Source organism: Ahaetulla prasina, chromosome 5, assembly GCF_028640845.1.
Source record: "Ahaetulla prasina isolate Xishuangbanna chromosome 5, ASM2864084v1, whole genome shotgun sequence".
Classification (NCBI taxonomy): Eukaryota; Metazoa; Chordata; class Lepidosauria; order Squamata; family Colubridae; genus Ahaetulla; species Ahaetulla prasina.
In genome coordinates, this window is record NC_080543.1 from 117,425,396 (window position 1) to 118,002,111 (window position 576,716).

The 576,716-nt window shown below is 39.0% G+C and overlaps 1 protein-coding gene across 1 annotated transcript; it reads left to right on the plus strand.

Annotated features, from left to right (window-relative positions):
• The first annotated feature begins 64,876 nt into the window (after window positions 1–64,876).
• On the plus strand, window positions 64,877–69,165 carry SLITRK1 (SLIT and NTRK like family member 1). The gene has a single exon (XM_058184954.1). It carries the CDS (start codon window positions 65,390–65,392, stop codon window positions 67,463–67,465), a length of 2,076 nt encoding a protein of 691 aa, XP_058040937.1. The 5' UTR covers window positions 64,877–65,389; the 3' UTR covers window positions 67,466–69,165.
• The last annotated feature ends 507,551 nt before the right edge of the window (window positions 69,166–576,716 follow it).

Genomic DNA, 576,716 nt, shown 5'->3' on the forward strand with positions numbered 1-576,716 from the left:
CAATCGAGTTTGGAGCGGTTTACCTTGAGTTTGTATCCATTATTTGCTTGTGTATTGTTGTGGCTGAAGCTGAAGTAGTCATTGACAGGTAGGACATTGTGGTATATAATTTTATGTACTATGTTTAGGTCAGACTGAAGACAGCGTAGTTCTAAGTTGTCTAAGCCCAAAATTTGGAGTCTGGTGACATAAGGTATTTTATTGCAAGCAGAGGAGTGGAGGACTCTTCTTGTGAAATATCTCTGGACTCTCTCGATTGTATTTATGTCTGATATGCAGTGTGGGTTCCAGACAAATGAGCTGTATTCAAGAATTGGTCTAGCAAATGTTTTGTATGCTCTAGTTAGTAGTACACTATTACCAGAGAAGAAGCTACACAAGAAAAAAAAAAGGACATGTAGCTAATTTCAAAAACCCCTACAGAGATATATGCAACCAAATAAAAATTGAATGCACCAATTACCACACCAAGCAAGAAGAAGACCTTCTGCCCACAAATTCCAATCGTGCTTTTTATAATTTTGTGAACAACAAACTTAATGACTCGAGATCTATCCCACGACTAAAAGAATCTAACAGCAAAGAAAATAATGATGAAACAGTTAAAGCAAACCTCTATAACACATTCTTCGGCTCAGTCTTTGTTAACAGTAATGGCTCATACTCGACATTCCCCAATGGCACCAACAACGACCTAACACATATAGATTTCACTGAAGAAAATGTTGAAAAAGCTCTTCACAAACTGAAACCATCCCTATCTATAGGACAAAAGTGGAAAACTAATATAGCAGAACCCCTAAGCATAATCTTTGGAAAAGCCTTCATGACCAGTTCCCTTCCCAAACTTTGGTCACTAGCCATGGTCATCCCTGTCTTCAAAAAAGGAGACCCCAGCTTAGTTGAAAATTACAGACCTATCTCTCTTTGCTGTGTCACCTGGAAAGTAATGGAATCTATCATCAACCAATCCATTATCCTCCACCTAGAAACAATACTCAACAATACTCTCTAATAAACAATTTGGTTTCAGAAAAAAAAATCATGTAACTTACAACTTCTTCACTGCAAAAACATATGGACTACAAATCTTGATCAAGGCAAAACAATAGATGCAATTTACATAGACTTCTGTAAAGCTTTTGACTCAGTGGTACATGACAAACTTCTCCTAAAACTAAAATCCTATGGCATCTCTGGACCCCTCCACAATTGGATGACAGCATTCTTGTCAAACAGACAACAAGTGGTCAAAATAGTCAGTGTCCTATCAAATCCATTTCCTGTCAATAGGGCCTTCCCCAAGGCAGTGTTCTTGGACCAACACTCTTCATATTATACATTAATTGTGTTCTTTTCGCTGACAATGTCAAACTATTTAACACTACCAACAATACAGCTACCCTTCAAAAAGACCTTGACTTTGTGTCAGAATGGTCAAAAACTTGGCAACTCCAAATCTCAACCAGCAAATGCTCTGTCTTACACATTGGAAAAAAGAATCTGAACACTAAATACAAACTCGATGGACATTACCTTAGAAATGACCCCCACCCTGTTAAAGACCTTGGGGTTTTCATATCCAATGACCTAAATGCCAAAGCCACTGCAACTACATCGCAAAAAAGGTTTTAAAATTGTAAATCTAATCTTGTGTAGCTTCTTCTCCAGAAACATTACACTACTAACCAGAGCTTATAAAACATTTGCTAGACCAATTTTTGAATACAGCTCACCTGTCTGGAACCAATACCACATTTCAGACATCAATACAATTGAACTTGTCCAGAAATATTTTACAAGAAGAGTTCTCCACTCCTCTGAATACAACAAATACCTTATGCCACCAGACTTTAAATCTTGGGTTTAGAAAACTTAGAACTCTGCCGCCTTCGACATGACTTGTGTTTAACATTGCATCTATTGCAATGTCCTTCCTGTTGAAGACTACTTCAGCTTCAATCGCAACAATACAAGAGCAAACAATAGATTTAAACTTAATGTTAACCGCTTCAATCTTGATTGCAGAAAATATGACTTCTGTAACAGAGTTGTTAATGCTTGGAACACACTACCTGACTCTGTGGTCTCTTCTCAAAATCCCCAAAGCTTTAACCAAAAACTGTCTACTATTGACTTCACCCCATTCCTAAGAGGTCTGTAAGGGGCGTGCATAAGAGCACAAATGTGCCTACTGTTCCTGTCCTATTGTTTCCTTTCATTATATCCAATTAATATAGTTATTACATACTTATGCTTATATATTATATAGTTAGTTTCATGCTGATGCTTACATATACTGTTGTGAGAAAATAAATAAATAAAATAAATAAAATAAAAGATTAGGTTAACAATTCTTAGTGCCTTTTTGGCAATGTTGTTACAGTGGGCTCTGGCACTGAGATCTTTAGAAATGAGTACTCCAAGGTCCTTGATAGAGTGAGGGTCATCAATAAGGTCATGTCCATCTAATTTTTATTTTATGATTTGACTTTTTTTTCCAATGTGCAAGACAGAGCATTTGTTGGTTGAAATTTGAAGTTGCCACTTGTTAGACCAATCTGACACATAGTCTTTTTGAAGAGTAGTTGCATTGTCTGTAGTGTTCAATAGTTTAACATCGTCAGCAAAGAGAACACATTTGCTTTTAATGTGATCGCAAAGGTCATTTAAACTGCATCTATTCTTTGCCCTGATCAAGATGTACAGTCCATATGTTTCTGCAATGATTAGTTGCAGATTACAGGATATTTTTTTTCTGAAACCAAATTGTTTGATAGAAAGTAGGTTGTTTGTCTCTAGGTGGAAGGTAATAGATTGGTTAATGACTGATTCCATGACTTTGCAGGTGATGCAACATAAAAAGATTGGTCTGTAATTTTCAACTAGGCTAAGGTCTCCCTTTTTGAAGATAGGTATGACCTTGGCTTGTGACCATTGGTAAGGTAAGGTGCTGGTACTGAAAGATTTTTCAAAAATTAAGTTTAGAGGTTCTGCGATTGCAGTGGAAAGCTTTTTAAAGAAGTTTTAAGGAGTTGAGGCTCTGTTTATGCGATCTTCACTTTTACAAGAGCTCGTGTTTAACTTGTTTTATCAAACTATGTTGTTGTTGCTGATTCCATGCTGTTGTTAATATTAATGACTTTTTTTCCTTACAAAATGAAAACATGAGAAAAACAATATGTTCTTCATACATGTTTTGAAGGAAGCATCATCACCGTATTAAAATTTTGATAGACAATCCATGAGATTGCAATCTGTTAGCATGAATAAGTGATCTATGGAACCCAGATACATTACTAATAGGTAAATTATCAGCCAGATTTTATAGTTAATGTGCATAATTTTATTCCAGTTAATTATCTGTATTTAGGGAAAAAATGAAGGGATATGTTTCTTTTTTTATCATATAGATAAAATTGAATCAGAAAAAGAAGTTTGTTCCACATTTAAACCTCGTAAATAATTTATATAAAACATCTTCCTATTATATATAATGTATGTGTGTGCGTGTGTATTAATTTTTTTCTGATTTTCATAACACAGTCTATAGAAAGAAGAAATCTCATTTTTAAAAAAACATTTTGACACTCTTTTATCAAGAGAAATTGATACATTGAAGCAGGTATCTGTTTATAGGGCTAATGTGGCACAGCAGTCCTTATCCAGGACTTTTGATCTGAAGATGTGTCAATGCATATGGAAATATATTATCCAATCTTTTGGATCATCCAAACATTTGCAGAAGGATTATTGTAACATTAAAAGTATGTAAAGATAATCACATATTTAGAAATCTCACCCTGTTCTAGATTGCCCCTGGAAAACTTGAAAATAAGGTATCAGTTGCACTATCAGTCATTGAATCTGTCATTTGCACCTCTATAACTATCTGGCTTGGTTCTGCAACCCAACAAGAAAGACACAGACTTCAGAGGATAATTAGATCTGCAGAAAAAATAATTGCTACCAACCTACCTTCCATTGAGGACCTGTATACTTCACGAATCAAGAAGAGGGCCGTGAAAATATTTACAGATCCCTCACATCCTGGACATAAACTGTTTCAACTCCTACCCTCAAAACGACGCTATAGAGCACTGCACACCAGAACAACTAGACACAAGAACAGTTTTTTCCCGAAGGCCATCACTCTGCTAAACAAATAATTCCATCAACACTGTCAAACTATTTATGAAATCTGTACTACTATTAATCTTCTCATCATTCCCATCACCCATTTCTTCCCACTTATGACTGTATGACTTTAACTTTGTTGCTGCTAATCCTTATGATTTATATTGATATTGATTGTTCCTGATTGCTTATTTGTACCCTATGATTATCATTAAGTGTTGTATCATTAAGTGTTAAATTTGTACCCTATGACCAGCATTAGTGTTGTAAGTGTTGTACCTTGATGAAGGTATCTTTTCTTTTATGTACACTGAGAGCATATGCACCAAGACAAATTCCTTGGGTGTCCAATCACACTTGGCCAATAAAAATTCTATTCTATTCTATTCTATTTTAAACAATTATGTGAGCGGAATAAGCAATAGGAACTTGGATTGTTAGCAAACGAGTGGATTCACAAATCACAAAGAAATATCAAAGAAACCATATTGCGCCTTAGCATTGTGCAATAACTAGGCCAATGTAACCATGTGCAAAATGAAAATTGTATCATTCTGGTATTAACAATGCAAGAGTCTTATGTATAATCATAAAAATAGGTATTAATCAGAAATGGTGCCATGCTGATAAGCTGCATGGGTAAACAAAAAAACAACAACATTATTTCTGAGATTGCACAATGCTAAAGATGCTATATGCAGAACACACAGAGAATATGTCTAGTGCAGTAGCAATTTTTTTGCTGAGCAGAACAGAAACAAAGTAAGCAGTTGATCAATCTTGACACATAAAACAAGAAAGAAAGAAAAATAGCTGATTAGCCAATTAAACAATATGCTTAGTTAGCAGTGAGGGAGAATTTCTTGTGGGGAGGGTCACTATTTTTCATATTTCCTGAACTCAGTGGAATATAATATGTAGAATACAATTGTACATTTTCATTATAGTGGTTTTGCAATGTATTTGCTATCGTATGGAGATATTCACATTCTTTCTTTTCTTGTCAACAAAAAAGAGTTTCAGCATTACAAGAATTAAAATGAAAGTTTCTTCCAACTTGATTTAAACGTATTAACTATGCACAAGAAAGAATTCATGACTGTTCACTACCCAATCCCAAATTTCTAGATAATTTAATTAAACAAAGTTACATCCATTTCTCTTGCATATTTTCTCTACTTTACTAGGAATAAAATTAAAGGGATTTTTTTTTTTTAATTCAAAGAACATATTTTAGATTTCACATTTCTTTAAATCGTGTTGTATAGTTTTTGTTTCAAAATGGCCTGGAAAAATATTTACTGTATTTTTTGGAGTATAAGACATAGCTTAGTTTTGGGGGAGGAAAATGGGGGGGGGGGAAATCTGCCTACCAGGTATTCTTCTGGTTAGCGTCCTTAGTCTGGTTAGGTTCAGCACATTAGTTTGCTGGTTTTGAGTGCATGCGGGTGCTTTTTATCCCCTGCTTGGGGATAAAAACCAGCTTCTAAAGTACAGCTGATCTTTGGGGAGAGTAGCAATGAAAAAAGCAGGTGAAGCTCAGATGTTTGCTCCACTCACTAGCACTTTGTTAGAGCTGAAAAACAGCTTCACAGCTGTGAGTCGGAGGGAGCAGGCAAAGCACAGAAGATCGCTTCACTCAATAGCACCTCGTTAGGGCTGGAAAAAAGGTTCGTAAAAGCTACATTCGGAGTATAAGGCACACCCAAAATTTCAGCCTCTTTTAGGGGAAAACAGTGTGTCTTATACTCCCAAAAATATATGTAAAGTTTAAATATATGTTTATGTGTATGTGTGTGTGTGTGTGTGTGTGTGTGTGTGTATGTGTGTGTATGTATAACTGTAGGTCTGGAGACCTCAGAAAACAAATATGTATAACTATATGTGTGTGCAGACTTAGGTTTGTTGCATGTCAACTCAAAAAAGAATTGAACATGCAGAAGATAATTTCCCTTTTCCAAAATTTAGCTTCAATATGCAAAAGAAAATGGGAAAAACTAGAAGGAATATACAGTAAGTATACTGCTCAACCTATCCTCCAAAATTACAGTCTGTTGAACCTTTATTTGTTAATGTAATCAAGAAGATTACAAAATTTATGCTTTTTGTTTATATCTTTTAATTAATTTATAAATATTCAGCATACAAATGCACATTTATATACCTATACTTATAAAGGTATATACCTGTACCTATATCTATAGGTATATAGGTATTATAGGTATGTTCAGTAGTGGGATTCAAATAATTTAACAACCGGTTCTCTGCCCTAGTGATTTCTTCCAACAACCAGTTTGCCAAGCTGCTCAGAAAGTAAACAACCGGTTCTCTCAAAGTGGTGCGAACTGACTGAATCCCACCACTGGGTATATTTATAGGTATATATAGGTATATACCAATACCTATAAAGAGTGGTTAGTAGTAGGCGGAGTAGTTAGAATGCAGTACTGCAGACTACTTCCGCTAACTGCTGGCTGCCTGCAATTTGGCAATTCAAATCTCACCAGGCTCAAGGTTGACTCAGCCTTCCATCCTTCCGAGGTGGGTAAAATGAGGACCCAAATTGTTGGGGGCAACAGGCTGACTCTTTAAATTGCTTTGAGAAGGCTGTAAAGCGGTACATAAGTCTAAGTTCTATTGCTATTGCTATTGCTATTCAACCTTCGATTAACTTTTCAAAATCAACTAACAATTGCCACCTACTTGGGTAAATAATCAAAGAAATTGTGGATAATTCTATGAATGTTTAACTGCATTTAGTTTTCCCTGCGACTCTCTTTTTTGATTTAATTTAATTTTCATTATGACTCCTTTTTATGAAATTTAGTATTTAACTCATCAATTTTCTAAAATGCATCCTTTGAGAAACCAAATCATATGCCAAGTATATTTTTAAAAAATGCTATGTTGTCACCATTTTGGAAAAAATAAAATGCAACAGTTGCCGAGAAGAGCACGACTGTATATACTATAGAAAATTCCCAAAATTAATGCAAAGATAACAACAGGCCTATTATTGCCTGGATATGTTTCTGTCTCAGAAAAGTAACTGAAATGCTCTGGTCTTAAATATGCCAAGGTGGAACACCTGAGCAGCAACAAAGAGAAATGACACATCAGAATTAATGGCTTACAGATTTTTCTGTGCCAGAATGGATTGAGGCTGCAACTTACATCTCAATTTATGACTCTGCATGCCGGTTGAATCATTCAGGAACTATGTTATATTCTAGCCTTCCCATTTCCCTGTTCTGAATGTCATTTATCTACCCAGCTTTTTTCAAATTCAACTTAGGAACAGAAATAACTACATTATATACCGTTGATGGATGGATGAATTTTGCACCAGCAAGAAAGTATTTATTCTAGGTGACCACCTGTCTTAGATATGTCTTCTCCAGGATGATCTGTGTCGTGTCTCACTCCTCCGCTGACGACCGGGTCAGGGAAATCCGAATCAGGTGTGCCTCTGCAGCTCTGCCAAAGTCCTAGCAAAGTTCTCAAGGCAGGCAGGAGACCAGAAAGTGACTTCAGCAAGATATATTAGACTTTGCCTGACTCAGAGAATGCCAGAAAGCAGATCCTTTATATAGGCCATGGGGTGTGGCTCCATGACTCAGCACTTATCCAGGCCTGCCCCTCCCTTCCTTCTGTCGCCACCGCCTATCAATTCTTCTGAAGCGAGGGTCACTTTAGTCTGCAGCTGTTGGCAATTGACCTTCCTCAGGCTCACATGCTGTGGGGGAGGGGGAGGGGTCTAGTTGCTCCGTTTGCCTGGGCATGGAGCCAGAGCTGGGGGCTGGAGGTACTTCTTCCTCCTCAGCATGTCTGGGCATGGAGCCAGAGCTGGGGGCTGGAGGCATACTAGGACATTCCTCAGCATTCGGAAGCAGATAAGAAGGCCCCGGCTGCGGTGAAAGCGGGCGAGACACAACAATCTGTTTCCACCCTAACTCTTCAGATCTTGATAGTTGAATCTGGTCCTCCTCCTCTCTTTCCTTCCACTTTTCCCAGCATTATCAATTTCCCAAGAGCATTAGGTGTTTGCATAATGGAGTGGTGCAGTGGCCTAGAGGCGGAGCTCTCGCCTCACATTCAGGAGGCTGTAAGTTTGATCCTAAGTAGCGGCAGATATTTCTCTCTCTGGGCACAATGAGTAATTATCTGCTGAGAACTCTGCATTGGCGACAGGAAGGGCATCCAGCCAGTGAACGCTCTGCTCCATTTAGTTGCCCCAACTCCACCCCAATGTAGGGAATTATGGCATTATTAAAAGACAAAATTAGCTGTTTGATAATATCAGTGAGTTTGACCTATATAAAAAGGCTGTTTCAGAAAATGCTCTACTGTTATGATTGCTCTGTTGACTCAAATGACAAATCCCAGTCAATTAGAACAATGTTTAAGATGTTTATATAGTTTATTTATATTTCATATTGCTTAACCACCCATATTCCCCAGAGAAATGCTGTGGGCGGTGTACAATATAATATAGTTATATGTAGCCATAACAAGATTTGATTAAGATAACATGGGGGTGCAAAATAGACCGGTTCTGAATAAGAAAACTATTTCTAAGGACAGTGCAAAGTTTCAGTGGACAATCTGATGTGACAGTAGGTTGATCAAATTACCTGACTAAAATATACCCACCGAATGCAAAGAAATATTGGAATAGGATTCACACCTAAATACAAAAAATCCTTAAGGCAAATATAAAGACAAACCAGAGTTTTCTTTTAGGCCTAATGAGAAAAAAATATGGAACTTTGATGTCATACATGTTGATGACAGCAAGATTACTTTATGCACAAAAATGGAAGACACTTTGATTCCCACAATGGACGAAGAGCTGCAAAAGTTGATGGAGTTAGTAGTGATGGCTAAATTCAGTGGTGGGATTCAAATAATTTAAGGACTGGTTCTCTGCCCTAATGATTGGCTGGCTGGGCATGGGCATGGTGGGCATGGCCAGGGGGTGTGACAAGTAACACTCAGCCACCTGCACACACACCCGGGAGCAAAACTGGGGTGCATGGGAACTCCTGGAAGAGGCGGGGCCAGCCAGCAATTTAACAACTGGTTCGCCTGAACCGACCTGAACCGGCTGAAGCCCACCACTGGCTAGAGGGGCGTGCATAAGTGCGCAAAAGTGCCTACTGTTCCTGTCCTATTGTTTCCTTTCAATATATGTTCTTGTATATAATGTTGTGACAAAATAAAAATAAATAAATAAATAGAGTGACTGTTTTGATTAAAGAAAAGAACACAATTAATTTCTGTTTCCACTTGGAAGCCGCTTTTGGACTTTGTGCTTGAGATGGCAAAAAGTAAAACTTTGATTTTGGATTTTGCTGATTAGATAAGTCTATTTTTGTAGTAATGGCTAGTATATATTATTATATAAAAGTAAAAAGTTGAGGCTTCATGTTATTACCTACTGTACCAAAAGGAATCAGAAGTCAATGCTTCCCCTGCCTTTCCCCTCTACCCTACACTTTTTTCTTCCCCTTTTCCTCTTTTATTTTCCCTTTTTTCATTTTTCTTTGTATATCTATCATGTACACCCATCTTGTACACCCATCTCCTCCCACTTATGACTGTATGACTGTAACTTTGTTGCTTGTATCCTTACGGTTTATTTTGACTGTTTCCTAGTATGATATGATTGCCCTATGACTATCATTAAGGGTTGTACCTTATAGAATAGAAGAATAGAATAGAATAGAATTTTATTGGCCAAGTGTGATTGGACACACAAGGAATTTGTCTTGGTGCATATGCTCTCAGTGTACATAAAAGAAAAGATACGTTCATCAAGGTACAACATTTACAACACAATTGATGATCAATATATCAATATAAATCATAAGGATTGCCAGCAACAAGTTATAGTCATACAGTCATAAGTGGAAAGAGATTGGTGATGGGAACTATGAAACGATTAATAGTAGTGCAGATTCAGTAAATAGTCTGACAGTGTTGAGGGGATTATTTGTTTAGCAGAGTGATGGCCTTTGGGAAAAAACTGTTCTTGTGTCTAGTTGTTCTGGTGTGCAGTGCTCTATAGCGTCGTTTTGAGGGTAGGAGTTGAAACAGTTTATGTCCAGGATGCGAGGGATCTGCAAATATTTTCACGGCCCTCTTCTTGATTCGTGCAGTATACAGGTCCTCAATGGAAGGCAAGTTGGTAGCAATTATTTTTTCTTGACAAATGTATCTTTTATGATTCTTGACAAATGTATCTTTTCTTTTATGTACACTGAGAGCATATGCACCAAAGACAAATTCCTTGTGTGTCCAATCACACTTGGCCGATAAAGAATTCTATTCTGTTCTGTTCTGTTCTGTTCTGTTCTATTCTGTTCTATTCTATTCTATTCTATTCTAATTTCTGTATTTTATATTTTGATAAACTAATAACATTTTGGAAAAATAAAAATATATCTACAGAGTCCTCATCCTATATATACCATGTGTCCCTTATTTTTGACTAGCAATACCTGTGGCAGTTGTAACAGCCAACAGGAAATTTTTCACAACGCTTATCAGAAGTGCTGGTTCAAGCATTCAAGATACAAATCAGCACAAATGTCTTGTTGCATTGCTTTGTTAAAAATCGCATCATTTCTGTATTATAAGTCACCTGGCACAGGTGGCACAGCGCTCCTCAGTCATTGAGGAGCATTCCAGGGCTATAATTTAGGCTTAGTTCAAACAGCTTAAGTTTCAGTCAAACATCATTTATAAAATCTGAGTTCGGCTTTTGTGTCTCTGCACATCAGGGAACATATACATCTATCGTTCTGAGATGCTTGCCTAGTTGTTACATTGTTCTGTGAATGTTAACATTCTGGCTAGGTGGCATTCAAACAATAAAGCCTCCAACAAGAAGTTAGATCAACCAATCAGCATGCAGACCTGTGGTAGGATTCAATTTTTTTTACTACCGGTTATATGGGCATGGCTTGGTGGGCGTGGCATGGCTTGGTGGGTGTGGCTTGGTGGGCATGGCAGGGGAAGGATACTGTAAAATCTCCATTCCCTCCCCATTCCAGGGACGAGAAGGGCCCAGCTGCGGAGAGAGGGGCGAGCGAGGCACAACAGGTTCGCCCCCCACACGTGCATCTTCCACACATGCACTCAGTCTTCCAAGCAAGTGCTTTGCTCACTTGCGTGCCTTCCACACATGTGCCCAGTCTCAAAAGCATGCCTAAATAGGCCATCCTAGAGCCAGGGCTGGTGGGCAGATGAGTGGGCCCACCTGCGATCTCAGCTACCGGTTCGCCCAAACCAGTATGAACCGGCTGAATACCAAGTCTGGTTTCTACTCTTATCTATTTTTAACGATTAGAATTGACTGACTACCTGTTTTTGCACATTCTACATTTGTGCTCTGCTGATTCCTGTAGAATTCAGACTCTTTTGTTCACTTTTTAATTTATTTTCTCCCAGGGAAAGCATTAGGCAGGGCTATTAGATAATGAAGTTTGTGTAATGAGATAAATTGAAGCCAGTGCGTAATTTTATTCTAATGCATCTGATAATTCATCAGATTTAATCACAAATGCAGATGGCTAGAACTTTACAAATTCATAATTTCCACAAATAACTGAAGAGACACTTTTCATTTTAGGAAGGTACTTCAACTGATGTTTCCTTCACCAAAACATACTGTAATCACAGTGCAATTATGACATAGTTATTTCAATACAACTAGTTCACACACACACACAAAAAAATAACATTTTCAGACATTTGATGTCTGAATAAGGAATAAGGAAGCGGTAGTATGAGGATGGCAGACTCTATTGAAAAATGCACATAATTAACAGAATAACAGAAGTTGGAAGGGACCTTGGAGATCCTCTAGTCCAACCCTCTGCTCAAGCAAAAGTCCTGATACTGTTTCAAACAAATGGCTGTCCAGTCTCTTCTTAAAAACTTCCAATGTTGGAGCATCTACAACTTCTGGAGGCAAGTCATTCCACTGATTAATTGTTCTCACTGTCAGGAAATTTCTCACTAGTTCCAGGTTGCTTCTATCCTTGATTAGTTTCCATCCATTGCTTCTTGTCCTGCCTTCAGATGCTTTGGATAATAGCTTGACCCCTCTTCTTTCCCTCAGCCCCTTAGATATTGGAACACTGCTATCATGTCACCCCTCATCCTTCTTTTCCTTAAACTAGACATAGGCAATTCATTAAACTAGACAGACCCAATTAGCTTCCTATCTGAACAGCACAGACTTTATGTTACACTTGAGAACTGTGTTTTCTTAGATTTCTAAACACGTTGAAGAAAGTGTCTCTAGACAAAGCTGAACATGTGAGAGTCTAATTAGGCAAACAAGTAAATGTGACCATATCATATCCATTGTATCTGCAGTAGAAATCTGTATTACCCTCCCATTATGACTTCCTAGTTCTATGAATATCTGGCATTTCAATTATTTCCAAGATTAAAAGGTGGCAGCTATAAGGTGTTGTTGTTTAATATGCACAGACATATTAATCCCATTACAAATCCCTACTACAAGCAAGAGAACTTATTTGGGCTGCCTAGGAATATTTTTTCTTCTTCTTTAAGAAATAGAACTAAACCTGAATTTTAACAATGGAGTGATGATATTTACCGTACTTTTCAGAGTATAAGACGCACTCCCCCCAAAAGAGTGGGTGAAAATTGCAGTGTGCCTTATACACCAAATGTTGCTGAAGCCCTGCCCCCCACTGCCCCCCACCCTTCGGCTATTTTCAGCTTCTAAATGTCACATTTTTGCGCCTATGCGCACTCCATTTTTGGCCTCCACACATCACATTTTCGGCCAGTTCTAGGGAGCAGGGATCGGTGGTGGCAGCACCAGAAATCCTTGCTGCCTGGAACTGGCCAAAAATGTGATGCATGGAGGCCAAAAACAGGGCATGCGGAGGTCAAAAATGCAACGTGCAGAGGCGGCAATTGGCAGCAATGTGCTGTGGCAATCCCTGCAGCCTGGAATGGTCTAAAACGGAGCATGCGAAGGGAAAAAACATGATGCACGGAGGCCAAAAAAAATGATGTGTGGAGAAAGCGATAGGCTCTAGTGATCCCCGCAGCCTGGAACAGCTAATTGGTAGTATTCCAGGAGGCCCATCCAACCGCCAATCAGCTGTTCATGCTAAATCAGGCTGCGATAACATGCTGAAGCTTACCAGGCTGTTTGCTATTTGCTGCAAGGATGCTAGCCAGATGAATACCGATGGATGCTGATTTTTTTTTCTTGTTTTCCTCCCCAAAAACTAATGTGTGTCTTAAACTCCCGAGAATCTTATACTCTGAAAAATATGATAGGTCCTGGCTTGTATTTTATCTTCTCTAACTTTCTTATATCTAATTCCCAGTCCAATCAGATCTAAAGGTCAAGGAAGCTTTCAAGCAAAGAATCATTGATGTGCCTACCTAAGATGATACTGCAGCAGAAGTTACATCTTTGAAGTGACTGGTTCAATGCAACCCAACCTCAAATCAACCACGTAACAATTTACATGCTTCAACATCTCATTAAAGCTTTTTCTAGAGACCATTTCGAACCACTGGACTCCATGGGAAGACATGGGAGGATTTGTGGAGTTCCAATTGAAGACAGATTGCATTTGTGGAGCACCAACCATTGAAGATGTTACATAGTTCCCATCACCAATCTCTTTCCACTTATGACTGTATGACTATAACTTGTTGCTGGCAATCCTTATGATTTATATTGATATATTGACCATCAATTGTGTTGTAAATGTTGTACCTTGATGAACTTATCTTTTCTTTTATGTACACTGAGAGCATATGCACCAAGACAAATTCCTTGTGTGTCCAATCACACTTGGCCAATAAAAATTCTATTCTATTCTATTCTATTACTTTTAATTGAGAACTGGTCGTCTATAGAAAGGGCTGCTTACTTATATTCTTTTAAAAACTAAAAAAAATAAAATAAAAATAAATTGGGGACCCAGTAGAAACTGTCTTACTTTCTTCAGGGAACAAACCTGCATATCACTGGACTAATTCTTTCAAAGGCCGTTTTTAAAGAGGAGAGAATATTAAGGTCAGATCGTAGAGGTGACAACTTACTATGAACTCTATTCTTTATGCTTTCTTTGTATTTCTTCGTATATTTGTATTAGTTTTATGTATGTAACATGGTCGATTGATTTAATCATTTGACCATGTTACATACATAAAATTAATACAAATATATTCCCTTCCTTTCCCTTCCCTTCCCTTCCCTTCCCTTCCACTCCACTCCACTCCATTCCATTCTCTAACTTTCTTCTAAATAGAAGAAGAAAACAGTGCAAACACTTACTACTGTTTACAACATGAAAGGCAGGAAAAATACTGTCTTATATACTTAATACTGACTCTAGAAAGAGTGCAGAGAAGAGCAACAAAGATGATTAGGGGACTGGAAGATAAAACATATGAAGAACGGTTGCAGGAACTGGGCATGTCTAGTTTAACAAAAAGAAGGACTAGGGGAGACATGATAGCTGTGTTCCAATATCTCAGGGGCTGCCACAAAGAAGAGGGAGTCGGGCTGTTCTCCAAAGCACCTGAGGGTAGAACAAGAAGCAATGGGTGGAAACTGATCAAGGAAAGAAGCAACTTAGAACTAAGGAGAAATTTCCTGACAGTTAGAACAATTAATAAGTGGAACGACTTGCCTTCAGAAGTTGTGAATGCTCCAACACTGGAAATTTTTAAGAAAATGTTGGATAACCAACATCCAGATGGTGTAGGGTTTCCTGCCTGGGCAGGGGGTTGGACTAGAAGGCCTCCAAGGTCCCTTCCAACTCTGATGTTATGTTATGTTATGTTATGTTATGTTATGTTATGTTATGTTATGTTATGTTATGTTATGTTATGTTATGTTATGTTATGTTATATGAATAATCTGAACACATATATTCAGAAAAGGGAAATTATGTGTTTTTAAGGATGGACGGTCTAAAACCAATGGTAAACATACTCATAAGAATTTAAGAAGAGGTGTTTTATTTTTCGATTTTCAGAAGAATGTCAATAAGAAATTATGGCTTTGATGATACCATTTCAACATTGCTATGGGGAAAAATAAAAATTAGACAGGAAGAATAGAAATATTTTATAGCTTTTGTAGTTTTTAATGATGACCGTTTTTAGATGTTTATTTTTTTCCCTTTTTTATTAACTCTTGTATGCATTCTAGAAATATGCACTCGTAAGATGGATCCATACAAATAGGATAAATAAGTAAAAAAATTAAACATTGAATTTATGTTGTTAAGCAAGGCAGCTGTTAAGTGAACCATGCCTAACTGTGCAGCCTTTTTTTTTTTGCTACAGTTGTTAAGTGAATCACTGCAATTCTTATGCGAATTCAGTGTCATTAAGTTAATCTAGCTTTTCTCCATTGCCAGAAGCCAACTGAGAAGGTTGCAATGGATTATACATTCCCAGGATGCTGCATTGATCATAAATAATGCCAAGCGCCCAAATTCTAATCACATGACTAAGAGGATGTTATGATGATTGTAAGCAGTACTAGTCACTTTTCTCAGTGCTGTTGTAACTTAAAATGGTCACTAAACAAATAGTTTTCGGTCAAGGACTATCCGTAAATCACAGATATAAAAGCAAATGAGAAAAAGCTACAAAGTTGCCTATTGATATCTTCATGAAGGAAGGTCTTGTGCTCAGGTATGTTCTAGAGCAGTGGTAGTCAACCTGGTCCCTACCGCCCACTAGTGGACGTTCCAGCTTTCATGGTGGGCGGTAGGGGTTTTGTCTGATACTGAAGCACTTCCTTTTTTTTAATTTAATTGACTTTTTTAAAAAAATTCATAGCCATTATTTAAAACATTTTCATTAGGTTTTCATAAAATTCCCTGTGACAACTTAAATTTCTGAAAATATACTATTTGTATCGCCCGCGCATAAGTTTAGTTTGCATTACGTAAGTGAAACTAAATGGCGCTATAGTGCGACCACAAACAAAACAGCCTCATTCCAGAATAGCTCGCGCATCTCCCCCCCACACCACCCAGCTGTAACAGACAAGCAGAGCTGGTAGCCATCGCCCCCCCCCCAAACCCAATCCACGATGTGTGAGAGGCATGCACAGACGATGATACATGGCGCATTACTGTGGAACCGGTGGGTGGTTAGAAAATTTTACTACTAACAGAGATACAAAAGTGGGCGGTAGGTATAAAAAGGTTGACTACCCCTGTTCTAGAGAATGACAACTAAATCCATGAAATGTGTGGGGGGGGGAATTGTCATGATGGAAGAAAAAAAATAGCAATGTCCACATACACAGCAATTTTGGCATTAGTGTCCATTCTGGCAACTGTTATTATATAATTTGAACTGATGAGATTGCAGTCTTCTCATCTCTGTCATGAGCTCTCCTTCAAAATAAATTATTATATTTGGTTTACGAATATCCTGATTGATAGGTCATAAATGCAGAGCACCTATAACTGTCCCTCAAATAATGAAATGCTCCATTCCAAGTATTTGAATACATCCGTACAATTTGGCCCACCACATATCCAGAATAGTTCCCATGATGGCTGAAGAAGCAAAACCAGGAAAATCCATCAATTGTGTTCCTTAATTTGGCCCACCTTCACACTAATAAGTCCAGAAGGGAATATTTGATGCATTCATTTTTATTGGGGTGAGGTTCTCATCAAAATCACAGAGGCTGTCCCGGGTAGCAATTTCACATAGCGAGTTTCAATGTGTTACCCCCCAATCTTCTGTGGTCCTCAAGATTGTTTAAAGCAGTGAGTGAAGGTAGGGGTGGGATTGAAAAAATTTAGCAACCGGTTCATCTGCCCGGTTGCTGAGTGGGCCTACTCAGCTTCCTGCACCATGGGGGGGGGATTTTCACACTCCCCAGGCTCCAGAGGCTTTTCCCAAGCCTCTGGGAGAGTGAAAATGGCCCCCCCCAGGCTCCAGAGGCCCTCCAGAGGCTGGAAATGGGCCCATTTTTGGACTTCTGGAATTTTTGGGAGGCCCATTTTTTGCCCTCCCAGAGCCTCTGCCTGGGCCCTGCACTTACCTCACATTCAAAATGGGCCATGTGGAGACTCCTGAGAGGGGGGCGTCAGGGTGGGCGGGGCCAGCCACTCCTTGCAACTACCTGTTCAGCGAACCAGATGTAAAATTAGCATCCGGTTCACCCCAAACCAGTCCAAACTGGCTGAATCCCACCCCTAAGTGAAGGAGTAGTCTAAAGCAGGGGTCTCCAACCTTGGTCCCTTTAAGACTAGTGGACTTCAACTCCCAGAGTCCCTCAGCCAGCAAAGCTGGCTGAGGAACTCTGGGAGTTGAAGTCCACAAGTCTTAAAGGGACCAAGGTTGGAGTCCCCTGGTCTAAAGCAATTAACTTCTGAGTTTGCTAGTTTCACAGCTAATATTAAAGTACTTGATTCAGTATTGTATTTACGGATTTAGAAGTCACATTTGCAAGCCTCAGGTTTTAGATACTTCGAGTGGCTCTTGTTCTGATGAGGACATGCATCATCTGATGAAGGCATTGATAGTATTCATAAGACTCAAAAGAGTCTTAAAATTGTATTAACAGTTCCCTATTGGCGTTTCTCTCTTTCTAGGAATCATGAATCAGCGAAATATTATTTCATCACTGGGGGGGAAATGGTAGTGCTCCTAGTTTAAAAGGTTTAAAGGTTTCCCTTGTCCAGTTGTGACTGACTCAAGGGCAGAGTGCTCATCTCCAATTCTCAGCCAAGGATTGTTTGAGAGACTGTTTGAGAGATGTTTCCATCATAGCATCTGCTATTTCTCTGTATGTTTTCCATTAGAGAAATAGATTGAAACTTCACTTCATATTGCAATGCAAGCAAAACAAGAGCTGCTCAATGCTTAGAATGCAAAGAATTATAAGAGTCTAGCCTACTCTTTTAAACTATGATGACCCACCTCCATTATGCCACTTTCACATGGCACAGCAAAATGGGGAAGGCATTCCAATTTAGAAGAGATATATAGCATTTAGGAGAAGCAATAATTTATAAAACTTTTGCTAACTCCATCATTTGATTTTTATTCAAGATGTCATATTCAACCCTAGGTTTCCCCCAAATGCTAATTTTGTATAGGAAAGATTTTTTTCAAAGAAGTTTTTCATTATTTATTTGTATTTATTATTATTATTCAGGAAGGGCCTTTAGGTACACTGATTTTCACTTTTAATGTCGTGTCAGGTTTATGTTATATATCATTGTACCCTGGTTAAAATTTACTTATAGATTTTTCTTAAAGTCACCTTTGCACCTTATTCACTGTCCAAATATGACTCAGATGGCCTTTGTTTTTTATTTTAAAAAGGAGAAAGCTAGTTTTTATTTTATGAATCAGTTAATAATAAGTAAAGTTGTTTGAAACTATTTTATTACAATTCCAGGTGGGTTTTTATTGCATATGAAGGAACACTTTGGATATACAGATAATTTCCCCTCTTTCATTTTGCAACGATCAATGGGGAGTATTTTCAGAGGGATTTGCTTTATGACCTTTTTCATTTTATTCCTTTTTTTTTTATGAGATAGAAAAATTGTATGTGCTGAGGTATCCTGTTGAGGGCAGCAAAACATTCAACATGCCAAATCAGATAGTTTATCAGCTTTTCTTCTATATTCTGTTTCAAATAATCTAAAATTAATCTGGGATGGAAAGTGCTATTATGTATAAGGGGGAAAAAAGACTACTGAGACAAAATAGATGTTTCATGTCAAATAAATGTCTGTTTTAGTTTAGAAATCCCTGCACTTACTGAAGAAAAGCTATAAAGACCTTAAGATGCTGGTTTGATCGTGCATGCTGCTTACCATATGGCGTGTGTGTGTGTGTATTTGTATGCACATGCATAAATGGGCCTCTGGTGGCTCAGACTGCTAAGACAGTCTGTTATTAACACAGCTGCCTGCAATTACTGCAAGTTCAAGTCCCACCAGGCCCAAGGTTGACTCAGCCTTCCATCCTTTATAAGGTAGGTAAAATGAAAACCCAGATTGTTGGGGGCAATAAGTTGACTTCGTATATAATATACAAATGGATGAAGACTATTTCTTAACATGGTGTAAGCTGCCCTGAGTCTTCGGAGAAGGGCGGGGTATAAATGCAAATTAAAAAAAATCTGTTAGTAAAATACAAAGGGTTGTGCTGCAAACACATATATTGATCCAAAGCCAGGTAAAATTAGAAACTGTTTATTTAGATACCAATTCTAATGGAACTGAAATTTTGTTAGCTGAATTTAGATTCAGGAAAGGGTTAATTATATAGAAACATATTGATAAAGTGATAGTGATAGAAAGTGAATGATATAGAAAGATGGAGATGGATATAAAACTAGAACTATTTGTTGAGACGAATGAACACCCCCCAGACACATTCAATCAGACTAGCTCATAGGATCGATACACACATACAGTATATGTATATTCATTCACCGGCAGTATAGGTGCACAGAACTTAAAATGTTAGTGAAAGTTACTAAATAAAATTATGACAATATATTTCTTCTACATGACTGCTATTTCTGAAAATGGAATTCCTAAAGTAGGAGACCATGAATTCTAGTCCCATTTTAGCCATGAAAGTTGCCTGGGTGACTTTAGGCAAATCAATAGGAGGCTGTGAGTTCTAGTCCTGCCTTAGGTATGAAAGCCAGCTAGGTGACTCTAGGCCAGTCACTCTCTCTTAGCTCAGCTCCACTCAGCTCAGCTCACTTTATTGGTGTGGGGCAAATCGGAGGAAGGAGTTGTGTTGGATATGTTCCCTGCTCTGAGTTATTTTTAAAAATAATAAAGGTGGGATGCAAATACATACATATTATACAGTGTGGAAAACTTCTGGGAAAAGTATATTTTTGAGGTTTGATGGCTAATAATACCACTTTTTTTTTTTTTTTGAGTTTTAAGATAATCATATTCCACTGCTGGAATGGCCTGGGAATAGCCCAGACCTTAACCCAATTGAAAAATCTATGGAGCTGACGAAAGAAACTTATTAGTCAGAAGTGACCCAGCAATAAAACCCAGTTAATAGAAGCAATCATTCAATCTTGCTTTCACATTATAACAGCTGCAGAACTAAAAGACTTGGGTCACTTCATGGGAAGAAGTTGTAAGGCCGTAATTCATGCTAAAGGTTACCCAACTAAGTATTAACTGACATGGTGATAATTTTTGTATATCTCGTTTTTTCTACGTGTTTCACTTTTCTTCTTTATACTGTAACTGCTATTCTAATAGCAAACCCTTCATAAAAGTTATTGCATTACATTCTTGATTAAATTATCTTTCCATTGATATATAATTTTATGGTAGTACTCCCCCCCAAAAAGTGGTGTTATTAGCTAATTTTAGAAAATAGACTTTTACCAAAAGGTTTCCACAGTTTTGGCCATTACTGTATGTATATATATAGAGAGAGAAGAAAAAAGTGCTACCGCAAACACATTTCACTACAAGAAAAGAAACTTAAAAAAAAAAAACCTGAAGGAACTAATTTAAAAAAAAAACACTGAAGTGAAACAAAAAGCCCAATCTCTTCGGCCAATGGCCATTTAAAGACATAGTTATAGAGCAGGGGTCTCCAACCTTGGTCCCTTTAAGACTTGTGGATTTCAACTCTCAGAGTTCCTCAGCCAGCTTTGCTGGCTGGGAGTTGAAGTCCACAAGTCTTAAAGGGACCAAGGTTGGAGATCCCTGTTATAGAGGCTTCACTATAATGTACAATATTCCACATCATAAGAAAGGGTCAACCAATCTCAGCAAAAGAACATCCTGGCTTTCCAGTATTAACCGAGAAAAGCCTATCGTAATGAAGAGGAGAAAAAAGGGCACAAATAGGGATTTTTAAAAAAATGAAATCTAAATATGGAAAATAATTTGATGGGGATGGATGGTTGACAGACAGACAATAAAATTTGTTTTTTTGTTTTTTAATGACCCCGTAATCCCTTGCATCAGGATGGAGTCAGGGCAACTGAATAGAGCTGAGTGTTTACTGGCCAGATGCCCTTCCTGTCGCCAATGCAGAGTTCCCAGCAGATATTTACTCATTATGCCCAGAGAGAAAAATATCTGCCGCTGCCTAGGATCGAACTCGCAGCCTCCTGATTATGAGGCAAGAGCTCCACCTCCAGGCCACTGCACCACTCAGACAGATGATAAGAATGCCTTTAAATGTATCTGAAGCAGAAACCTAGCCAGGGAAATGTTATCTCATTAGATGAGATGAGCAAGAGGGAAGGAAGAAATGGACTTCCTAGGGAAGATATCATTTGCATAATGTCTTTATTACAGATGATATAGAACAGGTCCTTGAGCCTGAGCTGATCTCCTCAGTGAAGAAATTGGAACAACTAAAGCTCATAGAGGTAACAGGAGGTGATATTTTAAATATCCCATGAAACCTCAGCAAATCACTGAGTCCTTATGGCTCATTCCCAAATGTTCTTAAATAATTCATGAGAAACTGCTGACCTAGCCAAACATATGTAACTCCTCTGTCTTATAAGGTTCAGTGCCAGAGCCCTAGACTGCAGCCTGCATGACACCAATTTTTAAAAAGGGACTCAAAAGGTATCTGAGAAATGATGGGCTGTTCAGCCCTGTATCTTCTAAGCAAATTGGTAAAAAGTGAAAAAAAAAAAAAGAAATAGCTGGGAGGATAGAGGAACAAGCTTCACCAGTGTGGTGTTCTAGAGGTGGAGCTTTCGTTTCACAGTCAGAAGGTTGTGATTTTGATCTGAGGTGGCGGTAGATATTTCTCTATTTGGGCGCAATGAGTAATTGTCTGCTGTGAATTTTGCATAGGCATCAGGAAGGGCATCCAGCCAGTAAACACTCAAGGTCTGTTTAGTCACCCCAACTCCACCCTGAAGCAAGGGGTTCCAGGGTCATTAAAATAAAACAAACAAACAAACACACACAGAGAGGAACAATTATTTATTTGTTTGTTTGTTTGTTTGTTTATTTATTTATTTATTTATCTATCTATTTTGTCAAGCATGTCTTTTATGACAGATACAAGTGTAAATATAATTATAAATACATGTAAAGGATATGAAAAAAAGAAAACATTAGGACAGGGATGGTAGGCACACTGGTGCGCTTATGCACACCTCTTACAGACCTCTTAGGAATGGGGTGAGTTCTACAGTAGATACTCTAAGGTTAAAGTTTTGGGGATTTGGAGAAGAAACAATCTCAATGAAGGACAGTTAGCATGGATTCTGTGAAAGTAAGTCTTGTCTCACCAATCTTCTATAATTCCTAAGAATGTAGAAGATACATGGAAGAAGTTAAGTTTATCCGCACATATACTAGGATTTTCAAAAAGGCTTTGACAAAGTTCCTTATGACAGTTCCTTGAGTTCAAATACACTCTATGCATTTTTACTATACATTTTAATTCTACTTCTATTTTGTCTATTTCTTTCTTTCTTTTTTCTGTTCTCAGTCCAGTTATACCACTTCTCCCATATTGTGTAGTATTCCGAATCTATTTGGCCTTTCAGTTCAATTTCTAATTTATCCATTTCAGCACAGTCAAATACTTTTTTAATTACTAAATCTTTGGAAGGTATGTTTATATTTCTCCAACATTGCGCCAAAGCTAACCTTGCTGCGGTTATTATATGTAAAATAAAATTTATTATTCTTTTATCGTATTTCCTTTTAGCTATCCCTAGGAGAAATAGTTCCGGGTTATATGCTATCCAGTGGTGGGATTCACCAGTTCGCACCACTTCAGGAGAACCAGTTTGGCAAACTGGTTGTTGGAAGAAATCATTTGGGCAGACAACCAGTTGTTAAATTACTTGAATCCCACCACTAATTCTATCAGATGTCCAGTTAGTGGAATTGGAAAGTTTTGGTATGTAAATAATTACAGTTCTGCATAAGATAAGTAAGATTTGTTTATCTGTAAAAAACGCAATAAAAATATTAATTAACAACAACAACAAAAAGTTCCTTAGACTTTGAGATTTTACAATTCTAATTAGAGACTTTACTTAAATTAAAATGGCTTTTAAGCCACCAAAAGCTCCCATGACGAGAAGGGGGTCTGAAACTAACTTGGAAGATATGTTAAAGGAACAGAACAGAGTTTCTGAAGAGAGATTTAAAGAAATTATGAATAATATTCATGGTGTGAAGGATCAACTTAGGGAAGAAATTAAAGAGATTAATAAAAAAAATTAGAGATGATTTATTGATGGTTTTTCAAGGTTTGGCAAAAAATTTGGAAGTAATGTGTGGAAAGTAGAAAGTGGAAGTAATTAGTTAAGCAAATCAGTATTTGGATAATAAAGTTGGAGAGCTCCAAAATAAAGTGGATAAAAATGAGGACCATGCGGTGGTATTGCAATATAGAGTGTTAGAGAAGGCTTTGAGAATTAGGGGTCTCCAGGATCGGAAGGAAGAAGATATTTAAAAAGTTATATCAGAAGCCTTAGCTGAAATGTTAGGAACGGACCCTCGAGAAGTTGATTTTCAAATTGATAAGGCATATAGGGTTAATTCTTGGGTAGCGAGGCAGAAAAAGCTCCCAAGAGACATTGTAATTTATTTTTTGACTTCTACAATAAGAAATCAGATTTTGCAAGCTACATACCAAAAGAAATTGCAAATAGGAGAACAGGAGGTGTTGGTTTTGAAAGAGATCCCTGCTAAAATGTTAAAGGATAGAAGGGACTTTAGATTTTTTACACAAGAGCTTAAGAAGCATCAGATTCAATACAGATGGGAGGTTCCAATTGGCTTAACAGTATTTTTTCAAGGCAGGAGATATCGAATTGATACTGAGTTGAAAGCAAAAGATTTTCTTTTTAATGTATTGAAAGTGGATGTAGAAACAGTGGATAAAAGTCTTCAAGAGAAACAGAGTGGGGAAGTTGAAACTACACCTGTGATGTCAGTATCTCAAGAACAACCTCAAGAACAAAGAGTTACAAGGGGAGCTATTAGGCGTAAGGAGATAGAGGAACGACTTCAAAGACAGGAACGGGATTCTACTACTGAAGCTGTGGGAGGAGCCAAGCCGAAGAGTGAGAGTCTTCAGCTAATTGCTCAGAAGCTTCAAGAGGCCTGTGATGGCAAATACATTTTTGACATGGATGTTAATGGTTTGAATTCAGCACAGAAAAGAAGAAAAATATTTCATTATTTGAAACAATTTAAAAACGATGTGATATGTTTGCAAGAGACACATATAAAATTATCAGATCAGAAATATTTGATTAATTCGAAATTAGGTAAACATTTTGTTTCTTCTGCTCTGAATAAGAAAAATGGTATAGTTATATATTTGAAGAAAAATATATCAGCTAAATTAATTGAAACGGACATTCAAGAAAGATATATTGCTATTGAATTGATTTTAGAAGGAAAAAAGACACTTGTGATTGGCATATATGCACCTAATCAACAACAAGAAAATTTTTATAAACTGTTACATGAAAAATTGACTCTTTGGGACTATAAAACATTTATTATATTAGGGGATTGGAATGGTGTAATGGATATTAGAAAAGATAAAAGAACTCTTTCTAAGAAAATTCCTATGCATGCAAAACTGCCTAAATCTTTTTTTGATTTGATGGAAGATTTTGAGTTGAAAGATATATGGAGAAGGCAGAATTTTGATGGTAGAGACTATACTTATTTTTTGGATAGGCACCAATCTTTTTCACGTATTGATTTTATATTAATTACCAATGACTTGCTTTCTAGGGTTAAGAAAACGAAGATATTTCCAAGGTGTTTAACTGATCATAGTCCGGTATGGATGGAGTTGCAATATGAAGGTGGAAGAAGATCATGGAGAATAAATGAAAATTTGTTTAGATATGAGGATAATGTAAATCAATGTAAAAAACGAAAGAATTTTTTGATTATAATTTGAATATGGGAACTTCGATAGAAATGGTGTGGGATGCTAGCAAGGCCTTTATGAGAGGTAATTTGATATATATTAATAGTAGACAGAGGAGAAAATTACAAAAACAGCGTAGGGATTTAGAAGAGGAAATTCAGAGGAAACAACAATTATTGGTATATAATCCACATGATTTAAAAATTAATGAGGCGATAAAGATATTACAGAGTCAATTTAATATGTTAATGGCAGATCAGGTGGCAACCAATATACAATATGCTAAACATAATACTTTTTGTAATGCCAATAAATCAGGGAGGTGGTTGGCTTATATGTTAAGGAAAAGACAGAAAGCACGTACTATTGAAAGAATTGAATACAAGGGTAAAGTGAGATTTCAACAGGATAAAATTAAAAAAGCTTTCTTGGAATATTATACAAATTTATATGCCAGAGATACAATATTGAATATGGATATTGATAAATATTTGAAAGAATATAAGGTTAAAGGTTTAACTAATGAACAAAGGGAAGAGTTGAATCGGCCTATAACTTCTGAGGAAATTATTTTGGTAATAAAGCAATTAAAAATAGGGAAATCCCCGGGCACAGATGGACTTACAGCAATATATTATAAAAAGTTACAGGATGAGATAGTTGGTCCACTTATGGAGTTATTTAATCAGATACTGATGGGAGGAGGAGTGCCACCATCATGGAGGACTACTTTTATTTCATTGATACCAAAAGAGGATCAGGATTGTACTAAGCCTGGGAATTATAGACCGATTTCACTCTTGAATAATGATTATAAGATTTTTGCGAAAATAATGGCAAATAGGTTAATGGAAATTGTACAACAAAGGATTCATACTGACCAGTCTGGTTTTATAAAAGGGAGACAAATGAGGAATAATGTTAGGCAGATAGTGAATTTATTGGAATATTTGGAAAAGAAAAATCAGATTCTGGCAGCGTTTATATTTTTGGATGCAGAGAAAGCTTTTGATCGTTTGCATTGGGAATTTTTATTTAAATTAACAGACAAAATGCAATTTGGAAATGGTTTTATAAGAATACTTAGGGCAATTTATGGAGAGCAAACAGCTCAGATAATAATTAATGGTAGTTTGACAGATAGTTTTAAAATTGCGAAAGGAACAAGGCAGGGGTGTCCTTTATCACCTTTATTGTTTATTTTATCTTTGGAACCTTTATTGGATAAGATAAGAGAGTTAAGGGAGATAGAGGGTATTAGAATTAGAAGACATGAATATAAAGTCAGAGCATTTGCAGATGATTTGGTTGTTATGTTGACTCAGCCTATAAATTCAAGTGTATATTTGTTGGAAGTAATTAATCAATATGGAAGGGTCTCAGGGTTTAAAGTGAATCAAAATAAAACAAAAGTGTTAACCAAAAATATGATTAAGAATCAGAAAGAAAAACTAGAGGAAATAACAGGATTTGAAATTGTAAAAAAGGTTAAATATTTAGGAGTCTTTCTTACTTCATCAAATGTAAAATTGTATAAGAATAATTATGATGTGTTATGGAAAAAAATTCAGAAGGAAATGAATACTTGGAAAAAATTACAATTATCTTTGTTGGGGAGAATAGCAGCTATAAAAATGAATGTTTTGCCTAAATTCTTGTTCTTGTTTCAGATGATACCAATAATTAAGAAAGACAAAAATTTGGAAGAATGGCAGATTGGAATTAATAAATTTATATGGGAAGGGAAAAAAGCGAGAGTCAAAATGAAAATAATGCAAGATACACGGGAAAGAGGAGGATTAAAAATGCCTAATTTAAAACTGTATTATGAAGCAGTTGTTCTTTCGGTAATAAGTGATTGGTTTAATTTGACGGAGGAAAGGATTTTGAATATAGAAGGTTATGATTTATTATATGGTTGGCATGCATATTTATTGTATGATAAGAAAGTAGATAAAGCTTTTAAGAATCATGTGTTGAGAATTTCTCTTCTGCGTGTCTGGAAAAAATATTATTATAAGTTAAATTATAAAATTCCTATATGGGCAAGTCCTCGGCATGCAGTAGAGAATATAAATATAGAACAGGAACAAGAAATGATTACTTATAAAGATCTTTTATATAATGAGAGGGGAAATTTACAACTAAAATCTTTGGATACATTAAAAGAAGAAGGGAGGAATTATACTTGGTTTCAATATGGACAGTTAAAGGCTAGATGGAAAGAAGATCAGAAAATTGGTATTATTCAAAATGAAGAAAATTTGGTTAAACAAATTAGAAATCAAACCCAGGGGCATATAAAGAGATTGTATACTGTGTTGATAGAAATAGATTCTGAAAGAGATTTAATAAAGGATTGTATGATAAAATGGGCACAGAATATTCAAGAACCAATAATGTTGGAAACATGGGGAAAAAATTGGGTTAGAAATGTTAAATTTACGCAAGCGCAGAATTTAAGGGAAAAATTTTATAAGATGTTTTATAGATGGCATTTAGATCCTAAGAAATTATCATGTATGTATCCAGATATGCAAGCGAAATGTTGGAGATGTAATTGTGATGATGCTACATATTTTCATGTATGGTGGACTTGTAAGAAAATTAAGTCTTTCTGGATAAGAATCTGGTGGATTATGCAGAATGTTCTGAAGAAGAAGATAAAGTTCCTACCACAATTTTTCCTTTTGGGAATAACAACGGACTGTACAGTGATTGAGACTAAGTTGATTTTGAACTTAATAACAGCAGCAAGACTGTTGATTGGACAATATTGGAAGAAAAAAGAATTACCCACAATAGAAGAATGGATATTGAAAGTTTCCAATTTGGCTGAGATGGCTAAAATCTCAGCCTTCTTGAAAGACAGTACTCAAGAAAAATATTTAAATGAATGGAAGAACTGGATTGATTATATTCAAAATAGATATCAGATTAAGAAATTTCAGATTGCCTTTGAATGAAGGACGTTGTTTTTGATTTTAATGGAAGAAGTCAGGTTATGTGAGAGAGAAGGATTATAATTGTGTTAGATTTTAAAAATTTAATGTATGACTGTTTGTTTATTGAACTATACCTTGTGTTTGCTCCGGGAAGTCAGGGGGGGAGGGGGTTTTTGGAGGGAGCGGGGAAGGAGGGGGAGGGGGGAGGGAAAAAATTTAATTGTTGTTGTAAAACCTTTTCAATAAAAAAAAGAAAAAAAGAAAGTTCCTTGAGTTAACTTAGCACTAATGGGATAAGATGCTTTGATCTTTCATGGATTGATAACTCATTAAAAAACAGATAGCAAAGAGGGAAAATAAATGGCCAATTTTCTAAACGAAGGAAAGTGTCAGGCCCCATACTGCTTGGAAAGGTCAAAAAAGAAAAATTACAAAAAATACTGATAAGACATCTTTAATGTTAATCTGGGGCACACACAGAAACTTAAAAGTGGTGAGAGAAGTTTCCTGTCCTTGAATTAATGAGATGGAGGGTCATTGAATGACTTGAAATGCTTCTCCTGCAGTGGAGCAAAATTGTCTTTTATGAGAAAATCTGTCAAATAATCTATTTGCTTTAGTTTGGTGTTTATGTCTACTTTCTCTTCAATTCCTTTTCCTGCTTCCATACAATCTCACAGGATGTCAACTCTTAAATCAACGGCTTCTTTTTACTTTTTTTCTTAGTTGTCATATATATGGAGGGAGGAGGAATTACAGGGTGTAGGATAATTCCTCCCAGGTATTAGATATAACAGTGATAAGGCCTGTGGGAATCAAGGTCATCTCAATGAGAACTTGTAACAACCGGAGGGAGTAGTTGAGCAGCCTGCCATCTACTTGATTAACTAACGTGACCAATGACACTAGAGTGTGTGAGTGATATCTATTTCTTTTATTATAACAAAACTTGGTGTGGGAAATGAAAATATAGGCTATTGATCTATTAGATCTAATAAGGCCTCTGATTGATAGCAGCCCTCAAATAAAGTAATATGAACCAAAGTATTCAGCTGGGGTGGTTTTGTAAGGACAACAACTGTTACAACTAGCATAGTATGATTTTGCAAAGTAGATAGTTTCAGGAGTATATTTGGAATCAGAACATTGAAACTGTGAGAAATAAGGAACTGAAAGTAGCAGATGGACAGAAGTTTCAGATGTACACATAGGTATATAGAAACTAACGGTCAGCAGGAAAGAACAAGGAAATGAGTTATGAAATGTAACGAGTAAATTTCCATCTGTATGAGATTGTTAGAAAAGGGTATAAAAGATAGAGCTTTGCATCAGATCAGGGCCACTGGCCATAGCTGTTCCTTGCTGTGATACTGTCTTATTATGATGGCTGTTCATGTTCCAAATTGCTCGTGAAATAAACCTTCGAATCTCAAAGTAAGAATCATTGTTTGTGTTGCTGTCTTCTGCTTCAATTGGATTTTTCCACAACAATGGGAAATATTTAGAGTTGGTGTCACATTTGAATGTGATGATATGAGGTACTCAATAAAATGGATCTTTGAGAAAAGCCACAGCCTCAGAGTCCTCAACTGACTGGGCCATTACTCAGAACCATGGTGCAGTAAGTATGAGAGTTGTAGTCCCACCTGGTCCCTAAATTGGGACCAGTGATTTCTAACTGAGCCATCATTGACCAGTGAGCTGGCCAACTTTATTGATGATACTGAACTATAGGGAGTGGTAACAACTAAAGTGATGTTGAAGAGCTTTCGAAGAATCTCTTTAAACCAGGTGGATGGGCAACCAACATGGCCAACCAAACTCTTAAGGTCTTAAAATGCACAAGGGTAATTAAGACAATATAAAAACATACTGAGCTGCAAAAGGGTAATTAAGACAATATAAAAACATATTGAGCTGCACAAGTGTAACTAAGACAATAGACGTACATATTGAGATATTTATATCTCGAAAGTTTTCCTGATCTCTTCCTCAGCAGCTGATGAAAGAATTGTTTGTTTTAATTTCGTTTCATTTCAAATGTCATAATAATGTGATGTCTCATGCTGGTTCAGAACAGAGGAGGTTTTGTCTAGCTGTGAACAGTGATTATTTCTATATGGAGCATGTGAAAGCAATAACAAATAGTGAAGGATAGCTTTAGAATTTATTTTAAAGCTGCCCTTGCTAGCGAACCTCATTTGTAGAAAGGTTAAATGTTATTCTATCATGGATACTATTCAGTGGTGGGATTCAAATAATTTAACAACTGGTTCTCTGCTCTAATGACCGGCTGGGTGGGCGTGGCCATGGTGGGTGTGACAGGCTGAGCATGTGACAGGCTGCCTCCTGCACACTCCTACGAGCAAAAACAGGTCATGGGGGCGCCGCCCCTGTGCCCCATTTTGGGCCTAGTACCTCCCTACACTTCCTGGAAGCAAAAAATGGGCCATGTGAGGGGCATTCTACACACATCCACACCCCATTTTGGGCCTACTGGACCTCCCTTCTGCCTCCTGGGAGCAAAAATGGGCTGCAGGGGATGGCTCTGTACCCCTCCTGTGCCCCATTTTGGGCCTAATAGCTTCTGTACACTTGCCTGGGAGCCAAAACAGGGCATGTGGGGACTCCTGGAAGGGGCAGGGAGGGGAGAGACGGAGCGGAGCCAGCCAGCAATTTAACAACTGGTTTGCCTGAACTGTCCCGAACCGGCTGAATCCTACCATTGATACTATTTAGACCAGGGGTCTCCAATCTTGGCAACTTTAAGACTTGTGGACTTCAACTCCCAGAATTCCTCAGCCAGCTTTGCTGGCTGAGGGATTCTGGGAGTTGAAGTCCACAAGTCTTAAAGTTGCCAAGCTTGGAGACCCCTGATTTAGACAACACCTCTGGATATATGTGACCAGCAATAGCTTTCAGAAAAAAACCCTGTTTTTATTAACCAATTAATATTTAAAAAATCATCATCCTGTATTTGAATAATTGATTGTCTTTTATAACTTCTCTTTAGGGTATTTTTTTCCCCAACTTTGATACAAATAAAAAAAAAACTTGGAAGGATTTTGTAAAACTTCAGTTAGCCCACTAAATATATTGCCTGTGCACATTTGGGGCCATCACGTTTTTGAATCAATATTACTGTGTTGTGTGAATGTGTTTAATGTTGAACTAGCTATTGGACAAGCTTAACCCTTTTGTGTTCCTGATGAAAATTCTCCCCCTCCCAATACTAACATACTGTACCTTTTGATAAACTGTATACTTTTGAAATGTTCTTCCAGTGGTAAATGTCACTGAAGCCTGGATTTGTAAACAGAGGGACAAGGAGGAAAAATCCAGTTCCATATGTTTTGACATCTTGTGCTTTTTACATGACATATATGAGTAGCCATTTTCCAAATCAGTAAACCAGAATCAGAGCTTCCAAACCAAAAGCATGATTCTTTCTGACAGAAAGTATTGATAACTGTAGAAGTATAACTTTGTATTAGAATTTTCAGTCCCATAAAAACAAAAGACTATTGAAGGAGCCGCGTGGCGCAGTGGTTAGAGTGCAGTACTACGGGCAACTTCTGCTGACTGGTGGTTAGAGTGGAGTACTGCAGACTACTTCTGCCAGCTGCCTGTAATTTGGCAGTTCAAATCTTACCAGGTTCAAGATTGACTCAGCCTTCCATCCTTCCAAGGTGAGTAAAATGGGGACCCAGATTGTTTGGGGCAATATACTGACTCTGTAAACTGCTTAGAGAGGGCTTTAAAACAGTGTAAAGCGGTATATACATCCAAGTGCTATTGGTATTGCATAGAGTCTGGATCAAACTGGTAAGTGGGGTACGCCAAATTCAACGTGACCTACCAGGCCTCCATACCACCATATTAGACATGAAAAACTTGGTCTACATGCAGTAGTTTCAGTTTACTGATTTATTATTAAGCCTATGCACAGGAATTTTGGTTAGCACCTACTTAGAACTCAGTAAGAGTTAACAACTTTCAAGGCAGTCTAGACTTAATTCATTTGTGGCTATGTAACAATTCTAAACTGATGCCTCTTTTACCTCCTCCCCCTGGGTCTACCAATCCTTCTTCTACACACCTTTAATAAACTTCTTGTTCTCCATGAGGATACAATACTATTGTTGGTGAAAGTGCTATATATGACAGTATCTGCATAATTGTTTTCATGATTAAAACTATGATTTGCATGCTGAAGATAGTAGTATCATTAATTATAATTGATCTCTAATTGAGCTCTTAGGGAGTTGGTTCTAAGGCATGATTGATTGAATGAACTAATGCAGCATAAGCAAATTTCATGACTCAGTTTCATTATTTTCCATATGTGTTGCACAAAGTTATTTTTGCCTATTCAAACATATAGTAAGCTTTATAAAGTGAAGTGTCATTTATTCCTAGGTAAGTTAGTAAAAGTTTGTAGTCTTAATCTACTAAAATCTCTATTCTTTATTATGCTTGAATAAGGAAAGATACATTTGTTAGTGATATGGCACCATGCACACCAATCTGCCCTCCAAATTTTTAATAATCTTTGATCCCCTAAATTATCAGCTCTGAGAAAAACTTTAAAAAATATTCTATTACTAAAAAAATAATATTTCTTGTTAGATAAGGAAACCTATACAGTAGTATGTGAGAAAAGAAGTTTTCTTCAAGGATCCTTATTAAAAATGCTAATATAGTAAGATGAATATGCATCTAGATGGAGAGAGGTATGCAGTTGGGTACCCCAAGGCTCTGTTTTAGGCCCAGTACTCTTCAACATCTTCATCAATGACTTTGAAAAGGTGATAGATGGGGAATTCATGAAATTTGCTGATGACACCAAGCTGGCAGGAATAGCCAACACTCAGGGAGATAAGATATAGAAGGATCTTGACAGACTTGAACATTGGGCGCTATCTAACAAAATGAAATCAATGGTAAAGAAAGTAAGGTTCTACATTTAGGCAAGAAAAACAAAATGCACAGGTACAGTATATGTGGTACCTCGCTCCATAGTAATAATGGTGAGAGGGATCTTGGAGTCCTAGAGGACAACCATTTAAATATGAGCTAGCAATGTGCAGTAGCTGCCAAAAAAGCCAACACAGTTCTAGGCTGCATAAACAAAGCGATAGAATCAAGATCACATGAAGTGTTAATACCACTTTATAATGCCTTGGTAAGGCCATACTAGGAATACTGCATTCAGTTTTGGTCACCACAATGTAAAAAATATGTGGAGATTCTAGAAAGAGGACAGAGAAGACCAACAAAGATGATTAGGGGACTGGAGGCTAAAACATATGAATAACAGTTGCTGGAACTGGGTATGTCCAGTTTAATGAAAAGAAAGACTAGGGGAGACATGATAGCAGTGTTCCAGTATCTCAGGGGCTGTCACAAAGAAGAGTAAGTCAAGCTATTCTCCAAAGTACCCGAGGGCAAGACAAGAAGCAATGGATGGAAACTAATCAAGGAGAGAAGCAACTTAGAACTAAGGAGAAATTTCGTGAGAGTTAGAAGAATTAATCAGTGGAACAACTTGTCTGCAGAAGTTGTGAATGCTCCAACACTGGACGTTTTTAAGAAGATGTTGGATAAGCATTTGTCTGAAGTGGTATAGGGTTTTCTGCCTAAGCAGGGGGTTGGACTAGAAGACCTCCAAGGTCCCTTCCAACTCTGTTATTCTATTCTATTCAATATGTATGATGACACATGGTAAGGGAACAATAAGTTTCTTATGTCTGCTAGGCTGTCCTTTTGAGGCAAAGCTTCTAAATAAAATCATGGTATCATCATTATTTGGATCTTCATTAATGTTATGTCATTTCTGAATAATCCTTACTAATGTGATATAATTTCTTTATTCTAAATTTCAGTCAAAGTTCCCCAGATGAATGCTTTGCAATTCAGTATTTCATGATTAATAAATAATTTCTTTCTATGTTTTTGGTTCCAGGATTAATTTTACTTGTTACTATTAAATGATGACACACTACATTGAATCTCAGAACAGAACTGACTGCATCTTTATCCATTCAGGATCATTAAGTAAACATTTCCTATACACAAAATGGCTTAATGTTGTTTGCATTTTTGTGAAGAAAAAAAAAATCTATTCTGAAAAAGCTTAAGGCTATATCTATGCAGAGCAAAATTATTTCCAGAACTCTATGGTTTAGTCTCATGAAATTTCTGAAATAGGTTAAGTTTCCGTCATTAAAAATAAGAAGAAGAAGAAGAAGAAGAAGAAGAAGAAGAAGAAGAAGAAGAAGAAGAAGAAGAAGAAGAAGAAGAAGAAGAAGAAGAAGAAGAAGAAGAAGAAGAAGAAGAAGAAGAAGAAGAAGAAGAAGAAGAAGAAGAAAAAGAAAAAGAAATACCAAATTTGTAGCAATCACTAAAGTAGAAAGCTACTTTGTTGTAGTGGTTGTCATGGTAGGGAAATGAATACAGATGTTAGGTTTCCTAGCAACCTTGGTCTTGCCTGTATTTTCTCACTAAGCAGAAAAGTGAAAAGCTGTCAATTTCATCCATTCATGAAACTTTCACAAATAATGTGCAGTTTTTCAGATTTCTGAAAGATTCAGGTCTTTAAGTCCTCCTTCCCTTTCCTCAAGGATACTCTTAGAAACTCAAAATAAATTTGAAAATCTAATTTTGATAAAGGCATGCAGAATGAAGATTACACTTAATTTAATATTATCCTTGCTTGGGAGCAAAAGAGATCTTCTTTTACAAAATAATTCCTAATTTTGAGTAATTCACTTTCCCATTACACTCTGCTCTTGTTTCAAGATGGATGGGAGCAGTTATATAGTTTAAGAAAATTGAGTATGAACTCAGTAATAACAATTATATTGATACGATTCTTAAACGGTTTAAATATATGCTGACCAAAAATGATTCACTTGGAAATCTGCAATAAATTTAATTAACATAGATAACATAGAATAATAGAATTGGAAGGGACCTTGGAGTTTACAGATTACAGATTAACAGAGTTGAAAGGAACCTTGTAGGTCATCTAATCCAACCCCCACCCAAGCAGGAGACCCTGCACCATTTCTGACAAAAGGCAGTCCAAACCCTTTGTGAAAGCCTCCACAACTTCTAAAGGCAAGCTGTTCCATTGGTTGATTGTTCTCACTGTCAGAAAATTCCTCCTTATTTCTAAGTTGAATCTCTCTTTGATCAGTTTCCATCCATTATTCCTTGTCTGGCCTTTGGGTGCCTTGGAAACTAGCTTGACTACTTCCTCTCTGTGTAAGGTAAAGGTAAAGGTTCCCCTTGCACATACGTGCTAGTCGTTGCCGACTCTAGGGGGCGGTGCTCATCTCCATTTCAAAGCCAAAGATCCAGCACTGTCCGAAGACGTCTCCATGGTCATGTGGCCGGCATGACTTAAAGCCAAAGGCACACGGAACTGTTGTGTCTTGCCTGCTCTCACCGCAGCCGGGGTCTGCTTATCTGCTTCCGAACCCTGAAGAATGTCCTAGCATGCCTCCCAGCCCCAGCCCTGGCTCCATGCCCAGACAGGCTGAGGAGGGGGCATCTCCTGGCCCCAGCCCTGGCTCCATGCCCAGACAGGCTGAAGAAGAGCAAATATCTCCAGCCCCCAGCTCTGGCTCCATGCCCAGGCAAACGGAGCAACTAGACCCCTCCCCCTCCTCCACAGCATGTGAGCCTGAGGAAGGTCAATTACCAACAGCTGCCGATTGGAGTGACCCTCGCGTCAGAAGACTTGATAGGCGGAGGCAACAGAAGGAAGGGAGGGGCAGGCCTGGATAAGTGCTGAGTCATGGAGCCACACCCCATGGCCTATATAAAGGATCTGCTTTCTGGCATTCTCTGAGTCAGGCAAAGTCTAAACATATCTTGCTGAAGTCACTTTCTGGTCTCCTGCCTGCCCTGAGGACTTTGTTAGGACTTTGGCAGAGCTGCAGAGGCATACCTGATTTGGATTTCCCTGACCCGGCCGTCAGCGGAGGAGTGGGACACGACAGGAACGCTATTACCTTCCCACCAAAGGTGGTACCTATTTTTTCTACTTGCATTTTTACATGCTTTCGAAACTTCTAGGTTGGCAGAAGCTGGGACAAGTAACGGGAGTTCACCCATTACACGACAGCACTAGGGATTCGAGCTGCCGAGCTGCCGACCTTTTGATTGACAAGCTCAGCATCCTAGCCCCTGAGCCACCGCGTCCCCCTCCGCTCTGTGGCAGCCCCTCAAATATTGGAACATTGCTATCATGTCTTCCCTGGTCCTTCTCTTCACTAGAGTTCTTCTAGCCCAACCCACTGCTCAAGTAGAAGACACTATACAATTTCAGATAAATGTTTGTCCTGTCTCTTTTTGAAAGGCTCCAGTGACATAACATCCATAACTTCTGAAGGCAAACTATTCCATTGGTTGATTGCTCTCACTTTTAGGAAATGTCTCCTTAGTTCTAGGTTGCTTATTTCTTTGCTTAGTTTCCAACCTTTGTTTCTTGTCTTGCCTTTTGGTGCTTTGGAAACAGTTTGATCCCTTTGTCTAGTAGGAGCCCCCAAAATATTGGAATACTGCTATCTCCCCAGTCCTTCTTTTCATTAGACTAAAAGGTAAAGGTAAAGGTTCCCCTCGCACATACGTGCTAGTCGTTGCCGACTCTAGGGGGCGGTGCTCATCTCCATTTCAAAGCCAAAGAGCCAGCGCTGTCCGAAGACATCTCCATGGTCATGTGGCCGGCATGACTTAAAGCCAAAGGCACACGGAACGCTGTTACCTTCCCACCAAAGGTGGTACCTATTTTTTCTACTTGCATTTTTACGTGCTTTCGAAACTTCTAGGTTGGCAGAAGCTGGGACAAGTAACGGGAGCTCACCCCATTACACGGCAGCACTAGGGATTCGAACTGCCAAGCTGCCGACCTTTTGATCGACAAGTCAGCGTCCTAGCCCCTGAGCCACCGCGTCCCCCTCCTCTCTGTGGCAGCCCCTCAAATATTGGAACATTGCTATCATGTCTTCCCTGGTCCTTCTCTTCACTAGAGTTTTTCTAGCCCAACCCACTGCTCAAGTAGAAGACACTATACAATTTCAGATAAATGTTTGTCCTGTCTCTTTTTGAAAGGCTCCAGTGACAGAACATCCATAACTTCTGAAGGCAAACTATTCCATTGGTTGATTGCTCTCACTTTTAGGAAATGTCTCCTTAGTTCTAGGTTGCTTATTTCTTTGCTTAGTTTCCAACCATTGTTTCTTGTCTTGCCTTTTGGTGCTTTGGAAATAGTTTGATCCCTTTGTCTAGTTGGAGCCCCCAAAATATTGGGATACTGCTGTCTCCCCAGTCCTTCTTTTCATTAGACTAAAAGGTAAAGGTAAAGTTTCCCCTTGCACATACGTATGTGCTAGTCATTCCCGACTCTAGGGGGTGGTGCTCATTTCCGTTTCAGAGGCGAAGAGCCAGCACTGTCTGAAGGCATCTCTATGGTCATGTGGCCAGCATGACTAAAATGCCAAAGGCGCATGGAACACTGTTATCTTCCCACCAAAGGTGGTCCTTATTTTTCTACTTGCATTTTTTACATGCTTTCAAACTGCTAGGTTGGAAGAAGCTGGGACAAGTAACGGGAGCTCACCCCGTTACACAGCACTAGGGATTTGAACCACTGAATTGCCAATCTTTTGATCGACAAGCTCAGCATCTTAGCCACTGAGCCTACTCAATTCTTGTAACTATTTATATGTTTTAGTCTCCAGGCCCCTAATCATTCTTGTTGCTCTTCTCTGCACTCTTTCCAAAGTCGCAATATCTTTTTTTTTATATCATGGTGACCAAAACTGGATGCCATATTCCAAGTATGGTCTTATTAAGGCTTTGTAAAACAGTTCTAGAACTTCATGTGACCTTAATAGGCAAATAGACTTAGTGGCTACCCCCAAACAACAGAAACATCAAAATAAAGCACTTTTTCAGAAAAAAAAAGTATTGAAAGAACTCCTAAGGAACTCTTAAAAAAAGCAAATGCCTTTATGATAACTTTGTAGCACGGCAACAGGCCTGGGCAACCAGAATTCAAATGCTTTGTAATTAGCATTTCCAAATAAGCATCCTGATGTTTATTAACAAGCTCAGCGTCCTAGCCCCTGAGCCACCGCGTCCCACTCCTCTCTGTGGCAGCTCCTCAAATATTGGAACATTGCTATCATGTCTTCCCTGGTCCTTCTCTTCACTATTTGTGTTATTTTTTAAAAAAAATCAGATGCTAAATTCAAGAGTTTTTGAATTCCCTTTAGAGCACATTCATGAAAGACTGCTATTTGTTCAGTTTTGGGGGGATTAAATATGTGAAAGGCTGGATACATTCCAAGCTATCATATTGCATTTCTTTCGGAAAGACAAATTCATTAGCAGGAAAGGTTGGTTGCCAGAGACTTTTTTTTTTTTTTTTTGTGGAGAGAAGGCGTGGTGGGAGGGAAGGCAAGGATGGAAAATAAACCTTTTCCGCATTGTCTGGTGTGTTCCATACAGTTAAATTTAGCCATCATTCTGGTGACATTTCAAACAGGATGACTCTTTCTTTCCCCCCCTCAAATTGTATGCTTTTTCCTGTTCCTGAACTCTAATGTCAGAACTAAAATTTACTACTCAAGTAGAACTTCTGCACTTTTGGAAAATGCAGGATGTTCTTTTGAAGGTTCTCTTTGCAAAAGCTGTCAATGTTTTCTCAAGGTGAATGTCGTTGAATGACACAACCTTTTACTTTGAACATGTACTTTCAATTAAAACATCAGGGCTTTAAAAAGTCTACTAAAGAAAGTGGGGGTTCATCGCACTCTATATAAACTCAAATCCTACAGCAGATGGAGCACATAACGTTTCTAGAAGTATGTGGACTGTCTAAGATCTAATCTGAATAACAGATTGCCGGTTCCATTCCAATAATTGATTCAAGGAACTAATTCAATTCAATATTAATCACCGATAATGTATATCAATGTATGCATAAACACTTATAAAATTAGCAAATCAATTTATTGGAAGACTGAGTTCAAAAGTGTGAAGGGGTAATTCAATCAGATAGTTTTAAATGCATGGCACACTCCTAAAAATAAGAAAATTTGGACAAACATCTGAAGCCCCAGTGAACTCAATGAAAAGTTTACACAATAATTTTACTTGCACTGTGTAAATACCGGGGAGCTACATGAGCACAATAGAATATTTTGACTAGATTTCCCCTTAATTAAGTTTGTGCTTGTACTCAGCATATTGTGAGAACCCAGTCAGTTTGATTGTCCACATAGTGCATTCTGTGAACCATTATTTTTTCTTTTCTTTTTTATGATCCTGTAGTCTCTTGATTCAGGGTGGGATCAAGGCGACTAGGTGGAGCTGAGCATTTACTGGCCGGATGCCCTTCCTGATGCCTATGGAGAGTTTGCAGCAGATACGTTCTCTCTTATTTTTTTCTGACAGAAAAAATTCTGCCACTATCTAAGTCTGAATTCTCAACCTTCCAAGTGGGAGATGAGCATCTGCATCACTTCATCACTGCCCTGCTCACATTCTGTGAATCAATATAAGTAGTTAATTCAGTAACCAGTGTAAAAAAGTCATGTGAACAAAGTCATCATAGTGCTACTATTGTTCAAGACTGCTTCTACATTTCCAAATAATCAAAGCTATATAGCTAGAGCTATATGTTGCTCTACTACTTTTGCAATAGGATGGAAATGGAACAATACTTCCACCAAATCTATTAGTTGTAACTTAAAAATTAAACACATTGGTCACAAGATTCACACATACATTACTGCAGCAACAAGGGCAATGTTCACTCTATAACATTTTAAGAAGTGTCACATTTGACATGTCATTTTTTTAAAAAAAATAAACTTGTTGTCAGGGTTCTGACGGATGCCCTAATTAAATAAAGAGCCTCGAGCCAAGCTTCAAAAGAAATTCAATCATTTATTAGGAATTTCATCTTGGCACCTTCCAAGTGAAGCCAACTCTGACCCTACATAATTTACAACCCAATCTTGACTCTGTTTCCTCTCTCCCCCCAGGGTGTAATATCAGTCACATTCACCAACAGAGCCGTTTCATGGGTTGTAGAGATCACTCTTCTCTGGCCACTGTGGGTAACCCTGGGAGACAGCCTTGAGAGAGATATGTCTGGAATGTGCTTTTGTTTTTGGTTGCTGTGCTGCTTCATCGTTTTCCCATCCCCCTTGCCTATGGCAACTTGAGAGCAGGCCAGGAATGCTTTGTGAGTTGACACCTATGCTGTATCTAATACAAATTTGGAAGACAATTCTTACTCCAAAAACTTAGCTTTGATACATGTACTAATTTAACATTTCACATTATTTCTAAAATGGTTCCACTGGAGAGTAGCAAGATCATTTGAAGTTTAAGACTATGGATTTTCAATCACAATAAAAGCCATTTGACTCCGTTAATATCCAGGTAATTCCTGTTATGATGTTGCATCATTATATGGAATCAGACACTTAAGATGTTATGCTGCTCAGTGAACATGATGCCTGCAGTTTTTCTTATCAAACAGAGTATTTAACATTGGAATAATTCTATCCATGTTAGATGATAGTCCCAAATGTGCTTTTTCAGGAGTCAACCCATAGGATAGTAGGGAATGGAAAGATCCTGTCAGAGCTGAAGAAGCTTCTTGGATGAGAAGTGAAACGTCTTCAAAAGAAAAAAACAAGGAAGTCCAGTTGGCTCCTAAAAAAGCACCTTTGGGACAACCATGACCTGGATGACTGAGAATCTTTACAGAATGTTAGATGATCATTCTCCAGCATCAGATAGCATAGGACAGTGATAGTGAACCTTTTTGGTGCCAAGTGCCCAAACTGTGTGTGCAAAACCCCAAAATGCAATGCGAGCGCCCTCCCATATGTGCCCCGCCCTCTACATATGTACCGCGCCCTGCCCCTCACCCATTTTAGGCTTCCAGGTTGCTTCAGGAGGTTTTCCAGGCCCAAAATGGGGCACAGGGGGGCACACTTACCAACATGCACCCCAAAATTCAATGTGAGCACCCCCGCACATGCGTCCCCCCCGTGCACACACGTCCCCCACATGTGCCCTGTGCATGCACGGCAGAGACCTGAAGACCAGCTTGCTGGCGGGAGGTACGCGTGCATGCGCGGTGGAGCTGGGCTGGGATGACGACTGGTGTGCCCATAGAGGGGGCTCTGCATGCCACCTACATGCCATAGGTTCACCATCACGGGCACAGGAAATTGTAAATCTCTATGGGTTTGAATTTCAGAGTTAAGATGCACGTGTTCGTTCTTAGTAATAGAAGCTTTTTCTTACCGGACTCCTTTTTCTCTTTGTAGCAGGGGTTATGATTTCTCTTGCAAGGTTTTTTTGTTCTCACAGAACTTGAACTTTGCAAGGGTGAGTGATGATAGAGCTTGCTCATTAGGTCAGGTCTGATTTAAATTCTGAAACGATTGTACGGTATCTGAAGAACAGCTCCACTGGAGGTAGAATTGTATGGGAACCGTTTCAAATTAATCTTTCCTGTGCGTTTATTTATTATTAGATTTAGATTTTACTTCCCCTTCTTTTTTTCCCCCAGGATCACAACAAACCTTAGAGCTGGGCAAAGAAAAATGCTTAGATCTAAAAAACTATTCATGGGCTTTTATGGTTGAGAACTGATTTGAATCACTCCTCTGAATACAGCAAAATACCTTATGCCACCAGACTAAAAATACTGGGTTTAGAAAATTTAGAACTCCGCCGCCTTCGATATGACCTGAGTTTAACTCATAGAATAATCTGTTACAATGTCCTTCCTGTTGAAGACTACTTCAGCTTCAGTCGCAACATTACATGAACACACAATAGATTTAAGCTTAATGTGAACCGCTCCAATCTTGACTGCAGAAAATATGACTTCAGTAACAGAGTTGTTAATGCCTGGAATGCACTACCAGACTCTGTGGTCTCTTCCCAAAATCTCCAAAGCTTTAACCAAAGACTAACTACTATTGACCTCACCCCATTCCTAAGAGGTCTGTAAGGGGCGTGCATAAGAGCACCAATGTGCCTACCGTTCCTGTCCCAATGTCCCCTTTGATTGTATCCAATTTGTATAGTTTTTTTATATATATACTTATGCTTATATATATGCTTATATATCGTCTAGTTATTTCATGTTATGCTTACATATACTGTTGTGACAAATAAATAAATAAATAAATAAATAAAAGAAGCAACCTAGAACTAAGAAGAAATTTCTTAACAATGGAATGACTTGCCTCCAGAAGTTGTGGATACTCCATCACTGAAGGCTTTTACGAAGAGACTGGAAAGCCACTTGTCTGATAGGGTCACTTATATGAAATGGTATAGGTTTGACTAGATGACTTCCAAGGTCCCTTCCAACTCTTTTATTCTGTTACTCTGTTATTCTTCATGGTTTATTTATGTCCAATATTCATGGTTTATTCATGGTCCAATATTTTAGCCACTACACCACGTTGGTTTAATCTCTATCCCAGTGGTGAAATCCAAATTTTTTTACTACTGGTTCTGTGGCCGTGGCTTGGCTCGCGTGGTGTGGCTTGGTGGGCGTGGCTTGGTGGGTGTGGAAGGGAAGGATACTACAAAATCCCCATTCCCATCCAACTCCAAGGGAAGAATATTGCAAAACCTCCATTCCCACCCCACTCTGGGGCAAGCCAGAGGTGGTATTTGCCGGTTCTCCGAACTACTCAAAATTTCCGCTACTGGTTCTCCAGAACCTGTTAGAACCTGCTGGATTTCACCCCTGCTCTATCCTTAACACATGTCATTGAGCACTAGCTAGTGATTGTAAGTGCTCTGCAAGGATTCTCCAGGTAGTTCCTGGTACAGACTCCAAATTCTCTTTCTCCGAGTCTCTCTCTCTCTTTCTATTTCCTTAGATATTTAGAGGTTGCCATTCCTTAAAATATTTTGTCATTTAACAACAAAAAACGTATTCAAAATGGCAGCTCTGCCATTGTTGGATTATTATTATTATCAAAACACTGAATAGATGCTGATAAAAGCTAGGGGCTGTTGAAGATGGTATGTGACTCACTTCCCACTTCCAGCAGTTTCACCAGTCTTTGTTTTCAGGTAATTTAATAGATGGAGCCTTATATGGTACATACTATGACAGTGTATCCTGAAGGTAAAAAAAAAAAAAAAGTGTGATAGAATTGGCAAAATATACCGTACTTTTCGGACTATAAGACACTCTGAAGTATATAATATAGAATTGAAACCTGAACTGTTTCTCCTGGGGATTATTAAAGGAAATTATCCTAAAAGTATTAAATATTTGATTATTCACATAACCACAGGAGCAAGAATCATACTCGCACAAGCCTGGAAAATGTCCACTATACCAAGAGACTGTACAATAATCTGGAAAATTTTCAGATGTGCAGAAATGGACAAACTTACTTTAGAATTAAATAATAAGAAAGTCTCAGAATACTATTTAACTTGGAAAAATTGGTATCAATGGATAGAAATTAAAAATAAGGAAGGTATAGAATAAAATAAGATACAAATGTGTTTAAACACGTCGATTAAGTAGGAATATGTGGGAATAGATGTACAAAGTTAAGAATTATGTACTGTCAGAATGACATTGAATTGTATAATTATTACAGATGTATTTTTGTTATAGATGTATTTTAACTTGTATTTTAGGGTTTTAAATGTTAACAAAGATTTAAATAAATAAAAGAAAAAAAGAAAAAAAACCACTCTGAAGTATAAGACACACCTAGCTTTTGGGGAAGAAAACAAGAAAAAAAAAGTCTGTCTCTGCCTCCCAGCAATTTGCCTCCCTGCAGCAAACGGCAAAGAGCATGGTCAGCTTCCTCACAGCCTGATTTAGCATGAGCAGCTGATTGGTGGTTAGATCTGCCTCCTGGAATACCACCTATCAGCTGTTCCAGGATGCAGAGCTCACCACCACCACCCATCTGCACCACTGCTGCCCATCGGCGCTGTCACCTATCGCCGCCTCCGCACACCTCATTTTTTGCCTCTGCGCATCCCATTTTCAGCCCATTCCAGGCAGGAGAGATCGCCGCACCACCATCTATCCCTGCCACCTGGAAGAGGCCAAAAATGGGACATGCAGAACAGAGGTGGGTTTCAGCAGGTTCTGACTAGTTCTGGAGAACCGGTAGTGGAAATTTTGAGTAGTTCAGAGAACTGGTAGTAAAACTTCTGACTGGCCCTGCCCTCCTCTATTCTCTGCCTCCCAAGTCCCAGCTGATTGGGAGGAAATGGGGATTTTGCAGTAACCTTCCCATGGGTTGGGGAGGGAATGGAGATTTTACAGTATCCTTCCCCTGCTACACCCACCAAGCCAAACCACACCCACCAAGCCATACCCACAGAACCAATAGTAAAAAATTTGAAACCCACCACTGGTGCAGAGGCCAAAAATGGGACATGCGGAGGTCAAAAACAGGATGCACGGAGGCTGAAAATGCGGCACGCAGAGATGGCAATAGGTGACAGCAGTGTTGGGTGGTGCTGGCAGCAATGGGCAGCAGCAACCCCCACAGCCTGAAACAGCTGAAGTGTTGGGGCCAGTGGCTGGGAGGAGCTTCAGCAACATTCACTGTATAAGATGCACAGACATTTCCACCCACATTTTTGAGGAGGGGAGGTGTGTCTTATACTCCAAAAAGCACTGTACTCCAAAAAGCACTCCAGGAATGGAACTTTACAGCTGTTTCATCCCCTAGTAAAGGTAAAGGTTCCCCTCGCACACATGTGCTAGTCATTGCTGACTCTAGCGGGCGGTGCTCATCTCTGTTTCAAAGCCGAAGAGCCAGCACTGTCCGAAGACATCTCCGTGGTCATGTGGCCGGCATGACTCAATGCCAAAGGCGCACGGAATGCTGTTACCTTCCCACCAAAGGTGGTCCCTATTTTTTCTACTTGAATTTTTAGGTGCTTTTGAAACTGCTAGGTAGGCAGAAGCTGGGACAAGTAAAGGGAGCTCACCCCATTACACGGCAGCATCAGGGATTCGAACTGCTGAACTGCTGACCTTTCGATTGACAAGCTCAGCTGTCTTAGCCCCTGAGCCACTGTGTCCCTATTTCATCCCCTATAAGTGTGAATGTTTGGAATTGCTTCTTCACACTTGCAGGTGATAAAACAGCTGTAAAGATTTATTTTTGGAAAAGGTATATCTTGCTACTTCTACTCTCTAATTATTATTTTTTTACCTTCAGGATATCTTGAAGGTAAAAAAAACCCTACCAATTACAATGGTAGGTGGAAAAATTGTCAGTTAACCTTGGTTTGATGTTCTACTAGTAAAAAAAAAATATCAAAAGAATTTTGTTGGCATAGTAAACGATGTATCTTCATTATGTAAATGTCTTGTGATTTTTGAGCGTTATAGCCATTGTTGAGTATCAATCACCTCCACCCATTCTTGATTTGTCGTCAAGTGCTACCCACATGAAATTTGTTTTCACCATGGTCAATCTCCATTGTGCTTCAGCTGTCCATGTTTCAACTCAGTGAGGTCATTTAAATTATGTCCAAAGTAATGGACATAAAGGGCAAAGCCTTGAGACCAAACCTTGGGTTGTTTCTGAGTAAGGGAAGAAACAGTAGTATCACGCTAGTGAAATTAATGGCAACTTAAGTCTATGTTGCCTTTGGATTACAGATGAGATGAAGTCAACATCTCATCAATGTAGCAGAAAACAAACACATTGGTACCAAAGGGGGGGGGGGAAAGTCTTCAGGGGAAAATTTTAGATGAATCAGAATCAAGTGATTGAGGATAACAAAAAATAAGATCCTAAGTCTTTCTATATACAAAAAAGTTGAAAATCATATCCAGCCAAACTAGACTACAGGCAATCCTTACTTACTTACGATGACAATTGAGCCCAAATTTTTTTGTTGCTAAGTGAAACATTTGTTAAGTGAATTTTGTCCCATCTTACGACCTTTTGCGCCATTGTTGTTAAATGAATCACCACAGTTGTTAAGTTAACAACATAGTTATTAAATGAATGTGGCTTCCCCCATTGACTTTACCTGCAAGAAGATCACAAAAGGTGATCACATAATCCTGGAACACTGCAGCCATCATAAATATGAGTCTGTTGCCATGTGTCTAAATTTTGATCATGTAACTATGGGGATCAAAGTTGGTATTCAGTTGGTTCGGTCTGGTTTGGGAGAACTGGTAGCTCCGACAATCAGTTGGCCCAGGGTGAAATGTAAAATTTGTTACTACCAGTTCTGTGGGCGTGGCTTGGTGGTAGTGGGGTAATGTGACTGGGTGGGCATGGCCAACTTTTTTTTTTTAACTTTTAAAAGCATTTTTTTCTACAAGCTTTTCGGCCGATGATCAGGCAACTCAGCTGGGATCGCCAGAGGAAAAAAAAGCTTTTTTTTTTTTTACATTTATATCCCGCCCTTCTCCGAAGACTCAGGGCGGCTTACAGTGTGTAAGGCAATAGTCTCATTCTATTTGTATATTTACAAAGTCAACTTATTGCCCCCCCAACAATCTGGGTCCTCATTTTACCTACCTTATAAAGGATGGAAGGCTGAGTCAATCTTGGGCCTGGTGGGACTCGAGCCTGCAGTAATTGCAGGCAGCTGTGTTTTAATAACAGGCTATCCTACAGCCTGAGTCACCACGGGCCATAAAGGGTCGTGACAATTAAAGGGTTCTGACAATCCCAGCTGAGTTGCCTGATCACCAGAACCTTTTAAAACCATTTTCTTTACAAGCTCTTTGGCCGAAGAGCTTGTAGAAAACATGCTTTTAAAGGGTTCTGATGATAAAGGCAACTCAGGTGGGATCGCCAGAGGAACCTTTTAAAAGCTTTTTTTTTTACAACTTCTTCGGCCAAAGAGGTTGTAGAAGAAATGCTTTTAAAGGGCTCTGATGATCCCATCTGAGCCGCATGATCATCAAAGGCTTTTTTTTTTACTTTAAAAAGCATTTTTTTGGACCAAAGAAAAAATGCTTTTAAAAGTAAAAAAAAAACAACAACTGATGATCGGGCAGCTCAGCTGGGGTTGGGGGGCAGGGATTTTTGCTATCGATTCTCCAAACCACCCGCCACCATCAGTACCGGATCGGGAAAGCCGGTCTGAACCGGGAGCATTTCACCCCTGAGTTGACCCCACACACACACCTCCACTCTATCCTGTCCTTTATTTCCTGCTTTGTAGCTCATCTCAATTGAGCAACACAGCTGACTCCCCCCCCTTGCTGTTCTACTTACCTTTGCTGACTTAGAAGGTAAGCAGCTGAGCGTTTTCAACACTGCATTCAAGCGCTCACTGAACCGGTGTTAAACCAGCAGCATCCCACCACTGATGGGGATACTGCAATAGTTGTAAGTATGAAAAATGATAATAAGTCACTTTTTTCAATACCGTTGTAATTTTGAGCAATCACGAAATGATGTGTTGTAAGCCAAGGACTAGCTGTATAGGCTTTAGAATATGGCCCTGGTGTAGTATAGTAATAGAAATGCGTACAATGAAACTGGACGTCATACTCTTTGTTCCTCTGAAATTTTATTTTTTTAAAAAAGGTTTTATGTGTACAATTCACAGTTTTATTGCAGTGACTTTTAAAATAACCCAAACCTTTCTCATTACATAATTACTTATTTGAGAAAAGGGCAGCATACCATTTTAATAGTCACATGCATCATAAGGCCGCTTTTCCTTGATCAATTTAATATTCTGTTTTATAACTTGTTGGTTGCTTCGTTGCTTTTGTGCTTTGTAGTTTCATGTGTGTCAACGTGGGAATTGGAATTTAAAGAACAAAAAGATCAAGTTAGTAAAACTGCAGAACTATATTACAGTAGATATTGATCACAAACTTCTAATTTTTCCACAGCCTGGAAAAAAAAAATTGTTGTAATGCGGCACCTGAAATTTGTTCCCCCGGCAGATTTATCTTAGACCAGATGCCAAATAGGACAGCTTCTTGATCAGATTTGCTCACATAAAAATAGCCCTAAGGAGAGTCCCCAAAATGCTGGCTGCAGATCCTGCCGATGTGAAGAACTCTACATAAAAGCCTCTACGTTATCAAATGGAACATATTGCCACATTCAGTTTTCTATGGGTGGCACAAATTTGGTCTTATGCAAAAGTCGTGCCATGTGTTGTGGCCTGCCAGAGCCAGAATCAGACAGTAAGGAGATTGGGGAGGAACATGGGCCAGTCCTGGGGGCTGGGGAAAGCTCAGACGAGGGCTCTGCGTCAGAGGCAGAAAGGGAGCTAGACAGCAGTGAGGCAGAGGAACAGCTGGAGCCTGTTCCCAGTGGGCGCATGCACATAGCTACCAGAAGACAAGAATAAATAAGAAAGCAGGGTCGACTTGGGAGTAAAGCCACATCTTTGAGCTGATGGACCCCTCCCCTAGGAAACAAAAGAGGAGCGAACAGGGAGGGGTTTTTTGCAGCAAACAATTCATTTGTTCAGTTTTTGCAAGAGTGGGAAAATATGTTTGTGACTCTAAGAGACTCTGTGCCAAGTTTTGCCTTGCACTGCGTTTGGAAACTAGTTAAAAAATTTTTTTTACTTTTTAACAAAAAAACACATACAAATCATTTTTGAACAGGATATCAGTCAGGTACATAGTTAATACATAGTCAGGTACTGGGTACAGTACATAGTCAGGTACTGGGCCTCTGGTGGCTCAGACTGCTAAGTCTGTTATTAACATAGCTGCTTGCAATTACTGCAGGTTCAAGTCCCACCAGGCCCAAGGTTGACTCAGCCTTCCATCCTTTATAAGGTAGGTAAAATGAGGACCCAGATTGTTGGGGGCAATAAGTTGATTTTGTATATAATATACAAATGGATGAAGACTATTGCTTAACATAGTGTAAGCTGCCCTGAGTCTTCAGAGAAGGGCGGGATATAAATGCAAATAAAAAAAAATAGTTCAAATTTTACCCCCCATTGTATTATATCCAATGTATTTCCTTCTCACTCTTAAAGTTTTTATTCTTTGCATATATCTGTCATAAAATCTGCTCCATCCCCCATCCTGAAAACAATACCATATCAAGTCTAATCCCCATATTCCCCCCCCTTTTTGCCCTTCCCTCCTTCATTCCAAATACAACAATAATTACCCCTAGTTATGTCAAAGCAATTATTATTTCATAATCTAATGCCCAGATAAAAAAGATAAAAGTAAACTAGTAAAAACAAAGTAAAATCTTAAAAAAAGAAAAATTCTCTCTCACATTCCATTTCAATTTCAATTTCAAAAAGATTTATCATCCCCAATAGGAATTTCCATATTATCAATTCTCAATAAAAAAAATGAAATAAAAAGGAGCAAAGATTTCTTATTTCTCAAAAAATTCCATACTTATATTAACATATTTCATTGGACGATTTATCAGAAATTATTTCAATTTCACTACCTATGCTTAAAAGTTCCATAATTCCTTAACTTAAATTCTTTAACACTCCTTTCCCTCTCTTCTCACTTTTTTTATAGTTTTTTTTAAAAGGTCTTTAATACAGGTTTTAATTTTATTTTAAATCTCATACATTTTATATTCTTCACTATAATTACTATATGCTTCTCTTAGCTTAGCTATCAAAAATTCCTGCTTATTCTTTAATATTTTTAAATCAGAGGTCAGCCATCTGGTTACAAGGTCCTTTAGTAAAGCTGTCTTGCACTCACATATACATATCCATCTTTCTTGAAACTGTCCTGAAATCACAAAGACATTTCCATCTTGTATTTCTTCCTCTGCCTCTTGATATTACTCTTTAATCAACAGTTGCAGATCACAAATAACAAAGTATCCATTTATTTCAATCTTGCTTAGGTGTCAATTAGATCTCTTGTTGTTCTTAAGTGTTTAAATCTTAAAGGTCAGCTTTCTTATTACAAATTCCCCTCTCGAAGATGTCCTGCAGTCGCATTGACATACCCATCTTTCTTGAAACTGTCCTGAAATCACAAAGACAGTTCCTTCTTGTATTTCTTCCTCTTCCTTTAGATGTCACTCTTTAGTTTACAGTTACAGTCTGTAAGTAACAAAGTCTCCATTTTGTTTCTGTAGAAACCACACCTTTTCTTTGTTTCCATTTGTTTCCTTTTTCCAGATTTTGTCCTGTTTTAAAAATTTCTTTATATTCCTTTAAGTCCAAATTTACAGAGAGTAGAGGGACTTGAAGTGTTCCATTAAAGTCAATTTAAAATTTTCTTAGGCTCCTTTCTCTCTCTTTTTTTTTTTACTCTTCTTTCCCCTTTTATCTTACATATATTTAAACAGTTGGTAAAAACTTTCAGTATTCTCAAACAGTCATATAATTGAAAACTTATTCTCCTTTATATAATTAGGGCTCTAGACTTCAATTCCAAGCCCTCTTTTTCAGAATTTAGGTATCTTTTAATTTATTTATTTCTGTTTTCACTTTTAATTAAATTTAGCCGCTATTTCAGTATTTCTTCTAAGCATGTGCCTATTTTCACAAAATGCCTCTTCGTGAGCTGGTGTCAACTCACCCAACTTCAATATTCTGTCCAGAAATTGTGCTTTATCCTCCTGCCCGTTCTTGTGGCATCCCGACTTTGGAGCATCTGATGGCAGCTGCAGTTCCTTCCCGCTGGGTCGGGGGGGGGGGGAGCTGGAGCTGCAGGAAGTTTGCAGCCTCCCTGTTCACTCCGGCGGCTCCCCCATTCTTCGCTGCCTCTACGGGGCAGCTATGGTCCAAAACGGACCCCCATATCAGGGGGATTTCGGCGCTCATCCCAGAGCTTTCAGGGTGTGCATCTGTTTTGTCGCGACGCTGGCTATGCCTCAAACTCTGTTTCATATTTTTTTTAGGAAGTCTAGGTAAGAACATCATGAAATCTAACTTTGCTCATCTAATATGCAAATTATTTCTATGTGGGTCAAACAGTTTTGGGTCACCACAATCCAGTTTTGGTCACCATGATGTAAAAAACATGTATCAACACTAGAAAGAGTGCAGAGAAGAGCAACAAAGATGATTAGGAGACTGGAGGCTAAAACTATAAAGAACGGTTTCTGGAATTGGGTATGTCTAGTTTGATGAAAAGGACTGGGGTGACATAGCAATGTTCCAATATCTCAAGGGTTGCCACAAAGAAGAGGGAGTCCAGCTATTCTCCAAGGCACCTGGGGGCAGGACAAGAAGCAATGGCTGGAGACTAACCAAGGAGATAAGCAACCTAGAACTAAGAAGAAATTTCCTGACCGTTATAACAATTAATCAGTGGACAATTTGCCTTCAGGAGTTGTGAATTCTCTAACACTGGAAGTTTTTAAGAAGAAATTGGACAACCATTTGTCTGAAGTGGTATAGTGTTTCCTGCCTGAGCAGGGGGCTGGACTAGAAGACCTCCAAGGTCCCTTCCAACTCTGCTGTTCTGTTCTGTTCTGTTCTGTTCTGTTCTGTTCTGTTCTATTCCCTTCTGTTCTGTTCCACTCCACTCCACTCCACTCAATTTCTATTTCTATTTCTATTATTTCTATTTCTATTTCTATTCTAAATTCAGGTCTGGCTAGAACAACCTGATGGCAATTGTAGATGCTATTAAACAAGCATTTGCCTGAGCAAAATTCATTCTTAATTATACTGGCTTTTTGGGACTCTTAAGAAGGAGGACAAACAATCAACAGAATAACACATTCAGATCCATGAGTAGGTTACATGCCATGGCTTGTGTGAAGTAGATATGAGACCTACTGTATACCTTCTATATCTGGTCCTATGCTGAAAAGAACTTAGAAGTAAGATAGCTAAAAGCATTTTAACTAACATTTTCAGTAAGACTTAAATGCAGTTGACTTGGTGAAGAATGATTCCAAGGATTTAATTGTGCTTGTACAAGATCTGGGCATTTTACACCCCTTGGGTCACACCTGGCCCTTTGGCTGTTCCTCCAATGTGAGGTCAATCAGAAATTAGAAATCAATTGTAAATAAGTGGATGTCAAGGGGCAGGAGAAAAAGCCAAGCCAGGTCTGGCCCTGCGCTCTGCGATCTTGTACACCTTCAGTCAGCCTGCAATCACTGGAAGACAAGGTGCTGTATCTGCATAGCACTCATCCCTCACCTGGAGCAGCCTGAGGAGTTGAGGTGGCAAAGTTTGAGGACATCAAATCAGCTTACATTGGTTTGGCTCTCCACAACAGTTCCAGTTTCTTATGTGGCCCTTTGGGAAAATTAATTGCTCACCCTTAACTTGCACCATCCCAGGTCATTTGGAATTGGCATCTAATCAGTTATATTATATTAATCAGTTATATTACAAGGACGCGGTGTCTTAGTGACTAAGATGCTGAGCTTGTTGATCGAAAGGTCGGCAATTCAGCGGTTCGAATCCCTAGTGCCACATAAGGGGTGAGCTCCCGTTATTTGTCCCAGCTTCTGCCAACCTAGCAGTTTGAAAGCACGTAAAAAATGCAAGTAGAAAAATAGGGACCACCTTTGGTGGGAAGGTAGCAGCGTTCTGTGCACCTTTGGTGTTTAGTCATGCCGGCCGCATAACCATGAAAACGTCTTCAGACAGTGCTGGCTCTTCGGCTTTGAAACGGATATGAACACCGGCTCTTAGAGTCAGGAACGACTAGCACATATTACCTTACAGTTTCAAGTCTTTTTGTTTCCAACAGCAGACAACCTGATTCTCTGAGAATATATATTTAAGGCCCTTCCTGGCAAATGACCAGAAGCCACAAAAACAAAGATGTAGATGAAGCGGAAGATGCAGCAGAAGACGCAGCTACAACATTGTTTTCCAGCAAAGCTGAAACACTGGTGCTGGTATGTTTTAAGCCTTATGGGAGGGGCCCATCATCTCTTGGCCCTACTTCTGAGTTGTCCTCTCTGCTTGAGCTGCTCCTGCCTTCTGGCAGCTCTTCTCATGCATTAGAAACAGGCTCCTCCTGTTCCTCTGCCTCACTGCTATCAGTCTGTGGAGGCTCTGAAGTCCGCACCTCACTTCCCGATGGCCCTGGCCTCACCTCAGCCTCATTGCCATCTGACTCTGTTGCCAGCTCCATAGGCTGCTGACGGACCACAACAGCAGCTTTAGATACCATGGTATCCTTATGAGTTGGTTTTTGGAGCGGGGCCTGGGGGACACAGTTTTGGGCTGGTTCACTTCCTTCCTCAGGTGTTAATATGGAGTGAGATGCCCATCCCATATTCCCTGAATTGTAGTGTGGCACAATTCTCAGTGGTCTCTCTCTCAGTGCTCTCTCTCTCCCTTCCACTTTAACACCTGTTTGAAGCTCTTGATTTTCCATCTCTATCCCAGGAACTAAAGGATGCTGTAGATCAGGGGTGTCAAACTGGCGGCCCATGGGCTGGATGCATCTCACACACAGGCCACACCCACCCAACTCTGCAAATGAAAAAAAAACAACATTGTGATACATTGTGATATGTCACATGACGCAATCGAGTTTAACACCCATGCTGTAGATGTTCTTTCATGGTGTTTGGAGGTTGTGAGAGGTTGGAGGTTGTGAGAGGCTGTGTGGATAGGGAACAACAGGCTTTAGTGAATCCTGGTGAGACAGAGTGTTATTGGATGGGGAAGGGTCCTCTGTAACTCAGGGTTTACCATCAACTGTTTTGGATGAGGCTGGACTGTCCCAGATGGACCTGTTGCATAACCTGGTGGTTCTGAACTCACAACTCCAGCTCATACCCTGGTCATTTCCTTTTTTCTATTGCAATATGTTCTACATGGGCCTATTTGCTAAAAGTATCCAGAAGCTGTGCAGAATGTACAGTGTTTTGACCTTAGGCTCATGCATGTAGTAGCTCTGCTGTGTGAGCTGCATTGGATGCCAGTTTGCTTCCAGGTCCAGTTAAGGGTGATTATTAATAATCTCTAAAGCCCTTTATGGCATGGGACCAGGCTACCTAAGCAGCCATCTTGACACAATTGTATTGATCTGTTCCACATGGTCAGGCAGGGAGGATATGTTATGAACCCTATTGGTTAATTAATTTTGAGTGGCAGGCTATAGGAAGAGAACTTCTCTACTGTTGCTCCTGCCTTAACATCTTACCCCCAGAAATGAGGGTGGCTCCTACTCTTCTGGCTTTTCAAAAGAGCATTAATACTTGGCTAGGAAGTTGAATTGATCTGCTGCGGGCTCATGCTCATATCTTCCTGAAAAATGCATCTGTAACTGATTTAAAAGGGTGCATCCACATGAAGTCACATTGTCTCATTCTCAACTTACCACACAGTTAGCTTAAGTTCATTCTTCAATGTTCTTGTTTCTAAGTAGTTCTTTTTTTTAATGTTGGCACAAGTCTTGCCATATCAGAGGATAATTAGAACTGCAGAAAAAATAATTGCTACCAACCTGCCTTCTTTGAGGACCTGTTTACTGCACGAATCAAGAAGAGGGCCATTAAAATATTTACAGACCCCTCACATCCTGGACATAAACTGTTTCAACTCCTATCCTCAAAACGACGCTATAGAGCACTGCACACCAGAACAACTAGACACAAGGACAGTTTTTTCCCGAAGGCCATCACTCTGCTAAACAAATAATTCCCTCAACACTGTCAAACTATTTACTAAATCTGCACTAGTACTAATCTTCTCATCGTTCCCATCACCAATCTCTTTCCACTTATGACTGTATGTCTGTAACCTTGTTGCTGGTAATCCTTATGATTTATATTGACATATTGACCACCATTTGTGTTGTAAATGTTGTACCTTGATTAAGGTATCTTTTCTTTTATGTACACTGAGAGCATATGCACCAAGACAAATTCCTTGTGCGTCCAATCACACTTGGCCAATAAAAAATTCTATTCTATTCTATTCTATTCTATTCTATTCTATTCTATTCTATTCTATTCTATTCTATTCTATTCTATTCTATTCGAATGATCTAAAATATCTCACTGATGTTGTGGTTGGCACATGATCAAGGTCAAGAATCCGAGTAGTTCCCATTTATGGCTTTAAGCTGCTGCAGGCTTACCTCCTCCCTTGTGGCCACTCAGTATTCTTCTTCATAGGCACTTGACTTGGGCTGCTGCAGAGATGATGGAGTGAGATGATGGAATGAGATGTTACATTTGACTTCTACAAAGGAATCTCCTTGCAGAACACTGGATAGTGTTATCGGAACCCTTGGTTAAGTATTATGGGGATACATTATAAATACAAGTTAGCATGAAAGAGTGATAGAACTGTTTTACAAAAAAAATATCTTTGGATGTGTGTGTTTGTATGTATGTAGATGTTATTGCTGCGCCGGTTGGAGGGATTGGGAGTGGGAGTGGGAGGCACCGTCTATCGGTGGTTCTCCTCCTATCTCTCCGACCGGTCGCAGTCGGTGTTGACAGGGGGGCAGAGGTCGGCCCCGAGGCGCCTCACTTGTGGGGTGCCGCAGGGGTCGATCCTCTCGCCCCTTCTGTTCAACATCTATATGAAGCTGGGTGAGATCATCAGTGGTTTCGGCGTGAGGTACCAGCTGTATGCGGATGACACCCAGCTGTACTTTTCCACGCCGGACCACCCCAACGAAGCCGTCGAAGTGCTGTCCCGGTGTCTGGAGGCCGTACAGGTCTGGATGGGGAGAAACAGGCTCAAGCTCAATCCCTCCAAGACAGAGTGGCTGTGGATGCCGGCATCCCGGTACAGTCAGCTAAATCCGCGGCTGACCATCGGTGGCGAGTCATTGGCTCCGATGGAGAGGGTGCGCAACTTAGGCGTCCTCCTGGATGAACGGCTGTCTCTAGAAGATCATTTGATGGCCGTCTCCAGGAGAGCGTTCTACCAGGTTTGCCTGGTGCGCCAGTTGCGCCCCTTTCTGGACCGGGATGCCCTATGCACGGTCACTCACGCACTCGTGACGTCTCGCCTGGATTACTGCAATGCTCTCTACATGGGGCTCCCCTTGAAGGGCATCCGAGGCTACAGTTAGTCCAGAATGCGGCTGCTGGTGATAGAGGGAGCCCTCGTGGCTCCCGTGATAACACCCATCCTGCGCAGACTGCACTGGCTACCTGTGGCCTTCCGGTGCGCTTCAAGGTTTTGGTGACCACCTTTAAAGCGCCCATGGCATAGGGCCGGGTTATCTACGGGACCGCCTACTGCTACCGAATACCTCTTACCGCCCCGTGCGCCCTCACAGAGAGGGACTCCTCAGGGTGCCGCCAGCGAGGCAATGTCGCCTGGCGACGCCCAGGGGAAGGGCCTTCTCTGTGGGGGCTCCCACCCTCTGGAATGAACTACCCCCAGGACTTCGTCAGCTTCCGGACCTTCGGACCTTCCGCATGAGCTTAAAACATACTTATTTAATTGCAGGACTGAGCTAGATTTTAATTTATTGTTTTTAAATTGGGTTTTATTTTCATATTTTTAATTTAGGCTTTTAGAATAAGTTTTTTAACTGTTTTTAGATTGTATTTACCTGTTTTTTAAATGCCTGTAAACCGCCCTGAGTCCTTTGGGAGATAGGGCGGTATATAAATTTAAACAATAAATAAATAAATAAATATTGGTAGCAGCCCTATCTTTTCCTTCAGGCAGGTTGGGGAGGGCTTCAGATCAAGTCCATCTTTATCAATTACTTAATGCAGTGGTTCACTGGCTAAGACACTGAGCTTGTCAATCGAAAGATCGTCTGTTCAGCAGTTCAAATCCCTAGTTGGTGAGCTCCTGTTACTTGTCCCAGCTTCTGCCAACCTAGCAGTTTGAAAACATGTTAAAAATGCAAATAGAAAAATAGGGACCACTTTTGGTGGGAAGGTAACAGAGTTCCGTGCACCTTTGGCATTTAATCATGCCGACCACATGACCATGGAGACGTCTTCGGACAGCGCTGGTTCTTCAGCTTTGAAATGGAGATGAGCACCGCCCCCTAGAGTTGGGAACGACTAGCACATATGTGCGAGGGAAAACTTTACTTTTACTTTTTAAAACCTCATGGGTTATTTCTGTCTTCTCCCCTCTTTGTCCAACAAAAGACAATGCCCCCCCCCATGAAATTTCCTACAGAAAAGTGAAACTGATCGATGCTGAATGACAATAATATTTCCTCCTTCCTGAATGCTAATTAATTAAAATTCAACATGTGAACAGCTTCAGAAGTACTTGGATCACAAAATACAGGGGATTTTCTTTAAAACTTGAAAAAATAATAATAATTGTAATCTTCTCCATGTATGTATTGTGTTTCGCCCGCTTTCACCGCAGCCGGGGCCTTCTTATCTGCTTCCGAACGATGGGGAATGTCCTAGTATGCCTCCCGGCCCCAGCCCTGGCTCCATGCCCAGACAGGCTGAGGAGGAAGAATACTTCCATCCCCCAGCTCTGGCTCCATGCCTAGGCAAACGGAGCAACTAGACCCCTCCCCCTCCCCCACAGCATGTGAGCCTGAGGAAGGTCAATTACCAACAGCTGCAGACTGGAGTGACCCTCACTTCAGAAGACTTGATAGGCGGAGGCAACAGAAGGAAGGGAGGGGCAGGCCTGGATAAGTGCTGAGTCATGGAGCCACACCCCATGGCCTATATAAAGGATCTGCTTTCTGGCATTCTCTGAGTCAGGCAAAGTCTAACATATCTTGCTGAAGTCACTTTCTGGTCTCCTGCCTGCCTTGAGAACTTTGCTAGGACTTTGGCAGAGCTGCAGAGGCATGCCTGATTCGGATTTCCCTGACCCGGTCGTCAGCGGAGGAGTGGGACACGACAGTATGTCCAAGACATTTTCTTGACACCTGTTCAGGGAGATGCCTTTAAATGCAGCCATTTGGATTAAGAGTTCCTCTGATTTCTATAGTCAATTCAGCATCAAGAAAACTTTCATTAGTGGGAGGAAAAGGAAGCATATATATGGATATGAATATGTATATGTATACACAATATTAACAATACATCTGGGACTGACCTTCAGCCTGTTTAATCCAATGCAATTTCAGGATCCTTCTCTTTTTTGCCCCTTTCCCCCCAAAATGTCTTTTATTTTTGTTGCACTGATTTATTACTCTAAACTGACAGCCATGGAATAGTGAAGAGTTCTCACTACAGTGGGGAAAAAACCAAACACACCCAAAATCATCCCACATCACGTTGTAAAGTTCTCCTCTACACCCATCACTTTGTTTCAAGGTTACTTCACAACACAGTTTTAATGCTCTTCAATAATAACCTCTTCTGGAATACGGTAGCAATCTTTCCAGAAGGTTGAATCTTTCTAGAATAAACCCATTTTAAAAAGATGCCCCAATTTGCAGTTAATAGCCTGGCTTCCTTTGAATACATATACATACATATACATATATACTCATACATGTGTGTATACACACACACACACACACACACACACACACACAAATCCAGTTTAAAACCAAAGTGAATTGTGAAGATGTCAAAAGTTACACTTTCCCAGTGATTGATAGATCTTTCGCCACTGGTAGTAAGGGGGAGGAAGAGGCGAAGCCATTCTCCAACCTCTTCCTGTAACTTGTTCTCCATCCTTTAGGTAAAGACACCTAAGCTCATTCCCAAAGCAGAATAAAAGTGGGTATCAGGGTATTGCAACTTATACCACAGACTGTATTTTATTTTATTTTTTTGGCTAACTCAAGAGGGAAAGGAAATGGGTATTTGCCCTGCAAATGGGAAGGGAAATTGTTTCATTGATTCTCCTTCGGTTTATTGGTTGGTGGTAATTGCTTTTTAAATTTCAGCCGAAAAACTAAAAAAAAATAAAATCCAGTTTGACCTTCTTGAATTTCTCCAACAATGAGGAAATGAACAAATTCATAATAAAAATCAGAGTTAATTCTGCCATTCAATTCATTCCCTCAAGAGGGTAAGGAAGAAAGTCACCACTTCCTATAAAGATAACTTTAAAGTAGCATTTTCATCAGGGAGACCTGAAGCTGTCACACAGTGGCTGACACAGAACCCTACCTTGGGAAGCATCCCCGCCCCATATTCCATTCCTCCCCATCATACAGTGTGAAAACAGTAAGGTTGGTTTTGCCTGGCCAGAGAAGGATACCGTCTCATTTTTTCCAGGAAGAAAAAGACATAAAAACAAGAACAAGACATCAGTAAGACTGTTTGTAGTATTGTCTCTTGTGGGAAAAAGGGGAACTTATAGGGTCTCTCCCCCCCACCATTGCCAGCAGAAAGTGTCTTAAGCTGTTACAAATCATTCTTAGGTTGTCTCTTGCTAGGGCAAATGGGAAAGGAGTATTTTTGTGTGTGTGCATGTGTGAGAGAGCGACAGAGACACAGAGAGAGATGGGGGAGAGGGAGAGAGAGAGAGAAGGAGGGAGGGAGAGGGAAAGGAAGAGAGAGAGAGGCGGGGAGAGAAGGAGGGAGAGGGAGATATCCCTGAAAAACATTCTACTTTTCCTATTCAGTTTTTCAAACATTCCTTCCCCCATAAGTATAGGAGCTTTGATATAAATTCCCTTGTCCCCCTCACCCCCAAAAATCTATTTAAATTCCTACTTTCTTTGGTTCTGGGCTCATATCTCCCCCCCACAAAGATGAAATAATTTCAGCAGAGCCCAAATAAAGAATTTTGGAAATTTAGCTCATCCTAAAGGAAGTTGTTGGTGTCTTCCCTTCCCTGTCTTTCTTGCTTTTTTTTTTTTTTTGCCATTGTTCTACAGAGGTTTCTTGGGTCCTGTTCTAATTTTCCACTTGATTCCTCCATTTCTTTTTAGGAGAAAAAAAAATAGCATTTTCCAGTTTTTTCCAGTATTTTTCTCTTTTCAAGCTCTTTGAGAGAAAAAATAATAACCTAAATCCTCCAGTCAGGTGCAGAAAGCAGACCAATATATTGTGTCACCTTCTAATAAGGATTTAAAAAGAAAAAGAAAAATGCAGGGAAAGGATATATTCACCAATTCTTGAGGAGGCGGGACAGAGGCACCAGGCACTATTAGAAATGATCAGGAAGTGTTGCAGCTGAAGGTTGGGAAATGCTTATTAAAGTGAATTTGTATGAATTCAGCACTTCCTGGTTTTATTTCTTTGACTCTGGAGCCACAAACCAGATTAGGCTGCGCATTCCTTCACCTTCGCCTTTCCTATATGCTGGCTAGCAGGATGTGAAGTTCACTAGTAGAGCCGAGCTGACACAAAATTATTGGATGGAACGCCTTTGAACTAGCAGCGAGTCCAGCCTCTGTTGGGAAATCGTGTAAAACAGGAGCCCTTGGACGAGACGAGGAGTACAGCTTGCTTTGACTACAAAATGATTTTAAGGACAGAGGTTCTTTGCATCAGATGCAACTGGTTCTTTGCTTGGCTATGCATTGGGGAAGAGAAAGGTGGGGGGTTAATACATTTTTAATGTTTAAAGAACATGCATGAACAATTCATTTACTCGCCTTCCCTTGATACACACACACACATCTCTAAATAGCATTCTCGCCAGCCAATGAAAAAAGTGTTTTGCTCAGCTCTGCTTTTTTGAAATGCCAGGAAAGGAGAGAAGAGAAGAGAGAGAGACACACACACAAAATCCAGTTTAAAACCAAAGTGAATTGTGAAGATGTCAAAAGTTACACTTTCCCAGTGATTGATAGATCTTTCGCCACTGGTAGTAAGGGGGAGGAAGAGGCGAAGCCATTCTCCAACCTCTTCCTGTAACTTGTTCTCCATCCTTTAGGTAAAGACACCTAAGCTCATTCCCAAAGCAGAATAAAAGTGGGTATCAGGGTATTGCAACTTATACCACAGACTGTATTTTATTTTATTTTTTTGGCTAACTCAAGAGGGAAAGGAAATGGGTATTTGCCCTGCAAATGGGAAGGGAAATTGTTTCATTGATTCTCCTTCGGTTTATTGGTTGGTGGTAATTGCTTTTTAAATTTCAGCCGAAAAACTAAAAAAAAAAAAAATCCAGTTTGACCTTCTTGAATTTCTCCATGCACAATTCCAACAATGAGGAAATGAACAAATTCATAATAAAAATCAGAGTTAATTCTGCCATTCAATTCATTCCCTCAAGAGGGTAAGGAAGAAAGTCACCACTTCCTATAAAGATAACTTTAAAGTAGCATTTTCATCAGGGAGACCTGAAGCTGTCACACAGTGGCTGACACAGAACCCTACCTTGGGAAGCATCCCCGCCCCATATTCCATTCCTCCCCATCATACAGTGTGAAAACAGTAAGGTTGGTTTTGCCTGGCCAGAGAAGGATACCGTCTCATTTTTTCCAGGAAGAAAAAGACATAAAAACAAGAACAAGACATCAGTAAGACTGTTTGTAGTATTGTCTCTTGTGGGAAAAAGGGGAACTTATAGGGTCTCTCCCCCCCCCCACCATTGTCAGCAGAAAGTGTCTTAAGCTGTTACAAATCATTCTTAGGTTGTCTCTTGCTAGGGCAAATGGGAAAGGAGTATTTGTGTGTGTGTGTGTGCATGTGTGAGAGAGCAACAGAGACACAGAGAGAGATGGGGGAGAGGGAGAGAGAAGGAGGGAGGGAGAGGAAAAGGAAGAGAGAGAGAGGCGGGGAGAGAAGGAGGGAGAGGGAGATATCCCTGAAAAACATTCTACTTTTCCTATTCAGTTTTTCAAACATTCCTTCCCCCATAAGTATAGGAGCTTTGATATAAATTCCCTTGTCCCCCTCACCCCCAAAAATCTATTTAAATTCCTACTTTCTTTGGTTCTGGGCTCATATCTCCCCCCCACAAAGATGAAATAATTTCAGCAGAGCCCAAATAAAGAATTTTGGAAATGAGCCAGCTAGCTCATCCTAAAGGAAGTTGTTGGTGTCTTCCCTTCCCTGTCTTTCTTGCTTTTTTTTTTTTTGCCATTGTTCTACAGAGGTTTCTTGGGTCCTGTTCTAATTTCCCACTTGATTCCTCCATTTCTTTTTAGGAGAAAAAAAATAGCATTTTCCAGTTTTTTCCAGTATTTTTCTCTTTTCAAGCTCTTTGAGAGAAAAAATAATAACCTAAATCCTCCAGTCAGGTGCAGAAAGCAGACCAATATATTGTGTCACCTTCTAATAAGGATTTAAAAAGAAAAAGAAAAATGCAGGGAAAGGATATATTCACCAATTCTTGAGGAGGCGGGACAGAGGCACCAGGCACTATTAGAAATGATCAGGAAGTGTTGCAGCTGAAGGTTGGGAAATGCTTATTAAAAGTGAATTTGTATGAATTCAGCACTTCCTGGTTTTATTTCTTTGACTCTGGAGCCACAAACCAGATTAGGCTGCGCATTCCTTCACCTTCGCCTTTCCTATATGCTGGCTAGCAGGATGTGAAGTTCACTAGTAGAGCCGAGCTGACACAAAATTATTGGATGGAACGCTTTTGAACTAGCAGCGAGTCCAGTCTCTGATGGGAAATCGTGTAAAACAGGAGCCCTTGGACGAGACGAGGAGTACAGCTTGCTTTGACTACAAAATGATTTTAAGGACAGAGGTTCTTTGCATCAGATGCAACTGGTTCTTTGCTTGGCTATGCATTGGGGAAGAGAAAGGTGGGGGGTTAATACATTTTTAATGTTTAAAGAACATGCATGAACAATTCATTTACTCGCCTTCCCTTGATACACACACACACATCTCTAAATAGCATTCTCGCCAGCCAATGAAAAAAGTGTTTTGCTCAGCTCTGCTTTTTTGAAATGCCAGGAAAGGAGAGAAGAGAAGAGAGAGAGACACACACAGTATTGACACTTTAGAACTCGCCGCCGACATCAAGCTGGATGGGCCCCAAGCTGACTAGAGCAAAAACTAACCAAGCGGTTCATCCAAATCTACGCAAAGGAAGCTTCGCGCCAGCTACCCCGCCGCTGACTCGGATATAAAGTAGCTCTTCCGTACCGCCAGGCAAGCGAGGAACCTCTCTCGCTTTCCCCTTCCCCGCTAGAAGAGTCGGTCGGCAGAATCGGTGACAAAGCTACTGGGGCTCCGGGAAAGGGGGAGTCGTGGAGGACGGAGCAGGACACGATGGAGATGCAGAGGAAGTTTGATGGGTTGGGTTGGTTTCCGCATTGGGAATGTGGATCCTAGTAGTGGGGGAAAGAGTGTGCATTCCTCCGCTCGGCGCACTGGTCCCCCCCACCCCCACCTCTTTTTGCAGCGCGATTTGCTTCACAGGGAATCTCGCTCACCCTCTGCCACCTCACACCCTTTCTCCGGCTGCAGTTCCGCTGCCACTCACCCTGGCCGCCAGCTGCTGCTGCCCCGGAGCATCGCCCGACGTTTCTCTCCTCCCCTCCCCACCCCCACCCCACCCATTCCTCACAAGGCTTCCATCTGAGGATCCTCTCGGATCGATTCCCGGCAGGCAAGTCAAGCTGGGGCAGGCGGTTCAACCATTTCCGAACCCTTTCTTGGAACGCTCCGGCTGGGCGGATTGGAAGGGGCAAAGCCTGGATGCTTTTAGCTCTGGGTTGCCACCCGAAACCTTCGCGCCTTTCGTGCACCCAGTGCTAAGGAACTGACTCCGCAAAAGGGGTAAAAACGCAACAGCAACAGGAAAAAAAACAACAACAAAAACCCGAGAACGAGTCAGCCAGCCAGCCAGCCAGAAACGGCAGGAAGATGCCAAACGCGGTGTGAGAGAGACATTCTATCCTTGCAAAAGCGGGAGGGGAAGGAAGACGTGGAAAACGGTGCGCGGTCTAATTATCTCCGATCGCTCGTCGCTTGACTCCTGACACTAATTCGAGTCAAGCCCCGCCGGGATTCCGCAGGCGCACTCCTTTGCTGCTTTTCTCTCTCTCTCTCTCTCTCTTTTTCCTCTGGCGAATGAGCTCGGCTCCACACGCGACGCCTGCCGGAGTGGTCGAAGGAGCAAGGCAGGCGCAACTTTTCATTACGAAAGGGGGAAAAGGGGGAAGGCGCGTCGGGAAGAGATGGACGATCCAGGCTCCCATTTCTCCTTCTCAAACTTGCCTTGAATTGATCGCTTTCTTTCCCGCTCCTTTCTAATTCGCTCGCTCGCTCGCCTGGATTCTCCCTTCTCTCTCCACCTCTCTCTCTCCCCCCCCCCAACCCTTTCTCCAACATTCCCTCAGCAGATGGATTTTTGCCACTGCGGCTCAGCAGAGGGTGTCAGATCTTTCTGAGTACGCCAGGCTTGAAAGAGCACACAACCTCCCCTAACAACTCCTGCCTTCGAAGGAGCGGGTGAAGGAGTGAGGAAGTGAGTAAATTCATGAAAAGAAGGGGACGAAAAGGCGGAGAGCAGCAATGACGGAAAGACAGTAGAGAGACCGAGAGGCGAGAAGAGGCGGGGGAGAGAGAGAGAGAGAGAGACAGAGCGAACGAGCGAGCAAGAGAGAGAGAGAGACAGAGCGAAGGCAAGGGAGGAAAGCGGTGGACAGAAGCAAAACCGCAGCGATATGCAGAATTTTTGCAGCGCCATTGGTTCGGCAGCCCGCCGTGAGGCTGGGGCGTGATTTCAGCACCAAGGGGAACTGGACAGCACCCAAAGGGCTTCTTCCGGCCACCCGGCGTCGACCACAGCAGCAGCAGCAGCAGCGGCCAAGGCCGGCTTTGCGCGCGCGAGAGAGGAGGAGGAGGAGGAGGAGGAGGAGAGAGAGAGAGAGAGAGAGGCAAGGTCAGTTCGAAGCCAAGCCATGCGCCCGGCGAGCGATCTTCTCCCACCTCCGTCCCTCCAGCCCTGCCGCCACCCTCCTGCAGATGCAGCGGCCTCTCCCGCCGATTCCTAGCGAGACCGTCCCTTAAAGCCGAGGCAGCCGGAGATCGACTTTGCTGTGGTGGTCGTGGGGGGTGGGGTGGGGGTTGTTTTGGGGAAAGGGTGGGGGGGAGAGGAAGGAAGGGGAAAGCCACCGAAAGGGGAGTTGATGAAGCGGGAGGGGGGATTCAACTTTTCTCCTTCTTCTTCTTTTTTTCTTCTTCTTCTGTTTTCCCCTGTGTCTATCTGGAGACTTTGTGGATATGTTCGCTGACTGGAGTCCGGGCTGTTGTTGCAGTGTTTGTTGGGGGAGAGAGAGCTGAAAAAAAAAAGAAGAAGAAGAAGAAGAAGAGCAAGCCCCAGCCTCTCAACCTCTCCCCCTCACTGCATTCCTCTTTAGCCAAGACAATTGTGTGGGGTTTTTTTTTAAAAAAAATCTATTTTCCCTTTTTGCCTCCCGACACCGCCACCAAACCTTCCCTCTCCCCCTCCCCCCTCCTCATTTTTGACGATGGTTCGGACATTCCGTGCCTGGAAGGAACTTGACTGGGCTCCAGCTTGAGAAGAAGCCCCCCCCCTTTTTTTTTTTGGCTTGTAGTTTTTTTCCCCCCCTCTGTGCGTTTCATCTCGGGAATGACTCGCTGGGTGTAAAAATGCTGCTTTGGATTCTCTTGCTGGAGACGTCTCTTTGTTTGGCTGCCGGGAATGTTACGGGGGACGTTTGCAAAGAGAAGATCTGCTCGTGCCCCGAGATCGAAGGCGACTTGCACGTCGACTGCGAGAAGAAGGGCTTCACCAGCCTGCAACGTTTCTCGGCCCCCACTTCCCAGTTCTACCATTTGTTCCTGCACGGCAATTCCCTCACGCGCCTTTTCCCCAATGAGTTCGCTAACTTTTACAATGCAGTCAGCTTGCACATGGAAAACAACGGCTTGCACGAAATTGTGCCGGGAGCTTTCCTGGGGCTGCAGTTGGTGAAGAGGTTGCACATCAACAACAACAAGCTGAAATCTTTTCGCAAGCAGACTTTCTTGGGGCTGGATGATCTGGAATATCTCCAGGCTGATTTTAATTTATTGAGGGATATTGACCAAGGAGCCTTCCGGGACTTAAACAAGCTGGAGGTGCTGATTTTAAATGACAATCTGATCAGCATCTTACCTGCCAACGTGTTCCAGTATGTGCCGATTACCCATTTGGATCTACGAGGTAACCGCCTGAAAACCTTGCCTTACGAGGATGTTTTGGAACAGATCCCAGGCATTGCTGAGATCCTGCTGGAGGACAACCCTTGGGACTGTACCTGTGATCTCCTCTCCTTGAAAGAATGGCTGGAGAACATCCCCAAGAATGCTTTGATCGGTCGGGTGATTTGTGAAGCTCCCACCCGTTTGCAAGGGAAGGATTTAAATGAGACAACTGAACAGGAGTTGTGCAGAAAAACCCGGGTAGATTCCAGCCTGGCAGCTCCCCCTGCAGAAGAGGAGACTTGTGATCCTGGCCCCATTCCCACTCCTTTTAAGATCCATGGCAAGGAAGATTCTGCCACGGCAGGTTCTGCCCCTCATGGAGGTACCAAGATCCCGGTCAATTGGCAAATCAAATCCAGACCTACCGTGGCCAGTTCTATCCACACCATGAAAGGCAAGTCTTCCAGTAACACCCCTTGCCCTGCCACCTGCACTTGCCACCAGATTCCTGGGGGGTTCAAGGTAAACTGCAACGATGGCAACATCAGCAGCCTGATGGACCTGAAGCCTAAGCCATCCAATGTCCATGAACTCTTCCTGAGGGGCAACAAGATCCACACCATTCGCAAGTCCCATTTTGTGGATTATCAGAAACTCAACCTATTGGACTTGGGCAACAACAACATTGCCAGTATGGAGAACAATACTTTCAAAAACCTGCTGGAGCTGGTGTGGCTCTACATGGACAATAATTATTTAGACATACTGTCTCGAGAGAAGTTCAACGGTTTGCAAAACCTAGAGTACCTAAATATGGAATTTAATGTCATCCAACTCATCCAGCCAGGGACTTTTAATGCCATGCCTAAGCTGAGAGTACTAATTTTGAATAACAATCTTCTGAGGTCTCTCCCAGTTGATGTTTTTGCTGGAGTCTCTCTCTCTAAGCTCAGCATCCACAACAATTACTTCCTTTATCTGCCAGTGGCAGGAGTGCTGGATCAACTCACTTCCATTACTCAAATAGATCTGCATGACAACCCATGGGACTGCAAATGTCCAATTGTCCCTTTCAAACAGTGGGTCGAGATGCTGAGGCCAAAGGTGATGATGAGTGACTTAAGGTGTGAGACTCCAGAAGAGTTCTTTAAGGAAGACTTTGAATCTCTGTCCAATGAGGCCATTTGCCCTCAACTCAAAGTCATGCCCACTTTGACTTCCACCCATAAGAATAGCACTGGCTTGGCAGAGACTGGGACTCACTCTAATTCCTACTTGGAGACCAGCCGGGTCTCCATCTCAGTGCTGGTGCCTGGCCTTTTGTTGGTGTTTGTCACCTCTGCCTTCACGGTGGTTGGCATGCTTGTCTTCATCCTGAGGAACCGGAAACGCTCCAAAAGGAGGGATGCCAACTCTTCTGCCTCGGAGATCAACTCTTTACAGACAGTATGTGACTCCTCCTACTGGCACAATGGACCCTACAGTACAGATGGCGCCCATAGAGTGTATGACTGCGGCTCTCACTCCCTATCAGACTGAGACTACAAAATTTAAAGTTAAAAACAAAACAAAACATGTAACATCGTGTATGGGCAATCAGTTCAACTTCAGCAGCTAGCAACCTCAACTTCCCTTCGGTGGTTCAGAGCTTTCTTTTCCCAGATCTCAGTGCGTCCCCATCTTGTCCGCTGATGTGAATTAGACCACAGGAAGGGAATGGGGCTTAGCCCACTTAAAGCTACCTTCTGGTGAAATACACCTACCCTGCTCACCAAACCTGGTCCAGCACGATGAGTGGAGGCCTGCCTTTATTATTATTATTATTATTTTTAATTATTATGATTTGCCTAGCCTCAACCTGAGGTTGTGTAAACTCTACACTGTATAACCAGTGGGAAAGAAATAAAAGATCCAATCGAAAGGCCAAGATTGGCTTCCTATTGCAGCAAGAGAAAGAGTGTGAATACGCTCTCCTGCAGGTTGATGGTGGATTAATTGGCCCTTACGTGTGATGGGGAACAGAAGCTCTTGCTTGTGCCCTCCCCATTGAGAATAAGGCAGGAGAGAGTCCAGTTGCACGAAGGCATGAATGTAATTGTAAATAAATAAACTCTGATCTAGAACAAACCAACCCAAGTTGCTGCATGGTTCGCATGGATACAAAACCACCCAGGGACGCTTCAGCCCCCAAAAGGAAGCAGCGTCCGGTTCACCTCGTCCTCCCTCTTCCCTGATAAGTTCCATCGTATCAAAACTTTCTATATACAGATACGGTATATAATAAGAATAAAAAAGAAAAGTGCCATTTCGCCATTATTTTTGTGTGATTGCTAGGCAGTAGAGATCATCCATTTACTGTGGGGAAAAGAAAGAAAGAAAAACAAGGAAAAATGTAAAGGTTTTATTTAAGACATGTTTGCATGGTTTATACTCTCCTGGGTTTAGGTTTTTGCATTGGGGGGGGGATTTAATTTCATGGGGAATTTATTTTTTCCTTCTCTTTGGGGGAGGGAGGAGGGGATGAAGTTGCTTCTTCTGGTTCTTTTTCAAGCGTCTTTTGGAAACTGACATCTCCAGAATCCCTTTCCATCTGAATGTAAACCAAGTATCCTTGGGATATTTTTCTCTGTTGATCAATATGTTTTTTTTAATATATATATCTATATATCTATATCCATTCCTTGGATTTTGTCTCATTTTGGCTTTGGTTGTTTTTCTTTTTCTTTTTAAATAAAAAACAAAAACAGAACCAAACCAAACCAAACAAAACCGAAAGCCTGGAGCAGTTCAGCATGAGTAGTGAATGCCACTTGAATACTTAAGCTGGGGAGATGAATGAAAGAAGGTTTTTGTGCTCTTGTAAATCAGACTCTGGAGGAAAAATATATATATATATAATACTATCTGGAGAAAAAATATGAGCTGAAGTTAAAAAAAAAAAGCAAGCGAGACTTACTAATTCTATTCAAGGATTTTATAATGGCATATTTTTTCAGTATTAAAGTGAAACTGTTTTCAAGGCTTGGGTCATTCATTTTAATACACCCCCCCACCCTCATGTCACTTTTTAAAACTGCCACCAACTGGGGTTGTTTCATTTGAATGTATGTTGAGAGCGAAGTCTCTTTTATTTTCATTCCTTGTGATCTTAAAACTGTGTTGGGTTTCAGAAGTCAGTTGCTACTCCTGGCCTTGTGCTTGCCCTGAATGCAAATCCTTTGATTAATACTGGGAAATGCCTTCGGTGCCAAGAACTGCCGTGGTGGTTGCACAGTGCAGATAAACTAGAGAACTGGGATGGGAATTTGATTTCATCGACCAGGTCTTAAGATCCTTCTGATTAATGTGAGGATCTGACTTCGTTGGGCAGCGATTCTTTCAGGCAGGGTGATTGACAAGGGAGAATACTGGTGGTGATTGGGCTTCAGTATCTTTGAAAGAGAGGGAGGGAGAGAGAGAGAGGAAGGGAGGGAGGGAGAGAGAGAGTGGGAGGGAGAGAGAGAGAGAGAGAGACTGGAGGAAATAAAACCTCCCACTGAAAAGAACTAATTACTAATGGAATTTCCTAACCTCTCTCTCCCCCCTCCCCTCACCTTTTGGGCTTGAAATAAATTCCTCTTGCTTCTGCCTTCCCACTTCAGTACCATCTCCTTTCATTTGATTTGATTGATTGATTGATTTGCACAGTAGGCTGGCCCTTAACTAGAGAATCCATGCAGAGGCAGAGAGCACCCCGCAAATCAATTGCAGCTTCCGAAAACCGAAATCCCAGGAGAGAAATGGAGGCTTCTAGTCACGTTGCTTCTGGCTTTCTGCAGGCAGAGAAATCCTTTTTAAAAGAGGGAAAAGACTGGGAATGGGCGAACTAAGCTCAAACTTCAGAGGACAAATTGGGGTGGCAGGGCTAGTGAGGGGGGGGGAGGGGAGAGGAGGAGCCTGGGTAACTAAGGCAAATAAATACAATACAGGAGGATGGAGGGTCTCCTTTACTAGCCCAGGTGTTTTAAGAGGAGAAAGAGAAGGAGGAGAGGAAGGAATGACCAAATAAGGTACCCGAAACCAGTTGGTTAAAATTAAGGGAGGGGGAAAGGAAGCTGTAGCATAAAAGAACCTTTGTGGGATAGCAATGCTTTGTGAGTCAAGGATTGGGAGATTTCCTAAATCTTGTCTCGCTGGCTGTTTCATTCTTTTGGTATAACGTGGTGATGATGATATGATGATGATGATGTTGATGATGATGATGATACAATTCCCTGCTTCTCTGAACAAGCTATAGTTATTTAGAAAAGACCCTTCACCATTTTTTCCCCTTTACCTTCCGTAACCTTGTTTCATTTTTCCCCCCCAACCAGAATGTTATGAGAATAAATTATGGGGATAAAGTAAAGAAGGGAGAGAGAATAGTTATTTTAGCCTGAACTGTTTTCAATTTTAAAAGAAAATTGTGCTCATTCAATCAAATTAGTTTCAGGACCATCTGAGGACAAGCATTTTTATTCACAAGCAGATTATAAATGTACAGTTGGTTAAATCTGCCAAGAACTGACAGAAACAATCAAAATACAAGAGTTGTGGTTCGTTCATGCTACTTTATGAACACAGATCCTGTCTGAAATTTAACAAAATGTCAACGCCTTTTCACATTACAATAATACTTGATATTTCTTTCTTTTAAAAAAATTCAGATGAATTGAATTTGATTTGAATATTTTCTTTTTTCTTTTAGTGAAAAAAATAGAGACAGTGATTTATTGTTGCCATAGCATAGTATATTTTAAGTAAAAGAAGTAAATGAAATCCCCTTTTATGAAGTGGGAAGTACAGTTCTCAGAATGTATTCATCCTTAAATTGTACTTTAAAGTTCTTTTACTTTTTAGAAGGGAATTAAGCTTCACCTGAAGCAGAATTAATGGATCAGTAGCATGCAAAACAATATAAATATTTTAGATTTCTATCCTGTAAGGATCTTTGCATATCTGCTTCGGTATATTCATGGATTTTTATACATCATAAAAAGAAATAGATCCTTGCAAGGGATAATAGCAGTGAATGACTAATGGAGAGAGTTATTTCAATTTATCTCAGTCATATCTATTATTAAACTGCATAAATGTTTTATTCATCCTGACAAAGTGTAACTGCTTCCATAATATTTATGCAATTGGAAGCACAAATGCTTCCACTGTTGTGGCTTTATGTATGTAGCTATCAATACCCATGCATCCCTTTCTCTGTTTCAAATATTACGAAACACTGTGAGTTATAAAAGTGTGTGTTGGTGAAAGATGCTGCCTCCAATTGAATCAGCCTTCAATCCATCAAATGTAAAAGGGATTTCAATAATACCAGGTATGGTAGTTAGAGAAAAAGGAAGATGGCTTATTTGTGTATGTTATGGCTTGAGACAGATCATTTGCTAGGAGGCCAGGATAAGTCATAATTTGCTTTCTTGCTATAAGGACTATATGCTTGAATATATGTGAGCATCTTACATGGTTATTTATTAGAAAGTTGAATGGATTTTATATCATATCAGGCACTGGATAGAAGAAGGAAAAGAATTAGGTGCTCCCTTTTGAGACACGGTGTGCTATTCATTTTAAGGCAAGTCCATATCTCTTCGGAAAGCGGTTCTTGGTTGTGGATTGAAAGAATATGATGGGAAATAGTAAAGATATGACTGAAAGCAGAGATGGAGATAAAATATGGAATATAGAGCAGCAGCTGTAATAGCAATGTTTTATACCGTCCTTGTATACCATCCTTGACTTACAACAGTTCGTTTAGCCAGCACTGGCACTAAAAAAAGTGACATGACTCTTTTTCACACGTATGATTGTTCCAGTATCCCCATAGTCACATGATCAAAATCTAGACACTTGGCAACTGACTTATACTTATGATGGTTGCAGTGTCCCGGGGTCATGTGATCACCTTTTGACCCCTTCCGATAAGCAAGGTCAATGGGGAAACCAGATTCAACTTATAACTGTGTTACTAACTTAACAATTGCAGTGATTCACTCAACCACTTAACTGTGTCAAGACAGGTCATAAAACAGGACAAAATTCACTTAGCAACAAAAGTTTTGGGCTCAATTGTGATCATAAGTCTAGAACTACCTGTATTCTGTTTAATATGCAGGTAAATGTTTATTAGAATATTCTTTGTACGTATGAGAGACAGAGAAAGTTAATCAGCTTTGATCCAAAGCTACTTTTCATCTCCTTTTAATGGCTCTATAATCCCTTGTGGGGTGGAGTCTGGGCAACTGAATGGAGCAAGCAGAGTGTTTTAATGGCCGGATGCCCTTCCTGTCGCCAATGTGACAGGGGACTTTAAAAGAAGCTTTTAAAGTCCCCAAAAGAGCATTTCATCTCTTTAAAAGTAGGTCCAAACTAAACTGAATCAGTTGTATTGGTGTACATTTTGCCAACCCCCCTCCAACACCAAAAAACTCTATGCTTTGTTGGATTGGAAAAACACCCTTATGGTTTTCGATAACAGTAATCTCACTTTGCATCAAGATTTCATTCATGTCAGGAAATGAGCTAAGAACGAAGTACCATTGCACCTTCAAATCAAAGTGAAGGAAGATCAGTGTTCTCTCAGCATCTAAATTAGGAGTCCCCAACCCCTGGTCCATGGACCAGCACCAGTCCGCACCACACCAGAAACTGGGCCATGCAAACAACTGAACCCCCATCCATGGGATGCAGGCAGCACATGAAACCACACACAAAAAAACACTCCCCATGGAACCAGTCAATAGTGCCCATAAGGCTGGGGGCCATTGATCTAAATGCTAAGTGTACCATGATCCAACCAAGGATGACAAAGATATTTTCATCTTTTAATTTCCCGAAAATCCAGACTAATTTTAGAGAATTCTTCTTTCTTCCCCATTATTTCTAAATGAAGGTTAAATAATAAATTAAGTATATTAAATAAGTTCATAGCTTGTTAACTTATATTAAATAAGTTCATCACTTATTAAATAATAAGCCCTAATAAGTTTAAATATAGTGTTCAGTTACAATGTATTTCCCCTTTTCTGAGATCACTATACTATACTATTCTTCTTGTTGTTATTGTTTTTACGAATCTTGTCTAGGATCCTCACTGTTTTCAAAGATTTTGCCTAATTTATTTGACCCAGACTTGGATTATATAAAAGGTAAAGGTTCCCCTCGCACATATGTGCTACTTGTTCCCAACTCTAGGGGGCGGTGCTCATCTCTGTTTCAAAGCCAAAGAGCCTGGGAAAGCTGTTATCTTCCCACCAAAGGTGGTCCCTATTTTTCTACTTGCATTTTTTACATGCTTTCGAACTGCTAGGTTGGCAGAAGCTGGGGCAAGTAACGGGAGCTCACCCCGTTACGCGGCACTAGGGATTTGAATCACTGAACTGCTGACCTTTTGATTGATAAGCTCAGCGTCTTAGCCACTGAGCTACTGCGTCCCTTTGGATTATATAGCTACTTCCTATTATAAGCAGTGAATGTTTAGAAAGATTCTCAATTGTATCAGGATGCAGTCACAGCTTGAATACCAGTGTTGTATTTATATCTGGCCACAGAGAAAACCTAGCTGAGTTTATGTTTGGATACCATTTCATGTCAAACTTTACTAATATTTTTAGTTTTCTTGGATTATAAATTTAACAACTAGTGCAAAACAAGTATTTCTAAGATAGTTTCTCCCTTTAACATGGTATTGAATGACTGTTTATTACCTTATGTGTGGCCAGAATCTGAAAATAACATTTAACACAGCATATGACTTAAGCAAAATGGTTCGGTTGAGATCGGCATATGTGGGAGTGATTGGGATAGATTGTAGGGGTGATACTGAAATATAATTATATCATATTTTATTTATCTATATATTAAATTATTGTATTTTATTCCGATTTCATTTTAAACTGTATTTCATTCCAATTCCATTTTGAATTGTTTTTATCAGATTTTAATAATAATTTGTGTCTGGAACTCTGCACTTTGATATTGGCCCAAGGGCTAATTAATAAAGTAAAGTAAGAATGAATGTTTATGCAAGTTGCCGGATGCCTGGATAGAGATACTTTGGTCTGATTGCAACAAAGGAGTTCACAGATTCCAATCATATCTCCAAATAGCAATAGCACTAGCACTTAGACTTATATATCGCTCTGTAGTGCTTTACAATCTCTGAGTGGTTTACAATCTCAACATATTGCCCCCAACAATCTGGGTACTCCTTTTACTTACCTCAGAAGGATGAAAAACTGAGTCAAACTCGAGACCATCCATAAGGTCAGAAGTGACCATCTTTTATATCAATATCGATAATTGTATTGATATATGAGACATTAATATCCGCAATAGGGGCATTAAGCTGGCTGCTCTCCTCTGATTTGGGATCAAATGCAAATCTAAGAGTTTCTGTTTCATATATTTTCTTTTCCTCAACTGAAATCAAATCAAATTTAAACCATTTCTCTGTGTTTGTATGCTTGTGTTTGTATGTCGATGAAGGTTCTCTTATACAGGTTGAGTTCAGTCATGGCAACTGGACAGGTTGTGTCTACCTCTATTGAGGAAAAGATTTCACACTTTGGTAGAAATGGATTATTTCACTCACCTCTGTGTTTACATGTATGTCTGTGTCACTATTGACCCTGTTCAAGATCCATACCTACCAAAATTAATCTGATTTCTTTGGTCTTATTTATTGGGATAATTTTCTCAAAGTTTTAGGATTTACTTAATGAAATGGAACTTTTTGCCAGCAGTGGTTGTTTCTATGCCTAAAGCAGGGGTCTCCAACCTTGGTCCCTTTAAGACTTGTGGACTTCAACTCCCAGATTTCCTCAGCCAGCTTTGCTGGCTGAGAGACTCTGGGAGTTGAAGTCCACAAGTCTTAAAGGCACCAAGGTTGGAGACCCCTGGCCTAAAGTTTGATTGTGGTAATTCAGGGACTGAATGTGTGGTATAGTAATATAGAACAGGGGTCTCCAACCTTGGTCCCTTTAAAACTTGTGGACGTCAACTCCCAGAGTTCCTCAGCCAGCTTTGCTGGAGTTGAAGTCCACAAGTCTTAAAGGGACCAAGGCTGGAGACCCCTGATATAGGACATAAAACGTAGAACATAGATTAACAGAGTTGGAAGAAACCTTAGAGGTCTTCTAGTCCAATCCCCTGCTCAAGCAGGAGACCCCATGCCATTTCAGACAAATAGTTGTCCAATTTCTTTTTGAAAGCTTCCAGTGATGGAGCACCCACAACTTCTGGAAGCAAGTTATTCCATTGGTTGATAGCTCTCGCCATTAGGAAATTTCTCCTTAGTTCTAGGTTGCTTCTCTCCTTAGTTAGTTTGTAACCATTGTTTCTTGTCTTGCTTTTTGGTGCTTTAGAAAATAGTTTGACCCCTGCATCTTTGTAGGAGCTCATCAAATATTTCAACAGTGCTATCATGCAGAGTTGGTATTCACTTACTTTCCCTACCAGTTTGTAAATGTGAGTGTGCGCACCTTACGCCCATGAACCCAAAAGCATGCCTAAATAGGACATCATAGAGCCAATTTCTGCTACCAGTTCACCCGAATCGGCCCAAACTGGCTGAATACCACCTCTATCATGTCACCCCAGGCCTTCTTTTCATATAGTTTTCCATCTATATAGCATTACCTATGAGAATGAATGGAAGCAAACCAGAGAGTTCAAAAGTTAAACAAATCAGTTGCATGAACTGGTCAATATGAAAAAGCTACTGGGTGATTATGTTGGTTCTATCATTATGAAGGTCCAAATTTAAAGATCCAGTTCAGCTTTTTAAAAATTAGATTATTAGCTATTTCTCCTTAAATTTGTAAATTGGTATCTGTGTTGGTGTATAAGTGCTATGTACAGCTGCAGATGTTTATGAACAGCTGAAATGATCAGTGCCCTTGTGGTATTAAGGAACATATCTGAAGATGCTTCAGTTTGCAACGTTTTACTTGCATAGGCTCGCTACTTGCTTATCTTATCTTTTTTATTATTGCTGTGTTAAAATGGTGGGAAATCACCAATTTCTCCTTCGTTTTTATTTTTTTAAATAATGCGCCTGGGAAACCAATAGGGTTCTTAAGCTTTCAGCGAAACTGACGAGCTACCTGTAGCCTTGTGCTACATTGTTTGAAGGTAATCTCACCAGCCCAGACATGAAATTGCATGCTTTGCAGTTTTCAGTCATTTCAGTTTCAATGAAAAATATTTGTAGTGGATTTCTCTTGCATCATCCCCTGCCTTGCTCTCCCCACCCCCCAATTTTTGGTGTTATAAAATATGTTGCAGAGCAGTTGTGTACATATACTCTGGTGATTTTTGCTCAAAGACTGTTCTCTAGAGACACCCAAGCAGTGCCTTAGAGTGGCCTGTATTACACATTGTTTGAAACAGCTCTTTGTTTCTCTTACCAAACTGATCAGTAATAAAAGAAGGTGAGGGTTATAAAGAAAGCAGTGTTTCCTTCCAATAGCTGGAAGATTACTGTAAATATTTTTGGTTGTCATATACCTGCCTTGTGAGCCTAAACTATATTGTGTTGTAGAGAAAATACTTAAATGTGGACTTGGAAATAGATAATAGTAGTACAGTCAGCTTCTTTAGTTAAGTAGGCTGAAGGGTGAATTTCATTAGTATTATAAACCAACCTTCCTTCCTTCCTTCCTTCCTTCCTTCCTTCCTTCCTTCCTTCCTTCCTTCCTTCCTTCTTCTATCTATCCCTATAATTATTCTATTCTGGACTGTGAGAAAGCAATGAAATGCCAATTTCACAAACTGAAATAGAGAAAAGAAAGAGTGGGTTATTTATATGGGATATTCTAAAATCACATGGCTTCCATCTCAGTCTACTTTGATTGCTGCATCACATACAAGAGTTCTCTTAACTAAGAGGATGCTGTAGGAATCTTGAAAATAATCCTTATTAATATTCTATATTTTTGGGATTCAGCTACCCTGCATTCATTTTTTTTACAGCTAAACCTTACAGCAACACATGTTAAATAAACATCTGTTAATTAATTACTCAAAATGCGAGTTGCAAGGGACAAATGTAGATCATCTTGAATGTATGTTATATTTGTGTATATCTATGCTTCTTACAGCACCGAGGCCTATCTCTGAGACATCAATGGATTATATCAGAATTTATCCTGATTAATTTCATTCCTGATCAGTATTCTAGATACAATTGTACCTGTTTGCAGGCACTGTCACCCTCACTCTGTTTTCATTTTAAACTACTTAATGCAAAATCTTTTATGAATGGATAATTCTCCCTTTTCCTTTTATTGTTTGAATTATTTTGTGGAGGCGAGGACATTCCATTTGGAATTGTTAAAGGTTGAAATGTTCTGACAGTATGAGTGAGCATTTAATAACCATAGCAGAAGGAAGCTTTATTTATAGGCAAGAAAATGAAAGCCTAACACCTAGATCTCTGCTTCCTACTGTAAGGATTGTCTACAAGCACATAGCCTATCTGTACAAAAGGAAAAACAGAAAGAAGTGGCCACTGAATAGTAATTTCTTAGATAAAGGGCAGGCAGAGTGATAGACAAAAAAGGGACATATAAAACAAACTCCGGATTGGAGTGGAGTGGAGTGGAATGGAATACTTTATTGGCCAAACTTCATTAGGCACACAAGGATATTGTCTGTGGTGTGTAAGCTCTGTGTACATGCAAACAACAAGGTACATACAAACAGCATGTACGTAGAAACAATATGTATACATACAAACAACAAGGTAATATAATCATAAGATACCAATAGGAGAAGATAGTAGAAAAAAATGAGAAGTATAATAGTAATACAGCCATACTATATGGATACAGCCATACTATATGGATACAGCCATACTATATGGATATTATTATGTCCTTAGACATAAGACAGTAACTGTGGTAATTAGGTGTTCAGCTGAGTAATAGCATGAGGGGAAAAATTGTCCCTGTGTCTATTTGTTTTGGCATGCAATGCCCTATAGCAGCATCCTGAGGGGAAGAGTTTATGTCCAGGATGGGAGGGATCTGTGGATATTTTCTCAGCCCTCCTTCTGATCCATGCAGTATATAAGTCCTCAATGGAAAGCAGGCTGGTTGCAATTATTTTTTTCTTCAGTCCTAACTATCAGTTAGGGACATGGTGGTTCAGTGGCTAAAATGATGAGCTTGTTGATCGAAAGGTCAGCAGTTCAGCAGTTCGAATCCCTAGTGTCGTGTAACGGGGTGAGCTCCTGTTACTTGTCCCAGCTTCTGCCAACCTAGCAGTTCGAAAGCATGTAAAAAATGCAAGTAGACAAGTAGACAAAATGCAAGTAGATAAGGACTTCCTTTGGTGGGAAGGTAACAGCATTCCATGTGACTTTGGCACTTAGTCATGCCGGCCACATGACCATGGAGACATCTTCGGACAGCGCTGGCTCTTCAGCTTTAAACGGAGATGACCACCGCCCCCTAGAGTCAGGAATATGCATGAGGGGAACCTTTACCTTTACCTTTAACTATCAGTTGAAGGTAACAACTGTACCAAACGAGACAGTCATAAAAGTACAAATGACACTCAGTAATGGCTTTGTAGATCTGTATCAGCAGCTCCTTGGGCAGTCTGAACCTTCTGAGTTGATACAGGAAGAATATTCTTTGTTGTGCCTTTTTAATAATGGCTCTAATGGTATCCATTTCAAATCCTGGGAGATTATAGACCAGAGACTTGAAAGTCTCTAATGTTGATTCTGTGTTGTCTACTATTGTAAGAGGTGGTAGAATAGGAGGTCTCCTCTTAAAATCCACTTTCATCTCTACAAACCTTTAACTGTCTAACTACATCCTATTGCTCCCTTTTAGTAACTATTCATTAGACATTGAAGAGTCACACCACTGGATTTGAAGTGCTGACAGAAATGCAGTCTTAGATATTTGAAGGGTACTCACTCCTTTGTTAATATGATTTGCATAGCAGATGCTAACCTATCTTTTCTCTGACATACAGTATTTAGGATTCCTATTTGTTTTATATTTCTGGGAATGAGGAAGGAATGGCATTGAGATTTATTTATTTTTAGTTCTGAAGGGCTCCATTTGCATTTACCAAAATGAATTACCGACTATTATTTTTTTAAAAACAACAACATTAAACAGAATAAGTTGTGCTGGAACTGGATTTTAAGCTAATGGAAGGTTAATGCTAACAATGCTAAACAAAATGCTTCCATTTTTCCTAAATTATTCATAGCCATCCTTCCCTGCCTGGGTGTTCAGTTTGATTTGTGATGAGTTATATAGATTTGCTACTAATTGTTCTCTCATGCTCTTTTGCTGCTATGCTTTCTCCTCCTTCACCACCCCTTGTGCTCTGTGGCACTTCAAAGTACTATAATACGTACAGTGCTTTTGATTTGACCTAGACAAAGTCAGACTCCAATTCAAGCATGGTCCACTCTCTCTTCTTCTCTGAATTTAAACCAGAATTGTTATTAATTATAGCTAATTACCAAGAATTAATCTGTGTTTGAAATTGGGTTGGTGAAAAGAGCTACTGCAGCCATCAACTTTTGTTTGATTGAATTGTAGAAGAGAAATTAGTTCATTTCTCTATTACTTCTACATTGCTTTTCCCTTCATCCTTGAAGTGTCTTTATATACTTCGCTTTCCCTTCCTGTCTCCTTTTCAGTAGATTAGGCCTTTCCAATTTAAATACTGTTACATAAGAAAGCACTTATAGCCAATTAGCAATACGTATGTACATATGTAGAAAATACTTAACAAAGAGGTTCATATGTCATTGGAATAGAATAGAATAGAATAGAATAGAATTTTATTGGCCAAGTGTGATTGGACAAACAAGGAATTTGTCTTGGTGCATATGATCTCAGTGTACATAAAAGAAAAGATACCTTCATCAAGGTACAACATTTACAACACAATTGATGGTCAATATATCAATATAAATCATAAGGATTGCCAGCAACAAGTTATAGTCATACAGTCATAAGTGGAAAGAGATTGGTGATGGGAACTATGAAACGATTAATAGTAGTGCAGATTCAGTAAATAGTCTGACAGTGTTGAGGGAATTATTTGTTTAGCAGAGTGATAGCCTTCGGGGAAAAACTGTTCTTGTGTCTAGTTGTTCTGGTGTGCAGTGCTCTATAGCGTCGTTTTGAGGGTAGGAGTTGAAACAGTTTATGTCCAGGATGTGAGGGATCTGCAAATATTTTCACGGCCCTCTTCTTGGGGGAGTGGACTTGCTATTGAGTATAAACTCCATGGAAAATCTGAGCTTTTTGGTTTGTAATATGTGAAAAGTCTCAATAAGACAGTGTCAAAGTTGTAAAATTAATGTTTGCACGAAGTATACTAAGGGTATTCATTATATGAAATTCACTATTTCTCATTGCTCCTAGTACAATTGAGTAAGCCGAAGAGAAATACTGAATATCAAGATGCTTCATTTCACCTATTGTAAGATTTTCAGTTGAATTACTTTCTAGGGAGAAGGGTAATTCTTCATAGCATTAACATAGCATTATATAAGCAGCAATGTTGAAATGATCCAAAGCATATTCCTGGCAGATAGCTTGACCTAATCTATGTTGAGTATCATGAGTACAAGTCCTTTTTTCATGTTCCCACATGCTCAGCGCTCTCCAAAACTTTGAAGTGTTTAAAGTGTTGTATTAATCTGAATTTGATTATATAATGTTAAATTCTGGATTAAGTAACTATGCATCCATCTGGATAAGCAACTTAATATTCAAGTTTATGGGTGCAGCTTTCTTTAATAACTATAGTCATCTTTACAGTTCAATTCAGGTTAAACAAAGTGGCTACATATAGGTTCCTGTACCAAGGTGCTTATCATATTTTGTGCCTCATTTAAAACAAAACAAAAAAAACTTTTTAAAGTATTATTTTAATTTTAAAAAAATAGGATATTGATTTGCAACATCATACTTATTTTTACAATTGAACATATACACAGGAGCTTGTAAATATTGCCCATCATTGGCTTAGATTTTCTTCATAATGCAGTCAAATACCTTCCTGGAGCTAAAATTTCATTGGGAATGAGATCAGTTAGAATCCCCACGAGATATTATTTTGTCTGAAGTGTAAAATGGAGCAAGAAGTAAAATTAGTCTTCCTGGTGGTTTAAACCCTTGAGGATCAGGTTTAAATTTACACATGGTTGTTTGATGATTAATAGATGCTTGTAAATATTTCAGAAGAGGGTTTCAATTTACCGTATTTTTCGGAGTATAAGATGCTTTAGAGTATAAGACGCACCTATCTTTTTTGGCGAGGAAAACAAGAAAAAAAAATCTGCCTCTGCCTCCCAGCAATTTTGCCTCATTGCAGCAAACAGCAAACAGCCTGCTTTACTTTCATTTTTGTTTTCAGCATAGCTTGATTAGCACAAGAAAAAAAAAATCTGCTCCCAGAAATTTACCTCCTTGCAGCAAGCAGCAGAGGCCTGCCCAAAACAGCTGAGAGCAAAACAGCTGAGAGTTGGGAGGCCAATCCAATCAACTTGTGCTAACTAGGCTGTGCTGAAGCTGAAGCGAGCTGTTTCTTCTTGCTGCTTGCTGCAAGGAGGTAAATTGCTGGGAGGCAGAGGCCAAAGGGTGGGGGCCAGTGGGTGGGCAGGGCTACATTTGGTGTATAAGACATACCTAAATTTTCACCCCCTTTTGGGGGGGGAAGGTGCATCTTATACACTGAAAAATATGGTACCCTGAATAGCCAATGTATTGGATAATATATTCTGTTAAGGCCTGCTAACTCAGAAGATAGAATAACAGATTGGACATATGGAAAACTCTTCTGTCTTTGATATATGGAGCAGTTTGGCTCCTATCAGAGAGGTCAGGTCTAACTTTTCTTACACAATTAGCAGTCTAGACAGATCAATGGTTAGTCTTCAAATACAGCAAACTTCAATCAAGATACTGGTTAAGATGTCCTTTTCGTTGATTGCTTTTGTGTTGCACTGCTTTAATTCAGGTTTTAATCAAACCATCACATGATCTCTCCTCTTCATAGCTATTATGAAGAGTTTCCTTTCCCTGAGATGCAGAATTCATAAAATTTCCCATGTGAAATGGACGTGAGGAACTCTCCAGGCATGTAATTTGGCAGCTTTCAGCCAGGATTTGGATTTATGAAAATGTTCTGTCTCAGCAAAGTATTTGCAACAAGAATTGATCATCCAAAAAGTTCATCTTCTGTTTCTTGTGATGAACTGTTTTGAAGTCTTTCTATACGTATAAGGCAGGCTTCTTATCTTTTATTTATTTATTTTTATTTATTTAATTTTGTCATAACAATATACACAAGCATAACACAAAAAGATTATATAATATATAAACATATATATAGGAGAAACAAGGAAGTATAAGCATATATATATATATATATATATATATATATATATATATATATATATATATATATATATATATATATATATATATATATATATATATATATATATATATATATATGGAAAGAAACAATAGGACAGGAAAGGTAGGCACGTTTGTGCTCTTATGCACGCCCCCTTTTACTATCCAGCCACGGGGAATAGAAAGGGTGTCAGCATTCTGAATAAGGAGCAACCAGTCCATGAATTTGTAGAAGAAGATAGGTAAAGGAATGAGGCTCTACAACAGTGGTAGGCAACCTGTTCCCTACCTCCCACTAGTGGACATTCTAGCTTTCATGGTGGGCAGTAGGGGTTTTGTCCAATACTGAAGCACTTTCCTTTTTTTTAATTTAATTGACTTTTTAAAAAAAATTCATAGCATTATTTAAAAACATTTTCATTAGGTTTTCATAAAATTCCCCGTGACAATTTAAATTTCTGAAAATATACTATTTGTATCGCCCATGCAAAAGTTTAGTTCATGTTACATAAGTGAAATTAAATGGCGTTATAGTGTGACCGCAAACAAAAGAGCCTCATCCCAGAATAGCTCGCGCATCTCCCCCCATACCACCCGGCTGTAACAGTCAAGCAGAGCTGGTAGCCGCCCCCCCAACCCAATCCATGATGCATGAGAGGCATGCACAGACGACGATACACAGCGCATTACTGTAGAACCGGTGGGCGGTTAGAAAATTTTACTACTAACAGAGATACAAAAGTGGGTGGTAGGTATAAATAGGTTGACTACCCCTGCTTTATAATAAGAAAGCTTAAATTAGAACAGAAAGGAGAAGAAAATAAAAAATTCACCAAGATATCCTGCTGAGCTTTAGCAGAAGGATCTGACAAAATGGATCTGACAATAGCTAGTCATAACAATCAATTGTTTTTGTAATAGTACAATTAAACACATCTTAGTAAAAGAAAGTAAGTAGATCCCCAGAAATTAAATTTGAGACTTGCTGGGAATTCTTATGAGGGCCTCCATTTTATAGAATAGTCAGACAAAATCTGAAGCTTAAGAATAAGAGAGGGGGGGGAGAGGGAGGGAAGGAGGGAGGGAGGTGTGGCCTAGAGGTGAAAATGCTCACCTCCCACTTTGAAGGTTGAGATATTAATTCTAGGCAGCGGCAGATGTTTCTATAAGGATGCAAATATCTGCTGCAAATTTCATGTAGGTGTCAGGAAGGACAACCAGTCAGTACATGTTCAGCTCTACCCCAAATTACAGTGTGTGTGTGTGTATGTATAATATAATATATAATATATAATAATATATATATTCTTCCATAATGATAAAATTAACAAAGAAAATGGTCTTTAAAACACAGATTAAGGCTTTCCCTATTTAGGGGAAAGGGAATCTAAGTGTCCTTAGAATTAAAAGAAAGAGATTAATCTGAAGGGGGAAACCACCCCTTTCTTTGCTATTCTTCCATTAACATAGAGCGAATGTTTGTTAACAATCCACTAAAAAACAATCATGGTTAGAAATCTACTCCAATTTCAGAAACTGAACTGTAATAGTTCCTTAAAGCATAATATGAGAAGCAAGATTAATGACTTCGTCTTTTGATAACTGCGATAATGTCATGCTAAAATGTTGAAGGAGGTTATTAAATTCATTATTTTGTATTACTTTTCTATCTATTGAAGTATGTAAATTTTACATGAGAAGCAGATTTAGAAGGGGGAAAAAACCCTGCAAAAACAAAATAGGAGATGGAGAAAAGATATACAAGGATGAGCAATCTGCAATCTTTATTCTATCATCAAGGACAGATAGATGTGATAACTAATTGTGTATTTAAGAGATAAGTATACATTTAATTGTTATTGTACAATGTTTATTTTTTTTAAAAAAACTTATCTTCTTCAATATGAACTTAGTTGATTAATTAGTTCATCAACTAGTATTTCACAGCTTCCACACAATTATATTTTCATTTTTTAAAATAGTTTAAAAATAGACATCTGACAGCCTCATGAAATATTGAAAATCCATCTCTCCAGCAACATTTCTTGCTGTCCTGAACATATTTTATATCTAATCTGGGAAAAAATGCCTAACATTAAGATTTTACCTTCCCATTTAATTACTCAAATCACTCAGGTACTTTGTAAAATGTCATTTCTGATGGCAAATTTAAAGAGCTTCAAAATAGATGGCTGAAGCTTATCAGCTCTATGAAGAAGTAAAACTGGAATATGCGAACCATCTCAATATATAGTTGATAACCTTCGGGCAAAGCTTCCAAATTAAAACTTTCATTAAGCGAAATGACTTCTTTGATTTCTTTCAGAGTTTCAGAGTGAAAATTCACAGAGATTTTTTTTTCACCAGAAAAAAAATTTAATATCCTTTGATGAATTCTAAAGTAACTTGCTAACTACCCTCAAGCTTTTAAGTGAGCAATTCTATTTCTAGGCACATATAATCTGGTGTCGATAATGTTAACAATGCCCTTAATAGTTTTTCTATCTTCTATCATCCTGAGAATAGCTAGCTTATCTTTAGAATCTTTCATATCTTACAATGATCAAATTAGCTATTTTCATGGGAATCTCCAAATCTTTCCCATGTGTGTATGTATCAATGTTTGTGTGTCTGTTTCTCTTGTTGTCTGCTTCTGTCTCTCTTTCTCATATTTGTATGAGAATATGAATGCTGGTCCTACTTTTATAATTACAGATCTAGTGCTCTTTGACAAGAATGTTCTACTCCAGGTATGTAATGGCTGAATGGTACTTTCAAAAGTGCTAGATAGACATTATGTGGAAAATGCCTCTGTGGAAGCCAAATGTCGTATCTGTCCTGAGCTTTGGTTCTAAGAGGTCGTGAGAATAGTGTAGTGAGAACAGTGACCAGAAGGAAAGGGAACATCTGTGGCAGATGATTCCCAGTCTCCACCTTCAGAGTCATCAATCATAACCAAACTATATCAGGAAAGGTAAAAAAGCTCTATTTAAAAAAAAAAAGAACTTGAAGCTGTGGGCCAGAAATGAGAAGGAAATATCAGTACTGTGTGCCCTTTAAAAATAATTAACATGGATAGAGGGATGCAAGAATTATCTCTCTTAACAAATTTGCAAGTTTTACTTAGTGAAAAACCTTCCCACTTTGTCTTCTTAGAACAGGGGTGTCAAACTCAAGGCCCAGGGGATGTATCTGGCCGGTGGGGAGCTTAGATCTGGCCTGCAGGGCTGCCCTGGAAACAGTGAAGGACTGGCCTGTGATGCTTCTGCCAGTGAAAATGGAGCTTGGGAGGACCCTCCCGAGCTCCCTTTTCGCTGGCAGAGGGTTGTAGTAGGTCTTTGTAGCTGAATATGGAGCTTGGGAGCCCATTTTTGCGGGCAAAGCACTCGAGCCACCACAGGCGCCCCCGACATGAATGACATAGAGCTATAGGACATAGAATGCCCACCCCAGCCCCCGAGGTCAAACATAATCTTGATTTGGCCCTCAATGAAATCGAATTTGACATCCTTGTCTTAGAATGTTAGAATTTCAATCCACAGATCACACAGAAGTTTTGTTGCTCACTCTAGAAGTTGAAAGCCCAGTATATCTATAGGTAATTGTGTCATAGTCTTTCATTAAGAAGAAAAAAAGGGGGGGGGGAGAACAAAAAGAAATCCTTGCATCTATTCTCCCCCCGCCCACAAATTGTTCTGTAGACTGTAATCACTCTTGTTTTGTAAAATGTGAACTTAATTTTGGGGATATATGATGAAACCAGCAATGTAAAGTTTCAAAGAGTCAAAGATTCTAGTTCTCATCACCATGATACAAAAAAGGGACTGGGGTCAGTGGTGAAATCCAAATTTTTTTACTACCAGTTCTGTGGGCGTGGCTTGGTGAGCATGGTGTGGCTTAGTGGGCATGGCTTGGTGGGCATGGCAGGGGAAGGATACCGCAAAATCCCCATTCCCTTCCCACTCCTGGGGGAAGGATATTGCAAAATCTCCATTCCCACCCGACTCTGGGGCCAGCCAGAGGTGATATTTGCCGGTTCTCCAAACTACTCAAAATTTCCGCTACCAGTTCTCCAAACTGCTCGAAATTTCTGCTACCGGTTCTCCAGAACCTGTCAGAACTTTCTGGATTTCACTGCTGAGTGGGGCCTAGAAAGAGTGTAGAGAACAGCAACAAAGATTGGAAGGGATCCCCAGGCTAAACTGTATGAAGAATGGCTAAGAGAATTAGGTTACGTGTAGCCTAATGAAGAAAAGGCTTGGGGGAGACCTCATAGCCATCTTCCAGTACTTGAAGAGCTATCACAGGGAAGAGATGGTTGATATTTTCCATAACTCTTGAGGGCAGGACAAGGAATGGGTGGGTGGAAATTCATCAAAGGAAGATCCCGCATAGAACTAAGGAGGAATTTCTGACAGTGAGATAATTAAGCAATGCAAAAGCTTGCTTTCTGGAGTTGTTGGTGGAGGTTTTCAAGAAAAAATTGGACAACCTTATTTCTGGGATGGCATAAGAACTCCTGCTTTGGGCAGGGGGTTAGAATAGAATAGAATAATAGGGTTGGAAGGGACCTTGGAGGTCTTTTTGTCCAATCCCCTGCTTAGGCAGGAAACCCTATACCACAAATGGTTATCCAACATCTTCTTTAAAACTTACAGTGTTGTAGCATTTACAACTTCTGGAGGCAAGTTGTTCCACCAACTAATTGTTTTAACTGTCAGGAAATTTCTCCTTAGTTCTAGGTTGCTTCTCTCCTTGATTAGTTTTCACCCACTGCTTCTTGTTGCTTTGGAGAACAGGTTGACTCGCTCTTCTTTCTAGCAGCCTAGTCCTTCTTTTCATTAAACTAAAGATTCCCAATTCCAGCAAACGTTCTTCATATGTTTTAGCCTCCAGTCCCCTGTTCAACTCTGTTCCTCTTCTCTGCACTCTTTCTAGAGTCTCCACACTATGATTATCTTTAAAGTATGTTTCTGGGGCCAATGTTAATATTTAAAATAGTGGTAGAATTTGTCTGTTTGTTTTAATATAGTTTAACATAGAAGGAAAATCAGTTTAAAAGAAAAGGGAAAAGAGATACCAAGTTGTACTTGGTCTATATGCCTGTGCTGTGTATGTTTCATATCTCTATGTCTTTTGCCTGCATCTTGTTTGGATGTGAGTTAGACTAAAACAGCAGCATCCTAAGCAAATGGGTATGTATTCTTCCCCATGCGAAGGCTCCTGTCGATCTTTAAAGGCAGGTCTATGCAACACGCCAGAGGTCTCCAACTTTGGCAACTTTAAGACTTGTGGACTTCAACTTCCAGAGTTCTGGAAGTTGAAGTCCACAAATCTTAAAGTTGCCAAGGTTGAAGACCCCTGCAATACACTAACTCAAGGCCTGGGGGGTGGATCTGGCCTTTGGGGTGCTTAGATCTGGCCCATGGGGTGCCAGATCTGTAGTGCCTCTGCCTGTGAAAACGTTAGCTCTGTTTTTGCTGGCAGAGGGTCGCAGGAAGCTGTCACAGCCAAAAATGGATCACAGGCATTTTTGCTGGCAGAATGCTTGGCCCATCACAGGTGCCCCCGACATGAGTGATGTTGAGCTGGCCACACCCACCCTGGCCACACCCAGCCCAGTCCCCCTCAATGAAATCGAGTTTGACACCCCTGCACTAACTGGTTGGTGATGAATATGTGAGCCGCTTTAATAAGATCCTCTTTTCCACAACTGAGCCACAACTGGTAGACCAGCCAAAGGTGGCAAAGACTTCCCCCTGCCCTTCTTCCAATTTGATCCATCAGGAGCCATCATGGGCCAGCTCCTTCAGGAACAATGCAGCCCAATTCACAGACAAAATAGAGGGCACTGAGGATCCTAATTGTGCAAACTTTTCTTTGAACTTATCCTCTCCTATCCAGACCAGGATAAACAAATGAGTTAGGCTTCAATATAATATTATTATGATCCAGATCTAGATCTGATCTACCCCAGTTTTTAGAATCACCAGGGAAGGTTTCAAAGTCACATATTAGTACAGAAAGACCGAAATAGATATTTCTGGTCTGTATATAAAACGTGTCATTTGCATATAGTAAGATGTTACACTCTGCCTCTCTTGATATAATTTTGTACTTTCAATATATCACATTATGCAGCCAGAATTCAATAATTTGATGTAATTTTATTTCTACCTTTGCTGGAATTTTCATCCTGCGCTTGTTTGCAATTATATGTTCATGCACAGTTTTTCTTCTGAGAGTTGCAAGCATTGAAAGGAATCACATATTATAGCTTTTCCCAGTTCTCTAACAGTATAGTCCATTTATACATCTTTAATGGGCAATGCATACTGCTCTGTGTCAGTTGACCTAAGTCAGATTTATATCATGTGAACAAGGATTCAGAACCAAAGAAATAGAATAGAATAGAATAGAATAGAATAGAATAGAATAGAATAGAATAGAATTTTTTTTATTGGCCAAGTGTGATTGGACACACAAGGAATTTGTCTTGGTGCCTATGCTCTCAGTGTACATAAAAGAAAAGATACGTTCATAAAGGTACAACATTTACAACACAAATGATGGTCAATATATCAATATAAATCATAAGGATTGCGTAATTGGATGAGTAATTCTCTCTCTCTCTCTCTAAAAAAAAGAGGTTTATCCTGTAGCAAATAATTGGATGGCCTGGTTGAGCTGGGCAGCACATAAATCTAATAAAAATACAAGATAAATAAAATAAAAAAACTGAGAGCAAGGTTAAAAAGACTGGGATAAAATGGGCACAGAATATTCAGGAACCAATAATGTTGGAAACATGGGAGAAAATCTGGGTTAGAAATGTTAAGTTTACACAAGCACAGAATTTAAGGGAAAATTTTTATAAGATGTTTTATAGATGGCATTTAGATCCCAAAAAATTATCATGTATGTATCCTAATATCCAAGCGAAATGTTGGAGGTGTGATTGTGATGATGCTACATATTTTCATATTTGGTGGACTTGCAAGAAAATTAAGGTCTTTTGGATAAGAATTTGGTGGATTATTCAAAATGTACTGAAGAAGAAGATAAAGTTCCTGCCACAATTTTTCCTTTTGGGAATTATAATGGATTGTACAGGGATTGAGACTAAATTGATTTTGAACTTAATAACAGCAGCAAGACTGTTGATTGGACAATACTGGAAGAAAGAAGAGATACCTACAATAGAAGAATGGATATTGAAAGTTATTAATTTGGCTGAGATGGCTAAAATCTCAGCGTTTTAAAAGACAATACGCAGGAAAGATATTTAATTGAATGGAAAAATGGATTGATTATCTACAAAACAGATATCAGATTAAGAAGTATCAGATTGCCTTTGAATAATTAGAAAGTTATTTTATGTAATGGGGAGGGGGTTGGGAGACGAAAAGCTTTGGATGTGGTTATTTGGATTGGACTTTACCTTGTGATTGACCCGGGAAGCCGGGGGGTGGGGGAGGGAGGGGGGTGTTTTGTTTTGTTTTTGGGAGGGAGGGGGAAAAAAGGGGGAAAAATGTTTTTGTTTTTTTTAAAACTCTTTCAATAAAAAAAAAAAAAAGACTGGGACACAAATAGCTCCATGGACCTGTTGGAAGAAATATCCTTCTGGGTTCAGTTCCAAGTGGGGAAAAAGACACTGGAAACATGGAGACTGCTTGGAAGGATGGCTTAATGGTGGACAGGATCACATGGTTTGAGTTCCTGAGAAGAAAAGGGCTAAGATGCTGCAAGTCATTGGGTTTTATACCCTCTCTGTCTTTGAACTTCCTGGGGCAGAGGAAGAGTATCCTGACTGATTGCTGTCAGAGGTCTTAGCTAGCCTTGCTGTCTGATGTAATCTCCCCAGGTGCCATGTGGGGAGTTTCTGTTGCTAGATGGGTCCTATTGTGTTGCAGATGATGGTCCATTGACAAAGGTGGGGGTGGGGGTGGGGGAATTGGGTTTCTGCCTCTGGCCCAGTGACAAAGGTGGGGGGGAGGCAGGAAGGTGGGAGCTGCTTTGTTTTTAAAACATATTCTCATCCAGGGAAATATAATATTCTGCCTTTTTAATATTTCCCAAATATTTATTCCGATAGGAGAGGGGTGGGTGCTAACTTCTTACAGACCAACACAATCAAATAAAGTAGAGTATTTTGAAGATTTTATTTTGGCATATTAAGGCAATAAACAGTAATTCAAATGAACCATAATTAGAATTCGTTTATTTAATATATATATATATATATATATATATATATATATATATATATATATATATATATATATATTCATTTTAAGGTTATCTCAATATACCCGCTCTAGCTTCTTTTCTGTTACTGGCTTTTAGATCTGGGACCAATTCTCTGGTAATGATCACATATAATGATATTCCATAATTAAGATTAGCTGTTCTTGTTGTTCTTAATGTTTTAGTTTAGGAAAAACAGAGCCAACATTAATATATTTTATCCTATTAGGGTGTGTGCATGCATGTGCAAACATTTTGGACATTGGCTGAAAGGCACTCAGTTTGGCATGGTGAGATAGCAGTTTTTGCTTTTCCGGGATATTGGATAAGGTTTCAAGGCATACATCCAGCTTGGAACATGTATAATAATCAACTGGAAGATGTCTGGGAAGAAATTTCTACCATATGGAGCTATTTAGACAGAAGATCATGTGTTTTTGCAACCTGGATATGTGTGTGTCCACAAAATATTCCTTATTTTCATGCCATGGCTCTTCTGGACTTCATTGGTTGATATTTTTTATTTATTTATTTATTTATTCAATTTTTATACCGCCCTTCTCCCGAAGGACTCAGGGCGGTTTACAGCCAAAATAAAACAACATAAACATAAACAAAAATTAAAAACATATTAAAAAAAACTAATTCTAAAATTTGGCCAAATAAGATTAAAACTAGCGTAAAACCATCATAAAAAAAACCCATTAAAATTTTGTTAGGCTAGCCCCGCACGATGGAATAACAAAGTCTTGAGCTCGCGTTTGAAAGTCCGGAGGTCGGGGAGTTGACGCAACCCTGGAGGCAACTCATTCCAAAGGGCAGGAGCCCCCACAGAGAAGGCCCTCCCCCTGGGGGCCGCCAGTCGGCATTGTTTGACTGACGGCACCCTGAGGAGGCCCTCCCTATGGGAGCGCACAGGCCGATGGGAAGCTATTGGTGGCAGTAGGCGGTCCCGTAAGTAACCCGGTCCTGTGCCATGGAGCGCTTTAAAGGTGATAACCAACACCTTGAATTGCACCTGGAAGACCACCGGCAGCCAGTGCAGGCTGTGCAGGAGAGGTGTTACATGGGAGGCATCGTGGTGCTCCCTCTATTACCTGCACAGCCACATTCTGGACCAGCTGGAGCCTCCTTATGTTTTCCCTGAAACCACTACTGTCCCTTTCAAAGGAGATTCAACCCACTAGACTGTTTACATTTCTCAATGGGATTGTTTTGTCATTCCGTTAGGGTTAGGCTCCTCTCTAAAGTCCTTTCCTCACTGACTCAACTCATACCTTCCTCTGTTGAAAGCACTCCCTTCTTATTGAAATTGTCCTTCATTTTTATCTTCTTTGCATCTGTAACTCCTCCCCCTCCTTTTTGTTTGTTTGTTTGTTTGTTTACCTTTAAGGTTGCCTTTCAAATACCATGCATGGTATTCACTGCCCTCAATCCTTGTTATATTAACTTTCAGCCTGCAGCCTGAAGAAGATGGGCCAGCGGCTATACTCAATTCTCTCCACCACTTTTGAGCAGAAACAACAGATTAACAGATTAAAGAGTTGGAAGGGACCTTGTAGGTCACTTAGTCCAACCCCCTCACCAAATCAGGAGACCCTGCACCATTTCTGACTGGCAATCCAGTCTCTTCTTGAAAGCTTCCAGTAATGAAGCTCCCATAACTTCTGAAGGCAAGTTGTTCCATTGGTTGATTGTTCTTGCTGTCAGAAAATTTCTCCTTATTTTCAGGTTGAATCTCTCCTTGATCAATTTCCATCCATTATTCCTTGTCTGGCCTTCAGGTGCTTTGGAAAATAGCTTGACCTCCTCCTCTCTGTGGCAGCCCATCAACACTGCTGTCAACATGATAGCAGAACACTGCTATCATGTGTCCTCTGGTCCTTCTCTTCACTAGATTAGCCATGCCCAGTTCCTGCAACCGTTCATCATATGTTTTAGCCTCCATCCACTAATCATCTTGGTTGCACTTCTCTGAACTCTTTCTAGAGTCTCAACATCTTTTTTATAGTGTGGGGACCAAAACTGGATGCAGTATTCTAGGTGTGGTCTTACTAAGGCTTTATAGAGTGGTATTAGTACCTCACGTGATCTTGATTGTATCCCTCTGTTAATGCAATTTAGGATTGCATTGGCTTTTTGGCTGCCGCTGCACACTGCTGGCTCATATTTAACTGGTTGTCCACTAATCCAAGATCCCTCTCACAGTTACTGCTATTACAATTACAAGTTTCAATTACAGTTACAAGATGGTCTCTATTTTCAAGCAGAGTGAAACCCTAACTTCTGTTTAGAGAAGTAGCAAGATGATTAGCAATGGAAGATATTTTTGCCCTTTTCTACATACAAACTCCAAAACTAGATACTAAATTCCATATATTTAGCTGCTATTCTTCGATTGTTTGAGGGCCTAATCATATCATTAAGTTATAAACTACCTTCTGTCTATGGAATGGGAAGAAACATTTTGTTCTACTTTATTTCAGGAAGAACAAATATTTTGGGTGAATGATAGGACAGCAGCATAACTGGCAATTTAGAAGATAGATTGTAACACTGCTAGCATGTTGTTCCATGTTTCATTGCCAAATGCTGTTGATTATATGCCAATTATTAATAATCAAATTTGTCTGAGTGTAATTGCTATTTCATTCCTTAATACTGAATAACCCAAATCTATATGGAATTTTAGTATCCCAGGGATATATTATTTGTATACTTGCAAATACTGAATATATACAGTATATATAATTTAGACAGCATCTCATTTTTTCTAGCAAATTTATAGTTAATGGAAAAGAAGAAAGCAAATCCTCACAGTTCAATAAAAGCCATCTGCTTCTTTGTGGTATAGTTTCCTCATTGCCCTTAACATTCTCTAAAGGAAACTCATTTGCTGATTTTGAATTATTTGAATATCCTGTAGATCTAATGGGTGTATGGTATACTGGATTCTTCTAATCCAGTTAAAATATAGTTCCAATCAATTTATCTAATAAGGGGGCTACATCAGGGGTGAAATGCTATCGGTTCAGACCGGTTCAGCAAATCAGGTTCAGCCAGCAGTGTGCAGCAGCTGTTAAAAAAGCCAACACAGTTCTGGGCTGCATAAACAGAGGGATAGAATCAAGATCACGTGAAGTGTTAATACCACTTTATAATGCCTTGGTAAGGCCACACTTGGAATATTGCATCCAGTTTTGGTCGCCACGATGTAAAAAAGATGTTGAGACTCTAGAAAGAGTGCAGAGAAGAGCAACAAAGATGATTAGGGGACTGGAGGCTAAAACATATGAAGAACGGTTGCAGGAACTGGGTATGTCTAGTTTAATGAAAAGAAGGACTAGGGGAGACATGATAGCTGTGTTCCAATATCTCAGGGGTTGCCACAAAGAAGAGGGAGTCGGGCTGTTCTCCAAAGCACCTGAGGGTAGAACAAGAAGCAATGGGTGGAAACTGATCAAAGAAAGAAGCAACTTAGAACTAAGGAGAAATTTCCTGACAGTTAGAACAATTAATAAGTGGAACGACTTGCCTTCAGAAGTTGTGAATGCTCCAACACTGGAAATTTTTAAGAAAATGTTGGATAACCATCTGACTGAGATGGTGTAGGGTTTCCTGCCTGGGCAGGGGGTTGGACTAGAAGGCCTCCAAGGTCCCTTCCAACTCTGTTGTTATGTTATGTTATGTTATGTTATGTTATGTTATGTTATGTTATGTTATGTTATGTTATGTTATGTTATGTTATGTTATGTTATGTTTGTTATGTTAACTGGTAGCGATGGTGGCAGGTGGTTTAGAGAACTGGTAGCGACAGCAATGTGAGGCTCCACCCACCCACCCGATCGTCATTATTTCCTGGTTTTAACCAGGAAGTAACCTGTTTTCTACCCTCTGTGCATGCACAAAGGGTATACACGTGCATGTGATGCATGCACATACACGCAGGGTGCATGTACTTCCGAACCGGTAGTTAAGGTAAGTAGATTTCACCCCTGGGCTACATGTCATTCTGATTTTCTTATATCCATTAAGTTCCTAGATGAGCTGATATGTGGTTACATAAATTGTAAGTTTTGGGATAAACAGAAGAGACAGTGATAAACATCCTTTTAACATAATCTATTATACTCCAAGTATAGGTAAAGGTAAAGGAGTCCTTGTGGATTTTATTCTGCAGGTCGGTGCCGGCTATAGGGGGTGGTGTTCATCTCCATTTCAAGGCCATTGAACCAGCACTGTTTAAAGGCATTTCCATGGTCATGTGGCCATCATAGTGACATAGAGTGCTGTTACCTTCCCAATGAAGTGGTACCTATTTATTTATTTGCATTTGTATACTTTCAAACTGCTAGATTGGCAGGAGCTGTGGCGAGGATGGGAACTCACCCCATCATGTGGCATTTGGGTCTCCAACCTGAGCTGCCAACTTTCCAACTGACAAGCCCAGTGTCTTAACCACTGAGCCATCATGCCACCCCAACACACTCCAAGTATGTTGGACTATAATTGTCACATCCCCAAAGAAATTGCCAGATATAAATCCTATTTGGAGAAATAACTCTTTGTTAGCGTATTACTACACTGTTCATTTTGTATGAATGGAATAAAAATCAATGGGATAAAAAAAAAAGGAAGAGATTACCTGACTGCCTTTCTCTCTTCTCTCCCTCCCTCTTCATTTTTAATCTATTTCAAATACTGTAGTCCTTTGTGAAAAACAAATCCTGAATAATGAATGATGTCTTCCTCATAAAATCATCTAGTCAGTGTTTTGCTGATATATGCCAGTGCTTGAATTATAAGGAGAATGGAAATGCTCTTCACAAAAATTCTAACTTCATCTCTTATTTTTCCTTCTCATCAATGTTTAGCTAAAGTGTCTCCACCTTCCGGTTTTCAAAAAAGTCCAGTCTCTTCTAAAATTCATAAAATCTAAATACTCTAGTTAATAATCTAAAATTCTCAATAATCATCAGATTCTGTCATGTTTTGCTCATGAAAGTTTAGAATTTATCTTAATCTGCAACCAATTAGATGTTCCTTGCCAGATTTTCCTCTCGCTAATCTGGGTTTATATATGTTCCTAATTACAGATGTACAATAAATTCAAATGTCTCTCATTCTTTATTTCCACTTATTAGGACAAATTCAAGCTCTTTGAACCTAGAACTGTGAATGAGGTAAATTGTCCAAGTGAGTGCCTATGACAAATCCGAGACTTACGCAATAGCAATGGAAAGGAACTCTACACTGAATTGTACTAGAATGAATCTGAGATTTTTGGCTTCCTGTGGATCAGTAATAGACTAACATTAGTAAACTAAAGTTAGGTTCCCCAGTTCCTTGATATACCATATATTTACTTGGATGTTCCAGAAAGTGATGCTGCAAAGATCAAATCACAATTTGATGCTAAGGGCATAACATTGCTACTAGAATGAACATGGCTCCTGGACACATCTATGATAACAACATGGAAGTACCGTATTTTTTGGAGTATAAGATACACCTTTTCCCCCCCAAATAGAGGATGAAAATCTGGGTGCGTCTTACATTCCGAATGTAAGCTTCTCAAACTGCTTTTCAAAGGCTGAAAAAAGCTTCAGAAAAGAAGCTCCCAAACAGAGCTTCAGAAAAGAAGTCCCTAAATAGAGCTTCAGAAAAGAAGCTCCCAATCAGAACTTCAGAGGCTTTTTTTCTGAAGTTCTGTTTTGGAGGCTTTCAGAGGCAGAATTTTTTCCCCCCTGAAACAGAATTTCAGAGGCAGAAAAAAAAAGCAAAAAAAAGCAAGGCACAGAGCTCACAACCAAGAAACCTGTTGCTAAAATTCACCTCTGGGAACAGCTGATCGGGGGTATTCCAGGAGGCCAATCCACCTGCCAATCAGCTTTCTCTCTTATTTTCCTCCCCAAAAACCAAAGTGCGTCTTATACTCCGAAAAATACGGTAATTTGCATTCTACACAGCCTTAAAAAAGAAAAAAAGAAAATACATTCCATTCTGGTCTAGAAGATGTGAAATTTTCTGGCAATAGCTCACTGAAGTTATAACTAGATTCAATCCTACTTAGTCTCTGAGACTGGATAGGATGTGCAGTCCCCTGACAGAATGGGCTTATATTGTACATTTTACCTGGATATGTAAAATATTAAATCTAAGCAAATGTTGCCAAAGAAGGGGAGGGGGGGAATCCATGCTATAAAGCATGTAGTAAAATGAATGGGTTTTATAACAGTCCATCATCCCTAATTGTTGTTGTCTCTGTTGGGTAGCAAAGTAACCAGCTGGCAAAGAATTTGTGTTTAAATTGTTAAAGAAATTAACATCATTTTCTTTTCAAATATTATAATTGACAAGAACCGAAGCTCCTTTGTCTCTAAGCTCTTAAACACAGAATCGCTTCAGCCTTTTTAAACTCTCTCTTGCAAACTATTGAAATATGAATGCTGTTCATTGAGAATATGAAAAAGAAAAATCTGCAAGGTTTGTTTCTGTGCCTGAGCGAGTATGTTAAAATCTGTTTTAAAAAAGTTTTAGAAGAATTAATGCAACTCAATATATTTTGGAAGCCTGCCATGCAAGCTGAGATTTTTGGTTTATACAGGATTACCAGATTTTTACAAAAGGCTGAATTGTGCTTTTTCAAACTCAGTGACTTGAATTGAAAGGATAAAAGGATTAGAATAAATGGAAAACATGAACTTTGGAAACTCATTTTCAGGCCAACCTGCTGTAAATGCTAACTCCAAATAGCTCTTCTTTTCTCTCAAGAGGAAACAAGTTTGTTTGAACACATGATAAATCTGAAGTATTTAGGGATTTTATTTTAAGGCAGCCCATCGTGACTGTTCATACTCCAGGATATTTTTTTGATGCTCATTTCATCAGGGCTATATCCATAGATTTGATTAATTTGATTGATTTCATATTTGGATTGAAAGAAAAATGAGAACCACTAGATAACAGCACTGAGCCATGGAAAATTCTACTGCCTGCCTTCTACAGTACATAAATTACTGACATTTTTAGCATAAACTAAACATTGTATTTTTAAAAAATATTTTATTTTATTTTATTTTAATACAAACATTTTATCTTTCATTAAATAGTGTGTCACCTGGGTACAAATATTTTGTGTAATAATAATTAAAATTTACAGGCATTTTTAATATTTTGTCTATTCTTAACTTACCATATTTTTCGGAATATAAAACGCACCTTTCCCCCCCCAAAAGGGAATGAAAATTTAGATGTGTCTTATACACTGAGTGTAGCCCGCCCACCCACTGGCCCCCACCCTTTGGCCTTTGCCTCCCAGCAATTTACCTCCTTTCAGCAAACAGCAAGAAGAAACAGCCCATTTCAGTTTCAGCACAGCCTAATTAGCACAAGTTGATTGTCATTGGATTGGCCTCCCAACTCTCAGCTGTTTCAGGCTGCAGGGATTGCCATTGCTTATTGCTGCGTGGGCATCTGCTGCTTGCTGCAAGGAGGTAAATTGCTGGGAGCAGTTTTTTTTTTCTTGTGCTAATCAAGCTATGCTGAAAACGAAAATGAAAGTAAAGCAGGCTATTTGCTGTTTGCTGCAAAGAGGCAAAATTGCTGGGAGGCAGAGGCAGATTTCTTTTTCTTGCTTTCCTCACCAAAATAGGTAGGTGCGTCTTATAGTCCTGAGCATCTTATACTCCAAAAAATACGGTAATACTAATACCTAACATACCTACTATTATAACAATCATCTTCTTAGCTTATTAACTTTGTTAAAACATTTTCCATTTTTCACTTCTCTGTTTTTTTTTCTAATTTTCATATTTGTTCTCTAACCATTGATAGAATAACTCCCGTATACTATAATAACCAGATTCTTCCTTTTCTTTAATTGCAAGTGTTAATCTATTCATTTCTGCATGTTCTAATATTTTCTTAATGACATTCTCATCCACAGGGATCTCTTCACTTCTCCAGTTTTGCACAAATGCAATTCTAGCTGCAGGTATTACGTGAATAATCAGATATATATTTTCTTTACTATAAGTTTCTGGTAAAATCCCTAACAAGAATAATTCAGGTTTGAAATCAATATGTTGTTATATCATTTTCTCCAATCACATACGAATTTTTGTCCAGTATTTCTTAGCTTCTAGGCATCTCCACCACATATGATAGTATGACCCTGGCTGCTGAAACGAAACATTGTCTTTATTAAGTCTCCATCGATGAACATCTCCTATTTCTGAGTATGTTTTTTCATAGGTAAAAATCCTAGGTTAAATTTATGTTTACTCAAAAAAGTTATTTTTAAAAAACCTTTCTTGTGGTTTTATTTTTTGTAGCCTATATATATATGTGTGTGTGTGTGTGTGTGTGTGTATGTATGTATGTGTATATATATATATATATATATATATATATATATATATATATATATATATACACACACACACACACACACACACACACACACAAACATACACACACACACACATGTATGTATGTATGTATGTAGGTCTTTGGTTATTTGGGTTTTCTCCCACGTAAAATTGGAAGTGTCTTGGCGATGTTTCGACGAAGTCTCATTCGTCATCTTCAGGCTTCAGCTTCGTGCTTCTAGGAGCTCCTAGCTCTTAGAAGCATATATAAATTTATAGATAGATAGATAGATAGATAGATAGATAGATAGATCGATAGATCGATAGATCGATAGATCGATAGATCGATCGATCGATCTTTGGTTATTCGGGTTTTCTCCCGCATAAAATTGGAAGTGTCTTGGCGACGTTTCGACGAAGTCTCATTTGTCATCTCCAGGCTTCAGCTTCGTGCTTCTGGGAGCAATGTGTGACTGCAGCTGTTTCTTCCTTTTTAACTGCTAGTGGGGGTTTGAACTGATTGGGTGGGAGCTTGGCTGTGCTCTGATTGGATGGGGTTTTTTTGGTGCTCTGATTGGATGGGGTGTGTCCTGTTTGGGTGGGGGCTTGGTTGTGCTCAGATTAGTCTGTGCTGCAGGGGGATTTGAGCTGGTGAGCTGCACAGCTGTTGTCCGGCTTCGTGTTCGCGGTCGTGCCACATCTTCACAGTGGGTGTCAGTCTGCTGCATGTATGGATTGGAGGGGTTTGAAATGGCTAATGTTGCAGCTGTGGTCTGGCTTCTGGTCCTTGGTCGTGCTTCATGATCAGTGTGGGTTTGGGTCTGCTTTCTGGGTGGATGTGTGGTGGTGACATCCTGTGTGGACCTCGTGAGTGTGGGTCTGGTGTCATTCCTCATATTAGGGACATGTTTGTCAATAAGGGCGGGTTTCCAAATGGCTGGTAGGCGGAGGTATCATCTCGTTTGTTCATGCTGTGTGGGCGGTTTTCTATCTCGATGGCTTCTCTGATTATTCTGTTGTTAAAGTGTTCAGTTTTGGCGATAGTTCTGGTCTTTTTAAAGTCAATATCGTGTCCTGTGGCTTTAAGGTGTTGGACCAGGGAAGAAGTTGGTTCCTCTTTTTTGACTGAGTTCTTGTGTTCTTCAATGCGTGCACTTATTCTTCTGTTGGTTTGTCCAATGTATGTGGTGGGGCAGGCGGTGCATGGGATTTCATATACTCCTTGATTTTCTAACTCAATTTTGTCTTTGGGGTTTCTTAGGATGGTGGATATTTTTTGGTTTGTGCAGAATGCTGTCTTGATGTTGTGTTTGTGGAGGATCTTGCTGATTCTGTCTGTGGTGCCTTTTATATATGGGAGGAGGGCTGTGCCGTTTTCTTGTTCTCTGTCTTGGATTTTAGTGGGGGGTTCTTTTTGGATTAGTTTGGTAATCTTATTTCTCTGGAATCCATTGGATGGATCCATTAGACTTCGTCGAAACGTCGCCAAGACACTTCCAATTTTACGCGGGAGAAACCCCGAATAACCAAAGATCTACATATAAACACCCGCGAAAACCTCAGAAAACAAATATATATATATATATTTATATATATATATATATTTATATAACGATTGGGTATATTTTTTATAAGAAAGATGGAAGCCAGGTTATCTTAAGTACATAAAGTTCAGTAATCTTCTAAAGTAAAGTCTTTCAAATGTTTCAGAAGAGGAGAAAGAACTAGGAATCTGTCTATTGACAATGTCAATGTTGACATTGATTGGGCAGAATTGTGTTCACGCAGCTCCATTAAAGTAAATAGAATAGGAATCAGCAGCTCACAAAGCATGGCATACACACATTAGATATTATATATTTGCGAGGAGCAATTGTCAGTTGAATAAGGGCATCTGTTCATAAACTCACACGTCTTCCTTTGAGGATTGAATCTGTTTAGCTCTGTAGGAATTCGTCTTATTTAAATTTTATGGGCCAAAAAAAGTGTTTTCTGTTTTTCTCTGCTTTCACTTACCCACATGGAACAAAATGAGGGAAGCAGGAGGTGCTTATGTCTGTTTAGGAAATGGCTTAAAGAATAGAATAACAGAGTTGGAAGGGACCTTGGAGGTCTTCTAGTCCAACCCCCTGTTTAGGCAGGAAAGCCTATAGCATTTCAGACAAATGGTTATCCAATCTCTTCTTTAAAAACTTCCAATGTTGGAGCATTTACAACTTCTAGAGGCAAGTTGTTCCACTTATTGTTTGTTCTAACTGTCAGGAACTTTCTCCTTAGTTCTAAGTTGCTTCTCTCCTTGATTAGTTTCCACCCATTGCTTCTTGTTTTGCCTTCAGGTGTTTTGGAGAATAGTTTGACTCCCTCTTGTTTGTGGCAGCCCCTGAGATATCAGAATACTGCTATCATGTCAACCTAGTCCTTCTTTTAATCAAACTACACATACCCAATTCCAGCAACCGTTCTTCCTATGTTTTAGCCTCCAGTCCCCTAATCATCTTTGTTGCTCTTCTCTGAACTCTTTTTAGATTCTCAACATCTTTTTTACATCATGGCGACCAAAACTGGACATTGTGGTGACCAAAACTCTGTATTACGTGAGGGGAAAGTGGAAGAGAAGTCAACTTTGGGTTGTTTGTCTCAGGAAATAGTCCTTTATATCTTACAAAGAGTGAAAAGGCTTACCGCATCTTAAATATAAGTAAAAAAGGTGGTTGTAAGACTCTTTGGAGTTTTTAGTGTAATAGGGATTGGACACACGATACCACTTACATTTCCCAGCTTCTCCAAAGTATTCATTTCTTGACCTTGGAAGACTAGTAGACATCCTCATGGGCTCTGTATTTTTCCAGCTGAACAACTACAGAGCGATTCAATTTGAGATAGAAATCCCCTTATCCCATATATAGAAAGGGGAAAATGAATTGAGAGCTTGTTATTCAATATAGGCTGCATGCTTTCTGTGGAAAATGAATTCATATTGAAGGCAGAAAACTCTGCAGCCAAAGTAGTAAGTTGCAATTCAGGATTCCTATTTGCATGTGTACCTGTTCATGAGTCGGCGAATGACTCATTTATGTTCAGTGGCTGGAAGGCAGGGTGAGGCAGAAGTTCACTGCACACTGCTTAAATTAAAAAGGGAAATCATGCCCGACAGGTTTTTTTTCCCCCCACAGGATTATGAAAGTGATTAGAAAGTAGTAGAAGGACTGAGTTGGGGTTGTCTGGGAAATCTCTTAAATGGTTTAAAATTATTGAACGTTTCTATCGGTTAGGGAAAAGGCAGAACAGAGAAGCAATATTCAGCTCATTGGCTGAAGTAGATTGTATCACAAACATTTGGTGACAAAATGGCTGAATTTTAGCAGGGCTATTTCCATCTGCTCATTGTAAGGGAAGAATGCGTGCAATTGCTTTTTGACGTCCCTTTTCACGAATACCACCCTTTTAAAAAGCCCACCAAAAATATGGACTGAAAAATACCATCAGGATCAAATATTGCAGTAAACTACCAAACTACAGTTCACTACCAAACTGATTTTCTCTTTAATTCATATAAGATATGTGAATATATGCTAAAAGATACATGACATATCACTGTTTCGTTTAATTCATAAGGACAAAGAGAATTTGTGATGTCAGTTCAGTCTGATTGCTTTATGATGACATATAAGTAGGAGAAAAAGTAATGTATTAAATATACTTCTCTAATTTGCACAGATAAGACTCTGTTTAATCTAGCAGTTAAGGCAACAGTCTAGAAATTGGGAGACTGTGAATTCTAGTCCTATTTTAAGCAAGAATTCAGCTGGATGACCTTGGAGCAGTCTTTGTCTCTCAGCCATAGGAGGAAGGCAATATCAACCTACTTTTGAAAATCTTGCTAAGAAAACTTCAGTGACTAGTCCAAGCAGTCCCCAGAAGCCTACACTGGTTTAAAGCACAACAACAACAACAAAATTCATACAAATGGTGAAAGTCCATCATGCAACCGTGCCAATACCTTAAAACCAAGCTGAAATTAAATCAGAATGTTTCCTTTGTGTTCATGTTCGTATGCGGGGATGTGATCAATTGTGACAATCCATTTTTGAGAAGTTGAGACAATGAACATTACGGTAGTCACATGTCTATCATGGGAAGCATCCACTACATCAACACTCACCTTTGCATTTCAGGTAACTCTTAATTATACGTTTCCTCCTCATTCTGTACCACTTTTTTTTTTTTTTTTTTTAGAGTCAGGGATCATCACCTATCTCTGTGAACCTAAAACTGGTTCAAAACTATCTCAAAATATTTTTAAACTTGGTCATGCTATCAGAAGCACATTTGATATTAGACAGATCAGATATTGTGAGACCGATAACACAGTGATGAACCAATCTCATCTTCTTTGAACTTCAGAAGTTCATTAAGCAAGTAATGGTTGACAGGGATTGAGCAAGACGGATTTCAGTGACAACTTTAAAATTGAAAGCAAAATTTTGTCTTTGACAGAGAGGGTGTCGTGTCCCCCTCCCCCACCGACGACCAGGTCTAGGAAGTCTGTATCAAGCGTGGCCATGAAGCCTCTGCAGCTTTGCCAAATTCCTTCCAGGTTTCTCAGGGCAGGCAGGAGTCCAAGTTGTGACTTCAGCAAACTAGATGAGACTTTGCTTGACTCAAGGTTGGAATGCCACAAGCAGGTCCTTTATATAGGCTGTGGGGTCTGGCTCCATGACTCAGCATTTATCCAGGCCTGCCCCTCCCTTCCTTCTGCTGGCGTCGCCTCTCAGATCTCTGGAAGCGAAGATCCTCCCAGTGTGAATTCTCTTCAGCTGGATCTGCTGTCGGTAATTCTAGCATGTGGATGGCTCCCTGCTCACACGCTGTAGGAGTGAGGTTTGTTTGTTCATTCCTGACATCCTGTCCGGGCATGGGGCCAGGGCCGGGGGCTGGAGCCATGACAGGCTGTTCATCTTCATTATCAGACTCCGAGTCTGATAACAGGCCCGGGTGTAGGTGGGAGGGAGCCGGCTGAGGAGAGGAGGGACGACGAGGCACAACAGAGGGATGAATGGAAACATACTACAAAAGAAGGGGTTCAGTGGCATAACAGAAGGGGTTCAGTTCCAGAAGCTAGTTTTGCATTTATAAAGTGGAGAAGTTGTAGAATACTAGTTGCCAGGGAAGAAAAATAATATTGAGGGGAAGGGAAGCCCAACGAGAGTTTAATGCTGCTTGGCAGTATTTCAGTATGAGTCAGTATTTCATGTCTGCCAGAGAACTGCATTAAGATGATGCAGAAAGTGATATTTCCCTATCTTATCTTTGCAGTAAATGCGACAATCTTGTGTTCACTACATACAATACATGTACACATTGGTTGGCTGCAATTTGAAAAGGATTAAAAACAAACCAGCAAGGTACATCATATATACCTGCTATCTTGGATTAATGAGGATAATGATTAATGACACTTCTCTATGCACCATTTCCGTTCACCAATCCTGTCAAAGCGTTTTAAAGGCAGTTGTGTAATTGTCTTCCTGCTGACCTTGGAATGCTGAGAAAAGGTAGGCTATTTAATGTTCTCTGCAGATGATCAATAGAAGAGTGCGAAAATAATAATTTGGTTGATGCTCTATGACAGTAGCTTGTTGACTGACAAAATCCTCCTGTCTCTATTCCAGAAAGGGGAAAAAAACAAAATATTTCTCCCCCATATTCCCAGTCCTTGATATGTTACGTACATTTATCTATTTGTTTGAAAAACACACAAAACATTATGAACCACTTGTATGAAGAGAAAGTGGGGATTCAGATATTCCATATACAGGTGAAACTCAAAAAATATCGTGTAAAAGTTCATTTATTTCATTTATTTTTGCAACTTAAAAGGTGAAACTAATATATGAGATAGACTCATTACATGCAAAGCGAGATAGTTCAAGCCTTGATTTGTCATAATTTTGATGATTATGGCTGACAGCTCATGAAAACCCCAAATTCACAATCTCAGAAAATTAGAATATTACATGAAATCAATAAAACAAGGATTGTACATAGAACAACATTGGACCTCTGAAAAATATAAGCATGCATATGTACTCAATACTTGGTTTGGGCCCCTTTTGCATCAATTACTACCTCAGTGCGGCATGGCATGGATGCTATCAGCCTGTGGCACTGCTGAGGTGTTATGGAAGACCAGGATGCTTCAATAGCAGCTTTCAGCTCTTCTGCATTGTTCGGTCTATTGTCCTATGTATAATCCTTATTTTATTGATTTCATGTAATATTCTAATTTTCTGAGATTGTGAATTTGGGGTTTTCATGAGCTGTCAGCCATAATCATCAAAGTTATGACAAATCAAGGCTTGAACTATCTCGCTTTGCATGTAATGAGTCTATCTCATATCTTAGTTTCACCTTTTAAGTTGCATTACTGAAATAAATGAACTTTTGCACGATATTCTAATTTTTCGAGTTTCACCTGTACATTCCTATTGAAAGCTGCACTGCCGGCCAGGTACTTTAGTTAGAAGGTTTTACTAAGGTTCTAAAAAGTTTGCATAGTGTTTCCATGTAAACTCATAAGGGATTGGGAAGGATCGATAGATAGAAACAGCTATCTAAAGTCCAGAATTTGAATAGTAGGTGAGGCCAAGGTTCAGGGGTCATTGGATATGAGCAAAGAAAAATGGGCAATTTTGCAAGGATTATGAAAATGAGTAGAAATTGACTGGAGAGGATTACGGTTGGATTCATTTTCAAAGTTGCCTTCAGAAATCTACTGGAGACCTCTGAGCTGAGTTGATGGGAAGCAGAGTAAGTTAAGAGATACTGTGAAAGGTAAAATGGTCCATTCTGCACACAACAACAACAACAACAACAACAATAATAATATCAGAGTTGGAAGGGACCTTGGAGGTCTTCTAGTCCAACCCCCTGCCCAGGCAGGAAACCCTACATCATGGCTATCCAACATTTTCTTAAAAATTTCCACTGTTGGAGCATTCACAACTTCTGCAGGCAAGTTGTTCCACTGATTAATTGTTCTAACTGTCAGGAAATTTCTCCTTAGTTCTCCTTGATTAGTTTCCACCCATTGCTTCTTGTTCTTGAAGAATTTGAAGATCACACCTTTCAAAATGGATGCAGAGTGAATCTCAAAGAAAATGAAGGGAACCTTGGAAGGCAAAATTGTGGGAATGCCATAGTATGGTCCTGATAGAAAAGAATACGAATCATTTTCTGTGGTGGTTGTGAACATAGTTCATTACTGATGGGCAACAATTCTTCAACTTCTTCAATGATGGATTTTTTTTTCAGAGATCTGCATGGAGTGAACTGGTGACCTTCACCATGCAAGAAACTATTACACCACTGAGCCCATTTTCTTTTAAAAGTTTTAGAATTTAGAATAACAGGGTTGGAAGGGACCTTGGAGGTCTTCTAGTCCAACCCCTTGCTTAGGCAGGAAACGCTACACCACTTCAGACAAATGGTTATCCAACATCTTCTTTAAAAATTCCAGTGTTGGAACATTCACAACTTCTGGAGGCAAATTGTTCCACTGATTAATTGTTCTAACTGTCCGGAAACTTCTCCTTAGTTTTTTTTTTATTTGAATTTATATCCCGCCCTTCTTTGAAGACTCAGGGCGGCTTACAATGTGTTTAGCAATAGTCTTCATCCATTTGTATATTATATACAGAGTCAACTTAATTGCCCCCAACAATCTGGGTCCTCATTTTACCTACCTTATAAAGGATGGAAGGCTGAGTCAACCTTGGGCCTGGTGGGACTTGAACTTGCAGTAATTGCAAGCAGCTGTGTTAATAACAGACAGACTTAGTCCGTTGAGCTACCAGAGGCCCTTAGAACTTAGTTCTAAGTTTTTGTCTCCTAGATTAGTTTCCACCCATTGCTCCTTGTCCTCCATTGCTTTGGAGAACAGGTTGACTCCCTCTTCTTTCTGGGATATTGGAACACTGCTCTCATGTCTCCCCTAGTCCTTCTTTTCATTAAACTAGACATTCCCAGTTCCTGCAACCGTTCTTCATATGTTTTAGCCTCCAGTCCTTTAATCATCTTTGCTGCTCTTTCTGCACTTTTTCTAGAATCTCAACATCTGTTATACATCGTGGCGAACAAAACTGAATGCAGTATTCCAAGTGTGGTCTTACCAAGGCATTATAAAGTGGTGTTAACACTTCACGTGATCTTGAGTTTTCTTTAGTTTTGTTTTATTGTAAAGAGATACTTTGTAAAGAGTTACTTTGTAGCAGAAGCATGAAGAAATAAGAGAAAGAAAAAGGATTAAAAACAGGTTTACATATTTTATAAAACTGAGAAGAATTTTCAAAGTAACATTGGATTAACACTATAGTTACTTTATCAAATAGTTCTGATAATTATTCATTACCCAAACAAAAATCAATAATTGGCAAAGGTAGCCAATATAATAAGAATAATCAATCAGAACATAACTCTTATGAAATTCATTTATCTATCCTTATGACAAAGCAAGCAAGGTTGGATATTTTAAAGCCTTATGTTAATAGAGCCCAGGTTTTGGTTATAGTACAAGTGAACTTGCAGAATTACAATAACACTGATTAATTGATATCAGACATTATTAAAATGCAAAGTTATTTTTGACATTGATGCACAGTTCCAAAAAGTTGTATTCTATAGAAAGAATGATGTGTGATTTCCCTATGAAGAATAAAACTTCCTGTTAAACATATCATATATAAATATTGGAAGGTAGGTCACCCTCCTATATTTATAGGTGCTTGTACACACACAACCAGTAGTTAAATTAATGAGGAATTTTATTTTAATCTGGGCACTACATTATGATATCTATAATAATAAAGGAACGTGATCTACTACTATAAGAAAGTGCAAATACTATTTACAAAACCTATATATGTTTCTGTGTAGGTATAGGATAGCGTAACAAATATAAGGAATCTACTCTTACCTTACTCTTACTAACTTTCCTTCCTCACAACTTTCTTTTCTGCCCTTTTTTCTTGTACTTGTAATTCTTCTTTCCTGATCTCATATATGGATCCTGTTATTTGCTACAAATATTTCTTTTCAGATAAATTGATTATTTGTATCTCATTCTTTCAATTTGATATACTGATCCTGAACCTCACTGTCCCTTTTGTTATAATACTTTTTTTTTCTGATAAAATTCTATGTATCTTGGCTTCTTGCTCATTATATTTTTAAACAGCCCTGTAAGAAAAATCAAGCTGCAATTCATCTTCTTCAAAATCATGATTAGGAAAGGCTATTCCACATTTATCTTAACTTTTCTCAGTACCATTTAAAATATGCACCATGTTTAATGCTGTCTTTCATGTATCCTGTTTCCCCAAAAATAAGACATCTCCTGATAATAAGCCCAATCGGCTTTTGAGCACATGCACTAAAATAAGCACCCCTGAAAATATTTAAACACATGCGCAGCTGGTCTCCACCATTTCCTCTGGTTAGGGTTGGGGAGACAGAGCTGGAAGTCAGATAAGATGGCAAGAGGAAACCCATCTTGTTCTACATGCCCCCAAATAATAAGACCTCCCCAAAAATAAGGCCAAGTGCTTATTTTGAGGTTCAAAAAATATAAGACAGGGTCTTATTTTCGGGTAACCACGGTATTTGTTCAGGTCAAACCCATTCTGGATCTGGATGTTTTAGGTCAGTTAAGCAGACATTTAACCTCTTTCAAGTAAAGCTGTAAAAAGTTCTGTGCAATCAATAAAAAGATTGACCTATGTGGCCCTGGATCATTCTCCTATTTGTAAATCAAAGAGATAAAAGCCTCTTGCCAGGATGACAAAAGTACTTCATGCTATATCTCACTCATTACCTAATTAACTCATTCATTAATGCTCTCATTAAGGTATCTTTAAAAATCTTACATTGCATGAAACCCAGGATTTATTCAATTACATGTTTTTCCCAGTGCTTCTTTTGTTCCATCTTCTGGTACTTTGGCTTACCAAGGGCTTCCTTTTGTTGATTGGTATATCATGTGGTCTGTCTTCTATATTCAAGAATTCATAGATTTTCTCCACGCTAGATGTCTATTTGCCAAATCAGGAGAATGTGAGTTCTAGCCTGAAAGCCAGCCTGGTAACTTTGGAGGAAGGAGTTTTCCACCTTGAATACTTGTAAAATTAGTAAAGCAGGGTAAAATAAATCTAAAACCAGAGCAAAACAAATCAGTTCATCATCTTTTCTGGAGTGGAAACTGCCCAAAATTAAAGTAATACTTTACTTTACTTTAAAGTAATACTTCTTTTCTGTTATTCTTTTCATAACTGATAAGCCAACATTTTTTTTTCCAGGTTTATTATCTTTCTCCAAAAATATTTCTTTTTGCCAGAATCCATCTTTTCATTTATTTATTTATTTATAATTTATTTATTTATAATTTAATTTCTATACCGCCCTTCTCCCGAAGGACTCAGGGCGGTTTACAGCCATATTAAAAACGCAGAATATACAAAGTATAAATAACGGATTAAAACGAATTTAAAACGAAATATTTAATAGGCCTAATTAGCTAAAACGGTCTTAGACCGATATAAAACCCTTTAAAATTTAAAATTATAATAAATTAATTAAAACACACTTAGGCTAGTCCCGCACGATTAAATAGTAGAGTCTTCAATTCCCGCTTGAAGGTTCGGAGGTTGGGGAGTTGGCGTAACCCCGGAGGTAACTCGTTCCAAAGGGCTGGTGCTGCCACAGAGAAGGCTCTCCCCCTGGGGGCCACCAACCGACATTGTTTGGATGATGGCACCCGGAGCAGGCCCACTCTGTGGGAGCGCACAGGTCGTTGGGAGGCTATCGGTGGCAGAAGGCGGTCTCCTAGATATCCCGGTCCTAAGCCATGGAGCGCTTTGAAGGTGATCACTAACACCTTGAATTGCACCAGGAAGGCTACCGGCAGCCAGTGCAGGCCACACAGGATAGGTGTTATATGGGAGCACCGTGGTGCTCCCTCTATTACCCGCGCAGCCACATTCTGGACTAGCTGGAGCCTCCTGGTGCTCTTCAAGGGGAGCCCCCATGTAGAGAGCATTCATCATTAAATATAAGTGATTGCCAATCACTTTAATCTATGCTTTAAATTAATTCTATCCATTCTGTGGATAGAAGTAGCATCAGCTGTTTAATTTTATATGAAAATTCTTTGACATGTTGATACTTCCATTTAATTTATTTATTTATTTTTTGCAATAATAGTAGTTCACTCAATCTCCACTTGCTTGAGACAGATGAAGGTTCCTCTGTACAATCTTATAGTAATTCAGTTAAAGTCCCTGTGTAAATAAGAAGTCATATTTCTATGCTGAGTTGTGGTGGTGTAGTGATTAGAATGCAGTATTGCAGGCTAATTCTACTGACTGCCAGCAGTTCAATTCTGAGGTTGGTAAAATGAGGACCCAGATTGCTATATTCCCCATGGGTAGTATGCTGATTTTGTAAACTATTTAGAGACAGCTGTAAAGCTGTAAAGTGGCATATAAGTCTAAGTGCTATTGCTATTGCTATAAATCTAATTAATAATGAGTCCAACAAATCCAAAACTTATCTATGCTGTATATTACTTGGACAGCAAAGGTGCCTAACAAGCAAATACTGGAGCTCATAACACCAGGCTATCACTGCAAGGCAAAATCACAAAACTGTATCTCAGTTATTTTGGCCATGTCATGCAGGGAAATTCACTGGAGAAAGCAATTATGTTTGGAAGAGTTAGCAGTAAAAGAAAATCAGGCTGCCAAAGAACAGAATGGCTGGACACCATCAAAGCTGACACCAGCCAGAGCATAGAACAACTCAAAGAAATAGTGCAAGATCAGAGGATGTGGAGGGACCGGGCCCATTGAATCACAAAGAGTCAGACAGAACTGAATGGATAATTATTATTTCCCCTTCTTCTTCTTCTTCTTCTTCTTCTTCTTCTTCTTCTTCTTCTTCTTCTTCTTCTTCTTCTTCTTCTTCTTCTTCTTCTTCTTCTTCTTCTTCTTCTTCTTCTTCTTCTTCTTCTTCTTCTCCTCCTCCTCCTCCTCCTCCTCCTCCTCCTCCTCCTCCTTCTTCTTCTTCTTCTTCTTCTTCTTCTTCTTCTTCTCCTCCTCCTCCTTCTCCTTCTCCTTCTCCTTCTTCTCTTTCAGGCAAATACTGCTATCTGCCTTTTTTCTGTAGGATTGACCTTTTAGGTATATCCTGTCCAATTTTGGAAATTGCAAGTTTGCGATGGGTTCTGAGATATACATTATGCCTGTTTAATGAACAAAATGCAAACTGCTACTAATTTATATAGTCCCAAATACAGATATATTTCAAGTTTATTTCACTAAATTGATTAATTCTAAACCTTAAACTTAAAAGGTATACCTACAGTTTATGTAGTCAAGGAATAAGTCAACAGAAGATTTTAGAAATGTTAAAGCAGGGTTTAAACAACACTTAATGGGAAAGCTGAGTAACGTTTCTTTTGTTGTGATTGCCCAATTGATGTATATAAAACAAGATGGAATTCTTAGTTAATGTGTACAAAGGCACAGAGTCTCACAGGAAGCTGAGTGAATTTTTAATAACATTATAGATTGAAGGTATTCATCAAATGATTTAACATTGTCTCAGTGTAATAAGATAGATATCAGTCTAAAAAGTAATAGTACAGTTAACTTCTTGATATGCTGGTTTTCTTCATTATTTTCAGAAACACACACCCGAGGTTGCCAAAAAGGTTTAACAAAAAAAAGTTAGCCGTCACTTCTGTATGGTCTATATTTCTGGAATATTCTAATGTATTCCATGTTATGTCAATTCTTTCACATATAAATAAGAAGAGAATATAAAATAAGGCAAATGGCAACAATTAGTGGCATTTTTGATTAAATATATGAACCTTATATGAATTTCAGGTGGTCTTCGACTTGTGACTGTAATGGAGCCCAGCATCCTGTTGATAAATAAAACATTCCAAAGTGATTTTTGCCCATTTTACCACCTTTCCTGCCACAGTTCTTAAGTGAATCACTGCAGTTGTTAAATCAGTAAGAGTCGTGGTGGTGCCGTGGGTAGAATCCAGAATTGCAGGCTAATTCTGCTGACTTGCAGAGGTTCGATCCTCACCGTCTCATGGTTGACTCAGCCTTTCATCCTGCCGAGATCAGTAAAATGAGGACTCAGTCTCGGCTAGCTCAGTCACAGTTGTGTCAGATGCCATGAGAAGAAACATGCCAACTTGGTTTTCTTTTCCAATCATGACTTTGTTTATTGGGTCTGCTACAAACCGGGTCTTCGTAATAGTTGAGGTCTCTCTGTGCAAAGTCAGCACTGACAGCTTCTGCCTCTCAGCTCCTTTTAAACATCCTGTGCTGCTCATGCCCCACCCTATGGCTGAACTGCTCCGTTAATTGTTCCGGACGCTCTCTCCCTCCTCGTCTGACAACCTCAGCTGCCACGTCATTCTGCCAGATCCCGGAACTAAAGCAGATCTTTGTGATGCTCAGCCTTCATCTCCCTCTATCCCGGCTGCCAGTGAAATGATCCCCTCCCCATACTTTCCAAATGCAGATCCCTGCACCACTCGAACAAGCCTTCAACAATTCATCTTTTCGGATCTTTGATTAGGGCTGTTCTTATGATCCACATCCCCATAGCATCATGTGTTGAACTGGAGCTGTGCTCTACACTCAGATTGTTGGGGGCAATATGCTGACTCTGTAAATTGCTTAGAGAGGGCTGTAAAAACACTGTGAAGTGGTATATAAGTCTAAGTGCTATTGCTATTGCTAGTAACACAGTTGTTAAGGGGCTCTGGCTTCTCCTTGATTTTGCTTGTCAGAAGGTTGCAAAAGATGATCAAATGACCCCAGCACTCTGCAATCATCATAAATATGAGTCAGTTGTCAAGCATCCCAATTTTGATCACGTAACCAAGGGGACGCATTAATGGATGTAGGTGTGAAAAACGGTCACAAGCCACTTTTTCAGTGATGTAACTTTAAATGGTCACTAAATGAACTGTTCTAAGTCAAGGACTATCTGCAGGGACCTCACCAATCTAGTCCTGTGGCAATGCTCATGTTGGGATCTTTCACTTCTAGGATATCAGCCTAGTGGCCCCAACATTTTAAGACTGGCGAATATCTTGGAAGTTTTTGAGATTGAGAAAGAACCGTTCATAAAATGTTGCAGTGGAGAACCAGTTGCCTCATTTCCAAAATGTTTCTTGCAGTGGTGAAATCCAATTTTTTTTACTACTGGGTCTGTGGGCATGGCTTGGTGGGCGTGGCAGGGAAAGGATACTGCAAAATCTCTATTCCCACCTCACTCCAGGGGAAGGATACTGCAAAATCTCTATTTCCACCCCACTTTGGGGGCAGAGGTGGTATTTGCTGGTTCTCTGAACTACTCAAAATTTTCACTGCAGGTTCTCTGAACGGCTCAAAATTTCTGCTACCGGTTCCCTGAACAGCTCAAAATTTCCACTACCAGTTCTCCAGAACCTGTCAGAACCTGCTGGATTTTACCCCTGGTTTCTTGCCATCATTTTTTTCTCTTTTGCCTAAGATGTTTCTATTACCTTTGCATAGCTTTCTGGTTTCTTTTGTTTTTAGGATGGTAAACTTTCAAACAAAGGGATGCAAATAGAAATTCATTTATTTTTCTGGGGAAACTAATAACATTTATTTAAGGCCTAGAGCCAGGAAAAGAAAACGCAAAAATTTCCAACAATCTTTTCCAATAGAGTAGTGAGCCAAGCTGGGAGATATTTGTGAATAATGTCTGCTGGATTCTATGGACCTATTTTTGATTGCACCACAGTGGTATTTCTTATCTCTTATCCACTTAACTTCCTTTTCCTATCCTTAAAAAAACTAACCAATGCACGTTATAGTTTCAAACACATGCAGGCAGTCTGCAAAACCACAGTTTACTAATGTCAAGAATTTTAAATGATGTCTTGTTAACAAAATGCGAAATGAATAAGGTCCTGAATCATCAGAAAGAAGAAAGGAAAAGCAGACTGTAATTAAAATTGAAATGCAAATATATTTTCTGCTATCGGAGGAATATTATCATACTAAAAATAAATAAAAACCCACAACCCTGAGGTATTGAGACAAGAATGAATTAAGCCACAACTTCTTTTGTTATTTCCGTACAGGTGTCTTTTTAATACAGGTGTTTATGCCACTTGCTGCAATTGTAGTTCAGTCATCTGGGAAAATGTGACATGCTGTGGGAAAGGCAAGCCCAGGATTTAGACTTTTTTCAAAAAAACAAAAACCTGGTTTTGAATATAAAACAAATTGATGAGCCCAGTTCAATGAGCAATCAGGAACTATAGATTACAAGGTGAACATGATGTGCACAAAATAGATCACATCCAGTTACCAGTCAGGACACCCGCTGGCTGTCCTTTGTGATGATACACTTGTATATGCAAGCATGCATTTAGTAACCTGGATCAATGAGATAAAATAAAATCCAATTAAACTGAATGTGGGATGCATTTAGAACCTACCATCTGTTAAATAGGCAGCAATTCTGAATAAACTTCAGAAAATGGGACCCTCGGTAGAGAACCTCTAAAACAAGGGAGAGCAATTAATGTTTGCAAGGGATACCATCAGTGGTGGTACTCAGCCGGTTATATCCAATTCGGACGAACCGGAAGCGGCAGCTGCAGGTGGCTCCGCCCACTTGCCCGGACGTAATCACATCACATTTATCCTATTTTTGATGCTCTGAGCATGCACGGAAGGCCCTGCGCACATGCTCACTTTTACAAACTACTAGCGAAGGTAAGTGAATACCACTCCTGGATCACATGAGAAACTGGGATTGTTGTGGAGGGTTGCTTCAACTGCCCTGCCACCCCATTGCCTTCCCCATTGATGCCCTGTCCCACCAATGCTCTGTGGCTGACATCACCAATGCCACCAATGCCCCACCGATGCTGCGGACATCAGGGCCGGGCAGGGACGGCCAAAGGCCTGATGTGGCCCACAGGTTTGTTTTAAAACAATAGGGATAGTTGCATTCTTACTCATCATTTTGTCACATATAAGAAGTATCATTCCAAAATAATTGTGGTTAAGATATCAATATTTGTATCTTTCAAGATATTACTAGTTTTACATATGGCCAGCATATACATCCATTTATACAAAATTATATAGCTGTGTTCTTCAAGGCATATTTATCTCCAAATGCATACTGTGATCCATTTTGCTCCAGATTCTATATCTTCTCAATCAGTATTATGAAACTGAAGAAAAAAATAAATGGAAAAATAATGACTGTTATACATTAGAAAAATACATCATACTCTTCTCTAAAGTTAACACTAATCTATATTATTCCTGCAATCTGATATAATTCTATCCAACCTTATCTTGCTTTTTTCTTGACTTTTACTTTTCCCCCCAAATCTTTTTTTTACTTGTTTACTCTTTCCTCCTTCTTTTTTCTTTTAAATATAATAAAGTTACATTTTTTAAAAAAAATTATGAAAACAGGGAAATTATATTCCTATCGGTATACTGGAATGGTGATTTAGGTTAGTTTAAAGTTGGTTTCACAAAGTTTCGACTTCCTCAAATTTTCTTAAAAATAATATGAACAACTAAAATGACATGATTGTTATATTGGATTCAATGAACATATTTTGGTCCTTAGAGTTCTTAGCAGTGATAGTTTTTCAGTTTATTACAGCCATAGGCCAGAACAAATAAAAAACACTCAGTAAATATACAATTAAAAATTCAAGAATAAAATAATACATCACAGATAAAATCTGTGATAAAATCCAGTTATCTGTTATGTAACTTAAAATTAAAATACTGCTGACATCAGTCGTGTATAATACCATTCCTATAATTAAAATATATGGTCTCAATCAATAGGGTCACTTCCTAATTTACATGCATGGACAGCCGTCAAGTATGTGAGTAAATGTATTTTTCCCATAACTGTTATATATATATATATATATATATATATATATATATATATATATATATATATATATATATATATATATATATATATATATATATATATATATATATATATATATTTTCTGAGGTTTTCGCGGGTGTTTGTATGTAGGCCTTTGGTTATTGGCGTTTTCTCCCGCGTAAAAGTGGAAGTGTCTTGGCGACGTTTCGATGAAGTCTCATTCATCATCTTCAGGCTTCAGCTTCGTGCTCTCAGAAGCACGAAGCTGAAGCCAGAAGATGACGAATGAGACTTCATCAAACGCCGCCAAGACACTTCCAATTTTACGTGAGAAAACCCGAATAAATATATATATATATATATATATATATATATATATATATATATATATATATATATATATATATATATATATATATATATATATATATATATCCAAAAAGTTGGTATCAGTTGACATCTATAATTCGGTAACCAATTTTTTTCTTGTGGACATTGCAGCGACACAAAATTATACTACTGCATGTGTGGTAGCCGGATTTGAGTCTTGGAGGAGAAAGTCTCCATAAAACTCGTCTGTCCTCCCTGGCAATCTCTCTAGTAAGGGGAGAATATATATTGACCTACATACTCTGTATAACTCACAGTACAATAAGACATGTGAGATATCTTCGACTTCTCCTTTACCACCTATACATACCCGTTCTGCTATTGTTGTTTTCTTGTACCTACCCTGGAGAAGTGCTGAGGGGAGAATATTAAATCTGGCTCTGAAGAAAGCTATTCTTTGTTTTGGGGAGATCAGATCATTCAGATATCCTGCTGATTCCCACACACCCTGTTTGATTTTGTTCGTACTGTGGACAGGCAGTGATAGCATCCCTTCATTATAAAACCACATCAACAAACCTGAAAGATAGGATGTACTGAAAGAGACTAGTCCAAAATGATTCTACAAAATGATTCTACATTTAGGCAAAAAAATAAATAAATGCACAGGTACCGTATATGTGGTACCTTGCTCAATAGTAGTACCTGTGAGAGGGATCTTGGAGTCTTAGTGAATAACCATTTAGATATGAGCCAGCGGTGTGCAGCAGCTGCTAAAAAAGCCAACACAGTTCTGGGCTGCATAAACAGAGGGATAGAATCAAGATCACGTGAAGTGTTAGTGCCGCTTTATGATGCCTTGGTAAGGTCACACTTGGAATACTGCATTCAGTTTTGGTCGCCGCGATGTAAAAAAGATGCTGCGACTCTAGAAAGAGTGCAGAGAAAAGCAATAAAGATGATTAGGGGACTGGAGGCTAAAACATATGAAGAACGGTTGCAGGAACTGGGTATGTCTAGTTTAATAAAAAGAAGGACTAGGGGAGACATGATAGCAGTGTTCCAATATCTCAGGGGTTGCCACAAAGAAGAGGGAGTTGGGCTGTTCTCCAAAGCACCTGAGGGTAGAACAAGAAGCAATGGGTGGAAACTGGTCAAGGAAAGAAGCAACTTAGAACTAAGGAGAAATTTCCTGACAGTTACAACAATTAATAAGTGGAACGACTTGCCTGCAGAAGTTGTGAATGCTCCAACACTGGAAATTTTTAAGAAAATGTTGGATAACCATCTGACTGATATGGTGTAGGGTTTCCTGCCTGGGCCTCCAAGGTACCTTCCAACTCTGTTGTTATATTATATTATAATTATGGCAGTTTTGTTGGTCACATTAACTCAAAGATGGGATTCATTTACCTTCCCTACCGGTTTACAAATGTGAGTGTATGGCATAGGGCCGGGTTATTTACGGGACCGTCTGCTGCCACCGAATGCCTCCCACCGACCCGTGCGCTCTCACAGAGAGGGACTCCTCAGGGTGCCGTCAGCTAGGCAGTGTCGTCTGGCGACGCCCAGGGGAAGGGCCTTCTCTGTGGGGGCTCCCGCCCTCTGGAACGAACTCCCCCCAGGACTCCATCAACTTCCGGATCTCCGAACCTTCCGTCGCGAGCTCAAGACACATTTATTCATCTGTTCAGGACTGGCTTAGATTTTAAATTTAGAGGGGTTTTAAATTGATTTTAGTATTTATATTTCTATTTTTTAATATTGGGCATTAGAATAAGTTTTTTAATGATTATTTTAATTTGTATATTGATGTTTTTACATGCCTGTTAACCGCCCTGAGTCCTTTGGGAGATAGGGCGGTATATAAGTTTGAATAATAAATAATAAATAAATAGTGTGTGTGCCACCTCTGCACATGCACACAGCCTTCATCTCATACACAGTAGTCACACATATTGTATCTGGGCAGGTGGGCAGAGCCTCCCACAGTCACCGCTATTGGTTTGTGTGATCCGGAGAGAACCGGCTGAATTCCACCACTGCATTAACTCCTGTACTACATTGCTATCCAATAAATTGATATAATTATATCATTTTTCTAAATTTATAATAAAATAGCCCCTTTATCAACCAAGTAATCTAGTCCAGTTAAAGCCTAAATTGAGGAGACAATGCTAATATTTGGTTGTATGGAAGTGACAAGATTATGTGGATGCGATGACAAGAATCTTCCAGTAATCACCACATACAGTATCTCTTTGTGCAAGTAACACGAAGAGAATTGATTTCCCAAGATGACTCATAATAAATAACAAAAATTAAAATGACATGGGGGTCTCATTTCAGGGCTACAGCTAGTTAGTAAGCCAATTTACATTTTGTAAAGCCCATAAGTGTCAAACCCCAGCGAGGGTTTACCATACCTGTGCCTCTCAATAGTCCAAGCTCTGGACCTAGCCAAAACAGAAGCACAATCACTCTGGAATTGTGAAACAGAATCAAGATTTATTCAGGCCGGAACCTCAGCACAAACTGAGTCCTGTTAAAGGTTGTTATAAACTCAGCGCTGGGAGCCACTGTCTCCCAGCATCTTTTGTAGGTGGGGTCCATGCCCTCTCCACTTGGACACACTCCTGGTCATTTAACCACCATCTGGTAGCCGACTGGCCAGCTCCAGCTAGCAAACCTTTTACAGCAAACAGTCATCCAGGGCTCTGCTCTGTGGGCCGCTCTGTTACATCCACCGCCGATCAGCTGGATCTCGGCACCCTAGTGCACTGCCGATCAGCTGGACTGGGTGACTGAAATGCTGCCATCATGTGCTGCCTCCACTTGGTAGGTGCTGGAGCCTTCACTGCTGAACACCTGGTCAGCAGCCTGCTCTTAGCCTCCTGGCACACCACTGACCAGTTGTTCTAGGCGACCAGGTGTGCCACTGCTAACTGCTGCTGCTGTTTGTTGCACCATTGATGCTTTTCGCAAATCCTCCTCCGCCCCCACCCCCCCAGGTATGGCAAACCCGTGCCGGGGTTTGACAATAAGTAGGCGCTCTCAGCTATACATATTATGCTTACATGCTTTCTTTGGATGTAATGCACAACACTGCTGAAAAACAAAGATGAGTTGACCGGGAACTGCTCTTGTTATTTCTTCTTCCTGTTGATACTCACTTCTAAAAGAGACCCCCTGAGTGAGAAGCAACAGGATAGAAAAGCCAGAAAGCTAGACTGAGCAGCACTGAGCAGCAGCAGCAGCTGCTAAATTGCCATCAGCAATGTTGAATCCTGTTTGGAAGAATAGAAGGGAAAAATAGATGTGCAAAAACAGTATACCAGTGCCAAAATGTGGGCCGTATAGATGCCCAAAGGTGCTTTTTAAAAAGGCAACTGGACTTTATTTGTTTCTCCTTGAAGATGTTTCACTTCTCATCCAAGAAGCTATTTCAGTTCAGAACTGTTAGGCGGATAATGCTATACTGATATTTCAAAAACTAAATACATTTCCCTGGAAGTTAGGCACCGTTAAGGAGAGTAATTTGTAGATCCTCTACCTTTTTCTTCTCTGAGTATATAGACCAGCAGGGGTAAAAAATACAAAAACCATCTTAATGTATTCAAATGTGACTAACTGATTGGGTCAGTGTGTTTAGCTGCCTATCAAAAGTTGCCCAAGTAACAAATTGCAGGCATGGGAATATTCTGCACCTGGTACCTATTTCTGAACATGTGTCTAAAGATGGTCTGGCTGAGAGGTCAGGAGTGCAGAGCACTGGATGAACAGTTGTGTGATGTAAGAAAAAGAGAAAAAGAATTGGTTAACTTCAACTATCAGAGAGTAGCCGTAAGCATTATAGCCGGCAGCACTTACGGTAAAGTAGCCAATCCCCCAAGGCAGCGTTCTAGAACCAACACTCTTCATACTACACATAAATGACCTTTGTGATCATATTATAAGTAACTGCGTTCTCTTCACCAATGATGTAAAACTATTTAACACCACCAACAATGCTGCTACCCTTCAAAAAGACCTTGACTTTGTGTCGGAATGGTCAAAAACTTGGCAACTCCAAATCTCAACCAACAAATGCTCTGTCTTACACATTTGCAAAAGGAATCAGAACACAAAATACAAGGTAGGTGGACATGACCTTGTAGATGACCCTCACTCTATCAAGTACCTTGGAGTACTCATATCAAATGATCTAAATGTCAAAGCCCACTGTAACAACATTGCCAAAAAGGTATTAAGAGTTGTAAACCTAATCTTGTGTAGCTTCTTCTCTGGTAATATTACACTACTAACCAGAGCATACAAAACATTTGCTAGACCAATTCTCAAATAAAAGCTCGTCTGTATGGAACCTGCACTGCATATCGGATATTAATACAATTGAACATGTCCAGAAATATTTCACAAGAAGAGTCCTCCACTCCTCTACTTGCAACAAAATACCTTATGCCACCTGACTTGAAATTTTGGGATTAGAAAATTTAGAACTATGCCGCCTTTTGGTATGACCTAAGCATAGCTCATAAAATCATCTGCTACAATTTCCTACCTGTCAATGACTACTTCAGCTTCAACCACAACAATACACGAGCACATAATAGATACAAACTTAAGGTAAACCACAACAAACTTGATTGCAGAAAATATGACGTCAGCAACAGAGTGGTCAGTGCCTGGAATGCTACCGGACTCTGTGGTTTCATCCCAAAATTCCAAAAATTTTAACCTTAGACTGTCTACTGTTGACTTCATCCTATTCCTAAGAGGTCTATAAGGGGTGTGCATAAGAGCATAAGAGCACCAGCGTACCTATCGTCCCTGTCCTAATGTTCCATTTAATTGTATTCATTTTATGTATTCAATTCATGCTTATACTTATATACAGTATATTATCTAATACTTATTTATTTATTTATTTATTTTGTCACAACAATATATGTAGGTATCATACAAAAAGATTATATAGTATATAAACACATATATGAGTAAATATAAGGAGGTATAAGCATATATATATATAGGAAGAAGAAAAGAAAAACAACAGGACAGGAACGGTAGGCACGTTTGTGTGCTTATGCACGCCCCTTATGGTCCTCTTAGGAATGGGGTGAGGTCAATAGTAGAAAGTTTTTGGTTAAAGCTTTTGGGATTATGAGAAGAGACCACAGAGTCAGGTAAAGTATTCCAAGCACTGATGATTCTGTTACAGAAGTCATATTTTCTGCAATCTAGTTTAAAGCGGTTGACATTAAGTTTAAATCTATTAGTTGCTCTAGTATTATTGCAATTAAAGCTGAAGTAATACGTACTCAACAAATAAATAAATAAATAAAATAAAAATAATTTGAGTCGGCAAAATGGCATATGACTAGCAAAATAGCACCCGTCTCCCAATGCAATAAAAACGGTAAAAGCAGAAGCAACAGAAAACTGATTGTTAGCAGAAGCAACAGAAAACCTGCAAGACATTCATTGGTGGTACAATCACACCCACACCCACACCTGATAGAGATCAAATCTCTTTATGGTTTCTATCAATATTCTGGGCAATAGAGGACTTTCTCAAGAACTGTAAGAGACACATTTAATAAAGGGGAATATTTGTAGCTCAGGGTTGAAATGAGGAGTCTGGTGGTGATGCCATCTATCCTACATTTTTCTAGTTTACCAAGTAATAGGTTATTGAATGCCTTGCTGAAGTCTAAGTATAGTATGTCCACAGCATTTATTTGGTCTTTAGAACCTCTGCAGAAAACTAACCGAAATGCTGAGATGAAGGATAATATCCAGCTTTCATAGGGGAGGTACATGTTTTTAGCAAGCTAAGATGGAGTTCAGAAAAATCCAATCCCTGATCATATTATGAAAACCACATTTTCAATGAAGCATGCTAGATCAAATCCATTGCAAAAATTAGATACTTAGAAGAGGAACAGCTAAAGATGTCATTAAGCCGCTTCAAAAATTTGTCTCTGGACTTATCCAGAAGGCAATATCTGAAGACAAGATATTAAAAAAAAAAATGTTCCCAAGTTATATTAGTGCTAGAGTAAGGAAAATGCGAAGATTGGGTCTTAGCAGCATCTGGAGGGCTACAGCGTTTTATCCCTCATGTACAATAATATAGTGTAGAGCTCATATGGTGAGCACATGTGAATCAGCCATAGGCTTAATTGATTTCATCTGCAAATATTTCCCGGGACTTAGGCTGCAATCTGCAGTTTTGTTGGTGTAATAAAATGGGATGCCTTTAGAAATGACTGCACCATATTACAGAATATCGCATGACCCAGATAGAAAATATTTCATTATCCGACATACCATCATTTGTACCCTTTGCCATAAAGTGCCCTGAAGCAACGAGTGGTCTCTAAGATGCAAATGTTGCAAATCTGTCAGATAAGTGCATGGGAGCACTTTCGAAGAATTCTACTGTGTACAGTAAAAAGGAAATATTATCTTATAGAGCTTTAGTAGTCTCAATTATTACTTTGGGCAACGGAGATTTGCAGGGCAATCCTGAACATATGACTACGAAACACGTCTGTTGGTCTTCAGTGAGGCTTACTGCTTTACTTTGCAAATAATAGCAGAAAAATTGCACAACCAACACTTATTTGAAAACAGTGAATTCTTTTAATGTAATTGTAGATGTTTTTCCCCAAACTTCCACCAGTAAGCTTATTTGCATTGTTTGCACGCTTCTTCCTATATTATGCAGAGAAACTTATACAAGGTTAGTTGAAAATTTAATCATAGCTGCTAAAATGTATATATATATGAAAAGCTCAATGGAATCTGGCACATTAGATTTATTTTAAACTTAAACATAATTGTTTTATGCAGTGTTTTCGCCTAGAAGCCCAATGCAACTCCTAGCAATCTGCATGGGAAGCTCCCTGCATTTTGTCCACACAACAGCAACCATTGTGGTAAATTGGATTGACAGAATGTAACTACTCAAAGTCACTCCGTGAGTATCATGGTTGAGGGTGATCTCGAAGACTTATAATCCCCAAAACTTTTAACCGGTACATCACATTGCCCTTTAATATTATGTTTACTCTCTATGTATTAACTGTCACCTTCCATCACATCGAAAACAAAACCTGGGAATGAATTTGTGGTCCTGAGACAACAAAATACATTTCTATTTTAATATGTATAGTAGCATATCTGGAGTAAGGCCCATTGAACACCAAGAGGCTTACTGCTAAGAATTCTGTGTGCAATTAGAATGTAAGCAACCCTGAGTGATTCTTTGCAGTGGTAAATAATCCTCTTTACACTTTATTATTTCAAGCAGATTATCAAACCTCCATTGAACAATAAGCTGTTTAATCTGCGAATGGCTTCGTTATCAGTAACAGAATTCCCCAACAGCTCCCTCCCCAAAGCAATTATTTCGATGCATCAGGGCAAAGAGTATGATAATAAAAGGTCATCGGTGTTGACCTTATGCTTTGCCAGTATCAGGCTGCAGAGAGTCAGACTGCATTAGGGATAGGTTTTTAAAATATGAACATTGTATGCATCCTTCCACTTAGCTCACCTTGATGGATCTCAGAACCTAGGTCTGTGATGGCGAATATATGACACACGTGCCAGAGGTGGCACACAGCACCCTCTCTGATAGCATGTGAGCCATCGCCCCAGTTCAGCTCCCTGTGAATGCGTGCATGCCTCCTGCCAGCCAGCTGATCTTTGGGTCTCTGCCACACATGTGCAGGGCATGTGTGGGGCCCCGCATGCACATGCACAGGGGCAGGGCTCATGCAGGGGGCTGCACGTGCATGCGCAGGAGGGCAGGGCACATGCGGGGGGGGCATGCACACATGTGTAGGGGGGCATGTGCAAGGCAGCATGCACATTGGGCACTCGGTCCTGAAAAGGTTATCCATCACTGACCTAGGTGATATTGTTCTGCATAGAATATACATAATATAATATAATATAATATAATATAATATAATATAATATAATATAATATAATATAATATAATATAATATAATATAATATAATATAATATAATATAATATTATATTATATTATATTATATTATATTATATTATATTATATTATATTATATTATATTATATTATATTATATTATATTATATTATATTATATTATATTATATTATATTATATACATAATAGAATATGCATAACCAGAGCATACAAAACATTTGCAAGACCCATTCTTGAATACAGCTCACCTGTCTGGAACCCATACCACATCTCTGACATTAATACAATTGAATGAGTCCAGAAATATTTTACAAGAAGAGTTCTCCACTCCTCTGTAAACAACAAAATACCTTATACCTCCAGACTTGAAATCCTGGGATTAGAAAACTTAGAACTCCGCCGACTCCAACATGACCTGTGTTTAACACAGAGAATCATCTATTGCAATGTTCTTCCTGTTAAAGACTACTTCAGCTTCAATCGCAACAATACAAGAGCAAACAATAGATTCAAACTTAATGTTAACGCTTCAATCTTGATTGCAGAAAATATGACTTTTGTAACAGAGTTGTTAACGCTTGGAACAGACTACCTGACTCTGTGGTCTCTTCTCAAACTCCCAAAAGCATTAACCAAAAACTGTCTACCATTGACCTCACCCCATTCCTAAGAGGACTATAAGGGGCGTGCATAAGTGCACAAAAGTGCCTACCATTCCTATCCTATTGTTTTTCTATCATTAGATGTGCTTGTATATAACTTTGTGACAAAAATAAATAAATAAATTTTTTTAAAAAATAGTACACAGATGGGGATCTATGTGGGAATTTCAGAGCTGCTGGCTAAAGGGCAAAGTTGAAAACACAACTGTGGAAGAAGGAAAGGTCAAATCACTTTTGTAACACTACAAACTCCAAAGACGTATTTATAAAGAATATAGCATGATTTACAGGAAGACTTACTTTTTTAAAAAAATGCTTATATGGCTCATGAACTATATAAATTGAAAAGCCTTTGACCTGTAGAAGACTACAGGTAAATAAAGACTACTGGTAAATAAATAAAGAATAGTTTTTGATTTTGTGAACTTTTTTTTTTTTTTTGCTTTTTTTCCGGATATTTAATCCTGCTTCATTAAAGAAATGCTATGTGGAAATATGGTTCATTATTACAAGTACTGTTTTGAATGGGAGGAGAAGAAAAAGCTAATTATATATAATTAGAAACTCTATGGTAGCCCAATTTATTATGGTATGCTGGTTTTGTTGCTGTTGGTTTCTTTACTGTTGTTTTATTGTGATTACAGTTTAAAGATGGGGGGGAAAAACACATTTTGGATGCAATGCAGTTATAGTCTAAACACAATTCTCTGAGGTTTTGATGGAAAACTAAAATATTTACGTAAATGAAACACATTGAAATAAGCAGAACTGAAAGCTGTATGACCTGGGCTGCAGGGGTGGGATTCAGCCAGTTTGGATGAACCGTTAGCTCTGACAATCAGCTGAGAGCAAACTGGTTCGCTCCAATGATCAGCTGGGCCTGCCCATCCATCCCTGCACTATACCAACCTATATTTCCTTTGTTTGAAGCCCAGCTGATAGGCGCGGCAGAGTGAATTGCTGTGCCTCAGCTGTTTTACTCACCGGGTTGCAGTAGAAGGTACGTTTTAGAGCTGTCTGACGTACTGCATGAACGCAGTGTGTGTGTTTGGTGCACATGTGCAGCAAACTGGTTGTTGCACCAGTTGTATCCCACCACTGCTGGGCTGGATTATGTAGCTGGCCATAAATAAGGCCATCTGAAATTATTGTGCCATTCTGAGCGGGCACCATGCTTTCTGCAAGCTCTCAATCCTTATAAAAAGACAATAGATTTCTTCCTATTGGAAATAGGCATTTTTAAGAACTGGGATGTTATTTTATGATTTTGAGCTGACTTAATTAATTATAACCTTGATTTGGTCTACTGAATCTTATTGCAGAAATTACAGACAGCCATTGAATAACAGCAAAGATTTTCTGCAATATTTTCTGACATCTAGAGATATGTAATATTTTTATTCTTATTATTCTTATTATTTATTTATTTATTTGTCAACAAGTACAAGGAAACAAGTAACAGTGTAAACATAGACATGGACACGTGAAAAAAAATTGGCACAAAAAAGGGATATAAATAGGAAAAACATAACCATAAACACATAGAATGATTATATATAATTGGGAACAGTAGGACAGGGATGGTAGGCATGCTGGTGCACTTATGCACACCCCCTTAGGGACCTCTTAAGAAACATGAAAGGTCCACGGTAGACAGTTTAAGGTAAAAAGTATCGGGATTAGAGAGACTAACAACAGGATCAGGTGGAGTGTTCCAGACATTTACTACTCTATTGCAGAAGTCATATTTCCTACAATTAAGATTAGAGTGAATTGTTAAGATTAGAGCGAATTCTGAACCCCAGATTTGATAGCCCTGTCTTAATGAGAATTTTGGAGGTTTTTCTTACCTCCATAATTCCTTGGAAGTATGAAATGGATCTACAATGCCATGTGTTTTATACAGCACATAATATTGCAGCAGGGAATAAAACGGTTCCACTTTTGAGCAGAGCACATCTGATTTTATGGGAAAATCACATAAGGACTGTTTAAGCTAACAAGTCTATCCTCCAGTGAAGTGCGAGAATCTGAACCCATTCCCAATAGACAGCTGTTTAACTTTGGCTTCCATAAACTCACTTCCTTGCATAATAATTACCTTGTTGCATTTTCTTTAGGATTAAGAATCTTTTACTGACATTAGGTTTCTACAGATTTATACAGATTAACAGAATTGGAAGGGACCTTGTAGGTGATCTAGTCCAACCCTTTGCCCAAGCAGACCCTACACCATTTTTGACAGATGGCAGTCAAATCTCTTCTTGAAAGCTTCCAGGGATGAAACTCCCATAACTTCTGGAGGCAAGCTGTACCATTGGTTGATTGTTCTCACTGTCAGACAATTTCTCCTTATTTCCAGGCTGAATTTCTCCTTTTTTCAGTTTCCATCCATTATTCCTTGTCTGGCCTACAGGTGCTTTAGAAAATAGCTTGACCCCTTCCTCTCTGTGGTAGCCCCTCAAATATTGGAACACTGCTATCATGTCTCCCCTGATCCTTCTCTTCACTTAGACTAACCATGCCCAGTTCCTGCAACCGTTCATCGTATGTTTTAGTCTCCAGTCCCCTAATCATCCTGGTTGGTCTCCTCTGCCCTTTTTCTAGAGTCTCAACATTTTTTTATGGTGTGGTGACCAAAACTGAATGCAGTACTCTAGGTATGGCCTTAGTAAGGCTTCATAGAGTGGTATTAGTACCTCCCTTGATCTTGATTGTATCCCTCTGTTAATGCAATTTAGGATTGCATTGGCTTTTTTTGGCTGCTGCCACACACACGTTGTAACCTGTTTACCTGCAATTTAAACTCACAACCCTGTGCACCCTAGAACAATACACAAATTTCCTTATCCATCTTCTATGGTAACACCTTTTCACTTAAAGAACAATACAAGTAGTCCTCAACTTAGAAGAGTTCATTTAGTGACCATTCAAAGTGACAAGGGTACTGGAAAAAGTGACTCATGACCATTTTTCACGCTTATGACCATTGTAACATCCCCATGGTCACCTGATCAAAATTCAGATGCTTGGCAACTGATTCATATTTATGACGGTTACACTGTCCTGAAATCATCTCATCCCCTTTTGTGACCTGACAAGCAAAGTCAATGGGGAAGCCAGATTCACCTAACAACCGTGTTACTAATTTAACATCTTCATGATTCACTTAAAAACTGTAGCAAGAAGGGTCGTCAAAATGGGGCAAAGCCCACTTAACATCTGTCGCACTTCGCGACATAAACTTTGAGCTCAACTGTAGTCATAGTGTACTAACTGTACACTATTCCTATTTTCTTAAATTAAATATTGCCATATCTTTCAGTCTCCTCACAGCCTATCCTAGCTTCTGCTACAACTGGTTCTGATTTTGCTACAATTTTCATGTATAAATACATATTTTAGAGAGGTTTGATTACAATTAGTCAAGAATCGACTTTCTTTCATAAGCACAAACTTTTTCTTCATACCAGGAAAAAATAAACCAGGGGAAACATAGACCCATAAACAGTTATCTAGAAGTAAGTCACACTTACAATGGTGGAGTTTATTTTTGTTTACTCAATTAATTTTCTCTCAACTGCTGGGCATTAGAAGTAGGTTTCCTTGAATTCAATGGAATTCAGGGCAAAGTAATGTGCTTAATATTTGTAAAGAATTTACTCATAAGTAAGCCTTAATTAGTTCATTGTGAACTAATTCTTATATATTCATTTCTTTCACTTTTCTCATGAAAATCAGTATTCTTCGTATATTAAATTGCATCCAATATTCTGAAATATATAAAAACTCCCCAAAACCAGAATAGATCCGCGTTTAAGATTGAAAATTATTTTTAATCAAATCTCCTACAAGCAAGGTAGAAAAAATATATATCCTGATTTAGTGGAAAATCATTTCAATATTAATGTATCTTCTTTCTTCTCATTCTGCATAAATAGAATCTATTTCTGTATGAAATAAAAGCAAGAATTGTCCTGCTTGATGTTTCACAATTCACAACATGTGTAAATGAAGGGTGGAGCTTACATCATAATATAATAAAAATATTATCATTTGCCAACTGTATTTTTATTCTCTTGTCCTAACTTGGGTTCACATTGATGTCACTAAGGCTAAGAGGGGGCAGGCATAACAAACTCATTCCAAGAGCTAAAGCTGTTCAGTGTGTTTTACCAATTTTCATCTTTTCATACCTTCTCACTCTACATTCTTGTTCCTATGATGTTTTGGTGAACATAATTTTCACTCAAGGGACAAGTCAGAGGAACACTCCTATATGTGGATCATTACTAAATAAACGAAGTCATCACTAAATAAACACTGACACAGACTTCATGTATTAGCATCCTACTGCCAATCCAAAATGTTAGCAACCAACTAGACACCTGATTATGACTCTGCCAGCTGAAATATTTTCTTAAAAACAATTTTGGGGAGTTTAATCTTGACCAATTGCTGACCAATCTGTCTCTCATCTATCTATCTATCTATCTATCTATCTATCTATCTATCTATCTATCTATCTATCTATCTATCTATCTATCTATCTATCCATCCATCCATCCATCCATCCATCTATCATCATATATCTATCTATCCATCATATACCTATCTATCCTCTATTTATCATCTAGCTAGCTACTATTATCTATCTATTTATTTATGTATCATCTATCTATCTGTCTGTCTATCTATCTATCATCATCTAGCTAGCTACTATTATCTATCTATCTTCTGTTAAGATAGAGAGTATTTAATTATTTCAAATTTGATTACACAATAGTTAAAATTAGATTACGCAGCAAAACACTGAACACTGATAAGTATGTTGATCTTATAAAAAAAAAAACAGAGAGAGAAAAATTACTCAGTAAAAACACTTTAGATTATCACCCTTTATACCTGAATGGTGATTACGTCAAATTATTCATAAACATTAAATGGCTGTGGTTACTATCTTTATATCATATATTTCCCCCTTAACACTTGTGCTCAAAAATAAGTCTACTTTGTTTTGTAATGTAATATATAGAAGGAAACCATTCTGGCTTAAAATTAGTTAAACTTCTACTCTCATGTAAACTGCTAAATTTGCCATTGTTGCATATTCTCCAAGTTTTGTTTCCCAGATTGATATTGTCAGCGAAATATTTCTTTTCTAGTATTTGGCCAAGTCTGTTTTCTCATATCTAATAGATTGTGGCATTTTTAATTTATTTGCTTTGAAAAGATTCCTAGCTAAAAAAAAATAAGACAAATCAGAGTTCTCCTTTCAAATTTGGTTTTTATGATTGTCTCAATACCTGGTATATATTTTTTCCAATACTTTGTTCCTTCTTTGTCACATTTCCAACATATTTATAAATGTATATATTTTTTTGCAGTTAAGGATGGAGTTACATATTGTTTATAAAATATTTTCAATTTTCTCTTAAATTATTTCATGGAGTACATTTTGTTGACTCTTTCCATAAATCCTTCCATTGTAATTGTTTCTTTAAAAGTTTTGCATCCAGTTTATTATATTGTCTTTTACTCATTTTCTCATATTTTAAAATCAATTTATACCTTTATCTCAATAAGTGCCCTTGGTTCTGTATTCATTGCTTAAAATCTTGTCAATTGTCTTGAAAACCTTCTTTCTTAAGTTGCTTTTTATTCTCTGGACAGTTTGCAAATACATTAGCTATGGTAAATTTTGACTTTCAAAAACAATTCTTGCTGAATCTTTAATTTGTCTGCATTTGGGGGTTTAGTCAATGGTGAGATTGCTGGATTAGTTCTCACAGTCTCCTTTTACAATCCCCCAATTTTAGAATGGAATGGAATGGAATGGAATGGAATGGAATGGAATAGAAGAGAAGAGAAGAGAAGAGAAGAGAAGAGAAGAGAAGAGAAGAGAAGAGAAGAGAAGAGAAGAGAAGAGAATAACAGACTTGGAAGGGACTTTAGAGGTCTTCTAATCCAAACCCCTGCTCAGGCAGGAAAACCTATACCACTTCAGGCAAATGGTTGTCCAATCTCTTCTTAAAAACTTCCAGTGTTGGAGAATTCACAACTTCTGAAGGCAAGTTATTCTATTGGTTAATTGTTCTAACTGTCAGGAAATTTCTTCTTAGCTCTAGGTTGCTTCTCTCCTTGATTAGTTTCCATCCAATATATATTATACAATATATGCATAATCTATTAATCCTGTGACAATCAGGAGAGCAGTCACATTGGAAATTCTCCCTTCAGTGGTACCCAAACATACCTGAGAGTTTGTATACTTGCTCAGACTTCAAGATTGAGAGAGTAGCACACATGCTTCTGAAATCTCCAATTCATCACTTTTGGAGCGCAGAGTTAATCTCCCCTCTAATTGCAAATTATTCAGACCACTGTCATAGAGCAATCATCTACTTGGTCTGGGACTGTATATTCATTAAAGCAAACACTGCAGAGCCAGGGAAGGCAAGACACCCCTGAAATCTGAGTAGAGTTCCAATAGAATCTCTCACGAAGCATATCAATGATTCCAGCTTGTTATATTCAGTCTGTACTAAATCATAATGTCCACTGCTTATTGACATCTCTGGCTCATTCAGTTATCTGAGGATGTTAAGCCTCTGTCTCAAGTCTCATTCCTGAATGTCACGTATCATGCATTCCAACAAAACACGTCTCCTTTTAATAGCCCTGACTATTTACTTATGTGTTAAATTTCTATATTGGTAATTGCTGGGTTACAGAATTACACACATTAAAAAACAAAAAGGTCACATTTATAAATATTGAATTTCCTACCTCGTTGTTGCTATTCGAGAATAATTATAGTAAGAGAATCAATGAAGTAATTGGTGTTATGAACAACTCCCCATTCATTGATATGAAAAGTGATTAGACAGTGTTGAAAACTAAGGTACTTTAGTTGATGTTTAAGAGGTAAAGGACATAAAAGGATTTTTTTTTTAAAAAAATGGCAGGTTTTTAACATTTTCAACATTTCTCCAAAAGTCAGAGATTCTCTAGCTATGATTGGTGGGGAGTGGGGTCTTTCTTCTAGGTTAACTCTGAGTTCTTTCCCAAGTTTGAACCTATTGACAATCCTTTTACCCTTTGCTTATTAGGATTGTTTTAATACTTATGAGTGTTATTTATGTATGCCAGATCAGGAATATTTTTTTACAGACCATACTATCCCTTGGCTTTCTTTACTTTTTTTTTTCAACATTCTCTCTCCTTCCTCTGCTTAGCATGGTTATATAGAGATTCTAGACTGATTCCCCTTTTAACTCTGTCACACCAAGTTTCTAGCACTTATTCCCCTACATTGATCTCATAGTATTTATAATATTACATCCCTTGCAAAATTCTGAGAGCAGTATATACAGCACGGATGTCAAACTAGCAGTGTCATGCTGCTTTTTTCAGGGTTCCAAGTAACATCCCCAATGAAAGAAGACTCTGAGGCTTGAGTTTCCTCAAAGTTCCATTTTATTAGATATGTCATATTGGCACATCTGGGAAAACCCAAATCTGAAAGCTTCCAGGTTTTCCCTACCCAAAGAAAAGTCCAAGTTCCTGCCCCAGCACCCACATGTCCATCACATGGTCCAATCTGAACACCATCCCAATTGGAAATGCCTCCCAGTTTCAGCCCTCCAGGGGCAGGGCAAGATGTCCTTGACTCTCTGTGAAAGGAATGTTATTATGACTATATATCACCCTGGCTCCATACAATCCCCCCTCCCAATTTCCCACAGTAGTAAATGTGACAGGCCTGAAGATCTAATGGAAAAGATGGCTTCCAGACCTGACAGCTGTCACATGATGTTTTTCAATGTTTTTCCCCTTTGTGGAGCTGTGGTGGGTGTGGCCTGCGTGTGAGGCATCTAGCCTGTGGGCTGCCAGTTTGACACTCCTGATATACAGTATCAGGAGATAAAAAAAGATTTTGGTTTATGGTCACAACAGAGGTGGGTTTCAGCAGGTTCTGACCAGTTCTGGAGAACCATTAGTGGAAATTCTGAGTAGTTCGGAGAACCGGTAGTAAAAATTCTGACTGGCCCTGCCCCCATCTATTCTTTGTCTCCCAGCTGATCAGGAGGAAATGGGGATTTTGCGGTATCCTTCCCCTGCCATGCCCGACCAAGCCACACCCATAGAACCGGTAATAAAAAAAATTGAAACCCACCGGTGGTCACAACATTACTACTATTACTGAAAATCAGCATATATCTCAAAATTTCAATATTAATTATACAATCCATACTTCTCATTTTCTTTTAATGTCCTTTAAAGGTAAAGGTAAAGGTTCCCCTCACACATACATGTTAGTCGTTGCCGACTCTAGGGGGCGGTGCTCATCTCCATTTCAAAGCCAAAGAGCCAGTGCTGTCTGAAGACGTCTCCGTGGTCATGTGGCCAGCATGACACAACGCCAAAGGCACACAGAATGCTGTTACCTTCCCAACAAAGTGGTGCCTATTTTTTTCTTCTTGCATTTTTACGTGCTTTCGAAACTGCTAGGTTGGCAGAAGCTGGGACAAGTAATGGAAGCTCACCCCATTACACGGCAGCACTAGTGATTCGAACTGCTGAGCTGCTGACCTTTTGATTGACAAGCTCAACATCCTAGCCCCTGAGCAACCGTGTCCCTGTAATGTCCTTTAAGCATTCCTTTATAGGCACATCCACAACATCTGTTACCAATTGCCTCCTACTAATCTACTAATCCCTGTCAATGGTATGGGAAGATATAATAATTGAAAATAATTTTAATAGGATAAGGAGGATTGGATCCCCTTAGTTGGAACCAACTAAAAGTAATTAACCAGAATAACCAATGCTTTTCCATAGGCCTGAATTCACCCTAAAATAGAATCGGAAAATCCATGTATTCAAAGGCATTCTGTACTGTTTCCCAACCATCTTCTCATTTTTATGTTATATTGATGAAAATGATGCTTTCCCCCAACTTTCTAAATATTTGCTCATGCGTGAAATGGTATAAAGATTTCATCTATTTATCCATGTTCTAACCATTTTCATATGCATCTTATTTGGAGAGAACCAATAAATTGAATCTGACATAAAGTTGCAAGGGAATATTACATCCTATTCCAACATTATAAATAAGAAAAGGATACTTTGATGAGGCAGTCTTCATATGCTGGAGTGTCTTGTGCTGATGTTTTACTAAGACATCCAAGTTAGCCACAAAAGCTGTGATCTAAAGAAGAACACAACTAATTTCTTATGGTAAGCTGGCTTTGGATTTTGTTTCTCAGTTACAATTTCCATGGTGCATGATAAATTGCTTTTGAAGATCTATCACCTTCTCTCTAACTTTCCACTGGATGAATTGGATATTCAACAATACCAGCAAATGTTATAATGCTCTCCCTAACTCTATGGGTCTGCCACAGTGGTGGTATTCAGCCAATTCTATCCAGTTTGGGCAAACCAGTAGCAGTGGCTGTGGGAGGCTCTGCTCACCCGCCGAACATCATCATGTCCCATTTTTGACACTGCGCATGCATGGAAAGCCATGTGAATGTGTGTGCATGCTCTCACATTTGCAAACCAGTAGCAAAGGTAAGTGAATACCACCCCTGGTCTGCCAGGAATGTTTGTAAGAATGTTTTCATTTCCTTCAGAGAAACTGCATCCTGTTGGACCATTTATGTCAAAGAACAATATGCTCTTGTTAAGGTCTTTAGATCTTTAGGACATAGACTATTTAAGTATCCCTATATATAGGAATGAATAGTAGTAGTATTAGTACTTTATTCTCATTGCACCTCGTACAACAAAATTAAATGCCATCTTCAGTGTATATTATACATAAGAAAAACTATAAAAAAATAAAAGAAAAACACACCTCCTTCACATTCTACGCAATTGAATTGAAAACCCCTGATATTGCATTAATATTGCACTATACAGTAGAATTCAATATAGTTACTGCATTGGATTGGATTTTTATGTTTTAGTTGGTTTTAAATACTTTAGGATTAATTTGTTTTATTGATTTACATATTTTGTTATTCTTAATTGTTAATTTATTTATTTATTTATTTTTCTTGAAGGATTTTGGTTGTGTTAGGAGGAAGTCAGAGCTAGAGAAGGAAAATTGGTATAATAGTTTTGGGAGAAAATCTTCTTAGCATATGTTTGTTTTATTTTTAACTATACCTTGTGCTTCATCCGGGAAGTCAGGGGGGAGGGGGGAGGGATTAGTGAAGGGAGGGGGGTTGGGGGGAAAAAGGGGGGGAATTTTTTTTTTGTAAAATATATATAGTTACTGCCCTGAGATAGAAGCTGTTTTTTAGCCTATTTGTCCCTTGTTTTTATTGTCCTGTACCATCTGCCAGATGGTAATAATTAAAAAAAAAAAAAAGGTGCTCAGGATAAGATGGATCTTTAAGAACGTTTGAACATTCTTAAGACAGTGGGAGTTATAGAGCTCTTCCAAAGAGGGGAGAGGGCAACCAATGATCCTCTGGGAGAATGACATTAACCCTCTGGAGTGCTGCCCTATCTGCCACTGTGCAATTGGCAAACCATACACAGGTGCAGTAAGTTAAAATACTCTCCATGGTGCAGCGGTAGAAGGCCACCAGCAATTTTTCATTCAGTTGTTTTTTCCTGAGAAGCCTCAGGTAGTATAATCACTGCTGGGCCCTTTTGACCAGTGCTGCAATGTGAGCGCCCCTGGGATTGAATGTTGCTACTTGAAGGCAAGACAACACTGATCAAACTGACAACTGCATTGTCCTAGAATAGGACAAACGTCTTTTATCACACATGAACTCAAGATAATATTGTTGTGGGTACAAAATTAGGGAGCATGATGTGTTCTTCCATGCTTTGTCACTGTTCACCATTCACTCCATTTCTGTAACCTATCCCCTTTTGCCTTAAAATGGTAAACACTTCATACTAGAATTGTTGAAATTAAATTAGGAATATGAACATATGTACTTAAAATGCACTCCTAATCTTGTATAAAAGTTCATCAGATTGAAAAAAAAATCTATAAAAGTAGGCTTAACTAACTTTCAGTTATGTAAGAAGTTAAGTCCCATAGAATTTAATGAAAAACAGAGAATAGTGAAAGGTGAACTTCAATAGATTAAAATGAATATGTAATGAAATCACACCACTAAATAATTCTGGTAAACCCAAACAAAGCAAAAAAATAAATTGCCAGGTATTGGAGGTAATTGTAAAACCACAGATGGGTAATTTTGAATAAACAAATATTATTCATAAAAATCATGCAAAATTCCTCATAGAGTCTTCTTTTTCAACTCTTTTACAAATAATATGTACTTGGTATCTTTGTTGCTTTTTTCACCCTCCAGTATATATTTTAGCCATTATATAATGAAAATACATGGAATAATTTTGAGATGAACTGCACAATGAAACTGATAAACAATATATATTTTCACCTCAGAAGGAGAAGTACTGCAAAAAAAATAGATTACCAAAAAAGTGATAAAGCTATTTGATCTGACAAATAACACACACACACACACACACACACACACACACACACACACACACACACACACTGTTATCTCACTGTGAAGTGTATTTCACTGTCAGTTTTTAACCTTTAGGGCTGAATTGTGCACCACCAATCTTTTGTATTGGCCTTTAACCATTAGCTATTTTGTCATATTTATCTAGGTCAACAATTATTACATTCATGACAAAATAGAAAGACTAGTTTAATCAGCTGAGTCACAGGTTTTGCTCCAGGTCCAAGTGGTGGCTATGGCCAGGACAGCCTTTGCATGGTTACATTTTGGGTTATATCCATTGTTAAATCAGGAAGCACTGATCATGGTCATTCATAACTTAGTCATCTTTCAGATGAACTATAGCAATGAGCTGTACATGAGGGTACCATTAAGCACTTAAAAATTCAACTCGGACATGCAGTTTTGATAAATGATGATAAACTCACATAACATCATTGCTTCGTAAGCTTAATTGATTCCTAGGCTTCTGGGCACAATTAAAGGTGCTGGCTCCTACCTTTAAAATCATATAGGGCATAGGACCATGTTGAGGGATCACCTATCCATGATACTTTCTTCTCATCCCAATAGATCTGGTACCGTGGGAATTCTCTGCTTCGGTCATTGAAGCAGTATGACCGATGGAACCCAAGAAACATGACTTCATTCTCATAGCTCATATGAAACAGGGCCTCACCTGGATGGGAGGTGAAAACTCAACTAGTTTCTTAGGCACTGGGGCTAAAATATTTATCGGTTTGCTTCTATTTAACATATTATTAATTATTATTAATTAATTAATTATTGAGTCTGTCATTTGCACCTCTATAATTATTGAGTCTGTCATTTGCACCTCTATAACTGTCTGGTTCGGTTCTGCAACCCAACAAGAAAGACACAGACTTCAGAGGATAATTAGAACTGCAGAAAAAATAATTGCTACCAACCTGCCTTCCATTGAGGACCTGTATACTGCACAAATCAAGAAGAGGGCCGTGAAAATATTTACAGATCCCTCACATCCAGAACATAAACTGTTTCAACTCCTACCCTCAAAACGACACTATAGAGCACTGCACAACAGAACAACTAGACACAAGAACAGTTTTTTCCCGAAGGCCATCACTCTGCTAAACAAATAATTCCCTCAACACTGTCAAACTATTTACTAAATCTGCACTACTATTAATTTTCTCATAGTTCCCATCATCAATCTCTTTCCACTTATGACTGTATGACTGTAACTTTGCTGCTGGCAATCCTTATGATTTATGTTGATATATTGACCATCAATTGTGTTGTAAATGTTGTACCTTGATGAACGTATCTTTTCTTTTATGTACACTGAGAGCATATGCACCAAGACAAATTCCCTGTGTGTCCAATCACACTTGGCCAATAAAAAATCTATTCTATTCTATTCTATTCTATTCTATTCTATTCTATTCTATTCTATTCTATTCTATTCTATTCTATTCTATTCTATTGATTATGGATCTTGAGCCACTTCCTTTTGAAATGGATTGCATAATTTGGTTTTATTTTGTTTCTGTTCCCTGCCAGAGTTTCTTGGGTAGCTATATATATATAAATATATATATATATATATAATATATATATATATATATAAAATCATATATATAAAATCTATATATATATAAAATCAACCCCGATGACGCTAACAAAATCAGACTCGAGATCTCCAACATCCTCTGCACCAGCAAGCCACCCAAAAGCAACTTACCCAAAGAGGAACAGACAGCACTACTTAACCTGAAAAAAGATACCAGCATAATAATCCTACCAGCAGACAAGGGCAACGCCACGGTGGTTATGAACACATCTGACTACCAAACCAAATTAACCAACCTACTCCAAGACCCTGCATACAAGCCCCTAAACACAGACCCCACCACCTACCTAGAAAAAACCACTAGATCCAAAATAAAAGCCTCCCCATCAGCGAAGAAATCCAACAAAGAATCATTCCCAGAGAGAAATCATCCAGATGCCCTAAGCTCTATGGCCTCCCAAGATACACAAAGAAGGAACCCCCACTCAGACCCATAGTCAGCTCCATAGGCTCACCTCTACAAAACCTAGCCAAATTTCTCGCCAAACAACTACAGCCCTATGCAGAATCCATCACCTCACACGTAAAAACTCATTCCAGTTCATAGAGATCATAAAGAAACAAAACTTACAGCCCAGCGACCTACTCGTGAGCTTTGATGTCATATCCTCTTCACCCAAGTGCCAATCAAAGAAGCCTTGACAGCTATCCAAAACAAATATAACCCCCAAGCACATCCTAGATCTGACCAACCACTGCCTATCCAACACATACTTCATCTATAATGGACAAAAATACAAACAAGTAGAAGGAGCACCCATGGGATCACCCTCTCACCTGTCATTGCCAATCTCTACATGGAACACTTTGAAACCCAAGCTCTAGAAAAATCTGATCACAACCCAAACTCTGGCTCAGATATGTAGACGACACCTTCATAATCTGGCCACACGGGAAAGAAAAACTTGACAACTTCCTCACACACCTCAATAGCCTACACCCCAAAATACAGTTCACCATGGAAACAGAAGTTAATAACCAACTTCCTTCCTGGATGTCTTAGTCTACAGAAACCCAATGGCTCCCTAGGACACACCATCTACCAGAAGAAAACACACAAACCGCTATCTGCACGCACTCTCACACCACCACCCAGCACAGATCAACTCCGTAGCCAAGACACTCATCTCCAGAACAAAATGCTTAGCTGATGAACAACACCTAAAACCCGAACTAGACACTCTCACTAACGTACTAACATCCAATGGATTCCAAAGAAATAAGATTACCAAGCTAATCCAAAAGAACCCCCCACTAAAATCCAAGACAGAGAACAAGAAAACGGCACAGCCCTCCTCCCATATATAAAAGGCACCACAGACAGAATCAGCAAGATCCTCCACAAACACAACATCAAGACAGCATTCTGCACAAACAGAAAAATATCCACCATCCTAAGAAACCCCAAAGACAAAATTGAGTTAGAAAATCAAGGAGTATATGAAATCCCATGCACCGCCTGCCCCACCACATACATTGGACAAACCAACAGAAGAATAAGTGCATGCATTGAAGAACACAAGAACTCATTCAAAAAAGAGGAACTAACTTCTTCCCTGGTCCAACACTTTAAAGTCACAGGACATGATATTGACTTTAAAAGACCAGAACTATCGCCAAAACTGAACACTTTAACAACAGAATAATCAGAGAAGCCATTGAGATAGAAAACGCCCACACAGCATGAACAAACGAGATGACACCTCCGCCTACCAGCCATTTGGAAACCCGCCTTATTGACAAACGAGTCCCTAACACGAGGAATGACACCAGACCCACACTCACAAGGTCCACACAGGATGTCACCACCGCACATCCACCCAGAAAGCAGACCCAAACCCACACTGATCATGAAGCACGACCAAGGACCAGAAGCCAGACCGCAGCTGCAACATTAGCCATTTCAAACCCCTCCAATCCATTCATGCAGCAGACTGACACCCACTATGAAGATGTAGCACGACCACAAAGCCAAACAACAGCTATGCAGCTCACCAGCTCAAATCCCCCTGCAGCACAGACTAGATTGAGCACAACCAAGCCCCCACCAACACAGGACACACCCCCAGCCAATCAGAGCACAGAAAACCCCATCCAATCAGAGCACAGCCAAGCTCCCACCCAATCAGTTCAAACCCCACTAGCAGTTAAAAGGAAGAAACAGCTGCGATCACACATTGCTCCCAGAAGCACGAAGCTGAAGCCTGAAGATGACGAATGAGACTTCGTCGAAGCGTCGCCAAGACACTTCCAATTTTACACGGAGAAAACCGAACAACCAAAGACCTATATACAAACACCGTGAAAACCTCAGAAAACAAATATATATATATATATATATATATATATATATATATATATATATATATATATATATTAGACAGACAGACAGACAGACAGACAATGACGACATAGGAAAGATATGGCTCTAGTCCTGCTGCTTCTACGATTTCTTCAATTTTTATCATTTTAATATTGAAGTTCAATAAGCTGGCATGTCTGAGGCTGCATCTTGAGAAAGAATCTAACAACTCTGTATTGAATTATATTCAATACTTTTACACTTTCTTTTTACAAAGAAAAAAAAAGATACAAGGGAGGTGGTAGTGGATATAGACTTTGTCCAAACAGATGGCTGATAGTTCTGAATCTGTATGAGATCAGATAATTTTGCTCAGAAACAACAACAAAACAAATAAGCAAGCAAACAAATCTTTGATTGATGTATTTCTTTATACTGAATAGGAATTGTTTCTTTCATATCACAGTTTTTAGCAGCAATAAGAAGGGGGAAGGGAATAGTCTTATTTTTCTATGGCATTAGATGATTTTATTCCATTTTAAAGAATATTCACAATGGTTTGGTTATATTTTTCACTTGGTATGTGAGATATTTTGTTTAGGAACATTTTTAAGATCAATCAACTCATTTTAGTGATGGCCCCAATTCAGTTATAACAAAATAACAGAGTTGAAAAGGACCTTGGAGGTCTTCTAGTCCAACCCCCTGCTCAAGCAGGAAACCGTATACCGTATACCGTTTCAGACAAATGGTTGTCCAATCTCTCTTAAAAACCTCCATTATTGGAGTACCCACAACTTATAGAGGCAATTCATTCCACTGATTAATTACTATTAGAATAGAATAGATTTTTTTTAATAGAATTTTTTATTGGCCAAGTGTGATTGGACACACAAGGAATTTGTCTTGGTGCATATGCTCTCAGTGTACATAAAAGAAAAGATACGTTCATCAAGGTACGACATTAATTACTATTAAAAGACATTCTTCTCTCTGTAGAATGTTTTTTTCTAGATATCTTAAATCCTTTTACCAGCAAGTTTGTTGTGATCAAAATTCTACTTGCTCCTGCTGAGTCCTCAGTCATACATTTCTTCTTCTTCTTGCTGCAGGGATCCGTGGAGAAAGGATCTGTGGCATGCACAGAAAAAATAAAACTCATAAAAAAGGGTTTGTTTGTTTGTTTGTTTGCTTGTTTATTTTAATAAATCTGACTTTCATAAATTTAACAGAGGATACCATATGTATCTCAGGGTTGAACTATGGAGTTCTTAGTGCTCTCTGTGCTTGGTTGTTTACTTGCAGATGTTTCATTACCTAATGAATAGAATAGAATTTATTTTATTTTTTTTATTGGTCAAGTGTGATTGGACACACAAGGAATTTGTCTTGGTGCATATGCTCTCAGTGTACATAAAAGAAAAGATACGTTCATCAGGGTACAACATTTACAACACAATTGATGGTCAATATATCAATATAAATCATAAGGATTGCTAGCAACAAGTTATAGTCATACAGTCATAAGTGGAAAGAGATTGGTGATGGGAACGATGAGAAGATTAGTAGTAGTAACTAGGTAACACCCTCAATGCTCACTGCACACTGATGTTGTTACCTAGCTGAGTAATGAAATATCTACAGCAGGGGTGAAATGCTCTGAAGTCTGCTACCGGTTTGCTTTGCTACTGGTTTGCTTCACATATGCATGTACGGTGTGTGCCAAACACATGCTTTGCACGAAGGCACACCACAGGCGCTACCATGCAGTGCTGAAAAGGGGAGGATTAAGAAGCCTTTTCTGAGTCTGCAAAGGTAAGTAGAACAGTGAGGGGGGGGAACAGCTGTGCTGTACAATTTAGATTTGCTAGAAAGCAGGATTTCCTGCTTTCTAGCGAATATAAATTGTGCGGCACTGCTGATCATCAGAAATACCGGCTCACCTGAACCGGTAGCATTTTTTTTTTACTACCGGTTCACCTGAACCAGTAGCATCTATTACTACTAGTTCAGGCGAACTAGTCTGAACCAGTAGCATGTCACCCCTGATCTACAGGCAGGCAAGATTAGAGACCCACCAAGGATTCCACATTTCTATAAATTTTGAAGTAAAAGGAAAATTTGTCTGCTCACAGATAACTTGATTAAAAGAAGAATTTTCTAGCTCTTTACATTCATACTATCAACAGAAATCCAGTTATGACTCCAAGCTAAACTCAGATTCAATAATGGAAGCTCACTCTGGTCTATTCATCCAATCAAAATTAGTTTTAGCTGAATGTAAATTTGATATGTTTTTCAATGGGGAAATGCCCTTTATGTCAGGGGTGTCAAACTCGTGGTGTCAGGTTGTCATCATGTGATGTATCACAACTTTTTCCCCCTTCACTAAACTGGGGGTGAGCATGGCCAGTGTGTGATGCATCTGCCCCATGGGCCATGAGTTTGACACCCCTGCTCCATGCATATCAAATAGTTCAGGCAGTTCTCAATTACCCCAATCATTGGGGTGACGTGTTGGTTGAGAACTCCAGCACACATGCATGTATCTAATGGTTTGGGTTTTTGTGCCATCCCAATGAAGTTTTAGTTATGGTTTGGATCAGTGGTGGGATTCAAATAATTTAACAACCGGTTCTCTGCCCTAAGGACCAGCTGGGTGAGCATGGCCATGGTAGGCATGGCCAGGGGGTGTGACAGGCAGCACTTGGCCTCTTGCACCCCTCTGGGAGCAAAATTGGATCACAGAGGACACCTCCCCCCGCGCCCCATTTTGGGCCTAGTAGGCCTCTCTGCAGCCTCCTGGGAGCAAAAACGGGCCATGGGGGGGGCACGCCACACCCCCTGCACCAGTGGTGGGTTTCAATTTTTTTTACTACTGGTTCTGTGGGTGTGGCTTGGTGGGTGTCGCATGGCTTGGTGGGTGTGGCTTGATGAGTGTGGCAGGGGAAGGATACTGTAAAATCTCCATTCCCAGCCCACTCCAAGGGAAGGATACTGTAAAATCTCCATTCCCACCCCACTCTAGGGGAAGGTTACTGCAAAAATCCCCATTTCCTCCCGATCAGCTGGGACTTGGGAGACAGAGAATAGATGGGGGTGGGGCCAGTCAGAATTTTTACTACCGGTTCTCCAAACTACTAAAAATCCCCGTTACCGGTCCTCCAGAACTGGTCAGAACCTGCTGAAACCCACCTCTGCCCTGCACCCCACTTTCGGACTAGGAGGCCTCCCTGCAGCCTCCTGGGAGTAAAAATGGGCCATGGGGGGGTGGGCTGCACCCCCCCATGGCCCACTTTGGGCCTAGTAGGCCTCCCTGTACTTATCTGGCAGCCAAAATGGGACTCGAGGGAAAGGGGCATGATAGGCAGGTGCAGCATCACCCAGCAATTTAACTACTGGTTCGCCCAAACCAGCCCAAACCAGCTAAATCCCACCACTGGCTTGAATGTCACTCATTATTTTGCTTGTTCACTATCCAGAGTTTCTCATACAGATGTTTGGTGGTATAAATAGAATAGAATAGAATAGAATAGAATTTTATTGGCCAAGTGTGATTGGATACACAAGGAATTTGTCTTGGTGCATATGCTCTCAGTGTACGTAAAAGAAAAGATACCTTCATCAAGGTACAACACTTACAACACAAATGATGGTCATACGGTACAAAATTAACACTTAATGATACAACACTTAATGATAATCATAGGGTACAAATAAGCAATCAGGAACAATCAATATCAATACAAATCATAAGGATTATCAGCAACAAAGTTATAGTCACAGTCATAAGTGGAAAGAGATTGGTGATGGGAACGATGAGAAGATTAATAGTAGTGCAGATTTAGTAAATAGTTTGACAACTATTTGAGGGAATTATTTGTTTAGCAGTGTGATGGCCTTCAGGGAAAAAACTGTTCTTGTGTCTAGTTGTTCTGGTGTGCAGTGCTCTGTAGCATCGTTTTGAGGGTAGGAGTTGAAACAATTTATGTCCAGGATGTGAAGGATCTGTAAATATTTTCATGTCCCTCTTCTTGATTCATGCAGTATACAGGTCCTCAATGGAAGGCAATTTGGTAGCAATTATTTTTTCTGCATTTCTAATTATCCTCTGAAGTCTGTGTCTTTCTTGTTGGGTTGCAGAACCAAACCAGGCAGTTATAGAGGTGCAAATGACAGACTCATTAATTCCTCTGTAGAACTGGATCAGCAGCTCATTGGGCAGTTTGAGCTTCCTGAGTTGGCGCAGAAAGAACATTCTTTGTTGTCCTTTTTTGATGATGGATTAATTGGATTAATACATAAATAAAATTGAATGTGAAATATATCTCTCATATATAGTTGCTGTACAAGTAAAAATTGCTTCTTCACCTGACCTCACATCTTGGCTAAAATGGTTTATCTTGTGAGTTTCTTCTAAAGTGAGTACATTCTTGATATCTTTTATTATGCAACTTCCTCCTCCCATTTGGGTGTTTATTCTTATGCAACATCCTGCCCCCTCTTCCCAGTTTAGCATAATTTCTGATAAATCAGTATGTATGTGACTCCTGGTCTGCCTCATTTATTTTCAGAGTTCTCATCATTTTGAAACCAATCAGCATCTTCATTAATAATAAATCTTTGCAAAAATCACAAAGAGCAAATCCATTCACAGCAGTAATGGATTTACTTAATTCAGTGGGGATGTCAGAGTATGTGTATGTATTGTATTCATTCTACCAACATAGCTCTATTCAAAAATAATGCAGCTTCTACAGAGAAAAACATGTAGAGGCAGGAAGTCTAGAGACCAGACTGATAGGAAAGCAAAAAAAGTTGGAAACGTCAAAGAACAGCAAGGTAGAGCAGAAGTGGAATTGAAGTAAAAAAAGAGTATTATGGAAGTTAAAAGAGAGATACCAAAATTTTAGAAAAGGAGCAGAGCAGTGTGAAGTTAAAATAAAAGAAAAAAAATAAACCTCTATGATGGATGGGCAAAAAGGGTTTATTAGGGAAATGAAAGTTGTTGTAAACTGCTTTGAGAAAGCGATATTGGAAGAAATAGTAGATAATGACAAAGTAGCCCAAAAAAAAAAAAAAAGCATGGTATGAAGTTGGTACAGTATACTTGATTCAATATAAAATTACACGCACACACAGACCCAGAGTATAATGGAGATGATGATAGATAGATAGATAGATAGATAGATAGATAGATAGATAGATAGATAGATAGATAGATAGATGATAGATAGATAGATAGATATTTTATTTATTTAGTTTGTCACAACAGTATATATAAGCATAAGCATAAAATAACTATACAATATATAAGCATATATATAAGCATAAGTATGTAATAACTATATTAATTGGATATAATGAAAGGAAACAATAGGACAGGAACGGTAGCCACGCTTGTGCTCTTATGCAAGCCCCTTACAGACCTCTTAGGAATGGGGTGAGGTCAATGGAATGGGGTGAGGTCGATAGATAGATAGATAGATAGATAGATAGATAGATAGATAGATAGATAGATAGATAGATAGATAGAGTGATTGATTGATTGATCAATAGATAGATAGATAGATAGATAGATAGATAGATAGATAGATAGATAGATAGATAGATAGATAGGTGTGTGTGTGTGTGTGTGTGTGTGTGTGTGTGTGTGTGTGTGTATAAGGCACATGCCTTAATGAGAAATGTTGGTCTACACATGCGTAAGTCAAGGAAGAATTGATCTGATAGAAGGCAAAGTGGCTAATGACAACTTCTAACGGTGAAGAAAGAGCCAAGACTAATTTTATGTATCTTTGTATCCATGCAAGTTCATGCAGTCTAGAAAAAGGGTCGGAATGGAAAGAAGAAAAAATAAATTCATTAGAAAGCCTCTATGCCAGGGCTTTCAAACCCATGGCCCTGTGGGCCAGATGTGTCACGCGCTGCCCACGCCCACACCCGGTTTTGTGGAGGGGGGAAAGTTGGGATCCCATCATGTGACACTGCCACGACGACACAAGTTTAACACCCTGCTCTATGTTATTTCATCAGCATAGACCATAGCCAGGAAGAAGAGAATCGTGCCTTGTTAAGCTTGACTGTTTATAGTTCCAAATTTTCTTGATAACTGTATATATTTGTGTGTCTGCAGACTGTATGCATATTTCATATGTGCCACAGATACCCATTTCACTGAGAATCAGATCAGCGGCACAATCTTATTAAAGTTTTCGACATATCTGTAGCCATTGCATGCATGCATATGAATCTCAGTAGATTAGAAAATCCAAGACAAGTTGAACAGCCTATTAAATTTGAACTAAATCTATACACCGGGTTTCCCCAAAAATAAGACCCTGTCTTATATTTTTTTGAACCCTGAAATAAGCGCTTGGCCTTATTTTCAGGGAGGTCTTATTTTGGGACACATGGAGCAAGATGGGGGTCCTCTTGCCATCTTACCTGATTTCCAGCTTTGCATTTAAATATTTTTGGATAGGGCTTATTTTCAGGGGGAGGCTTATTTTAGCGCATGCGCTCGAAAGTCTGATTGGGCTTATTATCAGGGGTTGTCTTATTTTCGGGGAAACAGGGCATAAATGTTATAAATTGAAGCAGGGCTACAACTGCCTCACAATCCTTCTAAACATATTGCTTTGGATGAATTGGAGTAAAAGAAAATTGCATTAGGAGAGATATTAGATATCACACAGTGTATTTCATTTCCTAAATCCTCCCTATTGTTGCCTCTCCCCTCCTCTCCCTCCCGCCCTCTCATTCTTCCACTCCCTCCCCCTCTCTTTCTTTCTGTCTCTCCTTTAAATGTTCTTTCCAATTCCTGTCACAATTTCAGGATGATGCCCTCACTCTTAGGCTTTTCAGATTTTACACATTCAAATGTTTAGATCTCTTACTCACCAATACTGTATTCCCCATATTGCTAATATTACTTCCTCTCCTCCTTCTCCTTCTCTTTCTCCTCCTCCCCTCATATCAGAACCTTTCTGCTAACAAATGCTGCTATTTGGACAGAGAATCCTGCAATAGCACCAGCTTAATTATGAAAAGACACCAGAGCACAGTGAGGAGAAATTCATATCTTACTTCTTCCATCAACATTTATGTGAACTGTGTGGGTGTCACAGAACACTCTATAAAATCACCAGAAAAAAATCCAATATTTGTTCTCTTCAAGCAGTGTTTAATGCCTGGCTTGGGATCACAAAAGGTGATTACCAGACAAGGGGTAATTCAGCTCTTACCCTTAATATATCAGAGCCATTTCTGAAGAGTGAAAAAGACCTCTTCTCTTCTCTTCTCTTCTCTTCTCTTCTCTTCTCTTCTCTTCTCTTCTCTTCTCTTCTCTTCTCTTCCCTCCCCTCTTCCTTCTTTCCTTCCTTCCCTTCCCTTCCCTTCCCTTCCTTCCCTTCCATCCCCTCCCCTCCCCCTCCCTCCCTCCCTTCCTCCTTCCTTCCCTTCCCTCCCCTCCTCGCATCCCATCCCATCCCATCCCTTCCCTCTTCTCTTCTCTTCTCTTCTCTTCTCTTCTCTTCTCTTCTCTTCTCTTCTCTTCTCTTCTCTTCCTTCCCTCTCCTCTCCTCTCCTCTCCTTTCCTTCCCTCTTCTCTTCTTCTCTTCTCTCTTCTCTTCCCTCTCCTCTCCTCCTCTCCTCTTCTTCCCTCCCTCCCTCCCTCCCTCTTCCCTCTTCCCTCTTCCCTCTTCCCTCTTCCCTCTTCCCTCTTCCCTCTTCCCTCTTCCCTCTTCCCTCTTCCCTCCCCTCCCCCTCCCTTCCCTCCCCTGCCCTCCTCTCCTCTCCTCTCCTCTCCCCTCCTCCCTTCCCTTCCCTTCCCTTCAGTAATGGGTTCCACTTACCTTCATTACCAGTTCAGACTGTAAGTGTGCATGTGTGTGTGCTCACTTCACTTTTACACAGCACTTCTATGCATGTGCAGAACCTTCTTCCCATGTGTAGAGTATCCGTGATGACGTCCGGACGGGTGGGCAGAGCCTCCCACCACCGCCACTACCGTTTGCCCGAACCGTGGCAAACTGGTAGAAACCCACCACTGCTTCCCTTTCCTTCCTTTCCTTTCCCTTCCCTTCTTTTTCTTCCTTAGCTAAAATTATACCAAGTTTAAAAATTAACATATATTTGAAACATTTGTCTTTTTCTTTTGCCCTACCTTCCTTTCTTGATGTGAAAATTCAGTTGTATTTATCTCCTCAAGGTTAAGGTCAGCCTTCAAGTGTCATCCAATATTATAAGGATCTAGCTTACTTCATGCTAAAATATGAATTATCTTTTTGTAGCAGCCTACCGCTATATTTACCCATCCATTTGCTATGTAATGTTCAGACTATGGTTTGATAAATAAAATAATAGTGAGGATGTAAGAATTGCATGGAAAGCATAGCAGAGTAAAAAAAAAAAAGCCTCATTTCTGGTCAGCAAAATTAATGACTGTTCGTGGATATCGCTGTGACTCTTCATCTATGAAGCTACAAAGAAATGCTGAGAAATAAAACAAGTCTCATGCTGTCTGGCTGCATGAGTCAAATACTAGCCACCGAGGGTGTGCTCACTTTCATATTTTTTTCCTTTTAATATCCAATAACTCCATCTTTTCACACTGCAGTATTGTTCCTTTCAGAGCTGATTGTCTGAGCTGTTATACCAGTTAATAAGCTGGCTGCCTAGAAAAGCGAAACATACAGAGAAGCCGCTGCTGTGTCAGCACATATTGCCCATGTTATCATCCCCCAGAATCAGCTCTGCACAACCTTATCTGGTGGCAGAAATTCCAACAAAGCGGCTCAGCCACATATTCATCCCTCCCCCACTCTCAAGGCAGAGTGATTTCTTTTGGCTTTTCTCAATTTACATGAGATGATCTCATTCAGAATACGGTAGAATAGGAACCATCTATGGAGATTCTCAGTCATCCAGGTCATGGTTGTCCCAAAGGTGCTTTTTCAAGAGCCAACTGGACTTTCTGGGTTTTTTTTCTTTTGAAGATGTTTCGCTTCTCATCCAAAAAGCTTCTTCAGTTCTCATTGGATGTGGGGGGGGAGAGAATAGATGGATTTATACTCCTTGCAGACAGCTAGTCATTTGCATTCTTTTAGTGAACCATTAAGGCCACTGGAGATTTATCTGTGTCATCAGGGTCACCCGAGTAATGCAAAAGCATATGGAGTCTTCTTGGAACTGTAGAAAAGACTTGGGATGGTTGGTGTCATATCCCTCCCTCTCTGTTTTGAGAGGGCTGTTCAGTTTTGACATAGTTGGCCTCTTTGACCCCTCTTTCAAACCAGCAGTCCTCTCTGTCCAAAATGTGGACTTTGTTGTCTTCAGAACAGTGGTCTTTGTCTCTTAAATGCATATGGACTGCTGAATCTTGTCCTTATGGATTTGTTCTTCTATGTTGTGCCATGCATTTATGAAGTGGTTGTTTTCTTTCCCCAATTTACAGAATAGGAATATGGTAGAATAGGAATTCCATTTGTGTTAGCCTTTGTGTTAGCGGCCTCCCAATTCGCAATCTGCAATGTGGTAATATTTTTCAGGAACTCTAGAATTGTGATTCCAATTAACAGAATGATAAAGTTTCGGAAAGTGAAGATCTTCTAGTCCAAGCCCCTTCTCAAGCATCAGACCCTATACAGTAGTATTCCAGACAAGTGGTTGTCCACCCGCTTCTCAAAAGTCTACAGTGATGGAACACCCATAACTTTTGAAAGCAAGCTGTTATCTTGTCTTCCTTGTCTTTCCTTCTAGTGCTTTGGATCATAGGTTGACCCCCTCTTCTTTGTGGCAGCCCCTCAAATATTGGAATACTGCTATCATGTTACCCTTATTCTTTTCACTAGACTAGATATTATTAACACCAATTTAGGGGGCCATATCTGAAAAATCCATGCATTCTGCAAAATCCAACATCCAAAACTGGCTGTTGAGGTTGCTTTTGCAAAAATTTCAGACTGTTTTGGAAAGGTTTGTTAATTTTCATAGTGTAGTGTCTATGGAGCTTCTTGGTCATTCAGATTATGGTTGTCCCAAAGGTGCTTTTTCCCAAAAGGCAACCAGACTGTCTATTTTCTTCCCTTGAAAACATTTTGCTTCTCATCCAAGAAACTTCTTCGATTCAAGATGTTTCAAAGAAAAACAAAAACAAAACAAAAACAAGAAAGCCCATTGGAAAAAGTACCTTTGGGACTTCCGTGGTATAATATTTCCCTCTCCCCATAAAAGAAACCCTTTTATCTAAATAAGGTCCTTGATAAATGAGATTTAGTTCAGCCCTTTTACATTCTTGGAAAGTTGGGTGATTTGTTTTTGTTTTACTTTCTCTGGTGGTTGTGGTTGTTGTTGTTGTTGTTTTAAATGGCTCTCCAGTGGGAATGGATGAGTCTTTCCAAAAAAAAGGAGGGGGGATGGCAGAGCTGTTTTATTCAATATTGTTTTATAGCTGGCAGTCACTCTTGCTTTAATACTGAAACATAATTTTATGAGTTTCTTTCTTTTGATAGCAAAATCACAGTGTGCCTGGGGAACCTACAATTTTTGTAAAAGTGTTTTAAAAAAAAGAATTTAAGCACTCAAAATATCTCAAGAACTAAGCCAGCTCAGAGGCAATAGAACCTTGTTCACTGCTGGGATATGTCCATAAATGTGGAATAGAATAGGTAGTCATGAAGAGAACAGGAATAGTCCATATGCAATATTGTCATAAGAATAGAATAGAATAGAATAGAATAGAATAGAATAGAATAGAATAGAATAGAATATTTGAACAATTGTGGACACACGAAGAATTTGTCTCCAGTACAGAAGCTCTCAGTGTACATAAAAACAATAAACAATATAATCATAAGATACCAGTAGAGAAGGTAGCAGAAAAGATGATAGTAATAAAAAACCAGGGTGAAAGTTCATTAAAAAAATGCATCTTAAGAAGAGGAACAATCATGATTGATGCTGGAATGAACTTACATGCTTTATATGCATAATAATACACTCATGATATTTTTAAAGGACATTTTCATCTTCCTCCTGATCCAATGCAGATACAGTCAGTGTGATGTGTGATGTATGATGTGTGTGTATGTGTGTGTGCCAGTGGTGGAATACAATTTTTTTTACTACCAGTTCTGTGGCATGGCTGGCTGGGCATGTTAGGGGAAGGAAACTGCAAAATCTCCATTCCCACCCCACTCCAGGGGAAGGATACTGCAAAATCCCCATTCCCTCCCCACTTCACCCTGATCCACACCTAAAGAGAAAAGAATACACACACAACACACACACACACACACACACACACACATACACACACACACACACACAGGGGTGGGGGAGAGATTTTCAAAATAAACCAAGAAAACAAGAGTACAAATGAATTGGAAGAAAGGGAACCAGAATCCATGCAAAATTCACACACATACCTCCTTTCAGTCTTCTTCTTCTTCCTAACATATTCCTGCAGATATTGCAAAATCTCCATTCCCATCCCACTCTGGGGCCAGCAAGAGGTTGTATTTGCAGGTTCTCTGAACTACTCAAAATTTCTGCTACCGGTTCTCCAGAACCTATCAGAACTTGCTATAGAACACCCCTGGTATGTGTGCGTGAAATGTATATTTCATAGAAAGTAGCATTAGCTACCCAGGTGCAGTTCATTCTCTGCCTCTGCCTCTCCTTCTCCTTCATCATTTTTGTACATACACTGAAATTTCCAGGGTTATCATGAATAGCTTCATGTGCACATTTGGTAAAGGGTAATTGTCCTGAATATAGTGCTCCTTGAATTGCTCTCCAGGGGCTTTAGTACCGTGACTGAATAACCCTTTCTATATAAGTAAGTAATCATACATATACATGAACGAAGTATTTCATTTGGTTTTAACTACATTATATATCATGGTAGGCATGGTATCCCCTGAGTACTTTCCAGTTTTCACAATTCCATGGCTTCCATCTACCTATCCATCCATCTCTATCTCATCTATCTATCAACACACACATTTTCTGTTCAATTAATTTCATCTGTAAAGATTCAAGGAGATAAGATTTAAAATTATAAAATATTAAAGCTGCATTCTGATGTATTTAGTGTGTGTGTGTGTGTGTGTGTGTGTGTGTGTGTGTGTGTGTGTGTGTGTCATGCTGAACTCAGTGCAATTAATTTCTGAATAAATCTACATTAGATCATCTTGCACAATTAAATACACAGTAATTTTCCTTTCGATTCCTGGTCCAAACATCTTGGTCTCAGATTATTTTGCTGAAATTGTAATGACTTCCAGTGAAATAAAGTTGTAATTAACTTGTGTCTCACTGTTTTGAACATAATATAGTCAACTAGAATTCCATAGATACTAATAATAATTATGATTACATTTAGCATTCATATTCATTTGAGCGATCAAAGCATTTCCCTATGTATGTGTTTCCCCCGCTGTATATAACAGACATCTGTAAAAGTTGGAATATAGAATATTTTTTTCTTTAATCTCCTTAAAAAGAAGTAAGGAAAACAAAGCAAAATATCTTTAGAGGCAAGATGGAAGGTGGAGCCCTTAAAGCAACTATGACTAGGATTCCAGATTCAGAGCGACATCATGACTAGTCCATCTTTCACTATAGTCAAGAATTCAATCAAAAGGTTTTCTTATTAAGGCTTACAAAATAAGATAGAATAAACAATAAATAATTGATGTGATCTATTGATTATATTATCGATTGGAAGAACGGTATGCCAGGTTATTTAACCAAGTCATAACAGAATTCATTGTGGCTAAACACAAGTATTAGAGTAGGTTTGGCTGATAATGTGGCAATAAGAGCAGCCAAGTTCCAACACTTCCATGCACTTACTGGATCTGTGAAATGCTGTCCACTAACTTTTTTTTTTTTTTTGAATTTATATCCCACCCTTCTCCGAAGATTCAGGGCGGCTTACACTGTGTTAAGCAATAGTCTTCATCCATTTGTATATTATATACAAAGTCAACTTTTATTGCCCCCAACAATCTGGGTCCTCATTTTACCTACCTTATAAAGGATGGAAGGCTGAGTCAACCTTGGGCCTGGTGGGACTTGAACTTGCAGTAATTGCAAGCAGTTGTGTTAATAACAGACAGACTTAGTCTGCTGAGCCACCAGAGGCCCTTAAACATTGAAGAAACGTTAAGATGAATCACATCCTATTAGGAGAAATTTCTGAGAATTAAATACAATTGAATAGAGGAATGTGATGGCATCAGTGGTGGGTTTTTACTGGCTCTGCCCACCCGCACAGATGTCATCATGGATGCTCTCCGTATGCGCAGGAGATCCATGTGCAAGCATGTGCTCCCAGTTCCAAACTGGAAGCAGAGGTAAGAGGAACCCACTACTGCCTGGCATCCATTGTGACTTTCAAAATCTACTCTACCCATGGACAGAATCTGATGATGTGACAGAGACAACACCTTTTAGAATCATCTGAATTTGAATGATTTTCTTGACTCTGAGAAATTAGATAACATGTGCTCTACCACCTGTGGATTAGCTACGTGTGCCTCCTGATTCCTTCAGAGGATCTGAATTTAAAGGTGACAATTGCTTCTTCAAAGGAAGAGTCTCTGGCTCTCTGTGTTATCTAACCTTACAAAAATGTCAGCGCTAATACTTCTCTGTGTGCTTCTTGTCTGAACTACCTCACTAGTGGACACATAGATTTTTGTTGTTGTTGTTGCTGCTTTGTTGTTGTTGTTGTTGTTTAGAATAAGTGAACAACTTGGCCAGAGGCTGTGACTTTACTTGGAGTGGGATTCTTTATTGTTCCTGCCCTCATCACCATGTATTTGGGTTATTGTGAGGTGCTGTATTTGTGGTTTCCTTTGAAAATTACTCAAACATTTCTATGGTTGTAAATCATAGCAGCCTGTTTGCTGACAGGTGAGACCTACTTCAGTGGTACAACATCAACACAACAGGTGCTGCACTGGACACCAATGTACTTCCAAGTCCAATTCAAGATGCTTACTGAATCTTTGAGGAGAAAAGGCAATGTAGGGCTGCTATCACTTTATATTGATTTAAATTATTGAAGATATTAATGATGTATTAATTTACTTCATTTGATTATTTATTTATTCAAATTTGTTAGAGCCACTCTACCAAAAAAAATCCATTAAAAAATAAAACATAAAAGCGTATAACAGCCCAAATTAATATAGGCAACTAAATTTAAAAAAAACACCCCTCTCCATGCAGTAATATATTAAACCCATGCCTTGTTTCAAGATTATCAAGAGCATTAGTACCAGTCTATAAGCCTTAGTAAGACCACATCTGGAATACCGCATCCAGTTTTGGTCACCCTATTATAGAAAAGATATTGAAACTCTGGAAAGAGTGCAGAGAAGACTAGCAAAGATGATTGGGAGCAGTAGTGGAATTCAAAATTTTTTTTACTACTGGTTCTGTGGGCATGGCTTGATGGGCGGGGTGTGGCTTGTGGGCATGGCAGGGGAAGGATACTGCAAAATCTCCATTCCCACCCACTCCAGGGGAAGAATACTGCAAAATACCCATTCCTACCCTACTCTGGGACCAGCCAAAGGTGGTATTTGCCGTTTCTCTGAACTACTCAAAATTTCTGCTACCGGTTCTCCAGAACCTATTAGAACCTGCTGGATTTCACCCTGATTGCAGGGCTGTAGGTTAAATAGGAAGAATGTTTGAAGGAATTGGGTTTGGCTAAACTAGTGAAAAGAAGGACCAGGGGGTGACATGACAGCAGTTTTCCAATATTTGAGAGGCTGCCACAAAGAAGAGGGGGTCTACCTATTTTCCAAAGCACCAGAAGGCAAGACAAGAAACAATGGATGGAAACTAATCAAGGAGAGAAGCAACCTAGAACTAAGGAGAAACAGAACAATTAATCAGTGGAATGGCTTGCCTTCAGAAGTTGTGGGTGCTCCATCACTGGAGGCTTTTAAGAAGATACTGGACAGTCACTCATCTGAAATAGTATAAGGTCTCCTGTTTAAGCAACGGGTTGGACTAGAAGAACCTCAAAGTCCCTTCCAACTCTGTTATTCTGTTAAATTGGAGCCAAGGACACTCGTGAATGTTAGCTTTCAGAAACCCTACAATATTTCCTTTTATTTGTTAGACACTGCACAGAGTGTTCTATTGGACTAAAGTACACCTTTTAAAGATAAAACAAACAAAAATGATGTCAGGTTAAAGAAGGCGACAAACTTCAAGTAGACCAATGAGTTTACATGGCTAAGAATTGACTCAAACAGGGATCTTTCTGCTTCTTCTCTGACAAATTCTCACCAGTGGTGGGATTCAAATTTTTTTAACTACAGGTTCTGTGGGTGTGGCTTGGTGGAGATGGTATGGCTTGGTTAGGTGTGGCAGGGGAAGGATAATCTCCATTCCCTGTAAAATCTCCATTCCCACCCCACTCCAGGGGAACATTACTGGAAAATCCCCATTTTTTCCCAATCAGCTGGGACTTGGGAAGCAGAGAATAGATGGGGGCGGGGCTAGTCAGAGCTGATATTTACTGGTTCTCTGAACTACTCAAAGTTTCTGCTACCAGTTCTCCAGAACTGGTCAGAACCTGCTGAATACCACCTCTGATTCACACTCTATCATACATGTTCTCATATACTTCCCTTTCACAATCAATGGGATAAATGTTACACCAGCTTCTCACTGCACTATTTTAATGAATGAGCAAGCCACTCTAACAACTTCCCTTCATCATTCAGTGCTAATTCAGCAGTGCCATTAAAAAAAAGAGGGGGGTTTGCATTAGAAGGAAGAAGAAATTTTGCTTCAGTTATATTTAAAGCCATTCCATGAAAAAAAAAAAATCAGAATAATTAGTTGTACGTTTTAGGCATGATACTTCAAGGACACATGATCTGTGTTTAGCTGTGTTTGCATGTATAGAATAGAATAGAATAGAATAGAATAGAATAGAATAGAATAGAATAGAATAGAATAGAATAGAATAGAATAGAATTCTTTATTGGCCAAATGTGATTGGACAAATAAGGAATTATTCTTGGTGCATATGACCTCAGTGTATATAAAAGAAAACATACGTTAATCAAGAATCATAAGGTATAACACTTAATGATAGGCATATGGTACAAATAAGCAATCAGGAAACAATATCAATATAAATCGTAAGGATACCAGCAACAAGGTTACAGTCATACAATCATAAGTGGAAGGAGATGGGTGATGGGAACGATGAGAAGATTTTATTTATTTATTTTATTTTATTTTGTCACAACAATATATATAAGTATCATACAAAAAAGATTATATAGTATATAAACATGTATATGAGTAAATATTAGGAGGAATAAGCATTATATATATAAGAAGAAGAAAAAGAAAAACAATAGGACAGGAACGGTAGGCACGTTTGTGCTCTTATGCACGCCCCTTATGGTTAAGATTAATAGTAGTGCAGATTTAGTAAATAGTTTGACAGTGTTGAGGGAATTATTTGTTTAGCAGAGTGATGGCGTTTGGGGAAAAAACTGTTATTGTGTCTAGTTGTTCTGGTGTGCAGTGCTCTGTAGCATCATTTTGAGGGTAGGAATTGAAACAGTTTATGTCCAGGATGTGAGGGGTCTGTAAATATTTTCACAGCCCTCTTTTTGACTCGTGCAGTATACAGGTCCTCAATGGAAGGCAGATCGGTAGCAATTTTTTTTTTCAGTTCTAATTTAAATATGTGGTTTTGGGCGGTATAGTAAGAAAGGGAAAGAGAGTCAGAGAGTCAGTCAGAAAAACGAGTACAATAATTCCTCAAATATTCTCTGTGTTGCTTCTCCCTTTTTCCAAGTCTTGCTGATGGAAACAAAAAGATGTGATCGTTTTATACCCCTCTCCAACTGCTGCTGAATAATCACATGCGCTTGTTCTGCATTTATTGCAGTTGCAAAGTACATTATTTGGAAATATTTAAGGACCTCTCATTGTCTTCCTTTTATTTTTGTCTTCCCTGATTTAAACTCTGTTTTTTTCCCCCCATACTCTGCAACAAGTCAACATTCCTCCGGTTCTCTGCATCGCCCTTGTTAGCAAACACATATATACCAGAGGCTGGCTTGAAATAAGCTTGATAACAAGGCATACTTCACTGATCTCGGCTTGAATTTAAATGTTAAGCCTCCTTGCTCCTTAAAAGTGTGTGTATAAGTGGAAAGGAAAAAAAATAAAAATAAAGAGAGGGGGCAGTGGAAATGCTTCATTTCTTTGCAGTAAAATTGTTAAAAAGCCCAGCATCCACTTTACTGTATTAAACAATTTTGTTTTATGGTGCATAATGGCTTAAGGGAAAAAAAAAACCAGCAGAGGATCTATTTAAGAGTTTCTTCTGTAGCTAAGCTGAGTAGTCACAAAACATTTCTCAGCATTCTGGCACCTGCATGAGGCCGTGACTTATGAATATGCTAATGAGTCTACAACCAGAACTGGCACTGGTTCAGCCCTTGCACTCAATTAGTCGGCGAGCTACTAGGAGCTTTATGAAACCTAATATACAAAGTTATCTTGAAAGTGATTTGTTTAATTCCAGATCTGTGCCGCTTTAAGAGGAAGAGAGAGGGAGAAAGGGGGGAGGGGAAATACAAAAACCGAAATCCCTTAAATAAATTTATTGCATTTGAGCGGAAGTTGAAACACAACCTGGAAGAAGGTAATGGTTAATCAATGCTGTACTGTTGCTCTGAAAACTACATCGACTTGCTCAGGGGGTCATCAGGAGCAGAACTCGATTAAAGGGATATTTCACACGAAACTGTTGGAAGAAATATCCATCTGGTTCAGTTCCAAGCTGGGAGAAAGGCAATGGAGACAAAATGGAGGCTGGAGGCTGATTGGAATGAGGGTACATTTATTGATGAAGCAGAAGCACACGGTTGGTTCTGGGCAGCTGACCACGTTGAGTTGAGAGTGAGGTGTTTTTAAACCTTCCCTTGGGCTTTGCACTTGAACTTCCTGTTCCTGTGCAAGAGCATGCATTTCTATTGGCTGTTGTAGGGGTCATAGCTGGCTTTATAGGTTGTCTGAGCTAAGTTTGGTTGACGTTTGGTCTACTCTGAGTAGATGCAATGAAGGAGCTTGTGTTCTGAAAGGATGTTGGGCGAATCCTATTTTGACTTAATGGCTTTGTCCTGGTTTGGATCTTGAGTGAGGGCTATTTGCTTATGAATAGAGCTACCTAAATACTTGGCTTCTTTCAATAAGCTCTTTATCTTTTAAGAGCTGACATCTGTTGAGAGCTATTAAGAAAAGTGGGAGCTGCTTTCTTTCTGGAAAAAACATGTTTCTGCTTTAGAGAAATATAATATTCTGTATTTTTTGAAATGTTTCTTAAAATATTTCATTCTTCTAGGAGAGTAGTGGGTGCTAACTTTCTACAAAACCAAAAAAAAAGAAATTAAAACAGACATTACTAAAGGAAACAAGTCAGTTTTTTTTTTTTTTAATCATCACAATTTTCTCTTGTCTTGAAACTGTGACTTTGCTTTCTCTTCGTGAAAATAACTTTTTCTATAAATATATTAATTTCAGGGGAAAAAATGGCTGATAAATACATGCAGTTTCATAGGTTAATACTATAGTTGCAAAAAAACCTCTTAGAAAACACTCTGTTCAGGGTAGAACAAATGGAGGTTTGCTATTGGTAGTGTGATGGGAGTGTGTACAGAATGATGTGGTGCATTCATGTTTTTTAGACAGTCACAACGGGGTCCACCTGCAGTGGGCATAACCCCACCCCCCGCATATCTGCATCTGAAGAAGGATATTGAACCCTATACAATGTTAGAACAAAGAAGTTTTTTCCCCTTGATAACAGAACATTAATCTACAGTGTGGGGCATATTAATATCCTATTCTCACATACATAACCACCATGAGAGATTTGAAATTGCATAGCAGAAGTGGCAGGCAGATTCAACTGCCTCATGATTTTGAAAGGGAGGGGGGAGAGGGAGGAAGGGAGGGAGAGAGAGAGAGAGAGAGAGAGGAGAAGGAGGGAGGGAGGGGGGGACAGAAAGCAGGTTGTTGTCTTTCCCTTGATATGACAAGACCATATCTGTTAGAAGGTACCAGAGTGTCAGTAGTGCTGAAGCCTCCTTAGAAACATAGAATTTAGATACACCTGGTCAGCCCATAGTAAACCATGCCACAAAGAGAGAAGCAACCTAGAACTAAGGAGAAATTTTCTGACAGTGAGAACAATTAACTTAGCGGAAAGGATTGTCTTTAGAAGTAGCGGGTGCTCTATCACTGGAGGTTTTTAAGAAGAGATTGGACACAGCCATAGTACAGGGTCTCTGGCTTGTGCAGGGGGTTGGACTAGAAGACCTCCAAGGTCCCTTCTCCAATTCTGTTATTCTGTTATGATTTACATTGTTTTTGTCAGTCTTATCTAACAGTTTTGATGATAAAACATAACTTTCAGATTCTCTGCAGTTTTCGGTTCATTTTCTCTGCAACGAGAAGCAGATCTGAAGTACCCAAACAATATGATAACATTTAAGTTTTCTTATCTATGCAAGGAATATTTGGTACAAGTTGTCATTAATCATACCAGCTTATTGCTTGTTATGAACTGCTTTGATATAGTCACATTTGCCTGCTACATTGCAATCTGACATACATATAGAAACACTGCATGCATGAATTTCCAGTGTATCAGAGATCATCATCCCTGGTGATCTCTAATACAACTGCAGCAGAGAGATTTGAGAATCCTGCTTTACCTCCTTTGGGAGAAGACAGATATAGACTTTGCAACCTAAGGATTACACAAGAGATAGTTGTGGAAGCAAGAATGGTTTATATACCTATCCCATCTCACAGTTTAGCCTAAAAATATTTAGAACCAAGGTAATGCAAAAAAAAATCTAATGTAAGAAAGTAAGGGAATTTTGCTTCCTGACTCTGGTTTTGAATTTATAATTCCTTGGAGTTCCTTCTCTTAGGGCTATCTTTCTCATCAGCCTATTGTACATTGTTTTTTCTTTTTCCCCCCATCCTTTTTCATCCATACTGGTGAGCCCTGCTGGTCTCATGGGAGCTGCTGATAAGATGCTCTCACCAGTAAGGTTGAAATTTGACTCCTGGGAGATTCGGAAGAATTCCTATCATATCAAATTGTGAATCCTCTGAGAAGGCGCTTGCTGTTACTCTACTGAAATTATGCCAGATCTGGTGTTCTCAAAGCTCCCCGTCAGTTTGATGTTGGAAATAGAACACAAGCTGAGGTTCATAGTCAAAAAAGGATGAGGGAAAATGAATAAGTGTGCCCATTTAGAATCATTGAACCATTAATTTGTCTTTGATGCCTGCTGAACTATTCCACCTGTGCAGAATAAATTATTATTTATTATTTCTGAGTTTGACACTGTGACATCAGCTTGAGATGGAGAATAGCATTCTGTTTAAGTTGCATTCCTTTTTTTTTTCATTTAATAAATGCTGTTTTTATCCAAACAGATAATCTGCAGCTGGCATTTGCAAGCAATTAAATTATAAATGCTTATAGCTTTAGTACAAATACACTAAGATTACAGTCCTAAAATAAACCACTTTTCATTTTAACAGCCTCAGTATGAGTATGTGTGCATGTATGTAAAAGTATGCACAAGAACAATTTTGCCATCCCGCCACTGAAGAAAGTAAAGAAAGTTTGTCCTGAAAGTATTTTTAAAATTCGTAGAAATGCAGTTTTATTTCAGTTTATTATGTAATATAATTTCAGGCGGTTGTTACGTATAAGTTGGGTTGATAAAATCAGAAATGAGGACGTGATAAGCCACCTGGGAAAGCCAAGGGAAATCATCAAAACCATAAAAAAAGTAAAAGTTAAAATATTTTGGACATGTGATGCGACACCCAGAAAAATATGGCCTACTTCACTTAATCCTCCAAGGAAAGATTGAAGGCAAATGAGGTCCAGGTAGAAGAAGAACATCATGGCTTCAAAATGTAAAGGACTGGTTTGGACAAAACTCAACAGCACTTTTTTGTGCGGCTGTTAATAAAATTAGGATCACCAACATGACTGCCAATGACGGATATGGCACAAGAAGAAGAAGGATATAATATATAACAAAATAACCACGAGATATGAATATTTGATACGCTTCCCATAGGAAATCTCTGACGCAGCTGCGCGGGTGATAGAGGGAGCTCCGCGTAGCTCCCATATAACACCGCTCCTGCGCAGACTGCACTGGCTGCCTGTGGCCTTTTGAGCGCACTTTAAGGTGCTGGTTACTACCTTTAAAGCGCTCCATGGCTTAGGGCCTGGGTACTTACGGGACCGCCTGCTGTTACCACATGCCTCCCACCGACCCGTACGTTCTCACAGAGAGGGACTTCTCAGGGTGCCGTCCGCCAAGCAATGTCGGCTGGCGGCCCCCAGGGGAAGGTCCTTCTCTGTGGGGGCTCCCACACTCTGGAACGAACTTCCCCCGGGTTTACGCCAAATACCTGACCTTCGGACATTCCGTCGCAAACTGAAGACACATCTTAAATTGAATTTTATCAAATTTTTAAAATTCTTATTAACTAATTTTAAATGGGGTTTTTAGCTCACTGTATATTTTAATTTTCAGGCCAATTTTAAAATAAGTTTTTTAATTGCATTTTAAATTATATATTGCACTGTTTGTTTTATTTTTGCCTGTACACCGCCCTGAGTCCTTCGGGAGAAGGGCGGTATAGAAATCAAATAAATAAATAAATATAGAAATCAAATAAATAAATAACCAATTTGTTCCCAATGATGGCCATCTGGAATTTTGGAAGACCAGTTATAGCATGCCTGATTGGGTACTATCTACTACAAACCAGATTAGACAGTGTTAACCAGACTTGTCATTGTGAAGTCAAAGCTACAACATATTGTAAACATGTTAATCTTACCTCAGAGTTAACTTGAGGTAAGATGGGCAGCCTATAAATTGAATGAATGGATGAATGAATGAAGGAGTGAGTGAAGGAGTGAGTGAGTGAGTGAGTGAATGAATAGTTCCAGGATGGTGAACCTATGGCACACATGTCCAAAGTGGTATGTGAAGCCATGTCGTTTGGCACACACAGCCTTGCCTATTTGTCTTCCAAGTTTCTGGCATGCATGCACGCACAACAATCAGCTGTCCTTCGCGTGCACAGCAGTGCCAAAAACCGGTGTGCGCATGCGCGTCGGCCAGCTGATTGTCAGATGCAGAAGTTCGGCTTTTCCAGAGCACGATCCCTTTGCGCGCATGGCAGTGCTGAAAATATGCACGTGTAATGATCAGCTGTTGGCGCACATAGCAGTGCCAACAGTGCAAAAAGGTGTGCGCATGCGTGCTGGCCAGCTGATCGTCGGGTGCACATGCGCGCTAGAACCTGGAAGTCCGATTTTTCCAGAGCATTGGCTCGACGAACATGCACGTGCACACACGACATTTCCGCGCTTGGTGCCGAAAAGGTTTGCCATCACTGGAATAGTTGATTAGGAGTGATCAGATCAAAAAAGGGATTTAATACATTTTCAGGTGGATAATTCAGGAGAATTTACCTCAGGTTATACTTGAACTAATGGAAACTGTTTTCTGTTCTATTCCAAATATTTCAGTGAATTTTTCTCTTATTTCAAAGTAGAGAAATAATTCAATGTCTTCTCTTTCATTGAACATTTTCTTTCCTGTTCCTGGTTTCTCCCAATGTTTTTCCTCAAATCCAAAGGAAGACCACATGAGGCATCTCCTCCCACTTCCATAGCGAAGTGATCTCATTGATCTTAAGAGACAATCTGTTTTCTCTTTGCAGTTAATAGCTGGATTTTTCTAGCTTTGCCTGATTTATTTAGGTTGAATGACATGTTTATTCACTTTTTTTAAAAGGAGGAAATGATGACTGTAAGTCAGGGAATGCAGTGGGAAGAAAGGATAACCTTGGGGACCAGGAGGAAGAGCTGCTGCAACAATTGTCAGATAAAAGAAGCCTGACTCCAGCAAAGAACTTATGCCTTGGCATGACAATTCCATTTTGCGAAGTCACTGTGAGTGCACATTTCCCTCCTTTTCCCTCATAAAAATATTTCCAAACTTCAAATGATCAGAGTTTAAAGACAAAGCCTTTGACCTGGGTAAATAGAAGACTTTTGTGCATATTATTTTGTTTTTAATGAGCGATGGGAACGGCAATTAGACCCAAACATTCAATAATTAATTTCTTTGGTAGAACTTAAATGTGATTTAAAACAGATGCAAGAAAATATAGCTCTCTACCAGGACTGATCGGTTACCCATAATGCAACTGCACAAGCCAATCACAACATTTTGGATCAATGAATGGTTCCATAGAGTCACAGTTACATAGGAAAAATCTACCTGTGATTGGTATTGATAATCCTTCAAGTCAATTAAACCTGGTTAATTTATGGCAGATTTCCCCCCACCCCCCAATAAGCTCCTTTCTTTGGGAACAGTTTTTCCAATCAAGATCAATCATGTATTCTGAGAAAATCCTCAGAGTGACTCCCTTTTATTGGATGCCTATTATCAGTAACCCTATTGAGTTTATACAGTCCCAGTTGCTGTGGTGTGTGTGTATATTAATATATTTAATATATTAAGCTAAGTAGGAATTTCTAGAGTACATACATTTCCATTCACAAGAAACATGTGTTGAATTTTTAATAGAAGATATGCATTGACAAAGGACTAAATATAATAGATAAAATGCTGGAAAGTGCGGGAATGACCCTAGAAGAATTGGGTGATACAGTGACACAAAAGCTAGTTTGAAGAATATTTATCCATAGAGTCACCAGGAGTAAAGTCTCCGAACACAAAAACAAAACAGAACAGAGACATTGAATAACCATCACTCTGCTAAACAACTAATTCCCAGAACACTGTCAAATTATTTACTAAGACTGTATTACTATTGTTCTTCTCATCCTTTCTAGTACCTATCTCTTCCCATTTATGGCTATAACCATGTTGCTTGTATCTTTACAATTTATATTATTTTATTGTTTCCTAGTATGATTTGATTGCTTGTTAGTATCCTATGACTATCACTAAGTGTTGTATCTTACGATTCTTGATGAATATATTTTATTTTTTCTTTATGTATACTGGGTGGATTTGCACCAAAGATAAATTCCTTGTTTGTCCAATCACTCTTGGCCAATAAAGAATTCTATTCTATTCTAAATGGATATAGTAGGACCTCTAAAAATGAGGGGAAAAAAAGAGTACCCAATAGCCATTCTTCTACATGCAAAGACTACAAATTCTGCATCTACAGTATGGAATGAAGATAAGAAAAGAAAAAGTCTCATGGTCAAGTAGAATAGAATACAGAGTTGGAAGGGACCTTGGAGGTCTTCTAGTCCAACCATCTGCTTAAGCAGGAAACCTTACCCCACTTCAGATAAATGGTTATCCAACATCTTCTTAAAAACTTCCAGTGTTGGAGCATTCACGACTTTTGGAGGCAAGTTGTTCCACTGATTAATTGTTCTCACTGTCAGGAAATTTCTCCTTAATTTTAAGATGCTTCTCTCCTTGATTAGTTTCTACCCTTGTTTCTTGTCCTGCCCTGAGGTGCTTTGGAGAATAGCTTGACTCCCTCTTCTTTGTGAAGTAGAGAAGGAGAGAACTCTAAATTCTACCTAAATTTACCTAATTTCTACCTAATTTACCTTAAATTTCTACCTAATTTACCCAAAACTTCTACTGTACCTAAAGCTTCAAATGATTTCATTGCACTGGCTTTCAAATGAACCTTTATGGATCAAATGTAGAGGATACGCAAAACTGTGCCCTGACATCTGAATGTATAACTTTAATAGCAAATTAACAGTGAATACATAATAATAATAATAATAATAATAATAATAATAATAATAATAATAATAATAATAATAATAATAATAATAATAATAATAACAACAACAATAACAACAACAACAACAATAATAATATTTTAATTTGCATACCACCCTTCTCCCGAAGGACTCAGGGTGGTTTACAGCCAGAATAAAATACAACAACAACACATACAATATTAAAAACAAACATTAAAAAACTTATTCAATTTGGCCGAATATTAAAATACGATCAACCCTATAAAATTAATAAAAATTACAAACCCATAAAATCATCTAAAAATTTAAAAAATCAAGCCAGTCCAGTAAGATGGAATAAATAAATCTTAAGTTCGCGGCAAAAGGTCCGAAGGTCAGGTAGTTGTCGAAGTCCAGGGGGAAGTTCGTTCCAAAGGGTAGGAGCCCCCACAGAGAAGGCCCTTCCCCTGGGAGCTGCCAGCCAACATTGCTTAGCTGACGGCACCCTAAGGAGTCCCTCTCTGTGAGAACGCACAGGTCGCTGGGAGATAGAAGATGGCAGCAGACGGTCCCGTAAGTAACCCATCGTTTCTGTATGTGCATTTGAAAAAAAAATTCCACTGATTTCAGGAATGAAAAGAATTTCAGTATTAATTAGCCTTATGGCATAGCATAGGAACCAGCATTATGAGCCCCAGTGGTGCAGTGGTTAAAATCCAATATTACAGGCTACTTCTGCTGACTGCTGGCTGTCTGCAATTTGGCAGTTCAAATCTCACCAAGCTGAAGATTGACTCAGTCTTCCATCCTTCCAAGGTGGGTAAAATGAAGACCCAAATATGCTGACTCTGTAAACCGCTTAGAGAGGGCTGTAAAGCACTGTAAAGCGGTATATAAGTCTAAGTGCTATTGCTATTGTGGATGAATGGTTTTAGTTCTTCTTTACCATTATCTCTCACAGTGTCCATGTAACCTGGATATATTAAGAGCAGTTAGAAAGCTATTTATATATCTGTTATGTTAACAAAGAGGAAGAAGTGGAGGAATATCCAAACTCCTTATCAAACTTGCCCAGTTGGAAATTTAGCATTGAGGATATATTTTTGTGACACAAATCTAGTGGATGATTCCTGGGTCCATGCTGCTTATTGGCAGAGTCATCATAAGCCTGAGGTATCTGTCATAGCATAGTAGGAACCAGCATTAAGTCATGTGGAGGAATAAAAGTATAATGTTAATAGATGGAGACATAAAAATCTGTCTTTTCAAGAAGCCAGTTCCATAATAGTGGATAATGATTTATCCTTCATCAGTCCTGATAGACCTACTTTCATTTCACCATCTTTGCTTTGCTTTAGGCATTATTTGATTCACTTCCAAGGTTACCAAATAACATGTGGCACTATAAAAGGAAAAGTGGAAGAAAGAAATAAAATGCAGCTCCAGTCCTAAGTGTCTCTACATAAAACCCGTCATGTTTTACTGTTATAGATTATCTGGAAACTCTAAAGTAGAATAAATTTATGTATGTGGCAACAAATGTCTACCCTCTATATAAGGTTGGGGCTTATTTGCTTGTGAAGTGCATAGGCAAAGCAATGACTTATGGCAACCACAACACACAGATATTACAAACTATCTCTGCCACAGTGTCATCTGATGGGAAGGTTGACCATGAATTATTAAACAACTGTATATGTTCCACAGCTCCACGAATGGAACTGTAGTTAATAAATAATTTACTAACTAGTATTTGAAGCTAATGTTAATAAGGGAGTTTAAAGAAGTGGTTAACATTTTTACATGTTCTGTTACAGGCGAAGGCAGGAAGAGAAACATGGAGATTCCTGCTGGAATGAAGAAAGCCAGAAACTTGGAAGTTTCCAGCAAGCGAGGGGAGGGGAGGGGAGGGAGAGGAGAGGAGAGGAGAGGAGAGGAGGGAGGGAGGGAAGGAAGGAAGGAAGGAAGGAAGGAAGGAAGGAAGGAAGGAAGGAAGGAAGGAAGGAAGGTTGGTTCATCCAAACATGCTAAAATAGAACACCTTTTGTACAAGTATTATTTAATGGAGAATTAAATAGAGATTGGATCTCACACACACACACACACACACACACACACACACACACACACACACACACAGAGAGAGAGAGAGAGAGAGAGAGAGAGGGAATACCTTTTTCTTCTAGCTTATGCATGGAACCTAGAAGATCAGAGTTAGATGGATTCTCAAAGTTGGGAGGGAAAAACATTGCATCATTTCTGAATGATGTCAAGTATAAACTGAGAAGGAAAGCGTACAGCAAGGCAAGCTCAAGTTTCCTGAAATATTACCAACCTAGTCTAAAAGATAGATAGATTCCTTCCTTCCTTCCTTCCTTCCTTCCTTCCTTCCTTCCTTCCTTCCTTCCTTCCTTCCATCCATCCATCCTTCCTTCCTTCCTTCCTTCCTTCCTTCCTTCCTTCCTTCCTTCCTTCCTTCCTTCCTTCCTTCCTTCCTTCTGTTGGAAGAAATGTCCTTCTGGGTTCCAAGTGGAGAGAAAGACACTGGAAACATGGTGGCTGCTTGGAAATATGATTTTAACAGTGGACAGGGTCACATGTCTTGAAGATCCTGGGTGAAGAAAAAAAGGGAAGAGATGTTGAGAGTGCCTGAGTTTTGTACCCTCTCTGGGCTTTTGAATTTGAGCTTCTATTCTGATTGGCTGTCAGACTCCCATGGGGCCATGCAGGGGTAACTATGTAGGCTGTGTTTTTGAGTCCCAAGTTTGGTTGACTCTTTCTGGGTGATGATGCAATGAAGGGGTTTTGGGATTCTTACTTTGGCTTTTCCTGAAGGAGGTAGATCTTTGTTATGTAGAATAGGCTGGCTCAGGCCTTAATGGCCCATTGACAAAGATGGGGCTGAGTTTCTGCCTCCCTTTTAGGGGAAATATCCTGCCCTTTTAATATTTCCCAAAATACCTCATTTTCTTAGGAGAGGGGTGGCTGCTAACTTCCTTCCTTCCTTCCTTCCTTCCTTCCTTCCTTCCTTCCTTCCTTCCTTCCTTCCTTCCTTCCTTCCTTCCTTCCTTCCTTCCTTCCTTTCCTCCCTCCCTCCCTCCCTCCCTCCCTCCCTCCCTCCCTCCCTCCCTTTCTTAAGATTTGCCCTAGAAAAATTTGCCCTAGAAAAACTTGAAAACAAACAATAAAAGAGGTGATCAAGTCTAATTCCAGATTCCTTTTGGTTAATACTTGAAGGAAGAGTAAATGAGTCATTATCAGCTTACACCCACTGCTCTGAATAATAAAGCAATAACTTGGCAAGACAAAAGATCGTGATTGTAGCAATCTTACCTAAACAGATATTATTTTGCTGTGTCTTTTATTGTTTTACCAAGATCCACCAACTAACTATGCTGTTGATATGAACATTTCTGTTCATTCAGTTGAGGGCTGCCATAAATATTCTCAAGATAATATATGGAGTTTTCATTATGTAAATTAGGGTTTCCCAATTTTTTTCTTTCCTGCAGGTAATACAGAGCAAGAAAATTTATATATTTCATGTTTACTATTTCCACTGTATACAGATGTTGTGACTCGTCCTCCCTCCTCTCCTCAGCCGGGCCCCTCCCGTCTCCAACCGGGCCTTTTATCAGACTCTGAGTCTGATAATGAAGATGAACGGCCTGTCATGCCTCCAGCCCCCGGCCCTGGCCCATGCCCGGAGAGGATTCCAGGAGTGGGAGGACAAACCCGATAAACCTCACTCATACAGCGTGTGTTCCTTTGGCTCAGCCATCAGAGCAGGAAGCCAGCCAGGTATTGGAATTGCTCGGGCCTACTCCTTCTGACCCCTCCCTTTCCCAGAAGCTGCCAGCAGATCCAGCTGAAGACAATTCAGCATGGGAGGACCCTCACTTCCAGAGATCTGAGAGGCGATGCCAGCAGAAGGAGGGGTGGGGCAGGCCTGGATAAATGCTGAGTCATGGAGCCACACCCCACAGCCTATATAAAGGACCTGCTTTTGGCATTCCAACCTTGAGTCAAGCAAAGTCTTATCGAGTTTGCTGATACTGGACCCTATCGCTGAACTCCTGCCTGCCCTGATAAACCTCGAAGGGACTTGGCAAGCTTCAGAGGCTTCGTTGCCAAGTTTGTCACGGACTTCCTTGACTTGTTCATCGGAGTGGGGGGTGGGACACAACAACAGATCTGATTGTTTTTTTGTGTGTGTAATGTAGATAAGCTTACAACATAGTTTCCTTAATATAATGAATTTCTGCATGTGATTTTTGTTAACAAATGTGTTTTAATATAAGTTTATAACAATGCAAAGAAATGCTACCCAAAATTAAAGAAAAATGAGAATACTGACAGAAAACTTTTTCATTTCCTAAACCGGTTCAGAAAATCTTAAATTCCTGCAAACTGTCTTCCAGATTCTTAACAAGTTAATTAACGTTGTCATCTCAGTGAAATCCCACAAGTTCCATAAAGTTTTAATTCTCTGAATGTTTAGCGCAGAGAAAGACTGAAAATGATGCTTAAAAAAGATTTAAAACATTTATAAGAATCATTGAAAATAAATGAAATGAATCTGTGTACTTTGAGACAGTGTGAACTGTTCTGGTCTTTTATCTTTTTCTTTTGATACATCCCTACATGAAATGGGTGGCTATATAAACGTGATAAATAAAATAAAAATAATGTTGCTGAGGTTCTTGATGACATAGATGCTCAATACTATTTTGTCACATTGCTTAAGTATATCTGAGCAATGGCAGATAATATTAAAATTGGAAGCAAACTTTGGAAAAATTGTCATTTTCCCTCTGTTAGAAATGAATAATAATAATCTGCCTATCCCAAGTCCTTGAAATAGACTTGATAGTTGGATAAAAATCCCATCAAAACATCTAGCTGATTGTGTGGCCAACCATGATAATAGATTATCCTGGAAAATCTGAAGCTCAGTGTCAGGGCTCCAAGTAACACACCTAACCAAAGAAAACTCCAAGGATAGACGTTCCTCAAAGTTCATTTCATTAGAGATGTCATATTGACATATCTGGGAAAACCTGAATCTGAAAGCTTCCAGATTTTCCACACCCAACAGAAAGTCCAAGTCCCTGCCCAACATCCACATGTCGATCACATGGTCCAATCACAGGACCATCTCAACTGGAGATGCCTCCCAGTCACACCCCTCCAGGTGAAGGGCAAATGTCCTTGACTCTCTGAGAAAAGAATGTCATTATGACTATATATCACCCTAGCTCCGTGCAATCCCCCCTCCCAGTTTCCCACAGTAGGAAATGTGGCAGGCCTGAAGGCCCAATGCAAAAGATGGCTTCCAGGCCTGACACTCAGATGGAAAAACACCACCTGAAACAAAATTGCTGATCAACACTGCCCATGTAAACACCCAAGACAATGTAATAGAGTTTGGACTAGACAAATGTGTCACCCTCATCATCAATAAGGAAAAAAATAGTGAAAAGTGAAGGAATTGAGATGCCCTATTGAAATAACATTGAGTTTGGACAAAAAAGATCATTACGAATATCTGGGCCTCCTTCAAGCACTCTGAAGTCAAAAAGAAGGTTAGAAGGAATGAAATTTAAGAAGACATGTTAAAATGGCAGGAAACATAATTGTCATTGTAGGGGACAATTTCTATGATCTTGCTTCGGATTTTATTTTGACTTCAGACAATACCAATTTTGAAAGCTGATGTACCATTTAAACAATGGCAGAAAGACGTATCTAAATTTGTATGATGGGGGGGAAAAACACTAGTTAAATATAAGGTGTTTTACAAGATGCAAACAAAAAAGGGAAATCAGGCTTACCTGCTTTAAAATTATATTTTACAGCCTGCTGTTTGGTCCGGATGAAAGAATGGATGTTGCTAAGAAACAGAAGCCTTTTTGAGTTAGAAGGGCATGATTTAAGATTTGGGTGACACAACTAGCTATGGGATGATAAAGCTAAGGTTAATTTTTAACCTTAGACTTTTTAAAAATCATCTTGGTAGTTATGCCATATTGAAAGTAGGGAACAGATAAAGACATAAGCTGTGCCCAAAAATACCTTTATGGGTTTCAGCACAGGAAGCATTTTATAGAAGAGAAATTATTACTAAACAAAAATGGTTGACTTATTCTGATATATTAAAATTTTATCAATGGTGGTAGAAGGATATTCATCCCAACTGTGTTTGTTTGTACAATTATTAGAAAGATTTGAAGTAGTTAAAATGACTTTTGGCTTTGAACATTATAAGACTGAATTTAAAATGGAGCTTTTTTGCTAAAATGCTATTGCTAAAATGTATAAAGTTTTATCGAAATATGAAATAGAAGAACAACTGAAAGCATGCATGGTGAAATGAGCTAAAACATTGGATCAGTGGAAGGATATGTGGTTGAAAGAATTGAGATTTAGTACAATAATAGAATAGAATAGAATAGAATAGAATAGAATAGAATAGAATAGAATAGAATAGAATAGAATAGAATAGAATAGAATTTTATTGGCCAAGTGTGATTGGACACACAAGGAATTTGTCTTGGTGCATATGCTCTCAGTGTACATAAAAGAAAAGATACATCAAGGTACAACATTTACAACACAATTGATGGTCAATATATCAATATAAATCACAAGGATTGCCAGCAACAAGTTATAGTCATACAGTCATAAGTGGAAAGAGATTGGTGATGGGAACTATGAAACGATTAATAGTAGTGCAGATTCAGTAAATAGTCTGACAGTGTTGATGGAATTATTTGTTTAGTAGAGTGATGGCCTTCGGGAAAAAACTGTTCTTGTGTCTAGTTGTTCTCGTGTGCAGTGCTCTATAGTGTTGTTTTGAGGGTAGGAGTTGAAACAGTTTATGTCCAGGATGCGAGGGGTCTGTAAATATTTTCACGGCCCTCTTCTTGATTCGTGCAGTATACAGGTCCTCAATGGAAGGCAGGTTGGTAGCAATTATTTTTTCTGCAGTTCTAATTATCCTCTGAAGTCTGTGTTTTTCTTGTTGGGTTGCAGAACTGAACCAGACAGTTATAGAGGTGCAAATGACAGACTCAATAATTCCTCTGTAGAATTGGATCAGCAGCTCCTTGGGCAGTTTGAGCTTACTGAGTTGGCGCAGAAAGCAAAGAGTTTTCTTATATGATGATAAATAGTAAAAAAATAGAAAAATGTGGAACTTCATCTTTATATATGATGACTATTAAATGCACAAAAGTTGAGGATTCAACTTTACCCACAATGGAGGAATGCCAGTGAAGATGTTGGAACTTGTTGAGAAGGCCAAATTGATTTCCTTATTTAGAGACAGGATATTGTCTAAGTTTAACAGCGGCTTGAAACCTCTTATGGATTTTTGTCCAGAAACCAAAATATAATGTGATATAAGATTTTGAGAATAAAAATAAAAATAATAGATTATGTATAAAATGCAAACACTTCTGTAAGTGTTACTTATAGTGTTTCTTATAGAATAAAAAAATATTATAATATAATATAATATAATATAATATAATATAATATAATATAATATAATATAAAATAATATAATATAATATAATATAATATAATATAATATAATATAATATAATATAATATAATATAATATAATATAATATAATATAATATAATATAATATAATATAATATAATATATATTATATATAATATAATGAAGCACGAAGCTGTAAACACCAGCCTGAAGATGATGAATGAGACTTCGTCGAAATGTCGCCAAGACACTTCCAATTTTACGTGGGAGAAAACCCAAATAACCAAAGTCCTACATACAAACACCCGCAAAAACCTCAGAAAACATGTGTGTGTGTGTGTGTGTGTGTGTGTGTGTGTGTGTGTGTGTGTGTGTGTGTATGGGTCTTTGGTTATTCGGGTTTTCTCTCGTGTAAAATTGGAAGTGTCTTGGCGACGTTTCGACGAAGTCTCATTTGTCATCTTCAGGCTTCAGCTTCGTGCTTCAGCTTCGTGCTTCACCACAGGGCCGTGGTGTCTCAGGCTGTAAGATAGCCTGTTATTAAAACACAGCTGCCTGCAATTACTGCAGGTTCTAGTCCCACCAGGCCCAAGGTTAACTCAGCCTTCCATCCTTTATAAGGTAGGTAAAATGAGGACCCAGATTGTTGGGGGGGGAAATAAGTTGACTTTGTAAATATACAAATAGAATGAGACTATTGCCTTACACACTGTAAGCTGCCCTGAGTTTCCGGAGAAGGGCGGGATATAAATGTAAATAAAAAAAATAAAAAAAAGATGACGAATGAGACTTTGTCGAAACGTCGCCAAGACACTTCCAATTTTACGCGGGAGAAAACCCAAATAACCAAAGACCTACATACAAACACCTGCGAAAACCTCAGAAAATATATATATATATATATATATATATATATATATATATATATATATATATATATATATATATAAATATATATATATCCTTATATGTTGTAAGCAAAAAATGAAAGTCAGTTTATTATCATTTTTTCCTTTTCTTTGATTTCTGTACTTTTGTCTTTGTTCCTTTCTTCTTTCTTTCATTTTCCTCTTTTACATTCTAAATACTAACTCTTTATTCTCTATTAAAATTATAAAAAAATATATTAAAAAATAAGCGAATACATTATAAGAGTGAATAAGGTCTTAAAGTCCTCCATCAAGGCAATTAACATTGGTCAATTACAGTAACTAGATACACAGCTGAGATAGTGGACAGAACTAAAAGCCGCGGATAGGAAGATAAGAAAATTTATGATAAAATCATGCCCTTCATTCACACAGTAATGTTGACAGATTCTAGTTACAAGGAAAATGGGTGGGCACTGCAAGGACACCAGAGGGTTGAAGAAGGGAAAAAATGGCATTTGAAAAATGTCCAAAGGACAGTGAAAAATATGCACTGAAGCATACCATAAAGTGCCTATGGACATTCTCAGCCATCCAGGTCATGGTTGTTCCAAAGATGCTTTTTTTCAAGAAGTAACTTGGACTTTCTGGTTTTTCTTTGAAGATGTTTCACTTCTCATCCAAGAAGCTTCTTCAGTCTTACTGAGTGCTGGAAAAACCCTACTGGCCTATAGGAGAGAGCAAATAAAGACTAGAAAAGAGATATACCAAGAAAAGGATTACATGATTAGTAGATTAAATAAAAACAGCAAGAAAATCGGGAAGGTAAAATCTAGTTTTTGCCCGTGTTGTAAATCTTCAACCACTTAGTATTACAAGGATAATAATTATTCTTGCATGCACCAAAGTGGCAGCAACTGTAAAAGAGTGATTATATATGACTATCTACTTATCCTCTTGATATATTCAGTGCCGTCAGTCCTGATTTCAGACCACTAATTTATATATCCCAATGCTTCACTGTATTTTTCAAGCATGAATTCTCCGTCCGAAATAGTATGGATTGCTGACAAAACTACTCAAGTCATAAAGTCTAACCCACATGTAATTGTTTTTCGTTGCAGATTTGTAGATATTACAACTGAATTTAAAACTCAGTATATATTCCATTTTAGGTTCAAAATGCTGTGTTTTTAAGTAGAAATGCTTACAAAATTGTTGGAAGGACAGGATGCTACCAGTGATTTTTGGAACAATCTACTCTGAACCTGTTTGAATGCGATGAATTTACACATCTCTATTATTGTATATACAGAATAGGCTTTAAAATCCAACAATCATATCCTCTTCCATGTTTTTCCCCTTTCAGTATACACCCTTCTCTTTACTGTTCTTTTATTTAGGATCAGACGGATTCCTCTGGAATTTTATCTTCAAGATGTTTAAGTGCAAAGTTAATAGCAATTTCTTGTTGTTTGTATACTCCAATTAATATGGAAATTTTACTTAGCTCTCCTAATTTATCATTGTTAATCATTCCTCCCTGAATTTATCTAATCCTTGCTTTAAATTCCAGGTTGTACTGCATATTCTGTCTTGTATAACAGAAACCCATAATTTATTTGCCATTTAGTGTCATTAGATGAACACCATGTCTAATGTTAGGAAAAAGATAAATAACTTTATATTTCTATTCTTTCTGGGTCATTCATCATTTTATAAGCTTCCTTCCTATTTTGTCAGTCAAGCTATTCCTTCTCCCTCATTTAAAATACAAACCAACCCTACAATCTAAGGTGTTTTTTTTTTTATCCTAATACGGTCTATATTTCTTGGGGTAAAAGTGTTGAAATATTTAACTAAGATCAACCCACCATCAGAAAATTCTTAGTTGTGGTCCAATCCATATAGAGGACAATAAATCCAAGGAAGTTTTTGCAGCAGTTTTTTCTGGGTAATGATTATACAGGAAACCTTTTTTTTCTTTTTTAAACATGAGCAAAACTTCTAATGTTCACAAATACATATAGCCCTGCTGGAATTGGTTATGACACACAGTTGACCTGTATGACTATTGCTGCTCTGTGCTGATTCACTTTAGCACTAGTCTCTAAGGAGAGGACTCTATATGCCATCTTGTCCTTTGAAAAGTAATTGGATTCCTGGCAGTTAATCTGATGTTTACATGGAAGGACAGCTAGAGTGAGTCATCAAATAGGTGGCCAAAAATTTACCACATCTACATAAGATTTTATGTTTTTGGAGACTCTGCGGTAAAAAAAAAAAAAAAGTTGTCCTGAGACTTGCTTCCATATTTAAACACAACTTTATCCATTTTTAATGACTAAGACTTGAAACTGTATCTCACCTCCCTATCTCCCAAAAAGGAGAGAGAGAGAGACAGAGAGACAGAGACAGAGACAGAGACAGAGACAGAGAGAGAGAGTGAGAGAGAGACAGAGACAGAAACAGAGAGACAGAGAGAGACAGAGAGAGACAGAGACAGAGACAGAGACAGAGACAGAGACACAGAGACACAGACACCAAGAGACAGAGACAGAGAAAGACAACAGACAGACACCAGAGACAGACACACACAGAGAGAAAGACAGAGACAAACAGAGAGACAAAGAGAGAAAGAGAGAGAGACTAACAGACAGAAACAGACACAAAGAGACAGAAAGAAATATTTCCTTTTGCTAGGTTTTACAAAGCTTTGTTGTGAATTGGGTTAGAATTAAAGTCAAATCTACAAATGAATACAGATTACCCCATTTTCTGAATTAACAGATCTTCATCTGTTAATTTCTGAAGACGTCTGACTCTAACTATCTTCAAGGGAGAATGCTGTGACTAATACAGCACCTCACCATTCTTCCAATTTTCAATTTCTTCCCATTAAACCTTCTAAAGCACTGATACAGTATATTTATATTAGCGGCTCTGTCCATTTTCAAGTTCATAGCTTGTGCCTGCTTGTAGATCTACCTTTGTCATGAAAGGAACAGGTTTCCCCATGCATCAAAGGCCTTTCACCCAACCAGCCAACATGCTAGCTAATGTTCTGCTTGAGTAAAAGCAGTTGTTGAACTCATTCCCTGGTAGTTTCTCTCTCAAATGGCAGCACCAGTAGGAGCAACAGCCAAAATAACATTGGTAATTGTTACCCCACTTTTCCCCCCCCCCACTTTCATGCACCTCTAATTAGGAAAATACAAAAAACAAACCCAACTTCAATAATTCAAAAAATTCACTATGGTCTAAGATTGCAAGCAGAATATAGAGCATGGGCAACCTGAATGGCTCATAGCATTGAAGGCAATCATCAAAGTGATGCATGGGGCTACTTCAAAAGATAGTCCAACAATGTCTGTTACTATATTATAGAATAATAAGTGTTTCGACTAAAATTGGGGGTTAAGATTATATTACACCAGCATTGTGCCTTCTTCCATGTTTCCAATTCATCTATATTTCTTTTTTTCTCTTTTTTTAAAAAATAATTGTTATTAAACATTTTTCAAAAAACAAAAAAGAATCTTTAAACAATAGTTTCTTTCCAACAATTTCGCAACGGTTAAACATTTCTTACTTCTCCATTGATTGCATTCTCCAACTCTACTATTCTATGTTCTATGCTGCTCTGCTGTCTCATCATGATAAAGAACTATTTTTGGAAGGATACAGTAAGTGAAGAATAGCATAAATGTATACCAAGAGGTGTATACCAAATGCATACTAAGAGGTCTCAGCAGGGTGACCACAAAATATGATGTCCATCCCAACTGCCCAGCTAAAGTAAGCAGAAACCTATATTGGGCAGCAGTGATAGAGGAAGATCCTGGAGGCTGATGATCATTTAGTGACAACAGCAAAGTATGATATCTTACTGTTCATTAGGAGGCATTGCCAAAGCACCCTTGCATTTTATTAAGAAAACCGTGAACCAATGGAGTTCATCCCAGACTACAATATAGCTTTGAGGATGTCAAGTTGATGAAGTTGCTACACAGAGAGGGGGAAAAAAATATCAGTAGCTGTAAAATTATAGTAGCGGGAGCTTGGATGTGGAAAACTCAATATAGTGAAAGATGAATCAACTGTATGCTAATTTCTTATGCATGAGTAAATTGAAATGGACTGGTGTTGGACCCTTTCAGTCAGAAGATAATACTGGACATAAAACAACAACAACTGCAAACAGAAAATAAGAAGACATGGTGTTTTCATAGTCAGGAGGGACATAGCATGAAATACAATCAGTGTTTATATGTATAAGTAGGGGTGGGCTTCAAAAATTTTAGCAAGGAGTTCTCTGCCTGGTTGCTAGGTGGGTGTGGCCATAGTGCGTGGGGCCTAGTTTGTCTCCTGCACCATGTGTGTGTGTGTGGGGGGTGTTTTGCTCTCCCCGGGCTCCGGAAGCTTTCTTTGAGTCTTGGGAAGCTGAAAACGGCCTTCCCAGGCTCCGGAGACCCTCTTGAGGCCCAAAACAGACCTATTTCTGGCTGTCCCAAACTTCTGATAGGCCCATTTTTTACTGTCCCTGAGCCTCCATGCCCTGCACTTACTGCATCCAAAACGGGCCATGTGGGGAATCCTGAGAGAGGTGGGGTGGAGTGGGTGGTGCCAGCCAGGAACTGGGATTTCAGGGTTCTCTGAACTGCACAGAATCTTAGCTAGAGGTTCTCCTGAACCCCTGGGAACCCCCAGCAACCCACCCCTGTGTATAAGTTGACTGTACGGACAACATGCATGGATAATTTTAATATGAAAATTATCAGAGTTTATGTTTCAACCATGGATACATACAAGCAAGATGTTCTTCAAGATTTAGGTGATATGCTTGTCTTTGGGTCGCAATCTCTTTTGAGGAAGAAGCTCTTTCTGGATTCTGTACAGTATATTCACTAACAACCATACATCTTCTGTTGTAAGGAGGAAAGGTTTTCTTCAGCTTCTGTTAATAAATTTGCTGTGTTGCAACCTGCAGGAGAGACATTTGGCATCTGTAATAAATTTGCTGCATGCTGGCAATCTAAAGTTGGATTATTGTAGTATATTCTTTGAGAGGTAGCCTTTGAAGCTGATAAATGTATTGGAGATGGCCTAGAATAAAATAGTTTATGCTCAGTGGTACCACTTACAGATGTCATATTTTCCCAAATCAAATAAATACACTGGCTGCTTGTTTCTTTTTTCAGATTCTGTTCCTGATGCTCACAAGTTATTCCCGTTGAATGGATCGGTTTTCGCACATCTTCACTCAAGACGTTTAGTGATCCTTCCTTACATCTAACATAACCAGTGATTTCTGTTTTGTTTTTCTTTAGTTGTTGTTGAGGCAGAATTCCTTCTTGTTACAATATATAGGAAAAGTTCAAATGTTTAGTCATCCAACCTTTTACCATTAGAATTGTGTTTGATGTATTTTATGCTTTAATGGCTTTTTTTTGTGTGATGATGATGAAGATGACATGAAGAATTCTTGAATACAGCTCATCTGTCTGGAATCCACACTGCATATTGGACATTAATACAATTGAATGAGTCCAGAAATATTTCACAAAAAGAGTCTTCCACTCCTCTGCTCGCAACAAAATACCTTATGCCACCAGACTCAAAATCTTGGGCTTAGACAACTTAGAACTTTGCCGTCTTTGGTCTGACCTAAGCATGGTACATAAAATCATCTGCTACAATGTCCTACCAGCCAATGAATATTTCAGCTTCAACCAAAACAATACAAGAGCACAAAATAGATACAAACTCATGGTAAACCGATCTAAACTAGACTGCAGGAAATACGACTTCAGTAACAGAGTTGTCAATGCTTGGAATGCACTACCTAACTCAGTGGTTTCTTCCCCAAATCCCCAAAACTTTAACCTTAGACTGTCTACTGTAGACCTCACCCCATTCCTAAGAGGTCTGTAAGGGGCGTGCATAAGCGCACCAGCGTGCCTACCGTCCCTGTCCTAATGTTTTCTTTTATTCGTATCCTTTACTTGTATTTATAATTATGTTTACACTTGTATCTGTCATAAAATACATGCTTGATGAAATAAATAAATAAAATAAAATATCATTGCTGATTTTCTCATTGCATCTTTGAAAACTACCCCGAGGTGTTAATGGAATATGAGATAAGATTCACTTTCTTAACAAGATAAACATACAATGGTCAGAAATATAATCTAAATCTCACTCTTTTTAAAAGCCAGAAAAATAAATTGTATTGTTCTTGTTGACAAGGTTTCCCAGTGGCTTCATGATTTTACAACTGGCCTGTGTCATCCACTACTCCAAGTGAGTATTTGTGACCCTTTCCAACCATAGACATGCAATCCTCAGCCTACCTAAGCTATCAATTTTTAATCATTATTTTGTCATTCACATAATTATTTTTCTACTACTGCACTAAAGCAAAACTTATCTTCATTTCCCCCTCTATTCATGGTATTTATGATTGATGCTGGACAGCAGTGCTAAAAGTAGAAGTCAGGACAATTCTCTTACATCCAATATTTTTTCACCAGCAGGGATTACGTGAGGAAGTTCATAAAAGAAAGGGAAGAAGGTATTGAGAATATGATGTGGATCCAGATATGATTTATTTGTTATTTCAGGTTTAGATCTGAACAGGAAAAGTATGCCATATAATTTGTGTGCCGCAGCTGCCAAATAAGCCAATGCAGTTTTAGGTTGCATTAACACTGGGTATGTCTACTTTAATGAAAAGAAGGACTAAGGGTGACATGATAGCAGTGTTTCAATATCTAAAGGGCTGCCACAAGGAGGGGGGGGGTTTAACCTATTCTCCAAAGCACCTGAAGGCAGGACAAGAATCAATGGATGAAAACTAATCAAGAAGAGAAGCAATGTAGAACTAAGGAGGAATTTCTTGACAGAACAATTAATCAGTTGAATGACTTGCCTCCAGAAGTTGTAGATGCTCTGTCATTGGAGGTTTTTAAGAAGAGATTGGACAACCATTTAAAGATCCAATATGTATTTTAAACATGATTTTGAAATTAATCATAAGAATCTCTCAATGTGATTGTTATGAATTGTTAAAATAAATAATGATAAAATAGGAATTTGAATGTTAGATACTAGAGGAGCCAGAAGGAATTGAAGATTACAATTACATGCAACTTACAACTTCTCCACTGTAAAAACCTATGGACTACAAATCTTGATATAGGCAAAAAAATTGATACAATCTACATAGACTTCTGCAAAGCTTTTGACTCAGTAGTACATGATAAAGTTCTCCTAAAATTAAAATCCTATGGCATTTCTGGATCCCTACACAATTGGATTTCTGCTTTTTTGTCTAACAGACAACAAATGGTTAAAATTGGTAATGCTCTATCAAATCCTGTTCCTGTCAAGAGTGGCGTTCCTCAAGGTAGTGTTCTTGGACCAACTCTCTTTATAATATACATAAATGACCTTTGTGACCATATCTCCAGTAACTGTGTTCTCTTTGCTGATGATGTCAAACTGTTTAACACCACCGAAAATACATCTACCATTCAAAAAGACCTTGACCATCTAACCGCTTGGTCTAAAATTTGGCAACTACAAATCTCAACCAGCAAATGCTCAGTCTTACATATTGGTAAAAAGAACCCAATCACTAAGTACATGCTTGATGGACACTACCTTACAGACGACCCCCACCCTGTCAAAGACCTTGGAGTTCTCATATCTAATGATCTAAGTGCCAAAGCCCACTGCAACTACATAGCAAAAAAGGCTCTAAGAGTTGTTAACCTAATCCTGCGTAGTTTCTTTTCCAAGAACACCACACTGCTGACCAGAGCATATAAAACATTTGCTAGGCCAATTCTTGATTACAGCTCGCCTGTCTGGAATCCATACCATATTTCTGACATCAATACAGTTGAGCGTGTCCAGAGGTATTTTACGAGAAGAGTTCTCCACTCCTCCGCAACCAACAAAATACCTTATTCCACCAGACTTGAAATCCTGGGGTTAGAAAACTTGGAACTCTATCGCCTTCGACAGGACCTGGTTTTAGCTCATAGAATCATCCATTGTAACGTCCTTCCTGCCAATGACTACTTCAGTTTCAACTACAATAACACAAGAGCTACCAATGGATTTAAACTTAATGTCAACCGCTCCAGTTTGGATTGCAGAAAATATGATTTCTGTAACAGAATTATCTGTGCTTGGAATGCATTATCTGACTCTGTGGTCTCTTCTCATAACCCCAAAAGCTTTAAACAAAATCTATCCACTGTTGACCTCACCCCATTCCTAAGAGGACTCTAAGGGGCGTGCATAAGAGCACAAAGGTGCCTACTGTTCCTGTCCTTTTGTTTCTTTCCCTATATATATATATATATATATATATATATATATATATATATATATATATGCTTATACTTCCTTGTTTCTCCTCATATATTTGTTTATACATTATATAATCTTTTAGTGTTATGCTTGTATATATTGTTTTGACAAAATTAATTAAATAAATAAATAAATAAAAATAAATAAACAATTACAAAGAACAAGTTTCCCTACAAAAGACTGAAAGTGAATTTAAATTTAAAAGAAAATGGATTTTAAATTTTAAATTAAAATTAAATTTAAAATCCATTCTAAAAGTAGAATTAAAAATGGCAAGCTACAATAATGATATGGAAAAAAGTCACTATGCTGGATATATGGATGAAACTGATTGACATTTTATAATTAAAATGGGTATGGAAATGGCAGATGAAAAGAGTAACTTGGATAGTGGATCTGTTAAGTTCTGAATAATTTTGTAAGAAAGGAGAAAGAAAAATGAAAAATAAAGAAGCTGTAGTATATTATTCGAAAAAAGTCATGATTAAGATTTTTAAACATAAAGGAAAGGAATATAATGTGTGTTTATTTGATCAAGATTAAAATAGATATGTTGTTATTCGTAATAACATGTAATGGAATTTTGCTGGCCAGGACAAGACAATATGAGTTAATGGATTTTTTTTAAATAACTAAGAGATGGAATGTGGGATGGAGAGATTTTTTTTTCATCTTTTGAACATTGATGTTGTTAAAATTGTATATACTTCTGATGAATTGGAAAATTATCTCCCTTCCTTCCTTCCTTCCTTCCTCCCTTCCTTCCTTCCTTCTTCTATTTTCTGTAGTTTGCATTAGTTTCCTCTGTATAACTCCAAGGCTTCATAAAAAAAGATGATTTAAAATGTTTAAAGTCCATACTTTTTAAAAAAATCAATAGTCTGCTTTAAAAATAAATGTACTCCTGCAAAAATCCATTCATTCTGAATATATAAATCTTGAAAATCAGGATTTTGATTTGTCAAATGTGTCAGAATGTTTTGGAGGCATTGTATGCATTTGGCAAGCTTTGAAAAAAATAATTCCAGTAATCAGAGAATCCTCTTTACAGTAATTAGTATGGAAGGAATTTAGACTGCAAAATAATGCAATGTGAAATGTTTCAGCCAATGTTCTGCAAATCTGCAAGGATTTCTATAAATCCACAGCTTCTCCTTCTCCTCTATGCCTTCTTAGCCTCTTCTTTTTTGCTTATTATCTTCATTATTTGACTTTTGTCTCTACAGAATTTTTTTCTGTCCAGCACAGCTTTTTAGTTGGTGAGAAATTAGAATTTGGCTTTCTGCCTACAATTAATTTTTTAAAAAAGTTAGCAAGCTTTGTAAGATTGGAGCTTTGTTTCTTCCAGTAAACTCCACAACTAGAAAAACTTGGCTATGCTGTCATTGGAGGGGAAATCCATCTGGTTTAGTTCCAAGTTGGGAGAAAGACACTGGAAATAAAATGGAGGCTGGAGGCTGATTGGAAAGATGGTCCAAATGGACCATCTTTCCAATCAGCCTCCAGACTCCATTTTACAGAACCACACAAAGACAGCATGCGGTTCTGGGTCAGCTGAACAATTGGTTTTTCTTATATATGGGCTTTTGTACAGGTTTTTTTTTTTACAGCATTTTGTAATCTGGAGGCTTGCTTGTGTGTTTTTATTATTTGATTGTTTTTACCTGCTTCGCAAAGTCTCATGATTTATTTATTTATTTATCGCATTTGTATACCGCCCTATCTCCCTAGGGACTCAGGGCGGTTCACAGGCAAATAAAAAGGTACATATAAATACAGAATAAAATATCAATTAAAAAACTTATTCCACATAGCCAAATAGTTAAAAAAGAACAATATAAATAATAAAACCCATTAAAACCAATATAAATTTAAAATCTAGTCCAGTCCTGCGCAGATGAATAGATGTGTTTTAAGCTCGCGGCGGAAGGTTCGGAGGTCCGGAAATTGACGAAGTCCTGGGGGGAGTTCGTTCCAGAGGGTGGGAGCCCCCACAGAGAAGGCCCTTCCCCTGGGTGTCGCCAAACGACACTGCCTGGCTGACGGCACCCTGAGGAGTCCCTCTCTGTGAGAGCACACGGGTCAGTGAGAGGTATTCGGTAGCAGCAGGCGGTCCCGTAAGTAGCCCGGCCCTATGCCATGATGGATTTTAATTATTACTTCCTTAGTCCTAATTCTGTAAATCATCTGTAATTGATTTTATCCTTTATCTATTGCCTCTATTTTATTTATTTATTTATTTATTTTTCAAATTTATATACCGCCCTATCTCCCTAAGGACTCAGGGCGTTCACAGGCAAATAAAAAGGTACATATAAATACAGAATAAAATATCAATTAAAAAACTTATTCCACATAGCCAAATAGTTAAAAAAGAACAATATAAATAATAAAACCCATTAAAACCAATATAAATTTAAAATCTAGTCCAGTCCTGCGCAGATGAATAGATGTGTTTTAAGCTCGCGGCGGAAGGTTCGGAGGTCCGGAAATTGACGAAGTCCTGGGGGGAGTTCGTTCCAGAGGGTGGGAGCCCCCACAGAGAAGGCCCTTCCCCTGGGTGTCGCCAAACGACACTGCCTGGCTGACGGCACCCTGAGGAGTCCCTCTCTGTGAGAGCACACGGGTCAGTGAGAGGTATTCGGTAGCAGCAGGCGGTCCCGTAAGTAGCCCGGCCCTATGCCATGATGGATTTTAATTATTACTTCCTTAGTCCTAATTCTGTAAATCATCTGTAATTGATTTTATCCTTTATCTATTGCCTCTATTTTATTTATTTATTTATTTATTTTTCAAATTTATATACCGCCCTATCTCCCTAAGGACTCAGGGCGATTCACAGGCAGTTAAAATACATATAAATACAGATTAAAAAACAACAATTAAAAAACTTATTCTATTGCCCAAATTTAAAATAGTATAAATAATAAAAACCCCTTAAAACCCATAACTTTAAAATCTAATCCAGTCCCGCGCAGATAAATAAGTGTGTTTTAAGCTCATGACGAAAGGTTCGGAGGTCCGGAAGTTGGCGAAGTCCTGGAGGAGTTCGTTCCAGAGGTGGGAGCCCCCACAGAAGGCCCTTCCCCTGGGTGTCGCCAAACGACACTGCCTGGCTGACGGCACCCTGAGGAGTCCCTCTCTGTGAGAGCACACGGGTCAGTGAGAGGTATTCGGTAGCAGCAGGCGGTCCCGTAAGTAGCCCGGCCCTATGCCATGATGGATTTTAATTATTACTTCCTTAGTCCTAATTCTGTAAATCATCTGTAATTGATTTTATCCTTTATCTATTGCCTCTATTTTATTTATTTATTTATTTATTTTTCAAATTTATATACCGCCCTATCTCCCTAAGGACTCAGGGCGATTCACAGGCAGTTAAAATACATATAAATACAGATTAAAAAACAACAATTAAAAAACTTATTCTATTGCCCAAATTTAAAATAGTATAAATAATAAAAACCCCTTAAAACCCATAACTTTAAAATCTAATCCAGTCCCGCGCAGATAAATAAGTGTGTTTTAAGCTCGCGACGAAAGGTTCGGAGGTCCGGAAGTTGACGAAGTCCTGGAGGGAGTTCGTTCCAGAGGGTGGGAGCCCCCACAGAGAAGGCCCTTCCCCTGGGTGTCGCCAGACGGCACTGCCTAGCTGACGGCACCCTGAGGAGTCCCTCTGTGAGAGCGCACGGGTCGGTGAGAGGTATTTGGTAGCAGTAGGCGGTCCCGTAAATAGCCCGGCCCTATGCCATGGAGCGCTTTAAAGATTGTCACCAGCACCTTGAAGCGCACCCGGAAGGCCACAGGTAGCCAGTGCAGTCTGCGCAGGATAGGTGTAACACGGGAGCCACGAGGGGCTCCCTCTATCACCCGCGCAGCTGCATTCTGGACTAACTGGAGCCTCCGGATGCCCCTCAAGGGGAGCCCCATGTAGAGAGCATTGAATCCAGGCGAGACGTCACGAGGGCGTGAGTGACCGTGCATAAGGCATCCCGGTCTAGAAAGGGGCGCAACTGGCGCACCAGGCGAACCTGGTGGAAAGCTCTCCTGGAGACGGCCGTCAAACGATCTTCAAAAGACAGCCGTTCATCCAGGAGAACGCCCAGATTGCGCACCCTCTCCATCGGGGCCAGTGACTCGCCCCCAACAGTCAGCCGAGGACTCAGCTGACTGTACCGGGATGCCGGCATCCACAGCCACTCTGTCTTGGAAGGATTGAGCTTGAGCCTGTTTCTCCCCATCCAGACCCGTACGGCTTCCAAACACCGGGACAGCACTTCGATAGCTTCATTGGGGTGGCCCGGTGTGGAGAAGTACAGCTGGGTGTCATCAGCGTACAGCTGGTACCTCACACCGAAGCCACTGATGATCTCACCCAGCGGCTTCATATAGATGTTGAACAGAAGGGGCGAGAGAATCGACCCCTGCGGCACCCCACCTCTAGCATGCCTTTCTTAATGGACCAGTGTTGTTTCCACTTTTTTTAATCAATGGAGTCAAGATCATGTCCTGACTTAATTCCATCTTAATTCCTAAAGGTGTTTGTGAATAGATTGGCCTAGTCTTTCTTAATGGATTACCAAATCTGCATTTCTAAGAGCTAGCCTCTTCAGTTTCTGCTTGGGGCAGGGAAACTGGGGCTTTTTTCTGCCTCCTTTAAGATTTTTCCCATTTGTCATTTAGGGGAAATATTCTATTCTGCCTTTTTAATATTTCCCAAAATATTTCGTTCTTCTAGGAGGGGTGAGCTTCCTACACCATTTTAGCTAAACACTTCAGTACAAGAAAATGACAGCAATGCTTCTGCAGGATGAAGAAATGAGATTCTGTGACAGCCTTGAAAAACTTTCATGAATAAATTCAGAGTTTTGTACTGCATAAATTTAAAGTATTCTGAAAAGTTAACACTAAACTCAATTGATAGGTGTCAGCAACAATGGGTAAAAATTAGGAAAAAGAAAATATCTGAATAAAAATACATCAGTATTTTTACTAGGAATCTTTACGAGAACATACACCAAAGAAATAAAATATCTGATTTTATACATTATAACAGTGCATGAATAACATATGCACAAAATTGGAAACAGGAAAAGACACCAACAGATGAAGAATTAATAGGGAAAGTTTTAAAATGTGCCAAAATGGACAAGTTAACAAAAGAAATTAAAGAGAAAGAAGAGACAGATTACTATATAATCTTGAACAAATGGTATGAATGTCTTGAGATTAGAAATAAAGGGGAAAAAATAAAGGGGAAAAATTAGAAATGTACAATATGTAAATATTAAATATATAAGAATCTAGAAAAGTAAAGCTATTAGTATTAAATAATGTAAATAAAGAAAATGGGATAAGAAAGAAAATAAAATAACAAATGAGATATGGGGGAAACGTAAAAATGAAAGAAGACCACTAAGAAAGGTTGTTTAAAAATAGGAGTTATTTATAAAAAAGATCTTGACTTTGTGTCAGAATGATCAAAAACTTGGCAACTCCAAATCTCAACCAGCAAATGCTTTGTCTTACACATTGGAAAAAAAGAATCTAAACACTAAATACAAACTCGATGGACATTACCTTACAGATGACCCCCACCCTGTCAAAGACCTTGGAGTTTTCATATCCAATGATCTAAGTGCCAAAGTCCACTGCAACTACATCGCAAAAAAGGCTTTAAGAGTTGTAAACCTAATCTTACATAGCTTCTTCTCCAGAAACACTACACTACTTACCACAGTTTATAAAACATTTGCTAGACCAATTCTTGAATACAGCTTGCCTGTCTGGAACCCATACCACATTTCAGACATCAATACAATTGAACATGTCCAGAAATATTTTACAAGCAGAGTTCTCCACTCCTCTGAATACAACAAAATACCTTATGCCACCAGACTTGAAATCTTGGGTTTAGAAAACTTAGAACTCCACCGCCTTCGACAGGCCTTTGTTTAACTCATAGAATCATCTATTGCAATGTCTTTCCTGTTAAAGACTACTTCAGCTTCAATCACAACAATACAAGAGCAAACAATAGATTTAAACTCAATGTTAACTGTTTCAATCTTGATTGCAGAAAATATGACTTCTGTAACAGAGTTGTTAATGCTTGGAACACACTACCTGACTCTGTGGTCTCTTCTCAAAATCCCCAAAGCTTTAACCAAAAACTGTCTACTATTGACCTCACCCTATTCTTAAGAGGCGTAAGGGGCATGCATAAGACCACAAACGTGCCTACCGTTCCTGTCCTATTGTTGCCTTTCATTATATCCAATTAATATAGTTATTACATACTTATGCTTATATATATATATATATATATATATATATATATATATATATATATATATATATATATATATATTATATAGTTACTTTCATGCTTATGCTTATATATACTGTTGTGACAAAATAAATAAATATAAATAAATAAATTTGTTATATGTTGTGTGTTTGTCAGATTTTTTATCACAATAAAACAATATAAAAGGTAAAAAATACATCAGTCATGCTTGTTTAAAAGAGTACTATCGCTCTTTAAAATGTGTACTTCGTTAAAAAAAAAAAACTTGAATCATAATGTTCAGTTTTTCCATTGCATTGATAAAGAGATACTTTGAAATTCTCAGAATTTCAATTATGCTGAGTAAAATCACTTGGGCCATCTGCGTCCCTCCAAACATCGCACGTCTAACATTACCAAGTTCTTTTCCTATGTGATATTGACATTTAGGAATGGGTCACAAAAATGATTTTTTTTTCCTAGTTGTCCATCATTTTAGTTTAACCTAGCACAACTCTGTGAGGAACAGCAACATGAAGACTAACCGTTCTGGGAGTGTTAAGGTTATGTCAACCGTACTGAAGCAAAACATTTCCATTTTAATTGGACCCTGTTTTGAACTGCATAATATTAAGAACTACTGCATAAGTTATGTTTTCTTTTTGCCATCTGCTTTTCTTTTGGGGTCATGTCTTTTAGGTCATATGTCTGAGGATAAGAACTGCCAATCTGGATGGTTATTATTATATAAGTCACTCTGATTAAAGATGTGGAGTTTATATGTTTTAAATAAAAATGAAGGAATGCAATTGTTATTTTGGGCCCCAGATATGTTCTGGGTAATTCAAATAGTAGTTGCTGGAGAATAATATGTTGCTTTGAAACACACACAGCCAATTTTCCCCACTCCCAAACTTATTTTTGCTAGCAATAGCACTTAGACTTATATACTGCTTTACAGTGCTTTACAGCCCTGAATCAACGTATTGCCTCCAACAATTTGGGTTTTCATTTTACCTACCTAGGAAGGATGGAACGTTGAGTCAGCCTTGATCCTGGTAAGATTTGAACTGCCAAATTGCAGGCAGCCAGCAGTCAGCAGAAGTAGCCTGCAGTACTGCACTCTAACCACTGCACCACCACCAAGATGAAAATAAAATAAAAAGTTTATTGTCTTCACTGTTAAAACTACAACACCAAATTAATCCACAAAATTAAACAAAGCAAAATAAAAATCTAAATAATAATAGCTAAATAAACACCTCAGTCACCAGGAGGTTGTGTCTATAGTAACGTATTTCCACTTTCGTTTTCAATTGTCCTCGATTACAGACATCAGGATAAAATAAAACGTTAGGTTCTGTATGGTTTTTACTTTTATTTAAAGGCTAAAATAAATTAACACGGAAGGGAGCAAAGCAAGCTGCTTAATTTGTATAAAATGTTAAAATAATGGTCTGTAGTCATAGACTAAATTTATCAACTATTTACAGAGGGAAACTGTATCCTGGAATATAAGTATAGTAATTAAGTTACTATAATATAACTAAACAAATTAATAATTTCTGTACAATATAAAGCTCACCCATAACATTTGTGAGATTAAAGCTGAAATTGGTTCAAGCAATTTGCTGTGAACACTTACTGTACCTGAAACGTTGGCCGTTAAAATAAATTGGTCTTCAGTGGGTACATTAATTAAATTCTGAATTGGAGAGAAAAGAGGTAATTTAAAACTTTTTTTAAATTACATTATGAGGTTTTTTGTTTGTTTGTAAACAATTCACGCAAATGAGAACTGATTGACTTCTTTGAAGCTGGAACTGGAATGCTGACTGGCTTCTCCAGAGGAAAACGGACAGTGGCAGGAGGAGGAGGAGGAGGAGGAGAAACAACAACAACAACAACATGGGAAAAAGGGAAAGGAAAACACAGTGTTGGAAAGGTAGCTAGAACCAGATTATTATCTGAATGGGTCATTACCTACTTCTTAACATAACATAACATAACATAACATAACATAACATAACATAACATAACATAACATAACATAACATAACATAACATAACATAACATAACATAACATAACATAACATAACATAACATAACATAACATAACATAACATAACATAACATAACATAACATAACATATAACATAACATAACATAACATAACATAACATAACATAACATAACATAACATAACATAACATAACATAACATAACATAACATAACATAACATAACAACAGAGTTGGAAGGGACCTTGGAGATCTTCTAGTCCAACCCCCTGCCCAGGCAGGAAACCCTACACCATTTCAGACAAATGGCTATCCAACATTTTCTTAAAAATTTCCAGTGTTGGAGCATTCACAACTTCTGCAGGCAAGTTGTTCCACTTATTGATTGTTCTAACTGTCAGGAAATTTCTCCTTAGTTCTAAGTTGCTTCTCTCCTTGATTAGTTTCCACCCATTGCTTCTTGTTCTACCCTCAGGTGCTTTGGAGAATAGTTTGACTCCCTCTTCTTTGTGGCAACCCCTGAGATATTGGAACACTGCTATCATGTCTCCCCTAGTCCTTCTTTTCATTAAACTAGACATACCCAGTTCCTGCAACCATTCTTCATATGTTTTAGCCTCCAGTCCCCTAATCATCTTTGTTGGTCTTCTCTGCACTCTTTCTAGAGTCTCAACATCTTTTTTACATCGTGGCGACAAAAACTGAATGCAGTATTCCAAGTGTGGCCTTACCAAGGCATTATAAAGTGGTATTAACACTTCACATGATCTTGATTCTATCCCTCTGTTTATGCAGCCCAGAACTGTGTTGGCTTTTTTGGCAGCTGCTGCACACTGCTGGCTCATATCTAAATGGTTGTCCACTAGGACTCCAAGATCCCTCTCACAGTTACTATTATTGAGCTTATTTCTTATTTCTATGATGTCCAAGAAAGGCAAAGGCAATGTTAATATAAAATGGAGTTATGGAATTATATGTTCTGTTCATCCAAGTTATAACCTAACAAACAGATACTACCAATACACAAGTGCATATCAAAAGTAGGAATGGAGAAATGTTACTCATTCTCCATGACTTAATTATTCTTTTAAGTGAGAAAAAAATCTCCCTTGAATCAAACTCAATGTTTTGGAACACCTATGTAGCTCTTTTGGCAATAAAATGGACATGGATTATTTTAAAAGTATTCTTCTTCTTATAAATGGGGCAGAGCTTATTGAGAAAGAAAATAATTTATCTCAAACCTGAAATTTTAGTCACTGAAGTCAGAGGAGAGGCTTAGGCAGATTTAAATTCCCATTTTTTTTTAAAAAAAAAGAAGCCTCCTGTATATTTCTCAGATTGCAGCAATTAAAATTCCAACTAAGATTATTTCTTAGCCAAGCCAAATGCTCAATATAGAGCAATGTTCTCAAATCAGAATAATCCTTATTATTAGGTCACAATGGTTACTCTGGTGAGCACATCCTGGAAGGCAAAAGGTTATTGAGGGGTCAAAATTTATTCTTTATTGTTCACTTTGGTTCACTATGTTGTTCCATATCTCATCCTTAGCAGTTATGAAAACAATGTTTTATGAGGTTCATTAGCTTATCAACCTGGAGTGGTGACTGATTTAAATTATGAAAAGGAATTAAATCACTTGTACATCTTCCTCAGCTCGACAACCTCAACAATAAGGAGGGATATGATTATTCCTTCCTAATTTAACTTTTCTTGCTGCTTGTTCCCACAATATAAAAGTAAAGGTAAAGGTTCCCCTCGCAAATATGCGCTAGTCATTCCCAACTCTAGGGGGCAGTACTCATCTCTATTTCAAAGTCGAAGAGCCAGCGCTGTCCAAAGACGTCTCCGTGGTCCTGTGGCCGGCATGACTAAACGCCAAAGATGCACGGAAGGCTGATACTTTCCCACCAAAGGTGGTCCCTATTTTTCTACTTGAATTTTCTACGTGCTTTGGAACTGCTAGGTCGGCAGAAGCTGGGACAAGTAATGGGAGCTCAGCCTGTTACGTGGCACTAGGGATTCGAACCGCTGAACTGCCAACCTTTTGATCGACAAGCTCAGCATCTTAGCTACTGAGCCACTGTGTCCCACAATATAGGATACTCCCAATTCTGCTATAACTGTTCTTGAAACAACAATAGAGACATAGGTGCTTTTTTTTTTAAAAAAAAAATCAAATAGAAGAAGATTCTTGAATTTATATCTATCTACTGCAGCAGCCTTGTTATAAAACGTATTTTATTCAAAATTGATCTGATTATTGTAAAAACAACAACAACAACAGAATGCTTTTGTTTTTGCTCTCTAGAACAGGGCTGTCAAATTGGCGGCCTGCAGGCCGGATGCATCATGCACAGGCCACACCCACCCTGGCTCCACAAAGGCAAAAAAAAAAGTCATGATACGTGACGTCACGTGACACAATCGAGTTTGACACCTGTGATCTAGAATGTGTTTTTCCCCATCCAGATCCAGGCACTGAGTTAAACTGGAACATTCTAGTTTAATTAAACATTTAATTAAACAAAATTAAATGTTTAATTTAATTAATATTAAATGTTTAATTTAAAATAAAAATAAAAATAAAATAAAATGTTTAATTTAATTAAACATTTAATTAAACATTCATTTAATTAAACATTAAATGTTTAAATTAAAACATTTAAATCAATAGATTTAAACTTAATGTCAACCGCTTTAATCTAGATTGCAGAAAATATGACATCTGTAACAGAATCATCAGTGTTTGGAATACTTTACCTGACTCTGTGGTCTCTTCCCATAATCCTAAAAGCTTTATCCTAAACCTTTCTACTATTGACCTCACCCCATTCCTAAGAGGACCATAAGGGGCGTGCATAAGCGCACAAACGTGCCTACCGTTCCTGTCCTATTGTTTTTCTTTTCTTCTTCCTATATATATATATATATATATATATATATATATATATATATATATATATATATATATATATATATATATATATATATATATATATATATATTTGTTTTATATATTTGTTTTCTGAGGTTTTCGTGGGTGTTTGTATGTAGGTCTTTGGTTATTCGGGTTTTCTCCCACGTAAAATTGGAAGTGTCTTGGCGACGTTTCGACGAAGTCTCATTCGTCATCTTCAGGCTTCAGCTTCGTCTTCTGGGAGCAATGTGTGATTGCAGCTGTTTCTTCCTTTTTAACTGCTAGTGGGGGTTTGAACTGATTGGGTGGGAGCTTGGTTGTGCTCTGATTGGATGGGGTTTTTTTTGTGTGCTCTGATTGGCTGGGGGTGTGTCCTGTTTGGGTGGGGGCTTGGTTGTGCTCAGATTAATGTGAGTTGCAGGGGGATTTGAGCTGGTGAGTTGCATTGCTGTTGTTTGGCTTCATGTTTGTGGTCGTGCTACATCTTCATAGTGGGCGTCTGTCTGCTGTATGTATGGATTGGAGGGGTTTGAAATGGCTAATGTTGCAGCTGCGGTCTGGCTTCTGTTCCTTGGTCGTGCTTCCTGATCAGTGTGGGTTTGGGTCTGCTTTCTGGGTGGATGTGTGGTGGTGACATCCTGTGTGGACTTTGTGAGTGTGGGTCTGGTGTCATTCCTCGTGTTACGAGTCCCTCTGTCCCCCTTTGTTTTCTGAGGTTTTCACGGGTGTTTGTATATAGGTCTTTGGTTGTTCAGAATAATCAGAGAAGCCATTGAGATAGAAAAACGCCCACACAGCATGAACAAACAAGATGACACCTCCTGCCTACCAGCCATTTGGAAACCCGCCCTTATTGACAAACGAGTCCCTAACACGAGGAATGACACCAGACCCACACTCACAAGGTCCACACAGGATGTCACCACCGCACATCCACCCAGAAAGCAGATCCAAACCCACACTGATCATGAAGCACGACCAAGGACCAGAAGCCAGACCGCAGCTGCAACATTAGCCATTTCAAACCCCTCCAATCCATTCATGCAGCAGACTGACACCCACTATGAAGATGTAGCACGACCACAAAGCCAAACAACAGCTATACAGCTCACCAGCTCAAATCCCCCTGCAGCACAGACTAGACTGAGCACAACCAAGCCCCCATCAACACAGGACACACCCCCATCCAATCAGAGCACAGAAAAAACCCCATCCAATCAGAGCACAGCCAAGCTCCCACCCAATCAGTTCAAACCCCCACTAGCAGTTAAAAGGAAGAAACAGCTGCGATCACACATTGCTCCCAGAAGCACGAAGCTGAAGCCTGAAGATGACGAATGAGACTTCGTCGAAACGTCGCCAAGACACTTCCAATTTTACACGGGAGAAAACCCGAACAACCAAAGACCTATATATATATATATATATATGCTTATACCTCCTAATATTTGCTCATATATATGTTTATATACTATATAACCTTTCTGTATGATACTTACATATGTGTAAGTGACAAAATAAATAAATAAAAATAAAATAAATTCTGAGGTTAGTAAAATGGTTGGTAAATTGAGGACCTAGATTGTTGGGGGACAATATGCTGACATTGAAACTTGCTCAGAGAAACAGCTGTAAAGCAGCTGTTTTCAGCCTGTGGTCTGCAAACCCCTGGGGGTCTATGACATCATCGGGGGGGGGGTCTGAGAAGGCTTGAAGAAATGTTATGATTTAAATCTTGAGTTAAGTCTTGGTGGTCAGTGGCCATGATCCATGTGCCGTGGTGGTGCAGTATTGCAGGCGAATTCAGCTGAGTTCAATTCCCATCGTCTCAAGGTTGACTCAGCCTTCCATCCTTCTGAGGCTGGTAAAATGAAGACCCAGATTGTTGGGGGCAATATGCTGATCTGATAGTCTTAGAGAGGGCTATAATGCACTTTGAAGCAGTAGATCAGTCTAACTGCTATTGCTATTGCTATCTGTAACAGGACTGGATGTTTTCTGGAACTCTGGAATTGACTATAAACCTGATGAAGCCTTGAGAAGGAAGGTGAAAATGGTCGCTCAGTCCCAGGAAAATAGAAAGTCTTTGAAATAGACTCAGGGAGAAAAAAAAAATTGGCTGCGATGCTCATGACGAATGGTAGTGCAAGTTTTGGAGAAGATTTCAATATTTTATTAATATAACCTACAACAACATAAAAGCATTTCTGAGATCCCTGTTGTGTATGTTCCTTGACTTTGCCCAACTTGAAAAACTGACATCAGATGATTACTGAAAACCTCTGCTTTAATCAATGTTCAAAGAAAACTTGCAATGAACAATTAATGATGTATGAGAAAAATGTTTCCAGCCTATAAAACACTGCTCAAATTAGAAAGAAGTAACTGATTACTTTTTTATCATAACTGATTAGGTTCTACCATATCGCAAGATCTAAATTGGACAGCTAACATCAAAAATGTCATCAAAAAAGGGCAACAAAGAATGTTCTTTCTGCGCCAACTCAGAAAGCTCAAACTGCCCAAGGAGCTGCTGATACAGTTCTACAGAGGAAATATTGAGTCTGTCATCTGCACCTCTATAACTGTCTGGTTTGGTTCCGCAACCCAACAAGACAGACACAGACTTCAGAGGATAATTAGAACTGCAGAAAAAACAATTGCTACCAACCTGCCTTCCATTGAGGACCTGTATACTGCACGAGTCAAAAAGAGGATTGTGAAAATATTTACAGACCCCTCACATCCTGGACATAAACTGTTTCAACTCCTATCCTCAAAACGATGCTACAGAGCACTGCACACCAGAACAACTAGACACAAGAACAGTTTCTTCCTGAATGCCATCACTCTGCTAAACAAATAATTCTCTCAACACTGTCAAACTATTTACTAAATCTGCACTACTATTAATCTTCTCATCGTTCCCATCACCAATCTCTTTCCACTTATGATTGTATGACTGTAACTTTGTTGCTTGTATCCTTACGATTTATATTGATATTGATTGTTTCCTGATTGCTTATTTGTAGCCTAAGATTATCATTAAGTGTTATATCATTAAGTGTTAAATTTGTACCCTATGACTATCATTAAGTGTTGTTAAGTATTGTACCTTGATGAAGGTATCTTTTCTTTTATGTACACTGAGAGCATATGCACCAAGTCAAATTCCTTGTGTGTCCAATCACATTTGGCCAATAAAAAAATTCTATTCTATTCTGTTCTGTTCTGTTCTGTTCTGTTCTATTCAGATTAGGGAGATGGGAGATTTAGAAATATGAATAACAAATGAATAAAATTAATCAATAAGAAATGTTTTATACAAGCCACCATAGAGAAATCTTTATTGATGACTACTGGGAGAAGGTCAATTGAGGGTGCATAAGATTCATGAAAAGTTCACATTTTTATTTCTTTGTTTCTTTGTTAAATTTATTTGCCACCTATTTATCCATGGGGCTACTCTAGGCAGTTTAGGACAATAAAAATGAAGTAAACAAAACAAGTAAAAATGATAAGCAATAAACAATGAAGAAGAAAACAATGAAAACAGAGGCATAGAATCAAGATAATGTGAAGTGTTAATACCACTTTATAATGTCTTGGTAAGGCCACACTTGGAATACTGCATCCAGTTTTGGTCACCACAATGTAAAAAGGATGTGGAGACTCTAGAAATTAGAGTAACAAAGATGATTAGGGGACTAGAGGGGGCAACAAGAGTAACAAAGATGATTAGGGGACTAAAACATTTGAACAACGGTTGCAGGAACTGGGTATGTCTAGTTTAATGAAAAGAAGGAATAGAGGAGACATGATAGCTGTGTTCCAATATCTCAGGGGCTGCCACAAAGAAGAGGGAGTCAACCTATTCTCCAAAGCACCTGAGAGCAAAACAAGAAGCAATGGGTGGAAACTAACCAAGGAGAGAAGCAACTTAGAACTAAGGAGAAATTTCCTGACAGTTAGAACAATCAATCAGTGGAACAACTTGCCTCCAGAAGTTGTGAATGCTTCAAAACTGGAAGTTTTTAAGAAGATATTGGATGACCATTTGTCTGAAGTGGTATAGGGTTTCCTGCCTAGGCAGGGGGTTGGATTAGAAGACCTCCAAGGTCCCTTCCAACTCTGTTATTATATAATATTATATCATGGCCATTTACTTCTACTTGCTGCTCTAAGTCCTGCATGTATTTTTGGTGTAGAATAGTTCAAAATAAATTGTCAAATCTGGAACATCATTTTCTCTATTTTACCAAGTACAATTTCTGTTGTTAAAGCTTATTCTTTACCGCAAGGACCAGAAGCATGTTTTTCTATAGATACCTCAGGTTCCTAGGAGGCATTTTGAAAAGATGACGGTGAAGTTTCCTGACTTGAAGGGAATCAACTGTTTTCAACTCCCTGCCTTTTAACATGCCTTGTGGCTATGGCTTCCTTACTTTATGGTTGACGTTGATAAGCTAGGACATCTAACATTCCACCATAGCTAAAACTCCATCTGTTGTTATAGAAACCACTTTCATTACTGTTGCTTCTCATCCAGTGACATATTTCTGGAAATCACCATAATAAGCATCACTTTCGCTTAATTTTATCTTCATTGGGACCACCATTAAAATAGCAAAATTTGCCATCGATGTCAAAGATAAAGGGACAATTTTTTTCCTCCTTGATTTGCTTTTTATTATGATCCAGCGTCAGTGAAGCTTGCAGAATTAGAACACAAACAGAATGATTGGCCAGTTTTTGCCACTTTCTAAATTTTGCAAGACATTTTTTTTTGTAAAAAAAATTCACACCTTCATAAAAATTATTCACAAGAATAATATACAGAAGACAATGGTGGTTTACATCTAACTGATTATTTTTTACAATTGTATTTATTATTAGATTTATTATAGATCATGTCAGGTGGGTTGGACTGAGAAAGGGTGAGTAGCCCAAAGTCACCCAGCTGGTTTTCCTGCCTAAGGACAGACTAGAATTCATGGTGTTCTGGTTTCCAGTTCAATTCAACCTTTTAACTTTTACACTCAGATCAGAAAATGCACGAGTTTGTGGCAGTGCCGAGATTTCTCAGTACCCTCAAATAAAGAAGTCTCAGAACAAAGAAAAGAAAACATCTTAAACCATTGGTTGGCTACAAATCATATTTTTGTCAACTTGACAGCTCCACTATGTTTATCAAGCCTCACAGTACATCCTCCTATTGCCTATCAGATTTGCATGGAAATGAAATCATACAGCCATTTCTTAACAAACCATTTAATCTCTTTGTCCTTCCCCTCTAGCGCACAAGGTCAAAATGCTGCATTACAATGTCTTAAATGAGAAAAAGATCTTGCTAAGAAACAGATGAGAGAGAAAGAGGATGAGGGAGGGAGGGAGGGAGGGAAGCTGAGATAAACCTGGGTCAGAGAGTAGAATTGCATTCTCTGAAAATTTACCCGCCCCGTTTGTGCGGACAACCCTTCTCTCACTCACACTGCATTAATTATGGGGCTTTCCAGCAAATTAGCAAAGAGGGGAAAGTAAGGTGACTCATTAGCTGAAGAAAAAGAACAGCTAATGATATGCATAAAACAATGCTTTGAGTGCTCAAATGCAATTAAATGTCCTGTATGATAGGAACCATTCATTTACTCTTTAAATAAATAAACAAATAAGAGAGAGGGGGAAGGAGGGACGGAGAGAGAGATCTAATAATCGGCTTAGTTGTGTAACATGGATGTGTACTATGCTGATAAGAAGAACAGCATCTACATCTTCCTGAGACTCAGTTATGATGTAGCTCATTACATTAGCACAAAGAAAGCAGGAAATAAATTACCAAGGTGTATTCAGGCATGGCTAGAGGTTTGACAGCACCTACCCCGTGGAAAATCCATCATTCTGAAAGGGGCTTGCCTGCTGAAGGGAAGAGCTTCAGTGGAATTAGATTCTTAAAATAGAGGCTCTGTGGTTTCTACCTCTTCGCATCAGATGCAAAGAAGTATGTCATAAATGCAAAGTGCTTATTGGACAGAGCTGTTTTCTTTCCTCAGCCAGAATCTTTAATTTGTGTCTCATAAATAAGGCAAGGTAATATATATGCAGCAACTCACACTTTAGAGCGTATGGGGAAAGCTTCCACCGAGCACTAATCTTTTTGAGTCAGCACCTGATGCACACGCACATTGGTGTGGGTGTATGCTTTCATTTGAAATGTGTACTTGATCAATGTCAATTTCATAAATTCACCATAATGGAATAAATGTTTAATAAATGCATGGGCTGCACGTGAAAATTCTGTCTCTTACCATTCTGAGAGGAAAAAAAATGACAGGTTTACCAAAATAACAGCTCTGTCAAAGGGCCCTCCCTAGCTATTGTAAAACATTAATATAGATTATTACCATATTTATTTCTTCTTGTGCTGCTAGTGAAGTGATTTCCCTCCATTGTTGGCAACCATGAAAAAGTTGCGAAGAACATGTAAATTAGTAGGGCCATTAATCAATCTTTGGAATGTTAAGCTATTTACTAAGAAAAGTTGTAAAATAAAATGGAACCCATTGAATAACCTTTTAGAATATTAATGTTAGTAGCCTAGTTCATTGTACTGTATAGGCATTCATTAGAGGAAGGTGCAATGCCAAGTATTGTGTGTTCTCTAGCAATATGAACATTTCTGAATTATCTAAAGCATACAAAGAAAACTTTGAAGTGTTAGTTGTAGGATAGGGGTCTGCAACCTTAAACACTCAAAGAGCCATTTGGACCCGTTTCCCACAGAAAAGAAAACATCAGGAGCCTCAAAACTTTTCCTGTGCCTGACTATTTCTTGAGCGGCCACAAAAACTAGCATATATAGCTGAATTAAAGTTCTGTTTTCTTCTGAAACTTTTCTTTTCTTGGATTTATCCATGGTTGGCCTACTGGGGGTTGAAAAGCTCAATAAATCAAATGCTGGTGGGTGTTGCACATTGTGCGACACATGTTTTGAGTGACAGGGAGCCACAGCAGAGGGGTGAAGGAGCCACACCTCCAGAGCTGCAGGTTGCTGACCCCTGTTGTAGAAGAAGGAATGGCAGAACCTGGAGATGGAGTCAAAAGAGGAAACAGCCTAGAGTCATTATGTTCCCACATGTAATCTACGTAAATTCAATTCCTCTTGAATTCTGTTAACCGGATTAGTTGACTAGATTATAGAGATTATATAGGCACAAGCAATAAATCACTTAATTGCTTATTTCTTTACTTATTTGCTTATTTCTTTACTTATTTTTAAACCTGAAAAAGAACCTGGGTATGTTTAATAAATTCACCAAATAACAGTGAAAAAATTAATATCTGGAGAAGAACTAGATGTAGTAGACCACTATATATACTTTGGTCAATGTAAGGTGATGCAATAAAGGAAATTAAATGGTGTATTAAATGTGGTTGGCAAGCATTTGGCAAGCTAAGCATAATTTTCAAGAACAACCTTCCTCTATGCTTGAAGAGAAAAGTTTTCAATCAGTGTGTTCTACCTGCTCTAACATATGCCAGTGAAACACTAACTTCACAATTGATTCAAAAGCTACAAGTGGCACAAAGAGCTTTGGAAAGATGCATGCTCGGCATTGCAAGACAAGATAGAAAGATCTGCACATGGATTAGAGAACAAATGAAAATATGCAATATCATCAAGAGAGTACAAGAATTGAAATGGAAATGGGCTGATAACATAGCAAGAAGAACTGATGGCAGGTGGACCAAGGCAGTCATAGAATGAATCAGTGGTGGGTTTCAAAATTTTTAGTACCAGTTCTGTGGATGTGGCTTGGTGGGTGTGACAGGAGAAGGATACTGTAAAATCTCTTGTTGTTAGTTGTGAAGTTGTGTCTGACCCATCACGACCCCATGGACAACTTTCCTCCAGGCCTTCCTGTCCTCTACCATCCCCCGGAGACCATTTAAGCTCACTCCAACTGCTTCAGTGACTCCATTGAGCCATCTCATTCTCAAGTCCCCTTCTTCTTTTGCCCTCAATCGTTCATGTGTTGGTAGTCCCCACTCAAGTGGAGTCTCAATGAAATGCAGGACTAGAATCCTCATTAGACTACAAGGACAATGTTTCCCTTCCTGTTCCAAAATCAAGATTCAGAAAATTCTGCATTCATTTTTCATAACTAGGACAGATGTTGTTATGTCTGCGCCCCCCGAGCTGGGCCCCCTGCCAGAAAGTGACTTGGAAAGTGAGGGGAAAGGGCCATCAGGAGTTACGTCTGGAGCACCAGCTTCCCTGGCTCAGCTCCAGGAGCCAGAGGCAGGCCAGGTGGAGAAGATAATGAGGCTTCTGTCCCCTGACTCCCCCCCCAGGCCATGCCTCCAGACCCAGCTGATGGCAATCAGGCCTGACTGGATCCCAGGTTTCGGAGATACGAGAGGCGGCTTCAACAAAGGAAGGGGTGGGTCAGGCCTAGAAAGTGCTGAGTCACGGAGCCACACCCCACAGAGTATAAAAGCAGCCCTGGCTGCTCTTCTGCTCCGTGACAAGCAAAAATTGAGCTGAACTATTTGACTCGTGGAGAATTGAGCTGAACATTCGGCCTGGATTGCTGACTTCCTGGTTGCCCGGCAACCCCAAGATAAGGGAGACTTTGGCAGGCAGCTGCAGATTCCCTGCCAGGACTGATAGCAGCCATGAACTCAATTACTGGCTTGTTTAGCCAGCTCACGTGGTTGAGGCCAGGAGGGGACAGAACAGATGTAGTATTCCTACAATGGTCACTTTTCTCTGACTACAAGTTTGTTCTATTCTCTTCAATTCAAAGAAAGTCTGCTGTACATTTCTCTACATCTTTATAAAGGCATAATCTTTTTTACATGCTACTGCCCCATGAAATATACATCTCGCAAGCAATTATCTTCATGATATCACATCTTTATTTGCAATTTTTCCTAACATATTTCTTGACACATGCAGATACTGTTTTTTTTTAAAAAAAGACAGTTACACTTGAAAAATGTATAAATGTACAAACCAGATCCAATTTGGATTAAAATGAGAACCAAATCAATTTGGTTGCCTGCTTGGATTTTTAAAATGTGCAGTAGAAGCACTTCTGAAGATGACCCAGTTTTATAAGAGGCTCACACTTTACAATATTGCCATGCATAAAACTAAGGCACAACTTTACTTAACTGATCTACAGTATGAAGCCCATCTGAATAGCCCTGTAGTCCATGATCATTAAAGAGGTATATCCACCTCATTTTTTTTATTAAAGAGATTAGTAATCTTCCTTACTGATGCTTATACTAGATTACTCATGCAGTAGAGGAGGTATTTTTTTCAGAAAGTGATGGATTTTGTCAGAAGCCAGAGTTTTGGCAGTGCACCTGCAGCCTCAGAAGTTTCTCTTGTGTTAAATATATTACATTTAAATCTCTTGAGACTTATCCAGCTGCTCTTATATAATAAGTCTTTTGTCACTTTCAGGAAATTCTGTAGCATACAAAGACAGAGCCATTTTTCTAGATATCTCAATGTTTCTATTATGTCTTTCTTGGCAGCCTTGCTATCAGTTCTGCTTTATTGCGTTCCAGTTAAAGCCTTTTCCAATATTTCGTTAGACTACAACTTTATAGCTTCTCACTTTTGCCCATTTTTCTGACTCATCCTCCACTCATATCCTAAAATGTGCAGCTTGCATTTAGTTATATTAGAAATCAATGAGCATCTAATAAATGGATGCAGATGCAGTAACGGCAATGATAGATGAATAGCTGCGATTGCAAGAATTCATCAAGGGAAACAGAAAGAAGTTTGATATTCAGTGATTCACTGTAAGGTGAAAGAATATCTCCCACAGATTGTGGAATTTACGTGGATGCCATTCTCTCTCTCTATAAGATCTGTTGAGAAATACCATTTTAGCCATGCTGCAACCTTAACTAATTTACATACTTATTTCTACTTGTTTGTATTATTATTTTTCTTCTTCTTTTAATGCTGTGATCTTCATTGAAAAAATAGTTATGCACAGAAGGGATTGAAAGGAGAAAACCTTCACATATTGTTGTTGTTAGTTGTGAAGTCATGTCCAATCCATTGCAACCCATGGACAACATTCCTCCAGGCCTTCTTGTCCTCTACCACCCTCTGGAGTCCATTTAAGCTCACTCCTACTGCTTCAGTGACTCCAGCCAGACACCTCATTCTCTGTTGTCCCGTTCTTCTTTTGCCCTCAATCTTTCCAAGCATTAGGCTCTTCTCCAGTGAGACCTTTCTTCTCATTAGGTGGCCAAAGTATTTGAGTTTCATCTTCAGGATCTGGCCTTCTAAAGAGCAGTCAGGGTTGATCTCCTCTAGGACTGACCAGTTTGATCGCCTTGCAGTCCAAGGGACTCACAGGAGTCTTCTTTGGCACAATAGTTCAAAGGCCTCAATTCTTTGGCGCTCAGCCTTTCTTATGATCCAACTTTTACAGCCATGCATTGCAACGGGGAAAACCCTGGCCTTGACTATATGCATTTTTATTGGCAGGGCGATGTCTCTGCTCACAGATCTGTATCTATTATTCCAAAAATGGAGAAGAAAAGAAGATTAAGGATGTTAAATACTATGTATCAAATTCAAATGAAGATTGTTGTTGTTGTTGCTGTGATTGTTGTGGTGATTGTGGTTTACCAGAAACTAGCTTTGGTCATCAGCCAATAAAGTCAATTGATTTTTGAAATCCTAGAAATATACTCTTTGAATCACAATGAAAGCGACTCACCTGCCCAGGGCAAATAATCATTTTAGCATATTTTGGTAGCTCTGTTTAAAGATATTGAATGGAATAGAACTCATCCTTTTTTGCCTTGTTAATTATTTGCCTTGTCAAAATCTCTTACCATTAGAGTATTTTTTCCCCATGATTCAATTAAAATCTGCTTCATTGTAACTTAAATCCATTATTCTCCTATCCATTGAAATCATGCCTTCTTGCTATATTTTCTAACATTCTTTCAGATACTTAAACAGTTTTATCATAACCAACTCTCCTTGGTTTCTTCTCCCCCACCCAAATCTCAAAATCATTCTTCATAAGTCACTTAGTTTCTAATTTCCTCATTTTCTGTGAACTTGTCTTTTATGAATATGTCATTGGGCTTCTATGAACTTGTCCAAATTTGTCTGACCCTTTAAAGCATAAATAACAGTACAGTTATGATATGATCCATATCTAAAGTAATGGCTAGATACTAAACTAGTGACTTCCTGTTGTGCTTCTGTTTATGGCAGGTTAAATTTGTACTTGCTTGTTTTTCAGCCAGTTCAGAATTGTTACTTGGGGCTTCCAAAAATGATGATGGTTTTTCACTGCAGATTTTTTAAAATAGAGATCCTTACTATTTTAGGCTCTAATGTGACATAATTTAATATGCACGTGATAACCTATGAAGTGGAAGACAAGATTATAATTAAGATTGGAGTCTGCATAAGGAACATTTAATTATATCTTTCCTTGACAAGAATTCCACCTTTGAAGTTTGCACTGAAACTTTTATCCTGCCAGGAAAATTTCCCTGTTTTTTCAGGACTTTAGCAAGTAATTTTTTTCAGGACTATAGCAAGGAGTGAAAAATTTAACAGTCCCCTGCTTACTTAGTGAGATCTCAGTGAACAACGATTTTTATTTTCTCAAAACAATTATTTTTATTTAAAGAAATGTTTCATAAGCATAAGTGCATGTTTACCATCACATCTAATTTGGTCTTCATATGCATGTTCCGTATGGAGATTAGATTAGATTAGTGGTGCAGTGGTTAGAACGCAGCATTACAGGCTAACTCTGCCCATTACCAGGAATTCAGTCCTGACTGTCTCAAAGTTGACTCAACCTTCCATCCTTCTGAGATCGGTAAAATGAGAAACCAGATTGCTGGGGAAAAGTATGCTGACTAAACTACTTACAAAGGGCTGTAAAACACTATGAAGTGGTATATAAGTCTAAGTGCTATTGCTATTAGGATATTCTTAAATTATGAATAGTAAGTTGCACAATTAACAGTAACATTTGTTTAGGATGGAGCTACTCTCTCTATTTTTTTTTTGACATATACAACATTTAAATATGGAATGACCAACGTGTGGGAAATGTAAGGTTGAGGTTTTATTAATTTAAATGATACGTTATTCATTTAAAGTGTTTGTTTTTAATTTTATATAAGTGATATTATATGGGGAGGGGGAGACTACCCCAATCTTGAAAACCTTCCTAGAGTGGATGTGATGCTAGGAACATTTATTATGATAAATTGAGAGCAGGCAAAGGGAGAAAAGCAGGGATGAAGACAATAATTTAGGAATAGACTGAATATTTTTTTTTCCTGCCTTCTCACATAGTCTGGGGGAAAAAAGATGGAAAATTGCTTAGGACTTCTCTAGTATTGCTGCTGAATGGGTGGGGTGAAGTGTTATTTTTAAAATATGTACTACAGTATTCCATACATCATTTGAATTTCCTTTCATATAACACAGCAGATGCACTGTGAAAGGAAAGATAGATAGAAATATGGTTCAATATGTTATGCCAAAAAAATTCCTCTGCTTTTTTTGACAATGCTAATTCAGTTTGATAGAAAAAGGAAACGCATTATTATTTATTTATTCATTCATTCATTCCAAAGGAAGAAAAGACGTGTTTGAAAAGGATGCAAGTTCTGGCAGTTTCCTTAGTTACCTACTGGCCAAGAGGTTGTGTATGAACATCTTATTTATAATAATCTTTTCGGATTATTATACTTTAACTTCCCCCATTTCAATTCAGTTTTAGGTCACCATGGGAGGAATTCTTCTTGTAGGCCCTTTTCTGAATACGAAGTAAAAACAGCAGGCCAGGCTGATCAAGGTATATTTAAGAAAGACAACAAGCACAACAAGCTTGCTATAATAACTCCATGAAAAGAGTGCCAAAAGGGGAAAAAAATGCAAATCAAGTTTCTGTCACCTTAAGAAAGAGAAAGAGAGAAATAGTCTACAATTCTACAAGAGAAAAATACATTTGCCCAACTGGAAGACAGAATAGAATAGAATAGAATAGAATAGAATAGAATAGAATAGAATAGAATAGAATAGAATAGAATTTTTTATTGGCCAAGTGTGATTGGCCATACAAGGAATTTGGGAGTTTGAGAAGAGACCACAGAGTCAGGTAGTGTGTTCCAAGCATTAACAGCTCTGTTACAAAAGTCATATTTTCTGCAATCAATTTTGAAGCGGTTGACATTAAGTTTGAATCTATTGTTTGCTCTTGTATTATTGCGATTGAAGCTGAAGTAGTCTTTAACAGGAAGGATATTGCAATAGATGATTCTGTGTGGTCATGTCGGAGTCGGCGGAGTTCTAAGTTTTCTAATCCCAGGATTTCAAGCCTGGTGGTATAAGGTATTTTGTTGTTTTCGGAGGAGCGAAGAACTCTTCTAGTAAAATATTTCTGGACACGTTCAATTGTATTAATGTCAGAGATGTGGTATGGGTTCCAGGAAACGCTGATGAGTTGACAAGGAAATGAGTTGACCAGGAAATGCTGATATTAAAGGCTTCTGGTAAATCTAGAGGTCTGGCACCCAAGGATGCCTCCTAAATTTTCCATAAGTGCAGCCATCTCTCTCTTCCAAGGAAAGGCAAAAGATGGACCTGATACAACTAATCCATTTGTCTCTCCCCCCACTTTTGAGGTGTCTGTGTGTTCCTGATATTGACCTAAGCCCTAACAGAAGAGCTGAGGTGGCACAGTGGTTAGAATGCAACACTGCAGGCTACTTCAGCTGACTGATAGCTGCAGTTTGGCAGTTCAAATCTCACTGGCTCAAGGTTGACTCTGCCTTCTGTCCTTCCGAGGTGGGTAAAATGAGGACTCAGATTGTTGGTGGCAATATGCTGATTCTGTAAACCACTTAGAGAGGGTTGTAAAAGCACTATGAAGCAGTATATAAGTCTAAGTGCTATTGCTATCATCATGTCGTGTCCCACTCCTCCGCTGATGGCCGGGTCAGGGAAATCCGAATCAGGCGTGCCTCTGCAGCTCTGCCAAAGTCCTAGCAAAGTCCTCAGGGCAGGCAGGAGACCAGAAAGTGACTTCAGCAAGATATGTTTAGACTTTGCCTGACTCAGAGAATGCCAGAAAGCAGGTCCTTTATATAGGCCATGGGGTGTGGCTCTATGACTCAGCACTTATCCAGGCCTGCCCCTCCCTTCCTTCTGTTGCCTCCGTCTATCAAGTCTTCTTGCGAGGGTCACTCCAGTCTGCAGCTGTTGGCAATTGACCTCCCTCAGGCTCACATGCTGTGGAGGAGGGGGAGGGGTCTAGTTGCTCCGTTTGCCTGGGCATGGAGCCAGAGCTGGGGGCTAGAGAGACTTCCTCCTCTTCAGCCTGTCTGGGCATGGAGCCAGGGCTGGGGCCGGGAGGCATACTAGGACATTCCTCCGTGTTCAGAAGCAGATAAGAAGGCCCCGGCTGTGGTGAGATCGGACGAGACACAACACATCATATACTCTAAACCAGTGGTGGGATTCAAGTAATTTAACAATTGGCTCTCTCTCCTAATGATTTCTTCCAACAACCAGTTTGCCAAACTGCTCAGAAAGTTAACAAACAGTTCTCCCAAAGTGGTGCAAACTGCCTGAATCCCACCACTGCTCTAAACCAGGCGTGGGTTCTACTTACCTCTGCTAATGATTCGCAACATGAGAAGTATGCATGCACGCATGTGCTGAAGCTTCTATGCATGCGCAGATCGTTCATGAAAATGTCTGGGGGCGGGTGGATGGAGCCTCCCACTACCATTATTATCGGTTTGCAAGAACCTGACCAAACCAGGAGCAACCCACCACTGCTCTAAAAATTAGTTTAAAAAGAGAAATCTGGAGTTGTTACTTAAAGCTTACTCCCAAATCAGGGAATTCTCTGCTCTTTCTCATTCAGATTCCATGGGAGCTAGAAACTTTGTAAGAGACAACAGGCAGAAGCCCAAGGAAGGGGCCAGGTGTGTCATCAGCCTTGACTCCCTCATGCCCACAAGAGATCTAAGTCAAGCCAACCTTCAACCTTATCTACCAGCAATTTACTTTGACCATTAGTAGTTCAGATTCTTGTAGCAAGCATGCAATAAACTTTTTATTCATTTGAACCACTCTGGCTCCTGATTATTATTTTTTTTACATTTGACAAATGTTCTTCTTTGATGCAAGTGATTGCAATACAATTAGCTTCTTGAGGCAGAGCCAACCTGTCACATACATTTATCCCAAGTGGGAATGCTGCAAGTTCTCATTCCACATGTTAAAAAGTTGCTAGGACTTGGGAATGGTGTTTAGCAGTGTGGAGCTCTACCCTGTGATATAACAACCCAACCCTCATGTCGGATCAGCTACATTCCTGGCTTACTTCTAGAAGCCAGTCAAGGCAGAACTCTCCTAAAGATTTGCTATTTCCATATTATTGCCAAGAAACTCACCAATCCATGTAGTATTTAGAAGTTAAATTCAAAGCTATTTAATTTTCCATACACACAGCCCTCTCTTTCTAGCCACAACTGCGGAGATAGCTGTGGGCTTCAGCAGATGTACTTAACCTTAATACTCCAAAGTAAGCTTTTGGGATAAGGAGCTAGGGTGGTTAGGTCACTGAGTCTGAAAACCATTGAGAGCTCATCAGCTTGGCAATTCTAAAACTATGAGTGTGAGCTGAGTGATGGAATGAGCTCCCGTCAATTTGTCCCATCTAGCAGTTCGAAAGCATGCAAATGCAAGTATATAAATAGATACCACTTTGGTGGGAAAATACTAATGAAATGAAAAGAGCCACCTCAGATGTTTCCTGGGCAACGGTGATATCACTGGCTAATCTTTTCAACCTTGGGCACTTTTGACACAAACATAGTAGCTTTTGGTGTTAGCAATGGTTCGCTTTGGCAAACTTTTTCATGCTGCTGAAGTGATGCTATTTCTTCATTAAGATACTATGCATCGCTTCAGGAGCCTCACTTCCAATAGCCAGAAAGCACATTCTTTAGGTTACTGAAAGCAGCAAAAGACTGTTCTGACCTAGGCTTCCTTAGAAAGTATAAAGCACAAACATAGTCCTGGCAAACCTCTTTAATTAACACTCTCTGCGGATGCGCAAGATGGCGCTGTTCTGAAGACTCGGCTCCGGCGAGGAAAAAGGCCCCTCCGATGCTGGCAATGTCCTGGCGGCCCGTCTAGCCGCTTGCTGCCCCCGGCCCGGGAGATCTCTTTTCGAGCAGCCATGGGAGAGGTCTCTGGACCTTCTCTGATACATGGCTGCCGAGAACGAGGCCGGGTAGGCTGGCGGTGGATTCGGAGGCCATGTTCTGAGGCTCGGAGGTGGGGCGATGAGTCGGCATTTTCTAGCCGGCCGTTTTTCGGTCGATTCGTTTCGCTGGCGGGCCTCTAGCCATTGGACTCGTCTTCCGGCCCTCTTCTGACCATCGACTTCGGACTTTGGGGGTTTCAGCCTCTGCAACTTGGATGAGAGCGGAGGTATTACATCTACCCTTACTACTGCCATCTGCCTCTTGTGCCACGGTTTGTTGGCTTTCTCCTGCTGCGGATTGTGGACTTGGCAGCCTTCATATCCTCCAGCCTCTCGGAGAAGTTCAGCCTTTATATGGGCCTGGCCTCTTGGGGATAAGGCTGAGAGACCTGGCCTCTGGGGTGGTTAGGATTTATTCCTGGCCATGTCTGGAGGGGTTGTTGGAGGTTTGCGGGAGATGATGGAGGCATTCGGGCGGTTCCCCTGTAACCAGTCTGTGGTTGTGACTGTGATAACATCATCCATGCCCCCTCGGCCTTTTGGGACTTCTTTGGCGTTTTGGTCCTATTAGGACTTTTGGGGAGACAATGGGACTTATTTGGGGACAGAGGAAGATGGAGGAGGATGTGCCCAAGGACTGAGTGCCATCTCCCTCACCCCGGTTCCAGGATGTTTGGACTATACACTCGACAGAATACCACCTAGACTGTCATTTGGTGCCTATCGCTGTTCCATTCTCGTCCGTCCTCATTCTGGACTAGTACCATCTGCTACCACCTGCCATTCGGAGATGGAGCTTTTGTTTTGCCGATTCTTAGTCTCAGCTGCTCGCACTATACTCATGAGGAACTCTTGCGCCTGCAGTGCCCCGCCTGCAGGAATGGCCTCCTCACTACCGAGGGCCGGCCTCCATGACGGGTCTTGGGACCCACAGAGGTGGCATCACGAAAAGAAGAGCTTGTGGGGTTTTTAGAGAGGGAACTTTTAAGGGGTGGGAGGGTAAGGCGGGCAATGGGGTAACCCGTCGGGTAAGGCCAGTCTCTGCACATGCTCACGGCGGTCTTTCTTTATCAGGTTCGGAGGTTATGGGGTGGAGGTGTTCCTATTGATGAGGGTGGTTCTATTGACACGGTAAGTGGGAGAGGCAGATATGGCGAAGCGAGGGGTCATACCAAGTTTCGGGAGCGCGTGCTCGATGTCTGAAAGCGATCACGCTCCGACCCTGGACTTCTCCCGTTCCCCGGATGGTCAGGATCCTCAGAGCCCGGGCCTTCGGTTGATGTTGTGCAATGCTCGGTCCGTGGTGAACAAAGCCCCCCTTGTTTGTGATCTTATTCAGGGGGGTTCCGCGGACCTTATAGACATTACGGAGACCTGGTTGGGCACGGAAGGGGGTGTGCCCCTCGTGGAGATGTGCCCGCCGGGTTTCCGTGCATTCCATCAACCGAGGGCCCAGGGTAGGGGTGGTGGGGTGGCGGTTGTGATTAGAGAGAGTCTAGAGCCGAGGGAGACCACTGTGCCTCAGATTGCCGGGTGCGAATCCCTCTTTGTGAGATGGGGTCATAGGTGTCAGATGGGTTTGCTGATCACGTACCTGGCTCCTTGCTACGTGACAGCTGCCCTGCCCGAGCTCCTGGAGGTGCTGGCCGGGGTGGCAGTTGGGGCCCCCAGACTTTTTGTCATGGGGACTTTAACTGCCATCTTCCGGCCCGTCATCGACAGCGGCTCGGGAGTTCACGGCTTCCATGACGGCCTTGGACCTGACCCAGGTAATTGATGGCCCTCCCCACATTGGGGGTGGCACTCTGGACCTGATTTTTCTCTCTGGTCAGTGGTTGAGAGATCTGGACTTAAAGGAAATAGTCACTGAACCTTTGTCATGGTCAGATCACTCTCTTCTTCGCCTGGACTTTCTGACCGCCATTCACCACCGCAGGGAGATGGAGCCGATACGTTGGTTCCGTCCCAGGCGCCTGATGGACCCGGATGGGTTCCGGACGGAGCTTGGGCCATTTCCTGAGGGTCTGGCTCACGGCTCGGCCGAGGAACTTGTTGCGGCCTGGGAACGGGCCGCGGCGGGGGCCTTAGACCGAGTCGTGCCTTTGCGGCCTCTGACCCGGCGCAGGGCCCAACCGACTCCTTGGTTCTCCGAGGAGCTGAGGGGGATGAAGCGCCGGAGAAGACGCCTAGAGAGTTCCTGGAGGTCTAGCCGTTCGGAAGCTGATCGGACACTAGTGAAGTCCTATACTAGGACTTACCTAGTGGCATTGAGGGAAGCGAGGCGTAGCTACGCCTCCTCCCTCATTGCATCGGCAGATAACCGCCCGGCCGCCCTGTTTCGGGTGACTCGCTCCCTCCTTCATCAGGGGGAGCGGGATGACCCGTTGCAGGGACGGGCTGAGGAGTTTAACGGTTATCTGTACGATAAAATCGGGATGGTCTGGACCAAGATTGCGGTGATGCGGGTGAGACGCTCGAGGGTGGTCTTGGCGACATTATTTGGGATGAGTTTGACCCTGTGGCTCCCGAGGACATGGACAGGTTGCTGGGTAGGTTGAATGCCACCACGTGTTTACTGGACCCGTGCCCCTCCTGGCTGGTGCTGGCCACTCGGGAGGTGACACGAGGCTGGCTCCAGGCGATTACGATCGCTTCTTTGGTGGAGGTGTCTTCCGGCCACCTTGAAAGAGGCGGTGGTGAGGCCCTCCTTAGAAGCCTTCCTGGACCCGGCTGTTTTAGGTAATTATCGTCGGTATCCAACCTTCGCACGGCGAAGGTTGTAGAGAGTATGGTGGCATATCAGCTTCCCTTGCACCTGGATGAAACTGTCTATCTAGACCCGTTCAGTCCGGTTTCCGACCCGTTACAGCACGGAGATGGCTTTGGTCGCGTTGATGATCTCTGGAGGGCCAGGGATAGGGGTTGTTCCTCTGCCCTGGTCCTATTAGACCTCTCAGCGGCTTTCGATACCATCGACCATGGTATCCTGCTGCGCCGGTTGGGGGGATTGGGAGTGGGAGGCACCGTTTATCGGTGGTTCTCCTCCTATCTCTCCGACCGGTCGCAGTCGGTGTTGGCAGGGGCAGAGGTCATCCCGAGGCGCCCCACTTGGGGGGTGCCGCGGGGGTCGATTCTCTCGCCCCTTCTGTTTAACATCTACATGAAACCGCTGGGTGAGATCATCAGTGGTTTCGGTGTGAAGTATCAGCTGTATGCGGATGATACTCAGCTGTACTTTTCTACACCGAACCACCCCAACGAAGTTATCAAGTGCTGTCCCGGTGTCTGGAGGCCGACGGGTCTGGATGGGGAGAAACAGGCTCAAGCTCAATCCCGCCAAGACAGAGTGGCTGTGGATGCGGCATCCCGGTACAGTCAGCTAAATCGGCTGAACATCGGTGGCGAGTCATTGGCCCCGATGGAGAGGGTCCACAACTTAGGCGTCCTCCTGGATGAACGGCTGTCTCTAGAAGAGCATTTGACGGCCGTCTCCAGGAGAGCGTTCTACCAGGTTCGCCTGGTACGCCAGTTGCGCCCCTTTCTGGACCGGGATGCCCTATCCACGGTTACTCACGCACTCGTGACGTCTCGCCTGGATTACTGCAATGCTCTCTACATGGGGCTCCTTGAGGGCATCCGGAGGCTACAGTTAGTCAGAATGCAGCTGCAGGGGTGAAAGATGGAGCCCCTCGTGGCTCCCATATGACACCTATCCTGCGCAGACTGCACTGGCTTCCTGTGGCCTTCCGGGTGCGCTTCAAGGTTTTGGTGACCACCTTTAAAGCGCTCCATGGCATTGGGCCGGGTTATTTACGGGACCGCCTACTGCGACCGAATACCTCCCACCGTCCCGTGCGCTCTCACAGAGAGGGTCTCCTCAGGGTGCTGTCAGCGAGGCAATGTCGTCTGGCGACGCCCAGGGGAAGGGCCTTCTCTGTGGGGGCTCCCACCCTCTGGAACGATCTACCCCCCGGACTTCGTCAGCTTTCGGACCTTCGGACCTTCCGCCGCGGGCTTAAAACATACTTATTTAATTGTGCAGGACTGAGCTAGATTTTAAATTTTGGGTTTTAAATTGGGTTTTATCTCTATTTTTAATTGGACGGGCTTTAGAATAAGTTTTTTAAATGTTTTATATTGTATTTATATTCTATTTATCTGTTTTTAGTGCCTGTAAACCGCCCTGAGTCCCTTGGGAGATAGGGCGGTATATAAATATGATTAAATAAATAAATAAATAAATAATTCAAATGGCTGTGAATTATTGTCATTCCCAGTCCAAAAGGCTTCTCAAACAGTCAATCAGGGGAGTGTTTACAAACACTCATCTTATCTCCCTTGGAATGCTGCCAGAGAACTGATTGCTGAACGTAGGGCAAGGCCAAATTTAGCACAGAGTGAAACAGAGCTTTTCCAGAGCTTTTATGGACCAGATGAACAAATTTCTTCCTACAAAAGCTCACATCCCATTCGCTTCTCTTTTATGTCTTATGGAAGGGGTCAATTATCTCCAAGTCTTACTCCTAAGTTGACCCTGTTTTCTTAATTGTTCCTGTCTTCTGGCAGCTCTGCGCACGCACACACTGAGAGCAGGCTGACACTGTTCTGCTGCCTTGCTGATGTCAGATGCCTAAGACTCCGGAGGCAGCAAAGAATTACCAGATGGCCTTGGCCCCCACTCTGCCTCTGACTTGTCCGAGCCTTCCCCAGACTCCAGGACTGGCCCATGTTTTTCCCCAACCTCCTCACTGTCTGAATCTGCTGCCAGCTCTTCTGGCCACTGGCAGGCCACAACAAAGACACCCAGATCAATGCAAATCAAAGTAAGAAAGGAAGTTGGTTTTATTGATCAGAGGTGGGCATGATATAGGCTTAAAAGACAGTTTGTTAAAAGCTTTGTTCATAGCTTAGAAGAGCTTTGCTTAAAATCAAGTTTATTTAATTATTATTTCCAGTATGTCTTTCTTTATTATCAGTAGAAAGGAATGAAGACTAATAATAGCAGCTGTCAACTTATTTAAAGTTGATATTTGATATGTCATTTGCCTTTGCACAAAACGAACATAAAAATAATTGCTGTAATTTAGGAATGAGCAGCCAATATTCTTGCCTTTTTCATGAACTGAAAAAAGGCAACATCATTTATAATAGTATCATAAATTGTTGAAAACGGGCACTATCTATGACACTGCTTGTTTCATTTCTATCATCAAGAATGAAACAATATTTGTTACACAAAATTGCCCCGCTAATAAATCAACTATTTTTTAAAAAATTAAATATATATTTAACCATGATCTAATTAAAAATGATTAATTGGATTTTTTGCAGCAATTAGAATGACTAGTTGTACCATACTAGCTGACTGCTTGTGTTAATTTGGACAGGGAGAAAACCAAAATACATCTTGTTTCAATACAAATAAGTTTTTTTAAAAAAAGGCAAGGGATTTTTAAAAAAGTAATACCACAGCAAATAATCAAAGGAGAATAAGAATAGTAGCACTGCAAATCTATATTTATTTTTAAAGCTGTCCCTGTGCTCATAGGCATATTAGTTTTGTTCCTTCAAGAATGGAGAAAAACTTCTCAGATGAGGATATTCAGGTTTAGCTGAGCTCAGAGGTGGTATTCAGCAGGTTCTGACCATTTCTGGAGAACCGGTAGCGGAAATTTTGAGTAGTTCAGAGAATCGGTAAATATCACCTTGGATTGGTCCCACCCCCATCTATTCTCTGCTTCCCAAGTCCCAGCTGATCTGGAGGAAATGGGGATTTTGCAGTAACAAAGAGAGAGAGGAGGGAATGGAGATTTTACAGTATCCTTCCGTTCCACGCCCACCAAGCCAAGCCACACTCACCAAGTTATGCCCACCAAGCCACGCCCACAGAACCAGTATTAAAATTTTTTGAATCCCACCACTGGTTGAGCTGATGGTGAACGTGAGCTGATGACCATGTCCAAGTATTGTGTCAAGCTATCCTTTTTTTACTCCTTTACCTCTCCTCCCTAACTATCTGAGATGATTTTCAACATATGTGGAAGAGGATAGTGGCAAAAAAAATCATCCTTGGGCTTCTCTTCAGGTTTTCTACTCAGCATTTAATATGACAAGAACATATTCATAAACAGCATATAGCAGACACTGAACACCTACGGGTTGCCAGTGTACCCAACAGGTATTCTGTTTCTCCCTACATCAAAGTATCTAGCCATTGAAGGGCTTTTACTCTGGCATAGGGTCATAGAATGTCGAATAATAGAGATGGAAGGGATCTTGGATGTCTTCTAGTAGAACTCCCTGCTCAAGCAGGAGACCCTATATCATTTCAGATAAACGGTTGTCCAGTCTCTTTTTGGAAGCTTCCAGTGATGGAACACCCACAATTTCTGAAGATAAACTATTCCGTTGGTTGATTGCTCTCATCATTAGGTAATTTCTCCTTAGTTCTAGATTGCGTCTCTCCTTGGTTAGTTTCCATCCATTGTTTCTCATTTTGCCTTTTGGTGCTTGGAAAAATAGTCTTTGTAATATTGAAGTGCACAGCAGTATACATTTATACTAAGCTTCTGTTTCTCCAATGATCCATCTGTTAAGCTACTGAAGTTCGCAGATGACACAACAGTGATTGGTCTCATTCGAGACAATGACGAATCTGCATATAGACAAGAGGTCAAACGGCTAGCCTTGTGGTGCAACCAAAACAATCTGGAACTGAACACACTCAAAACCGTAGAAATGGTGGTAGACTTTAGGAAAAACCCTTCCATACTTCCACCTCTCACAATACTTGACAACACAGTATCAACAGTAGAAACCTTCAAATTTCTGGGTTCTATCATATCGCAAGATCTCAAATGGACAGCTAACATCAAAAACATCATTAAAAAAGGACAACAAAGAATGTTCTTTCTGCGCCAACTCAGTAAGCTCAAACTGCCCAAGGAGCTGCTGATCCAATTCTACAGAGGAATTATTGAGTCTGTCATTTGCACCTCTATAACTGTCTGGTTCGGTTCTGCAACCCAACAAGAAAAACACAGACTTCAGAGGATAACTAGAACTGCAGAAAAAATAATTGCTACCAACTTGCCTTCCATTGAGGACCTGTATACTGCACGAATCAAGAAGAGGGCCGTGAAAATATTTACAGATCCCTTGCATCCTGGACATAAATTGTTTCAACTCCTACCCTCAAAACGACACTGTAGAGCACTGCACACCAGAACAACTAGACACAAGAACAGTTTTTTCCCGAAGGCCATCACTCTGCTAAACAAATAATTCCCTCAACACTGTCAGACTATTTACTGAATCTGCACTACTATTAATCGTTTCATCGTTCCCATCACCAATCTCTTTCCACTTATGACTGTATGACTATAACTTGCTGCTGGCAATCCTTATGATTTATATTGATATACTGATCATCAATTGTGTTGTAAATGTTGTACCTTGATGAACGTATCTTTTCTTTTATGTACACTGAGAGCATATGCACCAAGACAAATTCCTTGTGTGTCCAATCACACTTGGCCAATAAAAAATTCTATTCTATTCTATTCTATTCTATTATAAAAGGTAAAGGTAAAGGTTCCCCTTGCACATATGTGCTAGTCATTCCCGATTCTAGGGGGCGGTGCTTATCTCCGTTTCAAAGCTGAAGAGTCAGCACTGTCCAAAGATGTCTCCATGGTCATGTGGCCGGCACGACTCAATGCCAAAGGCACACGGAATGCTGTTACCTTCCCACCAAAGGTTGGGAACTTGCATTTTTTACATGCTTTTGAACTGCTAGGATGGCAGAAGCTGGGACAAGAAAAGGGAGCTGACCCCATTACATGGCACTAGGGATTTGAACCGCTGAACTGCTGACCTTTCGATAGAAAAGCTCAGCATCTTAGCCACTAAGCCATCGTGTCCCTTTGTAAGCTTCTGTTATAGTATATGCTAAAAGTTGTTCTATGGCTGAAAATTGGAGTTCAGAAGTGCAAATGTTTAAAATGACAGGTACAGCAGGATCTTGTCAACAGAATCAAGTGGCTGTAAATTACAGATTAAAGAGTTAGAGTAAATTAGAAAGTCAGTCTGGTGCAGTGATTAAGGCAACCAGTTCTAATCTACCCTAGCTGGAAACCCAGACAGAAATACTTTTGTTATCAGAAGCTTGAATAAAAGGGTGAGGGTGGAGAGTAGATGACAGCTATCTGCTATCTGCCCTGTCTCTTTCAGTCAAGGACTTTGAGCCATACATACACCAATCATAATCATATTATTGTGGATATTATCATGACTGTATGATGGGGTTTTTAGCAGCATTGACTCAGGGGTTGTGGGGAAGCATGGTGTAGGAAATGACAGACTGAGCACAAGAGAGGGGTCAAATGTGTTATAAGTCTCGAGTCCCTTACAACCACAAGAGATCTAAGTCCAGCCCATCTTGAATTCTGTTGACTCTACTGCCAATTGATTCTACCGCCAATTTGCTTTGACTGTTAGTAGTTCAGATTCTTGTAGAGAACTTTAGTGCACCTATATATTTATTTGAATTGTGCCTGAACTCCTGATTTCTTGTGTTTGACACATGGATGGTTACCTCCTGCCTCTAAACTCACCCAAAAGTTCTTCCCTTCATCCCAATGTCAGTCACCACAATCATTAAGTGATTTGTAGCCACTGCAGATGTTCAATCTGAATGTTTTGATCAAACTATAGAAATGGAAATTTACTTGCTACAGAGAATCCCAAAGGTGCTTTTTCAAGAGGCAACTGGGCTTTCTGGTTTTTCTTTGAAGATGTTCTTTGAAGACGAAAAACCAGAAAGTCCAGTTGCCTCTTGAAAAAGCGCCTTTGGGACAGCTATGACCCCATTCCTGAGAATCTCCATAGACATTTGCTACAGAGAATTCTCTGAGGCTCAGGATTGCTGACTTTCCATGATCACAACACTCGCAAAAAAATATGGATCTTGGATTAATGAAGGAGAATGCCTGGTTTTAAACACTATCGTCATTTGGAATATACATGGTGTCAGGAACCCAAACAATGGTTCAGGGAAAATAAATATGAATTGGAATGTTACTCTAAATGATTACATTTTCTCTCTGAAGTGGAACGTACAGCACAAAGCTCACCTTCTTCAGAAATGGATTTTTGTCAATTTGATTTGAAACCCAGCATTATGTTTTGCAAGCGATTACTCACAGTGTGCTTAAAAACAATCGTTTAAGTTAAGTAATTTGAAGCGATTACAATGCTGAACTGTGAAAACACTCTGGGAAAGTCACTCTGCGTGAATTTGTCTCAGAATATTAAGGCATTTGCCGTTTTATAGTTGATCTGATTAATTTACAGCTCAGCTGCAGCATGAAATCAACGGTTCAGGAGGATTCACATTGCAGCAAAGGGATGGGTGGTTTTGAGACACGGATGAACAGAAACCGTAGCTCATTGGAAGAGACATTGTTTAATTGGTTTAGAATTTTTTTTGGGGGGGAGGGAGAATAAGATGGTGGAAAATCCAAAACAGAAGTAAAGCAGTTTTGAGCCTTCCTTCTGTTGCATTTTGTTTTATTTAAGCATCTTTAGAGTTATAGATTTCCATGGGACTTAATGTGTGGCAATGTTTGAAGAACATGGAGGATTTCAACACACTAACAATTTATAACGTCATCCAGCTATCCCTATGGTGATAGATCACTGATGCAGATAGGCTTTATATTGTCACAGCAATGGCTGAGCAATGCTGTAAATCACTAGTCTGGATATCTAAACTATGAATAAAAGCAGGGGGGGAATCAACAGCTTATTTCTCAAAAGGAAGGAAGAGACACAGGGACAAGTTTGTCAAATTTCTTCTAACAATTGCATCCGGGAAATAACCGCTGCCAATCCTAAAACTCGGAGATAGGATAAACCTCCTACATTTGCGAATGCACAATTCTCATCCTTAATTTATGTTTTCAATGGTAAATTCTGACATATGCTTTACAACTGGGCTAAAAGTGATCTCTCCAAATGTTCAGCTTTCTTTCTGCTGTGTAGTGAAGTTGGACTTCCCTTTGCTGATCGAAATGATACCGTGTTTCCCCAAAAATATGACCTACCTTGAAAGTAAATCCTAGCTTGATTTTTACACGTGTGCCCAATATAAGCCCTACCCCCCAAAAAATAAGCCCTAATTTTTTTTTTAAATTTGCATTTATCTCCCCCCTTCTCCGAAGACTCAGGGCGACTTACACTATGTCAAGCAATAGTCTTCATCCATTTGTATATTATATACAAAGTCAACTTATTGCCCCCAACAATCTGGGTCCTCATTTTACCTACCTTATAAAGGATGGAAGGCTGAGTCAACCTTGGACCTGGTGGGGCTTGAACCTGCAGTAATTGCAAGCAGCTGCTGTTAATAACAGACTGCATTAGTCACCCCGCCCATTCCAGAGTGCACGGGTAAAAATTAAGCTAGGGTGGAGATGGAGGGGTGGAGCTGCCTTACTATTTACCTTCGGACAGTTCTGCAGCCAGGCCTCACACACCCCAACACCTGCCTTGCCTGCCCATTTCTTCTGCAGCTGGCAAGGCTTTCCTGAAGGCCTCTGCAGCTGATAACAGAGCTCTGAATCAATCCGGAGCTCTGTTATCAGCAGCAGAGGCCTTCAGAAAAGCCTTGCTGGCTTTCCAGTTTCAGAAGAAGTTCCCGAAGGCCTCTGACAGTGAAAAGGTGAAGGGGAGGTGAGTCAGTGGATGAAATCCCCCCCCCCCGGAAAATAAGACCTGGTACCTGGTAATAAATAAATAAAAATAAGATAGGGTCTTATTTTCTGGGAAGCACGGTAGATTTCATCATTTTGCAGTTCAGCATAGAAAATAAGCAAAAAAAGAGAGCCAAGCACTAAGGAATCATGGAGATAGTTCTTAATTTCCTGGAGAATGTATGTTTAGTGCCATTGGACTGGGCAAATTTAATAATGCCCAACAGCCAGTTAACACTTTCCATTTCTAGACTGAGGACATAGACTCAGAAAAATAGACACACAAAAAACAGGGTAGGGGAATACATGTTGAGTAAGATTGGACAGTATAATAACTTTGCAGCAGGAATAAACAGAAGCAAAGATAGCTGAGAGGTTTTGGATTTGCTTCTTTATTTTAATAATAACAACAAAGAACAACACATCAAACTGGCAATGTTTTCATTTACACTGGAAGGAAAAGATGGCTGACTCACGTGCCTTCCCGCATCCCAAAAGTATGGTTTTCCAAATCTTAAAATAAGCCCAATCTTCTCACATATTCTTAGATTCTGTTCATTGCCAAAGGGGAAAAAAAAATCCAGTTTCCAGAGTGGATTTTTGTTTTCCATCCAAAATAATAAATAAATAAATAAATAAATAAATAAATAAATAAATAAATAAATAAATAAATAAATAAATAAATAAATAAATAAATAAATACATACATACATACATACATACATACATACATACATACATACATACATACTTTGGCCTGATGTGAAGGAGTTACATTCTGTGAAGAGAAGAGGGGGAAATGGGAAAGATTATTCTGGCAGATATACAGTACATAGTTCTAATGAAGGGCCAGGGCAGAGGTGCAATTTTTAATCTCCAAAATTCTAGATTTGACTTGAATCTTTAACTGAGCTTCACAAGAACAGTTTTTTTCCCGAACGCCATCACTCTGCTAAACAAAAAAAAAAAGTCTCAACACTGTCAAATTATTTACTAAGTCTGCACTACTATTAATCTTCTCACCGTTCCTATCACCCATCTCCTCCCATATATGACTGTAGGACTGTAACCTTGTTGCTTGTATCCTTATGATTTATATTGATATGATTTGATTGCTTATTTGTACCGTATGACTATCATTAAGTGTTGTACCTTATGATTCTTGATGTATCTTTTCTTTTATGTACACTGAGAGTGAATGCACCAAGCCAAATTCCTTGTTTGCCCAATCACACTTGGCCAATAAAAAATTCTATTCTATTCTATATGGTGGCGGCATTTTATCTCATAATAAATCCTTCCATTTGCCACCATTCAGTCAGAACTGAAGAGTCTTATTGGATGAGAAATGAAAGAGTTTCAAGGAAAAACAATGGATGTCCAGCTGTCTTTTGAAAATACACCTTTGGGACAACTATGACCTGGATGATTAAGAATCTCCCTAGATGTTTTAAAAGAACATTGGGCAACTTGATGGAGGATGGTTCATTAGGGTGTTTTTCTAAAAGGCTCAGTTATACTTCAAGGCTGGGGGCAGCAGGACTTCAAATGCCACTTCCAGGAAAGAGATGTGCCTCCATTTCCCACTTGTGATCAAGTCATAGACATTGGAGGGGTTGTCACTGGACCAAGATGGATCTGGACCTAACCAATAAGTGGGATTGTTCTTAAATGTGGAAAAAACATCCTTCCAATATGCATTTTCTACCTTATTCTTGAGAGTGTTAGAATTGGCCATGAGAGCTGTTGACATTTTCTCTTACAAATCTTTTTTGATCACTTTGCAGTTTCCATGACTGCCTCCTCTTGCAATTTAATTGAAATGTGGGACGAGGATATAGGGAGACTCTAAAGAGAATTGTGTAATGAAAGATAAGAATTTAAACACACACCTCTTGAATTTTATTTTGGATTTTGGGGGGGAGTTGTTTTCTTTGTGAACAATTAGGAAAAGGCAAAATTGATGTGAAGTACCGTAAGATAAGGGCCGGATAGCCACCAAAAGTGCTCTCTGGGAGAATTTCACTGAAATATTATTGTTCTTGGGAGAAAATTAGGCAATCTCCCTTCAAACTAAATTAGAAAAGTGAAAAAAAGAGGAAAATGAATTTTATATCACTAATTTCAGCTGCTTAGATCAGCATGACAACAGTCAGTGAAATGTGAAATCCACTGGATAGGTTCAGTCCATCCTGCAGATTAATTTGTGCAGCATGGATCAGAATGCATTCATAACACATATCTACACTGAATGTCATTTATCAATAATATATTACCAGTTTCTTTAGCAGTCTGCTTGCTAACCAGCAGGGCATCCCTCTTGCTGCCTCCAAGAAAGAGTCCATGTCAATTTACAACAGGGAAAAAAAATATAGTTCTTTGAGAATTGCACTCTTTTGTTATGAAGCCAACTCTTTTCCCTGTCTTTACTCTAAGTGGGCCTCAAAATGGATTTTCCGTCCCTACATTAAAGCATAACATCTATGACTTTTGCTAGAACTTCAAAGCTTCCTCAGTAATTAAAGAAGATGGGCAGCTTTAGCTTTGGTGCTCTGAGCGAGCTGCCTGGAGGGAACATTAAGAAGACATTGTTTGGGAGGGCAGAGATGGCCTTGCTATTAGACGAAGGCAAGTGCTTCCTCTTTTCAAAAATAAAATGAAGGCTATTTTGCCTAATGGTTGTTTAATGCTGAGTTAGCTTTGCAATGTCAGTTGGATGTCAGCCTGGCGCAGATTAGCAGGGTATTAAAATGACTCCCTTCTTTTAATTTTTGTAAGTGGAAATATCAGGATGGGCAACCTTCAGAATAGTTTGTGCATATAATAGCACATGGGTATCAAACGTTTTGCATATAAAAGCCATTAGAACCAGTTATTTATGCAGAGAAAATAAACATATAACCAGCATGAAGTACATAAAATGGGATGGGATTGAATGGAGGAGAGGAGAGGAGAGGAGAGGAGAGGAGAGGAGAGGAGAGGAGAGGAGAGGACAGAACAGAACAGAACAGAACAGAACAGAACAGAACAGAACAGAACAGAATAGAATTCTTTATTGGCCAAGTGCGATTAGACACACAAGGAATTTGTCTCAGTGTAAATACAACAATAGTGAAAGATCATTATCACACAGTCATTGTAAAAATACATTCATCATAAAACATTAGATACAGCACTTAGTGATAGTCAAATAGGACAGAAATTGAGACAAATTCAGACTTGAAGAATCTGCCTCCAATGTAACAAAATCCAACCAACTAATGATGAACTATGCATCACTTGATTTTTAATAATTACACCCACTCACCTCCACACTGTCACTAGATGCATTTGATAAGCAGAAAGGTAATAAACAGAAAGCTTAATGGGCTATCAAAGATACTTACCATGCAGCCTTTCTCTTGTATGCTTCCTAACTTCATCGTTTTCACATAGACCGCCTTCTGCATGGTCAGCTTAATAGGTGTGCATGTCCCCCTGTGCAAATACAGAGAAGGATTCCTGTATTTGTGCCACAGAATCTCTAGAGCCAATTTTACTTGAAGGACGTGGCATTGCATTTTCATAACATTCAAACAACTGAACCCATTCCATGAATACCTATAACATGGAATAACGAAATAATCTTTAAGCAGCAATTCTGTGTGGTGCTTCCTAAGCACAAATCAAATAATTTCTAAAGTTTGGCAACTTCAGGTTGTATCCTATCACCTATACTAATCAAAATGTACACAGAAATATTTATGAGAAATGCACATATGGAAGAATCGACCATTGGGGTTAAAATCAACAACCTCCGATATGCAGATGATACCGCACTGCTGATGGAAAACAAAGAAAAGTTTCTGGCAATATTTTAATTTTACTGTAGGTAAAATGTAGAATGCCTTGAAACACGAACAGTGTAGCATACAAATTTAATAAATAAATAACAAAGTGGTGGTACCTAGCTTTAAAATCAGGTTAGGTGGTTTTCAGAAGGATAAGTGTGCCACAGTTTTCTATCATTCATGATGGCTAGGCATTTCTTTAGAGTTTTTTTTTATTAAGAGTGCCTAGAGAACATAAGCAGAACCCAATTTATGTATTATTTATTTAATCATATTTCATAATATTCTACCTTTGAAAGTAACTCTACACACAAACCATCTTACAAAAAATAACAGATTGTGTATTTATGATGTGTACAGCAATTCAACTTTGGGATCCTTCCTGCAGAGCTTTTAGTAATAACTAAATCAAGATCACGTGAAGTGTTAATACCACTTTATAATGCCTTGGTAAGGCCACACTTGGAATATTGCATTCAGTTTTGGTCTCCACGATGTAAAAAAGATGTTGAGACTCTAGAAAGAGTGCAGCGAAGAGCAACAAAGATGATTAGGGGACTGGAGGCTAAAACATATGAAGGACGGTTGCAGGAACTCGGTATGTCTAGTTTAATAAAAAGAAGGACAAGGGGAGACATGATAGCAGTGTTCCAATATCTCAGGGGTTGCCACAATGAAGAGGGAGTCAAACTATTCTCCAAAGCACCTGAGGGTAGAACAAGAAGCAATGGGTGGAAACTAATCAAGGAGAGAAGCAACTTAGAACTAAGAAGAAATTTCCTGACAGTTAGAACAATCAATAAGTGGAACAACTTGCCTGCAGAAGTTGTGAATGCTCCAACACTGGAAATTTTAAAGAAAATGTTGGATAGCCATTTGTCTGAAATGGTGTAGGGTTTCCTGCCTGGGCAGGGGGTTGGAGTAGAAGACCTCCAAGGTCTCTTCCAACTCTGTTATTATGTTATGTTAGTATGTTAGTAAATGACTGTAATGTTAGAGTTTGCAGCAATCCAACCAGCACACAAGTAAATAACTCAGCAGGATTCATTTATGTAAGAAACTTTTTTATAGACAATACCATACAGCAGAAGCCAGAACCAGAACTCAGAATCCAGAAGTACAGAATCAATAATCACAGCAACACAGAAGTAATATTCACAGAAGCAATATAATACAGAGGCACTCATATCAGTGAACCTAAGCCACACCCAGGCTCCAAACTGTCTGGGTCACCAAACAGTCCCCATTGGCTGACCTGTTACCATGTCTATTCCAATTCATGAACTGTCACGTACTGATATATAATTGTAGTGGAATGTAGTCTGGATTCCAGGTAGGAGGGAGTGCAAAGAGGCAGTGATGCATGAAAAGTTAGGTGGAGGAAAGAATAGAATAGAATAGAATAGAATAGAATAGAATAGAATAGAATAGAATAGAATAGAATAGAATAGAATAGAATAGAATAGAATAGAATTTTTTATTGGCCAAGTGTGATTGGACACACAAGATATTTGTCTTGGTGCATACGCTCTCAGTGTACATAAAAGAAAAAATAGGTTCATTAAGAATCATAAGGTACAACACTTAATGATAGTCATATGGTACAAATAAGCAATCAGGAAACAATATCAATAGTAAGGATACAAGCAACAAAGTTACAGTCATACAGTCATAATTGGAAGGAGATGGGTGATGGGAACGATGAGAAGATTAATAGTAGTGCAGATTTAGTAAATAGTTTGACAGTATTGAGGGAATTATTTATTTAGCAGAGTGATGGCATTTGGGAAAAAGTTAAGATGGCTCCTCCCTAGCATTTCTCAGAGTAGTGACGCAAATCATTGCATTAGTTTGGCAAGTTTTCTATTTACAGGTGAAAACAATAAAGGAAATTGTCCCAAAAGTGCTTTTTTCAAGAGGCAACTGGACTTTCTGCTTTTTCTTTGAAGACGTTTCACTTCTCATCCAACAAGCTTCTTCAGTTCAGAACAGTGGGCAGATAATGCTATGTTGATGTTTCAAATACTACATCATAACTTAAATATATTTCCCTGGAAGTAAGACACAAATAAGGAGAGCAATTAAAAAAAAAAGCAGAAAGTCCAGTTGCCTCTTGAAAAAGCAGCTTTGGGAGAACCATGACCTGGATGACTCAGAATCTCCATAGACAAATAAATGAAATTGTACAGAAATTATTTTTTTTTAAATTTTATTTATTTATTTATTTTGTCAAACACATACTAAACAATATATATAAGCATGAAATAAACACACAAAATGAATACAACCAAAGGGAACATTAGGACAGGAACGGTAGGCACACTGGTGCTCTTATGCACGCCCCTTACAGACCTCTTAGGAATGGGGTGAGGTCAACAGTAGACAGTCTAAGGTTAAAGCTTTGGGGATTTTGGGATGAAACTATGGAGTCAGGTAGTGCATTCGAGGCATTAGCAACTCTGTTACTGAAGTCATATTTTCTACAATCAAGATTCAAGCGGTTTGAATCTATTATGTGCTCATGTGTTGTTGTGGTTGAAGCTGAAGTAGTCTTCAACAGGAAGGACATTGCAGCAGATGATTTTATGAGCTATGCTCAGGTCATGCCGAAGGCGGCGTAGTTCTAATTCTTCTAAACCCAGGATTTCAAGTCTGGTGGCATAAGGTATTTTGTTGTGAGTGGAGGAATGGAGGATTCTTCTTGTGAAATATTTCTGGACACGCCAATATGTAGTATTTCTGGACAACCAATATGTAGTATTGGTTCCAGACAGAGGAGCTCTAATCGAGAATTGGTCTAGCAAATGTTTTGTATTTTATTTTGTAATTCTGTATGTCTTTCTTGGTTCTTGGGGCTTGACAATAACTCAGCCAGAGTCTGACATGTCTTCTTCTACCTTCTCTGATCATTCTTCAGGAATCCTTTCAGAGGTGATATTCAGCCGGTTCGGACCAGTTCAGACAAACCGGTAGCGGAAATCACAGGTAAGCCTGCCCACCTGCCCTGGCTCTATGCTATCCTATTTAGACACATTTTTGAGGCCAGGTACATGTGTGGAAGGCACGCACATGAGCAATGTGCATGTGTGGAAGGCTGGGCACATGGGCGGAGGTGGTATGTGCGCTCACATTTTTGGTGCTGGACGAACCAGTAGGTAAATTATGTGAATCTCACCTCTGAATCCTTCCCTCAAAAACACTGGTGATATTGGTTCAGAAATTCTTCGTCGGAATGAAGAAAACCTCTGATATAATTTTTTTCTGCTTTCTCCCATCTCCCTGTTTGTGAGCTTATCTATACTTTTGGGGCACATGCAGTACTAACTTGGCTCTGATCCAGTAGGATTTGTCCTTGTAGTCTTTTTTATAAGCTATGACGTAGCTGGAAAACATTTTATTTCATTTTATGCACTTTTAGTTGCCTCCTTAAACTGCTCTCCGTCCTCAGCGGGCTCAAGGCAATCTGCTTCTGCCAGAGAACCAGAAGGCATATAGTCCTCGCCTCGTCCCACGCAATTCTTCCCTTTGTTCTTTTTCAACAGCCAATTTGGCTGAGGTTAAAGAGGGAACTGTTTTGTATATATTTGTGACCTTAGCCCAAGCCAGTAGAAAATATTTCATAGCAAAAGACTGATTAACTAACCTGTGGGCACAGTTTAATCAGAAAAAGTATCAGCGTGAACATGGGATTCTGAATAACTGGCAGTACTTCAACATTTTTTTTTCCATAATATAAACCAGGGGTCTCCAACCTTGGCAACTTTAAGACTTGTGGACTTAAACACCTAGAATTACTCAGCCAGCTTTGCTGGCTGAGGAATTCTGGAAGTTGAAGTCCACAAGTCTTAAAGTTGCTAAGATTGGAGACCCTGATATAAATGGTGTATATTGAGCTTCTCCCATCTTAAAACTTAAGAATATTAGGAGATTAACCATTAACTCACAATGTAAAAAAGATGCTGAGACTCTAGAAAGAGTGCAGAGAAGAGCAACAAAGATGATTAGGGGACTGGAGGCTAAAAGATATGAAGAACAGTTGAAGGAACTGGGTATGTCTAGTTTAATAAAAAGAAGAACAAGGGAAGACATGATAGCAGTGTTCCAATATCTCAGGGGTTGCCACAAAGAAGAGGGAGTCGGGCTGTTCTCCAAAGCACCTGAGGGTAGAACAAGAAGCAATGGGTGGAAACTGATCAAGGAAAGAAGCAACTTAGAACTAAAGAGAAATTTCCTGACAGTTAGAACAATTAATCTAGTGTAAGCCGCCCTGGGTCTTCGGAGAAGGGCGGGATATAAATGCAAATTAATTTTTTTTTTAATTAATCAGTGGAATGACTTGCCTGCAGAAGTTGTGAATGCTCCAACACTGTAAATTTTAAAGAAAAGGTTGGATAACCATCTGTCTGAGATGGTGTAGGGTTTCCTACCTGGGCAGGGGGTTGGACTAGAAGGCCTACAAGGTCCCTTCCAACTCTGTTGTTATTATTATAACTCTTACATAGGTTTGATTGGCAGAATAGCAAAATAAACAAATATGTTTATATTGGAAATAGCTTAATTCAGCTGAAAGCAAGAGTTTGTACTTCAGTAAGACGAATACTGCACCTATAACTAAAGTTTATAAACAATTTTTGTCTTGCTATTTTAACCTACTTTTTTTTCTAGAAATAGTCCCAGATGCTTATTAGAAGCCTTTTCATTTATCTCTAACCAAACATGAGCATTAAGATGAGAAATGCCTCAAAGATTTTGTAGAGTCCTGCATCTATAGTTAAAAAAAAAAACTGTTGCCAATCCATGATCACTCTCACCTGAAAAACAGTGATCTATGATAGTCTGGATGGGCATCCTCCAGATTTTTGGATGTGAGCTGCAGAATTTTTCAGTCATCATGGTCATTGCTAATAAAAGACTGAAGAATCATGATTTCTAAACTGTCAGACCTAGAACTTTTTCTCCACTTACAAGTATGGATCCTACCAATCACCAATAGGAAGACTTTTCCAAATACATTGAATATAGATTTAATTCAGATCTTCCATATCTTGTCAAGTTTTGTGTGTGTGTGTGTGTGTGTGTGTGTACACATAATGTATACACAAACATTTTGAACTAGTGGTCCTTGGATTGAATTAATGCTATGGCCACAAAACATAGAGATGAAATAAGCATGAGCACAACATGTCTCTGATATTTATTAAAGCAGCCTGACTTTTTCAAGTTTCTCTATGAACTTTACTAAAAAGATGTCAGTGTTTTAAAATTCTTGTTAATAACAATGGCACCTAGACTTATATATCACTTTGCAATGTTTTACAGCCCTCTCTAAGTGGTTTACAGTTGTCGTGTCCCACTCCTCCGCTGACGGCTGGGTCAGGGAAATCCGAATCAGGCGTGCCTCTGCAGCTCTGCCAAAGTCCTAGCAAAGTCCTCAGGGCAGGCAGGAGACCAGAAAGTGACTTCAGCAAGATATGTTTAGACTTTGCCTGACTCAGAGAATGCCAGAAAGCAGGTCCTTTATATAGGCCATGGGGTGTGGCTCTATGACTCAGCACTTATCCAGGCCTGCCCCTCCCTTCCTTCTGTTGCCTCCGTCTATCAAGTCTTCTGACGCGAGGGTCACTCCAGTCTGTAGCTGTTGGTAATTGACCTCCCTCAGGCTCACATGCTGTGGAGGAGGGGGAGGGGTCTAGTTGCTCCGTTTGCCTGGACATGGAGCCAGAGCTGGGGGCTGGAGATACTTCCTCCTCTTCAGCCTGTCTGGGCATGGAGCCAGGGCTGGGGCCGGGAGGCATACTAGGACATTCCTCCGTGTTCGGAAGCAGATAAGAAGGCCCCGGCTGTGGTGAGATCAGACGAGACACAACAACAGTCAGCATATTGCTCTCAATAATTTGGGTCCTCATTTTACCCACCTCGGTAGGATGGAAGGCTGAGTCAACCTTGAGCCTGGTGAGATTTGAACTGCCAGATTGCAGGTAGTGGGCAGTCAGCAGAAGTACCACTACGCTACCATGGCTCATGCATTGCTCCCTTAAAACTAGTCTTTCTTTCTTTCTTTCTTTCTTTCTTTCTTTCTTTCTTTCTTTCTTTCTTTCTTTCTTTCTTTCTTTCTTTCTTTCACTATGTGTCTTTCTGTTTTCATGCTCATGGGAAATCTGAAGCACTTTTTCTATTTTTTTTTAAAGTATGAACTGTAATAGGTTGTCATTGGATTTAAAAATGCACATGTAATACTTTTAAAAATAAGACATGGTGGAACTTTGATTAACTTCAAAGATGATATGAAAACCATTGTATTTATTCCTAGGGATATGACGATTGATTGCTATTATTAAGTGATAGATAACCAGTGCTATTTCCTTCCCACTGAACAATTAATTGAAAATGTTGGGAAAATCTTTATCTTGCAATCTTATTTTTCATTTACTGTCATCAACTTTTGTCTTTTGAATTCAGCATGTCTTGCGAAAGATCTATAAATACATTTTCATTCATTCATCCAACCAGGTTTCAATCAATTTAGAGGAAGTGCCAGCATAGTTTAATCTTATTTTCAAATAGTTAACTCTGTTAATAAATAAATTGTATTGGCAAGAACATATATATATTTCCAAGAATACCTTTAGATAAATGATCCTTCCATTAAATAAATATCACTCTTTGGAGGGAAGAAGCCTAGAAAATGACATAAAATATTTCTCCCAAGAAAAATATCCCAAATTTGTTTTGCTCCACAAAAACAGCCAAGGAAACCTGCTAATCCAATTATTTAAAATAAAAGATCTGGCTCATCATATTTACGATGCTTTATGCATTGTCATACAATTAATTTATCTTATTAAGCATTTCATTTCCATGTAATGAAAAATAGCCTTTCTATCAGCTGCATATGGTACATATAAACCTGATGATTTAGAAATTGTTGTTGCCAGCTAGCTGCCAGCGGATCTGGTGGCAGACTTAGTTGATGAGGAGGTCGGGGAGAAACTTGGGCAAGTTCTGGAGTCTGGGAAAGGCTCTGATGGATGCTCTGCATCAGAAGCAGAGATAGAGCCATGGCCGTTCAACATTTCCCAGCCACCGGAGAGGCAGCTGCCTTTGGAAGCTGATATGAGTGAGGAGGAAGAACAGCTTAGGCCTGTTTCAGATGCACGTATGCACAGAGCAGTTAGAAGAAGTGAGCAATGAAGGAGAAGGAGTCGACTCAGGAAACAAAGCACACGTGGACACTGAATGGCCCCTCCCTGACTGGGGAATAAATAGAAGGAAAGGAGCGGTTGTCATATGAGACAACAGTTCGTATTTCTGAAGATTTTGCTCATTGAGTTTCGTGCCACAAAGACTTAATTTGCAGCCTTTGGGCTGGGAGCTCATGGCCTTGCAATTATTGCAAGGAACTGATAAGGTCTGTTACTGCAGTTAACTCCTTGAAGGACTCTTGCCTGGACTTTTCGGTGGGTGAATGCAATTAATTCACAAGAGGTAAATGAAGAAGGGTTTTTCGTGACAAGGAGTCTGTTTCTTGCTTCTGCTAAGGCTGGGTCAGAACAGAAGTAAAAACTGATGGGTTGGATCCTCAGAATTAGTTGCACATTTCAAATCTAACCATTGTTTATTCTAATAATTACCCCATTTTATCTGCATGAAAGAATAAATAACAACGTTTTGAAGTTTAGCAATGATTGCTTTTCTTTTGTTGCATTCAGTTCATACTCAGTAAAAGTACTTTTCTCTATAAACATGGAGTTGAGGTTTTTCTTTCTTGGGTTTTGAATGGAGGCATGCCTGATACAGTGGTTGTCCAGACTTTTCTTAAAAGCCTCCAGCAATGGAGCACCCACAACTTCTGATGGCAAGCTGTTCCACTGATGAATTGTTCTCACTGTAGCTTCTTCTCCAAAAAACATTACACTACTAACCAGAGCATATAAAACATTTGCTAGACCAATTCTTGAATACAGCTCGACTGTTTGGAACCCATACCACATTTCTGACATCAATACAATTGAATGCATCCAGAAATATTTTACAAGAAGAGTTCTCCACTCCTTCGAATACAACAAAAGACCTTATGCCACCAGACTTGAAATCCTGGGTTTAGAAAATTTAGAACTACGCCGCCTTTGGCATGACCTGAGTTTAACTCATAGAATCATCTATTACAATGTCCTTCCTGTTGAAGACTACTTCAGCTTCAATTGCAACAATACACGAGCACACAGTAGATTTAAGCTTAATGTTAACTGCTCCAATCTTGATTGCAGAAAATATGACTTCAGTAGCAGAGTTGTTAATATTTGGAATACACTACCTGACTCTGTGGTCTCTTCCCAAAATCCCCAAAGCTTCAACCAAAAACTATCTACCATTGACCTCACCCCATTCCTAAGAGGTCTGTAAGGGACATGCATAAGAGCACAAGCGTGCCTACCGTTCCTGTCCTATTGTTTCCTTTCGTTATATCCAATTAATATAGTTATTACATACTCATACTCATAGATATGCTTATATATTGTATAATTATTTCATGCTTATGCTTATATATACTGTGTGACAAAATAAATAAGTAAATAAATAATTTTTTCCTTCATTCTTCCCCCTCCTTGATTCGTTTCCATCCATTGTTTCTTGTCTCGCCTTCTGTTGCTTTAGAAAATAGGTTGACCCCTCTTCTTTGTGGCAAGCCCTCAAATATTGGAACACTGCTATTGTGTCACTCCTAGTCCTTCTTTTCACTAGAATAGATGTACCCAATTCCTGCAATCACAGAAAAAAAAAATTGTCATTTTTTTGTACCATCTGAAATCGAAGCCTTTCAAAAGGACACTAAGTTTACACTTTCTTTGCTAATCACTTTCAAAAATTGCCTAGTAACTGCTTTATAGAAGTTAGACACCTTCAAAATGACAAGGCTGAAAACACTAGGTGAATGCCTTATAATTTTCGTTGCAGGAAAATGAAACTGTATTTTATAAGCTTTAGGGATTTAAAATATACAACAAAAAGCAAAACAAAGTTTCGGCTAAAAGAAACTTTTAAATGGGCTAAATGCTCAAAAAATGTTGGAATATTTGGTTTTATATATTTAGAGTTTGGGATTAAACATAAAAAATAAATTCATTTTTATGGGAAAGAAACATATTTTTGATATCGAAGACATAACAAGATAAGCAATGTAAAATGTCATTCAGAGACATTTTTCAGGAGTTGCATCAGAAGTTTGAATCAATAATGTTAGCCGTGTTGTGTGTTCTTAGGAACAGTCTGTTCCTAGAACAAGTTGCTACAGAAAAATATTTGCAAAAAAAATGTATCTGAGAAGAACAAGTGAACAAGAATATGTCATTAAACATACCAAAAAGAAACAAAAAACCCAACCCAACAAAAAAATAAAAACAAAACTCAGATACTGCTTTAAAAACTAAGGAAATAAAATGCCAATCTGAGAAATAACTTGGAATAATCTCTTCTTTCTGGTTTTGCAAAAGTTTTTTTTTTTAAGTTTTCAAGAAATTTAAAACAAGGATCAATAATCATCTGAATGGATGAATGAGATATTGTTTTACAAAAAAAAAAAGAAGGAGGAGGAGGAGGGGGAGGAGGAGGAGGGGGGGAGGAACACAAAGTTGGTTTATTTGATCAGGGTTAAAATGGGACATGCTAGTGTTTGGAGCAGTTCATTTTGGACTTGTTGCCATCTGGACTGGAAAATGTTGTGTATTGGGTATTAGAGTTAATAAGATAAGCATTTTTTCCTACTGTCTATTTATGTATTTTAATCTGATAGCATCTAAATTGGTTTGTATCGAATTATTCTTTCATTTAAAGTAAGGAATCTGCATGAGTGCGTCTTTCTTTGTAATGTTAAATTTCAGTCTTTTGTTTATACTAGGATACTGGGATTGTTTTTTGATAGCAAATCTATAGATTTCTATATGTGGATTTGCTTATATTTAAAAGTTGAGATATGGAATGATGAGCTTCTTTGTTAATGGTATTATTTTAGAGATTTGTTGGAGTTTTTGCTATTGGAGAAGAAGTTACTTTTGGATTTCTATAGTTTGGAACTGAATTATGGGAGAATTTTTTTAAAAAAAATCTGTTTAAGAAGAGGTGAAGAAAAAGTGAAATTGCTTTTACTTGTCATGAAGGGGGTGGGAAGTTGTTGTTTTTTTAGGATATTTTTCCCCTTTTGTTTTCTTGGACTTTTTATTCTCTTTCTAGTTTTTCTTTTCTTTTTTTTAAAATTTATATTATCTTTTACAATGGTAATTAAAACTTTTAAAATAAACTTATTTTTTAAAACAGTAGACTGCAACTTATATTCATCCCAAGCCTCTGAAACAGCAAAAAATACTGTAGATATACTATTGATAAACAAACAATTTTGTTTGTCTAGCAGGGAATCTAGATCTGGCCTGGCAGAAATGAAGAGGCAGAGTTCAATTCTCTCTGAGTCACACCTTTGTTCAGATTTGGACAAAGGTGCTTTCCCCATAAAACCGGAAGAACTCCCAATGATTAATCCAGCATGACTTTATATTGTATTTGGCTACAGAAACAGGAAATACAGCTGTTTGCATAAAAGTAGATAAAAAGCAGAAGTTGGTAAAATATCGTTGCTTGCCAAATATATTTACGGTAGAAGCATATTTATATGATTTCAAAGGGACATTGAAGGTCTTCTAGTCCAACCCATTGCTTAAGTAGGAAACTCTATACCCATAATGGTATAGAGGACCCAGATTGTTGGGGGGGCAATAAGTTGACTTTGTAAATATACAAATAGAATGAGACTATTGCCTTATACATTGTAAGCCACCCTGAGTCTTCGGAGAAGGGCGGGATATAAATGTAAATTAAAAAAAATAATGGTGAACCCACAGGTGGCACATGGAGCCATATCGGTGGGCATGTGAGCTCAGCTCCACCAGTTGATTTTTGGGCCATCTGGGCCTTCTGGGCCAGCCGGAAGTAGAAATGCTCCTAGAAATGCTCTGGAGCCTGGGGAGGGTGAAAACGGCCTTTCCCACCCCCCCATAGGCCCTCTGGAGGCTGGAAATGGCCCATTTGCCATTTGCTGAGAGAACAAAAAACGGGCCTATGGGTCCACCGTGCCATTGTGTGCCAAAAACGGGGGGAGTGCGGGGGGTGTCACATGCACATGTGCAAGGGGCAGGGGGCATAGAATTATGGGTGTGGCCACCTGCAAGACCCCCCCCCCCATGCTCCCTCCACTTTTGGCATGCAATGGCAAAAAAGTTAGCCATCACTGCTCTATACCATTGAATAACCAAATAGTTATCCAATCTCTTCTTAAAAGCTTCCAGTGTTGGAGCACCCACAACGTCTGGAGATAAGTTGTTCACTGAACAACTGAACTGAATTTAGAAATAAACTTATTGAGCAAACCCATTGCATCCTATCTGTGGTTTTCTGTCATGCTTCCCCTGAAATGTGGACAGTTACATGTCATTAAAACTCATGCAGTCTCTTTAATTCAGTCATTTCAATCTTGATCATTATAATCCTGATCAACAAGTAATTCTAACTCTACCTATTGTTCAGAGATATCTAACTCTTGACAGACAGAGATTGAAAGTCAAGAGGTTATTTCCTTGGTGGAGGATGGCCTCATTCCTACTTTTTCAGCAACTCCGCTGCTTATGAAAGAGGGGAATGATATGAATTTAAAAGTAAGAATGTAATGGATTCCTAAGGAGCCATAGTGGTTAGAATGCAGTATTGCAGGCTCACAGTGATTAGAATGCAGCATTGTAGGCTCACTCTGCTCAGAGCTTGGAGTTTGATCTTCACTGGGTCAAGGATGGCTCAGCCTTCCCTCCTTCCAAGGTCAGTAAAATGAAGACCCAGATTGTTTGGGGAAAATATGCTGACTCTGTAAAGCCCTTAAAGCCACGGCTGTAAAGCACAATGAAGTGGTATATAAATCTAAAGTCCAAGTCTGAAATGTCCTTCTAGGAAATGCCTGCTAATACCACATCACTGGGTAAACCACTTTCAAGACAGAATGCATGAGGTGGGAAAAGCTCTTCAGTAGTTTGGTTCATCTCCCCCACTACCATTCCCAAAAATGACAATATACCAGTTCAGAAGTTCTTGGAGATGAGGAAACCAAAGTTCACAGTTGAGCTTCATCCTCAAGTATCTGTTGTGTCTCGTCCGCTTTCACCGCAGCCGGGGCCTTCTTATCTGCTTCCGAACGCTGAGGAATGTCCTAGTATGCCTCCTGGCCCCAGCCCTGGCTCCATGCCCAGACAGGCTGAGAAGGAAGAAGTACCTCCAGCCCCCAGCTCTGGCTCCATGCCCAGGCAAACGGAGCAACTAGACCCCTCCCCCTCCCCCACAGCATGTGAGCCTGAGGGAGGTCAATTACCAACAGCTGCAGACTGAAGTGACCCTCGCTTCAGAAGAATTGATAGGCGGCGGCGACAGAAGGAAGGGAGGGGCAGGCCTGGATAAGTGCTGAGTCATGGAGCCACACCCCATGGCCTATATAAAGGATCTGCTTTCTGGCATTCTCTGAGTCAGGCAAAGTCTAACATATCTTGCTGAAGTCACTTTCTGGTCTCCTGCCTGCCTTGAGAACTTTGCTAGGACTTTGGCAGAGCTGCAGAGGCACGCCTGATTCGGATTTCCCTGACCCGGCCGTCAGCGGAGGAGTGGGACACGACAGTATCTCACTGATAAGACTATTTCTTTTGGACTCATCAACCTTTATTTTTGAGTCAAAATGGATAAGATAGTGCTATAAAAAGAAAGGAAATGTTCAGTTGACCGTATCAGTTGGGATAAAAGCAGCTGTTACCAAATTATCTTTTTTCTATCCAACATTCAACATTGAATCCATTTATATAGTAAAGAATTTGTCTAGATTCACTTTCTCTAATAGAAAGATATTGGTACGAGAAGCATTTTTAGAGCCACAGTGACATTTGCACTAGTACCAGTGCAGTAGAGTTTCTAAAAAAATTGGCCACCCTTATTATATATTCCAAGAGGGCAATCTAGTAGTTGTTATCACAACTGACAAAGGAAATGTCTGGACTTAAGCAAAGTATATAGAATGCAGAAAAAAAACAGGTGGCAAAAAGGCCGTGCCTGAAAGTGTTAATTGGAGAGCCATGCTTCATAATTTAGGTCAGCTATGAATTTGCTAAGTAGCCTTAATCAAGATACTATTCTTTCAAATTATCTTGTCTGCCCATCCACTCACCTTTCCTTTTATTCTGAGACGGTAATACCGGCTTACTTTTGTCAAACTGTACTTATCTATTCTAGTAATTATTTTAACTTCTACCTTTCCAGGTCAAAACGGCCAGGATAATTTAGAAGAAGCCACTTGAATAACAGAAAAATATATACTTTCTCCATTTATAGATCATAATCGATCACCATGTGAAAAAAAAATCTCCCCCAGAGAAATGGGACACCTGGAAGGAACAAAGCGTCTTTCAATGAAGTGGCATCTTTTGAAAGAAAAATTCCTGGATTTTATTTTATTTTATTTTTATTCATCACATTTCTACACTGCTCATCTCACCCTAAGTGACTCTGAGTCCTTTACAATGTTCTTTGTGCTAAGCATCCATTACGAAAAGGAATAATTGGTACAACAGCTTCTACAGCTGAACTTGAAGGAAAGGTAGATTTGGTTGGAAACTGCATCTTTAAGGGAACTCGAAGCATTGAAAAGCAGCACTTTGAAGCAGATTACACTTCTTGTGTGTGGTTTTTTTTTTAACAGCTCTCCTCTACGGTTATATTAGTTCCAAATGAGTGATAAGTAAGACATCTACTTCCACTGCCTGATCTGTTTTCTTTGGGATTATGCATCTAATTTGGGCTAAGGCCTTTCTAAGAAGTGTTGGGTGAAGAAAAATACATGCAATTTTTTTGTTCTACCGATTCTCATGCATTTTAATGAAAGAGTATTTAGAAATTATGTCGAACAAATATATTTGCCTCCATCATTTCTGCCATACCTCTCAATTCTTCCTGAATTATCCTTATCTTTGCTGGTTCACCTTGTCTGCTATAAAGTACTTAATGACATAGATATTAGTATGACCTGTAGCTCAGTATTAAGGAACATGCTCTGAATACAGATATTCTAGAATCAATTGTTGGCCTCTCCAAGTAGATGAGGAAAAGAAATGTATCTGAAAAATTGGAGAACTGCTGAGCGATACTGAAAATGTCGAAGTAGACAGAAAACAGCCTTATTGAGAATAATGCTTATATTTTGGTTTTTTGCCCTAAGGTTCACAAAAGAATGGAATGAAAGAAAGGAGAAGAGGTCTTATACAATGCCTAGAGACTGAGACTTCTGTAAGCAAGGATCTCTTCATACGTAGTTATCACTAGGTATGATTTTGTTCAATCCTACCTTCTATGTTCAGTTATAAGATGTTGCATGTCTAGGAGGCAGCAGTGAAATGCTACCGGTTCACAATGGGTTCGGGTGAACTGGTAGTGATAAAAACTACCAGTTCTGGTGAACAGGTAGTAAAAAAAAAGCTACCGATTCCTCTGAACCGGTATTTCTGATGATCAACTGCGCCACATGATTTAAAATTGCGAGAAATCAGGGAAATCCTAGTTTCTGTAAATTGTGTAAATGTAAATTGTGTGGCACAGCTGTTCCCCCCCTCACTCTTCTATTTACCTTCCGAAGCCTCCTTTTTTGGCATGAAGCGTGCATTTGGCGTGTATTGCAGATGCGCGCACGCACATGCATTTGGCACACACTGTGAATGCGCGCACACAGCATGCATTTGGCGCATACTCCTCATACTGTGCATGTGCATGTAGCAAATTGGTGGCAAACTGGGGTAGATTTCACCACTGCCAGGAGGACACTATTATACAAACTCCAGCATCTTTAAAATGAATAAATATAGTTAATTTTATCAGCAGCTAACATTATCAATTCTTTTACTTGTAAGGAGAAGATAAACATTAATGAAAAAGTCGACTCTATCCCAATAATAGAGCTAAATGCGTTCTAAACTCATTTCCCATTGCAAGTTAGATGTTCAGGCTGCCTGGAAATTTTAATTTTTTCTTTCCTAGGGAAACATAAATTCTGTACTGGATTGGCTCCTTTCTCTATGGCAGATCCCAATTGGTCTTGTTAAGGAGTAAGAGGTCCAACCATCAGCTGCTACTCTATAGTGTATCACAGGGTGCATTTTCTCCACCCCTTTTCAACATCTATATGAAACCGCTGAGTGAGATCATCCAGCAACACAGGTTGAAGTATGCTGATGACATCCAACTCTATATTTCCACTCTTGGTGACCCAAGTGATGGTATGGCCACCGTTTCACAGTGCCTTGAGGCTGTGGGGACCTGGATAGAAGACAATAGGCTTCAACTGAACCCTTGGGTATGCAGGGCTTCGGGATCTGGGACTTTGTCATCTTTGACTCTGGATGGGGTGGCACTGTACCAGAAAGACCTGGTCCACAACTTAGGGGTTCTCCTTGGCTTAAGACCCCTGGTACAGATGGCAGTTGCAGTTAGGGGACTCTTTGCACAATTTTGTGTCATGTCCCAGTTGCAGCCTTTCCTAGACCAGGATTCCCCATGCTCAGTCACTGAGTCCCTAGTATTCAGAAGCTGCAGCTGGTGCAGCATGAGTAATTTTAGGGCCCCAAGAATGACCCCTGTAATACCAATGTTCCATGAGCTGCATTGGTTACCAGTCTGCTTCTGGGTGCAATTCAAGATGTTGGTGATCCCCTTTAAAGCCCTTCATGGCATGGGTTCAGGTTACTTGAGGGATCATCTTACCCCTGTGTCATTGGCATACCAGTCATGCCAGTAGAGGAGGCATGCTGTGGGTCTCATCAGCCAGAGTATGCTAAGAGGTGGGGTCCAGGAGGAGGGGCCTTCCCTGATGTTGCTCCTGCCCTCTAGAACATCTTGCCCCCCAATGTGGGGTTGGCCCCAACCAGTGATGAAATTCAATATTTTTACTACCTGTTCTGTGGGCGTGGCTTGGTGGGTGTGGCTTGGTGGGTGTGGCTTGGTGAGTGTGGCTTGCTGTGCGTGGCAGGGGAAGGATACTGCAAAATCTCCATTTCCACCCCAGTCCAGGGGAAGGATGCTCGATTAGTTTATATCCATTGTTTCTTGTCTTATTCACTCATAAAGTATTCTCTTCTCAAAGCAAAAATAAAAAATCTTACCTCTCCACATTTTCATTAAGGAATAAAGATCTAATAAAATGTATTTTAATTCTGGTTTCATCATAATTATTCAGTGTTTACTTTTCAAACAAAATCATGTTGACGCGAACATAGGTAAAGTGTATGAATAGCTAAGTGCAGCAGGTTACATCATTAAATGGGGGGTTTCAGCTGTATTAGAATGGTACTACAATAGAGCAGGTGATGCACTGTGCCATTCAAAGTGGAACAGTCAAAAGATATCTCCCCATTTGTTATATGCCATTTGTCTTCTACAAAAATTGCATGTTTTCTGTGTACCTGCCATTATAGACTTTACATTAGTATTTTGAAAGGGTTTGTGCACATGGTGACAGTACAAAATTTAACCAGAGATGACAACAAGAGTTTCAGTCTGAGTTGGACACAAATTGAAGGTAAACATTATTGTATTCTATCCCTCTCTAATATACTTTGCAGTGTTAATCATGATTCTGTCATTGCTGGGATTCAAATCTTTGGTGGTACTATAAAATATACGTAATGGCACTGCCTGGTAGAAGTTTTATCCTTCCAACAAAATCAGAGAGATAATTTTAAATATGATGACAAAATGATACACCCAAAAGAAAGTGTACTACCTTCTAAATTAAAAAATTAAAAAATGGAACATTAAAAATGTTTATTTATGTGATGGCAATAACAATACTACATATATACACTTGTGTAGACAGAATGCACTGCAGGACTGACCATTTCCTTGAAAATGCTTAACCAGCCTACTACTGGGTAATTTTTAGGAAAAAAAAATATTTCTAGTATATAAAATGAATTATTAAGACTTCCATTAATAGCCAACTTTCAGAAACCTGCTGGGGATCAAAGTATCTATAATTTCAAGGCTATTTTGGGAAAACATTTCTGTGTTACAGGGTAGTTTTTTAAAAGAAATGTAGACTCGATTCTTTACATATGAGAGTGTGCAAAAGAGTAATTTCTAATAGTAATAAATACATATTTATTAATTAGTATTAGGCATGATAGTTTTGCTCACCTATTTGTTATTAATTTATTTATTTAATATCGTACCTTTAATTTTTTTACAAATAACTTAAGATGGCGAACATATCCAACAAACTTTCCTCCTCCTATTTTCCCCACAGCAACAACAACCCTGTGGGCTGAGAGAGAGAACTCAATGGCCCAAAGTCACCCAGCTGACTTTCATACTTAAAGTTGGACTAGAACTCAGAGTTTCCTGATTTCTAGAGCCAAGCTTGTTAGATTCGGGCAATAAAGAGGCAGGAGACCAGTGAGTGACAACAGCTCTTTAGTTTATAGTGAACCCAGCAACTGCCGTCTGGAAAAACCCCTCTTTATATACAGTTTTGGCTGAGGCTTCAACCAATCAACAACGTGCTTGTTCCCGCCCAAGTTTCCCTCCAAAACTCTTAAAGATACATTACACTCTTTCCCTCCCAGAACGCATTGTACCCACATTTACATAAAATTAGCATCTTATTTCTCTACGTAGTCACGTAAGTAGACTGGGCGTCTCCTAATTCTCTCGGACCTGCGCAATCCATTTTCTGGGAGTGAGTCGAGCTGGCCGGAGGGACTGTTTGTTCCTCCTAGCTCCTCCTCTAGGCCATCCGGCCCTGGATTATCGGCAGAGTCGTCCCTGCTGTCTTCAGGAGGAACCGGTTGGTGTCGCTGAACCTCATCGGACTCAGATAAGTCCCCCGTTTGTCCCGGGTTTGAGTCAGCTGTGAATTCAAACATTTGGTAGGCAGGGCCTGGCTGATTTGTTTCTGTTTGACTTGCTATTCGTTTTCTTATTTGGTCTATGTGGCGTCTCCAGACCCGGCCATCCTCCATATCTACCAGACATGATTTTGGCCCGGTTATCTTGAGAATTTTCCGTTTTAGCCATGTTGGGCCCTCGCTATAGTTATGTGCCCATACCGGGTCGCCTACTGCCATTTCTCTTGCTTTACCATGTGCCCCCTTGTACCCATCTGGGGTGTAGGTTGGGTTTAGTCGGTCTAATGGGCACCTGAGCTTTCTGCCCATCAATAGTTCCGCCGGGCTGCGGCCAGTTGTCACACAGGGGGTTCTGTGTTGGACTGCTAGGAAAGTATCGATTTTTGTTTGCCAATCGCCTGGCCTTATCCTAGATAATGCTTCTTTTGCACTCCGAACGAAACGTTCTGCAAGTCCGTTCGTCGCCGGGTGGAAAGGCGCCAAGAGGGCATGTCTGATGCCCTCCTCCGCCAAGTACCCCTCAAACTGGGTTGCCGTGAATTGCGGGCCGTTGTCGGAAACTAGGGTGTCTGGCAACCCATGGGTTACAAAGAGGTGCCTCAGGACTGAGATCACTGACTCGGCCGTCGTAGATCTCATGAGGATGATTTCTAGCCATTTGGAGTAGGCATCTACTACCACTAGAAAGGTTTGCCCGTGGAACGGGCCGGCAAAATCGATGTGAATCCTAGACCATGGCCCCTGGGGTTTCTCCCATTCCCTGATTGGGGCCGTAGGGGGTAGTGGCCTTGACTCTTGGCAGGCTTGGCATTTCCCTACCCTGTCGCTAATTTCCTTGTCCATCAAGGGCCACCACACATAGCTCCTCGCTAAACCCTTCATTCTCACGATCCCCGGGTGGCCCACATGCAGGAGTTCCAATACCTTTTCCCGTAATTTCTCCGGGATCACCACCCTGTCCCCCATAACAGACACCCCTTGAACCGATAGCTCTCGTTTTTCACAAAATCCTTGAACGCCGCCCGCAGCGGCCATCCCTTTGTACCCAACCAATTACAGTCCTTATCGTAATGTCCTTATCGATGCCTAGCCACCTCCTTGGGCGTGACCGGGCCAGAGTCCAAAGAGTCAATTAGCAGGACGGGTACCCCCGGGGTAGGGTCTTCGATGGTCTCCGGTAACGGGCATCTGCTCAGGGCGTCCGCATGCCCTAAGTCCTTTCCTGGCCGGTGAAGTAATTTGTAAGAGTATGCCGCCAGGAAGATGGTCCATCGGGTCAGTCTGGGCGAGAGGGCCACAGGCGTTGGGCGGTCGCCCGCCAATAGGCCTAGTAGGGGTCTATGGTCCGTGACTATCTCGAAGTCACGTCCGAAAACATATTCGTGGAATTTCTTTACCCCGGAGACTATAGCCAATGCTTCCCTATCTAGCTGACTATAGTTCCTTTCGGCCGAAGACATTGTTCGGGAATAATACGCTATAGGAGCTTCTGTTCCGTTTGGCAATCTGTGGCTGAGCACAGCCCCCACCCCATAGGGAGATGCATCACAAACTAGCACTAATGGCAACGTGCCATTGTATTGAATAAGGAGGCTATCGCTGGACAAAAGGTTTTTTACCCCTTCAAATGCCTTAGCTTCCGCCTTCCCCCATGACCACACAGTTTTCTTTGCTAATAATTTGTGTAGCGGTTTGGCTATTGTTGCCTTGTTCTTTAAGAATACCGCATAGAAGTTTACCAGGCCCAAGAATGCCTGTAACTCCGTTTTATTTTGTGGGGCTGGGGCCTTCCTGATGGCCCGTACCTTGCTCTCAGTGGGGTGGATCCCTTCCCTGTCTATCCGGTAGCCCAGGAATTCTACGGACCCTACCCCAATCTGGCATTTGTTCAGCTTAACCTTAAGCCTGGCAGACCGGAAAATGCCCAAAACCTTCCTCAGCCTTACCCCCAATTCCTCTAAATTCTCAGCCGATATCAAGACATCGTCGAAGTAGGGCACCACCGGTAGTCCTGCAATAGTCGCCCATTAGGTTCTGAATAACCCAGGAGCCACACTAACCCCAAACTGTAACCGGGTGCATTTAAAAGCACCCTGTGCGTGACAATTGTTTGCGCTCGGCTGTTCTGCTATCACGGGTAACTGCTGATAGGCTTGAGCCAAATCTAGCTTGGCGAAAACCTGCCCTTGTCCTAACGAGTGCAGCAAGTGTTGCACTACTGGGACGGGGTATGCACTCTTCTGCAATGCTTTGTTAAGCGTTGCCTTGTAGTCAGCGCAAATCCGGACCGATCCATCTGGTTTGACTGGGGTGACTATAGGTGTCTCCCATTTTGCATGGTCGACAGGCACTAGTATCCCCTGGCTTACTAGTTTGTCCAGCTCCCGGTCAATCTTGGGCTTTAGGGCGAATGGAACCCTCCTAGCCTTTAACCTGATAGGGGCAACTTGGGGGTCTAGATTAAAAGAAATAGGGATCCCCTCGTACTTGCCCAGGCAGTCTTTAAAGACGTCCTCAAACTCCTTCATTAGTTCATCCTTGAGGTCGACTTCGTTCCGGAAGACCCCAGTCACTCCCATGCCCAAAGCTCGGAACCAGTCCAGTCCTAGCAAACTCGGTAAGGTTCCATCCACTATGGTGAGTGGCAGGGTTTTCTTGAACTGTCCATACTTGACTTGGACGGACGTTACCCCTCGAACAGGGATTCGATTCCCTTGGTAGTCCTGCACTCTCAGCTTCTGGGGTTGTAGCTTGCGCTTCGCGACGGCTGGCAAGTTTCTCACGAGGGTGTCCCAGGACATAATCGTGATTGATGAGCCGGTGTCCACTTCCAGTTGGCACGGCACCCCTTCAATGTGTGTCTTGGTAAAAATCTTTTTCTCTAGTTGCGTCGATGCATGGCCCACTCTCACAGTGGTCTGGTTCGCGCCCTTTTTGAATGGACCAATCCCGGGCCGCTTCGCTGCTCCCGCGCTCTGATTGGTCGGTTTGAATTTTTGGCGGGAAGGTTGGGGGGCTCGACAGGCCTGCACTATGTGGCCTTTCTTTTCGCACCGCCGGCAAACCGCATCCTTAAACTTGCAGTGTTGTCGTTGGTGTTGGCCCCTGCAACTCACGCATTCGCTCCGATCCCCTCTCTCCGGCCTCCCGGTGTGGAAAACCTCTTCCTCTTCCTCACCTTCCGATTCGGCCTGGACTTCCTCATTGTGGACCGGGGTTGGTGCGTTGGGCATTTGCAGGGTCTCTGCCGCTTTGGTGGACATCTCGTGAGTCCTGGCCTTGTCCAAGGCTATTGCTAGCATCAGGTTGCTTTTAGATAGCAGCCACCTTCGCAATCGGATGTCCCTGACCCCACAAATGAGCTGGTCAAGTAAGGCGTCTTCCAAATCTCTGTACTCACAATGGTTCGCGGCTTTTCTCAACGCCGCCATGTACACACTAATCGATTCGCCCTCGCGCTGTACCCGCTGCCTCAACTCGAACCGTTGGACGAACTTTGAGGGCGTCGGTGCGTAGTGTGCTCGAAGTGCCGTTTGTAGAGTTTGCCACGGTACCGACTGTACCGGCGTCGGCTCTGAAAGGGACTCCGCGGTATCGAAAACCTCTGGACCGCAGTGGCTTAGGAATCGCCGCTTCGATTGTCCGAGACTCCTTGGAGTTCGCTTCGAGGAAACACTCGAAACGAGCCATGTACGACCCCCATTTCTCCTTTGCCGGGTCGAATGGCGCTGGCGGTGTGTAGCTGGACATCGCTGCTTTCCGCCCCTTACTGTCTGGGTTCGTGAATTCCTGGTTACTTCAGCTCTTTCTTGTGATCTCGCTGCCTCGATATCCCACCTTCGTCGCCAATGTTAGATTCGGGCAATAAAGAGGCAGGAGACCAGTGAGTGACAACAGCTCTTTAGTTTATAGTGAACCCAGCAACTGCCGTCTGGAAAAACCCCTCTTTATATACAGTTTTGGCTGAGGCTTCAACCAATCAACAACGTGCTTGTTCCCGCCCAAGTTTCCCTCCAAAACTCTTAAAGATACATTACAAAGCTATTAGACTATTAGACCAAGGTCACTCTCATAATGCTCTCACTACGATATATATATTTTAGCAAAGTTTCTATTTTCTCTGAAAAAAGAAATACTTCAGCATGGAAACATGGCTGCCCTATAGAAACAACACTGAGGTAAAAGACCAAAACCAGGTCTCATATCTGTGATAACAGAGTATCTCCAAGCAAGAAGAACCACACAAGATCACCTACTTGTGGGATGGACAGCAGTTCCTTGCAAAAATAACAAAACAAAACAAAAACACACCTTCAGAATTTGGAAGGAACCTGTCAGTGACTTATGAATACAGCATTTGGAGCCTCTTGTACCTTATAATTCTTGATGATCTTTTCTTTTATGTACACACTGAGAGCATAAATCTGATTTTATTTCACCCACATTCTCTGGATATACCTTGAAGAAAATTTTGCATAACCACCATATATGATAGAATGTTCCTTCTTATTAATAGTATTTGCAAAAACTGTCTGGTTTGGTTCTACAACCCAAAAAGACAGACACAGACTTCAGAGGATAATTAGAACTGCAGAAAAAACAATTGCTACCAACCTGCCTTCCATTGAGGACCTATATACTGCATTAGTCAAAAAGAGGGCTGTGAAAATATTTACAGACCCCTCGCATCCTGGACATAAACTGTTTCAACTCCTATCTTCAAAACAACGCTATAGAGCACTGCACACCAGAACAACTAGACACAAGGACAGTTTTTCCCCGAACACCATCATCCTGCTAAACAAACAATTTCCTCAACACTGTCAAACTATTTAATAAGTCTGCACTACTATTAATCTACTTATTGTCCCTATCACCCATCTCCTCCCACTTATGACTGCACGACTGTAACCTTGTTGCTTGTATCCTTATGATTTATATTGACTGTTTCCTAATATGATTTGATTGCTTATATTTACCTTATGACTATCATTAAGTGTTGTAACTTACGATTCTTGACGAATGTATCTTTTCCTTATGTACACTGAGAGCATATGCACCAAAGACAAATTCCTTGTGTGTCCAATCACACTTGGCCAATAAAAAAATCTATTCTATTCTATTCTATTCTATTCTATTCTATTCTATTCTATTCTATTCTATTCTATTCTATTCTATTCTATTCTATTCTTGCTGTATGATTTGCTTATTTTAGCAATCATTGATGGAGTTGTACATCATATGTAAAACATTTTATACCATTTCTTTCTTAAGACACAGCTTGGGGTGAATTTTATATATTTCTGTTATTGTTTTACAGTTCTTTCCAATTGTTTTATGAAGTCTTGCATCCAAATATATCATACATTTTTTAAAAATTTGTTCTGTCTCCCTATCAGATATGATAAATAAATGGAACTCCATAAAAAAAATTGAAAATTAAAAATTAAGAATTAAGAAGAATTATTAGGAGGGAGGGAGATAACTTAGATATATCTCCCTCCCTCCTAATAAGTAGTCTTAATTCTTAATTCTTAATTTTCAAATTTTATTTTTCTTATGGAGTTCCATTTATTTATTAGACTTCACCTTAAAATTTTATAATTTTTTAATCCTTCATTGTGTACCCTGTACCAGGGTGAAATGCTCCCAGTTTGGACCAATCTGGTAGCACTCGTGGCAGGTGGTTCGGAGAACCAGTAGCAAAAATCCCTGCCCCCTCTAAAAAAACCAGTTGAGCCACGCGATCATCAGAGGTTTTTTTTAACTTTTAAAAGCATTTTTTCTTCAGCCAAAAAAATGCTTTTAAAAGTAAAAAAAAAGCCTCTGATGATCGCGTGGATCAGCTGGGATCATTAGAGGCTTTTAAAAGCATTTTTAAAAGGCAAAAAAATGCTTTTAAAAGAAAACAAAAACCTCTAACGATCAGGCAACTCAGCTAGGATTATCAGAATCTTTTAAAAGCATTTTTTTACAACCTCTTTGGCCAAAGAGGTTGTCGAAAAAATGCTTTTAAAAGTTTTCTTTTTTAAAAAAGTTGGCCACGCCCACCCAGTCACATTACCCACCCACCAAGCCACACCCACAGAACTGGTAGTAAAAAAATTTACATTTAACCACTGACCTGTACCATAAATATTTTTGAATCCTATTACCTAGATGTTTCCCCTAAAGCCCCTTTCTATCTCATTCTGCCCCAAGAATAAAATATAGATCTTCCAAGAACTTTCCAGTATTTTTTTTATTCACTCTATCCTCCTTAGCTAGTACATTCTTCTGCTCCCGTCAATATTGTCAATTGTAATGATTCATCTTTTTGTTTTTACATATCAAAACATTGAGAGTTTTATTGGTTATCATCAGGTGGAGGAAGGAATACTTTTATTTTGTCCAAAACTTTATTTGGTCTTATTTTTTGACAATGAAAACAATTAATCATGGAACAGCTTTCTTTTTTGGAGTTGTGGGTTCTTCATTACTGGAAGTTTTCAAAAATACACTGGTCAGTTATTTGACTTTGATGGTATAGTGTCCTACCTTGGACTAGAACAGAGGTCTCTAACCTTAGCAACTTTAAGACTTGTGGACTTCAACTCCCAAAGTTCCTCAGCCAGCAATTCTGGGAGTTGAAGTCCACGAGTCTTAAAGTTGCCAAGGTTGGAGACCCCTGGACTAGAAGACCTCTGACCTCACTTCCATCCCTCACTTCCATCCCTATCCTTCAACTATTATCTATCATTAATCATTAATCATACTGATTCAGGCCTGCCCGATTGCCATTTCCTTTCTTCACAACCTCCCTCTCTACTCTCTACTACTTTCACATCCTTCATCTCCTTCACTTTACTACTTCCTCTCCTCCTTCTCCACTCCTCCCTTCTTACCCTATCTAACCTTCTTATTCCCCTCCTCCTTCTCTACTCTTTCCTACCTACTTTCTTCCCTCCTTCTACTTCTCTCTCCTTTTCTTTTTGATATCTTCAAAAATTACTATGCATTAATAATCAATCCATGTATCATTCCCCCCCCCTTCACCCCCTCCTCCCCCTTCCCTCCCCCCAGACTTCTCAGAGCAAATACCGGGTATTATGACCAACAATCACAAGCTAAAGTATACAAAATAAACATAACCTCCCACCTTTAAAAATTTAAAACTTTAGATTCCCTCACAATAAAAATAAAGAGATAGGAAAGAATAATAAAAAGAGAAAAAAAAGAAAAGAGGCAATACCAACTTCACATATTACATCTTCTTACAATCCATTTTTAAAATTAATCCATCTTCTCAAATTCAATTTTTTTTTCTTTTTTCCACTTGTATATTCTTTCAAATTTCGTAAGTCCATTTCTCAAATTACAGTCCATCTTCTCGAAGTCAAATTTTCATCACTTATTAGTCCATATTAGAAAAAATTAGTCCATCTTCTAAGATTCAATATATTTCTTCAATTGCCATAACATTTAATGTCCGTTCTTCTTACAGTCCATTTTAAAAATTAGTCCATCTCCTAAGATTCAAATTTTTTTCTCACCCACTTGTATATTCCTTCAAATTTCATAAGTCCATTTCTTAAATTACAATCCAGCTTCTCAAATTCAAATTTTTATCACTTATATATTTCTTCAATTGTCATAACATTTAATATCCAATCTTCCAATACTACTCCCAATCAAATATCATTTTGAATAAAATCTCTCAAATATAATATTTCCAGCTTAACTTCATAACTTTTACTATCTATAAACATGTCAATTAAAACAAATAATCATTTAAACTATATCCACAATATAACAGTAAACAATTAAAATCATTACATCCACATTATCTAAATTCATAAATTTCACTTTCCATCCTTCACAATTAAATAATATCATCCCATAGATTTATACCATACAAATAGCAAATAACAAAAATCCTATAATTTATATCCTAAACAAATCAATTCCAAAAATTAACCATAATCATCATATTCACATCTTAAACATTCCTCCCCTCTCCCATTCTATTTTTCATCATTTCCAAACCAATTAACTTAGCATCTAACAACAAAGGATTCCCACTCTTTAAAACATTAATATAAAAATGTCTCGCTTTCATAACTGAATTAAGAAAATACTTTCTGCCTCTAAAATTCACTGACAAACCCATTGGAACTTCCCATCTAAAATATATCTGATGTTTCTTAAACTCATCCACTAAAAAAGCAAATTCTCTTCTCTTTCTTAACATTTTAGGAGGAATTTCCTTCATCATTTTTATATCTTGTCCCAATATTTGAAATTTATTTTTATAAAAGGCTTGCAAAATTTCATACCTAACCTTTTTAGATGTAAAATAAATAACCACATCCCTCGGTACTCTATTTTGTCTTGCCCACCAAGAATTAACATGATAAATTCTTTCAATATTAATCTCAAAATCTTCTGGCTCCACACCCTTTATCTGAGCAAAGGCTTGCGTAAAAATCTCTTTTAAATTTTCCTTCCTATTTTGCTTCAAACCTCTCACCCTTATAGCATATTCCATTAATCTATATTGTAATATTACTCTTTCTTCATCTGCCCTATCTACCTTTGCCTGTATATCTTCCATCTTATTATCTAAATTCCAATTGTTTTGATTTTTTTGTATTCCCTCTATTTTCCTTTGCAACTCTAAATTAGCTTTATTAATTTCTGCAAGATCATCCTCCATCTGAATACAAGAGCTTAATATTTGCGCAATTGCATCCTTTACCATTTTCATTTCCCTCTTCTGCTCTTCCACCACTTCCTTAAAATCCAACATCTCTTTCTCTATTTCATCAAATTTTTGATCTATTTCTAGAAAATGACTCTCCAAAAACTCCTGTAAAGAATTTCTTAATTCCTTTTTGATTTCTTCTTTTAATTTTTGAATCTGAACTGAAGAAATTTCAAAATTTTTAATGACTTTTGGCACTATTTGCTTAAAAGCCATTTTTTTAAAAAATATAACTTAATAACAGACCAAGAGAAAAAAAAAAAGTCAAGTCAAGTTCTTCTTGAAGTCCATACTGTTTCTAGTAACTATTTGTTGTTGTTAGTTGCGAAGTCGTGTCCGACCATCGCGACCCCATGGACAACATTCCTCCAGGCTTTCCTGTCCTCTACCATCCTCTGGAGTCCATTTAAACTCATGCCTACTGCTTCAGTGACTCCATCCAGCCACCTCGTTCTCTGTCGTCCCCTTCTTCTTTTGCCCTCAATCTTTCCCAGCATTAGGCTCTTCTCCAGTGAGTCCTTCTTTCTCATTAGGTGGCCAAAGTATTTGAGTTTCATCTTCAGGATCTGGCCTTCTAAAGAGCAGTCAGGGTTGATCTCCTCTAGAACTGACTTGTTTGTTCGCCTTGCAGTCCAAGGGACTCGCAGGAGTCTTCTCCAGCACCAGAGTTCAAAGGCCTCAATACTTTGGCGCTCAGCCTTTCTTATGGTCCAACCTTCACAGCCATACATTGCAACTGGGAAAACCATAGCTTTGACTATACGCACTTTTTACCATTAACTATTTACCAGTAACTATTTACCATAAAGAATTTAAAGGGGCAGAACTTCTTTTTAAACCACTTTTTCTTCCTTTATTGGTGTCCATCTTTCCCTGCCATACATAACCCTTTAAATTCAGTAAAAAGCCATTACAGAATTTAGAGGGGGGGAAAAACCTCATATTATCACAAGCCAAGAAACCATCCAAACTACCTTAATATATCTTTCATGGTGTTTCGTGCCAAAAAGAAAGGTCACACACGAATGTTCTATTTCAGAATTCTAAGAATAAATTCAGCAACAACTTTAAGTTCAGGGGTTTTGAATTCAATCTTTTTTCAGAGATGTGAAAGAAGACCTTTAGTCAATGTTGAGAAATTTAATAGCTAATTAAAGTTCTGATAGAACATAATGTTCTACTAAAGAATCAACCAATAATAATTATTCAAACTTTACCATTTCAATGTCTTCAGAGGGAACTGATAGACTGTCACTTGAAAATGATCTGAAAGAAATTTGAAGGTTCCCCTGCCACTATTTTTTTTTTCTTGAGTGGAACTGTTGAAAAGTAGTAATAATTGCACAAGACCACTCAAGAAAAAAAAGTCTTTGGTTAAGAAATAAACAATCAAATACAAATGTTTTGATAATTATGATTTATAATTTTACTACCCATTAAAATAATTTGTTTTGCTTTAGCACCAAGTATTTTAGCTTTTTTTAATTCTCACAGCATGAAAACTGTTGAAGCCCTGCCTGGATTAATAGAATGTTGCCTTATCTCTAAAAATTCCAACATATTTTCAAATCATATATTTAGCTTCGGAAGCCAGATCTCCCACCCTCCTCTTTTAATAAAAATAAGATTTCTAGAAACCTAATTTTTATACCAATGTCCTTAGATTAATCTTATTCTTTCAGGTAGAAGTATCAAAACACTAAATGGTCAACTCTTAAATAGCTATTTATTGCCTTTCCCCCCCAACAATTTCTTCTCTTTTCAAATGAAAGGAGTTGTTTACTTTTTATTTGTACTACTCTATAAGCACACTTGTGAATTTCTATCCCCAGTTGTTTAAAATCCACATCCTAACTTACCAGTACCAATAAAACATAAATGAAAGTTAGTCACCGCAGAAATGAGATACTTGAGGGCTATTGCTGGAATGACCAAAAGAGATAAAATCAGAAATGGGTTCATAAGAGAAAGAATTGGCACAGAACCAATCTTAAACAACGCACAAAAATAGCAAATAAAGTAGTTTGCTCAACTGCAGTGGATGTCTTATGTTGCCATACTGCACAAGGTATGTACAAAAAGAGGAAAAGGTCAAAGAACAGGAGGCAGACTCAGAAGAAGGTGGCCAAACAACATCAAAGATACATTGCAATAGCATCAATTAATAATGGTTGAAACCACCAGAAAAACAAAAATCAGAACTTTGTATCTCCCTTGAAGTAGAAGAAGGAGAAGGAGAAGGAGAAGAAGAAGGAGAAGGAGAAGGATGGAGAGGGGGAGGAGAGGAGAAAGAGGAGGAGGAGAAGTAGAACTTTAAAAATCTAAACTATATATATTTTAAAATTTCCTTTTCATTTTATATTAGTAACGATACACCTTTTTAAATCTTATTTTAACACCTTTAATGTTTATCTGAAAAATTCCTAGAAACTCCTAAAATTCCCTAGAGCCCTAATAGATATTAGTAAGTTAGGGAAGGAAGGAAGGAAGGAAGGAAGGAAGGAAGGAAGGAAGGAAGGAAGGAAGGAAGGAAGGAAGGAAGGAAGAAAATAATCAACAATGTAAGTATACGATTTGATTCCAGCATATGTTGTAGGAAATTAAAATTCTTATCCATTCTCTGGCTCCAGAGAAAGTCCTTTAGAGTAAGTTTTTTAAATGTCAGTATCATTATCAAATTTAATGTATTTTCCAATAAATAGGTAGTCTGTTGGGAAATGTGCTCCTATTCTATAAATGACCCAGTAAGAAAGCTGTTCCAAGAATTTGGAAGAGGGTTAAGAACTGAACAGTGTTAACAGACTTTCTAATATTGACATGCCCAATGACTTTTGCCACCTCTGCTGCTTATCAGAAGACCTGGGGACTCAGATATTTGTATCTCTGCCTCTTCAGATAAATGTGTTTAGGTAGATTCATGTAAAATGAGGGAACGAGAAAAGACAAATGACTATGTGTATATCATGTTGGTAGATAGAAGACAGTTTGTTTGTCATTGGGCTCCGGCAGATAATATAGAAAATATCTCAGATCATAGTGTTTTATGTACACAGAATTGAACACATGCTGAGTTTGTAGAAGCTTTCAAGAAACTTTGCAGGGATCGATAGTCTCTAAAGATTTTGCCACCTGTACCCTTTTCATCTAATTCTGCCAATAAAGGAGCAATTGCAGGCATTTGGATGCTTCCACGCTGCATTCTCTTTTTGTACCTTTTAAGCAAATTGAATCTTAAATTGTTCCTTTTTAAAAATAAAAAAAAATTACACAAGGAGCACTTTGTCAATGAGCCAAAGCAGTTAGACTGCCATCTCAGAAAAACAAGTGCTCAGTAGCTTCTTCAGTCTTAACTAAGAGTTTCTATTTGGAAAGGGGAAAAATATCTTCAGTTGTTCTTTTTTTTTTTTTTAAGTTGGAATGTGATTTCCCCCCCACCCCAGGACATTTTCTATATAAACTTGTGTTTGAACAGTTTGTACTGTATTTTTCTTGAAGTGCCTTCAAGTCAGTGTTGAGTCCTGATGACTACATGGACAAGTTCCTGCATGTTTTTGGGGGTTTTGGTTTTGTCTGCAGAAGAGGCTTCATAGGACTGTGAAGGATGGATTGGCCTAATGTCACTCAGCTGGCTTTGCACCTAAATTGGGACTAAATTGAACTCCCTCCTTGTTTCTACTGTGTTTTTCCAAAAATATAACCTACCCCGAAATTAGTCCTGGCTTGACTTTTTACATGTGTGCCAGAGATAGGTTTCAGCAGGTTCTAACCAGTTCTAGAGAACCGGTAGTGGAAATTTTGGGTAGTTCGGAGAACTGGTAGTAAAAATTGTGACTGGCCCTGCCCCCATCTATTCTCTGCCTCCCTCCCAAGTCCCAGCTGTTTGGGAGGAAATGGGGATTTTGCAGTAACCTTCCCCTGGAGTGCGGTGGGAATGGAGATTTTACAGTATCCTTCCCCTGCCACGCCCACCAAGCCACACCCACCAAGCCACACCCACAGAACCGGTAGTAAAAAAAATTGAAACCCACCACTGATGTGTGCCCAATATAAGCCCTACCTGCAAATAAACCCTAATTAAGACCCCGCCCACTCCAGTATTCACAGGTAAAAATTAAGCTGGGGGGGATGGGGGGTGGTTGGAGCTGTGCTACTACTTACCTTCAGACAGTTGCAGCCAGGCCTTGCACACCCCGACACTTGCCTTGCCAGCCCATTTCCTCTGCAATGGGCAAGGCTTTCCTGAAGGTCTCTGCAGCTGATAACAGAGCTCTGGATCAATCTGGAGCTCTGTTATCGGCAGCAGAGGCCTTCGGGAAAGCCTTGCCAGCCACAGAAGAAGTTCCTGAAGGCCGCTAACAATGAAAAGGAGGCCAGTGGTGAGGTGAGAAAAGGAGGCACAAGTGAGGTGAGTCAGTGGACAACATCCCCTGCCCCCAAAAATAAGATATGGTGCCTTTTTTTGGTGGCAAAAATATATAAGACAATAAGGGTCTTATTTTCAGGGAAACGCGGCAGTTAGGTGCCTTAATCACTACACCAAACTGTCTCATGCTAATGGAAGTATAGAAGGAATATTCTGAGTCTGTGGCTCAGACTGCTAAGACAGTCCGTTATTAACACAGCTGCCTGCAATTACTGCAGGTTCTAGTCCCACCAGGCCCAAGGTTAACTCAGCCTTCCATCCTTTATAAGGTAGGTAAAATGAGGACCCAGATTGTTGGGGGCAATAAAAGTTGACTTTGTATATAAATATACAAATAGGATGAAGACTATTGCTAACGGGTTATTGAGGGAGCAGTTCGGAGCTCCCATGTAACACCTATCCTGTGCAGACTGCACTGGCTACCTGTTGTCTTCCGGGTGCGCTTCAAGGTATTGGTTACTATCTTTAAAGGTATTGGTTACTACCTTTAAAGCACTCCATGGCTTAGGACCGGGATACTTACGGGACCATCTACTGCCGTCTTCTATTTCCCAATGACCGGTGCGTTCTCACAGAGAGGGACTCCTTAGGGTGCCGTCAGCCAAACAATGTCGACTGGCGGCCCCCAGGGGGAGGGCCTTCTCTGTGGGGGCTCCTACCCTGTGGAACGAACTTCCCCCTGGACTTCGGCAACTATCTGACCTTAGGACCTTTCGCCGCGAACTTAAAACCTATTTATTCTGTCTTGCTGGACTGGCTTGATTTTTTAAAAAAAATTTTAATTTGATTTTATGGGTTTTAAATTTTTGTCAATTTTATAGGGTGTTATTGTATTTTAAATTTGGCCATTTGAATAAGTTTTTTAAGGGTTGTTCTTAGTATTGTATGTATTGTTCCTTTTGTATTTTATTTTGGCTGTTCACCGCCCTGAGTCCTTCAGGAGAAGGGCGGTATACAAATTAAAATATTATTATTATTATTATTATTATTATTATTATTATTATTATTATTATTATTATTATTATTATTATTATTATTATTATTATTATTATTATTATTAACATAGTGTAAGCTGCCCTGAGTCTTCAGAGAAGGGCGGGATATAAATACAAATTTAAAAAAAATATTTTTAAAAGATACGTATGGAGTGTACCCCTTGAAACTATGAAAATGACACTTTGCATGGTTCATAACTCTGTAGCTTCTCCTGCTTTTCCATTCCATAAACATATTTTAGCGGTAGTTATTCTGATCCCTATTGAAACACAGGGTTAGTTATTTTTATTATATTGCCATCAAATTCCAATGTTGTTGTTGTCTTTGAATTTCAAATCACAGTTCAAAACAATTCATGTCATATTTTAATCCTGATTTCCTTTTAGATGATTCTCACTTTTTTTAAGATAAAACAAAAAAATTCTGATGACAACATTGGAACTTTTTTTTTTAACTTCAGAATAAATGGACTGGATTTGCAATGAATACATACTGTAAGTACTATATGCATGATAATAGTACAATCCATTAGTTTAAAGGTAAAAAAACCCCTATTTTTTAAGTCTGTGGTTTGAAATATAGAGTTAATTAACTAGATAAAATAATTAATTAGATTTCCTCCCTGCTTGTGGTCACAGATGTGGCCAGCTGAAAATTGCTCGACTCATAAGAGGAGCAGCTGTTGAGTGACTCTCCAAGGCCACTGAATGGCCTAGAGAAAATAATAATATGCATCCCAGGTTGAATGATTATCATAAAACCAATGATGTTAACATGCATCAGCGGAAAGATAAATGCTGTTCCTGAGATAGAAATCTGGTAAATAGCACCTGACATATACATGAGGGTGTAAGCCCTATCCCACTCTAATTGCCACTTCTCCACTCTTAGTTATATTAATGTCTAGCATTTACAAATAAATAATCAGAATTTGGAAAATCAAAGGATCTACTTTCAGAAAGTGCTGATCCACAGAGACTGGTCCATTCTTTATCAGGGACATTTTCAGTGCTGGAGGGAAGAGTCCCAGTAATATCAGGGAAACTGCCGAGATAAACTCTCATCATGGCCAATATCAGCAAGCGTAGCCTAAGGGTGATATGTTTGGACTCTGATAAAAAGTAAGAAACCCTTAGGAAATCTCAGTAGCCTATTATAGTACACTTAATTGGGCTGACAACTAAACTACAGTTTCACAATATGGTATGACAATTTTGTCCCATTATCTACATATCAACCCTTTGGTTGCTTGAAGACTGTGATCATGTTTCTCCACAGTCTTGTCTTATTTTGTGTTCTTTTGACTTGTTCCATCTTCTGAAACAATAATGTTTTATTCTATAACTCACTTGTCAGTGCATTTTAGGAGTTACAGTCCCATACTCTCCAACAGTCTTTCTTCATCCAGAATTCATTTTTCCTTTCCTTTTTTTCTTCTCCTTCCTTCCTTCCTTCCTTCCGAAACTGAGTTTCTAAACTGTCCAATAGACCCGAGAGTAGCAATTTTGGACACTGAGTCTGCTGTACAAACCATGTAGATTTTTTATTGGCCAAGTGTGATTGGACACACAAGGAATTTATCTTGGTGCTTATGCTCTCAGTGTACATAAAAGAAAAAATACCTTCATCAAGGTACAACACTTAACAACACTTAATGATAGTCATAGGGTACAAATTAAGCTCCCGAGGACGTGGACAGGTTGTTGGGGAGGCTTCACGGCACGACATGTTTACTGGACCCGTGCCCTTCCTGGCTGGTACTGGCCACTCAGGCGGTGACACGAGGCTGGCTCCAGAGGATTATCAACGCTTCCTTGTTGGACGGGGTTTTCCCTGCCGCCTTAAAAGAGGCGGTGGTGAGACCCCTCCTTAAGAAGCCCTCTTTGGACCCAGCTATTTTGGGTAATTATCGTCCAGTCTCCAACCTTCGTTTTGTTGCGAAGGTTGTAGAGAGTGCCGTGGCGCGACAGCTGCCCCAACACCTGGATGAAGATGTCTATCTAGACCCGTTCCAGTCCGGCTTCCGACCCGGATACAGCACGGAGACAGCTTTGGTCGCATTGGTGGATGATCTCTGGAGGGCCAGGGCCAGGGGATGTTCCTCTGCCCTGGTCCTATTAGACCTCTCAGCGGCGTTCGATACCATCGACCATGGTATCCTGCTGCGCCGGTTGGGGGGATTGGGAGTGGGAGGCACCGTTTATCGGTGGTTCTCCTCCTATCTCTCCAACCGGTCGCAGACGGTGTTGACAGGGGGGCAGAGGTCGACCGCGAGGGGCCTCACTTGTGGGGTCCCGCAGGGGTCGATTCTCTCGCCCCTGCTGTTCAACATCTATATGAAGCCGTTGGGTGAGATCATCAGTGGTTTCGGGGTGAGATACCAGCAGTACGCTGATGACACCCAGCTGTACTTTTCCACCCCAGACCACCCCAATGAAGTTGTTGAAGTGCTGTCCCGGTGTTTGGAAGCTGTACGGGTCTGGATGGGGAGAAACAGGCTCAAGCTTAATCCCTCCAAGACGGAGTGGCTGTGGATGCCGGCACCCCGATACAGTCAGCTGCAGCTGCGGCTGGCTGTTGGAGGCGAGTTACTGGCCCCAAAGGATAGGGTGCGCAACTTGGGTGTCCTCCTGGACGATCGGCTGTCGTTTGAAGATCATTTGACGGCTGTCTCCAGGAGGGCCTTCCACCAGGTTCGCCTGGTTCAGCAGTTGCGCCCCTTCCTTGATCGGGATGCCTTATGCACAGTCACTCATGCGCTCATTACCTCTCGCTTGGATTACTGTAATGCTCTCTACATGGGGCTCCCCTTGAAGTGCGCTCGGAGGCTTCAGTTAGTCCAGAATGCAGCTGCGCGGGTTATAGAGGGAGCTACGCGTAGCTCCCATGTAACACCGCTCCTGCGCAGCCTGCACTGGCTGCCTGTGGCCTTCCGGGTGCACTTTAAGGTGTTGGTTATGACCTTTAAAATGCTCCATGGCTTAGGACCTGGGTACTTATGGGACCGCCTGCTGTTACCACACGCCTCCCACAGACCCGTACGCTCCCATAGAGAAGGACTTCTCAGGGTGCCGTCCGCCAAACAATGTCGGCTGGCGGCCCCCAGGGGAAGGGCCTTCTCTGTGGGGGCTCCCACACTCTGGAACGAGCTTCCCCCGGGTTTACGCCAAATACCTGACCTTCGGACATTTTGTCGCGAACTCAAGACCCATCTTTTTATCCGCGCGGGGCTGGCTTAAATTGGGATTTTAATGTTAAATTTATTAATTTTAAACGGGGTTTTAGTATGGTAAATTTTAATCATTGGGCTAATTTAAATAAGTTTTTTAAATTGTATTTTAAACTTGTATATTATATTGTCGGTTTTATTATGCCTGTACACCGCCCTGAGTCCTTCGGGAGAAGGGCGGTATAAAAATTAAATTAAATAAATAAATAAATTAATTAATTAATGATACAACATTTAATGATAGTCATAGGCTACAAATAAGCAATCAGGAAACAATCAATATCAATATAAATTGTAAGGATATAAGCAACAAAGTTACAGTCATAAGTGGAAGGAGATGAGTGATGGGAATGATGAGAAGATTAATAACAGTGCAGATTTAGTAAATAGTTCGACAGTGTTGAGGGAATTATTTATTTAGCAGAGTGATGGCGTTCGGGAAAAAACTGTTCTTGTGTCTAGTTTTCATCATCATCTTTTCATCCTTTTCATCATCTTTCCCACCCGGAGATATCCTGACCGTCCAGGATGGGTCTGCTCGCCGGTTTTTTTTCCATCATGTGGACATTTTCAGCGACTGACCTTCTTGCCCTGCGAGATTCCCCTCTCTCGCGGGTTTGGACCTCTACGTTATTGAGGGCTCACCTTGATGACGGGTTTTGGAACCCCGAGAGGTGGCATGCCAAAAATAGGAGGCTTAGGGGATTTTTAACTAAGTGTCTTAAGGGAATTTTTACGGGGAGTTTTAAGGGGAGTTTTAAGGGGAGGGTGGGTAGGGGTGGGGTGGGTGTGGGGGGACACCCACAGGGGGTTAGGCTGGTCCCTTCTAAGGTTCACGATTTGGAGGTCTGTAAAACGGAGGTATCTGAGGAGGTTAAGACTCAACCAAGTACGGGCATTTCTATCTGCACGGTACGAGGGAGAGGCAGATATGGTGGAAGTGGGGGCTCATATCAGGTTCGGGGAGTGCGCTCTCGCTGTTTACAAGCAATTGCGCACTCTGGGCCCCCAGACTTTACTCGTGTCCCGTGTGGCTTTTTCCCCAGAGCCTGGACCTTCGATTGATGCTATGCAATGCCAGGTCCGTTATGAATAAGGCCCCCCTCATAGCCGATCTTATTCAAGAGGGGGGTGCGGACCTAATGGGCATTACAGAAACCTGGTTGGGCGCAGAAGGGGGGGTTCCCCTCACTGATATGTGCCCACCAGGTTTCTGTGCATTCCATCAGCCGAGGGCCCAGGGTAGGGGTGGGGGGGTAGTGGTTGTTATTAACGAGAGTCTGGAACCAAGGGAGGTCGCTGTCCCGCAGATAGCCGGTTGTGAAACCCTTCTAGTGAAGTGGGGCTGTGGGGTGCAGGTGGGCTTGCTGATTGCGTACCTGGCTCCTTGCTACGTAACGGCAGCCCTGCCCGAGCTGCTGGAGATGATAGCCAGGATGGCGGTTGAGACCCCCAGACTTATGGTTATGGGGGATTTCAACTTGCCGTCGGCTGGCGACTCGTCAACGGAGCTCGGGAGTTCATGGCTTCCATGACGGCCTTGGACCTGACCCAGTTAGTTAACAGTCCCACCCACACTGGGGGTAACACACTGGACTTGATTTTCATCTCGGGACAGTGGCTAAATGATATGGAGTTAGGGGAGTTATTATTTAAACCCTTGTCATGGTCAGATCATTTGCTCCTTCAGCTAGACTTTCGAACAGCTGCACCGCACCGCAGGGAGACGGAACCGGTTTGATGGTTTCGTCCCAGGTGCCTGATGGACCCAGAGAGGTTTCTGACGGAGCTTGGGCTGTTTCCAAGGGAATTAGCCCATGGCTCGGCTGAGGAACTGGTCGCCGCCTGGGAAGATGCGGCAGCTGGGGCTTTAGACTGCATCGTGCCTTTGCGGCCTCTGACCCGGCGACGAACTCGACCAGCTCCTTGGTATAATGAGGAGCTGAGAGAGATGAAGCACCGGAAAAGACGCCTAGAGAGTGCTTGGAGGTCCAGTTGCTCCGAACCCGACCGAACACTAACGAGGTCACATATTCAGACCTATCTAGTGGCGAACAGAGCAGCGAAACATAATTATTTCTCCGCTCTCATCGCATCGGCAGATAATCGCCCAGCCACCCTGTTTAGGGTGACCCGCTCTCTGCTTCGGCAGGAGGCTCGGGAGGACCCCTTACAGGCACGTGCTGAGGATTTTGTACAATATCTGTCTGATAAAATCGCTTGAATTCGGGACGGACTGGACACTGATTGGATAGATCCGGGTGGGTTGGCGGGGACGAGTCTTGAGAGTACTATCTGGGCTGAGTTTGATCCTGTGACTCCTGATGACATGGACAGGTTGTTGGGTAGTCTGAATCCCACCACATGTTTATTGGACCCGTGTCCCTCCTGGATGGTACTGGCCACATGGGAGGTTACACGAGGCTGGCTCCTGGGAGTTACCAACACTTCCTTGTTGGGGGGCATTTTTCACGCCGCCTTGAAAGAGGCGGTGGTGAGGCCCCTCCTCAAGAAGCCCTCCCTGGACCCAGCTGTATTAGCGAACTACCGTCCAGTCTCCAACCTTCGCTTCTTGGCGAAGGTTGTTGAGAGTGTGGTGGCATATCAGCTTCCTCAATACCTGGAGGAAACTGTCTATCTGGACCCGTTCCAGTCCAGTTTCAGACCCGGGTACAGCACCGAGACGGCTTTGGTCACGTTGGTGGATGACCTCTGGAGGGCTCGGGACAGGGGATGTTCCTCTGTCCTGGTCCTGTTAGATCTCTCGGCGGCTTTTGATACCATCGACCATGGTATCCTGCTGCGGCGGTTGGAGGGACTGGGGGTGGGAGGCACCGTTTATCGGTGGTTCTCCTCCTATCTCTCTGACCGTTCGCAGACGGTGTTGGCAGGGGGGCAGAGATCGACCCCGAGGCGCCTCACTTGCGGGGTGCCTCAGGGGTCTGTTCTCTCGCCTCTCCTATTCAACATCTACATGAAGCCACAGTGTTGTGTGAGGTTATCCGTGGTTTCGGGGTGGATTATCATCTGTATGCTGATGATACACAGCTGTACATTTCTACCCCGAACCACCCCAACGAAGCCGTTGAGGTTATGGGCCGGTGTCTTGAGGCTGTGCGAGTCTGGATGGGGAGGAACAGGCTCCAGCTCAACCCCTCCAAGACTGAGTGGCTGTGGGTTCCGGCGTCCCGGTACAGTCAGCTTACGCCATCGCTGACTGTTGGGGGGGAAGTACTGACCCCCAGGGGAAGAGTGTGCAACTTAGGCATTCTCCTGGATGATCGGCTGTCTTTAGAAGAACACTTGACAGCCGTCGCCAGGGGAGCATTTTATCAGGTTCACTTGATTCGCCAGTTGCGCCCCTTCCTTGATCGGGACTCCTTACGCACGGTCACTCATGCCCTCGTCACTTCCCGCCTGGACTATTGCAATGCTCTCTACATGGGGCTCCCCTTGAAGATGACCAGGATGCTCCAGCTAGTCCAGAATGCGGCCGCGCGGGTGATAGAGGGGGCACCGCGTTGCTCCCATATAACACCCATCCTGCGCGGCCTGCACTGGCTGCCGGTAGCCTTCCGGGTGCAATTCAAGGTGCTGGTTACCACCTTTAAAGCGCTCCATGGCTTAGGATCGGGGTATTTGTGAGACCACCTTCTGCCACCGATTCCCTCCCAACGACCTGTGCGCTCCCACAGAGCGGGCCTCCTCAGGGTGCCGTCGACCAAACAATGTAGGTTGGCGGCCCCCAGGGGGAGGGCCTTCTCTGTGGCGGCACCAGCCCTATGGAACGAGCTACCTCCGGGATTACGCCAACTTCCCAACCTCCAGGCCTTCAAACGTGAACTGAAGACTTTACTATTTCACCGAGCGATACTAGCCTAAGACATTTTTGCGAAATTTTTAAGGGGTTTTAATCGGTCTTTGACCGTTTTAGTGATTCAGCCAGTAAATATTTGTTCTTAATTGTTTTTAAATATTCTTATTTATTATAGTTAAATTGTATTGGTGTGGGTATTTTAATAATTGGCTGTAAATCGCCCTGAGTCCTCCGGGAGATGGTGCGGTATAAAAATGTAATTATAAATAAATAAATAAAAATAGTTGTTCTGGTGTGCTGTGCTCTATAGCGTCATTTTGAGGGTAGGACTTGAAACAGTTTATGTCCAGGATGTGAGGGAACTGTAAATATTTTCACAGTCCTCTTTTTGATTCATGCAGTATACAGGTCCTCAATGGAAGGCAGGTTGGTAGCCATTGTTTTTTCTGCAGTTCTAATTATCCTCTGAAGTCTTTGTCTGTCTTGTTGGGTTGCCGAACTAAACCAGACAGTTATAGAAGTGCAGATGACAGACTCAGTAATTCCTCTGTAGAATTGAATCAGCAGCTCCTTGGGCAGTTTGAGCTTCCTGAGTTGGCGCAGAAAGAACATTCTTTGTTGTCCTTTTTTGATGACGTTTTGTATGTAAATAAATGAATGAGAAACTTGTACCTGCTTAAACATTGCAAAAATAACGTCCAGATTGGATACCCTCCAGGGCTTTTAAAAATGCTTCAAGGGCCTTCGAAAACTGATCTCATTATCCTTACCATTCCTCATATTATTATTATTATTATTATTATTATTATTATTATTATTATTATTATTATTATTATTATTATTATTATTATTATTTACACAAAATGACAGTATACACAGCAAACGAAATAACTATGCTGGATTTCGTATCACAGATCACTAGTCGAACACTTCCCAAGCGTTTAGGACTGCATGATGTATCGGCGAATTATGCGAGCAGATCCCAGTAAGGTGGCCTTCTGCAGCTGACCAATGGTGATCTTGTCAGCACCAATTGCTTTTAAGTGCTTGCCTAGGTCTTTAGGCACAGCTCCCAGTGTGCCGAGTACCACTGGAACCACCTGCACTGGTTTTTTTTTTGTTTTTGTTTTTTTATTTTTTATTATTATTATTATTATTATTATTATTATTATTATTATTATTATTATTATTATTATTATTATTATTATTATTATTATTATTATTATTATTATTTCTGGACAGAAGATATAAATCCAAAAATATTTTTACTTTAAATGTGTTTTTCTGTCATTTCTTTCTTTCATATGATCATACCCTGATATGAGACTTCACGTGGCTTAAATTAGAATGATATACTTTGCTATTATTTCAGAATAATGAGGAATCAAATAGATGCATAAAATTCAAGGTAATAAAAAGTGATACATAGTAGTTTAGAAATATACTGATTTCCCTTTCTCTGTCCCTCTATGTGTGAGACATAGACATGGATGATTTATCTCCTGCCACATAGGAGGAAGAGGAGGAGGAGGAGGGGTAGGAGGAGGAGGAGGAGGAGACTTCTGCTTTCAATAAATCTAATTTCATGATTTAAATGTTCTTTCCAATAAGAGCCTGTATACTCTGAAGTTCTTTGTGTAGCCACATTTGGGTTGTGATAAGTATCTATTATTTCATGTTGCCATGGTAAATAAAATGAATGCAACTTTGTGTGGGTGTTTGCAGAGATGTACTTAAAAAGATTTCATAGGAAAAGATTTATTATCTGTGTGGGAATGTTTTCATTAGTGTTATATTTTTAAAGATGACATACCCTCATTAACATCTTCAGGAGATAGCATTCTATGCACAAGTGAATTAAAGTGCAAAAACCAATTTACAAACCTTGCAGCGTAAGTCTCTTGATATATACTCAGAAGTGAGTTCTACTAAGGCCCAATTCTGCATTGTAGTTTAAACTGCTTTTCTTCCAGGTTCTCTCACTGTTTGTTTGTTTTTAATGCCAAGTTCAGAAACTCCAGCCAGATTGCAATGAACTAATCACAAGGCCAAGCTAGTTTTCAGTCTGGGCTGAGGTCACCACAAGATCTGATTGGATATTCTTCTATTTCTTCCATTTTCTATTCCACCAGGGAATTCAAGCCTTGCTAGCAAGCTTCTGTATGAACTACTCCATCAATGCCTTTTCTTTTAGTGACCGTTCCCTTTCCCATTAATTGTTTTGATGAAAGTGTCATCTATATACTGAATCTATACTTTTAGTTCTTTGTATGACAGTGCTAATCACTTCTAGACACCACATTGTAGAGGTGGAGTGAGGTGAAAAGGGGGATCAGCCAAGAATCCCTACCTAGCCACAAACTAAGTTCAACCCCTTTTGACCCTTGTCTAACTCTAACCAAGATCTGACAGTTAGTTGAGAAGATTCCTATGAATAGGCTTGTAGCAATATATCAATTAAACTGATTCTTCACATATGGACTTGATCTTTCATGTATTACATATGGTCTCTGCTATGAGTCCTGAGAATGGTGATTCCATGGGTGTGAATTCTGATTTGTTGGTAGATTTGTCCATCAGACTGAAAGTAGGCAGTGAGACAGAGGTTGATGAGGTCTATGATTCTGGGTATTTCAATCTCAGTGTATTTGATTAGGTTGAGTGTGTTGAAACCATAATTTCATCTTTTTTATTATTATTTTTAAGTCTGATTTTCTGGTGGCATTGTAATGACTTATAGGAGATATTCAACCTTTTTTGTAAGTTCTTTGGTCATGTTGTAAGTTGGGGTTCCTGGTAGCAATACAGTTGCATGTTGGATTTGTGTAATTTGGGACATCCATATAAGGATGGAATCCACTGGTTTTTACCTGTTGTTCTTCTTTTGTGATTTGACTTTCTTGGTTCAGGTTGTCTGATGTCTGTTTACTGAGATGTAGGTTTATTTTGTCCTCTAGTAATTCTTTGGCTTTTTGTATATATTGTGTCCTTTCCACAATAAACATGGTTCAATATTTGTCTGCTGGGAGGATAGTTATGGTTTGATTCTTTTTTAGATTTTGAGAACTGTTTTGTCCTCTGCTTTGAATTAGTTCTGACAATTCCATTGAATATTTCATTGAGTATCGCACCATCACGTAGTATATTTTCTGTAGAAGAAAAACTAACTTTCTTCTTTCTTTCTTACAATGGCACTCAGTCATTGGAAAGTTTCTCAAAATTAAAGTATTCTTTTGTTTTTAAATATTTCTTTTATAATTCAGCAAAAACTTAACAGTTTTTAAAAGAAGATTAAAAATAAGAAAAACTAATTCAAAACAAAAAAATAGAAGGGAAGAAAAAAGAAAAACAAATGAAAGACAAAAGTGCAAAAAGAAATGATGAATTATAAAAAGTGCTTTCTGATTTTCCTTGCAGCAAATGCAAGTAAAATTATCTTTTACTTTACGGTTACAAAAAAAAACAACACTCTTCCCCCCCCCCCAGTATCTCTTTTTTTTCTTAATCTCAAACCACAACCATCCATTCATTTTCATGCAAAAAGTCTATAATTCCACTCCACAATAAATGTAGATATTGTCTTTTCTCTAAGCAAAAAAATAAATTTATCCCTCTTTCTAAGTTCCATCATCTGCCACAACATTACTCTGTTACAGGTAATGCCAAACCTTCCCATATTTGAGCATATAATAATTTAGCATTTTCTATTGTAGATGGCTCAGTGGCTAAGATACTGAGCTTGTCAATCAGAAGAATGGCAGTTCAGTGGTTCAAATCCCTAGCGCCGCATAATGGAGTGAGCTCCCATTACCTGTCCCAGCTTCTGCCAACCTAGCAGTTTGAAAGCATGTAAAAAATGCAAGTAGAAAAATAGGGACCTCTTTGGTGGGAAGGTAACAGCGTTCCGTGCACCTTTGCCATTTAGTCATGCTGGCCACATGACCATGGAAATATCTTCAGACAGCACTGGCTTTGAAACGGAGATGAGCACCACCCTGTCGTGTCCCCCTCCCCCTCCGACGACCGGGTCTAGGAAGTCCATATCAAGCATGGCCACAAAGCCTCTGCAGCTTTGCCAATTTCCTTTCAGAGTTCTCAGGGCAGGCAGGAATCCAAGTTGTGACTTCAGCAAACTAGATGAGACTTTGCTTGACTCAAGGAATGCCAAAAGCAGGTCCTTTATATAGGCTGTGGGGTGTGGCTCCATGACTCAGCATTTATCCAGGCCTGCCCCTCCCTTCCTTCTGCTGACATCGCCTCTCAGATCTCCAGAAGCGAGGATCCTCCCACTTTGAATTGTTTTCTGCTGTTTGAGAAAGGGAGAGGTCAGAAGGAGTAGGCCTGAGTAATTCCAGTCCATGGCTGACTTCCTCTGATGGCCAAAGGAACACATGCCGTATGAGTGAGGTTTGTTTGTTCATTCCTGACATCCTGTCTGGGCATGGGGCCAGGGCCAGGGATTGGAGGCATGACAGGCCGTTCATCTTCATTATCAGACTCAGAGTCTGATAACAAGCCCGGGAGGAGATGGGAGGGGCCCGGCTGAGGAGAGGAGGGAGGACGAGGCACAACACACCCCTAGAGCCGGAAACGACTAGCACGCTTGTACAGGGGAACCTTTACCTTTGCCCTACTATTGTAGGTTGTGGATGATGTATCAATGGAGGTTTCAAATAAAGATTGGACAACCGTTTGCCCAGAATGGAATAAGGATTCCTGCCCTGAGTTGGACTAGATGACCTCCAAGTCCTATGATTTATTTATTATTTATTTATTTTATTTTATTTTATTAGATTTTTATACCGCCCTTCTCCCGAAGGACTCAGGGCGGTTTACAGCCAGATAAAACAGAACAACAATAAATAAATACAAGATAAAATAATATTTAAAAAACTTATTAAATTTGGCCCAGATTAAAATATATTTAAAACAGTAAAACCCACTAAAAATTAAAAACCGAATAAAAATTTCTAAAATTCTATGCCAGTCCTGCGCAAATAAATAAATATGTCTTCAGCTCGCGGCGAAAGGGTCGAAGGTCAGGAAGTTGACGGAGTCCTGGGGGAAGTGTGTTCCAGAGGGTGGGAGCCCCACAGAGAAGGCCCTCCCCCTGGGGGCCGCCAGTCGACATTGATTCTATGACTCCATGTAATAACATTCACTCCCAAACTTTGCTTATTTATTCGCTATCTTATCATAATTTTCAAAGCTCATTTCTTCTTTTGTGATTATAATTCCATGGATTGCAATGGTATTTTTTAGTCTTTTAAGATTTTTAAGTTATTGCATAAACTACTTTCAAAATGTATTTAAGTTGAAGAGTAAAATTCATGTTTATGAAAGTTTTTTTGTTTTTGTTTTTAAAAAAAGGCTGTTGCTGTTACTAGAATTCTTCTATAATGGTCTGTATGGAAATCTCTACATTCTAGAGTTGAAGCTTACAATTTCAAGATTAAAATGGGAATTAAAAGCAATGGTCCCAGACATCTAATTGACATCTATTTTTTTTCTCAAAATGGCAGTGACATAAACAAACAAACAAGCAAACAAATCAGTTCATATGCTGGTGAATGTTCCTCTAGTTGATAATCTTTAAAAGGTCTATCTTTTTAAGAAGGAAGCCTTCTTAAAGGAATACAATAAAAAGAAATAGAAAGAAAAGTCTTCTTAAAGTAATACTGCATTCAGTTTTGGTCACCATGATATATAAAAGATCATGAGACTCTGGAAGGAGTGCAGAGAAGAGTGATAAAGTTGATTAGGGGGCTGGAGACCAAACCATTTGAAGTACAGTTGCAGGAATTGGGTATATGTAGTCTACAGTAGTAAAAAGAAGGACTAGGAGTGACATGATAGCAGTGTCCAAATACTTGAGGGACTGCCACAAAGAATAGAAGGTCAACTTATTTTTGCAAAGGACCAGAAAGCAAGTCAAAAAAGCAAAGGATGGAAACTAACCAAGGATAGAAGTTACCTAGAACAAAGGAGAAATCTCCTGACAGTGAGAACAATCAACCAGTGGAACAGTTTGCCTTCAGAAGTTGTAGGTGCTCCATCACTGGAGACTTTCAAGAAGAGACTGAACAACCATTTATCTGAAATGTTATAGGGTGTCCTGCTTGAGTAGATTGTTCGACTAGAAGACCTCCAAAGTTCCTTCCAACTCTGATGTTCTACACTCCTTTTTCTCACTTATTTCCCTGCTCACTCATCTTTAGACAAATGTTATCGATGACTAGAAAACTAAAGTATCAGAATTAAAATAAAAGTCTTCATATTTCTTTTTGATAATGGCTCTCTTTTCCTAACTGGAAAGCCATCCAGCCAACAATAACTGGTCAGTATCATAGTAGATTTGGACTACAAACTAGGATCAGTGAATCCAATTACAGCACAGCTTCTGTTTTATTTTATGGACTGTAATTTGGTCTATGGGAATTTATCCTTATATGTGTACAGGAGAAATACTGGACTAATGAATCAGCTGACTAAAGTCAGCCTCTTCAAAAATAATTATTTATTCCTTCTCTTCTCTTTTTCTTTTCTCTGACCTTGCTATATGTAATTAATATTTAGAATTTTTAATGAACTCACATTCTGGGAAATGGAAGTAACCTTTAGCCTAAGTTTTTTTTTCATCAGGTCAGGCTACAAAAGAAGAGGGTGACCGGAGATCTCCTCCTGTTAAATCAAAAGCAAGGAGAATGTTCTCTGAAATAAAATGTCTGGTAATTGCATACGTAGTTGGCTTTCCCCAGGAGTTTTGGAAAGGACCCAGCAAAGTCAGAGGAAGCAGTTTTGAAACTATTGTGGGAATATAAGGGCAAGCCAATATATCCCATTCAGGGGTGGTATTCACTTCACTCAAATGTGAGTGCACACGCCACTTCCATGCATGTGCACGGCCTTTCATGCATGTGCACAGCCTCAAAATTGTGTCTAAATAGGAGGACATAGAAAAAGGGTGGATGGGCGGGCCCAGTGGTGGGATTCAGCCAGTTCGCCTCACTTCGGGAGAACTGGTTGTTAACTTTCTGAGCAGTTTGGCAAACTGGTTATTGGAAGAAATCATTAGGGCAGAGAACCGGTTGTTAAATTACTTGAATCCCAACACTGGGCGGGCCCACCTGCGATTTCCACTACCAGTTCTCCTGAACTGGTCCAAACTGGCTGAATACCACTTCTGATCCCATTACATTCAAAGTAACCCACAAAATTATGGCTAAATGCCATAATTTTTAAAAGCAAGCATCTTATTTAAATCCTGTACTGTTGTGCCGGATTCGAGGTATGGCTTGGTAAAAATACACTAAAGAACCAGAGATTGCCTTTAAGATTATATGTTATTCAACTGAACAAAGACGGACCCCTTTTAAAGAAAGGAAGCCCCAAATGATAAGAAACCCTTATAGTTAGACTTTTTGATTATATTAGCAAACCACCCAGTAAAGTTTGCACACATTAGATAAGGAAGTTACACAGAGAGGCTGGTGCACCATAGATAAGAGGAAGTAGAAATTGCTAGTACTAGCTAAAGATGTTCTTTGGGGTGTTTCCCTAAAGCCATGATGGCGAACCTATGGCACATGTGCCACAGGTGGCACACAGAGCCATATCTGCACGCCAGCCAGCTGATTTTTGACCTTCCAGGCCCACTGGAAGTTGGGAAACAGGCTGTTTCCGGCCTCCGGGGGTGGGGTGGGGAAGGCTGTTTGCACCCTCCCCAGGCTCCTAGAAAGCTTCAAGAGCCTGGGGAGAGCGAAAAATGGGCCTTCCGGTCCCACCGTGCCATCGCATGCCAACTATCTTTGGTAACTATCTTTAAAGCGCTCCATGGCATAGGGCCGGGCTACTTACGGGACCGCCTGCTGCTACCGAATACCTCTCACCGACCCGTGCGCTCTCACAGAGAGGGACTCCTTAGGGTGCCGTCGGCCAGGCAGTGCCGTTTGGCGACACCTAGGGGAAGGGCCTTCTCTGTGGGGGCTCCCATCCTCTGGAACGAACTCCCCCCAGGACTTCGTCAACTTCCGGACCTCCGAACCTTCCGCCGCGAGCTTAAAACACATCTATTCATCTGCTCAGGACTGGACTAGATTTTAAATTTATATTGGTTTTAATGGGTTTTATTATTTATATTGCTCTTTTTAAAAAATTTGGCTATGTAGAATAAGTTTTTTAATTGTTATTTTATTTTGTATTTATATGTACCTTTTTATCTGCCTGTGAACCGCCCTGAGTCCCTAGGGAGATAGGGCGGTATACAAATGTGATAAATAAATAAATAAATAAATAAATAAATAAATAAATAAATAAAAGCGGGGGGAGGGGGGATTTGCACATGCATGCACGGGGTGCATTGAATTATGGGTGTGAGCAGGCGCATGTACAGCGCCCACACCCACACACACTCCCCCTGCTTTTGGAATGTGACAGCAAAAAGGTTAGTTATCACTGCCCTAAAGTCATCTGTTCAGATGACTTGGTATCTTGGGTGCTTTTCCTAGCAACCTCCCATGACTCTGAAAATACCTGAAACCAGAGGAGCCATCTGTACGTATACTGTGTCATCAGGGCCTGGGTCAACAGTACTACACTCTACTGTGAAGTGTTGTTGTTGAGCAAAAATTGTCACCTTATATGACCAAAGCACCACTAACTTAGAGTTTTGAAAATTATTCAACAACCTGAAAGAGTTGTCACCTTGTACTCAAATCCTTCAGACTATGATTCTTTCTATGGCTTGTACATTATGTTGGTAATATCTGTACAGTATGCAGTGTATGATATACAAAGTGCTCAACAGCTGACGCTCTTGGTTGATGATCAGTTGGCCAATTATAGCTAATCAAGCAGGGTTGCAAAAGTTCATAGAAAAGGCATTGGTGGCAGTGTTTATAGGCATTTTTATGCAAAGTGGTTATTTAGATCACTTTTTAAAAACGATAAGCACATATAACAAAGGATCTGTAGTTCAAGATCAGCTTGAATGTTATTCGGGGGGGGGGGGAGAAAAGCATATTAAGTTAAATTTCATGTAGAGATTTAGCGAAGCATTACAATACATGCACATTCAGAAACCCAAAGGAATCAGAGATGGCAATTCTTATCCTGCTTTTTGTTAAGGGTGATGTGATTTGGAATTAAAGACTATTTTTACTAGGTCTCATTCATGATCAGATCTTTCTGTATGAGTTTTAGAGTTCTCTGTGGCTGCTGTTCTCCAAAATAGGGCAAAAAACAAATAAACACCTTATATATTTGCCCCAGGTATCAGGACTGTCATTCTGCAACACCAGCCATGCTTCATCAGATATCAACCTGCCATAGGCAATAGGGAGAGGGAGCTGTGGGGAGATAAAGGGGAAATTGGGATGTAACACCAGCCAGCCAGCCAAGCCAAGGATTGTTACCAAAACAATTTGTTTGAATGTAATTGGACAGTTGGAAAGGGGAAAGGTGTGGAGAAGGGAAAAGTTAATCAGATGTTTTGGGTGTGAAACTTCAGATCCGGCTTTGCTACTTTGTAAAAGTAGCATGTTTGGACTACATGTTTGGATACCAAATAGATTTTTTTAAGAACTCTAGAAGATGAAGCAGTAATATAGATAGAGGAAAACAAAGAGCAAATCCAATGAGTGTGCAAAGAAGTATAGAACTCCTACAAAGACAATGGGGTCAAATTATTTTCCAAAGCACCAAAAGGCAAGATGAGAAACTATGGATGGAAACTAAAACTAAGGAGAAATTTCCTAATGGTGAGAGCAATCGACAAATGGAACAACTTGCTTTCATAAGTGGTGGGTAATCCATCACTGGAGGCTTTCAAAAAGGGACTGGACAATCATTTATCTAAAATGGTATAGGGCCTCCTGCTCGAGTAGGGGGTTGGACTAGAAGACCTCCAAGGTCCCTCCTAACGCTATCATTCTATGCTCTATGTTCTAAGTCTTTATTAAGGATTCCATGATGATTGTGTTGATGACTATGACGACGGCAACAACATTGATGATGATGATGATAGTAGCAAAATATAATTAGCAATTCTGGTTAAGGTGATTGGTTCTTCCTAGGGCAGGGTCAGCAACAAGCGGCTCTGGAGCCACATGTGGCTCTTTCATCCCTCTGCTGTGGCTCCATGTCACCAGTTGGCTCCACAATTGATAGGGCTTTTGGTTAGGACAGGTAGAGAAGACTCTATGGTGGGGGGAACCAGACTTCCGGTTGGCAGAGGAAAGAGGATGCCACGCTAGGAGGAGACTCTATGATGGGGGAACTGGACTTTCGGTTGGCTCCAGAATTGAACAGGGGGCTTCCGGTTAGGACTGTTGTGGCTCTTTGAGTGTTTAAGGTTGCCAACTCCTGTCCTAGGGGGTAAAAGGACATCTGAAGAGCCACAGTGAAGATGATTGGAGGCATCTTTCAGATAAAACAAAGTACTTCATGACTATAATCTCATCTTTAGTTCTAATTGGAGTGCCTCTCCCCAGATAAAACTGATACACAGTTTGGAGGTCTTCCTGAACTCACAGCCAATTGCAACCATTTCTAGGTTGGGAGGGCTGATTCCTGGTTACTTCACAGTTGGAGTAACATGCTGTACATGTGGCTGCCTTTCAGAACTGGTTCACAATGCAATGGCTCATGTAGCTAAATGTGGACCATGAGTTTATATAAATATACCCAGACAGACAGACAGACAGACAGACAGACAGACAGACAGATATATATGTCTGTCTGTCTGTCTGTCTGTCTGTCTGTCTGTCTGTCTGTCTGTCTGTCTTGGCATTTTCGGGTATATTTATATAAAGTCATGGTCCACATTTAGCTACATGAGCCATTAATTTAATTAATTAATTTAATTAATTAATTTAATTTAATTTTATATAAATTAAAAATTTAATTAAAATATATATATTTTAATATATATTAAAATTAAAATTAAATTAAATTAATTAAAATTTAATTAAAATTTTAAAATTTTAATTATATACATATATATATATATATATATATGTAGGTCTTTGGTTATTCGGGTTTTCTCCCACGTAAAATTGGAAGTGTCTTGGCGATGTTTCGACAAAGTCTCATTTGTCATCTTCAGGCTTCAGCTTCGTGCTTCTGGGAGCAAGAAGAGCTTCTGGGAGCAAGAAGTGCTTCTGGGAGCAAGAAGAAGCATGAAGCTGAAGCCTGAAGATGACCAATGAGACTTCGTCGAAACATCGCCAAGACACTTCCAATTTTACGCGGGAGAAAACCCGAATAACCAAAGACCTACATACAAACACCCACGAAAACCTCAGAAAACATATATATATATATTGCTCCCAGAAGCACGAAGCTGAAGCCTGAAGATGACGAATGAGACTTCGTCGAAACGTCACCAAGACACTTCCAATTTTACACGGGAGAAAACTCGAACAACCAAAGACCTATATATATATATATATATATATATATATATATATATATATATATATATATATATATATATATATATATATATATATATATATATAATTAAAATTTTAAAATGCAAGATAAAAACCTAATACGAATTAAGAAAAAATATAAAAAGTTAAAAATGTACAGGGAAAATATATTTGTGTGTTTGTGTGTGTATCTCTGTTTGTATATGTATCGGGGTGGGATTCAGCCTATTTGGACCAGTTGGAGCGAACCGGAAACTCAAACAATCAGCTGAGAGAGAACCGGTTAGCTCCGACAATCAGATGGGCCTGCCCACCCCTGACCTTTATTTCCTTTGTTTGAAACCCAGCTGATTGGCGCGGCAGAGCCGATTTCCGCACCTCAGCTGTTTTACTCACCAGGGCTGCAGTAGAAGGTAAGGTTTGGCGCTGAATTCAAATGCACCATGCATTCTCTCAGCAAACCAGTTGTTACACTGGTTGAATCCCACCACTGGTATGTACAGTATATATATATGTATAAATGACCTTCATCTTCATCAAGACAAGCACAAACAATTTCAGTAACTTACCACCTTTTCTAACATTTCAGCCAAACATCTCTTCTTCCTATATTTCATATTTCATCTATAAACACATTAAAAAGCCTCCACATTCAATCTTAATCAGCTCAAATCCATTAAGAGCCACCAGAAATAACACATATATTTTGGCTTTAATAAAATAAATCACTTTCATATTTCTTTCCTTTCCAAGTAATTTTTCGTTTTCTCTAAAAGTAAAACAAAAACAAAAAATCTTTCCATATGTTATCTCTTATTTATAAATTAATCTTTAAAATCTCGTAATTCAAACTAGTAAAAACTGGTGGGTTTCTACCAATTCGCCCCAGTTCGGGCGAACTGAGAGTGGCGGCAGTGGGAGGCTCTGCCCACCCGCCCAGACTTCATCATGGATGCTCTGCGCATGCACAGCAGGTTCTGTGCATGCACAGAAGCACTGCACGAGAGTGAAGTGAGGGTGCGCATGCACGCTCTCCCGGTTCCGAACTGGTAGCGAAGGTAAGTGGAACCCACTACTGGGCATATCTAGATACCCACATTTACCAAAAGCTAACTGAATCTACTTCCCAAATTAAATATCCTATAACCAAGCCTTGTGCTAGAAATGACTGGAAGTCATCTGAAAAGTCATCCGAGTCCTTGATAGCTTCCATAGAATCCTTAGAAATGCCCATGTTAATGAAGGATTAAGGTGCACGATAATTTTAGGCAGAGAGGGTTTGTTTGTTTGCATTTTACATTGAAACCGATAATTTCTGGCTCCTTTTATTTCACTTATTTGAATATACAGAACTGGTGGTATTTTGGTATTTTTACGTGCAGTGGGCTCCTGTCCACCTATTCCACAAAGCACCTGAGGGCAGGACAAGAAGCAATGGGGGGAAACTAATCAAGGAGAGAAGCAACTTAGAACTAAGGAGAAATTTCTTGACAGTTAGAACAATCAATAAGTGGAACAACTTGCCTCTAGTTTTGAATTCTCCAACACTGGAAGTTTTTAAGAAGAGATTGGATAACCATCTGTCTGAAATGGTATAGGGAAGTGATGGCTAACCTTTTCCGGACCAAGTGCCCAAAGCACACGTGCACCCAAACCCCCAAAATGGAATGCATGCCCACGCGGGCCCCCTGCACATGCCTCAACCCCCATGAACGCATACATGCTCCCTGCACATGCCCCACCCACCCCCACATATGTGTGTGTGGTCCCACCACACACGCCATGCCCCCTGCGCATTTGCAGCAGAGACCCAACGATCAGCTGGCTGGTTGGAGGCACACGCGCATGTGTGGCAGACCTGAACTGGGGCAACAGCTCGTGTACCCACAGCGAGGGTGCTCCATGCCACCTGTGGCACGTGTGCTATAGGTTCGTCATCACAGGTATAGTGTTTCCTGCCTTAGCAGGGGATTGGACTAGAAGACCTCCAAGGTCCCTTCAAACTCTGTTATTCTATTCTATTCTATTCTATTCTATTCTATTCTATTCTATTCTATTCTATTCTATTCTATTCTATTCTATTCTATTCCAGTTCAAAAGCATGCAATTGCAGGTAGACTAATAGGGATAGTAGTAGCCAGCTTTGTCCGAAGGCATTTCTGTGGTCATGTAGCCAGCATGACTATCTGCCAAAAGCACATGGAACGCATTTACCCTCTCATGTTTTGATATGAAGGTAACAACATTCTGTGTACCTTTGGTATATAACTAGCCACATGATCAAAGAAATGTCTTCACAATGCTGGCTTCCTCGGTCAAGAAATGGAGATGAGAACCCTGCCGTAGAGTCGGACAGGACTGGACAGGGAAACCTTCACCTTTACTTAGGTTTGCAACAACCTATTCGCTAGGAATACGTTGTTAGCTAATTCCTAAAGTGAGGAAAGGAAAATTCTAAAACAGAACCCTGCCTTTTCCTAGAGGTTTAATGATTCTTACAAAACATATGTGTAGTGGAGAGACCTACCTGGGAGATACAGGCATAGTAAGAGTTACTATGATATAAGGGTGAATATTGTTAGACGCTGGCCAGTGAACAAATTGAAATAAATTAATAAGAGGCTAGTTCAAAGATGGAGACTGCTTTGATGAATTGCATTTTCTCAATTCCCCCTCATTGTTTCCATTACAGCATTTTAGTTCCCAAGAAGGGAATCAAACACAGGGCTTTTCCTGTAAACTATCCCTCTTGCTACCAAGACCAGTTAATTATGGGGGTAGAGAAATGCATTTTGAAATATAAATATGCTCTCGAATACCTTTAGACATACATCTTTGTGACATTCACAGCGGCACAATGACAAATGTGGACTGGAGGAAGGTAAAGATAGCATTATGCTAAAAGCCTATTAAGAAAACTGCAGCAATGAAAATATCATTCATTACACAAAATTCTAAATGTACATGTAGCTGAATAATGCCATGTTTCCCCCACACACAAGTTTTGGTATACAAGAAAGAAAACTTTACATAAGATGCTTTGTGAAATGGAGAAGCAAATTAGGTTCATTCCAGAATGACAGAAGATTCAAAGAGTTTGGTAATCAAACTCTACAGACTTCTTCATTTTTTGAGAGATTTACACATCTGTTATCCCTGCAGGATCTTCAGGCTCTAGCTTTCTTTAAAGAAGTTAATTATTACTGCATCTCCAATCATATTTTTCAAGCATTAGCTGTTGCTAGTCAAGAGCAATGTATTTATTATAAAATAAAGCACACAGTAAGCCTGTGTTTCTCCCAATTGAGCATAATATTTCTGCTTTTAGTCTTTGTTTGTACATCTTATTCCCTTAAAAAAATGTACAAAATAAATGCTGCAATAAAAGCACTATCCTGTGAAATGAATTTTCCATTGCTGAAACATGTTCATAGCCTGTCGAAAAAGTATAAAGAATATGAAATAAGAAATGCCTATTTTTCCCCATGAAAGTTCCTCTCATATACTGTGTTTTCTTAAAAATAAGACCGTCTTATATTTTTTTGAACCCTGAAATAAGCGGTTGGCCTTATTTTCGAGGAGGTCTTATTATTTTGGGGCGCGTGGAACAAGATGGGCTCCTCTTGCCATCTTACCTGATTTCCAGCTCTGTCTCCCTAACCCTAACCAGAGGAAATGGCAGGGACCAGCTGTGCATGCATTTAAATATTTTCAGGGAGGGCTTATTTTCAGAGAGGGCTTATTTTTGGGGGAGGGCTTATTTTAGCACTTGCGCTCAAAAGCCTGATTGGGCTTATTACCCAGGGAGGTCTTATTTTTGGGGAAACAGGGTATATAAACAGACATAACACTTGTTCACAAATCTAATAAGAGTACAGGTGGAGGTGGAGATAAATATATCTTTTTCTTTAATTCACCAAGACAGAAAAATCCAATTCATCAATATTAACTCCATTCTAAGAATTGTAATGAATTTGCTGTGCTCTGCAGCTCTGTTTAGCTCCTTCAAATGGGGTGTTCATGTACACAGCTCAAAAGTAAGTCCTTTGAAAAACTTAGTCTCAAATATGTGCGTATGTTATTACAGAGAAATAATCTTTTTTTCACCAGAATGTTGCTCTTTCTACACCTTCATGTAAACATTTAATAGTAAAGCAATACAATTTTTTTCTAAAAAGAGGTTTATTGAATGTCTAAATATTCACAGAGAAACTGAAACAATTGTCCCAAAGAAAGATGCAGGAATCAGAAGAGCCAAATCTACTAAACGGAGACTACAATCACAGAAGGAAAGTTTTCCTCATGTTCAAGTTAAACCCTTATCCTTAAGGGACAATACCAGACAAAAATAAATGGACATGCCATGAACCGCTGGCTTTAGAGACAATGGTGCTTTTTGAAGCTTGTTTGAATTATTATGAATCATATTTATTACAAATTATGAAAGTAACACCCCCATTGTGATTGCCATGTCAAGTCCAGAAAATTCTGTCATCCTATTACTTTGATTTTTTTTTTCCTACACATTTCTATATGGTCGTTCTACCACATTTAGACTTCACAATCCAACGTTAAATTTTTAAGTAGACCCCACATAACAGGGAGTTAGGGGTAGATTTGTCTCCTCCTCCCCTTCCAGTTTACCAACATGGACTAGAAGCAAGGCAAGGCAAGGCAAGGCAAGGCAAGGCAAGGCAAGGCAAGGCAAGGCAAGGCAAGGCAAGGCAAGGCAAGGCAAGGCAAGGCAAGGCAAGGCAAGGCAAGGCAAGGCAAGGCAAGGCAAGGCAAGGCAAAACAAAGCAAGGCAAGGCAAAACAAGGCAAGGCAAGGCAAGGCAAGGCAAGGCAAGGCAAGGCAAGGCAAGGCAAGGCAAGGCAAGGCAAGGCAAGGCAAGGCAAAGCAAAGCAAAGCAAAGCAAAGCAAAGCAAAGCAAAGCAAAACAAAACAAAGCAAAACAAAACAAAGCTTTATAGCAGTGGTCTCCAACATTTCCAGCTTGTTGGATCAGTGTAGGGGAAAGTAGGGATGGTTTTGTGTGAGAGGCAGGCATATGCCTGGCCTGGTTCCAAACGCTTCTGCAGCCCAGGGGTTGGGGGCCCCTAATCTATTGAATAGGCCTCTCACTCCCAACCACTAAGCCTGCCCTGAATGATAACACTCTTAATGATCTACAAGGGACTCCTGCATGTATCATCATCATCCTACGGCAGGGGTGTCAAACTTGTGTCATCACGGTGGCGTCATGTGTCATGACTTTTTCCCCTTTGCTAAACCAGGCGTGGGTGTGGCCAGCCTGGGATGCATCCACCCTGCAGGCCACGAGTTTGACAGTCCTGTCCTAAGGCCTCCAAAAATCATCCTTAAACAGGACCAATTCCATGTCAGTACTATAGCCTGGTCTGAAGTAGTCCAGATAATTTGCTTCCTTCTGGGTCTTTTGAAGCCGAGTCCTTAATTTCCTCTTGACAACCTTCTTTTAAAGAGGAAGGTTGGAAAACGGATTTTAAAAAAATGTACAAACATTGTCGGATCCAAGGTTGAGTGACCAAATAATAAGAAATGTGTAGTTATACCATCAAAAACACCTGACGCACTTCTGAACAATGCATTAAGTCATTACATATCAAAAGTGGGGGTAAAATGTGAAGACACGCTGGCCTTAAAACAAACTCATAAATTAAACTTTATTTAATAGATTCCTGGTGATTTTCCAGTCTGAAGCAATGATTTTGTTCCCATTTTCTTAAACTGTCTTTAAAGTCTGTCATCTTATCACTCCCTAAATGCAGAGTGAAACACAAAGGCTTACATTTTGACAGTACAATTAATCAGCTTAATCCCCATGACTTCAGTAGATTTTACGGAAGAAGAAAAACTGTACATAGGATTGCAACCTACAGGCAGATTATCCCAATGAATGAAGAACCTTTAGAACAAATTTCATTCCAAACAATAATTTAAGAAAACAATAATGATAAAAAAGCAGTAGTACAAAGAATTCGATAATTTACATATTTACACGAGGTCAATTATTTTTGACTAGGAACCTGAGCTGAAGTATAATGGTGCCCCAAGGCATTCAGTCTTCATCTGTACATACCCTTAGATGAAATGGAAACTCTAGTGCTGTGGTTGCTATAGTTACCACAACAATTTGCACTGCATGATTTTTTTTAAAAAGAATAAATCATTATAACACACACAGCTCAAATGCAGAAACAAGTGGTGTTTAATGTATAACCATTGCATGCCAGGAACGAGTAATGCCATGGGTTTGATATCAGACCCAACTTTGGGATTACTTATGTGGTTCAGAGACCCATCTGACAATTCACACTGCTAACAGTTTCACTATGGCAGTAGATTTCTAACTGCTTAAAAATGAATAAGGTTTATCTGTTTGTGAGACAGACCATTCAGTTAAATCTGCCTTTCTCAATCTGGCAGGGAATTTGAGGAGTGATAAAATATCTGGAGGACACTATATTGGGCAACACTGAGCTACTTAAGGGATTTTATTGTATTCAGAATAAAAACATGCTGCAGTGTGTTACTGATAATTGCTGCTAATTGGTTAAAAAAAAACTAAATACAGAAAACACTGTTAAAACATGGGTATGAATAGTATTATTCCAGGTAGTAAAGGTACAATAAAATATCCTTTACAACATGTTTTAGTAAGTTATTTCATTGCTACTTATATTGCTTTCTATATTAAATATATATTTTAATGAAACCAATGCTGTGTACAAATCTGTCAGATTTCTTTTTTAGAAACCTTTTCCCACCCCATTTTTTACCATTCTGGAAAAATGGAGGACTTGGAATAAGTTTGTCCAACTATTATTTATCAGTATTTTTCCACATTTTCCTCTGTAATAGTAGGATAGATAATAGATAGATAGATAGATAGATAGATAGATAGATAGATAGATAGATAGATAGATAGATAGATAGATAGAATAGAATAGAATAGAATAGAATAGAATTTTATTGGCCAAGTGTGATTGGACACACAAGGAATTTGTCTTGGTGCATATGCTCTCAGTGTACATAAAAGAAAAGATACGTTCATCAAAGTACAGCATTTACAACACAATTGATGATCAATATATCAATATAAATCATAGGGATTGCCAGCAACAAGTTATAGTCATACAGTCATAAGTGGAAAGAGATTGGTGATGGGAACTATGAAACGATTAATAGTAGTGCAGATTCAGTAAATAGTCTGACAGTGTTGAGGGAATTATTTGTTTAGCAGAGTGATGGCCTTTGGGAAAAAACTGTTCTTGTGTCTAGTTGTTCTGGTGTGCAGTGCTCTCTAGCATCGTTTTGAGGGTAGGAGTTGAAACAGTTTATGTCCAGGATGCGAGGGATCTTCAAATATTTTCACGGCCCTCTTCTTGATTCGTGCAGTATACAGGTCCTCAATGGAAGGCAGGTTGGTAGCAATTATTTTTTCTGCAGTTCTAATTATCCTCTGAAGTCTGTGTTTTTCTTGTTGGGTTGCAGAACCGAACCAGACAGTTATAGAGGTGCAAATGACAGACTCAATAATTCCTCTGTAGAATTGGATCAGCAGCTCCTTGGGCACTTTGAGCTTACTGAGTTGGCGCAGAAAGAACATTCTTTGCTGTCCTTTTTTAATGATGTTTTTGATGTTAGCTGTCCATTTGAGATCTTGCGATATGATAGAACCCAGAAATTTGATTAGATTAGAAATTAGATAGATAGATAGATAGATAGATAGATAGATAGATAGATAGATAGATAGATATTGTGCTATGTGCACACTTTTTTTTCTTCCAGATCTGAATGCTAAATTAGATGTGTGAATAATTCCATGAATTCTATTAAAAAGGCAAAAACAGTAATGGAATTCATGGAATATAGATCAATTGTTGTCCTGTATTTGAGCTGTGAAAGGTATACAGAAAATGAAACTGTTCCATGTATCAAGGTAGCTTAATCAGCAGAAATGATAGCAGCTTCCAGAGGCTAATTGTCATCAGTACTCTTCCTTCTTAATCAGACACACAAATGCTGCTTCTCCCTCTCCCAGTAATTGCTATGCTGTAGAATCTAGCTCAAGATCAAGATATGTATCCATCTGCACATTTGTTGCATTTCTGCAAAACTCTATTCTTCAAATAGAAATAGAAAGACTATAGCAAAAGAAAGCAAAGATAGCAGCAATAGTATTAGGCACAGTTGGGTGCAATCAGAAAGCATCTGGAGCATCACTTCAAAATGACAAAAATCATCATCAGTCAATTGCAAAAGGCAGCTTTGCTCAGAAAAGTTTGCATCCTGAGATACTTTTCACATCATCAAATAACAATATCTATCCAAGGTCTTTGAGAAGGACTTGATGGATAAAAATACCAAATCCAGTCTAAACATTTGGATGGTTGCATGACCAAAGATAATAATATTAATAATCTTTTGAAAACTAAAGTACTGACAAATTTATTGGAAAACTATCTGTTACATAAAAATACCTCTACTAATTTCTCTGTTCAGATTTGAGAGACTAATTTTGGAAGACGATCTTCACTTTAGAACCACTGATATATAGCTGTTCCTAGCACTTCATCCCTCTGGGCAGAATGTGTCATGTTCCATAGTCCCATTGAGTTCTTGAGGAAGGTTCTTATTGTCCTATTTAATGCCAAGATTCACAGATCTCTACGTGTGGTATTGAGTTCTGTATTCAATCCAGGTTGTGCTCAGATTACGTTATCTAGAGACTTTGAGTCTTAGACAACTGCTCTATCTATGAAAAAAACAGTGCATTGAGCTTCTGTGTTGTTCCCAGTGCCCTTCCAAGATGTGTTCCTGTACTGGCCCATATGGTCTGACAGCTTGGGGGGGAGGGGCTATAAAGCCTGAAAGGACTTTCCATATTGTGGAGAGGCAAATTATTGGCCAGCAGTTGGCTGATGATGTTCCTTTCTGGGGGTCTTTTAGAATCAGCACAGTCTTTTAATGGGTTAGCCAGTCTGGATGTTAGCCTGCTGGTAGAAGGTTGTTCTTTTCTGATACTAGGTGTTCATGCACCACAACTAGCTTCTTTAGCCAGTAGGTGTGGATCAGATACTGTCCAGCTTTTCATACTCTTGACTCACTGCTGGCTGTCTGCTATAGTGATGGTGACTGGTTCCTGTTCTGGAGATTATAGTAGTCCTGCATCCATTTTGCACTGGTGTCAAGTCTGTTTCCTTTTTCTTTCTCCCATATGTCCTTTCAGTAATGTTCATGTTATTTCTATTTCTATCTATCTGTCTGTCTGTCTGTCTGTGATGAAATATGAACTGGTTTACTACCAGTTCGCTGGCTGAGCATGCGCACCATGCACCAAATGTGAGGGGTGCGTGCACAGTTCATGGCAAAAGGATGCATGCGATAAGTAGAACAGCGTGCGGGGGGGGGGGTGATCAGCTGTCGCACATGATCGGGTTTTTTTACTTTTAAAAGCATTTTTTTTTACAATCTCTTTGGCTGAAGAGGTTGTAAAAAATGTTTTTAAAACTAAATAAAAAAAGCCCCTGATGATCAGGCAACTCATCTGGGATCGTCAGAGCCTTTTAAAAGCATTTTTTTTGGCCAAAGAGGTTGTAGAAAAAATGCTTTTAAAAGTAAAAAAAAAGGATCTGATGATCGCGCGGCTCAGCTGGGATCATCAAAGCCTTTTTTTTTTAACCTTTTAAAAGCATATTCAGTGGAATAGGTTGTAAAAAAGGCTTTTAAAAGTGAAAAAAAGAGGCTCTGACGATTGTGTGGCTCACCTGGGCATGGGCAAGGGGGCAGGGATTTTTTCTACGGGTTCTCCGAACCACCTGCTGCCATCGCTACCGGATCGCCTGATCCGGTCTGAACCAGGAGCATTTCACCCCTGACACACACACACACACACACACACTCACACACTCACACACACACACACACACACACATGTATATTCTTTCTGCAAATATCAAGGTTATCTGAAGAAAAGTGGAACTGCAAAAGCCACTTCCTACCCCCTCTAATTCAGGACAAATTGCACAGTAGCCAAAGTCATCCCAAGCCATGTTGGCATTTGAAGCTGAAACTGAAAATTTCACAAGCAACTTTTCCCATCCTTGCCAGTAACAATATAATAAAATGCAAATTAAATTTCTGTCTAGTTCCTTTTCATTGCATCCAAAATCTGCTGCCTGAGGGAACCACCATACACTGCCTGTCCCCAAGAATTTCTTGGGAATGTTTATGAATAACAATTTCTGGCAATAGGATCGATGAGACAAAGGAGTGCATCTCTCAGAAAATAACCAAAAATAAAATAAAATATGATCATTGCTATCAAAGGCCAGTTTCAAATTGACCAACCTTTCCATCACTTAGCTCCTCTCATCTTTCAATTAAACAGTGACTGGGATGGGCCAGTCTGTTCAGATAATTTTAAGCCAGCTAGGATTTTGTAGGGTTAGCTAGCACTCATTTGGTACCTGCAACACTGTAGTACATTTGGTATATGTAGCATTCAAATAGAATAGACAGCCAAGTACTGAGCTATCTTTATGCTTATCTTGATTTTGCTAATTAATTGATGATGCCAACTAATCTATAGTTCTTATTCCATTTATTTTCATACTAAAAAGATATTGCATTTTCATGAAAAAAGTGGTAGTGAAGAAAGTGTTGGTGTGCACAAGATGGTTGCAAGTGCCAAGTTATTTATGCTGTTGTATGTGAGCAAACTCCGCAGAGGCATCAGGAAGGATATCCGGTCAGTAAATGCTCAGCTCGAATCAGTTACTCCCACCCAACTCCAAAGCAAGAGATTGGAGGGGTCATTAAAAGGAAAAAAAATGAGTGCTTTTACCTGATCCTAATTTCCTCCTATGGTGACCTTGTAACAAGAGCTGGGAGAGAGCCAGGTAACATTTCCAATAATATTTTGTGCAATACAACATCTGCTGCTGCTTTCAAATGGAAGTTGCCATTTGAGGAAAAACAAACAATAAAATTCAAATTAGAATAGGAAGAAGGGAAACCAGAGATGGTATTCAGCTGGTTCAGACCAGTTCGTCCAAACTGGTAGCGAAAATCACGGGTGGGCCTGCCCACCCGCCCTGGCTCTGTGCCATCCTATTTAGGCACGTTTTTGAGGCCAGGTGTATGCACGGAAGGCGCATGCACAAGTAAAGTACACACACAGAAGGCTGGTCACATGCATGGAAGGCAGGCACATGTGCGAACCGGGCACACATGCTCACAAAATGAGTGTGCACATGTGTAGTGAACCTGTAGTAACATAATGTGAACCCCACCGCTGAGGGGAACCTAATCTGATACTAAATACTACCAGAGGAGTATGATCCTCCATGGAGATCAACTTGTTCCATTGTCATAATTATCTGCATGTGGCTAAAGGAACAAAGAAGCAACACAGTACCTAAGGTATACCTCTGTGTAATACACTCACGAAGAAAAACTCTTGTCAGGGAGGAGAGATTATGATGCCAACACTCATTTATCTTGTTGTCGACCAAGTCGTGCATAAAGAGCAGTACTATGAGTTGACACGATTGCTTGTGACCTCCATAAGCCACAAATTCCTATTAGCAGAGTGCAAGTGAGCATGACGCTCCACCATAAGTCAATTGCGGAGAGTTAATTTCAGGACTGTGGTGATGAGCATTTGCAGAAATTATAGTATACCGTGTGTCAGTGGCACAATCACTTCAATTAAAAATGCTAATGATGGGACTTTAGGTTGCCGATTAACAATACCGAAGCATTCTGCTTAGACCAGAAGTCACTTAATGCAATGATCAAGGAAGGCAAAGAGAACCAGGCAAAGAAATCAGCAGTCCTGAGTTGCCCAGCAGCCAGTAGAATGCCACTAGAATTCCAAACCACTTGGATTCAGGAGAGTGGTGGGATTCAGCCAGTTCGCACCACTTCGGGAGAACCGGTTGTTAACTTTCTGAGCAGTTTGGTGAACTGGTTGTTAGAAGAAATCATGAGGGCAGAGAACCGGTTGTTAAATGACTTGAATCACACCACTGATTCAGGATCTTAACAGATATTGCTTGCAATGGGAGACAATTACAAGAAACAAGAAACGGGGATTGTACACTTATTGAATGTCAGTTTCATCTGTTGCTCTGATACCAGCAAAGCGCTATATTCATCTATATGTTTTGGCTAAGCACAAGAGTGCTGTTTTTCTTATGCCAAATAGAAATAACTCCCTTGTCCTCAATGCTAATTTGCAAAATTCTTTTCCTTCTCATCTTTCTCATGGCACTTTTGGCATATTTTCCTTCTGCCTTTGATATATCATGTAACCAAGTAAAATGATATGCCATGTAACCAAGTAGAACCTCTTTTTTTAAAAAAACTAAAAAAAAACTATTATTATTTCTCTGGATGCTTAGGTTTTGGAAAACTGCTTTGAGGAACAGATATAAAAATATTCCTGGATCAATTGTGCAAAAAAACTATTTTGTATAAATACCATAACGGTTTACTGACCTCAGAAAGATGGAAGGCTGAGTCAACCTTGAGCCCTGTCAGGATTGAACTCTGGCAGTGGGCAGAGTCAGCCAGGAATTACTGCACCCCCATGGCTCAATTATTAACTAAATAATTATTAACTAAATAATCCACTCAGAATTCCTGGGTTCAATTTTACTTTGTAAAAATAAATAAATTCAACACTTACCACCCCATTGCCTTTCTCAAGGTCAACAATAAAAGCAATGGCCTTACTTTCCTCCTTCTTTTGCACTCCTAACTCTGGGTCTCATGTCTTCCTCTCGGAGTGAGGGGCAATGTTCAACTAATTGCCCCTCTAAAAGCCAAGGTGGTGTAATGGTTAGAGGCTGCTTCAGCTGACTGCTAGCTGCAATTTGGCAGTTCAAATCTCACCAGGCTCAAGGTTGACTCCGCCTTCCATCCTTCTGAGGTCAGTAAAATGAGGACCCAGATTGTTGGGGGCGATAGGCTAACTCTGTAAACAGCTCAGACAGGACTGGAAAGCACTGTCAAGCAGTATATAAGTCTGAGTGCTATTGTGAGTGAGTGAGTGAGGGAGGGAGGGAGGAAGGAAGGAAGGAAGGAAGGAAGGAAGGAAGGAAGGAAGGAAGGAAGGAAGGAAGGAAGGAAGGAAGGAAGGAAGGAAGGGTTTGATTCTGACCAGCTCAAGGTTGACTCAGCCTTCCATCCTTCCGAGGTCAGTAAAATGAGGACCCAAATTGTTGGGGGCAATATGCTGACACTAAGAGAGGGCTGTAAAAGGACTATAAAGTGGTATATAAGTCTAAGTGCTATTGCTAATTATTTTGCTTTCCTGCAAGGTATTTCTAGGCAGCCAAAAATAATGTATATTTACAGAGATTGCTTTTGGTGAGATCTGTAGCCATTGAGACTTGAACAGGTATTCAAACCAAAACCTGTGGATTATTCAGGGCAGCACAAAAACTTTCATCTCCAATGGGAAGATTCAGTGGGGACAAAAGTGCAAAGCAAACCTCCTTCCCAAACTACAGTGTAGGGACAAAATATAGTAGGGTTTTTTTGCAAAAAATGAGATGCACAGAGGGTTTGGGAGGCCTGAAGAATGCTCCTGGGGGCTGGGCCTGTTTTTCGCAAAAATAGAACAAGCGGGGCAGGTCTTTGGGAGGCCAAAAATGGCTCTATTCGGTGTATAAGATGCACCATTTTCACCCTCTTTTAAGGGGGAAAAAGGTGCGCCTTATACTGTTCTGTCCTCCCTTGCCTCTGTCCGAATGATGGCTTAATTAGCCATCACTATCAAAATAGCAGCAAAATAGCCAGCGTCTGCCAAGAGCCTCCGTTATCTTCCACGACACTGGTGAGTCACCTAGAAACAAACTTCACCTCTTAATCAGTGGATTTGCCTGTTACAAAGAGACACAGCAGCTCTGGCTGCCTTTTATATCCTGTGGGGTGTGGCTCCATGACTCAGCACTTCCTAGGCCTGCCCCACCCTTACTTCTGTTGTTCCCTCCTCTCCTGCCTATGAAACCAAGCCTGATTGCCATCAGCTGGGTCTGCAGGCATAGCCTGGAGGTGGAGAGTCAGGGGATGGAGGCCTCGTTATCTCTTCCACCTGGCCAGGCAAGCCGGTGCTCCCGAGGTAAGTCCTGATGGTCCTTCCCCCTCACTGTCCAAGTCTGGCTCGGGGGGCGCAGACTCACTGTCCAAGCAGGCCTGGCTCGGGGGGCGCAGACACAACATATACTCTGAAAAATACGGTACATACCACTTCACAGTGCTTTACAGCCTTCACTAAGCGGTTTACAGAGTCGGCATCTTGTCCCCAACAATCTGGGTCTTCATTTTACCCACCTTGGAAGAATAGAAGGCTGAGTCAACCTTGAGCCTGGTGAGATTTGAACTGCAGAAGTGCTGGCAACTGGCAGTCAACAGAATAAACTCACAATACTGCATTCTAACATCTGACCACCACAACTCTACAGTATATATGCTGTTTGTTAATAATTGCTAAGTTCATATAGCAGAGGAAAACATGTTAATTTTATATATGCCAGTACATGCTAGGTTTGTTAATAATTGTTAATTTCATAGACCAGAGGAAAATGGATATTAACTTTGGGAATGAAAGACAACTATAGTACAATCTGTAAACCATGTTCTCTGATTTCAGATTATTAACTTCTAGTTATCCAGTATGAAGGAAAGATACTCTGGACAACCTTTTATATTTAATTTCCGTTTCTGAACTGAACTGCAGCATTGAAGAAGAGGCTGTTAGATTAGAATCCTTAATGAGTCCTACTTCAAATAAAACTTTGACTATTAAAAATGACGAAGGTTAAGAATTCATTCATAATTTTATTATGAATTAGCTAAATGCCATTTTCTGATTATTTGAATATCAAGTATACTCTTTAAATAAAGAGGATAATAATTAGACACCAGGCCTTTTTTTTCAATGAGGAACTTCTTCATCTGCAAACACTAGCAATGCCTTAATGAAGGGGAAAAAAGTTACTAAAATGATTAAAATATTCATGATCCTGCTTCTCTAGACATATTCATTTCATTAAGAGTGAAAATGTGTATTCATCCTTGCCTGTAATATGGCTTAGTCAAGGAACATCACTGAAGGAAATGGAATTCTTTAGTACTGGTAGGACACAATGATTAAAAAAATGTTACATCGCATCACAATAGAAAGGGATGATAGGAATAGAGAAATAGTATTAATAGAAATTTCAGTGTTTGTAATAGGAATTATATATAGTCTGTTTGGATAAAGTAAAAGAGGAAAAAAAAACCTGACTTAATCATATTAAGAATAATCACATGAAGATGTGCTAAACTGTGTTTTTCATTTGTATTCTCTTGAGCTAAACAATAACACTGGAAATCCTGCAGATTGGAACAAACTTTGGAATATTAGGAGAAAATAAGATTTTCTATTTGGGATCTTTAAAAAAGGCATGAGGAAGGAAAGCACAGGATCATAATGGGGATGATAGACATTGAACTATTTTTTTCCCCTGCAAGATCCAAACTGGGTCGATTTCTGGGACCAGCAATTTAATCTTCTGAGCTTTCAAACTCATGCTGGAGCCTATCCTCAGGGTGGAGAACTTTTCTCTACCAATTATTTTTTCTCTTTGGTTCTGTTCCTGGATCTTCAAAACTCCTGGTGACACAATTATATTGTCTTAGCTCCAATATGTTAAGAGTCCATACATCAAAGTAGGTTAAGAGTCAGAAAGCCAAGATATGGCCATGACCATGTCACCAACCCACACAATTTTTTACATGTCAGATTTGGGTTAATGTCAGGGTTCCAAGTAACACCCCCAATGAAACAAAACTCCAAGGCTTGAGTTTCCTCAAAGTTACATTTTATTAGAGGTGTCATATTGGCACATCTGGGAAAACCTGCATGTGAACATTTCCAGGGTTTCCCTGACCCAAAGAAAAGTTCAAGTCCCTGCCCAACACCCACAAGTCCATCACATGGTCCAATCAGACATCGTCCCAACTGGAGATGCCTCGCAGCTCCAGGCTCCCAGATGCAGGGCAAGATGTCCTTGACTCTCTGAGAAAGGAATGCTATTATGACTATATATCACCCATGCTCCATACAATCCCCCCATCCAATTTCCTACAGTAGTAAACGAGGCAGGTCTGAAGGCCTAATACAAAAGATGGTTTCCAGGTGAAACATTACTTGTTCAATGCATGTAAAGAAAAAAATAGTGCAGGATTTTGATTATGTGGTTGTATACATCATCTTGACTTTTTTTTATCCTCCTTGAAGATGCTTTTCAATATCTATCAGCAAAAGAATAGCAGATCCATCCATAGTCATGTTTTCACAGTATTTTAGTAGGACTCGGAAATCAGTTGCTACATTTGAGATCAAAAAATAGGAATCGAGAGTTGTAGTGGCGCAGTGGTTAGAACGCAATACTGCAGGCTAGTGGTCGCCAGCAATTGGGCAGTTCGAATCTCACCAGGCTCAAGGCTGACTCAGCCTTCCATCCTTCTGATGTCAATAAAATGAGGACTCAGATTGTTGGGGAAAATATGCTGACTCTGTAAACCCCTTAGAGAGGGCTGTAAAGCACTGTGAAGTGGTATATAAGTCTAAGTGCTATTACTATTGCAAATGTACAAGACAAAAAGTTCCATTCTGTTGTAGAGGAAAAGTGACTGACAATAGTTAAGATTCTACTAAATATTTTTGAGTCTTGGCCAAGGTAAAAGAGCTTCCACCATCAGTTTCATGCAATTAAAACTTTACAGAACAAGTTTTATTTCCAACCATTAGAGGTGCTAAATTGTTTAAATTGAAATATTAATGATTATTAAAAGCTCTCAGAATTTAACACACCTTGCAGGGCTGATTGTCTGGAGACTACTAACTAATAAATTATGTTTGACTCTTTTTTTCCCGAGCAATGCAATTAGAGTGACTATTAATCAAAGACAGCATAAATAATGTCATCTTTATTACAGTTCATGTGTAAAACCCCTCTCTCTTTGTCCAAGCCTAATAAAAATACCCCTCTGGCAACTTTCTGATAATTTTACAGATGTAAGGTTTACCAAAAATGTATTAAAACATCTTTCTTATATGCCAAACTCTGCTAGGCAGGTACTCAGTAATTGCATTTTTTGTAAGCAATTCAAGCGTGTTCTGTGATCTTTTCTTAAATTTGATTGTACAGCTCATATTTTTGATTACCTGTCCTCAAAACAATGGAGTCATTTTTCTGGTACATATGCATAATTTTCTGTATTGTTGGATTGATACAATACAATACCATACATACCATACAGATACAATACAATACAATACAATACCATACAGAGCTGCTAGAACATTTTGTATTGAAGGTAAGCTAATTATATGATAAGCAACAATTTCAAATATTAGATCTCACTGGTGTATTACATAATTCTAGACAATGTATCAGCTAGCAAGCAACAACCTATGTCCAGTTTTAATGTTTTGATAATAAAAATGAAGCATTTATGAAAATTAAAATGAAGCATCTAGCTACATTCTCTAGCTAGCTAGATTGATATAGATGTAGATATAGCTATAGCTATATAGATATAGATATAGATATAGATAACTCTATCATCTCTATATCTAATCTACATCTACATCTACATCTACATCACCTGAGGGTAGAACAAGAAGCAATGGGTAGAAACTAATCAAGGAGAGATGCAACTTAGAACTAAGGAGAAATTTCCTGACAGTTAGAACAATTAATAAGTGGAACAACTTGCCTGCAGAAGTTGTAAATGCTCCAACACTGGGAATTTTTAAGAAAATGTTGGATAACCATTTGTCTGAAATGGTGTAGGGTTTCCTGCCTGGGCAGGGGGTTGGACTAGAAGACCTCCAAGGTCCCTTCCAACTCTGTTGTTGTTGTTGTTGTTATTATTATTATTATTATTATTATTATTATTATTATTATTATTATCATCATCATCATCATCATCATCATCATCATCATCATCATCATCTACACATATAATACATATAAATATGTCTACTGTGGACCTTACATGTTTCTTAAAAGGTCCCTAAGGGGGAGTGCATAAGTGCACCAGCATACCTACCATTTTGTCACACAGTATATATAAGCATAAACATGTAATAACTATACAATATATAAGCATATATATAATATGAGTATGTAATAACTATATGAATTGGATACAATTAAAGGGAACATTAGGACAGGAACGGTAGGCATGCTTGTGCTCTTATACACGCCCCTTACAGACCTCTTAGAAATGGGGTGAGGTCAATAGTAGACAGTTTTTGGTTGAAGCTTTGGGGATTTTGGGAAGAGACCACAGAGTCAGGTAGTTTATTCCAAGCATTAACAACTCTGTTACTGAAGTCATATTTTCTGCAATCAAGATTGAAGCGGTTAACATTAAGTTTAAATCTATTGTTTGCTTTTGTATTGTTGTGATTGAAGCTGAAGTAGTCTTCAACAGGAAGGACATTGTAATAGATGATTTTATGAGTTAAATTCAGGTCATGTTGAATAGAATAGAATAGAATAGAATAGAATTTTTATTGGCCAAGTGTGATTGGACACACAAGGAATTTGTCTTGGTGCATATGCTCTCAGTGTACATAAAAGAAAAGATACGTTCATCAAGGTACAACATTTATAACACAATTGATGATCAATATATCAATATAAATCATAAGGATTGCCAGCAACAAGTTATAGTCATACAGTGATAAGTGGAAAGAGATTGGTGATGGGAACTATGAAACGATTAATAGTAGTGCAGATTCAGTAAATAGTCTGACAGTGTTGAGGGAATTATTTGTTTAGCAGAGTGATGGCCTTCGGGAAAAAACTGTTCTTGTGTCTAGTTGTTCTGGTGTGCAGTGCTCTATAGCGTCGTTTTGAGGGTAGGAGTTGAAACAGTTTATGTCCAGGATAAGGCGGCACAGTTCTAAATTTTCTAAACCCAGATTTTCAAGTCTGGTGGCATAAGGTATTTTGTTGTATTCAGAGGAGTGGAGAACTCTTCTTGTAAAATATTTCTGGACACGTTCAGTTGTATTGATGTCAGAAATGTGGTATGGGTTCCAGACAGTCAAGAATTCAAGAATTGGTTTAGCAAATGTTTTGTAAGCTCTGGTTAGTAGTGTAGTGTTTTTGGACAAGAAGCTACGCAAAATTAGGTTTACAACTCTTAGAGCCTTTTTTGCTATGTAGTTGCAGTGGGCTTTGGCACTTAGATCATTTGATATGAAAACTCCAAGGTCTTTAACAGGGTGAGGGTCATCTGTAAGATAATGTCTATCAAGTATGTACTTAGTTTTTGGGTTCTTTTTTCCAATATGTAAGACTAAGCATTTGCTGGTTGACAAGGATGCTTTCGTTCTTTCCTTTTGTTCCAACACTGGGATGAAAATCCATGGTTTATTTGTGTAAATTTATTTACATAGCTATTTTTCCACAAATGTTTTTGCATTTCCAATAAATTCCCCATTAAAATAATCTCCCATTAAACAAGGCCAACATATTCAGTGTAAGGATATCACATTAAATCAGGATTTATTCTGTTAACTTGCTCATAGTTTTAAGGTCCCCTTGTCTATAAATCACTGGGCTGCTATCGCATGGTAAAGATTTCTAGCACTGTGGAATACTTAATTTAACAAGTAGATAACTAATTAAATACTCTGGAAGTTTCCAACTTCCATTAAGCAGAATCAACTGAGGGTAAAGAGAACTTTATGTCAAGTTATTTCTTTAATCTTTACTTCTATACCGTTTTTAAACTGCCACATACATTCAAAATTACCATAAGTGGAAATACTCCAAGCTATCTCCTCATCAAAATTTGCCAAAAAACTATTTTAAGGATTTATCTAATTGGGTATACATTTTTTAAATGATTGTAGTCAGAGACAAAAAAAAAATCATTTTAATTTCTTGGATAGGAGACCACCTGTTCTACACTATGTCTCAAATATTTATGTCAACCATAGACGTAACCACAGTTTACACAGTTGCTGTCTGTGTAAAAGTGGAAGAATTGTTTTTAAAAATAATAAAAATAATATTGGTTCTCAAGGGTTAGAAACTGCTTTTCAAGAAGCACAACAGAGTGAACGGAAGTTAAATTTATTTCTTTGCAATAGGTCTTCATGATCTAGGCCAGGGGTGTCAAACTCACATCGTCACGTGACGTATTGGGGTTTTCCCCCCTTTGCTAAAATGGGCGTGGCCACCATGTGATGCATCCAGCCCATGGGCCAGGAGTTTGACAGCCCTGATCTAGACAGTATCTCTATCCTAGGAAGATTTTTTTTAAAAAAAGTTGCTAAATATTAATATGTAATCAAATATGGCCTAAACCAATTAAAACCAGAATGCTCCTTTAATTTATCAAACTACTGCCTAGAATCTGTTACCTAATGTCAGATTCAGTCTTATGATTCTATGTCAAAAATATATAGAATTCAAGCATAAATCTCGACAAAGTAGGAATAGTATTAAATAACAATTGGTAGAAAAGGAAGAATAAAATGGGAAAGTAAGTTGCTGGACTCCAAAGTGGCTGAAAGTATAGGGTGAGTAAATGAGTGGCAGTTATTCCAAAGAATGTGGTTTGCATATTATAGGTTTAAAATTTGATCCTTGGTGTTTCTGAATAGAAGTTCTTGAATCGACTATTGTTAATCGAAATAGGCAACAATTAGGCTAGATTAGATTAGGGATAGGCAACATTTCCAATAAGCTTATTTCTCACAAATTGGATTGGATAACCAGAATTGGATAACCAATTCTGGATATCCAATTCTAGAGCATGTAGGCATATAGTGTGGAAGAAACCCAAAGACTGATTTAGCTAGATCAATGATCAGCACATTATAAAAGTGTATACATAAATTCAATAAGTCAAGTTTCAACACTTATACTTTAAAAAAATAATACTTTCTTAAATAAAATGAAGGCGTAGCAGTTGCTTGCTTGCTTGTTTATACTTTCTAACTGGTGAACACTAGCATCTAGTTCAGGGGTAGGCTTCAAAAATTTAAGCAAGGGGTTCTGTACCTGGTTGATGGGTGGGTGTGGCTATGGTGGGCATGGCCTAGTCAGCTTCCTACACCATGGGGGGCATTTTTGCCCTCCCCGGGCTCCTGAGGCTTTCCTTGAGCCTCTGAGAGGGTGAAAATGGCCTTCCCAGCCTCAGGAAGCCCTCTGGAGGCTGGAAATGGTCCGGTTTCTGGCCTTCCCAAATTTCTGGTAGGCCCATTTTTTGCCTCCCGGCTCCTGAGGCTTTCCTTGAGCCTCTGAGAGGGTGAAAATGGCCTTCCCAGCCTCAGGAAGCCCTCTGGAGGCTGGAAATGGTCCGGTTTCTGGCCTTCCCAAATTTCTGGTAGGCCCATTTTTTTGCCCTCCCCAAGCCTCTGTGAATGCCCTGCACTTACCTGCATCCAAAACGGGCCACGTGGGGATTCCTGAGAGGGGTGGGTGGGATGGGTGGGGCCAGCCAGGAGTAGGATTTGGGGATTCTCCAAACTGCACAGAATCTTAGCTAGAAGTTCTCCCAAACCCCAGCAAACCCCCAGCAGCCCACCCCTCATCTAGTTGGAGAATTTTAGCTTTGCTTTAAATGTTTTGTTACCTTTTTCCTAAAGTGAAACTCGTGTTCAGTTAAGCATGTTTACAATCATATATCTAATGCCCAAATTATTAGACCAGACTTGGGTTAAAGAAGTAAAATTCATACTTGTAAATGTATGTGGCTGCAACCCAGGACAACTTACTTATTTCCCGAAATGTGAAGCTGCATTTTGTATAGCTGGCAGATGGTCCTGCTCTACTGATCAGGCTAGCTTCCAAGTTCTAGCTGTTCATATTTAATTTTATTCAGCGGATGACCATTTCAGAAATGTTATAGCGTCAACGATACTGCTTACATGCCTTAAGGGCACTGATGAGTAAACATATTTTGTCCTAGGAAGTTCATTAAACTAGGATGACTTTCTGGCTTGGTACTATAAAATTTGACACTGAACATATGAATATATGTCTGTTTACTAATAGATATGCAACTAATGCAAAATTAGGTGGAGGGGACCCATGTGTTATGCTTCTCCCAATATTCTTTGTGCCCCGGCTATATTAAACATATTAATAATAAGCCAATATTATGAAATGCACAGAAGCAAGCAAATACTAAATAACTAATGCTTCAGACAAACGAGCTTCAGATTCATAGAGCATAACTTCTTAGATATTAGCCGTCAAGAAATTTCCCTTGTTACAAGTGGAAGTGTATTTAATGTACAAGGTTATGCTGAAATGAAACTTCTAAAAGTTCTCCATGCCACATATAGGCTGAAAAATACCTTTTGAAGTTCTCTTTTTATAGGAGGATGACATTTGTTTGCAAGTCAAAATGTTCTAAAAATACTGTTAGGAGTTTTGTTTTTTGTTTTTAATTGAGCTAGTAAAGGTAAAGGTTCCCCTACTCATACATGCTAGTTATTCCCGACTCTAGGGGGCGGTGCTCATCTCTGTTTCAAAGCCAAAGAGCCAGCACTGTCTGAAGACATCTCCATGGTCATGTGGCCGGCATGACTAAACGCCAAAGGCACACAGAATACTTTTACCTTCCCACCAAAGGTGGTCCCTATTTCTTGCATTTTTTACATGCTTTCCAACTGCTAGGTTGGCAGAAGCTGGGACAAGTAACGGGAGCTCACCCCATTACGCGGCACTAGGGATTCAAACTGCCGAACTGCTGACCTTTCCGATTGACAAGCTCAGCATCTTAGCCACTGAGCCACCACACCCCCTATTGAGTTAGTAGGCCATTATTAAGAATTCAGAATTGTATTGTTGTGGAACACTCTTTGCCGATAATCCCAATAAACAAGCAAACAATTATTCTCATATTTATCAATGGTGTGACCTAGAGATTTTGCAATTCACGACTACTACTCTTTGAATGGACTGGTTCATCCTCTGTTATGAAAAGTGCCACAATTCTTTCCTCCAAGACAAAAGTAGTTGTTAGTGATGTTACGAAATGCAATCAAATGTTTACAATATGTGTCTTTTATGGGTTGTAAGTGATTACATATTCATTCAAATGCATACCATGTAGTTCTTTTATCTATTTTAGGAAGCTTCATGGTATAGGCAAATTCTTTTTTATGTAATTCTTTGTTCTTTTCTTTCTTTCTCTTTCTTTCTTTCTTTCTTTCTTTCTTTCTTTCTTTCTTTCTTTCTTTCTTTCTTTCTTTCTTTTCTTCAGCAGACCATCTACAAAGGACAGTGAGATTTGTGATGTGGGGGAAGAGAGAAATCTAGTATCAATGGATAGTTGTTTTTTTAAAAAAAGAAAAAAGCTGGAATGCTTTTATGTCCAAATGTTTGAGTAGGTAAATCAATCTTCACCCCACCCATCCCAAAGAACAGCAGCAGCAGCAACAACAACAACAGAAACAACAACAAGATTGTTCAGGTGGGCAAGAAGATACCCATAATTACCAGAGGAGAGATAATTATCTGGAGGCAAAGAAAGAGGACTTGCCTTGAAACAGTCAAGAAAATAATGAGCTGTGGTAAGAATAGGTTAATTAGAATGACCTATAATACTGCTAATGCATGCTACACAGACCTCTGGTTTGAGACTAAGAACATTTATGTATTTATGTAATTATTGAAAAGATTGGTATGGCTGACCATCTTAAAACACAACTCTGAGAGACTCATAACAGTAATAAAACTACCAACCATAAAACCATAAAAAGCATGGAAGCATCCAGCAAGTTCAAGTAAGAAAGGAGGCCCTCTGGTACAAGATGTGCATGGGACAGTGCAATAAAGTGTTTGTTTCATTCATTCCATAGTCCTAGAAGTAGTGTTTAGCCATTATTAAAGATTTATGAACACATTAATCCTAATGTAAATTCTTGTGGCTGAGCAAGCAACAAAATCGTTCTGTGTCCCTTACTGCACTCCAATGTCAAGATTCCCTTTCTCCTTTGGATGAAGTCATGGACAGAAGGCAGAAGGCAGGTCCAACATCTTGTGAGGCTTAGTATAACAAGCCTCTGGAAACTGTCCTATCACTGCCAGATGGCCTTGTAGAAATTGGACTAAACCAATTTTCCCTCCTTCCCTAGGTGATAGTGTAGTGTTTAAGCATCAGGCTACAAACAAAAGAAACAAGAATTCTAATCCCATCTAGCTAGTTGGTGACCTTGAGCCAATCCCTCTCTCTCAGCCTTATAGGCAGTGGCAACTATTTCTGAAGTCTTGTCAAGAAAATGCAGAGACTTTTTGAGGCATTTGTCAGGAATGAACATTGACTGGAAGGCGCGCGCGCACACACACACACACACACACACACACACACACACACACACACACACACACTAGTTGTGAGAGAACTCTGGAGTCCTGAGCTAAGATATCAGATCCCTGTTGATGACTAACATCCTGAAAAGTTCCTCAGAAACAACAATATTCTTTTTCTTCTAACTATGTTGTGTTTCTTGATTCAGATAGCCCCTGAACCTCCTCTGAACTTCCTGTCCCTTTTCAATTAATACAGGAAACTGCATATTTTCTTTTCTCTCTCATCATTCTTGAGTAAATATTTTGGATTGGGGGTTTCAAAATATTTATAATTCAGTGAGAAAGGGCCAGTTTGCATTTTGGAAATGTTCTGAGCCTAAAGCAGAGTATGAGGTAGCTTGAGGCAGATCCAAAATTAATTCAGTCGTGAAACTACTTCTTAACTCGCAAAGTATTCCTGACCTGTTCTTGAGTTGCCATAGGCAGGGGGATGGGGAATCGAACATCGCAGCCGCATTGAGGAACTTGCACTTTAGTCAAAATAAAGCACATTCCAGCTGGCCATATCAAGGTCATATCCATGCAGACCCACAGTAGCCAGAGGGAGGGACCTCTACAACCCCACAAAATTACTTAGTTGGAGAATGTGACTGATGACATGCCTTGGGGGGACCGGGAAACAGGGTCCCAGCCGGGGCGCAAATTAGGTGAGGTCAGCGTTGATTTCACTTGGTCCATGCCAATATGAAGCATCTAATAAATAACTGGATTTCTTTTGAAGCTTGGCTTGAGGCTCATGATTTAATTAGGGCATCGGTTGAAACCCTGACACTACTGTTTCAAACTTAATAATTTAATAACATCCATTAACGTATTTGAAAAGGATGTCTTGAAAACAAAAACTTCAAGTTTGAAATGATTTGTGCAGCATTAATTCAAATTTCTAAGATTTCTTTCCTTTCATGCTGCCTTTGACCCATTGCTATAAACTCATTACAACCATTGACATCTATGTAACCCCTGTTATTGGATCAGTAATTATAAAGCCTGTAATTTAATCTGGATAACTACACTGAGTAGAAGTTGGACTCAAGAGCCTAAATGGAGACCTTTCTGAGTTCCTCATTCTGTGAGGAATATTCACTCAATTCTTTCTTCTAACTTAGCCACCTATCTCCACAACCCCCATCTCAGACACACCATCAACAGCCGAGCCTCCTACAACTGACCCCATTTCATTGGGTTCACAACCCCTAGTGATCACAGAAAAGGAAGTGCAGGACCTATTTCACAGACAAAAGCCAGGAAAAGCTCCAGGCCCAGACAAGTTAACTCCTTCTTGCTTAAAAGTCTGTGCTGACCAATTGGCCCCCATCTTCACCCATATTTTCAATAAATCACTAGAGATGTGTTATGTTCCTTCTTGCTTCAAACACTCTACCATCATCCCAGTGCCGAAGAAGCCCACCATCAAGGAACTGAATGACTACAGACCAGTTGCTTTAACATCTGTAGTCATGAAAACCTTTGAAAGGCTAGTGCTTTCCTACCTGAAAACCATCACGGATCCGCTGTTAGACCCCTTGCAATTTGCATACCGAGCAAATAGATCAACAGATGATGCTGTTAATATGGCTCTGCACTACATCCTACAACATCTTGAGTCTCCAAAGACATATGCAAGGGTCCTTTTCTTAGACTTTAGTTCAGCATTCAATACCATCATTCCAGACATTCTTCTAACTAAGCTAAACCAGCTACAGGTACCGGAACAAGCTTGTAAGTGGATCACAAGCTTCCTAACAAACAGGAAGCAGCAGGTGAAGCTAAGCAAGATCACATCAAATACCTGTACAATTAGCACAGGGGGCCCCCAAGGCTGTGTGCTCTCCCACTTCTCTCTCTGTATACCAATGACTGCATCTCCAATGATCCATCTGTTAAGCTACTGAAGTTCGCAGATGACACAACAGTGATTGGTCTCATTCGAGACAATGACGAATCCGATATAGACGAGAGGTCAACGACTAGCCTTGTGGTGCAACCAAAACAATCTGGAACTGAACACACTCAAAACCGTAGAAATGGTGGTAGACTTTAGGAAAAACCCTTCCATACTTCCACCTCTCACAATACTTGACAACACAGTATCAACAGTAGAAACCTTCAAATTTCTGGGTTCTATCATATCGCAAGATCTCAAATGGACAGCTAACATCAAAAACATCATTAAAAAAGACAACAAAGAATGTTCTTTCTGCGCCAACTCAGTAAGCTCAAACTGCCCAAGGAGCTGCTGATCCAATTCTACAGAGGAATTATTGAGTCTGTCATTTGCACCTCTATAACTGTCTGGTTCGGTTCTGCAACCCAACAAGAAAAACACAGACTTCAGAGGATAATTAGAACTGCAGAAAAAATAATTGCTACCAACTTGCCTTCCATTGAGGACCTATATACTGCACGAATCAAGAAGAGGGCCGTGAAAATATTTGCAGATCCCTCGCATCCTGGACATAAACTGTTTCAACTCCTACCCTCAAAACGACGCTATAGAGCACTGCACACCAGAACAACTAGACACAAGAACAGTTTTTTCCCGAAGGCCATCACTCTGCTAAACAAATAATTCCCTCAACACTGTCAGACTATTTACTGAATCTGCACTACTATTAATCGTTTCATAGTTCCCATCACCAATCTCTTTCCACTTATGACTGTATGACTATAACTTGTTGCTGGCAATCCTTATGATTTATATTGATATATTGATCATCAATTGTGTTGTAAATGTTGTACCTTGATGAACGTATCTTTTCTTTTATGTACACTGAGAGCATATGCACCAAGACAAATTCCTTGTGTGTCCAATCACACTTGGCCAATAAAAAATTCTATTCTATTCTATTAAGGTACCCTTCTTAAAAAATGGGATTGACACTCTGCTGTAGAACAGATTTCTATCTGAGGTTGACACTCAGGGGTTAGCAGTTAAGCATCCCAAGATTTTTAAAGAAACAAAGTGTTTCACCAACACAAAGAAGAGTTCTATTTGATGAATTTTGATGTAACATATTCACTACAGGCCTTTTTAGGCCTAAGTGAACAACTGGAAACTTTATTCAGACAGGTTATTAACGAGATCTGTGTCAGTTTGAATTCAGAAGGATAAATTGCTCTCATATAATATATTTAAAAAATCTCCAAATGCTCATGTCCTTGAGACATCCTTTTAAAAAATATTATTAAGTTTTAAGATGCCAAAATAATGTCATGGAAAAACTGTTGGCCTCCATCTTAGGCTGACTTTATTTTTACGTTGCCTTCAGGCAATTCTAAAATGTGGCTATAACCAGGTGATAAAGTTATCACAAAAACTAAGTACTTTTGCGGGAGTTCTTTTTCCTCACACTTTTACTGAGAAAGTCAGACACAGCAGAAAGAGGACTTAATTGCTCAATAGGACCAGCATATCCAGCTGCAGGTTTCGTAGTTTAAAACAATTCCCAACAATGTTGAGATGTATGTAAAATATATTATTCCATCTGAGCTGAATGTGTATTAGGCTGAAAATCTCTAGCTGCGGTTGTTGGGTGGGGTGGGGGGAAGAATTGAGGTGCCATTTACTGGAAATGAGGAGAAAAGTTGGCACGGTTTGAGTTTATTATTATGAAAGTATTGATTGTGAAACTCACAGCCTTCTTGGAATTAACTTCAAACCATAAATCATAGTGCAGAGAAATAAGGAGCTTGCTCAAGAAGTGGAATTGAACACTTGAAATCAAGCATGCTGAAAAGAAGCACAGCAGAATAAGTCAAAATCCCTGTTGATGCCTGAGTGTATGTACTGCAGTCTGCCTACCTTATTCTTGAACTTGACCATTTATGGATAGTATGCTGGAAGAGGATTACTTCACACTTACTTAAACACACCATGGCATTGGCTTATGGATCAGAGACTGAAGAACAGTTTAAAAATAGAGAAGCTATCCATCCATATGTTAAAAAGAATATAATAGTAGTTAGAAGTAAATTAGTTAGAACTAATCTTATTGTGCTGATGATTTTACTTGACTGTTAGAGAAATGAATGTTATAATAGGCAACCATTACCAGGGATAAAGAGTTTGCATTTTCTATATCAAATAGAACAGTTCCAATCAATAAAACTTCAAAAGCAGAGTCTATGGAAATTCTCAGTCCTCCAGGTCATGGTTGTCTCAAAGATGCTTTTTTTCCAAAAGACAACTGGACTTTGTTTTTCCTTGAAGACATTTTACTTCTCATCCAAGAATCTTCTTTAGTTCTGACTGAATGGTTGAGGATAGAAGGATTAAAAATCAGTGCTTCTTAACAGGGGAAACAAATGATCCAGTAGGGGTCGATGGGAGTCCATTAAGAGTTATAAATTCCTGGGTTATTTGACTGATCAATAGATAGGAATTTTATAAATCTTTGACCATACAGCTTGAGATTCCTGTTATGCAGTACATTTCATAGCTACTTTTGTGGTAGCTTTCAGCCCATATTTACAATTTTTATTTTCAAATTTAAAAAATGCCCCCTCATCTGAGTTGGAGTCACTGCAATTGAGATGGTGAGAAGTCTGGAAAGAAAAAAAGAAAGAAAGAAAGAAAGAAAGAAAGAAAGAAAGAAAGAAAGAAAGAAAGAAAGAAAGAAAGAAAGGAGGGAGGGAGGGAGGGAGGGAGGGAGGAAGGAAGGAAGGAAGGAAGGAGAGAGAGAGAGATAGGAAGAAAGGAAGGAAGGCCCAACAAATATGCAATAGAAAAGCAGCTTTTATATTTAATAATTTAATTTAATTTTTTAATTTGCTATGTGTCTGACAACTATGGACAGCCACTGCCAATGACAAGTTATATGGCTTCAAAGTCAGTGCATTTCATCTAAGACAAGTAAAACAGTGACTAGGAACAACCTTTCTCCTTTAATTTATAACCTACCTTGACTCCAAAAACTCATGGTGACTTACACAAGATCTCTCTTCATTTTATTTGGACAAAGATCATTTTATGGGGTCAGTTGAGAAGGTAGGATGGGGCATGGCTATTTATGGTCCAGAGAATGAGAGAAACATCTAGTCTTCAATCATTCTCAGTGCCAACACACTATACGCATGATGGGGAACCTATGGCACGCATGCCAGAGGTATCACACAGAGATCTCTCTGTCGGCATCTGCACCATCGCCAGCTACTCTTCTGGTTTTGGGCACATATATGTGCGCTAACCAGCGGGTCTTCATAGTCACTGGAGTGCTGGAAAACAGCCTGAAAAATGACCAAAACCAGCAAAGAAACAGGCTGTTTATAGGGCTATTTTCCAGGTCATTTTCCAGGCCATTCTCAGGCTGTTTTTCAGGCCATTTTTGGGCCATATTTTGAGCCAAAAATGGCCCCCAAACCAGCCTAAACACAGTCATGCATGTGCTGGCCAGCTGGTCTTCGGGTTTCCAGCATTGCAGTGTGTGTGCATGTGCCCACATGCATGCAGATTCCAGTTTGGACACTTGGTGCCGAAAAAGGTTCACCATCACTGCACTATACAAATGTTTACTACAGTATAAGTATATAACAATTATACCAGCTAGCTCAGTTCCCATTTCTGCCAAATTAAGAAGGATGGGGACTTTTGAGGCATGAGTGAGGTATGAAAATGTGATTAATTAAGGGGATACAAATTGTTAACTTTTCCATTTAAGGAAACAATGAAGAATGGGTTGTCTATCCAGGACAACTGTTGCTCCACTAGTGAACCTTAGACTCTGTTTTCATCCTAGTTCTCTAAATTCTTTCTGTCTTCAAGGCGAAGCAACCCAACATGTTTCCTTCTTTATTCTTTTTCAGTCTTACTGATTCTCCATCTTCCCCTCTTCTCCAGCTTCCTTAACTGAAGTAATTCCAGCCACCAGCATCAGCAGAGACAGACACCTGTGCCTGCTGTTTTATTAACTAATACGCTCTTCAAGTCTCCATTGTTTGGAAGAATTAAAAGCAAACCCAAACATATCACAGGATGTCAGAACATTTGAAATGCTTAATGAAATGTTTAATGAAATGTTCTAGTAAACAAGGGGGGCGGGGGAAAAGACACTCTAAACACAGGGGACTTTGCTCCAGGCCTCAGAAGATTCATCATAAGGATCTTGAAGCCAGAACATTTTGCAGATGTCCCCAATGGCGAGAAGAAGAAAAAAATGTCGGGGGTTAATGCAATGCAGCGTAAATAACATTATTTTGCAGATCAATTTTGTTTGCATGAGAACCTTATAGAAAAATAGCATTTTTTAATGTCTAAATGATAAACAAATAATTCCCTCAACACTGTCAAACTATTTACTAAGTCTGCACTATTATTAATTTTCCCATCACCCATCTCCTTCCACTTATGACTGTATGACTGTATCTTTGTTGCTGGTATCCTTACGATTTATATTGTCTGTTTCCTAATAGGATTTGATTGCTTATTTGTACCCTATGACTATCATTAAGTGCTGTACCTTATGATTCTTGATGAATGTATCTTTACTTTTATGTACACTGAGAGCATATGCACCAAGACAAATTCCTTGTGTGTCCAGTCACACTTGGCCAATAAAGAATTCTATTCTATTCTATTCTATTCTATTCTATTCTAAATACATTTAGTAGTAGAAGAAATACAAATTATTTATTCCTGCTTTTTAACCCAACCCCCCCTCCTCAAAAAAAAAGAAAGAAAGAAAGCTTTTCCAAATATTTTAGAAAAATTTTCTTTGGAAGAAAGCTTGCTATTTTACCCATGATGACACTGCCTCAAGCACACACATACATGTGCATGATAACCCAGGGATGTATATACCAAATGTTACACCAAGGTGTTATAGCTCTCAGCAGCTACAACAGCAGCATTATATATGTCTGCTTGAGTAAAAGAGGAATTGGAGGTCTGTGGCTTATCTTTAATTGTTTTTCCATAGAAATTTCAGGTTGAGTGTAAGGTAACTATCCGGAATGGAGCAATTCTTCCATTTACAGATTCTGGATAACTGTTATTCTTAATTGCACAGCCAACCACTGAAGGTAGAAGAGGTTCACAACAGAAATGTTTCCCATACATGTAAAGGACAGTGTTAGTAGGGCAGAATTGTCTCCTCTTGTCCCTACTTGCTTTTGATATAAACATATGTCTGAAGAGGACTTTTGTTGAGCCACTTAATCATTTTTGTTTTCATTAGAAGTTTCCCCTTCAGTACTGCAATGTTTGATGTCCGATATGTTTGGCATAGAAATTGGACATATTGTTAGCCAAGTACTGATAAATAAATATAAATATTGATAAATAGGAATGGTGTGGTGGCCTAGAGGTGGAGTTCTCATCTCACAATCAGGAGGCTGTGAGTTCAATCCTAGGTAGAGGCAAATATTTCTCTGTCTGGGCACACTGAGAATATATCTTGTGAACAAAACTCTGCATTGGCAACAGGAAGGCCATCCGGCCATTAACCACTCTGCTAGCTCCATTCAGTTGCCCAGACTTCACCCGACAAGGGATTATGGGGTCTTTAAAAGAAGATGTTAATGATGATAGTGTATTGATAAATTTCTCATAGATGATAGTTTATTTAATTCAACAGAAGCAAGAATAAAAATCCATAATATAGTAAGTGACATTATTAGATCCTTTTTTTATGCTGCCCAAACAAACATGGATTTTCCACTCTGTATGGTTCTATCGCATCTCACTGTGGCTCCATCTAAAAAAAACATATGATGGAGCAAGAGGAGGAGGGAGAGGGGGACGAGGAGGAGGGGGGACGAGGAGGAGGAGGAAAGAAGAAACAGCGGAAAAATGAAATATGCTTTTATTGAGAGTATAACTCTGCTATGTTACAAAGGAACAAAAATTAAACTTTCATACGCCAGTATCCTGCATAGAGCAAATTATTTAAGAGTTAATTTACCTCTTTGAAATCTCAAGTGCATGTAAAGGAACATTTCCTCCTCATTTCAATTATGTTCAAGTTGTTCTTATTGTGTCTTTTAAAATTGTAAGAGTTTTGAAATTGAAAATAATCTACTTCACAACCAAGAATTTGGAGTAGAAAGGGGAAAAATACAAGGCAACAATGCCACCAAGGTCCAATATGGAAAGTGGATTATGATTACATATTCTTTTTTGAAGAAAGAAACTGAGATCTGCTGGATAGTACATCAGAAGAAAGGCCTTTTACATCTGTCAGTCATCTCTGTCCTCTGTCAGTCACCTCAGAATACACATTCTACACTTCACTAATCCGCATTTCATCAAAAATTTCTTTGTTGAAAATATGTTTTCCACAAAAGTGGAATGTTAAAAAAAAACTACAGAAAAAAATTCTAGCATGGGGTAGTTCACTTTTTAAAAAATTATATAACATTTTAAAAACATTGTTATTATTTTATATTTGGAGATTATGCAACCAAATCAAGACTCCTCTTTTGACACCTGTGTGCTCAGAGTGACAACTACAATGGGCATTTTTATCTAGATAAGCATTATCTGAGATACAATAAACAAATGTATGTTTTTGCATTATTATTGAACTCCATGTCATGCACAGTTTTCTGAGCCTTATCTCTGCTCTTTTTAAAAAATTGTAAAAACCCCACTTTAAAAAAAAAAAAGAGTTCGAGCTTTCAAACACATCATCTAATGAGACACTTTAGTTGAAATTCAGCTTCTTAGGTTATTTAAAAGTCTGCCAGTGCCTTCAAATTCAACTCAATTTCACTTTTGTAGCTGCCAATGATATCTGTAAAAAATGTTGCTTTTTTCCAGGGTTTGCACAGCTGTTCTTATGTATGCATTTAAAGTAAGACTGTGGCAGGCTATACACTTAACTTCCTTTCAACAAAGCCTTGATGACTAATTTACATAGTTATTTAAAGCCTAAATCACCTGCATTATAAAGTATATGAAGGACCATTGGGGAAAAGACATTTTTAAATGGACTGCATAGTATATATATAAAAAAAATCTGTGTTTTGGAGAATAATTAGTGCTTCTTAGATGACTTCACTGAAACTAGTATTTGATATTCATGAAGCTAAGAAACCATGAAATCAAAAGTATTGAAAGCAGAGGTTTTGAGCGATTGTTCTTTTTCCTTTTCTTTTTAACTGGTGGTGATGGAGGCGGAGAGCTGTCTTCTTTGTAGAGTTTCCCAAAGTTGCAGGGGAAAAAAATGTAATGTCCATACACTATTTGACAGGTTCTCATAAATATCAGATACACCATACTTGCTGAAATTTAATGTTGGTTCTGATTTAATCATGTGTTACTTTGATTTCAAGCAGCAGCATTTTTGCATACCCTGGAACCTTGTAAAGACTGATAAAAAGGTGCACCCTTCAACCCATTTATTACAAAGAATGTAAAGACTCTAATCACTGGAATAAAAAAATTCCATAGTTGCTATAAAACATTAATAATAAATTACAACAAGACACTGATAAATATAATGCTGAAGATACATTTTGTTATTACTACCCATCTTTCCACAAAAATAAGACCCTGTCTTAATTTTTTACACCATCTAAAAAGGCAACAGGTCCGTTATGAAACTGTTGTAAAAAGGGAATATGTTTTGTGTTTGCCGTATTGTGTTGTTTTATAAATAAATAAAAATTTTAAAAAAGAAAAAAAAGAAAAGGATTAGGGATGTCATCATAGCAGTGTTCCAATATCTGAGTGGCTGTGACAAAAAAGTCTGGTTTGGGTTCCAAAATAACAGAAGGCAAAACAAGAAGCAATGGATGGAAGCTAATCAAGGAGAGAAGCAACCTAGAATTAAGAAGAAACTTTCTAACAGTGAGAACAATTAATCAGTGAAATGGCTGTGGGTTCCACATCGCTGGACAGCCAGTTGTCTGGAATGGTTTAGGGTCTCCTGCTTGAGCAAGGGGTTGGACAAGAGGACCTCCAAGGTCCCTTCCAACTTTGTTGTTCTGCTCTGCTACTTTATGCTACACTATGCTACGCTACGCTACACAATGCTATGCTACGCAATGCTACGCTATGCTATCAGTTATCAAATGCTAGGAAATATTGAAGGAAAAATGCACCTTGCAGCTTATGACTTTATTGAAAGTTTGCAATCATGTGTAATAGAATGATTGAAATAGGAAACAAGTGTCCTGCTTTCTCTCTCTCTCTCTCTCTCTCTCTCTCTCTCTCTCTCTCTCTCTCTCTTTCTCATCTATCTATCTATCTATCTATCTATCTATCTATCTATCTATCTATCTATCTATCTATCTACCTACCTACCTACCTACCTACCTACCTACCTACCTACCTACCTACCTATCTACCATCTATCTATCTACCCATCCATATCTATCTATCTATCTATCTATCTATCTATCTATCTATCTATCTATCTATCTATCTACCTACCTACCTACCTACCTACCTACCTACCTACCTATCTACCATCTATCTATCTACCCATCCATATCTATCTATCTATCTATCTATCTATCTATCTATCTATCTATCTATCTACCTACCTACCTACCTACCTACCTACCTACCTACCTACCTATCTACCATCTATCTATCTACCCATCCATATCTATCTATCTATCTATCTATCTATCTATCTATCTGTCTATCTATCTATCTGCCTGCCTGCCTGCCTACCTGCCTGCCTGCCTGCCTGCCTGCCATCTACCATCTATCTATCTACCCATCCATATCTGTCATCTATCTATCTATCTATCTACCATCCATCTATCTATCTATCCATTCATCTATCTACCCACCTGCCTGCCTACCCACCTGCCCACCCACCTGCCTGCCTATCTACCATCTATCTATCTACCCATCCATCATCTATCTATCTATCTATCTGTCATCTATCTATCTACCTGCCTGCCCACCTGCCTGCCTGCCTGCCTGCCCACCTGCCTACCTGCCTGCCTATCTACCATCTATCTGTCTATCTACCCATCCATATCTATCTATCTGTCATCTATCTATCTATCTATCTATCTATCTATCTATCTATCTATCTGCCTGCCTGCCCACCTACCTGCCTATCTACCATCCATCTATCTATCTATCCATCTATCATCTATCTGCCCATCCATATCTGTCTATCATCTATCTATCTATCATCTATCTGTCTATCTATCTATCTCATCTATCTACCTATCTACCTACCTACCTACCCTATCTACCATCTATCGATCTACCCATCCATATCTATCTATCTATCTATCTATCTATCTATCTATCTATCTATCTATCTATCTATCTATCTATCTATCTATCTATCTATCTATCTATCTATCTACCTACCTACCTACCTACCTACCTACCTACCTACCTACCTATCTACCATCTGCATGAAAGAAAGACCATTTCATGTCCAACATAATAAGAGTAAATCAATTGTCTTCCAAGGGTTAGAGAACTCATCTGCAGCAGAGTGTCAGCATGGGCTTTCTGTGTCATCTCCATTCCTGCTGATTTGTTAAAAGAAAAAAAGAAAGGTTGTCAAGCCTGTTAACCACAGTGGGAAGGAAATTGTCTAATGCATCAACAACCGCAACAAACCTTTATTATGGCCTTTAGATACAAAAACACTACAAAGAAACACTTACATCTCAAATTATAGATGAGAGTAAAAAGTAGACAAAAAATATAACAAAATAACATTAGAATATTTATATAATAAAAAATATAAATATTTATATAATTAAAAAAAAACCTCTAGTGGCTCAACGGACTAAGTCTGTCTGTTATTAACACAGCTGCTTGCAATTACTGCAAGTTCAAGTCCCACCAGGCCCAAGGTTGACTCAGCCTTCCATCCTTTATAAGGTAGGTGAAATGAAGACCCAGATTGTTGGGGGCAATAAAAGTTGACTTTGTATATAATATACAAATGGATGAAGACTATTGCTTAACACTGTGTAAGCCGCCCTGAGTCTTCGAAGAATGGCAGGATATAAATTCAAATAAAAATAATAATAATAATAGTGATAGTCACCAAGAATAGCACTAATCCTCAATCATAGGGATGACGATTATCTTCAATCACAGGGAAAAAAATGAGGCACAAAATTGCACAACCTGGGAAAACGTATCACAGTCCTGCTCAGGTAGAGGACACAATAAATAGGTATTGTGCCTGGATATTTGTTTAAAATAAGATCAATGTCTCTTGTCTGATTTTCTTTGTAAAGGGAACAACAGAGGGGAGGTGAGTCAAAATAAGACAACTCTGAATGAAAACCTCTGTAGTTAACTTAATACAAGGAAATTTTGAAAGGTGAGAAGGGACTTTCTAAACGCATTCCAACTTAAAAGTGATGTCGGGATGGAGAACCAAAACTTTCTCTTTTATAGATTAGGATGGAACTTTTTAGTATATGGCTGTATGACTTGACTAGCTGTATCTTGTCACCAATGTCAGGGACTTTCAGTATTTATTTAAGAAAAATCATGTTGTGCAGATTTCCTTTTTTTTTTTTTTTGTGCCCTTGGGCCAAAAAAAGTTGGCACATTTTTGCGATAAATAAATATTACGAAAATATCCTGATTTTACCTTTTTTTGTTCTTAATGACTGAAGAATATTTTACTTATCAATACGTATATTTATGTATTGAGGGAATACATAAGGGAAAGTAACAAACGGTTAATTTTTGTTTGGCTATGCAACTCAATTCTAATCTGGGATTAAATAGCCAGTCTAATGATGTTGTATTATCTGTTGCCAAGCACCTACTCTTGCTACTAAGACAGGAAAAAAATAAATATTTGCATATTCTACAGTTAGAAACATTGAAAGCAGTAGTTTTTATCTTTGATGTTATCTTTGATCTTTTTTTTTTTGCTTTATAATAATAGGATCTGATCCTCACCTGACATAACACCATGTCTTTAAATAGCCTAAGATGTTGAGCAAATAAATAAAAATGTTCTGTGATGTCACATCATTACTGAAAATAATTTGCTACTTTGTTGTTCTTTAATTGTCCATAAATCCTATCACTGAAGTAGATAATCTTCCAAAGTAATAGTAAGAAAAATAAATGTTAAGTATCATTGCCTTTAAAAGTCATAAAAAGCAAAATAAAAATGTGATTTCTTCTTCTTCTTCTTCTTCTTCTTCTTCTTCTTCTTCTTCTTCTTCTTCTTCTTCTTCTTCTTCTTCTTCTTCTTCTTCTTCTTCTTCTTCTTCTTCTTCTTTCTTCTCCTCCTCCTCCTCCTCCTCCTCCTCCTCCTCCTCCTCCTCTTAACCTTCTCTCAGCCTGACATTCTCAAATATATAATGTGATGTGTCAAAGCTGGGCATCATTCTCCTTATCTGGGTACTGTATTGTGCTTCTCTGCTCATGATAAGAAATAGATTATAGCAGCGGTCACCAACTGGTGGTCCGTGAACCACTGCTGGTCTTTGAGAAAATTTTGGTGGTCCACAGAAATATTATTTGCATTTTTTATATTGCACTAAATTGGGGGTCCTCAAACTACAGACCCTGGGCCAGATATGTGCAATGAATGTTTGGGTTGATCCAGAGTCTCTCCCTTTGGGGTCTTTTGGTGTGGGTTGGAGGTGGGCATAAATTCCAACTTGTGGTCTGCTTCAGTCTCCTGGTATGGGGCTTTGGGCGAACTCTGGAGGGAAGTGCTGCTGGTGGCGAAGGGACTGCGTCATGGCCTGGAACTGGCTGACCATCTCAGCTCGCTGAGCCTCCAGGTGCCAGTACCTGGCCTTGCACCACTGTAGGTCTTTCCTCTACTTGGAAAGTCTATGTTCCTAGTCCTCAGTGAGGTGCTTCTACTGAGCCTCCTTCTCTGTCAGATCCAATTTGAACTGAGCCATTTTGCCAATATTTTCTCATGGTGGCTGCTTAGCTCCAACAACTGCTTCTTGTTGGGGCACTAAGGAGTCTTGGCTGGCAGGCGAGGAGGGGCTGGAAGGAGAGGAGTGAGTAGAGGCCGGCAAGTGTGCCCCTCAATGTGAGTGACATTGAGTTGACCACAATCACCCAATCACATGACCACATAGCCATGCCTACTAAGCCAGTCATTAGGCAGATCATATTAGTGGTCCGCAGGATTTAAAATTATGAATTTAGTGGTCCCTGAGGTCTGAAAGGTTGGTGACCCCTGGACTATAGAATACAGAATGACAGAGTTGGAAGGGACCTTGGAAGTTTTCTAGTCCAACCCATTGTGCAAGCAGGAAGCCCTATAACATTCCAAAAAAATGGTTGTCCAATTTCTTTTTAAAATCTCCAGTGATGTAGCACCCACAACTTCTGGAGGCAAGCTGTTCCACTGATTAACCATTCTCAAACTCTTAGGAAATTTCTCCATAGTTCTACAGTAGATTGGATCGATGGTTGATAAGTTTCCATCCGTTACTTCTTGTCTTGCCTTCAGGCTCTTTTGGAGAATAGATTGATCCTCCTTCTTTGTCGCAATCCTTCAAATATTGGAATGCTGTTATCATGCCACCCTTCTTTTTATTAAATTTTATTAAATTGGACATACCCAATTCTTCATATGCTTTAGCCCCAGAACACTTTTCTGCACTCTTTTTTTTTTGGGTAAGATGATGACCAGTATTCCAAGTGTGGTCTTACCAAAGCTGTACATAGTAGGACTAATCTTTTGAACTCTTCTTCTGTTAATGCAACCTAGGACGGTTGGTTGTTTCGGCAGCTACAACATACTCCTGATTCATACTTAAGTATGAAGTTTAAGTAAAGGTAAAGGTTCCCCTCGCACATACATGCTAGTTGTTGCTGACTCTAGGGGGCGGTGCTCATCTCCGTTTCAAAGCCGAAGAGCCAGCGCTGTCTGAAGACGTCTCCGTGGTCATATGGCCGGCATGACTCAACACCAAAGGTGCACGGAAAGCTGTTACCTTCCCACCAAAGGTGGTCCCTATTTTTTCTACTTGCATTTTTATGTGCTTTCGAAACTGCTAGGTTGGTAGAAGCTGGGACAAGTAACGGGAGCTCACCCTGTTACACGGCAGTACTCGGGATTTGAACTGCTGAGCTGCTGACCTTTCGATCGACAAGCTCAACGTCCTAGTCCCTGAGCCACCGCGTCCCTCTGAAGTTTAAGTATAAAGTAGGAAATGGAAGGAATTTTGGTAAAGAAGTCAAGATTCCTTGGAAGCTTTAAAAGGCATATTTTTTGTTATCCATTGCATTTCTGTAGTGTAATTTAACCTGAAATCTCCCCTAATTATATTTCTCTATCAGTACTGTGCAATTAGAGGTGTTGATAAAGTGTGACCAAGTCACCATGTATGTTCCATGGTTAAATAAGCTCTTGAACCAGGTATCTTCCATCCAAATCCACCAGGTTCATAAAAATCTGAATTTATTCTGGAAATTGTTCAATAACTTGATTTTATTTAATTAATTAATTAATTAATTAATTAATTAATTTATTTATTTGTCAAACACAACAGTATATATAAGTATAAGCATGAAATAGCCATACGAATTGGATACAATCAAAGGGAACATTAGGACAGGAACAGTAGGCATGCTGGTGCTCTTATGCACGCCCCTTAGAGACCTGTTAGGAATGGGGTGAGGTCAACAGTAGATAGTCTTTGGTTAAAGTTTTGGGGATTTTGGGAAGAGACCACAGAGTCAGGTAGTGCATTCCAGGCATTAACAACTCTCTTACCTAATTGCTTATAGTTGAGTATAGACAGACCAAGAGGCTTACCAAGAGAAAATTGTCTGGAATTTTATTAACACAGCTCCCCAAAATCTTAATAAAAATCCTTATGTGCTTAAAGAAAAGTGAAGTCTGTGTAACTGGGACAATTCAGAACTTGAGAGAGTTAGGAATACAAGTTTAAGATCTTCTCACATAAAAAACTTCCTAAATATATATCACACTCATTGTCAAGATGTCCTAAGCTAATGCAATTTATGATTTGGCGGCTATCTCAGAATTCTATATAACTTTGCATTCATTTTATTATGAATTATGGATAGTACAACACAGAACATTACTCCAATACAAAAACAAATCAAAATTCATTCTTACTCCAAGTTTTAATGACCAGACACTGGCTATAATATTTTGAATACATTATGTGGGCCACTCAGTCTCCTTGAGAAATCTATAAGGGTTGAAAAATGTGAAGGAATAAGATGGCCATCACCAAATTATATACTTTCCACTATGACATCAATGAATGAATTTTAGCTATCTGTTTAGGATAGCTAAAAAGATGAAATTGAAGACACATTGTTCTGGAAACAATCTACTTGTGTGATTGCTATCACAGAACAGCTATCTGAAGGAAATGACATTTCCCCAAAATTGAAAGAGATATTTATATTAAGGAGAAATTTACTGACAGTTAGAACAATTAATCAGTGGACCAACCTGCCTTCAGAAGTTGTAAATGCTCCAACATGGGAGCTTTTTAAGAAGAGATTGGATAACCATTTGTCTGAAATGGTATAGGGTTTCCTGCCTAAGCAGGGGGTTGGACTAGAAAACCTCCAAGGTCCCTTCCAACTCTGTTATTCTATTCTAAGCATAGTTACCATTGTCTTTATCCAGACTCTTCTGCTGGCAACCTTTGAAGATTACACATATTTGCAGTATATACTAACAAGAACTAATATTTTGAACAAAGACAGAAGAAAAAAGAATGAAATGAGAAAAGAACAAAGCTAAAAGTTCAGAAAAGAAAGGCAAAATATATATTTTTATAATAATAATATCTATATTTTTCTAATCATTAAAACATGATTAAAGCTTACATCTTAATTTCATTTTTTTTTCTGTTTCACACAAAAAGGCAATAAGAGCTTCCAATCATCATTAAATTTTGAAAATCTCCTATCTCTAATTAAAACATATTTTTAAAAAAATTTGGCCATCTCAGTAAGTTCCATCGTTTTCACCATCCATCTTTCTATTGTGGATAAAGTCTCAGCTTTCCATCTTTATGTATATAATAATCTTGCTGGAGTTGTCATATACAAAAGTAAATGTCTTTGCTTTTTTTCTAAGTGTTTAGTCATCAGTCCCAAAACAAAACTCTCTGGTTGCAATTATACATTAATATTTTTTTAAAAAATCCTGTATTATTATATGTAATTGAATCCCAAGATGCTTTTTTTTCAAGAGGCAACTGGTCTTTCAGGTTTTTCTTTGAAGATGTTTTGCTTCTCATTGAATCCCAAATTTGACTCCAAAATTTTCTAAATTTTCACATGTTTATTTTCCATTGAGGACCTGTATACTGCACGAATCAAGAAGAGGGCCGTGAAAATATTTGCAGATCCCTCGCATCCTGGACATAAACTGTTTCAACTCCTACCCTCAAAACGACGCTATAGAGCACTGCACAACAGAACAACTAGACACAAGAACAGTTTCTTCCTGAAGGCCATCACTCTGCTAAACAAATAATTCCATCAACACTGTCAGACTATTTACTGAATCTGCACTACTATTAATCGTCTCATAGTTCCCATCACCAATCTCTTTCCACTTATGACTGTATGATTATAACTTGTTGCTGGCAATCCTTATGATTTATATTGATATATTGACCATCAATTGTGTTGTAAATGTTGTACCTTTATGAACGTATCTTTTCTTTTATGTACACTGAGAGCATATGCACCAAGACAAATTCCTTGTGTGTCCAATCACACTTGGCCAATAAAAATTCTATTCTATTCTATTCTATTCTATTCTATTCTATTCTATTCTATTCTATTCTATTCTATTCTATTCTCATAATACAATGTCCCATGTTGGGGGTTGCATTTTCAACATGAATTTGAAATACCTCTGCAGATTCTAGAGAGTTTTTCTGTATTCCAATGATACATATATTATAAATGTTCTCTTTAAGATTATAACATAATATAAATTTCTGTCCTTTCAACTGCACATTTTGTATACTATAGCCAAAGTTTTTGGGCCATTCTTTCATACATTCTTTCGCTTGTTCTGTTTCAAATTTCAATAAACGTTTATACACTTTAATAACATGCTTACCATTTGTACATAATTCTGTTTCAAGTTTAGTCACACAGTGTTAATTTATCTACTTTGGATATCTGTAATAATTGTACACTAAAATCACACTGTGTATCTGTGTGTGTGTATATATATGTATATGTATGTAAATACATTTCTAGAATTAAAATAAACAGAAAAAGAGACAATGGACAATCCTGTCTTATTCCTTTTTGTGTTTTACATGATTTAGTTAAAATCTCCATAAACGAATACTTGTTACTTTGCAACACTGAAAGTTCCAAGATGGCTCTGGTCAGTTCAGGTCAGATACTTGGAACCCTGACATACCGTATTTTTCAGAGTATAAGACGCACCTTAGTTTTTGGAGAGGAAAATAAGAAAAAAGCTGATTGGCAGGTGGATCGGCCTCCCGGAATACCCCCAATCAGCTGTTCTCAGAGGTGAATTTTAGCAGAAGGTTCCTTGGTTGTGAGCTCTGTGCCTTGCTTTTTTTTTTTTTTCTGCCTATGAAACTTCTGAAAATCTGTTTCAGAAAAAAAACCAAAACTTTTTTCTGTCTCTGAAAGCCTCCTGTTTGGGGGCTTCTTTTCTGAAGCTTCGCTTCTGATGCTTTTTGCAGCCTCTGAAACCTCCATTTGAGAAGCTGGGCAGGCTACATTCAGAGTATAAGACGCACCCAGATTTTCACCCTCTTTTTTTGGGGAAAAAGGTTCATTTTATACTCCAAAAATATGGTACCTGTTTCTTCTGAGAAGTATATGTTAATTTTATCTATTTTATAAAATTATCTCAATGTTCTTACCTTCCAAAATTTAAAATAAAAAATTAAAATTATGAAAAGTTTTCTCTAAAAAAAAACAGGGCAAGATGTTTTTCATTATGCTGTTCTTTAACAGGCTAATCTAAAATTTGCTATTCTAAATTTGCTTTAAAACTATTGTAAACTATTCTAGAATATCCAGCACAGTTATAACATCATCTTTTAATTTTTAAGTCACTTTATGTCAAAATGCAATACTGATTTTGATGAATAATGTCTGTAAAATAATTTTCAATCTATCAGCTAGGAAGAGAGAGGGAGGCAGGGGGAGAGTCCTCAGCAGGTTGTAATGTGCCATAGCTATGAATGTAGATGGAATCCCACATCTTCCAGCCACTCAATTCATAAGCAATTTCCTGCAGAATTTACTCACAGAAAGCTGCGGTCTAGAAAGGAACTGGGTTGAATTCAAACTTTTCATTCTTCTATGAAGCATTGGCCCTCTGTGCATTGATTCTCTGTTACCATGATGTCTGTGTTCATCTGAAGATTCAGAATAGAATAACAAAGTTGGAAGGCACCCTGGAAGTCTTCTATTCCAACCCTCTGATCAAGCATGAGACCATATACCATTCCAGACAAGTGAATGTGTAGTATTTTCTTAAAAGCCTGTGATGATGGAGCACCCACAACTTCTAAAGGTAAGCTGTTCTAAATGTCATAAAAATTCTCTTTAGTTCTAGGTTGAATTGCTCCTTGATTAGTTTCCATCCATTGTTTCTTATCTTGCCTTCTGGTGCTTTGGAGAATAGCTTGACTCCCTCTTCTTAGTGGCAGTCCCTCAGATATTGGAACACTGCTATCATGTCTCCTCTAGTCCTTCTTTTCATTAAACTAAGCATTTCCAATTCCTGCAACCATCCTTCATATGTTTTAGCCCCCTAATAATCTTTTGACTAGATTATCACTAAACCTCACTTCAAGTGAGGTTTAGTGGTAATCTTATTTAAGTGGTAACTTATTTAAGTGGTAATTTATTTTTATTTATTTTTATTTATTTTTATTTTATTTATTTATAAATTTAAGTGGTAATCTTATTTAAGTGGTAACTTATTTAAGTGGTAATTTATTTTTATTTTTTTTATTTTTTTATTTTATTTATTTATAAATTTAAGTGGTAATCTTATTTGTGGTAACCTTATTCCACCAGACTTGAAATCCTGGGGTTAGAAAACTTAGAACTCTGTCGCCTTCGACAGGACCTGGTTTTAGCTCATAGAATCGTCCGTTGTAACGTCCTTCCTGCCAATGACTACTTCAGTTTCAACTACAATAACATAAGAGCTACCAATAGATTTAAACTTAATGTCAACCTCTCCGGTTTGGATTGCCGAAAATATGATTTCTGTAACAGAATTATCTGTGCTTGGAATGCATTACCTGACTCCGTGGTCTCTTCTCATAACCCCAAAAACTTTAAACAAAATCTATCCACTGTTGACCTCACCCCATTCCTAAGAGGACTCTAAGGGGCGTGCATAAGAGCACAAACGTGCCTACCCTTCCTGTCCTTTTGTTTCTTTCCATATATATATATATATATATATGCTTATACTTCCTTGTTTCTCCTCATATATTTGTTTATGACAAAATTAAATAAATAAATAAATAAATAAATAAATAAAATAAAGTGCAGCCTTTGAAATTCCTAACTGGTGTTTACTAACTAGAATTGTCCTGACTTTTGCCAATATTGACATGCCAGTGAACGTCTAGGTGGCATTAAGTTATATCATAATTAACCAGCTGCCACATTTAACACTATTTTTTTTTTTGAAAGGGACAAAGAAGAAACTGGCTTTGTTGGTTTTGCTTTTACTGTTTCCCAAACCAGCCAGTTCAAAGAAATGAGCATATCTTGCATATCAAGACTGTCAGAGTTTGCAGCACACACAAGCAGACTATTAAGCAGGATTCAAATGTCTTTATATAAATAACTATTGTTATTTATATTTGTATACGTAAGGTATACAAATATCCTTGTAGATTTTTCCACATTTTAGAGAAGAGAAATAGCAAGTACAAACATAGCACAAAATGGAGAAGGCAAAATGGAGGAGGCAAAATGGAGGAAGGAGAAGCTATTCCCCTCAAGCTTATATACAGAAAAGTTAAACCACAAAATGGAGGAGGCAAAATGGAGGAAGGAGAAGAGAGTCCCCTCAAGCTTATATACAGAAAAGTTAAAGGCTCCTTGCTGTCTGAATCAGCAAACAGCCCCCATTGGCTGACCTTGTCCTATTCCAGTTGATGAATATACTCCTGACAAATTCTTTTTGACTTTCCTGGTCTACAACTTTTCTCCTGCTAGTTTCAGTGGTTACAATATTAAGCAAGACTATATGAAAGAGACATACGCTTGCTGCCCAATCTCATTTCACGGATTAAAAAAAATAAATAAATAACCATTATTTCAGTATATGGAACAACTGTGCATAGCAGAGTGATATATACAAGATGACTTTTATTCCAACTTTGAAACATTTCTAGTGCTGAAAATCAATTTGCACCTAACTGCAGGATCTCCATTAAGAAATAGCCACGCATTTGAGTTTTTTTATTACATATTTCTAACACTTGTTGGTGACCCTCCTGAAGAGTCTCTCATGGCAACCTGCAGTAAAATTCACTCAAAATTAAAAGCAAAAACATAAAAGAGCAATATATAAAAGTAGTTGGTTCTGTCAGCCACTAAAAACAACAGCGACTAAACAGCAGGAATAAAATTAGCTGTGAGAACTGCATTTTAGCTGAAGGGAAGAACATTATAATTAATTGATTTTTTTATTGAAATATTTATTTTAAAACTCTGAAACATCATTTCTCTTATAAAGTTACATCTTTCTGAATATTCTTATGAGAGTTATTAATTCTCAACCTTGGATCCCAACACCAAAAGGGGAAATAAGAATTGCAGCCTTGTACCTGAGTGTTGATATGCAGTCTGATAGAAAATATTTATTATAAATATTACAATGAAATGCAGCTTTACAAAAGAGAATAATAGAAATTTGAAAATATTTGAAATTTTAACAATTTGGTAACTTTTGAACAAATTCTGTAGACCAGACCAGCTCTAGACTAGCAGCAATTTCGGCAGCCTGAGTTTTAGTTCTAAAAATGATAATCTCGTTTGTAATTCATAGAACGGTTCATTTGGAAACCTGAACTATTGGATATTTATTTATTTATTTATTTATTTATTTATTCGTATTTCTATACCGCCCTATCTCCCTAAGGACTCAGGGCGGTGTACAGCCATATAAAAACACACAAATATACAAAATAAAACATTCATCTAAAAAACTTATTATAAAGGCCAAATATTTAAAATAAGATATAAATAATAAAACCCAATTTAAAACCAAAGCTAAAATTTAGTCATTTAAAAATTTAAAATCCTAGTCCAGTCCTGCGCAAATGAATAGATGTGTCTTAAGCTCGCGGCGGAAGGTCCGAAGGTCAGGAAGTTGACGAAAAACAATTCATATATTTCAGACTTATCCTAAAGGTACTTTTTTTTTTTCAAATGGCAACCGGACTTTGTTTTTCCTTGAAGACATTTTGCTTCTCATCCAAGATGCTTCTTCCATTCTGATTGAGCGGTGGAGGATGGAAGAACTGAAGAAGCTTCTTGGATGATAAGCGAAACATCTTCAATGAAAAACAAAGTCCGGCTGTTTTTGGAAAAAAGCACTTTTGGGGCAACCATAACCTGGATGACTGAGAATCTCTACTGACATGTTCCAGACTTGAACCAACAGGAATAGGATACAGTATTTGCTCCTTTGTCACAGGTAAAATACAGAGAGAAAGTGAAAAATCTCAAGAGAATAAAAAACACAAGGAAGATGGTTATGCAGGTCAGTGGAATGATAATTATTTAATCATGATAAGCGTAGATCCTATTAACATTAAGACCTAAATCAGTACTAAATGAAAATCTGAAGTTTCTTATGTCCTCAGACTGATTTAAATGAGGCCATTCTAACATCTACCCAAAGAAACGTGGACCGTTGAATTACTTCTTTCTAAGTCCTGATTGGAATTTCTGAGTCTCTCAATTTCTAATTAGGAATAGAGAAAATTACTTGGAGTTAATACAGATGTAACAAATGTGCATTTCTCGGGCTCTGCACTGCAAAATTGCAGTGCAAAATGTACTTTCTAAAAACAGTCATGTCAGAATATCACGCATAAAATGCTATTTTCATTTTTTTTCTAAACAGCTTAGCAAATATAAACTCAGCAATTATCTGAGGTTTCAATTGAAGATACTTAGAACAGGTTTTTTCCTTCAGTGTCACAGTGTCAAAAATGAGGATTATTTTGCTTTCTTTTTGAGGAAAATGTGCAATGCATTTAAAAACAACATTAATGAAAAGGTAAAAGTAAAGGTTCCCCTCACATATGTGCTAGTCGTTCTCAACTCTAGGGGGCAGTGCTCATCTCCGTTTCAAAGCCGAAGAGCCAGCACTGTCCGAAGATGTCTCCCTGGTCATGTGGCCGGCATGACAAAATGCCAAAGGTGCACGGAATGCTGTTACCTTCCTACCAAAAGTGGTCCCTATTTTTCTACTTGCATTTTTTATGTGCTTTCGAACTGCTAGGTTGGCAGAAGCTGGGACAAGTAACGGAAGCTCACCCCGTTATGCAGCAGCACTAGGGATTCGAACTGCTGAACTTCCCACCTTTCGATTGACAAGCTCAGCATCTTAGCCACTGAGCCACTGCGTCCCTACATTAATGAATACAGGGACCTAATTTTGATCTGTGGAATTTTAAGTCAAAGGACTGGTTCTGATTTAATATTAATACAGTCGCCTCAAGGACCTCTCTGGAAAAATAAATCTCTGGGAAAGAGACAGTCTTAATAAATGTTTAGCTTTCTATCCGAGCAACTGTTTCCATAATATTAGATTCATATTTTGGAATTTTAGTGGCCACCACAAGAAAAGCCAGAAAGTAATGTTTTCATTTTACTCAGGCGGCTGAAATAAGCATCACGTTCTGAACTGCTTCTGAACTTACAAGGTTTAAGACATATGCAGCGGTGGGTTTCACATTTTGTTGCTACTGGTTGGCGCACACGCCTGCCTTCTGCACATGCGTCCGGCCTTCTGTGCATGCATTTTGCTCATGTGCACGCCTTCCACGCATACACCCGGCCTCAAAAATGTGCCTAAATAGGACGTCATAAGAGGCAGAGTGGATGGGCAGGCCCACCCACGATTTCTGCTACCGGTTTGTCTGAATCGATCCAATCCAGCTGAATACCATCTGTGGTCATATGTAATTAAGACATTTGTCACCTTTTTCAGAGACAATGATACATGAAGCAAACATTTTTTGAAAATAATAATACAGTAACAAACGCCAGATGTGTGCATTTTATGTGAAAGTCACTGAAAATAATATCTGGGAAAGCAAGGTGAGAAAGAAAGCGTACAAAGCTAACTAATTAGGGACTTCAAATCTAGATCAAGGCAAATCAATAGATGCAATCTACATAGACTTCTGCAAAGCTTTTGACTCAGTAGTACATGATAAACTTCTCCTTAAACTAACATCCTATGGCATCTCAGGACCCCTCCACAAATGGATATCTGCTTTTCTGTCTAACAGACAACAAGTGGTCAAAATTGGCAATGCTTTATCAAATCCTGTTCCTGTCAAGAGTGGCGTTCCTCAAGGCAGCGTCCTTGGACCAACACTCTTTATTCTATACATTAATGATCTTTGTGACCATATCTCAAGTAATTGTGTTCTCTTTGCTGACGATGTCAAACTATTTAACACCACAGACAACACTTCTATCATTCAAAACGACCTTGACCATCTAACCGCTTGGTCTAAAAATTGGCAGCTCCAAATTTCAACCAGCAAATGCTCAGTCTTACATATAGGAAAAAGAACCCAAAAACTAAGTACATACTAGATGGACATTACCTTACAGACGACCCCCATCCCGTTAAAGACCTTGGAGTTTTCATGTCAAATGATCTAAGTGCCAAAGCCCACTGCAACTACATAGCAAAAAAAGCTCTAAGAGTTGTAAACCTAATTTTGCGTAGCTTCTTTTCCAAAAACACCACACTACTAACCAGAGCATATAAAACATTTGCTAGACCAATTCTAGAATACAGCTCACCGGTTTGGAACCCTCACCACATCTCTGACATCAATACAATTGAACGTGTCCAGAAATATTTTACAAGAAGAGTTCGCCGTTCCTCTGAAAACAACAAAATATCCCACCAGACTTGAAATCCTAGGCTTAGAAAACTTGGAACTCCGTCGCCTTCGACAAGACCTAAGTTTAACTCATAGAATCATCTATTGTAATGTCCTTCCTGTCAAAGACTACTTCAGCTTTAATTGCAATAATACAAGAGCAACCAATAGATTTAAACTTAATGTTAACCGCTTTAATCTAGATTGCAGAAAATATGACTTCTGTAACAGAATCATCAGTGCTTGGAATACTTTACCTGACTCTGTGGTCTCTTCCCATAATCCTAAAAGCTTTAACCAAAAACTTTCTACTATTGACCTCACCCCATTCCTAAGAGGACCATAAGGGGCGTGCATAAGCGCACAAACATGCCTACCGTTCCTGTCCTATTGTTTTTCTTTTCTTCTTCCTATATATGTTTACATGGTTATATACTATATAATCTTTTTGTATGATGTTGTGACAAAAATAAATAAATAAATAAATAAATAAATAAAACAATATGCACAAATGCACACAAAGAGCCGAGAGGAATCCATTAAGCATTTTTCAGCTAGTGCCTAAAATAGAGTTTACAAATGAACGTAGAGATATAAAAACTTTTTTTGTTGAGATCATTCTGAGTTATTTAATCCGATTTTTAAAATTTAGATGATTCTATTTACAAATCATAAATGACTCGAGGTAGCATCGACTAGTTTTATAAATGCATCATAAAATCAAAAGAACAATAACAATGACAACTGTAACACATTAGTTAATAAAGAGAATGATCAAATATTCATGGAGAATTTAAATTTGCCACAGGATTTGCAAGAGCAGTCTTTCTTTCTTTCTTTCTTTCTTTCTTTCTTTCTTTCTTTCTTTCTTTCTTTCTTTCTTCCTTCCTTCCTTCCTTCCTTCCTCTCTCTCTCTTTCCTTCTTCCTTCCTTCCTTCCTATCTTCCTTTCTTCTTTCCTTTCTCTTCCTTCCTTCCTTCCTTCCTTCCTTCCTTCCTTCCTTCCTTCCTTCCTTCCTTTCTTTCTTTCTTTCTTTCTTTCTTTCTTTCTTTCTTTCTTTCTTTTCTTAAATCTGCAGAGTTGTAGACTAGTGGTCTGGAATGAAAGTGGTGGTCCAAAAGACAGAAATAGAGACAGAGAAGGTACAGTTTCAGAATCCGAAGACAGGACTTAAAACATGTCCATTCTGCTCAATGTTACAGGAAACGTAAAGTCAATTGGAGACAGGCGACTCCATAAATATCCTTGTCTGAGTAATGAAGGATTTTATAGCTGACAAATAGTACTCTAAATTGCACTTGACCAATGGTCACCAGTGCAGCTCCCAAAGTAAAGATGCTATATATATAGTAGGTCCACTGAGGTGCAAAACTATCTGTTTTGTCACTTTCTAGATTAGCTGCAGTTTCCAAGTGGTCTTCAAGGATAGGCCCATCTTGAGAACTTTACTGTAATTCAAGTGAGAAGTGACCAGAACATAAACAACAGTGAGAAAAATTTGATCTTGGTGGCGTCATATAAGATAAATCTGTGCAAAGATTAATCAGCGTAATATTCCTACGCATAGCCTGCCACTTGCATTTAAGCAAGAGCTCTTATCTCAGAGAACTCCAAGAGTGTGCATGAATTCTGTTTAAAGAAGTGAAATCCAACCAAAACTAAAGCTGGAAAAATCCTCAGATCCTTGAATGCCAAGCCACTGCCTTGCCAGAACTGAACCTGAACCTGTTCCTTGCAGAGAGTAAGGAAGATGACATTGACAAAGGTATGCAGGAGCCATTGCCTGTGCTAAAGGCACGAGTCTACTCTAAAGGCATTCTAAGTCCACAGGTAGACTTGCAAGGTTCTGTTACTATAGCCCAGGGATGTCAAACTTGATTTCATTGAGGGCCACATCAGGGCTGTGTTTGACCTCAGGGGGATGAGGTGGGCATAGCAAAGATGAGCATGGCCAGCTTGATGTCATTTGTGTTGGGGGCGTCTGTGGTGGCCCGAGCACTCTGCCAGCAAAAACAGGCTCCTGAATTCTGTTTTCAGCTGTGACAGCCTCCTGCAAGCCTCTGCCAGTGAAAAGGGAGCTCAGGAGGAACTCTGTTTTCAGCTGTGATAGCTTCCTGTAGCCCTCTCCCAACGAAAATGGAGCTGGGGGGTTGGGCTTTGCACAGGCTCCCCGGGCTCTTTCTCTTAATATAAACAAGTTTGAAATGTCCTTATTATCTATTGTGTATAGGAAATTAGTTCATTTAATCAGTTGTGTCTGGTTTTCATCTATATGACTATTTGTCATTTTCAAAACTGATCACTAGCACAATCTGATTTCCTTGGGAATTCTTTGGTCAATTTTAAATTAAACTTTCACATTGTTCTTTTTATACTCAAGGGCAAAGTTCACATCAGCCAATCAGTCATTCCGTGACTTATATTTTTCCCATACTTCTTGGATGTTCTGAAAATTTGCTTGAAAAGTTGCAGTATTTTTTTCAGTTAAATATTCACTTTATATTTCACATTTTTGGAAACTTATTTGTTGAAAAATTAGTATTTGGGCTTAAGGGATACGAAATATGGAGCTGGGGGGGCTGCACGTGCAGTCCCTCCACGCTCCGTTTTCACTGACAGAGGACTGCAGGAGGTGGTCACAGCCAAAAACAGAGCCTGGGAGGGCTTCTTGAGCTCCATTTTCACTGGCAGAGGCACCACGGGCCAGTCCTTTGCTGTTTCCAGGGTGACACCATGGGTCAGATCTAAGCACCCCGCAGGCCTGATCCAGCCTGCAGGCCTTGAGTTTGACACCTCTGCTATAGCCCATATGAATAAAAATAGTTTCTTGCGGATGAGGCTGCCGACATGTCATGTATAATTGAGATTTGAGTGGATACACAGAGTAGTGTTTTCTTCTTTAAAAAATATGCTAACCTGGCTTCCAGCATGACACAAACTGGAAATCCAGGATGGGTTGTGGGAGTCACAGTTGTTATCCAGTCTTTCAGAACCACTTCACCATGAAAAATTGAATGTGAGATCCTATGGCTGAAGTTGGGCTAAAGGGAACAATTGATTAGTTACTACTGTACTAGTGATATCTCTGCTTGAATTGCACCATTCAGCCATGGGACTGGTGATGGAGTCTCTAAAACCAATACACATTAGAGACAATTTGTCATTGCGAAATGGAATCTGGAGCAACTCAGGAGTTATGGACATCATCCCCATGGATCTCAAAACTAAGTCATCAAAAGCCCAACATACAATTACTATTCACTGGCTCACTGGGAGGGAGGGAGGGAGGGAGGGAGGGAGAACTTTTTTTTTTATAACAAAAACTTAGCACAGAATGGCTCCCTTACATGTGCAGGATATATATCTTTCCACTTTTTGTCCTTGTATCGCATACTCCATTCCTTTGTTTGACCAGAACTGTTACTCTCTGAAGATAATACAACTTTTCATCCATTAACTCTGTCCATGTAATATTGATTCTGAGCAAACACAAAAAGGAATGATAAATTTCCTATGCCACAATATTAGTTTCCTACTTCCTACCTCCCTCTCTCTTTCTCCCTCCTTCCCTCCATCTCTCACTCTTTCCCCCCTCCTCTCTCTCTCTTTCCCTCTCTCTCCTCACTCTTTTCCCCTCTCCCTCTCTCTCTCTCTCTCACACACACACACCTCCCCCTCTCTCCTCCTTCTCTCTCTTCCCCCCTCTCTCTCTTTTTCCCTCTCTCTCCTCTCTCTCTTTTCCCCTCTCCCTCTCTCTTTCTCACACACACACCTCCCCCTCTCTCCTCCTTCTCTCTCTTCCCCTCCCTCTCCTCTCTCTCTTTTCCCCTCTCCCTCTCTCTTTCTCTCTCTCTCTCACATACACACACACCTCCCCATCTCTCCTCCCTCTCTCTCTTTTTGTAAATGCAACATCAGGGCACATTGAGCAATAAGAATAAGAATGATATCAGTAAGGCGAAAAAGAAATCCTGCTTTATTGACAGGAATCTTTTCAGAAGCATCTTTTACAATGTTCTAGGGAATATCTTTTCCCAAGCAGTGGTGTGTAGTGCTACACTTTGACTTTTATTTTTCTTTCTCTTAAGCAACAGAGCTGCTGGACACATTTTAGCCTTCTCATATTGCCTCAAGCAAACCAGTATTTTTAAGGAGGCTCAGCAGCAGGAAATTTTAAAGAACGGTTCTCTTTTCCTGAAGAGGACAGTAGGCAGGCAATAAAATCATGAAAGAAAAAAGTAAAAGCATGTTCAAGTGACTTCTGACCAATATTTCACGGAATCTTTAAGGGTCTTCCACTGAGACAAGATTGAAAAGTTTAGAGCCAAATTAGAATTTTTTGTGTGTGTTTTTTTTGGGGGGGAGGGGTAGACTTGTATCATTGGTTTGTGACATATGGTTTTCAGTAGACTTGTGTAGCTTCTATTGTGCTGGGATGAAAAATGGATAGAGAATGGAAGAGAAGAAACTGAAGGGCAGAGGACTTGTGGAGAGTTGTAAAGACAATAGTCCAGCAGTGGATTTCACATAATTTTACCACCGGTTTGCCCAGCACTGGAAATACATGCAGCATCACAAAACACCGCAATTCACTCATCCGCACATGCATGCAATGTCAAACAACATGGCAAATTGTGTGTGCATGCCATCCACTCATGCATGCAGCATCAAAAACACAGTGACATAGCATCCTATATCACCAGGGCGGATGGGCGGGCAGGCCCACCCCACTTGCAGTTCGAATTGGTCTGAACCAGCTGAATACCACCTCTGCAGTAGTCCTGTTGGTGTGGATTATTGTACAGTCATTGGACTCTAGAGCTCTGGGAGAGAAGCACCCACTCCCTCAGTTGCTGGAAATCAGGCTGAAAGTCTAAAAGACTGTTGTGACCCACGCCCAAATAGACGCAATTAGTTCAAAAACAAACAGACTTTATTAGAACAGCTGAGAATTAACTCATTCTCAGTGTAGTCCAAATTAAATCAAAACATATTCTTCATAACACAATTCTTCAGTCTTATCACCAACCTTGGTCTAATAGGGCAAACTGCCAAAGGCTTTTCTTGGCAAAAGTTCAAAAGCAGAAGATGCCGACAAGAAATAAATGCAGCAAGACAAGGAGCAAGTCTATCAACGTTGTTTTCTGACAAAGAGCCCAAGAGCTGTTGCTGGTCTTTTAAGCCTTATGGGAGGGGCCAATCATCTGTTGGTCTTACTCCTAAGTCGTCCTCTTTGCTTTAGCTGCTCTTGCCTTCTGGCAACTCTTCTCATGTGTGCACTAGGAACAGGCTCCTCCTGTTCCTCTGTCTCTCTACTGTCAGCTTCTGGAGACTCTGGAGTCCGCACATCACTCCCAGATGGCCCTGGCCTCACCTCAGCCTCCTACGCAGAGCCCTCATCTGGGCCTTCCCCAGCCTCCAGGAGTGGCCCATGCTCTTCCTCAGCCTCATCGCTATCTGACTCCGTTGCCAGCTCCTCAGGCTGCTGTGGTCCTCAGGGGGACCACAACAAACACACAGAGAGAGGGAAGGACAGAAATGAGAGAAAAAAGACCATGCAAAATGGAGTGGCTAGAGAGAAAAGTTTGAGAATGAAGTTTGAAAATGAATATGACTGGAGGCCTGGGGAGATGACATCATCATCACCCAAGATGTGAAGGAGAGACTTAGCTGGTTACAGAAGACCCAAGACAGGAAGGAGAGAGATGGCTATCGTTGATGAAATCTTAGTCTCTGGGGAAGGACTTGGAAGAAAATCCTGAGAGAGATTCTTCCCCCAATAGAGTAGAAAGTAATTGGCTGAGTGGATTGAAGAGAAAGAGTCACTATAAGCCCCTGAAAAAGGCAATGAAAACAAAGTAAAGAGGAACGGAATGAAGCATTGTTTGGGAGAAAGATTTAAAAGGAAACCTGACAGTATAAAAGACAGGATTGTGTTGCATGCACCTGTTGTAAATATTTGTTGTAAATAGTTTCACTACATTAAGAAACAATCTATAAAAGCCTTCACGATTTTGTTTCTCTGAGTTAATTGCTATCCTTAGAAATCTAAATATACCTCCTTTGCTAGAAGAACTCAATCACACTGTGACAATTCTGCAGAAATGCAACAAATGTGCAGGTAGATGCAGATCTTGATCTTGATTGAGATATAAAGCATAGAAATTGCTGGGAGAGGGAGAAGCCGCATTTGTCTGATTAAGAAGGAAGAGCACTGATGACAATTAGCCTCAGGAAGGAAGCTGCTATTTGTATTTCTGCTGATTAAGCTACCTTGATACATGGAACAGTTTTGTTTTCAATACACCTTTCACAGCTAAAGTGCAGGGAAAAAAATCAACTGTATTCCATGAATTCCATTATTGTTTTTGCCTTTCCAATAGAATATATTTTCACATATATAATTTAGTGTTCTGATCTGGAAGAGAAAGAAGCGTGCACATAGCACAATCTGTCTGTCTGTCTGTCTGTCTGTCTGTCTGTCTGTCTGTCTGTCTGTCTGTCTGTCTATCTATCTATCTATCTATCTATCTATCTATCTATCTATCTATCTATCTATCTATCTATCTATCTATCTATCTATCTATCTATCTATCTATCTATCTATCTATCTATCTATCTATCTATCTATCATCTTTTCCACAGAAGATTAATATTTGTGTGAAATATTCATTTACTTTGAATCTGTGATCCGTACCACCAAGATTGTTATATGGATCTGAACATAATTGCCATTTGGAATCTTAATGGACTTTTACAATGTGTTCTAAGGACTGGAAATTTTATTTGTTGCTGCTTTTGTTTTGTAAAAAGAAATCCTTCAAGTGGATTGTTGATGGACACGTGCAAGATGTCCCTGCAGTGAGAGGAAGAGATGTCATAAGTCTTTCCCCTCTATGCACGCTACCAAAGAACAAGCTTTCTAGTTGCTTAGTGCAATGTAGGTTCTAATAATACTAAGAGCTAAATGAAAATCTGAAGTTTCTTATATCCTCGTTGTTGTTAGTTGCGAAGTCATGTCTGACCCATCGCAACCCCATGGACAACTTTCCTCCAGGCCTTCCTGTCCTCTACCATCCTCTGGAGTCCATTTAAGCCCACGCCTATTGCTTCAGTGACTACATTCAGCCACCTCATTCCCTGCCTTCCCCTTCTTCTCTTGCCCTCAATCTTTCCCAGAATTAGGCTCTTCTCCAGTGAGTCCTTCCTTCACATTAGGTGGCCAAAGTATTTGAGTTTCATCTTCGGGATCTGGCCTTCTAAAGAGCAGTCAGGGTTGATCTTGCCTAGGACTGACCGGTTTGATCACCTTGCAGTCCAAAGGACTCACAGAAGTCTTCTCCAGCACCATAGTTCAAAGGCCTCAATTCTTTGATGCTCAGTCTTCTTTATTGTACAACTTTCACAGTCGTACATTACAACTGGGAAAACCATAGCCTTGACTATACATACTTTTGTTGGCAGGGTTATGTCTCTGCTTTTTAGTGTTGGAAGAAATATCCATCTGGGTTCAGTTCCAAGTGGGGACAAAGACACTGGAAACATGGAGGCTGCTTGGAAAGATGGTTTAATGGTGGCCAGGATTACATGGCTTGAGATCCTGAACAGAAAGGGGATGAGATCCTGTGCGCTCCCTGGCTCTATGCATTTTCTGAGCTTTGAACTTTCTGGGGCACAGGAAGAGTATCCTGATTGGTTGTCAAACTCCCAGGTGGTCTAGGGGTCTTAGCTAACGTTGTAGGTTGTCTCTCAAGCTTGCTTGAGCCTTGCCATGTGGTGAGTTTCTGTTGCTAGATGAGTCCTATTGTGTTGCAAATGATGGTCCATTGACAAAGGTGGGGGGATTGAGTGAGCTTGACTGAGGCTTTAATGGCCCATTGACAAAGGTGGGGGGGGGATGGCAGGAAGTTGCAGAGAGCTGCTTTGTCTTTAAAACATATTTCTCCATTTCTCATCCAGGGAAATATATTCTGCCTTTTAAATATTTTCTAAAATATTTCATTCTTCTAGGAGGGGGGTGGATACTAAATTCCTACATTAGTATACTTATATCCTCAGACTGCATTAAATGAGACCGTTCTACTATTTACCCAAAGAAACATGGACCCTTGAATGATGTTAATTCAAAAGTAGTTTTCAGATAACTTTGCACATACTTCTCAAATTGAAAATTATGATATGTGTGCTTAATTGCATGTTAATGAAAAGGAACAAATTTCATGACAAGCACATGTAGAATTGCTCTGAGATGCCCCTATCACTTCAGAAATAAGGTCACTTGGTATCAGTCATGTTAATCACAGGAAGTGTCATTTAATTTAGCAGCTCGAGATGTTTACAATCTCTATGAGTCTTTACACATCAAAGGATGCAGGAAAATGTTCAAGAGATTTCCTTCAAGGGGAAAGATTTGAAGTGGTGGATCAATATGCAAAGAGGACACTTCTTTAACCCATTGCTTCCTTCCTCCATGAGTTGTACACCAGACAGCAAATTTGTATGCAAATAGAAATGCTTGAACTTCTCACAATGGATTCTGGCCAGCTTAACTATCCTATTAATTTTTCCCTTCATCTCTTGGACACCTTAGAAGACATTGATTCCAAGCTATCTGAAGAGCAAATTACTTGGCAAAATCCTGTGCCCTTGAGGCTCCATTTAACTGCCTCCTGAATATTTAACTGAACATTTGAATATGTCTGGCTGAAGCCACGCCTCTGTGAGTCTTTTATGATCAAAACCCTTCTGTTCACCTCAGAGCGCTGTCATTGTTCAGTGGACATTAACAATTAACAAGTGCCTTTTTCAAATGTCATTTTATGGCACACCCATGCCAGCATACTATATGGGTAGATAAATCAAGCTATGAGAGAGCTGTTAAGTGGTTTATAAATGTTCTGTAGGAAGTTAGCACCCACCTCTCTCCTAGGAAAATGAGTGATATTTTGGGAAATATTAAAAGGGCAGACTATTTCCCCAAAAAGGGAGACAGAAACTCAGCCCCCCTCCCCACCTTTGTTAATTGGCCATTAGGGCCTGAGCCAGTCCATTCTACATAACAAAGATAAGATTAGCCCTCTACCCATCTAGCAACAGAAATTCACCACATAGCACCTGGGAGACAGACAGCCTACAAAGTTAGCTAAGATGCCCACCCCCTGGGAATCTGACCACCAATCAGAGTGCATTTCTTACACAGGAACAGGAAACTGTAGGGTGGGTCCCAGAGAAGGCATAAAACCAAGGCACTCTCAGTATCTCTGCCCTTTTCTGCTCAGGAACTCAGGAAGCCATGTGATCCTGTTCATCAATCAACCTTCTTTCCAAGCAACTTCCATGAATCCAGTGTGTTTTTCCCCACTTTGAACTGAATCCAGATGGACATTTCTTCCAACAGTTCACTATGGATTTGCAAAAAGATATTTACCAAAGGTTTTCAAACTGAATATCTTAGATTGGTATGCAGTTATGCAGCCTATAACTTTGTTAAAAAAGGGAATTGGTACAATGGAAAATGAGTAGCAATTTGTTTTCTAATTGTTTTAAAAACCCAAAGAGGAAAATCTTACTAAAAATGCTTTAAAATAGTCACTCAGTTTTTCTATCTTAATAATTACACATAATAATTACCATTCATTGACTTATAGTTAGCCAGAGTCACTTGTCAGCGAAATGGGTGGCATATACATTTCATTAAACAAAGATAGTTATTCAAGGTATTGAGTTACTCCAAGGTAAGATGGTCGGCCAATACATTTTAAAAATCAGCAAAATTCTACCACATTGACCTAACCTAGAGCTCATGCAAGAATTTTTTTCTAATCTCATTGATCTTGTCAGCTATTTTCTTCAACTTTACCAATGAGATTTTTTTCCCCTTAATTTATCATCTGCTCGGGTCATTTGGTCAAAGTGCAAAGCTTCTACTTGCTGATGGTCATCTCAATAAACCAGTAAATCTTTATTTGGTTCAGGACCATCTGATTGGTTTTTTCAAGCAGTCCATGGTACATAAATCTTAAAATCTATAATTTGTAGGCATCTATTTTATTTATTTTGCTCATTTAGTATGTCTTATTTACTTATATGATTCACATCCTACATTTATTAGTTTTACAGATAGTTCAAGATGGAGAACAGATCCAAAATACTTTCCTCCTCTTCTTTGCTCCACAACATCAGCCCTGTGAAATGGGTTGGGCTGAGATAAAATGACTAGCCAAAATTACCCAAGTCCCTTTGATGACTGTGGGTGAATTAGAACCTGATGTCAGCTTTGGAAGCCGTACTAGGCCAAAGGCTACCACACGCTGCCACATTCTCCTCTGTGGGAAAGGAGGGGAGGAAGGTGGTAGTGCAAGGGATGATTAGACATAACAATATTTTCCCTACCGGTCAAGGTCAGGCTGGGTTCACATCTGGAGAAGGAGTGGCCGGAGTGATCTTCGACATGGGACGGTTGAGGATTGGAGCATGTGACCAGCAGACGGGTCATGAGGGTGGGGATCTTGGAGTTTGTATTACTGACGAACCGGAGTCCCCAGTTTTGGCTTTCCTCCAACTGTGCCAGTTTACCTATGCTAGTAAAAGAACTTTGAAAGATGTTGGTTTCAGAGTCTTTTCTGCAGGAGGGGTTTTCTGGAACGTTGACACCTGGGGCTTCCTAGTACCAATTGAACATTTTAACCATTATAGTGCACTACCTTTCTATGTGCAGTTGTTCAATAATCTGTACTTTTTCTTTTCTAATTTTTTCTAATATCTAGAGCATGCAGTCTTGTTCAATATTTGTTAATATGGAGATGTTAATGCATAGAAACATAATTTTCTTTTTCTCTACAGCTTTAAATAGTTGAGTGGGTTTTTCATCTGTGCCTAGAATCTTTCTCTTTTAGAGCTGATCTATTGCCTCTGATTATTTCATTTTCTACTGGAATCAATTCCTGAATATATATTAGTTTTATAAATGTTTCTATTGTCCTAGTATCTTATTTTAAAGGGATTTATTATAATCCATTAACTTCATCTGCTTCCATTAGACATCAACCACCAAAAGCCCTCTGGGACAATTCAGTTTTCCAGAAGACCATTACACTGGGGTCAGGCCTAATATTCAAAGAGAGGACATATCACAAATTTGGAACCATCATGGAAAACAATATATCTTGAATTCTTCTTCTGAAACACCACAAAAATGCAGGATACAAGCATCTTTCTCCATAATGAATGAACCAGATGAGTTTGTTGTAGTTAAAGAAAATAGTCCTAGAAGTAACTTGGTGTCAAGCCAAAAAAGCCTTTGTAGGGCAAAATCTGCTTTCTGAACGCTATGGATAAGCTTAGTACAGGATCTTGCACACATAATGTGCTGCTGATGGTTGGCACATGTCAGCACATGGGCCATGGCAGGGGTAAAATGCTCCCGGTTCACACCGGCTCTCCCGATTAGGTAGCGATGGCAGCTGCTGGTTCGGAGGACCGGTAGCAAAAATCCCTGGCCCCGCCCCCCTGCCTCTGCTGAGCCACACCATCTGCAGAGGTTGTTTTTTTTTAACTTTTAAAAGCCGGTTTTGCTTCAGCCAAAACAGGCCTTTAAAAGTAAAAAAAAGCCTTTGAGGATCCCGCCCCTCAGCTGAGACCAGCAGAGACTTTTTAAAAAAAAATATTTAAAGGCTACTCTGGGGATGTCACCTGAGTTCCTCATCAGCAGAACCTTAAAAAACATGTTTTCTGTAGAAAACATGTAGAAAAACTCCTTTTAAAAGAGTCTAAGCCACTTACCTGATTACTGATCGACCTCATGGCTCTGCTCACAGCCCGAAAGCCCCAGTTTCGCTTTTAGCACAAGACAGAACTAATCTAAACTTAGCTAATCTATTTCACCACTGAGTGATTAATGCTGTCTGGCTTGGCTTGCTTAGGAACTCTGGGAATTGAAGTCCACAATAAAATAAAATAAAATAAAATAAAATAAAATAAAATAAAATAAAATAAAATAAAATAAAATAAAATAAAATATTTGTGCAGCTTTCTGAGATTTGGTGTGTTTCTGTAGTGTTTCACTCTAACTACACACACACACAAAATCTCAGAAAACTGTATGTAGTATTTGTGTGTGTGTGTGTGTGTCAGTTGTGTTGTGTGTGTGTAAAGTGTGAAAGTTGGTTTTTGAGCTTTTTTGTGGCTGTGTGAAGTGTGAAGTGCAGCTGCTTTTACACTGTGTGTGAGTCAGTTGTGTTGTGTTGTGTTGTGTTGTGTGTGTGTGTAAAATGTGAAAGTTGGTTTTTGGTACTTTTTATTGTTTTTTATACTTTGTTTATTATTTTTATTATTTACTGTTATTGGCCATGCCCAGCCAGCCATCTGACCACCAAGCCATGCCCACCAATTAAGCCATGCCCACAGAACTGGTAGGGAAAAATTTTAGATTTCACCCCTGGGCCATGGTATTCTAATTAATAACAGTGTTTCTGTGCATTGCATTTGCATTCCAAGTGGGACTGTGTTGTGGACCACCGGCGGCCAGCGGAGCTGGCAGCAGAGTCAGACAGTGAGAAGGTTGGGGAGGAACATGGGCAGATCCTGGGGGCTGGGGAAAGCTGGGACGAAGGCTCTGTGAAGGAGGCAGAGAGGGAGCTAGACAGCAGTGAGGCAGAGGAACAGCTGGAGCCTGTTCCCAATGTGTGCATGCGCAGAGCTTCCAGAAGACAAGAGCAACTAAGAAAGCAGGGTCAACTTGGGAGTAAAGCTTGGAGGTGATTGGCCCCTCCCATAAGAAACAATAGAAGATCGAATGGGGAGTGGGCTTTTGTAGGAAACAATTCATTTGTCCAGTCATTTCAAGAATGGAAAGTTCTATTCATGACTCTAAGAAACTCTGTGCCAAGTTTTGCCTTACACTACATTTGGAAACTAGTTATCTGGCAGCTTTCCAAGCGAGATAAGATTTGTGTTGATAAATATTCCTTTGAAAGACTGTTTGCCAAGCCTTGCTGACTGTGAATGAAAGGAATACCCAGTCGTGTAAATAAAAGGGGCTTTGCCTGGACCAAGACTCTGCTTCCTGCTTTTAAAGGAAGCCCAGGTCAGAGCAGGCTGAAACTGGTACACCAACAAAAACTTGGACATTTTCATCCCTAAATTCCAAGAAAACTCCATTTTTTTCTATTTCTATCATGATTCATATTTAAAAGATCACCCTGGTGCTAATTGAGAACCCTGCTGTATAAAAGAACTTGAGCTTGACTTTAGCCTGGTTTCTCCCATGTAGGTCATGAGAGCTTCCAGCCATCAGACCAGAACTTCTATTAATAGTTTGGCCCTTGGCCCTAATAAAGAACTAGTTATCTTTTCCATCCACCTTACCTAATATTGATTGATAACATTTCCCAGCAGCTTCATTTAATGTTAAACAACAGAAAACGGAGAAGATTAAAGAGACCATTTGTCAACCTTTCAAAACAGGGATTCTCAGGTGTGTTCTTTATTTTTATTTTAATGTTAAAATAACAGTGCCTTGAAAGCCTGTCAGAGTTTCTTTCTGCCTCATCTTATAATATAGATGCACAATTTGGGGGTATCTCTCTTTGTGTGTACAGATAGTCTTCGACTTATGACCACAATTGAGCCCAACACCTCTGTTGTTAAGTGAAACATTTCTTAAGTGAGTTTTGTCCCATTTTTATGACTTTTCTTGCCACAGTTGTGAAGTTGTTAAGTTAGTAACCTGGTTGTTAAGTGAATCTGGCTTCCTCGTTGACGTTGCTCATCAGAAGATTGCAGAAGGTGAACATGTGACCTCAGGACACTGCAACCATCATAAATATGAGTCAGTACCCAAGCATCTGAATTTTGATCATGTGACCATGGGGATGCTGCAAAGGACACGAAAGTGAAAAACAGACATAAATCACTTTTTTTTTCAATCCCGTTGTAACTTCAAGTGGTCACTAAAGGAATTGTTGTAAGTTGAAGAATATGTATATACAATAGAAGCCAAAATTGTGGAAACCTTTTGGGGAAAAGTGTATTTTCTAAAACTAGCTAATAACACCACTTTTTGGGGGGAGTAGTACTGTAAAATTATGTATCAATGGAAAGATAATTTAATCAAGAATGTAATGCAATAACTTTTAGGAAGTAAAGTATAAAGAGGAAAAGTGAAACACGTAGAAAAAAATGAGATATACAAAAATGATCACCATGTCAGTTAATACTTAGTTGGGTAACCTTTAGCATGGATTACAGCCTTACAATGTCTCCCCATGGAGTGAACCAAGTCTTCTAGTTCTGCAGCTGTTATAATGTGAAACCAAGATGGAATGATTGCTTCTATTAACTGGGTTTTATTGCTGGATTGCTTCTGACTAACAAGTTTCTTTCGTTGGCTTCATAGATTTTCAATTGGGTTAAGGTCTGGGTTATTCCCAGGCCATCCCAGCAGTGGAATAAGATTATCTTGAAACTCCCCCAAAAAAGTGCTGTTATTAGCCATCAAACCTCAAAAACACACTTTACCCAAAAGGTTTCCACAATTTTGGCCCCTACTGTATCTATCTCTATCTCTATCTCTATCTATCTCTATCTGTATCTATCTATATCTATATCTATATAATCTATATCTACAATATCTATCTCTATCTCTATCTCTATCTTTATACCTCTATCTCTATCTCTATCATCTCTATCTATCTATCATGTTTTCCCGAAAATAAGACCCTGTTTTATATTTTTTTGAACCCTGAAATAAGAACCTGGCCTTATTGCCATGTGCTCAAAAGCCCAATTAGGCTTATTATCAAGGGATGTCTTATTTTGGGGAAACAGGGTACCTGTCTGTCTATCTGTCTGTCTATCTATCTATCTATCTATCTATCTATCTATCTATCTATCTATCTATCTATCTATCTAGCTAGCTAGCTATCTATCTATCTATCTATCTATCTATCTATCTATCTATCTAGCTATCATCTCCCTCTCCCTCTCCCTCTCTCTCTCTCCACACACACACACACACACACACACACACACACACAGAGAGAGAGAGAGAGAGAGAGAGAGAGAGAGAGAGAGAGAGAGAGAGAGAAATTATGCACATGCAGCTCAAAATAAAAAGGGAATCTTACCATGACGAGCTGCCCAAGGAACACAGAACTTGTTGTGAATACATATGGCCACATTTCAGAAAATAACAGCTCTCTTTCCCTTTCCCCTTTCTAATGCTCAGCATTGTTCCAGTATGTAAACTTCATAAGTAAATGTCTTGAAGCTGAATGAGGAAATCCCTCCGAATGCTTGGCTGGAGAAAAGATGGATTCTTGAAAAGGTAGAGGATAAAATATATGCTATTTATTTACTGTTTTTCCCATAAAAGGAAACTGCACTTACCAATTGCTTTCAGCATTACAGATGGTCACATTCGTAAGACCAGCAGAGCGGAAAGCAATTTTGAGGAGTGCAGGAAATAGTTCTTTAATGCTAGAGTGTTCAGTCACTTGCAAGGAATTCTACACTGGAAAAAAAAAAGTTCATCAGAAAATCTTTCTTGCAATGCTTTCAAAATACCCTGAAATTCGGCATGTAATATACAGAAAGGGATATTATTCTGTACAACATCTCCACAGGCATTAGAAGTTAGCAACAATTTCAAGAGAGTGAGGAAAGGGCTTATATCACCAGTATTTGGAATTTATTAGGATTCTAGTGTTTGGATTTTTTTTAAAAAACATTTTTTTTAATTAAACAAACATTACATCTTTAATCAATTAGTCTGTCATCTGGGTAAAAAAAATTTGTGTCATCATATTTAACGGGTTAAGCATTTGGATTTAGAGGGCATTAGGTTCACCCCAGAATAAACACTGAAAAGAGAAACCAAACACTAACTGGTAAAAATGGGCCATTAATATACAATACAGTATTTGTAAATATATTGATTAGCATTTACGTATAAAAAAATGAGCCATCATACAGTTTTTATAACATTAGATTCAAACCTTCCATCCCATTTTTTAAAGAAAATCTTTCGTTGGATCAGTGTGCTTATTTATTTTGAGGTTATTTTGATCCTCTTCTACTATAAGCAGGCATGTATACTGTTGTTGTTTTTTCAGGGAAAGGCAATTTAGTTTAGTAAAAATAAAATAAAATAAAATTCAGTGGGACACATTTATCTAGCCCTGTAGCTATCATTTATCGCTCACCTATGCATCAAGAGCAGGTAACAGCACTTACTCAGCCTTGGCCGATTGTTTTCTTCTTCTTTCTCTCCTCCTCCTCCTCCTCCTTTTTGCCAATTGAAAATCAGAAGTCTACCCCAATAATGACTAAATATAACTCATTTGATAAGTTAAACATACATTGAAATCATTGCTTGAAAACAATGTGTTCAGAGCTGCCTCTTCTTCTTCTTCTTCCTCCTCCTCCTCCTCTTCTTCCTCCTCCTCCTCCTCTCGCCATCCCCCTCCTCTTCCTCCCTCAAGAAATGCTAAGCAGGCAAGGTGAGGCCTGGATGGGTTCCAGAGATAGTTCTTTATTGCTGTCACTGCGTAGATGTTCCCATGCAGTTTTCAAAAAACTTGACTCCAGGGAATATTTATACAATTGTGTATACCTTTTAGGCTGCTCTCTGCTATGTTTTTGTTTCTGTGTTCTTTCTTTAGATTATCCTTTCAGAGTCTGACTATGATCGCCTCCTCTCTAGTGATTAATATTATCTTCACATCATTGAAATGTGTTGTACAAATATGCTACTAATGAGGAGGGAATGCTTCAGGGATGGCTGGGGTGATGCTTCTCTAAGTTCCAAATGAGGAAGAGCAGTAGCATTGAAATTCATCTACCAGCACTTCGCAATGCAGTAAAGTCAATTAACAACTCTGTCCCAAATGAATGGTTCATCTGTTTAGACATAAACAAAAACCTGCAGCAATGGACCATCTGAAGATTGTAGATGCCCCTTTGTGACCTACTATACACCATGCTACCTGGATTTGTGGCTTAAGGGGGAAGCTCATCAAGACAAATTAACCAACAACTTTTCCATCAGTTCTGGAAAATGCTGGAAGTGTCACAAAATCACTGGATTCTCACTGCTGATGGTTATTCTTGACTTGCTTGCTATGCTATTTTTTTTTAAAAAAATTGGCTCTGATGTCCTAGTGGCATTGCATATTCATCCATATTCACCTATATTACAACAGGATACCTAAGCTGGTAAATAATCAAGGTAAAATATAATTTGTCTGCATTACATTTACATATCATTTGAGAAAGCAAAAACTTAATCAACTAAAATAATTAATTCCACGTAATTATTGTAAGTAAAGCAAAGAATTTAATGATACGATAGCAGTATTCCAGTACTTGAGGGGCTGGCACAGGAGAGGGTGTCAACCTATTCTCCAAAGCACTTGAGAGCAGGACAAGAAATAATGGGAGGAAGCTCAAGATCCATCTTACATCTAAGGAGAAATTTCCTGAGAATGAAAACAATTCATCAGTGGAATGGCTTGTCTTCAGAAGTTGAGGGTGCTCCATCACTGGAGGTTTTCAAGAAGAGACTGAATAGCCATTTGTCTGGAATGGTATAGGGTCTCTTGCTGGAGCAGAGGGTTGGATTAGAAGATAGTAACAGCACTTAAACTTATATACTGTTTCACAGTGCTTTACAGCCCTCTCTAAGTGGTTTACAGAGTCAGCATATCTGTGTCCTCATTTTAATGACTTCAGAAGGATGGAAGGATGAGTCAGTCTTGAGCTGGTGAGAATCAAACTTCTGGTAGTTGGCAGAATTAGCCTGCTATACTGCATTCTAACCACCGTGCCACCATGCCTCTTCTTCAAGGTCCCCTCCAGTCTTATTATTCTACATTCTAATATGAATAAATATCAGATTGATAGTAAAAAAATAGTTGTACAATTATATTGGCCTCTCTGAAAGACAGAGTGTCAGGATTCCAAGTAATAGATCCATTCCAAGCAAAAATCCAAGGCAGGTAGATCCTCAAAGAATAGCTTTATTGGAAATATCATATTGGCATATATCTGATGTATAAACTGACTCTAAAGGGTCCCTCAGTTTTCACCTAATTAAAAGTGAAAGTTTTCCTCCCAATCCCAATCAGCCACATGGCCCAATCAAGGTAGCATCCGCTGATCTCATGACATCACTCCTCCTTCCTCTGGCCAGGTGTGTTGTGGTCCGCTGGCCACCTGCGGAGCTGGCAGCAGAGTCGGACAGTGAGGAGGCTGGAGAGGAACATGGGCCAGTCCTGGAGTCTGGGGAATGCTCAGACAAGGGCTCTGCATCAGAGGCAGAGAAAGGGCCATCTGGGAGATACGTGCTACCTCCGGAGCCTCCAGAGTCTGACTTCAGCAAGGCAGAGGAACAGGGGGAGCCTGTTCCCAGTGCACGCATGCACAGAGCTGCAAGAAAGCAAGAAAAGTTAAAACAAAAAGGAAGACTTGAGAATAGGGCCTGGAGATAATTGGCCCCACCCATAAGACTTAAAAGAGGAGCAAAGGCACATAGGCCTTTGCAGGAAGCAACATTGTTAATTCTGTTCATTTTAAAGTCTGAAGCTCTATTTGATTCTGGACTCCATGTGGCTTTGCCAATTAGGTCTTTGGCAGTGTGTCAAGAGAGATAAAGGTGGGTGATTATCAGCCTTATCCCACAGGACTCTTTACAACTATTTAGGACTCATCTGTGAATGAACAGAATTCATAGCTGTTGCTATAAAAGAGGTTTTTGTGGGCTACTCTGTGTGTTTTACTGACTCAGGAAGCCTAGGTCAGAACAAGGTGTGAGAACGTCCTTGGTTCCCAAGAGAAAGTGTTTTATTTTGACTATACAACCCCAGCTATCTGTAAACCCCCCCACCCCATCCCTCAGCTCCAGTTGTGGCAATACTGAAGCTATAAGATGGCTTCATCCAGGCCAGCTTTAGGGTTGACACAGAGACAGATATACAGACAGATACAGAGAGGAAGAGAGAGGAAGAGACAAAGAAAGGACCTTCGTGCTAAGGAAAATCCAAATTCATCTTGTAATCTATGTTGTTTGGCCTCTAGACACCTTCTCTGAAAAAGGTGGGTGAAGCAACTTTGTCTGCATTGCTGTTCTGCCATGATGAGTGGATGGCTTGATTGTACCTTGTCAGATAGAGATAAGAGTAAGCAGTAAGCAGTAAAAGTCATTGGGGTTTACTTGGAAACATCTTTCTTTATTAGATAATAGAGTCAGGTTTACACAATAACAATGAAGCATCATTAATAATGACATGCGATTTGCCTTTATAATGTGTAAATGGGTCTACTGTGCCATGTCATAGCAAATTGAAGACTGTATTAAGCCTTCTCACCATTACCAAGTTTAATATATGAAAAGCCACTTGCTTTGCATTTTAATATAAGCTTATCTAATTTGCACTCCTTATATTTTGTTTTCATAATGATTATAAATATATTTCCATCCTATACTACGGTGAATATGCACCATCTATAACAGGCAAAGCATAATACCGTTATACACTGACACGTTCATTGCTCAGGGTTTTGTTGTGCAGGTGTTGTTCCTATGTATACATGAAGAATTTGTGCAATTTGCACGTATTTCAATATGTGCACAACAATGCATATTGTTCCATTGTATTTCTGTAGACATAATGAGGAGTTGGATGTAATCGTTGGAAAAATGAGACATGGACAAGAATCACACTGACTAAGTTTATAAGCATCATTAAAATAAAATAAAATGCCACCTCTCTATTTTTGTCATCACCTATATATTTACCTATCTACCTAGCAGATGGCAGCTCCTAGACAACCTGGACTGACTCCCCTCTTCCCCAGAAAGGGCAAACAGTTCTGTATATTGGTACCAAAGTAAAGTGGATTACATAGTCCACTCTGATAATATGGATGCCAAGTAAATTACACTAAAAATTGCATTCTTTGACAAAGTGACAAAATTAGTAGACCAGAGGAATGCTGTCAATATAATTTACTTGGACTTCAGTAAAGCATTTGATAAAGTAGACCATAACCTACTACTAGATAAAGTAGAAAAATGTGGGTTAGACAGCACCACCACCAGATGGATTCATAACTGGCTAACCAACTGCACTCAATGTGTAGTCCTCAATGGAATTACATCCACATGGAGGGAAGTATGCAGTGGAGTACCCCAAGGCTCTGTTTTAGGCCCAGGACTCTTCAACATCTTCATCAATGATTTGGACAAGGGGATAGATGGGGAACTCATCAAATTTGCAGATGACACCGAGCTGGCAGGAATAGCCAACACTCCAGAAGATGGGCTCAAGATACAGAAGGATCTTGACAGACTTGAACATTGGGTGCTATCTAACAAAATGAAATGCAACATTGAAAAAAGTAAAGTTCTACATTTAGGCAAAAAAAAAATGCACAGGTACCATTGCTCAATGGTAGTACCTGTGAGAGGGATCTTGGAGTCCTGGTGGACAACCATTTAGATATGAGCCAGCAGTGTGCAGCAGCTGACAAAAAAGCCAACACAGTTCTGGACTGCATAAACACAGGGATAGAATCAAGATCACGTGAAGTGTTAGTACCACTTTATAATGCCTTGGTAAGGCCACACTTGGAATATTGCATCCAGTTTTGGTCGTCACAATGTAAAAAGATGCTGAGACTCTAGAAAGAGTGTAGAGAAGAGCAGCAAAGATAATTAGAAGACTGGAGGCTAAAACATATGAAGAACGGTTGTAGGAACTGGGTATGTCTAGTTTAATGAAAAGAAGAACTAGGGGAGACATGATAGCAGTGTTCCAATATCTCAGGGTTTGCCACGAAGAAGAGGGAGTTGGGCTGTTCTCCAAAGCACCTGAGGGTAGGACAAGAAGCAATGGGTGGAAACTGATCAAGGAAAGAAGCAACTTAGAATTAAGGAGAAATTTCCTGACAGAACAATAAGTGGAACAACTTGCCTGCAGAAGTTGTAAATGCTCCAACACTGGAAATTTTTAAGAATGTGTTGGATAACCATCTGTCTGAAATGGTGTAGGGTTTCCTGCCTGGGCAGGGGGTTGGACTAGAAGGCCTCCAAGGTCCCTTCCAACTCTGTTGTTATTATTATTAAGTATTTTCATCTAGTCATAAGGACTTGAGTATGACTCAAGAGAGTTGATATAAAGAGCTGTATCTTCCAGGCTGTTCTCTTCTATCTTTTATTTGCTATCTTCCTTGTTTAGCTTATGTTTAAAGGACTAACCACCCACATATTTTCACCAGTGAATTATATTCTCTTCTAACATCATCCAAATGTGTTGTGCAGATATGCCACTAATGAGGACAGATTTTAGAATTCTTCAGGAATGCAATAAAAATGCTCCAAGTCCCAAGTAAGGAAAAACATTAAACATTTACCGACAATTTATGATGGAGTACAACCAGTTAATAATTCTATCACCAATGACTTATTTATCTGTTTGACCAGAGGTGAACACTTGAAAGTATGGGCCAACTCTGTCACAATTATCAAAGTGACTTGGCATAGTTTAAAGAGTTGGGAGAGTACTTATTACTGTGGGTTGAATAGATTAAATTGGAATGCAAATTGACCTGATCCTAGATAGATAGATAGATAGATAGATAGATAGATAGATAGATAATGGATGGAGGGAGGGAGAGATGGTAGTTGTTGACTTATAACAATACATTTAATGACCATTCAAAGTTACAACAGAACTGAAAAAAGTGACTCAACCAGACCTTGCATTTAGCAACTCTTGCAGTGTCCCTGCAGTCAAATGATCAAAATTCAAGCACTTGACATGTGTGTATAATAGTTGCTGTATCCTGGGTTATCTAATGATCAGTTAGGACCTTCCCAGAGGGCTTTTGAGAATCAACGTCAACATGGGAAACCAAATTTGCTCATTTAACAACTATGGCAAAAAAAAGTCATACAATTGGGTGAAAGTCACTTATCATCAGCAATTGAAGCTCTGGTTCCGACTTAAATTGAGGACTATCAATAGATAGATAGATAGATAGATAGATAGATAGATAGATAGATAGATAGATAGATAGATAGATAGATAGATAGATAGATAGATAGATAGATAGATGGATGATATCATCATCCAGCTTTATAAGGTCATAATTTTGTTTTTAATAAGTCTGATATAACAATCAAATATATATGTTTTATGGAGATATATCTTTTCAATTTGACATAATAAGTTTTGCAGTTCATATTCAAGCCTACTAAAAATCTCTCCATAAGTTTTCATATGGCTCTTTTATTCTGATCACTTAATTATATTAAAATTCATTTTAATTTAATTCACTTGATATAGGCAGTGGCAGATAGAATTTGCAGTTTAATAAGTCAACATCCCACTAATCCTCACTTTTGGAAGATGGAACAAAGTATTTTATTTAATCTTCTTTTTTTTTTTTTAGCCTTTTTCAAACAGTCACTAAAAGTAGCCTCAAGAAAGCAGCTCAACCAAATAGAATTTATTCGGATTTGAATGATTGCCATTATTATTGAAACTGATTAAAAGAATTTAATGATTGCATCAATTAAAGTGTGTGCATCTAGTGCAAACGTCTAGAGAATTCTCATTAAAATAGAAAAGATATCAGATACAGTTATGCATTGTTTAGCTATGAGTTGAACATTCTTCATTCATCCTTGATTTTCTAACCAGGTTGAGACTTAAATTTCAAATCAAAGGCAAAGCCTATTAATGGACACGTCCTATGAATGCTTCATTGGGAATAGGCTCTATCACTAGCCCAAGGACCATTTTCTTATTAAATACATTTAAGCCTCCAGCTATAAATCATTATTTTGTCCATGGATGCTTGGTTTCATTTTTTGTTGTTGCTTTAAGCAAGAGTTTTACATCTATATTTTTATAAGCAATTTTCTGTAGTTATCCCTGCAAACTCCATATTTTCTGTAAGGATCAGTAAAGTCACAGAAAGAATATTCTCAGTGAAATCTCCTGCTATGTTTTTCAAAGAACTGACCTTTCTTGGCAGACCATCTCTGCTAATCTTCATCTTGGTATCATGACTCACAGATCTGTGATTTTCAAGGGTTTCAACATGTGATGATGGATCACAATCCTACCAAGCGTCGGAGCATTCAGAAAAACAAAATTCACATGCTTGTTTCATGTGCATCTGTCTTCAGGCCAAACAGCATAAGAAAAGTGAAGCCTTCCAAAGAGTTGCTAAAATATTGGCAGTGATGTTATCTCAGAAGCTGGAGGAAGAAGTAACATATCATATTAAATATTACAAAAGCAAATCCATCGTATTAAAATTCCATTACTTCATTCATTTGTAGATATCTCAGTCAGACCAGACAATTTGTCTTTGTGTTGAATTTTTTTAGGGTGCCGTCAGCCAAGCAATGTCGACTGGCGGCCCCCAGGGGGAGGGCCTTCTCTGTGGGGGCTCCTACCCTATGGAACGAACTTCCCCCTGGACTTCGTCAACTATCCGACCTTCGGACCTTTCGCCGCGAACTTAAAACCTATTTATTCCGTCTAGCTGGACTGGCTTGATGTTAAATTTTTAATTTGCTTTTATGGGTTTTAAATTTTGTAAATTTTATAGGGTGTTATTGTATTTTAAATTTTGGCCAATTGAATAAGTTTTTTAAGGGGTTGTTCTTAATATTTTATGTGCTGTTCTTTTTGTATTTTATTCTGGCTGTGAACCGCCCTGAGTCCTTCGGGAGAAGGGTGGTATACAAATTAAAATATTATTATTATTATTATTATTATTATTATTATTATTATTATTATTTTAATGAATCTCTATGATTGGATTAAGGGACGTGGTGGCTCAGTGGCTAAGATGCTGAATTTGTTGATCAGAAAGGTCGGCAGTTTGGCGGTTCGAATCCTAGCGCCGTGTAACTGAGTTAGCTCCCGTTACTTGTCCCAGCTTCTGCCGACCTAGAAATTCGAAAGCATGTAAAAATGCAAGTAGGAAAATAGGGACCACCTTTGGTGGGAAAGTAACAGCATTCCATGAAACTTTGGTGTTCCGTATGCCTTCGGTGTATAGTCATGCTGGCCACGGAGACATCTTCGGACAGCACTGGCTCTTTGGCTTTGAAATGGAGATGAGCACCGCCCCCGAGAGTCAGAAATGACTAGCACAATGCTCTAAGTGCTGTATTCTGGAATATTTTAGGCATTATAGGAAATAAAGCAAAAGGTCACAGACACAATCAACTTTCAAAATATATATATAAATAAATACAAAATAAAATTGTTTTACAGTAACAGTAACCTTAGAGTCCTGGCAACCGCTGAGCATAATCTGTCCTCCATGTGCTTATTCCTATTAAAGGTAAAGGTAAAGGTTCCCCTCTCACATATGTGCTAGTCATTCCCGACTCTAAGGGGCGGTGCTCATCTCCGTTTCAAAGCCGAAAAGCCAGCACTGTCTGAAGACATTTCCATGTGGCCAGCATGAATAAACACCAAAGGCACATAGAACACTGTTACTGTCCCACCAAAGGTGGTCCCTATTTTTCTACTTGCAATTTTTACATGCTTTCGAACTGCTAGGTTGGCAGAAGCTGGGACAAATAACGGGAGCTCACCCCGTTATGCAGATTCGAACCATTGAACTGCCGACCTTTCGATCGACAAGCTCAGCGTCTTAGCCACTGATCCACTGCATCCCCTTTTATTCCTATTAAGTATGTTCAAAAGTACCGTAATATGTTGCTATATTCTGTCTAGTGAGATTGTTATTCTATAAACAGAGGCTACAAAAAAAAAAAAAAAAAGGTCTGTATTTCTAAAACAATTTGAAGTGTTCATTTCCACCTCGTGACATACCTTAAGTAAGTAATGCAGAATGTCTGGTAACATTTATCTTTCTCTAGCCAATTTTGCTAGTGTGAGTGGTTGACATTATTCATGCTTTTATTTATTTATTACTGGGATGTTGCACGTCATCAGAAATCTTTATTTTGCCCAGGTTGCCAATCCTGTTTGATGAAAGGAGAATAAATCCATAATAATATTCCGTGTGTTTGCACTTCTAAATTTAAAATATCCTAGCAATAAGATTTTCGACTTAGACTTCATCTTTTATGATTTTGTTATTTTGCTATATTGTTTTTTAATGGTTAAGTGATACAAAACAAAAGAGAAAACTTTAAAGGAGATGTCTTAACACATACAATGACAGCAGTCAGTTTTATTGTCAGCATTCTTTAATGAACAGCATCCCCATTAACAATTGGGTGGAAAATAATAATCGATATATATTTTGTTTCTAAACTTCCTGCAGTTTGTTGCTGTTGATCATTGACTTGTGCTGTTAACACTGCATTTTTATTTTTGCTTAGAAACGCATGGCATTTATCGGCAGTATAAATACTAGGAAATAAGAATTAAAAACGGACTGAAGACTTGATAGCAATAGCAATAGCACTTATATACCACTTCAGAGTGCTTTGCAGCCCTCTGGGGTTGTAAAGGCAGTTTAGAGTCAGCGTATTGCTCCCAACAATCTGGCTCCTCATTTTACCTACCTCGGAAGGATGGAAGACTGAATCAACCTTGAGCCTGGTGAGATTTGAACTGCCAAACTGCTGGCAGCCGGTGATCAGCAGAAGTAGCCTGCACTACTGCACTCCAACCACTGCGCCACTGCGGCTCATGATTCATTATTATTTTCTATTTGCTTCTTGACTCCCAATCCTGTCCTAGAGAAGAACTGTTTACAGCTACTTCTCGACTTACATTCAAAGTCCATTCAAAGTTACAGCAGCACTGGAAAAAAGTGACTTATGGCCATTTTCACACTTATGACAGCATTCCCCACAGTCAGATGATCAAAATCCAGATGCTTAGCAACTGACTCATATTTATGACGGTTGTGGTGTCCCGGGGGAATTTGCTCCGCTTTTGTGGCCTCCTGTCATGTCCCACTCCTCCGCTGACGGCTGGGTCCGGGAAATCCGAATCAGGCTTGCCTCTGCAGCTCTGCCCAAAGTCCTAGCAAAGTCCTCAGAGCAGGCAGGAGACCAGTAAGTGACTTCAGCAAGATAAGTTTGACTTTTGCCTGACTCAGAGACTGCCAGAAAGTAGCTCCTTTATATAGGCCATGGGGTGTGGCTCCATGACTCAGCACTCATTAAGGCCTGCCCCTCCCTTCCCTCTGTTGCCTCCGCCTCTCCAATCTTCTGATGCGAGGGTCACTCCAATCAGCTGTTCTTGGGAGTAAACCCTCCTCAGGCTCACCTGCTGTGGATGAGGGGGAGGGGTCTAGCTGCTCCGTTTGCCTGGGCATGGAGTCAGGGCTGGGGCAGGGAGATGCTCCTTCTTCTGCAGTTTGTGGGGGCATGGAGCCAGGACTTGGGCCGGAAGGCATACATTCCTCAGTGTTGGGGAGCAGGTAAGAAGGCCCCGGCTGCTCTGAGGGCGGGCAAGACACAACACCTCCTGACAAGCAAAGTCAATGTGGAAACCAGATTCATTTAATGGCCATGTTCCTAACTTAATAATCGCAGTGATTTACTTGACAGGTCTGGCAAGCAAAGTTGTAAAACGGGACAAAAAAATACTTAATAACTGTCTTGCTTAGCAACAGAAATTTTGGGCTCAGAAATTGGATTGCAGGAACAAAACAGGATACGTGGTTTTTTCCCCCCCTTTTCTTTCCCATATATGAAACTGGATCTAGTAAAAGATATTTTTCACCAACAAATATGCAAAATTGATAAAATTCAGATCTACAGCAACCTGCACATTTTACTTGAGGCTTAATGTTATTATATTGTAATTCCCACTAGAAAAATACTAGTTGAATTTTAAGAGGAAACAAAAAAAAAATAAGCTAAGAAACGTTTCAATAAAGCTGGCACAATTTCTGCTGGGTTTTCTATGGATCCCTAAGCATGTGTTTTGCAATTGCTTTTGCATATAGCTATCACATTACCCTCATTTATCTGCTTCCGTTTTATGTGTCTTCTGCTATCAAAGCCTGCCTGATCCACTCAGCCTCAACATAATAATGTGTCCTAGCCCTTAGAGTCAGATTTTGGCTTGCCTCTTATGTGCAGATGAGGAAGGGTTATAGACGTGAACTGGATTCAGGCCAAATAGCATTACTCTAAATTGTTTCAGAATGAATTTTGTTGTTTAATAAGAGTCGGCGTTGCCCTATGCAAATTCAGTAACCTTATTCCTAATGTAGCTGGTACACTGACAAATCAGCCATCAATAGGCATATAGGCATATGCCGTACCTATATAAAGAGACAATCAACAAGCCAAAAAAAACAAAACATCTCCTAACCAGTATTTATCAACCAGATGAGCATAGATAAACACCAAGATTAATATCAAACCAACATCAAGAGTTAAACAATACCCCAATCCAGGAACTGCCTAATAAATGGGCCAATCAAAGAACCACCAAGATCCCCTCCACCAACACTAATAATTATGCAACCATATGAAGTTAGTTGGCTTGAAATACAGTGACTACTCCATAGTCACCCAATGAGTTTCTAAAATAAGCTATATCACAATGAATCTCTGTATCGCAGTGGAGCTAATGTTATAAAAGTTTTTTCCCCCCCAAATGCCATCACTCTGCTAAACAAATAATTCCATCAACACTGTCAAACCATTTACTAAATCTGCACTACTATTAATCTTCTCATTGTTCCCATCACCCATCTCCTTCCACTTATGACTGTATGACTGTAACTTTGTTGCTTGTATCCTTACAATTTATATTGATATTGATTGTTTTCTGATTGCTTATTTGTACCCTATGACTATCATTAAGTGTTGTACCTTAGGATTCTTGATGAAGGTATCTTTTCTTTTATATACACTGAGAGCATATGCACCAAGACAAATTCCTTGTGTGTCCAATCACACTTGGCCAATAAAAAATTCTATTCTATTCTGTTCTGTTCTGTTCTGTTCTGTTCATTCTATTCTATTCTATTCTATTCTAAAGCACACACACACACACACACACACACACACACACACAGAGGGAGAGAGAATTTTGGGTTCTTTTGCAATAGCTTTTCTGTATGGCTCTTGAAAGTTAATGTTCCTGAAAGTAAGCTATGTGCACCCATAACTTGATGTTCTTGTGGCCCACAAAATATAAAACTGAAGGTTCTTCAAATGTTTAGTTAATAGCAAAGGCTGTTTTACCATATTTCCTCACTCACTATGGTAACGATCACTCTTTAAAGCGGTCTTCAAGCATTTTACTTATCCTTCCTTATTATGATGGTAGGATTATTTGGAAAGAGAGGGGAAGGCAGTGGAATTTTGAAAGCACTTATGAAATGAAGATACAACCAGTGAAGGAAGGCTACGCCTGCCACAATTTTTAGAGCAACAATTCATAGATAGATCTTTTTATATTCCTTTCCCAAATTAATTGTATTTATTTGTATTTTATGTAGTTGGTAAATTTTTATGCCACCAATCTCTCCTATAAGGTAACTCTGGGTGGCTTTATTTAAAGCTTAAATCCTAGCCTCATCTATAAAATGAGAGTATGTTATCATACCATCCTGGCAGTCCATGCAAAGATGCAGTCCATGCAAAGATGCAGTCCGCATAATGAGGTATAATTGATGTACATGAACATGTAGGAGTTGTTTTTATTTCATGATACCTGAATATGAAAACTAGAAGCAATTTACAGTGTGTCAGTTTATTGGGGTACCTAGTTCACTGTTATTTAAGATGCTTGTAAAAATTCTACAGAGTAATGGACAGGAATTATTTTAACTGTTGCTATATAAAAAGTTAAAAGGGACGTGGTGGCTAAGTAGCTAAGACACTGAACTTGTCGATCAAAAAGTCTGCAGTTCGGCAGTTCGAATCGCTAGTGCCGCATAACGGAGTGAGCTCCTGTTACCTGTCCCAGCTTGTGCCAACCTAGCAGTTCAAAAGCACATAAAAAATGCAAGTAGAAAAATAGGAACCACCTTTGGTGGGAAGGTAACAGTGCCCTGTGCGCCTTTGGTGTTTAGTCATGCCAGCCACATGACCATGGAAATGTCTTCAGAAAGTGCTGGCTCTTCAGTTTTGAAACAGAGATGAGCACTGCCCCCTAGAGTCGGGAACAACTAGCACATATGTGCGAGGGGAACCTTTATATTTATGCAAGTTTCTCTAAAGGGAGGTTACAGGTGTTGACTCACATGGGACTTACACAAATATGCACATTTATAGACAAGCAATGATAAAAAGGAATAATATTTAAATCATGGCCAAATCAGTAATTTTGACTTTGTTTCTGGTTTGCCTATTAACTGAAACATACTCATTCTTCCCTCATCTCCACCACTTTTAAATTAGAATGTCATAATCAAAAGCAAAAAAACATATTCTGATGAGAGACAAGTTCCCTGAGCGTGGGGTCCAGCATGAGTTTGAAAGCTCTGGTCCCAGGGACTAACCCAGATTGGTTTCTGCAACATTATCCCGAGACATGTATATTTGCCTTCATTCATAAAAGCAAAATACCTGTAAATACCTCATGCAAGATGGAGCTAGTTCATCAGCAAACTCGAGGACAATAAATACAAGTGATGTTTTACAGCATTCTATATTATTTGTGAAGGTTGTTCCGCTTGCAATTAGGTAGTTTGTATTAAGGAAAAGCTCTTCAAAATAAGAGAGAATGACTTATTTGACTCAAGAAATATCATGCTGATAACTGGAAAGTAACTTATACAATTTGCTATCTGATAGTTTAGCTCTATCATTAGATAGCCGGGCAACCTCTTTGACATGTTTGTGTAAGAAATAATCAGAAGTCACTGCTTATTTTATCCACAAATCAAGCACTGCTGGAAAGGCCTACCATACTGTATTACAGAAGGCTACTTAAATCTGGCCTAATTACAAAAAATAAAGGTTAAATATTACCACAGTGCTTTTTACTATAATAATCATCACTTCCCAAAGTCCCCAAGCTTTCCACATGAAAAAAAAAACACTTCTTTTTTTTATGTAACCTACAGTTATTAAAGTACATATAATTAAAATCATAAAAAATTAGCAGTCCATTATTCTTGTCCTCTATTAAATTGTACACTGACAAATAAGAGTTAAAAATATTATATTGAAACTAGTATTATGGCCTCATCTATGTGCATAATGTCAAGATGAACGGAATTTCATGTCTAATGTGTCAGGGTCTCAACCAAATAAAGCTCTGAGGCTTGAGGTTCCTCAAAGTTCCAATTTTTTTTTTTTGTTTACATTTATATCCCGCCCTTCTCCGAAGACTCAGGGCGGCTTACAGTGTGTAAGGCAATAGTCTCATTCTATTTGTTAATTTGCTATTCAATTTATTAGAGATGTCATGTTGGCACAGCTGGGAAAACCCGAAACTGAAAGCTTCCAGGTTTTCCACACCCAGTTGACAATTCAAAGCCCTGCCCCACACCCACAAGTTCATCACATTGTCCAGTCAACTCTTCACACTCAATTGGATACAATCTTTAGGCAGTTTCCATCAGACGCAGGATGTCCTTGAATATGGAATGTTGTTATGGCTAACTTTTTACCACTCCAACAACAACCCCCTCTCAACTTCCCCAGCTAAAATATGTGGCAGTTAAGAAGCAAAAAAAAAGAAAATTGCCTTCCAAAACTGACATAATGTATATAACTTAAACATTGTCAGACCTGTCTTGACTGGAATTCTAAGCAAAAACAATCCATGACTCCATTTCTTAGAGCGAGGTAAAGTGAAGATCAGCACAACATAACATAGCATAGCATTGCATAGCATAGCATAGCATAGCATAGCATAGCATAGCATAGCATAGCATAGCATAGCATAGCATAGCATAGCATAACATAACATAACATAACATAACATAACAACAGAGTTGGAAGGGACCTTGGAGGTCTTCTAGTCCAACCCCCTGCCCAGGCAGGAAACCCTACACCATTTCAGACAAATGGCTATCCAACATTTTCTTAAAAATTTCCAGTGTTGGAGCATTCACAACTTCTGGAGGCTAGTTGTTCCACTTATTGATTGTTCTAACTGTCAGGAAATTTCTCCTTAGTTCTAAGTTGCTTCTCTCCTTGATTAGTTTCCACCCATTGCTTCTTGTCCTGCCTTCAGGTGCTTTGGAGAATAGCTTGACTCCCTCTTCTTTGTGGCAACCCCTGAGATATTGGAACACTGCTATCATGTCTCCCCTAGTTCTTCTTTTCATTAAACTACACATACCGAGTTCCTGCAACAGTTCTTCATATGTTTTAGCCTCCAGTCCTCTAATCATCTTTGTTGCTCTTCTCTGCACTCTTTCTAGAGTCTCAACATCTTTTTTACATCGTGGCGACCAAAACTGGATGCAATATTCCAAGTGTGGCCTTACCAAGGCATTATAGAATGGTATTAACACTCCATGTGATCTTGATTCTATCCTGTGTTTATGTAGTCCAGAACTGTGTTGGCTTTTTTGTCAGCTGCTGCACACTGCTGGCTCATATCTAAATGGTTGTCCACCAGGACTCCAAGATCCCTCTCACAGGTACTACCATTGAGCAAGGTACCACATATATGGTACCTGTGCATATTTTTTTTGCCTAAATGTAGAACCTTACTTTTTTCACTGTTGCATTTCATTTTGTTAGATAGCACCCAATGTTCAAGTCTGTCAAGATCCTTCTGTATCTTGAGCCTATCTTCTGGAGTGTTGGCTATTCCTGCCAGCTTGGTGTCATCTGCAAATTTGATGAGTTCCCCATTCTCGCCTAGACTACTGCAACACTCTCTACATGGGGCACCTCTTGAAGAGCATTCGGAGGCTCCAACTGGTCCAGAATGCGGCTGCGTGGGTAGTAGAGGGAGCAACTCGAAACTCCCACGTAACACCTCTCCTGCGCAGGCTGCACTGGTTGCCGGTGGTCTTCCAGGTGCAATTCAAGGTGTTGGTTACCATCTTTAAAGCGCTCAATGGCATAGGACCGGGTTACTTACGAGACCGCCTGCTGTCTCCAAATGCCTCCCATCGACCAGTGTGCTCCCATAGGAAGGGCCTCCTCAGAGTGCCATCGGCCAGACAATGTCGACTGGCGACCCCCAGGCGGAGGGCCTTCTCTGTGGGGGCTCCTGCCCTCTGGAACAAGCTACCTTCAGGGATACATCAACTCCCCGACCTCTGGACCTTTAGATGCGAGCTGAAGACATTCCTGTTCCGTCGCGCAGGACTGGCCTAATAGTTTTTAATGGGGTTTTTAATAAGAGTTTAATTTAAGTTTTTAGTTTTATTGAATTTTAGCTGTTAGCCATATTGAATAAGTCTTTTAATAATGTTCTTAACTTTTATATTCTTGTTTTATTCAGCTGTAAACCGCCCTGAGTCCTTCGGGAGAAGGGCGGTATATAAATCAAAACAATAAATAAACAATAAATAAATAAATAAATCTATCCCCTTGTCCAAGTCATTGATGAAGATGTTGAAGAGTACTGGGCCTAAAACAGAGCCTTGGAGTACTCCACTGCATACTTCCCTCCATGTGGATGTAGTTCCATTGAGGACTACACGTTGAGTGCGGTTGGTCAGCCAGTTACAAATCCATCTGGTGGTGATGCTGTCTAACCCACATTTTTCTACTTTATCTAGTAGTAGGTTATGGTCTACTTTATCAAATGCTTTACTGAAGTCCAACAGAGCCAGGTCTGAGGCTCCTGCACCAATTCCCAAGTGAAATTCTTCTGATTTCCATGTCTGCCCTCCCATTGGCTTCATTGTATCCAGTCAAACCAGATGTTTTTGGCATGGCCACCCTTGGAATGCAGCTGCATCCTTCTCTCTAGCCAAGTGTCCTTGAAGTTGTTCTCCACCCACCCCAGAGTCTAAAAGCAGGCTGTCTAAAAGCAGGCTGGCACCAAAGCTAGGCAAAAGTGGGAGCAAGGTGGCAGACGTGACAAATATACACACAGAGAGTGATTTGCACTGGAATGATAAAAGGACTCTTGAAGTAGTCTCAAAGCACTGCCCACTTACAGCAAAGATTTACCACTTCAGAGGGGGGAAAAATAGCAAGTGAGCTTATTTAAAAATGCCAGGACAAATTACTATGAACTCAAATACATCCTTTGTGTAATTATGTGCACTTTAAAGTATTCTCCTTAATTGTGATAATTTGGAACAAATTAGAGAGTCTTGAAGCAAGCTTGCAGTCTAGTCACTTGCTGGGCTCTTAAAATGCTAAAGAATAATGATAATAAAAGAAAAGAAAGCTAAAACCTGCTGAGTTTAGCTCCCCATAATTGATCATGTCATTGAAGTATGCTTGTGAAGTGATGAAGCAAAGTACGCCATTTTAATCTTCGCATTAAACCATCCAAGTTCTTACTGACCCAGTATTTTTCTCTTCGGTTATTTAAGCTAGTACTATTACAACACAGAATAAATGTCAAGAGGCTTTCAGAAATGAATGCTAACTTAAAAATGAGCAAATACATTATCTTATTAGTAAACTAATATAACAAATGATCTCTCAGTCAATCTAGGTCCACTACTATACATATTTGCTTGCTATTAGTTCCTTTCCATTGGAATTATGTCAACTGTCTTGTCAGTCTCAAGGTAGATCCAAAAATTGCCCTAGATTGACTGGTCTACAATTTTCTATCAATGTACAGTATGGAAGACATTGGCTCGTTGAGTTCCAGACTAACCACTCAGCCTGCAACAGTGAAGCAGTTAGTAAACCTGAAAATAATAACAAAAGATATGCTCATGTGAAGAATTTGATCAAACTTAAACTCCTAGGATTAAGTTATGGGATTCAGTTTGTTTGTCTTTTTTTTTTTAAATTAAAATCAAAAGTAATTAAAATCTTGCAGTGTGATCAGTGATCAAAACATTTGTACATGTGGCTGCCCTGCTGAGCTAGGGGTGATGGTGGGCTTAATGTTAAAAAGTTTTTCAAGGTTAAAAGATTTTCCAAAATAGTCCAAAATCAGATTCAATGTTTTACAGATATTGTGAAATATCTGCCTCCCGTAAAGCTCTGAACACATAAAAGGGGAGAAAAGTTTAATAGAGAAAGAGGGGGAGGGGGGCGGGAGGGGGAGGAGGAGGAGGAGGAGGAGGAGGAGGAGGAGGAGTGGTGAAACCTGAACCACTTTACTACAGATTTGCTTGCAGGGCACATCACACACCAAATGCGAGGTGCACATGCACACAATGCATGCCAAAAGGAGGCATGGGGTAAGTAGAAGAGTGTGCGGGGGGGGGGTGATCAGCTGTCATGCACAATCTTTTTTTTACTTTTAAAAGCATTTCGCCGAATAGGTTGTAAAAAATGCTTTTAAAAGTAAAAAAAAAGGCTCTGACAATTGCACAGCTGGGCTGTGATTATCAGAGCCTTTTTTTACCTTTTAAAAGCATTTTTAAAAGAAGTGGCAAGCGGGCAAGCAAGTGACCAGGCGATTGGGTGGGCATGGGCGGGGGTGGGGGGGCAAGGATTTTTGCTACCAGTTCTCCGAACCACCCTTGCCATCGATACCGGATCAGCCGATCTGGTCTGATACTGGATCAGCCGATCTGGTTTCACCCCGAGGAGAAGGAGGAGGAAGAGGAGGAGGAGGTGGTGGTGGAGGAGGAGGAACTTGGAGATAACTGGAGTTGTTTTTGAATGTCATGAATGTTCAATGATACATAAGTGTATCAACAAGGAGAAATCTGAAGCTGAAGAGGTAGCAAGAGCAAACAGAGCCTGCTGAGTGAAGGGATTGATGGAAATGGCTACAGAGAACAGCCCAGATGTCAGCCAGAAAAATTCTAGAATTTGAGGAGAATAGATAATTAAGTTTCTATCTTTCTTTCTCCTCCACACACACGGAAGGGAAACACACAGAAAAAGACTGTGTGATGAAGGGAATAAAAGAGATAAAACCCTATAAAAAACAAAAATTTGAAGTTCTCTGTATAGAACAGAACATGCATATTTCATTAAGCTAAGAGTACTGTATACATTAACCATCCACATAGATAGAAAATAACTATTTTGAGTGTGTATTTCTGGGAAATGTATGTCCCTCTTTCCTGAATTCCAGTATGATGGATGATGTTAGGTGGCAAATGTCACATGACGTACCAAAAGAAACAAATCAGATAGAAATCTTGACAATATGAGCCAGATTAAAATATGACTGCAAAAATCATCGTGCACTGAAAAGCGAACCTGCTAAAGGAAGAAAATAGTAGAATGCAAGGACATTAAAACACAAGAAGACTCAAATATTTCTGAGGGAACTAATAAAACGTTCTGATCTGGGACTAATAGTTTCAAAGGGATTCATTTTTACTGCAACTGCAGTAGAGAGGTCACTTACTCGTCCTAATGCTCCATACACTCAATTAGGTTTACATGAGATTTTTAAGGATTTGTTCATTACGGTGAATTGTAATAGCTCAGAGTCCATGCAGCCAAAATCATGAGTATTTGAGATCAGATGAAATATGCCGATGAAACTGACCCCAGATGGGATACGAAAAAAATAAACAAGCAATACTTTTCTTGAAAAAAATATTTTTAAATGTGAATCTCCTCATGTTTTCCTATCTATCTCCTATCCAACCATCCTCAAGATCTGCTATTTGACACAAGCAGTAGAGCTGACCTTCCTTTTCCTATCTGAAAGAACATTAAGTTGCAAGGAGATGATGTTCTAAATTGGTTAACCAGGCAGAAGGAACAGGTGGTTCTCTGAAACGATGTTGGAATGGGGAGAGAAATATAAAACCACTGTTAAACTATTTAAAGAGCCTTGTTTTGGTGAAGTTATTACTCTCTTTGAGACTCCAGGGAGGATAGCAAAAAAAAAAAAAAGAAAGAAATATTATGATCATAGGAAAACATGTTTTGCCAATTTCAGGATATTTCTTGTTCTACGGTTTCTAAAAGTAGCACTGCACACCATGTGGTACCTTTCTATCTGTAATTAATTTTATTATCTATTCTTCTCCTACAGAGAAACTACAGGATAGAACTAAGAAAATGTATCATACATAATATAAAATCAACTGTCTAAATATTGAACTGATTTTTTAACTATTTACAGTATTTAATCTTCCCTCTGTGTTGAGGCAAATAACTTAGATTTTTAAAACTTCTTAAAGCATACTTCATGTATTGCTACAATTCTCGGACAATCCTTGGTTTCCTTCAGAGTGAAAAATCAATGCAACATCATCGCCATTTTATTTTCTCCAAGAGGATCCAGATCATTTACATGACAAACAGAATAAAAGCATTTATTTTCAACTCACTTTTTGTAGACTTTAGTTCAGCATTCAATACCATCATTCCAGACATTCTTCTAACTAAGCTAAACCAGCTATAGGTACCGGAACAGACTTGTAAGTGGATCACAAGCTTCCTAACAAACAGGAAGCAGCAGGTGAAGCTAAGCAAGATCACATCAAATACCTGTACAATTAGCACAGGGGCCCCCCAAGGCTGTGTGCTCTCCCCACTTCTCTTCTCTCTGTATACCAATGACTGCATCTCCAACGATCCATCTGTTAAGCTACTGAAGTTCGCAGATGACACAACAGTGATTGGTCTCATTCGAGACAATGATGAATCCGCATATAGACGAGAGGTTGAACGACTAGCCTTGTGGTGCAACCAAAACAATCTGGAACTGAACACACTCAAAACTGTAGTAATGGTGGTAGATTTAGGAGAAACCCTTCCATACTTCCACCTCTCACAATACTAGACAACACAGTATCAATGGTAGAAACCTTTAAATTTCTAGGTTCTATCATATCGCAAGATCTCAAATGGACAGCTAACATCAAAAACATCATCAAAAAAGGACAACAAAGAATGTTCTTTCTGCACCAACTCAGTAAGCTCAAACTGCCCAAGGAGCTGCTGATTCAGTTCTACAGAGGAATTATTGAGTCTGTCATTTGCACCTCTATAACTGTCTGGTTCGGTTCTGCAACCCAACAAGAAAGACACAGACTTCAGAGGATCATTAGAACTGCAGAAAAAATAATTGCTACCAACCTGCCTTCCATTGAGGACCTGTATACTGCACGAATCAAGAAGAGGGCCGTGAAAATATTTACAGATCCCTCACATCCAGGACATAAACTGTTTCAACTCCTACCCTCAAAACGACGCTATAGAGCACGGCACACCAGAACAACTAGACACAAGAACAGTTTTTCCCTGAAGACCATCACTCTGCTAAACAAATAATTCCCTCAACACTGTCAAACTATTGACTAAATCAGCACTACTATTAATCTTCTCATAGTTTCCATCACCAATCTCTTTCCACTTATGACTGTATGACTGTAATTTTGTTGCTGGCAATCCTTATGATTTATATTGATATATTGACCATCAATTGTGTTGTAAATGTTGTACCTTGATGAACGTATCTTTTCTTTTATGTACACTGAGAGCATATGCACCAAGACAAATTCCTTGTGTGTCCAATCACACTTGGCCAATAAAAATTCTATTCTACATTTAGCTTTTTGAAAAAGTTTATTTATTTGAAAGAAAAAAGAAAAACAAAGAAAGACATTTTGTGCGGGAAGAGAGGTCCCATAGGTGCTTTTTCATTAGGCAGCTGAACTGTCTTTGTCTTTGCTAGAAGATATTTCGCTTCTCTTCAGATCTGAACTGAAGAAGCTTCTTGGATGAGATGTGAAATGTCTTCAAGGTTGTTAATGGATGGGCTTGCATTTTAAGGTTTGCATTGTAGCCTGGGACACATGCTATTTTGAAACTTCAGAATATTTCAGATTATGTGGAATCATTTTCTTATGTTATGTACCATGCTACAGTACACTTCTGAAGGGACATAATAATAACAACAACAACAACAACAACAACAACAATAATAATAATAATAGAATGAATAGGACAAAATAGTAGAGTCAGTAGAATTGGTTTGACTTGCTGTTTTCTTTCTGTAAGAACTGCTTTTCTACGAATTAGAACTGCCTCTGCCATTTGTTTCTACCAGTGATCTCACTTCTCTGTTGTTTTTCTGTATCATTCCATACCTGGTGGATATCTCAAGAAGCGGGGTTGCTAAGCACCCACCCACCCCCCTTCCTTACTGCACTGCCAAAGGAAGAGATAGCCCAGGGGGCCAGAACTGGGTACTAAGCTGATGTCTCTGAGGGTATAAAAAGGAAGCCATATCTTCCTCAAGGTGTGGCTATCTCCTCACGTGCATTATATCTATATGTTCTGGATATAGTCCCACCCAGTATTTTGTTTTTGGCCATAAATAAAATCTGCTTCTTTTTGCAAGCCTCATCTTGAGTCTCTCTCTCTCTATGGCATTCTGGTGATTCAAGTATATTTTGGGACCTTACACTTCTATTTGCCATCTTCTGTATTTTGGAAAGGTTATAGATTATTGCAAATGCTTTGAGGTTTCCCCCAGAATTCTGCTTTCATCGCAAGCAAAATTTATCAGTCATATCTAGCTATAATCACTAGTTGATTAAATTGCAATAAAATTGCAGTTTATAACTATTTAATGCCAGTCTTTATGAGAAACATTGATGTAGGAAATGCATCGTAGGATTTGCCATAGTCTGAGAAACTCTGAATCCTGTCTGATAAATCTTTTAAAACAAAAGAGGAATTTTACATGTCTGAGATTTTGCTAATTAGAATTAGAATTAGAATTTTATTTATTGGCCAAGTGTGATTGGACACACAAGGAATTTGTCTTGGTGCATATGCTCTCAGTGTACATAAAAGAAAAGATACGTTCATCAAGGTACAACATTTACAACACAATTGATGATCAATATATCAATATAAATCATCCTTAATTTTTAGCAGATGGTCTCGTGAGTAGGAAATCCGTAGTGAGTCACAGAGAACAATTAGAAATAAGGAAAAAATTAGAGAGCATTTCACCGAGGCAGCCTTCGTCGGCGCCATCTTAATTTTAAGTGCCCATTTATTTATACCATATTATAATACATTATATAAATGTAAGGTTATTTATATTACTATTCAGGATGCTAGCGATGTATTAACATGGCAATTCTAGGATTAATAAATGGTATCAATAATGCTAATAATAACATTATGTATACTTCCCTTAAAGAACATTTTAACAAGAGAAAGCAAGACAGATTTTAGTGGAGAAATAAAGAAAACAGTGAAGAAATAAGAAAACGAAGAAAAACGAAGAGAGAAAAAAAGAAAGGAAAAGATTATAAAGTGGTTTCTGAGCTTCTTCACAGGAGTTATAAAAAAATTTATCTTTGGATCTCTCTAAGATTACATCATAATTTCTTTCTTTCCTTAATCTAAAATTTAATTATCAAACCCATAAATTACAAGCTCTTATTTATTTATTTTTCCATTTCAGCAGCAAAATATCCATATGGGGTTTCCAGATGTTAATAAATATGGTTGTTGCCCTTTCCCTAATCAGACAAGTTAATTTCCCCATCTCTGTTAATTCTGCCATCTTCACAAAGCATTCCTCCATTGTGGCTATTACATTTTGTGTGCATATAATAGTCTCACAGCAATTAACATATTCAAAAAACAATGCTCCTTATTCCTAGGGCAAATTAGGTGACAAAAATGTATTGAATTCTATTTTACGTGACAGGGAATTGCTTCAGAGTTATTCAAGTACTGAGGCTTCTTTCTAATTTTGTTGCTTTTGCAAGAATTCAGGATGGTACATAGGAAGCTATTTAGAAACAGAACAGTGCTATTTCCCACACTTGTGTAATTTATGCAGATCCCTTCATAAACGACAATTCCTTTCCCCTGAAAACATCTTCTATTTCAAAAAGTTCTTATTGTCCCAGTTTGCACTTATAAAAGTAGAAGAGTGAATATTTGAGCAGTCATGTGACAGGGATCAACAGCTTCTCTCTTCATAGGTAGAAATCTCCATGCTATTTCCTTGGCAACAATATGGAAATTAGCCTCCCAGTAGAGGCTACTTGTATGGAATTTTCTGGTGATCTGCCTTTCCAGTGTGATTTTGTTTAGCTTATTTGAAATCGGCTCTGGTTTGACAGGTACTGGCCCTAGTGCAATCATTTAAATTAAATTAGAACAAAATTAAAATATATTTCCTTACTTATTTACTTCACACTCCCTTTAATTTTGTAATACAAGACCTGGGATGTTGTTTCAACATTGTGTATGTTCATCCGCCTAAAATATGTATCCTTTTCTTAAGAGTTTTATTTCCAGTCCATCCTTGCAACTGAGATGTGCAGTCAAAGAGAAGGAAGGAAGGAAGGAAGGAAGGAAGGAGGGAGGGAGGGAGGGAGGAAGGAAGGAAGGAAGGAAGGAAGGAAGGAAGGAAGGAAGGAAGGAAGGAAGGAAGGAAGGAAAGAAGGGTGAAGTATAAGGGTGAAGGGTGAAGTATAAGGGGCGTGCATAAGAGCACAAAAGTGCCTACCGTTCCTGTCCTATTGTTTCCTGTCATTATATCAAATTAATATAGTTATTGCATACTTTTGCTCATATATATACTTATATGATATGTAGTTATTTTATGCTGATGCTTGTGTATATTGTTGTGACAAAATAAAAAAAAAAGAACGTAAGGTAGAAGACAGTTTTCTACTTTACTTTACCTCACCCTTCCTTCCTTCATTCCTTCCTTCCTTCCTTCCTTCCTTCTTTTCCGTCTTTCTCTTTCTTTCTTTCTTTCTTTCTTCCTTCCTTCCTTCCTTCCTTCCTTCCTTCCTTCCTTCCTTCCTTCCTTCCTTCCTTTCTTTCTTTCTTTCTTTCTTCTGCAGCTACATATCATTTTTATTTCTTAAAGAAAGCTTGTGAGTTTATCTGGAGCTTGGAGTCATTCTTGTTAAATAAAGATGATGCTAGAGGCTGAGATTTTGTTTTACAGCATGCCTCATTACCATTTATTTATTTATTAGGGTCTAATGCAGCCACTATAGACTTCAGGCCTGCTTTTCAGTCTGTCTCCAGAGAAATGTTGTAGCACAAAATGAAGGAGTCTTCCACTGACAGGCGTCTACTTTTATTACTGCAAAATGAGACTATAGATAGAAGCTCAGTGCACTATAGAACACTTTTGTGCTAAGAGTATTCTAACTAAGGGAGGTGTTAGGCAAGGCCTTGTTTTGGAATCTTTATTATTGATTTCTACATAATCACCATGGTTTCATCTTTTGATAATATGGCCTACATTTTCCCAAAGCTGTCAAAGCTCCTATATGCTAAGCAGACAGCTAAGCTGTCATTGAATCCAGTTGGGCTAAAATAAATTTCTCTCTCTCTCTCTCTCTCTCCCCCTCCCCCTCCTCCTCTCCATCCCCCTCCCTTTCCCTCTCTCTCTCTCCCCCCTCCCCCTCCTCCTCTCCTTCCCCCTCCCTTTCCCTCTCTCTCTCTCCCCCCTCCCCCTCCCATTCTCTCTCCCTCTCTCTGGAAACCTTTAAATTGAACCATGATGGGACAAACATTTTTAAATTTGTAAGCCACGTTAACCCCCATATATTGAGGTTGAATGTGCATTAACTAGAACTGGTTAAAATATATAAAATATGCAAATATACATTTTAATTCCTCTCCTCCAGAGGGAAGTTGGCATTTGTATACTATGGTTTGCAAAATATCCAGAAATCACCTCTGGTCAACATGCTTTTTATTGCTCCAAATATGTTCTAGTGGCAACTAAATTACAACTGTTTGTCGCTATTACGTAAATACATCTTTTTAAAGGGGCTGAGGTAAGGCCCTACAATAATATGAATATGATAGCTTTGGAATCTTTACAATGCATTTTGGGTTGTTGTTGTTTTCCCCAAATAATCAAGTGTGGCCCATATGTGGTTCTTTGAAAAGAATTTAGTTTTAGTAGAATTAAAACTTTAATGTGAATATATTTTAAATTATTGGCTAAAGTTATGTTTCCGCTGCCTCCACTTTCTGGATTGATCTCTGTCATTTTGGTTGACAGATTTACTATTTAAAGGAAAGGATCAATTTTGCAAAAGCTGAATCATCATGAGCCTTCACATGAGGCTTTATTATGTTGAGTTTGATTAGACCAAGTCAGAACTAAGGATGAGAATTATAGCTACAGTGGGGCAAAAAATGTAAATCTTCTTACTGAGAATAGTCTAGTTAGATGAGCATTAGATTAGCTGATTAGGTGTTGCTAAATAGTTATAAGTAAAACTGAAATATTAAGGTATAGGAGACATTTCATATGAGAGATGTTCAGATGCAGATTACACCAAGCTGGCAGGAATAGCCAACACTCCAGAAGATAGGCTTTAGATACAGAAAGATCTTGACAGACTTGAACATTGGGCGCTATCTAACAAAATGAAATTCAACAGTGAAAAAAGTAAGGTTCTACATTTAGGCAAGAAAAACAAAATGTATAGGTACAGTATATGTGGTACCTTGCTCAATAGTAGTAACACCAGCGTGCCTACCGTCCCTGTCCTAATGTTCCCTTTAATTGTATTCATTTTATGTATTCAATTCATGCTTATACTTATATATATTATTTAATATGTACTCGACTAACTAACTAACTAACTAACTAGATAGATAAATAAATACATCTTTTTAAAGGGGCTGAGGTAAGGCCCTACAATAATATGAATATGATAGCTTTGGAATCTTTACAATGCATTTTGGGTTGTTGTTGTTTTCCCCAAATAATCAAGTGTGGCCGATATGTGGTTCTTTGAAAAGAATTTAGTTTTAGTAGAATTAAAACTTTAATGTGAATATATTTTAAATTATTGGCTAAAGTTATGTTTCCGCTGCCTCCACTTTCTGGATTGATCTCTGTCATTTTGGTTGACAGATTTACTATTTAAAGGAAAGGATCAATTTTGCAAAAGCTGAATCATCATGAGCCTTCACATGAGGCTTTATTATGTTGAGTTTGATTAGACCAAGTCAGAACTAAGGATGAGAATTATAGCTACAGTGGGGCGAAAAATGTAAATCTTCTTACTGAGAGTAGTCTAGTTAGATGAGCTGATTAGGTGTTGCTAAATAGTTATAAGTAAAACTGAAATATTAAGGTATAGGAGACATTTCATATGAGAAATGTTCAGATGCAGATTACACCAAGCTGGCAGGAATAGCCAACACTCCAGAAGATAGGCTTTAGATACAGAAGGATCTTGACAGACTTGAACATTGGTCGCTATCTAACAAAATGAAATTCAACAGTGAAAAAAGTAAGGTTCTACATTTAGGCAAGAAAAACAAAATGTATAGGTACAGTATATGTGGTACCTTGCTCAATAGTAGTAACACCAGCGTGCCTACCGTCCCTGTCCTAATGTTCCCTTTAATTGTATTCATTTTATGTATTCAATTCATGCTTATACTTATATATATTATTTAATATGTACTCGACTAACTAACTAACTAACTAGATAGATAGATAAATACATACATACATACATACATACATACATACATACATACATACATACATACATAATTGTGAGAGGGATCTTGGAGTCCTAGTGGACAACTATTTAAATATGAGCCAGCAGTGTACAGCAGCTGCCAAAAAATCAATACAGTTCTAGGCTGCATAAACAAGAATCAAGGGATAGAATCAAGATCACATGAAGTGTTAATACCACTTTATAATGCTTTGGTAAGGCCACACCTGGAATACTGCATTCAGTTTTGGTCACCATGACGTAAAAAAGATGTTGAGACTCTAAAAAGAGTGCAGAGAAGAGCAACAAAGATGATTAGGGGACTGGAGGCTAAAACATATGAAGAACGGGTATGTCTAGTTTAATGAAAAGAAGGATTAGGGGAGACATGATAGCAATATTCCAATATCTCAGGGGTTGCCACAAAGAAGAGGGAGCTAAGTTATTCTCCAAAACACTTGAAGGCAAGACAAGAAGCAATGGGTGGAAACTAATCAAGGAGAGAAGCAACCTTGAACTGAGGAGAAATTTCCTGACAGTTAGAACAATTAATCAGTGGAACAACTTGCCTCCAGGACTTGTGAATGCTCCAACACTAGAAGTTTTTAAGATGTTAGATAATCATTGTCTGAAGTGGTGTAGGATTTCTTGCCTAAGCAGGGAGTTGGACTAGAAGACCTCCAAGGTCCCTTCCAACACTGTTATTATATGGATATATTGGAAGAGAAAACAAAGAAAATCCCATATGAAACTGGCTTTATTGCAGCAGAATGGATCTTATTGAAATCATAACCAATTTTCTTTCTAGATTGTAATAATTTAGCTAATGATTTACTATCTTAGGATATTCAGACTTGTTCAACCTTCAACAATTGTCAAATCATGGTGACTTAACCTCTATAAATATTTGTAAATTTTGCTGTAGCAGTTTTAGAATTTATACAGATGACGTGCTAATGTTTTATTTGATTGATGTTGTCAGTGATTAGCAATTTTCTTAATTCTGTGACTCATATATTTTGGGTCTGTGACAAATAAATAATTGAACTAAATTGAGTATAATTTTTAATCATACAAGGTGTATGAGAATGAATATTTGATAAAAAGTCTTCTCTTTTTTTGGACTGAACTATCACTTCCTAGATAAGTGTAGTAATATACAGTATATTTATTGTATTTATATCCTGCCACAATTCAAATAAACCTTAAGTACACATTATTTCAAAATGCAGTTACTACAAATATTTTGTCTTGCTGAACTGTTTTCTGGAGTTGAAAGAAAACTGAATGAGATTTCACGATCTGCTTTCAGCTTTTAAGGTACCAAATCCTTTTAATGTTGCCTCTGATAATCAGTTTTGAGCAACATTGAAGGAAGATACTTCACTTCTAAAGCGGGCCTATTTATGTGAAACGATAGCCTGGAAAATCGTTATCTATCTGAATGGTCTTGTTCACTATTAAATATATCAGTCATCTCTTTATCATCTACCTGTCTCTAGAATGTGAAAGCAAACCTTTGCAATCACCTATCTCCCCTGTCCCCTCATAAATTCATTGTACTTCCCAACATGTACTGAACTTTTCCTTATTTCCAACAATTCTTTAATACAAGGGCCAAAGAAAAATTGGGATTTGTTTCCTTATATACATTGCGAATAACGATAAAACATGTTTGTCCAATTGTGCCAACCTAGCACCATTTGTGTGCACTAAATCAAGCTAAAATAGGCATTTCTATTTTTCCATTTGCTATATAAAATTGAATTTGTTCCAGTTCCTATTAAAAGCTGTCTGACATGGAGCACATATACTCTAAACTTGGTATTGAGCCAGAAGAGATGGCTCATCCTGTTCTCACTTTCATTGCTTGCGTGGAGCAGAATTAAGGTGACAGCCCAAATAGAAAAAGTCAATTACTTATAAAAAGTCAGAATATGCCACCACAGAACATATTCCATTGTTGGTTTCTCACACTAACTAGAAAGAATTACAATGTCAATACTTAGCCGAGCCTGGTTATTCACTGCTTTCTTCTGGGACTTTTTTCCGCTTCTCATTCTAACTTGCAGCTCGAATTCCTGATAGTCTTCCATTATAGTGGCTGCCTGATTCAAATTTTATTTCTGATAGTTAACATTTTTTAATATAACTGGGAGAAGGGGAGAGATGGCTCAGCACTTAAAGATGCTGAGCTTGTCAGTTGGAAAGCTGACAGCCTGGGTTCAAGACCTGAGCTGAGTCCTAGCCTAGCTCCTGTCCAGCAACTCAAAAACATTGAAATGTGAGTAGATAAATAGGTATCACTTCAGTGGGAAAATATAAGCATTCCTTGTGCCTCGGTGAATAGTCATGCTGACCAAATGACCATAGAAATGTCTTTGTACAATACTTGCCCCCTCAGCGAAAATCAAAGATGAACACTAGCTCCTGGAGACTGACATGATTTGATACGGGAAACCTTTATCTTTATTATTTTATTTATTTTATTTGTTGAGTACATATTAGATAATATATATGTATAAGCATGAATTGAATACATAAGATGAATACAATTAAAGGGAACATTAGGACAAAGATGGTAGGCATGCTGGTGCTCTTATGCACGCCCCTTACAGACCTTTTAGGAATGGGGTGAGGTCAACAGTAGCTTACAATTTTGGGAGTTTTGGGATGAAACCACAGAGTCAGGTAGTGCATTCCAGGCATTGACCACTCTGTTCAGTGGTGAAATCCAATTTTTTTTACTACCGGTTCTGTGGCCGTGGCTTGGTGGGCTTGGCAGGGGAAGGATACTGCAAAATCCCCATTCCCTCCCCACTCCTGGGGGAAGGATATTGCAAAATCTCCATTCCCACCCCATTCTGGGCCAGCCAGAAGTGGCATTTGCCAGTTCTCCAAACTATTCAAAATTTCCGCTACCAGTTCTCCAGAACCTGTCAGAACCTGCTGGATTTCACCCCTGACTCTGTTGCTGAAGTCATATTTTCTGCAATCGAGTTTGGAGCGGTTCACTTTAAGTTTGTATCTATTGTGTGCTTGTGTATTTTTGTGGTTGAAGCTGAAGTAGTCATTGGCAGGTAGGACAATGTAGCAGATGATTTTATGAGCTATACTTAGGTCATACCAAAAGCGGCGTGGTTCTAAATTTTCTAAACCCAAAATTTCAATTCTGGTGGCATAAGGTATTTTAGAATAGAAGAATAAAATAGAATATTTTTATTTATAGACCGCCCTTCTCCCGAAGGACTAAGGGCGGTGTACAGCCAAGAATAAAATACAGGAAAAAACAACAATACAAAACTAAGAACAACCCTTAAAAAAACCTATGTGATATGGCTACTTATAGATAAAATATTACCCTCTAAAATTTACAAAAAATTTAAAACCCCATAAAATCAATTTGATAATTTAAAATTTAAGCGAGTCCAGCAAGACGAAATAAGTAGGATTTAAGTTTGCGGCGGAAGGTCCTAAGGTCAGGTATTTGTCGGAGTCCAGGGGGAAGCTCGTTCTATAGGGTAGGAGCCCCCACAGAGAAGGCCCTCCCCCTGGGGGCCGCCAGCCGACATTGCTTGGCTGACGGCACCCTGAGGAGCCCCTCTCTGTGAGAGCGCACCGGTTGTTGGGAGATAGACGTTGGCAGTAGACGGTCCCGTAGGTATCCCGGTCCTAAGCCATGAAGCGCTTTAAAGGTAGTAACTAACACCTTGAAGTGCACCCGGAAGACAACAGGCAGCCAGTGCAGTCTGCGCTGGATAGGTGTTACATGGGAGCTCCGAACCGCTCCCTCAATAACCTGTGCAGCCGCATTCTGGACTAACTGGAGTCTCCGGGTGGTCTTCAAGGGGAGCCCCATGTAGAGAGCATTGCAATAGTCCAGGCGAGAGGTAACGAGAGCATGAGTGACCATGCATAAGTCATCCCGGTCCAGGAAGGGCCGCAACTGGCGGATCAGGCGAACCTGATAAAAAGCTCTCATGGAGACGGCTGTCAAATGGTCTTCGAAAGACAACCGCCCATCCAGGAGCACGCCCAAGTTGCGCACCCTTTCCAACGGGGCCAATGACTCGCCCCCAACAGACAGCCGCGGCTGCAGCTGATTGTACCGGGGTGCCGGCATCCACAGCCACTCCGTCTTGGAGGGATTAAGTTTGAGCCTGTTCCTCCCCATCCAGACCCGTACGGCTTCCAGACACCGGGACAGTACTTCAATAGCTTCGTTGGGGTGGCCTGGGGTGGAAAAGTGCAGCTGCGTGTCATCAGCGTACAGTTGGTATCTCACCCCAAAACCACTGATGATCTCACCCAGTGGCTTCATGTAGATTTGAACAGGAGAGGTGAGAGAATCGATCCCTGCGGCACCCCACACATGAGGTGCCTCGGAGTCGATCTCTGCCCCCCTGTCAACACCGTCTGCGTCCGGTCAGAGAGGTAGGAGGAGAACCACCGATAAATGGTGCCTCCCACTCCCAACCCCTCTAACCGGCACAGCAAGATACCATGGTCGATGGTATCGTTTTGTTGTAAGCGGAGGAGTGGAGGACTCTTCTTGTGAAATATTCAATTGTATTAATGTCCGATATGCAGTGCAGGTTTCAGACAGACGAGCTGTATTCGAGAATTGGTCTAGCAAATGTTTTGTATGCTCTGGTTAGTTGTGTGATATTACCGGAGAAGAAGTTACGCAAGATTAGGTTTACAACCTTTAATGCCTTTTTGATGATATTGTTACAGTGGGTTTTAGCACTTAGATCATTTGATATGAGTACTCCAAAGTCCTTGAAAGAATGAAGGTGATCTACAAAGTCGTGTCCACTCAGCTTGTATTTTGTATTCTGATTCTTTTTGCCAATGTGTAAGACAGAGCATTTGTTGGTTGAGATTTGGAGTTGCCAATTTTTTGACCATTCCAACACAAAGTCAAGGTCTTTTTGAAGGGTAGCAGCATTGTTGGTGGTGTTAAATAGTTTATATCATCGGCAAAGAGAACACAGTTACTTATAATATGATCACAAAGGTCATTTATGTATAGTATGAAGAGTGCTGGTCCTAGAACGCTGCTTTGGGGGACACCACTATTAATAGGTGCAGGATTTGATAGGGTGCTCTCTGTTTTGACCACTTGTTGTCTGTTTGTCAGGAACACAGTTATACAATTATGGAGGGGTCTGGAGATACCATAGGAATTTAGTTTTAGAAGTAGTTTGTCATGTACCACTAAATCAAAGGCTTTATAGAAGTCTATGTAAATTGCATCTATTGCTTTGCCCTGATCAAGATTTGTAGTCCATATGTTTTTGCAATGTAGAAGTTGTAGATTACAGGATAATTTTTTCTGAAACCAAATTGTTTATTAGAGAGTAGATTGTTTGTTTCTAGGTGGAGGGTAATGGATTGGTTAATGATTGATTCCATGACTTTGCAGGTGACGCAGCATAAAGAGATTGGTCTGTAATTTTCGATGCGGCTGGCGTCTCCCTTTTTGAAGATAGGGATGACTATAGCTAGCGAACATAGGTTGGGTAGAGAGCTGGTCCTGAAGGATTTTCCAAAGTTTATGCTTAGGTGTTCTGCTATAGCAGTGGAAAGCTTTTTTAAGAAGTATGCACATAGTCTATTAGGTCCAATAGATAGAGATGGTTTCAGTCTATGTAGTGCCTTTTCAACATTATCTTCTGTGAAATCTATTTGTGTTAGATCCTTGTAGTTATTAGTGGTACAACTAGGGAATGTTGGCATGAGCCATTGCTGTTTACAAAGACTGAGCCGAAGAATGTGTTAAAGAGGTTTGCTTTAACTGCTTCATCATTGCATTTGTTAATGTTAGGTCCTTTTATGGGTGGGATGGATCTTGAGGCTTTAAGTTTGTTGTTTAGAAAATTATAGAAGGCACGGTTGGATTTAGTGCGCAGAAGGTTTTCTTCTTGTTTGATGTGGTAATTGGTGCATCCAGTCTTTATCTGGTGGCATATATTTTTGTAGTGGCTTTTAAAGTTAGTTACATAACCAGTTTTGTTTTTTCGCCAGAGGGATTTTTTTTTGGGATTGGAGATTTCTTATTGATGTGGCTCATTTTTTTTCCTGGTTTTGGTGGTGATTAGTGGTACATATAGTTTAATAACTCTATTGACTTCGAGCAAGAAAACGTTATAATGGTCTTTGGCAGTGTTACAGCCAGAATTTGCCAATCAAGAGGTGAGAGGTTGGTGCCTATGAGATCATAGCTGGCTTTTTTGAAGTTGTAGTTGGGTATAACAACAAAAACAACAACAATACCAGTTATTATTATACTGGTAAGGGAAGAGGTGGAGTTTTGTTATATTATGTTTAGTATCTCTATTTAAAATGTGGATATGAAAGATTCTTCTTAAACATGTGATATTGTAATACTGGGTTTCTTTACATCAAAAAGCAGATTCCTTTCCACAACCAACCATCTGAAACAAAAACTCTACTGAGAATTACACATTACCTTAGTAGTTCCACTTCTCCAGCAATATCAGGAAGTTTAACGGTGTTCGTAGGATGATACTAGTAACGATAAAATTCCTATAAGAGTGTTGAATAAGAAAAGCTGGCATTCTTCCAGTTAGATGAACTTTGTCGTATTACGGGTACCCTGAATAAAACAAAAAGTATCTTTTCCTTATCCATCTATTGCTATATTACTTCTTTGTCTCTTGTCGAAGGATATGTATGATGACTTTTAAAATATATATTATTTTTATTTATTAAGATTAGATACTGCGCATCTCATGCAGAGTGTCGTGTCCCACTCCTCCTCCGACGGCCGGGTCTGGGAAGTCTGTATCAAGCGTGGCCATGAAGCCTCTGCAGCTTTGCCAAATTCTGTCAGAGTTCTCAGAGCAGGCAGGAATCCAAGGTATGACTTCAGCAACCAGATGAGACTTTGCTTGACTCAAGGAATGCCAATAAGCAGATCCTTTATATAGGCCATGGGGTGTGGCTCCATGACTCAGCACTTATCCAGGCCTGCCCCTCCCTTCCTTTTGCTGATGTCGCCTCTCCATTCTCCGGAAGCGGGGATTTGTCCACTGTGTCTTTTCATCCTCCTGCTCTGCTGCCGGCAATTCTAGCTCGTGGCTGGCTTCGTGCTCACACGCTGTAGGAGAGAGGTTTGTTTGCTCATTCTGTCTGGGCATGGTGCCAGGGCTGGGGGCATGCCAGGCCATTCTTCTTCACTATCAGTCTCTGGCTCAGATAGCAGGAGATGCGAGGGGCCCAGCTGAGGAGAGGAGGGCGGGCGAGGCACAACACAGAGAGACCCAGTGACAGCCTTGATACAATCCATAGTGTTGGCTAAATTAACCAACTAAAGCTTTCCAAAACATCTTAAGTAAAGCAAAAGATCCAGTAGCCCAAGAAGAAGAAGAAATTCATCTACAATATATAGTATAAAAATAGTAACAGCCACTATACAAACTCCTGCTCCAGAAAAGATTCAACCAACCAACGAACCAAGATGTTAAAGCTGGATGTGAAAATATTGCCCTCAGGGCTCTTTGCTGATAATTCACAGAGTTGAAGCTCTACTCCCAATAGCTGAAATATTCAGAAAATGGATGAGAGCCAGAATTGATGCACGGTTTAACTACATAAAGGAATGTGGTGGCTCAGTGGCTAAGATGCTGAGCTTGTTGATTGAAAGGTCGGCTGTTCAGCGGTTCGAATCCCTAGTGCCACATAATGGGGTAAGCTCCCATTACTTGTCCCAGCTTGTGCCAACCAGCAGTTTGAAAGCACGTAAAAAATGCAAGTAAAAAAATAGGGACCACCTTTGGTGGGAAGGTAACAGCGTTCCGTGCACCTTTGGTGTTTAGTCAAGGCAGCCACATGACTATGGAGACATCTTTGGACAGCACTGGCTCTTCAGCTTTGAAACGGAGTTGAGCACCGCTCCCTAGATTCGGGAACCACTAGCACATATGTGCGAGGGGAACCTTTACCTTTACTTTTTAACTACAGATCGGATTTTCTTTTCTTAATATATATATAAATTTCCAAACACAGTCACAAGGAGAAGTAAAATTGGCAGGAAATGTACTCCATTCATCTTTTCTTCCAACTGCAATCACCCAACTCCTGATCCCCATATTACAGGGAGGCAAAAAAGTAGACAAATTAGGTCATTACCTTCAAGCATTCTAGCATTGGGGACTGCAAAACTGACTGTGATTGCTTTGAGGAACGAGGTGGTAACCCACTTTTTCATGAAGGTAATGAGGTAAGGCAAAGAGTTGATTTGGGGCTGCCTATTATCATTAAGGAGAAAGTTGCCTGAAGATGGGGGAAAGCTACTCGTGGAACTTTCATTTTTGTAAGCAGTGACTAAGGGAAAGGTTTGCCCTTTAGTGAAGTAAAATTTGGATTGGAACAACCTAGCCTGGCATTTTCATTCAGTTAATAATGACCTGTCTTGCTAGGAAAGCAACTAAGTTTCAAATGGTTGTGAATATCTCCATGACATGAAATTTACTTGCTTGTGGATAGAATAAGGAGACACTGCTGACTATTTCTTACACAATACCACCATGGTGTCAAAGAGATTGTCTGATTATCTAATGACAGAGCTAAACTATCAAATAGGTATTGTATAAGTTACCTTCAGTTGCCAGCATGATATTTCCTGGGATTCCTGAATATTAATTTATACAAATAACCCTTTTAAGAAGAAATTGGATAACCATTTGTCTGAAGTGGTGTAGGGTATCCTGCCTAAGCAGGGGGTTGGACTAGAAGACCTCCAAGATCCCTTCCAACTCTGCTATTCTATTCTATTCTCTCTTATTTGAAAGATATTTTCTTTCCTATACATTGCCCAATTGCAAGTTGAGCAAACTTTCTAGTTGATACACAATACAGTATACAAATTAACAGAGTTGGAAGGGACACTGGAGGTCTTCTAGTCCAAAACCCACAATGATATATTAATAGTGTGCCCCTTACAAAAGACTAGAACAGAGCCTCTTATTTAAAAATAAAAAAAGAGATAAACTTAAAGAATAAATCCATTCAATTATGGAACCACTTGTACTTCTGTAAACCCATAATCCAAATCACTGCCCAGCATCCTAACCTAAAAATCCACAGTACAGTCAATCAACACCATCATTATGAATGTTCCTCATTTGCTATTGAACTACTGTCCATGAGCTGCAAAGGTTACTCATGGGTTCTACGTTCAATTTATGGTATTGGCTGTCACCTATAAAACCTTTATATCCTGATTTCCAGAAGAACTCCACAAGATTAAATGGCAGAAAAGACTCCAGAAGGGCAGATACGAAATGGAAATATTGAACTTTATCCCAGACAGTATCTCAAGTGAACATGAGCACAGTATAATAAAACTCATCTTATAAATAAACAAAACAAAACAGGCAAAACACAACAAAATCCTTTTGCTGGTACCACCATTCCCATATTCTCATGATTACCATTATGCAGTTATAAAAAAAAATGAACTGCATGAAATATATACTGGGAAGTGTTCAAAGGCTGAGAGCCAAAAGGCAGCAGAGAGCTTTGGTGCTGCAAACAATTCTCAGCTTGCAGCTCAGAAAGGAAAATATAAAACTTTTGTACATTTGTAGAAATGTACAACAACAAAGGAAGAGCAAAAATGTTCCAATGGCTGCCACAGGCTTCATGCTCTAATAATTAAACAGTTATATGTTGCTGTAAAAGATTAGTATACAATTATTCCAACATAAAAAGGAAATATTGTTGTTGTTTTTAGTTGCAAAGTCGTGTCTGACCCATTGCGACCCCATGGACAATGTTCCTCCAGGCCTTCCTGTCCTCTACCATCCCCTGGAGACCATTTAAGTTCACACCAACTGCTTCAATGACTCCATCCAGCCACCTCATTCTCTGCCATTCCTTTCTTCTTTTTTCCTCAATCTTTCCCAGCATTAGGCTCTTCTCCAATAAGTCCTTCCTTCTCATTAGGTGGCAAAAGTATTTGAGTTTCATTTTCAGGATTTGGCCTTTTACTTTATTTTTATTTTATTTTTTTATTAAAAAGTTTTACAAAAATTTTTTTTCTACATATCTACCCCCTCCCCCTCCTTCCCCCTCCCTCCCCTCCTCCCCCCGAGACTTTCCAGAGTGAATACAGGGTATAAAATTAACAATCATAAATTAAAATACAACGTAAATCATAATCCATAGTTACTCCTTTCTCTAAAACCTTAGCTCCCCTTCCAGAAACAAGGAAGTACATTCTTCTTCCAGTCCATTATATATCAGTCCATTCCACTCCTAAAGTCTTCAGAATCTTCCAATTAAATTGGTATTTCCAGTTCTTAAATAAAGTACATAGTTTTTTAATATCCAATCTTCATCGATCAACGCCAAAACAACGTTCCATCTTCCAATATTCATCAGGAATTCTTCTATAATATCTTTCTTCCTTAAACAGTCTCTCAAAAATAATTCATATTTCCAACTTAAATTCTTAAATTTTACTGTCCAATCTCCAAAAATAAACAATATTCTATCTTCTCATATCTTTGGTATCACTTAACATTGCTAATATTAATATTAAACCTATATTGTATCCACAATATGTGAATTGTAATAATTGGAATCTTCAATTTACCTTACATATGTCAAATAACATTACTGAAATTACTCCTATAACTTATATTTATATTTATAGGATTTGGCCTTTTAAAGAGCAGTCAGGGTTGATTTCCCCTAGGACTGACCGGTTTGATCACCTTGCAGTCCAAGGGACTCGCAGAAGTCTTCTCCAGCACCATATTTCAAAGGCCTCAATTCTTTGATGCTCAGCCTTCCCTATGATCCAACTTTCACAGCCATACATTGCAACTGGGAAAACCATAGCCTTGACTATACACATTTTTGTTGGCATGGTGATGTCTCTGCTTTTTAGCATGCTGTCTAATTTTGCCATAGCTTTCCTCCCAGGAGCAAGTGTCTTTTAATTTCTTGGCTGTAGTCCCCATGTGCGGTGATCTTGGAGCCCAAGAAAATAAAGTCTGTCACTTCCTCCATTTCTTCCCCATCTATTTGCCAAGAATTGAGAGGGCCGGGAGCCATGATCTTAATTTTCCTAATGTTGAGTTTCAAGCCAACTTTGCACTCTCCTCCTTCACCTGCATTAAGAGGCTCTTTAGTTCCTCTTCACTTTCTGCCATTGGAGTGGTATCATCTGCATATCTAAGGTTGTTATTTCTTCTGGCTATCTTAATTCCAGCTTTTGATTCATCTAGCCCTGCCTTTCTCATGATGTGCTCTACATATAAGTTAAATAGGCAGGGTGACAGCATACACTAGTTTATTTATTAAGTACATTCTTTCCTTTCCTGTTTCATCCCTTAACCTCTCTTCTCTTGACTATCTTTTCTAAGTAAAATATTAACCAATGTAGGCTGGAGGAGAAACCTTGTATTTTAATCACACAACAGTATAAGAAGCCAAAAGAAAATTGTACTTAAAGATTCTATTAATGAATGTTTCAGTCATCCATTTATAAGCCTTACTATCTAGAGAAATCAGTAAACTGGCCAACTGAAAAAACATCAGCTCTGGCCAATAATAAGGCTGGAAATATTCCAATAGCACTCTTTAATCAGAATGCCTGAAGGAATTCAGGTCAAGAGGTGAGTTTGCTGCTTATTGAATCTATAAATATCTAGGCCTTCACTTTACTAAGCATATACTCCAACATTCCTATAATAGAATATATTTAATGCAATAAACTATATTAATGTGGTATGAGGGCTGCAAAATTATACAGTGAAAAATCACGAAACACATAGCTCATAATTTTATCTCTGTTTTCCTGGGAACATAAATTTCAAAACTGTTGCAATATATCATTTCATTGAAACCAATATAGATGCGTGATTTGGGAAATAGTGCTCTAAAGGTGGACAAAATTTAATATATTGAAGCAACTTTAGAAATCAGACAAAACAAGAAGTCCTGAGATCACGCTTCTTCTCCAATATGTTTCTTTAGACGATAAAAATTTATATCTTGGGGATATGGGAATCATGAATGTCAAAACCAAGCAAAATGCCTAAAATGTGGTGAAATTCATCTACCATAATCAGTTAATAATTAGTCTTGCTAACAGTTGCTTCTGTTCATATACAAGCAGTAATATTGCTTCCCCATCACTATCACCCCTCATGGTACTGAGACAAGACAGTGAAGACCATCAGCATGGAAATATTACTGGATAATTTTGGGCTAGTTGTATTCTTTTGACCCAACTTATACTATAATGCTACAGTTGAAGAGAGAGAGAGAGACAGAGACAGAGAGAGACACAGAGAGAGACAGAGAGAGAGATGGAGAGACAGAGAGTGAGAGAGAGAGAGAGTGAGACAGTGAGAGAGTGAGACAGTGAGAGAATGAGAGAGAGAGATACCCTATGCATGAATAAATTCAAATCAAATACACAATATTACTTTAAACTATATCTTAAATAAAAGACAATGAGTTTTAAATAGGAGAGTGTTAGCGTGTCTACCATTATTTATTTAGCCACAAATTTGCTGGTAAAATGAGTCAAATTTCACTTGATAAGTTCATAAGGTACACTGCATGCTTCCTTGTGTTTTCTTTTATGGACACATTCACATTCATCTCCAGCAATAATTCAGCAAAAAAGGATGGATTTTGGAGTGTTCCCTATCCTTTTTGCTATTTAAAAAACCCTGCAAACATAAAGATCTTTGAAAAAATTACTTCACAGGATCTATTCAGAGAATATCGCCTCATTATACAATACCATTCATATTGATTTAGAGTTGGTAACATTGGTGCTACAAATGATTCAGCCCTTCTCAACAGTACAAGTAATACTGCTATACCTAGACAAAGATTAATACTGCCTATAACTTCATTCTATTCTTCCTCGTTCTTTTTCCTTTCCTCCTGCCTTCTTCTCTTCCTCCCTTTTGTTCTTTCTTCCTAATATATTTTGTTTGCCTATTTGCATTAGAAGGTAAAGTGTTGAGATCAGAGCCAGAGATTAGAGGTGGATTTCAACTGAGATCTTCATAGTTGGAAATGATCTCGGAAAAATAAACCTAGCAGATTTTTTCTTAAATAATGTAGTTCCTGATTTCACGATAGCAGAGCAATTAAACATCAATACTTAATGGATTTAATCTGCAAGTTGGGTTGACATGCAAAACGTGCACAATATTAGGACAATTTAAATCTGTGTATATGCTTAAAACGAGGGACGCGGTGGCTCAGGGGCTAAGACGTTGAGCTTGTCGATTGAAAGGTCGGCAGCTCAGCGGTTCAAATCCCTAGTGCTGCCATGTAACGGGGTGAGCTCCCGTTACTTGTCCCAGCTTCTGCCAACCTAGCAGTTTCGAAAGCACATAAAAATGCAAGTAGAGAAAATAGGGACCACCTTTGGTGGGAAGGTAACAGTGTTCCATGCACCTTTGGCGTTGAGTAATTCCGGCCACATGACCACCGAGATGTCTTCGGACAGCGCTGGCTCTTCGGCTTTGAAAAGGAGATGAGCACCACCCCCTAGAGTCGGCAATGACTAGCACATATGTGCGAGGGGAGCCTTTACCTTTTTATATGCTTAAAAATATACAACAAGGGTACCTACTGTTTTTACTTTAACATTAGAAAGTAATGACTACTTTATTTTCAATGCCTATGAAAATATATAATGATAATGATAAGAGGGAGGAGGAGGAGGAGGAGAAGTAGTATCCGAAAAGTCATGGGAACATAAAGTAGAAAAAATTGTCAAAAATGAGAAGGTGAAGATCTTGTGCGACTTTAGAATACAGACAGATTGTCATTCGGAACACAACACACCAGATATCACAGTTGTCGAAAACCGAAGTGTACAATTTATTGATATTGCTGTACCAGGAGATGCCAGACTCAAAGAAAAAGAACTGGAAAAAATCATGAAATATCGTGACCTAGCCATCAAAACTATGTGATTATGGATGAAACATGTAACAGTGATACCCATTGTCATTGGGGCACTTGGTACTATGTCCAAGAATTTTACAAAATACACCAATAAATTGCAGCTTCCTGCAATAACACCAGTGGAACTGCAAAAAACTGTGCTACTTGGAACATCATATATTTTAAGAAGATACTTGGTTGATACCTAGGACGCTGGCAGCAACCTGTATCAACCATCAGTGCCAGTCAATACTTGTGATACATCTTTAAATGTTCAGTTGACTGAGTTTCATGTTTAATGAATAAAAGTTTATAATAATAATAATAATAATAATAATAATAATAATAATAATAATAATAATAATAATAATAATAATAATAATAATAATAATAATAATGACAACATGAGTCAATTGCAGAAGTCAACTTTACTTGGAACAGCTTCCATCCTGCAACAATATTTGTAACACTCTCAAACATCCAGATTTGCCTATTCCAGGTCCTTGGTAAGGACTCAATAAGTAAACAAAAATACCAAACCCAGTCTGAACATCTGGCTGACTGTGCAATGATCAATAAAGCCATAATAAAATGGCTAGAGGTGAAGACACTTGGGTCCACACAGAAGGCTGAGAGTTCAATCCTAGGCAGCAGCAGATGTTTACCTATCAGGGTGCAAAGAGAAAATATCTGCTGTGAACTCCATATAGGCATCAGGAAGGGCATTCAGCCAGTAAACTCTCAGTTCCATTCAGTCACCCTGACTCCACCCTGATGCAAAGAATCACTGGGTCATAAAAAGAAAAAAAATGTGATATTTTTTTTTAAATTAGAAGACAAGTTTTTACTGAATCAATCTGGAGACACGTCAATAATAAGAGAAGTTGTCAGAGAAGTAGAATAAAGTAATTGGAAATGATTTAGAACAATGCTATCTCTCCCCTTTTGTGACTTTACAATTCAGAGCTGATCATTTCAGTATTAGCCAAATCTGACATATTAATTAGATATTAAGCCTACCAGTCCCTTTGTGTTAAGGTAATTAAGGTTGGTTGTTTTAACATTTCCATTCAAAAATCCTACTTACCTACTTACCATAGGGACTGTAACTCATCCAGGGAGGGAAAATGAAGTACTTCTGAGTAGAACTTTAAATATAGCTGATTACCTCTACAAAAGAAAGTATAATTCCATTTTTAAAAAAGGAAGCATAATTCTCTCAAGGAAAATAAATGGCTCAGTGAATAGTAACAGTTTTTCATCTCACCCTTGATCTGTTTTTCATATTCTTTTGATTGTAGGTTAATAATTCAGTCATGGGAAATCTGACTTGCCTTCTAACTGTAGCTACGGATCAACTAGACTGAATTCCTACGGCATCTAAGAAAAGTCACTCAAGACTATCATGCAAAACTTCCATGAAAACTTTCATTAAAGCATAAGCATATTTAGAAGGAAGGGAGGGACGGAGGGAGGGAGGGAGGGAGGGAGGGAGGGAGGAAGGAATCAAGAAAGAAAGAAAGAAAGAAAGAAAGAAAGAAAGAGAGGAAGGGAGGGAGGGAGGGAGGGAAGGAAGGAAGGAAGGAAGGAAGGAAGGAAGGAAGAAAGAAAGAAAGAAAGAAAGAAAGAAAGAAAGAAAGAAAGAAAGAAAGAAAGAAAGAAAGAAAGAAAGAAAATATTGTAAAAGACAAAGACCTCTAAGGCAATTCATTATGATTCTGGCAGCATTCCTCCAAAATTACCACTGGATGTTCAAAAATTGGAAACTATTTCCAAATAGTATCAAGTCATGGACTAACAGTTGGGGCCAAAGTAAGTATGTCCCAGATAGAACAGACCATAAACATGGGCAAAACCAAAGACAGGGTTAAAATTCCAAAATTCTGGCTCATTTCCATCAAGTCTCTTTTTATTGTATTATTACAAATCCTCTATGCTGAAATCCAAGCATGATTTTTCAAACCCAGAGAGAGGAGGCAAGTCTCCATCCATTGAACCACTCATGAGATTACTTAAAGACCACAACTGGGAATGATGGAATTGTGGCCATTGAGCAAAACCAGCATGCAATGTCTCGCTTATGAACCACTTTGCTCAATGACCAATATTCTATTCCTAACTGTGGTTGTAAGTCAAGGCTAACATTCCTTGGAGTTGGCTTGACTGAAATTTTATACCACTGAATGATGTAGAATTTATATTTGATATATTAAATATAAAATATATTTAATATTGATAAAAATATCAATATAAAATGGGCAGAGTGAACACAAAATAGTGTTATACAGTGGATCAGGAGTTACAGATCTGTTATTGCCACTAATGTAATATAGTGTAGTATAGTAATGCTAACACAAAATATATTAAGAACAAGTTTCTGAAATATGTTGGCATTCTGTGTAATAGAATACCCATTAGTAATATCTTCATTCTAAGTACCCTTGTTCTGCGGTAGAACATTTAGCATTTTAATTAATTGCAAAGAATAATACTATGCAAACTATCAGTAGCCCTGAAAACTATCTCTGCATTTTATCCTCCTCTAATGAGTATCATTTACAAAAGCACATGGAATATTACAAATGTTCAAATACAAGCTTGGCAAAATGTAATACGGTAATTCATTAATGCCTCCACATTGTGGAATCACAGGATTTATTTCAGCCAAAATAAATGCATTATTATGCAATAGGAGGATGACTTTTTTTAAAAAAAGAGATTCAAAGTAATAAATAGATAATTATAATATATTTGAATTGAAAGCAAATATAGTAAACGTAGTATCTGAAGTCATAATAATGATAATTCATGGATTTGCCTTTTTGTTGTTATTGGCTTCAGCAAAAAAAATAGGCAAGTCTTAAACACATTTTATACCAATATTACCAAACAACGACAACAATAATAACAACAACTATTTGGACATGCACTCCTAGATGTGAACAGACTTTCACAGTGCTTTTGTAACACAGAGAGGAATCCATTACTCACTTTGAGTAACCTTGCCCATACACACTATTCCCAGGCTTCATGAGCAAGGTAAAATAATTGTATCAACAGATTGTATATCTGCATCCTTTTCTGATGGACCAAGGCCTGCGGCATTACATTTTAACACTGCCATCTTGCTTTATACAACATGACCACTTCCAGTATCACCATTCTATAATTACCATTAATTAAAAGCAGGGGTGGGCTTCAAAAATTTTAGCAAGGGGTTCTCTGCCCAGTTGCTGGGTGGACATGGTGGGTGTGGCCTAGTCGGTTTCATGTATCATGGTGAGGGGGGCGTTTTTGCCCTCCCTGGGTTCCAAAGGCTTTCTTCAAGCCTCTGGGAGGGCAAAAATGGCCTTCCCAGGCTCAAGAGGCCCTTCCCAAACTTTCAGTAGGCCCATTTTTTGCCCTTCGCAAGCCTCCATGCGTGGCCTGCACTTACCTGCATTCAAAAAGGGCCGCATGGGGACTCCTGGGAAGGGAGGAAGGGGAGGGGAGGGGCCAGCCAGGAGTAGGGTTTGGGGGGGGGGGGTCTCCAAACTGCACAGAATCTTAGCCCATCCCAAATTAAAAGGAGACCTAAACATTTAAATTACTTTACGGGCTGTATTGACAAGCTAGGGAGGAAAATAAAAGGCAATGAGGATATCCTCTAAACATTACAGAATTGAGAATGCTGAAGTATTAATCTAATAGTTCAGAAAACTGACCTTGTAGCGAGTAGATAATTGAACCAAAATGCAATGGAATTGCCTCTTTTTCATGTGTGCTTAAAGTGACACAATTAACTTGTTATAGAATAACACAATTAGTTTGAGAGATTGGAATACACAGTTTGTTTCAGGTAAAGAAATGCAGTAATCCAAGAATTAAGTGCTGAGCTGTACTCAACATGATGTAACATTACCTCCCCCCTTTAATCTATATAGAAACAAAGCAAAACACAAAAGCCATTCTTATTTTTCTGGTTGATATAAGATTGCAGTAACTCTTGCCTTAAAGAACAGGAGTAAATGACAATCATCTCAAAGCAGAATAAAAGAAGCACATTTTTGGGGGTTTAGATTAATAGTCCTTGGAATATTATTGGGTTTAAATTCCGATAAACTGAGAGACCGTATCTCTGGGACAGATTCTTGAAAATAGTGGGTGAGAAGTTCAAATAAAAAAGAATGAACTTGGTATAATTTTCATTTTTTTAAATTTGCATTTATATCCCGCCCTTCTCCGAAGACTCAGGGCGGCTTACACTATGTCAAGCAATAGTCTTCATCCATTTGTATATTATATACAAAGTCAACTTATTGCCCCCAACAATCTGGGTCCTCATTTTACCTATCTTATAAAGGATGGAAGGCTGAGTCAACCTTGGGCCTGATGGGACTTGAACCTGCAATAATTGCAAGCAGCTGCTGTTAATAACAGACTGTCTTAGCAGTCTGAGCCACTCAAGGACCCTTTGTCTTTTCTATGTCAACTTGCTGTCATTGGGTGCAGTGGAGAGTATTAATTATCACCTGTGGACTTCTGGGGGGCAAGAAGGAGCAAGTGATTTCCCTTACATCTTAATTTACATGATTCACATAATTTTATGCCACGATTGTTCCTCCCTAAACTACACTCTCACCTGTGTTGCATTGAAATCCAGTTCCGATTACTTCTATATTCTGTCAGGATTCCGATGGATACCCTAATTAATTCATGAGCCTCGAGCCACGTTTCAAAATAAATCCAGTTATTTATTAGGAGTAACCTGTCATCACATACCCAAGTGAAGTCAACTCTGCCCAAGTAATTTACGTCCCAACTATGACCCTGTTTCCACTCTCCTCCCAGGGTAAGTCATAGATCACATTCTCCAACCGAGCACTTTTGTGGGCTATAGAAACCATGCCTCTCCAGCTGGCTTTGGTAACCTATGCTACGGCCTTGAGATGGTATGCGTGGAATGTGCTTCTGGTTGCTGCCAGGTTGTTCTGTCAGTTCCCCCACCTCTTTCTATAGCAACTCAAGGGAGGGCAGGAATGCTTTACGAGTTGACATACTGTGAATGAGACAGAAGGCGCTCTTGCTTTTGAATCAGTTTGGAAAAAGTTCTCCTACTTTACAAATAATTCTACAAATGCATTATTTTCCAACATCCCTTTTTCGTAAAATATAGACTATTGTTTAAATAATAATAATAATAATAATAATAATAATAATAATAATAATTATTATTATTATTATTATTATTATTATTATTATTATTATTATTATTATTATTATTATTATTATTATTATTATTATTATTATTTTGATTTTTATACCGCCCTTCTCCCGAAGGACTCAGGGCGGTGTACAGGCAAGATAAAACATACAATGTACAAGTTAAAATGCATTTAAAAAACTTATTTTAAATTAGCCTGAAAAAATTAAAATATGCCGTGAACTAAAAACCCCATTTAAAATTAATCAAATTTACAAAATTTAAGATTAAAATTCAATTCAAGCCAGCCCCGCGCGAATAAAAAGGTGTGTCTTCAGTTCGCGACGAAATGTCCGAAGGTCAGGTATTTGGCGTAAACTCGGGGGAAGTTCGTTCCAGAGTGTGGGAGCCCCCACAGAGAAGGCCCTTCCCCTGGGGGCCGCCAGCCGACATTGTTTGGCGGACGGCACCCTGAGAAGTCCCTCTCTGTGAGAGCGTACGAGACGGTGGGAGGCATGTGGTAACAGCAGGCGGTCCCGTAAGTACCCAGGCCCTAAGCCATGGAGCGCTTTAAAGGTCGTAACCAACACCTTAAAGTGCACTCGAAAGGCCACAGGTAGCCAGTGCAGTCTGCGCAGGAGCGGTGTTACGTGGGAGCTACGCGTAGCTCCCTCTATCACCCGCGCAGCTGCATTCTGGACTAACTGAAGCCTCCGAGTGCACTTCAAGGGGAGCCCCATGTAGAGAGCATTACAATAATCCAAGCGAGAGGTAAGAAGCGCATGAGTGACCGTGCACAAGGCATCCCGATCAAGGAAGGGGCGCAACTGCCGAACCAGGCGAACCTGGTGGAAGGCCCTCCTGGAGACGGCCGTCAAATGGTCTTCAAGCGACAGCCGATCATCCAGGAGGACACCTAAGTTGCGCACCCTATCCTTTGGGGCCAGTGACTCGCCTCCAACAGTCAGCCGCGGCTGCAGCTGGCTGAATCGGGATGCCGGCATCCACAGCCACTCCGTCTTGGAGGGATTAAGCTTGAGCCTGTTTCTCCCCATCCAGACCCGTAAGGCTTCCAAACACCGGGACAGCACTTCAACAACTTCATTGGGGTGGCCCGGGGTAGAAAAGTACAGTTGGGTGTCATCAGCGTACTGCTGGTATCTCACCCCGAAGCCACTGATGATCTCACCCAATTATAGGGAACTTACTAAAATATACATTTTTTAAAAAAAATATTTCTGCCGACTCTGGTAAAGTCTACTATGGCTGATTTGCTTAATTACAGAAAGTGATCTGTTCATAACAAAGGTCAAATAAGAATAGTACCCAGCACCACGTTTCTTCTGCTCCTAATATGTGGCCAACTATGTGGATTGGGCCCATGTTGACTTATGACTTGACTTATGACAACATGATTCTCATGGTGGACCTGAATTCCCATGCCTCCTCTGGCTCTATTTAGGGGTGGTTAAAATCACCTAGGAGAGATTAAAATTACTAGTAGACTAGTAATCCATAGACACCTCCTATGGATTACTAGTAGGAGTAATCTATAGTCAGAGTAATTCAGTCACAAGGTGACTGAATAACATGGGAGGGGCAACTGGGAGGGTATTACAATAACAGTACTCTTAGCTTTTTTCCGCTGAGTCAATGTCAGAAATATATCCTCACCTTTAGCCATGGGAAGAATGATGTTTCATAACTACAAAGATCCTGGTGCATAGCATATTTTTGGAGTATAAGATGCACTTTAGTTTTTGGGGAGAAAAATAAGAAAAAAGCTGATTGGCAGGTGGATCAGCCTCACGGAATACCCTCAATCAGCTGTTCCCAGAGGTGAATTTTAGCAACAGGTTCCTTGAGCTCTGTGCCTTGCTTTATTTTTGCTTTTTTTTCTGAAACTTCTGAAACTCTGTTTCAGAACTTTTTTTTATGCCTCTGAAAGCCTCTGAAACAGCTTCAGTAAAAAAGCCTCTGAAGCTCTGTTTGGGGGTGTCTTTTCTGAAGCTTCGTTTCTGATGCTTTTTTCAGTCTCTGAAACCTTCGTTTGAGAAGCTGGGCAGGGCTACATTCAGAGTATAAGACGCACCCAGATAAGACCACCTCTTTTTTGGCGAAAAAGGTGTGTCTTATACTGTGAAAAATATGGTAATTGTTACTCCATATTCCTCCCCAGAATCAAACCTGATCCGAAATACAGTCAGTCATATCTCAGTGAAAGATTTTCTCCCTTCTTGCCCAGCCATTATCACTAACACATAGTTGCTTTCTTTTCTGCAGTTACATCATGCTGAATCTGAGGTAGCTAGAAATATGGAGGTGTGTCTCAAAAAATGAGATTATGAACCCATTACCCAGTTTCCACCCACGAACCCACCCTTCGGTACAACTCACCTTTCATTTCATGATATTTTCTGTAACCCATTGTTACCATTGTCCTCATCTGCATCCCTTTCAACTACTAAGCTGTTCTTTACAATCACAGAGACCTATAGCAAATGGCAACATACTCTCCAATTCAGCATACCTGTCAGCTACATTTGTCACCAAACAACACTTAAGGATTTCCAGAAGCAGGTTAACTCTTCTTTCCTTTCTTTCTCCAGCTCCATTACAGTCAATCTAATATTCTTGGTTTGCAGAAATCTCTAAGTTAAATCTTTATTCTCCATAGTTTTGTAGTTTGTTCATGGCATCTAAAAAACCAGAGGAAGTTTCCTTCTTTATTATCAATGTGCTTTTCAATGTTTGGATCAAAAATTCCAAAATGTAAGTCAAGTGGTATGAGCCTGAGACAACAAGCATGATTACTGTTTGAGGACTACATGCCAAGTGCTCTAGCACGCTAGAGAAGATTTGCATTTTTATTAGGAACCAGAATGCCAAGTTGCACAATGAGGTTGGCAAACAGATTGACTTTGGATAGACTGCCAGGGCTTCACAGGAAAAGAAGGCACCTGCTCTAATATCAATATAGACATAGACATAGACGACATAGACATATATATTTGTTTTCATAGGTTTTCACGGGTATATGTATGCAGGTTTTGGTATGTTCGGGTCTTTTCCCATGTAAGATTGGAGGTATTTAGGCAACGTTTCGATGAGATCTCACTCATCATCTTCAGGCTTTGGCTTTGTTCTTATTGCTCACATAAGAACAAAGCCAAAGCCTGAAGATGATGAGTGAGATCTCATCGAAACGTTGCCTAAATACCTCCAATCTTACAAGGGAAAAGACCTGTGTGTGTGTGTGTGTGTGTGTGTGTGTGTTTGAATTGCTTTTAGTCTGAAATTTAGTAATAGTGAATGAAGTGATAAATATATGTATATACAGTACACTCAGGTTGCCTCAAATATTGACAGTTGTGATGAGAATCTATTTGCCGCAATTTCTGCCCCTAAAGTTACAGAAGATAGGTTTGATTTCCAGTTAAATCCCAGCAAAGGTACTGCTGGTCAGTGGTGGGTTTCAAAATTTTTTACTACCTGTTCTGTGGGTGTGGCTTGGTGGGTGTGGTGTGGCTTGGTGGGCATGGCTTGGTGGGTGTGGCAGGAGAATAAAATCTCCATTTCCTCCCAATCAGCTGGGACTTGGGAGGCACAGAATAGATAGGGGCGAGGCCTATCTATTTTTACAACGGGTTCTCCAAACTACTCAAAAATTCCGCTACCGGTTCTCCAGAACTGGTCAGAACCTGCTGAAAACCACCTCTGATGCTAGTTCTATCTTTTCTTCACCCGTGTGTACATTAAAATAACAAAAAAAAAAGTCCAACAAAAGTCCAGGCATTCACATGGGATGACACTGAGATTATAGATAATATGTTTCAGGAACTAGAATGAGATGGCCTGTAATGGCTCCCTCATCACCAGCTTGGACAATGAGGAAAAGCCAGCTCCAAGGACATTGGACAGGGTTCAGAGAGACATGGAAAGCTTGGTGGCCAGCTTGGAGGATCAAGGTGAAACTGGCCAGGAACGTTAGGAATCCATTAGAGAATGACTGCATGGTCAGTCGGCAGAAGGAGATAAAGCTGCAATTAGTGAGCGTGGATGACCAACCAGTTGCACAGGCCAAAGAAGAGACTTAGCTGCAGCCAGTCAGTGGTGAAGAAGTTGCTGCCACCATGGAACCTCTCATACAGAACCAAGTGGTGGGAGATACAACTAAGGTCAGTGAGATTATTCATGAGGAGGCAGCCTTTCCCTTCCTAATGATTCACATTGGTCGGTGTCTAATTATGTCAGGGTCTGGAGCCAGAAGATGGTAGGAAGCAATCATTTGCAATCCATCCTTGATTTCATTGAGTTGTGCTCCCCTTGACTTCTGTATGTTAACTGCTGTATAGACGCATATTGACTTCATTGTACCATCATCCCATTGACTTCATGCTGACTTCTCATTGACTTTATTGTGTCTTGATTCCATTGACTTTGCTGGGAATAAATTCCTGAAGTGTTGCACTTGCAGTTGGGACCTGGGGAATGACAAAGGGGCTTGGTAGTGTGGAATAAACATGTTGAGCCCCACTTGTGTTGGGTATGTGGACTGAGCCAGGATATGACTCCACTGATTCACGGGAGGAGGGAGCAGCATTCAAATAATACTCTATGAAAGCTGAGATTAATTGGGAAAACTTAGATCTTTTTTCACCACAGCAGCTTCCCCAAGGGGAATATTTCCATTTTCCATATAACAATAAATTATTGTTATGATAAAAAGCCAAGGGCATTGCTGGAATAGCCAGGGAATTTATTTTCTTTACACATGGTGTGAAGAATTCTAGCAATTGAGATTCAGTGCTTTAGACTTACATTTTGGATGTATTTTAATATGTCATGCAAGAGTGGGAAAGACCTATATATCCTTTAAAAATTATCTCCAATGTAATAGGTCCATGATACTTATATTAAACCCGTGACATAAGCCCAGACTTTATTTAGATTGTGGGTCTAAAGTTCAATTCCCCAGTGATGACTTGATGCAGGCAGGGCTAAATCAAGTTCCAATCAATACATAAATTGCTAAGTACAAGTAAGGCCAGCAGGACTAATATTGCTCACTCTTCATACAGACATGTCATAATCAGAGAGGATGGCTCAGCTTATTGGTGTATACAAATGCTTTATTTACTATATACATCATGCATATAATGAACTGCTTTTTATTATATATGTAAGGTACACTATAATATTGATTTCTTGTGTGATAGAAAGATGTAATCTTAATGTATGTTATATCAATTTAACCTTATAAGATATTTTTTTCTTTGCTGCAAAGTATATTTTCAAGTAAAATATATGACTTTGTAAATGGGGCCCTGTAAGAGAATTAATTATTCCATCTAAATTTGCTTAGCTTGTTGCTTATTGGTTGTAAATGCAAAGCTAAAGCTGTAAAAGGTTCTGAAAATTGATTGATCGATTGATAGGAAATGCATGTTTTATTTAGGAACATAAGAGGGGTAAAGCAAGATAGAGACCGAAACCGCCTAGAGATGGACAGTGATCATTTTTCACTTTTAAAGTAACAGTCTTAATGTCCTCACCAGGAATGAGCTCGTTTATATTTAACAGTGCTTTAGTTGGCATTATGCGTTGATCAGCATCTTTAGGGTAGAAAGTGATCATTAATTTTCCTGGCTTATGCAGCTAAACCTATTAGCGATAGGGTTAGTTTCATTTAGTACAAAGCTTCCTGATAAAAGATAGCCTTGATTCATTTTGCCTTGGATTTTTGACTAGGGTTCTGAACTCTTCAAACATGATTCTTAAAAAAAATATGCTTTGAATCTCATTTGAGGACAAGCAAAGCACTTCTCTTCTCTTGATTAAAATAGCTTCTTTTTTCAGGTTTCTGTATGTGCCTGAGGTTTTTTCTTTGGGGGGGTAGGGAGGGGGGCAGTAATAAGCTGTGGAAAATATTTCTCTGGTTTAAAGTAATTTACTATTCATTGTGACTCTTAAGGTAGCATTCTTTTTCCTCCCCCCCCTGGTTCATACAGAAGTCTGAAAAAAATTGAACTCTTTTAATCAAGAGCACTGAAGCACTGTGATCATACGAAATGTGAAAGCTTTGGTTTTTTTAACACAATCTGCCGGTTGTTGCTGTTGTTAGTTGTGAAGTCATACCCAATCCATTGTGACAATGTTTCTCCAGGCCTTCCTGTCCTCTACCATCCTCTGGAATCCATTTAAGATGACACCGACTGCTTCAGTGATTCCATCCAGCCACCTCATTCTCTGTCGTCCCTTTCTTCTTTTGCCCTCAGTCTTTCCCAGCATTAGACTCTTCTCCAGTGAGTCCTTCCTTCTCATTAAGTGGCCAAAGTATTTGAGTTTCATCTTCAGGATCTGGCCTTCTAAAGAGCAGTCAGGGTTGATCTCTTCTAGGATTGACCAGTTCGATTGCCTTGCAGTCCAAGGGACTCGCAGGAGTCTTCTCCAGCACCATAGTTCAATCTGTCTGTAATTCTCTCTTCCCAATCCACCCCTCTTTGTGTATGTATTTTGGTATGACATAGTCTTTATCCAGAAGTATGGAAAGGGGAGGCAGGATCTCATTGAAAGGTAAGCAACGGGTTTCCAAAAAAGTCCCCTGCACAAAATGTCATTTCTTCTATTGCACTACTGTGATTTAACAAGGAGAAAAAGCAAGAATAACAGAGCTATAGGATACATATTTAATGAGCATCTACCTTGGCTTGCAATGTGCATAGCGTTTACATGTATATAAAAAACAAACCCAATTCCTACTTGCTAATTAGCAAACCCCTCACAAGCAAAACTTCCTCTGTGCTCAATGACAAAAGATAGCGTGGCAGAATAAGAGATAACATATCTTGGGTTGCTACCAGGGGTGCTATTCAACAGGTTCTGATAGGTTCTGGAGAACCAGTAGCGGAAATTTTGAGTAGTTTGGAGAACCAGCAAATACCACCTCTGGCTGGCCACAGAGTGGGGTGGGAATGGAGATTTTGCAATATCCTTCCTCCAGGAGTGAGGAGGGAATGGGGATTTTGCAATATCCTTCCCCTGCCACGCCCACCAAGCCACACCCACCAAGCCACACCACGCCCACCAAGCCACATCCACAGAACCGGCAGTAAAAAAAAATTGAATTCCACCACTGGTTGCAACTCCTGTTTAGGAAACATTACAACCATACACTCTTAATTTCATGGATTAAGCCTAACACCCGATGTCCATCCAAAAACCTGAATACATGAAACTTGATACATGAAGCTATTGGAGAAAGATTAGTCTGTGGGGAATTAGTCTGAAATTCCTTTGTAGGTACAATATAGGGATAGAATGTAGGCACACACACAGAGAGAGAGAGAGAGAGAGAGAGAGAAAGAGAGAGAGAGAGAGAGAGAGAGAGAATACTATTGAACCTTATCTAATTTTACCTAATCTGAGAAGATTCCTGTCTATAGACTTGAGCAATAAAATAGCTAAAGGAACTCTTCATGCATGGATCTGGTTGTTCATGCCTGACATAAGCTAATGGGTGAAGATCTAAATGCCACCTCAAATATAATTACATATACAAGCACCCCTAATGGTGTAATAGTTAGAATGCAGTATTGCAGGCCAACTCTGCTCATAGAGTTTGATCCTGATGGTCTCATGGTTGATCATCCTTCCATCCTTCCGAGGTTGGTAAAATGAGGACCAGGTTGTTGGGGACACTATGTGGACATTGTTCATATTCAAGTTAAGGTGGTGAACATAGCTGCTAATCCTGTCTCTTATCTGTCTCTCAGTTCTTTCATTATTTCAGGAATAATGGACCTGTATCATTCAGAAAATTACAGCTCTTTGATTGTCCTGAAGTTCATATCAGATCATAAATGTAACATTTCCATCCTCAACTAGTGTTTTGGCCATAATGAACAGAGCTGCCAACTAGAGAGATAAAAATGGCACTTACTTAGGCAGCCTCCTCTTTTTTGATTGGTAATTCTTTATAGTCACGAGAGACTCCATTATGCTTTGTTATTCTAAGATTATATTGGCTAAAATACTACTAACTCATACTGTGATAATCTCCAATGGCTGTCTTTGTTATTTGCAAAGCAACTGAGACCATGATTCATGAAAAATTTTTCTCTTGGCAAAATGATTATCAGGGGAATTCAAGCAGATGCCTCTGCTGCTCACTCAGTTAACTCCAATTTTACTACTGACCACAAATTGTTCTTTCAGTTGGCTTTTTCCTATACCAGACACATACAATTTACCTTTATTGATATAAAGCTACCAGAAGTGGATTGCAAAAATCTGGATGATCATTAGATGCTTGCTTGAAAATATGGTCCTTTCCTTTCCTTTCCTTTCCTTTCCTTTCCTTTCCTTTCCTTTCCTTTCCTTTCCTTTCCTTTCCTTTCCTTTCCTTTCCTTCCCTTCCCTTCCCTTTCCTTTCCTTCCCTTCCCTTCCCTTCCCTTTCTTGCTGTATCTAGTGTTTGTCCCAATTGTTTGTCCATCCCAGAATGAGGAACTATTAATAAAGAATAATAGCTTTTCTTCCTATAAATAGTATTCTTACTTGTTGTCAAGACTGGAGTGTTCATTACTCAGTATTTTTTGACTTTTTTTGTTTGTTTGTTAAGAAGCTCCCAGTGGACATCCCATAAAAAGGATGTATGAGACTCAGATCTCCAGGGACTAACAAGATTGTCTAAATAGGCTGATTGAACTGAATTAGGTAGGCTCTTGGCAAATTTGATTCGCTTCAGTCAAGTAATAAAGCATACATATTATTTCTTTATTATTGTGAAGTGAATACACTTCCCCCCCACACAAATACTATGTACAACATATTAAAATATAAAACATATTTGTTGCTTTACGTAGAACTACTCAAAAGTAATAATGAAAGAGCTAATAAAGGCAAATGTAATTAAAATTAGATGGAAAGACAATATTGAAACTCTACACTGGAATGGGATTATAGAATGGCTAAAACATTTGTCAACAGTGAATATCTTCAGGGACCAAAAACTAGAAAGAGAGATATAAAAATTAAGTCACATAAAGAAGCACCCAGAACAGAGTGAATACAAATTCAAAACATATGGACTACAAATCTTGAGCAAGGTAAAACATATGTAAAAACATATGGACTACAAATCTTGAGCAAGGCAAAGCAATAGATGCAATCTACATAGACTTCTGCAAAGCTTTTGACTCAGTAGTACATGATAAACTTCTCCTAAAACTAAAATCCTATGGCATTTCAGAACCCCTTCACAATTGGATAACTGCTTTTCTGTCTACCAGACAACAAGTGGTTAAAATTGGCAATGCTCTATCAAATCCTGTTCCTGTCAAGAGTGGTGTTCCTCAAGGTAGTGTTCTTGGACCAACACTCTTCATACTATACATAAATGATCTTTGTGACCATATCTCAAGTAATTGTGTTCTCTTTGTTGACGATGTCAAACCATTTAACACCACCAACAATACATCTACCATTCAAAAAGACCTTGATCTTCTAACTGTTTGGTCTAAAACTTGGCAACTCCAAATCTCAACCATCAAATGCTCAGTCTTACATATTGGAAAAAAGAACCTAAACACTAAGTACATGCTTGATGGACATTACCTTACAGATGACCCCCACCCTGTTAAAGACCTTGGGGTTTTCATATCAAATGATCTAAGTGCCAAAGCCCACTGTAACTACATAGCAAAAAAAAGGCTTGAAGAGTTGTAAACCTAATCTTGTGTAGCTTCTTTTCCAAAAACACTACACTACTAACCAGAGCATATAAAACATTTGCTAGGCCAATTCTTGAATACAGCTCGCCTGTCTGGAACCCACACCACATTTCTGACATCAATACAATTGAACGTGTCCAGAAATATTTTACAAGAAGAGTTCTCCACTCCTCTGAAAACAACAAAATACCTTATCCCACCAGACTTGAAATCCTAGGTTTAGAAAACTTAGAACTCCACTGCCTTCGACAAGACCTAAGTTTAACTCATAGAATCATTTATTGTAATGTCCTTCCTGTTAAAGACTACTTCAGCTTCAATTGCAATAATACAAGAGCAACCAATAGATTCAAACTTAATGTTAATCGCTTCAATCTAGATTGCAGAAAATATGACTTCTGTAACAGAGTTATCAGTGCTTGGAACACATTACCTGACTCTGTGGTCTCTTCTCATAATCCCAAAAGCTTTAACCAAAAACTTCTATTATTGATCTCACTCCATTCCTAAGAGGACTATAAAGGGCATGCATAAGAGCAGAAACGTGCCTACTGTTCCTGTCCTATTGTTGTTGTTTATATATATATATATGCTTATACTTCCTTATATTTCCTTATATATATGTTTATATACTATATAATCATTTTGTGTGATGCTTGTGTATATTGTTGTGACAAAATAAATAAAATAAAATAAAATAAATAAAATTGAATGTTTTAAAGCTATAGGCGAAGAGGCACTAATGGTTCAAAGAAATATACAATTGGAACTGGAAGATTGGTGCATGAATAGAGTTGCAAGACAATGAGTCTTGCTAGTTCCTATTGCGAAGCAAGCTTACAAAGGAAAAGTAAATAAACACATAGAGGCAGAGAAATGATAAATGAGTAGACAGAGATCAAAAAACATAGTATAAGACATTATGTCCCCTGAATGTAAGAAGGCAAATAGTGTTATTGTGCCCCAACACCATTCATAGCATTTACACAATGATACACGCGAAAACCTTGTGGCTTATACAAATGCCTATGTGCAATATACTGTATAATAGCGAAAAGGAGAAAATTTAAGGAGAGTACAATAAGAAGAACGCTTTACTTACTGTCTCTAAGGCTTTGTATAGAAAATACCACAATATAAAATGTATTGAAGTTATTGAATGTGCTGAAACATTTTTTTTTTTTTTAAGAAAAAGAAGCTAAGCAATCTACTGCAAGAACATCACAACATCACTTTGTTAGCTGAAAATAGTAAAAATTTACTGGAACTCACAGTGAAAGTGAAAAAAGGAAAGTGATAAAAACTGCAATAATATTAAATATTCCAAAGAAAAACATAAGGTCAATCAACATGTTAGGGAATTCACAGTTGATAAACAGTGTAATGGCAGTATTGTGAGTATTTATGGAAGGGGGAAATAACTCAAGAGTAGATGAAAATGAATATGATGCTGAAGAAGTCGGGCATTAATTTTTGGAAGAAAGGTAGTGATGAAGTAACCTTCCTGAAATAATAGTTAGAGTATACTACATCAAAAATGTTCAAAGCACCTGAAGGCAGGACAAGAAGCAATGGATGAAAACTAATCAAGAGGGGGTTGAACTTCCAATTTCCCTTCCAACTCTGTTAAGATCAGAATGATGAAATTAATATATCACCACTCTCTGAAACAAGGAAGGAAGGAAGGAAGGAAGGAAGGAAGGAAGGAAGGAAGGAAGGAAGGAAGGAAGGAGGGAGGGAGGGAGGGAGAAATTTTAAGAACCAATTAATTCTATACAAAATAATATTAAGTACTAAAGTGAACTGAATTGATCATCAGCAAGCAGAGTCTAAAAGAAAAACTCTGCCTGGCAAGGCTGAAGCAACTAGAAGTGACTACAATGGATAAAATGGATTTACAGGCTCAAGATCACTGGAATCTCATAAGAAATCTATGCTGCTGTGATTCAGAAGTAATGATGGACATTGCCCTATACACTTGTCAGGAATTGGCTCCAATTCAGTGGCACTTACAACAACTCTTTAGCAAACTACGTGTGCATAGAAACCAACTCAAAGTGCTTGCTGGTTAGACAGTATGAAAACAGAGTTCCTAATCTGATTTTCACTTTGTGTGAACTCTATTATTTCTAAAATTCAAAAGGTCAATTAATGCATGCTGTACACATTGGTATGATCCATTAGCATTGCTCTTTTCAGAAATTAAATTGATAGAGGTGCTGTTTAAACACATCAAGAGAAAGTCAGATCTATTGACCCATAGCCAATTGCTGCAGATTTTATAGAACAATCACAAACTCAACTTTTTCTTGGTTTCATTTCCTTATTCAAAAGTGAAACATCATTCTTAATTTTCTTAACAGAAGGGCAGGATTTTTCCATTCATAGAATCTAAGGGAAATCCAGCTCTAGAACAATATGTAAAGGTAAAGCTAAACGTTCCCCCTGTCTAATCATGTCTGACTCTAAGGTGCTCATATCTTTCTTAGCCAAGAGAGTCAGTAATGTCCAAAGACTCTTCTGTGGTCATGTGGCTGGCATGACTATACACCAAAGCACATGGAATGCTGTTACCTTCCCACTGAAGTGGTACTTAGTCATCTACTTTCATTTGCATACTTTAGAACTGCTAGGTGGGCAGGAGCTGGGATAGGTAATGGGAGCTCACCCCATCATGCAGTGGTCTGGTCTCAAACCTGAGCTTTCAGCTTTCCAGGTGACAAGCTCAGTGTCTGTAATTGCTGATTGAACTTATATGATGTGTGTGTGTGTGTGTGTGTGTGTGTGTGTGTGTGTGTGTGTGAGAGAGAGAGAGAGAGAGAGAGAGAGAGAGAGAGAGAGAGAGAGAGAGAGAACAATATGTAGCCAAGAAAATATATGAAACAAATACTTTAAGTAATTGAGAGATTTCTTTTTAAGATTCAATCCTTGACTGTACATTTAAAGAAGAATTAAAGAAAAATTAAACAATGTATTTGATCTTGTAACTTTTTCATGTCTTCTTTCATTAACATTTTTTTCTCATCTCTCACACAATTTGTTCAAGTTATAAATAATGGCATGTTTTTCTCTTGTAAATTTTTGACCGAATTCCAGGTAGTAACTGACTATCTTTCAAATGCATAAATTGGAACAGGCCCAGCTCAATCAATTTAATTTGTACTCAATTGTCCAGTAACAAATTGAAAATTCAATTAAAAGGCAATCTCATCAAATAATCTCTTTGAACTGAATGTTCACTGCAATAGTGAAATCCATTTGAAGTGTGCAATCAAACTGATTGACATGTAATCATTTTGGAACAATTTGCATCTAGGATTTAATGACCAGAGTCACTTGGAGTCAGTTGGCATAAAAATTTAATAAATTATCATCATCATCAATATTACTTATAATGTTTTGTGCTTTGTGCTTTGACAAGTCATAAACAATATAGCCATTTACCCTCCATATATAGACAAAATTGGAAGACTTGAGATATGTGATGGACTTTCTTATGAGCGAGAACAATAGATTTTCTGTTCAAACCCTATTACACTCAAGCAGCAGATGGAAGCTATAGCCTATTTCCACCTGATATGCTACTTGTGGGCTCTTGAGGATCTTTCAACTTCAACTTTCACACATTTTCATCTTTTGGTTAAATTAACACAATGTGCCTTACATAGGGCAACCTGTGAAAACAACTCAGAAACTGCAGTTGGTTCAAAATCCAGTGTAGCCTGATTGCTACAACATGAACAGGGATCAACATGTGATATTCCAGTATTGAGATTATTATATTGTATGTAACTATACGTTTCTGAATCCAATTCAAGTTTGCTGGCTTTAACTCTTAGAGCCCTACATAGCTCACCTTCTTCAAAGACCTTTTTTTTCCTGCATATCCATTCATCCCAAGAAATGAGAGGCTACAGATTTTTCTCTTCTATGAGGCTAAGTGAATAGAGGCCTAGATACAGGTTTTGTTAGTGGGCTTCAGATTGTAAAACATGTTATCCCATAAGGTAAGAAGAATCCCCAACAAGGGCCGGAATAGCTCAGGCTGTAAGGAGCCTGTTATTAGAACACAATAGCCTGCAATTACTGCAGGTTCAAGCCCGGCCCAAGGTTGACTCAGCCTTCCATCCTTTATAAGGTAGGTAAAATGAGGACCCAGATTGTTGGGGGGGGGCAATAAGTTGACTTTGTAAATATACAAATAGAATGAGACTATTGCCTTATACACTGTAAGCCGCCGTGAGTCTTCGGAGAAGGGCGGGATATAAATGTAAATTAAAAAAAAACCCTTGCTTAGCTTTCATGATCCATTCTTGGTATCAAAAATGGAATTTTACACAGCTGCCTTCGAAGTAGGTCCAGAATGAGATGGCCTATATTTTTACTGACTCCTGACTCTAGTTTCTAAACTGGCATAAATCATACTGTAGAAAGCCCTCCTCCCCAGATTAAAATATTATTTATTCTTAATATTTTTTAAAAAACTCATGATTGAATATTCCCCCAAAGGAGAAATGGTGAAACATGTTCTTAAAGAAAGAAAGCAGTTCCACTCTTTCTTAATAGCCTCAAGCAGAAGCTTCCAGTCTTTAGAAATGGATATTTTGTACCCATTAAGAAATCCAGGCCAGCCTATTCATAAACAAAACGTCTTCAGCTCAGCTCACCCAGACTTGATGGAATTAAGAATTTACATTCCCCCAAGGACAGGACATGACCTTTAGGACATAATAGGATTTACCCACCACTATTAGAATAGCAAAAGACATGAGGCTCACTACATTGCGCAACCCTCTGGAGTATCTCAAACACAAAACCCCAGAAACCTATGAAGATCCATCTTTAAGAGCATGGTAGTGCAATGGTTAGAGTGCAGTATTGCACTTCTGCTGATCACTGGCTGCCAGTAGTTCGGCAGACTGAATCTCACCAGGCTCAAGGTTTACTCAGCCTTCCATCCTTCCGAGGTCAGTAAAATGAGGACCCAGATTGTTGGGGGGCAATATGCAGACTCTGTAAACTGCTGAGAGAGGGCTGTAAAGCACTATGAAGTGGTATATAAGTCTAAGTGCTATTGCTAGTGCTATCCATTCATTCAGCTGTCCCAGAACTGCATGCTGTTGTTGGTTCTGCTCATCAATAAACCTTCTTTCTTAAGCAGCCTCCATTTTATTCCTGGCTTGGAACTAGACCTGATTTTTCTTTCAACAATATATATTCCACAATATATCATTTAATTTTAATTAACTAACTAATTAATTAATTAATTAATTATACTCCTACTTCACAATATATAATACACTAAATATACTTATTTAGATGATAAGGTGTCATTACAGGGTGACTAAGGCTCATGATACAGATTATCCTTTTCCATATTCCATCGTTGTATGTAATGTTTGTAAGATTATAATAGCTAGGAAACTAGAAAGCTATTCCTTGGTTTAGTAGACAAGTAGACAAATTAATATTTCTGCATTGAATAGAAATATTTGCATTATATTTATCATCCTCATCATCATACAGTTAATAATCTAGTCATTTGTGCATATCACTGAAAATTATTGGGATATTTTTTTAAAAAGCCTAATACATAAACTCCTGTAGTAATTTATTATTATCTAAAAAGTTGCTAAATATCATCATTCCAGTGCATTTCTTACAACTAATAGCTTTAAAATAAGACATTTGATATGTAACAATCAATAGAGTAATGAAAAGCAGGAGGATATGAAAATAATATCTGATTAAAAAGGAAAGAAATAAAGTTTAAGAAGAAAAATAACAACACTTGGAGCACTTTTATGAAGCAAACATACTTTGAGCATTAGCATGACTGTTTCTCTTTCATATGCACACAGGCAGACCATTTACCTATCTTGTGAATTTTCCATAAAATACAAACACGCAAAATACAAAAATACAAAAATCTGACACTGATAGATCCTTGGCATAAGATACAAAGATAGATCTAATTGGTTTCACACAATTGTAATAATCCGATCATTTTAACTATTACCTTTCTCAAGCCATTTAGAATCCTTCAGTCACTTAGAAGTATCAGAGAAAAGTGTCCATTCTCTTGTTTTAAGTGATCAGTCTTGCAAAATTAATTCCTTTCCAAAATATCCACTTAATTTCCAAATGAATTCATAGCCAGCTATTAATGGCTACTGCTTCTCAAAGGAAATTTTTTAGTCTTCTCTCTACCTGAAGGCCAATGAACTCTATCTGAATAAAGCCTGTATAAACAGAGGGATAGAATCAAGATCACGTGAAGTGTTAATACCACTTTATAATGCCTTGGTAAGGCCACACTTGGAATATTGCATTCAGTTTTGGTCGCCACGATGTAAAAAAGATGTTGAGACTCTAGAAAGAGTGCAGAGAAGAGCAACAAAGATGATTAGGGGACTGGAGGCTAAAACCTATGAAGAACGGTTGCAGGAACTCGGTATGTCTAGCTTAATGAAAAGAAGGACTAGGGGAGACATGATAGCAGTGTTCCAATATCTCAGGGGCTGCCACAAAGAAGAGGGAGTCAAACTATTCTCCAAAGCACCTGAGGGTAGAACAAGAAGCAATGGGTGGAAACTAATCAAGGAGAGAAGCAACTTAGAACTAAGGAGAACTTTCCTGAAAATTAGAACAATCAATAAGTGGAACAATTTGCCTGCAGAAGTTATGAATGCTCCAATACTGGAAATTTTTAAGAAAATGTTGGATAACCATTTGTCTGAAATGGTGTAGAGTTTCCTGCCTGGGCAGGGGGTTGGACTAGAAGACCTCCAAGGTCCCTTCCAACTCTGTTATTATGTATGTTATGTTATGAATTATCACCATTGGTTTTACTTCTGCAGACTAGTGAGCTGATCTGATTTGCTAATTATAAATTTATGAGTCAGCTTTTGTATTCTTGTGGAATTGCTTCTGTAATGATATAGTTTAAAAAGTTCTTCTTGGCAAGAAAAATTTGGATTTCTTGCTCCTAGCAAAACAGGGCAGGATGAATTTTATGAAGAGGGAAGTCCAATATGGAAGTGTTCATTTTTTTTCCTTGAGGAAGGGAAAATAATTCAACTCATTTTAAAAAAATGTATAGTAAACTGTCACTTCTGCCTTTTTTTCTTTTCTTTTTTTATACTTGTATATTGTATATATATACAGTTTTTTAATATTGGCTGTACACCGCCCTGAGTCCTTCGGGAGATGGTGCGGTATATAAATGTAATTATAAATAAATAAATAAATAAATACTTTTTTTAATAGAAAAAATTCCCAGCAAGCTTACAAAAACACTTTTCCTTATGGTGATATGCCATGGTCATTCCAAGAAGCTCTACAAACAAACCCTAACTCAACAGAGAATCCATATTGCTGTGAGCATGTAAGGTATTTACTATGAATATTAAAAAATCCTTAACCATCTCAACCATCTTGTAGGTTTTTAAAAGTAAGTAATAATTCCCAACTGCCTTAAAAAAAAAAACCCCAGCAAATTTATGTTCAGATAGTTTATTAAAAATCCAGACATTAATCTTCCACAGTAGAAAACTGCCTTGCAAAATGAGCGGGAAAATGGATTGAATTTCACTGATTTGCACATCCCTGTCATATTGGTCCGAGCAGTGTAATGTCAAAGCTGTGTACTCATAGAAAGTGCAGTGACATTAATTTAAACCTACACCTAACAAGTCCTACGAGATGAGATTGGAGTTCAACTTGCAAAGATTTAGGTGCCCGGAGAACCATCTGAGTTCCCAACCAGGGGGAGTGGGTAGGTGGTGGAGAAGAGGTGTTTTTCTCATTTCAAAACCATTAATAGTCAGAATTCCACTGGATACTTCTTTTCTTATATAAACCTTAAATGCATTCTTGACCTATTCTGTTTTGTTGTGGTGATGGAGCAATCCCATGAACAGCAGTGAAATGTCAAGAGAGACAAAGGGCTATGTTAGCTTTATGTCTGGAGATTAGGAAAGGGGTCACAGAAGAGAAAAGAGGCATGGTGGCCTAGAGATTAAGATGTTGAGTTTATTGACCAAAAGATTGGCAGTTCAACACTCAAGTATGCCCTGATGGGTTGAGCTCCCATTCTTGCCCCAGCTCTTGCCAACCTAGCAGCTTGAAAGCATAAAAATGCAAGTAGATAAATAGGTGCCACTTCGATGAAAAGGTAACTGTGTTCTGTGAGCCTAAGTACCATTCATGTGCCAACCACATGAATATGGAAGCATCTTCAGATGAACCCTGACTCCCTTAGCTAGGCAATGGAGAGGAACACCACCAGGAGTGGAGAACCGGTAGCGGAAATTTTGAGCAGTTCAGAGAACCGGCAAATTTTATTTATTTTTATTTATTTATTTATTAATCCAATTTCTATACCGCCCTTCTCCCGAAGGACTCAGGGTGGTTTACAGCCATATTAAAAATACAACAATACACATAATATAAATAACAAATTTAAAAAACATTTAAAACAAATATATTAATTGGCCAGATTGCTAAAACAGTCAAAGCCAACATAAAACCCCTTAAAATTTAAAAGCTATAATTAAAATACATAATGTATCGGGGAGTTGGCGTAACCCCGGAGGTAACTCGTTCCAAAGAGCCGGTGCTGCCACAGAGAAGGCTCTCCCTCTGGGGGCTGCCAAGTGACATTGTTTGGTCAACGGCACCCTGAACAGGCCCACTCTGTGGGAGTGCACAGGTCATTGGGAGGCTATCGGTGGCAGAGGTGGTCTCGTAGATACCCCGGTCCTAAGCCATGGAGCGCTTTGAAGGTGATCACTAACACCTTGAATTGCACCCGGAAGGCTACCGGCAGCCAGTGCAAGCCACGCAGGATATGTGTTATATGGGAGCAACGTGATGCTCCCTCTATTACCCGCGCAGCCGCATTCTGGACTAACTGGAGCTTCCTGGTGCTCTTCAAGGGGAGCCCCCTGTAGAGAGCATTGCTGGCCCTCAAGTGGGGACGGAATGGAGATTTTGCAATATCCTTCCCCTGGAGTGGAATGGGAATGAAGATTTCTCCTGCCACACACACCAAGCCATACCCACAGAACTAGTAATAAAAAAATTTGGATTTCACCACTGAACACCACCCTATAGAGGCAGGCACTACTAGATACAGAAAACCTTTACCTTTTATCCAGGGGTTGGCTTCAAAAATTTTAGCAAGGAGTTCTCTGCCCAGTTGCTGGGTGGGCATGGCCATGGTGGTGTGGCCTAATCAGCCTTCGGCACAACAGCGGGGGTAGGGAAGGCTTTTTGCCTCCCCAGGCTCTGGAAGCTTTTCTCAAGCATCTGAGAGGGCAAAAATGGCCTCCTCAGGCTCCAGAGGCCCTCTGGAACTTCTGTTAGGCCCGTTTTTTGCCCTCCATGAGCCTCCGCATGCATCCTGCACTTACCTGCATCCAAAATGGGCCATTCAAAAAGACCTTGATCATCTAATTGCTTGGTCTAAAACTTGGCAACTCCAAATCTCAACCAGCAAATGCTCAGTCTTACATATTGGAAAAAAGAACCCAAACACTAAGTACATACTTGATGGACATTACCTTACAGATGACCCCCATCCTGTCAAAGACCTTGGAGTTTTCATATCAAATGACCTAAATGCTAAAGCCCACTGCAACTACATAGCAAAAAAGGCTCCAAGAGTTGTAAACCTAATTTTGTGTAGCTTCTTTTCCAAAAACACTACACTACTAACCAGAGCATATAAAACATTTGCTAGACCAATTCCTGAATACAGCTCACCTGTCTGGAACCCACACCACATTTCTGACATCAATACAATTGAATGTGTCCAGAAATATTTTACAAGAAGAGTTCTCCATTCCTCTGAATACAACAAAATACCTTATCCCACCAGAGTTGAAATCTTGGGTTTAGAAAACTTAGAACTCTGCCGCCTTCGACAGGACCTGTGTTTAACTCATAGAATCATCTATTGCAATGTCCTTCCTGTTAAAGACTACTTCAGCTTCAATCACAACAATACAAGAGCAAACAATAGATTTAAACTCAATGTTAATCGCTTTAATCTAGATTGCAGAAAATATGACTTCTGTAACAGAGTTATCAGTGTTTGGAACACATTACCTGACTCTGTGGTCTCTTCCCATAATCCCAAAAGCTTTAACCAAAAACTTTCTACTATTGACCTCACCCCATTCCTAAGAGGTCTGTAAGGGGAGTACATAAGAGCACAAACGTGCCTACCGTTTTTGTCCTATTGTTTGCTTGTTTCTTCTTTTCTTTTTTTCTTATATATATATGCTTATACTTCCTTATATTACCTCATATATATGTTTATATACTATATAATCTTTTTATGTGATGCTTATATATAATGTTGTGACAAAATAAATAAATAAATAAAATAAATAAATAAAATAAATAAATAAAGTATGGGGACTCCTGGGAGGGATGGGGTGGATGGGTGTGGCCACCCAGGAGTTGGATTTGGGAGTTCCCTGAACCTCTGAATCTTAGCTGGAGGTGCTCCTGAACCACTGTGAACCGCCAGCAGCTCACCCCTGTTTTTATCACAGAAGAAAGCCACTTCTTTCTTTAAAAAAGACAGCCCATTCCTTTAGATCCCTTCTCAAATACGTTTCCATTTCCAATTCTAGACATTATCTATATTATTCTCAAGGTATTTTTTTTTAATCATATTGTTCCAGAACTAAAATCAACAGAAAGACCCTTGGGGAAAATAAACAGGGTTTGCTTGGTAGATGCTTAGAACAATTCTGGTTGATCTCAAGATTTGTATCATTTAAATAGAGGTTTATGTAGTTGGCTTGCTTCGGTAACCAAATTTAAAATAAACCAGTACTTAGGGAACAATAGACTGCTGTTCCATAGCTAATCAAAAATTAAAATGCTGTCCTTATTAGCAGTCAGAAATATGGTTGGGATGGCTCAGATCTTTTTGTCATAATGCTTAATCAAGATACAGTAGTGGCCAAAATTGTGGAAACCTTTTGGGAAAAGTGTATTTTTGAAGTCTGATGGCTAATAACACCACTTTTTTGGGGAGTTTCAAGATAATCATATTCCACTGCCTGAATGGCCTGGGAATAGCCCAGACCTTAACCCAATTGAAAATCTATGGAGCCACTAAAGAAACTTCTTAGTCATAAGCAACCCAGCAACAAACCCCAGTTAATAGAAGCAATCATTCAATCTTGGTTTCACATTATAACAGCTGCAGAACTAAAAGACTTGGTTCACTCCATGGGAAGATGTTGTAAGGCCATAATTCATGCTAAAGGTTACCCAACTAAATATTAACTGACATGATAATTTTTGTATATTTTGTTTTTTCTACGTGTTTCACTTTTCTTCTTTATACCGTAACTGCTATTCTAACAGAAAATCCTTCATAAAAGTTATTGCATTACATTCTTGATTAAATTATCTTTCCAGTGATATATAATTTTATGGTAATACTCCAAAAAAAAAGTGGTCTTATTAGCTAGTTTTAGAAAATACACTTTTCCCAAAAGATTTCCACAGTTTTGGCCACTACTGTAGCCATTATTCTCTCTCCTCCTTCCCCAAGTTTCTTCCCCAAACCAAAATATAGATTAATAGATTATGAATACCAAAAAATAAATAGAACTGAAAATTCTCAATGGACAGTAAAAGCATTTTTTTTAATTCTAAGGAATGCCTTTGCAAGCAAGGAAAGCTACTCTGTGTGCATGAGTTATGCTCATTCAATTAAAGTGCATGCCATTGTAGAATGCTGCATCAATAGCATGAGTAAATTTGATTTGCTGGACAGTTTTACAGTGAAGCTCTTTGGGAACAAATTGATTTTTGCTGCATTGTGTATTGTTCAGATAAGCTCTTCTGATATTCATGTACTCTCTTTTTTTGATAATTCACTGTTACTTTGTTCTTATAAATGAAAGGAGGACAGGGGAAACAATTAGCATAATGGAATAGATTTTATTGGATGAAACTTGCATTTGATTGGATATATGAGAGCACAAGGCTCATGCTTAACTATCAAACATTTCCTGGCTCTAATGCATATTTTGCTATTGCATCCTTTTGATTAGCATTCTCAGATGGGCTTATTTATAATTATAATATGATTAGGATTGATTGCATGCCATCAAATCATTGTCCACACAGCAATCACACAGATAGACCTTCCACATGATGATCTGCCCTCAATATGGTCCTTTAGATTTTCCATGGTGCATCCTTCATTGCTCTAATGAAGTCAACTTATTTTGTGTCTGGTTGTTCTCTTCTCTACTTCTTTATATACTTCTCACGAGAGCTGAATTTTTGCATGATGTATTCAGAATGTGATCATTGCAGTCTGGTCATTTATGCTTCAAGTGAGAATTCTTCATTGATTTGTTCTATGATCTATTATTTCATTTCTTGGCTAGTCATGATATTTTCAAAAGGTTTTTCCAATGTCAAAGTTTGAAATATCAATACTTTTTTTCTATTCTGTTTCTTTAAAGTCCAACTTTTGCTTCCACAGAAGAAAATTATTTCTTGCATAATTCTGATCTTTGTAAACATAGACCCGTTGTAATCAGTGGTGGGATGCAACTGGTTTAACAACCGGTTTGGTAAGCACACACTTTATGTGGTCACGGACCTAACGCGCTTGTGCGCAGCGTTCAAAATACAGCAATTTGAAGCTCAGCTGCTTACCTTCTAAGCCCCGCTAAGTAGAACAGTGGAGGTGCAGAAATCAGCTGTGCCACATGAATCATCTGAGCTAGAAAGAAGGATATAAAGGACAGGATAGGGCGGGGGTGGGTGGACGGGGCCAGCTGATTGTCAGAGCTACCAGTTTGCCTGAACTGGTCTGAACTGCCTGAATATCACCTCTGATGATAATGTCTGAATCTTTTCCAACACCTTCACTGATACCAAATCTTAGAGTTATCAAGTGCTGGTCTGTGGGTTCGTTCTTCATTGCTAGTCTCTTTACAGTTGATAGTTAGTCTATCGTGTCCCACTCCTCCTCTGACGGCTGGGTCTGGGAAGTCTGTATCAAGCGTGGCCACGAAGCCTCTGCAGTTTTGCCAAATTCCTGTCAGAGTTCTCAGGGCAGGCAGGAATCCAAGGTGTGACTTCAGCAACCAGATGAGACTTTGCCTGACTCAAGGAATGCCAAAAAGCAGATCCTTTATATAGGCCATGGGGTGTGGCTCCAAGACTCAGCACTTATCCAGACCTGCCCCTTCCTTTTGCTGACGTCACCTATCCATTCTCTGGAAGCAGGGATCTGTCCACTGTATCTTTTCATCCTCCTGCTCAGCTGCCGGCAATTCTAGCACGTGGCTGGCTTCGTGCTCACACGCTGTAGGGAGGTTTGTTTGCTCAGTCTGTCCGGGCATGGTGCCAGGGCTGGGGGCTGGAGGCATGCCAGGCCATTCTTCTTCACTATCAGTCTCTGGCTCAGATAGCAGGAGATGGGAGGGGCCCGGCTGAGGAGAGGAGGGCGGGCGAGGCACAACATAGTAAAAAAAAACACAAAAAAACAGTACATACCATTTCAATATTTTCACTGTCCTGACAGTTACAGTACATCTGCTGTCCTTAATTTGGTCTTCTTTATATGTAATTATAGCCCCATTTTTTCCCCCGCTCAGTTTCTTGACTTGCATTACAAGACTCTGCTTCTTCTGATTCTGACATGAAGTGTAGGATTTCATCATGATTCCTATTCTCCTTGAAAATGATTGTCATATGCTCAAGACCATATTGTGGAAAACTCTTGGGTTTGTTTTTCAGCTTTAGTTTGACTCAGAACTTTCACAAGAGCAGTTCATGATCTGTTGAACCCTTGGCCACATCGTGCTGTTATAACTGAGAAATTCCACCTCCTTGTATCAGAAACATAGTGAATGTGATTTATGGGTGGCCTGTCTGATGAGATTCATAGCTATATAGGTGGTATTTTGGTTTCTCCAAAGTATTTATTTTTGTATTTATATTTTTATAGTATTTTGGTAGAGGGTTTGTGTAGCTTTATGTAGGTTTATTCATTTAATATTGTAAGCCACCCAGAGTTACCCAGTGGTAAGATGGGCAGAAAATAATATATACATACATACATATATACGTGCATACAGACATAGGTAAAGGTAAAGGTTCCCCTCGCACATATGTGCTAGTTGTTCCTGACTCTAGGGGGCAGTGCTCATCTCTGTTTCAAAGCCGAAGAGCCAGCACTGTCCAAAGACGTCTCCATGGTCATGTGGCCGGCATGACTAAACACCAAAGGCGTACAGAGCGCTGTTACCTTCCCACCAAGGTGGTCCCTATTTTTTCTACTTGCATTTTTTACGTGCTTTCAAACTGCTAGGTTGGCAGAAGCTGGGACAAGTAACAGGAACTCACCCCGTTACGCGGCACTAGGGATTCGAACCGCCAAACTGCCGACCTTTCAATCGACAAACTCAGTGTCTTAGCCACGTGAGCCACCGCATCCCTAGTACATACATGCATATACATACATACATACATACATACATACATACATACATACATACATACATAAATAGCAAGATTGCCTGCTGTTCTTTGGCATCACTTCTGCTCCCTGGGCCATACAGTTTCCCTTTTCAGTTTTCAATTTTGCTTTCCAATCTTCTACCTTAAGAAGCTTCTTGAACATACCATGTTCTATTTTAGATTGTTTTAACCATTAAACTGGTAAACTTCCTCTTTTCCTGTGTCAGTTGGTAGAGCGTAAGGTTCTGTAACAAATATCCTTCAGTAATTATTCAGTCTGCATTACATTTCTAGATATGAAACCATGAAATTTCTTAGTTTGTTTCTTTGCTTTTATATCACGAATAATAATAACAGTGTGATCATCTGACTGAAAATGTCCACTGCCGCTCCATTTCAATTTGCTGATATGTAAAATGTCAACTTGAGATGTCCATCATCTGACACTCTGATGTCAATCATTAATCCTGGGTAGTCATGTGGTACTATATCATGTTTGTATATTGATTATACATACAGTGTATAATTTATACAGTGGGTTATACTGGGTTATTCGGTACATCCCTCCGGTTAGTACATGGGATATGGTAGGCACAATATTGCACATGGATATTTGAGAGAATTTTCTCTCTTTTTTTTCTGTAAAGTTTTTTTTTTTACACACAAACAACAACATACAGCATACATCTTTTCCGAAGTCACTACTTCAGAACCATGGCCAGTTACATGTTCATATCAAATTCAATTCTTTTCCAACGCTTCTTGCATGCTTTTATCATTATATTTCCTCTCATTTTTATTTCCCTATTTGCAATTGTCTTTATAAATCTAATCTTACCCTTCTCCCCCAATTTTAAGCTTTTATTAATTTTCCCCTCTTTTTAGCTCTCTTTTCTGCTCCCATTTATATTAAACCCTTATATTCCCATTTAATAATTATATTCTTTAATAACTTTTACTTATCCAACATAGCATCATTCATATTTTTACATTTCAATGACAGTTCATAGATTGTTAACCATAATAAAAAAAGGAAAGGAAAAACAAGGAAGAAAGCTCAGTTTTTCTTCATAATATCATTTCTTTTTTTTTTTTTTTTTTATTCAAAAAGTTTTTATTAGTCAAAAAAGGTTTATACAAATACATATCAGGTATGGTAAATTTTCATTTTTCTTATCTAAAATAAGAATTTTACTCAAATTTTTTAACACATACAACAGCCATATGGCAAGCAGGTGACACGAAGTAGCTAAGTTTACAAATTTTAAATACGTAATAAAGAAGGGTCAAGAATAAACAGAATATCGTACAAAAGAGAATAAGGAAAACCAACACAATCCCAAATATCTTTATCACTTCCTAGTTTTGGATCTCAGAACTCTGGGTTCAGCCTGACCCAACTCCAGGGCCGCAACAGCGGCAGCCGCTTCCGCCCCATGATCTATAACCTCCCCTTCTTCAATTCCTGGGTCATCTGATTCCAGGAGGGCTTTGTGTTCCTCCACATAGGCCGTAGCCTCCGCAATTGTACTAATTTTTTTCGTAATGCCCTCCCGGAAAATCATCAATCCCTCTGGCATCAGCCATCTGAAGCCCACTCCCTTCTGGTACAATTTGCTTGACAAAAAATAATATTTCTTTCTTTTTTCACGTACCTGTCTGGGAATCTGCCTCAGAATGGCTATCTCCCTGCCCCTGTAAATCAGTGCCCCACTCCTATGTTTTCTAAAATTTCATCTCGTCTCTCTTCTCACAAATTTGACATGAACCTCTCTGGGAACTGCATGCGTGCGTGCATATTGCGAATTAACTCTATAAACTCGATCCACATCCCAATTCATGAAATCAACACCTCTCCCAAGAAATTCTCCCAACAATTTAGTCACAACATCTCTCAAGTCTTCTTGGTCCACTTCTTCCAAATTTTGAAACCTAAGGAAATAAGACATTTTATCCATCTGTGGTCCAAGCACAGCATTGCCTGTCGTCTCCTCTCTTTTCTGCACTGCCGCATCTCACCCTCCAAACCTTCCACTTTCTGCTTGTTTTCTGCTGAAACTTGTTGAGTATCCTTTAAATCCTTTTGGATAGTCACAATTTCTGCTCTTATTTCATCAATTTCTTGTCCATATTAGATAACTTTTCCAAAATTCTCTCCATCTCTCCAGCAGTTGGTCTCTGACCTTTTGCCATTAAGGAAAAAAAAATACAAAATCCTCAGGCAGGCACGGTATCCTTGTAATTTCCTCCGGATCCACCAGGGGGCACTCACAGGAGCAACGAGTCCAGAGTACAGTTAGTCAACCAGGAAGCCGAAGGGAAGTGATGTCATCAAAATTCTCATAGTGAAGGCGGAAGCTGGGCGCCACCACTGTTCCCCAGAAGGAGGGGCCTCAAACCTTCCCTCCTAAATTTCTCCATCACCTCTTCTCTCCAGAGCTCCACAAAACCGGTAATCTTCTTATTTTAAGTTCTCCTCTCTCCAGAATAACTCGTGCTCCTTCCAACCGCAGGGGAGAAAAAACCCCCCCGCACTCCGGAGCAGTCCACTCACGTTTACCGATATTCCCTTCCCTTCTCCTCCTCAATTCTTCTCCGTTCCCTGTTCACCACCAGGCTGCTGCAGTTATAAATCCAATGCCCCGGTGTCACCGGGCACAGCGGCCCAGGCGACGACCAAAATAATGGCCGCGGCCTGTGGCCTCCAAACCCCGCCAAGCCTAGGACGCGCCAGCATCGGTCCCCACAGTCCTGTATGTCGGCTGGGAGACCCCTGGCGAGCCGTCCGTGCGGCAGGTGTCCTTTTCGGAACACCTGGCCCCTGAGGGCCTCGGCGGCGGCCGGATTCGGGCGCTGGAGGCAGGAGAAGCCTTCCAGACGTCCGTTGCCGCTGGACACCGGAAGTCGTCTCCTCTTCATAATATCATTTCTAAAGTATCATTAATACATCTATAATAACCTTAATATAATGCCCACTCTTATTTGTGCTTTAAATTCCATTAGTATTTCAACCAATAGTTTATATCAGTCCTCTTTTTCCCCTCTTTTTTCTTTTCACCTCTTTTTTCTTTTTTCCCCTTAAAATTCTTTACTCTCTTTGTTTGTCCTGTATTTCCATCCATTCTTCTTTTTCCCCCTTCCCCCATTTTTACCTTTTCTCTATTAATCCCTAGATAATCTTTTGACTTTGTATTTTTTTTCTTCCCTTCCTTTTCTCCTTGTCTCTTCCTTCCCTCCTTATTTTTATTTACCTTTCTTATTTGCAGTATTTTTCCATCTACTCTCCACGTTCCCCTTTTAATTTCTTTTAATTTTTTGAGATAATTTTCTCTGAAGAATTGGTAAATGCCAGGGGCAAGATAAAATGAGGAATTCAGTAAAAAACTAAAGAAATTACATCAGCTAACTCTACTTTTTACAAATACAGAGCAAACCTCAACGCATTCTTTTGCAATGTTACTTATGACCATAGACAAAAAGAAACTGGCTGTACTGCTTGTTCTCTCTATTGCTTGGGTCTTTTCTATCTTTTAAAGTGTCTTTTGCATTTATGGGTGGGAATAAAGTAAGCAAAAGTACACAAAGTGCACCATGAGATGGACACCTAAGCAATCCGTTTAATGCACTACACTATTATCACTTTTCCCAGCATGCTGCCACCACTGAATAAAAGATTCACAATCAAATATTGTTAGCAGTTCTTATATGGTAAGAGCATTGCCATATTTTTCCAGGCTTTTCCAATGCATAGAACAGTTGTCATCATAACTGTCCAAAGTTTAAAGTATTAACAGATTTAAAGTAAGTTTCAGGTAAATAAAATCTCACTTATCTTTTTTTTTTTTAATGCAGGCAAAAAAAATGTGCTTTCAATTTCTATTGGAATAAATTGTTACCTAGATTATTCCCATGGGTTGGAAATATAATATTTATCTTAGTTCAAGCATAAAAGAATATGAAGGAGGAAGAGGGGGAGGGGCAGGGGGAGGGAGGAGGGAGGAGGAGAATCAATACTTGCAGTGCTAGCAGAAATATTAGTCGAATAAATTATATAAAAGTAGAAGATGGGGCGGAGTAAAATAACTATTCCATTCTAGGGTTTTTCTACCAGCCTTGAGGAAAAGAAGAGGGAAAGGAAAAAATAACCAAACCATTGACTTTCAGAGCTACAAATTGTCATAGATTAGAAGGATTATAAGAGCATCCCTAGCAAGGTTTCTGCATCCGATAAAATTCAAGATCAGTCATCTGCAGCTTCTTCTGTACCACCTATCTCAAGGATTCTCAATAGCTACTATTTCATATACAACCCTTCTCCTTTTGCCTTTCTGGTTAGACAGGAGACTTCAGTTTTAGAAATTAAAGGCTCTTTAATTTATAGAAAACAGTGGCAGCTCAAAGTGTGCCTGGTGATAACAAACCTCTCAGTTCAGAGGTGGCTTTCAGCAGGTACTGACCAGTTCTGGAGAACCGGTAGCAGACTTTTTGAGTAATTTGAAGAACCGGTAGTAAAAATTTTGACTGGCCCTGCCCCCATCTATTCTCTGCCTCCCAAGTCCCAGCTGATCAGGAGGAAATGGAGATTTTGCAGTAACCAGCACCTGGAGTGAGCTGGGAATGGAGATTTTATAGTATCCTTCCCCTGCCATGCCCACCAAGCCACGCCCAACAAGCTATGCCACGCCCAACAAACCACACCCACAGAACCAGTAGTAAAAAAAATTGAAACACACCACTGTCTCCTCAGCTGAATACAAAGAAATGGTATAACACTCGTTTTTTATATAGGGTATCATTCCCATCTGTAGTATCTTGTAGCACATTCTCCAAAGCTCTGGCAGTGCTTTGGTCTGTCCTAGCCCAGGTCTGTTCCTGCCTTTTTCATTAAGAATGACTATCACTTTTACCTGGCTTCCTTGAATTCCTTATCCACAAAAGAAGAAAAATGTCAAATTTGCTGAAGAGCTTCCACACATGTAACGAAGGCAGCAAATTCAGTCAACTTACTTCTAATAAGAACACAGCCTTAGGTCAATTGTGATTTTTCTTTTTTTCAGGATTTTTCTAAGAGACTGCCTCTTTTTTGTTCACTACTTTGTGACTATTTCAAGCTGAAAATGAAAGATAAGTTTAATAGAAAAAGAATATTTAACATCACAACTTTCTTTCTTACTAAATCCCATGGTCAAATATTTCCCTCTGTTGTTTTTTGTCCATTGAAGTCAGTGACACAATAAACTGAAAATATTGAAAGATGTTGGAGGATTATATTTTACTGGACTGTTTTCATTTCCGGATGAAAATATCACTTCATCTGATCATTAGAAATACCAAATCATTGCTTGGATGGACTATCTCTCTAAATATCAGGCCTTAGACAATTCAATTCATGGAACTTCTTAATAAGTTTTCCTCAATTGAAAGTGCTTACTAATATTTTGCAAAAGAACTAAAATAAACATTTGTAGAACTATTCTGCACTAGTTACAGCTATTATAAATATTATATAATTGTTCTGCAAGACCCCACTTGGAATACAACATCTAGTTCTGGTCACCAAAATAGAAAAAAGACATTGAGACTCTAATGAAAAGAAGGACTAGGAAAGACATAGCAGTGTTCCAATATTTGAGGGTCTTCTACAAAGATGAGAGTGTCGAATTATTTTCTAAAGCATCAAAAGGCAAGACAAGAAATAATGGATGGAAACTTACCAAGGAGAGAAGCAACCTAGAACAAAATTTCATAATGGTGAGATCAATCAACCAATGGAATAGCTTATCTCCAGAAGTTGTGGGTGATCCATCACTGCAGGTTTTTAAAGAAGAGACTGGAAAACCATGATCTGAAATGGTATAGGGTGTCCTGATTGAGCAGGGGATTGAATTAGAAAACTTCCAAGGTCCCTTCCAACTCTATTATTCACTGTTCTATGTTTTCCTGCCAATTAAAATGAAAACTTGTTAAAATATGCTCAGTCCACAAATTAAAATATTTGCTGCAAGCTTGATGGGATATCTCCAAACTGTTATTTAGAAGATTCTAAGCAACTGTTAAGATTTCAGAAACCTCGGGTTATCATAGACATCAGTAGGAACACTGCCATTCCAACCTCTAAAATGATCTCAAGCATCATGATGGATAGTTTCATTTGGTCAAGTTATTATTAACTCCTGTAAAAAGAGGTGTCTGCAGGAAGGCATGGGGCAAAATTTAAGACATCTGCCAGAATGTTAAAAAAAATAAAGGAAAATAAAAATAAAATAGTGTTTTAATCCAAAGTTGTAGCTGCTAGCTTGATTTTTTTTTTTAATATCCTAACTCCCATGAAAAAAAAATGTTTCTGACAAATTAGGGCAAGTCCTGATTAAAGGGTATGTCAATCAACCATGTTGTTTTATGGTGTCCCCATGATGTGTTCCTTGGAGAGTTATCTTCTGTGGCTTTTGCTTTAACTTCCTTCTCTTCCCCCTTTCCTCCATTTTCATATTATTTTGTTATCTCACCTCTTTCTCAGGTATTGCAGTTTTATAATTACCATGTTAGTAATAAATTAGAACAGCGTGTGCTTAATGCTGAAGTGTGATGGATGTGTTACTGCAACCATTAATCCCAAGGTTTGAATGTGTCTCGGACTCTACAGCAACAGCTTGGAGATCTAAAATAGGTAAGAGAAACTATGAAAGTTCCATTTCACATTGTTTTCTATTTTTTCTGTAGATTTTAAACAATATGGGAATTAATTTGGTAGTTACAGAATTATTTATTTATTTATTTATTTATTTATTTATTTATTATTTATTTATTTATTTATTTATTTTACAACAAATGCAAGGAAACAAGTAACAGTATAAACATAGACATGGACACATGAAAAAACATTGGCACAAAAAAAGGATATAAATAGGCAAAACATAGCCATAAACACATAGAATGATTGCATATAATTGGGAACAGTTGGACAGGGACGGTAGGCACGCTGGTGCACTAATGCACGCCCACTTAGGGACCTCTTAAGAAAAGGTAAAAAAGGTAAAAAGTATGGGGATTAGAGATACTACCAACAGGATCAGGTAGAGTTTACCAGACATTTACTACTCTATTGCAGAAGTCATATTTCCTACAGTTAAGATTAGAGTGAATTACATTGAGTTTAAATCTATTAATAGCCCTTGTGTTATTATGGTTGAAATTAAAGTACTCATTTACAGGTAAGATGTTTTGGTAAATAATCGTATGAACTAAAGCATAGGTCAGAACGTAAATGGCGTAGTTTGAGGCTATCCAGACCTAAAATTTCAAGCCTGGTGGTATAGGGACTTTTATTTTGAGCAGAAGATTTAAGAATTCTTCTAGTAGATTGATGGACTTAATTTAACATGTAGAAATATGGAATTGTATATGGTCCATACATTTTCTATGAACGTCTCATGACATCTTGATTAACCTGAAGCATTGTGGTCATCAGATATAGATCAGATTAATTAATTAAATCAGATATTGCAATTACATGTATCTTTCAGCAGTGGCCAGAGAGGTTGGGTTTCCTAGGAATTTTTGTCCAGGTTCTCTTTTTTAAGTAGCAGATCTGAAATTCTGTGAAATCTAAGATGGAAGAAAAGTCTGGCAAGTTAAATAAATGCTATTTATCATTATAAAAAGGGACATGGTGGCTCAATGGCTAAGACACTGAGCTTGTCGATCAAAAGTTAGCAGTTCAGCAGTTCTATTCCCTAGTGCCGCATAGTGGGGTGAGCTCCCATTACTTGTCCCAGCTTCTGCCAACCTAGCAGTTCGAAAGCACATAAAAAATGCAAGTAGAAAAATAGGGATCACCTGTGGTGGGAAGGTAACAGAGTTCCTTTGGCACACCTTTGGCATTTAGTCATGCTGGCCACATGACCATGGAGACATCTTCGGTCAGCGCTGGCTCTTGGGCTTTGAAAAGGAGATGAGCTCTGCCCTGTAGAGTCGGGTATGACTAGCACATATGTGTGAGGGGAACCTTTACCTTTACTTTACTATTTATCTTTATGCCTTAAATTCACCTTTTTGCTTTACGTCTGCAGTTTTATTTGATTATTCAATTTATCTGGGGAGAAACTTAAAATTTAACATAAAAATACTAACTTAAATGACACAAAATGAGTCATCTTTTCTGAAAAGTCAACTGTAATTGAGCAAATATAACTCCATCATCATCTTTGCCAATGACTATTTATTTTATATCTTGATGGAATTTACTTAGGTATTGAGTCTTCAGCATTCTTTCAGTTAAGTTGATACATCTGTTTGTGGCTCTCTTTGACCTTCCATAACCTGCCCATCTTTCAATTTCTGTCAGGATATCACATCTCTGAATCATTTAAATCCCAGCCTTCTGGTGTCTAGCTAGCTCTTAACCTAGAGTCATGTCTCTGTTGTTTTCGCCCTCTTTTATCTTCAGCGGATTTTTTGGCTATGTGTCCTATTTTATAAACATTTTTCCTGCTACTTCTAGATGAACTTTACCTGAACTTTTATCCAGCTCAAATGTGATTCAAAGAATAAAAGGTTGAAGAGCATTGCATGGAGAACAGGAGACGCTAGTTATTAACATATCTAACCTGAATAATGGTTCAAACAAAGGTCACCTGGCCACAAACTTCTTCACGGAGTGAAAGTCAGTTATTCTTTTTCTAAATTTGTGCAAAACAGTGTGGTCAATTGAAGCTGGGATTACTACTGGAACTGAAGAAAGTGGCTGGAGACCATCCACTCTGAAGAGTCTAAGATAGCTAAGGTCAGAAAACAGCAATATTGAGTCAAAGGTGAAAAACATAGCTGTGGGATACATTTGCAATTGCCTAGCAGTGTGAGGAAAACAATGGCAATTATGTCTGTATTTGTATTTAATACATGCATTTGTATTAGCAGAAATATTATGGAGTCAGTTTCATCTAGTGTTAAGGCAACATGCTAAGAAAATGGGAGACTGTGAGTTCAAGTTCTGCCTTAGCCATGAAAGTCAGCTGGGTGATTTTGGGCCAGTCACTCTCTCAGCCCAACCCACCTCGCAGGATTGTTGTTATGAGGAAAATAGGATGAGGAAGATATTTTGGATATGTTTGCGGCCTTAGTTTGTTTGTAAAAATTAATAAAGATGGGATATACTGACCGCACACACACACACACACACACACACACACACACACACACACACACACACAGATCAGCAAGAGGAACACTAGAACAAGCATTTGGGGCTGAAGCAATACAAAGTGAAGAGCTGCAAGTTCTCATGAAAAGAAGCTGAGAAAGAAGATGAATATGCTAGTATGAGGAGAAGAGAAGAGGACTGAAGGTGTGTTCCATGACAGCAGTAGCAAACCACCAACTATCAACCACAAACAATCCACACTGTATATCGGACATTAATACGATTGAGTGGGTCCAGAAGTATTTCACAAGAAGAGTCCTCCACTCCTCTGCTCACAATAGAATCCCTTATGCCACCAGGCTTGAAATTTTGGAGTTGGACAATCTGGAACTGTGCCGCCTGTGGTCTGATCTAAGCATAGTACACAAAATTGTCTGCTACAAAGTCTTACCTGTCAACAACTTCTTCAGCTTCAACCTCAATAGTACTTGGACAAACAATTGATACAAACTCAAGGTAAACTGCTCCAAACTCGATTGCAGAAAATACGACTTCAGCAATAGAGTGGTCAACCTCTGGAATGCTCTACCTGACTCCATTGTTACATCCTCAAACCTCCATAGCTTCAACCTTAAACTGTCTACCAGGGACCTCACCCCTTTCCTAAGAGGTCCATAAAGGGGGCGTGCATAAGTGCACCAACGGGCCTACCATCCCTGTCCTATTGTCCCCATTTATTTGTACTCATTTCCTTCATTCATGACAATGTTCATATTTAGACCTGCTATCTTGTTCATGTTTGACAAACTAATAAATAAAATAAAACTATAGGGAAAAAATAATAATAATAACAACAGAGTTGGAAGGGACCTTGGAGGTCTTCTAGTCCAACCCCCTGCCCAAGCAGGAAACCCTACACCACTTCAGACAAATGGTTATCCAACATCTTCTTTAAAATTTCCAGTGTTGGAACATTCACAACTTCTGCATAGGGATATCATAGATAAATTTGGAGTGAGCACAGTTTGGAATGATGGGAAGGAGATTCACTTGTTTACTGAACTGTTCATTAAGTAGCTTAGTCTAGTTTCTATTGAACACCATTCTGTGGCTGCATGCTGTTTCTAATGCTGCAGAAATATTCGCAATTCAAAATAGAAACTTATTTTGGACAGCAAAAGTGGAAGCAAAACTAGCCCATAGATCTTCCTGTGCTGACAGGCTCAACAGCTGGCTTGGTGAAACAAATACTAAAGGACCTGGATGAAATGGTGCTTTCACAATCTCTGTAAGAATTCAGTATTCTACTATAGTTGGGTACCTGCTAATAACAGTATAATAGTGTAATGAACAACAAATGCTTTCTTGAACTGCAATATTTAGAGCAGCCATAAGTTGGTTCATACAGGAAGCCACAGATTTGACCTGCTGTTTAACAGCTTTCCATTGTAAATTCTGCTATTGTAGTTCATTAAATGTGATGTATCGGTGATTAGACATGCGGACTAAACTACTATGGTTAATTCAACATGCCAAGTTTAAAGCCTAGCTAGTGAGTTATTTATGTGATGAGGTTGACTTCACAGAAGGGAGAGAAAATCTTCATAAACACCCCACTACAATAAATTACCCATAGAAGATGATGAGTGAGACCTCATCGAAACATCGCCAAGATACTCTCAACCTTACAAGGGAAAAGACCCAAATACGCCAATACCTATATGTATATATGTATGTATGTAGACAGACAGATAGATAGATAGATAGATAGATAGATAGATAGATAGATAGATAGATAGATAGATAGGTATAGATGATAGATGATAGATGATAGATGATAGATAGATAGATAGATAGATAGATAGATAGATAGATAGATAGATAGATAGATAGATAGTATTTTAACTGTAACATTGGAGAATATACCTCTGCATGTATCCTTCTTTTGATGGTCCACACTATGTACTCTGCAATGCACTTAAACAGTACAGCTGCCAATTTCCATTAATTCAATTGAACCTGCTCTAGTGCTCTGTCCAAGTATGATTATAATAATTCATCAATCATTGTGTGCTTGACAAGGTACAAAAATATTTTTAAGATGTCAGATTGTGGTACAAAAAAGCCATGCATTTCAACTATAAACAGCATATATTGCATTAATTTTCACAGGACTGTAACCTCTTCTAAGAAAGGTGATGAAGTTAGCGCAGCAGTCCATTTTAAAGGTCTGCATTTATTTGTGTCTTTCAATGAATAGAGGTTTTTTTTAAGTGTGGTGCATGTTTATGGCACAATTACCAACATATTTACATATGAATAAATTTAATTTCCTGGGCTTTTAGAAACATGACCAAAAGTTCCTTCTGTAATTTCTTTCAGAAGCCTTAGGGTAAAATCAAGGAGGATGTAATTGCAGCTGAAGTTTAGGTTCATATGTCATTTGTAGACTCATGACTACAATTTGTAGATTCAATATTTGAGTAAGTTCTCAATAAAATGCCCTCTGGTGGGCCACATTCTATGTTTGTGGGCACTAATGATTTTCCTGGCAGCCATAATGCTCTTAAACAGTATTAGGTGATTGGGAGTCACCCTTTTTAGTATCTGACAAAGGCTTCCCATGTAGAATTGCTTCAGGGGATGGTGGAAAGTAAAAATAAAATACTAAATTCTCTGGTGAGGAAAACCATTTTATTATTTCACAATGTCGAGAATAACATTTTTTTCTTTTTTTTTTAATTAAAAAGTTTTACAGAAAATTTCCACAAATGCCTCCCTTCTCCCTCCCTCCCCCCCCTCCCCCCTCCCCCCCCCCGGACTTCCCAGAGCAAAATACAGGGTATAACATCCACTCTTCCATGGTAGGCAGGTATTCTTTCTTCCAATATTGCGCTACCAATAGTTTAGCTGCTGATATTAAATTTAAAATCAATTTAGTCTCTATTGCCGTACAGTCTGTAATTATACCCAATAAAAACAACTGCGGAGTAAACTTTATCTTTTTTTTCAAAATATTTTGCATAACCCACCAAATTTTTTTCCAAAATGCTTTGATTTTTTTACAAGTCCACCATATATGATAATAAGTAGCATTATCACAATCACATCTCCAACATTTAGCTTGCAAATTCGGATACATACGGGCCAGTTTTTTTAGGATCTAGATGCCATCTATAAAACATTTTGTAAAAATTTTCTCTTAAATTTTGTGCTTGTGTAAATTTAACATTCCTAACCCACAGAATAACCCAGAATAACATTTTTTGGATACTATATATTGCATGGAATGTAAATATCATTCTACCCAACTGGAGTACCGCAAAATATTTTAAGAGAGCATTGGAGGGAGGAGGAAAGAGGAGGGAGGAGCCTAGAGTGGTATGGTGGTCTAAAGGTAGAGCTCTCATCTCACAATCAGTAGGCTGTGAGTTCAATCCTTGGTAGAGGCAGATATTTCTCTCCCTGGGCACAATGAGAAACTACTTGCTGGGAACTCTGCATTGTCAACAGGAAGGGCATCTGGCCACTCAGCTCCATTTAAGGTTTAAAACTTTAAGGTTTTGGTTACTACATTTAAAGCGCTCCATGGCTTAGGACCTGGGTACTTACGGGACCGCCTGCTGTTACCTCATGCCTCCCACCGACCCGTACGCTCACACAGAGAGGGACTTCTCAGGGTGCCGTCCGCCAAGCAATGTCAGCTGGCGGCCCCCAGGGGAAGATCCTTCTCTGTGGGGGCTCCTACCCTCTGGAACGAGCTTCCCCCGGGCTTACGCCAAATTCATGACCTTCGGACGTTCCGCCACGAATTCAAAACACATTTATTTATTCGCGCGGGGCTGGCTTAAATTTTATTGATTTTAAATTTTTATTATTAATTTTTAATGGGTTTTAGTTTTTATGTTCCAAAGTTTTAGGCCAATTATGTAATAAGTTTTTTAATTCGTATTTTAAATTGTATATTAAATTGTTTGTTTTACCTTGGCTGTACACCGCCCTGAGTCCTTCGGGAGAAGGGCGGTATAAAAATTGAATAAATAATAATAATAAAATAAAAATAATTTAGTTGCCCTGACTCCAACCCAATGCAAGGGATTACAGGGTCATTAAAAGACTAAAAAAAATGGAGGGAGGGAGGAGCCTCAGCTGCCAGTCCAGTAACACACGCTTTCTGAAACGCCTCATAGTTTTATCATGTTATTGTATGTTTTGCATTTCTATTGGACCATTGTTTTTTTTTACCTAATTAACATTGTCCAGATGAAAACATTGGGAAGATAAATGCACAGATAAAGAATTTTGTATGGGATCGACAGGGGGACAAGAAAGAAGTTCTCATAGTGCTAGCCAAGAACATCTCACTCCTTTAAAGTTTACAAAATAGCCAAAAACTGAGGAACACTTCATACAAAAGGGAACTTTTAAATAAAAGAATATAACATAACATAATAACAGAGTTGGAAGCAGGGGTAAAATGCTCCCGGATCGGACGGGATCGTGAGATCCCGTAGCGATGGCAGCTGCTGGTTTGGAGGACCGGTAGCAAAAATCCCTGGCCCTGCCCCCCCTGCCTCTGCTGAGCCGCACCATCAGCAGAGGGTTTTTGTTTTTTTTTACTTTTAAAAGCCGGTTTTGCTTCAGCCGAAACCTGCCTTTAAAAGTAAAAAAAAAGCCTTTGAGGATCCTGCCCCTCAGCTGGGATCGGCAGCCTTTAAATTTAAAAATTAAAATTAAAATTAAAGGCTACTCTGGAGATCTCACCTGAGTTCCTCATCAGCAGAATCTTTAAAGAAAAACTCTTTTTAAAAGAGTCTAAGCCACTTACCTGATTATTGATCGACCTCATGGCTCTGCTCACAGCCCGAAAGCCCCAGTTTCGCTTTTAGCACAAGACAGAACTAATCTAAATTTAGCTAATCTATTTCACCACTGAGTGATTAATGCTGTCTGGCTGAGGAACTCTGGGAATTGAAGTCCACAATAAAATAAAATAAAATAAAATAATAAAATAAAATATTTGTGCAGCTTTCTGAGATTTGGTCTGTTTCTGTAGTGTTTCACTCTAACTACACAAACATAAAATCTCAGAAAGCTGTATGTGGTATTTTGTGTGTGTGTCAGTTGTGTGTGTGTAAAGTGTGAAAGTTGGTTTTTGAGCTTTTTGTGGCTGTGTGAAGTGTGAAGTGTAGCTGCTTTTACATTGTGTGTGAGTCAGTTGTGTTATGTTGTGTTGTGTGTATGTAAAGTGTAAAAGTTGGTTTTTGAGCTTTTTGTAGCTGTGTGAAGTGTGAAGTGCAGCTGCTTTTACATTGTGTGTGAGTCAGTTGTGTAGTGTTGTGTTGTATTGTGTTGTGTTGTGTGTGTGAAAGTTGGTTTTTGGTACCTCATTGTTTTTTTATACTTTGTTTATTATTTTTATTATTTATTGTTATTGGCCACACCCACCCAGTCATCTGACCACCAAGCCACGCCCACCAATTAAGCCACACCCACAAAACTGGTAGGGAAAATTTTTAGATTTCACCCCTGATTGGAAGGGACCTTGGAGGTCTTCTAGTCCAACCCCCTGCCCAGGCAGGAAACCCTACACCACTTCAGACAAATGGCTATCCAACATTTTCTTAAAAACTTCCAGTGTTGGAGCATTCACAACTTCTGGAAGCAAGTTGTTCCACTTATTGATTGTTCTGTCAGGAAATTTCTCCTTAGTTCTAAGTTGCTTCTCTCCTTGATTAGTTTCCACCCATTGCTTCTTGTCCTGCCTTCAGGTGCTTTGGAGAATAGCTTGACTCCCTCTTCTTTGTGGCAGCCCCTGAGCTACTGGAGCACTGCTATCATGTCTCCCCTAGTCCTTCTTTTCATTAAACTACACATACCGAGTTCCTGCAACCGTTCTTCATATGTTTTAGCCTCCAGTCCTCTAATCATCTTTGTTGCTCTTCTCTGCACTCTTTCTAGAGTCTCAACATCTTTTTTACATCGTGGCGACCAAAACTGAATGCAATATTTCAAGTGTGGCCTTACCAAGGCATTATAAAATGGTATTAACACTTCACATGATCTTGATTCTATCCCTCTGTTTATGCAGCCCAGAACTGTGTTGGCTTTTTTGGCAGCTGCTAATGGCAGCATATAATGGTCTGAAATTGGCAGTGAATCCTGGATGAGTTCTTGGATCCCAGAATTCCCTGCATTGAGCTGACCAAGTTTTGTTTCTTTTTCACATTTTTTTTATTAGCAAAGACAAACTTGATTAACATAGATTATATGATTAGGTGCTAGAATAGAAAATCACATTACATAAACTGAAAGCCACATGGATGGAGACAGCATAAAATTCACCACACAACATGGTAACCACACTGCTATGCTGATGGTTAACATAACCATCTCTGTGGCATACATTTATTCTTATGGCATCTATTAAAATGATGCGATAATGTCTGTAACCTCAGAAGGAATCTAACTGCATTTTAATTTTATTCAATTATTTATTTTTGTTTGATGCAGTTCAATTCCTCAGACATGTGGTACGGCTAGATTGATTTAGGATTTAAATTGTGGTGAGGTGAAGGAGAAGAAGGATAGACAGGTGGGTTATGGAGTGAATGATTGCAAGTATTTATCAATTATCAATTGTAATGTGTCAAAAAAAAAGCCCACTTCATTTTGTTGATTGAAACCTACGATTGCCTGAAACCTTTTGATGGATGTAAGTTCAACAACTTCTCACTCGGATATGCTATTAAAGTCCCATTTTTCCAAAGCAATCACATTGAGGTGTGATGTAGGATGTCTTGGGATGTTAAATGCTGTGATATTGCTTTGTCCTTTTGAGTCTTGATGTCAAACTTGTATCCATTAATTCTTTCACACAACATTTGTCCTTTTCATCCTACATAAAATCCTGAGGGTTATTGCTGGGAGACAATGACATACATAACACTAGAGGAAAAGCATGCAAAGGCACCTCTAAAGTTTATGTCCACTTGTTGGGACCTGTGGTATTATACTTGGTGGTGATGTGGAGTTAAAGTAGACTTCAGAGTCTGGTTCCTATTTAGTATCATTATACTATTATTATTTCATTAAACATGAAACTCAGTCAACTAAATATTTAAAAACGTATCGCAGATTTATCACAAATATCACTGACTGGTGTTGATGGTTGATAAGGGTTGCTGCCAGCATTCTAGGTATCAACCAAGTACCTTCTTAAAATGGACAGTTTTCTGAGTAGCAAAGTCTTTTGCAGTTCCACTGGTGTTATAGCAGGAAGCTGCAATTTCTTGATGCATTTTATAAAATTCTTGGACATGGTACCAAGTGCCCCAATGACGGTGGGTATCACTGTCACATGTTTCATCCATAATCGCATAGTTTCAATGGATAGGTCATGATATTTCATGATTTTTTACTTTTCTTTTTCTTCGACTCTGGCATCTCCCGGTACAATTATATCAATAAATTGTGCACTTCAGTTTTTGACAACTGCGATATTTGGCATGTTGTGTTCCAAATGAAAATCTTTCTGTATTTGAAAGTTCCACAAGATCTTCACCTTCTCATTTTCAACAACTTTTTCCACTTTGTATTCACATAACTTTTTGGATAAGGGGTAATTATACTTTTTATATAATGACCAGTGGATGAGTTTAGCAACTTGGTCATGTATAGCTTTGTAATCAGTTTGCACAATTTTGCTGCACTCACATATTAAATGTGAAACAGTTTCAACTTTGTCATTGCAAAGTCGGCAGTTTGGATTGTCGGTGGATTTTTGTATCTTTGCTTTCACGCCATTAGTTTGTAGTGCTTGTTCTTGAGCAGCGAGTATTAAACCTTCCATTTCTTTCTTGATGGTTCCCATCTTAAGTCATGCCCATGTCAAGTTATCACATTTTCATTTTCATTTTCATCATCATCATCATCATTACTATTTCTTTTATTCATTAAACATGAAACTCATGTTTAAGTTTTAAATGTTAGATCTTTTAAATGTTCAGTTGTTTTAAATGTCATAAATACCATTGACTGGTGCTAATGATTGATACAGGTTGCTGCCAGCATCCTAGGTATCAACCAAGTATCTTCTTAAAATATATGATGTTCCGAGTAGCATAGTTTTTTTGCAGTTCCATTGGTGTCATAATTATTATTATGTTCAGTCTGCTCCAGACTGAGTAATTTCTTGTGTTAACATTATGGGCCTGCTATCCAAGGCCTAAGAAAATGCAGTGTCATTGTCCAGTATAGGCTGTAGCTTATTAATAATGTATTCCAGTGGTTTGAACTGCACATTGTAGGTGACAATCACTGATTTAGTGTTATTCTGTTTTTGTGGTCTGTGTTTTCATAGATCCTCTCTGGGAATTGAACTGTATGTACTCTTTATTTGTATTTATCTCATTGATTGGGTAGTTTAGTCACCTGAATGCCTAGTTTAAGTCAACTAATTGAGCATTTCTGTCAAGTGGATCAAGAACAAATGTGTCTATCCTATAATGCATAGACTCAAACTATATATGATAGATTTGATAGCAGATGGAATCCAGGAACATTTGGGTGCTTATGCCTGTCTGTGAATTTCTAGGTAATGATTTATTGTGACATGAAGAAGTTGGAAGAAGTTGGAAGAGACCTTGGAAATCTTTTAATCCAATCCTCGGCTCAGGCAGAAATCTCTATAACCCACATTTCAGACAAATGGTTGTCCAATCTCAATTATAGAATCATTCAGATGATGACCTTTATTTCTCAATGTAAAGAGAAAAGCCTTAAAAAGGATTCAAATTAGAGTGATCTCCATATCCCAGTTCAAGAAAAATCCTTAGCATCCTCAGACTCAGAAGATAATTATTCTACGTTTACAGCTTCCTATCTTTAACTTGAAAATGATGGGTAAAGCCAGTGATCTCCATGAGATCTCCGTACTTTCTTCAGAATTATGAATCATTGTTGTATTTTTATTGCACAGAACAAACTGTGGCAATAAGGGACATGTAATCAATGATGCAACACAGCTCACAATTGAGCCCAACATTTCTGTTGCTAAGAGATACATTTGTTAAGTGAGTTTGCCCCATTTTATGACTTTTCTTGCCACAGTTATTAAGTGAATTGCTGCACTTGTTAAATTAGTGGCATGGTTGTTGAGTGAAACTGGTTTCCCCATTGGTTTTGCTTGTCAGAAGGTCAAAAAAGGTGATCACATGACCCTAGGACACTCAACCACCATAAATACAAGTCAGTTGCCAAGTGTCCGAATTTTGATCACAGGACCATAGAGATGCTATAATGGTCCTTAGGGTGAAAAATGGTCATGAGTCACTTTTTTCACTGTTGTTGTAACACTGAATGGCAACTAAACAAACTGTTGTAAGTCAAGGTCTACTTGTATTAGAAATCTTTTGAAAAATCCAAGTGATTCTGGTTTCCTGAATCTGCCAGCCAAGCTTGATGATAGCCCAAGTAGGGTAAGTCAAGCACAGCAATCCAATAGAATTTGTAACAGAGAATTGATATGTAGGGAGGAAAGGAAAAATCACTGATGCTATTATCTCTGCTTCTGCTGATTGTTAGTTCACTGATACCTATGTGTTCACTAAAGCTCTCAAAACCCTTGGTGGTTTTATCTAGTGGCCATTTAGATGGCATATCCTTTGTCCAACTGTCAACTGCTGAAGCCTTGGTTGGGAGGGCCTAGACACTTGAGGTTTCTCATTACTGGGAATTGAACCAAAAAGCTATCATGTTGAAGGCCAGATATCAGTGGTGGTATTCAACCGGTTTTATTCGGTTCGGGAGAACTGGTAGCGGCTGCTGTGGGAGGCTCCACCCACCCACACAGACGTCATCACGTCCCGTTTTTGATGCTCTGCTCTCCGGAGATGGTGCATGCGAGTGCTCACATTTGCTAACCAATAGCGAAGGTAAGTGAATACCACCCCTGCTACATATGTTATTCAAAACCACTGAATAAGAATGGAAACCCCAACCATTTATCCCACTAAATGACTGGTTATGGTTGTTGGTTTATTTATTTATTTATTTATTTATTATTCAAATTTATATACCGCCCTATCTCCCGAAGGACTCAGGGCGGTTCACAGGCAGATAAAAAACATATATATACAAATTAAGAAAACCATTAAGAGACATATTCAAAAAGCCTAATTATTAAAAATAATATAAATATTAAAACCAATTAAAACCCCTATAAAATTTAAAAAATTTAAAATTTAAAAAATTTAAAAACTAGTCCAGTCCCGCGCAGATAAATAGGTGTGTTTTAAGCTCGCGACGGAAGGTTCGGAGGTCTGGAAGTTGACGGAGTCCTGGGGGGAGTTCGTTCCAGAGGGTGGGAGCCCCCACAGAGAAGGCCCTTCCCCTGGGCGTCGCCAGATGACACTGCCTAGCTGACGGCACCCTGAGGAGTCCCTCTCTGTGAGAGCGCACGGGCCGGTGAGAGGTATTCGGTAGCAGTAGACGGTCCCGTAAGTAACCCGGCCCTATGCCATGGAGCGCTTTAAAGGTGGTTACCAGAACCTTGAAGCGCACCCAGAAGGCCACAGGTAGCCAGTGCAGTCTGCGCAGGATAGGTGTCATACGGGAGCCACGAGGGGCTCCCTCTATAACCCGCGCAGCCGCATTCTGAACTAACTGCAGTCTCCGGATGCCCTTCAAGGGGAGCCCCATGTAGAGAGCATTGCAATAATCCAGGCGAGACGTCACGAGGGCGTGAGTGACCGTGCACAGGGCATCCCGGTCTAGAAAGGGGCGCAACTGGCGCACCAGGCGAACCTGGTTGGCAACACACTGTGTCGATGTGCCTTAATAGGAAGTTCAGGCTTAGAAATCAGACCCGGTACAGCAGATGAAGGAATGGAAGACAACTCTCAGCATTTCCTTAAGTCAGCATATTTAGCGTTCATATTTATTAGAACATAGGCCAGCCATTTTAATTAATGTCAAACTACACAAAAGGGAAAGTGAGATAAAAGAACGGGTCAGGCTGATGTACAGCCTTACAAGCTCTCTTCATCATTGCAGCTTATGTGCAGAAAGAGAAAGATAAGAGAAAGCAGTACTGCCAAGTTCAGAATGAAAAGCTATAATGAATACGGACACTTCATTGGGAAGGTTCTATCATCTATTATGAGCCCAGACATTAAAGGATGGTTTTTACTAGATACTTTCAATCTCTGCATATTGTTTAACCACAAGAAAGGCGGATGGGTTACTTGTTTAATCAGACAGGCTACCTGATCAGACATTTAATATTTCGGCAATTGTGTGATGCTTCTTATGCCTCTCCATAAATCCCCTTGTTCTATAGAATAACCAAAGGGTTTTGTTTGCAGATGGAAAAATCTATCGTGCTTACATTACATCCGATGGATGCCAAAGTCAAACTCCTCTTCAATCTCACCTGATTTTTAATTGTTAAAGCAAGTCTTTACAGCATTGACACAATGCTCTTTATTTAATGGTGAATATGCAGCAAGGAAATATTAATAGCTCATCACAGACTTTGAGTTGTTATATAAGATAATGTAGCATATTGTGCTGAACGGTTTCATGTTTTTAAAATCTGTTAGTGGTAAATTTGTCATTTAAGTTAGAGAGATATTTTTTTCCATATTCATTTTTTTTCCTGCTTTACACCAAGCTTAAAGTAAATGCCTAAATATTTATTTATTACTTACTTACTTACTTATTTATTTATTTATTTATTTATTTATTTATTTATTTATTTATTTATTTATTTTATTTTATTTTATTTTATTTTATTTTATTTATTTATTTATTTATTTATTTATTTATTTATTTATTTATTTATTTATTTATTTATTTATTTATTTATTTATTTAGAACATGTACTAGATAGCAGGTATAGGTATAAATATAAACATAATCAGAGGAACTAAATACAGATAAATGGGGACAGTAAGACAGGGATGGTAGGCCCGCTGGTACGCTTATGCACGCCCCCTTTACGGACCTCTTAGAAATGTGGTGAGGTCCGCAGTAGACCGTTTAATGTTAAAGTTGTGGGGGTTTGAGGATGTAACAATGGAGTCACATAGAGCAGTCCAGGTATTGACCACTCTGATGCTGAAGTCGTATTTTCTGCAATCAAGTTTGGAGCGGTTTACCTTGAGTTTGTACTGATTGTATAATAACTGTGTGAATGCACGGTTGTATTTGGTTGTATCCATTTTTACTCAAAGAAAACCTTCCTGATATCTTATAACATAAAGCACATTTTTGTGCATTTGATATGACATTTGGTTCCATCTTTTTTTTTATTTATTTAAATTTATATCCCGCCCTTCTCCGAAGACTCAGGGTGGCTTACATTGTGTAAGGCAATCTTAGACACTTCAGCTAGCTAATTCAGAAAGTCAGTGTCTAATTTACCCTAGTAGCAATAGCATATCCTGCCCTTCTCCGAAGACTCAGGGTGGCTTACATTGTGTAAGGCAATCTTAGACACTTCAGCTAGCTAATTCAGAAAGTCAGTGTCTAATTTCCCCTAGTAGCAATAGCAATAGCACTTAGACTTATAAACTGCTTCACAGTGTTTTACAGCCATCTCTAAGCAGTTCACAGAGTCAGCATCTTGTCCCCAACGATCTGGGTCCTCATTTTACCAACCATGGAAGGATGGAAGGCTGAGTCAACCCTGAGCAGCTCAAAATCGAACTCCTGGCATGAGCAGTGAGTTAGCCCTGAAGTATTGCATTCTTACCATTGTGCCATCATGGCTCTAGTATGCGTGACAATGAACACATTTTGTGTTTACAGATTATAATGTGAAAATCTCCATGCCATCAATATTAGCATTTCTTTTTCCCTACTATATTTTTTTTTGGGGGGGGAAGAGGATGGCGAGTAGGTGACAGATTTTTTTTCCACCTAAGTGGCTATGGTAGAAAAAAAGTGTTTACTGCAGAAAATATTCTTCGGACTGCTACTTCTGGAACCGACACAAACAAGGAAGAAGAGGGCAAATACAATAGAGACTCTAAATGCCATGGCAGTGCCAGATTTACTCACTAGTTGTATGCCAGGTTGATATCGTCTAGACCAGAGGTTTCCAAACTTGCCAACTTTAAGACTTGTGGACTTCAACATGTTGGCTGGAGAATTCTGGGAGCTGAATGTTTGGAGAACCCTGGTCTAAAAATACCTAGTGTTCTGTCCCCCCACTCGCCTCTGTCCAAGTGATGGCTTAATTAGCCGGCACTATCGGCTCTGGCAGCAAACTAGTGAGCGTATGCCAAGTGTCTCTGTTATCTCCCTCAACATCAATGAGTCACCCAGGAACAAACAGTACTTCAGCTCTTAGTTAAGCAGTTAATTTGCTTGCTACAAAGAGGCACAGCAGCTCTTGCTGCCTTTATATCCTGTGGGGTGTGGCTCCATGACTCAGCACTTCCTAGGCCTGCCCCACCCCTGCTTCTGTTGTTCCCGCCTCTCCTGCCTATGAAACCTAGGGTCCAGCCAGGCCTGATTGCCATCAGCTGGGGATGGAGGCGTGGCCTGGGGGGGGAAGAGTCAGGAGATGGAGGCCTCATTATCTCCTCCACCTGGCCTGCCTCTGGCTCCTGGAGCTGAGCCAGGGAAGCCGGTGCTCCCAAGGTAAGTCCTGACAGCCCTTCCCCCTCACTTTCCAAGTCATTTTCTGGCAGGAGGCCCAGCTCGGGGGGCACAGACACAACACCTAGGCACCCAAGGGCAGGAATTTCAGTAAACTTGTGTGTACTTCCTATTCAGCCAAGTAGATTTCTTGGAATAAGAAAGAATTACTGCTAAGAAAATAACACCTTGTTTACATTTACCTGTCTCATTAGGTCCAGAAGGAGTAGCATGTTGTTGGTCCTGTCAGATAGGGGCTGTTGTTAGCGGGGAGCTAGGAAGAAAGTATTTTCAGTTGTAGCCCTTGCCCTGTGAAGTATATCCTCACCCCACCCCTGAAGATATTGAGACTGGCCCTCAATCCTTTGGGCCTTTTGAAAAGCCATTAAAACATGGTTTTGTCAAGTAGCTTGGGATCCCACGATAGAGAGGAATTTGCAGGGGGCTGCACGACAATTGATGTAATGCACTCGCTATATGTTTTGCCACCATTTTTAACTAGTTTTTATTTTTTTTTAATTTAAATTGGTTGCTTTAGTGGATTTTTTTAAAAAAAAAATCATTTTAATGAATATTATATATGCCATTCAGATTCACTATGTGAAGTGGGCATCTTTTAAACGTGCTTAAATAAATAGCAGTAGCACTTAAACTTATATACCACTTCACAGTGCTTTTACAGCCCTCCCTAAGTGGTTTAGAGAGTCAGCATATTGCCCCCAACTATCTGGGTCCTCATTTTACCAACCTCGGAAGGACGGAAGGCTGAGTCAACCTCGAGCCTGGTGGGATTCGAACTGCCAAATGGCAGGCAGCTGACAGTCAGCAGAAGTAGCCTGAAGTACTGCATTCTAACCACTGCACCATCATGGCTCTCATAAATAAATAATAACCTTGCATTTATTTATCCTATGTGATGATATCTTGTTTATCATTGGAGATATAGCTAATGTGTCTCTGCCAGATTATGATAACAATTAAACTTTTAAATATAAAGTTCAATGCTTCTGAAATCCTTGTTCCAATCAAGGTCAAGTCCAAACTCTCTTCAAGCTACATTAAAGAGAGTCCAAGTGGTGCAGTGGTACTGCAGGTTAACTCTGCCCACAGATCAGAGTTCAATCCTGACCAGGTCAAGGTTACTCAGCCTACCATCTTTCAGAGGTCGGTAAAATGAGGACCCAGATCGTTTGGGACAATATGCTGACATTTGTAAACCATTTAGAGAGTGCTGTAAAGCACTATAATGTGGTATATAAGTCTAAGTGCTATTGCTAAGTTATAGGACACAGAACAATATATTAAGAAACACCTTCAAGTTTCAGCTCATGCTACACTTAAACAAAATACCTTCAAACATCTTTAACCCAAAGATGTACAACAATGTCAATATTAATTTGGTTTTTGAAAGCTGCAGTGGAATCTTCTTCACCATTTGCTGATCTTGTTAATTTTGACAATGATCTTGTTTTGTTACTTAGAGGATGCTGCAGTTATCATTTGATTCATGTACATGTTTATCCATGTATGGTTTTTTCCTGTGTTACTTGTATAACTGTGTGTAAGAGGGCATTATTTTGTATAAATTAGTCACCTTAGAAGACACCAAAAGGTAGCATGTTCACTGTATCTATGTAGTTTTCAGAAAGAGTGCAAGACTACTTTATTTCAACTTACATTTCAGTCTGCATGTTAGTCAGGATGAAGTTAATAGCAGGTTTAGTAACAAACTGAATTTCTAAAGTGTCTATACTAAAGAAGTTTGCAAATGAAAATTTCTCTTTGGTGATGTTTTGAGGAAAGAAAGTCACAATCTTCGTTTCTTTTTTTCCCCTTTCAGAGAAAGCACTCTCAAGAGATAATCAAATATAAGCTTAACATTATTTCTTCTCACTCCCTCATTTGAGAGAAAATAGTTCCTGCTTTTCTAAGATGTCTCTAAAACTGAAAATAAAGCTGCACAGTTCTATTTTTATACGGTAGAAAAAACATTTGCCAAATCTTGAGAAGAAAGAAAGACAAATAGAAAAGTTAAGGTACCAATTTAATTATTCACCAAAAACAACTTTAGAGTTCACTTATGTCTGGGTTTACATTAAATGGAAACATTAAAACTAAAAAATAAAATAAAATGATAGTGTTCTCCCAGATACCATCAGATTTCAAATACATATTAATAGAACAGCCTGCACTTAAGTAAAGTAATGAAACGTTTCCCTTTCAGTCAGCTCCACTAGGCCTCATTTCCGTTTCTTGGCCAAGGGAGCCAGTATTGTCTGTCTGGAACCCACACTGCATATCGGACATTAATACAATTGAACGTGTCCAGAGATATTTCATGAGAAGAGTCCTCCACTCCTCTGCTTGCAACAAAATACCTTATGCCACCAGACTTGAAATTCTGGGCCTAGAAAACTTAGAACTACGCCATCTTTGGTCTGACCTGAGTATAGCTCATAAAATTATCTGCCACAATGTCCTACCTCTCAATGACTACTTCAGCTTCAACAGCAACAGTACACGAGCACACAATAGATACAAACTTAAAGTGAACCGCTCCAAACTCAATTGCAGAAAATACGACTTCAGCAACAGAGCGGTCAGTGCCTGGAATGCACTACCTGACTCTGTGGTTTCATCTCAAAACCCCAAAATTTTAACCTAAGACTGTCTACTGTTGACCTCACCCCATTCCTAAGAGGTCTGTAAGGGGCGTGCATAAAAGCACCAACATGCCTACCGTCCCTGTCCTAATATTTCCTCTATTTGTATATATTTTATGTATTCAATTCATGCTTATACTTAGAGAGATATTACCTAATACGTTTTTGACAAATAAATAAATAAATAAATTGTCTGAAAACATTTTCCATGGTCATATGCAGTGGTGGGATTCAAGTAATTTAACAACCGGTTCTCTGCCCTAATGATTTCTTCCAACAACCAGTTTGCCAAACTGCTCAGAAAGTTAACAACCGGTTCTCCCGAAGGGGTGCAAATTAGCTGAATCCCACCACTGGTCATATGGCCAACATTGGCTATATGCCAAAGGTGCATGGAATGCTGTTACCTTCCCACCAAAATGTAACTATCAATCTACTTGCATTTGCATGCTTTCAAACTGCTAGATGGTCAGGAACTGGAGCAAATAATGGGAGCTCACCCCATTGTGTGACAGCTCAGATCTTGAATCCAGTGTCAGGTCCCATGCATTTCTATAGGGATGCTGGCATTCAGTTGGGAGGGGGGAGGCTTGGAGGGAATCTCTGTATGACATTTCTGTTTCTATTTCATGCATTGCTTTGCTGTAATTTTCAGGGCCTGGGAGGGGGAAAGGAATGTGTCTCAAGATAAGTGCCTTATCTCCTTTCCGGAAAAGAACAGCAGCGTTGTCTGTTTATCATTTTCTCAGCTTGGGTTTCTCATAATATCATTACCGCCTGGACTATTGCAATGCTCTCTACATGGGGCTCCCCTTGAAGAGCAACAAGAGGCTCCAGCTAGTCCAGAATGTGGCTGCGCGGGTGATAGAGGGAGCACCGCGTTGCTCCCATATAACACCTATCTTGTGCGGCCTGCACTGGCTGCCGGTAGCCTTCCGGATGCACTTCAAGGTGTTAGTGACCACCTTTAAAGCGTTCCATGGCTTAGGACCGGGATATTTACGAGACCGCCTTCTGCCACCTATAGCTTCCCAATGACCTGTGCGCTCCCACAGAGTGGGCCTTCTCAGGGTGCCATCGATCAAACAATGTCGGTTGGCGGCCCCCAGGTGGAGAGCCCTCTCTGTGGCAGCACCGGCCCTTTGGAATGAGTTGCCTCCGGGTTTACGCCAACTTCCCGACCTCAGGACCTTCAAGCGGGAATTGAAGACTTTATTATTTCATCGGGCGGGACTAGCCTAAGTATATTTTAAATGTATTTTAATTGTAATTTTAAGGGATTTTAAGCCGGTCTTAGACCGTTTTAGCTGATTGCCTTGTTAAATATTTGTTTTAGAATAGAATAGAATAGAATAGAATAGAATAGAATAGAATAGAATAGAATAGAATAGAATAGAATAGAATAGAATAGAATAGAATTTTATTGGCCAAGTGTGATTGGACACACAAGGAATTTGTCTTGGTGCATATGCTCTCAGTGTACATAAAAGAAAAGATACGTTCATCAAGGTACAACATTTACAACACAATTGATGATCAATATATCAATATAAATCTTAAGGATTGCCAGCAACAAGTTATAGTCATACAGTCATAAGTGGAAAGAGATTGGTGATGGGAACTATGAAACGATTAATAGTAGTGCAGATTCAGTAAATAGTCTGACAGTGTTGAGGGAATTATTTGTTTAGCAGAGTGATGGCCTTCGGGAAAAAACTGTTCTTGTGTCTAGTTGTTCTGGTGTGCAGTGCTCTATAGCGTCGTTTTGAGGGTAGGAGTTGAAACAGTTTATGTCCAGGATGCGAGGGATCTGCAAATATTTTCACGGCCCTCTTCTTGATTCGTGCAGTATACAGGTCCTCAATGGAAGGCAAGTTGGTAGCAATTATTTTTTCTGCAGTTCTAATTATCCTCTGAAGTCTGTGTTTTTCTTGTTGGGTTGCAGAACCGAACCAGACAGTTATAGAGGTGCAAATGACAGACTCAATAATTCCTCTGTAGAATTGGATCAGCAGCTCCTTGGGCAGTTTGAGCTTACTGAGTTGGCGCAGAAAGAACATTTTTAAATTCTTTTTAAATTTGTTATTTATTCGCTGTATTTTAAGATGGCTCTACACCGCCCTGAGTCGTTCGGGAGAAGGGCGGTATAAAATTTTTATTATAAATAAATAAATAAAATAAATTACATATCAGGGTTGGCTTGATGGTGTACTGGACTTTGGGAGGGGCTCTGTCTGCACTGATTTAATTTACTGTTTTTAAGTGGGAAACTTAATTCCTGCCTAGATCTCTTGCTATAGCCATCTTCCAAAAAAAGTTCCTTTTGAAATGTTTTCTGTTTCAAGAGTCCTGCTTTAATGAGAGGATTGGAGAGACAAGACCTTTTGCCCAGGCTGACAAGAAGTCCTTCCAGTGGTGGAATTCATTTTTTTTAACTACTAGTTCTGTGGGTGTTGCTTGGTGGGCGGGGTGTGGCTTGGTGGGCATGGCTTGGCAGGCTTGGCAAGGGAAGGCTACTGCAAAATCTCTATTTCCAACCCACTCCTGGGGAAGAATGCTGCAAAATCCTCATTCCCTCCCCACTCTGGGGCCAGCCAGAGGTGGTATTTGCCGGTTCTCCAAACTGCTCAAAATTTCTGCTACTAATTCTCCAGAACTTGTCGGAACCTGCTAGATTTCACCCCTGCCTTATACCCAGGCTCTCCAGCTGACAAGCCTATTATGGAATAGGACTTTCCTCTACATTATCTGTTTTTCAGAATAAAAAAAAAATTACACCGATACATTGTATGAAAACACTTCCCATTAATGTTTCCATAAGCATTTCCATCCAGGCATAAAGGTTGACATTGGAAAAACCACACCAGAAAATGCTATTAGGCCAGCCAATTAGACCATATACTTAAAATAATACTTTTGTGACCCAGGCCTAAGTAGGTAGTAATAAACTTAGTCTGTGGAAAAACAAACTTTATTGGAACAGCTGGGAATTACTTCATTCCCAGTGTCATTCAACTCAAAGTAAAATAAATGCCTCCCAACACAAATTCCTCAGTTATCTCACAAACCTTAGTCCAATTAGGCAAACTTCCTGGCAAACGTCCAGAACCCACTAAAACAAAGACGTATATGAAGCAGAAGATGAAGCAGAAGACACAGCTACAACGTTGTTTTCCAGAAAAGCTGAAATGCCGGTGCTGGTCTGTTTTAAGCCTTATGGGAGGGGCCAATCATCGTTTTGCCCTACTCCCGAGTTGTCCTCTCTGCTTGACCTGCTCTTGCCTTCTGGCAGCTTTTCTCATGCATGCATTAGGAACAGGCTCCTCCTGTTCCTCTACCTCACTACTACCAGTCTCTGGATGCTCTGGAGTCCGCACCTCACTTCCCAATGGCCCTGGCCTCACCTCAGCCTCATCGCGTCCGACTCCGTTGCCAGCTCCATAGGCTGCTGACAGACCACAACAAATACTACGAAGCTACTGTGCATGCTGAGCTTCAACTATACTGAATTAAAAAAATAAAACTTGATTTTGAGTGGCCTTCTTGGTAGCTGAGAAACTTTTAATGGGCTCAAAACTTCCTTTTCAATGGTGCCCTGAAAGAAATAGATACTTTAATAGGATTGCAAAATTCCAATTTGATGCAGCAAAAAAAAAGGTGATAGAAAGTCTAATGTTGAATATATTGAATACTCTAATGGTGTTGTTTTCTAAGTGCTCATTCAGAAATGTATAAACTGGAAATGGTAATCCTATAGTCCTTTTTTTTTTGGAGACAAAGATGTAACTCTACCAGGGAATTCAAACTCAATGTCCAAAGAAGTAAAACTGTCAAGGAGTGTCTGTTTAGTTTTGTGAGGAACTTTGAAAATGACTTTCTGTTCACTGCTGCTCTCATGATTTAGGATAATATTATAGCTACTCCATTGCTCAGTCTTTCTGTACTTTTGTCTGCTTGCTTGACTGCCTACAGGTTCCTGGCTGCTAGCTTTGTCTGCATATAGCTCAGTATCATATAACTGGGTCTCAACTCCTTAGTTCACTGCTTCCATTCTACTTGACTTCCTTGTAACCCAACACTGGAGTATTCTAGCACACAAAACATTTCTGACCCCCTTTCCTTGTTAAAAAGTGGGGGGGGGGAAACCTGGGGTCATTTATTTAAAAATGGATGCCTGTGGAAGGGGGGATTTTGCTTTCTGTGCCTTCCATCATCTACAAATAGCAAGCAATGGCAGTGGAACCATTGCCTTCAAAGAATTCTTTCAATTGGAGAAATAGTCTTACACCAGAACTTGGGAACAAAATTGTTGGAGAGTAGAGATACTAATGAGGATTTGGCAGGCTGGCATGACAGATAACAGCCTCTGCTTGCTTTTCCAAAAAGAGCAAAAGTAAGATGGAAAGCAAATGAATTCTCCTACTGTTAGCAGGTTAAGGCAATTAGAACTCAGAAAGAAAGTTGCTGCCTCCAGTTCTGTTCTATGTCAAGAGAACACCATGATCCTAAAATGAAAAAGGGGGGGGGGGAGAGAGAGAGAGAGAGAGAGAGAGAGAGAAGAGGGTCAGCAAACTCCTGCAGATAAAATAGATAATGCAGTTAATGTAATCTCTGCATGCTAGAATGTGGCTTGGTGCCCTGTTTTACAATGGCTGTTGCTATAATTCACTTTAGTAGATTGGCACAGCTGCAGAAAGGCCAGCAGAAAGAAGCAGGTAGAGTTTCTGAGATTAATAGCATCTTGCTGGTAGCACAGCCTACAGTTTGCAGCCAGACCATTTCCAGTGACCAAAAAGTAGTGAAGCATAAATAATCCTAAATTTGTCTGAAGCTACTGATTCTGTTTACAACATCTGAAAAGCATATGCAATTGGAAGCAGCACTGAGGGAAGTCAAATTAGACCAACCTAAATTTTGATGCCCGCTTTTAATTTCAGATACTCAAAAGTGGCTTTACTTCAGCAACTGCTTTTGGTCTCTTGGAATCTTTGCCCTGATGTTGGGCATCAGTTATTGGAAAGACTTTCCTCTCAGCAATTGGTTGAAAATTTTGTGGGGACATCGCACTTCGCCTAAAATAAATAGGAAGACAATCAATAACATTGAGTAGCTGCATCTAGGCATCCCAGCCCTGATCATTTAAACTTGATGATTTGGGGAGTGGGGGATTGCAATAGGCAAAATTTAGCAACTTTTTAAAGAACTGTCAATGGAGGTATTTGCTATTTTTTTTTAAAAAAAGTATACAATCTTAGATGAGGGGGTCAAACTATTTTTCAAAGCACCAAAAGGCAAGACAAGAAACAATGGTTAGAAACTAACCAAGGAAAGAAGCAACCTAGAACTAAGGATACATTTCCTAATGGTGAGAGCAGTCAACCAATGGAATAGCTTGCTTTAAGAAGTTGTGGGTGCTCCATCACTGGAGGCTTTCAAATAGAGACTGGACAACCATTTGTCCCAAATGATATAGGGTCTCCTGTTTGAGCAGGGAGTTGAAGATCTCCAAGGTTCCTTCCAACTCTATTATTCCATGTTCTATGTTCAGTCTATACATCTGGCAAGAAGGTATTTTAGAATTGATCACCAAACCTCATGCCTCATGATTCAACTGATTCAACTACAGTACTTCTGAACCATGCAATGACAATCTAAATAGGAAATACTCAATTTTTAAATCACCCCTTCTCAAATTTAAATAGTAGGATATTAACCTTGATAGCGTGCCTGCTAATGTGAAAGGGCAGATAACACTTTTTTCTTTTTTTTAGTTGAAAGTACCAAAAATATCAAGTTAAAAAAAAAACTTCTAGCATATATTTGAGGATTTTATGTCCATCAATTTATAAATTGCTACCGGATACCTCTCACCGACCCGTGCGCTCTCACAGAGAGGGACTCCTCAGGGTGCCGTCAGCGAGACAGTGTCGTCTGGCGACACCCAGGGGAAGGGCCTTCTCTGTGGGGGCTCCCACCCTCTGGAACGAACTCCCCCCAGGACTTCGTCAACTTCCGGACCTCCGAACCTTCCGTCGCGAGCTTAAAACATATCTATTCATCTACGCAGGACTGGATTAGTTTTTAAATTCGTGGGTTTTTAAGGGGTTTTAAATGGGTTTTTAATGGGTTTTTAATGGGTTTTATTATTTGCTAAATTTTAATTGCGGCCAAATTGAATAAGTTTTTTAGTGGTATTTTAATAGTATTTATTTTGTAATAGTACTGTTTATTTTATCTGCCTGTAAACCGCCCTGAGTCCTTCGGGAGAAGGGCGGTATAAAAATTTAAATAATAAATAAATAAATAAATTTATATATTGTTCTATCTTAGAAATAGCTTAATCTACAATCGTCACTATTAATACTTTGGCCAAGCAGAAGAGAGGTCACTTCATGCAAATAACTGGAGAAGGAGATCCTAGTTCAATTCTTCTTAAAACTAGCAGGCTGAATCTGAAAGTTTGCAGGATGGTTGTTATGCACTTTGACTGTAGTACTTTTAGGTATATTATATCCTTTTCCAGGTCAGTATGGTGCAGCACAGAACAAAAGTGTGATTACTTTAATGCTAAACAATTAACAATTAATGCATCCTGGACATAAACTGTTTCAACTACTACCCTCAAACGACACTATAGAGCACTGCACACCAGAACAACTAGACACAAGAACAGTTTTTTCCTGAAGGCCATCACTCTGCTAAACAAATAATTTCATCAACACTGTCAAACTATTTACTGAATCTGCACTACTATTAATCTTCTCATAGTTCCCATCACCAATCTCTTTCCATTTATGACTGTATGACTATAACTTGTTGCTGGCAATCCTTATGATTTATATTGATATATTGACCATCAATTGTGTTGTAAATGTTGTACCTTGATGAACGTATCTTTTCTTTTATGTACACTGAGAGCATATGCACCAAGACAAATTCCTTGTGTGTCCAATCATACTTGGCCAATAAAAATTCTATTCTATTCTATTAATTTATTGTCTGTACAGCTAATATATCTGATTATTACCTCTGAAGCCCTCTGGCATACAATAGTATCTTGATGATTTGTTGTTTTCAGGTGGAGAATAAACAGAAGGTAATACCTAGATATTTAAAACACTTGGTGTCATCTTTTTGAGATACATTTATTTGCTGTTTACATTGGCAGTTGAAAAGTCCTTTAGGATCGGTTTTGCTATTGAATAATTATTAAATGTTCATGGTAGAAGAAGTTAGCTAATGTTTGGAGGCTTCTTTGAAATCCTATTTGAGAGGGAGAAAGGATGGCAAGAGAAGCATATAGTAAGACAGAGATGGATTTGTGTGTCAGCTGTAGGGGAGGAAATGTGTTAATTAACACATCCTGAAAAATGCAATTAAAAAGGAAGCTTAACAGTAATGGGGCAAGGATACAGCACTCTTTAATTCATATTGTGATGAGGATAGGATAATGAGGACTCCACTGTCATCAAATGAACATAGGTATTCCTGCAGAGTAGCACAATCTGTCTAAGTGACAATCAGTTGAAGTCTCGCCTAATTTCATGTACAATCTTTCTCTCAGGATTGTATCAATGCTACTGTTAGGTCAATGAAGGTAGTGAAATAACTTGCTGAGCAGAATCCCTCCCTCTCCTTTGGGATAGTACAGAAAATACCCAGGGTACTCCAGGTTTGCAGATATAGAAAATATGTTTTGAGTAGATATAAAAAGATGTTGAGACCTTAGAAAGAGTGCAGAGAAAAGCAACAAAGATGATTGAGGACTGGAGGTTAAAACACATGAACAGTTGAAGGAATTGAAAAGAAGGATTAGGGTGACTTGATAGTATGGTTGTAATATTTGAAGGACTGCTACAATGAAGAAGGAGTCAACCTATTCTCCAAAGCACCTGAAGGCAGGAGAAGAAGCTACTGGATGAATGGAAGCTAATCAGGGAGAGAACCAACCTAGAACTTTCCTAACAGTGAGAATAATCAACCAATGGAATGGCTTGCCTTCAGAAGTTGTGAGTGCTCCATCACTGGAGGTTTCTAAGAAGAGATTGGATAGCCATTTGTCTGAGCCATTGTGTTGTGGTCCTCTGGCAGCCTGTGGAGCTGGCAGTGGAGTCAGACAGTGATGAGGCTGAGGAAGAACATGGGGCAGTCCTGGAGGCTGGGGAAGGTCCGGATGAGGGCTCTGCGTTAGAGGCAGAGGTGGGGCCAGGGCCATCGGGGAGTGAGGTGCAGACTCCAGAGCCTCCAGAGGCTGACAGTAGTGAGGCAGAGGAACAGGAGGAGCCTGTTCCTAATGCACACATGAGAAGAGCTTCCAGAAGGCAAGAGCAGCTAAAGCAAAGTGGATGACTCGGGAGTAGGGCCAAGAGATGATTGACCCCTCCCATAAGGCTTAAAAGACCAGCAATGGCATTTGGGCTCTTTGCCAGAAAACAATGTTGATAGCTTTGTCTTGTTGCATTTGTTTTGTATCAGTGTCTTCTGAACTTTTGCCAAGAAAGGCCTTTGGTAGTTTGCCTAATTGGGCCAAGGTTGGTGATAGGACTGAGGAATTGTGTTGGGAGGAATTTGCTTTAATTTAGTTGGACTGTGCTGAGAATGAATTAATTCTCAGCTGCTCTAATAAAGTTTACACTGACTGAACTTCCTACTACCTACTTGGGCCTGGGTCACAACACATTGGCAGCAAGTTGTCCTAGACCTGAAGGAGTTGGTAAGATGATTAGCAAGATGATTTTAATTCATTACTTAAAGGAACTTTCCCATACAGTAATGCCAATAAAATTTTCCTAAATATTATTTGCAGCATTTTTAAAAAAAAGAAAGATAGGTAATAAACATTGACTAAAGTGACTTTCATTTCATTTTGTTTTGTTTTTCCTGTTTTCCAAGAAAGACACTCACATCTCTACCTAATGTCAACCCTACCCTACTGTCTTCTTCAGGCTAAAATCCCTGATTTTTGGATTTCATTGTATTACAGCTGATGAAAGTACATCTTTTTATTTATTTATTTTAACTGCTTCACCAGATGGGAGGCAGAATCATTCTACCATTTTTTACTATTATTCCTGAGCTACTCTAAAAAAAACAACAGCAACCAATTTTGCCTATTTTAAAAATGGCAACACATTAAGAGAAAAAAATACTATTTCATTTCTGGTACAGAACAGCGGAAGTTGAAATGGCATTACAATTCTTCTTTGCATTAAGTGAATATACTGATGCCTTTTGACCATATTTGCCTCCTTCCTCTGTGCAATTACCATCCATTTTCCCATTTTAAGAGGCTCAAAATAATATTTAAGCATTCATTTCCATTTATATTTGTTAGCAAGCGCTTTTCTGTCCCCTTTAATCATTAAAAAGTTAATCAAACAAATATACATCATCAATACAAAATTACTATTAAAAAACACTGTTACTTTTATAACCTGCCTCACCTGAAATAGTGGCCTGAATCAACTTTGTTATCCCTTAATTATCAAATTTTCCAGGGAGTCATATCCAGTCTCCATCCTGACAACTGCTAATTGGGTGAAAAGAATCTATGCTTTCACATGTATTTGTGATACTCCTACATAATCTGTCTCACACAATAATAAGATCAAATATAACAACCAAAGTGATAATATAAACACTCCAAAAACAGAATGGAACATAATATTATATTTGACAGAGTGATAACTTGAATTATATACATACTTGGTGAATAGAAGGAATACCTATAATCCTCTAATTCTCTGATGGATAATAAACATCTGTTTTGCTCTTTTTATCAGTGCATTTTTGGTTGTAAATTGCAATTTCTATTATCTGCATTGGTCTACCATGGATAAAATAAGAAATTAGTTTAGGAAATGATTATAAAATATCAGGTAAATGAATTAATCTTAACAGAGAAGAGTCTGTAAAAAAAATCAGATTTCATTTTCATCATAGGTACAGTTAGATTAGTTTATGGCAACATTTTTTTCTGAACAGTCTTACATACATTTAAAATATTTTTCAGTATCTGTAGGAATTGGGAATGGAGATCAAAAGTTGCCCCAAAGTTGCTAGTCTGCACTCATTTTCAAGCCTGATCATTGTATGGGTGTTGATAAAGTGAATCCAACCACTACTACTGACCAATCAATTCCATAATTTCCCTCAGGAAATTTTCTACACTTGTGAAAATGTAACTTTTTGTAATTTTCTGAAGTAATTAAAATGAGTTTCTTGTAGCATAATAACTTACAATATCTATCCTATTATCAATGGCCAGTCTGCTTAAGTACTCACTATTTCTACTTAAACCTTTTATGTTTAATTGCAAAATATGGATCCAGGAGCCAATATCTTTTCTCAGTGAGTTCTTAAAAAACTCTATTGTAATCTAATTGTTAACTCTGTAGTTTTTGACCATGAGGGAAGCCATATCCTATTTGGTTATCATGTGTGTAGACTTTTAGTCACTTCTGTTAAGATAGAATGTTGCTCAGAGTATACCATTGTGGAGGTAGTCTACACTTCATAATCCTGTATGACCTGTGTAGATAACATATGTTAAATAAATAAATATCAATAAATAGATAAAAAGATACCAACACATACATATTCATGAAAAAATCCATGATGGTAGGATAACATGGTCATTTAAATAATCCTTAATCCTATCCACTGCCTTCATAAATATTACTCAATTTGAGATGAGGGGATTTTGAGTTTATACTTTTGTACTCAGTTGGACATGTAGAGGCCACAAACAATATTTCTACAATCCACATTAACTTCTGAATAAAAATGTCATTCAAATCATTCCAAACATTTGGCCAACATACCAAATGTTTCAAATTGATGGAACAATCTTATTGTGACATCCCATGAATTTACTATTTGAAACCTTTACTTGCTTAGCTGAATATCTGTTGAGGAGGAACCAACTTGGAAGGGAGGAGGCCTCAAGAGTATGTTTAGTTTGGAGCCTTAGCTATTTATGCAGGTTGCTAGTCTAGAGAGATTAATATATTATAGGCAGAATGTGATAAAGTAGCTAGCTTGAATTCTGCATCTATAGGTCTGATTGTTCATTCATGACATTACCAAAAGAACTTAATAAAGTAGACCATAACCTACTACTAGATAAAGTAGAAAAATGTGGGTTAGACAGCATCACCACCAGATGGATTCGTAACTGGCTGACCAACCGCACTCAACGTGTAGTCCTCAATGGAATTACATCCACATGGAAGGAAGTATGCAGTGGAGTATCCCAAGGCTCTGTTTTAGGCCCAGGACTCTTCAACATCTTCATCAATGACTTGGACAAGGGGATAGGTGGGGAACTCATCAAATTTGCAGATGACACCAAGCTGGCAGGAATAGCCAACATTCCAGAAGATAGGCTCAAGATACAGAAGGATCTTGACAGATTTGAACATTGGGTGCTATCTAACAAAATGAAATTCAGCAGTGAAAAAAGTAAGGTTCTACATTTAGACATGTAGTACCTTGGTCAATAGTAGTAACTGTGAGAGGGATCTTGGAGTCCTAGTGAACAACCATTTAGATATGAGCCAGTAGTGTGCAGCAGCTGCCAAAAAATCCAACACATTTCTGGGCTGCATAAACAGAGGGATAGAATCAAGATCACGTGAAGTGTTAATACCATTTCATAATGCCTTGGTAAGGCCACACTTGGAATACTGCATTCAGTTTTGGTTGCCATAATGTAAAAAAGATATTGAGACTCTAGAAAGAGTGCAGAGAAGAGCAACAAAGATGATTATGAGACTGTAGACTAAAACATATGAAGAATGATTGCAGGAACTGGTTATGTCTAACTTAATGAAAAGAAGGACTAGGGGAGATATGATAGCAGTGTTCCAATATCTCAGGGGCTGCCACAAAGAAGAGGGAGTCAAGCTATTCTCCAAAGCACCTGAGGGCAGGACAGGAAGCAATGGGTGGAAACTAATCAAGGAGAGAAGCAACTTAGAACTAAGGAGAAATTTCCTGACAGTTAGAACAATCAATGTGGAACAACTTGCCTCCAGAAGTTGTGAATGCTCCAACACTGGAAGTTTTTAAGAAGAGATTAGATAACCATTTGTCTGAAATGGTGTAGGGTTTCCTGCCTGGGGAGGGGGTTGGACTAGAAGAACTCCAAGGTCCCTTCCAGCTATGTTATTATGTTATGTTATGTAACTCATAAGTCTTTCTGCTGATCTAAAATAATACATTGTCAAGAAGAAATAATTTTTTATGCCAGATAATGTATTTTGAACTCTGACACAATGTGATACAACTATAAGTAAGACATTTGAAATATTGGAGCTGTGAATAGGGTTGATAAAACTCTCAATCTTTCTAGACAACACTGCTGCATTTGAAGAGTATTCAGACTGTAAAAAAAATGATTGATGCTCATATAGTTTTGGTCACTAAAGTTCAAAAAATATTTGCTTGAGATACAAATATTTGAAGCCAAACCAACATGATTCCTCACCATAATGATTGCTGAAAATGAATTTTTGTCTACTATCCAAGTTTGTAGTACATGCTAATCCACAATAAAATGCTTATGCAACAATCTAGGGAACTATTGTAAATGTGGTACCTTCCTCAAAAAAAGGAGTTGTAAATGCACATTTAGCATACTAAAATCAAATTAGAATTCCTGTTGAATTCACTTAACCATTGTTCTAAAGTGATGGCCAGCAGGAATCAAAAATATTCTAGAATTGTGATATGAAGGCTAAATACAACCTTGGGAGTTAAAAAAAAAACTTGAGTGGAATATCAAATAGCTTCTAATCTTTTGATCTAATCCAACGCATGACTGAATCATTGCCAATTATGTCTTAGAAATGTCTTGCAACATTAAAAATTATTTTGAAATAGTTGAACGATACATATAGAACAGCAAAATAGTTCCACACTTGGCACAAATATTTGAGGTATGCATTTGAAATAATAGCAGTGCATTTGTATAACTTCTATTTACTTAAAAGCAAACTTCATTATATTCAGTATAGGTGAATTATTTGGCTCTAATGCTGGGAAAGATAAAAAAAAGAAAGATAAGAAAATGACCACCAGGAACATAAATCAATGCATTACAATAGCCATGGATGTTCTACCACATAATCTGAAAGACCAGATCAGTGATAGATTTGTCATGGAGAAAAATCTACTTATAAGATTCCTAAGAATCAGTATTGATTGAAGGCATATAATCAATCACTCATGGGGAATTTTCATTGGTTGAAAATCATAGGCTTTCAGCCTAAGTGTCTAATTCTGAAATTATTTATCTTTGCTTGAAAAGATAACCTGAATGAAATGAACTGAAACAACTAGATATGCAAAAAACATCCTCAATTTTACTGTTTAATTATTTTCTTTGGTCACTGAATAACAATAATCCAATAGTTTGTTCTTTGGGGAATAGAATAGAATAGAATAGAATAGAATAGAATAGAATAGAATAGAATAGAATAGAATAGAATAGAATAGAATAGAATAGAATAACAGGGTTGGAAGGGACCTTGGAAGTCTTCTAGTCCACCCCACTGCTTAGGCAGGAAACCCTACACCACTTCAGGCAAATTGTTGTCCAATCTCTTCTTTAAAACTTCCAGTGTTGGAGCATTCACAACTTCTGGAGGCAAGTTGTTCCACATTGATTGTTCTAACTGTCAGGAAATTTCTCCTTAGTTCTAGGTTGCTTCTATCCTTGATTAGTTTCCATCCATTGCTTCTTGTTCTGCCTTCAGGTGCTTTGGAGAATAGCTTGATTCCCCCTTCTTAGTGGCAACCCCTGAGATATTGGAACACTGCTATCATGTCACCCCAGTCCTTCTTTTCATCAGACTAGTCATACCGATTTCCAGCAACCATTCTTTATATTTTAGCCTCCAGCCCCCTAATCATTTTTGTTGCTCTTTTCTGCACTCTTTCTAGAATTCTTTAAATGTTTCTGCCAGAAAAGGAAACAGTTGGGGAAATACAGTAGCTTTGCTGGGAGACGATCCACCTACATTTCTGGGGATGCTAGATAGTCAATCTAAGGTAATCAAGAACCTTTTGCCCACACTTTCTTAGCTTAATTCTTGGTTTAGATGCTTAAGAGTTAATATAATTACCCCAAATTCTAGAATGGAAAATGTGAAGCCTGATTTCATCTCCAGTTTTTGCATTTTACATTATATTTATCAATCACAATTTGAGTTGTGAAATGTCATTAAAGATTCATTTCATCTTTCATAGGACTGATGCTAACATGATTTATTTATTTTAGACCAGGGGTCTCCAACCTTGGTCCCTTTAAGACTTGTGGACTTCAACTACCAGAGTTCCTGGAGTTGAAGTCCACAAGTCTTAAAGGGACCAAGATTGGAGACCCCTGTTTTAGACAATTTGTGGGAAAAGCATTACATCCCTATTAAGCATTACATCCTTCTAAGCGTTGAAGTTTGTTTACTAGTGTAGGCCAGAATATTTAGTGAATTGTGTGGGGTGTTTTTTTTCTGAGTATAAATAAGATTATAGGTTAAAAAATAATAAATTCATGAGGAAAAATGAGAGTACATTTATAGATTTCATTTTTAAAAAACTTGAGCTATAAGTGCACATATAGCTGCGCTTCAGTCATTCATATCAAGGGAAATTCCTTTGCAGTAATTATCAGGATCTTGGATGAGAATATTTCAGTGTAAATTCCAGAAGGATCTTTTAAATTAATCTTAGCCTAGTATTACATAGGAAAAAAAATAGCACAATTTCAAGGTATTTGATTTATAGGAAACTAGGCTTTTAAGATACTAGATAACCACTTGTCCAGAATGGTATACTACTACTGCCATTACTAATGATAAGAATAGCAATATAATTTATGTTTTGTTTCTGCTCCATGTTAAATGAATGTCTGTGTTTATTCATGCTAGTTCCATTAAACTAAACAGTGGTTATTCAGCATGGTTAGAATAGAACAAGAACGCTTGCTTTTAAGGAGAAAGAGCTGTGCCTGCTATTTAAATTATTTTCCTTTTAGATCCTTAATAATATGAATCATTTAGATGTACAGATTTGCATATGAATAAAATAGTATTTTGGAGATGTACAGTTTGAGTGTATGCAGATTTATTAAGAGTGAGGTCAATTATTTTTATAGGACTTCTTTCTAAGTAAGTATGTTGATGATCAAATTGTAATTTTATTTTGAAAGGTAGAATTTACAGCCTTCAGGCCAGAGAACACTATAATAAAAATTATACAAACATGTAGTTATTAATAAAAGAAGTAGACATAAAATACAGTAAAATTACTTGAAAATAAGATAGTAACAATAATACAGGCAACACTTTAAAAAATACACAGTGGTTATAACAGACACAAAATAGGAGGGTAGGTTCCTTTTCTACTAAGCCTCAATGGCGCAGTGGTTAAAGTGCAGTATTGCAGGCCATTTCTGCTGACTGCCAGCTGCCTGCAATTTGGCAGTTCGAATCTCACCAGGCTCAAGGTTGACTCAGTCTTCCATCCTTCTGAGTTGGGTCAAATGAGGACCCAGATCATTGGGGGCAATATGCTGACTCTGTAAAATTGCTTAGAGAAGGCTGTAAAGCACTATAAAGTGGTATATAAGGCTAAGTGCTAAGTGCTATTGCTATTGTACATGTATGTGTACATCTTGGGCAAACCCAACCTCAATATTTGCCAGCTATTGGGACCCAAATTTTAAATGTCTTATTAAATTAAGTCAGTTTTCTGTACCATAAATTAATGGTACTAGCTGTGTTTCCCAAATAAAATTTAAGCATTACAGCTGGATGTAGAGCTTCACAAAAATCCAGAAAGGGAATGATGAAAATGGGAATAATATTGAAACTTAGTTTGAAAGAAATATGATACAGAAAATTAATATGCACTTAACTAATTTGTAGCTCAGTGATTGTATTTGCATGAAGCAAAATAGCCGTTGACAATTTAGCCTATTCCACTGGGCAAACTCAACCCCTGAAGCTAATGTATGGTTCAGTGTGAGTGCACAAATCCAGAAAATTAGTTTCACAGCATGATAAGTATCTATTTTCTCCACGACTGGATTCAGAATACATGTGGTGGACTGGGCAATCAGGTTGCTTAAAGCTTCTTGTTGAAAAACATCTGCTATTCTGGTAATTTGCCAGGATAGTCCATAATGGGACAACGATGTTGCCAGCTCATCTCCCAGCTCCTACCCCATTTCAACATTCAATTATCTATAGAAGAGAATATCTGTAGCTCATGGTTGAACTGTGGTGTCCTTGTTGCTCTCTGAGCTTGGTAGGTTTTTTTTGGAAATGTTTCATTACTAATGTACTGATGTGACTAGATTGGTAATGTAGTGTCTGCAAGAAAACCACCAAGCTCATAGAGCATCAAGAACCCCACAATACAATTATCCACCCTCTTAAAAGGTGTCCATGTTTCCACAGCAATTCTCATTTCCTTCTTTGCCAAATCCTGGTGAATCATAGATTCAGACAGTTGGTAGTTTCAATTCAGTGTGTTAAAATCATGGAACAATGCTTTTGTTTGTGGTGTGTTTGAATTAAAACCAGCCAGTTGAAGACTGGAATGTAAAGCAAAATGCCTATTTCTTTGTAAAGTAGGCAAAAGACCCTTGATCTTCTCAAACTTCTCTGCAAGCAATTTATAAGAAATTTGCTGACTCATAAAAACATCATGGCGTGCTTACATAGTTAAAGTGTTTTGTGGTAGACAATATACTCGCATTCAAATGAGGCATGCCTTTGTTACTTAAAGCTATCATTGGTAGGAACCGTTCTCTTCCATGATCATCAGGAAGGTAGATATTTTGTTCCTCCTAAAAGCAGCAGCTTCAGCATCAAACTTAAATTGGTATAGCAAAAACACCGCAGTACTTTCATGTTAAAAGATTACAATAAAAATAAACTTCATTGTAATGATAGATGCAAGTTATGCATGTTTATTTTCTATGTTTTTAAATTAAAATTAAGGATAGGGCTTGAAAAAGATTTGCTAATACATTCAAACACCGTAACCCGCAGAGAAATAATTAATATTTCATCCGAAGTTGCTGTAGTACAGATATACATTCCTGTCTAAGTGAAAAAAAAATAGCTTTAGGGTAAATTTGTTAGGATTATAATGCAGTGAGAAAAAGTTACTTCCTGTAAAATCAGTAGGATTATCTGTTTTCCATGGTTTAACAAAAGTAGCAAAAATGACGAAAATAGGAAAAATGACAAAAATAGCAACATTTTGGACTCAAACTATATGTTTCACAACAGCTCAGATAATGTGTTAGATATATTAACTCCAGTGATTGGTTGGTTTGTTTATTTTTAGATTTATTGTATATTCCATATTTATTTATTCCATGCAGGTTTACATAATAGTGTAAATAAAATTTTTGAGATGTTGATTAGATGGGTGGGGGGCAGAGGGAGGCTCAAAGTCACCAAGCTATCCTCCATCCATTAAGGCATTTATTTATTTAACATATGTTAATTAGCTGGGAGACTACAATGTTAATACAGGATAGTGGTTTGGCTGTCTAAGACTGATAGCCCTCTTTGGTTCATGTTTGTCTTTTTTTTCTAAGGTGAGCCACAATAATCAACCTTACTCTACACAAGAAAGATGGTGTAGATTTCCTGCAGAATCATCTAGGCCTGGGCCCTCTCACTTCACCAAAGCTGCCTATCAAAAAAGCCATCACCAGCAAATTCTAACAATCTACATAAAATGCTGGCTTTTTTCATCTTCCCACAAAGTGGTACCTATTTGTCTACTTGCATAGGACATGCCTTCGAACTGCTAGGTTGGCAGAAGTTGAGGTGAGTGACGGGAGCTCACTCTGCCAAGCTATGGCGGGACTCAAATGCTGGAACAAAGACCATCTCCAGAGTTTTTTAAGCCACTGAGACACCACAGCTCTTCATTAAAGAAGACCATTGCTCATAGTCCCAAATTATAGCCTTATCTATAGCACCAAACTGGCATTCATCTATTAAAAGAAGTATGACTTTGTCTGTGGAGATTCTCAGTCATTCAGGTCATAGTTGTCTGATAACTGAAAAAGCTTCTTGAATGAGAAGTGAAACTTCTTCAAAGAAAAACCAAAAAGTCCAGTTGCCTCTTGAAAAAGCATCTTTGGGACAAGTATGACTTTGATTCCACTTTCTTTGGTGAACTTGATTTTTTTTTCTCCTTTACTATAATCCTTTTTTCCCCCTCTTCTAATCTATAGTTCTTGTTTTCAGTATGTTTGAAATTCTATAAATATTCCAATTCTAGTTGCTGAACAGAGTCCTGTTAATCATCTATTCATTTTTTTCCAGGATGGCAAAACATCTGATTTGAAATATGAATAAATCTAACATTCCGAGACATTTGGTAGAGAGAGTAACGTGATGGGATTTTCACATTCCTTTGTCAAGATGAAACTCTCAGTCTGTTCCATGAAATAAGGGTTAATTTATTTTTAATTAAGTTTATTTAATTAAGCTTCACCCTTTTTTTAATAATTGAATCTCTAATGGAACTCGGAGCTGCAGGGAAGCAAATCATCATCACTGCATGTAATCCTTAATTGGAAATGATAGAGCTCCACAAAATGAATCATTGTTGCTGGGGATAAGATCAAATGTTTTGTGGAACACCTCTTAGATCCAATATCAGGTGTATCACAACAAATAATCCCTGAAAAAATTGGTTACACACACCTCCTTATTATTTCACAACTAGTAACAATGAAAAGTGCCTGGTAAGGACAGAGAGTACTCATAAAGTTGAGAAAACAACCCAGGAGCCATGTACAAACACTAGTTGGATACCCGTGCTTCACTACGAAACTATGTGATTGGGCATGATAAATTTAACTAACCAGTTCTGGAATAATACCCAGGTAGATTCCTTAATGGATGTCCCTCTCATTGTCATCATCACCAATAAAGTATATCTGGAGAAATGAAGGCTGCTGCTGAGACTCCACCATGATACTTCCTAACCTGTGGTAGACCTGCCCCTGCACTTTGAATGTTGGCATATTTAGTTGTAGCTGCCTGATTAATGTGGGGGTTATTAGATGCATACTTTTTTACAGCCTCTCTAAGGACTCTGGGATGACTTTGATGATACTTTTTTGCAGCTTCCCTCAGTGGTTTTTTCCTAATCGCATCTGTAAATATTTTCCTGCATTTTTTTCTCTCTTTTCCCTTTAACTGATGCTACAGTTCAGATTCGTCTGAACTGAGGAGGTCAGTGTAAGAAGTGAGTTGGGGCTGGGACACTATGCAGGAGAAATTTGGTCACAATCCATTGGCTCATTGGTCGGTGATAGAAACACATAAGGGAATATCTCTCCCATGGCCCTGAGTCCGGAAGCAGTTCCATAGGTGGAAGGCATAGACATTTTGGTGAGGTAGCAACGTTTAATACTGTGAGGAGCCCCAGACCTCTCCTGAGTGAAGGAGTGGAATGTCTGCCAGTTGGAACTGAGGTAACGGAATGTGAGGCAAGTGGCAGTTTGAACTTTTCAGGTGGGGAGGGGGAGTAGAACCTCTAACTCCTTAGCATCAGAGTGTGTTAATATACGGTATATGAAATTCTAATGATTGGTTGGTCATTTCAAAAAATCCTTTCTTAGTGAGTACCTAGAAGCCAAGAGGAACGTATGTGCCAAATTTCAAGTTTGTAGGCTTTACTATTCTGGAGATTTCATGTTGAGTGAGTGGATTTCACTTATAGATAGATAGATAGATGAGAGATGATAGATGAGAGAGAGAGAGAGAGAGAGAGAGGTACAGATACAGATGTATAGATTACTAGATAGTTTCTAGATGGGATTGTAAGGTAAAACAATTATTTCATCTTTCAAAGAGTCTTCATGTTTTTAACAATTTTGTTAAATTAATGCATTAATTTAATTTAATTAAATGCAAGGCACCAACTTTGGCAACACTTTTTGACCTGGAAAGAATTGGCAAGATTTCAAGAATCAACATAGGCTGAAATTACAGTTTAGAGATTATTGTTTTGTGGGACATATGAGCAAAATTAAACAATATGATGATGATTGAAAGGGATGTGATGTGATGGGAGAGAGGAGGGGAGGGGACGGGAGGAGAGGAGGAGAGAGACTACTAGTTAAGATGCAAACAACATGAAAAGTGCTATATAGAGGAATTCTTCCTTCAATTGCCTGGCGAGGTCTTACCAGTTTCTCAGTTTGATGAGAATGGAATTGAACAGAAATCAATTTCAATGAAATTGTTTCTAAATTTAGTTAGTCATGAAATGGTCAAGGATGTCTCTGTACCTCTGAGTGTTTTCCATGTTCCATCATGTCTTCAGTAGTCTGTTCAATTATACTTTAACAAACATTCAAGATGACATGCAGAGTGAGTATAAATTGCAGGATTCAATCTAGGTTGGTCACCAGGACCAGAGGTATTGTATTCCGAGCTTTTGGACTCATCTGGAGCCCATCCTCAGGGAACTTCTCTCTGGGCTAGTTCCCTGAGGATGGGTTCCAGCACAAGTCTGAAAGCTTGGAATACAAAACCTCTGGTCCGGGTGACCAACCCAGATTGAATCCTGGGACACGTATATTCGCCTTCATTTGTCAGTATAAATTCCCAATCATTTCCCATATTTTATGATTTAGAAAAAGTTCCATTTCACATTTTCTAAAAAAAATAAAGCCCTACAAATGGATTGCCATTGGAGACCAGCTCCCAAAAATATTATCTCAATTTTCAAATTAATCCTCACTGCATCCAGGCCAAATCAAATCAAGAAACTTTGCTGAGATGATTTGCAAGTCTAATATATTAACGTTTATGTAACCTGTCATTTTGAACACTGGAGACCAGACTAAAGCTAAAGAAGTTGCTATTTCATTCCTTTTTTTTTTTTTTGGTAACTTTTGTTATATGTCACAAAACTGTCTCACTTTGGCATTAAGACTTCATGGAAAAAACAGCTGCAGCAATTTTTCTGTGATGATTTCCACACCCAAAAATATTGCTTTTAACAGCGGTTGCCTACCTTCTAAGTCTAATCAGACTTGATTAACAAGTGAGTCAATTTTCCATCTTTAAAGTCTTGTCTTTTCTCCATCTTGTTAAGCGAAATAGTTGCCAAGAGGAGAGGCAGAGATTTATGATATACTGTAAGTGATTCATTTTTAAGCAAACTCCAGAAGCATATATTACTTTTCTCAAAGTTGTCTAGCCAACTTTCCTGTGAGGAAAACACACACATTAATGCATTTCCTTTATTGTTTCATTGTAGTATTCTGTATTATGAATAAGTTATGTCTCCTGGAAGCAAATTCATAAACAATATTTTTAAACAGTTTCTGTTTGTGTATCAAGAAAAAATTGAACATTTTTTTTTTTTGCTTTCAGAATCATGAGAAGTTATTTATCTTTCAAATAGTAGTTTAATACTGAATAAATGAAGCACATGCTGATGGTTTAAACATGATTTTGTGGGAAGGTGAGAGTAATTGTGCTGTTTGTTTTTAAATTAAAAATAAATACATAAGCATTTTTTATGTATTTATTTTTAAGACTGCTTCTCTTTTTTCACTATGGAGGCTCACAGGATCTAGCTTTATATCAAGTCACCCCCATTAAAATTTATGGTAGTTTCCTTAATTATTCATAGCAATTACCATCATGCAGATTCCAGGCCACAATTATTTCAGCTGATAATTGTTGGCTATAAATTCTGTAGTAATATTGGGCTGATACTGCACTTGGAATTTCGGCTTTGGGTAAAAGACATTTCAACAATACTAAGGTCTGTTTCATGATCACTGGTGAGATAATTCATATAGGTTTTTCATTTACTGAAAGGCAATATCTCTGCAGGCCTTTCTATCTTGGACTTGAATGTTTTAATTAGCTGGATCCAATTATAAGTTCATGATACACACCAGTTTCTGTCACAAAAACCTGGGAAACATAATTTATGGGAAAATAAACACAATGATGAAATGCAAAAACTATGCTGCATAAGCACCTGTGTTTCTAGATTGGATACCTATCATGAAACATATAATGTCAGGAGCATTCATTGTAGATGTAACTATTTCAGGGAGATATTCTTTAATTCCATAATATATAACTCCCTTTTTATGATCCTATAATCCATTAATTCGGGGTGGAGTTAGGATGGCTGGATGAAGCTGAGGGTTTACTGGCCAGATACGCTTCCTGACACCACTCAGAGTTCACAGCAGGTATTTTTTTTCCCTTTGTGCCCTAGGAGAGAAACATCTTTCACTACCTAAGATTGAACTCTCAACCTTCCAAGTGGGAGGCAAGTGTTTTCACCCCTAAGCCACCATACTGCTCTTGGTTCCATAGTGTATAAACAAAAATAAAAATAAAATAATTACATATGACCATATTCCAGTGTAGATGGAAATCTATGGCTAGCTATTTAGACATGGAACAGTGGCTGAACTAGGCTAAAACAATTAGAACAGCTTTCTCAAGGAAGAATTGATAACACAGTACTTCAAATGAGAATGTTAAGGATCTTGGAGGTCTTTTAGTCTAACCATCTGCTTAGGCAGGAAACCCTATACCACTTCAGACTAATGTTTATCCAACATTTTCTTAAAAACTTCCAGTGTTGGAGCATTCACAACTTCTGGAGGCAAGTTGTTCCACTGATTAATTGTTCTAATTGTTAGGAAATTTCTCCTTAGTGCTAAGTTGCTTCTCTCCTTGATTAGTTTCCACCCATTGTTTCTTGTCCTGCCCTCAGATGCTTTGGAGAATAGTTTTTCTCCCTCTTGTTTGTGGCAGCCCCTGAGACATTGGAACACTGCTTCGAGAGTCTCAACATCTTTTTTACATCATGGTGACCAAAACTGAATGCATTATTCCAAGTGTGTCCTTACCAAGGCATTATAAAGTAGTATTAACACTTCATGTGATCATACTTCCTATTGTATCTCTTAGGCAAATAGGGTCCAATAGAATAGGAAATCGGCTTTTTTCATTCCTTCATTTAAAAAAAAATAACATTCAATAATATGTTTTGGATCAGCGTTAAATGAAATTCCAATCTAGTTTGCTTTATCTTTGTTGTAGGATTAATTACTGATTGGGAACTATTTGTCCATAGAAATAATCACCGAGATGAGAAAGATTATATCCGTATTATTCCCTTCTCCCTAACATTCTTTAATCCTCACACCCAATGCTCCTGGCATTATTGTTTTTGTTTTTAGCAACATTAGCATTTGTGCTAATTACATAATTAAAATAATCTCTAATTTGGCCCAAATGTAGCAATAGCCTGTAATCTATCATAATACATATTGCTGTGCCAATATATTCTCTGCCCACCCCTCCAATTCCAGTCCATTCTTTTTTAAAGGAGATTTTAGATAGATAGATAGATAGATGATAGATAGACAGACAGACAGATAGATTTTATTTCAAAGGTAGAGTTTATCTGAAGGAGATCATGCAATCTAAATCCTATTTTCAGACGATCTTGAATAAATACCAAGACGTATAAGAAAATATCCAAAAGGGTCAAATTTAGTTGCTTACCATATTTATCTTTCACGCATCATTTCACCACAAAAAGGAGCAAATGTTTTAATTAAATGTTTAATTCAAATGAGACAAAAAACTAATTAGGACTGGAAAATAAAAATTTCAGAATAGAATTAAAATGTCATGTAAAATAATTGGCTAATTAAAGTAGAACTGATTAATTTGTAACTACTTCTGATTGGTAGTGAGAGGGGGGAAATCATTATCTAAAGGATCTGATAATCTTGATCCTAGTGTTTAACTTACAACTGCAATTACATTTCTGGAAAAAAAAATAACAGCCATCCTTCTTTTTCCAGAAAAAAAATGTCAAGCACTAGGTTGTTTCTCAGAATTTGCATCATTTCTTTTCTTACTACGATTATTCTCCATATTCAGCTTGTGTAAAGCAGTTTCCGAATTATTGCTTTTATTCAGCAAGGTCAGGCCTACTCAATTTGATGCTTCGCTTTAGAATTGTACATGGGATTGATTTGTTTTGAAAAGTTAACTTTATTTAAAAATATACTTTTGAACCAGATATGGATAACATCTTTGAATTAAAGACCTTTGTGGTATAGATTTGTGGTTCTTCAGATTCAGAGGAGAAAATCTTCTTTGGAGCATAGCTGGAGCCCATATAGCACCAATTCTTTAAACCAAAAGTTGATTTGGTAGAACATCATGTTATATAAGTTAGATTGCTTCTCAATCTCAGGGTTCCAAGGAACGCCCCCAATGAAATAAAGCTCTGAGGCTTGAGGTTCCTCAAAGTTCCAATTTATTAGAGATGTCATGTTGGCACAGCTGGGAAAACCCAAAACTGAAAACTTCCAGGTTTTCCACACCCAGTTGACAGTTCACAGCCCTGCCCCACACCCACAAGTTCATCACATTGTCCAATCAACTCTTCACACTCAATTGGATACAATCTTCAGGCAGTCTCCGTCAGATGCAGGATGTCCTTGAATACGGAATGTTGTTATGACTACTATTTCTACCGCTCCAACAACCCCCTCCCAACTTCCCCAGCTAAAATATGTGGCAGTTAAGAAGCAAAAAAGAAAACTGCCTTCCAAAACTGATGCTCAATCCTGAAAAAAATTAGACATAGCTGTTCTAAGGAGATGCTGAAATGTGAGAAAATAGCAACCCTGCATATTCTGAAGCATTTTCTCCCTTCTAAATCAGTCAATCCCCGCTATGAGAGAGAGAGAGAGAGAGAGAGAGAGAGAGAGAGAGAGAGAGAGAGTGTGTGTGTGTGTGTGTGTGTGTGTGTGTGTTAGGTTGCTTGATTTAATAAGTTGGTTCCTTAGTATATTCCCTACCTCCAAAGCAAAGGATTTCCTTCAGTCTAAAGTTGTATATGGAAATCTACTAATTCTGGTACAGAATGGCAGACTTTTACTTTCACTTTAGTTTGGCTTAGGTTAATTTACTTTAGCTTAGTTTAGCTTGGCATGGCTTAGCTTAGTTTTTAAGTTAGGGAACTTGCTTGTATGAAATACCTTTGTCCTGCTTCATTTAATGTACTAGTAAATTTTACTTGACCAAGTGCTGTTTATTTTATTTTTATTTATTTCTTTTATCACAACAGTATATATAAGCATAAGCATGAAAGTAACTATATAATATATAAGCATATATATAAGTATAAGTATGTAATAACTATATTAATTAATTAATTAATTAATTTTATTTTGTCACAACAATATATGTAGGTATCATACAAAAAAGATTATATAGTATATAAACACATATATGAGTAAATATAAGGAGGTATAAGCATATATATATATAGGAAGAAGAAAAGAAAAACAATAGGACAGGAACGGTAGGCACGTTTGTGCACTTATGCGGACAATTATAATTGGATATAATTATAATTGGATATAATTATAATTGGATATAATGAAAGGAAACAATAGGACAGGAACGGTAGGCACATTTATGCTCTTATGCACGCCCTTTACGGATCTCTTAGGAATGGGATGAGGTCAATAGTAGACAGTTTTTGGTTAAAGCTTTGGGGATTTTGAGAAGAGACCAGAGTCAGGTCTGTTGCCATCAAACCGCCCTGAAGTGTAATCTTAATACACGCATCTACCCTAAAAGTCCAAACACACAAATGAACCAGGAAAATAATACAGTAAAACTTTGAGAAAGGTGAATTTATTGTTCAAGTGCAACCATGTGTTGTTCTCACCTTGGTTTCTGCACCTTCCCTAGGCACCCAGCTCTGGTATCTTCTCATTATTGTAATAAATTTTGGTTTAAAATTCATTTGAATGGCCAACAGAGACTATATTTATTTTATTTATTTATTTATTTGTCATGTACGTATTAGATAATATATATAAGTATACGCATGAATTAAATACATAAAATGAATACAATTAAAGGGAACATTAGTACAGGGATGGTAGGCACACTGGTGCTCTTATGCATGCCCCTTACAGGCCTTTTAGGAATGGGGTGAGGTCAACAATAGACAGTCTAAGGTTAAAATTTTGGGGGTTTGGGGATGAAACCACAGTTAGGTAGTGCATTCCAGACATTGAGCACTCTGTGACTGAAGTCATATTTTCTGCAATCAGGTTTGGTGTGGTTTATCTTAAGTTTGTATCTGTTATGTACTTGTGTATTGTTGTAGTTAAAACAATATATATGGAAAGGTCCACATTATTTTATTTCTGGCTGAATTTGATAGTGCTAGCTTATGAACTACAAAACGGAAATCGAACATATGAACAAATTCTTTTTCCAGCTATCACACAAGTTTTTTATTCCTTTTCTTTCCTTCTATTTGGAAATGTTTTTTTTTTCTCCTTCTCTGACCCTGGAAGAGAAAATTAGCAAAAACCAAAGCAAATGTCTGAAGACTTCTGTAATATATTACTTCCACATTTGCCTATAGAGGCATGAATCTAATAAAATCATTCACTGTTACCCAATAATTTTAAATATATATAAGTTATACTTACATACAATTCATTTAAGATGCCTATAAATATTTATGAGGATATTTTTTTAAAAAAAGTCACTTTTTACAGTTTAAATTTAAAAAAAAACACTTTTAAAACCCCCTTTAAAAAGTGTTCTCAGTTAAATAAGTGCCTTAACAGCCTTCTAAACTATAACAAACTACACCCAGTCCTAGTTCCAATAGTAATGACATTTAATTTCATTGTACAAGGTGCAATGGCAATGAAGTAAACTAAACTAGGCAATTCCATGACTGGACACTATTATGGAAAGGTAAAACATTAATACCTACTTACTAAAATGTATTTTTTAAATAATTTATAACCCATCTTCTTTTCACAATTTCAAAAAGTATGTATTAAAGCAATAAAACAATAAAACACTGACATAAATATAGCACAGCAGAAAATGAAAAAGCATTATGTGCAAATATATTAGAGTTGTGGTTCGTCAGCAGCCTACGGAGATGGCAATGGAGCCAGACAGCAATGAGGCTTAAGGTGAGGCCAGGGCCATCGGGAAATGAGGTGCGGACTCCAGAGCCTCCAGAGACTGATAGTAGTGAGGCAGAGGAACAGGAGGAGCCTGTTCCTAATGCACGCATGAGAAGAGCTGCCAGAAGGCAAGAACAGCTCAAGCAGAGATGACAACTCGGGAGTAGGGCCAAGAGATGATTGGCCCCTCCCAAAAGGCTTAAAGCAGACCAGCACCGGCGTTTGACCTTTGCCAGAAAACAACATTGTAGCTGCGTCTTCTGCTGCATCTTCTGCTTTGTCTTTGTGGCTTCTGGACATTTGCCAGGAAGGGCCTTTGGCAGTTTGCTTAATTGGACTAAGGTTTGCAAGATAACTGACAAATTTGTGTGGGGAGGCATTTGTTTTACTTTGAATTGAATGACACTGGGAATGAAGTAATTCATTCAAATTGTTTGTTGAAATAATTCATCAAACAAAATAAAGTTTGTTTTTTCACATACTGAGTTTATTATTACCTACTTGGGCCTCGGTCACAATAGTTAGTGATACATAAGGAGCTCCACTGTTATTTTTATGCTCCATATTTCCAACATAAAACAATAATGACCAACTGAACTGATCTTTGAAGATTTACAGAATGGTAGCATTTTATAGTTTTCAGGGACAATGAATGTGTGCTTCCCCACCCAGTGAATGTGTGCTTCCCCACTTTCATAATCTATGTAGGGAAGAATTGAATTATTCCCATTTGGTCCACTTAGATGAACACTATAGCTAGATTTTTTTTTTAAAAAAATGAAAATATTTCAAGTACCCTGGAGCTAAGCTATGTAGCAGGTCCAGCATCTTGAACTCTATTGAGAACTCTATTGGCACTTTATTCAGAACCTGCAATATTGCCATATTCCTGTTACATCAAGGGTCCCCAACCTGTGGGCCGCAGACCACTAGTGGTCCATGAAGGATTTGCAACCAGACCACAAAACAGCCGGCGAGAACATGTATGCGCATGCACATCCTCGCTTGTGTGAGCAGTGGGCAAGTGCACGCTCCATTTAAGTGAGCAGCAGGTGTGAGTCCACACTGCTTGTGTAAGCGGAACTGTGCATGTGCATGTTTGCTGACCCACTCATGTGGAAATGTCCCCTCTTGTCCCCTGCCAGTCTTCAAAGCCAGAAAGCTGGGAAATCTTATGTTAGATTGTTCAGGCAGCCCTTTCTGCAACACATCTCCACATTGCACCAACTGTTGCCACTATGTTCTCCCAGTCTGATGTTAAAATATCCTGAGACCTATAAAGCCTACCTCAATAGGGACCATACTCCCATAGGTAGCATGGAAACCATCTGACTTACTAGCAATTTGGGTGCTGATAATAAAACTCTTGAAATAACTCCAAAAAGCAGTGTAGCATTTCAAAACAGATATGATGTGTGGCCTTTTTTAGAAACATTACTCTGTATTGACACTATTGCATTCTAGACAAACTATAGTTTACTAACTACAAGGACCCCTGTAAAAAAGCACATCACAGTTATCCAACCGATAGTGAAGTGATTATATGCTTTTCCTCAATCACAAAATATTTTTCCTTATTTCATTTCCCCTTCTCCTTCCAGAGTTTTAATTAGGGGAGAGTTTGGGAAGAAATGAACTACTTTTTGAGATTACATTTATCAGAATCTTAATTATAATCATTAAATTGCCTAATAAGTAGCTTTAAAACTGCACAATTATTACTTTTTACTAAATCAATGCAACTGGATTCTGGATTCTCCAAATCTGGCATATCTCTTTGCAAATCAAATCAACAAGAGCTTGCTAACAACTAAGTAGTAAACTAAAGACATAACAAAAAGAGATCTCAATCTTATCCAGCAGCTGTGTCAATACTATAATACATTATGAATCATAATATCATGCAATCTGAAAAATAAGTTTTGAGCCTATGCTGCTCTAAAATCATAATAAAGATTAGGTTTTGGGCCAAGTATCTGATTTTAACATAGATTTTAAACATGAGAAGCTGCCTGCATGGATTTAAACCATTTGGCCATTTGGGTTAAATAATTTCATAAACATTATCCAATTTTATTCTTTCAATTAAATGAGAGAGAATTGCATTGGTACTAATTAGCAACTTTTGATAATGGGACGTTATTGTTGCAGATTGATTTATAGCAGCTAAACAAAGACACATTCTGTTGAGTCCTTGGTGCTCTCTGAGGTTGTTTTGCTTGCAGAATTTCATTACCTCGCTAGGCAACATCATCACCTCCGAGAACACCAAGGACTTCACAGTTCAACCCTGAGCTACATGTATTCTCTTCTATTGAAGAAAACAATTTGCATGTGTACTTACTGATGTCAGGAGCATGTACTGCTACTATGAGAAGATCCCTGAAGAATGCATCAGGCACATCTACCAATTGTGAAGCAGCACTGGTGTTGTAAAAGTGCCAACATTTTAATTCACACCTGCATTGAAAAAACTCTCCCTTTTTACAGCCCTGTAATCCCTTAATTCGGGGTAGAGTCAGGGCAAGTGGATGGAGCTGAGCAATTACTAGCTGGTTGCCCTTCCTGATGTCACATGGAGTTTGCAGCAGATTTTTTTTTCTTTGCGAGAAAGGAGAGAAACAGCTGCCACTACCTAGGACTGAACTCTGAACCTTCTGAATGGGAAGCAAGTGTCTTCACCACTAGGCCACCACACCACTCTATTTATATGTGGACTGGAGACAAGAATATTATGTTACTGACATTATGCCTTATGGTCCTGACTAATTTGTATAGTTCCAACACATATGGGTCCAATGCAGCATTATGTCATATTTTCTCTTGAATAAATTTACTTGCTTCATCCTCACTGTATACCTCACTAATATACACCCAACAGTGTTATAAATAGCAGTGTGTAGTAAATGTATTTCCTAGGATTCAAAAATAATTCCATGTCATGATGTACATTTCCCAATTTCCTACTTTCCCTGCCTTAACACACATGCGTGGTTGTGGTTGATTTTTTTTAGGAAGAATTGATTTTAATTGCAGCCAAATATTTAAATTGAAAGGGTTATTGATGACTTCATTGATTAATCATTACTCAACCAGAGATCTGATCTCTGAAGGGGAGTTTATGATTCAGCATAAATTATTCACACAGCTGAGAAGCGGTAAGGGTGAGATTCAGAGACAGCAGCAGTGCGTATTTTAAAAACCTTCAAAAGAAGAAACTGATTTGGCCATTATGTCCCAAAGTACATCTACCAGGCAAAGCCTTCCCTTCAACATTTTCTGCAATCCTTTCTCCTCCCCTCTGCTTTTAGTATATACACAAGCCTAACCCTCCTCCCTAGATATGAAAATATGCAGTATTGGCTCAGTTTTTACTTTGGTTTGAAAGACAACCCAATGAGCACCTTGTAGCATAATCTGGTTTAAATAAAAAAACCTGGCTTTTGGATCTAAATAAACTGGCCTATTTATTGATTTGATGATATGTTAAATAAAAATTCAGTTCAGTTTAAGTAACTAAGTAACTTAAGTACTTAAGTAATTAAGAATGATTTAGACACAATGGGTAGAAGTGTGATGACTGAATGAATAAATGAATGAATGAATGAATGAATGAATGAATGAATGAATGTAGAAACCAACTAAAGAACTACGTAACAATGTCATAAAAATGAACAGACTTATATTGGGCATCCTGATCCCCCAGATCTCAAGTGTATAGAGCAGAAATAATAGGTAAGCTCAGTCTTATAAGATGGTGCTATTTAATAGAGAGGACTTGTCAGGTCTGGTGGAACAAGCAGAAAACCTCTGCTTTGCTTGAACAGATACTGTACTCAAAAAAAAAATCCCTCTGGAAAAGAAACAAAAAAGGCTATGTTACAAACTTCAGAAACCGTTACAGAAACATATGCAACCAAATTAAAACTGAATGCACAAATTACCACACCAAGCAAGAAGAAAACCTTTTACGCACAAATTCCAATCGTGCCTTTTATAATTTTGTCAACAGTAAACTTAAAGATTCAAGATCCATCCCACCACTAAAAGATTCTAACAACAAAGAATGCAATGACGAAACAGTCAAAGCAAACCTCTTCAACATTTTCTTTGGCTCAGTTTTTGTTAACTCCGATAACACATATCCAACATTCCACAAACGAACCAGCAATGACTATGATGATCTAACTCATATAGATTTCACAGAAGACAACGTTGGTAAAGCTCTTCACAACTTAAAACCATCGCTTTCTATTGGACCTGATGGTCTATGTGCATATTTCTTAAAAACTTTCCATTAATATAGCTGAACCCCTAAGTATTATCTTTGATAAAGCTTTCACTACCAGTTCTCTTCCCAAACTTTGGTCACTAGCCACAGTCATCCCCATCTTCAAAAAAGGAGACCCCAGCTTAGTCGAAAACTACAGACCGATCTCCCTTTGCTGCGTCACCTGCAAAGTCATGGAATCTATCATCAATCAATCCATTACCTCACACTTAGAAACTAACAACCTACTCTCCAACAAACAATTTGGTTTCAGGAAAAGTTATCGTGTAACTTACAACTTCTCCACTGCAAAAACATATGGACTTCAAATCTAGATCAAGGCAAATCAATAGATGCAATCTACATAGACTTCTGCAAAGCTTTTGACTCAGTAGTACACGATAAACTTCTCCTTAAACTAACATCCTATGGCATCTCAGGACCCCTCCACAAATGGATATCTGCTTTTCTGTCTAACAGACAACAAGTGGTCAAAATTGGCAATGCTTTATCAAATCCTGTTCCTGTCAAGAGTGGCGTTCCTCAAGGCAGCGTCCTTGGACCAACACTCTTTATTCTATACATTAATGATCTTTGTGACCATATCTCAAGTAATTGTGTTCTCTTTGCTGACGATGTCAAACTATTTAACACCACAGACAACACTTCTATCATTCAAAACGACCTTGACCATCTAACCGCTTGGTCTAAAATTGGCAGCTCAAATTTCAACCAGCAAATGCTCAGTCTTACATATAGGAAAAAGAACTCTAAAACTAAGTACATACTAGATGGACATTACCTTACAGACGACCCCATCCCGTTAAAGACCTTGGAGTTTTCATGTCAAATGATCTAAGTGCCAAAGCCCACTGCAACTACATAGCAAAAAAGCTCTAAGAGTTGTAAACCTAATTTTGCGCAGCTCCTTTTCCAAATACACCACACTACTAACCAGAGCATATAAAACATTTGCTAGACCAATTCTAGAATACAGCTCACCTGTTTGGAACCCTCACCACATCTCTGACATCAATACAATTGAACGTGTCCAGAAATATTTTACAAGAAGAGTTCTCCATTCCTCTGAAAACAACAAAATACCTTATCCCACCAGACTTGAAATCCTAGGCTTAGAAAACTTGGAACTCCGTCGCCTTCGACAAGACCTAAGTTTAACTCACAGAATCATCTATTGTAATGTCCTTCCTGTCAAAGACTACTTCAGCTTTAATTGCAATAATACAAGGGCAACCAATAGATTTAAACTTAATGTAAACCGCTTTAATCTAGATTGCAGAAAATATGACTTCTGCAACAGAATCATCAGTGCTTGGAATACTTTACCTGACTCTGTGGTCTCTTCCCATAATCCTAACAGCTTTAACCAAAAACTTTCTACTATTGACCTCACCCCATTCCTAAGAGGACCATAAGGGGCGTGCATAAGCGCACAAACGTGCCTACCGTTCCTGTCCTATTGTTTTTCTTTTCTTCTTCCTATATATGTTTATATGTGTATATACTATATAATCTTTTTGTATGATGTTGTGACAAAATAAATAAATAAATAAAATAAATAAATATTTATTTACAAATACTTTATCCCATCTTTCTTTTCCCCCCCATATTTAATTTACTTTATTGTCATTGCACCTCATACAACGAAATCAAAATTTCCCCACAACAGTTACTTCATGTGGTAGTTTGAGATGGAAAAATAGGTGGGCTTGAATCTGGGTTGCCCCAGTCCTCACCCCCACATCTTAATTGCCATACTGACTCTGTTTAAGCAACATTATAGTATGGAATAGTAGATACTGCACACTTTGGCTCTCAGTAGGGAGTCAATTTAAAAATGATCTGTAGGTGCCCTAGCTACTTCCTCATGACAGACTTTTCTGATGAAGGTAAGGTAGACTAATTCATTTCAAAGATCCATTAGTCAGTTTTGGCACAACAGTAGACCCTTGGAGAATAAATTTCCAACCCAGGGTGAAAGGTTTTACTGGTATGTCTGTGTAACATATTGTGCAAAAGAAAAAGAAAAAAGAGTTGATGAATGTTATGGTTTCTTCTCACACTTATTTAAGTCCAGAAATAGAAGTTTCATGCTGCTTGGTACCTTGGAAAAAATAAATTGTTTTAAATATTCCTTTATGCATATTTCTTTATTTGTTCATAGATTTTCTCTCATTTGCCTATTCAACCAAATAGAATAGAATGGTAGAGTAAAGTAGAGTAGAGTAGAATAGAGTAGAGTAGAGTAGAGTAGTGTAAGGTAGTGTAGTGTAGGGTGGGGTGGGGTGGGGTGGGTGGGATGGAATGGGATGGGAGCTGGAAGGGACCTTGGCAGTCTTTTAATCCAGCCCCCTGCTCAAGCAGGAGAACCTATACCATCTCAGACAAGTGACTCAGTGTTGGGTTGCCCCTGATTCAGTCCGGTTCTTGCGAATCGGTAGTAAAACCGGAGGAAGGCCCAGCCCACCCACCCAGATGTCATCATAGACGATCTGCACATGCAAGCGCACATGTGTGATCCCATTGCCAACTGGTAGTAAAGGTAAGTAAAATCCACCCCGGAAGTGACTGTCTAATCTCTTCTTAAAATCCTCCAGTGATGGAGTGCTCACGATTTCTGAAAGGCAAGTTGTTCCACTGGTTAATAGTCCTCACTGTTAGGAAGTTTCTCCTTAATTCCAGGCTGCTTCCTCTCTTTGATTTCTTTCCAACCATTATTTCTTGTCCTGTCCTCTGATGCTTTGGAGAATAATTTGATTCCCTCTTTTTTTGTGGCAGCCTCTTAAATACTGAAATACATTACCATGTCACCCCAATTGTTCTACTTCTAAAATAGGTAAGTAGGCATTACAGTACATGTTATACAATTCCCTTCTCACCCTTATGAGTGGTAGATTGTCTTCCTCAATCTCAGAAGAATTTGAGGATTCTGTGCTGTTTGTTCCTAGCACTGCACTCTTTTGGATAGAACAGTGCAGTGTCAAGTGACAGAAACATCAGAAGGAATTTGGAGGTGTGACCCCCTAAACTGGAAGAATGGCTCCAACAGTTCCCAGGAGTTATTGGGAACTGTTGGAGCCATTCTCCCAGCTTAGGAGTCATAGCTCCATGTTCTCCTATCACCACTGGGACCACTTTGGTCTTTACTTTCCATGCCTTCTCCAGCTTCTCCTTCAGACTTCTAGCTTCTGAAACTCCTCCTAGATGTTGTTGTCACTTGGCACCACTACATCTATCACCATTGGTATCTTCTGACCTTCTGACCTTCTGTCTACTATCATAATGTCTGGTTGATTGGCTAGCACCTGCCTGTCTCTCTGGATCTAGAAGTGCCAAATAATCTTTCTTATTCTCCACAACTTTCTGTGGGATCTCTCATCTGTACTCTGTACTCCCATATTCTGTGCAGATGTTCCTATATACAAGGCCAGTTACTTGATTGTGCCGTTGAGTGTATGTTGTTCCCATTTGTATCTTACACCTGCTATTGTTGGACTTCTGAGAGTTGGGGTAGAAACTTCCATACATTGTGAGGAGCTTCCAGATCCTCCCATTAGGAGCTTCCATATATTTCTTTGGCCAGGTCAATACACAGGCAAGGTATCTGATGACTAGTAGAGCATACATGTTAATGGCTTGTTCTTCCCATTGAACTGGGTCTTTACTAGCTAACTGAGTCTTTGGAGATACTTGACTGTTGCTGTCTCATTGTGATTCCCATGCAACTGTGATATACCAAGATATTTGCAGCTAGTCTGTATATGTGCTATATCAGCCTCAGGTAGTTTTAACCTCATCTGTTTTAACTACTTTTCCTCTCTTGACTACTATCCAGTCACGTTTCTGTAATTTGAATGACATGGATTCATGTTAGGTGGATGAGTTAGTTGATATTTCATTCACTACTAGATGTCATCCATATGCAGGAGGTGACTGATGGTAGTTCCTCTCTTGGTACTTGTATCCATAGTCAATCCTTCTAAATATTTGGCTTATAGGATTAAAGCCTATGGAGAACGGCAGTAGGCACAGGGCATCCTTGGTATGGCCACATCTGTGAGCTGTCATGATTGACCTTTAGTGTTGTCTTCCTCAGTCTCATTGAGTTCTTGAGGAAAGTCCTTGATATCCTATTGACTTTGTATAGCCCCAGACATTCACAAATTCATGTTTGTGGCATTAAGTCATAGGCTTTCCTATAGTCAATCCAGACTGTATTCGGATTGTGCATCTCTCTCTCTCTCCCACCCCATCTATCTATCTATCTATCTATCTATCTATCTATCTATCTATCTATCTATCTATCTATCTATCTATCTATCTATCTATCTATCTATCTATCTATCTATCTATCTATTATCTATCATCTGTCTACTCTATCTTTATCACATCTCTCTCTCTCTCTCTCTCTTATTTCTCTCTCTCTATCATGATCTCTCTCTATATATATATCCATCCATCCATCCACCCATCATCTATCATCTATCATCTATCCATCTGTCAGTCTGTCCATCTATCTATCTATCTATTTATCTATCTATCTATCTATCTATCTATCTATCTATCATCTATCTATCATCTATCTATTTAATCTATTGCTATCTATTTCTATAACAATTACTACAGTGGTGGAATCCAAAATTTTTTACTACCGGTTCTGTGGGTGTGGCTTGGTGGGCATTGTGTGGCTTGGTGGGCTTGGCTTGTGGGCATGACAGGGTAAGAATACTGCAAAATCATCATTCTCTCCCCACTCCTGGGACAAGGATATTGCAAAATCTCCATTCCCACCCCACTCAGGGGCCAGCCAGAGGTGGTAATTGCCGGTTCTCCAAACTACTCAAAATTTCTGCTACCGGTTCTCCAGAACCTGTCAGAACCTGCTGAATTTCATCCTTGAATTACTATCTCTATCGTCTCTATCTCTAGTTCTATCTGATCTGTCAATTTGTTTCTCTATCTGTTTTTCTCTTTCATCTATCTGTGTAAAATTGAAATTAATATGTTTCATTGCAGTATTTTTTTCACACATTGGAAATAATCACCTATTACAAACTTTTTTATTGTTTTTTTTCAAAATTGTGAATCAGCAAAGTCAATAAATGTTCATAGCAATGATCTAATTCCTTCCCATTCCGATTTATCCTTTCAACTGAAAGCAAACAAATGCATTGTCATGTCCTGCCTTAGACCTGAAGCTCATCCTTTAGCCTCAAGCTAAATTAAGGGTGGTCAAGTTCCTGAAAGATGAGATAAATATGTATTAATTTTTAATGTAATGGTTTGCTCACAGACATTTCATTACCCAACTAAATAGTGTCATCAATTCAACCCTGGGCTACATAAATTCTCTTCTAAATATATCTCCCTGTCATGAGATTTTGAAACAAGCTGATCCCACTATTCTCCTTTTCTCATCCCAGGTTTCTAGTTTTGGCTCTCCTTCTCCAATTAATTCCTTGAATCTTTGTGTTAAAGATGAATAATTTTGCTAAATGGAAATGAAAGAAAGATAAGTTTGCTTTTGGGGGGGGGGAAAGGATACAGATAATTTTAAGATAACCTCTACTGGCAATATCTTGGCTCTCCTTCCTGTTCCTATTTTTCTTTTAAATCTCATTTTCTCACTGTCATATTTATGAAGGGCATTTCTAATTTCAGCCATACATTTCACAAAGAAAAGAAAAAAAACATTTTGTTCTGATGACTTTTCCCAACCCTCATTGGTACAAATGGACTTAAACGCAAAGCAATGTTTGTCATTTTCTGTGAAGTAGTGATGTTTGCTACATTATCTTTGGATTAGTCTCTAGTTTTAATGCAATTAAATATCAGTACAGCAAGTTAAGGTTTTCTCTTGCCTGTTTTGTCTTAATAGTAAATAATCGGGCAGCTGAAACAACTTTTGAAGACTTGGTGCAATCATTTTTAGGCCCTTTCTTGGTCTTTTGAGCAATGTAGAAATAGTAGGTACATCTATAGACAAGGAAGCAGAGACGAAATCATCTAAGCATATCTGTGTTAACCTCTCAAAAGATATGACAATATCCACATTTCAAATAGAAACTCTCAAAGTTTTCTCGCACCAATGAATGGTATTTGATACCAGGCATCTGCTTTAAATTTCAAAGGTACAGAAAGTAGGTGGGATTGTACTTTGTAGAAATCTTTACACATCAGAGGTGGGTTTCAGCAGGTTCTGACCAGTTCTGGAGAACCGGTAGCAAAAATTTTGAATAGTTTGGAGAACCAGTAAATACTACCTCTGACTGGCCCCGCTCCATCTATTCTCTGCCTCCCGAGCCCCAGCTGATTTGGAGGAAATGGGGTTTTACAGTATCCTTCCCCTGGAGTGGGGTGAGAATGGAGATTTTACAGTATCCTTCCCCTGCCACGCCCACCAAGCCATACCTACCAAGCCATGCCATGCCCACCAAGCCACACCCACCGAACTGGTAGTAAAAAAAATTGAAACCCACCACTGTTACAGTATTGATCCATTTATGAGCAAAGAACATAGAATAACAGAGTTAGAAGGGACCTTTGAGGTCAATAGCAAAGCAACAATTACATAGAAAAAAGAATTCTCTATACATTGGGGTAAATCCTATCGAATGAAATAAGCCTTAATTTTGATAGCTCAAGTTTGTAATTCAGGATTGTTATTTTAGGTATTGCATCATCATCTGCCTATCAGCAATTTCTATGCCGTCTCCTCAACAAATTCTAAATAATGCCCTAGAAGATAAAATCCCATTTCACTAATTACAATTCTCTTTTTATCTTGTTATGGCTTTGCATTGTTTCTAGTAAGCTGTCAAATTCTTAGAAACAATTTAATACAGTATTCAGAGAGAATGTTGATTATGGGGCAGACTAGAAATGCTGGGTCTCACATTCAATTGGTTTGCTGCAATTCAGAGGCTAGTTATCATGGATATCTGTGAATGTATGCAGTGACTGAAAGACAGTACTATGCAGGCCAGATTGAACTGGACTGGAAACATCAAAAAACATTCAAAATTAAAAACGAGAAGTAAATTAAACAATTCTCATCTACATGACTAGCAAAGCCAATTGGCTATGAAACATTTCTGCCCAAAGGAGGGTTGAATTCTAATTATTGTATAGTAATAATAATAATAATAATATTTTAATTTGTATACCGCCCTTCTCCCGAAGGACTCAGGGCGGTGAACAGGCAGATAAAATACAGATACACACAATAGTTAAAAACATCCCTTAAAAAACTAATTTAAATTTGCCCAAATGTTAAAATAACACACTCCCCCATAAAATTACAAAACTTTAAAAACCCATCAAATCCAATTAAAATTCAAAGATAAAAAGCAAGCTAGTCCAGCCATGCGAAATAAATAAGTTTTAAGTTCGCGGCGAAAGGTCCTAAGGTCAGGTAATTGTCGAAGTCCGAGGGGAAGTTCTTTCCACAGGATCGGAGCCCCCACAGAGAAGGCCCTCCCCCTGGGGGCCGCCAGTCAACACTGTTTGGCTGACAGCACCCTGAGGAGTCCCTCTCTGTGGGAGCGCACCAGACGATGGGAGATAGAGGCCGGCAGTAGACGGTCCCGTAGATAGCCCGGTCCTAAGCCATGGAGCGCTTTAAAGGTGGTAACCAATACCTTGAAGCGCACCCGGAAAACAACAGGTAGCCAGTGCAGTCTGCGCAGGATAGGTGTTATGTGGGAGCTCCGAACCGCTCCCTCAATAACCCGCGCAGCCGCGTTCTGAACTAGTGATCTCTCTGTGCTCCTTCATTTGAGTGCACCTTTCTTTTCTGGAGTTTTGCCTATAGTACTTAAACAAGGACCATTGGTTTCACCTTCCCACATGACACACTCATGCTGAGCTGTGAAATCATCCAGCAGAGATTGATAATCTCACCCGCTTTCCAGAGAGCTAAACAGGGAACATCAAAAGGATTCTCTAACCTTGTGGCTATAGCATGTCTCAGCTTTCTAGCAGTAGCAAGGTAGCAAAACACAAAAGAAAAGAAAAGAAAACCCTGAAACACTGATTTAATCTGTGTATTTCTTTAAATTTAATTCCTTCTGGAAATGTCTTCTTTTAAAAGCCTACACACTGAAAGAAAAAATCCATGTATGATGTGCTGCAAAGATAAAAATTAATTCTTACTGTCTGGAAAAATAGGTCAAAACAATTGAAGAGTACGTATCTGATGAATTCATTAGAGAGTCTGATGTATAATTGGTTGATTCGCTTTAGGATCTTGAATGCAGAAGATCTTGTGGTTATGTCCTGTGCTGTTTGCAAAAGATTTGGGTCAATATAAATTAGAAAGAAGCACTGACTATTGGAAATACCGAGTAGAGCAGATTATGGTTTGCTAGAGGGACTAATGGTTTGTCAGATGGCTCCCTTTCATGCCACATTTATATGGTCCTAGAATCAATAGCATACAACCTCATGATGATGTCTGTGGTTTCTGACAGATTGCTCTATAGAGATGGGGAGGTGTGGGAATTCCAAAGCAATGGGAATTTTTGCTTCCCTATTTTCTACTCTCTGAATTTAGAGATCTCCAGCAAGTTTACCAGCAAGTTTATCTCTGGGGTCAGTTTTGAAAAACCTGACAAGCTTATTTGAATAGTGTGCATGATTGAACCCTGCCCCACTCCATCTGACAGCCAACCTTGTCTTCAACCAACAACCATGATTGCAATCTAGTTATTTAAATGCAAAGTTCTTCAAAAATATTTGTATTAAATATGCCTTTTTGGTATACATTGCTAAGAAGAGTACAGTAGACTTTGGATTACAGTGAAATCCAGTGATTAATAAAGTTCCCATCTGGACAGTTTGAACCAACTGATTCCACATAGGACTTTATGAAGAAGAAAAATTTTCCTCACACAACTATTTCCCAATATCTTTGTTTTTAAGAATGATAAAAGTATAACAATACCCAAATTACAACCTTGGTCGAAAGGAGTGGCATTTCTTTTCTAGATCCCATTTTGTTTAAGTGAAACCCATGTTGAATTCTACTGTATAGCGTAATATTAATACGGTATCAGGGGTTTTCAATTCAGTTGTACAGAATGTGAAGGATGCGTGTTTTTTGTTTTATTTGTATCGTTTTCTTATGTGTGATATACACTGAAGATGGCATTTAATTTTGTTGTATGAGGTGCAATGACAATAAACTAAACTAAACTGAACTAAACCAAACTAGCTATATGAAGTAATGGATCCTTGGAATTTAAAAAGTTTAATATCATGGTCCCATATGTTATGACCTGTGGTTAGAGCAATAAACTTACCTATTTACTTAATATCATGCTTGTATGGCTGCCTTGAAATGTTCAATGTCTTCCTTGTGTCCTGGCATTTAATCTTTCAAATGTTGTATATGAAGAACATATTAACAGATGGTGTCAGGTATCTGTATATTTGTGCATTGTAAGAAACATATTACAGTCTGACAGTCAATAGACTGGAATATGTACAGCATGAAAATTCGAAGCTGGAAGCTGTGAGAAGATGGATAAATTAATGAAAGAAATAGAAAAGAAAAGGAAGAGACAGAATATTATCAAGTATGGACCAAGTGGTACAATTGGTTAGAGAATAGGAAAAGTAAATATGAATAAATGATGGAGAAGAAAATGTGACAAATGTATAAAATATTATAAATGAATAAAACTAGATATAAAGGAACAATAAAGATAAAGATAATAAAAGGGGGAAATGGGGAATATATGAAGTGGAAAGTATGTGGAACGAAACTGACATGTAAAAAGAAAACACATATTATGTGTTTGGGTTATATATGTTTGTGTTGTGTTGTATTGTTGTTGTAAAATCAATAAAAAAACTTTAAATAAAAATCAAAGCAGGAAGGCCAATGAAATTTGTATTGTCAGCTATATATTTGTTATTATAGTTTGTAATAAGTAAGGAAGTACATACATGATAAATGAATTGATATTTTAAACGTGCTTCATTTGTCCTTGCCAACATTGCTTCAGGCCTTGCAGCTTTATGAAGAACTATAGAATTTTCTTTTAAGTGTTGAAGATAGGGCAGGTGATAAAGCCAAATAAGTAATCAAGTAATCGAAACAAATGCAAAACTTTGTATCAAGCCCAAAATACACTGTGATCTATAAATTGCTGGAGTCTTTTGTGTTTTATAATGATCAGAATATTGATTAAGGAAGTAGGATTTGAAGTAAGTTTGACTAACCTTAAAACTGCAGTTCTTAATTATATTGCTGTAGTGGTTAAAGGAACTGGATTTAAAACTGGATGATTGTAAATTTTGGTCCTACCTTAGGCAGAAAAGGGATGTGGTGGCTCAGTGGCTAAGACACTGAGCTTTTCGATCAAAAGGTTGGCAGTTCAACAGTTCGAATCCCTAGTGCCGTGTAATGGGGTGAGCTCCCTTTACTTGTCCCAGCTTCCGCCAACTTAGCAGTTTGAAAGCATGTAAAAAATGCAAGTAGAAAAATAGGGACCACCTTTGGTGGGAAGTTAACAGCGTTCCATGTGACTTTGACATTTAGTCATGCCAGCCACATGACCACAGAGATGTTTTTGGATAGCGCTGGCTCTTTGGCTTTGAAATGGAGATGAGCACCTCCCCCTAGAATCGGGACTAGCACATATGAGCGAGGGGAACCTTTATCTTTACCTTTAGGCAGAAAAGCTAGCTGAGGGCATTGCGACAGTCACTTGGTCTCAGGCTGGAAAAAAATATACCGACAAACCAGTTCCAAAAATATTGCCAATATAACAGCAGATATTTGTTCTCAGGTCAGCAGGAATAAGGATTGACCTAATGGACCGTAACAAAAACAACAAAGCATTATAGTGCTCTTAGGCATTATTCAATACCTCTAATGGAACCTGTTCAACTCTGATTTTTAGAAAATTATTTTAGGTTGAACTTTTGCTTTCCATCATTGGAAATTTCCATTTTAAACTCAAAACGGTAGAAAGCCAAGATTCAGCTTCTCATATCAAATGTATTTATAAAAATGTCTATCTAGTGATCTATATTATTTTATGAAAATGTTTATAAAAATCTGCACAGACCCACATAACTTCTTAAAAAATATGAACAGAGAATATTAGCAAAATGAGATTGTAAAAAATATCAGCAAGATCACTTTCGATGAAGAGATATTTTATCACTGGCCTTGACTATCATAATGGAATATATTTTCTAAGCCACAGATCTGTCAATATTCAAACTTTTCTCACAGAGCCCCCAAGAGTATTTACCTTATTTTATAATTTAAAAATAAAATATTTACCTTTTGTATATCCTCCCTGCTGCTCTCAATCCTTGATTCCTCTCCTATTTATCTGATGGCTATCCCATTCAGTTTGAGTTGGGTTTATGACCCCAATTTTTATCTGGATTATTTGAAAAGGATTCCCCATCAGTTCACTGGGGGAAGATAGGATTCAGGAAAAAAAAATAGTTAAACCATGCTTGAATGCCAACAGCTTTAAAAAATGAACTAAAACATAGTTATCACTTCCAATTTACAATTCTCTGATTGCTGCAATGTAATTTAACAATTTTTTAAAGAAATATATTAAGGATCATCTATATAAAAAAACTATACATATCTGAAGATACAGAAATTCATTGCTTTAGGGGAGAGAATGTACAAAAAACCGATCTACAAATGAAGATATAGAACATGGAATAATAGAGTTTGAAGAAATCTTGGAGATCTTCTAGTCCAACTACCTGCTCAAACAGGAGAACCTATACCATTTCAGACAAATGGTTGTCCAATCTCCACCCAGTACTTTTTGAAGGCAAGCTATTCCACTGGTTGACTTCTCTTACCATTAGAAATTTTCTCCTTAGTTCTAGGTTGCTTCTCTCCTTGGTTAGTTTCCATCCATTGTTTCTTGTCTTGCTTTTTGGTGCTTTGGAAAATAGTTTGACTACCTCCTCTTTGTAGGAACCCCTCATATATTGGAACACCGTTATCATGTCTATTCTAGTGCTCTCCTAATGTAGTAATAAAGTAATAAATGTGCTTGGAGAAATGTATGCCGAAGTAAATATAAATTTAATATAGTAATCTTACATATTAAATTATATTAATCTTAAATTATATTAAATATAATGTAAATATAATTTATTATATAATATAAATGTTTTAATAAATGAGTAAATAAATACATAGATAATATTGTTAAATATTAACAAACCTAATTTGATTTGGTTACCAAAATTAGAAAATGGAACAAAGGAAATTAATACAATAAATCCCTATTTTATTAGTTAAAGTAAAGAGAAAAGAGGACTCAAGGCCCAAATAGAAGAGAAGTCACTTTTATTCTACTCAGTTCTGGTTTCCTATCCATCTATCATAAGCAGACCCTTGGAGAAATTGCTCACCATTGATCTAAGTCAATAACAGCAGTAAAAACTGCCAGCAAAGGACTCATCAAATAGATAATGAAATTCTCTATAAATAATTTGCCTTTCAATTATATTCTGGAACTTTTCCTGTTTCTCAGATATGTATCAGAGTAAAAAATGGTGAGCAATCCTGCCTTGAGGTAGGAGAGCATTCAATAATATTTCTGTTTCAAAGATAAAAACCCCTGCATATGAAAACAGGCGTAGACTCGTAACAGGGAAATGTAATCAATAATGTATAATAAGTAAGAATCTGAATCCTTGTTTCTATTGGCATTCCAATGTCAGACTGCGGACTGGAAGAAATTTAATTACTTCTTTCCTTTTCATTTTATTACAACGGAGCAATATTTCATTTAGTCGAAGGACCGATCCTAAATATATGTATGAAAACATAATATTAACTTGCAAATATACAACTCTTACATTATTAATTTAATTGCAGGGAGTTAATTTGGAATTAAAAATCCTCAAAAGAGGAGAACGAAAGATGTGAAATATGGCATGCTGAATGTAGAACGCTTTGGAGAAATGGAGTTTGTTGATTTTTTATTTTTTTTTACTTCCTTCTAGATTTTCCATTTCATTTTTCTATCCTTTTCCGTTTCAAGCCTTTGAAATAAGTTAACCCTGGATTTGGGTCACTCCATTCACTTTAAATTGGGAATCTAACACCAGATCCTATTGCAACCACCTCAATGATATCAGAAATGGGAATACAAGGGTGTGTAAAGGCCAAGTGTTCTATATCAGGACAGGATCAAGTCCTTTGAAAAAATGATCACTGTGCTCTGAGTTATACTGTGCTGTGGGAATAGCCTGATCTAACACAGGCTCTGGAGCAGAAAAAGAGTTAGAAAAAATAGTGCTCTTTCTTCTCAAAGTCCAATGTGATAGAATTCTCGGATTCTGTAATGAAAATAAGTCTTTCTGGAAAGAGTACAGAGAGAGTAACAAAGATTATTATGGGCCTAAAACATAGAAAGAACAATTCCAGGAATTGTGTTTTCTATTCTAGTGAAGAAATGGACTAGTGGGTGATAGGATAGCCGTAGTATCCTACTATTCTAGTGTAATTTCCAAGGCTGCCACAAAGAAGAGGAGGTCAACCTATTTTTCAAAGCATCAGCAGGTAAGTTGAGAAACAATGGGTGGAAATTAATTGAGGAGAGAAGCAACATAGAACTAAGGAGACATTTTCTATCCATGAGAATGACTAACCAGTGGAACAGCTTGCCTTCAGAAGATGTGAGTGGTCCATCATTGGAGGCTTTTAAAAAGAGATTGAACAGCCAGTTGTCTGGAATGGTATAGGGTCTCCTACTTGAGCAGAGGCTTGGACTAAAAGACCTCCCAAATCCCTTCCAACTCTGTAATTCTGTAAAGCTCTTTTACTTTAATTAATTTAAATTTATTTATTTTAAACCCACCATTAATGTTTTTTTGTATATAACTCAAAGCAGTGAACATACCTAATACTCTTCCATCCTTCTATTTTCCCCACAACAACAATCCTGCGATGGAAAGAAATTCGGATAATAGCCGAATGGAGAAAAGAATTTCAGGTAAAGGTGGAAGTAATTATGCGAAAAAGATGATGTTCTTTTCCAACTGTGATGACACCATGTCTTGGAGGATGATGAAATATCAATATAAAGAATATCTCAGAGGCCATTAACAAATCAGTTATTAAACCAATCAACTGACCAAGGAAGTTGTGAAAATATCATGACTGATCTGCTCAGAATAAGAGACTGGGAAACCCTGAGGTTGAGGCAGTCATTGAGCCTGAAAAATCTACCTCTCCTTCATTTCTTCTCTTCATTACATTGCTTCATTCACCCCACATTTTCTCTCTTTGTTTTAGAGTGGGTGTCTTGATTTTTAATCAAGACTGAAGTTTTATGGAAGCCCAGATTCCATGCTGAACAAGTTCCATTGTTCTCGCTAAATGACACTCTTTTTGCATTATCTTGCTAAGTCTTAGCATTTGGGCTTTAACCCAAATTAATTGTGCATCCTTCAGGGAGATCACCAGTGGTGGGTTTCCCATTATGTTACTACTGGTTCACCGCCAATACACACACCTGGTTTATGCACGTGCCTGCCTTCCGCGTATGCACCCTGCCTTCTGTGGATGCGTTTTGCTCATACGCCTGCCTTCTGCGCATGTGCCCAGCCTCAAAAATGTGCCTAAATAGGTTGGCGTAGAGCCAGGGCGGGGAGGGCGGCGGGGCGGGTCCACCTGCGATTTGCACAACTGGTCCAAACCGGCTGAATATCACCTCTGAAGATCACCAGTGAGTGCGCAGGCGGTGAACCGATATTTACATAATGTGAAATTCACCTGTGGAGATCACACTGTATCTATGTATATGATGTCTACTCATCACTTTCATGTTATGATTACCATTCATTCAGTATAGGTAGACATGAGGATGCGGCAACAGTCATGTGAAAAATGGTCATAACTGATTTTTCCCCGGGTTGTTGTAGCTTCAAAGAGTCATTAAATGAATGTTGTAAGTTGAAGGCTACTTGTGGAGTGGAATATCTTATGTCTGACCCTTAAATTATCAATAGTCAAAATAATAAAATAGCTTACATCCTGCAACACCATCAGACACCCACATTTGCCTATTGCAGGTCCTCTGGAAGGACTTGCTAAGTGGACAAAAATGTACAATCTAGTCTGATCATCTGCCTGACTGTGCAATGAACCAAAATAATAACCATAAATACTATTGCTAATATCAGTGTAAATGACTTATCAGGGATTAGTCAGTTTGCCATCTAGTCCATACCAGGGGTGAAATCTACTTACCTTCCTTACCGGTTCAGAAGTGCACACGCTGCGCTGGCATGTGTCACCTATGTGCGCAGGCCTTCTGCACATGCGCAGAAGGTAAAAAACATATTACTTCCTGGTTAAAACCAGGAAGTAATGACACCCGGGTGAGGGAGTGGAGCTTTGCTCAGCCATCACTACTGGATCACCGAACCACCAGCCACAATTGCTACTGGATCATGCAATCCGGTCCAATCCAGGAGCATTTCACCCCTGGTCCATATGAAGAAACAAAAATGTTGGGCCACAATGATCAACTTTATCTTCAACAATGCAAATATTAATACTTCAAATACTCTGTGGTCTCTTCCCAAAATCCCCAAAGCTTCAACCAAAAACTATCTACCATTGACCTCACCCCATTCCTAAGAGGTCTGTAAGGGCGTGCATAAGAGCACAAGCGTGCCTACCGTTCCTATCCTATTGTTTCTTTTCGTTATATCCAATTAATATAGTTATTACATACTCATACTCATATATATGCTTATATATTGTATAATTATTTCATGCTTATGCTTATATATACTGTGTGACAAAATAAATAAATAAAGATTTTAAAATATATTTCAACAAGGTTAACATATATGTGCACAAACATGCTCACAGGATGGAGTTAGCATGTGCTACAATTCAGTCATGTCAAGTTCATTGCAGGTGGAAAAGTACAGGAGGAAAGGGAAGAAACTATTACAACTGCTGGTATTTTTGATAGCAATAGAAACAAGGCAATGCAGATGAAATTATATATCCCTAGTGACAATAGTTTATGATGTTATTGTCAACAGGGTTCAGGCACCACCACTTCAGTCTTGCCAAAGATGGGATCCATTAGGTACAGTTATTGTCCACCATCCATATTATGACTCTACCCTGATTTTAATTATTAAAATTTATTTCAATAAATGTTATTAAATCTAATTAACTTTTTAATGCATTAAAGACACAATAAAAGAAGTGCAACTGAAAATTCAATATTATATTAAAAACCATTTAAATAGGGTCAGTCCCTAAAAATAGAGAGGCTCAATAGATCAAAAGCCTGCTGAAATCAAAATTGAGTTAAATGATAGAGGAAGCTCTGAGCGGCATGGTGGCCCAGTGACAAAGATGCTGGCTTTCCACTCAGAATATTAAGAGCTCCATTCTAGGTAGTGACATATTTCTCTCATAGAGTACAAAAATATATACCGTATATACTCGAATATAAGCCGATCCGAGTATAAGCCGAGGTCCCCAATTTTACCCCAAAAAACTGGGGTAAACTGGGACTCAGTATGTCGAGGAGGAAATGAGGCAGCTACCGGTCGTGAAACCCTCCCTCCTCGGCCGAGAAGGCTGGCGGCCCCCGCCCGCCTCTCACTGCACCGCAGGGCTTCCCGCTAAAGCAAAAGCCCGCCAAGTTCGCTACCGCCGGTTTAATGTGAAAAAGAAAGAAAAAAACTCGAGTATAAGCCGAGGGGACGTTTTTCAGCACAAAAAACGTGCTGAAAAACTCGGCTTATACTCGAGTATATACGGTATATATAATTGCTGTGAACTCTGTGTGGTGTCAGGAAGAACATCTGGTCAGTAAACGCTCAGCTCCATCCAGCTGTCCCACTCTACCCTGAATTAAGGGATTACAGGATCATAAAAGGGAGTATAGGAGAAGCTAAACGTCATTTCCTTGTGGAAGAAGATCCAATAAAGACTATGGTCTGCAAAATGTTTGCATAATTTATTCACTTTTTTTTCATTCCTCTCAAAATGAAGAGAAGGACCTTGCCTCTGCATGCAAATTAGAGGTGGCAGGCTTTAAGTTATGCACATCTAAATACAATGTGCCTTATTTTATTAATTTTCTATTGGATTGTTATTAAAGTGGACAAATTTAAACACTAAGCACCCTTGAATTCAAGAGCACTTGAGAATTGCTAACTACAAGCTGAGTTGCAGTTCAAGAGATGAGAATCCTGCATTGACTAATTAGTTACTGTATATCACTTATTAAAAGTGCAATCTAGCGTCCTTAGACTGTTGAAATGTTTTGAACAGTAGGATCACGTATCCTTTGAAGGTAGAAGATACATCAAAGCTTTTCCCAATGTGAGGTCCTGCATGAAATGAGCAGTTCTAAGTCAAATATGTGCAATTGTAATGGGAACGTTGTCCAAGTCTCCATCAATACTCAAAGAAAAGCAATGCAGATTTAAAAATAAAAATAAAAAAAATGCCTGAAAATGTGCCACACTTGTTTCGTATTCTTTTTTTTTGTATTTTTTTTTTATTTTATAAACAAACAAACATTTAATACATCAGTCATTCCTTCTGTGTGACATCTCGGTGTTTTCTTTATGGCTCCATCTTTTTGTTGTTTCTTTTTTCTTCATTTCAATTCAATCTATTACAATTTTTCCACAAGTACAATATTCTAATTATACCATTTTCTTATATAACTATCAATAGCTTATCTATATCTTTTTTCTAACCAATGGTAAAATGGATCCCATATCTTAAAATATTCTGAATCCTCTCTTTCTTTGATCATCAAAGTTAATCTATTCATTTCTGTACAATCTAAATTTTTTTAATAACTTCTCCTTCCGGGGTATTTTCTCTGTTTTCCAGTTTTGTGCAAAAACAATTCTTGCTGCTGTTATTACATGTATAATCAAGTAAATATTTTCTTTACTGGTTTTCTCTGGGAGGATACCCAATAAGAAGAGCTCTGGTTTTAAATCAATGTGCTATTGAGTCATTTCTTCTAACGATACCTTTATTTTGTTCCAATAATTTTTAGCTTCTGAGCATGTCCACCACATATGATAATAAGATCCTGGTAACTGGTGACATTTCCAACATTCAGCTGATTTATCTTTAAATATTTTTGCCAGTTTTTCAGGAGGCATATGTCATCTATAAAGCATTTTATATTGATTTTCTTTATATGCAGTGGTTCCTCTCCCATAACTGTTGCCATTTATCTAGAGTTTCATATTCGTTAAAGTTTGGTTCTCAAATTGTTTGAAGATATCATCTGTTCAGAAGTTTCAACTTCAAATCTAAAAAGAAAAAAAATCTTTTTAGAATTTACTTTAGAAAGACCCCTTAAAGATATTGACGGATCTTGTCTTTTATCACTCAGTACTTTCATGAAACCATTTACTGATCCAGTAATGTTAAGTGATGCTAAGATAGGGCTGCCACATTAAGGTACATGCAGACCAAGGGATTTGTGACCATTAATTGACTGACCAACCTTAAATCTTGCCAATATTATTAGTGCTGTTCATCTGCATGACATCATTTGGTAGTATTCACGGTCGTGCAGAAATTATAATCCAGATGCTGAGTATGGAACTCCAACGTTATGAATGGGAAGCAAATGGGGTAGAAGAAAATATTTCTAGTGCTTGCATCATTTCCCAATTTGCTATTTATAGGAATGGACTGAAGTCAGCTATAACCCCAGGCCTATCATAAACTGAAGAGAAATGTTAAATTAGCAGTGAAGAAACCTTGGCACATTTTAAAATACTTTTCCCCCTCTCTTTTGATTCTTGCTAAGCACTTTTAAATTACAGGTTCTGTGGTCTTTCTCAGAAGATATATAGCTTGGGAATGTTAGAACATGCAAATATAAGGACAAATAAATAAAAGTAGTCATTCCACACACAATGTACTTACAATTCTGCACACAACATACTTATCTGAGCATATCATGCTCAGATAAAAGGAACGAATGAACGCAAATATAGGTGTCTCAGGATAATGTTGTGTGATCCAATCCATGCCAGTCACTGGGACCGGAACTTTTGGATTTGTGATGGAACTCATCTTCAGGGAACTTTACCACACATTCTGGTAGAGAGAATATTTTTTTAATTATTTTATTTTGTCACAACATTATATACAGGAACATATATTGAAAGGAAAAAATAGGACAGGAACATTTGTGCACTTTTGTGCCCTTATAATCCTCTTAGGAATGGGGTAAGGTCAATGGTAGACAGTTTTTTTTTTAGGAGTTGGAGAGGAGACCACTGAGTCAGGTAGTGTATTCCAAGCATTAACAACTCTGTTACTGAAGTCATATTTTCTGCAATATAATATTCCTGAGGATGGGCTCAGTAGTGAAATTCTCCCTAGTTTACCACCGGTTCTCTGCCTGTACATGTGTGCTGTGTGCTAAACATGTGCTATGTGCGTGCGTGTGTGCGCGCCAAACGCACACTTCATGAAGAAAAAGGAGGCTTAGGAAGGTAAGTAGAACAGCAAGGGGGAAAACAGCTGTGCCGCACAATTTAGATTCACTAGAAAGCAGGATTTCCTGCTTTCTAGCAAATTTATATTGTGCAGCACAGCTGATCGTTGGAAATACCGGTTTAGATGAACCGGTAGGTTTTATCACGACTGGTTCGCCCAAACTGGTGTGAACCAGTTGCATTTCACCCTTGGATGGGCTTCAGTGCAAGTCCAATAGCTCGGAAGATTATACCTCTGGTCCCAGTGACTGACTCAGATTGGACCAAATACAGATTTTACAATATTCATAATAGTAGAAATCTATGTTATTCTTTGGGAAATCCTCTAGGATGAAGGGCAAGTAGAGTTGCCCTTCAACAATTCTCAAAGTCAATTGCCTCTTTTTTCTTGTTAAAGGGCTAAAATGAATGGAGGAGATTTTTGTCCCTAAAAAAAAAGGAAATGAGAATTAGGAAGGAAATGAGAGACAATTAGAGAAAATGTGTTGACTTGTGGAGCAAACATCATCCTCTTTCCCTGTGTCTTTCTCACAGTCACATGCATCCTATGAGTCCCTTGTGCTTGCTCCTTGTTATGTAGTAGATGTGTTGCAATAAAAGTGCTGCCTGAGACAACCTTCAGTGGTGCTTTTCTTTTGTAAAAAAAAATAATAGAACAATTATGGCCTTCACATATAATATTTTTTAGTCTGGCTGAAGTGACAGATATTATTTTTTTTTCCCAATAGCCTTGCTCTCATAATTGCTTTGACCCTGCAAACACATATAGATATGAGAAGCGACTCTGATGCTACATTTCAGAAATATGCTGGTTAGCTTTCCACTTACCCTTTTGACACCTGGCATGGACTTTGACCACATTCCTTTAAAATTATAGTCGTTCACGAACGTTGCACAAATGAAAGTGAAGTCAACTGAAATGTTTATGGGGTGGTGCTTATGCAAAAGTGCTTATTAGAACTAACAAATCTGTTCATAGAACAGAAGGGAGGGAGGAACGAAGTGGGGGGGAGTGAATAGAGGAAGAGAGAAAGGAGTAGCTGGTTTATGATCTTCTAAAATGAACACCTAATGGAACACAGTGCTCCAATTTCAAAAGAAAGAGGCTCTTTGTTTGAGAGAGAGGGAGAAGGGGAGAGGGAGAGAGAGAGAGAGGATTGAATGATAGGGAAAGGGAGAGAGAGAAAGGAGAGAATGATAGGGAGAGAGAGGGGGAGTGGGAGTGGGAGAGAGAGAGAGGAGAGAATGATAGGGAGAGATGACGAGGGAGGGGGAGACGAGAGGGAGAGGGAGAGGGAGGACGGAGGGACGGAGAGAGAGAGAGAGAGAGAGAGAGAGAGAGATTCCAGTATGTTATGGTATACTATATGCAAGCATATGGTTTTATACGTTTGGAGTTTAGATGTTCCATTCATATGACTTTCCTTAAATTAAATTGTATGTCGCCTTAGGTGCCCACATTATAGAAAGAAAGCCAACACATTTTGGAAGCAAGTATCCTGATGCAGAATACAACCATTCCAAGGAGTACATGAGTACGTGGCAAGGAGACTTTTGCCAAACAGGTGGCAAATGATTCCTCTGGCAACCATCATAAATTGCTAGCTGAATGAGATTAATACGCCTTCTTTAAGCAGTTACATCAATTAATATAGGTAAAGTTTCATAGCTTTGACTGTAATATGCTACAGTGCTTGTCTGGGTTCCTGAAATGAGCAACTGCCACTTGTTAATATAAACTGGTTTTCACTGTCTATGGAGATTCTCAGTCATCCAAGTCATGACTGTCCGAAAGATGCTTTTTCAAGAGGCGACTGGACTTTCTGGTTTTTATCCTTGATGTTTTGCTTCTCATCCAAGAACGGAATAGAAAAAACTTCTTGGATGAGAAGTGAAATGTCTTCAAGAAAAGAAAAAACAAGAAAGTCCAGTTGCCTCTTGAAAAATCACCTTTGGGACTTTGGGTTTAGTTGAGGATGCCTTTGTGAATGACCCTCCTTTCTCTTCATCGTCACTAAATACAGAAAACAGAATAATAGAATTGGAAGGGATCTTGGAGATCTTCTAGTCCAGCCCCCTGCTTCGGCAGGAAACCCTACACCAAATATAGTGTTAAGTGCCTAATTGTATATATTACAGTGAGTTTGCAGTGAGAAAAAAGTTCCATTTATTTCATTCTCTTTGACACATTTGTATACCATATTTCTTTAAAAAGCTGCATCAACATTGGCAAATAATGGAAACGGATGCTAAGGTAATGTCTTTCAAGCTTCCTGCTTTTGAGGAATTCTTTCTAAGAAGAATCTGATACCCAAGTATGGAAGAGTTGACCTCACTTCATGTAAACTATATTTGTCCCTGCTGTTCTCCAAAACAAGTCCTTGAGAAATTAAGAAGAAAGCTACCCTTAACATTTTTGTTCTGCTCATTAAGCTACATATTAGAGGTTTTTGATGAATTAATATCAGAGAGATTTTTTTAAATGTTTTATTATTTGGATACATGTATTAAGGATATATTTTTGCTCTATTTGTTTTCTAATGAAGAAACCTTCCCTCACTCGCTCACGACTTGAAGTTTTAGTTGGGGTAAAAAATCCTTATTGATGCCAATGGGTATTTAGCATTAAATTACAACTAAAGAACCAAACTTTTTTTTTAATGGAATATATAAAGTACAGCTTTGAAATAAGATACATTCTTCTTACCACTCCCATCAATCTGCCCATATTGAATATAAATGATCAAAAAGAAAATGTAGAGTTACAGATTAACATAGCCAGTTTTCCTACAGTGTTTTTTTGTTAAAGACGTATTAAACTTTATACCAAGAACCAATATTTTGAGCTCTGAAAATAATATTTCTGTTTGTCAGGCCCAAATGATTTTATATCACTTATAGTTCTTAAATAGTTATGACTTTTCCCTCTGAAGTTCACATATTATAAGGAGAGGAGGAAGAGGAGGAAGAGGTAGAGGAAGAGGAAGAAGAAGTCCATTTTTTTAAACTATTGTCAAGTCATCTGTGTTTTAGAAGTTGATTCATTAATTAAGTATGTTGAACAATAGACTTAGACTCTCTCAGGGAACTTTTCTTTTTTTTCCATGTCCACAATTACTAAGTGCAAGAATGGATGATACTGTCCTCTACTTCAAAGACATTACAAATACCCGGGGGTGTTTTCCTCTGCTGTTTCTCAACACCATAATATCGCATTTGCTTGCAGTTATGACACTTTCATAGCTATGATGGTTCAAGAAAGGAAATGTATAGGAAGGAAAATATAGAGATTATTGTGGTTTCAAGTGAAAGAACACTGAAAGGCATGGGTAGACATCCCTCTATGAAACATCTGGAAAGGCATAAGATTAAATTGGGAAGGAGGAAACAATCTTTAAAAGCAGAAATTGAACAGAAAACATTTGCCTTTCTTGAATGCACTGAAGAGAATGACCAATCATTTGGTCATACTCTAGATTGAATAGCAATCTGGCCTGCTCCCCACAGACAGCCACAGAATCCCGAAAAAAAACTGTTGAAGTCAGCATAAGGAAAAGCTAAAAACAGCACAAAAGACAAGCAACTTAGCTGATGTGTGGAATTGGCCTTTGATGCAGTTTGATATATTGACACTGAAAAAGAAACTTTAAATGAGATTTTTTTTCTTGTTCCCCTGTTGTTTCTGATCAAGCTGACTTTGCAAGAAAAACAATAAAATTAAGAATTCCAAACCCTTGCAAAATCTGTGAAAAGAGGATACAATCTGGACAAAGACTTATAAAACAACTGGATTAGCAGCAGAATGGCTTTTGAACACCTATTTGTATGTGTGTGTCTGTGTGTTCATCTTTCAAAGTATTGTATGTTTTTTTCTTTCTACATCAGCAGTCAAAATTCAGCCAAGAGTGGGTTTTTACTTATAATTGCAATCTTGTTTGCATTAAGGATTGAAAAATGTGAAATGGGTAAGTTGACACTGACGTGAGGACTGGAACAATTTATCTTCCTTCCTAGTGAAGACTTATAGAGTTGGCAGTGGAAAATGTATATAGTACACATCATGAACAATAAATTCTTTCTAGTTTTAATTTTTTTGGGGGGTGGGGGGTGGGGAAATCTCCAAATAAATGAGAAACCAAAGTATTATCTTTCTCCATCAGAAGAGTAACAAGATTCTGTCAGCAGGATTCATTTATAGCAGAAACTTCTTTATATACAATAATATAAAACATGATGCATGTATATCTTGCAGCTCTCAATACTAGACAACACAGTATCAACAGTAAAGATCTTCAAATTTTTACCATATCTCATGACCTAAAATGGACACCCAACACCAAAAAACATCATCAAAAAAGCACAACAAAGAATGTACTTTCTGCACCAACTCAGAAAGCTCAAACTGCTCAAAGAGCTGCTGATACTGTTTTACAGAGTAAGTATTGAGTCTGTCACCTGCACCTCTATAACTGTCTGGTTCAGTTCTGCAACCCAAAAAGACAGACACAGATTTCAGAGGATAATTAGAACTGCAGAAAAAACATTTACTACCAACCTGCTTTCCATTGAGGACCTGTACACTGCAGGAGTCAAAAAGAGGGCTGTGAAAATATCTACAGGCCTCTCACATCCTGGATATAAATTGTTTCAACTTCTGCCCTCAAAACAATACTATAGAGCACTGCACATCAGAACAACTAGACACAAGAATATTTTTTCCCCGAATGCCATCACTCTGCTAAACAAATAATTCCCTCAACACTGTCAAAGTCTGCATTACTATTAATCTTCTCATTGTTCCTATCACCCATCTCCTCCCACTTATGACTGTATGACTGTAACCTTGTTGTTGGTATCTGTTGTGACCCAGGCCCAAGTAGGTAGTAGGAAACTCAGTCTGTGAAAAAACAAACAAACTATTCGAACAACTGAGAATTACTTTATTCTCCATGTAGTTCAACTAAATTAAAGCAAATTCCTCCCAACACAAATTCCTCAGTCCTATCACAAACCTTGGTCAAATTAGGCAAACTGCCAAAGGTCTTTCTTGGCAAACGTTCAGAAGACACCGATACAAAATAAATGTAAGAAGATGAAGCTATCAATGTTGTTTTTCCGGAAAAACCCAAATGCTGTTGCTGGTCTTTTTTAAGCCTTACGGGAGGGGCCAATCATCTCTTGGCCCTACTCCCGAGTTGTCCTCTTTGCTTGAGCTGCTCTTGCCTTCTGGCAGCTCTTCTCATGCTTGCATTAGGAACAGACTCTTCCTGTTCCTCTGCTCACTACTATCAGTCTCTGGAGGCTCTGGAGTCTGCACCTCACTCCCCGATGGCCCTGGCCCCACCTCAGCCTCCGATGCAGAGCCCTCATCTGGGCCTTTCCCAGGCTCCAGGACTGGCCCACGCTCTTCCTCAGCCTCATCGCTGTCCAACTTCGTTGCCATCTCCACAGGCTGCTGGTGGACCACAACAGAATCCTTATGATTTATATTGTTCCCCTCTGACTATCATTAAGTGTTGTACCTTATGATTCTTGATGAATATATCTTTTCTTTTATGTACTCCGAGAATATATGCATCAAGACAAATTCCTTGTGTGTCCAATCACACTTGGCCAATAAAAAATTCTATTCTATTCTATTCTATTCTATTCTATTCTATTCTATTCTATTCTATTCTATTCTATTCTATTCTATTCTATTCTATTCTATTCTATTCTATTGCAATGTGGTCGAGAGAAGAAGTAGCAAGTAGCAAGGACAAGAACAAGAACCAAGGAATCTCAAGCAAACACAAACAAACTCTTATATACACACGCCCAGGCTCTGAACCGTCTCGCATGGCTCAAAACAAATCCTGTGTCTCAGTCACCAAACAGTTCCCATTGGCTGACTTTTTGTTATGGCTATTCCAATTCATAAATTCTTACACACTGACAGATTCTACTGAACAGAATACATCAGGAGATGTATCATGGAAACCACTGGAATTGGTTTGTAAAGTTGAGGTCATAAGCGGAGATCAGGTTAACTCAACTACAAGAAGAAAATTTTAAACAACAAAGGCTCCCATTTTTACTAACAACATTTCCCCTAATTCCCTTACTTTCCCTATTCCTTTAGCATTTGTTTATTTTTGAAAAGAGTGAGAACAAAGCCAAGCCAAGCAAACCAAACTGCCTTTTGCTTACTATTATTTTTCCCCCACTTATGCTGCTTAGCAATGTTCTTTTTTGATTCAAACTGTATTGTTGTAATAGGTGATGCAGAAATCTGTCTTAGACAAGACTCTCGACAAGAGTATTGATTTAAGCGTCCATTAAACAGTAAGATGAGACAATGGCAAGAAAGGAAATCATTCTCAAGGGTGAAAGGGATTTGTGGTGAAAATGTATTTAAGTTTAACGGCACTACACACAGCATACTCAAAGAATAAACTTGTCCGAAAGAGATTTTTTTTCCAGCCTTGTGGTGTATTATGCTCTAATCAGGTTTCCTTGCTTCTGCATACTAAAAGAAAATGTAGAATTTCATAAGGAAAAATCAAAATCGAAAAGGAAATGATACAATACTTCACCATGCAACTTCCACAAAGTTTAGTTCAATTAACTTACTTCCTAATGTAGCCTCTACTAATTTATCTCAGCAAAAAAAGCCCCACTGAACATAAAACATTGAACATCAGCATTGGAGAGGACCTTGGAAATCTTCTAGTCCAACCTCTTACTCAAGCAGAAGACTTTACTCTTTCAGACAAATGGCTGTCTAATATCTTCTTAAAAGCCTCCAGTGGTGGAGCAGCTATAATTTCTGACCACAGGTCATTCCACTTTTCATGGTTCACTGTTCTCACTTTTAGGAAATTTCTTCTTTAGGCTTTGATTGAAGGCAAGCTGCTCCACTGGTTGATCGTTCTTATCCTTAGGAAAATCCTTCTTGGTTCTAGATTGAGTCTCTCCTTGGTTAGTTTCCATCCATTTCTTTTTGTCTTGCCTTCTGGTGCTTTGGAAAATAGGTTGTCCCCTTCTTTTTTTGTGGGAATCACTCAAATATTGGAACATTGCTATCTTGTCATCCCTGGTCCTTCTTTTCATTAGGCTAGACATAGCCAACTCCTGTAATCCCATTCTTCATATTTTTTAGCCTTCAGCCCAGGGATGAAATGTAAAATTTGTTACTACCAGTTCTGTGGGCATGACTGGGGGGGTGGGGTAATGTGACTGGGTAGGTGTGGCCAACTGATCAGCATTTACTTTTAAAAGCATTTTTTCTACAACCTCTTTGGCTGAAGAGATTGTAAAAAAAAATGCTTTTAAAAGCCTGTGATGATCAGGCAACTCAGCTGCGATCGCCAGAGAAAAGAAAGCTTTTAAAGGGTTCTTACGATCCCAGCTGAGTTGCCTGATCGCCAGAACCTTTTAAAAATATTTTTTCTACAACCTCTTCAGCCAAAGAGGTTGTAAAAAAAATGCTTTTAAAGGGTTCTGACAATCCCAGCTGAGCCGTGCAATCATCAGAGGCTTTTCTTTTTACTTTTAAAAGCATTTTTTCAGCAAAAGAAAAATATTTTTATAAGTAAAAAAAAAAAACTTTGATGATCATGTGGCTCAGCTGTGGTGAGGGGGGACAGGGATTTTTGCTACTGGTTCTCCAAACCACTCGCTGCCATCGCTACCAGATCGGGTGATCCGATCTGAACCAGGAGCATTTCACCCCTGCTTCAGCCCCCTAATAATCTTTGTTTCTCTTCTCTACATTCTTCCCAGAGTTTCAACATCTTTTTTTTTTTTTTAAATATTGTGGCAACCAGAATTGGATGCAGTATTCCAAATGTGGTCTTATCAAGGTCTTATAAAGTGGTACTAACACTTCACATGATCTTGATTCTACCCTTCTATTAATTAAATTAATAGTATTAAAATTAATTTATTTATACAGGTTTCCTTACATAAGTTGTAGAAATAATTGCTGTTATATCTTCCTCTCAGAATTCATGAATCAGGTAAAGAATATCTGTGTGATTTTGGCTGTTTAGGAACATACAAGACCTTGCCTGTGATGTTAATATTTTTCCTACATGTGAAGGGATTCCTTTGTTTAACACTGTTCTTTAAAAACTTGAGCCAGCAACCTGACTCATCTCTCTTGAGAACAGAATGTCCTCTTCATTCATAGATATATTACAAATCTAGAAGAAACTTCCACCAGGGGAAGTAGGAAAGGAGTAGAAGTTTACCAATTCTCACTCTCAACAGCACTGATGATGTTACCTAGATGGGTAATGTCTGCAAGAAAATAGTCAAGCTCAGAGAGCAACAAGGACCCAATGATAACGCTATGACATGAATCATATTTCATATATCTCATTTTTCTTTTTTTCCCCTTGTTTTAAAAAAAGTTTTTTTTTTAATATAAATATTCCATCTTCTCTTAAACAGTGTGTCGTCTGGGTACAAATATTTCTGGGCAATAGCCATCAAAATTTACAACAACATTCATTGTATTGATATTAATTCTCTAATCTTACAATTATAGTATATTAAACAATTGAGCATAGTAAACTTATTCATTTTTCCATCTTAATGTATCTTCTAATAAGAATATTATAATAATATTAAACATAATAATCATAATATTTATCGTATTATTTACATCTATATCTTAACTCTTCTTTAATCTCCTTCTTTTATTTCCAACTTCCATTTTTATTCTCTAACCATTGATAAAATAATTCCCATATCATCAGGGATATAAGTTCGTTCTTTCTCCTTAATTGTCAGCATTGATCTTTATATCTCATTTTTCTATGCATTATAACATCAGTAACTGTTAATTATATGGCCATGTTGAAAAACCAAGTACAACTTCAGTGGGACAATGTGGAGAAAACCATGTACACACAGCAAGAAGGTTCATATTGTAAGCCACCCTGAGTCACTCTGAATAGTGAGATGGGTGGCAAATAAATGTAATAAGTAAGTAAGTAGGTAGGTAGGTAGGTAGGTAGGTAGGTAAATAAATAAATGAATAACTTTATGTAGGTTTATTTTCTCACTTCACATCACATAAGAGTTGCTTACTATCAGTGGTGTGTGAAATCACTATATATTTGCTACAATCAAAATCCTGGGAAGCCTTGAATTCCATCTGAAATAATACATATCTATTTTTACCATTTAAAAAAAAACCACAAGAATTATTAATATGTATGCTACAGTTTACATATCTTCATTATATAGATCTGCACATCACACATCATTCCTCTCAAAATGCTTGTTCTCAAAAGCAATGTCACTGAAAAGAAGAAGTGGTGCATTTACTAAAGGATTGACTCAATAAACATCCTTTCCATGCGATGTCCTTGCTGGATACAATGGAATAAAATACAGTATGATTCATCCTCACAGTCACAAATCTGGACAATGAGAAATTCAGAGATGTGATCACACAGAGCCTCATAGTAATGCTTTTTTGATAGCATCTCTTTGTAACACAATGAGCATAAATATTGGCCATGCTTCTCAGAGGAGTAACTGTAGCAGCACTTTCTCCATGGACCTACTTTGCAATCTAGGAATCCACAAATTAATCATCCTATGTAACTGATACCTCTAAATCACTCCATGCCTGTAATGAACCTAAAGAACAGAACTGTTTGAGAAATGTAGTCATGAGAATCATCAAAGAAGGGAGGAAAAAAAGGAAGGAAGAGAATGGGGAAATGTTAGGAGATCTCTCCAATCAATGGAAAGTTGGAAAGAACATTAGGTAAAAAAAATTGCAACCCTGTCTTTCTGTCATTCTGCAAAGTAATCCTTTAAAACTAAACAGAACAGGGCAAACTTTGCTAAGGGGGAATTATGGATAAAGCAGGGGTGAAATCTAGCAGGTTCTGACAGGTTCTGGAGAACCGGTAGAAGAAATTCTGAGTAGTTCAGAGAATCGGTAGTGGAAATTTGAATAGTTTGGAGGACCGGCAAATACCACCTCTGGCTGGCCCCCGAGTGGGCTGGGAATGGAGATTTTGCAGTATCCTTCCCCTGCCATGCCCACCAAGCCACGCATACCAAGCCACACCACACCCACCAAGCCACACACCACACACACCACAGAACTGGTAGTAAAAAAATAGAATTTCACCACTGGGATAAAGGAAGATTGAGCTAAAAAATGGGCTAGATCTGGCTGGGGGACTCCATAGAAAAGATAATTCAGGACAAAGTACATCCTAAGTGGCTTGAAATATTGAATTGTCTTGACTCCACTTATCTACAGTAACTTCCCTTCTTCCTGCCCCTTAAGCAGAAATATTATTGAGTGAGAATATGATAAGAATTCCAAGAAGAAGAAGAAAAAAGAATTCCAAGAAGAAAAAAGACAAAGAAACAGTCGGCCCACTAAAGAGAGAAGATGGCAAGGAAGTAATAGGCAGTAGATACAAAAGAAAGATATTGGGATTTTGGAAAAAGTGCAGAGCAACTAAAATGATTAAAGGGTTGTAGCCTAAAACATATGAAGAACAGTTCCAGGATTTGGATATGGCTAGTCTAGGGAAAAAAGGACTGTGGTGACATGATAGCAGTGTTCCAGTATTTGAGAGGCTGCCACAAAGAGGAGGGGTCAACTTATTTTCCAAAGCATCAGAGGGCAGGACAAGAAACAATGGATGGAAATTAATCAAGGAGAGAAACAACCTGGAATTAAGGTGAAACTTTCTAACAGGGAGGACAATTAACTGTGGTAGGACAGTGGTGGTTTGAATGCAGTAGTGTAAGCTAATTCACTACTCACTCCAGGAGTTTGATTATGAGCAGCTCAAGAGTGACTCAGCGTTCCCTCCTTCTGAGCTCGGTAAAACAAGGCCCAGCAATATGCTGACTCTGTAAACCACTTGGAGAGGACTGTAAAGCACTAGGAAGTAGTATATAAATATAAGTGTTATTGCTGTTGCTAACCAGTGAAACAAATTCCCTATGGAAGTTGTGGGTGCTTCATCATTGGAGGTTTTTAAAAAGAGATTGGACAGCACTCTTCTGAAATGGAATAGGGCAGTGGTCAACAAGTGGTGGTCTGTGGACCACTGGTGGTCCACAAAAATATTTTGGTGGTCCGCAGAAAAATCTTTGCATTTTTGCATTTTTTATATTGCACTAAATCAGGGATCCTAAAACTATGGCGGATATGGCCCGTCAAAGCAATTAATCCCACTCACTGATGGGATGGGGTCCTTCAGGCACTTAGTTTGACCACCTGTTAAGTAGCTCCAGTCCTTCCATCCCGCTCTGGGAGTCTAGGCACTTCAGCAAGTGGTGCGCGAAACTTCAGCCAGGCTCCTTGAGAGACTGAGTTTGCAGGGGGCTGATCTAGCACCCAGGCTGGCTACAAGACAAACATTCATTCTTGGCCGTATTTAAGATTCTTAGCTGCAGTGGAGAGCAAATCTAGGGTTGATCCCAGGCATTTCTCTCCACCAACAGGTGGCCAATCTAAGTGCCTGAAGGACCCCATACCGTCACTAATTCATATTAGTGGTCCATGGGAATTAAAATTATGAATTTAGTGGTCCCTGAAGTCCTAAAGGTTGGTGACCCTTGGTATAGGGTCTCCGCTTGAGCAATGGGTTGGACTAGAAGACCTCTAAGGTCCTTTCCAACTCTATCCTGACTAAGTCCAACATCAAACTGGAGTGGACTTCCTAAAGCCTGGAAAATAGAATGATATTTTGCAAAATATTACAGGAATAAAAATCTCTGCATATTCTTCTTGTCTCAAAAATTGGGTAGCAATCACCCCAAGAAGCAGAAATAAGAAGATAAAATAATCCCTACTTTAATGAATTTACTCACAAATGACATGAATTACACCTATTCCTTATATAGAAACCCAACATCCATTTCCTTTCAATAAATCTGGTTAATAAGACTGTCCAAATCTTGCCTTCTTTGTTGGAAGGAGTTGCTTAGGGCTTGACTTGTGCTCTGTACGCTTTCCAAACTTAGACTTTAGTTGATGGATAGATTCCTTAAAGCAATGCACAGTAGAGGCATTCTGCACAGTGGGCACAATTGTGAAGTAGATGAAGCCAACATAGTGAATACCTGGGACCATAGCCAAAGTTAACACAGCTTGGTCACCATTTCCTTTGAGTTAAGGTAAAAGGAGGATATATCTATAATGCCTTGTGTGGAACTGCAACTGTTTTAGCTTGAAGATCCAGGAGGGTTAGGTACTATTTACTATTGAAAGTGTTCTGCCAAATGCCAGTTACATAACTGATTCTGGCATAATTGCAGCTGTCTTTTACCCTCTCAAATATAAGAACAGGGATAGGAAGAGGTACAGGATGGTGTCTTATCTAAATGCATCAATGAGGCATGTTGTATCGTTTTCTCAAAGAAAGGTTGTGGCCTTAAATTATCATAGCATGAACATATGTTTTCTCTCCTGAAATTTCTACTGCTAATATGCTGATTCTGTTATGAAAGCAGCTACATCAAAGCATGTTGATTTCTCTTCCTTACCTTTTTAGTAGGAAGTCAAAGATTATCAGTTGCTAATTACAGAAACAATTGGACTTGTCAGTCTGGAAAGTAATCATCAGGTTTGTTCAGTGGGATTTTTTTAAAAAAAAGAAAGACAGACAGACAGACAGACAGACAGACAGACATGTCAAGTCTATTCTGTCTTTTTTCCTTCCAGCAATCATATATTACATACACATATCTTATAGTTCAGGGATGTCAAACTCGATTTCATTGAGGGCTGTATCAGGGTTGTGTTTGACCTTGGAGGGCCAGGGGAGTGGGGGTGGGGTGGGCATGTCCATGGTGGGCATGACACAGGATTTGTGTCAGGGGCACCTGCAGTGGCCAGGTACTAAGGCAGGACTTCCCTGAGACCCTTCCTCATTCACACTATAATTATTATTATTATTATTATTATTATTATTATTATTATTATTATTATTATTATTATTATTATTATTATTATTATTTATTTGATTTTTATACCGCCCTTCTCCCGAAGGACTCAGGGCGGTGTACAGGCAGAATAAAAACAAACAAGACAATATACAGTATAAAATACAAAATTAAAAAACTTATTATAATTAGCCTAAAAATTTAAAATGTATAGAAAAACTAAAACCCCATTTAAAATTCATAATAGAAAATTATAAAATCCATAAAATTTTAAGCCAGCCCCGCGCGAATGAAAAGATGTGTCTTCAGTTCGCGGCGAAAGGTCCGAAGGTCAGGTATTTGGCGTAAACCCGGGGGAAGTTCGTTCCAGAGTGTGGGAGCCCCCACAGAGAAGGATCTTCCCCTGGGGGCCGCCAGCCGACATTGCTTGGCGGACGGCACCCTGAGAAGTCCCTCTCTGTGAGAGCGTACGGGTCGGTGGGAGGCATGTGGTAACAGCAGGCGGTCCCGTAAGTACCCAGGCCCTAAGCCATGGAGCGCTTTAAAGGTCATAACCAAAACCTTAAAGTGCACCCGGAAGGCCACAGGTAGCCAGTGCAGTCTGCGCAGGAGCGGTGTTACATGGGAGCTACGTGAAGCTCCCTCTATCACCCGCGCAGCTGCATTCTGGACTAACTGAAGCCCTCGAGTGCACCTCAAGGGGAGCCCCATGTAGAGAGCATTACAATAATCCAAGCGAGAGGTAATGAGCGCATGAGTGACTGTGCACAAGGCATCCCGATCAAGGAAGGGGCGCAACTGCCGAACCAGGCGAACCTGGTGGAAGGCCCCCCTGGAGACGGCCGTCACATGGTCTTCAAACGACAGCCGCTCATCCAGGAGAACCCCTAAGTTGCGCACCCTCTCCTTTGGGGCCAATAACTCGCCTCCAACAGTCAGCTGCGGCTGCAGCTGACTGAATCGAGATGCCGGCATCCACAGCCACTCCGTCTTGGAGGGATTGAGCTTGAGCCTGTTTCTCCCCATCCAGACCCGTACGGCTTCCAAACACCGGGACAGCACTTCAACAACTTCATTGGGGTGGCCTGGGGTGGAAAAGTACAGCTGCGTGTCATCAGCGTACTGATGATACCTCACCCCGAAGCCACTGATGATCTCACCCAACGGCTTCATGTAGATGTTGAACAGAAGGGGCGAGAGAATTGACCCCTGCGGCACCCCACAAGTGAGGCCCCTCGCGGTTGACCTCTGCCCCCCTGTCAACACCGTCTGTGACCGGTCGGAGAGATAGGAGGAGAACCACCGATGAACGGTGCCTCCCACTCCCAATCCCCCCAGCCGGCGCAGCAAGATACCATGGTCGATGGTATCAAAAGCCGCTGAGAGGTCTAATAGGACCAGGGCAGAGGAATAACCCCTGTCCCTGGCCCTCCAGAGATCATCCACCAATGCGACCAAAGCTGTCTCCGTGCTGTAACCGGGTCGGAAGCCGGACTGGAACGGGTTCTCCCTCCCTCCCTCCCTCCCTCCCTCCCTCCCTTCCTTCCTTCCTTCCTTCCTTCCCTTCCCTTCCCTTCTTTTTTCTTTCTTCTTCATTCTCCTTTCTACTTCCTTCCCCTCTTTTCTTATTTTTCCTTACTTGCTCTCTTCCCATTTTTCCTTCTTTTTCTTTGTGTTTCCTCTTTCCCTTTCTCCTTTTCTGTCCCTTCTTCCATGCTGAAATGCAAAAGGGGAAACATTTCTCTTTGTTTTGTTTTTAGTTTGTTTTGAGCCCTCTGCCAACAAAAATGACTCAGCCTTCCATCCTTTATAAGGTAGGTAAAATGAGGACTCAGATTGTTGGGGGCAATAAGTTGACTTTGTATATAATATACAAATGGATGAAGACTATTGCTTGACATAGTGTAAGCCGCCCTGAGTCTTCGGAAAAGACTTCGGATATAAATGCAAATTAAAAAAAATGGAGCCTCCAACCTCCGTTTTCGCTGGCAGAAGGCTGCAGAAGGCCATTGCAGCTGAAAATGGGGCACAAGAGACCGCATGCAGCCGCTCTGAGTTCCGTTTTCATTGGCAGAGGCACCGCAGGCCGGTCCTATCCTGTTTGTAGGCTGGCCCCATGGACCAGATCTAAGCAACCCATGGGCTGGATCGGGCCCACGGGTCATGAGTGTGATACCCCTGCTGTAGATTTTTCCAGCTCAAAGCAAATAAATAAAATTCACCCAGTTCCCTCATTGCCTGGCATCTCTGCAATGTTGACATTTTTCACCATTGAGTATAAATTTAGATGTTGAAACAGATGCTTGGTATAATTGATCTTGACATGAGATTCAGTAGGCCACTGTCTGCATCAGAGATAAGAACAGCAATATCTGTGTACTGCAGATTAGAGCTTTACAAGTCATCAATCACCAGTTTGTCCTTGTAGCCATCTACTAGATACCAGCTTTCTATATAAGTACAGTAAAGGTGTTAACATGCATTTTGCATCTGTCTGGTATAATTTTCACTTCTATCACACCTATATTTTCCCTCTTTCCCACTTTCAAAGTTTTTCATCGGCCAATATTTTTCCTATTTTTCAGTCATTTAAAGATTTAACAGACCAGAATCACAGAGTTGGAAGGGACCTTGGAGGTCTTCTAGTCCAACCCCCTATTCAAGCAGGAGATCCTATATCAGTGATGGCTAACCTTTTCCGAACCGAGTGCCCAAAACGTGCATGCCCAAACCCCCAAAATGCAATGCGCAAATGGGCCCCCTCCATGCACCTTCCCATGTATGTGTGTGGCCCCTGCATGTGACATGTGCATGCGGCCCCACCCCCACACATGCGCAGCAGAGACCCGAAGACTAACTGGCTGGTGGGAGGTGTGCACGCACGTGCAGCGGAGCTGAACTGGAGTGACAGCTCATGTGCCATCAGAGAGGTCGCTAAGTGCCACCTCTGGCACGCGTGCCATAGGTTCGCCAGCCCTATATCTGTCCAGACAAGTAGCTGTCCAGTTTCTTCTTCACAGCCTCCAGTGATGGAGCATCTACAACTTCTGAAGGCAAGTCATTCCACTGGTTCACTGTTCTCATTGTTAGCAGTGTTCCAATATCTCAGGGGATGCCACAAAGAATAGGGAATCAAGCTATTCTCCAAAGGACCTGAAGGTAGAACAAGAAGCAATAGGTAGAAACTAATCAAGGAGAGAAGCAACTTAGAAGCAACTAAGGAGAAATTTCCTGACAGTTAGAACAATTAATCAGTGGAACAACTTGCCTGCAGAAGTTGTGAATGCTTCAACACTGGAAATTTTTAAGAAAATGTTGGATAACCATTTGACTGAAATGGTGTAGGGTTTCCTGCCTGGGCAGGGGGTTGGACTAGAAGATCTCTAAGGTCCCTTCCAACTCTGTTATTATTATAAGGAAATTCCTCCATTAGGCTTTGATTGAAACTGAAATAGTATTCAACATTACTAGACCAAAACAAACTGAATTATATTAAATTATGAAGCTTATGGAGATCTAGATCAACAGTATATGACATACACTAAACCTGGGCAAGGAAATTAGTCATAATATTGCTAAGCTAAAGGTCTACTGAAGTAAAACAACTTGGACAATCTTCTAAAGTAGCATGGTTCCATACAAGACATGAAGAAAATATTAGCTATAGAACATTGACAAAGCTTTTTAAGTGGCAGCTAAGGGCAGTAAAGCACAATACTTGGCTAATATTAATGAAAATATTCTTATTGTGCTCAATATTTTTTTTTTCAGTACTCATGCCAGAAGTCAATGCTTGTATTATGACATTGTATGAGCTGTAACAAAAAGATAGGTTGGGTGGATTTCTCTTCTTAATTTTTACCTATCTGCAACATTTGATGTTCTATGACCTGAAAGTAATTGGTTAAGATAAGCAAAGTGATAGAGAAATTGGAAAAAGTGAAACAATTTTGCCATGTGATATATATTAATACTAAAAAAGAAAGATTATGTTCTTACATGAATGACAGTTTGTTTGAACATACTTCTTACATTTCCTATCCTATATTCTAATATAGGTGGGTAAGAAAATATCCCCAGCACTTCCTAAATTGTATTGTTTTTTTAACAACCGGTTCTCTACCCTAATGACTGACTGGGTGGGCCTGGCTGGCTGGGCCTGGCTGGGTGGTCATGTGACTGGGTGGGTGTGGCCACCTCGAAGTTGCTTCTTTGCTTAAGAGATAGCCTATCTCTTTTGAGTTAAAGAGCTGCCTCTAGACATACATTTTAATAAGATTTTCAGAAACCTGCAGTTGAAAGTTCTTCATGTCTCCTTACTCTGAAGACCCAATTTCATTTGGAATTTAATCCCAAACTGATTGCCCTTTTAGCATTTCTTTTGATATTTCTCAAAAATGCACCCCTAAGAAGCCACATTTCTCTATCTGTCTGTCTGTCTCTCTCTTTCTGTCTCACACACGCACAGACACACACAGACACACAGACACACACACACACACACACACTCAATTTAAGCAATTTCCCTTGTTTTGGAGACTTTAGAATCAGAAGTTAGAAGGTACCTTGGAGGTCTTATAGTTCAACCTTCTGCTTAAGGCAGAAGACTTCACACATACGCAAGTTCACTGACATCCCAGCTTTGGCTGCAAGAACTGCAGGCAGCTTCCCCGCCACACACTTCCTCCTCCCACCACCACAGGCAGGAGGCAGGAGAGAAAGCGCCTGGTCTGGGCACACAGCCCTCCATGAGGGAGCCCTTCCCAGGGGGCAAAGCAATAACTTACTGATCCATTCTGAAGACAAGCTCCAGAGTGGAAGCTGTGGCACTCTGGGCAGGCGGCCCTCGGGGGAGGAATTTTCTCTCAGACCTCCCACCCATCAAGACGTTGCTTGATCTCATGTCCACTTCTTGTGGCCCTTGTTGGTGCTGGGAGAGTGTCTTGTGCAGCACAGTGAAATTTAGCAGCCATGAGTTGCCACTTTCCTCTAAGTCCTACCCAGAAAGCACTGTGGCAGAGAGAAGTAGCCAGGTTGAATGCTGTTTTTTTCTGCCGCAGGCCCGCAGCACTTTCCGGATGGGACTTACAGGACCCAAAGCGGCTGCTCATGGCTGCTAAATTTCACTGTGCTGCAGAAGGCCCCTCCCAGCAAGAGCAGCAATGGAGAGGGGTCCTTGGTGCTCTCTGAGCTTGCTTGTTTTCTTCCAGATGTTTCATTACCCAAACTAGGTAACATCATCAGTGCTTGTAAGGAGTACATGTGCAGTTTCAAAGCCGATAGACCCCCACAGTTTAACTATTTCTTTGTGAGAAATTCTAGGGATTAATTAATTCATCTCTAAATAAAATTCTATTTTAAAGAATGAAGTTCTTTAATATATTACTTTATTTCAGTTTGCTGTCTTAAAAAAGGTTATAACTTCACATTATTGATAGCAGAAGTATTTTTAAAAAATAAACTTTTAAAAACATATTTTCAAAGACAAAATGTCTATTGCTTGGTACACTTAGAAGCTTGTGTCCTTTTGTACTACAGACAATTAAATGCCATGAAAAGGAGTTTACAATTTACTATTACTTTGAGATTGCAATATGTTGCAAAAGACCCAGTGCTCATTTCAGCAAGACAGTATTTCATGTTTATTAATGTCCCCCCCCCCCCTCTCCTTGCTTACTTACTTGGAATGTTTCTTTCATATTATCAAAGATCTCTGTTCCCTTAAAATATAATTCATAATTACATGAATGTTTTAAGGTATAAGGTATGCAGCTAACAAGTTATTCTTAAATTTCCTTTTAGCATGTATGTGAAGAAATATATGTACATTGAATACATTGATAGTTATTTTTGTTCATGATTCTGTGGAATTTATATATGCATGTATATAAAAGTATATAGCTGGTACACCCATCTGCTAGTGATAAAAAGTATCTGTGCATATGCATAAAATTATAAAGTAGACAGTCAAATTTCAAAATATGGTGTGGCCAGTCCTCTATTTTCCACTTTTACAAGAAAGGGTTAATGTACATAACAGGAAAACAAAACTTGAAATATTCAACTCTTTAATAGTTACTTCTTGCTAGAAATGGTTGCTTCTGCTGAAATAATTCTAATTAGGAAAATCTATTCATACTCATATGAACTAATATTCTCTCCAGTATTCAGATTTTTGTATGGGGTAATTCTGAATAAATGGTTTGTGTTTCTCCAATGGAGCTTCAAGACATTTTGATAGAAAAATATGCAGTGCAAACAGGGTAGAACTTCAAATAGCTTGCTGTTTGGGGGGGGAAATGCAGAACCTTTTTTAAATTATTGAGCTGCTGTTGCACAAAAATAACGCAACCATATTACTAAAAATGAAAAATGATATCATTTCTTTCCAGCTCTTGAAACTCATTTTGCAACATGTTGGCATTATCTGTTTTTACTATTTAAATTTGTTCTTACAGGGAAACGATATGTTTAAAAATTATGTAAAAGCAATATTTTTGTCTGAGTTGTTTATAAACCAAGGATGTAAAGGAAAGATCTGAGACTGTTGTTCATTACATAATTTGAACCCAAATATTTCATCTTTAGCAATATTAAGAAAAATCCTAATTCCTATTTGAAACCTGGGGCCTCTGTCTGCCAGCACAGAAATATAGAAATATTAGCATGTTTAAATGTGTTTTCTTAAAAAGATTATCACCGAGACAAAAGCTTTCATCATCCATGAGAAAAGCTCCATGTTTTAAATGTAAACAAAGGAAAATGATCAGCTTATTATTTTTCCACTTACATATCTATAGTAGTGAAGGGTGACCGATTTATGAATCCTGTTTTATTTTCTGGAAACAAAGATTTACACGTAGACTTAAATATAAAGTATACAGAGTTTCACAAATAGACTGCTGGCCAAAATACATCATGTAAGCCTCAAATTTCCTATAGATGTTAAGAGAGTATTGCAAAGAGCTACAGGGAGACAAGAGAATTAAACTCATTGGCAGCCACTATGTCTTGCATGCAAAAAGTAGTAAAAAGAAATGAAATTAATCCCAGGTTCTTTTTCTGTCATTTCCAGGCATGACTAAAAAACAAACAAACAAAAAACACTTATCTTTGGAAGATTGGCAGATTGGGATTAACAAATTTATATGGCAGGGTAAAAAGGCGAGGGTTAAAATGAAAATAATACAGGACTCACGGGAAAGAGGTGGTTTAAGAATGCCTAACTTTAAATTATATTATGAAGCAGTAGCCCTTTCAGTAATAAGTGACTGGTTTAACTTAACAGAGGAAAGAATTTTGAATATAGAAGGTTATGACTTGTTATATGGATGGCATGCGTACTTATTTTATGAAAAAAAGTGGATAGGGCTTTTAAGAATCATGTGTTGAGAAGTGCTCTTTATGGTCTGGAAAAATATTCCTATAAATTAGAATACAAGATTCCTATATGGGCGAGCCCTAGACATGCAATAGAGAATATAAATATAGAACAGAAACAGGAAATGATTACTTATAAAGAACTTTTGTATGCTGAAGGAGGTAGATTGCAATTAAAATCATTACAGGTATTAAATGAAGAAGGGAGGAATTATACTTGGTTTCAATATGGGCAAATAAGTGCTAGATGGAAAGAAGATCAAAAAATTGGTATAATGCAAAGGGAGGAAAATTTAATAAAGCAAATTAGAAATCAGACCCAGGAGCATATAAAGAGATTGTATAATGTGTTGCTTGAAATAGATTCGGAAAAGGATTTGGTAAAGGATTGTATGATAAAATGGGCACAGAATATTCAGGAACCAATAATGTTGGAAACATGGGAGAAAATTTGGGTTAGAAATGTTAAGTTTACACAAGCACAGAATTTAAGGGGAAATTTTTATAAGATGTTTTATAGATGGCACTTAGATCCCAAAAAATTATCACGTATGTATCCTAATATCCAAGCGAAATGTTGGAGGTGTGATTGTGATGATGCTACATATTTTCATATTTGGTGGACTTGCAAGAAAATTAAGGTCTTTTGGATAAGAATTTGGTGGATTATTCAAAATGTACTGAAGAAGAAGATAAAGTTCCTGCCACAATTTTTCCTTTTGGGAATTATAACGGATTGTACAGGGATTGAGACTAAATTGATTCTGAATTTAATAACAGCAGCAAGACTGTTGATTGGACAATACTGGAAGAAAGAAGAGGTACCTACAATAGAAGAATGGATACTGAAAGTTATTAATTTGGCTGAGATGGCTAAAATCTCAGCGTTTTTAAAAGACAATACGCAGGAAAGATATTTAATTGAATGGAAAAAATGGATTGATTATTTACAAAACAGATATCAGATTAAGAAATATCAGATTGCCTTTGAATAATTAGAAAGTTTTAGGTAATGGGGAGGGGGTTGGGAGATGAAAAGCTTTGGATATGGTTATTTGGATTGGAAGGGAAAATTTTATTCTATGTTTGGTTTATGTATAACAATACCTTGTGATTGACCCGGGAAGCTGGGGGGGGGGAGGTGGGAAGGTTTTTTTGTTTTTTTTTGGGAGGGAGGGGGGAAAAGGGGGAAAATGTTTTTGTTTTTTAAAACTCTTTCAATAAAAAAAAAAAACACTTATCATGGTTCTCAGTGGCAGTTTTTAAAATTCTTGGCTTCTGTGAGAGACTACAAAACTTTCAATTAAAATATTAAATTTAAATTCACCCACAAAGGAATAAAGGGAGACTAGTATAGCTATTTCAAGCTACTTAACTCTCATCAGCTAGCTGTACCTTTCTGGGATTCAAACCCAGATATGTCGCTTGCATTTTAGGCAGCTGTATTAACCTCTAGGCCACAGGCTCTCCTTGCTTTGTTGGCTGTACCAGGGAGGTGATTAAGTGTTTTTCCAGTGAGATCAGTCTATCAGGGCAACCTGGTCTATCCAGTGGTGATATTCAGTCGGTTCTATCCGGTTCAGGCGAACCGGTAGCAGCAGCTGTGGGAGGCTCTGCCCACCTACCCGTATGTCATCACATCCTATTTTTGATGTTCTGCACATGCGCCTGCGCTCACATTTGTGAACAGGTAGCAAAGATAAGTGAATACCACTTATGAAACAGTATGGAACATACTGCTTCTGCTTTCAACTTTCAGCCCCAATCCAGGAGCCTTCGATGAGAGCTAAACAGCTTGAAATAGCTATACTAATCTACTTTTATTTCTTTTTCGGTAAATTTAAATTTAACACAAAATAGTTTGTCGTGGAAACAACTACCTATGAAGGCTCCTGGATTGGGGCTGAAAGGCAAAAGTAGAAGCAGCATGCTCCGTCCCATATTCAGATAGATCAGGTTGCCCTGACAGACTAGTTTCACTGGAAAAATATTAAATCTCCCCCCGGGTACAGCCAGCAATGGGAGTAGAGCCCGTGGCCTAGAGATTAATACATCTGCCTAATATGCAAGCAGCCCAGGTTTGAATCCCAGAAGGGTATGGCTAGCTGATGAGAGCGAAATAGCTGTACTACTCCCCCTTTATTTCTTTGTCGATAAATTTAAATTTAACTCAAAATAGTTTGTTACAGGAGTGACTGCCTGTGAAGGCTCCTGGTTTGAGGCTGAAAGGTGAAAGTAGAAGCAGTATGCTCCGTCCAGCGATGAAATCCCCCCCCCACGGTTATTTCCGGCTTGCCAAAATGGTAGCGCCGGCGACGGGAGGCTCTGCCCACCCACTGGGATGTCATTATAGGGCTGTGGGTGGCTCAGGCTCTAAGATAGCCTGTTATTAAACACAGCTGCTTGCAATTACTGCAGGCTCGAGTCCCACCAGGCCCAAGGTTGACTCAGCCTTCCATCTTTTATAAGGTAGGTAAAATGAGGACCCAGATTGTTGGGGGGGCAATAAGTTGACTTTGTATATAAATATACAAATAGAATGAGACTATTGCCTTACACAATGTAAGCCACCCTGAGTCTTCGGAGAAGGGCGGGATATAAATGTAAAAAAAAATAAAAAATAAAAAATTATGTCCCAGTTTTTTACCATCTGCGTATGCGTTCCCGTGTGCTCCCATTCCCAAACCAGTAGCAAAGGTAAGTGGATTTCACCGCTGGCTCCGTCCCATATTTGAGCAAACCAGGTAGCCCTGATAGACCCGTTTCACTGGAAAAACACTTTTTCAATTAAAATGTAATGGTCTGCTATATATAATGGCAATAGCTTGAAAGTTTCGTTTTCACTAATTTTCATCTAAACAGATATTGGTGGTAGATGTTTTATTCCTATGTGCTTTTCAGTAGAATCTCTCTGGTTGCTGAATGAATCAAAATCATGTGAAGTATTAGTACTGCTTTACAAATCTTTAGCTAGACCACCCTTGGAACACTGAATCCAGTGTTGGTCCTGGTGCTGAAACCCTGGAAAAAGTGCAAAAGCAGAGCAACAAAGATGATTAAGGGCCTGGAGACAAAAATATATAAAGAACAGTTGCAGCAATTGGGCATGACCAGTCTAGAGAAAAGAAGGATTAGGGGTGACATGACAGCAGTCTTCCAATATTTGAGGGGCTGCCAGAAAGATGAGGGGATCAAGCTTTTTTCCAAAGCACCCAAAGGCAAGACAAGAAACAATGGATGGAAACTAATCAAGAAGAGAAGCAACCTAGAATTAAGGATACGTTTTCTTATAGTGAAGACAATTAACCAGTGGAACAGCTTGCCTTCAGAAGTTGTAGGTGCTTCATCATTGGAGATTTTTTTAGGAAAGGAAAGATTGGACAGCCATCTATCTGAAATGGGATAGGGCAGTGGTGGGATTCAGCCAGTTTGCACCACTTCGGGAGAACCGGTTGTTAACTTTCTGAGCAGTTTGGCAAACTGGTTGTTGGAAGAAATTATTAGGGCAGAGAACTGGTTGTTAAATCACTTGAATCCCACCACTGGTATAGGGTCTCCTGAATGAGCAGGAGGTTGGACCAGAAGATCCCCAAAGTCCCTTCCACCTCTGTTCTGATTGATTGACAGTAACCTGTTGGAAGCTCTTTACGATCCATGTTTTAATTGTGCTTCAGTTTGGCTAAAATTGTTGAATCTGTTGCCCAGCTGTCACATTCAGGCTGCCCTTGAAAGCACATGAATTCACTGCATGCCTGTCCCTGTTTAATTGAAGTAACTGTCAACCTTAATAGCAAGGAACAACTTTATGACTTGGGCTGTGGGACAGGGGTGCTGTAGTTGAAGTGTCACTGAAATGAAATATGCCTTCAAAACTATGCACACTTTCATCTGTTAGGTATAGTCTAGGTTTTGCTAGGCATGCACTGTGCATGTGCATAGGAACTGGAGCCTATATTTTAATACTTTCCATGACTACTCCATGTTTCATAGTAGGTATGGAGAGTTTTCTCTTTTTTTTTAATTGAAAAAGTTTTAACAAACAAAAATATTTTTCCCTCTTTCCCCCCCTCCCCCCCTCAAAACCCCCTCCCCTCCCTTCCCCCGGCTTCCCGGGTCAATCACAAGGTATTGTTATACATAAACCAAACATAGAGTAAAATTTTCCCTTCTAATCCAATTAACCTCATCCGAGTCTTTTCATTTCCTAACCTCCCCCATTACATTCTAAAACAATACATCCTAATTATTCAAAGGCATTCTGATATCTCTTAATCTGATATCTGTTTTGTAAATAATCAATCCATTTTTTCCATTCAATTAAGTATCTTTCCTGCGTATTGTCTTTCAAAAAGGCTGAGATTTTAGCCATCTCAGCCAAGTTAGTAACTTTCAATATCCATTCTTCTATTGTAGGTAATTCTTCCCCCCCCCCCCCAATATTGTCCAATCAGCAGCCTTGCTGCTGTTATTAAGTTCAAAATCAATTTAATCTCAGTCACTGTACAATCTGTTATAATTCCCAGCAGGAAAAATTGCGGCAGGAACTTTATCTTCTTCTTCAAGACATTTTGGGTATGGAGAGTATTCTCATGTTATGCATAACAGCATTGACCTTGTGAGTAAAGACTAAAATTACATAACCTCCACACAGAACTAGCAATAACAATAGCACTTAGACTTATATACCACTTTATAGTGATTTACAGCTCTCTCTAAGCGGTTTACAGAGTCAGCATAATGCCCCCAGCAATTTGGGTGCTCATTTTACCCACTTCGAAGGATGGAAAGCTGAGTCAACAGAAGTAGCCTGCAGTACTGGAATTTAACCACTGTGCCACCATGGCTCAACTAGGTTTATATGTTAGACTTAATATGTGATATTTATATGCAATCCCATTTCCCAGGTCCCACATTTTTAATATTTGTATGTCAGAGATGAAAGTTTAGATACAGATTCATGCTGGGAAATTCTGATCCCTCTCAGCATATCTTTCTAAACCTTATTTCCAGCTTTCAAACCCTTTTACCAAACTATGGAATAGAGGAATGTAGATTTCCTGTTCTAGAAAATGCCCATATTTAAAACAAAATCAGAAATGGATCTTGAGTCAGTGATTCTTGTCACCTCATCAAGTTAATAATTACCATGTCCCTCTTTTCACAAGATTGTCAGTTTTTACACAATTGTGATGTCTTTTTAGATTGAAACTTATAGTTAATATAATGGGCCGCTAACCAAGCATCAACTGATTCAAGTTTCAAATAGCTATTATAATTTGAATGGGAAATCCATGCAGTGTAATGTACAACTATAACCATCAACAATTAGAATAGTATGTTTCAGATGGGAAATTAATAAAAAAGAAATATGGACAAATTAGAACATTTCTCTGCCTTTAATCCCTGTGTTTATGATGCATTAATATCTGACAATAGTATTATATGGAATTATCTAAAAAATGAAGGGAAAGAAGGAAGGGGCGAGGGGGGGAGTCTTTTGAATGATCTGGAAAGACAATGTATGCATGGGAAATGCCCAATTACTATAGGTTAATATAAAGATTAAAAGCCTTAGTCAAATTCCCTGCAGAAATGAAGTATTATATGCCCCCAGCTCCAAGGAAAAAGAAAAATGTGGTTTAAAAGATTTCACAGCAGTGTAATTGAAAAGGACACAGTCAAGTCCCATTTAAAAATTAAAACACAAAATAAGCATTTTTATTTCTATTGGGAATTATTACTCATTGTGTCATGCAGCCTCTTTGCCCGGAATTGCATTAATCTCCATCAGCTTCGGGTTAGACTGCTCTGATTGGTTTTGAACACCAGATCTATTCAGGTTTCCCTGTTTAGCCTTCTCCAACGTTTTTCTTCGACTTGAGAGGTCTGGAGACTTTTTGTTCTTTCCATCTTTGTTTCCTCTTTCATTTAAGACCTTGATAAAGTCCATTGCCCTCCAAACCATTGCCTGTTTCAATATGTGAGGCTTGCTTATAGCTACTTTATTTGAAGTGTAGAGACTGTAATGGGACAGTCAAAACTTACAATTGTTGGACATATGTATACACCAAATAGAGTGCTGATAAGTGAGGCTCCACTATTTACCAAACAGAGTAGAATAGAATTTTTATTGGCCAAGTGTGATTGGACGCACAAGGAATTTGTCTTGGTGCATATGCTCTCAGTGTACATAAAAGAAAAGATACCTTCATCAAGGTACAACATTTACAACACAATTGATGGTCAATATATCAATATAAATCATAAGGATTGCCAGCAACAAGTTATAGTCATACAGTCATAAGTGGAAAGAGATTGGTGATGGGAACTATGAAACGATTAATAGTAGTGCAGATTCAGTAAATAGTCTGACAGTGTTGAGGAAATTATTTGTTTAGCAGAGTGATGGCCTTCGGGAAAAAACTATTCTTGTGTCTAGTTGTTCTGGTGTGCAGGCAGGGGGCAAACTAGCACTTAGCAATAGCACTTTGATTAGATACCGCTTCATGGTGCTTTACAGCCTTCTCTAAGCGGTTTACAGAATCAGCATATTACCCCCAATAATTTGGATCCTCATTTTACCCACCTCGGAAGGATGGAAGGATGAGTCAACCTTGAGCCTGGTGAGATTTGATCTGCCAAATTGCAGCCAGGTAGCGGGCAGCAGAAATAGCCTGAAGTACTGCACTGCAACCACTGCACCACCATGGTTTATGATTGCTCATCATTTACTCTTGCATTAAAACAAAACAAAACAAAAATAGTGTGAATTGAAAGGCGATGCTTTCTCAGTTTATCCTGTACAGACCAGCTTTATCAGGGCAGGAGGAGAAAAAAAAAAGTCAATTCCCTGGTTTCCTCCTTATAGATAAGCAGATAATGTTGAAAGTGAAGATGCTGAGGGGATAAAGTCCTGTCCTGATGCCACCTGAATATATCAATAAGCCAATTTAAAAATCATGCTTAGTTTGTTCTATAGATTTGGTATGCTCAGTTGTTGCTGATCTCCTCTAACTACTTATCAAATATTTTTTTAAAGGCAACATTATGCCTGTTTCCTGATAAATTTATAGCCTCCCTACTCTTTTTTTTTAAAGATGAACATTGAATAGAACTCTTAGAGTATCCCAAAGTTGCTTTTTCAAAAGGCAACTGGACGTTGCCTTTTACTTCTCATTTAAGAAGCTTCCTCAGTTCTGAATGAATAGTGGAGGATGGACGGATTTATATTCCTTGCAGTCATCTGGTTGCTAGCATTCTTTCTAAGAGCCATTGAGGCCATTTGGAGATTTACCTGTGCCCTCAGGGTCATCTGAATAATGCAAATGGGTGTGGAACATTCTTGGGTATGGAACTGCAAGAAATAGGTGATGCCATATCCCTGCCCCTCTGTTGAGACAGGGCTGTTCAATCTTAATGCAGATGGCCTCTTTGAACCAGCAGTCCTCTCTGTCTGTCCAAAATGTGGACTTTGCTGTCTTTCAAAGAGTGACCTTTGTCTTTCAAATGCAGATGGACTGCTGAATCGTGTCCTGATAGGTTTGTTCTCCCATGTTGTGCCATGTGTTTGTGAAGTGGTTGTTTTGTTTCTCCAATGTACAGATCTGTACCTGTCTCACTGAATTGTACTGTGTATATCACATTGCTCAGTTTGTGTCTGGGTGTTTTTTTTTTTGTTTACATTTATACCCCGCCCTTCTCCGAAGACTCAGGGCGGCTTACAGTGTATAAGGCAATAGTCTCATTCTATTTGTATATTTTTACAAAGTCAACTTATTGCCCCCCCAACAATCTGGGTCCTCATTTTACCTACCTTATAAAGGATGGAAGGCTGAGTCAACCTTGGGCCGGGCTTGAACCTGCAGTAATTGCAGGCTTTGTGTTCTTAATAACAGGCCTTACCAGCCTGAGCTATCCGGTTTTATCCTTGGGGTGGACAAGCTTCGTCTTGGTGTATTTTTGGGTTCAACCAATACAACATACATACACACTTTAACCCATAGTATCTCAGTGGATATACTATGTGGGAAGGATCATTCTTTTAATATAGAGGAACTAGCCTGTTTCACTTTCTTGTCGGAGTCATCTTAAATATCATAACCAAGAGTGTATTGTGTCCCAAATCCCATCTCTTAGTGCATGTGTATTGCTACAGAGACTTATACATTGTGTAGCATAGAGCTTTTCATTCCCCTCGTATTTCTATTACACTCTTTAAAAAAATCCAAACAACCGAGTTACTCTTTTTGTTGCACAGGTAAATTAAAAGTATAAAATACAAAGCAATAAACAATGATGAACACCACATAGTAAAATGTAGATAAAGCTAACAGTAAGAAGGAAAACAACGAGGCCCATAAAAGTTCAGTAAAACAAGAAGCAAACTAAATAATACAGAAATCTTCAAGTTAAAAAGAAAAAGAAATAATAATAAAAAGAAGAAAAGAAAGGAGTTCTTAAAATGCCTGGGGAAATAAAATGCTGAAGACCAAAAAAAGTCTTAATATAAGCATCATGAGGAGCATATGCCAAGGACAGAATGACTTAAACCCACCTGCTTCAATGATCTGACAGTGGAGTTTAAGGTGCATCTCAGACAAAAGACTTCAAAGCAGAACTTGGATATAATAATAATAATAATAATAATAATAATAATAATAATAATAATAATAATAATAATAATAGTGATGATGATGATGATAATGATGATGATGATGATGATGATGTCTTAAGTCCTTCTATAAAATTCTAATCTCACAGGCCACATCTCTTTTCTTGATCACCACAAGATGCTCTCCTAGCCATGGCAAACTGAAACAGGAGAGCTTTATGGACACAAAACCTTATAATACAATCTGGAAGGTGTAAAGTCTATCATGCATGTGCTTTTGTAATGAAGTGTTCAGGTAGAAGAAAGCAAGGTGAAAGCAGAACAATATTAAGAAATAAACATTGTTAGGAATCTGATCAATTGTCCATTTACACTGCGATTTAGCACTGGCTTTGAACCAAATATCTGTTCGAAGTTTAATTCCCCAAACAACTGTTTTTCTGGGCTGGTTTTTGTAAAGAGCAGAGAGTGAAATGTGATTTCTCTCCTCTTCCGAAACTAGATTCCGTGTCATTGTTCCCTTGGCATCATTGGGCTTGTACTTGTGCTATCATTTAACTTTCTGGCTGAGTAGTTGTTATCTTTTCTAAATTAGTTGCATCAGTCACATGCTAGGCAATCAAGGGTCACATACTAAACAAAATGGCAATCACCCATCCGCTAACAGGGTTTGCACGATGAAGTTCACGAACAATTAGTCTACATTGTATGAGCTATGTTCCATACACACATAATTAAGATAAGTCCTAAAAATCAGTGTCCACTTGAAAAGAGGCAGATCGGTTGCTCTTCTGTTCCCATCAATTTGCTAGAACAAATGGAATTACATTCTCAGAGCACTTTTAAGTTGAACTTGGTCAAAATTCTGCCTACGCTGTTGTCATTTTCCTCCACCAACTATGCCTATTATATATATATAAAAAAATTGAAATAATTATCATAATTGCTTAGGCTGCAGGAAAACACTAACTGTATATATGGAGTTGTGGAAAAAAATGAATCTTTTAATTTTTTTTTATAGTAGTATGAAAATAAATCTTCATTTATGTAAGCTAAAACCCACTTCAATTTTATTTGCTGGCACGAGGCACTTTAAAAGTATTCTTCAAATGTTTGTAGGCATCTAAATTCACAAAAAGTTGAGATAAAACTTCCAATTCTTTGCACTTGTCAGAAAGACTCTGCAAAAGTGGGAATGCAGTGTGCATAGGGTGTTGCAAATGTTGTTTAAAAAACATTTCAGTCACTTTGAAGATGAAATTAAGAGTAAGTATCAGGAATGTTTAATTTTCAAAGGAACCCACATGTATCTGGTAGTGCACTTAAAAACATCCCCTTCTATATCTCGTTCATATTTGAATTTTGTGTTTTATAGATACCCAGAAATAAGAAACTAAAAGAAATTCTGGTTGGGGTTGGTGGGGGTGGGGAACAAGATAAAAATCAATACAAAAAAACTCTTACAGAAATAACTTGGGCTTACATAAAGCTAGCATTTATAGTTGTTACTGCGTTCATCCTCATCCTCATCCTCATCCAAAATAGGAATAGGGCCAATATTTGTAAATGTAGATTATGCAACCAAGTACATTGTTCTGGACTCAGCAATTTTTAGCATAATCATTTGGGACATATGTTCTGCCAAAGCCATCAATCATACCACATTTATGCTGCTTCCACAATCTGCTTAGTTCCTCTCCTTCTGTTGTTTATTTTAAAAAGAGAGAGTAGGAAGGAATAGCAATCGCCCTTTCCTTAAAGTTCATCTTCCTTCTTCACATTTCATCTGCTCCTTTCTGTCTTATGAGGTGGCTTCCTTGCTGTAATGCTAATTGTTTAGTGCAATCAACATCTCAATCAAATATGTACTAAATGCTGTGGATCCAGAATAGGACTTGGAAGTACATACATTTTCAGATAATAATTTTGAGTCATGTGAATGACTTTACTTTATTGAATTAGTAATACATATTTCAGTTCAATGGTGAAATCCAATTTTTTTTTACTACCAGTTCTGTGGGTGTGGCTTGGTGGGCTTGGTGTGGCTTGGTGGGCATGGCGTGGCTTGGTGGGTGTGGCTTGGTGGGCATGGCAGGGGAAGGATACTGCAAAATCTCCATTCCCTCCTCACTCCTGAGGGAAGGATATTGCAAAATCTCCATTCCCACCCCATTCTGGGGCCAGCCAGAGGTGGTATTTGTCGGTTCTCCGAACTGTTCAAAATTTCTGCTACCGGTTCTCCAGAACCTGTCAGAACCTGCTGGATTTCACCCCTGATTTCAGTCCAAAAAAGTGGTCTTTCCCTGTTCTACAACATCTACCATGTTCTTTAAAAACAAAACAAATGCCAAGCGGTGTGTGTGATATCAAAACTTTGTGGTGCATCTGTGTACACCCCATCATTTATGCTATTTAATTCAAATTCAATCTCCAAAAAGCCAGTTTCTTTCTTTCTTTCTTTTTTAAGTAGCAAGATGAAAAATAAGTGTTCCCAAATTGGCATGATCCCAATGTTAAAGATAGCTTTGGAGAGATTTAAGCAAGATTGACTTTCTTAGGGACAAAATTTCTATCAGCTGCTCTGTCCATCTCCCCCCACCCCCCAAAATTCTCAACTGCAAGTCTAATCTTTCCAGTCCTCTGTTTCCATCGCTTGAGCTGCACATATACTTTCTCTTATCAGCTTAAAAGTAGACGAAGCAGAAGAAGAATTGATGTTGCTTACTTTCCCCATTAAGCTTCTTAAATGATAATTGAAGGATAAACATAGAATACTGCTTGTAAATAAATAAGGTTTCCCCCCCCACCTTATCTGTATTAAGAAATAAATATTTTCTTTTCTTTTCTTTTCTTTTCTGTTTTTGGACTAGAAGACCTCCAAGGTCCCTTCTAATTCTTTTCTTTTTTAATATATTTTTTAAATTTTTAATATTTTATTATAACACAATATGACAAACACATAGCATACAACATAAAAATATTCTTTTTAACAAATGTTTTTTAGTGGTCTTCTTTCTTTTGTATGAATTTCCCCCATATCTCTCTTACTGTTTTATTTTCTTCATTGTCCCTTTGTCTTTGATTACATTGTATTTTCTAACACTAATAGTCATACTTTTATGCATTTCTATATACTTATTATATACATATTGTATGGTTTTAGATTCATATATATTCTTTTTTTCTCGTCTGAAGCCATTCATACTATTTGTTGCAAACCATATAGTAATCTCTCTCTTCTTTTTCTTTAATTTCTTTTGTTAGTTTGTCCATCTCGGCACATTCTAAAACCTTTTCTATCACTTCTTCATCTGTTGGTATCCTTTCCTGTTTCCAATGTTGTGCATAAGTTATATGTGCAGCTGTTACAATGTCTAAAATAAAATATTTTATTTTTTAGTGTATATTGTCGTGAATATTCCTAATAAAAATGTTTCCGGCTTTCTTTTAATTGGTTGCTCTATTATTTTTTCTAGCGATTTCTTTATATTTGCCCACTTTTTTAAAAAAAATATTTTTTAATTAAAAAAAATTCAAAAAAAAAATCTTTAAACAATAGTTTCTTTCCAACAATTTTGCAATGGTTAAACATTTCTTACTTGTCCATTCCAATTCTTATGTTCTATGTTCTTCCTATCTGCACTGAACCATATTCACTATTTGAAAAAAAGGAAAACTGTGTGTTCAACTATATTTAGATTAATGTACAGAAACAATACTTGACTTAAAGTAATCTTCAGTAATTGGAATCCACATTGTATATTGGACATTAATACAATTGAGCGAGTCCAGAGGTATTTCACGAGAAGAGTACTCCACTTCTCTGCTCGCAACGAAGTACCTTATGCCACCAGGCTTGAAATTTTAGGTTTGGACAACCTAGAACTATGTCGCCTATGGTCTGACCTAAGCGTAGTACACAAAAATACCAGCTACAATGTTCTACCTGTCAATAACTACTTCAGCTTCAACCGCAATAATACATGAGCACACACAAACTCAAGGTAAACCACTCCAAACTCGATTGCAGAAAATACGGCTTCAGCAACAGAGTGGTCAATGCCTGGAAAGCACTACCTGACTCTCTTGTTACATCCTCAACCCCCCATAACTTTAACCTTAAACTGTCTACTGTTGACCTCACCCCATTCCTAAGAGGTCTTTAAGGGGCATGCATAAGCACACCAGCGTGCCTTCCGTTCTTGTCCTACTATCCCCATTTATCCGTACCCATTCCCTGTATTAATATCCATGTTTATACTTATTCCTGTTATCTTGTACATGTTTGACCAGCTAAATAAATAAATAAATAAATAAATAAAGACAGCACATAGAAAACAAAGATAGCATTGCTTTTCTTTGACACGCCAGCTTTCTACAGAGAGAATTTTTGTCCACTTGCATGTAGACATTATGTAGTTAAAGAAGATGATTCTTTAGCATTTCACATCATTACAGCATGCATACAGCTTTATAGATTGTGTAGAAAAGAAAGAAACAATCCGCTTCTCTTTGGAAAGGAATATGAAACTGTATTTGCATGACAGGATTCAAAACAATCAATGACAACAATAGGAGAACTGTTATGATGGATTCCAAAGACATCCTGTCTTTGGGTGGAATAATTAATCATTTTTGTTCAGTGGCAGTTTTCTGACAGAAATAAATTGTATACAATGTTCAGTATTAAGGTCACACATAATAAAGTGGTTTTGCTGAGTGAAAATTGTATTCAGCCTTAAAAACAGAATGATTACATGTTATGAGTTAGACAACTCATTTAAGCAGACGGAGTTTTTGAAGATATGTCATACAAAATCATGACACTTTAATTCCAGAACCTTTTACCTCTCTTTTAACATGGTTAATAGAAATATGAAAGCTGATACTCTCATTTTATGTCTTCATATTCAGATTTTCAAATCCTAATCTAGAAATAACCTAAAATCGTGGGATTGTTATTAGGAATTTCTGATAAAAATCCACTGGGAAATAGGTGACATAAAGACACTAAGCTATTTAAAGAACTTCCATATGCTTTCTATTTAGTGTTCTATTTTTTTTCATCTGTAACAATTAGAATTAGCACATTCCTATACATACCTGCTCCCGAAACAAATAATGCTGTATTTTTCAGCAGACATTTTTTTAAAAATTTCTGCAACTGGGAATGTTACTCACACCCAAGTCACTTCAAGGTTCAGCTACAGCAAAGTGTTCCTCATGAGGCTGTCCTTGAAAATTATTCAGAAGTTTCTCCTGCTCCAGAATGCAGCAGTGGAGGAAGTGATTAGCATCCTATTGAACGTCAACATGGTATCTCTGTTCCATGAGCTGCACTAGTTGCCAGACTGCTTGTTTATTTATAAATTTTATTTGCTGCCCATCTCTTATCCAATGACACTGGGCAGCTTACAACATAGGTTTTGCCAAGGTGTGGTTCAAGGCACCAGTTAAGGTCTGCATGGCACAGAAACAAGTTTTTTGAGGAATCTCCCATAGTTTTGCCTGACTAGCATGGGATAACAGATTAGGTGTGGTCCAGGTCCCTTCAATTAAACAGTGCTTTCTATCAAGTACCTTCCTCTGTCATAGCACCTGGCTTCTGGAATAAAAGCCTTCTAAAATTCACATGGCCCTCACACTGCCGGAATTCTGTAAGGCCTCAAAGACCTGGTTGTTCTCCCATACCATACCAGTTTGGTGGTTAAGACATCAGACAAAAAACCAGCAGACTGTGAGTGCTAGTCCTACCTTGGACGTGAAAGCCACCTGGGTGACTTTAGGCCAGTCCCTCTTTGAGATAAAAATCACCTCACAGGGTGGTTGGGGAAAATAGAAGTAGAATGGTGGGATTTTAGATAGACGGTGTGTGTGTGTGTGTGTGTGTGTGTGTGTGTGTGTGTGTGTGTGATGATATTTATCCATCATGTTCAAAGAGGACCTTGACTGGGTTATTCACGATATGTCCGCATCGTGGCTGGTAAGGCCTGTACAGGCACAAAATATTCTACCACATGTCAGGCACACTTGTGGGTACCATTGTTGCAGCATTTGCAACTCTGGCTTTGTGGAGTGCTCACTTCTCTTGTGCTATGGTTGTTCTTCTGTCCTCAGATATCTGGCAGCCTTGATGGATTTGCATGCGCCAGATAGATGATAGATAGATAGATGATAAGTAGGTAAGTGAATGGATGGATGGATAGATAGATAGATAGATTGATAGATAGAATAATGCATACCTTGCATTAAGATGAAAGGGGCCCCTTGTGGATCTGTCTTTGTTTATATTTGAGTATGGTACAGAATGACCAGATTTCATCTTGTTCTCTTTCATATTGGATTTTTATGAGCTCTTATATTGGGAGCCACCCAGAGTCAGCTAGTGTTGTCTGGCACCTAAATGTGTTGTAAGAGCCATGGTGGCACAGTGGTTAGAATGCAGTACTGCAGGCTACTTCTGCTGACTGCCAGTTGCCAGGAGTTCAACAGTTTGAGTCTCACCGGCTCAAGGTTGACTCAGACGTCCATCCTTCCTAAGTTGGTAAAATGAGGATCCAGATTGTTGGGGGAAATCTGCTGACACTGTAAACTGCTTAGTGGGGGGTGTAAAGCATTGCGAAGTGGTATAAAAGTCTAAATGCTTTTGCTATTGCTAATATGAACAAACTTTTCCCACCTATTCAAGTTCAAGGGACAGCCAATCCTCTAAATGCATGTGTGTTTAAGCCAGGAAAAAAAAATCAATGAACACATCAGTTAGTGTACTTCATATCAAGTCTCAATGGTTTCAATATAATAGCTAAGTTGCTTTGCTTGAAATCAGTTTCAGACTTCTGCTTTTGTGGCCACTTCTAGATCAGAGGTGGTATTCAGCAGGTTCTGACCAGTTCTGGAGAACTGGTAGCAGAATTTTTGAGTAGTTCAGAGAATTGGCAAATACCATCTCTGAGTGGCCCTGCCCCCATCTATTTTCTGCCTCCCTAGTCCCAGCTGATCGGGAGGGAATGGAGATTTTACAATATCCTTCCCCTGCCACGCCCACCAAGCCACGCCCACCAAGCTACAGAACCAGTAGTAAAAAAATTTGAATCTCACCATTGATCTAGACTAGAACCAAGCTGAATCTTTCAATGACTGGAGGAACATTCATCTTCAGGGGAATTATTTAGAAGATGATATCAGAGTTTTATCTTCATACAATGGACTGCTATATAAAAATGGATGGTTGACATTTATGAATCCACTTTGTAAAAACTTAGAACCTAATTTTCGTTTCACTGCATTTTATTACAGTCAATACAGGAGAAGTGGAACAAATACTCCACCCCAATCCACAATCTAATTTACAGATACAGATTCAAAGATAATCATTTGATGGTATGGAGGCCTCATGAGACAAGCTACAAAATCAGTTTTTCCTTCTTTTGTTGAAAGATATTCAATTCACCTTTCATTATGCCTCTCTAAGGTATTGGTTCCATCCCGCCCTGCGCTTTTTTAAAAAAATATTGTGAAATCATGTCTGAATTTCACTTTGCTCTGTGAATAAGCTACTTTAGTAATCGTTTCATAGAAGTGTCACAGAATAACAGAGTTGGAAGAAACCTTGGCGATCATCTAGTCCAAGCTTAAACAAGAGAGTTTTTGGCTGTCCGGTCTCTTCTTAAAAGCTTCCAGTGTGGGGCACCCACAACTTCTGGGGTCAAGCCATTGTGGTCACCATTAGGAAATTTCTCCTTAGCTTTAGGTTGCTTCTCTCTTTAATTAGTTTCTGTCCATTGGTTCTTGTCTTGCCTTCTAGTGCTTTGAAAAATAGTCCACTTCATCTTTGTAGCAGCCCCTCAAATACTGGAAGACTGCTATCATATCTCCCCTATTCCATCTTTTCAGCAAAGATTTTTGTCCATTCTTATTAATTATACATGATATCACTGTCTCCCCACCATAAGGCAGAAGTAGTAGAAAACAATATTCCTTAGAAAACAATATTCCAATTTCTCCTAAATATTTTTGCATGGACAAATCTGGCAACTTCATAATTTCTCAGTAATCCAGAAAGGGGAAGAGATTTCCATTCTAACATTATACATACATTTTAGCTCTATCCCTGAGGAAAACAGAAAATGGATGTCAGATATTCCATCACTAGTTGTAACCTTCTATAAAATCCCGTGGGCTAACAAGTTTGAAATAGGACAGAAAAAAGTATAAAGAAAAACAAGAAATAATAATATAACAGCTCCTTAAAACCATCTCAAAATTGGATACTGTTCTTTTCCTTCTCTTGGGAATAGAATAAGTTATACATTATTGAAATTATTTTTCTCAAACATGTACACCATTTTCCCCTCTCCTTGATCTGCACATATAGCTATGAATTATGCAGGCAGAAATATAAATGTTTTGCAATATAAACATATTGTTTTCACTGTTATTATTCTACAGTAGTAATTTGCCCACATTTTGCAAGTGCAGCGCAGGTTCTACAAATTATTTAAAAACAAACAAACCCATGATTAGAAACAGTAAAGTAATTGACTATGTTTGTGACCTCTACAGTAAGTTAAGGTTTTTCATTTGTTAGTACTTCCAATTCATCCATATTCCAAGAATGATCTTTGTTTCTTTGTAATTTTTAAAATAATCATCCAGTCTAATCCTTTCTCCTTTTTCATGCACACAGAATCACAGTGAGAGTCCATTAAATACTCTCCACAGCAGAACAAATTCTAGTCTATTTTTTATCATATTTTCAATGTTCCTATTTTAAAATGCCAGTCACAGTATCACTTTTGTATTAAGAAATAACTCACCAGTCTGTTTTCTACTTTGCATGTGATATAATATGAACAACTGCAAGGACAGAACAATCCTTCTCTGTCATATGTACCCTTAGTTTTTTCCTCCAGCATCTACAGTCATCTCTCCCTTTCCCTTTCCCTTTCCCTCTCTCCTTCTCTCTTTCTCCCTCCCTCCCTCACTCCCTCCCTCCCCTCCTCTCTCTGCATTTGTCTACATCCCTATCACCCCTTCTCCCCCCCTCTTTCTTTTCCTCTCTTCCCTCTTTATTATTTTTTTGGGGGGGGGGTGTTATATATCTGTCTGTACCTGTTCCATACAGTTCTATAAATTGAAACAAGCAAACAAAAAAAAAAATCTACATTTGCTTTCATAGACATCTCCTAACCTACACACATAGAGTAGTGGCCAAAATTGTGGAAACTTCTTGGGGAAACTGTATTTTTGAGGTTTGATGGCTAATAACACCACTTTTGTGGGGAGTTTCAAGATAATCCTATTCCACTGCTGGAATGGCCTGGGAATAGCCCAACTGAAAATCTATGGAACCGACTAAAGAAACTTGTTAGTCAGAAGCAACCCAGAAATAAAACCCAGTTAATAGAAGCAATTATTCAAGCTTAGTTTCACATTAACACCTGCAGAACTAAAAGACTTGGTTCACTCCATGGTCAGACAATATAAGGCTCTAATTCATGCTAAAGGTCACCCAACTGAGTATTAACTGACATGGTGATAATTTTTGTATCAGTCCTTTTTCTATGGTGATAATTGTTATATATCTCGTTTTTTCTACGTGTTTCTCGTTTCTTCTTTATACTGTAATTGCTATTCTAATAGCAAATCCTTCATAAATGTTATTGCATTACATTCTTGATTAAATTATCTTTCCATTGACATATAATTTTACGGTACTGCAAAAAAAAAAGTGGTGTTATTAGCTAGTTTTAGAAAATGCACTTTTCCCAAAAGGTTTCCAAAATTTTGGCCACTACTGTATATGGCAGTCCTTTGGGTTTGAAGAAGACACATTTTTTTGTGTGGTTCATCTCGGAACACAGAGATGGCTTTTCAGTTCCAGTTTGGAAGTACAAAGAGTCTAGCAGAAGGGAGGCACTTAAAGCCCATTGTTATAGTAACTGTGAGCTACCAACTATGACACAGTTTATGGTTTTCTATCAGTTTTTGGCAGCATCTATTTTCAAAGTTGGAGGAGACTTCAGAGCACAGGGCTTGCCAGCAGGTTCTGTCAGCAGTTGCATAAATTTCATTGGCTTCATAAGTTTTTTTTCTTCTTTTCATTGTCTGTCCTTTCCCTGCCCCAAGTGTTAGAAGGGATTTTTCAAATAATCTGGTCCAGAACATCATGGAGTCCTTCCTGGTCTTCATCTGGTCTTATGAGAATTGGTGTGTAGGAAGAGAATGGTGATATAATGGAAGTTGTTGAGAAGAAAACAGTTGTTCTGTCCTCCTCCGCCTCCCTCCGAATGATAGCTTAATTAGCCGGCACTATCAGCTCTGGCGGCAAAAGAGCCAGTGTCTGCCAAGAGCCCTCGTTATCTTCCACGACGGTGGTGAGTCACAAACTTCAGCTCTAGTCAATCAGTGGATTTGCCTATTACAAAGAGACACAGCAGCTCTGGCTGCCTTTTGTATCCTGTGGGGTGTGGCTCCATGACTCAGCACTTCCTAGGCCTGCCCCACCCTTGCTTCTGTTGTTCCCTCCTCTCCTGCCTACGAAACCAAGCCTGATTGCCGTCAGCTGGGTCTGCAGGCATGGCCTGGGGGGAGAAAGTGTCAGGGGAAGGAGGCCTCGTTATCTCTTTTACCTGGCCTGCTTCTGGCTCCTAAAGCTGAGCCAGGGAAGCCAGTGCTCCCGAAGTAAGTCCTGATGGCCCTTCCCCTTCACTTTCCAAGTCACTTTCTGGCAGCGGGCCCGGCTCCAAGTCACTTTCTGGCAGGAGGCCCGGCTCGGGGGGCACAGACACAACAACAGTATATATGGGCTGGGAAGTGGCTCACCAGGCTAATGCAGCCTGTTATTAACACACAGCTGCCTGCAATTACAATTACTGCAGGCTCGAGTCCCACAAGGCCCAAGGTTGACTCAGCCTTCCATCTTTTATAAGGTAGGTAAAATGAGGACCCAGATTGTTGGGGGGGGGGCAATAAGTTGACTTTGTATATAAATATACAAATAGAATGAGACTATTGCCTTGCACAATGTAAGCCGCCCTGAGTCTTCGGAGAAGGGCGGGATATAAATTTTATATATATATATCATATACAGCTGTGATGGCGAACCTATGGCCCGCATGCCAGAGGTGACATGCAGAGCCTTCTCTGGCGGCACGCACACCATCACCCCAGGTCAGATCTCCGTAGTGTTTCTTTCGTGAGCTTCTGTTTCCCTGCTAACGATGCTCACGAAAGAAAAAGATCTTACCTCTTGCCACACTGCCGGTGTTGGGTGCCCCGCCTCCTGCTGGCCAGCTGGCTTTCGGGTCTCTGCTGTGCAGGTCCATGCATGCGTGCTTGAATGCGCGCATTTACTCCTTTCAGTTTGGGCATATGCGCACAGAGTTTGGACATTCAGTGTCTAAAATGTTCACCATCACTAATATACAGTGTGCATAACTTGTAAAACATGTACTTGTGATTTTTTAAATACACTTACGTCTCAACTTACAACCACAATTGATCCCAAAATTTCTGTTAGAATAGAAAAGAATGACAGAGTGGGAAGGGACCTTGGAGGTCTTCTAGTCCAACCCCCTGCTTAGGCAAGAAACCCTATACCACTTCAGACAAATGGTTATCCAACATCTTCTTAAAAACTTCCAGTGTTGGAGCATTCACAACTTCTGGAGGCAAGTTGTTCCACTGATTGTTCTAACTGTCAGGAAATTTCTTCTTAGTTCTAAGTTGCTTCTCTCCTTGATTAGTTTCCACCCATGGCTTCTTGTCCTGCCCTCAGGTGCTTTGGAGAATAAATTGACTCCCTCTTCTTTGTGGCAGCCCCTGAGATATTGGAACACTGCTATCATTTCTCCCCTAGTCCTTCTTTTGATTAAAGTAGACATACCCAGTTCCTGCAACCATTCTTCATATGTTTTAGCCTCCAGTCCCCTAATCATCTTTGTTGCTCTTCTCTGCACTCTTTCTAGAGTCTCCACATCTTGTTTACATTGTGACAACCAAAACTGGATGCAGTATTCCAAGTGTGACCTTAACAAGGCACTATAAAGTGGTATTAACACTTCATGTGATCTTGATTCTATCCCCTCTGTTTATGCAGCCTGTTGCTAAGTGACACAGTGAGTTTTGCCTCATTTTCTGACCTTTCTTGTTAAGTGAATCACTACCATTGTTAAATTAGTAATACAGTTGTTAAATGACTCTGGCTTTCCCATTGACTTTGCTTGTCAGGAGAGATTATCATGTGACTTTGGGACACTATGACCATCATAAAAGTAACCAATTGCCAAGCATCCAATTTTTGATCATGTGACCCTGGGGATGCTGCAACGGTTGTATGTATTAAAAAATGGTTATAAGTCACTTTTTTCCAGTGTTGTCGTGACTTCAAGTGGTCACTAAAGGAATAGTTGCAAATCAGGACTAGCTGTATTTCTTTCTCGGTCACATAGGGTTTCCTTCAAATCTCCTTCATCTGAAATATATGTTGAATTTGACATATAGCAGATTAGGAAATACATTCTGGCAGAACATAGGCAGGTAACCCTTCATATCAGCCCTACCTCTTCAAAATTATTACGGAACCTTTTATTTAATCTACTAAATGTCTTGCCCTCTGCAATACTGGAGAAAAGTTATAGCAATAGCAGTTAGACTAATATAGTAGTGGTGGGTTCTAACCAGTGTTAACACCGGTTTGCTTCGCGCATGTGCTTTGCACACGATCGGTGATTGCTTTGCTCGCAAGTCAAACTTGTGCTTCGCGCTTCACGCATTCAGAGGCTGAACAGCTGAGGCATTGCAATCTGGAAAGAATGAAGGTAGGTATAGCTTGGGGCGGGCAGGAGGACCCAGGTGATAGTCAGAATGAACCGGTTAGCTGTCACTTCACCCTTTCCACTACTGTCTCTCCCGAACCGGGGAGAACCAGTAGCAACCCACCACTGTCTACCACTTCACAATGCTTTACATCCCTCTCTAAGTGGTTTACAGAGTCAGCATATTGCCACCAACAATCTGGGTCCGCATTTTAACCACCTCGGAAGGATGGAAGGCTAAATCAACCTTGAGTTACTCAGGATGAAACTCCTGGCAGTGGGTATAATTAGCCAGCAATACTGCATTCTAACAACTGTGCCACCATGGCTCTTATAACTTTTATTATTATTATTATTATTTATTCGATTTTTATACCGCCCTTCTCCCGAAGGACTCAGGGCGGTGTACAGCCAAAATAAAACAAACAGTGCAATATACAATTAAAAACAAATTTAAAAACTTATTACATAATTGGCCTAAAAAATTTAAAATATATTAAACTAAAACCCATTAAAATTCATAATAAAAATTTAAAATTTAAAAAACCAATAAAATTTAAGCCAGCCCCGCGCGAATAAATAAGTGTGTTTTCAGTTCGCGGCGCAAGGTCCGAAGGTCAGGTATTTGGCGTAAACCCGGGGGAAGCTCGTTCCAGAGGGTAGGGGTCCCCACAGAGAAGGCTCTTCCCCTGGGGGCCGCCAGCCGACATTGTTTGGCGGACGGCACCCTGAGAAGTCCCTCTCTGTGAGAGCATACGGGTCGGTGGGAGGCATGAGGTAACAGCAGGCGGTCCCGTAAGTACCCAGGCCCTAAGCCATGGAGCGCTTTAAAGGTAGTAACCAAAACCTTAAAGTGCACCCTAAAGACCACAGGTAGCCAGTGCAGTCTGCGCAGGAGTGGTGTTACGTGGGAGCTACGTGAAGCTCCCTCTATAACTCGCGCAGCCGCGTTCTGGACTAACTGAAGCCTCTGGGTGCACCTCAAGGGGAGCCCCATGTAGAGAGCATTACAATAATCCAAGCGGGAGGTAATGAGCGCATGAGTGACTGTGCACAGGGCATCCCGATCAAGGAAGGGGCGCAACTGACATACCAGGCGAACCTGGTGAAAGGCTCTCCTGGAGACGGCCGTCAAATGATCTTCGAACGACAGCCATTCATCCAGGAGAACACCCAAGTTGCGCACCCTATCCTTTCGGGCCAATAACTCGCCTCCCACAGTCAGCTGCGGCTGCAGCTGACTGAATCGGGGTGCCGGCATGCACAGCCACTCCGCCTTGGAGGGATTGAGCTTGAGCCTGTTCCTTCCCATCCAGACCCGTACGGCTTCCAAACACTGGAACTACACTCCTTTTACAGAGTGAACCCTGTGACTTGGGAAATTATGAGCCCATATGCTTTCTGCAACAACTTCTGCCCTATTCTTATAATTTTGCTTGCTAGCAGAAGTTTCCTCTATTCTGGACATGTTCTCATTTACTCTTAGCTTTGGCCCAGACCAATAACATTTCTAGGAGATTTGCAAGATTTATTTCAGCTGCCACTGCTTTACAGTTGAAAAATACCCCTTTTAATTTTGGGACTCTGCAATCTTTTTTAATCTTTCAATGATGTTTTATGCTTTTATCTTTTTTGTTATATTTCATTTGTCACCAATTACAATGAAGTATACGCACATACTCACTTAGTAGCTTAGTAACCCAGTATGTTAGAATGGCTGCATTTTTATTCCCAAAAGTAGTTTTATGATGTAGAGAATTAGTTTTAAGTATTTGTAGGATAGTATTTGTAATGCTTAACAGTCTGATCCATTTTATGTACTTCTATTAATCTTCTGGAATATGTTTATCTATTTTAATGTAAGCTTTACAAAATGCATAATATGGTTTGTAAATATAGTAAATAAAGCAAAACAAGAATCAAGGGAATAAATTCTGTGAATAATGTCTTCATTCATTCTGTAACAGATTTTTTAAAATAATATTTTATTGGTTTTAAAAACAGAAACAATGGACATTGTTCAACATCTCTGGTTTCTAACATTTATGTCAAATTCAAATTAATAAATAATATCTTCCTATATCTATAAACAAATTCTGTAACAGTTTTTATTTGGAAGATATCATTTCAATTAAAAAAAATCTATGACAGATGTTTTTTCCCACTATCAAGGAACAATTTAATCTTGTAGTAGATATTTTAAAATTATATTGATTTTTTTTAAAGCAGCATTGAATGGGCAAATTAGGAACATTCAATGGGCAAAGAGGAAGGATGGATATATGTATTTCAATAAATAAATGATTATTTTTTGTTCGTTGCGAAGTCATGTCCGACCCATCGCAACCCTATGGACAATGTTCCTCCAGGCCTTCCTATCCTCTACCGTCCTCTGGAGTCCATTTAAGCTAACTCCGACTGCTTCAGTGACTCCATCCAGCCACCTCGTTTTCTGTCGTCCCATTCTTCTTTTGCCCTCAATCTTGCCCAGCATTATAAATGATCATAGTTTATTATAAATATGAATCAAATTTCTAAATTAAAACTACAGGTATTCTTGACTTAACCACTATTCAATTAGTGACTGTTCAAAGTTACGACGACACTGAAAAAGTGACTCATGACTGTTTTTCACACAAGCATTGCAGCACTCCCCAGGGTCACATGATTAAAATTCAGACACTTGGCAATGGACTCATATTTATGACGGTTGCAGTGTCCCAGGTCAAGCGATCACCTTTTGCGATCTTTTGACAAGCAAAGTCCACGGGGAAGCCAGATTCATTTAACAACTGTGCCACTAACTTAATAGCTGCAGTGATTCACTTAACAACTGTGGCAAGAAAGGTCATAAAATGGAGTAAAATTGACTCCGCATCTAAGCAATGTTTTGCTTAGCAGCAAAAATGTTGGTAAGTCAAGAACTACCTGTTCAAAATTTGGATTCAAAATGCAGTAATGTGATTTCCTGAGAACATTTTTTAAAGTCTCCTTGAATTTAAAATCGGGCAGATAATTTGTATTAGCTGAAAATACGGTAAAAGAAGCATAAGATATTTTTTTTTCTTCCTTATCTTGGCTTTTACAAGAATTTGATAAAATTAAAGTCAATGTCATTTTGGGGGCAAAGAGGAGGAGGATAAATAGAATTTTTGCAAATCTAATGAACCACTATCATAATAGACAATGTAGTCAATGCAATTCTTTCATATGAAAAAAAAAATGGAGCAGTAATTTGAACAGATTGATCATTTGGACAAACCTAACATCAAGATCAGTGGTGGGTTGCCCCCGGTTTTTGAGAACCGGTAGTAAAACCGTGGGTAGGCTCCACCCACTGACCCCAACATCATCAGGAAGCTTCTGTGCATGTACAGAAGCAAGCTCAGGCACCTGATCCTGCTGCGAACCAGTAGTAAGGGTAAGTAGAACCCACCCCTGTTCAAGATTGTAGTGCTTTTCCTTTTACTGTAGTAAATTTACTGTCTGGATCTGCTTTCATTCTTTGTGCTGTTCATTTAATAAACACTAGGTTCATAAGTGTGCTTTCTCTCTTTTGAGTCCTTCTCTGTGTCATTGGGTTGCTGAGTAATTTAATTGGCAACTGTAATAAAAACTACTTTGCCATCTACTGAAGAGAAATACGAGTTTTGCTCTAACTTATTTAATAATCTTTCGCTTTATGTGAGTATTTAACTGCTTCAATTTTTATTTTATTTATTTTTTGCTACTCAATGGCTTTATTTTCCAGAAATATTTGATGAGTGGATGGCAACATTACAGAACATTGTCAGCCACATTTGAACGATACAGTTCAGCAGATATTCTCTGACTCTCGCTATAGAACTGGGTATCACAAAATGTTGCTGGTAAACACAATATCTTCTTTTCAAATATAAATCAAGGCAACTATCTTCTGTTTATAGAGATTCTCAGTCACCCAGGTCATGGTTGTCCCAAAGGGGATTTTTGAAGAGGCAAATGGGCTTTCTTTGTTTTTTCTTTAAGAAGTTTTGCTTCTCATCCAAGAAGCTTCTTCAGTTCTGAGTCAGTTCTGAGTCTGAACTGGAGAGGTTTCTTGGTTGAAAAGTGAAACATCTTCAAAGAAAAACAAGAAAGTCCAGTTGCCTCTTGAAAAAACATCTTTGGGGCAGTGATCTTCTACGTTAGAAACTGCTGTATCATTGTCTAAAAGAGAGCTTTTTCAAGTACATTCTTTTATGTGTGTGTGTGTCTCTCTGTTTGTATTTGTGTGTGACTGTGTGCTGTAAATATATACCTATCTTGAATATCTTAGATAATGAGTAGTACTCACTAATATCATTTTCCTCAATAAATTTGTTTATCCTATTTTAAAAGCAATTTGTATATCTTAATGCTTAAACAATAGAATTGTAATAGGTGAGGAAGACAATATGATGGAAGGGAATCTTTTTAATAGCCCTCTATCTGTTGTGAAGGGATGTGGTGGCTCAGTGGCTAAGACACTGAGCTTCAGCGGTTCGAATCCCTAGTGCCACGTAATGGGGTGAGCTCCCGTTACCTGTCCCAGCTTCAGCCAACCTAGCAGTTCGAAAGCACGTAAAAAATGCAAGTAAAGAAATAGGGACCACCTTTGTTGGGAAGGTAAAAGTATTCTGTGTGCCTTTGGCGTTTAGTCATGCCAGCCACATGACCACAAACAGCACTGGCTCTTTGGCTTTGAAACAGAGATGAGCACTGCCCCCTAGAGTCGGGAATGACTAGTACATATGTGCGACAGGAACCTTTACCTTTACCTTATCTGTTGTGAAGGGTTATTAACAAATATTCGAAGTGCTGAAATAGAAAAATAAATGCCTTGTCTCTCAGATTAATCAGACTTAAAAACAAAACAACAAATAAACAAACAAACAAAAACAATGCTGATATTTCATTTTTGTACTAAAGTGGGATGGCTCACTCTGGCTTACACTTTGAGTAAGAAATCAAAGTTATTATCCATGTTTCTTCTTCTTCTCTTCTGAAATATTGCAAAATGACTTGGGTACAATTAATGTATACCCAAAATGTATCAAAGAGTTTATGTTGTCAGATTTTTTAAAACCATCATTTATTATTTATTTATTTATTTATCGTATTTTTATACCGCCCTATCTCCCGAGGGACTCAGGGCGGTTTACAGCCAAGTAAAATATACACATAGATAAATATAAGTTAAAACCACAATTTAAAATACTTATTAAATACGGCCAAATGTTAAAACCCCAATAAAATAATAAAACCTGATTAAAACCAAATTTAAAATTTAAAAATTCTAGTCCAGTCCTGCGCAAATGAACAGATGTGTCTTAAGCTCGCGGCGAAAGGTTCGAAGGTCAGGAAGTTGGCGAAGTCCTGGGGGAAGTTCGTTCCAGAGGGTGGGAGCCCCCACAGAGAAGGCCCTTCCCCTGGGCGCCACCAGCCGGCACTGCCTGGCTGACAGCACCCTGAGGAGTCCCTCCCTGTGAGAGCGTACGGGTCGGTGAGAGGTATTCGATAGCAGCAGACGGTCCCGTAAGTAACCCGGCCCAATGCCTAGCACTAGATGGGAAAAAAATTCCTTAGTTGCATTTGCATCCACTATGAGTGAAAGTTAAAAGTGTTTACCTATGTCAAGGTGTTTTTTTTAAAAAAAACAACAACAACTTAGGAACTTTAGGTAGTGTGGATTTAAACTCTTGGAATTCTGCAATCAACAATTCTGGGAGTAGAAGGCCAGACGTCTTGAGCTGCAGGTTGAACACTGACCAAGACTCATATTCTGATTTAGCATAGCCCATGTTTCTCAATGAATTCTAACAATGCTAAATCAGCGCTTGCTTCTATTCACTCAGTTTCTATTTTTACTGAAATGGAAAAGGTAGGATAAATTTAAGTATAATTATTTTGAAGGGAAATCCGTTTTTTAAAAAAATAGGTGAATCATGCTAAAAGCATTAAAAAGTACTTGGTGGATAATAATCAAGAACATATTTATCCAGACAGAAAGCTGATTAAAATTACCATTAAAAAAATCCACGTTATTTGGAGCTTATTAATCCTATCTGCCCACTTACAAATACTTTTTTTTCCCCAGCTGGTATAACTGGGTTACGCAATGAAGGTTGAAGGTGGGCTTGACTTTAGTCTTTCCGATGTCTTCTGCCTATTTATGCATGCATACATATCCCATCTGTTTTGTCTTTCACTGAATAGAATAATTTATCCAGTGAAATGAGTAAGTAGGAAATGGGTAGGAAGAACTCATTCTGTTTCTCTGCAATTAAAAACAAGTCCATAAATAAAGAATGAGCTAAACATGAACAAATAACTGATAAATGATGCATTCTTTTCAACCATGCCAATCCACGGGTTATTCATTCTGAGATAAAAATGTTACACAGCGACTACACAAATAACATTCTTCATAAGGGGAATATGTTTTCCCCTTCACCTCCATTTTTCGTCCAATTGTGTGGGGTTCCACCCCGCCCCCAGCAATTTTTAGCTAGTAATTATGACGTCTTCTAAGTCCAGTTGCTCCAGCTTTTTTTATAATCCTGCCCAAACATGACAACTAGTCATGTAGACAACTCTACAGGACAACTTTATTCTCTCGTTCTTTGTAAAGTCAGATTAACAGATTAGCAGAGTTGGAAGGGACCTTGTAGGTCATCTAGTCCAACCCCCTGCCCAAGCAGACCCTACACCATTTTTGACAAAATGTCTGGTTATCAATGAACAATAACAGTTCCACTGGAGAAACAACAGCTACCTGGACAGAGTATACAAATAAAACCACATGAATAAAAGAATATTTTTAAAGAGCATCAATGAATATTGCTATGTCCTGCAGATAGTCCTGCTGGAAACACACACACACACACACACACACACACACACACACACACACACACACACACACTTATTAGCAGTCAGCCCACCCTCTCCCAACACAGAACATTTGAGCATTGCCCAATAATGGTCCCTATTGCCTTTCAACCTCAGCTTGTCTTTCTTTCTTTGTTAGATCTTCTTGCTGGACAGATTGCTGCAGGGGGGAAAAAACCCTCAGGGTATATCCCTTTTACTTCTTTGTTACTTATTAATAGCCCTTCCTCCTCTCCTCTCCTCTCCTCTCCTCTCCTCCTGCTACCCCTCTGTAGTCTTATTATTCTGTCTTCCTCTCTCTTATCTTATTACTTCTCTGCTTTTCTCACCCTTTTCCTATACTTTCACACATACCTGGCTGATGGTTTTCATACTTCTCTAATCTTCAAGGCCATTCTACTTCATTGTTCCTCAAGAAACCCACACGTTAATCCCTGATATTAATATTCTTCCTTGCCTTTCAGTTGCTAAGCTTTCTTAATTTCAATATTTGATTTATTTTGGCATATCTGAAAACCCTGTTTCCTCCTCCTCCTCCTCCTCCTCCTCCTCCCAGGCTTTTGCTCTTCCCACAAATCTTCCTCAGAAATTCAGAAAGTTTGCACCAAACTTTATCTCCAGTGTAACTATCCCCCCACTTACAAAATGATTTATGGTATATAAGTATAGGAATTTAGCACCCACCCCCCTCCTAGAAGAATGAAATATTTTAGAAAATATTTAAAAAGGCAGAATATATTTCCCTGGATGAGAAATGGAGAAACATGTTTTAAAGACAAAGCAGCTTCCTGATTCCCCCCACCTTTGTCAATGGGCCATTAAAGCCTCAGCCAAGCTCACTCATTTGTCAATGGGTCAGAGGTAGAAACTCATTCTCCCCACCTTTGTCAATGGGCCATCATCATCTGCAACATAATAGGACCCATCTAGCAACAGAAACTCACCACATGGCAAGGCTCAGGCAAGCTTGAGGGACAACCTACATTGTTAGCTAAGACCCCTAGACCACCTGGGAGTTTGACAACCAATCAGGATACTCTTCCTGTGCCCCAGAAAGTTCAAAAGCTCAGAAAAAACATAAAGCCAGGGAGCACACAGGATCTCAGCCCTTTTCTGTTCAGGATCTCAAGCCATGTGATCCTGGCCACCATTAAACCATCTTTCCAAGCAGCCTCCATGTTTCCAGTGTCTTTGTCCCCACTTGGAACTGAACCCAGGTGGATATTTCTTCCAACATAAGAAAAATATATTTGTCTTTCCATTTTCTTGGACAGCCTTTCTTTTTCTTATGAAAAATCCAGATTAATTAATCCATAATTTGCCTTTGAGTAATAGCTGTGGGGAAACAACAGTGAAGTATAGAACATGACATTCCACTGTTTAAGCTTTTGACGTATCATTATGAGAAATAAAATATCTGGACCAGATACACCTTTGGTCTAAGCCAGCAAGAAGTTTGTTGTGTTAAGATTGTCTATATTTAGATCAATAACACATTTTACATAAAGATATCGATGCAGAGGTAAAACAACATACTTTCACTTGCATGTTTTCTTTTTCATTCTTATCTACAGACAGCAGATGATTAGATGGTGCTAATTAAGAGACTCTAATTAATTTTAGCAATTGTTAATACATAAAAGCATAAGCTTTTCCTGACAAGCTTGGTCTGATGAGGCATGAGGAAGTACTTGACATTATGCCATGGCAAATTAATTGCTCTCCATCTTCAATTTAAAATAATTCATAGAAGTCAATTGTTTTAATATCCTCTTTGGGGGAAAAAAAACCAAAACCTTACAGCGTTGGGTTGGTGAAGAGAGGAAATAAAGAAAACCATTAAACCTAGGGCAGAAATTGTTTTCTAATCTAATGTATTTTCATACTTTATCCCGAGGCAGGATTAGATTTGGAAGAAAACTCAAACCAAAATCTCCTTTGAAGCTTGTTGAGTCTGTTTGTACTCATGAATCCCGTTGAAAACCTCCAGCATTTGCATAAGCAAACAACCTGGGGAAAACCCTTGAAGCAGCTAGATCAATGTTTTTTTTCAAACTTGACAACTGTAAGATCTGTGGACTTCATCTCCTAGAATTCCCAGCCAGCATGCTGGCTGGGAAATTCTGGGAACTGAAGTCCACACATCTTAAAGTTGTCAGGTTTGAAAGACAGTAAGCTAGATCAAACCTTGTCAAGTTTGTTACGGCCTCAGCAATTAAACAGAAACACTTTCTTCATGCTATAGTACATTGTGTAGCACTATTTCAAATGAGTTCCACCTCCTTAGCATGTAAGCATTCATTTGTATTATATGTTTTATACATAGTGGGAGAGGTTACATCCTCACAATTATATTTTGCTGTCTATCACTCACATGGCTACACTCTATGGGAATCACCCTTCATGTCAAACTATCTGAGTTTATTATGTGGGCATTGCTAAGCAACAGAAAAAGTGGAAACAAGAGACGTAGCATTTCCCCCTTCATTTGGGGCTTCTAACCTACAAGAAATGCAATTTCGAAGTACAAAAATTGCTAAAATGTGGGAAAACCTTTTGAATGGAACAGATTTGCTGCCTATCATGCTTTTTATTTTATTTTTTATAGCAGCATTCTGCAGGTTGAAAAGAAAGCATCAGTGTGCTAAGTATCTGCAAATCTATTCTAAGCTAGTTCAGTTTCTTCCACAATGGCCTGTCTGCTTGGGTGTGACCTGAGTCCTGCCTTGCCAGATGTCCTTTTGTAATCCTAGTTTCATTATCAAGCAATTAATAATGTATTAGACAAAAGGTGAGCAATTTCAGACACTGCATATACCAGAAATCCAGACAATATATATGACAGAACCCTCAGGAATTAATCGTAGTGGAAGTTTATGCAGCTAGATAGATGATAGCTAGCTAGCTAGTTAGATAGATGATAGATGATAGATGATAGATGATAGATGACAGACAGACAGGCAGGCAGGCAGGCAGGCAGGCAGGCAGGCAGATAGACAGACATAGATAGATAGATAGATAGATAGATAGATAGATAGATAGATAGATAGATAGATAGATAGATCTATATAGAGATATAGATCTAATAGTCTAAATAGATCTAAAGTCTAATAAACATAAACATAGAGACAGATAGAGATAGATAAATTATATGGATAGATAGATAGATAGATAGATAGATAGATAGATAGATAGATAGATAGATAGATAGATAGATCTATAGAGAGATATAGATAGATAGATAGATAGATAGATAGATAGATAGATAGATAGAGAGAGAGAGAGAGAGAGAGAGAGAGAGAGAGAGAGAGAGATGAGAGCATAGCAATTTGGTAGATTGAATCTCACCAGGCTCAAGGTTGACTCAGCCTTCCATCCTTCCGAGGTCAGTAAAATGAGGACCCAGACTGTTGGGGACAATATGCTGACTCTGTAAACCGCTTAGAGAGGGCTATAAAGCATTGTGAAGCGGTATATAAGTCTAAGTGCTATTGCTATTAAGGTACAATGCTAAACCTAAAAATCTGCAGTCTTAAATTTGCCATCTTAAACTTTTCCTACAAGGAGAAATAATACAGATAAGGTGTGATGCAAGTGAATATTGGATATGGATTGCATTGTAAGTAAAAATATTAGCGTTGGACTGGGAAAAAAAACAATGTTTATTTCACACGAACAAGAATTCTCTATGTGATTTTAGTCCCACTACTTTCTCTTTCAGCCTGATCTTATATAGGGTTCTATTATAGGGATTAAAAATATGGGGATCATCTACATAATGCAACTTCAGTTCTCAAGAGGGAAAAACTTCATAAATACTTCAATTACAAGTAAGTGTATTATCCCTACTAATGTAGGCAATTTATAGATGGCTCTATGTTCATTTACTCAAATACCATTCGCTTTTTATCCATTTGTTCTTGCTTTTAAGGAAGTAGCAAAGATAAATGAACAAGAGTACATGATGTTAGAAGTGTGGTCGTGTCTATTAACTTATTCTCACTGAGTACCTTTGAAATAATTTCTGTCTTTGTCAGATGGTGAACTATGGAACAAAATGAGCACTGTAATACCTGGCTTGTTCTGTACTTCAAACTTTTAAACTTGGTGTACTTTTGCAAACTATGCACAACAGAAAAAAATGGAGGCAAATGATTGATAATGATTCAACTTTATGTTAGCAGTTGCTCTTCAAATTATCAGCTAATGTGCTCATCTTATTCTTTGAGAGCACATTCTCTGCCAGCGATCATTTTCTCAGCTGAGCGCTTCAATATGCTAAATTATTTGGCACTAGAGTATAATGTGAAGAGAGGGAAAGTAACGGTAAGGGAACTTTTCAAGTTCCTCAAGGACTTAGATCCCTATACGAATAAGATATAACAATTGATGAAAAAATAACAAGTGAATACAGATCCCAGAAGGGGATGAAAAAGGTAATTACAAAGTGAATGAAACATAAAGGAGAATATTTGTAGGGTTGAAGTGAGGGGTCCTTGGAGCTCTCTGAGCTTGGTTGTTTTCTTACAGATATTTCATTACCCAAATTGGCTGCAAGAAAACAATCAAGCTCAGAGACCACCAAAGACCCTGTTTAGAGCATACAAGACATGATGCATAACTTCAAAGACATGGTTGAAAGAAGAATTGCTTAACTGTACCAATACAACATCATAAAACAATATCAAAGATTTTAGATGAAACTACAAGTGGTCAAAATTGGCAATGCTCTATCAAATCCTGTTCCTGTCAAGAGTGGCGTTCCTCAAGGCAGCGTCCTTGGACCAACACTCTTCATACTATACATTAATGATCTTTGTGACCATATCTCAAGTAATTGTGTTCTCTTTGCTGACGATGTCAAACTATTTAACACCACTGATAATACATCTATCATTCAAAAAGACCTTGATCATCTAACCGCTTGGTCTAAAACTTGGCAACTCCAAATCTCAACCAGCAAATGCTCAGTCTTACATATAGGAAAAAAGAACCCAAACACTAAGTACTCGCTTGATGGACATTACCTTACAGATGACCCCCATCCCGTTAAAGACCTTGGAGTTTTCATGTCAAATGATCTAAGTGCCAAAGCCCACTGCAAATACATAGCAAAAAAGGCTCTAAGAGTTGTAAACCTAATTTTGTGTAGCTTCTTTTCCAAAAACACTACACTATTAACCAGAGCATATAAAACATTTGCTAGACCAATTCTAGAATACAGCTCACCTGTTTGGAACCCTCATCATATCTCTGACATCAATACAATTGAACGTGTCCAGAAATATTTTACAAGAAGAGTTCTCCATTCCTCTGAAAACAACAAAATACCTTATCCCACTAGACTTGAAATGCTGGGCTTGGAAAACTTGGAACTCCATCGCCTTCGACAAGACCTAAGTTTAACTCATAGAATCATCTATTGTAATGTCCTTCCTGTCAGAGACTACTTCAGCTTTAATTGCAATAATACAAGAGCAACCAATAGATTTAAACTTAATGTCAACCGCTTTAATCTAGATTGCAGAAAATATGACTTCTGTAACAGAATCATCAGTGCTTGGAATACTTTACCTGACTCTGTGGTCTCTTCTCATAATCCTAAAAGCTTTAACCAAAAACTTTCTATTGACCTCACCCCATTCCTAAGAGGACCATAAGGGGCGTGCATAAGCGCACAAACGTGTCTACCATTCCTGTCCTATTGTTTTTCTTTTCTTTTATATATATATATATATATACTTATACCTTTATACACTATATAACCTATCTGTATGATAGTTACATATATTGTTGTAACAAAATAAATAAATAAATAAAATAAAATGTAGCTCACACGGGCACAAAACCGAAAGCACCAGCCTGAAGATAATGAGTGAGACCTCGTCGAAACATTGCCAAGATACACTCAACCTTACATGGGAAAAGACCCTAAAATAAAGGGAGACTAGTATAGATCTATTTCAAGCTATTTAGTTCTCATCAGCTAGCATACACTTCTGGGATGCCAACCTGGGCTTGCTTGCATATTAGGCAGATGTATTGACCACTAAGCCACAGGTTCTTCTCTTTGTCAGCTGCATCAGGGAAAGATTAAGTGGGTTTTTTCCTATTGAAGCAACCTGGTCTACCCAAATATGGAAGGGAACATACTGCTTCTCTTTCACCTTTCAGCCCCAATCCAGGAGCCTTCCAGGCAGTCGCTTTCACAACAAACTATTTTGTGTTAAATTTACTGACAAAGAAATAAAGGGAGACTACAATAGATCTATTTCAAGCTATTTAGCTCTCATCAGCTAGCCATACCCTTCTGAGACTCGAACCTGGGCTTGTTTGCATATTAGGCAGATGTATTAACCACTAAGCTATATACATATATATAAGCTACCATTCTATCATTCTCAGGCCAATTAATTAGATTCAATGGAGGACACCTAGACAGTAGTCTACAATATACAGTGTGTATAGGAAAGCTTAACTAATACTTTTTCAGAACTACCATATTTTTCAGAGTATAAGACACACTCCCCCCCAAAAAAAAGAGGGTGAAAATTTGGGAAAATTATACACTGAATGTATCCCCCCCCCCGCCGGCCCCTTCCCTTTTGGCGCTAACAGCCTCCAAAAAGTCCCTTTGAGGGGCTGCCTTTGCAAAGAGAAGCTCCTTTGCAAACGGAGCTTTTGGAGCTTCTCAAACGGAGAGCCTCACAAGCAGAATTTTTTTTCTTATTTTCCTCCCCCCAAAATAAGGTGTGTCTTTTTTTTTTTTTATAAAAAGTTTTATTTTTACAATCATATCAAATAATTCATCCAATGTACAGTTATATACAATTAGTCGGGCTTGCCCAGTCACCACCACCCTTTTTAACACTCTTCCCTCTTCTACCTTCTTTTACTTTCCAAACCTTCCTCTCCTTCTCTTATCTACATCCACTCCTCCCTCCACCCTACACCTTCCTTCTCCCTCTACTATCCCTCTTCCTTCCTCTTCTCCTCTTTCCTACCTCCTACTCTCTCTTTTCTCCCTCCCCACCGTTCTAAAATGGTAACTATGCAGACCCGACCCTACATTAATTATATTTCTTCAATAATCCCTGTACATTAACCATCACTCCATCTCTACCAAACCCCCAATTCCCTCCCCTTACCCCCACCCCCACCCCGACTTCCCAGAACAAAATGCAGGGTATCAAAACTAACAATCATAATCCAAAATAATTCCTAAATTATAATCTTTAGTCACACCACACTTAGTCACACTCTCAATTCCCTCTCCTTCAAAAATATATCTAATACAAAATATTTCCTAAATTTACTCATATGCTATTCGATATTTTTTTATCTGATACTTATTTTAAATATAATCAATCCACATTTTCCATTCTAAAATATATTTTTCTAGTATATAGTCTTTCAAGTAAGCGGAGATTTTGTCATCTCTGCCAGATTTGATACTTTGAGTGTCCATTTGTTGTTTTGTTTTGTCCATACTTGATTGTAGGTAATTCTTCTTTCTTCCAATACTGAGCAATCAAAAGTCTTGCGACTGTTATTAAGTTCAAAATCAATTTAGTCTCTATAGCTGTATAGTCCATAATTATTCCTAGTAGAAAGAACTGCGGAGTAAACTTAATCTTCTTTTCAAAATATTCTGCATGATCCACCAGCCTTTAATCCAAAATACTTTAACTTTTTACAAGTCCACCATATATGGTAATAAGTAGCATCTTCACAATCGCATCTCCAACATTTAGCAAGATCTAATATGTGTTTCTTGTAAACAGGTAATGTCATTTTAAATTATTTCAAATAATGAAATACTTTCCTTCTCTTCTGGTGAATTCAGGCCATTAACATTCCAAGATAATAGTTTAATTGCCATTATCGGCCAAAGGAAACTTTTGGAACACCAGCCGCAGATCACATTTTACTTTAGGCCTTGCTCCTCCACTGTTTCCATTGTAGTAGTTGCCAGTTGTTGTTGTGCCTTCATCTCTTGTTCCTTGCGTTTAGCAGCAGCTCTAGTCAGCCTTTGTTCTTTTGAATCTAAACCCGTCGTAGGTATTTCCAACACTTGTAATAAATCTTCTTCCATCACAATCTGTTCTTGTACCTGCTTCACTTCTCTTCCTTCACTTCAGCCTCCTTCTTCTAGCTTCCAATGGGGAAGACTTCCAACTTTAATACCTCAACATAAAATTCTCTTGCTTTTCCAACCGTATTGAAACGATGTACTTTCCTGCATAATATACTATTATACCAGTTGGAATATCCCATCTATATTCAATCTGATGTTTTTAAGTTCATTCACCAGGAAGGCAAATTCCTTCCTAGCCCTTAACATTTTGGTGGAATTTCCTTTAATATCAAAATATCTTGACCAGCAATCTGAATCTTCTCCCCTTATATGAAGCTTGCAAAATCTGATTTCTCACTGTTCTGTTTGTAAAATAAATAACAACATCCCTTGGCAACTTTTTTGCCTTGCTATCCAAGAATTCACGATATATTTTTCAATTTGATAAGCCACATCTGCTGGACGAGCTGCTAATATCTCAGCAAATACTTCAGAAAAATTTCCTTAAATTCTCTTCCTTATTTTCTTTCAAACCTCGGATTCTAAGAGCAAATTCCATATTTCTATATTGTATCAAAACTATTTCATCCTCTGTCTTTTCCATTTTACTTTGAAATTCATCCATTTTATTTTCTAATTTTGAATTATGTTGCTTAATTTCTTCAACCTCCTCTTCCAATAAAATCACATTCGTTGCCAAACTTTGTACTGCCATTACAAATCCTTCTTTAACTTCTTTATTTCCACTTGAATTTCTGATATCTGCTCTTTCATTTCAGACATCTCATCAGTTATTACTTTAAATTTTCTTCTATAAAGCCTTTTAAGTTCTCTTGTAACGCCTCTAAATTCAATGTTCTAGTCTCTGCTGTATGAGCTGGAGGCACCAGCTGATAAAGTTCCAGAGCTCTTTGTTACAGTAGACTTTAATTGTTTGGCTGCCATCTTCTATAAAATTATTTATTTATTTATTTCCAACTTAATATTCACTTTAAATCTTCTTAACTTCTGAGAAACACAGTCTTTTAAAGCAGTATTTAAAAAATCTCCCTAGATTCTATCAGCAGGCAGCAAAGAGTTAAAGCAGCAAGTAACATGCAAATTACCAACTGCAGAGGCACACGCTGAAAGTATCACTTTCGCTTTCCACTCGTTAACTTGTTAACAATTCGCCTCCATTTTCTTGCTGTTTTCAAGCTTGTTACAAAGTATCGGGGAATCGGCTTGGCTACTTGCTTAAAGTTCTCCCACTTTCGTTCTGTCCGGTATAATCCTTTATTGTCCAAAATAAATCTCGGCGTTTGGTCGTGGTGATTGGTTCCGCCAAAGCAGAAGAATCCTCGGATCTGGAGCACTTCGGGTTACTGGAGGGAACTTAACCCTTCAAACCCCTTTTTTCTCAGGGGCTTTAGGGAAATTCAACCTCTGCCCTCAGCTCACCCCTTCTCCTTCTCCCGAAGAGGGGGTTTTCCGAACCGCTGGACAGCAGATTTAAGCTGTCCTAGCGATTCCACATAATCCAGAGGTTGGTGATCGTAAAGATCACCGCCATCACCTACGGTGCCAAACCGGAAGTCAATAAGGTGTGTCTTATACTCCGGAGCGTCTTATACTCCGAAAAATACAGGATACATTTTATTCCCACAACGAGTGTCAAATACTAAATCAACAACCAAACTCAGGACATACATTTATCACAATATATTAGTTTGTGGTTCAATGTTCAGAATATTATAGTGAACTACTGTGTTTCCCTGAAAATAAGACCCTGTCTTATATTTTTTGAACCCCAAAATAAATTCTTGGCCTTATTTTCAGGGAGGTGCATGGAGCAAGATGGGACTCTTCTTGCTGTCTTAACTGATTTCCAGCTCTGCGTTTAAATATTTTCGGGGAGGGCTTATTTTCGGGGAGGGTTTATTTTCAGGGGAAGAGTTATTTTAGCACATGCACTCAAAAGCCTGATTGGGTTTATTATCAGGGGATGTCTTATTTTCGGGAAAACGGGATACTTAATGCCACAAATACAGGTCTATTAAAACCTTACTATTCCAAATGAAATGCAAGCTACGTCTATACAAATGAGACGACAGAAATAGTAAATGAGGAATCAGCAAAAGGTACTTGGACATGATCGTTGCTTAAGCTCTGAGTGATATATTGTAGATTTTCAAAGTTTATAACCTGGTGTTATTCTGTTATTGCTGTTGTTGTTACTGTTTTTTGTTTTATTTATAGGGCTAACAAAAATTTGTGCAATCCTTGATTATATACTAGCCACTCAGCACTTGTATTTTCCACCTATAAACCATGACTATCCATTAAAAATTTATGTAACCTACTGCCTTGTTTAAAATTTTGTATTATATTCCTCTATAATATTTAAGAAGATCTACTGTTGTACATGCAAGGTTATGAGATCTATACATTCTGTAATGAACTTTGCTTCTGGAACCTCATTTTGTGAATCCCACTCTTCCCAACTCTAATTTGCATTTGGGTGCAGTTGATGGATCTTGGGGTTTTAAAAAATCACATAATCCCCAAGGATTATGAACCCTGGTTTATCTTTTCTGTAGCCATCTCTTTTCATTTCATAATATCATTTTATTCATGGAGAATCCCACAATCATTTTTATGAATACCTGGCATGTTGGTCATTTGCATTTTTATTCACTTCCTCAATGTATCACATGGGAGTCAACAGCATCAAACTGATGAGTGCAGTTAGAGTAGAATAGAATTTGTCCCTGGTGCAGAAGCTCTTAGTATACATACAAACAACAAGGTGATATAATCATAAAATGCCAATAAAGGTAAATGTTCCCCTCGCACATACGTGCTAGTCATTGCCTACTCTAGGGGGCGGTGCTCATCTCCGTTTCAAAGCCGAAGAGCCAGCGCTGTCTGAAGACGTCTCTGTGGTCATGTGGCTGGCATGACTCAATGCCAAAGGTGCACGGAACGCTGTTACCTTCCCACCAAGGTGGTCCCTATTTTTTCTACTTGCATTTTTACATGCTTTCGAAACTGCTAGGTTGGCAGAAGCTGGGACAAGTAACGGGAGCTCACCCCATTACATGGCAGCACTAGAGATTCGAACCGCCAAACTGCCGACCTTTCGATCAACAAGCTCAACGTCCTAGCCTCTGAGCCACTGTGTCCCTTAAAATGCCAATAGGAGAAGGTAATAGGAAAGATGAGAAGGATAATAGTAATACAGCCCCATTACATGGGTAAATATTTTTAGGCATAAGATAGGGATGTGGGAGTTAGGTGTTTAGCAGAGTGTGGGCATTGGGGAAAAAAAAAACATTTGTGTCTAGTTGTTTTGGCCTGCTATGTCCTATAGCAGCTTCCTGAGGGGAGAAGTTGAAACAGTTTATGTCCAGGACATGAGGAACAATCTTATCAGTGCAGTTAGGATAATCAAAGTCCCATAATTTTTATATATGTGCAACATAAGTTAAAAAGTTTGTAGCTTGGATTTCCCTGTTGCGTTTTAATATTGTTGGAAGCCCTATTGGTAATCTGCCAAATAATTCCATTTGCTGTACTCTTCTTATGGTCTTCCTTGGACTGATATATAATGAATCTATAAGGAGAGGAATGCTTGCTATGGAACTGGCTGAAGGACATTTTGTGATGGTTCTAGATAAGAACACCTATGGTAGTGAAGAAAGTTAGCACTCACCCTCCTCCTAGAAGAATGAAATGCTTTAGGAAATATTAAAAAGACAGAATATTAAATTTCCCCGGATGAGAAAAGGGAAAACATGCTCTTGGAAAGCAGCTCCCACCTTTCTTAATAGAAAGACTGGGCCATCTTATCTACAAGACAAAAGGCCTTCAGCTCCAGGGTGATAGGATTAGCCTTTACTCAAAATCCAAACCAGACAAAGCCATTAAGCCATAATAGGAATTGTCTAACACCCTTTCAGAATACAAGCCCCTTCATTACATCATTACCCAGCAAGATTCAACCAAGCCTGGGACACAGACAGCCTACAAAGTTAGCTAATACCGCCCCATAACCCCCTGGGAGTCTGACAACCAGTAGGATACATTTCTTGCACAGGAACAGTAAGCTCTAGGGCAAGGCCCAAGAGAGGGTGTAAATATGTCTCTCCACTCCATGTGTTCAGCTACCCAGAATCACACATGCTTGGTGGTTCTGCTTCACCATTAAACCATCCTTCCAAGCATCCTTCTATGTGTCCAGTGTCTTTCTCCTCACTTGGAACTGAATCTAGATGGACATTTCTTCCAACAGTAGGATTCAAAATAACAATCTGTTAGGGGAAAGAACTATTGAAATTCCCCCCAAAAGATCCACAAAACCCTGTATTAAACCTAGAATTATCCATCTTCTTCAAGTGACATCAGCAATATAAACATGGGGAAAACCGATAGTAAAAATGTGTTGCTATCTTCTTGAAAGCCATTTAATTGAGTTGAAAAGAATCAAGCCAGGAAGTGGAGAGGGTGTAAATGAGATAATTATGTAAATATAATCGATCTCGGAACAGAGCTTTGAAAAGTCTTCGTAGAAATCATCACTTTGATATAAGCAAGAAAATAAGGGGATGAGGGGATATTTTTTCAAATGTCCAGATAGTCATGAGATACTGCAAAACATGCTATGAAAAATGTACACATTGACAACATATCTATAGCTTAAATAACTATGGGTACTCTTGATAACAGAAAAACAATGACACGTATGTGAGAACATGATGATGTATATTTTGTCACTGGGTGATATGGCTTTTACTATGAGAAATTTTGAGTCCAAATCTATAACAGCAATACTCACAGTTCCAAGTTTCAGTCACAAACACTGCTTTATGATTACAGACAGATTTGGTTTCTATGGGTGCCAGCAGCTGTTTCTATGTCTTTAATTTCTGCTTATTTTTTTTTTTTTGGAGGGTCTGGTCCAGAGGGTGGGTTGCTACCGATTCACTCTGGTTCGACCGAACTGGTAGCAGTTGCAGCAGGAGACTCCGCCCACCCACCCAGACATCATCAAACACGATCTGGGCATGCATGTGCAGAAGTGGTGAACGTGTGAACCGGTAGCAAAGGTAAGTGTTCTCCCAACATTCCAAACAAAAAGTCAGTCAAAGGCCTTCTTCAAGTTTATTTACACTTGGCTGGATTCCTTCTGGCACAGAGATGTTCTGGCCACGTGCCTGCCAAAATCTCTGGAGATAACTAGAAAATTATAGTTAAAGCAAGAGTCACTCACGAACAGATTCGTCCATCCATGAAACAGTTTGCCCACGCAAATTCACTGCTTTGTCCAACACAAAAAGCCAAGAAGCTCCGCCTTTTGCTTTTATCCCCTGTGGGTGTCTCTCCGTGACTCATCATTCCCTGAGCCTGTCCCAAAGCTTCCTCTGCTGCACGCGCCGGTCAAGTCTGCACAGTCTCGCATTGAGCCAAGATTGTTCTTGGAGCGTTGCCAAATCAGAAGAAGACCTGGGGGAATCAGGCCTTGCCAGCCCCTCCTCCTCCTCCTGCGTCGGTGCCAGGGAGGGAGAGGGCCCAGGGGAAGCAGGCCTTGCCAGCTCCTCCTCCTCACTCTCTGAATCATCCTCCTCCAGGAGTCCAAGTCCGGAAACCTGGGTCACAACAGTAAGTGAAACCCACCCCTCGTCTGGTCCACTGTTTTTCAGAAGCTATTTTAAATCAACCTGGCTAATGAAAGCTAATAGCCAACTCCAATACTTAGAGTTCCAAAGATACTTTTTTTCCAAAAGGCAATGGGACTTTCTTGGGTTTTTTTTTCCTTTGAAAATGTTTCACTTCTCATCAAATAAGCTTTTTCAATTCTAACCAAATGTGTTAGAACTGAAGAAGCTTCTTGGATGAGAAGTGAAATGGTTTCAAAGAAAAAACAAGGAAGTTTTTTTTATTATTATTATTTTGCGAAGTTTTCTCTCTGGTAACACTATACTTCAAGCTAGGGCATATAAAACCTTTGCCAGACCTATATTTGAATACTGCTCACCTGCCTGGAACCCTCACTGTATTTCAGACATCAATACATTAGAGAAGGTCCAGAGATATTTTACTAGAACAGTACTCAAACTCCCTATCCCACCAGGCTTGAAATTTTAGGTCTGGATAGCCTCGAACTACGCCGTCTGCATTCTGACCTATGCTTAATTCATAAGATTATTTACCAAACTGTTCTACCTGTAAATCAGTACTTTAATTTCAGCCATAATAACACAAGGGCTATCAATAGATTCAAACTCACTGTAATTCGCTCTAATCTTGATTGTAGGAAATATGACTTCTGCAATAGAGTAGTACATGTCTGGAACACTCTACCTGATCCCGTTGTTAGTCTCTCTAATCCCCATACTTTTTATCTTTATCTGTCTACTGTGGACTTTTCATGTTTCTTAAGAGGTCCCTAAGGTGGCATGGATAAGCGCACCAGCGTGCCTACCGTCCCTGTCCTATTGTCCTCATTTATATGTATTCATTTTATGTGTTTATGGTTATGTTTTGCCTATTTATATCCTTTTATTTGTGCCAAATTTTTCATGTCTATGTCTATACTGTTACTTGTTTTCTTGTACTTGCTGAGAAATCAATCAATCAATCAATCAAATTGCCTTTTGGGGAAAAAAGAACCTTTGGGACAACTATGACCTAGATGATTGAGAATCTGCATAAATATTGCAAAGTATTTCTCTATTAGGAATTGAAAATGCCAAGAATCATCTTAAATAGTGTATCTGGGATATTGATATCCCAATCCCAGATTAAGCCTACTGTGGCATTCAACCCTACAGATTATGGATTACTCTGCAATGGGTATGTGCCTTCCTCTCATCTCTCTTGAATTCTTGTTCTGAAATGTTGTCAGGCTTTTACCCTTGAGAAGGTTGGATGCATTATCCTCCTCAGTTCTGTGGAATGATATAAAAACATCTCAGCGGTGCTTTGTCCAGGTGAAGATGGCTCTGTGGTATCTTTCAGCCATAAGCTTCTTTGTCTCTCTCTATGGGGAATCGAGGAAGATATATATTTATCCCATTTTAAAGGATGACTGATGGAGAGCGCAATCTGCCAGTCACTGCTTCTGTCTGACTAGGACAGATATTTCCAGGTTGCCCAATTTTGCTGCTATCATTTGCTTTACCTGTCCTACCTATGGATGTAATTTAAATCTGCTGTTTGCCACTGCTGTCTGTACTATAATTAGTAGAATAATGCATTTTTATACCTTTATTGCATTTAAAAAAAAATATTAATTAATAATTACCGGTTCTTGTATTTTATTGTTATGCTTTTTGGCCCAAGGGCTGTTCTAAAGATTTGATTTATCTGTGTGTCAAAGAAGATGGGGGAGAGGAAGGAGGCTTTCAAACATTCTGCTGCCTAAAATGATCTCCTCTGAAAACACCCCTTTCACAGTTTCTTTCCTTCACTTCTGAGTCTATGGAGCTGAGTTTTTGGGACAACGTCAAGCAGAGGCATCCGTAGAACCGATAATTTCATCAAAATGATGAATTGAGCAATCTCAACTTTGTGATACAAGTTCCGCCCTTCAGTTACAATGCATGCATAGTACTAGACAGATTCAAAAGGATTGAAGCTGGCAAAAATGCCTCTTCTTTAATCTGGAAGGAAACAAGTAGACATGAAAACTCAGCATTGATATAACTGCATTCAGTTTAAATAGGCTGGACTTTTCCTTTCCTTTCCTTTCCTTTCCTTTCCTTTCCTTTCCTTTCCTTTCCTTTCCTTTCCTTTCCTTTCCTTTCCTTTCCTTTCCTTTCCTTTCCTTTCCTTTCCTTTCCCTTCCCTTCCCCTCTCTTCCTTTCCTTTCCTTTCCTTTCCTTTCCTTCCCTTCCCTTCCCTTCCCTTCCCTTCCCTTCCCTTCCCTTCCCTTCCCTTCCCTCCTCTCCTCTCCTCTCTTCCCCCTGTCCCCTCCCCTCTTCTCCTCTGCAATACTGCTTTAATAAGCAAAATGCCTGGAGAAACATTGTCCTTTCTTCTGTATCCACTCATGGGAGAAAGAATTCTGCTGGGGCCATATCCCTCTTGCTGGGGGAAATGATGCTGAGGAAGAGGGGAAAAAATTCCTGTGTTTGAAATGAACATGCATTTTGCCCATTACCTTTTTATTTCCTCCCATAAATTACAACATATCCATATTTTTGGCAAGCCTGTGTCCTCATTTTGAGCAATGCATTCACTTGTCCCTCTTTTTCTCTTATTCATAATGGAGGAAATTATCTAATTCAGGCTGTTGAACACTTGTTCAAATAATCTTTGAACAGAATAGGGAGAAATATAATGTGAGAGAGACATAGGTCACCATGATTTCCCCCTTTCTTTTTCTTTTAAATTAAAAAATAAGATTTTTAATATATATATATATACAGTATATATAGGACTAATGCTGAGGGTGTCTTTTTGCAAGACATATGCTTCTACAACAACCTTTTTTTCCCCCTGAATGCTCTAAGGCATACTTGAATAGGTGGAGCTAATTATCTATTCACGTCCCTAATTTCACAATAGGTGTGAAGGACTATTGAGGCTATCATTACTATCTTTTTTTCTAATGCATTAAAGCTCTGCTTAATGAGACTGATGAATCTAGAGAGTAAGTCGTAATAGAATCAATGTGAGGCCAAACAACTGTTAGAATGCACAATTATACCTACTGCACAGTCAAAAGGCTTACTTTGTTAGCTCTGTTGCATGAAGTAGCTTTATAGCTGTACTTGTATGGATTTATATTGCAAATGTTCAGAGCACTGTGAGGTTAAAATCATGTCAATCTACCATAATTGCTGTCTTTTTTTCCAATACCATATAATGTATCTAGTATACTATTTTGTCCACTATCTAGCTCTTTTTTTTAATGTTGGCTTAGATACTACTGGTATGTTGCCTTAGCTTTTTTTGCTCCTGACACTTGCCCATAATAATTCATTTCAACTGGAAACATAATTGGATGAAAGGTTGATCCTGGTTATCCTTAGAAAATGGCACGACAGATCTTGAAAATAAAAAAAAGAAAGAAATATACAAAATCTCCATAGACTGAGAAGAGTGAATAGTAACACCTTGAGAAGGTAATGAAATGGTGATGATGGGCTAGCTACAAGCATTTTTTGGACAATATTTATTTTTTGAGACTTATGAAATGTAAGTTATTGTTCTAACCTGATGATGGCACAAAATTGGTCTTTGTCACCATCCTAAATTATATTTATTGGAAATATTACTCAGCTGTTCTCTCTGGATTTCTAAATGTGGTTGATCCTCTTTAAACATTAGAATCTGAATAGAATAGAGCTGGAAAGGAACCTTGGAGGTCTTCCAGCCTAGTGCCCTGCTCAAGCAGGAGATCCTGTACTATTTCAGATCAGTGACTGTCTAATCTCTTCTTTAAAGCCTCCAATGATGAAACATCAACGAAGTCTGAAGGCAAGCTGTTCCATTGGTTCCATTGGTTAATTGGCCTCACTGTTAGGAAGTTTCTCCTCAATTCCAGGTTGCTTCTCTCATTTCTCCTCAATTCCAGGTTGCTTCTCTCATTGTTTCTTATCCTGCCCTTTGGTGCTTTGGAAAATAAATTGTCCCACTCTTCTTTGTGGCAGTACTCCCATGAGTTGGAAATTGACAACACTCCAACTCAGTAACTATACTGTTATCTAAAGGCTAGGCTCCATATAGTAATATTAGGAAGTTTACAGTTTGTAGGTTATCCCCATACTTTTTCAAGAGGCAACTGGAGTTTCTTTGTTTTTCCTTTTCACTTTTCATCCAAGAAGCTTCTTCAGTTCTGAACTTGGATGAGAAATGAAATGTGTTCAAGGAAAAACAAAGAAAATTCAGTTAGTGCTTGAAAAAGCACCTTTAGGACAGCCGTGACCTGGATAACTGAGAATCTCCATGGTTATACAGCTTGTAAGATTGTTCAAGATACCAATAGGTCTCCAGTACCATTTAATATACTTAGGAAGCCACTGGTGATCATTAGGAAATATGGATCAAATATAACTAAGCATGCTATTAATATCCAACACTATTTCACTGAAACTTCAAATTAAAGTACATAACTTAAATTTGTACTTTACTATTGTCTAGGGTATGGGACATGGTGGCTCAGTGGATAAGACAGTGAGCTTGTTGATCGAAAGGTTGGCAGTTCAGCAGTTTGAATCCCAAGTGCTGCGTAATGGGGTGAGCTTCCATTACTTGCCCCGGCTTCTGCCAACCTAGCAATTTGAAAGCACATAAAAATGCAAATTAGAAAATAGGGACCACCTTTGGTGGAAAGGTAACAGTGTTCCGTGCACCTTTGGTGTTGAGTCATGCCAGCCACATGGCCATGGAGACATCTTCGGACAGCGCTGGCTCTTTGGCTTTGAAATGGAGATGAGCACTGCCCCCTAGAGTCATGAACGACTAGCACATACATGTGAGGGGAATCTTTACCTTTACCTTTATTGTCTAGGGTGTGCCCTGGATCAGTGATGAAATCCTCCTCGGATCGCCACTGGTTCACTTCCCACGCATGCGTGGTGCAGGTCAAAAGCACACAGCACACACGTGCACATTGCATGCCAGACGCGTGTTTCCTGCAAAAAAAGATTTCACTAGGTAAATAAAACAGTGAGGGGGAGAACAGCTGTGCCGTGTGATTTAGCTTTTCTAGAAAGCAGGATTTTCTGCTTTCTAGCAAAGCTAAACCGTGTGGCACAGCTGATAGTCGGAAATACCTGTTCGACAGAACCAATAGCTAGCTACTGGTTCACCTGAACCGGTAGCTTTTTTTGCTACCGGCTCGTCCGAACTGGTAGTTTTTATCAGTACTGGTTTGCCCGAACTGGAGCAAACTGGTAGCATTTCCCCCCTGCCTAGGATCCATCATAAATCTCAGATGATCTCTTTGATCCCAATTAACAGCTGACACAGCTGTGTCTGCTGTCAGTGTAACGTGAGAATTCATAAGACAGGAAAGCAAGAATGCAGAAAATTTTTAAAGAAAAGAAAACCCACTTCCCAATAGATGGAACAAGGACATGTGAAGGAAATATGTCCAATATAAATTTTCTTAGCAGCTGAAATTATAAAAGGGCATGAAATTACAAATAGGTATAAAACTGACACAACTCTTCGTCCTGCAGAGAAATTAATTGATATGGCTGCTATATTGTATACAGAAAAATATAAATAGTTCCTAGCTTGTCGCTCGTTTCTGTTTAATCCTTTCCTGGGCAGGAATAGTGTTTTCCACCCTCTGAATGCTCTTCACTTAATTTACCTGAATATTTCTTGTTTCTAATTAAAATGCAACTATATTGTTAGAATGGAATTATTTGGAACAGCTAACATAAGAGAATGCAAATGAATGCATGATTTGCATTAACCACAAAGTTCAGAGTATTGTTTTAATAGAACAATTATACCTTCTTGAAGGAAGTGATTATTGAACAAGAAATGAGAAATGTGCTTTCATTATTACTGCTTCTTTAGCGGCAATCTTTCTTTAGAAATAAATAAACAAAATACAGCCCCATATAGGCAACAGAACTCAGGGGTCCTGGCTGGGCAACGAGGGCCTAGCCCTGTTGGAACTACTGGAAGAACAACCACCACAGAAAAGTCAAATGTATACTGTGTTTGAAAATTGCACTATTATGGGTGTTACTATAAATAAGAACCAACAAAATAGAGATACTTAAAGCGAATTTATGAATATTGGGGGGGGGGATTATCCAGAGTCAAATATCACTGAACAATGATTAGCAATCAAAGAAGATTCATGATTAAAAATAAAATATTCAGGGATGAATTGCAGACCCAAAAACAATAGTAGAAGAAATTTAGATAACAACAATTGCAAATAGTCAAAATGAACTACAGAAAAGATAACTTCAAAGAAATAACAACAGAATCTGTACAGGCCAAAACTGAAGCAACCTCCCCCATTAAAAAAATAAAATAAGATAAAAGAGAAAATTATAGCATATGTTCTATTACCAGACTGTCAGCAAAAGAAAGATCTGATAATCTATAATGAAGGATATGAATAAAGTATATGCAAGGATTAAAACAGCATCTATAAAATAGACAAATCAGCTTGGCTAAAGTACAGCAGTAGTAGTTACAGAAAAACTGAGTATTAAAATCATAATCATTGGATCATCACATAATTGGATCATCAAATGTTTGGAAACAAGTGGTGTCTGTAAAAACAGAATATTTATAGAAAAAATAATGAAACAGTAGAAAACAGAATTGGTTGGAAATGACAGAAAAATGAGCTTGTCAATATTAGGTGAAGCATCTTGCAGGGTAACTTATTATCACCCTTATTATTTGATGTTGCTCTGGACTCACTTTCAGTGAATTTGAAGGGGAAAAATGGCTTTCATACAGGAAAAGATGTGAATAAAATATCACCTTTCTTTTACATGGGTGTTCTGAAACTGCATGGAAAACTTCATGGAAAATCAGAAATCAAAATCCAATCCCTACTAAGCAATTAGAGGTTTTTAGTAAAGATAGTAGTAAAGATATAGGAATAGGATTTGGCCTAGAGTAGCATTAAATTGGGATAAAATTCCAGAAAGTAATGGAATTGAAGTGCCAAAATGGCTGAATCATCAGGTGTCATCAGAATGAACTCTAAAAATATCTGACCATTTAACAGTTGAATAACGCAGAGCATGGATGAGTTTTAAACTGTGATTAATAAAGATAACATCCAGAGAGTTAGAAAATCACTAAAGACAAAATTGTATGGTAGAATATCATCAAAGTGATCAATACCTGGGCCATATCATTTGCCTGCAAGCAAACATAATAGAAAATCAAGAAGCTACAGTCCTCTGGGACTTACAATAATAATAATAACAACAACAACAGAGTTGGAAGGGACCTTAGAGGTCTTCTAGTCCTGCCCAGGCAGGAAATCCCAGGCAGGAAACCCTACATCATCTCAGACAGATGGTTATCCAACTTTTTCTTAAAAATTTCCAGTGTTGGAGCATTCACAACTTCTGTAGGCAAGTTGTTCCACTAGTTAATTGTTCTAACTGTCAGGAAATTTCTCCTTAGTTCTAAGTTGCTTCTCTCCTTGATTAGTTTCCACCCATTGCTTCTTGTTCTACCCTCAGGTGCTTTGGAAAATAGTTTGACTCCCTCTTCTTTGTGGCAACCTCTGAGATATTGGAACACTGCTATCATTTCTCCCCTAGTCCCTCTTTTCATTAAACTAGACATACCCAGTTCCTGCAACCGTTCTTCATAGGTTTTAGCCTCCAGTCCCCTAATCATCTTTGTTGCTCTTCTCTGCACTCTTTCTAGAGTCTCAACATCTTTTTTACATCATGGTGACCAAAACTGAATATTTTCACACAATATTTCAGGTGTGGCCTTACCAAGGCATTATAAAGTGGTATTAACACTTCACATGATCTTGATTCTATCCCTCTGTTTATGCAGCCCAGAACTGTGTTGGCTTTTTTGGCAGCTGCTGCACACTGCTGGCTCATATCTAAAAGGTTGTCTGTATCTAAATGGTTGTCCACTAGGACTCCAAGATCCCATGATTGGGTGGGAGCTTGGCTGTGCTCTGATTGGATGGGGGGGGGGGTTGTGCTCTGATTGCCTGGGGGTGTGTCCTGTTTGGGTGGGAGCTTGGTTGTGCTCAGATTAGTCTGAGTTACAGGGGGATTTGAGCTGGTGAGCTGCATTGCTGTTGTTTGGCTTTGTGTTCGTGGTCGTGCTACATCTTCATGGTGGGTGTCAGTCTGCTGCATGTATGGATTGGAGAGGTTTGAAATGGCTAATGTTGCAGCTGCGGTCTGGCTTCTGGTCCTTGGTCGTACTTCATTATCGGTGTGGGTTTGAGTCTGCTTTCTGGGTGGATGTGTGGTGGTGACATCCTGTGTGGACCTTGTGAGTGTGGGTCTGGTGTCATTCCTCATGTTAGGGACTCTTTTGTCAATAAGGGCGGGTTTCCAAATGGCTGGTAGGCAGGAGGTATCATCTCGTTTATCATCCCTCTTTCTCTCCCCTGCACCAAATTTAATTCAATTTATTTATTAAATTTACATTCCACCCATTTCACCATCAAGAGCAACTTCTTCACTTTCAATCTGAGAATTAAATTTCTGAGTCTTCCCCTTTTCCCTCCCTGTACAACTCTACTCCCTCTACAACTCATTCTCAGCAGGTCCCTTCAACAGCTGCAGAATAACTTACCTGCCTGAGAAGAATATTTTTTATATATAGTCTTTAACTCAAGGAATTCAATCCTCTCTTTGCAGAAATGGTCCTTGACAAACATCAAGCAGGGTCATTATCTCTACAAATGGCAGTGAGTTGGGTGAACATCTGCAGCATCTCTGAAGAATTTAGCTTGAATCTTCATATCTCTCCTGCAAGCAGCAGCCACAAAGAATGACAAGTGGGATGTAACTGAATAATGAGAAGATATTAATGCAGATGGTCTCACATTACAATCAAACAAACTGGAATACTTTTCATTCAACTGCTCTAGAATCCAAGGTGGGAGAGAAATAAAATAAACTAAAATAAGACCTTAAAGTCTGAAGCAGCAATTAAAATGCCATTTAGTCTCATTTTAGTTCTTTCTGAAAGGTCCTATACATTTTAATTGTTTGCCCCTTTAAGCTATGATCCAATGGCAGGATTCCCCCCCACCCAATAAAGTCCTCCTTTACTCCCCTGCCTGAGTTATGCTAATTCCTTGTCAGTGAGTTTAATTAGCCTTTTGGCCTTCCACTGATTAAGATGCACTCTGTTTTACCCCCAAACCATGATCGACTTTCAGCTGATGGTCAACAACATTGTCAGATTTTTAAATAAAATAAAATAAAATAAAATAAAATAAAATAAAATAAAATAAAATAAAATAAAATAAAATAAAATAAAATAAAATAAAATAAAATAAAATAAAATAAAATAAAATAATAAAATAAAATAAAATAAAATAAAATAAAATAAAATAAAATAAAATAAAATAAAATAAAATAAAATAAAATAAAATAAAAATAGTCATATGGGAGAATGTCAAACAAACATTTCTGCTTTAGGTTCAGTGCAAGGGTGAAATCTACTTACCTTCCCTACCGGTTTGGAAGTGCACGCACTGTGTGCTTGTGTGCTTGTTCCGCTCATATACACACGCACATCACATGCATGCTTGGACCCTCTGACCACGCACAAAGCCTTCTGCACATGTGCATAGGGTAAAACACAGGTTACTTCCTGGTTAAAGCCAGGAAGTAATGATGACCCGGTAGGAGCCTCGTGCTGCCATCACTACTGGTTCTCCGAACCAGTCGCTGAACCGGTAGCATTTTACCCCTGGTTCAGTGACACATTAATGCATTTTCCCAAAAACTTTTAAGCAGAGATAGGAGCTATCTGTTAGAAATAGGTATGAATCTATTTCTAATACACATTCATGATTTTATTAGTTCAACCCATTAAAAGATCTTTGCAGTGGGCCATTTGTGAGCAGCCATTCTGTATGTGCTTGGAAACTCTCTTTAGACATTTGAATAAATATGTACCCATATTTTTTGGAGTATAAGATGCACTGGAATATAAGATGCACCTTAGTTTTTTGGGAGGAAAATAAGAAAAAAGCTGATTGGCAGGTGGATTGGCCTCCTGGAATACCCCCAATCAGCTGTTCCCAGAGGTGAATTTTAGCAGCAGATTCCTTGGCTGTGAGCTCTGTGCCTTGATTTTTTTCCTTCTTTTTATGCCTCTGAAACTCCGTAAAAAAACAACAACCTTTTTTCTGCTTCTGAAAGCCTCTAAAACAGAACTTCAGAAAAAAAGCCTCTGAAGCTCTATTTGGGGGCTTTTTTTCTGAAGCTTCTTTCAGCCTCTGAAACCTCCATTTGAAAAGCTGTGTGGGCTACATTCCGAGTATAAGACACATCGAGATTTTCACCCTCTTTTTTTGGGGTGGGGGAAGGTGTGTCTTATACTCCCAAAAATACGGTATATGAGCAACTTTCAATTTGAATGCTGTGTCTTGCCTTTCCTGCTTCATGTGTGTCCAGAAAAATCTCACAACAGTTAAGACACATGGGAAACAATACTCATTGGTCTAGCTTGTCTTAGGTTCTCAGCATTGGCTGTTGCACAATTGTTCCTGCCAATGAAGTTTTGTTGGGGTTCCTGATCTGCCAAAAGAGGTGGATAGCTCAATAGAATAGAACTAAAATAATTAGACATGTGGGTACTGCTACCCTGTTTTCCCCAGAATAAGACATTCCCTGATAATAAGCCCAATCGGGCTTTTGAGCGCATGGCAATAAGGCCAAGCACCTATTTCAGCGTTCAAAAAATATATATAAGACAGGGTTTTATTTTCGGGAAAACACGGTATTATACTGAGTCAGAATACTGGGATCTCTAGTAATCTGTACAAGCTGACTCCATCTCTTCATCTTTATTTAACAGGAATCCACTAAAGGAAATCTAAATTAATGATGTTTTTTTCTTCCTATGCTTTGCCTAAAGATATAAGCACAAAACTACAATTGTCAGAGGGTAGACACTAACTAGCCCAATCTAAAAGGAACATATTGACTCAAGCTTCAAATGAAACAATTTCCCCTTTTTCTTTCTGTTGTTTTAAACCTTTGCATAAATAGCAAAGGCAATTTAACACGAATATAGGGGTAAGCTGAAAAGTACCGTCTTGGTTTCCCCACAATCAGACTATAATAGCATTAACTCTAGTTATACACATGACAAAAGACTAATAGTAGATTTATGTTTATTGATTACTTCAGTGCAAATCTCTATTTTATTACATGTTAGAGAAGCTGATTGGGCACAACCATTTTAATGCCTTCCTTAAATGAAAAGTCAATATTTTTTGCTATGTCAAGGCTATAATTTACATTTAGTGCCCTTCTATTTGAAATGAGGTCCATGAAATTCATATCTGCAGTAACGTAATTCCATAATCTACCTGAGAGGTTCCTTCCATAGATCTGTAAAGTAAATTATTGCAGAGGTTTGATATATTATCTTTCTCCTTCCTTGTCAGTAAACACAGTTTTCATGATAGAATAACTTCAGCAATTTATAAATAAGGACCTTTGACTAATCTATTATTGTTTGGCATGCTTGCAATTTTTTTATTTTTTTTTAAAGAAAAGGGCAGTACTGAAAAGACTGATTGGATATGTTTCCTCCTAATGCAAATGCCATAAGCATATAAATGTAACAGAATAACAAAATAGCAGAATAACAGAGTTGGAAAGGGACTTTGGAGGTCTTCTAGTCTATCCCCTCTGCTCAGGCAGGAGACCCTATACCATTCCAGACAAATGGTTGTCCAGTCTCTTCTTAAAAGCTTCCAGTGATGGAGAGCCCATAACTTCTGAAGGTAAGCTGTTCCGCATATCTGATCACAGTTTAAATTGTAACTAGGAGTGACAAAATTTTGGCTTTTTTTTTTTTTACATTTATATCCCGCCCTTCTCCGAAGACTCAGGGCGGCTTACATTGTGTAAGGCAATAGTCTCATTCTATTTGTATATTTATATAAAAAGTCAATTTATTGCCCCCCCCCAACAATCTGGATCCTCATTTTACCTACCTTATAAAGGATGGAAGGCTGAGTCAACCTTGGGCCTGGTGGGACTCGAGCCTGCAGTAATTGCAGGCAGCTGTGTTTTAATAACAGGCTATCTTACAGTCTGAGCCACACCGTGGCCCACATGATGTTAGAAATAAATGTCCATCAGCTACAATCTACTTCAGTATTGATCAAGGATTATGACTATTGTAGCCACCAGTGGTGGGTTGCTACCGGTTCGCCCCATATTGATGCAGAAGCATCACGCAAGCACCCATGAGCAAACCGGTAGCATCGAGTTTTGAAATCCATTACTGGTAGCAACATTGTGACAACTACACATCGTGCAATTTTGGTTTTAATTGTTGGAATGTGCAATAAATTCATAATGGCATGGCATTGGGCCGGGTTATTTACGGGACCGCCTACTGCGACCGAATACCTCCCACCGTCCCGTGCGCTCTCACAGAGAGGGTCTACTCAGGGTGCCGTCAGCGAGGCAATGTCGTCTGGCGACGCCCAGGGGAAGGGCCTTCTCTGTGGGGGCTCCCACCCTCTGGAACGATCTACCCCCCGGACTTCGTCAGCTTTCGGACCTTCGGACCTTCCACCGCGGGCTTAAAACATACTTATTTAATTGTGCAGGACTGAGCTAGATTTTAAATTTTGGGTTTTAAATTGGGTTTTATTTCTATTTTTAATTGGACGGGCTTTAGAATAAGTTTTTTAAATGTTTTATATTGTATTTATATTCTATTTATCTGTTTTTAGTGCCTGTAAACCGCCCTGAGTCCCTTGGGAGATAGGGCGGTATATAAATATGATTAAATAAATAAATAAATAAATAAATAATCTTTTTGATAAGAAGGAGAAACCCTAAATACTTTGAGAACAGTTATTGACATGTTTGTTATTGTAATTAATAGGCTTAATTTGCATGCTTATAATTCTGTACAAGCAAGTCTAATTTCTAGAAATAAAAGCAGAAAGAACTGTACAATGATCCATTATGAATCCATGCACATCTATTGAGGAAGAGTGGGGGATGACAGCAAATCATATATGAGTGATGCTAGAGAGAGGGAGAGGGAGAGAAAGTGGGGAGAGAGAGAGGGAGAGGGGGTGAGAAGGGGATGATGGAGAGGGAGGGAGAGAGAGACTTTTGTCTTCCTGATTCTCATCTGCTGAAGATTCTATTAACCAAAATGGTCCTAGGCTCTGACTCTGGTATGCCCAAACGCTAACAAGGCAGTGAGACAGGAAGATCATTGAATTACGATTTATTTAGAAAGTTTTGATTAAAAAAGATTCCTCTTATTCAAAGAGGGAACTATGAGACCCATCTTACATTCCCTTTTATAGTTAAGTCATCAAAGAAAATTACAAGAGCAAAGCTGATTGGACAGGACAATTGCAACTTCCTCTTTCCATAGGAAATCAGTTACATGTAGTCAAACATGCTACATGTATGTCTATTTAAACGAGGTCTGGAGAAAACAAGGACACAAAATTTAAGATGTTCACAAGGAATGCTTCGATCATTTAAAAAAGAGAAAAATAAGTCAAATGAAAATAACAAATAACTATGTTATTTAGCAGGTATAATAATATTATAATGTCCATGTTGTGTGATACTACAAAGTCCATCTTGTATGGTCCTCAGTTTTCTTCATTCTATAGTATCTATTCCACATTCAACATGAAAGTCTTGCTAAAAATTTAGATTGCTGAATTCAGGCTGCCATTCCATTACTTTACTAATGTCCAGCTCTCCATAAACGGATAAAATATATGTGCAGATTGTTCTAAAATAAAGTGAGTTTCATATTTAGTGCATCAGTTGATCTCTGAATTGCAGCTGATGAAGCTTAAAGCTTTTGGCTTTACTCAACCCTTTGATTCTGTTGCTATACGCAAATGTCATTTCCCATACAATCTAATGAAAAAGTCTCTCTGTGTGTATGAGAGAGACAGAGAGATAGAGAGAGAGAGAGAGAGAGATTATATTAATCTTTTGTTCCTGATCAAGAGCTGAAATATTTAAGAGTTATCATTTGAAGTCAAAATGTTTAAGGCTGTGAAATGACTGCGGCAGGATATATGCCCTGTAAATATTTAATTACGCATCTTCTTGAAGTCTGATGATTCAGAACATGATTCAATTAAACCAAGTTTCCCCTGACTAAGAAGGAAGTTGAGAATAAAAGTTATTTCACCCACACACAAATTTGCTTCTGAATCAAATACAAAGCAAATCTTAAAAATTAAAATTGCCATCTTCTATTAATTAGTGTGATCTTATAAGAACCAAAAAAATACTGTTGTCTTCCTGCAGATCAAGTGGGAGGAAAAGGAAGGAATTTCTCCTTAGCTGCTTCTAAGTTGCTTCTCTCCTTGATTAGTTTCCACCCATTGCTTCTTGTTCTACCCTCAGGTCAGTGGTGAAATGTAAAATTTGTTACTACCGGCTCTGTGGGCATGGCTTGGTGGTGGTAGTGGGGGGTGTAATGTGACTGGGTGGGTGTGGGCAACTTTTTTTTTAACTTTTAAAAGCATATTTTCTACAACCTCTTCAACCAAAGAGGTTTTAAAAGCCTCTGACAATCCCAGCTGAGCTGCACAATCATCAGTGGCTTTTTTTTTTTTTACTTTTAAAAGCATTTTTTTGGCCGAAGAAGATCTGACGATCACAGCTGTAAAAGTAAAAACAAAAAAAAACAAAACAAAAAAACCCACTGATGATTGCGCAGCTCAGCTGGGCATGGGGGGGGGCAGGGATTTTTGCTATTGGTTCTCCGAACCACCCGCTACCATTGCTACCGGATCGGGCAATTCGGTCCAAAGCAGGAGCATTTCACCTCTGCCTCAGGTGCTTTGGAGAATAGCTTGACTCCCTCTTCTTTGGGGCAGCCCCTGAGATATTGAAACACTGCTATCTTGTCTCTCTTGCCCTTCTTTTCATTAAACTAGACATACTGAGTTCTTGCAACCGTTCTTCATATGTTTTAGCCTCCAGTCCCCTAATCATCTTTGTTGCTCTTCTCTGCACTTTTTCTAGAGTCTCCACATCTTTTTTACATTGTGGTGACCAAAACTAGTTTTTTTGCAGATGTTTCATTACCAAAACTAGTTAACATCAACAGTGCAAAACAACCAAGTTCAGAGAACACCAGGGACCCTTCATTTCAACCCTAAAAAAAATTCTCCTCTATCAATAGAGTATTCTACATATTCTTCATGTTCATTATAAGATACATTGGTGCCATGTTTATACTATTTTCAGATGACCACAGATCCTTTGTCCATTATGTCTTATTTGAATATTGTTCTTTCAGGATTATCACCAGGAGGGGAGTATAACAGCTCAATATTAGTACAACTAAAAGCATCCTCTTTCTCCCCATCTTTAAAGTCTTTTCTCTTCCTCCAAGTTATTTTTATTAAATGCCAAGACACTAATCATTACTCATTTGCTGACTTATTGCCAGCTGAATTTCTGTCCTTCAGATAAAAATTTGTTCCACAGTTCTTAAACTGTGGGATTAAGTTTGAACAGGCTCAAGCTTAATCCCTCCAAGACGGAGTGGCTGTGGATGCCGGCACCCCGGTACAGTCAGCTGCAGATGCGGCTGTCCGTCGGGGGCGAGTCTTTGGCCCCGATGGAGAAGGTGCGCAACTTGGGCGTGCTCCTGGATGGACGGTTGTCTTTTGAAGACCATTTAACGACCGTCTCCAGGAGAGCTTTTTATCAGGTTCGCCTGATCCACCAGTTGCGTCCCTTCCTGGACCGGGATGCCCTATGAACGGTCACTCATGCTCTCGTTACATCTTGCCTGGACTACTGCAATGCTCTCTACATGGGGCTCCCCTTGAAGAGCACTCGGAGACTCCAGTTAGTCCAGAATGCGGCTGCGCGGGTTATTGAGGGAGCAGTACGTAGCTCCCATGTAACACCTATCCTGCACAGACTGCACTGGCTACCTGTGGTCTTCCGGGTGCGCTTCAAGGTTTTGGTGATGACCTTTAAAGCGCTCCATGGCTTAGGACCGGGATATTTACGGGACCGTCTTCTGCCGGCTTCAATCTCCCAGCGACCAGTGCGTTCTCACAGAGAGGGACTCCTTAGGGTGCCGTCAGCCAAACAATGTCGACTGGCGGCCCCCAGAGGGAGGGCCTTCTCTGTGGGGGCTCCTACCCTGTGGAACGAGCTTCCCCCTGGACTTCGACAATTGTCTGACCTTAGGACCTTTCGCCGCAAACTTAAAACCTATTTGTTCCATCTCGCTGGACTGGCTTGATCTTTTAAAAAATTTTAATCTGATTAATTGGGGTTTTAAAATTTTTAATAATTTATAGGGGGTAATTGTGTTTTAGTCTTGGCCAATTGAATGAGTTTTTTAAGGGTTGTTTTAATATTGTCTGTTTTTCTGTATTTTAACTGGCTGTTCACCGCCCTGAGTCCTTCGGGAGAAGGGCGGTCTATAAATTAAAATATTATTATTATTATTATTATTATTATTATTATTATTATTATTATTATTATTATTATTATTATTATTATTATTATTATTATTATTATTATTATTATTATTATTATTATACTGAATTAAACAAAATATAGTTTCCCTGGCTCCTTATTTTGGATTAGCTTTCCCTTTGGGAAGTCTAACATGGAGGGGTGGAAAGTGAATAAATCTAAAATGTGTTGGCACCCTTCTCAGGTGTTTAAGTAGGTGAGATAAGCAGTCTTGGTTATTGATACCAAGTCAAATTTATTTCCAAAACCTCTTTATTTCCCCTTTCCTTTTAGAGTGTTAACTCTGCAGTCTTGTAAAAATCTCCACTGAAGCAAATTTACTGATTGCATATCAACTGTTCTTGGAACATTTATGGCTGAGGACTAGCATCAAAATCAGTATGATGAAAAAACAAGCAAAGCAATAACTAAAATAATTTGCTCTGACAGACTAGGAAAAAAAGGGTGTGTAGTTTTCTGTTAGATTCTGTTGTGTCTCGTCCGATCTCACCACAGCCGGGGCCTTCTTATCTGCTTCCGAACAGGGAGGAATGTCCTAGTATGCCTCCCAGCCCCAGCCCTGGCTCCATGCCCAGGCAAATGGAGCAACTAGACCCCTCCCCTCCTCCACAGCATGTGAGCCTGAGGGAGGTCAATTGCCAACAGCTGCAGACTGGAGTGACCCTCGCTTCAGAAGAATTGATAAGCGGCGGCGACAGAAGGAAGGGAGGGGCAGGCCTGGATAAGTGCTGAGTCATGGAGCCACACCCCATGGCCTATATAAAGGACCTGCTTTCTGGCATTCTCTGAGTCAGGCAAAGTCTAAACGTATCTTGCTGAAGTCACTTTCTGGTCTCCTGCCTGCCCTGAGGACTTTGCTAGGACTTTGGCAGAGCTGCAGAGGCACGCCTGATTCGGATTTCCCTGACCCGGCCGTCAGCGGAGGAGTGGGACACGACAGATTCAGGGACAAATGGATTCACAAATTGAAAAAAAAAAAAGCTCACTTGGACATACAGGCAAAGCTGGATGAATTCATATAAAATAAGTCTATTACTTGCATTAGTAGACAACTGTAATTATCAGGCAGTTTATACATACATACATACATATTAGAAAATCTTCCAATCTGGATGGATGTTAGATAGATTGACTGATAGATTGATTGGTTTAGTTATATAGGAAAAAAATACAGGATTTGAGATATCCAACTGGTGCCAAATGTGGCCGTGCGGGGGATAAAGGGAGCATCTCATAGCTTCCATGTAACACCTCTCCTGCGCAGGCTGCATTGGTTGCCGGTGGTCTTCCGGGTGCGATTCAAGGTCTTGGTCATCACCTTTAAAGCGCTCCATGGCATGGGACCGGGATATTTACGGGACCGCCTGCTGCCACCAGTAGCCTCCCATCGACCTGTGCGCTTTCACAGAGAGGGCCTCCTTAGGGTGCCATCAGCCAAACAATGTCAGCTGGCAACCCCCAGGAGAAGAGCGTTCTCTGTCGGGGCTCCTGCCCTGTGGAATGAACTATCCGAGGGGCTATGCCTACTCCCTGATCTTTGCACCTTCAAGCGTGAGCTTAAGACTTTCTTCTTTCATCAAGCAGGGCTGGCCTAAATGATAAATTTTAATCAAGGGTTTTTAGTGGGGTTTTTAAGGGGGTTATTTTATTTTATAATTTTATCCACGTATTTTAAATATTCAGCTTATGGAATTAGATTTTTAATTATATATTGTATTTTAAAATTTTTGTATTTGTGTTTTATTTGCTGTACACCGCCCTGAGTTTACGGAGAAGGGCGGTATAAAAATGTGAACAATAAATAAATAAATAAATAAATAAATAAATAAATAAATAAATAAATAAATAAATAAATAAATAAATATCTATCTATCCTCAAATATCCACTGAGTTCAGTTGCCTGGATGTAGTGTGCTACCATCCAAGATTTCATCCCAGGTGAAAGAATTATGATATCACCATGTTTCCTCAAAGCAAAGGGTGGATTCATCTGAAATCTAAAAGGAAAAGTGGTGATAATACCATTCACCCAGAAATAATCTTTTAGCTAAAGATGTTTTAATATTTGAGGGGTTGCCACAAAGATAAAGGATCAACCTATCCTCCAAAGCATCTGAAGGCAGGACAAGAAGCAATGGATGGAAACTAATAGAAGAGAGAAGCAATTTAGAACTAAAGAGAAATTTCCTAATGGTGCGAACAATGAACCAGTGGAATGGCTTGCTTCCAGAAGTTGTGGTTGATCCAAACCTGGAGGATTTTAAAAAGAGATTAGACAGCTATTTGTCCAGAATGATATAGGATCTCCTGCTTGAGCTTGGACTAGAAGACCGCCAAAGTTCCTTCCAACTCTTTTATTCTATCAAAAGTTCCTTTTTTTTTTCATTTTAATCAGATGTCAGCATTCCAGAACCCACCCACCCCGAAACTCCAAGTAAAAACTCTGAAGCAAGCATTTTTCAAAGTTTTATTTAATAGAATAGGTAAACTGGCACATCTGGGAAAAACCAAATCTGAGAGGTCCGGGTTTTCCCTCAGTGAATCAAAGACCTCAAAACCATCCCCTCACTCCTCAGTTGATCACATGCTCCAATCACCATCCATCCCATCTTGAAACAGTACTCCAACCACTCTTCCTCCAGATGCAGTATTGGCCTGACCTTGACCGACAGGAAGAATGCTATCATGTCTAAAGTCAACTCCTCTACTAAATCCTCCCCTCCTACTTTCCCACACATGAGAAGATTACAGCATGGAACCTAGTATGACTTCCAAAGCTGACATCAGATTTATTGAGCCCAAGATTGCTTGGGCTCAATAAATTATTGCTTGGCGTTCCTTTATTTACCTCCAATGTCCTTAAGGTATTGAAACTGCATTTCCAAGATTTCCACCTTAGTAAGTTCCAGGTATTTGAAAATTCATTTGTTGGCATTGGTCCTTGTTGAATCATGCAATGACTGACTCAATAACCACCCCCCCCTTGTTGTTGTGGATAGATGTGTTTAGTCTGGCTTTTCATTTGAGGTTTGTCCAATATAGATGACCCTACAGCACAACTCTCCAATTCCTTAGAGCAGATAAGCCCCTCCCTCTATCCTTTGAGGATTGTTATTATTATTTCCACAAATTCTTTTTTGTTTTGTTTTGTTATGTTTCAAGTTCAGAGCTGCATTGCTTTCTTACTAATCCAGGCATCACTTACACAAAGCTTTCATCCCAGCTCCCAAATAGCCCATAGGCTCTTCTACCGCAAACAGTATGAAAAGATGAGGAATGAATAGTCACATACCATTACATTCAACATTGCCAGGCCTGACATCCTGTCATTGGTTCTCAGCTGGGAAGCTGTCTTAAACTAGAGTTCTATGAGTAAGGCAAGGAGGAAATGCTTTGGGATGAATGCATTAATAGTGAATATATAAATTTGTTTAGCAGATTCTAGCCCTTCAGCTATTTTAGCTATATATCTGGGTTGGTGGGAATGGGGGCTTACGTGATTTGGTGACATTTGAAGCATGGCTGGATCGAAGATGCTTGACAGGAGAATTTGGAATGTATGTTTTTATTTGACTATGTTAACAGAGGCAGGAAAATGGTAAAAATGAATGTAAAGAATTGACTTGTTCTTGCTGGAGAAGGTTGCTTTATTCAGTCTCCTCTTAGTGCCTCCTGTTGATCCTGGCATCAATCTGGAAGATAAGGTATGATGGGCAAAGGAAAGAAATAATTTTAATTTAATGGACTTGCAATAATGTGTTAGTGAATTATTGTACCTGGATAAATAAATGAGTTACTGACCAGTTTTGATAATTGATGTACTCTTTTTGAAGGGCTTATAGATCTTTATAGATGATTTGAGTTATTTTACAATATTCCTAGATACTGATGCCAGGTTGAGTGGTCAGTGGTTAATGAGATATTCCTTAAGATTTTTTTTAAGTTTTGAACAATTATCAGTGTTGAATCTTGTGTGTGTGTGTGTGTGTGTGTGTGTGTGTATGTGTACACACACACACACTACGTTTCTGCCTTCTTCTTTTTACTAAGTTCTATTATCATTCTCCTGCCTTAACAAAGTCAAATAAAACATACACTCTGAACTCTCTTGTCAAGCCTCTCAGACGCAATGCAAACCATCCAATGATGGGATTCAGTTGTTTCAGGCTGGTTTGGGCAAACTGGTAGTTAAATTGCTTGCTGGCCCCACCCTGCCCTGCCCTGCCCTTTCCAGGAGTCCCCATGTGCCCCATTTTGGCTCCCAGATAAGTGCAGGGAAGCCTACTGGTTCCAAAATGGTGCACAGGGGGTGGGGATGCAAACAAGAAAAAAACAAGAAAAAAAATCTGCTTCTGCCTCCCAGCATCTATCCGGTATTCATCTGGCTAGCATCCTTGCAGCAAACAGCAAATAGCCTGGTCAGCTTCAGCATGTTATCGCAGCCCCAGCACGTGGCTCATCAGGGCTCCACTCCATTGCGCACACCACCGGTCAACTGAGCTGAGCTGCTGCCGCTTCAGGGGAACATTGGAGCCTTTGCTGCCAAGCAGCTGATTGGCAGTTGGATCAGCCTCCCACAATACTGCCAATCAGCTGTTCTAGGTGGTGAGGATCACTGCCAATGCCTATCGCTGCCATCGCCTATCACTGCCGATCACCGCCACCACCAAATGGTGGCAATTGGCAGCAGCAAACAGCCTAGAACAGCTGATTGGCAGTATTCCAGGAGGCTGATCCAACTGCCAATCAGCTGCTTGGCAGCAAAGGCTCCAGATTTCCCCGGTGGCAGTGAATGGCAGCAGTGGTGACAATCCCCCTCCCCCCACCACAATATTCACTCTATAAGATGCACAGACATTTCCACCCACTTTTTTGGGGGGTAGAGGAAGTGTGTCTTAAAGTGCGAAAAATATGGTAGTCATGCTGACCATATAACCACAGCAATATCTTCAGACAAGACTGATTCAGGGGTGAAATGCTCCCAGTTCAGTCCGGATCGGCCAATTTGGTAGCAATGGTGGTGGGTGGTTTGGAGAACTGGTAGCAAAAATCCCAGCCCCCCACATGCCCAGCTGAACCGCATGATCATCAGAGGGTTTTTGTTTTTGTTTTTTACTTTTAAAAGCATTTTTTCTTCGGCTGAAAAAATGCTTTTAAAAGTTAAAAAAAAAGCCTCTGGTGATTGTGCGGCTCAGCTGGGATTATCAGAACCTTTTAAAAGCATTTTTTCTACAACCTCTTCAGCTGAAGAGGTTGTAAAAAACGCTTTTAAAAGGTTCTGGCAATCAGGCAACTCAGCTGGGATTGTCAGAACCCTTTAAAAGCTTTTAAAAGGCTCTTCTGGCAATCCCAGATGAGTTGCCTGATCAACAGAGGTTTTTAGAAGCATTTTTTTTACAACCTCTTCGGTAGAAGAGGTTGTAGAAAAATGCTTTTAAAAGTAAAAAAAAAAAGTGGGACCATGCCCACCCAGTCACATTACCCCTCCCCCACCAAGCCACGCCCACAGAACCAACAGTAACAAATTTTACATTTCACCCCTGCACTGATTCCCTCGCCTAAGAAACTAGAGATCCCAGCAATTGGGGAAACTCTTACCTTTAATCAAGGAGTGTGGATTTTTTTTGGCATGGGTAAAAGAGAAGAGAAATTTATAACTTCTTTGCAGCAATAGACAGCTTACATGTGTTGTTTTTCAACATTTAAATTAGCTTTCTTTAAGAACAATCAAGAAATTTTTTGAGCAATATGGTTATGGTTTCTAATAATTGTTTGATTTATAAATAGAGCTAACATAATCACCAGACTCCCTAGATATTTTTTTCTTTCTTTTGTTAAAAAATGTCATGCTTATCAAGTGTATTTTTATTCTGCATTGCTATGTGTATTGTTGATTGGTTTAACAAAATTCAATTTAATTAACCCCCCTTTCCCCCCCCCAAAAAAAAAGAAATCTTCTTGTTCTCTCCTTAAATTCCTAGTCCCAAATGTAATTGCATAGGTTAGAAATTTTTGGAGGAACTAGTCCTTCAAATAACCAGCCCTAAGGCAAGAAATCAGTAAGAAATATTAGTTTCCTCTAATTGCCTACATCTGTTTTTATTGTTAAATTTGTTTATTCACTTTTAACAGTATTAAAACCAGCAATTATATATCAATAGACTTGGCAATACATATCCCCTCATGCTATTGGACTACAGCTGCCATCTGGCCTCCGGAATCCATGATGTTCAGGCTGATGGTTTATTGGGTGTTGAATCTCATATTAGACATTATTTGATTGCGTCGAATTAAACACTATTTCCCATTCATGTTGGCTGGTCCATCCAGAATCCTTTGAAATAATGGCAATGAGCAGCTCTAGTCTCAATCTTAAAGTCACAAAATACTCTGTGACTAAAGTTAGGAGGAGAATTGGCCCTCAAACATACTAGCAATAGCTAGTATTGCTATAGACTTATATACCACTTCACAGTGCTTTACAGCCCTCTCTAAACAGTTTACGGTGTCAGCATATTGCCCTCAACAATCTAGGTCCTCATTTTACCCATCCTTTAATCGTGGATTTTTTTGGCATGGGTAAAAGAGAAGAGAAATTTATAACTTCTTTGCAGCAATAGACAACTTACATGTGTTGTTTTTCAACATTTAAATTAGCTGAATTGCAGCTAGCAGTCAGCTGAAGGAGCCCGCAGTATTGCACTCTAACCACTGTGCCACCTCAGCTCTTTTGAAGTTGAAATGTAGTAAACAGATTCATTCTTACATTTTGAAATTAGTTTTGTAAAAATAAGCATATAATTATTAGTCATATTCTTCCACTATGTTAATTTTGTTTTGCAAATTCATTTAACATTTTTTTAAAGATGTGTTCTGAACATCTACTTCAAGTAGATCAAAGTAATCTATGTTCTGACATGAAGCATCTTGTTAGCAACAAGAGTGGTTAGGTCTTGTAAACCACTTTTATTAACCACGTAGTTAATAAGTGGTTAAGTCTAAATTCATAGTGGGCCAATCAGCTGGACTTATGAAAGAATTCAAGAAAAATCAATGGCCAAGTTCAAACTAATGTAAGGCTTGTCCTATGAAAGTGAACAAAGTGAGGGGAGCAATCAGATTAATAGAGTTGGAAGAGACCTTGTAGGTCATCTAGCCCAACCCCTTGCCCAAGCAGACTCTATACCATTTCTGACATATTTCTGTCAGAAATTTCTGGCAGTCCAGTCTCTTCTTGAAAGCTTCCAGTGATGAAGCTCCTACAACTTCTGAAGGCAAGCTGTTCCATTGGTTGATTGTTTTCACTGTCAGAAACTTTATTCTTATTTCCAAGTTGAATCTCTCTTTGTTCAGTTTCCATCTGTTATTCCTTGTCTGGCCTTCAGGTGCTTTGGAAAATAGCTTGACCCCCTCCTCTCTATGGTAGCCCCTCAAATATTGGAACACTGGTCCTTCTCTTTACTAGACTAGCCATGGCCAGTTCCTGCAACCGTTCACCCTTTGTTTTAGTCTCCAGTCCCCTAATCATCTTGGTTGCTCTTCTCTGCACTCTTTCTAGAGTCTCAACATCTTTTTTATTGTGTGGTGACCAAAACTGGATGCAGTATTCTAGGTAAGGTCTTACTAAGATCTGAAGGAAGATGAATGTTATAATTGTCCTGGAAGGATAACTGAGTTTTGAAGGATATTTAGAACATCAAGGCAGAAGCTATCTGAAAGTCGTTCTAGCAGGCAGATGCAAAAACAGAATTATGCTTCCTAGATCCCAATAGCTTAATCAAAGAGGCATGGAGGGTACATTTTCTGCCAAATGTAATTGCATAGGTAGAAAATTTTGGAGGAACCAGTCCTTCAAATAACCAACCCTTTTCCTCAAAAAAGCTTTATAGCATATTAAAGTTTATGGAGAAGTTAAGGGCAGTTTACAGAACAGCAGTGACATTTGGGCATACATGGCATGGCCAGTGTTACCAGCACCATCACATTCTGGACCAGCTGCAGCTTCCATGGGGTCTTGAAGATCAGTCCAGTATACACCACATTACTATAGTAGATTCCTGAGATGACTATTCTCTGAAGAATGGTCTGAAATGTCTCCTAATCTAGGAATAGGCACAACTGGTGCCCTAGAGGAATCTAAAGAGGAATTAGTGTGCTAGAGGAAACTAAAGATTAGGCACAGTTGTCTGCTTTTCCAGTTCCATGATATATTTGAAGGATAGGAGGAGCTGCAATGGAGTCATCTTCAGACTAAGAGGTTTAGATGGGAATTACATTCCTATGCTTCAATGACATAGAAAGAGTGGCCATAGATCCTCCTAAAATAGAATATCCTACTCATCAGAACTTAGTTTCACTTTGGGCAAAGATAGGCAGTCTGTCAGGGTTCCAAGAAACACCCCCAACAAAATAACACTCCGAGGCCTGATCTTCCTCAAAATTCCATTTTATTAGAAATATCATATTGGCACATCTGGGAAATCACGAATCTGAAAGTTTCCAGGTTTTCCCCACCCAAAGAAAAGTTCAAGCTCCTGCCCAAACCCCCACAAGTCCATCACGTGGTCCAATCAAAGCACTAACCGAACTGGAGATGCCTCCCAGTTCCAGCCTTCAAGGTGCAGGGCAAGATGTCCTTGACTCTCTGAGAAAGGAATGTTATTATGACTATATAGCACCCTGGCTCCACACAATTCCCCCCTCCCAGTTTCCCACAGTAGTAAATGTGGCAGGCCTGAAGATCCAATGAAAAAGATGGCTTCCAGGCCTGACGCAATCTCTTGCCCAGCTGTGTCAAAATCTACAAAATAATAAGCATCGTATCTTGATCCAGCTCTGTTCTCATGTTTACTTTAGGTGCATTTAAAAGGCACAGGGCTTGGTTTATGATGCCATGTTATGTCAGCCATTGTGCACATACTGATATACTCCCTATATATGATCCTAGGCTATGTAAATATGCAATTTTAATATTTCTTTCCTTACATAAAAGTCCCATGGACATAACAGTGATAAACCATTATCGGTGTGATAAATTTAAGAAGTTCTTATCCAAAACTCACATGATTAAAATTTGCAGTCATCCAAGTGTTACTCATTCAAGACTGATAAATCAGCTTTTTTAAAAAAGACATCCTCTAGTTAAAATTTTTATTTATTTTTTTATTTTTATTTTTTTATTTTTTTATTTTATTTTGTCGCAACAGTGTATATAAGCATAAGCATGAAAATAACTATACAATATATAAGCATATATATGAGCATAAGTATGTAATAACTATATTAATTGGATATAATGAAAGGAAACAATAAGACAGGAACGGTAGGCACGTTTGTGCTCTTATGCACGCCCCTTATAGACCTCTTAGGAATGCAGATATATGTCACTAGTGGTGAACAATTTAGATCTTTTCAAAAGGACTAAATAAATTCATGGAGGAAAGTGCTTCTAGTGGCCACATCTGTGGTTTTAAATTATTGGTAGTGATAAAACTAGAGATGCTTGAAAGGGCATTAAAATATTCATTAAAATCCTCACACACAAGCACATACATTTCTATTCAGCCATCATATTAAGCTCTGCAATAACTGCAGGTGTTGTATAACTTCATACAGACTTCACATTTACATTTCAGTGTTACATTGATAGGTTAAACAAGGCTATTAAATAGTGGCATTTAACTAATCAGCTGGCTAAGAGAAAGTGATGTTTCTTTTATAAGGCATTACATAGATTAGGGTGTTTTTTTTTAATTCAAAGTAATTGTAATCCATTGGGATACGCTTGCCATTAGCACTTCCTTAAAGTGGAAACTGATTTAGCAACAATATGCTTCGTGGAAATTTGTTAAAATTTTTATGTCTGACATCCCAAAAGATTACATTAAGTGCTATCAAATGTACAAGAAATTCTGATGTAAATTGAACAGTACGTTGGGGTATCATAATCCTGAAAATGTTGATGCAATTTTGGATCATGCTTATTGTTCCCTAGAAGAAAATCATCATTTGGAAACCAAGATCATCTAGTCCAACCATATAGAAGCTAAACAAAAAATATGCACTGTATATGCATTTGGGTCAATATTAAAGGGAGGGAAAATGATATTGCCATAGGCATATACTATAGGCTACCCAACCAAACAGAGGAAGTAGATGAACTTTTTGCTAGTCAGCTAACTAAGGTATGTAGGAAACACATTACAGTAGTAATGGGGGATTTTAACTACCCTGACATCAACTGGGAGACAAACTCTGCACCAAGTGAAACATCCAACAGGTTCCTAACAAACCTAGCAGACAATTTTGTTTCCCAATAAGTATAGAAGGGAACAAGGGGATCAGCCATATTGGACTTATATCTCACTAACAGAGATAAATGATGGAAGGTGTTGAAGCTATAGGAATCTTGGGGGCAAGTGATCACGTAATATTGGAATTCAACATTATG

Excerpts from the sequence above, each read along its gene's own strand:
- SLITRK1 (XM_058184954.1), top strand. The coding sequence starts at position 65,390 with ATGCTGCTTTGGATTCTCTTGCTGGAGACGTCTCTTTGTTTGGCTGCC.